Source organism: Anabrus simplex, chromosome 2 (genome assembly GCF_040414725.1).
Source record: "Anabrus simplex isolate iqAnaSimp1 chromosome 2, ASM4041472v1, whole genome shotgun sequence".
NCBI lineage: Eukaryota > Metazoa > Arthropoda > Insecta > Orthoptera > Tettigoniidae > Anabrus > Anabrus simplex.
In genome coordinates, this window is record NC_090266.1 from 930,038,631 (window position 1) to 930,444,508 (window position 405,878).

At 40.6% G+C, this 405,878-nt stretch overlaps 1 protein-coding gene across 1 annotated transcript; it reads right to left on the bottom strand.

Moving 5' to 3' along the window:
- Positions 1–9,526: 9,526 nt before the first annotated feature.
- On the bottom strand, positions 9,527–336,577 carry LOC136864560 (esterase E4). Its single transcript, XM_068226335.1, has 13 exons — positions 336,517–336,577; positions 137,098–137,194; positions 130,250–130,440; positions 97,138–97,298; positions 91,238–91,369; positions 80,436–80,595; positions 65,602–65,787; positions 55,908–56,101; positions 37,839–38,013; positions 26,562–26,737; positions 23,542–23,689; positions 23,325–23,457; positions 9,527–9,968 (listed from the first exon to the last, which is right to left on the bottom strand). The coding sequence occupies exons 1-13, from the start codon at positions 336,560–336,562 to the stop codon at positions 9,743–9,745; spliced, it is 2,025 nt and encodes a 674-aa protein (XP_068082436.1). The 5' UTR covers positions 336,563–336,577; the 3' UTR covers positions 9,527–9,742.
- Between the last annotated feature and the right edge of the window lie 69,301 nt (positions 336,578–405,878).

The following is a 405,878-nucleotide window of genomic DNA, read 5'->3' on the forward strand; positions in this document are numbered from 1 at the left end:
GATGCTTGGATTCCTCAGCAAGCGGTATCTGATAATACGCCTGATTCAAATCAAAAGTGGTAAAAATTTTGGCATTAGCAAACCAAGAGAAACAAGAGTGTAAGTCAGGAAGAGGAATGGATTGAAGCACAACTCTCTTATTCAACATTCTATAGTCAATTACAGGCTGAAAACCACCCTGTGGTTTAAGGACCAGAAATATGGGAGAAGAATACGCAGATTTAGAAGGACGTATTACACCATCAGCAAGCATTTAATCGATAATAGCCTGAAGGGCTTTCATCTTGGGAGGCGACAACCGATACTGAGGAGAACGAACAGGTAAATTATCAGTTACTTCAATTTTATATTCCAAAACATTGGTTACCCCTAACTTATCGGTAAACACATCAGGAAATTTATCACAAAGATTTCTAAGTTGGTTGGCTTGATCCCCAGGTAAATGACTAAAGTCGAACGCTTTGGGTTCACTCGTGTCCTCAGGGACAGCACTGACATGATAAGGAAGAATAGGAGAACGACTAAACAATTTAAAGATCCTAACAGAAAATTTAAACTGGAACTCGTACTGAAGATCCAAAATCATACCTGTTTTGACAATAAAATTAGCACCCAAAATGAAAGGACAAGATAAATCTTTCGCCACTAGCACGGGCATTTTCCACGTGAAATTACGGATTCTAATTTTGACATTCAGACTTCCAATCACATTCGATGAATTAGAGTTAGCCGTATGGCAGGTTAAAGACACAGGTTTTAAAGAAGGGAACTTACAAACAGATTTTACAGAGTTAAATCAATTTTTGCTCATCAAGGTGAGGCTACTTCCAGAATCAACTAAAGCACAAACAGGTTCATTGTTCACTTCTAGGCATATGTAAGGTAATTTACACGGAGGAATAGCAGAAATACCACAAGATTGTGGAAAATTGACACTAGGGTCAGACTGAGGCTTATAATTAACTACAGGATCGGGTAAGTCTGGGGAAGAATTGCAAGGTCACTGTCTAGAAAAATGCCTATTTGACCCACAGTATCTGCAAGAATTAGTGAAGGAAGAAACTCTACCCACATTAGGATTTGAATTGCCTAAGGGCTCAATCTTAGAACAATTCCTTTGAAAATTTTGAAGTTGACCACCCATGAGAGGTTTTGAATTGCCTAAGGCTCCAATCTTAGGACAATTCCACTGGAAATGATCAGAGGAGCCACAATTATAGCATGCACGCGAATTACGAGGCTTGGAAGAAGAAACGGCACTAGTGACCTGAGAAGACATGCTCATAGGAGGGGGAGCTAACGCAACGCGCAGCTGGTCGGCATACCTAATGCCTTCAGCAGAAACAGTGATAGCTTTCAACTGAGCGAACGTAGCAGATCATGGTGACAGAGCAAGATACGACCGATAATTTGGTGCAAGACCCTCAACAATGCTAGCAACCATTTGAGACTCAGAATAGTTGAGCATAAAAATCCTAGCATTGAACTTAGTGTCCTGAATGTATTCAGACAATGTTTCATTCAAATGCAGTACACGAAAATAATACTTCTGCACTAAAGAAGACAATGCATGGGAAGGAATAAAGAACTCAAGCACAAGCGCGTGAAATTGGTTAATTGTCCACTTTTCATAAATGGCTCTTATGACATGCTCAGAAAGAGCTCCAGATACATGTGGATATAAGACTTGGAAGAAATTGTCACTACTTAAAGCATATACTGTACATTGATCTTTAAATTCAACCAAGAAATGTAGAAATGTAACAATATCTTCAATTGAATTAGCGGTGAACTTAGATACGCCCTTAAATAGAGCAGTTAATGGATGAGGTAAATTAGCAAACATTTGAGAAACAGCAGGCGTAGTACGTACCTTAACAGGACTGGATTGATTAAGAGAAGGCATCACAGTTGTATAGAAATTTTGATTTGAACGCCCCTGGGAAAGGGTGGGTGTACTAAAAGTGAGGTTAGGACTGCAGCTAGATTGCATTGAAACCGGCACAGATATTCGCATCTGCGAAACATTTTCACACATTTGTGACACCACCGAAGCTTTTGCTACAGGTGACACTTGGACATGGGGATATCTTTGCACAATAGGAAGAGAAACAACTTGGATCGCAACCGAAGGTTGAGATAAATACACAGTAGAATTAACAGTTCCCATAGGAATGGTAGACATACCAACTTGTGTAAAAGAACCATCACTGGTATTGTAAATATAACAGGAGAAGATTGGAGGGGAACATTATCACAAGTTACCACGTTACTAAATTGTGAAGCAGTAGATACCGAGATAGTGTCACTGTTACAAGTTTCAGACGGAGCAGACACATCAAGTACAGAACTGGAGCTAGACGACGCATTGCCTTCTAGCAAGCCTACAATTTTATCGAAAATCCCGGAAAACTTTAATAATAACAGTTCTCATTCCTGTTGCTCGTTTATAGATAAATTAAGAGTTAACAGGTCACGAATCCTGTCCACGTAATGCTGCACTTGGGCTTTCACACATGTTAACTGAGCATTAGACTGTTTGGAGGAACAAAAGGACAAAATAATAGCTTCGAATTCGGTAAATTTTTCTTAAGGGTCAAAGATGCACACACTTCGTCTGTTGATAGGTTGGATATGGCTATTGTTACGTTCAGCGATTGCTTTCACAAGCTCGCGTCATCCCTAACCCTTCCAGTCGAATTCAATTTACGAATACGAAGTTCGTAAACTAATTCCTCTTTCCTCAAATGGAACGGGACAGGGACCACACGAGACATGTTAACAAGAAATTACGTTAGGAGATGATACCAGGTTATTTTTTAGGTTAGACAAGGGTTATTGCTTTCGCACCTCTTTCTTCTACAACCACGCTCTGCTACCAGATGTAACCCCCTCCTTTTACAGAAGAGAGCACATAATACAAGGTACATATAAAATACATAATGATTTAATAATCCAAAATAACAGACCTGAAAGAACAACGTCAGCCAATGATATACCAGTAAAACATTTAAAATTTTGACAACATACACATAGCTATGCAGGGTTATCAACATGACACCTAGAGAAAGAATATATGGGAAGCTGGCTGGGAAACCCTACAGAGGACGAGATCTGACGCGAAGTTGTAGGGAAAGAAACGTGAGAACATTACCCTTTAGTCTAATTTACTCAACACATTGAATTTTAACAAGGTATAAAACATCAATTAAAAGGATAACATCATCAATTAAGAAAAAGGTTAAATTGAACCACGAGATCCCTATCGATGGTTCTTCAGAAAAGTAAATATCTACACAATATTACAATTACCTGTAAATAGGTGAGCATATAACTTTGACAATGAAATTTACAAGGAAAATTTAACAGGGAATATGACATAATTACAACTCCACACAAATTAATTTACATTTTAAATTAACACTTGAGAAAAGAAAACATGCTTACCCCGGGATGGCTGGAGCTGCTGAGCGTAAGGTGCGTCCGATCGTTAAGACGTACAAAAACCAAAGACACTGAACAGAGCATTGCTCCTGCTAAGGAGCCAGAAGTTCGGAAATTGAGAAATACTCAACAGCCAATCAGGGAAGTCACCTATGATTCGACCCGAAGTTTCACCAATACAATTTATTGTTATTTTCGGCAATAGCATTACAGCACCATATATGGTAATGTGGGAAATATATTCTAGAAGTTTTGATTGTGAAACTCAGCGTTTTCGTGATCAAAGCCTCCACGTGGCAACTACAGGGTGATACAAAAATGGGTTACAACAAACATATTACTGGAATCTCCAATATCAATGTCTTCCAACACTCATAATGATTATTAAATATCAACAGTTCACAGTCTTTCCTGTAAGTCCTGAAAATTCTTTAAATCCACAAATTTCACAAAAATTAAAACGCATAGAAATTTACATGAATTTACAGCACCAAAAAAACAAAATGTTAGTTCCTTAGTTTCTTTCAACAACGGTTTCATGACAAGTCAAGAATTAAATGATTCCACCGAATCTATCAACTCACCACCAGCGACAAAATTAATTTCATATTTCTGTAAATTTGCATGTACGAGGTGGCTCACGAACGCCGTACTTTCTACTTATAAATGTCCCGCATGCAAAAATGATGTGTGGGATATCTACCAACTTATTTTCACAGGGGCACTACTGCCAGCGGACAGGTTACGACAGATTATGAAGAGATAAGAACCGCACTTCTGCTCACAGCATGTTATTCAGTGATGCAGGTCTAATGCACCCCTTGTATTAGTAAACATCTTTTTCCCCGCATAGTTCTAGGCTGGTGTATGGTACAGCCGCACTATATTTGCTGTCTGCATATCGGCAATGGCTAGTGTGTTCAGCAGTGACCAATGCACATACATTATGTTAATCTGGACAACCTGGTCAGAATGCAGGCGAAACTCCAAACAGACGTATGCCTTTCTACACACGTATTTCGTTGAACAGTATTAGTTTTTGTTTCATACAAGCAACTCCTTTTTTGAGTGGAATGTCTACTCGTATATAAATCAATAAGTTATTTAATTTCCTTTTCTGCATCTTTGGCGTGTTTACAAACAGTAGCAACGATTAGGGTGTGGGGCGAGGAGGGACAGTTGCCCCTCTCCCCACTTTGTGGAGTAAACATTACATTGTTATTCCACTTTAGCCACCTGGAACTAGGAATTAGTTTAAAAAAGCTATTTTTACAATCCTTGTTGTCTTATCTTCTAATTCTTTCCTTTAGTTTCTTTAATTGTTAACATAATTATTGGCGGAAATACGCAAACAAAATACCGTTCGTTGCGGCTAACCGATTTGTATAGTGCTACGACAAGTAGTTGAGACTTTGCATTGGCTGTGAGCAAGGGTAGTAGGGGTACATATTTTTTGGCCAAGGTCGTAGACGCTGAGTTATAATTCACCAGCTTGCCGCGTGCATTCGTCAGTCTGGCAGTCTCTTTAGTGTTCGTTAGTTTCTTAGTGTGTATTCAAATACTAAATTAATTTTAATTGCATAATCATGCCGTATTTCTATTTATTGTACCGGGCAAGCGGGCCGTGGGGTTAGGGGCACGCAGCTGTGAGCTTGCTCCCGGGAGATAGTGGTTTTGAATCCCACTATCGGCAGCCTTGAAGATGGTTTTCTGTGATTTCCCATTCTCTCACCAGGCACTGTACCTGAATTAAGACCAAGGCCGCTGCCTTTTCACGCATAGCCATTTCCTGTCCCATCGTCACCGTAAGTCCTATCTGTGTCTGTGCGACGTAAAGCCAATTGTAAAAAAATAGATTTAATTGTAATTGTAATTTCAACGTGAGGTAATACCAACTTTACTTTCACCGGACTAAATTCTTTCGTTTGTGTTGAGATATTTATTATGTAAATGTAATTAAGCTGCCCCGCAGTTTATTTGTAATAATAGTTTATTTGAGATTTTTATTCAATGCTGTATATTAAAATTTTCACCATGTCTCTTAAACATAGGAGGGGGAAGGAAGCAGCTGTTGCCTTAATTAAAGTACAGCCCCAGCATTTGCCTTGCATGAAAATGAGAAAAGAAAACCATCTTCAGGGATGCCAACAATGGGATTCGAAACCACTATCTCCCGGGTGCAGGCTCACAGCTGCGCGCCCCTAACCCCATGGCCAGCTTGCCCGGTACTGTTAAATAAAAGTACGGCATGATTATGCAATTAAAGTTCATTTAGTATTTGAATACACACGAAGAAACTAACGGACATTAAAGAGACTGCCAGACTGACGAATGCGCACGGGAAGAGGGTGAATTGTAACTCAGCGTCCACGACCTTGGCCAAAAAATATGTACCCCTACTACCCTTGCTCACAGCCAATGCAAAGTCTCAACTACTTGTCGTAGTGCTATACAAATCGGTTAGCCCCAACGAACGGCATTTTGTGCGTATTTCCGCCAATAATTATGTTAATAATTAAAGAAAGTAAAGGAAAGAATTAGAAGATAAGACAACAAGGATTGTACAAATAGCTTTTTTAAACTAATTCCTAGTTCCAGGTGGCTAAAGTGGAATAAAAATGTAATGTTTACTCCACAAAGTGGGGATAGGGGCAATTGTCCCTCCTCGCCTCACACCCTAATCGTTGCCACTGTTTGTAAACACGCCAGAGATGCAGAAAAGGAAATTTAATATCTTATTAGTTTTTATTCGACCGAGCTCGATAGCTGCAGTTGCTTAAGTGCAGCTGGTATCCAGTATTCGGGAGATAGTAGGTTCGAACACCACTTTCGGCAGCCCTGAACATGGTTTTCCGTGGTTTCCCATTTTCACACCAGGCAAATGCTGGGGCTGTACCTTAATTAAGGCCATGGCCGCTTCCCTCCCACTCCCAGCCCTTCCCTGTCCCATCGTTGCCATAAGACCTATCTGTGTTGGTGCGACGTAAAGCAACTAGCAAAAAAAAAATTATATTCGTGTAGACATTCCACTCAAAAAAAAGAGTTGCTTGTATGAAACAAAAACTAATACTGTTCGACGAAATACGTGTGTAGAAGGCATCCGTCTGTTTGGAGCTTCGGCTGCATTCCTACCAGGTTGTTCAGATTAAAATAATGTCTGTGTATTCCTCGCTGCTGAACACACTAGCCATTGCCGATATGCAGACAGCAAATATAGTGCGGCTGTACCATACACCAGCCTAGAACTATGCGGTGGAAAACGAGGTTTACTAATACAAGGGGTGCATTAGACCTGTAGTGCTGAATAACATGCTGCGAGCGAAAGTGTGGTTCTTATCTCTTCATAATCTGACATAACCTGTCCGCTGGCAGTAGTGGCCCTGTTAAAATAAGTTGGTAGACATCCCACACATCACTTTTGCATGCAGGACATTTATAAATAGAAATTACGGCATTCGTGAGCCACCTGGTATAAGAATTTTAGGATATCTTTTTTTAAAATTTTTGTCTTGTAAATGGCACATGATAAGTCATTTATGTTTCTTTTTTCACTGAATTCTACACACGAATATTAGCATTGCTCACATATTTTGATGCCTGGTAAATTTTTTTGAAATGTGATAAAGTGAATTCAAATTTCATTAAATTTACATTAAATCTCTAACATTGATATATATATATATATATATATATATATACACCGGGTGGTTCACCAGCCCCTTATTTTCTTGGAGGTAGTTTACCCAACTAATGTGTATATCATAGTCATCCGGAAAACATTAGTACCTGCTCCTTTATGGCATTAGTATTACTGTACTGTTTATATAATGCTCGCGAATTTGGTAGAAATCATGAGCGGCAGTGTTATTTCTATTTTTAAAACTATAATGAATGTGTAAAATGATCACAGCTGCGATTAACACTATCTTATTTTTGGACACTAAGTGTCTATACGGAAATGAAATGAAATGGCGTATGGCTTTTAGTGCCGGGAGTGTCCGAGGACAATTTCGGCTTGCCAGATGCAGGTCTTTTGATTTGACACCCGTAGGTGACCTGCACGTCATGATGAGGATGAAATTATGATGAAGACAACACATACACCCAGCCCCGGTGCGAGGGAAATTAACCAATTAAGGTTAAAATTCCCGACGCTGCTGGGAATCGAACCTGGGACCCCTGTGGCCAAAGGCCAGCACACTAACCATTTAGGAATGGAGCCGGACTGTCTATAAGGACTACAATGTGCTAGCCATGCGCCACGCCTAACGATAGCTAAGGTGGCCTAATCATGTGTAACTGCTATTGTATCAGCCAAGCTGTCTGGTAGTAGGTTCGGTTCACAGGCTGGTACACATTTTTTTTCAATTAACGCCGTTTACAGTGACCGTCCTTTCTTCATAAATTAGTAACAACTCAATGTACTTGTCATAGGAATACATCGTGAGGAAGTGAGTAAGTCCTGTGATGTGACCTCGTAGGTGTGTGCGTTGGACTCAGGAGGATGTGGATCCGAATCTCATGCTGGCCGTCTTGAAAATGGTTTTCCTCGGTTTCCCATTTTCACCACCAGACAAATGCCGGGACGGTACCTTAGTAAAAATCATGGCCGATATCCTTACCGGGTCGGTAGATGCTGAGTGGGTCTCGGCCCTTAAGTGGCCGCATCTGGTCTGTGCTCCAAGAGCTCTGCACTCTGACCGGTCAACCGAGCAGAGGAAGGGTGACCACGGCTCAACCGTGGCTGTACGCCTCTGCATTCGGGAGACGGGACAGGGCTGGACCTCATGGCTGGCCCCAACCGTTGGCTGTCATGAGAATGGTTTCCCGTGGTTTTCCATACTCCTGCGCTAAGGCGAATTCCGGAACAGTTCTTAGTATAGGCCACAGCCGTCAACCCCCTCACCTTCTCCGAACATCTTCACCGAACAAATCTCCTGGCCTGAGAGACGGCGTTACCGTCTAAGAGGCCCACCTCCCCCTTCAGGGGAGGAATGAAAACATTTTAGTAGTAGTAGTAGTAGTAGTGGTTGTTGTTGTTCCTTCCCGATCCTTCCCCCACCCATCCATAATGGAAAGATGCCAAATCAGAGTGCATCCCTTAAAACTAATAGTAAAAAAATTGATTATTATTGTATCCCTACTAAAATGGAGCACCTCTGTCATTTAAAAAAAATTGCCTTATGCTGGATTCGAACCAGTGCGCTGCCAATACTCACACACCTTCTGCTCCAGACCTTAACTGATTTGGCCACAAAGTCAACAGACAATGTACCTGCTACAGGTTTAGTACTTAAGTATGGCCGTTCCACCTCGAAAGTTAATATCCATGTGAAAGTCTTCAGTGATATTTTACAGTGTTCATTTAACTTCTTTACATTACAGAACATGTGGCATAACCTATTAATTTGATCGTATTACGGGTAGCTGTTTTATTTCAAGGTGCAATGTATGGAGAACTGTCCTGGCGCGGAATTGTGCATAGTAGTTCTTCCTTTGCTAGGTCCATGGATCAATTTACAATGATGACACACAGGTAGCGGAGAGCCTTATCGACCATAAGGAGAAATTTCAAATTATTTGATGTTCATAAAACTAAATTATTTGGGTTGCGTATCTCTAAACAAATAAGGGGCTGGTGAACCACCCGGTATATATATAAATCTAATTACATAAAATCTGTATGTGTTAGAGCAAAACATTTGGTGTTTTCAAAATCAGCCCATCGGTTTCCATATGAACCACCTATTTTCACCAAAACTGGGAAATCATTGCAGGTTAGTGTAATATATTTATAAAAATGATTATGGACTTACCTTGGTATAGATTTCTTGGCATAAAGCACAAGTTTCACAATTCATTTTCGTGTAATAAGCAAAGCATACCTTTACTGCCTCATCTAGGCAGCACCTTTACCTTCGTAACATTTTGCAAATTCATCTCTCATTTCCTACACAGTACAAGACTGAGTAGAAAAGCCTGCCAATTTCTTGAGGAAATTTGATGATGTATTAACACCAAACTTATACTTAAGCATTTTGTAGAGTTATTAGTAGTCTTTATTCATTTAACAAAACATGGATTTTGGTCAAGGATGTCTTTATTAAGCTTCTGCTTTATACAAAGTTTCAGGTGGACCTGTTCTGAAAATATGCACGTTTTTCATAGGAAATGAATACTTTCTCTATGAAGGTGCAATTGACAACACAGGATTTACATATTTCATTTCCATACTTTTAATTTAAATCAGTATTTCAATTTAAGAACCAATATTTTAAAAATGAAATCACACATGTTATCATTCAGCTTCAATAGTCATCTGGAATTCAGTCCATTCATCACATGATGATGAACCTCCATTATCTTCATTAGCTTCTGGGAGGGGAAATAGTTCATCCCACAAAGCCATGCGGTCATGAAATAAGTCCTTCTTCATTGTTAAGTCAGATCCTATATGCAGGTAGTTCAAACTATCCGTCTTCATGGGTTCCCAATGGATTTCTGTTGAGTTCACGGTTGGATTTCTGTGTTCATAGAAATTAAGAAAAAAGAAATTAAAAACCCAGTTATGACAGCCATCCAGACAAAATATACCTATATGGAAATTTACTGATTGTAAGGATTTCAAGAACATTAGGGAGAATATCTTGCCAAAGATTGACAGAAGTTACAGTGTACAAGCTAAAGTAGACTGAAATATGATTCAAAGGTTGAAATTATACCATTCCTTTCAAATAACAATATAATTAGTAATTCTTGTTGTACACAGCATAAGAAAGGAAATCATAAATTACAATTCCAGTACTGTAAATACAGACTCATTAACGTATTCACTCCTGACCATTTCCTGAGCATAATGTTTCCTGGTGTGGTATGCCCTCTGTGAAGATGCACAGAGTTAATTTAACACATATACCAGAAATGCCTTGTTTTTTTTTCTCCACACAACAGGCGGCAAGACAGTCCTAGATCTAAAGGTACTCTTCCACCCCGTCAACAACCACGTGTGGAACCACCATTTATTTTCTGTAGGCCCTCCCCACCCATTTACAACAGGCTTTAGGAGTACCTCTGGCTCAGAGACATTACCAACCTACGGCTGTGCAAGTATACTTGCACCTTGCAATACGTGCCCATGACCAGTAGGCAGTAATGGTCAGTTTTTGAATTTTACAAGCTTAACATAGAAATTGCAAAAATTTGTGTATATATCCCATTATGGCAAACCACATCACACAAAAGTGTTAAGGTATAAGAATTATTGGCAAACGTAAGACACTAAATGCATCATGAAATTTGAAGCTTGGGGTCAATGACCCAGATGTTAGGCCCATTTAAACAACAAGCATCATCATCAACTTTGAAGTTTTTCAAACACCTTAAGGCACTGGCAAAATGTTACCTGACTTAAGTCAGATACGGAAGTGAATATGTTAAATAAAAGTATCAAGTGATTGTACAAATACTAGTTCTGTTCAAAACTGGATAAAAGGTTCTGTTCAGTACTAACTTTTGTAGAAACATATGATACATTTATTTAAAATTCCTGTATATAGAAACTAGCAAACAATACATTACCTTTTAAATACAGAGCAGGTACAACAACAAAAATACATACATACAAACATACATACATAAGTACATAATTTCACTAATGGCTCACACACTGAAGTGAAGAACCGAATCAGGTATGAAATCATTCAAGATCAGATCAACACAGAACTGGACTCATTAACTCTTTGCAACATTACACTGGAAATGTATGATCATTGATCTAAAACAATGAACATGAAATATATTAAGACACAATGTCTTATTATTCCAGTAAAAGCATTTTCCAGCCTCTGTATAGTTTGAATCCTCAAGGAAACTGAAAGCTACAATATATAATTTTACCTGGAATAGATATAAACAAGGTTTTGCTTTTTGCAATTGAAAATTAGTTGAGGACTCAAAATCATGAGAAATAACTTCAATTTCTTGCACATACATACATATATACATACATACATACATACATACATACATACATACATACATACATGCATACCGAACCCGAATGGGTTGGATCACTGGCATAAAATATTATAAATTAGAGAAAATTACAGGAGAATGGAGTGAAATTACAGTAGAGACCGGATGTGTGTTGAAATTCTGCGTGCCTGAGCTTGAAGTTGGAGTACACGTGTCAAGGTCATTGGATGGCGCAATATAGAAGCTATGGAATCTTCCACTCATAAGGGGAAAGGAAGCGTGATCGAGTTACTTGGATTTAAGTTGGCAGCCCTTCTGTGCAACAAATCAGCGTACAGCATGTTCGAGGAGAGGGGAAAGGAAATATGGCCGCTAGTGTAAAAGCCCTCCAATAATGGATAAAATTTCGCCAAGGACAACGTAGAATTAATTTTAGGCTTTTAGTTAAACGAGAATTTAAGACGATATTCTCCTAATAAACCATTGCGACCAATAAGTGTAGTTATACCCAAGAGGATATTGCACCATTGATGAGGGGATTTCCCCGTGTGTCGGCGTGCCGGAAGAAAGCCACGTGCTGCTGTGGAGAAACACTCTGCTACGGGATTTGGTATTAGATAGAAGGATGGTGAATGGCGCTTGCCATTCATAGAAATCTTGAGCATTTCTCAGCCTGATAACTATAATAGCCTTAAAATATGACTGGATCCGACGCATTTTATTTTCACGTATATGATGGAAGTGAAAGGGGTAGAGAATTTGAAGGAGTAATACCAGAATATTAACTTTAACGAAGCAATAAGGACCGGAGTGATTTTGAGCATTGGGACACTTTGCCGTGTCGCGAGTCGTGGACCGTAGAATATTGCATAGACTGAGTGGTTTTCTTTCCTTTGTGATTGTATAAATAGTAGTGAAAAGTGTACTTATAAGTAACCCACGTATATTTTGTTTTGTGATTTTAGTGTGATAATAATTGTGAAGCAGTGTAAATACAAATGCCAGCAAGTATGAAGAATATGGATACCCAGGAAGGCATTAGTGCAAATGTTAAAGTCACCAGTATGATGCACTAAAACTCCACCATGGGGCCTACCTGAGATTCCAGATGTTGTGTAGCTGAACAGGACGCCACCGAAACTGATAAGTTCTACCTGATTCATTATATGTCACTTATGCACGTTCAACTGTTAACTTGTAAATAAATTTTCTTTTCCTTGCATGGAAGTTCAATTTTATATTTCTTTTTCCACTGTAGCAAAGGGTAGCTAGTTGTAGGGAATAATATTATATACCGATGCCTGGGGGAAAATAATTTTGTGTAGAATAAGACTCGTGTGTGAATATGATCTTCTCAAATACCATGATTATGTGCGTGGAAATACGATCTTCGATAGTACTAACATTTGTGTGTGGAAATACGATTTGCATAGTGCGTGATCTTCAGATGTGATATCCATGTGTGTGTAAATATTTAAGTAAGATAGACGGCATTCAGTATGGATTAATAATCCTAGGAATAGGGTAAATAGTTATGGCATGTGCATGATATTGTGTTAAGATCATCGAGAAAAATCATTGATGTTGTGAAGAGTCGAACCTGGGCCACCTGCGCACATTACAGTGAAATTTTATAGTCCGTTTTTATCAGTCAGTAACCTGTATATTTTGACCATTAGACGGAATGTACTGTCAGGAAGTAATAATCTGTTATATAAATTCAGGTGAGGTTTAGTAAGATAGTTTCGAAGTAAGGCCTTTAAGAGACACATACCAGTCGTGGGAAACGAACCGAGGATATTGTGAAGTGTAATATGAAATATATAGTGCCGCAAATCGATAAATGTTTCTTGAGATGATATGAAATCCAGGAGAAATGTATGAATTAGATATGTGATATGTAGAATGTGTAAGGTACATTGAAAGCGCTAAATGCTTCAGAATGATTGTTGTTTTTCGCCCCGGGAGGCCAAGTGACATGTAAGATAATTTAAAAGAGATATGGATTAAATTAGAACGGAGAGATTCATTTAGAGTCCACATAAATTTTGCCGTGTCAGTGGAATAAACAGATGTGATTTATGTTCGGAGATAACAGTATCGTTCGCCGACTGGATGTGTGTATTAGTGGAGTTCACTGCATTGGTTAAGGTCTTATAGAATGAAAGAATGAATGTCATTTATTATACAGTTCTACTTGAGAGACTTTTAGGAACACCGCATTGATATTTAAAATACTAATCACACTTTGTGACTGCCCACATTGTGTTGAAGGAAAGGATAGGTCACTGTAAAGTTGCGATGCTGAAGACTTGGAGTTCGATGCCCGGCCAGGTCAATGGATATGATGTTTCTGTCATGATGTGTTTGACTGTTGTTGTATGTTGTACATATGATGTGTAATTTATCATGAACTTGTCAATGCAAATTCTGGTTTTGCAGTGGCAAAATTCTGTTCGATTGTGTGAACTCATTTCACTTGTGGTTGACATTTTGCGACAATATTGGTTCCGCCCTATTGTCATAGAGTCAGTGTAGATTAAGATTGTGATTTTTTATTTAGTGTAGGTCCTTTGCTACAGAAGTTGACGCTTAACTTTGTATTATTTGAACAGCTGAGTGTAAGTACGTGAGATATTTTCTCTTTAATGATGAATCAGAATAGTAACTTAATTAAATCCGGGTCAGAGGTACTTGACGGTTCGGTCGCATTTTTCCCGTGTTGTATATAAATAGAGTAGGAAGTAAAGCAATGTAAGAATGAATTAATGAAATGTTGCGGACTTAATAATTAAATGAGGTAGCAAAATTAAATGATTGAATAATCTTTGATGGTTTCGGACTTAACGATTTAATGAGGTGATGGCCTCAAGCTTGATGATTACTAATGACTTAACGATTTTAACTTCATGTTTATAAAGTTCATGAATGATAGAATGAGTGCTGGGATTTTTAATTTACAAACAGCTTCATGATTACATGATGATAATATTGTAATAATTCTAAATAATCGTATAATTATAATATGAGTTTTCATAATTTAATAATTAAATGATTTTGGGAGTGTGAAAAGTGGATACTGATTTTGAACTCAGGAATGGATGAATGCATTGAGAATTTTTTTATTTCAAAAGGTCACTTTGACAAACAAGTGATGGTCAACTACCTTAATATTATTATTAATATTTTGAAATGTAGTGATTACCAAAAATGATGGAAACCAAATAGTGAATTTAAGTAAAGAGTTAGTGGACTAAAGCAATATTGGTAAATGATAAGGAGATGTAATATGAGCTAAATTCAGTAATGTGTTGGATGAATCTTAAATCAGCTGATAAGATTGATGGTTTTATGGTCATTGTTGACAAAGTGGAAATGTTGAGGTTGGTAATTGGGTTGATGAATTTTTCAATAGATGATGATTTATGCAGTGACCTAATGTAGATTAATTTGTAGAATTTGAACAAAAGAAATTCACATGAGTTGACGAAGGTACGACGTATCCATGTACAGTCCGAACATTGTTTTATTGATGTAGGGATGTTTACTTTGCCAGAGTTTATTATTTAATAAATTTATGTGTTACAAGTGAACCATGTAATGCGAGTGGAATGTATTATTTTTAAGACCTTGTTTGTAAAATATGATATGATGTTTTATTTTTATTGACCTAACCTGTACTGTATAATGTTGTAACATAGGCATTTGTATATAGTAGAATTCTGTCTATATTCTGTCTATAGTTCCTGGAAAGATCCAGAAAGTTACATAACTTTTGTACAGGGTGTGTTACTTTGTTGGTATGTGTTCTAGAAAGTGTGTTCTGTCTATTCTGGAAAAATACGACTTTCGCGATCATGCGTATTCTAGAATGTTAGTCAAGGTTCGCGATCGAAAGTAAGGTTGTGATTGGCGAGTCTAGGTGGCGATAGGGAACTCGTGCACGCTGATTGGCTGCCTCCAAGGTCGGAATTTCCTATATATAGTGAGCGAGGCAGTGTTCGAATTGATTCTGTATCCTGAAATCTGTCGGTCTTGGTCTATCTGTCTGCGAGCAGCCTATCTGGATGACGTCCCCCGGTTTCCGGGATGGCACTCTCCTCGGGTAAGCACTCTTGAATTCCGTTCCTGCTAAAATTTCCGTAATGTTCCGATTTGCTTTTCATACAGGAGTCTGCCCTAACCTCGCCTAGATTCACCAAATTAGTTACTTATGACGCCTTAGTTTTTCAGCTGGACTTACCTGTTCGTTTCCGAGGCATTCCCATTTCTTGTTTCACTAAAGTATGTAGAATGCAGTTTAACATTATTTCCCTTGGGGGTTGCCTCTGGTAGTTCTGTATCACTTTAGGTACGCTAAGTTTTGGATAACCTTTTTCACATCACTATATATTGCATTGTACAACTACATTGGTAACTAGATGTATAGTTGTTTGAAATTTGAATTTACACTGCTACGAAATAAGCTATGGATACCACTGAACTTATAGCTCGTAACTTAGAATGTATTTGTAAGATTATTTTGTAAATAATATTTTTCAAATCTAAGGATCACGGGGATTTATTTCGGAATCCGCTGTCTAAGCCATGTCCATGCCTCTGGTAGGTTCCCAGCCCTTCCATCTTCCCGTTTTGTCGTTCACTAGTTGGCCCTACTGATAGTTGCGTACTTGTTTTGTTGGAGATCCGCGTAATGCTAGCTACTGTTTTTCCGAGTGTGTAGTGTTTTCTTATATTGTATATTGTACTCTTACCTTCCCCTTTTAACTGTGTTTGAACCTTGTTTAGTGTTACCACTGTACTAGTGGTAGCATTATGTTCTCCTAACAGGTTCTCATTCAGATTTTTTTATTTTATCTTCTCTCTTATCCTTCCCGCTTAGTAATTTAAGGTAGTTTATAATATTCGAAGATGTCTCTGTGGGTAGTACCCAGTCAGCGACCCTGTGATAGTCTCATGCCGGTGCCACATTTCACACACACACATACATACGTCCTTTGTTATTTGTCTTGACCGAGCTCGATAGCTGCAATCGCTTAAGTGCGGCCAGTATCCAGTATTCAGGAGATAGTGGGTTCGAACCCCACTGTCGGCAGCCCTGAATATGGTTTTCCGTGGTTTGCCATTTTCATACCAGGCAAATGCCTGGGCTGTACCCTAAGTAAGGCCATGGCCGTTTCCTTCCCATTCCTAGGCCGTTTTTCTCCCATCATCGCCATAAGACCTATCTGTGTCGGTGCGACGTAAAACAACTTGCAAAATTTATTTGTCTTGCGTTTGGTCTGCAAGTTTGTAAGAATGAACAAGTTATCTTCATGGCCATGTGTTCGTAGTTTGCACTGCAGCCTTTTCTACACCAATACACTTAAACTCAAATAAAAAAATTAAAAACTCATCATCAGTGCCATAATTTTCCTCTACCTTATTTCTTACTCATCTCATGCTTCACAACTGTACCTACATTTCTCTCGGTATATTTTTATATGCTGCCTATGTCATATAATTTGTACAGTTTCACAAGATATATTTAGTCTCAATGGTGCCTATATCATCATATTGTGATTTTTGTCCTGCCATTGTTCAGTTTGAACGTTTTTGTCACCTTCATGTCTCTACCTTTCGTAAATTTACAGAACCCTTTTCAACTCAGCTTTCACTTGTATTCAAAAGAATTAGTCACACCTTCCTTCCATTTCCTCCATTATACAGAAATATTGCAGTAACACCTTGCTTCTGTACTTGAAACCATTTGCTGACATCATTTTTGCCTTTGAAGAGACAACCTTCTCCTCACATTCCTCCAATATTTGTTCAAATATTGAACTGTCTGATGGGAAGCCTTCTACAGTCCATCTATCATCATACTCAGGTCAGCAGCCAAACTGCTTGCATGATTTCCTCCTAACTAAATCTTACCCGGGAAATTTATACCTTTCATTAAATGATGAAATGAAATGAAAATCCACAGCCTGTTTCCAGTTATTCGATCGGGTCATGAATGGAACAAATGAAGCCCCCATCTAGAGATGAGGATAGGAATTGTGCTGGCTGCCGAAGACTGTCGCACTCATCTGGGGCAATGATTAATGAATGACAGATGAAATGAAATGATACTGGAGAGTGTTGGAGCCTCCGTGGTTCAGACGGCAACACGTCGGCCTCTCGCCGCTGGATACTGTGGTTCCAATCCCGGTCAATCCATGTGAGATTTGTGCTTTACAAAGGTGAAAAAATGAGTGTATCCTCCTAATTCACTCTCCATTCACATTTCATAGCATCTATTAGTCATTAATAAATCACTTTGGGAGTGGTGACCCCATCGTACTAATAGCCTATATCCACTTTATTCATTACATCCCTGACCCGGTCAATGACTGGAAAACAGGTTATAGGTTTTCATTCTTTATTGGACAGTGTTGCTGGAATGAAATATGACAGGGGAAAACCAGAGTACCCGGAGGAAAACCTGTCCCGCCTCCACTTTGTCCAGCACAAATCTCACATGGAGTGACCGGGATTTGAACCACAGAACCCAGCGGTGAGGGGCCGGCGCGCTGCCACCTGAGCCATGGAGGCTCCTTCATTAAAGGATCTGTGTGTAAAATAAACAGTAAGATTGATAGATGACAACTTTACCTCACTCTTGTTTTTAACTGGAATCAAGAACTATCATTCTATTGATCCTTAGTGCAACCTGGCACTCCACACATATGCTTTCCATTACATGCAGTTTCTTTCCATGACACAGTAGAAGTTCAACATAAGTAAGGTTTTGGGGGTGGGGGAAGGGGATGGTACATTTTATCCTCAGATTATTGCTTCAACATATCTGGTAGGCAGACATGGTCTCTTCTGTAAAAATTGGACAGCAGCAAGTTAGTAGGTCAAGTGAACTCATATGGTTTCTATTTTCAAGGCATCAGTAGATAAGAACCATGCTAAACATGTCTGAAAAGAACTAATTGTGCTTAAATGTAGCTGACAGCCCTGTTTTGAATATTCTCATCCCTTTACTAGTGATCGGATTGAAATAGGACTCAAGGACATCAAATCGGGGAATTATCCAGGATATAATGGATTCCATCCTGAACTCATCATACGCTTATGGCCCTGTAAGTTTGCTACTAAGATCCAGTATACTGGTAAGCTGCCTTGCTTAATTAAGTAAGCAAAAATTATTGCCATTGTGAAGCCTGGGAAATATATTGATAGACTAGAGAGCTACAGACCAATAGCTCTTCTGAGCATATGCTACAAAATAGTGGAACAACTCCTGTTGAACAGAATTTCTCCAAAACTACTTGAAGAGACTGCCACAGATCTAGTCGAGTTTAGGCGACAAGGACTGACCAGGTCCTGTAAGAGGCAGGGTGCCAGCATCCGCTTAAAACATATTGCATTCATTGATCTCAAGGCTGCTTATGATACTGTATAGAGAGAGGGTCTGATGTACAAACTACTCAGAGTGATTCCCGGCATGACTGTAGCCTACCTCATCAATAACATGTTGAGTAACAGAATGCTCAGGGTTGTCATTGGCAGAGCAATTACTAGGCAGCAGAAATTAAACAATGATCTACCATGAGACTCTGTGTCCGGCTCCATGGCTAAATTGTTAGCGTGCTGGCCTTCGGTCCAGGGCTTCCGGGTTCAATTCCCAGCCTGTGTGGGGATTTTAACCTTCATTGGTTAATTCCGATGGCTCGGGGGCTGGTGGTGTGTGCCATCTTTGTAATTAGAATTGATCCGCACTGATGCAAAGGTCGCATAAATGACATCAACTCAAAAGACCTGTACCAGGCCTCTCTGGAGGCCACACGCCATTATTTATTTAAAAGACTCCACTTCTGTTTAGCTTATACATAGCTGATGTGTCTGCAACACAGTCAGAAAATTTTGGTTACACTGATGACTGGGAAATGGCCACAAAGTGTGTTAGCTTTGTTACGAAACACTCGCAGGAGATCTAACTGTTCTTGGGAACTACGTTTGCAAATGGTGACTCCAACCCAGGCTGAATAAAACTGAAGTTTTCTCCTTCCATTTGAACAACCGAATGGCTGACATTGATCGCAGAGTGTTTGTTGACAGTACACTTCTGCAGTACAATAGACATCCCAAGTATTTGGGTGTCACCATGGATAGAATCCAGTCTGTCAAAGGCTGGTCATGTAACAACATCCTTCAGAAACTGTATGGAACAACAATGGTCTCAAATGCTATAACTCTTCACTGTTCAGCTGTGGGTCTTGTTCTTTCTGCAGCTCAGTACTAAACAACCTATGTGCGCAAAAGATCAATATCCAAATTTACAACACTTGCTGAATCATCTCTGGAACCATTAAGTCCACCCCAACTCGGTAGCTTTTTAAGTCATATTCCCCCATCACTAAAGAGTACCACCAGCTGCATCTAAATCAAGCCCTTCCTCTTCCTACTGATACACACCTGCTGCATGTTGCAACAGGCTACATTCAAGACCTGTCCTATTGCAGACAGCTGAGAACCTTGACCTAGGTGAAGAGTGGTCTGATGATTGGAAACTGTTTACTCCTCCAGAATTTTGTGACATGCCATCAATTACAACTATGATTCCTGGATTCGACGAACCCGTAGGATATGGCCAACACTAAATCAACCAACTCTGGAGTAGGTGCAGATTCATTGTTCAAGTGGAACAGGTGGAACTAGTTACCCCTGCCACAGTGCGATTGTCATGCCAATCAGTGGCATATACTGAGGGCTACCAAGTCTAACGGTGAAGCCCAAATCTCAATTGAGAATGATGGAAGTCTAAAGCACATTATAATGTAAGCATCTGACACATTGTTCCATGTACAAAACTTAAAAGCACCCCCTGTGGAGTGGGGGACACAGACAGAGAATACACCCATGGTATCCCCTGCCTGTTGTAAGAGGCGACTAAAAGGGGCGACCAAGGTTTGATTATATTAGAACCATGAAACTCCTTGTGATTAGTACCACCATGCGGGGAACACCATGGGTCGCTTTTCCTTGCGAGTAGTACCACTATGTTAGGAACCTAACAGGTTTGCGATTAGTAGCAAACTAGAGCATGACGGCTTTTACACTACCTGTGATTAGTAGCACTATATGAGCGACACAATGGGATGATGGAACCCACGGTTCTGGCTTGCCTATGATTAGTACTCACTATATGAGGACCACCATTGGATAGTACGAGTCCCTCTGGTTAGTACACTTAGGTGATGAACACCATAAGTTTGCGTTGCCTGCCAATGGCGCTGCAATGTGCAAACCTCAGTAGGTCTGTAATACATGTGCGAATATCATTACTTGTGAGTAGTACCATAATGTGTGGAATACCATGAGTCTACACTACTCTTGATTAGTACCACAACATGACAAATACCACGGTTCTACTTTTCTAGGGATAAGTACCATTATGAAGGGCCGATGACTTGGATTTTGGACTCCTTTTCACTACAAGCATTATCGATTCAGTATCATGCTATAGAAGCAGTCCCTTGGTCAGTAATACTGTTGTTTTACGCCAGCTTCTGTGTATGTGAGGCACCGTGGGTCGGTTCCACTGATCGTTTTAAATTCATATCCATCCATCCATTCATTCTTCGTCCTCAAGTTTTGAATTGTGGTCAGTGGAGGATTTTGAGTTTTTAATTTGTCATTTCATTTTGTCTCATTTCATACCATTAAGGGCCTCTTTATACAGCTAGCATCATCAGCATCAAAACTTAAAAGGAGTGAGAAAAAACGTCGCACATATTTCTGAGAGCTAAGCATCGGAGACTGATATCGCAGCCCAAACTCTTGTCCCTCTCCCCTCGACCCACTTCACGCGGCTTGCTGACACATGTCTGATAGATGCTGGGACCGGGGTGATAGCTGTGCTAGGCTTTGTTCCGCCAGATTGCCGCTGCTAACTGTCAACCATGCGTTAGTCATCGTATGTACTTCCTCACCTCCATATGTCTGGCATAATTATATAGGTAACAGAGTGCTGATATTTCACTCCCATTTACTTCTACATCCTTGTAGAAAGAAACTGCAGGGCTCCTGTTGTAGGAGTAATATAGTTTTCTTTTTATAGGTATATCTGCTAAAATGAAATGCATTCTTTCAGGTTTAGTGTTCTCTTTTCTTGGTTGGAATTGAATCCGTGATCATGGGTCGGATACCACCACTGATTTCTCGAGGAAGCTAATTAACCAGTTAACGATGGGTACAACCGCTGTAAAATTCAACATGTTTATTTAATATAATAATAATAATAATAATAATAATAATAATAATAATAATAATAATAATAATACTAATGGTGCATGGCATCTGTTTAGATCATTGCCATAAGACCTGTCTGTGTCGGCATGACGTAAAGCAAATAGCAAAAAAAAAAAAAGCTTCTGTTTAGGCTTAATATGAATGACGAAGACATCATAAACATCCAGTCCCCAAGCCAGGGGAATTAATAGTGTGACGGGGTTGGTTCTGAAAATTGAACTGGGGCCATCGGACCAAAGGCAAGCATTCTGTCCATTTAGCCACAAAACTGGACTTTAATTTGCTAAACCTTAGGCTTCCATCTCCACTGATCAGGTGTTGAGTATTGACAGTAGCAGTGGCCAGGGCAGTAACTCGTGAAGCTGCCTTCACAACACATCAGGCTTCTCCCTTGGCTATTGGCTGCAGCTCAAAATACTGAAGGCCTCACATTCACTAAACCAACTATCGAAAAGGGGTAACCTAAGTCTAGTGGTAGCCCACGTCTTGATCCCAGCATACACCACTGATGCCAATAGACAGATGGTGAAGCACATCACCCAGAATGTGCCTCGAGAGCCTACAGAGAAGACAAGACAGATTTTGTCATTCCAACTCCTGCATTATTGGACTATATATATGTCCAACTTAGACATTTATACAAAGTTCATATTTCTCGGTGTACTTTTTGAATATTAAGCAATGGTATGATGATAAATTGGGTGAAAAGTCAGATTGTGAATTTCACCGAGAGGAAAAGGCCTCTCATTTTTAATCACTGTAGTGGTGGTGTGAAGATTCCTTATAGATGTTAACTTAATATAAGGAAAGATCTTCAATGGGGTAATCACATAAATGGGATTGTAAATAAAGGGTACAAATCTCTTCATATGATTATGAGAGTATTTAGGAGTTGTAGTAAGGTTGTAAAGGAGAGGATATGTAAGTTTGTGGTAAAACCACAGTTAGAGTATGGTTGCAGTGTATGGGAACCTCACCAGGATTACTTGATTCATAAACTGGAAAAAATTCAAAGAAAAGCAGCTTGATTTGTTCTGGGTAATTTCTGACAAGAGAGTGGCATTACAAAAATGTTGCAAAGTTTGTGCTGGGAAGAGTTGGGAGAAAGGGAATGAGCTACTCGATTAAGCGGTATGTTTTCAGCTGTCAGTGGAGAGAGAGCATAAAATGTCATTTGTAGACGAATGAGTTTGAGTAGTGTTTTTAAAAATAGTAAATATCACAATATGAAAATAAAGTTGGAATTTAGGAGGACAAATTGGAGCAAATATTTGCTTATTGGAAAAGGAGTTAAGGATTGGGATAATTTACCTAGGGAGATGTTCAATAAATTTCCAGATTCTTTGAAATTATTCAAGAAAAGTCTAGGTAAACAGTTGAAAGGGAATCTGTCACTTGGGTGACTGCCCTAATTGCATTTAAAATGCCTGGCCTAGACAGTAATCAAACGTAGAGCCCTCTGAACTGAAGGCCACTGTGCTGACCATACAGCCTAGGAGCCAGTATTGCAGAGCATTGAAAATGAAAATGATATCTTTCATTATTACTATGTAGATATAACTTTTGCTGATACATAATTTTGAAGAATTGAATTAAAACATTTATATAGTATATTCTCTTACCCACTGATAACGAAGTCACTCCACATTCGTGTCATTCGACTGACAGTTTGAGCCTCGGGAAAACTGTCATTGAAGAATGGAAATAGAAGAGACATATAAAACAGATACATGGAGTCATCTTGATGCATCACACCTGCAAGCAAATGTTAACACCATTATTGATACAAAATATAATAACCCACAATATTTAGGTGAAATGAAAATAAAATTTACTTACCGTATGGGACCGTAGAGTTGGGCTTATACACAAAGCTATAACGGCCTTGATAGTCAAATTCATAAAACCAAACTGGCTTTGAAGATATGTTGGCTACGACCTTAGCTGCACGATCAACACCAAAGCAGATTATTGAATCAGAATACATCTGGAAAATATGCAGTAAATGAACAAATGTATATTATTAAGGGTAACCTAGTTATAGGTTTTGCATATTTATAGGAGAAAATGGTAGGTTTTAAATAGAAAAATGACATTTAAGAAAGCATCAGGTGCTTGTGAAAATGCAGAAATAAATTTTCCATTATAATTAATGGATTTGATAACACAACATTCCAATCCGACCAACCCCATAGTGCCAATAGTCCTGATGGACTTTGGTCTACCAAGCAAGTTCTATTCAGCTCAAAGGCCTGTAGAATCCAAGGTGACGTGTAGTCAGTGTGACAGATTCTTGGCTTTGTATGCTGGAGCTACTAGCTTACCATCAGATGGCTCTTCAGTTATTCTCACGTGGGCTGAGTGGACTCAAACCAGCCCTCAGATCAAGGTAAAAATGTCTGACGTGAGCAGGAATTTAACCAGGGCCTCAAGGTAGGAAGCAGGCTCACTACCCCTACATCACTGGTCCAGCATGTAACGTTCCAGCGAAATCTTTAGTATGAAGATGGGAAATAAAAGAATGCCAGCTCACCATGAGATCTTTCAACTTGTTACTTCAAAAATAGTTCTTCTGAGCTTAATAAGAAGTTCAGAACTCAGCATATCCCACAAAACACTAAGGTCATCATACCAGTGGAGCATCTCTCCAAGAATTTACTCTATGCTTCCACAACATTGCCATTGTATAAATGTGCATATTCCTACGCTTTGAGTGACCATATTATTCTACATAACATAATTATTAATTTGATAAGCTGGCTCATCATCGTACATAAAACAAGATCAATGAATGTTGTTTCATATTTCACTCTCTGAGATTCTTCCTTTGCCCCATGCTATTGTTTGTAATAATAATAATAATAATAATAATAATAATAATAATAATAATAATAATAATAATAATACCCACAGACTGTTTCCAGGCATTCAACTGGGTCAGGAATGGGATGAATGAAGTCCCATCTAGCGGCGAGGATAGAAATTGTGCCACCTGTCACACTTCTCTGGGACAATGATTCAATGATTAATGACTGACAGATGAAATGAAATGATATTGGAGAGTGTTGCTGGAGTGAAAGATGTCAGGGATGACCACAGTATGCAAAGAAAAACCTGTCCTGCCTCCACTTAGTGCAGCACAAATGTCACATAAAGTGACCGGGATTTGAACCACTGAACCCAGCAGTGAGAGGCCAGCGCACTGTTGCCTGAATCATAGAGGCTCTGTTTGAAATTATACATCACAAATACTGAGAAAGATTATGCTACAGTCAAAATCCAACGCACCTTCTTTGTAAACCACTTGGCTGAATAACCACATAAGTCACTGTTTATCAACTGACTTAACTAAAATTTGTTCATCTGAAGTAAGTAATGTACTTATATGTAGGGTGAATTCATATGTTTATTCATTTTATGGGAATGCATCTTATGGGATAAAGATGGCAACATTTCAAGGAAACTTACTTTATAGAATTTCATATGTTTGCTGTAAAAAAAAATAATAAAAAAGAGAAAAGCATCCTTATGAACCCCTCAGTGAGTGTTGATGTCCACCATCCTGATGAGGCTGGGGGATGCAGATGGGCTGAGCAGTGGCCAAGAAGAAGTGGAGCTGAGATTGATGAGGAGACAGTCCATCAGTGTGAAGATGAGTGAGTGCAAAAATGTAGAAATTGTTCTCATCCTCTTCTATTTTCATGTTTAGCCTTACCTTCTCATTCTGTTGTTCCTCCTTCTTATATTGACCTGTCATTGTGTTTATGCTAATTTGTATTCCTATCCATATTCCTATCTTTCTATATATGCATTATTCATTACTTGTTTGTTCCATAAAACTTAAACCCAAAGATCCATATTGAGTAAGAATGGTTATTTGCCTGAGTGTGGTTTCAGACCATAAAAAGGCTGTCAAGACCAGATTTGCAGTATGAATCAAGTAATATTTTCTTTTTCAGGTCTTTCCTGTATTAGTTTTGACAGATTGAAAAACCTCTCAGTTATAGATTAAGTCGAATATGAAAAGAGATAAAAAATAGGGGTACACCAGTTGCCTTGATAGAGAATACTGCAATGTATGCGAAACATTGGCAATGTGTATATACAGTACACAAAACAACAAACAGTTCAATCCAGAAAACGAACTAATTTGACAGACTGTGGAAACTTCACTACCTGCCACCTGATACAATAATGAAGTTTTTTTTGCTAGGGGCTTTACGTCGCACCGACACAGATAGGTCTTATGGCAACGATGGGATAGGAAAGGCCTAGGAGTTGGAAAGAAGCGGCCGTGGCCTTAATTAAGATACAGCCCCAGCATTTGCCTGGTGTGAAAATGGGAAACCACGGAAAACCATCTTCAGGGCTGCCGATAGTGGGATTCGAACCTACTATCTCCCGGATGCAAGCTCACAGCCGCGCGCCTCTACACGCACGGCCAACTCGCCCGGTAATAATGAAGTTTGATACAATGTATACAAAATAAACATTATTAAAATAGAAGCTACCGAGCTCGATAGCTGCAGTCACTTAAGTGCGGCCAGTATCCAGTATTCGGGAGATAGTGGGTTTGGACCCCACTGTTGGCAGCCCTGAAGATGGTTTTCCGTGGTTTTTCACACCAGCCAAATGCTGGGGCTGTACCTTAATTAAGGCCACGGCCGTTTCTTTCCCAGTCTTAGCCCTTTCCTGTCCCGTCATCGCCATAAGAACTATCTGTGTCGGTGCGACGTAAAGCCAATAGCAAAAAAAAAAAAAAAAAAAAAAGAAGCTTTTTTTTTTTTTTTCAAATTTAAAACAACTCTATGAATTAAACCTGATAATTTTATCAGTTCTAATAGAAGTATATTACTCACATTTCCTAAACCGTCCAAACTATTTGCTGAGAGAGGTTGATCCTGAAGGTAGAACTCACGCAGTGCCTCACTGATGTTGTCCGAATTTTTTTGATTTGGATACATGAAAGCCAAGGGTGCCACTTGATCAAAATTATCATCCATATCAGTGCGTAGAGTATCATTGTCCAGCACAGCTGTTAAAAGAAATACAATTTGTTAATACTCATCATATAGAATATAGCTCTCTTTCAGTGAATTACTATAATAATTACCAGTTACCAGTAACTATGTTATTAATAATAATAATAATAATAATAATAATAATAATAATAATAATAATAATAATAATAATAATAATAATAATAATAATAATAATAATAATAATGCTACCTGCTTTATGTTCCACTAACTACTTTTACGATTTTTGGAGACGCCAATGTGTCGGAATTTCATCCCGCAGGAGTTCTTTTACATGCTAGTAAATCTACTGACACAAGACTGACATATTTGAGCACCTTCAAATATCACCAGACTGAGCCAGGATCGAACCTGCCAAGTTGGGTTCAGAAGGCCAGCACCTCAACCGTCTGAGCCACTCAGCCCGGCAACTATGTTATTAAGCTCTAATTCTGACAGATCACTCCTTTGAGTTCTTCGACTGTTGGCTTACATGTAGGGTTATTAAAGCTGTCTTCTCTGATTTAATTTTTAATGCTTCCAGAACTGATGCTTTTTTCTAAGTGGTGCAAATCTCTCATCACCTGTGAGTAAATACTAGTTATCTTTAAATCTGACAGTCCAGCACACATAGAACTGAAATGTCCCATCATACCAATTTTTAAGTTCTCGTAATTGTATCTGTATATCACCGAAAACTCTGTAGAAAGAACTTTTAAAAGTTTATTCATTATCTACTGTATGTTCACTGAACTAGAAAGTGACCTTTATGCTTAGAATAAGATTTATTATTTCTGTTTCTTTACATAGAGTAGTTTCTGAAAAGATATTTTATTACAGGAGGTTGTTCAGTTTATATCTGACCGATTTTCAAGGGTACTCGCTTTTCGAGGTACCTCTTCACCACTCCGGTCATGTTCTATTGAGCCCCTAGCACAGTGGCCTATCACCTGGACATGAAGTTTCCATTGAAGCAAATTCTGGCAGACTACAGGCAAGGAAATTCTCTCTCATTCCTCCCTGCAAGCTTTTCATAGACCATCCAGGGATAAACGGCGATGTCGGAGACGTCTTTTCATCAGTACAAATGTGCAGAAATCTATTGGACTGGCATCAGTGTCTTCACAGGTATGTCTTGACATGGGATTACATGAATTCCTGATTCCCATTTCATTTCCTGATAAGAACGCAGAGATGTTCTAGCAGTAAGACTTGAAGCCTTGACCATATAGATCCGCACCTAGTTTCAGTCTGTTCCATACAATTGTGGGATGTCTATTCGACAGATATGTGTCATAATGGATTCCTGGAAGTATCTTGCAGTCACTTTCACATTTTTTTCAACCTTGCGTATCATCAACTTACCAATTTGAGTTGGTGTATTTTCTCGGCATGTCAATCAGTGGATCTCCAGAAGCACTAGGGTGACACTTTCTTTGGAACCCTCTCCCTGATGGTTTTCGTGGGCGAATATTTTTCCAAGGGCTCTTGTTGTGTGTAACAGGCCACAGTAACATTTGCAGTAGTCACCTCGAGTATTAACCCGTACTTCCAACACTGCTTCACTATGCATGTGTACAAGTAAGGAACATGGAAAAGGGCCGTGACATACCCATCCCAATAAGGGTTGATTTTTTACCCCATTTCATGCCATTCTCGAACAAAACTCTAAAAATGTAAAAAATACTAAACTGTTTAATTTTTGTCATTCTAACTTCCCACATCTACAAGTTCAGACACAACACTACTCAACCGAATGTCCTTCTGTTTATAAATTATTCTAATTCAGGAAGTAAGAGAAATTTCGCCATAATTTTGGTTTAGTGAATTAGTTTAATTGTTATAAAGCATTGATGAAAATTGTAATATTATCCATACAGGAGTTTGTGAGATATCGTCGTCATCGTCGGTGGGATACTCATATCAGAGTTTTCGTTTCTCGCCTGCAGTTCCGTAATCCTTAGTCCACACGATGAAGGTGGCACTGATGGCTTATCAGACCAATTCTTGCATAAAACATGAGGCCACACATGTTGCATCCTTTGGAAGGTGGGGAACATCGCAGTGTTTGATGTAGCTTCTTTCTCTGGTGAGTTTCCTCTTCCTGTTTTCAATGTTCCTGCTCAAACTGTGCAACTGAGATTGTAGCACGCCAGCGAGGGTGATCCAATGCGAGAACATGCCAAGTATTTGGGTTTATATGTACTCTTCTCTGGGTCAGCTTAAGTTGGTCTTCATATCGCTTCAGAGGAGCACCACGATTCCTCTTGCTTGTGCTGAGTTCACCATACAGGATTTGCCGAGGGAGTTTGCTGTCACTCATATGATGGATATGACCTGCCCATCTAAGCCGATGACCAATGATGGTGGCTTCAATACTGTTTAGCTTTGCTTTCTTGAGAACTGCTATGTTAGTTATATAGTCATCCCATTTGATGTTCATGATGGTTCTAAGTTTTGTTGATGAAAGTGTTCCAGTTTCTTGATGTCCCGGCAATATAGGGTTCAGGTTTTACACCCGTAGAGTAACGTAGAAATAACAACAGCTTGGTACACCATTATTTTCGTGCAGACACTTAGATCTTTGTTCTGGAATACACGATGTGAGAGACATCCAAAGGCCACATGGGCAGTCTGTATTCTGTTTTCCACGTCCTTCTCAGAGGTGCAGCGCATTGAGAGACTACTCCCAAGGTACGAGAAGTGCTGCACCCTTTCCAGAGCTGTGCTAGATATGGTGATATCAAAATCTGGGGGTTTGGTTCCAGGAGCAGACTGAGTAAGCACTTTGGTCTTCTGAATGTTGACAGGCCAAAATGTTCATAAGCTCTATTGAAACAGATGACAGATTGTTGAAGCTCTTCTGGTGTGTGGGCTGGAAAAGCATTGTCATCTGCATATTGCAATTCTGTGACCCGGTTGGAATAGGTTCTACTTTTGGAGCGAAGTCTGGCCTGGTTGTAAAGCCCCCCCGATCATACAAATATTTAATTTTCACACCTGTGTTTGCAGGCGTTGTCTCATAAAACATAGCTCCCAGGTACAGGGCAAAAAGTGTAGGTGCAAGTACACATCCCTGCTTGAGCCCGTTTGTGATTGGAAAGTCTTCTGAGATATCATTCTGATGCAGTACCTGACCCACCATACCATCATGGAGAGCTTGGATCAGACCAATAAAATACTTGGGGCATCCAAAGCACCTCAAAACCATCCACATAGCGTTTTGAGGAACCATATCAAGGGCCTTTTCAAGGTCATAGAACACTAAGATCAGAAGTGCAATTTGTTCGCTTCACTTCTCTTGGAGTTGTCTTGCGCAGAAGATCATGTGAATTGTACCACGAGAAGCACGAAACCCACACTGAGATTCAGGTAGTAACCTCTCAGAAACAACCTGAAGTCACTTCAGTAAGATTCTAGTAAATATTTTTCCAGCTATGGAGAGCAGGGATATACCATGGTAGTTTCCACAGATACTGCGATCACCTTTCATGAAGATTGTAACTATTCTGGAGTTTTTCATGGGAGCAGGAATATATTTGGTTTCCCAGATTAGAAGAATCAAATAGAAAAACCTGGTTTTTAGAGGTGAGCCTCCACTGTGAATGAGTTCAAGAGCAATGTTGTCTGATCCTGGAGCCTTCACTGTTTTTACTCTGCTGAAAGCTTTGATAAACTGTTGGAAGGTTGGAGGAGTGTCCATCCAGGGTTGGAGAGTATGTTGAGGAGCATTTTGAAGAAAATTTTCAGCAGCAGCAGAACTACAGGAGTGAGCTGAAGTGCTCTTTCCATTGTTTCAAGATGTCCTTTCTGTCTGTAAGAATGGTGGTCTTATCAATAGCTTTCAGAGTTCCTGATGATGAGCGGACAGGACCATACAACTCTTTCAGTACTGTGTAAAAGTTGCATAAGTCCCTGATATCTGAGAATTTCTGAAGTTCCTTGGCTTTTTGCTGCCACCATTTGTTTTTTATTTCCCTGATTTCAGACTGACACTTCTGTGTTAGTTCTTGAAAATGCATTTTTTTCTCACTGGAGGAAATCGATAGATAGGCATCCTATTTAGCCTTGATGAGGTTCAAGATTTCTTCATTGTTATTATCAACCAGTCTTGTCTCTTCCTTTCCTCATAGCCAATGACTTTTTGTGCAGATTCTGTAATGATATTTTGAAGTGTGGTCCATTCACATTCTACATCCTTTGTGTTGATTGGATTGTGAGTTAGTTGTTCTAGAACAGAGTTTTGGTATTCTGTGGCAACACTACCGTATCAAGTTGATTCCTTGTTGGATTCGTGAAGTGGGTTCATGGCTTTTTATGGATGGTAATCCTGAATCGACTAATAAGAAGTTTATGATCTGTCCAGCACTCATCAATATTCCGGGCTGTTTTTGTAATTATGACATCATTCTTGTTGCACTGTTGGGTGATGACATAATCTTATCATATGCCAATGTTTAGAGTGTGGGTGCATCCATGTGGTCTTGAAGCAATTTGGCAGTTGGAATTGGGTATTGGTGATAAAGAGCTCATGCTCAACACACAGGCTAAGTAGTAACAGACCATTAGCATTGCAGTTCCCAATTCCATGGTTCTTGGGATGGATGACATTTCCCCATAAGAGGTTGTTCCCCTCCCACTCTGGCGTTGAAATCTCCTAGTAATGCAAGCTTGTCTGTAGCAGGCACCTTGATGAGGACTGTGTTCAGTTGGTGGTAGAAACGGTTCTTAGCATCCTTAAGAGTGGATCCATATGAGGACATGAGAGTAATGAATCTGCCTCCTGCAAGAGGTATGTGGAGAGTCACGAGTCTTTCATTTACTGTGATGGGAGTGAGTCGATTATAATTTACCAATTTAGTCTTTACTGCAAAACCCACACCATGGATGTGATGTTCATTTTCCTCCTTTCCTTTCCAGAAGATGGTGTAGCCTGATGAAGCTTTGATGATTTCCTTCTCCCGTGAGTCTGGTTTCACTCAGGGTGATGACATCAATGTTGAGTCTCTTTAGCTCATGGCTGATGAGAGTTGTTCTTCTTTCTGGTCTGTAATCGTTGTCTAATAATGTTCTGACTTTCCATGCACCAATACCTAGTGATGAACGTAGATTTCTTTCTTTTATGATTTCGACCGCAAGTTGGGGTAACCCTCTGAGTGCCGTTTCCCAGACAGATTTTGAAAGTGACTACCGATGTTTAGCCCACATTTTCTAGGGCTTTCCCCATTCAGGGGTGCAGCGATGGTCCTAAATAGCCTGCCCAGTCACAGATGCAGGACCGGATCCCTGAGTAGTCACAGGGTCTCAGGAAGGCGACCATCACACATCTGCCACCAATGTGCAGGTTCAGACTAGAAGCTTCCAGTTTACCCAGACCTGCTTGTGTCATCCTTATCCCATTGCCGCTGGGCTTTTAGAGGAACAGCAGGAGAGAATGCCATAAGCATGAATTTGTTTAAGGTGGATCACAACTTGCTGGGTAGTACATTTGAGTTGCGCCTTCACAGCCAATCCATCTGGCATGACCTCTTCCACCTCCACTAAGAAATAAGGGGTTCCTTGTCCACCTGCTTGGTTGTAGGGTCAGAACACACTGGATTTCAGTGACATTTCCTCCACTGGGGACCATCACCCAATCTTAACAAGGCTCTTCCACCCAAGGCCATTGGCCTACCTTAGTGGGCCGAGTTGTAAGTATAGAGATGCAGGTATATAATGTATTGAAAATCTCAGATGGTAGAAACCATGCTGAAAGTATTTCATTAAGAATATTCACCACAATCAAACACTGAACTATAAAACAAATTTGGCACTTTAGGCAGTCATGCTTGTTATTGAAGGAACAAGGCATTATTTTACAAATCTGTGGAAACCATAGCCTTCTATGCCAATTAGTTTTGAAAATTCTGAAGTCTCAACAAAAGCCTTTGAAAACTGTATTTATATTTAACTATAAATTAGTACACATCAAGAACTTGTTTGTAGAATGAGTATCTTAAGAAATGATTTACTAATTTAATCATGAAATTCAAAATTATTTTGTAGGGAGAAAATCTAAAAATACTAAACTGTTTGATTTTTGTCCTTCTAAGTTCCCTTAAAACACTTTGCACTTTAGTAACATATCGCCTATTTTACAACACATAAGGATATTTACAGAATATATAAATAAACTTAATGAAACTCTGTATGATATTGGTAAATAAAATAAACACCAACACCATTATAATAAAATTTAGGATTAAATTCACAACACACATGAATACAGATGGATATGTGTTAAATAAATATTTAATTAATTATTAATCTGTTAATTAAACATGGTAGTTTAGATAGTGCCATGTAACTAGACATAAATCAAGGTAAGTTGGCATGATACAATAGAGTGTAAATATACACTCATTTGCAAACTGAACTGTGCAACATGAAGGAATCATAGAAGTACAACGAAAGTTGGCACACAGTATCGTCATAGGCTGACGTGTCCCATTTGTGTTTAAAGCTGTTTGTTTTATAGGTGCAAGACACTGAATAAGGCCTTTATAGCAGTGTGAGCCACAGAGCATGTTCAGTGAACATGCAGCATGCCTTGACAGCACACTCGACCAGTTAGATGAGTTTGAGTGAGGCTACATCGTCAGACCAAGAGTGGCAGGTTGGATATTTATGTGCATTGCTTGCCACTTGAAATATTTCGACTTCACTGTGCATCATTGGATGCAGCGGGAATGTGAGGGAACTCACACAAGCATCGAGAATATTTGGATCCACCCCGGCAGACCTCCGTCAGAGAGGATTGTTTCATCATACAATAGGCTGTTACCATTCCACAGGCATTGCTGTGCACCATCCAGAAACATGTCACAGTAGCTGTTGTGTGTCCACCAGTACATATCCAGGCAGCTAGGAGAACAGGATCTGTCATCATGGCATCCCTTTCAATGTCAACCTTTAGGACCTGAGCATCACTGAACATTTTTTAACTTCTGCAAGGAACGGGTAGCATGGCAGCTTGCAGATTGGTAATGAGCGGTTTTCAGCAACAAATCACGGTTCTGTTTGAATACAGATGACTGCTGAATTTGAATCTGGAAAATATCCTGGCTAGCACAGTGATCCACGCTTCATTGTAGTGCGGCACACTGCCCCAGTTATAGGTGTCATGGTGTGAGGTGCCATTTCCTATGATTCCTGCTCCATCCTGGTGGTGTTAAATGTAAGCCTGATGACATGGTGATACGTCCAGGGAATTCTGCGACTGTGTGTTCTTCCTTTCCTGGTGCTGCTCAACAGCCCTATTTTCCAGCAAGACAATACCTGGCCTCACACAACATGGATATCTCCGGCCTGCCTTTATGATGTCATATGCTTCCTTAGCTGACAAGGTCTCCAGATCTCTTGCCCATCAAGAATGCTTGGGGTGAGATTGTATGGCAACTTTGGCAGATTTGGAGGGTCACTTAGGCAGCTGTGGTAGAATCTTCCTCAGGAGAATATCAGACATCTGTATGCCTCAATGCTAACTGTATCACCACCTGTCTCTGTGCTATGGGTGGGCCAACACACTAATAAGTGCATCCTGCAACTATTGCTTACTCTGCAATAAATGCTTAGTATGGTACAATATTTAGATTTTTTTTTTTTTTGTTTTGATTATTTTCTTAATGTAGAGTGTTGTTATTCGTCGGGAACTAGCTGAAGTTTTGATTGCTTTGAAGTGATATCTGTGTTATCTAAAGAAAGTATTAAAACACTGATAGTGTTCAGACTGACTAAGATCTGGGTTAACATTGTCACTCCAGTGAAGTGAGAGTGAATGTGTGACCTTGGGGATGGGTCCTACGGTGACTGGTGTTCCCACTGTACGGGATACTTTCCGCTCTCCACTATCTTGCTCGCATTTGTTGTTGTTGTGATGACATGACAGGTTGACAGTTTTTCTTAATATGTAGTTCAGTCAATTATATTTGCACATATCCATGGCTTTGGACGCAACATTGGCAGAGTTAAATCCTTCCTGTCTTCATTTTCTTAAAAGTTACTACTTGATATGAGGATAAGAGCTTCATCCATGGTATACAGTTTCTCATACATTATGAAATATGGTACAACAAGGTGTTGAAACTACCTATAGAAGCTTTAATACTTTGGCAGTGAATAGCAGTTACACTGCAAATGATGAGCGCAAAGGTCACTCAAATCCTTACCTTCTGACTGATTGCTCCTGACATATGGTAACTCTACTAGCAGCTATAGATTTGCAAGACAAACGCTATAAACACATGAACAAAAGCTAGGAGTACTGTAAGTTTGACTTTTGTCCTTGTCTTTTGATGTTTTATATTCTTTTCATTGATTTTTTATGGTAGTGTTATACAAGATAAACATATTTAACTTGCAAAAAATTCCATATTCTTGACCAATGACTCATCAAGATAAAATAATTCTTTCACTCTCTCTTTTTTCTTTTTTTCTAGTGGTTTAACATCACACTAATATATCAAAGGTTTTTGGTGATACAAGGATGAGAAAGGGCTAGGATTGGGAAGGTAGTGTCTGTGGCTTTAATTAAGGTACATTCCTAGCATTTGACTTATGTGACAGTGAGAAACCACAGAAAAACAATTTGAACCCACTATCTCCTAAAAGCAAGCTCACAGCTGTGCAACCCAAACCATGCAGCCAGGTCACTTTGTGAAACAAATGCTTTAGTAGACATTTGTCTTCCCTGCAAACTTTTAATGTGGTTATCACAGAGGTGAATATCATGCATTAGTAATGATTATGACTTCCTTGATTGGGAGTAAGTGTTTGCAGTCTATAAGGCCATTTAGTTGCCCTTGTAACAAACAGTTCTACCATAATGAGGTCTTACATTGTCATTTACTAAAAGAAAATGGTCTTCACCATCAAGCTTGTAGGCTCTAACAATGGCATTTAGAACCTCTTGAAAGGATTGGAGGCCTGTCAGAGTGCTATGGATGAGAATGAGAGGAGTCTGCTGTCCAACCATTGTTCCAGCCCAGAACATGACACCTCATCCAACAAATTGATGGTCATCTTGAATTTGGCTGTATTGCTGGTTTTGTCTGGAAGCCCTCCATAGTCTTATATGTCTGGTGTCAGATCTCAGATCAATCCTGATCTCATCACTGAACATCATATTCCTCCATTTATGAATGGTCCATTATTGATGAGTGAGGTTTCAGTTCATATGATGAGCTCAGTAATCTTAGCAGAATGCGTGCTTTCGAGGTATAATTTCGAGGTATTGTTTCTGGTTTTGTATGGTAGTGGTGGGATACCACTACAAGGCTTACCATTCACATTGTCTGTCTGTAATTGTTCCATGGCATAGTCATACCACCTTTAGTGATATTTAGCAACTCGGCAATATCTTGTTCTGCATGGCCTGCCTAAAGTAAGCTACTGTCTGGATCCCATCCAGCTGTAGTATTCATCTATATGGCATGTCTGTGCATGACAGACTTATAATAAATGTTACATCTGTGTATTGACAAAAATTACCTGCATGACATGGCAAGGGAGTTCAGTTAAAGGAGTAAGATATGTACATGGAGCATGTCAGTCTTAAAACTTGTCTGCTGTGCAAGGTCCTGTGTTAATGAGAATAGAATGTCTTAGTAAATGGTGTATACTGTGGCTCAGAATTTTCTACATGGCTTTATATAAATATGTTATTAATGAGTATATTTCAAGGATATAAAGGTTTAACCTTCTATGTGCCAACGTCCTTCTGAAAGCCCGTTTGGTTTTCATCTGAAAAAATGCCAACGTCCTTTCAAAAGGACGTTCAGTATTTATTTTTTATTATTAAAAGTAACAGTCATTTCCTTTCAGAATTTCCCAATGTAGTTCAAGTTCATTGTTTTGGTATATCAGTCCAATCAGCAGGCATATTTATTGGCACGTTTTACTCCGCGCGGCAACAACACTAGCAGTCTCGCTGTGCACCTTGTCTGCTGTGCCTAGTTGCTCTCAATCCTATTCTTGTTCATTTATTGCTGTGAAAATTATTATATATTCATTGTGCTTGACAAAACATAAGTGTGTTTGAAAGGTCTTGGAAAATATACTTGTACTGATTTTTAAAATTATTATTATTATTATTATTATTATTATTATTATTATTATTATTATTATTATTATTATTATTATTATTATTATTATTATTATTATTATTATTATTATTATTATTTGTAGTATGTTATATAAGTATTCTGTAAAAGAAGTTCGTACCTATTTCATAAGGATTGACATACAGTGTAATTAGACTTATTTTTGGCTCATTTGGATATGTAAATTAATTATTTTTACTACAGATCTATTTTAAGTACAAAATGAATGCAATTTTCAATTAAGCTTCATAATACCTTGTACTATTCAATAAATATGTTCACAATGTATAAAAATTTTTGTTATACTGGTACCTAAATTTGATTGCTAAACTTTTGTTTTATTTTTAAATAATATTTTTGAATTTTCGCTGCCAAATGTTTACTAATGGTCATAAATGAACTGAGTAAGGCTTTATTCGTATAGTCAATCATATTAGTAAAAATAACAAAAATTTCAATTTTCTACCTACAATAATAGCTGAACTGTGAGTGATCAAACAAAAGCTTGCAAAGAAACGGAAACTGGCCTTGATGCTCAGCGGTAGAAAAACCATAATAGCACACAGTGCTCATAGGGTTAAGAAATGGCCATTTAGAAGCAGCATCAGTATGTACAATTTACTTCTGGTCACATTGTCTATCATTTAGCCCTGGTGGTGAAAAATATTTGAGTTGACTGTCTATTAGAAAATAAAGCCAAAATGAACTCAAAACATTCCCCCCCTCAGAGCATTCAGTAAATAGTAATAATAAACAGTAACTTAATCATATTTAAATGCCTAGGTAAGACAGTTGACAGGAATTAAATTTATTATATATGTAGAAGAAACAGATGAAGAGCAGCAAGTCACCTTGTAAACACATATGTATAAAGTATCTATATCTAGAATATCTATCCATGCATGGTTACACAGTGTGTAACTTAACAGAACTTAATTATTCCACAGTGAATATTCTAATATCAATTAAATATACATACTTGAAGCTTTCCATGAAAATTCATCTCTAGTGTGGCCAGTGATCCAAGGTACTTGGGTAAAATCTCCAGACAGATAAATATTTGCTACATTTTCTGTAAGAAAATGATCCATGCCATCACCAGTTTTCTTTTCAATTACAGGTAGGAATATCAGGATTGGATCAATACCCCAGTCCTGCACAAACACACATAATTGTTTTATTTGAAAGCAGTGACACATTGTTACAATACCATAATTAATTAATCATATTCTGATATGCACAGTAGTGATGAATTTGAAATGAGCTTCATCTGTGAGTCATTTAAGCACACAGAACTGTATGACCGAGCAAGTTGGCCGTGTGGTTAATGTCGCACAGCTGTGACCTTGCATTTGGGAGATAGTGAGCTTTGCCTTAATTAAGGCCATGGCCCCTTCCTTCCCACTTCTAGCCCTTTCTTATCCCATTGTCACCACAAGATCTATCTGTCTCCTTGCAACATAAAGAAAATTGTAAAAAGAAAAGAAAAAATATTTTAAAAATTTAGGAATTGAACTTTTTTTTTTTTTTGCAAGTTGCTTTACATTGCACCGACACACATAGGTCTTATGACAATGATGGGACAGGGAGGAGCTAGGAGTGGGAAGGAAGCGCCCGCGGCCTTAATTAATGTACAGCCCCAGCATTTGCCTGGTGTGAAAATGGGAAACCATGGAAAACCATCTTCAGGGCTGCCGACAGTGGGGTTTGAACCCACTATCTCCCGAATACTGAATACTGGCGGCACTTAAGCAACTGCAGCTGTCGAGCTTGGTGAATTGAACTTTTCTCTCCCTTGTTGTTATTTTAGTAAAGTTATGGTTGTGCCTCATTAAGTAACAGAATGTTCATAGTAACAGCAATATAAATACACATATTTCAAAATGAAATACATCACTAGGATATTTATTCCTGAAAACAGCTAAGTTGGAAAATACATGAGCCAGAAATAATATGACCTATGAACTACTTCATTCTGTATGGAAAATGAAGAATAAGATTTGCTGTATGTATACATGGCTGATTTACTAAGTGAAGTATTGTATTACTAATTATGATGCCTTAATTGCTCTGATTTTCCAAACTCATTGCATTTCTGCAATTGAAGTAATGTTTATGGTCTGTCTGTTAGGTCATCAGCCCAGAGGCTGGTTGGATCCTCAAATAGCACCACCAAAGGTTATGCGGTTATAAGGAAACCCCAAAAACCAATGGCAGCACCAAAATGAGGCGTACTAGGCAAGATGAGGAGTGAGGTAGTTTGCCATTGCTTTCCTCACTGGGTCAGAAAGTACTATTGCAGCACGACTGACCCTATGAGCAGCACCTTTCATAACACTCAGATGCACTAGTCATGCTCTGAATTTCATTACTCAGCACTACCCATACCCCAGCAACTTCCATATTGTCACAGCCATGGATGTTGACTGGGACTTCGGTGGAAGCTACACTTTACTCTGGCCTGTGCCAAGAGATGGATGCAAAAGTACTGTATCCATCAGGAAATGACAGCAGGCAGATGTTTATGGTAATGACAAATTTTAGTAGAATTTGTAGAATGGGAAAAAATATTCTTGCTAGTCGGTCGGTCGGTCGGTTGGTCGGTCAGTCATTCACCACTGATCTGTAATTATGGATGCTGCCCAGGTGGCAGATTCCCTACCTTTTGTTTACTTAGTCTTTTCTTAAATTATTTCAAGGAGGTTAGAAATTGGAAACATCCTCCTTGGTAAATTATTCCAATCCCTAATTCCTCTTCCTATAAATGAATATTTACCCCAATTTGTCCTCTTGATTCCAACTATTTATTCATATTTTGATCTTTCGTACTTTTAAAAACTCCATTTAAGTTTATTTGTCTACTAATGTCATTCCACTCCTTCTCTCCACTTTCAGCTTGGAATATACCACTTTTACGATTGACGAATTTCATTGTAATGTTCGGTATTGATGTAATTTGACTAAGAACTTTATGTTATTTAAAGTGTCCAACTAATCAATACACATCACTTCACAAGTGAAAATACACATAATTTTAATGTCTATATAGTACATGTTTCGTCTTACTGGAAGACTTTTTTAGCCTTACTAAAAATAATAACTTGAAAGTAAAATCACTCTTTGAGTACATTGAATACTACTGAATACATCAACTTATCTTCTGAGAAATTGTTAAAAATGCCTGTGTGACAGTTTGTTTTAGTTACATTCTACATAATTTCTTAATAATAATAATAATAATAATAATAATAATAATAATAATAATAATAATAATAATAATAATAATGTTATTTGCTTTACATCCCACTAACTACATTAATGGTTTTCAGAGATGCCAAAGTGCCCAAATTTAGTCCTACAGGAGTTCTTTTACATTCCAGCAAATCTACTGACATGAGGCGTACATATTTGAGCACCTTCGAATACCACCGGACTGAGCCAGGATCAAACCTGCCAAGTTCAAGTCAGAAAGCCAGCACGTGAGCTAGGCTAGAATATTTTAACGTGTACACTTAAAAGAACAACTAGAGTACAATCATTCTTTGTACAAATTTTGTTAAAAACAGTTAGCAACTGATTGATTTGAGTTTCAGTATACTGATTGTGTTTGTGTTTGTTGTTGTTGTTGTTGTTGTTGTTGTTGTTGTTGTTGTTGTTGTTGAGCTGTAGCTCAGGAGATGGAAGAGAAAAGGGACCTGGCTTACTGTTGGTTTTGTCAAATTGTCTGAGCGCTAGAAGCTTTCAAAAAGAAATCTGGTCAATAACAAGGTACAGTATTGCTGCTTGTATTGTCAAGAACAAGCTAATACTTAGCTCAGGAGGCAGTCAGCCAGAGGGAGGATCACAAATAGGACCTTGTTATTGACCAGGTGAATTCCCAGTGAATCATTGGACAGGAGGAAGGAATTCTTCAAAAATCTTCTCAACGTAAAATGAAATCTTCCTGGAGACATCATGAACAACTGAGCTTGTGGGGAAGAGGACAATGATATTGGTGAAATTGTGCTTGATGGAGTGGAAAGGATGGTAAACAAACTCCATTGTCATAAAGCAGCAGGAATAGATGAAATTAGACATGAAATGGTAAAATATAATGGGAAGGCAGGGATGAAATGGCTTGATAGAGTAAAAAGATTAGCATGGTGTTTTAGTAAGGTGCCTTCTGTTTGGACAAAATCAGTAATTGCATCTATCTTTAAGCAAGGGAACAGGAAGGGTTGCAATAACTATCAAGGTATCTCATTGATCAGTATACCAGGTAAAGTGTTCACTGGCATCGTGGAATGGAGGGTGTGATCTGTGGTTGAGAGTAAGTTGGATGAAAATCAGTGTGGTTTCCGACCACAGAGGGGCTGTCAGGATCAGATTTTCAGTATGTGCCACATGATTGAAAAATGCTATGAGAGGAATAGGCAGTTATATTTATGTTTTGTAGATCTAGAGAAAGCATATGACAAGAGTACCGAACGAAAGGATGTTCACCATGCTGGGGAACTATGGGATTAAGAGTAGATTATTAAAATCAATCAAAGGCATTTATGTTGACAATTGAGCTGCAGTGAGAATTGATGTTTGAATGAGTTCTTGGTTCAAGGTACTTACAGAGGTTAGCTAAGGCTGAAATCTTTCACCTTTGTTAGTTTACATGGATCATCTGCTGAAAGGTATACAGTGGCAGGGAGGGATTCAGTAAGGTGGAAATGTAGTAAGTAGTCTGGCCTACGCTGAGGACATGGTCTTAATGGTAGATTGTGCCAAAGGCCTGCAGTCTATCTTGGAACTTGAAAATAGGTGCAATGAGTATGGTATGAAAATTAGCCTTTTCAAGGCTAAATTGATGTCAGTAGGTAAGAAATCCAAGAGAATTGAATGCCAGATTGGGGATACAAAGCTGGAACAGGTAGATAATTTCATGTATTTAGGATGTGTGTTCTCCCAGGATGGTAGTATTGTAAATAAGATTGAGTCAAGGTGCAGTAGAGCTAATGCAGTTAGCTCGCAGTTGCGGTCAACAATATTCTGTACTTTCCTGTACGGAGTGAAATCTGAGTGGACTCAGGATATCATTTTCATAAGTTGGAAGTAACAGACATGAACGTAATGAGAATGATTGCTGATACAAGTAGGTGGGAGAAGTGGCAGGAGGGTGCTCGGAATGAGGTAATAAAGGCTAGGTTAGGAATGAACTTGATGGATGAAGCTGTACGTATAAACTGGGTTTGGTGGTGGAGTCATACGAGGCAAATGGCGGTGGATAGGTTACTCAGGAAAATAATGGACTCTTATGGAGCATAAGAAGAGTAGAGGGAGACCAAGACAATGATGGTTAGACTCAGTATCTAACAATTTAAAGATAAGAGGTATAGAACCAAACAAGGCCACAACTAGTTACAAATAGAGGATTGTGGCAGCATTTAGTACATTCACAGAGGCTTGCAGACTGAATGTTGAAAGGGATAACAGTCTATAATGAAGATGTATGTATGTATGTTCCGGTATGTGATTCCCGTGAGGTACTCACACCCTGTCAACACAGTAATCAAAACTGAGAGGAACTTTTCCTCTTGGTGACCCGTGCAACATAGCTTTTCACCCCGTTTTCCATCATATCATTGTCTGCTGTCCATCTCACAACATTGTCGAGGTCTTTTTGCAGTCACTTAAAGTCCTGTAAGTTATTTATTTCTCTTTACAGTTTATCATCATTTGCAAAAAAGCCTTGTCTGTGATTGCAGTTCTTTATTCATATCATTACGAAGCGAGTTGGACATGCGGTTAGGGGCACGCAGCTGTGATCTTGCATTTGGGTGATAATGGGTTTGTTTGAACCCCACTATCAGCAGCCCTGAAGATGGTGTTCTATGGTTTCCCATTTTCACACCAGGCAAATTCTGGGGCTAAACCTTAATTAAGGTCACAGCCACTTCCTTTCCACTCCTAGCCCTTTCCTATCCCATCGTCACTATAAGACCTATCTGTGTCAGTGCGTCGTAAAGTCAATTGGAAAAAATGGAGACTCATATCATTAATAAAAATGGTGGGCGTCCTCCAGGGAGTCCTGATAAAGGTCGTTCAAGTTGATGCCATATAGGTAACCTGCACATCTGTGAGGACGGGGCCCTACCTATGATTAAATCTAATGATGAAATGAAATGTCGTATGGCTTTTAATGCCGGGATATCCCAGGACGGGTTCGGCTTGCCAAAGTGCAGGTCTTTCTATTTGACACCCGTAGGCGACCTGCGTGTCGTGATGAGGATGAAATGATGATGAAGACAACACATACACCCAGCCCCCGTGCCGTAGGAGTTAACCAATTAAGGTTAAAATCCCCGACCCGGCCAGGAATCGAACCCGGGACTCTCTGAACCGAAGGCCAGTACGCTGACCGTTCAGCCAACGAGAAGATGGCACACATACCCAGCCACTGAGCATCGGAATTAACCGACCCAGCCTTCAACCGATCAAACTTGGGACCTCTTGGATCAAAGGCCAGCATGCTGACCATTTAATCATTGAGCCGGACACTCATATCATTTATATATGTATAAATGAAAATATAAAGTTCCTAAAATATTGCCTTGCAGAACCCCCCTCTTAATCATTACAGGATCAGATAATGCTTCCCCTACTCTTAATTCTCTGAGTTGTATTTTCTAGAAATTTAGTGACCCATTCAGTCACTCTGTCTAGTCCAGTAGCCCTCATTTTCTTCTATAGGTTCCCCATGATCTATCTTATAAAATACTTTGTATAGGTCAATAGTAATTCAGTCCACTTGACCTCCTGAATCTAAAACATTTGCTATATCTTGCCAGAATCCTACAAGTTGAGCCTCACTGGAATAACCTTTCTCAAACCCAGACTGCCTTCTATCAAACAAGTTAGTAATTTTTCCAACGGCCGAGCTTGATAGCTGCAGTCACTTAAGTGCGGCCAGTATCCAGTATGTCAAAAACATATCAGATGTAAGGCTTTTCAGGCGTTTTGCTCTATTAACCAGCGTTTTGTCTTAGGTCTGACACTAGACTGGGATGTGTCAGACCCTACCCACTGACGCTGGGGTGTATGCAGGTAAATTTATCAGAAGCCCTTGTAAGAGGCACAGTCTGATAACTGCATACGGGAGATAAATCTCCAGAATGGGATTATTGCCCGCCTAGCAATTCCGAATGGAGAATTTTCCATTCCAGTATGCAGTATTCGGGAGATAGTGGGTTCGAACCCCACTGTTGGCAGCCCTGAAGATCACTTCCTTCCCATTCCTAGCCCTTTCCTGTTCCATTGTCGCCATAAGACCTATCTGTGTTGATGCAACGTAAAGCCAATAGCAAAAAAAAAAATTAATAAAACTTTTAAAACGTGTCTAATATGATCAGTACCGGGCGAGTCGGCCGTGCGGTTAGGGGTGCGCGGCTGTGAGCTTGCATCCGGGAGATAGTGGGTTCGAACCCCACTGTCGGCAGCCCTGAAGATGATTTTCCATGGTTTCCCATTTTCACACCAGGCAAATGCTGGGGCTGTACCTTAATTAAGGCCATGGCCACTTCCTTCCAGCTCCTAGGCTTTTCCTATTCCATCTTTGCCATAAGACCAAACTGTGTCAGTGCGACGTAAAGCCACTAGCGGGAAAAAAAATCAGAAAGAATGCTTTCCCAGAGCTTACGTGCAACACAAACAAGCTCACTGGCCTGTAATTATTCGCTTTATTTTTCACCCATTCTTTTGTGCACTGGGGCTACTATAGCAACTCTCCATTCATTTAGTATGGTTCCTTCATGCAAACAGTAATCAAATAAGTATACTTCAGATATGGTAAAATATCTCATCCCTTTGCTTTTAGTAGAGGCTATCTTCAAGAATGTTATCAATTTGTGCTGCTTTACTAGCTTTCATCTTTTCTATTTCTTTTCTTTTTTTGGTAAATAAATGTACTCTCAATAAATATTGAATTTTCACGACCACATCGTAATCAAAATTGACTTTCAACCTATTAGGTCGTGTTATGAACATGTAGTACGTGTTGAAGAGATGTTAAGTACTGTACAGAACAAGAATGGCCAACTGGACACCAGTGGTATCCGAACCCACAACCTCCTGCTTTCGCGTTGGTTGCTCTACCAAATAAGCTATGGTGGTGGCCTAGATCATCTTTGTTCTGTTGGAAAGTATCTAAGTTACAAGTCTGCCACTACTGCCATCACACTGTAGAGTTCACCTTCTCCTTAAAATCTTTATTTCTGTGTTATAGTGGTTACCATTCCATATCACCTTTTCAAAACCTAGCAAGGAAATGTATGGTCTGAAATTCTGCTGAATGAATATTTTAAAAAATCTTGTTTAATTGTTAATTAGCCAGAGCCATTTTACAAATGTAACTGTTGTGATGACTCCCTTTATGGATGAGTGATAGAGTGTCAGCTTCCAGATTACAAGACTGCAGGTTGAAACCTATTAAGAGGCACTCGGATTTTTGAAGATCAGGAATAAAATCCATTCAGCTCAAATGTTGATGTGTAAAAGATCTTTAGTGACATATTCAGTGTTTACCCAGCAAAATTCATGAAAAATTTACCATTAGGTTATCCAGTAATGTTCTAGTTTCCTTGCCATGTGGTAGAGTGAAATGGAATGTTATATTCGACATGCATGCAGCCTAAATGGCATCAAATCACAATGTTTGCCCGTGGTAGCAGAGGCCTTATGATTCTTATTACTGTCCTGAGGTGAATGAGTTGAGAGCAGTACCAATCAGAATTTACTGTGACATTTTTGTGGAACATGTCAGTAAAGAGAATGAGTGCTTTTCTTTCTCTATTACATTTTCACTCCAGTAAAGTGAAAGTAGAAGTGTGGCCTTGAGGACGAGTGCCTAGGGTGGCTGGCCCTGCCTGCTGTATAGGATACTCTCTGCTCTCCACTTTCTCGCTCGCATTTGTTCATGTTGTTAAGCCACAACAGTTTGACATTTTTGTTTTAAATATACAGTACAATCAAATGTGTTTGCATATATTTTAGTAAGTTTCATTCATCCTCCTTTTAGATCAATGACTTTGGATGCAGCATTGGTAGAGTTAAATCTTTCCGTCTTCATCGTCTTCAAAATCACTACCTGATATAAAGATGATTATCTGCAGTATACAGTTTTTTGTGAATTATGAAATACGGTACTGTAATGCATTGAAGCTAACTATAGAATTGCTAATATATTGGCAGGGAACAGCAATTTTGCAGCAAATGATGAGTGCAATGGTCACTTGAACCCTTACCTTCTAACTGACATTTTGTGACTGCTAGTAACTGCAGACTCACAAGACAACTGTAACTTCTCCAGCATTCTTTCAAAGCAAAGCACAGAAAAACTGAACAACATACAAGTGCTACTGCAGTTTACTGGCCGTGTAGCATCACACTTGCACGATTGCAATAGCAGTCTACTGGCTACCCAACATGACTCTCTCCCTACTGCTACAGCAGTCCACTGGAGTGAAGAGGTTTTCATGCCTTCCATTATAATGGATTTTAAGTGATGTAGTTCTTTAATGTACTAGAAATCAGTAACACAGAGACGTTGCATTTAACAACCCTCAAATACCATCAACCCCAGTGAGAATCGAACCCACTCTCTTGGAAACAGAACAAAAGCCAGTCATTAAGAAACTAATTTTGTTTGAGATTTGAAGCATGTCAGTCCTGTATTCATGAGAGCCTCCGTGGCTCAGGCGGCAGCATGCCGGCCTCTCACCGCAGGAACCATGGTTCAAATCCCGGTCACTCCATGTGAGATTTGTGCTGGACAAGGCGGAGGCAGGACAGGTTTTTCTCCGGGTACTCCGATTTTCCCTGTCATCTTTCATTCCTGCAACACTCTCCACTATCATTTCATTTCATCCGTCAGTCATTAATCATTGCCTCAGAGGACCTCGGCAGCCGGCACAGTTCCTATACTCGCAGCAAGTTGGGGGCTTCATTCATCCCATCCCTGACCCGGTCATTGACTGGAAAACAGGTTGTAGGTTTTCATACATTCATTCAGTCCTGTATTCATGATATATTCTACACTATTTTTTAAAATGAAAATATTGGTTTTTGATTTTGTTTGTTTGTCAAATGTTTGAAAGAGTTCATCAAGAGTTCAGATAGATGGAACTGCAGACAGTTGACCACAATGATATGAAGACACAATATATGTGTGTTTTATTGTTCTGAGTGGTCTAATTGATCAGCAATGGGAAGGGCAACAGCTGGTTGGTGGAGTACTGTTTGACAGGGTAAACTAGGATGCAAATCTGTTGTACATAGAGATGAAGTAATGTAAATGGTGTTCTCCTTCTGACCCACAATCCAAATAGCAGTCATAAATGTGGAAATCACCTACCTCACCAATACAAAAATGATTTTGTGCAGACCGATCAGAGGGAAATATTATGCTTGTAGTGTTCCTTGATGTTCAATTGCTGGTATATTTTAAATTCATTCCTGAAGGTTGAATTGCTACTGAGGAGACTTTGACTTTCTTCATCTTTTGCCAGCTACTTCTAGGGTCGCTGGAGCCACCCAGGATCATTGTGGTTTTTGACTGGAAGTTCAAGGCTGCATGCCTTTTCTGGTGCCATGTGATTGTTAAGATGAGAATCTTAACCCAGAACTGACCAGGACTCGAACCTCAGCCTTCTGGGTGGGAAGCCAGCAGCTAAGCCACTGAGCCAGTCATCTGCCCCCACCCCACCCAGAATTGTTATTAAGGAATATGTTGGTATTCTTTCGTGACTTCATTATGCAGTACAACAAAAAATGTTTTTCTTGTGTCAAATACAGAACGCCCCAGCACACCAGTCACTCCATAACATACTTGTCCTTCCTCATCCTCCATATTCTCTGGCAGATTACTAGCTGTTTACAAAATCAAAATCTTGCTCAAGAGGTCGAAGTTTGGGTTGGGCAAAGAGGTGAAGATAAATGCAATATGCACTCTATGAGAAGTGACTGAAGATGGACTGAAGAACTGCTTCAAGAAGTGCTACAGACACTGGCAGAAGTATGTCACTGCTCAACAGGCTTGCTTTGAATGTGGTAATGTGTAGAATGTTCCATGTTCCATGTCCTCTGTAATAAAAGTTTTTACACATGTCCAGTTACTGTTTGATTTTACTGGTATGGTATCAAATATCATTAAACACCAGGTAGCAGATTCCCTATCAGTTGTTTATCCAGTCTTTTCTTAAATGACTTGACAGAAGTTTGAAATTCAAACGTCTCCCTTGGTCAATTTTTGCCATCCCTAGTTCTTCTCCCTGTAAACAAATACTTGCCCCAATTCATCCTCTTGAATTCCTGTTTTATCTTTGTATTATGATCTTTCCTAATGTTAAAAATCTAATTCAAGCTTATTCGTCTACTGATGCCATTTCATCCTATCTCTCAGCTGACTGCTTGGAACATACTACTCAGGGGCGGTTATTCAATGGAATGAAGGGAATGAGTCATTCCCTTAAAAAATATTACACAAAGAAAAAAATTAAGCATGTTATTGCAACCAGTATTTATTTTAAGTTTTGTGTCGTTTGGTATAATATATAATTAACTTTATTTTAACGTGACAGTGTGCATGGACAGTTGAGAGCTGCAAACATATGTCTGTTTCCATGAGCTCGCGTGATACTCACATCACGGCCGCTCGTCAGCAAGTGGCTTGCCAGACTCGACCTTGGCTTCACTCTGGTCCCTTCGTAATTATTCGTTTGGGTTCGGTAAGCTTCGTGGGGCGAGCCAAGGGAATGCATCTGACTACTCATTATGTTCGAGAACATTTGGATGTGATAATTGTGATAAAACTTGTGAGAAAAAGATTTAATTGTGCTTGTGTTTCCAACTGAAGTGAAATATCGTACTGTGAGTTGTACCATTTAATTTACTTTGTGTTATTTGTGAAAATTACACCAAATTTACGTGCGCACATGTAAATTAAAGGAACTACTGCGATTCTGCCGGCTTAGAAGGGAATGCATTGACTGTGTTCATTCCCCACTTTGAGTCTCTGAAGCATGGCAACTGTCGACGCGAGTGAAGAGAGCGGAGGGGGTTGTGGATGCGTATTAGAATCTCTCTTAATCCAGGGCATGAGTTCGAGGGCTTTTCAGGAGAAGAGTAATATAATTTCCAGTGGCAGGCCAATGCCTGATTTACCGGGTGTAAAAACTAAAACGAAACGTTGTGTTCGACACTTTAATACAGAGCAGTATGGAAAAATAGGCTGGTTATGTGGTTGTCAAAAAACATCAAAACTCTACTGTTGGCCTTGCGTTCTATTTTCAAATGAAAAGGGGGTGTGGAACAGTGTAGGCTTTGATGATATGAATAACTTGCTTAAAGCATCCCAGCGTCATCAGCAATCACAAACACATATCCGAGCTGAAATTCTGTTAACAACTTTCGGAACGACCAGAATAGATTTGCAACTCGATCAGCAGCGTAAACTGGAGACAATAAAACATAACGAGTTGGTAAAACAGAGTAGAAAGGTGATCCAACGACTGACTGACGTTGTAATGTATCTTGCAAGACAAGAACTTCCTTTCAGAGCGCATGCAGAAGATAAAAGTTCCTTAAATCGTGGAAATTATATAGAACTCATAATGCTGCTGAGCAAGTATGACGACACACTGGCAAATCATTTGCAGAAAGCAACGGTGTTCACAGGTCTTTCACATCAAATACAAAATGATTTAATTGACGGAGTAGTCAGTGTGTTATTGACCAAAATAAAGAAAGAAATATCACAGTCACCATTCGTGGCGATTATTATTGATGAAACTACTGATATTTCTGCCCATTCCCAACTTTCAACTGTTGTTAGGTTCACGTCTGCTGATGGAGAAGTACAGGAGCGATTTCTTGGATTTACCGATGTAAGCGCCGATAGCAGTGCTCCTGCTCTTGCAGATCACGTGTTCCACATAATGGACGAGTTCAACTGTGGTTCTAAACTAGTCGCTCAATGTTACGATGGAGCCGCAGTGATGTCAGGAGACCTCAGTGGTTTACAGAAAAGAGTGAAAAACAAATATCCCGACGCTATATTCATACATTGTTTTGCTCACAGACTGAACCTTGTCCTTACACAGACAACTTCTAATATAAAGGAATGTAAAATATTCTTCATGACTCTGAGTAGCTTGGCCTCTTTCTTTTCTAATTCGACGAAGAGAACTGCTGCATTAGATAAAGAAGTCAAGAGACGATTTCCTAAAGTGTGTCCAACACGATGGAATTACAACGGAAGACTTGTTGAAACAGTTCGTGAACAAAAAGAAGAATTAGTTCAGTTGTTCGAGAATATCCTTGATAATCCAGAGCAATGGGATAGTCAAACGTATCACGAAACTCGAGGTTTTAACAGCGTTCTCTCAGAATTCCAGTTCAATTTAATTTTATTAGTTTTCAGCGAGATATTTTGCTTAACCGATTCTCTCTTTGAAATTCTTCAAACGAAAGCACTGGATGTAAATTTCTGTATTGCCAAAGTAGGGGAAACAAAAAGTATCATTCAGGAAAAAAGAAATGAATTTGAAAGAGTATGGAACAAATGTCAAGAGAGCTGCGAGCTGCCAAAGAAGAGGCTACGTCAAAATGAAATCTGCGACATAAATTCACACTACCGTCGCATATATTGCGAGATATATGACAATATACATACCCAACTAGAAGTTCGATTCCAAGCACTCGAGAAATTAACATTTTTACAGTTTGTTGATCAAAGGAACACGAAGAAAAGTTTTCCTGAAGCAGCATTCTGTTCTTTGAAACAAAGTTACGGTCAGCATTTTGACTTCGCCCGTCTCAGAAGCGAGCTCAGCGTAGCTTATTCCTCCGATGAGTATCTTACAATGGGAGTTCTAAAACTTTTGTTTTATTTAAAAAGTAGTGGATTGTCATCTTCTGCCTTTTCTGAACTGTTTAAGTTATGTGCGTTGATTTCAACTATCCCAGTGTCCAGTGCTAGTGCCGAACGTTCATATTCGGCACTTCGGAGAATCCACACCTACTGCAGAAACACACAGGGACAACAGAGACTCTCGAACTTATCTCTACTGTCGATTGAGAAGACGTTACTAAAATTGAAGTCATCAAAGAATGAAGAAGAATTCTACAGCCTTGTCATAGAAGAATTCGTCAAGAAGGAGAGGTGGATTGAATTAGCATTCAAATAGCACAAGATAATGTGAGTTATTATATTTCTTTTATACATCTTCGTAGCTTATGATATGTGCTTCCCTTACTGTAAAAGTCACGCGCCGCCACTGATACTACTTACTTATTTATTATTATTATTTGCCTTACGATGCACCAACACAGATGGGACAGGAAGGCCTACGAGTGGGAAGGAAGTGGTGTGGCCTTAATTAAGGTACAGCCTGGTGTGAAAATGGGAAACCATGGAAAACCATCTTCAGGGCTGCCGACAGAGGGGTTCGAACCCACTATCTCGTAGATGCAAGCTCACAGCTGCACACCTCTAACCACATGGCCAACTCGCCTGGTATACTACTTACTCGAGCAGCTCATCTCCTTATTTCCAAGTCTTCTCATTCCAAAATTTGCAACATTTTCATAACATTATGCTTTTCTCAGAAATCACACAGGACAAATCATGCTGCTTTCCTTTTGATCTTCTCAATCTTCTCAACTCAAATAATCCTGGTGAGGGTCTCATACACTGTGACCATATTCTCATCGGCGTCCTATCAGTGACTTAAACACCCTCTCCTCTACAATCTTATTACAACCCCTAAATATGCCCATGACCATATGAAGGGATCTATAAGCTTTATTTACAGTCCCATTAATTTGATTACCCCAACAAATATCTTTCCTTATATTAATACCTAGGTGCATACATTGATCCCCATGAGATCCTTTCACTCCATCAATATAATAATTAAAATTCAGAGAACCTTTCCTCTTGGTGAAACTTACAACATAGTGGCTGATGACCTTATATGTTAGGCCCCTTTAAACAACAAGCAGCATCATCATCATCACGAAACTTACAACCTGACTTTTACCTCACCACCACCTTACCATTAGGGGCTGGCTGGTTGGCTGAGGCGGTAAAGGCATGCTCAGTTCGCCCAGAAGGACGTGGGTTCAAATCCCCATCAGGAAGTTGTAAAATTTGAGAAACAAGATTTCCACTTCTGGAGGTGCACATGGCCCTGAGGTTCACTCAGCCTACACCCAAATGTGTACCAGGTTAATTCCTGGTGGCAAAGGCAGCCGGGCGTAGAGCTAACCGCTTTACCCCATCAAGTGCCGATGTTACGGATGGTGGAAGCCTTTACTTTCCACCCCTCCAAGGGCCTTCATGGCCTGTACAGAGATGACTTTGCTTTGCTTTGCTTTGCTTTACCACCTTACCATTGTCGGTTGTCCATCTCACAACATTGTAGAGGTCTGTTTGCAGTTGCTCACAATCTTGTAACTTATTATTTATTACTCTATACAGAATAACATCATCTGCAGAAAGCCTTATCTTTGATTCCAGTTCTTTACTCATATCACGTATATATTTAAGATAACATGAAGGTTCAATAATGTTGACTTCCAGAACTCCCCTCTTAATCACTACAGTATCAGATAATGCTTTACCTACTCTTAATTGTCTGAGTTCTATTTTCTAGAAATTTAGTCAACCATTCAGTCACTCTATTGTTTATTCCAATAGCCCTCATTTCTGTCAGTGGTCCAACATGATCTACTCCTTCAAATGCCTTGAATAGATCAATAACAATGCAGGCCATCTGATCTCCACAGTCTAAAATATCTACTATATCTTGCTTGAAACCTACAAGTTGAGCCTCACTATAATAAACTTTCCTAAACCTGAACTGCCTTCCATAAAATCAGCTAGTAATTTTGCAAACATACCGGTATCTAATATGAAATGGGTCCAAACAAGGACTGATGCTGCCAGATGAAAGAGACAGAGCAAAACAAATAATTGTTGAATCCAAGAAGAAGTTATGGGAAGACTTTGTTTATAAACTTGAAAGGCTACGTCAAGCAGCATGGAAACCTTTGTGGACAGTAACAAAGAATCTTAGAAAGAGAGGGAAAAAGGAAATGAATAGTATTTTGGATAAATCAGGTGAACTCGTAGTAGATCACAGGGAATCACTGGACAGGTAGAAGGAATATTTTGAATGTCTTATCAATGTAAAAGGAAACTTTTCTCTTGACATCATGAACAACTGAGCTCATCTGGAGGATAACAGTGATGTTATTGTACCTGAGGAAGTGGAAAAGATGGTAAATAAACTCTATTGTCAAAAAGCAGCAGGAATAGATGGAATTAGACCTGAAATGGTGAAATATAATGGGAAGGCAGGGATGAAATAGCTTCCTAGAGTGATAAGAATAGGATGGAATGTTAGCAAGGAACCTTCTGATTGGACAAAAACAGTAATTGCACCTATCTATAAGCAAGGGAATAGGAAGGATTGTAATAACTATCGAGGTATTTCATCGATCGGTGTACCAGGCAAGGTGTTCACTCGTATTTTGGAAGAGAGGGTGCGATAAGTGGTTGAGAGTATGTTGAATGAAAACCATTGTGGTTTAAGACCACAGAGAGGCTGTCACGATCAGATTTTCAGTATGCTACAAGAGGAATAGATGGTTATGTTTCATAGATGATGTTCATAGTTTACATAGACCACCTGTTGAAAGCTATAAACTGGAAGGGAGGGATTGAGTTAGGTGGAAATATAGTAAGCATTTTGGCCTATGCTGACGACTTGGTCTTAACGGCAGACAGTGCTGAAAGCCTGTAACTAATATATTGGAACTTGTAAATAGATGCAATGAATATGATATGAAAATTAGCTTTTCCAAGATTAAAGTGATGTCAGTAAGGAAGAAACCTAAGGGAAATTAATATCAGGTTGGAATATAAAACTGGAACAGGTAGCCTAGATCATTTCAAATATTTAGGATGTGTATTCTCCCAGGATAGTAGTATAGTAAGTGAGATTGAATCAAGGCACAACAAAGTTAATGCAATGAGCTTGCAGGTGTGATCAACAGTATTCTGTCTGAAAGAAGTCAAGCTCCTGGATGAAACTGTCTTTACATTGGTCTGTTTTCAGACTAACGTTGCTTTATGGGAGTGAAAGTGGACTCAGGATATCTTATTCATAAGTTAGATGTAACAGACATAAAAGTAGCGAGAATGTTTTTATGTTTATATATTAAATAGATTTCACTTGTGTACTGATCGGGTGGACCAAAACCTAACATTGTTTCTTAGTACAAACAGGTGGAACAAAGGCCGGAAAGTACTCGGAATGAGGATATATAGGCTAAGAAATGAACTCGACTGATGAACGTGTGCGCATAAACCAGCTTTGGTGGTGAGGCCATGGGAGGCGAATAGAGGAAGGTAGGTTACCTAAGAGAATAATGGATTCGGTCATGGAGGTTAAAGGGAAGTAGAGGGAGACCAAGATGATGACAGTAGTTAGACTCATTTTCTAATGATTTAAAGATAAGATGTATGGAACTAAAGTGGCCACAGAGCTAGTTACAAATATAGTATTATGAAGATGTTTAGTAAATTCACAGAGGCTTGTAGACTGAATGCCAAAAGGCATAACAGTCTCTAATGAACATGTATGTATGTATGTATGTATGTATGTATGTATGTATGTATGTATGTATGTATGTATGTATGTATGTATGTACGTATGTATGTATGTATAATATTATTAGAAAGAATAGTTTCCCCGAGCTTGCATGCAATGCATGTCCAGCTGACTGGCCTATATTTATTGGCTTTACTTTTATCCCCCTTTCCTTTGTACACAGTGGCTACTATAGCAACTCTTCATTGATGTGGTATACCTCCTTCATGATAACGGTAATCATATATTTACTTCATATCCCAACCCATTCCCATTAGTATAGGCTATCGCCATAGACGTTATCAATTTCAGCTGATTTTCTAGTTTTCAAGTTTTATATCCTTTTGTAAATCTCTTTGTTATCAGAGGTAAATTTCAGTACTTCACTAGTATTAATCACTTCCTCTACCTGGACAGTAGTGGCGATTGGGGATTAAAAGTGGGGGGGCAAAAAATGTACAGATAACAAAAAGTATATGAGTTAGTGGGATATAGCGGTATGGGAGGGAAGAAGATGGCATGGTGTATGCATGTAAACTAAAAAAAAAACCTCCAAAGTGGGAATTATTTATGCCCTCTGAGCTAATTTTCACAGAGTAATTTACTAAGTTTTCACCAACTCAAGTGTGGCAATAATTTGAGATTCTGATTCAATAATAGACTATACAATAAAAATTTCACCAAAGGAACAATATATACATCTATTACAATTAAATAGAAGTACGGCGTGATTATGCAATTAAAATCATTTAGTATTTGACTAGGCCTATACACTAAGAAACTAATAGACAGTAAAGAGACTGCTAGACAGACGAATGTGCGCGGCAAGTCGGTGAATCATATGTCAGTGTCCATGATCTTGGCAAAAAATTATACCCCTGGTACCCTTTCTCACAGCATATGCAAAGTTCCCACTACTTGCTGTGGCGCTATGCAAATCAGTTAGCCGCAACGAGCGACATATTGTGCGTATTTCTGCTAATAATTAATGAAAATAAAGTAAAGAATTAGCTGATAAGAAAACAGGGCTTGTACAAAGTGCTTTTATAAAAAAATTTACTCCTATATTCCTAGTTTCAGACGGCTAAAATGGAATATTACCCTTATATTTAACTGTCTTTACATACTGATGACTAAATACTTCTCCCTTCTATGAATCCTTGCATATACACTCCCCTTGTTCATTAATGATCTCTGGAATGTCCTTCCTGCAACCTTCTTCTGCCTTGATGTACTTATACCTGCCCTTAAATTTTTCACTGAAACTCATATGTGTTTCTCTTAGCTAAGATTTTAATGCTTTTTTGCTGTTAAGAGTACTTTACATCCTTTCATTTACTAGAGAACTGAAGATAGTCACTACTCACAGTTAACTGGAAAATTGAACTGGAGATTTCTTGAGCTGGTTTCAACATCATGCAGTCTTTGATCTCTTGAGAAGTAGCATTTGGGCACCCAAGAACATTTGCTTGTCTCTGAGCCAGACCAAATATAGACCTTTCACTTATGTCATACTGTGCATTTATGGATGAGCTCATGGCAATTGCTTGATGAAACAGTCCTACAAGAATAAATTATTATACATTTAGTACTCATTCCGAATAAATCATAGGAAATGAGAATTAATGATGTATAAGTGTTTCTGTGGTCTCAATCAAACTAATGAAATAATGCACTCTTACTGACTATTGATTCACCGACCAGCATTACTAATAGAAGAATAAATTAGTCGCTTTTAAATATATTTTTATTCTGCTAATTTATCATTGGGAACTGGAGTATTAAGCCTTTTTGATTGATAATCCCAGAATTCATTGATTCAGGCAGGTGATCTGTTTCTTATTTTTGTCTGTTGGTGGGCTACTATGTACAGATGAACAATAAAAATTGTCACATCCATGGAGATGTGAAATGTAAGAAGGACTTTCTTTGTACATTGAGCTGGATGCATTTTGCAGTATGGCCCGTAGTTCTCAGTCATTGTGTCAGTCGCTCTGACTCTACCCTCTCCCTTCTCTCTCCTCTTCAAGACATGCACTTGCATACAACACTATGAAATTATAAGCATACAGCACATTACTACATAGTGCAGTGGGTCGGCTGTAGGCTACAAAATTTGTGCCTACCGTAACAGCTAAGGTTCGAATCCTGGCATGAATACATTTTTTGTTCCCGAATGAATACACAATAATGACATCAGCAACCAAGTTCTGCATAACTAACTTTGATGCTAAATGTCTCACTGGATTTTGACATGGCACGTGTATCAAGAGCAACACAACACAACAATTTTAGCATTGTGAGGTAGTGATTTGATGTGTTGTTTCATCTAGGGCTCCTCATAGATGAGTACAGTAGTGGTGGGTATCAGGGGACATTGGATGTCTACCAGGCACTGGTTTAAAGTGGGATTCTACTAAGAAAGAAGACAACAGATTAGTTGTAGCTTCACAGGAGAACCTGTTCTTAAACTCAGTGGGCCTCATGCGGGCAACCAATTTTCCTGGATGTTCCTACACAGTCTGTAAATAATTATGAGAAGCCGGACTCCATTGCAGAAAGCTGCTGCCAAAGAGTCTCATTCTGATGACTAGATGGTCGATCGGTGCACCTTTGGCAAGATGGAGTTAAATCATAATTGCCAATCATGTGTGCCAATTATTAGCTCTCTACCTCCAATATTCCGTGAAGTATTGCCTCGTCAAATGTTAACGGACTTTTGGGTTACCATGTAGTTTCCAATAGTGTTTTATCTATTGTTGGCAGAACCTACTTATCATGCGTTGGCCACACCAGCTCCATAATGAGTCACTCTCTTATTGTTTTGAAGTAAATTCTGGTATACAAACACTAACCGATGAACAAAGGTCACCTGTAGGTAAGAAGTGAAAGAGAACGTGTAAAAAAAAATAGTAAACATGAGTACTAGTAGTTGAAATTCACTGCCCTTTAAAGTGTGTCTACACCGCTCCTATACAGCAGTAGCTCAGTCACACAAACACAAACAGGCATGTGGTGGAGCGAGGTTGATCATAGCACTGGCAGGTCTTGTAATCATACCAGTTATATATATTTCCTTTATTTAAGATTAAATATGAAAATGAAAACCTACAACCTGTTTTCCGGTCATTGACCGGGTCAGGGATGTAATGAATGAAGCAGATATAGGCTATTAGTACGATGGGGTCGCCACTCCCAAAGTGATTTATTAATTTAATGACTGATAGATGCTATGAAATGAAAATGGAGAGTGTTGCTGGAATGAAATTGACAGGGAAAACTGGAGTACCCGGAGAAAAACCTGTCCCGCCTCCGCTTTGTCCAGCACAAATCTCACATGGAGTGACCGGGATTTGAACCACGGTATCCAGCGGTGAGAGGCCGACGCGCTGCCGTCTGAGCCACGGAGGCTCCCCTTAAGATTAAATAATTATGATTTATTATATCGGTTCTATTACCATTTTTTAGATAACAAACTGTTAATTGTAATATTACCAAGTTTAATGAAAATGTGTTTACAGTCTTATAAAGGAATAAAACTATTGTAGATTATATTATTCATTTTATAGCCTCATATTTAGGTAGTTTTATCCCAATGAAAAACAGAGTATCATGCACTACATGGAACATGCATTCAGCTCATTTTCTCTAAAGTACCGTATTGGGTATATAATTAACCTAAGATATATCATTAATTCTGTGTTTTGGTTAAAGTTTCCAGCTCATCAAATTGTTATAGCTTGATCATTTAGCTATCTTTACCTCATTCATTCATATATTTAGCTTCCACAGACTGCACAATTACATATTATGAAATATGCCAACAGTATAGGATATGGACCAATATTGACCATTATGGTAAAAAATATAGAGTATAGGAATTGTCAAATGATTTCTTATAATTAACAATAATCCATGCACAATTATGAACACTTTGTAAATAAACAAATATCTTGATATTAGAACAGCACATATTAATTAATAATAATATTCATTATTAATATTTACAAGAAACAAAATAAACATCTATGAGAATATAAGCAGTGAGACACCAATGCCCATTTTAAAGCTATTTGCAGGAGACAAAATATAAATCTATAAAGGAGGTATTAAACAATAAGTACATAACCAGTGAGACATCAATGCACATTAAAGTTATTTATAAGATACTAGCAAGATACCCGTGCTTCGCTACGGTATTATACTGAAATTTAGAATTGAATGCTTATTGTTTTATATATAATCCGCCGAAATTCGCGATCTGACTCGTTTTCTGAGAGAATCCGCCGAAATTCGTGATCTCACTCGTTTTCTAATAGATTATGGCAAGTTTCCTCCCATTTTTCAATCTTTCTTTCCAGCAATCGATTTCGTACTGCCCGTGCTAAGTCCAGGTATTCCACCCGGTCAGTTGGGTCCATAATCTTTGCCATCTTTTCCTATAAGCATTTTTAATATGGGTCAAATCCTTCAGGAGATCCGGCGTGGTGTCGTCTTGGGTGCCTTGGCGATACTGAACCCGCGGCCGGACTGCATTCTTAGTCATTACCCGTCCAGGAACCGTTTTCAGCGCGGTCTGCACATTTGACGACGGTCCAGAACATTATTATTATTATTATTATTATTATTATTATTATCATTATTATTATTATTATTATTATTATTATTATTATTATTATTATTATTATTATTATTATTATTATTATTATTATAGATGTTCTGGACCCCACAGCAAGACCGCTACTTGGCGGTAAATTACATCTGCTGCCATTGTCATTGTTGAAAATGTGACCAACATCATTGTCGCGCGTAGGCAAGTGTGCTGGATTTCTGGCCATACGAATGACATACTTCCGTGCATTATTGACCTTATTATGGGGGTGAAAAATTGGACGGCCAATCTCATTTCTATCGTTTATTTCAAATGTGTTTAAATTTTTATTTATATGCCAGGAGAATCTACTGTACCGGTAATCTAAGAACGTTCTCCGAAGGAAAAGATGGCTCTTGAAAACGAACCCAGGAAAGATTAAAAATGATCGGTTTATGATCAGAATAAGTACATCAAAAATGTACAGCCTGTTTCCAGTCATTCGACAGGGTCAGGAATGGAATGAATAAAGCCCCCATATAGCGGCGAAAATAGGAATTGTGCCGGCAGCCGAAACCTGTCGCACTCCTCTGGGGCAATGATTAATGGATGACAAATGAATTGAAATTATATTGGGCAGTGTTGTTGGAGTGAATGATGACAGGGAAAACCGGAGTATCCGGAGAAAAACCTGTCCCACCTTTGTTTTGTCCAGCACGAATGTCACATGGAGAGACAGGGATTTGAGCCACGGAACCCAGCTGTGAGAGGCCGGCGCGCTGCCACCTGAGCAACGGAGGCTCCTTATAAATACATTATGAACAGTAAAATCAATTTTCTCACCTCCTTTTACACCCCACCGCCGTTAAGTTTATTTAGCCAACCCCCCCCCCCCCCAAAAAAAACTAAAAGATAGCGTGTTTCTTTATGTTAAAAGAGATTCCAAACACTAATGTTCACGTCTATTACCTTCAGTTTTGAGATTAAAATAATTGACTTTTTTTTCACTTTCACACTACCCCCCCCCCCCCCCCCCGCTTAGTAAATTTCCGGCAAAAAGTACTTGTTTCTTTAATAGTAAAGGATCTTCTAAATACCAATTATCATGACTGTAACTCTGTAACTTCTTCAGTTTTTGATTTATGTGTCCTCATGAAAGGAATTCATCTCCTTTTCACTCCCGCCCCCAAGATAATTTGCCCCCCAAAACGCGCTTTTCTTTGTTTTCAAAGGAGATCCAAATACCAATTTTCACGACTGTAGGCCCTAACAACTTTAGTTTTTAATAGATATAAGTATTCTCATACAATTAAGTCACTTAATTTTTCAATTCTTTCACCTCCCCCCCCCCCTCATTGGATTTTCCGAGAATGCGTGTTTCTTTACTTTTAAAGCAGATTCCAAATATCAAATTTCACGCCTGTAACATCTTCATTTTTGAGATAACAGTAGCCTAATTCAAAGAATTCAACACCCTTTTCAGTCGCTTTACCCCCCCCCCTCCACCCAAGGGGTATTTCTGAAAACTAAAAATACACGTTCCTTTATTTTTAATAGAGATAAAAAATATCATTTTTCACTTCTGTAACATGTTCAGGTTTTTTTTTTTTTTAGATATACTGTATAAATTCTCATTTTAAAATTTCACCCCCTTTTTAGTTCCCCATAAGAGGAGTTTCCAGAAACAAATCACCTATGTTTCTTTACATTTACAGGAGATTCCAAATACCACTTTTTACGTCTGTATCATTCTATGTTTCTCAGATATTCTGTATATATAGTCTCTTAAAAAATTCACCCCAATATGTCACTCCTGTTTAACCGCCATTATTTGGAATTTCCAAAAAAATACGTGTCTCTTTATTTTCAAAGGAGATCCCATATACAAATTTTCAGTTCTGTAATATCTTCCGTTTCTGAGATATATGTATCCTCATTAAAGGCATTCAACCCATTATTCACCCTTATACACCCCTCCTACTCGGATTTACAGAAAACAAAAAATACGTGTTCTTTATTTTTAAAGGAGATTCTAAATATCAATTTTTACATGTGCAAACTTTGAAAGTTTTGAAATATAGATACTCTCATTTTAAAAATTCACCCCCCTTTTCCCCCTCCCATTAATTGGGTTTTCTAGAAACGAAAAAAAAAGTGTTTCTTTATTTTTAAAAGAGATCAAAACTGCCAATTTTCAGGTCTGTAATATCTACAGTTTCTGAGATAGAAGCACCGGTATCCTGATTAAAGGCATTCAACCACTTTTTCACCCTTTTGAACCGTCCTATTGGGATTTTCTGAAAACAAAAAATACGTGTTTCTTTATTTTTAATGATGATTCTAAATACCAATTTTTACATCTGTAAACTTTCAAACTTTTGAGATATAGATACACTCATTTGAAAAATTCACCCCCTTTTCACCTGCCAATTAATTTGATTTTCCAAAAACAAAAAATACATGTTTCATTATTTTTAAAGGAGATCCAAAACACCAATTTTCAGGTTTATAATATCTTCAGTTTCTGAGATATAAGTATCCTCATTAAATGCATTCAACCCCTTTTTCACCCCTTTCTACCCCACCTATTGGGATTTTCCGAAAACAAAAAAATACGTGTTTCTTTATTCTTAATGAAGATTCTAAATACCGATTTTTACATCTGTAAACTTTCAAAGTTTTGAGATATAGAAACACTCATTTTAAAAATTCACCCCCCTTCCCCCTCCCATTAATTGGATTTTCCAAAAAAAACGTGTTGCTTTATTTTTAAAAGAGATCAAAAGTACCAATTTTCAGGTCTGTAATATCTACAGTTTCTGAGATATAAGTACCGGTATCCTGATTAAAGGCATTCAACCCCTTTTTCACCCGTCGTATTGGGATTTTCTGAAAACCAAAAAATACGTGTTTCCTTATTTTCAAAGAAGACTCTAAATACCAATTTTTACATTTGTAAACTTTTAAAGTTTTGAGATATAGATACACTCATTTTAAAATTTAACCCCCCTTTTCACCCCCTAAGCAACGGAATATCCAAATATCGTCTCTTAGCGAGCACCTACAACTTAATATGAATGTACACTGACTGACAGTGACAATGCAACACCAAGGAGGAGTGGTTCGAAAGGGATGAAAGTTGGGGAAAAACAGAGACGACACGGATGAATAATTGATGTTTATTTCAAACCGATATGCAGGTTACACAATGCGCACAGCATCGACTCAGTAGGATGTAGGACCACCGCGAGCGGCGATGCATGCAGAAACACGTCGAGGTACAGAGTCAATAAGTGTGCGGATGGTGTCCTGAGGGATGGTTCTCCATTCTCTGTCAACCATTTGCCACAGTTGGTCGTCCGTACGAGGCTGAGGCAGAGTTTGCAAACGGCGTCCAATGAGATCCCACACGTGTTCGATTGGTGAGAGATCCGGAGAGTACGCTGGCCACGGAAGCATCTGTACACCTCGTAGAGCCTGTTGGGAGATGCGAGCAGTGTGTGGGCGGGCATTATCCTGCTGAAACAGAGCATTGGGCAGCCGCTGAAGGTACGGGAGTGCCACCGGCCGCAGCACATGCTGCACGTAGCGGTGGGCATTTAACGTGCCTTGAATACGCACTAGAGGTGACGTGAAATCATACGCAATAGCGCCCCAAACCATGATGCCGCGTTGTCTATCGGTAGGGCGCTCCACAGTTACTGCCGGATTTGACCTTTCTCCACGCCGACGCCACACTCGTCTGCGGTGACTATCACTGACAGAACAGAAGCGTGACTCATCGGAGAACACGACGTTCCGCCATTCCCTCATCCAAGTCGCTCTAGCCCGGCACCATGCCAGGCGTGCACGTCTATGCTGTGGAGTCAATGGTAGTCTTCTGAGCGGGCGCCGGGAGTGCAGGCCTCCTTCAACCAATCGACGGGAAATTGTTCTGGTCGATATTGGAACAGCCAGGGTGTCTTGCACATGCTGAAGAATGGCGGTTGACGTGGCGTGCGGGGCTGCCACCGCTTGGCGGCGGATGCGCCGATCCTCGCGTGCTGACGTCACTCGGGCTGCGCCTGGACCCCTCGCACGTGCCACATGTCCCTGCGCCAACCATCTTCGCCACAGGCGCTGCACCGTGGACACATCCCTATGGGTATCGGCTGCGATTTGACGAAGCGACCAACCTGCCCTTCTCAGCCCGATCACCATACCCCTCGTAAAGTCGTCTGTCTGCTGGAAATGCCTCCGTTGATGGCGGCCTGGCATTCTTAGCTATACACGTGTCCTGTGGCACACGACAACACGTTCTACAATGACTGTCGGCTGAGAAATCACGGTACGAAGTGGGCCATTCGCCAACGCCGTGTCCCATTTATCGTTCGCTACGTGCGCAGCACAGCGGCGCATTTCACATCATGAGCATACCTCAGTGACGTCAGTCTACCCTACAATTGGCATAAAGTTCTGACCACTCCTTCTTGGTGTTGCATTTGCTCTGTCAGTCAGTGTATCTCCAAAATTTCATTTCATTATGTCCAGTAGTTTTGGCTTGGCGATGATGAATCAGTCGGTCGGTCGGTCGGTCGGTCCGTCAAAGCTATTTTATATATATAGATTAAGGTTTACAATTTAATAATAGCATCTTTACCAGTACTTTTTCATGTATTCTTCAGTATCGTAAAGTGGGTTAACTTTGGCCATACAAGATAACTTCGACCACTGACGAATAGCAACACTTATTTTCTCCTGCCTCCTATACTGAAAAAGATGAACCACTTGCAACAACTAAAATGCACATACAATAGAATGCTCTATCAAAACTCGGTAGTCAAAAGAACATTGGCGGGCTCATTGTTGAGTTAATCAATTTTTTTTGTAGCCCTGACTATTGTCTTGTCTGGTAACAGCAGAAAACAAACTGTTCTCTAGCCCCAGAATTCGATTCTCCATTCCAGTGGTTTATGGGGTCAAAATGTAAGTACGTCTGGTAACTGATCAACACAAGTTGATACATTTTATTCAAATAGGTTTTTCAGGGAATAGTTTTTTGAAGAAAGTTGTCCCCTTCCGGGGTAACTTCGGCCATGCCAAGAACATACAGGAAAACACTACGCGGCCACGGGTATTGTAATAACAATTCTGTTTACATCAAGAACACTTTAGAAAAGAATAATAAAGGCACAATAACAATAAACGGGGAAGTTTATCCCAACAGGGAGAGGAAGGACGGTTCCCATTTTCAATGATAATTAGATGGATACCAGTTGACATGGACGATACACATTTAAGAACTTGATTGATGCCCATATATTTTCTAATTTAGAAGGCAGTGTACTATGAGGACAGTCTGTAAGATTGCTTCTTTTCCACCGTCTTTTTCTCTCCATCCAATTGGGCTTTATGATTTTTGTACCTTTTATTTATTATCTCTTGTACCATTACAAATATTTATGCAATGCAACGTGTAATTTGTAATATCATACAATGCTTGTATGCTCAGGCTAAATAAAATAGTTTCTTCTTTGCGGAAAATGTAAATTTGATGACTATACATCTGTTTCACCACAAATCATTTTAATTTTGTTTGTGAATGTTGATACTGATCATTCTGCAGGTTTTTAAAAAACATTCACGGTGGCCGAAGTAACAGTACATCGAAGAAAACTTTGTTTCTTGAGTTATTTTTATGGCGGCCGAAATTACCCCAAAACATGGGGTAACTCAAGCCACTCTTTCGATAATCATAATTCATTAATGAATAACAATCAGAATTATGTTCATATTTAAAAATGAAGAACAAACATGGCAGAATTAATATTAAATTTTTCAGAAAATTAGAGGGAATATTTCACATTTTAATTTTAAAAATATACGAGAAAGTGGTCAAAGTTACCCCGTTTTACAGTACCATAGGAACAGTTACTCAGCAGGGGATTTTTTTAGTGGTGTGGTGAATGAGCAGAAGGGATTAATATCCTTAACCTTATTTGGAAGGTTATTATACAATCTGATTCCAACCAAGTCTGCATGTCTCACTATTGTTTTACTCTTATCCTCGGTGAAGATATTATTTCTTGTTCGCATCTGGTAATTGTGGATTGTCACCATTCTTTCTGAAGCAATCAGTATTTTGTTTCTCGTTTATGATGTATGTGCTTCGTACAGGGAGTAACCTTAATCTCTTAAGTAATGGTCTGCAATGGTCTAACCTGTTATGCCTCAGCATAATTCTGATGGCTCATTTCTGTATTCAAAAGATAATGTCAAGATTTGATTTGTAGTAATCCCAGACACCAGTAGCATAAGGGATGACTGAATGAAAATATCCAAAATATGCTGTTGTAACATATTCTTCACTACAACCATTAGACAGAATCCCTAAGAACTCAGAGATTTCCCTAAAAAGTTGTGGCAGGTGTCCTTTCAGTTGCATTTGCATTTAATGTAAGGTTGTAATTTTTAGCAGAGAAATGACTTACCTCGAGACATAGGAGATGCCATGTGTAACCAAACACTTGCTGCACCTGCACTGTATCCTGCTAGAGTAACGCGGTCAGGATCACCTCCAAATTGTAATATGTTCTTCTGTACCCATTTCATTGCTGCTACTTGATCCTTCAATCCATTGTTACCAGGAATAACTCCATCACCAGTACTAAGGAATCCTACAGCCAAATAAAATGCCACATTACATACATACACATATGATTCGATTAAGAAAGTAAGGGTACCGGTACAATCTTTCAATTATATGAACATGTCCAATTTGATATTTCTTTTCTACCATTAATAAACTTCGTTTCTGTGATTGGTTTCATGAAAAATAAATTTCAATTATTATCTTTACGATTTTTATTTGATCTGAATATCAAGACAGAATTCTCATAATGCACTCTAAGGATAACACAGAGATTTCAAGAAAATACCGATAGTTGAGGAATTATTAAATCAGGAAGTCGCACATTGTGTATTGATTTTTTTTAAATGATGAAGAGTGAGATATCTAAAAGACCCGTTACTTTCATCTACTAGTTAGTATGGTCTTCAAGATACACACTATCTTATCTTTCACGCAATAATAATAATAATAATAATAATAATAATAATAATAATAATAATAATAATAATAATAATTTGATGGGCAGGTTCAATTAACATCCAACAGAGTAGTATACATTCAGATAAAAGCAATAACAACAGCAATTTTTTTAAAAAATAGAGAAGACTACTGTTCTACGGGCACATTTTTCATATGAATAATGTGTGGCTCATGAAGAAAATAAATTTTCTTAATCCGAAGGCATCCAAGTTATGATGGCTCCAAGAGTGTCAGAAAGATCTGCGAGAGATAGGCATTGCGGAGGAAAAGATCAATGACCGAAATAGTTTCAGGAGGATCATAAGAAGTTCAATCAATCAATCAATCAATCAATCAATCAATGATTTCCATTTAGGGCTGTTGCCCAGGTAGCAGATTCCCTATCACTTGCAATTATTTATGTAGCTTTTTCTTAAAATTTTCAAAGAACTTGGAAATTTATTGAACATTTCTCTTGATAAATTATTCCAGTCCCTTACTCCTCGTCCTCTAAATGAATATTTGCCCCAATTTGTCCACTTGAATTCCATCTTTATCTTCATATTATGATCGTTCCTATTTTAAAAAGCATCACTCAAGCTTATTTGTTTGCTAATGCCATTCCATGCCATCTCTCCACTGACAGCTCGAAACATACCACTTAGTCAGGCATCTTGTCTCCATACTCCCAAGTCTTCCTAGCCAGAAGTTTGCAACATTTTCGTAACACTACTCCTTTGTCGGAAATAACTCAGAACAAATCATGCTGCTTTCCTCTGTATCTTTTCTATTTCTTGTATTAAGAAGTCCTGGTGTGGGTCCCATACGCTGGAACAATACTCTAATTGGAGTCCTACCAGAGTCTTATATGCCCTCCCCTCTATATCCTTACTATGATCCCTATATACTTTCCTAACCATATGAAGAGATCTTTAACCTTTTTTAACAACCTCATTAATATGATTATCCCAATGGAGACCATTCCTTATATCAAGTGGGCAAAATAAAACTGGCCTGGAAAATATGTATAAGACTGATGCGGAATCGACCCTTGTTGAAGAACAGGAGAACTGTCCATTACAGAAAATGCTGTAAACCATGATTCTGATGCACCAATTGGTTGCTGTCAAATGCCTGCACATGCGCATCTCCCGCATGCTCTGTCCCAACTATGTCACTGTGTCATTATGTTTGAATGAGTGATAGGAGCAGACATTCATCATTTAGTAATTGGTCTTAAGACAATTTTTAACAACACGAACTGTTTTTAAAACTGTGTTTACATATGACAGATTGAGTCATCTTGACTTTTAACATTTTAAGGATATGTCATTGTTTTTTAGTGTTAAGAATATCATGTGTTCATCATCATAATATTTTAGGCTGAAGATGTCTCACAAGGAAGAAACGAAACATGTCCCTTTTTTAAAATAAAGTAAAAAAGGAATAACATTGTACTGTATTGTAAAGGTGGAGTCACTCAATCATTAAGACCTTCTATCTTGTTGAGGCTGACAATACAGATTAAATATGAAATTTATTTCGTGTGGTAGGAGCAGACATGTTTATTGACCAGTTGAATGCAACAAAAAGTGGTGCTAACTATAAACCAGCGCGTGTTCATTGTTGAGTGTTATGCGAAGCACGATTCGTGGAAAACCTGTGGAACTGTTTGTGCAAGAGTTTAAGACTGGAAGTGTTTTGGCAAAACCTTCAGCGAAGTCTGCAATGCAGAACTTAGTGGCAAAATGGAGTAAAACAGGCTCGGTAGTGAATAAAAACTGTAACTATCCAAAAGAAGTTTGAACATCAGAAAACATTGCTCGAGTGAAGGAAAGCCTGGAATGAAGTCTGACAAAATCTCAATGCTGTTTATATGTGCAAGTGGAAATGAGGAGATCGTCGTGTTGAAACATAATTAGAAAGGACCTGCATATGTATCCTTACAAATTCGCTGTTGTGCGTGCATTGAAGTGTCGAGTTGCTTGTTGAGTTCTGCCAGTGGTTTCTGAGTGAAGTAGAGTCAGGACTTTTGGATCCTCATTTTATCATTTCTTCAGATGAGGCCTGATTCAGCCTCGCAGGGTATGTGAACTCACAGAACACCTAGCATTATGCATTAGAAAAACCCCATCAGTACGTCGAAAAGCCATTGCATAATCTCAGGATTGGTGTGTGTGGTGCGCAATGTCTGGTGTCCACATCGTAACATGATTCTTTCATCAAACTCTAAATGCTAACCTGTACGTCCAGACACTGTTTAATCCATATGTGGATCAACACACAGAATATGAACAACTGTATGGATATTTTCAGCAAAACGGAGCAACAGCACACACCAGATTGACAACCTTCTCACGAGTGCATGAGGTGTTCAGTGAGAAGAGGACAATCAGCAGAGGCAGTGCAATCAAACAGCCACCTCGATCGCCTGATCTCTCTCCCTATGGGACAAATTGAAGGATCAGGTGTACTCCGATAATCCTCAAACACTGGAAAAGCTACAGCAGAACATTGAAAACGCTATTGCATCTATCTCTCAGGCAGAACTGCTGTGTGTGCCTCATAGTTGGATAAATTGAGCACAGTGTTGTATCAACACCAATGGCGGCCATTTCCAGCATCTTCTGCAATGTTCATTAACAAGGGTCAATCCTGTGTCAGTCCTATTGAAAATATTTTCTGGGCCAGTTTTATTTTACCCACCCTGTATTACCCTGTATCAATACCTAGGTACTTACAGTGTTCCCCATGAGGTACTACCACCCCATCAACACAGTAATTAAAACTGACAGGACTTTTCCTCTTGGTGAAACTTACAGTACAACCTGACTTTTCATCCTGTTTACCACAATAACATTGTCTGCTGTCCATCTCAGAATATTGTCTAGGTCCCCTGCATTCGCTCACAATCCTACTACTCATTTACTACTCTATATAGTATAACATCATCTGCAAAATGCTTTATCACCGATTCCATTTTTTTAATCATAACATTTATATATATTGCACCCGCTCACTTCCTGAGTCCCAGACTAGCATTAATCTCAGGGGTGATCAGTTCGAAAAAGATAACAAATACACTGACTGACAGTGACAATGCAACACCAACGAGGAGTGGTTCGAAAGGGTTGAAAGTTGGGGAAAAAACAGAGACGGCACGGATGAATAATTGATGTTTATTTCAAACCGATATGCAGGTTACACAATGCGCACGGCATCGACTCAGTAGGATGTAGGACCACCGCGAGCGGCGATGCACGCAGAAACACGTCGAGGTACAGAGTCAATAAGAGTGCGGATGGTGTCCTGAGGGATGGTTCTCCATTCTCTGTCAACCATTTGCCACAGTTGGTCGTCCGTACGAGGCTGGGGCAGAGTTTGCAAACGGCGTCCAATGAGATCCCACACGTGTTCGATTGGTGAGAGATCCGGAGAGTACGCTGGCCACGGAAGCATCTGTACACCTCGTAGAGCCTGTTGGGAGATGCGAGCAGTGTGTGGGCGGGCATTATCCTGCTGAAACAGAGCATTGGGCAGCCCCTGAAGGTACGGGAGTGCCACCGGCCGCAGCACATGCTGCACGTAGCGGTGGGCATTTAACGTGCCTTGAATACGCACTAGAGGTGACGTGGAATCATACGCAATAGCGCCCCAAACCATGATGCCGCGTTGTCTATCGGTAGGGCGCTCCACAGTTACTGCCGGATTTGACCTTTCTCCACGCCGATGCCACACTCGTCTGCGGTGACTATCACTGACAGAACAGAAGCGTGACTCATCGGAGAACACGATGTTCCGCCATTCCCTCATCCAAGTCGCTCTAGCCCGGCACCATGCCAGGCGTGCACGTCTATGCTGTGGAGTCAATGGTAGTCTTCTGAGCGGACGCCGGGAGTGCAGGCCTCCTTCAACCAATAGACGGGAAATTGTTCTGGTCGATATTGGAACAGCCAGGGTGTCTTGCACATGCTGAAGAATGGCGGTTGACGTGGCGTGCGGGGCTGCCACCGCTTGGCGGCGGATGCGCCGATCCTCGCGTGCTGACGTCACTCGGGCTGCGCCTGGACCCCTCGCACGTGCCACATGTCCCTGCGCCAACCATCTTCGCCACAGGCGCTGCACCGTGGACACATCCCTATGGGTATCGGCTGCGATTTGACGAAGCGACCAACCTGCCCTTCTCAGCCCGATCACCATACCCCTCGTAAAGTCGTCTGTCTGCTGGAAATGCCTCCGTTGATGGCGGCCTGGCATTCTTAGCTATACACGTGTCCTGTGGCACACGACAACACGTTCTACAATGACTGTCGGCTGAGAAATCACGGTACGAAGTGGGCCATTCGCCAACGCCGTGTCCCATTTATCGTTCACTACGTGCGCAGCACAGCGGCGCATTTCACATCATGAGCATACCTCAGTGACGTCAGTCTACCCTGCAATTGGCATAAAGTTCTGACCACTCCTTCTTGGTGTTGCATTTGCTCTGTCAGTCAGTGTAAATTTAATCAAGAAAATCTAATTATATATCGGCGCATCAAATGAACACAGGGATGAACGGGGCATGCAAATTAAGGTAACGGGGGACGGCTCATACATGGATACAAATTTTTGACTCCACAATAGGACTGGGAAGTGACAACTTAAATTCCATGGGCATACTGGACTAACTACAATAAAAAGATATGGAAACTGTTTCCTATTGAAATTGCAATGAGGAGCAATTTATTCACTTATTTTGCAAACTACACATGATGACAATTTTTACATTGGGACACTTCCATCCTGAAAAATAAATGACATACTACTTGGATTTACCTCACTACTCTGGTAGTGTAAAACATCTGGTGAATTCGCCCCAATTGGTTACTGGGGGTCGAATTCACATCCGTATGAGTGGACGTTTCATCGCTGAAGATCTTCTTTCGGAGACGAAGGCATGACAGTAACTTTTTACTGTCATCTCCACGTTCCGTTTGGACATGAGACACTTCCGGTATGTACATTCTGGTGAGCCGGACACCCACTGTGGAAATGTTATCATCTCGAAAAAACGGGAATTTAGTACGGACAAACTCTAGCCTATTATTTCTAGATTCACAAACATGCCAGGAGAGCTCATTAACTCAAAGCCTATCTCAATATTTACACTTGTCAATACGACAAGACGTACGGAAAGGTTCATTACTATGCTCTGACAATGAAGACATGTGCCGTCCGTGGGCTATCTTCGTATCTACCGCTAACAATCTCCACCGTGAAAACCCAACATCTGGTTCTGAGCAGTTCGACACATGACGACTGTCCCTATCATATCCTCCTATGATTATTAAATAATATCATTATCATTCTTTATCTGATCATTATCATATTCTTTGATTACCATCAATTAGTTTATTATTACCATTAATTTCAATTATAATCCTATATTTGATTATTATCAGTTGTCATCCGGGATGATTATATGCCAACCCTTGCCGACGTTTCAAACGAAGGGTCGTTCTTCCTCGTAATTTATCCGCACAATTGAATGATCAGTTTCCTAATAACATATTATTATTATTATTATTATTATTATTATTATTATTATTATTATTATTATTATTATTATTATTATTATTATTTTCGTAACAATGAATCATCGTCCAAAAAATATCTTAATTTTCTGTCATCATAATTATTATTCTCAAAATACTATTGCAAGTTCTTCATCTTCTGCTTCTTCAACTTTTCATTATTATTATTATTTCCATCATTGGAGATTATCATTATCGCATCACTTATTCATCATGGGATTAATATTTTACATTGATCTCACCATAATTATTCTCAAATTAATCCTTCCTATTATTATTCCTCTTCATATTATTATTATTATGGTAACTTAATTTCACGTGTTACACTACCGTTAGCGATATTTATGGTTAAATGCATAAGCTTTTACAATTTCGGTCTACTTTGGCACTAAGCAATTAATTTAAGACAAGATTCACCTGGATTATTATTATTATTATTATTATTATTATTATTATTATTATTATTATTATTATTATTATTATTAGGCTATTATTATTATTAAAAATGGAAAGATGATATTTTAATTTCCACTCTTTAGAATTTAGTCACATATGTTAAATCCCGTTATGAACCACCAAGATCTGCTTTATGTCGGTCGGGACAACACGGTATTCGGGACCTTACCTTCAGTTTCGTACTGCCGTTAATTTATATGGGGACAAACGTCCTCCCAAGATACATCTCACAACCTATGGCACATCGCGACTGGGCAAATACCTCCAATGCCGGCGATTGGTAAACTATTCCTTCCAATTTGAAGTCCATTTCCTTTTATTGGAACTCTTCAAACATTTAATTCGTAAATTAATCCTCGGTGCGTGGATTCTGCCACTCATAGCACCGGAATATGCATTTTATATCATCTTAGGCCTTGAGATTCATCTATTTCATCATTACAAACAGTACGGCTCAATTTTATTTCAAGCCGGATTTTCATCCCTCATGACTTCCAACTCTAAATATGGGCTCAAACCACTCTGGGATTTCCACATATCGTGACCATTCTAATTCATGTGCCTTTATCGCTTTTAAACAAATTTTAATGGTTAAGATAAAGTCCAAACGTGAAATCAACAATTTACGTAAAATCAAACTGACTACGCGAATCAAATTCTTTAACGCTACATGTCCTCTCCACATTGATTATTATTTGCACTAGCTAACTCACGAAGCACTGTCATTATTATTATTATTATTATTATACTTTAACTTGCAAACGCACAAAATATTATTATTATTATTATTATTATTATTATTATTAATTTACTTTCCTTTGCCAACTCACACTATTATTATTATTATACTTTAACTTGCAAACGCACAAAATATTATTATTATTATTATTATTATTATTATTATTATTATTATTATTATTATTATTATTAATTTACTTTCCTTTGCCAACTCACAAACATTATTATTATTTCTCACTCGCAAACACACCGAGCAGTATTATTATTATATAGAACTTACGAACGCCCAAAGCAGATAGAACATTATTATTTTTATGACCTTCCATACGCAACACAAATTTTTCATACTCTGGCACTTTCATAATCTGGCTGTCTGGTAGCAAATATTCCTAACTAAAATACAAATAATCACCGCAGTGATTGAAAATCAAACAAATGGGTTAGAACAAAAAGGAATTTAACACTTGAAATGAACTTAAATCAAAGTATTACAAACAGCATGCATTAATTGAAAGAAATATATCCCATATTTACATTGTATACAACAAACAAATACTCAAATTAATTAATCTAACCCATTATTATGTTAATATAAATTAGTTCGTCCGTCTAACAAAAAAATAAAATCATGGATTCGGAAGGCGGACCATGTTAAGTAACCATAATTAACCTACACTGGACCTCGTTTAGTCGCGATAACATCCCCAAATATTAAATTTGTGTACTCATTCCTATGTAGAATTCCATTGTCTCGTAGCGGGTGAGAAGCCTCCAGGCCCCATGGTAATTTACTCGTCCATCATATCGCACTTTATAAATTTAACACAATAAAACACTTCTGGGTGACTACCCATGATTAATACCTTACTTACAGAATTTACATTAATTTATACAAGAAGAAAAAAAACACTTATAGGTGCCTCTAGACCCATTACGTTTGCACAATTATTCTTCCTTGAGCCCGAATCACACGTCGTGACACATTACGATGAAGTGTCGTTTCATTTGAACCGGCGCGTATCGCGTTCTTCAATCCGCACTTCCTGAAGTATACGATGCTGTCTTGTGATTGCCTCGCTCCTACAGTTCCCTGCTACAATAATTGTTACACCGTCTATCATGAAATATTTATTTCAGGCTCTGAACACTGCCTTCAAAAAGTATTATCGGCGTTCCTGTCGATCCTTTAAATTCCAACACATGAAATGTTGAGAAATGTATTAATTTCACATACAGTGATATTGATAATTTACACTCGATATACTGAATAATTATCACTGTTCGTCTTCACCTTCATGACTACTAACGTACTTTCACTCTAACAGAATCTATAATGAGTTTTCTGGTACTGAGTTACAGAGTCACCGTGTCAGCGTATCAAATTATTTTAAACGACTGGTTGATGTGAAGCTCGACTGGTCACAACTGGTGACTGGTAACAACTGGGTGATGTGAGGTCCCACTGCTGGTTATTTATGGACGATATGGTTTCCCGCCGGGGTCATCTGCGGTCATCTCATGGGGAGGGGGGTTGGTTATCCTAAATCGGCATATGCAGGTGGATTTGGATCTCTTAATTTATCCCACTTAATAAACTGGCGATACACATTCATGTGTCGTATTCTGAACTCATATCGTTCGGTGATCTTGGAAATATCACTTAATTCCTGTCCTCCTACTTTTCGCGCGCTACGTCGGCGTCCCTGATGGCGCGCTCATCTTGACCAATGGCGAGATAGCGTGGGTCATTTTCAAGAATTCATTACTTTAATTTATTACAATTACAATTAATCACCATGGGAATGATATCACAAAAATCCCCTCTATTCAGTTATGTGGTTGGAATAATTTAATTATTGTTATCGGAGAAGCTAACTGGAGTCCACTCTGAGTTTCTCTTATGTTGGTTTATCTGCGAGCCTCTGATAAATTTTGCCATTGGTCAACACCGCATCGGTTAGTTTAAAATCTCTTCGTTGCAACTTAACAACACCAAATGCCTCCAGGCGTTGGAAAAACTGGTACGTCACATTCTCGGTATCGGTGATGCACCTGGCCTCGCACTTGTTCAGAAATACTCTTTCACTTCCTTGTAGTCATTACTTCTGTTGTTGTGAGCTCTAGATTTAATCCTCTTAGCTTCTGACCAAGAAACATTCTCCCCATAATGACAAGCTTAACTGTGGTGACGGATTGTCGCGATATGTCTGACTATGTTGAAATTCTTCCGTCCACACAAAACTGACACTGTACGTAATTTATCATTCCCATATATCTGTATTTATATTATAATCAAGAAATCATGATAACTAGGGCCTATCTCATCCGGGTACAATATATATATACTGGGTGGTTCACCAGTACCTTATTTTTTTGGAGACAGGCAACCCAAATAATGCTTATAACCTATAGATCCTTATGATTTAGTTTTAAGAACACCAAATAACTTGAAATTTTTTCCTTATGGTCAATAGGGATCTCCCCTACTTGTGTGTCATCACTGTAAATTGATCCATGGACCTAGTGAAGAAAAAACTACTATGCACAATTCCACGCCAAATACTAAGGACCATTCTGCAAAGATGTGATTTACTGAACCTTGAAATAACACAGGTACCCGTAATATGATGGATTTAATAGGTAATGCCACATACTCTGTAAATTAAGGAAGTTAAATCAACACTGTAAACCTTCATTGAAGACTTTGACACATATGTTAACTTTCAAGGTGTAACGGCCGTACTTAAGTACTAAACCCCTAGCAAGTATCGTATATGTTGGCTCCGTGGCTGAATTGGTTAAGCACTGGAGCAGATGATGTATGAGTATTGGCAGCGTAATGGTTCGAATCTGGCATTAGGCAAATTTTTTGAACGATGGCGATGCTCCGTTTTAACAGGGATACGATAATAATTTCCTTTTTTTTGCTATTGGTTTTTAGAAGTGCACTCTGATTTGGCATCTTTCCCCTAAGGATGGGTGGGGGAAGGTTTGGGAAGGAAATCGGCCATGGTCTTTTATTAAGGTACCGTTCCGGTATTCGCCTGGTGGTGAAAATGGGGAAATGAGGAAAACCGTTTTCAGAACGGCCAGCATGGGATTCGAATCAACAAGCTACCGAATCAAACGCACACAAATAATAATCCACACCTACCAGGTCACATCACAGCACTTATTCATTTCCTCATGATGTATTCCTATGAAGAGTATGTTGAATTGTTGCTAATTTAAGGAGAAAGTACAGTTGAATTAAAATGTATACCACGTGCTCCGTAATGATAAAAGGCTAAATAAACACTGTAAAATGGTCAACATTTCGAACACTTGTTACTCTGGATATGCAGGATACTATACTTCCTACCTACAGACCAACACATCGTAGTCCAACCTGGTTACGTAACATCGGATAAAAACGGTCCTTTTTAGTACCAAATATTACAGTCACTGTAAATGGTGTTAATCAACAGAAAAAGTGTACCAGCCTGTGATTCGAACCTACTACCACATAGCTTAGCTGATGCAACAGCAGTGACATGTGCTTGAGCCACCTTAGCTACCGCAAGCCTCGATGCTTTTCTAGCATGTTGTAATCCTTATAAACACTTCCTGTCCAAACATAAGATAGTGTTATTCACAGCTGTGATCGTTTTTCCACATTAATTATAGTTTAGATAATAGAAATAACACTGCCGTTAATGATTTCTATCATATTCACGAGCATTATATAAATGGTATGGTTGTACTAAGGCTATAAAGAAGCAGGTACTAATGTTTTTCGGATGACTATGATATACGCGTTAGTTGGGTTACCTACCTCGAAAAAATGAGGGGCTGGTGAAACACCTGGTATAAGAAAATATAAAAGTCTAATAATAATACCTTGATGAATTCCCCTCTTGATCATTAGAGGATCAGATAACAATTCACCTACTCTAATCCTCTGAATTCTGTTTTCTAGAAATTTAGTTGCCCTTTCAGCCACTCTTTTGTCTAGTCCAATAGCCCTCATTTTTGTCAGTAATCTCCATTGATCTCCCATATCAAAAGCCTTGGATAGGTCAATAGTCCATTCGACTTCCGGAATCCAAAATATCTGCTATATCTCACTAGAATCCTACAAGTTGAGCCTCACTAGAATAACATTTCCTAAACCCAAACTGCCTTCTAATCAAACCAGTTAGCTTTGTGATGGAGTAAGAATCCAGAAGACGGAGAGGGCTTTTACCAAAAGAGCGAAAGAAAGTGCTGACTGATATGGTCAAGAGATACTGGCAGGATGTCAAAGCCAGCAAACAAACAGGATTTAGTGCCAGGATGAAGTCCTACATTCCTAGGCACAGGAAGTGAGTGTCTAACCAATTGGACTACTTGGCTTGTCTAGTTCAGAATTTAAAACTGATACTCAACTATTTAAAGTATGGAACATCAGTTGGTTTCTGAACTTTGTTGAAATTATATCCACCTGTATAAAACTTTTAAAAACATATTTTGTTTCCTGAAGTTAGCTATTCCTCCTGTGCATGTTATTAGAATTACTGAAGGAATCAGATAAACAATCTTACCTCATTATAATTAACATTAAACTACCAATATTTTGTAGATTCTCAATCAAGTTGAATATATAACTTTATTTTCTTTTAAAATAATGGAAGGAAACAAGCAGTTGATAAATCAAGTCAAATATAGAAAGATAAGAATGTAATATTGACCCACTGGGTTTCTTGTCTCCTTTTGTGTTTGCCATGTGTCTCAAGTCTTTTACCATTTATGTTATTTAACCTTTTATCTCTTCCCTTTTCCTGTGCTTATCTGGCTTTCTTCTTATCCAACTCCAAGACAAAATCTGTTGAAGTGTGTTGAAAGAGTGTTGACACTTACCCTCCTGGTGAGGTTGGGAGGCAGAAATGAGCTCGTTGGGGCTGAGAAGAAATGGATGTATTTTTTGCTGTTTGTTTTATGTTGCACCGACACAGATGGGTCTTATGGCGACGAAGGGACAGGAAAGGCCTAGGAATGGGAAGGAAGTGGCCTTGGCCTTAATTAAGGTAGGTACAGCCCCAGCATTTGCCTGTTGTGAAAATGGGAAACCATGGAAAACCATATTCAGGGCTGCCGACAGTGGGGTTCGAACTATCTCCCGGATGCGAAATGGATGTATAGAACCTCATGCAGCTTTATGCTGTTGACAGTGGATTTGATATATTCTCATATCTACTTGTTCCATCTAGTGAATTTTTATTTGTTCCTGAAAAGGACTGGTTTTATCATATGTTACGTAGCCAGGTTGGACTATGAAATGATGGTCTGTAGTTAGGAAACAGGGTACTCTGCATATTCAGCACAGTAAGTGCTCAAAATGTTGACCACTTTGGTTTGTACAGATTTCAGCACAACATTATAAAGACATTCTTGCTCGTTGTAACATGTGAGGTGTAACAGCTTGGCATGCCTCAGAGATCAGTTGCTGAAGGTGACGAGGATTTTCAGGCTCTTGTGCATACACTACTTGCTTTAAGTGACCCCACAGAAAGAAATCAAGTGGCATAAGATAATGTGATCTGGAGGGCCAGGGAACTGGTTCTCTTCTTCCTATCGATTTATTAGGATATGGTTCACGAAGATGGTTCCAGATGATTATTAATTCGTGAGATGAGGGCCCTGTCTTTTTGAAACCACGTCAAGCAATGGCATGCTCTCCAGAAACTGTGGGAGTTCATTTGAAGATGTCCTATCAGATGACCTTCAAAGAAATATGGTCCAATTAGGTAGTCGCCAAAGGTCCCACACCAGACATTTACTCCCTGCTGCACTTGAAATGTGTGCTGTCTTACCCAATGGAGATTCTTCATCCTCCATTAGTGCATATTGTGCCGATTCACAATGCCAGTGTTGTGAAATTGTGACTCATCTGAAAACAGGAACTATTGACAAAAAGGCTGCATTATTGGTCGTACTGTGCAATGTCCATTGACAAAATGTAACTTGAGCATTGAAATCATGTCCATGGAGCTGCTGGTGTAACTTCACATGGTGCAGGTGAAATATATTGATATACAATCATCACATAACAGACGACTGGCTGATGTTGGTCTGTTATGCAAGTGTCCATGTACTAATATGAGGATTATTTCAGACAGCATCCAAAACAGACTCTTCACTTGGAACGGAAATTATAAGAGTATTTCTATCAGGTGGTACCCTTCCAAGTTTCCCAGTTAACTGCAGTCATCGTTCAAGGCTTCAGACTTATTGGTAATCTTCTGTCAGGTAATCGCTCTTGATACAGGCGTTGCAAATTGAATAGGTTCTGCCTTGTTTCTCCATAAATTAGCAACATTTCAATGTACTAATCTCTGGAATACATTGTGACTGAATGAATAAGAGCTGTGATATGGCCTGGTAGGTTTGATTGTACTTTGTGTCCCCATTACATTTGGGCATGATCTGTTGTTCAAAAAAGAAATGTATAAGACTGGATTTTAACCACTACATTACCAATACTCAGATACCACAGGCAACCAGCACATTACCGACTCAGCCACAAAGAGAACATACACGATATTTGCCAGAAGTCTAGTACTCAACTGCAGCCCTTCGACCTTGAAAGTTAACATCTGTGCTAAAGTTTTCAATCATGGTTTATGGCATTCATTTATCTTTCTACCATTGCAGATCACATGGCATAACCTATTAATTTGATCGTATTATGGGTACATATGTTATTTCAGGGAGCAATAAATCGCATGTTTGTACAATGGTCCATAGGATTGGGTGAGGAAATTGTGCATAATCATTTTTCCTTTGCTTCTTCCATGGCTCTTTACATTGCTGGCACACAGGTAGGATGCAGAGCAATATCGACCATGAGGCGAAATTCAATGTTGGTTGGATTTCATAAAACTGAACAATAATGGTTTGGCAGGCCACCCGGTATATTATTTACCAGCTGACCAAAATATTTATTGCTTGTGCACGCAGGGGGTCCAATTCAGCTGTGATGCTGGTCGAGACCATGACCAATGAGCCAGAAATCCCCAGCTTTGTGGGGACTATGAGTGCATTATCAGTCCAAGTTTGAACAGCTGCTGAAACTGCACTTGTACAGTAGTGTTTTAAGAAAGCTATGGCTATCTAAGTATCCTGTACCAAAATTAATTTTTATTTGCGATAGGTAGGTGTGTACAGAATTGGGTCATGCTGTCAGGGGAATATTTCACAAAATATACCCTGAAGATTGAGTTCCAAATCATACTCCTATACACAAATTAGTTAACAAATTTTGGTAAATTGGGAGTGTTAGAGATAAGAAGCTAGAATGAAGATGCATAGTGCTCACAAGAGAAGTTCTCAGCTTGTGCATGTGAAACTCATCTGTTCAACAGGTATTTTTATATCTATCAGAGACAAGTTTCAAATATCCAATTATAGATTGAATGAAGATTTATTAAACATTAAAAGAACTCACCAAGAGCACCAAGCCTATAGTTGAGGGTGACTAACACAATATCTTCATCCATCAAATACTGTGGTCCGTGCATGGAGCTGGTAGCAGTTCCTCCATACCACCCTCCAGCATGAATCCATATCATAACTGCCCTTCGTGGATTTTGGCGGAGAGTTGGTAGCTAAAGGGAAAATTTAGCTGTTTAAACATGCCTTTGTTTTAATTGCATAATATAATTCATCTCAGAACAAGCAAGATATTTACATTTCAGAAAGGCTTTGTTCCTAATCCATTACATGTTATTTTTGCACTAATCTCCAGAAAATAAAAACCTCCCATCTTGAGTAAATTGACAATGTCTTTTAATCATTGAATAGTACAGTGAACAAATGTACTATTAATTTGCAATTTTAAACCCCATTTATAAGAGGTTGAGACTTAACATTCCTACTGTAACTAAGACTGAAACCTATTAAATATCATTTTCCTATTCATTTACTAACTCTGATGAAAACATATTTAGTGGGCAATTTTGCAATTTCACCATCATTATAATGGTATGAAGTCATTCTCAGCTGTAGACTGTGCAGTGTCATGAATGATTTCTTCATTTAGTGACAACTGACAGTACCTTACCTTAGGGCCAAGATGGCATGCCCAAATATAATGATGGTGTAACATCCCTTCAACTATTATCAGTCTTAGGAGATCCCAGCAAGCTGTAATTCTGTCCTGAAAGATGGCTCTTTAATGTGTTAGTAAATCTCTCTGAATTTAAGCACTTTGACTTGCAAACATATATACCAGAATTTGACCACCCAGTCTGAAGCAAATGTACTGCACAACTTTGGCCCCTCAATGATATTTCTCACCCATTAAGGGTACCCTGTACCTCCTAGTATAGTATATGGGAGCAAAACATAACTTCAGTTGTTCCGTAGATTTGTAAGAAATTATCCTGATAGTTTTGTCAAGACTGGTGATGATACTAGATACTCTAAAAAGGGAGGATTAATGACCACGAAGTTGAATCCCTTAAAACTATAAGAATGATTAGATTCAGAAGAGTAAAAAATTAAAGAATTGTCTTATATACCTCTCCAAGATGATTTGTTCACTGACCATACATCACCTCGTAATCTGCAGGTCTTCAGCTGAGCAGCAGCTACTTGGTAGGCCAAGGCCTATCAGGGATGTAGTGCCGTGCTTTTTTCTCTTATATACCTGTGCCCCCCAGATGCCTCTAATTTAAATGAATAGTATATATTACTTTACTGCTGGCCATAATTATCTGAACACCGTGAGGTAGTTGTGATAATCATCCAATTTTCACAGAATGTGGTTCACTGTCAAACGTTAAAGATGAAATCAGAATGCAGAGTAAAAAGTAGACTTGTGTCCTTGTCCCGAAGTGGTGCTGCTCTTTTCAGGCACACCCCAATAGAGGTGAGCTGCATGTATCATTTTAGCCACATACCAGCCCTCTTCCATTCTTAAATCTCTGGCAGTACCGGGAATCAAACCCGGGCCTCCAAGGACATCAGCTAGTAGTGCTAACCGTTACGCTACAGAGGCGGACAGTAAGTGGAGTGTCCACACGTGACTTGTTCAACCTACTATACTTGTGTTGTTATCAAGTCAAATAGCGTTTCTATGGTCTCCTTAGATTTAACCATCCATGTATCATTTATTTGTATCCAGAAGATCATCAATATTAACTGTCAGAGTGTTGTAATGCAACTCTTCTTTGATCATGTTCCAGAAAATCTGGCAATCCAAAAGATCATGTCAGAACTGGAATATTGTTATCCCTTAAAAAGGCTTGTGTGGTTGCTGCTACTTGCATCCTGGTTTTGACTTGCTGAAGTATAAGTCTGAGAATGACTTACAAGAATGGTAAGAGAACTGATCTCACAGTGTCATTAATATGGGTACTTGAAATGATCATACAGTTATGCATTAAGAGTGATTTGCTGTCAAGCAATGATAGCCTCCCAATTCATAAAACCTAGTGATAATGCAGTATTAATTTTGAGAATACAGTCCTGATGATAAGGCTTATCTGCTGTCTTGTCATAACATTGTCAATGCACCCTTAATTCTCCTAAATAGATAGGTGATTCCGTGGAAAACACACCATTCTACCATTCCTCTTTACAGTCACACTGTTCATTGACCCATTGCATTTTGATAGCCTAGCGACTGTTTGACAGCATTAGAAATTTGGAGAGAGTGATAAGCACACAAGCCATCTTAGGTACATGGCAACAAATTGTTACAGAAAACATTGGATAACGTGTTAGTATTAATCAGTGCTGCTGCAATAATGCAGAAGATGTAGCAGAACAGTCACTATCATTCATAAAAGATGGCATTTCTCTCTAGCATTTAGCTGTGTCAGCCATCCAAAATGTTCGTTCTGTGCCATATATCTTTCTTTAAACAATTCTGTACATACTCACTGCAGAACAGAAATACTACACACTAATGACCAGGCAATTTCCTAGAATGATATATTAAACTCTCACATACCAAGCAAGTTGGCCGTGCGATTTAGGAGCGTGCAGCTGTGAGCTCGCATCCGGGAGATAGTGGGTTCGACCCCACTGTCGGCAGCCCTGAAAATGGTTTTCAGTGGTTTCCCATTTTCACACCAGGCAAATGCTCGGGCTGTACATTAATTAAGGCCACAGCCGCTTCCTTCCCATTCCTAGGCCTTTCCTGTCCCATCATCGCCATAAGACCTATCTGTGTCGGTGCGACGTAAAACAAATAGCAAAAAAAACCTCTCACATGGCAACAAAGTGACCCCCTTAAAACTCACTAACTTGACTGGATGCCTATTGTAAACACTGACATGTCATCCTTAAACTGCTCTAACAGATTGGTAATGAGCACTGATAATTTGACCCAAAACTGCAATATTTAAGCAATTATCACACTCTTTACATCATGTGATGTGTCCACTATAGTACGCGAACCTTTTCTTGAGCCCTGAACTCCATAGTACGTAATGGGAACTTAGGGCTCAAGAAAAAGTTCGCATACTATACATATGGATGAATGAAAACACTAGGCTTATCATATCGTTAATACAGCATAATAAACATGTCCTGTGGAATCCAGATGCTTTTCATAGTTCTTTCATGGTGATCAGATTGTTATAAACAATAATCTATAAAGTGAGGTAACAAATATTGTAAAGAACAAATATACTGCATCTGCCCCATACCTGTTCATGCAAGGTTTATATTTTTACTGTTTTTTCCCCAAATACTTAAGGGTGAAAGTCCATACTTGTGGTTCTGTATTATAGCCTAACCTTTCAATGACGTCGAGGTCGAGAGTGAAGGATTCATTGAAAGTTATAAAATAAACAGATTAAAGAGAACGGCACAGAAGTACGTGAATCGCCGAAATACGGCCAACTTATATGTTCCATCACGTATAAAAACCGATACAACTCGCATAGTTATGGGATCTTAGAGAATAAATTGGAAGAATCAAGCTCAGAACCCCGTGGTATACAAAAGATTGAGTTGAGAAATAAGCGGAGATCAGTAATGAAAACTATGTCAACAGCTGTGAAGAGAAAAAGTCATACATAACATTTAGTCCGGGATTCGTCATAGCGGAGGCCATGGAATGACTTAAAATCATGCACGGCTAACCATCAAGAAGGCGTGTGCGAAGTGACGTATCATATGTGTTGGAAGAGTAAATAAATGGTAGAATGTTTTCCTTTGCGAAGTTCTGCGAGTGAAGAGAGTGACTAGGGTCCTTTACACGTTCAGACTTGTCTGCACAGACCACGTTTGCAACGACCGTCTGCACATCTGGTCTGCACTGTCCACGCTGCGTTTACACGTTCCGACCATTTGTACAGCTTTCGCACAGTCCTGTATTTCTAATCGAGACGAGCGCAGGTAGTATTTCCTGACCATGGCCACATTAAGTCAATTAACTTACAAAGTGGTACTTCTAGTGTTGTTATTTCGGAAGTTAAAAAGAGGAAGAAATCACAACGTAGAAGGTGGACAAAAGACTGGCTTCTACAACACGTTTCGCTTTCGCACGTTGTTTTGAAGGAGTTAAAATTGGAAAAAGATGACTGGTTTAACTACTTGAGAATGGACGAAGAGAAATTCTTAGTGCTGTTGCAGTATGTCACACCGTATATAAGGAGAGAAGACAGTGTAATGAGAGAATCGATAAGCACTTTAGAAATACTTGTAGTAACATTGAGGTTTCTGGCAACGGGAAAAAGCTATGCGGAGCTTAAATTTTCTGCTATAGTGTCTCCTTCATCTTTAAGCCACATCATTCCGGAAACATGCCGTGCTATATATGAAGTTCTAAGAGAGGAATATTTAAAGGTGAGAATTCAAAGGCATTATTTTGCTTAGGTAAAATAGATTGCGTGTTCCTTCCTCAGCTGTTGGAGTTCCGTAGCTGTAAGTTGAGTGCATTCATTCATTCATTCATTCATTCATTCATTTATTCATCCATCAATAATAAGGGCTCTCTTTTCATCTGGTAGTTATCCGTGACAGGGAGAGAACAGTAGCGGTATTTATTGGGTCATGCAAATATGCATGAATACAATTCAATCGTGCAATCATTCATTCATTTATCTATTCATGCAGTCATTCACAATGTGTGTTGTAATTGTAGTATAACTGGATCAGGTACAGAATTGTGACATGAAGCACTAATTGAACTCACGAAGTATTAAGATAGGCCTACATATTGTCCTAGATCATATAACACTGTTAACATCTAGGACAACATGAATGAATGAATCGATTAATTAATTAAAATACAATTTCAAGATTGGGTGAAAATAGTAGGCTTAATTTTAATGTTTTATGTCGTGACGGATGGACAAGTTGTGATAAGGAAATGTTAGTTTAGAAACTAATACATCATATGCCGCGTTTTCTTCATTCCGGACACTGTATTCTTTGCTCTTGATCTTCCAAACACATGGCAATGATTTATAGAATTCTATGAATTCAATCATAAATGTACGGGTACAATTACGCGAACCTCGAGTAAACTCACTCATAGCTGTTCCTGTATTGAGAGCAAACACTACGCTACAGTACAACACTACATACACGCTCCCAGACGAAGGACTGTGCTATCTGTCTGCAGCGTTGTCTGCGTAAGCTTTACACGCTCAGACTTGTCTGCGCGTGGTCTGTGTTAATTCAAACTCCGCCAGACTTTGCACAGGCCGAACACAGACCGCAGTACAGACCAAAATTACAGTCGGTGATTCATTTACACGCAACGCTTGTCTGCACAAACACGGTCTGTACAGACAGATCTGTGTAAATGTCTGAGCGTGTAAAGGGCCCTTAATGTCAAAGTTCCTCAAATGTCAGAAACATGTGTAATGGAGATCATAAGATGGTAGTTCTATGAATCATAAAATGCGAACCGATTATTATTGTAAGATAATTAAAGTGGAATTTTGTTTTTTCGTGAACATTGTAAAAGGAAAAGCAGATAGAAGCCATAATAAATAAATAGTAGGTCGACATTGGAAATAGCTCTGGTGTATACTAAAAACTGAGGAGATCTATAGGATATTAAGAGAGCATATCGCTTAAATAAGATTAACAATTGAATATACGACACCGATATATTGCAGGGGAGTGTTAGTAAATGAAAGGGTGGATATAAAAATCGAATTAAACTCTGTCTAATAAATTTTGTACGAGTTTCTATTATGATCCAGAATACCAATAACATGGAGATGTGCGCTTAAAAGCTAACTGGATCCCTGATGGATCCGAGCTCTGCTGGAATAACCGGAATAACGTAAAACAGATGTCCAGAAAGCTGATAACCTGAAGGATGGGATGAACGTCTGTGTCTTCAACGATAACCTACCCCTACCCCTGCATTGTCTTTCCTTGTTCTATTTGTAGCAGCTTAATGTAGAGCTAGATTTTGTCATCACATTCAGGTGACTTTAAGAAACGACTTGAATAACCTAACGGGCCGGTTGTTATTTTGTGAAGTGTTGGTCTGGCCGTCTATGAGATAGGATTTTAGCTTACCGTCAGCGTTTGATAGGGTTAGGCGTTTATAATTCATTCGTTGCTCTTACGCTAGTGAACTAATTTTGGAAGTTAATCGCGAAAAGATAGTGTCGAGTGTCTACAGGTAAGTTCTCTGAATGCGTGTGTGTAATATTATTAATGTTGTGGTCCTCTTACATGACTTGTTCCGCAAAACGTTGGTGAAGTGTTTTTTCAGTAGGAATTGTGTGATATTCATATGCGTGGAATTAAGACTCTTCGATGCCTATGCTTGTTTATTCGAGTGTTAATGTTGATGTGGTGCGCATTTTTGATGAAGTGTGGCGAGCGTAGAGTCGTCAGATATTATGACTTGATGCGGTAGTGATAGTAGACGAGATTTATTGAATTGCGTGCTACAGTGGTACGTTTGATCTTTGAGATGGTCAATGAGTTAGGGTAATGTTGTTGAATGAAATGTTCGCTGCATATTTTGAGTATTGGACGGACAAGCGATGTATGTAATGAAGGTATTTCGGAGAATTTAGTGTGGAGCGCATAGGATTTGTCATGATATGTATTATGGTACAGCATTAAAATAAATGAATAGACGTGCGGATGAATGGATAGGATCTTCAGTAATTAATACACCCGAACAGTAGACAGATGTATTTTAGGATCAATGTCACCTGATATCGTGTGTTGCATTCGACATATTGCTTTATGTACGGTAGTTGTTTGAGCATTAGAATTATTTTTAGCAGACATGGAGAAGAAGCTGATGCATCGCAGATCTTCCAGCATTGTATTATTTGATCATGTCAGTAGTTAGCAGGTATTATTTTCCAGGTACGGCAGTAGCCTACTGAGAATCCAGACGAGAGTAACGACACCGTGATATTTATTTATGGAATTATTGATGTCTTGGTTGATTAATAGATATGATTCTGTGTCATATTAGAGAAATGACCGTTAAGGGAATTCAAATTGTTGTTCATTAGCTAGGTAGGTGTTTGAATGACGACATAGATAGAACAGGGAAAGCAAGCTATGGGTAAAAGTGATTTTTTAAGATGAATGAACAAACAAGCAGGAGAAGTGAAAGACTTCCGATTGATGGATTTTTCTTGTGTGATTCTTTTTTTTCTTCATAATGGAAGTATCTGAAAGACTGTTACGATTTATTTTAATGTTTGAATCTAATGTTAAATAATGCCTCAAGGATAGATTTTTAGAGCCAACAGAGTGTGATAGGACTTATATAGTGATAACTCTCCGTGATGTTGCTTATTCAGATTATTATTATTATTATTATTATTATTATTATTATTATTATTATTATTATTATTATATTTTCCCTAGGATTATTTCATTAAATTTTATATCCTTCCAAACTTTTATTGTGGTTGTCATTTCTTGAATGAGATATTTAAGAGCCTAGCTATAATTAGGTAGGATGTTGAATCATTAGGTTTTAATTATCATTTGATGAAATGTGACCGGTACTCGTCAAAGGGCCATGCCCTTGAATGGATTTTCACGCGAACCGCTGAATTCTAGCCGAGGCCGAACAGAAGAATATAATCATTTTTCCAAACCATACGTGTCCATGAATGGTCACAGTAGGCTATGTGTCTTCTTTTCAGATAGCAACAGATGTTTTATGAAACTTGCTTAGGATACAATTTCCAGATAGATTTCTCTTTCTTAGAAGAATCAGCATCGTAATTAAGGAACAAGACTATGAGCATTTGCTTGAATACTATACTTCAGATTATTTTTCTGCCAACAGAAATACATGATCTCTCTTACACAGAGCATATTCAAGAATACCATTTCTTGGAAATCATGTCAAGAAGATTTATCAGAAAAGGTACAGAAGTTTTGCAAGAAGCTTGATCCATGTTAACAAGGAAGTAAGAAAGTTCATCAATGATTTCTCAAAATTAAACACATTATGTTCCTACATAATGGCACACTTTGCAGTATCTGGATCATTTCCTGGTGTAAACAACAATCTATAAATTAACAGACACCTTATGTGAAAGTCTACTTCAAATGTCTCAACTTACAAATCACATAAAAAAAATTGTAGAATTCACCATCTCTAGAATGAAATGGTAATAGGATTAGCATGGAATATTAGTAAGGTGTCTTCTGATTGGATGAAAGCAGTAATTGTACCTATCTACACTGGTGTCCAAAAGTTAAGCATAATCACTAAACAAGGCCATACCGCCTGATAGGAATGTCAGACGGATTGCTGAACAAACGGAAACTGACTTGCACACCATATGTCACACAACTTGTCCTAAAAAACAGTGTCAGAAAGGTTCTGATAGCTAAGGTACACCTTTGACAACAACTAACAAAACTTGGCATTGTCTTCCACAACAAAATATGCTGTTAATAGGGTGTATGGTTACCCCTAATGGCCACACATGCTTCACAGTGACGAGGCATGCTCTCTATCAGATGGTCCAAGATCTCTTGTGGCAGTCAATTCCATTCCTCCGAAAGGGCAATGCGAAGGTCTTGGAGAGTCCTTGGTGGAGGCTGACGAGTTGCAATTCACCTCCCGAATGTCCGGCTCCATGGCTAAATGGTTAGCATGCTGGCCTTTGGTCAAAGGGGTCCCGGGTTTGATTGTCAGCAGGGTCAGGAATTTTAACCATCATTGGTTAATTTCGCTGGCACAGGGGCTGGGTGTATGTGTCGTCTTCATCATCATTTCATCCTCATCATGACACGCAGGTCACCTATGGGTGTCAAATCAAAAGACCTGCATTTGGTGAGCCAAACTTGTCCTCGGACACTCCCGGCACTAAAAGCCATACGCCATTTCATTTTCATTACCTCCCCAATGCATCCTAGGCATGTTCTGTAGGATTCAGATCCGCATACCTCGCTGGCCAGTCCATGCGATGAATGTCTTCCCCAGCCAGAAATTCATCCACCAGAGCACCGCGGTGCAGTCGGGCATTATTGTCCATTAAGAGGAAGTCTGGACCAACCACACCTCTGAAGAGTCGAACATGTGGTCTCAGTACCTCATCCATGTATCTCCGAGCATTAACAGTATTCCTCAGACCACCCATGAAGATGTGCAGGTCCGTACGGCCATTCAACATGATGCCGCTCCACACCATGACGCACCATCACCATACTGGTCTCGTTCCAATATGTTCCTGTGGTTGTATCGGCTATCCGATTCTCTCTGGATTAATATGCGATGGGAATCGTTCTGCAAACTGAAGCGGAATTCATCTGTGAAGAGCACATGCCTCCATCCATTCATGGTCCAGTTTCGATGTTGACGGCTCCACAGTAAACGGGCACGTCTCTGTGCTGGAGTGAGCAGGGTGCACACCACTGGATGTCAGGCAAATAGCCCTGCTGTTCTGAGCCTCTGGTACACAGTTTGCCAGGAAACGGCAACCCCTGAGACGGCTGCAAGCTTCGCCGACAATTGTCTTGCAGATACACTCCAATTTCGTTGGGCGGTTAAGGCCAGATATTGGTCCTTCTGTGGGGTGGTTACCCTTGGTCTACCTGGTACTGGCCTACAACTAACATCACCTGTGTCTCAAAATCATCTCCAAAACCTGGAAATGACACTTTGTGGCACATTCAAGGATACAGTGACTTCGGTCTGTGTCTGGCCTGTTTCCAGGTGGCCGAGTATTCTACCCTGCAAAATGGGGTCCAAATGGCCTCGTTGTGTCATTATGTTGTCACGTTCACCACGAGGCTACACTCCGCACACTCCGCACACTATAACAGGGCAGACACGACTGAGGGAATATGGGGCGCAGGCACTGGCTGTGTTTACCTTGCGGTTATGCCGCTAGTCAAAGCAGGGAACACTCCTTTCCTATACAGAGTGAACATGTAAGGTTGGTAGGTGCATATGTCGTGCGATTTGCGGTCTATTTCCCGTTGCCCTGCTTACTCGTAACTTATACTTAAGATTTGGACACTAGTGTATAAACAAGGGAAAATGATAGATTGAAACGACTATCAAGGTATTTCATTGATCAGTAAACCAGGCAAAGTGTTCACTGGCATTTTGGAAGAGAGATTGCGATCAGTGGTTGAGAGTAAGTTAGATAAAGCCATTGCGATATCAGATCACAGAGGGTCTGTCTGAAACAGATCTTCAGTATGCACCAGGTAACTGAAAAATACTACGAAAGTAATAGACAGTTACGTTTATGTTTCATAGATCTAGAGAAGGCGTATGACAGAGTACCAAAAGAAAAGATGTTACCTGTACTGAGGCATTATGGAATCAAGAGTAGATAATTAAAAGCAATTGAATGTATTTATGATGACAATTGGGCTACAGTGAGAATTGATGGTAGAATGAGTTCTTGGTTCAAGGTACCTTTGTTGTTCATAGTTTTCATGGATCATCTACTTGAAAGGTGAAAGTGACAAGCACAAGTAGAAGAAATGCTTGACGTACCTAAGTACCTCGTGGCAGCCTCACCACATCCTAAAAGTCATCACTTCCTGACATCCCCCTGTACTGCCTCTTATGATTAACAGTGGATACTGAGAGTATATTCTACAGGCTCCACCGACAAGTGGGTCACTAAAATTTAAAACTTACAGAAATAACTTCCAGTTTAAAACCATAGTAAAGCACAACTATCTTGCTAGTTAATTATAATCTTAAAAGGGAACACAAATCTCATAAATTGAGGTATACAAAGTAACACATTCTGGATAAAAACAGATCATTCCTTAAAGCATTTCATACTTGATAATATATATTTCTTCTCATACCTTTGTTGTGTAAACATTCAAGAATAAGCAGTCTTCATTTGTGGGTACAACATAATCTTCCTCTTGTGGACAGGCATATCGGTCATCAGTAGCATCATAAATATCATCCCAGGGATCTGCTTCTACTGGAGGCTAAAATAAATACAATACTCTTTAAATAAGTATTGTTAGTATAATAAACCATGCTGTGAGCAGATTTAAATCAATATAACTAATTAAATGCAAAATATATACAATATATAATAGCAAACAATAAAAGTACATTCAACACACACACACACACACACTTGTATGCCATGTATATATTATACGGTGTAGTATGTATCTTATTTCTGTACTGAGACAAGAATTTCTCAGCTAATGAAATGTGGAACAGATAGCAACAGTGTAATGAATGAATAACAACAAACCCTTCCTTTATCATTAAAAAAACATCACAAACTAGTTCTCCAAATTAATCGAACCTTGTATCAAAATCTCTGTGACTTTCAATGTGATCATGTCAAATTGCTTGGACTACAACCATGGCAAGCATGCTCTCAAAAAATGAGTGAATTGTCAAGTATCCTTCCACAATCTTTTGTTCTCTTTGTTGAATTGCCCATTGTCCATTTAACATTCAGTGGGATGGTGAATGGAGATAATCACATGCTCAAAGGATCTCAGTTAAACTAATATTAGAAGGGGCTTGGGCTTGTGTTTGAAATTGATTGCCTATCTTTCCAGGCAAGTGCATTAACTGACACAGAATCAATTTTCTGATGTTTAATAAAATTGTTCCTGAGGAGATCTTCATTCTTCATTTTTAAAGAAGTTCATAGATACTCTTCCCTTCACCCATTGAAAATTCACCAGTCGCCACTTCTACGCTATATGATGAAAATGAAAATCCACAGCCTGTTTCCAGTCATTTGCCCGGGTCAGGAATGGAATGAATGAAGCCCCCATCTGTGGCAAGGATAGGAATTGTGCCGGCTGCTGAAACCTGTCGCACTCCTCTGGGGCAATGATTAATGAATGACAGATGAAATGAAATGATATTGGAGAGTGTTGCTGGAATGAAATATGACAGGGAAAACCGGAGTACCCGGAGAAAAACCTGTCCCGCCTCCGTTTTGTCCAGCACAAATCTCACATGGACTGACCGGGATTTGAACCAAGGAACCCAGCGGTGAGAGGCCGGCGCGCTGCTGCCTGAGCCACAGAGGCTCACGCAATATGATAATAAGCTTAATTCAGATGTTTGTATTACTCAGCTATTGTGGTGTTGTATTATTTTATGCTACTGAGGAACAAACAAACTCCAGAAGGCAATGAACTCTTGCATCCGTTATATATTTTCAGTAATGTATACAAATTACGTCACACCCATCGTGAGACACTTGACTGGTTAAAGGTTAAGCAAATGAGATACTTACACACTGCTACACTTATTTTCAAACTTTTGAGTGAAGCAACACTGCAGTATCTTTTGTCAGATCTCAGCTATTTCTCCTCCGCTCATCAGCTTTACATTCATTTCAATTTCTAGTTCACTATACCTGTAAATCGTATATCATTGTACAATACCAATATAAATGGTCCGTTATTGGACATTATAAATTTTTCAGCTAACTCATTCCTGGCTGCCAGCGTCTCGCCCTCGTGTGCCAGGGTGGGCTCACAAGGGCGAGACGCTGGCAGCCAGGAATGAGTTAGCTGAAAAATTTATAATGTCCAATAACGGACCATTTATATTGGTATTATAAATTTACTCATTCAGGACAAGTATTTCAGATTCCCTATGGGAATCAACATCTATATCATATCATTGTACAATCATTCATTCCTTGCATCTGGTGCTAGGCTATGGAATTCTCTCCCATTGAGAGTTATGATGCTTGTTGTTTAAAGGGGCCTAACATCTAGGTCATTGGCCCCCCACTGAGAGTTAAGAAGTGCAAGATATTAGCTTTTTTTTAAAGATCTTGCCGGAATTTTCTCCTAAGTGCGTAGCCAGCTTGTGTGACCGTGAGGATGAATGACATAGTAGTTTAAGTGTTTCCATTAATTCATACTTGTATTGTGATGCACAAACAAGGAACACTCAACTTGTTCAATACTGGGATCTCGTTCAGGTTGCACAAGTAGCTGGCTGAGGTGGTATGCTTCTCAGAAATTGAGTTAGTTTTGGCCCAAAATTATATTTAGGGCCATTTTTGAGGGCTTAATTTTGGAGTGATCGGCTTTGTGCTCAGCGCATTGAGGTCTGGACACTGCCACTATGGCTGCAATGCTCAGCAAGTAGCAAGCCGCTGTCGAGTGGGCCTTCCTAGCAAGACTATAAACATTTAAAAGATGGTAACAATTTCACATGTACAAAGGGTAACAGTATACTGTATATTCTTGTATACCTAAAAGTGTAGTGAATAAAGGAATGAATATTAGGAAACATGAAAGTGTAACAAGAGTAAGACTTGTATTGCACATAGTGTGTTACTGTGCTTCATTTCCTTATACCTGCTAGTGGTATTTGTTACAGACATGAACATTATTAATACCATGATCAATGCATAACATTTTGCACTCATTTATTCCACCTATTCTTAGAAGTTGTCACAGAAATTAGTATTATTAAAAAAGTGGTCAATGCCCAACACTTTTTTACACTACTCACATTTTTCTAATGTTGCCTCTTGCACAGTGCATAGCCTGTACCAACATTGCTGAATTTAAAACAAAACTACAGGGTTTTAAACATTGATGCTTTTTCATTAAAATACTGGATTTGTACCAACTGTGCTTCTAAATGCATTTAACTCTGGGTAAAAAAGCTGGTGTGTGAATGATTGAATATGTAGAATGTTATTGTAGCGATTGATTTTTACATCAGTGAACTTTAACAAAATGATGTCATTAAACGTACAACTACTGTCTTTTCTTCTGTGTTTCTAGCTATCTGTGCAACCAAAATGAAATCACAGTTTCAAACAATCTGCGTGTTCCATGCAAGTCTCGTAGATCCTTAGTCTCCTACATAACTCTAGAACCAATGGTGCATGCTGTGTTAAAAGCTACTTGGTTTTCAAATTATTATTGTTAGTAAAATCATTATTTTCCAAATGTGCAGTAAAGGAAATCAAAGAAAATTTGGAAAGGAAATTACAATCCAAGGAGAAGAAATAATATAGTAACATACACACCTATATGCAGGGGATGGACTAGAACTGCTTGCAGACATGTGGCTCAGAATACAGTCAGACATTGTTCCGTTCTGTTCAAGGTAATTTAAAATGAGTAATGCATATCTGACCCCTCCAGCCTTATTCTATCAACCTACTACTACTACTACTATGAAACGTTTTCATTCCTCCCCTGAAGGGGGAGGTGGGCCTCTTAGACGGTTACGCCGTCTCTCAGGCCGGGAGATTTGTTACGGTGAAGGAGATGTGCGGAGAAGGTGAGGTGGTAGGTGGCCGTGGCCTATACTACGAACTGTCCCGGCATTCGCCTTAGTGCAGGAGAATGGAAAACCACGGAAAACCATTCTCAGGAGAGCCGACGGGCGAGGCCAGGTGAGAAATGCAGCACTGTGCCCCAGGCCTGTCTCCCGAATGCAGAGGCGTAGAGCCACGGTAGAGCCGTGACCACCTCTCCTCTGCTCAGTTGGCCAATTAGAGTTCAGAGCTTATGGGACAACATCCCACTCTGCATCTACCGACCTCTATCAACCAGTAACCAGATCTTAAAATTCAAATCAGAGTGTCGTACTTGTGGAAGTAGATGACATTACTTGTAAACAACATATTCCACCTGCAGTGTTGTCAACAAGAGAGAGGTTTGCATTCATTTATATTGAATTTTTCCTTTTACCATTCAAAATAGCCAATTACACACTACATATATATTATTTGGCTTCACTGCAACATTCAGAATTTTCTTTCACTGTTTCCTTCCTTCCTTCCTTCCTTCCTTCCTTCCTTCCTTCCTTCCTTCCTTCCTTCCTTCCTTCCTCATCACACTACAGTCTTGATGGGCCTTGGCCTATTAAGTGTTTACTGCTCAGCCCATGACCTACAGATCATGAGGTGATACATGGTTAGCACAACAAATACTCTTGACCATTATTCTTGGCTTCCTAGACTGGGAATATCAACCCACCATCACATACTTTAGTTCCTCAGTTGTTCTTATTTAGGCTGAGTATACTTCGAACCAGCCCTCATATCCAGGTAATAATCCCTGACCTGGTTGGGAACCGAATCTGGGCCTCTAGGTAAGAGACAGGCTTGTTTCCCCTAGACCTTGGGGCTGGCATTCAACATTTTACACACTAATGTATATTATTTAAGGTTACAGTTTCAAATGTAATAAAATCAGCAATAACCTGAAGATCAGGCTTTTGGTATTGTTGGTGATGGTGTTGGTTTAAGAAGCAAAACAACATACTGTTCCATAGGTTGAAACCAACAAGATTTCATAGAAACTACTTGAAAATTCATAGACTGCCATCACATGTTTGCTATAAGCATAATGAAAATGAAATGGCGTATGGCTTTTAGTGCCGGGATATCCCAGGACGGGTTCGGCTCGCCAGTTGCAGGTCTTTTGATTTGACACCCGTAGGCGACCTGCGTGTCGTGATGAGGATGAAATGATGATGAAGACAACACATACACCCAGCCCCCGTGCCAGGGAAATTAACCAATGATGGTTAAAATTCCCGACCCTGCCGGGAATCGAACCCGGGACGCCTGTGACCAAATGCCAGCACGCTAACCATTTAGCCATGGAGCCGATAAGCATAATATTCTCACAGGATCATGTTTTATGGAATGTTTTAACTTTGATTCCAATACAGTATATCATAGTCAATACATTCTTTCTAGGTTCTCATTTTACTGCCAGTATATGTAGCACCAGAGTGTGGATATAACCATGACTGATGTTTACATTTTAAAAACTAATTGATAATTGCAATATTGATAAAAATTGTTTACATCAGAACAGACTATTGTAGCTTGACTTATACAAGCTACTAGCCTAGCTTAGATCTAACAGTCACTTCCACTAAAGAAAAATCAGAGAAGCCATTGAAATTCAAAAAGACCCATACAATTTCAATAGAGATGAAGGATTATGGCTATCTAACATCTGGGAAACTAGCACTGAAAGACAAGGAGAATCCCGCACAACCCCAAAGGGCTATGCTTTCACTCCACAGTCTGACTGCCGAGTATAAATACTCCTGCCTTTCCCTCCACTGTCAGTCACACTTGACAAAGCCTATTGGCATGATGGCAAAACATTAGCTGCTCACCAATCCAGGATGTGGCACAACAGCCCAAAGTACCATGGACAATAGCAGAAGCAAACCTCGTTTGAATCTGATAAAAAGTGAAATTAAGATTATGTTGAATTATAGTGGGATTTTTCAGGTTTAAGAAAAATGTACCAGTAATTTTTTTAGCAGTGCAAAGAAAAGTTGTAATTATGACAGTTCTGCAGAATCCATAGATGTTAGCTGATGTATGTATGTATGCATGTATTTATTTATTTATTTATTTATTTATTTATTTATTTATTTATTTATTTATTTATTTATTTATTTTAATGTTAATTTTCTTCAACTTTTCAACACATAGTGAAGTAAATCTATTTGAATGATTTAAACATAGGTAGGTTTCTTTTTCAAGTCAGGCCACCTCTGAAGAAAAAGAATGGCAGTTTTGACATTCTGAAAATCTGCTAACTCTAGTTGTTAAACAAGTAGTGTTTAGTTGTAAGGTATTTGGAATGAGATTAATAACTTACTAAAGTAATGGTACATTAGAAGTAGATAACAGTATTGTGTAGATTGATGTATTTTCTTTCAAATGTTACATACTTTAGTTATATGTAAATAAATTTTTTTTTTTTACCTGGAACCGAAGGTTTCCCACCGGTGGTTTAGCATATCTTATTCCACGGAAGGCGTAAATAAGTTTTCCCAATCGTGATAGCATGTAGGAGCCCTGTATAGCTCCTTTTCCCGTCTGAATTACAGGGAGTTGCTCCAGGCGGTCACTGATTCCTGGATTAACTGCAAACACATAAGATATAATTATGTTTTACAAAAAATGTCTCTACACAAATTTATTGTACAATGTTGACTATGAAAAATGGCGTATGGCTTTTATTGCCGGGAGTGTCCGAGGACATGTTCGGCATGCCAGGTGCAGGTCTTTTGATTTGACTCCCGTAGGCGACCTGCGTATCATGATGAGGATGAAATTATGATGAAGACGACACATACACCCAGCCCCCGTGCCAGCGAAATTAACCAATCATGGTTAAAATTCCCGACCCTGCCAGGAATCGAACCCGGGACCCCTGTGACCAAAGACCAGCGCGCTAACCATTTAGCCATGGAGCCGGGCAATGCTGACTATAATATGCAGTAACAATAAAAATTAACACTGAATGATACCTAGTGAAATGGAAGCTGGATGGACGTATCAACGGATTGCTGCACATGATGGGCACAGTGTATCAGTGGTGTGTCGCTGCTTTCAGCAGTGCTCTGTGGAACATTCCCACACCCATAGACCAGGATCCGGACGTCCACATAGTACAGATGCACGTCAAGATCGACGCATTGTGCGAGCAGCGGTGGCCGAACGAAGATCATCCAGGAATGAAATCCAATCGCATGATGCACCTGCTGTGTCACCAAGGACCATTGGGAACTGTCTGCTTGAAGCAGGATTATGATCACGTGTGCCTCTCGCCAGGCTACCACTGACACAAAACTGCCAAACATGGCTAATCTGGTGTCGTGAAAGAGTCGACTGGAGAGGGAGGGGAATGGTGCTCTGTTGTCTTACAAAAATTCTTCACATGTTGAAATTTGTTTCTAAATAATATTTCTTGAGATTTGACATACGCTAGCTTCAGTGTACTGACTAAGGTAGAATTTGAACTTTGGCCTTGGAAATGGGAGAATGGGACCTTATCATCAACTGAAGAATACTGAAGCTTTAAATCTAATGAATTCTTTTTCAAAATACAAGGTCCTCAAAATTGGTGTACCTCCCTACAGCTGGTTCTCATCCGAGCCTAACTCTGACCTGCTTCTTGCCATGCTACTGTGCGTAACAAAGTGATGAACAGTTTTATAGAAAACCGTGTGTATTGCTTTTATTGTATTTTTAAACATTTCAGAAAGGACATGGGTTCATCCATTTTAAATTATTAGACTGTAATAATTAGGTATTTTAATTAGATACCAGACACTATGTCTGAAGAAGTCTTAAATTAGACGAAACATGTACCAAAGAATGTATAACATATTTTAACATTGAATGTTTTCTCACCTGTAAAGTGAAGTGTATTGATTGGGTGGACCATTAAACCTAATACTAGTTCTTAATTAAGCTGTATCAATATGCACCTATATAATGAAGTTTGTAAATTGCAACACACCGCTTAGTTGAGAAGCTCGTCTCCTTTCTCCCAAGTCTTCCCAGCCCAAAATTTGCAACATTTTTATAACGCTACTCTTTTGTCAGAAATCACCCAGAACAAATCGAACTGCTTTTCTTTGGATATTTTCCAGTTCTCGAATCAAGTAATCCTGGTGAGGGTCCCATACACTGGAACCATACTATAGTTGGGGTCTTACCAGATACTTATATGCCCTCTCCTTTACATCTTTACTACAACCCCTAAACACCCTCATAACCATGTGCAGAGATCTGTACCTTTTATTTATAATCCAATTTATGTGATTACCCCAATGAAGACCTTTCCTTATATTAACACCCAGGTACAATGATTCCCATAAGGAACTTTAACCCATCAACACAGTAATTAAATCTGAGGGGACTTTTCCTATTTGGGAGATCTGAATTTACCAGATGTCAATTGGGAAGGAAATGCAAACGACAGGAAGCATGACCAACATGTGGCAAATAAGTTCATATGGGAAAAACAGCTGATTCAGAATGTAATGGAACCAACTAGGGGGAAAAATATGCTGGATGTGGTGCTGGTAAAACCAGATGAGCTCTATAGAGAAACCAAAGTAATAGATGGTATTAGTGATCATGAAGCTGTTTTTGTTGTAGTTAAAAAAATGTGATAGAGAGGAAGGTCTTAAAAGTAGGATTATTAGACAGTACCATACGGCTGATAAAGAAGGCATGAGGTAGTTTCTAAAAAGTAACTCTGACCGGTGGATAACGGTAAATAAAAATGTAAACAGGCTCTGGGATATGTTTAAAGCAATTGTTGAGGTATGTGAAAAAAGGTTTGTACCTTTAAAGGTGGTAAGGAATGGTAAGGACCCACCTTATTATAATAGAGAAATAAAGAGATTAAGAAGGAGGTGCAGATTGGAAAGAAATAGAGTTAGAAATAACTGTGGAAGTAAGGAGAAATTGAAGGAACTTACTAGGAAATTGAATCTAGCAAAGAAGGCAAGCATAATTGGCAGTCATATAAATTTTAGTGAAAATTGGAAGGGTATGTATAGGCATTTTAAGGCAGAAACAGGTTCCAATAAGGACATTCCAGGAATAATTAATGAACAAGGAGAATGTGTATGTGAGGATCTTCAAAAGGCAGAAGTATTCAGTCAGCAGTATGTAAAGATTGTTGGTTACAAGGATAATGTCCAGATAGAGAAGGAGACTAATGCTAAAGAAGTACAGTGAAACCTTGGAATGCGAGTAACTTGGTCTATGAATGTTTTGCAAGAAGAACAAACATTTTAAATAAATTGTAACTTGATAAGCGAGTGAGGTTCCACAATACGAGTGTCACATGTGCCTAGGCTCTACCCTCTCCTGTGCCTTTGTTGAATGGATGAATGAGGTCTTTGGTCCTGTAGTGAAGAAATACTTCTCAGAAAATAATCTGCTGCTCAAAGTCTTGCTGGTTATGGACAGTGCTCCTGCTCATCCTCCAGGCCTTAAGGCCTTGAGGACGACTTACTGGAGGAATTCAAGTTCATTAAGGTTAAGTTTCTTCCTCCCAACACTACCCCACTACTCCAGCTTATGCATCAGTAAGTCATTTCGAACTTCAAGAAGCTATACACCGAAGCACTATTTCAGCGATGCTTCGAAGTGACCGAAGGAACAAACGTTACCCACCGAGAGTTTGCGAGAAATCATTTCCCCATCGTGATCTGCTGGAAGATCATCAATAAAGCCTGAGAACTCTCACTTCCGCTTGCGGAAAGCTGTGGCCTGACTGTGTTCTTGGACGTGACATTGAGGGGATTGTTGGTGAAAATGAGCCGCCAATTGTCATTAAAATTGTGTCCTTAGGGAAGACTATGGGGTTGGAAGTGAATGACGTGGACAATCGAGAGCTGGTGGAAGAATGTAGCCAGGAACTGTCCACCAACGACCTGATGGACTTGCATCACGAACAACAGGAGGAGGTTATGGAGGAGATCTCGCGCGGGGAAGAGGAGGAAAAGTCAGTGGAATCTCTCACTTCAATTGAGATTCGGGAAAAGTGCAAAATGTGGGAAACAGCGCAAAATTTTGAAGAAAAGCACTATCCGATTAAGGCTGTAGCAGTACGAGTGATAAATCAGTTTGATGAAAATGCAATGTCACATTTTTATGAAATCCTCAAAAAGAGGCAAAAGCAACAGTCATTGGACAGGTTCCTCGTTAAAGTTGCACAAAAAGGAAACAATTCCATTGAGCTAACAGATAGCAGTGATTCTGTTAGTGAAATTCGTGCTACACAGTAACTATTTTCATGTAATCTCTCGTCTCCCTCACACCAACAATGATTCTATTGTAAGGTAAAGTGCAGTTTAATTTGTTTTAAGTTATATTTTGTTTCAGAAATGGTATGCGAATAAATATTTATGTGTTGTGGACGAATCATCTGCATTTCAATTGCTTCTTATGGGAAAACTTGCTTTGATATATGAGCACTTTGGATTACAAGCATGTTGCCAGAACGAATTATGCTCGCAATCCAAGATTCCACTGTATTAAAATTTACATATGATAACAATGACATTTACAATAAGATACAAAAGTTGAAAACTAGATAAGCGGCTGGAATTGATAAGATTTCTGGGGATATACTAAAGACAATGGGTTGGGATATAGTACCATATCTGAAGTACTTATTTGATTATTGTTAAGGAGATATACCAAATGAATGTGGAGTTACTATAGTAGCCTCTGTGTATAAAGGAAAAGGTGAAAGACATAAAACTGAAAATTACAGGCCAGTAAGTTTGACATGCATTGCATGTAAGCTTTTGGAAGGCATTCTTTCTGATTATATTAGACATGTTTGTGAAAATAATAACTGGTTCGATAGAAGGCAGTTCGGTTTTGGGAAAGGTTATTCCACTGAAGCTCAACTTGTAGGATTCCAGCAAGATATAGCAGATATCTTGGATTCAGGAGGTCAAATGGACTGTATTGCGATTTACCTGTCTAAAGCATTTGATAGGGTGGACCATGGGAGACTACTGGCAAAAATGAGCGCAATTGGACTAGACAAAAGAGTGACTGAATGGGTGGTGATATTTCTAGAAAATATATCTTGGAGAATTAGAGTAGGCGAAGCTTTATTATTATTAAAAGAATTGGGCACAATGTGCATCAGTGTTTAGCATAAGTACACAATGATTTGTTTCTCTTTTTGCTTGCTGACCCTGTAATAGTTAAGAGGGAATTCCTCAAGACAGTATTATTGGACCTCTATATTTTCTTATATATAAATGATATGAGTAAACAAGTGGAATCAGAGGTAAGGTTTTCTGTGGATGATGTTATTCTGTATAGAGTAATAAATACGTTACAAGAGTGTGAGCAACTGCTATGTGACCACGATAATGTTGTGAGATGGACAGCAGACAATGGTATGTTGATGAACGGGGTTGAAAGTCAGGTTGCGAGTTTCACAAATAGGAAAAGTCCTCTCAGTTTTAATTACTGTGTTGATGGGGTGAAAGTTCCTTTTGGGGATCATTGTAAGTATCTAGGTGTTAATATAAGGAAAGATCTTCATTGGGGTAATCACATAAATGGGATTGTAAATAAGGGGTACAGATCTCTGCACATGATTATGAGGGTGTTTAGGGGTTATAAGTCTCTGGTGAGACCCCAACTAGAGTATGGTTCCAGTGTATGGGACTCTCACCAGGATTACCTGATTCAAGAACTGGAAAAAATCCACAGAAAAGCAGCTCGATTTGTTCTGTGTGATTTCCAACAAAAGAGTAGCGTTACAAAAATGTTGCAGAGTTTGGGTTGGGAAGAATTGGGAGAAAGAATATGAGCTGCTCAACTGAGTGGTGTGTTCCGAGCTGTCAGCGGAGAGATGGCGTGGAATGACATTAGTAGACGAATGAGTTTGAGTGGCATCTTTAAATTTAGGAATGATCACAATATGAAGATAAAGTTGGAATTCAAGAGGACAAATTGGGGCAAATATTCATTCATAGGAAGGGGAGTTGGGGATTGGAATAACTTACCAAGGGAGATGTTCAATTAATTTCCAATTTCTTTGAAATCATTTATGAAAAGGCTAGGAAAACAACAGATAGAGATTCTGCCACCTGGGCGACTGCCCTAAACGCAGGTCAATATTGATTGATTGATTGAACCTGACTTTTAACGCTGTTTATCGTCATACCATTGCCTACTGTCCATCTCACAACATTATCGAGGTCATTTTGCAGTTGCTCACAGTCTTGTAACTTATTTATTACTCTATATAGAATAACATCATCCACAAAAAGCCTTATCTCTGATTCCACTTCTTTACTCATATCATTTAAATATAGGAAAACTTAAAGGTCCAACAATACTGCCTTGGGGAATTCCCCTCATAAGTATTACAGGGTGAGATAAAGCTTCACCTACTCTAATTCTCTGAGATCTATTTTCTAGAAATATAGCCACCCATTCAGTCACTCTTTTGTCTAGTCCAGTTGCACTCATTTTTGCCTGTAGTCGCCCATGATCCATCCTATCAAATCCTTTAGACAGGTCCATCGCGATACAGTCCATTTGACCTCCTGAATCCAAGAGATCTGCTATATCTTGCTGGAATCTTACAAGTTGAGCTTCAGTGGAATAACCTTTCCTAAACCTGAACTGCCTTCTATCGAACCAGTTATTAATTTGCAAACATTTCTAATATAATCAGAAAGAATGCTTTCCCAAAGCTTAAATGCAATGCATGTCAAACTGACTGATCTGTAATTTTCAGCTTTATGTGTATCACCGTTTTCTTTATACACAGGGGCTACTATAGCAACTCTCCATTCATCTGGTATAGCTCCTTCATGCAAGCAATAATTAAATAAGTACTTCAGATATGGTACTATATCCTAGCCCATTATCTTTAGTATACCTCTCAAAATCTTATCAATTCCAGTCGCTTTTCTAGTTTTCAACTTTTGTATCTTATTGAAAATGTCATTGTTTTCATAGGTAAATTTCAATACTTCTTTAGAATTAGTCACCTTTAGTTTCAACTCTGAGAAGATATAGGCCTAATGGATGTGTAAAGGAATGAATTCATACAATACCGTATTTATAATATAGTTACATACCTACAATATGTGCAAAATTTCCTTTTTAGTAGAAGTCTCATTTACTAAAGGCAGATTTATAATCATGTCTATAATTTTATGGACACTGCTTGTCATCCTTGAATAAGATGTAGGCCTAATTGATCAGGCTAATCCGGATGCAGTAACAGTAACTGTGTGCTGAAAATCTTTGTATCACATTAGATTGTGCTACAGCCGGCAGTAGCATCTCTTGTCAATGCTAGAAATAGCCTTAGGCAGACTGACTCTTGTCTCACGAGACCAGCAAGTATGAAAATCATGGTGTCTTCTTAGGACTAGTAGTTTTTGTGACAAGTATAGATAACGCAGTACAGGAACACATGGAATTGAATCAAGTGTTTAAAGGGACCTCCAAAACTATACAAAATGAACTATTGCAGTGTATGTTAGAAGTCTTTTTAATTAACTTAACCATTGCGGTTTAATTTGTATTGATCAATATTGACTTCCCTCTATTTTACATGTAACAAGCTTTAAGAGCCTCATTTTTATAAAAACCTGTATTGACTATGAAATCAAGTAAGCGAATATTTAAGAATAACTTAAATATTTTATATAAGCGGTCTGCCTATTTAATACATACATAATTTATTAAATCTAGATTATTTTGAAATATAACAGTAATTTCACTGTTGAATATGTTAGTAGTCTGTCTGGCAGACGAAACAGCTGGTATCTCTCAGTAATCACAGTTGGTATTGGTCTTTCATTATGATAATAATGGCAAGCCATTGGAAAGATTTTGGAGAATTTTGAACTGGAAGGTCAAAGTGAAGATGCAATATGTGAATGCATCTTAAAGGAACTAAATCCTGTGTGTGTTTGTTTGAAGATAAACCTCACAAACTTATCACGCAGACTTTTGATGGATGTTCTGTGATGAGTGGTGCAACAGGGGAAGGAGGAATGGTGTGATGCAATTAAAGTTTCGGTATCCCTGTGCACACTCCATACATTGCTATGTTCATCAATTGAACTTAGTTATGGAAAGAACTGCTTCACAAAACAAATTCGTAAGGGTGTTTTCTTTGATTTATGGGCTTTCCCTGCATACTTTTCAAGGTCACCACAATGCCTGTCTGTATTGCAGTCGGTAATGGCTCATCAAATTCCGAGCTGTCCTACAACTCACTGGAACTTTAAATCTAGACAAATGAATGAAATATTTGAGAACAAGGAAAATTTGAAAGAATGTTTGCTAGAATTGGAGAAAATGCCAGATGAAAAATCTTGCCATGGGGCAATTGGTTTGAGGCATTATTTGAATAACAAAGAATTTATTTACTGGTTAACTTATTTTTAACAAAATAATGCCACATATCCTTTTATACAATCAATCGAGATCGATAGATGTTATAAAAGCAAAGAATGCAGTGTTTGATTTCATAAGTGTTGTGAGGCAGATCAGAGATAGGGAAGGAAAATGGAAGATGGGCAGATGGACACAATTGAAGTGTGTGACAGAATTACATGTGAGGATTACCATCACTTTAGTTCATTAAATCATCTTGATGTAGCAAATTTATTGAACTCTTATCAACTTCTGTGACTACTCTGAAAACTTTCCAGAAAGGGAACTTGAAGAAGCTGTTGAATATTATTCAGCTCTGGGTAAGAACAGGCGGAAGACAGAACTACACGTTTTGTATGAGAGGCAAGACTTCAGAAACACTGAAGGCTCTGTTCCATAGCGACGTTGGGCAGTCTTTTCCCCATAAGTCAACGTTGCGTGAAAATAGAAGGTCATTCCTATTTGATAACTTTAAAATGTATGTAATTTGCTATTGTAATTCTTTCTGATCGCCCATCAGAATGTGACATTTATTTAATTCTGTGCAGAGTCGAGGTACCTCTGCATTAAGTAATTAAATAAATTCAAAATATAATAGATAATTAATATATTACTTATTTTGGTCATAGGGTCAGCTGATGCATGCATTTCAGTGAACTTGGCAGACTGATATGTAATAGCAACTTCTGGCCCGGTGAGGAAAGCAACGGAAAACTACCTCACTCCTCATTTTCCTAGTATGCCTCTTCAGTGACACCTAGGCTATCTATGACAGCTGTTGGCAGAGCTGTGGAGGATAAAACCAGCCTTCGGGCTGAATACCCAACATACACATTTATTTAATATTGAATGTGCTAGATTTTAAAAGTATATTTTCAATATAATGTTAATTTAAACAGCAGAAACATTTTGAAGATTTCAAAAATATGACCAAAAATTTTTGAAGTCATATTTTATTACTTTCTTAGGTCATAAATGCTTACATATTTCTGATGTTTTTAGGTCACAAACATCCTTTGAAAGTCCCTGAGAGCCAAGAAAGCAAACAGCATATATTAAATGGCTCAATTCACTTTTTTTTTTTTCCAAATTGTTGAAGCTTTTTCAGACAGACAATGTGGCTGAATGAATTTCTGTGGTGCATATCTAATTTGTTCAGGTCATTGTATCCATGAGTGTTCCATACAGTCTTTTCTTTACCAAACTAAATATAGGGCTAGCCATACAGATTATTTATATATTGATCCACACATCCATAGAATAGAGTCATAAATGCAATCATTGAAACGGTGAATAACTGTTTTTGGTTTTGTTTGTAACAGAAAATTTGCTTTGAAGGACCACTTTCAACAATCCTTAATTTCTTGTGGAAAGATAGCAAAGAGAAGGAAATCTCTAGAATGGTTTCAATAGAACAGTTATATTCACTTTCTGTAATTCCTGTCATGCACTCCATTGTTGAACCATTACTCCTGGCAGTCACCCGCTCACCTGTACTGGGATGTGGAAAACCAACTTACATACCTGCATGCTGGTTTCATAAGGCATTGGAAGTCTAAACTGTATGAATATAACCGTTTTAAAACTCACTTCACTGATGTTTAATTTAACAATGTGCATGCAGTAAGAACTGCATAAATGTAAATCCCCTATAGAAGAGCTAATCAGGAATGACAAATGCAGCTTACTTTTTAAACTGATTTAAATACTGTCAGTAATTACTTGGCAGGTTCGATCCTGGCTCAGTCCGGTGGTATTTGAAGGTGCTCAAACACATCAGCCCCTTGTCAGTAGATTTACTAGCATGTAAAAGAATTCTCTCGGGACAAAATTCCGACACCTTGGTGTCTCCGATAACCATATAAGTAGTTACTGGGATGTAAAACCAGTTTCATAATTATTTTTCTTCCTTTCTTAATCTCTTTACCCTCCAGGGTTGGTTGTTCCCTCGGACTCAGCAATGGATCCTACTTCTACTGCCTCAAGGGCAGTGTCCTGGAGCATGAGACATTGGGTCGGGGATACAACTGGGGAGGATGACCAGTGCCTCGCCCAGGCGACCTCACCTGCGATGCTGAACAGGGGCTTTGGTGCGGGATGGGAGGATTGGAAGGGATAGACAAGGAAGAGGGAAGGAAGCGGCTGTGGCCTTAAGTTAAGTACCATCCTGACATTTGCCTGGAGGAGAAGTGGGAAACCATGGAAAACCACTTCCAGAATGGCTGAGGTGGGAATCGAACCCACCTCTACTCGGTTGACCTCCCGAAGCTGAGTGAACCCCGTTCCAGCCCTCGTACCACTTTTTAAATTTTGTGGCAGAGCCGGGAATCGAACCCGGGCCTCCAGGGGTGGCAGCTAATCACACTAACCACTACACCACAGGGGTGGACATAATTATTTTTACTATTATTATTAAAAACATTTTGAAGTACATCAAATTTGACACCTAGGACATAAAAGAATAATGTAAAATTGCAGCTGCATAGGTGAAATGTTTTGGAGGGATGAATAATTTCGTTTTTCTTAGCGAACCTCATTTCATGCCTTAGGGGTGGAATGTTTTAAAATATTTCCTATTTTACATTTAGGATTTAAAAATATATACCACCATTTGGAATTTCGTCTTCGTCTTAACCCCCATTTAACACCATTAGGGATTTCTTTTTCCAACTTGCTTTACGTTGCACCGTCGCCTTAATTAAGGTGCAGCCCCAGCATTTGCCTGGTGTGAAAATGGGAAATCACGGAACACCATCTTCAGGGCTGCCGACTGTGGGGTTTGAACCCACTATCTCCCGAATACTGGATACTGGCCGCACTTGAGTGACTGCAGCTATCGAACTCTGTAATAATACTTGTACCGGCATTAGCTTTACATCCCACTAACTACTTTTACGGTTTTCTGAGACGTTCATGTGCCGGAATTTAGTCCCATGGGAAGTTTTTGTTGTTGTTGTTGTTGTTGTTGTTGTTGTTGTTGTTGTTGTTAGTCGTTTAGTCGCTTTCGACTCTCCGTGACCCCATAGACCAAAGTGCGCCATTTCTTCCTGTCGTATACTATTTTCCGAAGTCTTTCTAAATTGAGAGCCGTGGCTTCCTTGATGTCATCAATCCACCTCATCCGTTGTCGCCCTCTTCTCCTGTTACCATCAGTCTTCCCCAGCATTAAGGTCTTTTCCAGTGAATCATGTTTTCTCATGACCGAAGTACTTTAGTTTTTGCCTGAGTATTTGACCTTCCAGTGAACAGTCTGGGTTGATTTCCTGTAATATGGACTTATTAGATCTCTTCGCAGTCCACGGAACTCTAAGGAATTTTCTCCAACACCATAGTTCAAATGCATCTATTCTTCGGCGCTCAGCCTTTCTTACTGTCCAGGTTTCGCTTCCGTACATTGCTACTGGGAAGACCATAGCCTTCACTATACGAATCTTCGTTCTTAAAGTTACGTCTCTACTCTTGAAAACGTTATCAAGGTTGGCCATTGCCTTCCTCCCAAGGAGCAAGCGTCTCTTAATTTCATGGCTGCAATCGCCATCAGCAGTTATTTTGGAGCCCAGGTAGATGAAACTAGGAACAACCTCCATTGTTTCACCATTTATATGCCAGGAGGTGATAGGTTTAGTTGCCATGATCTTTGTTTTCTTGACATTCAACCTTAGTCCAGCTTTTGCACTCTTTCACCTTCATTAGTAGATACTTAAGTTGTTCTTCACTTTCTGCCAACAGGGTGGTGTCATCAGCATATCTAAGGTTATTTATATGTATCCCACCAATTTTAGCTCCAGTTTCTGTTTCATCTAATTTGGCATTCCTCATCACATACTCTGCATATAAGTTGAATAAGTAAGGTGACAATATGCAGCCTTGACGTACACCTTTCTCAATCTTGACCCATTCAGTTGTTCCATATAGGGTTCTCACCGTAGCTTCCTGATCAGAGTAGAGATTTCTCATAAGGCAAATAAGATGATCTGGTACTCCCATAGTCTTGAGTACTTGCCACAATTTATTGTGGTCGACACAGTCAAAGGCTTGAGCATAGTCAATAAAGCATACGTATAGGTCTTTCTGGAATTCTCTTGCTTTCTCCATAATCCAGCGAATATTAGCAATTTGATCTCTGGTTCCTCTGCCTTTGCGGAAACCGGCTTGTTCTTCAGGTAGTTCTCGATCTACATACTGCCGAAGCCTATTTTGCAGGATCTTGAGCATAACCTTACTAGCATGCGATATAAGTGCGATTGTTCGGTAGTTTGAACATTCTTTAGCGCTGCCTTTTTTTGGAATTGGAATGAACACTGAGTTTTTCCAATCTTTTGGCCACTGCTGGGTTTTCCATATTTGCTGACATATTGAATGTAGCACTTTCACAGCATCCTCTCCTAGGATTTTGAACAGTTCTGCTGGGATTCCATCGTAACCATTTGCCTTATTGTTTGCAATACTTTCTAGGGCCCACTTGACCTCACTTTCTAAGATATCTGGTTCTGGCTCTGACAACAGAGTAACTTCATCATCAGGAGTATTCCAATCTTTCCTATACAAATTGCCTACATATTCCCTCCACCTTTCTTTAATCTCCTCTGCTTCAGTAAGATCTTTTCCATTTTTATCTTTTATCATTCCAATCTTAGCCTGGAATTTCCCTCTGATGTCTCCAGTTCTTATGTAAAGATCTCTTGTCTTACCCAGTCTGTTATTTTCCTCAACTTCCTTGCACTGTTCATTCAAAAAGGCATTCTTATCTCTTCTAGCTAGTTTCTGAAACTCTGCATTTAATTTAGACATTTTCGATCTTTCCCCTTTGATTTTTGCATTCCTTCTTTCTTCTGCTATTTGTAGTGCTTCACCCGATAACCATTTGGCCTTCTTCTTGTTCTTTTTCTTGGTAATATGCTTTTCCGTTGTCTCCTTAACAACACAACGTACTTCTGACCATAGCTCTTCTGGAACTCTATCTCTTAAATCTAATCCATTAAATCTGTTTCTAGCCTCTACTGTATATTCAAGAGGTATGCTATTTAGGTCATATCTGCTTGATGGTTTAGCTCTGTCAATCCTCTTTAATTTGAGCCGGAATTTGGAAATTAAGAGCTCGTGATCTGATCCACAATCAGCCCCAGGCCTTGTTTTGGATGACTGTACAGCACTCCTCCACCTTTGACTACGGAGTATGTAGTCGATCTGATTCCGACATTTACCATCTGGCGAGGTCCAGGTGTATAGGCGTCGTTTGGGCAATTGAAACAGTGTGTTGGTAATGACCAGTGAGTTGTCTTGACAGAATTCTAGGAGTCTCTGTCCAGCTTCATTTGTTGTGCCAAGGCCAAATTTTCCCGTTACTCCATCTACAGTTTGATTTCCTACTTTGGCATTCCAGTCGCCAATAATGAAGATGACATCCTTCTTTGGTGTTAACTGTAGCAATTCTCGTAAGTCTTCATAAAACTGGTCAATATCTTCCTCTTCAGCTTCAGTGGTTGGTGCGTAAATTTGTATGACTGTGATGTTGAAAGGTTGGCCTTGAAAACGTACAGACATCATTCTATCAGTTTTAAAATTGCACCCCATTATAGTGTTACGCACCCTGTTGCTAACTATGAGGGCAACTCCATTTTTCCTTTGGTTTTCATGTCCAGAATAGTATACCATGTACTCATGTACCATGTTTTTACGTGCCACTAAATCTACCGATCGAGGTGGACGTATTTGAGCACCATCAAATACCACCGGACTGAGCCAGGATCGAACCTGCCAAGTTAAGGTCAGAAAGCCAGCGCCTCAACCGTCTGAGCCACTCAGCCCGGCTATCTTTTTTCACACCAGGTAAATGCAGGAGCTGTACTTTAATTAAGAACACGGTCGCTTCCTTCCCGATTCCAGCCCTTTCCTATCCCATCGTCGCCAATTAGACCTACCTGTGTCGGTGCAACGTTAAAAATATCCTTCTGTTATTTAACACGTATACATTTGAAATAGCGTGCTCTTTTGTGGTATTATTTGATTTACTTTTGGGTGTGAAATTAAGGCATTACATCCATCATAAATGAAAATATACCTCGATGATCGCTCCTTGCTTACTCTTTGCAACAAAGAGTTTTGCATTAGCAACTCGCAGCGCTAGACTTCGCGGTAACTCAGGGAAGTCCGCTAGAGCGCTCTGAACCTCATAACTTGCACGTTGCACATTAAAATTTCAGTATCTTTATTTTTTATTAAAACGAAGAAATAAAAGCTCTAAAATAGTGAAACAGTGTCTTCAGCCTTGAATTTCGATTCCCTCTCATCAAAAGGTCGCAGAAAGCGCAATTGCGGTGGACTTCCAATTTCCAACTTAAAGGGCTTACTGTAGTCACAGGAAGATTTTATTGTGTCTGTGAAACGTATTTTATACATAGCATACACAAATTATCCTTGCAAATGTTTTTGACAGAACCATTCTTAAATTATTGCCTTGACATCTCAGTTTGAAGCCCATCTGTGGCACAAACAGCTATGAGTCGACCATTCACTGCTCCGTCCTAGCAAATACAGTAGAGACAATAATGCGACACTTACGGATTTAGCCTTGTTAAAATGGGAGACAATTCGACGGTGGCGCTCCTAGTAACTTGACCTGAAAAGTCGCGCTAAATTCAAATATCAATGAAAATGCATATACGAAAATGTGTAAATAAATTACGTCTAGAAAGAAAGTATTATTGAGACATTAACTTCGAAGTTGCTAAAGCAATTTTGGATAAATGAATGAAGAATTATTTAAAAGGTTATTATTTAAAGACTGAAATTAGACATAGAAACAAGATGTGAAATGAAGTGTGAAATGGCTTGATCTTTCATTTATGCATTACGTTTTTTGCTTTAGCATTCCTGCCTGAACTTTTACGGTTAGATTTGTCTTTTTTCTCATTTAAAAAACATTGTATCATCACATTAAGACACTTGTCAATAAAAATATCGGCACATTCCTCACACACATGATGCAATGAATTAATATTTAAAAACAGGACAATTTTCCTCTTAACATGAAGCCAACTAATAGAAAGAAAATCTATAAAATCCCGGATTTAATCCGAGAAGGGGGATAAAAGAAAGAAAAGTATGAAAATGTTGTCGATAGTGATGCTTTGAGAAATATTTACGTACAATTAGAGTTAAAATGTACGGTAACATACCCTTGGCTGTATCGTCGAGGATTTCTAAAATCGCTGGCCTGTTAATGATCTGAACAGATCTTATAATTCTTATATAAGCGTAACGTCCCTTCTTTCTTGTACACCTTATCCAAATCACTTCTGTGACATTTCAAAACCCACAGATCACACCTACAACACCACATCGGTATTGAAGGTTAACTGCTGCACTATACAATAAAATATGCGTATTATATTTTAAGCCAGTTAAAATATGGGTCGAGCAGGTCAGAAGATTATGAAGTACTATAAAAATCTCTTTGTCACTGGAAGAATATGTATGCAAACACAATATTATTTACATTTTCTTGTCACGAGAGAAGCGAAAGAAAGACCGCGCATTCTTCTCTACTTCATAGTTACTGCAGCCAAACGCAGCACATACCTTTCCCCTCATGTTGATAGGAGATATCAAGGAATGACACACGCTACTATTTAATTATGTCAACTCACTGAAAAAGCATAACTAACACCAAAAACTTCACACACAAATACACGTGCTCTTATGACAGAATAAGTAGTTCTCAGGTCTACCCACTAGAGAGAGCTCTAATAGCTGTCCCTCGATATCTCGCTGAGTGTCGCGTATTGTCTCTACTGTATTTTGTCTTAGGTTGAAATCTCGATGATTTGCAGAGGTGGATTTATAATACAGACCCACTAGGCATGAACCCAGGGGTGCGGCAGCATTGGTTGAGGTGGCAAATTTTGACTAATACTATTATATTCTTAATACCTACAATAATACTTTTTATATGCCTTTTGCCATTTATTCTTAGAATAACACTACCGGTACGCTTGTGTGGTCTTACTTATCAAACATAATAACCTAGGCGTACATTTAATGCAGTACCTGCATTTTCAACCCCCCTTCAAGTGTGTCAATTTTGTTTTGCTACTGGCTAATAGTATGTTAGCATCGTATTCCTTGTTAACCATAATCTCTAAAGCGGAGTGGCTTGTCTGACATTTACTAGCAGACAAACAATAAGAACTATGAAGTTTTGATCGACGAGTTTGCTACCGTCAAAGTAAGACGAAATCCTCTATGGTGAATCTATTTTCATCCTTAAAAGTTATCAGGTTCTGAATACTCTGGTTTTGTGTAGACGTACCGAATTCTGGAGCTATTTCAAGTATGCTTCTTGAATATTGCTCTCGTTCAGGAGGGGAATGCTATAATTGTGTCCAGGAGTAAAGGGAAGTTAAATCCGCCACTGGTGATTCCATAAAAGCCGTTCGGGACGAAGCGAAGTTGGTTTTTCTGTTTTCCAAGCTCTCCGGATTCTCTTATTAGTTCCATTCAAGTGACGTTATAAAATATAATTAATTCTCCATTGGCTTTCAGAGCCGTCACATAACAACACTCGGCGCTAGCTGAAGCTTCATTCTCCTGCTTGGTACTTGGCTGAAATCAGGTGAAGCATAAGATTTTATTTCATAGCTGAAAACAGTACCAGCTGTGCCACAGTGGTGGTGTTCAGAAGAACATGCTACAAGTAATTTACGTATCAAGACAGTATTAATTCGAATAGTTGACTCAGAACCGTCTTTGTTCGGTTCCTTGGCTGAATAGTCAGCGTAGCGGCCTTCTGCTCAGAGAGTCCCTGGTTCGAATCCTAGTTGGGCCGAGGTTTTAGCCGCATCTGTTGAATTCCGCTGGCTGTGTGACTGGTTGTTTGTGTTCATCTTAATACAACCCTCTTCTTATACACAGCACATCACACTACCAGCTACCATAGAAACAACGTAATACATAATACACCCCCCTACAGCGTACGGTTGTCGTCAGGAAGAGTATCCAGCCGTAAAACTGGGCCAAGTCCACATGCAGTGCTGATCCCAAATAACTGGGAAAATACCAGGAAGGAGAAGACTCTACGATATCGGCAAGATTTAAACGAGCTAATTAGCACAGAGGCTTGACGGAATATAGACCTAATCGTAATCTTTTCGTTCTCTTTTCTTCCACATATATGCTAATATTAATGGTCCCTAATGCGGACTTATTTTCTGAGTAGTATATGTAAGTAGGGCTACTATAGTTAAAAAGATGAGAGAATCCATCACACTCGCGAGTTCAGATTAGTTTTTCTCATGTTTGGCTGTATGTTCTAAAATACCTATGTGAAGCATATTCCTAGACTTACTCCAAGAAGTCCAATTATAAGTTTCACCATGAGCAGTTTAAGAGTTATTTAGTGAAGCTAGCATTCCTAGCAACTTGGTTGAAATCAAGGCCACGACTCATAAACTGTAAAAGTGCCTTTATCAAGGTAATAGAATTTGATGGGTCGATACAGAACATGATGCAGATGAGGTAATGTGAGTGGTGTCGCTGCCGAAAAATAATGTGGAGTGCCTTCGGAAGAACAAATCCAATTGACTATATAATAGACAAAGTGGATGCCTAGCCGAGGTGGTAGAGGCGTGCTCCGTTCACCTGGAAGACCGTGGATTCGATTCCCCCCAAGAAGTCAAAAAAACAAACCAAACCAAACCCCATGGCACTACAGCCCTTGAAGGGCCTTGGCCTACCAAGCGACCGCTGCTCAGCTGGAAGGCCTGCAGATTACGAGGTGTCGTGTGGTCAGCACGACGAAATCCTCTCGGCCGTTATTCTTGGCTTTTTAGACCGGGGCCGCTATCTCACCGTCAGATAGCTCCTCAATTTTAATCACGTAGGCTGAGTGGACCTCGAACTAGCCCTCAGATCCAGGTAAAAATCCCTGACCTGGCCGGGAATCGATCCCGGGCCCTCCGGGTAAGAGGCAGGCACGCTACCCCTACACCACGGGGCCGGCACCAAGAAGTCAAAACAATTAGAAACGAGATTTTCACTTATGAAGAGGCACATTGCCCTGAGATTCACTCAGCCTATAGCAAAAATGAGTACTAGGTTAATTCCTGGGGACAAAGGCGGTCAAGCATAGAGCTAACCAATCTATCTCACTTAGTGTCGAGGTTAGGGATTGTGGAAGCCTTTATCTTCCACTCCTTCAAGGGCCTCAGTGGCCTGTACAGAAATGACCTTGCTTTGCTATATAGTAGAGAGTAGAGTAGACATAAAGCTGAAAATTACAGGCCAGTCAGTTTGACATGCATTGCATGTAAGCTTTGGGAAAGCATTCTGGCTAATTATATTAGACACTAGCTGATGTACCCGTGCTTCGCTACGGGATTCTCAGAAAGACTGAATTTGTGGTTTTCCTAACTGAAATCAACATAGGTCATTACAAAAACGTAAGTATGAATGTAGCGATTAAAAGCAATGCTATCATATAAAATACTCGATCAATTGGAAAGTCGCACGTTTTATCACTTTTAACGAACAGTGCTGCGGTTAGATTGCCGTGCCAATCTAATAGTCCAAAGTTCCAGAGCTGGGATGACCAGGCCGCAGATTGCCATGAACACTCATCTGTCATTATTCCGCTAAATATGCACACTGTTCATTCCAATCAGTGCCTCAGAGTAGGGATTGAATAGCCCGAATGCTATGATGATCCAGTATGTTACGTACCAGTAGTATTAGAAAATGTTTAAACCAGGGGAATGGCATGCTAAAGAAGAAAGTTATCTAATTCCCCAGCTACTTCCCATCAATATTCAGGCAGGCTCTTACACTCTGTACGACTGGGCGAGTTGACCGTGTGGTTAGCGGTGCGCAGCTGTGAGCTTGCATCCGAGAGATAGTGGATTCGAACCCCATTGTCGGCAGCGCTGAAGATGGTATTCCGTGGTTTCCCACTTTCACACCAGTCAAATGCTGGGCCTGTACCTTAATTAAGACCTAAGGCACTTCTAGCCCTTTCCTATCCCATCGTCGCCATAAAACCTATCTATGTCCGTGCGACGTAAATCAAATAAAAAATTACTCTGTTCGCAGCAGTAATCCTATCTACCGGAGATGAGGGGCAACAGAAGACACAAAGCACATCACGACAAACAATGGTCAATGTAATGTTATTGTTGATCAATGTTATGAGCTTTCTATATTGTAGGCCTACACATTTAGTTTTCTTTCGACTCTGTGATTTGTAAAATATTTTATACCGTAAACTGTAGTTTCTTATTCTCCAACTTTACATACCGATTTTCATTAAATACTGTTTACCCATTTTCTCGTTACTCTGCGCTGATATGGACTTAGTAACAAAAATCCAAAATCATGAATATCTTTGTGATCATAGCCAGTACGGTAACAATGTATAAGACATGAATGATAGGAAATTTAATACTATATAACCTTAGTTATGTAGCATTCATCGGTTACACCTCTAATAAGAAATATTTGAGAAATACATTTTACGCCTTCCCCTAAACTACCATTTTACTCAGCGTGAATAAAATAACTTACAGCCTAGACTATAGCGACTTATTTCCTGACTTTGCATACCAATTTTCATCAATATAGGACTACTAATAACAACAATATTTGAGAATTAAATTTTAGGCCTTCCCCTAAACTACCATTTTTCTCAGCGTTAATACAATGATTGATAGCCTAGATTGTAGCAATTTATTCCCCAACTTCGCATACCCATTTTCTTTAAAATACGACCACTAATAACATAAATAGTTGAGAATTCAATTTTAGGCCTTCCCCTAAACTACCATTTCACTCAGCGTGAGTAAAATGATTTATAGCCTAGATTGTAGCGGCTCATCACCCGACTTCACATACCGATTTTCATTAGACCACTAATAACATAAATAGTTGAGAATTCAATTTTAGGCCTTCCCCTAAACTACCATTTCACTCAGCGTGAGTAAAATGATTTATAGCCTAGATTGTAGAGGCTCATCCCCCGACTGCACATACCGATTTTCATTAAATTCTCTTCAACCGTTTTCTCGTGATGCGTGTACATACAGACAGACAGACAGAAATTACGGAAAAGTAAAAAGTGCATTTTCTTGTTACTATGGACATGACCGATACAGAAATACCATTATTTTCAAATTCTGAGCAATGTACAGACAAAACTCTTATTTTATATATATAGATGTTTGCGAAATTAATAACTGGTTCGATAGAAGGCTGTTCGGGTTTAGAAAAGGTTATTCCACTGAAGCTCAACTTGTAGGATTCCAGTAAGATATAGCAGATATCCTGGATTCAGGAGGTCAAATGGACTGCATCGCGATTGACCAATCTAAGGCATTTGATAGGGTAGATCACGGGAGACTACTAGCAAGAATGGGTGCAATTGGACTAGACAAACGAGTGACCGAATGGCTGGCTACATTTGTAGAAAATGTATGGTTCCAGTGTATGGGATCTTCACCAGGATTACTTTATTCGAGAACTGGAAAAATCCAAAGAAACGCAGCTCGATTTGTTCTGGGTGGTTTCCGACAAAAGAGTAGCGTTACAAAATTGTTGTAAAGTTTGGGCTGGGAAGTCTTGGGAGAAAGGAGACGAGCTGCTTGAATAAGTGGTATGTTCCGAGCTGTCAGTGGAGAGATGGCGTGGAATGACATTAGTAGACGAATGTGTTTGAGTGGTGTCTTTAAAAGCAGGAAAGATCACAATATGAAGATAAGAAATTCAAGAGGACAAATTGGGGCAAATATTCGTTTATAGGAAGGGGAGTTAGGGATTGGGATAACTTACCAAGGGAGATGTTGAATAAATTTCCAATTTCTTTGAAACTTATCAGGTGATCTATACACGAAGAAAATTACGTCTAAGAGTACGGAAAACCTTGAACGAAAATGTTTACTAACTGAATATTACATGAGTATCACTTCCTTATGTAAGAGGCTGTCAGTATAGTCACCAAAGAGGGGCCGATGACCTTAGATATTAGGCCCCTTTAAACAACTAAGCATCATCATCAGTCACTAAAGAATGTAATGTTGGATTTATTCTTGTCACCAAGATAACATCGGTCCTAACTCTCAGTTCAGGCTTGGTCTACTGCTCAATTTATTGATGATGATGATGATGATGCTTGTTGTTTAAAGGGGCCTAACATCGAAGGTCATCGGCCCCGCTCAATTTATTACTCCTTTAGTATTATCGATAGGACACTCTCTTTATGTATCTGGCATTTGTATAACGTGGTGCTTCAATGTATGTTCTTCAACAGTGGTTACCCATCTTTTCACTCTGAATAGTTTACCACACCGAAGGAGATAGCTTTTGATTTAGATGGAATGAACTTTTTTAATCGCTGCAGTGACTCGTTCTTCAGTCGTTACTCATGGTACCTTGATCGTCCTGTGAACTACGATGATGTCTATTTTCTCCTATATATCATCTTCCTATTGGGTAGGTACATTTCGCACCACCCAAAGGCAAACCTTCCGCCATCTGGTGGACAATGCTTTACCATCAGCAGCTAATATTGCGCATGCGAACTCAACGTTGTGTGATGCTTTCAACAACATCACCAACATTGTGTTTTCCCGAGCTCAGAGTGGGGTGGATTCCTCGTTAAGCTTTGTATTCAGGCACAATAGTAGCTTAAAGAAAGATGAGTCGAGATCGTACGCAATGCGCCTTTTTGTTTAGTTGTACATTGCGGAAAGAACGTTGGCTTGTAAACCAAATTATCCCTACATTTACCAGACGACCCCATTTTCCGGGGACATTCCCCGAATTTCACCTTTGGTTCTCGGAGAAAACCTTGCTCTAGGACAAGATATGATAGCTTTGACGTGTGAAAACTGCATTCAGCGCCCCTAGCGGCAGGCGAGTGACAGTGTTAGATTGACGGCAGTCGACTACGGGCTGTGATAGTAATTAAAGTCCCACTTATCAGATTTTTGTTGAAGCGTCAGAATAACATGAAATTACCTCAGCATGGCTGGCCATATATGTACAATGTTTGGACGTTCAATAGAGTGAAAAATCAATCTAAATCTTATTTTCGTTTTCCAAGGGACATGAACGAATGTTTTCTTTATTCCTGACTGACTAACATTGGGCTGTATTTACTTATATTTTATGCACTTATTTGTTTCTTCTCCCGGCCACGTGGTTGATTCTGCCGGCCACGCGGTCTAGGGGTACCGTGCCTGCCCTTCAGACTGAGGCCCCGGGTTCGATTCCCGGTCAGGTCAGGATTTTTTTACCTGGACCCGAGAATCAGTTCGAGTACCACTCAGCCTACCTGATTACAGCTGAGGAGGTATTTGGCGGTGAGATGACGACCCCGGTCCAGAAAACCAAGAATAATGGCCGACAAGATTCGTTACACTGACCATACGTCACCTCGTAAACTGCAGGTCTTCGGGCTGAGCAGTGTTCGCTCGGTAGAGGCTCTTTTCAATGGCCGCGGCGCATACTGTGCGCACGACAGGAAAATAATGTCATTTACAGTAGTAGCTCTAACATTTCGTGTTCGTCACAGGCCAATGTACGAATATAATACGCCGACGCTGTGTTCAGTGCAATGTGAGGTCATTGAAGCCGCGCCATTTTGTATTTGTTACCTGTATTTCGCGAACGGGCAACACGTAGTTATAGATTTTGAAAGTATGCGAGTGTGCTTGAAAAATAAAAGAACGGACTGGTACCGTAAATTACACTGTTCAATATAGTCTTATATGAGTGCAATCTAGGGCTCCTACAACGCTGGGAGAATGTGATACCTAATTGATATGTCTTGAAACATTTTCGGGCGTTTATTACTGCGGGCAAGACAGTAAGTTATAATGCCTTGCGAATGCTGCAATGGCAGCGGAAACTTTGCACAATTCTAGCTAGTACACATCAACATAGCCGCATACAATTACCTAGAAAGTCTAAAGCATAATATCTAAGGGCTTTGATGCACTGGAGACACTGGCAAGTTTCAGTCAGTGGGAAACTCTAACCTGTTTTGAATTTCTTCTATAGTGCCTACTTGTTCATTATGGTTTTAGAAATTCGATATCTTTGTAGAAAACTTTCTTCCGACAACACTAAAAAGTCGTGTTTTTCTTAGTGGGCCTGTGGATCGTCCTTTGCCTTTTTCAGTTCTCGTCGTATCGATATGATAGCCTTCAGAGAATATATCACTGACCCAACTGTGCGGTTCGAACACCACAAAGGCCAACCAGAAGAGGTAAATGTAGAGAGAGAGAGATAAGAAATTTACGAACCCATAATCCCCAATTAAAAACCAAAATACCATCTTCAAGAGACTGAATTAATAGGACTAATGGTCGGAGCACGCAGCACCATATCTCAACATTTCGCCGACACATGGAAGAGTTTCCAGCTTACCATGGAGGACATTCACGAAATAGTTACGAAAGTTTTCCGAGGTTCCATTAGGCTCAGTGCATAATGACGTTACTGACAAAAGCTTTCGCAAGTACCGTACGTAATTTCTGTGTTTATTCCTTTGTAACATCTCCATCACATGTCATTCATGATAGCCTACCAATATAGGAGTTTTTATTTTTATAATACACCTGAAGCCTCTAGTCTATATATAGTCTTCATGCAACAGTAAAGCTTGACACAGACGCTTTCTAGATACTGACATTTTGAAATTTTAAGAGTTGTTACGATGTTTAACCAAATACGTCTATACTATACTTGGTCTAACACAATAAATAAATAAATAAATAAATAAATAAATAAATAAATAAATAAATAACTGTGTTTTAAGTGTCAGTGTTTGGAAGGTAGGTGAAACGTCTGTTGTTGAGCACGTGGGAACAGAAAAGAGAGTGCTTTGAGCCGTAAAAGTGGTACCTTAACAGTAAGTAGATAAATAAGTAAGTAACGAAGTAGAATTAATATTTTTAGTACCGGTATGTAAGTAGGATGTGCCGGGCCGAGTGGCCCGGACGGTTAAGGCGCTGGCTTTCTGAGCCCAAGTTGGCAGGTTCGATTCCCGTCCAGTGGTATTTGAAATGGTTAAATACGTCAGCCCCGTGTCAGTATATTTATCGGCACGTAAACGAACTCCTGCGTCTCCGAAAACCGTAAAAGTACTTAGTGGAACGTAAAATCAGTAACTTATATTAAGTAGAAAGTGTGTTTTCATCCTTTAAAATGCGTATGGAACAATGTAACAGAATGGCAAAATAACATACAGCACAATATAAGATTAGTTTTCCTGATGTTTATCTCGGTCCCCGGAAATCGTGAATAAAATATGATAATCTTACCCTACACTGATCAGTACCGTATTCAAACATACTCCGCGGCGTGAGAGTGAACGATGGGTAGATATGGAATCTAATTAATAAATTAATGATAACAGACATGTAAGAAGAAGTAAGAATGATGCCGAGTGAGAGTTAGTGTTTCAGTCGCAGAGAGTACTGGAAGTGAAGAGTTAAAGGCTAACTTAGAAATAAATTCCTTGGTTAAAACTATGTAAATAAGCTGCCTTGGGTGATGGAGCTATGTGATTCGAATGAATGAAGCGAGATTCATCCATACTGAGTATTTATTGCTTTCATGTTTTGAGTCCTGGAAGCAAGAGAGTGCACAGTGCCTGCTACGAATAGGTTATGGTTGAGGCGCTTAGGCCGCTCACAGGGACGTGCAAACTGAACTTTACAAGAACCGAGAGTGGGGCAGATGCCTTAGGACTTGAAAGAAGGTTTTTCCTCCAGTGAGTGCAAAAAACATTGGAAAGACACGCGTAACTTATGATAGTTCTAAACGCCTGTAATCGAACAACTTGTACTTGCCACTTTGGTAACTTCGTGGTTCATAGCCTTTGTACGCCTGGACGTAAAGGTACGTGTGTCCAAACGGAGAATTTACAACGGAGTCATTGGAATGACGAACTCTCATTTTGCAGCGAAGGTTGTAGTTTGAATCATCATCCTCTTTCACCCCCACACACGCTTCTCACCCTACCTCTCTCTCTCTCCGTATGATTTTTAGCACCGGATGTAAAATTCGTGAAAGCTGACTGTAGCACATGTTTCTGATGACATTATACAAAGATTCACATTGCTGTAGCTATTTGTTTTACGTCGCATCGATGCAGATGGTCTTATGGTGACGATGGGATAACACTGAAGGAAGCGACCGATGCTTTAAGGTACAGCCCCAGCATTTGCCTAGTGTGAAAATAAGAAACCACGGAAACCAGAGCTGCCAACAGTAGGGCCCGAACACACTTCTCCCGAATGCATACTGACAACTACGTGAGCCAAGCCTCATAGCCAGCCCGTCCGGTCACATTATTTCTACACAAGATGTGCCAACGTGACCCATTATTGAACGACTGTAGATTATATAATTGTAAATTAATTAATTGTATTACTTATTCAAAATACGATTGCACTTGTGCGATGAGGCACTAGTGTTTCCTTATTGCAGAGTGTAGACCAAAGGGGGACGAGCAGCGGGCTTGAGTACGGTAATCACATGAGTCTCGCGTTACCTGTAGGACAAGATTCATTTTAGAGAAGAATCTGTGAATGCTACAAATCCAGCTCCTTGGCTTAATGGTCAGCGTACTGGCCTTCGGTTCAGAGGGCCCTGGGTTTCGATTCCCGGCTGGGTCGGGGATTTTATCTGCGTCTTGTTAACTCTTCTGGCTCATGGACTGGGTGCTTGTGATCGTCTTTATGCACATTTTAATTTACATACAAAATATCACACTATAATCCTATGTCCAGCTCCATGGCTGAATGGTGAGCGACCTGACCTTTGACTAAGAGGGCTCCGTATTCGATACTCGTGCGGTGCGAAGATTTTAATTGCGTATGGTTAATTCCTCTAGCTTGCGGACTGGGTGTTAGTGCTCGTCTTAATACACTTCTCTTCATCTACAGGTTGGCGCACGAAACGACACACACCGGAAATTATTTATAGAATATTTAATATACTACATATTTCATTCAACGTGGTATCAAAATACTAAAATGTAGGCCTACATGGCTAGGCAGTGTGCAAGACGTGTTCAAAATGCCCATCTTCTTGGCGTAAAACCGCTTCGAGACAAACCTTCGTGTTTGTGACCACTCTACAACACAAACTCACTCAAGCCTCGGAAAACTGTCATAACGGCCACGTGCAATTAATTACAGGACATTTTTTTAATTTCTGGCGGTAGATTGTTTCCTTGAAATATCCACACAGGAAGAAATCATACGGATTAATACCGGTGTGGTGGTTACAATGAGCCGCACTGGAACGTCACACGGGGTTCAAAATGTTCATGCAGGAAGTCCAGAACAATATTTGCTGTATGCGGACGAGCTCCGTCTTGCATAAACCATTGTGTCTCTACTAGTAGTCAGGTTGGAGATTTTAACCTTAAATGGTTAATTCCCTTAGCTCGGAGATTGGGTGTTTGTGCTGTCCCCAACATCCCTGCAACTCACACATAACACTATCCTCTACCACAGTAACACACAGTTACCTAGACATGGCAGATGCCGCCCACCCTCATCGGAGGGTCTGCCTTACAAGGGCTGCACCCGGCTAGAAATAGCCACACAAAATTATTATTATTATTATTATTATTATTATTATTATTATTATTATTATTATTATTATTATTATTATTATTATTATTATTACCAAGGCCTCCGTGGCTCAAGCGGGAGCGCGCCGGCCTCTCACCGCTGGATACCGTGGTTCAAATCCCGGTCACTCCATGTGAGATTTTTGCTGGACAAAAAGCGGAGGCGGGACAGTTTTTCTCCGGGTACTCCGGTTTTCCCTGCCATCTTTCATTCCAGCAACACTCTCCACTATCATTTAATTTCATCTGTCAGTCATTCATCATTGCCCCAGAGGAGTGCAACAGGCCCCCGCAGCCGGCACAATTCCTACCCTCGCAATTCCTACCCATCCCTGACCCGGTCATTGACTGGAAAACAGGGTGTAGGTTTTCGTTATTATTACCGTGGAGGTAAACGTACGCCTCGTCAGTGAAACATCTTGTGCAGCACGGGATCACCTTCTGCATTAGTCCACACAGCAAATTGTACTTGCCGTTCCTCGTCATGCGCAATTAGTCTATAAGTTGTCATTTTTACGGGAAAAGTTCAGTGTCAGACTGCAGTATTCTCTAGGGAGTCTGACGAGAGATGACCAACTAAACACACGCAGTTCTGGTGGATTCAAAGGGGTTCCGAGCCCCACTCGCTCTCACAGCAGCACAATTCTTCGGTGAGCGGATGGGTTTGACACGGGGCTGTTTTATATCCATGACGCTGCCTTTGGTTTCAAATCGGCTGGCCAGTCTAAACACTATCTGCCGGTAGGCAGCCCACCGCGTCCAAAATGAACACGGAAACCTTGGTACGTATGCGCCACATGTGCTGTCATCTGTCAAATCATGCATGAACTAAGGTTACTCATCCAAAATGACATCGTTCTGAGCCCAGATGTGCATTTTCGGCACATAACATGTCTTGCGCCACCCTGTTTCATACAACATACCACATTACCATTTATCATAGCAACAGTCAATAATGATTACATCGCTCCACGTAGGATTGGCATCAGGAAGGGCATCAGGCCGTAAAACCAGGCTAAATTCACACTAAGTGCTGACCCCAGTAAATTGGACAAAATAGCCAGGAAGAAAATACCATACTACCAAACACGACAGAAGCGCACAATAGTGAATAGGTCTACATATCACCATACAGAGTTGGCGTCAGGAAGGGCATCCTGCCGTAAAACTAGGCATAATCCATATTAATGCCCATCTCGGATGACTTTTTTTTTTTTTGCTATTTGCTTTACTTCACACCGACACAGATAGGTCTTACGGCAACGATGCGACAGGAAAGGCCTAGGAGTGGGGAGGAAGCGGCCGTGGCCCTAATTAAGGTGCAGCCCCAGCATTTGCCTGGTGTGGAAATGGGAAACCACGGAAAACCATCTTCAGGGCTGTCGACAGTGGGGTTCGAACCCACTATCACCCGGATGCAAGCACACAGCTGCGTGACCCTAACCGCACGGCCTCGGATGATTTGGAAAATACCAGATAATAATAATAAGAATAAGAAAAAGAAGAAATTTGTGAGTGCTACACATGCAAAAAACAATAGGGCGAATTTAAAATGGAACGTGTGTCAATCATTCCGGAGCTCGCAACGTTAGAGCGAAGGAAACCATTGTATCACCAAGTTTGACCGATTGGCCAACTGAACGGTCATAGATTTAACGAGCTTCTGTTCCTGGTGACAGCCGGATGACACCACTGGACGTGAACAGGGAGAAATAAAGACACGTATTTTATGGCAGGTGGAAAGGGAGTTGAATTTTTTAACGAAAATACAAATAGGAAGTGGACTTAAAACAATACACCCCAAAAGGTGTGTTGACTGGGGGGTGAGGAATTATGACAAAAATATGCATTTACATGAAACCGTTTGAATTATGAAGTTAACATTTCAAATGATGTCCTAGGCGTTAAATAACAGAAGGTTTGAAACAAATTTAACCCCTCAGAGAGTTAAATAGGGGTTAAGATCCGAAACGATTTAATGTACGAAGACAATATTCCAAATAGCGGTATATATTTTAAATCATATGTGTGAAATAGGAAAAAATAATTTAACGTTTCATCCCTAAAGTGTTAAAGGAGGTTAGCTCCGTAAACGAAATTATTCATTCCTTCAAAACCGTTTGACGCACAAAGTTGTAATGTTACGAGAAGGGTATTCTTTTATGTTCTGGGTGTAAAATACCGTATACTTCAAAGTATTTCTCCCCTAAGGGGTTCAGAGCCGGCCCCGTGGTGTAGGGGTAGCGTGCCTGCCTCTTACCCGGAGGCCCAGGTTTCAATTTCCGGCCAGGTCAATGATTTTTACGTGGATCTGAGAGCTGGTTCGAGGTCGACTCAGCCTGCTTGATTAGAATTGAAGAGCTATCTGACGGTGAGATAGCGGCCGCGGTCTAGAAAGCCAAGAATAACGACCGAGAGGATTCGTTGTGCCGACCACACGACGACACCTCGTAATCTGCAGGCCTTCGGGCTGAGCGTCGGTCGCTTGGTGGGCTAAGGCCCTTTAGGGCTGTAGTACCATGGGGTTAGTTAATTGGTTCAGATGGTGTTTGACTCTCAAAATCACAATATTCATTCTTCCGAAGCCGTTTCAGGCACGAGCTTATTTTAATGAAGGGTGGTCCTCTATATCCTAGATGTTAATAAATATTTAAAAACATTCACCCCTTAAAAAGCATTCATTCCTCCATCACTATTGGACGTACAATCAAAATTTCACAGGTTGGTCGCTTTTACATCCTAGATGTTAAATAAGGCAGTGTTTAAAACATTCACATTCTTCTGTATGGGGTTCAAATGAGTGGTAGATCAGAAAATAAATAATCATTCCTCCGAAACTGTTTGACGTACGAACTGAGGGCGTATTTTACAGGCTCATCTGACAGTGGACTCTCCAAAATGTAAAGCTTTGAATAATAACTTTCGGTTTAAAGCCGTAGCGAAGAGCGGGTATCTTGCTAGTTTATCATAAGAATAATGTACAAGTACGTTTGTATCCATGGGCGCCCGCAAGGTGGAGCAAGGGGGGCGCCTGCACCCCCCCCCCTGGAATTCTAAAAAGGTTGATGTTCACTTGTTTAGTGTCATACCAGATTATTTCATAAACTGAACTTGCTGACAGTCATCTGGCATCTGTTATAACCGGAAATTTCTATAAACAATTTAATGTTTCTGACGTTATATTGGTTTTTATATTCAAGAAAATTGTTAATGTGTGCCCCCCCCCCCCCGGATGAGACCGTGTATTACTACAAAAATGTGTACTCTAAGTGGTCTCTTACTTCTCATAGCCTATAATAGAAGAAAGGACCTTGGTTCGATTTTGAATAAGCCAGTGAAACTCACTGCATCTAACATGATTCATGTTGTATTGTACTTACAGATGTTAGTGTTAACTAGCTCCTTGCATCTGCCCACTGGGTATACATAAGAGAAAAGACCCAATCTACATTCGTATAATGCCCAAAAAGAGCGAAATACACTGACTGACAGAGCAAATGCAACACCAAGAAGGAGTGGTCAGAACTTTATGCCAATTGCAGGGTAGACTGGCGTCACTGAGGTATGCTCATGATGTGAAATGCGCCGCTGTGCTGCGCACGTAGCGAACGATAAATGGGACACGGCGTTGGCGAATGGCCCACTTCGTACCGTGATTTCTCAGCCGACAGTCATTGTAGAACGTGTTGTCGTGTGCCACAGGACACGTGTATAGCTAAGAATGCCAGGCCGCCGTCAACGGAGGCATTTCCAACAGACAGACGACTTTACGAGGGGTATGGTGATCGGGCTGAGAAGGGCAGGTTGGTCGCTTCGTCAAATCGCAGCCGATACCCATAGGGATGTGTCCACGGTGCAGCGCCTGTGGCGAAGATGGTTGGCGCAGGGACATGTGGCACGTGCGAGGGGTCCAGGCGCAGCCCGAGTGACGTCAGCACGCGAGGATCGGCGCATCCGCCGCCAAGCGGTGGCAGCCCCGCACGCCACGTCAACCGCCATTCTTCAGCATGTGCAAGACACCCTGGCTGTTCCAATATCGACCAGACCAATTTCCCGTCGATTGGTTGAAGGAGGCCTGCACTCCCGGCGTCCGCTCAGAAGACTACCATTGACTCCACAGCATAGACGTGCACGCCTGGCATGGTGCCGGGCTAGAGCGACTTGGATGAGGGAATGGCGGAACGTCGTGTTCTCCGATGAGTCACGCTTCGGTTCTGTCAGTGATAGTCACCGCAGACGAGTGTGGCGTCGGCGTGGAGAAAGGTCAAATCCGGCAGTAACTGTGGAGCGCCCTACCGATAGACAACGCGGCATCATGGTTTGGGGCGCTATTGCGTATGATTCCACGTCACCTCTAGTGCGTATTCAAGGCACGTTAAATGCCCACCGCTACGTGCAGCATGTGCTGCGGCCGGTGGCACTCCCGTACCTTCAGGGGCTGCCCAATGCTCTGTTTCAGCAGGATAATGCCCGCCTACACACTGCTCGCATCTCCCAACAGGCTCTACGAGGTGTACAGATGCTTCCGTGGCCAGCGTACTCTCCGGATCTCTCACCAATCGAACACGTGTGGGATCTCATTGGACGCCGTTTGCAAACTCTGCCCCAGCCTCGTACGGACGACCAACTGTGGCAAATGGTTGACAGAGAATGGAGAACCATCCCTCAGGACACCATCCGCACTCTTATTGACTCTGTACCTCGACGTGTTTCTGCGTGCATCGCCGCTCGCGGTGGTCCTACATCCTACTGAGTCGATGCCGTGCGCATTGTGTAACCTGCATATCGGTTTGAAATAAACATCAATTATTCATCCGTGCCGACTCTGTTTTTTCCCCAACTTTCATCCCTTTCGAACCACTCCTCCTTGGTGTTGCATTGTCACTGTCAGTCAGTGTAGTACCGTACAGTTCTGAGCAGTACAGAATATTGTTATCTAGAAACACAAACACAATCATTGCAATATCACTGCAATGATGGCAAAGAGTAATGCATACCCTCATAGTCAAGGATATAATTTTGCTCCTGATGGCTTTTAGATACTTGATGGTAAATTTAAATGGCCTGAAGTTGACTTTCAGAATTTCTACCCATAAATAATTACAATAAAATATCACGGACTTTTGTCTCATTGGCCCGGACGTTCTTGTTACTCTACAAAACCACGGGTTATCCGTGAAATCCGTGATATATGCAAATCTAGAACTTTGCTATGGCAATAAGTAAAAAGTAAATTCATGTCCTCGTCTTGAGGTGGTGCAGCTCTTTTCATGCACACCCCAAATGGAGGTGAGCTGCATGTACCATTTCAACAACATACCAGCCCTCCTGCCATTCTTAAATATCTGGCAGTACCGGGAGTCGAACCCGGGTCCCCGAGAACGGCAGTGACAAAGGTTGTAGTGATACTAGTAACGTCATTCCTTACGCAACCAGTTCCTGTGATGAATGGTGTGAAGATATCTCTTATTAGAGTCTCTTCGTATATGCATTTCAGTGCGCTTGACCGGGTGAGTTGGCCGTGCCGTTAGGGTCGCGCAACTGTGAGCTTGCATCCGGGAGATAGTGGGTTCGAACCCCACTGTTGGCATCCCTGAAGAGAATTTTCCGTGGTTTCCCAATTTCACACCAGGCAAATGCTGGGGCTGTACCTTAATTAAGGCCATGGCCGCTTCCTTCCCAATCCTAGGCCTTTCCTACCCCATCGTCGCCATAAAACCTATCTGTGTTGGTGCGACGTAAAGCCAATTGTATAAAAAAAAAATCAATGCGTTTGGCAGAGTGATGGAGGCTCGGTGAGGAAAGCAAAGGAAAACTACCTCATTCCGCTAGTACACCTCTTCAGCGTTGCCTAGGACATCTATGATAACTGATGGTGGAGGTGCTGGGAATTTAAACAGCCTTTGCGCTGAGGACTCGACATGCTCACACAAATACACACATGAATGGGACAAAAAGAAATAATTTCCACGCACGCGGATCTGTGGGCAATTGCTAATTTCTAATACAAATAATCTTATTTCATTCTTAAGTCTCTTGTTAACCACTGAGAACATTGAGTCAATTTCATTCTCCCGCTCAAGGCTTTTCATGTCGTTCTTACAAATTAGTTGACACATTGACCAGAGGCCAGCTAACTCTAAAAGAACCTCAGTTTTTTCCAACGTCACCTTCCCACGTTTATGTGAGATCGGTGGAGCATCCAGGCTCTATGTAGGACTTGGCAGTTGGTTTGATAAGCGGTTACATACGGTGCCCTTATTGCCGAACGATTTGTTCCAAGTGGAAATCTCACTCGAAGTTGCCAGGTTTCGAACCCAGCACTCTCAAATAGGGATCTGATTTGTTAGACTACTGTACCAGCCCCTCCTCCCCACTCTAACAGAATATGAGTAACAGAATAAAATGTGCATAATGTGTTTGCAATGTACACAGAATGTATTTAACTGCAAATGCCTCAGTTTAATTTCGTATTTAATAATTTGAACATTACGGTACCTTTAGGAGAAGTGTCGTTGAGAGGAGTGTCGTATGCTCTTGGGCCCATGTATCTGGGATTACCCAGTAGGGCTGCCGCAGCGCCCAGAAGAGCCAGGAAGTAGACCACTATTCCAACCAGGATCTTCATACTGACAAGACGACAGCTGATCGCGTCCCTATTTATCTTGCCTTCGCTGTCGGTTGCATGTCTGCAGACACAAAGCACGTACTCTCAACAACTGCTCTACATGTGTTCTTTTGAAAGTGGCGGATATGATTAACAAGGTCAGGGAAGGAACAGAAGAGAATTTTTTCAGACGTTTCTTTCAGGGACTTCTCACCATACATGAAAAGTTCACTTAATTCATTATTTATATGTTTGCTAGTGTTTTAACGCGGGGAAGAGATGGAAGGGAGCGAGTTGTATAGGCGGCACATTTTATGAGACATGGAAGGAGTTCAAGAATAACAAAAGTCACCTTTAAAAAGAATACAGCAAAATAAAATAGTAACTTTTTACTGCAGTTAGGACGACACCTGACATTTATTTAATGTCGGTGATGTCAAAGAAAATTGTTCCAAAGCAATATCGGGTAAACATGGCCTAATTTTACTGTTATTCAGGTTCATGACTGAGAACATGTGTTCGCAAAGGTATGTAGAAACATATTAACTAATTTGCATATCAATGCGTAGATACACCGAAGTTCTTTTTGTTCCAAGTTCTTATAAAATGCAAAGAAAGAGGCCTGGAATATTGTAATATCTGTCTTTCAAAATTGTCATCTCTGAAATATGACTGGAGCCTGCTTAAAATTTGTAGAGAGGGGCGTCATAAAGATGTTAAATTCAGTCGACGTTTCTACACCATTGTGGAATTGTTTAAGGGCTTCACAGATACTATCAGTATTATAATCGGACAAATTACATGGTTTGGAAGATCGGAATTCCTCAAAATCTTTCTCTTGTAATTGTTTTTCGAACAGTGAAATTCCCATCTTACTGGCACGAACTCTGTCTAACATGGCACCAATCAACATATTTTTGCCTTGCAAAGAAAGATTTAAATCACTCAAATGGTTTTTAATATCGGCTGAAAGGATGAGGTGAGCAGCCACAGCCAGAAAGGGTAGTGACAGTCAGCCCTGGCAGTTGTAATTGCCTGAACTAGCCTCTACCCCAGTGGCTCTCAGGGTGCATGCGCCTGGTGCAGGCACTGTGCGCGGTGAAAAAGACGACTTCGCTTGGTTGACCAGAGTGCAGACCCCCACTCCTCGATTTGGAACAATAGCGCTGTCTCTGTCTTTCCCCACGCCTGTCTCGCTCACTCCCCCTGTCTCCCTCTTCCTCACTAGCTCCGTAGCGCTCCAAATCCGAGCTTATTCGATTAGCCCAGAGACGAAGCGTTGGTCCGAGCTGAGCCGAGCGGGACCGATGCACTGTGCACAGGAACTCTGCACCGCTGTTTGCACGCGTGAGATTTTGGGTGTTTGAGAGGCCCTGCCTACCCTGTCAGTATTTGTCCTTGCCTTGGCTAGCTGGTGAGGGAGGTGTTAGAGGAGAAATGCAGCTTCGGGGGTGTATAACTTATTACCAGCGCTAGGATTTTAATGACATTTCATCTTTTAACTGGTTCACAATAGTCATTGCTAACCTGTACGGACATCCTGGCCATAGTTCCCACATTGTAGAAATGCTAATATATTAGGTAAATTTTTGTCATTTTTGCCATTTTGTATTATTAGATCGTTTTCTAAAATTATGCGTCATTATTCGGTAATTTTTTGGAATTTATTAGATTATTTTGTACCTTTTGAGTTACTTTCTTACACTTTTGAGGATTTTGAAGTATTTGCGCGTGTGTTAATGGATATTATTATGAATACGAAGACTTGAGAATCTCCACAACTCTTTGCCAATCTGGGAACTAAATAAACTTTGTTCAACCCTTACTTCTTGGAAATGTCCACTTTCCAGGAGATTCACCTGCAGTTGTAACTAATCCGAGAAGGATGTTGAAAGCGAGGGTAGGAGAACAAATTACATTTGGCCAGGTAATGTCAGTCTGGTTGAGTGTCTCAGTGTAACCATACGTGTTGTGGAGTTAACTTTAGTTATCGATTCCGATTTTTGTTTGCAGTGTACATATTTAAAATGTCGAAATTAAAGCCAAGTAATGAAATGTCGTATGGTTTTTTTTTTTTTGCTAGTTGCTTTACGTCGCACCGACACAGATAGGTCTTATGGCGACGAAGGCGTATGGCTTTTAGTGCCAGGAGTGATCGAGGACATGTTCGGCTCGCCAGGTGCAGGTCTTATGATTTGACTCCTGTAAGCGACCTGCGCGCCGTGATGAGGATGACATGATAATGAAGACGACAAATACACCCAGCCCCGTGGCAGCGAAATTAACCAATTATGGTTAAAATTCCCGACCCTGTCGGGAATCGAACCCGGGACCCCTGTGACCAAAGGCCAGCACGCTAACCATTTAGCCATGGAGCCAGACAAAGCCAAGTAGGGCTGCTCATTTCAAATAATTTCGTAATTCGGGGAGGATATTTTTTTCTACTCATGAAGACATTATTTTCTGCAAAATTCATGAAGTGAAAGTGGTAGCGGATAGGAGAATTACCATTCAGGAACGTATTGGTCAAGCATATACGGTACGTGGAATCCAGAATAATAGTAGACGAGATGCCGATGACCTAGATGTTATACCCCTTTAAACAACAATCATCATCATCATCAATAGTAGAAGAAAACTTTCTCAACTGTTACTCACACAAGAAAACATCCAGTGACGTCACCCTCTCCGTGTTTTTCAGAGACTTGTGTGAAGCCTTGGTTTCTGCGAACATTCCCATCTGGAAAGTGAACAATATTAAATTCAGAGATTTCTTAGTAAAGTACACGGACCGTTAATTCCGGACCAGTCTACTTTGAGAAATAACTATGTATCCCACTGCCATGAGAGTACTATGAGCAAAATAAGAGGACAAGTCTGCGGGAAAAACAATCGTCTTTATCCGTAAAACCAGCGACGTTAAAGGCTGTTGCACTGCCAATGTTATCGTGGGCACGTTGGAAGTAGATAGACCTGGACAGATATTTTTGCTTACGACCGAGATTTTGCACTCTGAGAACCATTCAGCAATATGTTGCATCTTTGATAAATCGATGGCACTACTGTGGCCTGAGGGTGTAAGACATGCCGATGCCTAGCTCATGCATTACACAGAGTAGGCGAAGAAGTCAGATCAAATTTCCCTGAAGCTTGTGCTGAAAACCAAGAAGATATTTCTTAAGTCACCATCCCGCAGGGAACTTTTTAAATCCCAAGCACCCGACATTCCATTACCACCGCAGCCTTACATCACACGGTGGGGAACGTGGATATACGTCTGTGTTTTTTACTGTAACAACTTTCAGCCAGTGGAAAATGTAATAGATTCTCTCGAGGAGCAAGACGCCAAGGCCATTCGGATTACATCACACGGTGGGGAACGTGGATATACGTCTGTGTTTATTACTGTAACAACTTTCAGCCAGTGGAAAATGTAATAGATTCTCTCGAGGAGCAAGACGCCAAGGCCATTCGGATTGCCCGAGAATTGTTTTCAGATACGCAAATGGAGAGAAAACTAGCATACATCAAGGGGAATTTCGGTTCTTTGTCGTTAACTAATGCACGTCTTCAGAAAAGAGGCTTGGCTCTCGAAATACTGATCAATTTAGTCAGAGCAGCCACAGACCAATTACAATGAGTTTAGTGTCAAACCGAAACGTGTTCTTGACAAGAATTCGGGCTGTAATGTTTTGTGCTCCATCTTTCGGGTGTTCACGGGTGAAGATTTTAGCATCACTGGAACTGAAGGGGAACTTACATCCAGTCACTTAGTCACTTAGTACACATCAAGTACGCTCCCATCACATCTGTAGACGTTGAAAAGAACTTCTCAAAGTACCAGAAAGTGTTGGCCGACAACTGTCGTTCTTTTTCCTGGAAGAAACTGCGAATGGTCGCTGTCATCTACTGTAATGCGGAATGAGGTAAGACTGTATATCTTATTTTATGTGCACATTTTTCATGTATGCTATAATCCAATAACGAATTTGATTATCTAATGGCAAAATGTTCGTTTTTTTTTGTGTGTTGTTCTTCAGATCTTCCCGACTTAACGGACCACATAACAGGAAATAAAATCTTGAAAGAAAAACTGAATTTGCAGTATTAAACAATCGGCTGAAATGTTAACCAGTATTTATGTTCATCTTCATCAAACTAGATATCCATTAAACTTATGTTAGTAAAGAATGACGCACCCTGTTTGCACTTGTTTGTGTGTTATGTCAACAACATAAATATAGGCTATACCAATTCGATTAGTAAGTTGATTGTAATATTTTATTAAACATTTATGTCATTTTTTGAAGTTTCGGATCATTTTACTGAATTTTTGCCGTCATTTAATAGATCATTTTTAAACATTTTCAGGTCATCAAAATCCTGGCCCTGCCTATTACTCTTTTAGTGCCCCTCGAAGGACTTGAATTGTGTAAATTCAGCGAGCCAAACTTGATAACACATTTTACTTAGAGAGGTATTCATTAATACGTAGGTAAAGAGCTTCTCTTTCTCATAATTGTGTATGGAAATATACTAATCGTAGCCATCACATCAGCAACCGAAACATGAGTTATTCGATATGCATTACTTAACATTTAAAAGAAGACGAAGAGAAGAAGAAGAAGATGAACGCCTACTTGTTTGTGTTATTATGGATACGGACAATATTTATCCCCATTAATTTTAATCTGAACATACGATTCTTTGATGTCCACCTGAACAGGACATTGTGGGAGTTAATACTGTGCGGTCATAGATAAACACGATGAATGTGTCTTGTAACGAAATACAAAATAATACAGTCATATTAAAAAATTAAGCATAAACTGTGGTAAGTGCAATGCAGTGACAGACTACACGTTTCTGTCATGTTACGCAATATGTCTATACAAGTTATGCCGCCGTAGGCCTCTACATGGTGCAGTAAACTATTTCTTTTCCTTTGCTGGTGGTTTAAAGTCGCACTAATACTTCCGGTTTTCGGCGACGATGGCATAGGAAAGGAGGGAAGGAAGTAGCCATGGCTTTTACAGCCCTAGCATTTGTCAGGCGTGAAAATTGAAACACAGAAAACCATCTGCGGGGCTGCCGACGGTAGGGTTAGAACCCACCTTCTCCCGAATGCAACCTTACAGCTATACGATCCTTACCCCTGTGCCAACTCATTATCGTAAACAGAACAGAGATGGCCATTCCGCACATCTTCTTCATATTTTCATTCTAGGAGCAGTTTATGATCCTGACAGTGAAGCTAGGGCCTGTTTCTTCTTCTTCTTCTCCTCCTCCTTCTTCTTCTTCTTCTTCTACAGCTTTTTCCACACCATGGAGGGGCCGCGAGTGCGAACTGTGACGCATAAATATGTGGATTTGACCCTGTTTTACGGCCGGATGTGGAGGGATCTATTCACCACTGCGGAGGTTTTCCTTTTTGCTATTTATTTTACACAGACAGGGCTTATAGTGTTAAACGGGGTTATTTATTTGTCATAAGTCTGTACAGAGTTCTCCACATTCCACAGAAACTACGCATGAATTAGAGCCCTGCAAGAGAAGCAGACGTGTTTGCACGAGTAGGCCTACTGAATGCTAGTTGCGTAAGCAAAATGGGGATAGTCATACTGGTCGACGCTTGCCTAGCGTAGCTGATGCCTGTTCATATAGCCTATGGGATTAAAGAGAATGGGGGCGGCGGTAAATTGGCATTATTGTCTTCTGCTTTGGAAGTGCTCACAACAGGAGTGAAAGTAAATTCCACGGAATCCGTTGTAAATGACGTGCAGAGAATAGGAAGGGCCCAATGGAGATTAAGATGCAATTGGTATACGGGATCAAAGCCTATCAAATTCTCCGAAATGCCAAGAATTTAAAAGGGACGGAAGTCTGGATCCAGAGAGACCTGGGAGTTGAAGAAAGAAAGGAGATTACAATTAGATATCATCCGATGGAGCTGGAATTCTTTACCAAATTAACGGAGACCTCAGGGTAGATTGGTATCTCTGTATTACGAAGAGTTTTTTTGATTCTTGGTATGAGAGAACGGTACTCACATAACATGATTCATTCCAGCAAGTTCACTCACCGGTGCACACCGAGTCCGATAGTTGCGGCCGGCGTGGTTTTCTAAGTGGGATGGCATCGAAGTCTTCGCTTCGCTAACATAAACTCCCATTGGGATTGTGTGGGTCAGGATGAAGAGACGGGTGAGTCGCATTTAGCACGAGTTCCCTCACGAACTACTGACACTTAGGACGGGTGAAAAGTTCACATTGGATGGGGTATATTTTAAGCGAATGGTGTATTCAGTGCCATGTCGACTGTTGGACCTCCAGACTGGTCCCTGAAATCCAAAGTACCTTATACAAGTGAAGTGAAGATTGTAAGTACTAGAAATGTGTGCAGTCTCGACCATGATAACACAAGATTAAGTATCGGTAAAGCGAGGAAAGATTTACTGTATTCCTACGGCACATACTGAACACTAACACTGCTAACCATTGAATTAATTACATGATCCCCCTGTGTGTCGATATACTGAAATAGTGAAAGAGACCCTTCCCTTCGCACAACAATATACAATTTTACTACAACTTATTATTTATGGCATATATCTGAATTGTCAACATGGGAGCATGGATGCAAACAAGAATTTGCTTACATACTTTACATTAAAGCCAACGAGGGGTTAAACGGGGTTACTTAATAAAATTGGGTTCCTTTGACCTATAGTGCTACTTACGGAGAAGGAGATGATTCATTTTGAGATTCCATTTCATGAACACTGGAGTCAAGTGAAGCCGGGGATTCCATCGTAGAAAACTTCTGGTCAACAGCACCTGAAAAAAATGTGAATACACAGACTGAAACAGTCTTATTTGTACAGGTGGTTATTTTACACTTTATGCCATAATAACGCGTACTCATATATTATTTTTGGGCCTTTTTGTCCTGTTTTGATTGTACAGGTATTTAAGGAATAGAACAAAATAGGTAACAATGCCATTACACCTTTAATATATAAAACAATGCAGATAGAACCCCCCCCATGGCACTACAGCCCTTGAAGGGCCTTGGCCTACCAAGCGACCGCTGCTCAGCCCAAAGGCCTGGGGACCGCTATCTCTCCGTCAGATGGCTCCTCAGTTTTAATCACGTAGGCTGAGTGGACCTCGAACCAGCCCTCAGGTCCAGGTAAAAATCTCTGACCTGGCCGGGAATCGAACCCGGGGCCCCTGGGTAAGAGGCAAGCACGCTACCCCTACGCCACGGGGCCGGCCAAATAGAAACAGAACGTACAGTTCATATTACAACACTCGTATTTGCACACCAGTAATACAAACAACTAAACAAACATTTTCTGTGATACAAGAAGAACCTAATATTTAGTGGCATAAACTCTGGCCTTTATTACAGCTTTAAAACGTCTCGGCATAGAATTTACTAGCCTTTTACAGACAGTGGGGTCAATTTTTTCCCATTCCTCTGCCACAATTTCCTTTAATTGACCTTTAGATTGTACGCGCCTAGAACGAACCCGTTTTTTCAAGTGAACCCACAAATGTTCGCTGGGGTTCAGGTCTGGCGACTGGGCAGGTGTTTTGAGCTGCTTAGGAACACTCCATATGAGCCATTCTTTGCACACGCCAGCAGTATGTTTAGAATCATTGTCACCTGGTGAGTTGGCCGTGCGGTTAGGGGCGCGCAGCTGTGAACTTGCATCCGGGAGATAGTGGGTTCGAGCCCCACTGTCGGCAGCCCTGAAGATGGTTTTCCGTGGTTTCCCATTTTCACACCAGGCAAATGCTGGGGCTGTACCTTAATTAGGGCCACGGCCGCTTTCTTCCCACTCCTAGCACTTTTCTATCCCATCGTCGCCATAAGACCTATCTGTGTCGGTGCGACCTAAAAGAAATTGTAATAAATAAAGAAAGCAGAATCATTGTCTTGCTGGAATATGTACAAGGTTAGAAGCCCCATCTTTTGAGCGCTCTGTTTCACATTTTTCCGCAGTACTTCAAGATAGCCCCATCTGTCCATGATTCCATCGATAAAGTGGATGGTACCAACACTTTTATAGAGGACATACACCCCCACACTAGAATGGAATCGCTGTGACTTCATCGATGGAAAAAGGGCCAAGTCATCTGGGAAGGCTAAGCATGGAATTTCAAGCATGATTTTTTTGTGCCTCAATGTTTACTGGATTCCAGCTAATTTTCACTATCAGTTCTTTTCCCATTCCCTCATCACCTTATCTAGGACGAGGTTGAAGAGGAGGGGTGACAATCCATCTCCTTGCCGGACAACAGTTTTTATCAGGAATTTGTCTGAGATTTCTCCCATGAACTTCACTCTTGACTTCGTGTCAGTGAGGGCCTGTTTGGTCAAGTTTAGCGTTTTAGATTCTAATCCTTGCTCTTGCAGGATGCTAAACAGAGATTGACGATCAATTGAATCATAAGCCTTCTTGAAATGTACGAAGGTACAGATGATTGGGAGATTTCTGAGGGCCCTGAATTTTAGAGCGGTTTTGAGGTTGAAGATCTCTTCAGTGCACGATCTGTGAGGACGGAACCCAGCTTCATATTCACCACTCTTCTGCTCGAGTTGTTCTTGTACTCTTTTCAACAGGCATGCAGAGAAAATTTTGTAGCCGACTTCAAAGAGGGAGATTCCACTACAGTTGTTGACATCAGTTTTGTCTCCTTTTTTGTGAAGTGGGTGAATCAATGTCCATTTCCAGTCTACAGGGAGTTTTTCGCTTTTCCAGATTTTCTGTGTGATTTCTGCAAGTTCTTTGAGTGAATTTGGTCCAAGATTCGTAAGGAATTCTGCAACAATCCCGTCTCTTACTGATGTTCTGTTGTTTTTTGTCGTTTAATGTGGCTCTGAATTTCTTCCTGGTTCGTTGGAGGCGATTCTGGGTGAATGAAACTGGATGCTTCTTCAAGAAATCTTTCATGGGTTCGGGGCAGTTAAGAAGTTCTGAGAAGTACCCTGCAAATTCTCGGCAGTTTTCCTTATTAGTAAGCGCCAATTTTCCGTCTTGTTTCCTTAAACATAAGTTCTGTGGAATGTATCCTCGGATTTTTTCTGTGAACATTCTGTAGAAATACCTTGTGTTGTGGTTTCTAAAGTTTTCTTCAATTGAGTCCAATATTTCTTTCAGATGCTTTCTTTTTTCTTGCCGGATGATTCTGGATACTTGTTTTCTGCTCTCATAAAATTCTTGTTGAGTTTTCTCGGATTTTCTACTGTTTCTGAAATGCAGATTTTTTTAATACCTAGAGCTTGGTCGCATGTTGAGTTCCACCAGGGGTGTTTTGTATTCCTTTTTAAGGGTACCATTTTTCGTGCCTTCTGTATGATTTTGGTGTGGAATTCTTCCCATGTTATCGCTGGTTGATTTTCCCATGCTTCTTTTAGATCGGTAACAGGAATCCTTTTTATGCCAAATTTCTGTTGTTGGATTTTCTTGGGGTGGTATTCTCTTGGAGTAAATTTCACTTTGACTCTTGTCAGATAGTGATCAGAGTCGATGTTCGCTCCTCTTCTCATTTGTACGTCGTGTACCTCTTTCTGTAGCGTATATGAGATAACTACATGATCAATCTGATATTCGTCAATGGATTCAATGGGGGACCTCCAGGTTTTTTGTTTCTTGGGATGCTTCCTGAGGGATGTGGACATGATTTTAAGGTTGCACTGTTGACATAGTTCAATGAGTCTTGAACCGTTTTTGTTGGTAAAAATGTGCGCCGGGTAGAGCCCGACGGTTTTCCTATGTTCTTTTTCTCGGCCGATTTGTGCATGGAATTCGCCGAAGAGAATTATGATGTTATCCTTTGGAATTTCTGCCATTATCTTTTCAAGTTTGTTCCAAATTTGTCCACGTTTTGGGGGTTCTTCTTGTTGTCTATATTTGTAGGGGCGTGTGCATTAATATATATTTTTTATTGGCACACTGAATCCTCATGGTCATTAGGCGATTGTTGATGGAGTTAACTTCTTGGGTTGAGTTCAGTATACATTTTCCGACTAGTTGGCTGAATGGTCAGTGTACTGGCCTTCGGTTCAGAGGGTCCCGGGTTCGATTCCCGGCCGGGTCGGGGAATTTAACCTTCATTGGTTAATTCCAATGGCCCGGGGGCTGGGTGTTTGTGCTGTCCCCAGCATTCCTGCAACTCACACACCACACATAACACTATCCTCCACCACAATAACACGCAGTTACCTACACATGGCAGATGCCGCCCACCCTCATCGGAGGGTCTGCCTTACAAGGGCTGCACTCGGCTAGTAATAGCCACACGAAATTATATATAGGATACTTTTTCGTACTACGAAGCTCATACCAAATAAAAGGGTCCTATTTAGAATATTTTGGTCCGTTTTACTCTTGAATATACGATAATTTCCATAATCCAAGGTGTCATCATCAGTAAAGCGAGTTTCCTGCAGGGCAACGATAAGAATTTTTTGCCGATCAAGTTCTGTGACTAAATTTAGTAAAATTCCTGGTTGAATCAAAGTGTTGATATTGAATGTACCAATGTATGTGGGGGTTTTGTGGGACAGTTTACCAAAGAGCTCAGACTCTTTCCCATGTTTTCGTGGTCGTTCAGGCTCCCCGAATCCGAAAACCTGGTTGCCGCCTCAATGCGACGGGTGGATTGGGTACCACTTGGGGTAATGTTGTTACTACGCTCACGAATCATGTTTGGCTTGTAATAGGAGATCCAGCAGTGCTGGGTGCTTAGAACCAGGGATTGTTAGTTCCTGGAGCTTGGTATTGCCGCCGCACCCACAAGGTGTCAGGCGCGGACCAGGAAGGCGGTGGATACCACTCAGGCTTTTTATTACTATCCCAGAAAGCAACGATGCCTCTTCCCGCCGTACCGATGTTCTTCATCTCCGCCTTCACTCGTAACCCTGAGCTAAGATGATACATTCCGGGACTCATATAGGCTACATGCTACCTCATTATTATTATTAATATTATTATTTCGCTTAATTAATTGGAAACGTGTTACAAGTTGATAAGTTATCAAGACTGTGGGCCTATAGAATAGTAAAGAACAATACTGAATTATAAGATAAATGAACATGTTGCACTACCACCATTTATTTTATGGTTGGTTTGTGCTAATTATATCAGGTTAGTCAACCAATCGTTTGCCGGATTATATCAGAAGTTCCTGAAATTATTGCACCGCACATCAAACCGTACTATTTACACTTTATTGGGGAAGTAATTAGGCCTACTACAACGTAAGAGCTACGGATATATTTGTCAAATCAGTAAAAGCGTTGTAAGGCTAGATATTCTACATTTGGATGAATATTTGTATAGGTTCGAGTTCCTGGATAACTATAAACATATTACGAAGAAAATTAGACTCTGGCCATTTTCGTAGTTTGCATTGTCCACAACAAGTTTTTCCCACGTCATTCATATTCTGATGAGAAACTGCGTCGATCTGCTTGTTCTATATTATGTGCATGTACTTAGACACAAGTTCTTGGAGGTGCCATCTCAGCTCGCTGTTTTGTTATCCATTCTGATAACCAAATTCAATATAGACGATCCTTTAACCTCAAAAATGGCAACAAATGTCGCGCGATGGCTTTCGATAAACAGAACACAATAGATCATCCCACTATTCGGTAGCCAGAACAACACGATCCAAGAAGCATGGGCATAATATACAGCATTGCCACATCTCCAGTGAATACTTACTGTATCACTGAGTGTGCTCTTTAAGTGCTGCCTATGAAATGTAAACTCATATATGTGAATACTTACTGTAAGTGTTCCCTTATCTTAAGGGTTCCGCTTATGTATAAGTGCTGACTATGAATTCGGCCCCGGTGGTATTTTAAAAGTAGGAAGGATCACATTATGAAGATAAAGTTGGAATTCAAGAGGACAAATTTGGGCAAATATTCGTTTATAGGTAGGGGAGTTAGGATTTTGGAATAATTTACCAAGGGAGATGTTCAATAAATTTCCAAATTCTTTGCAATCATTTAAGAAAACGCTAGGAAAACAACAGATAGGAAACTTGGCATCTCGGTGGCTGCCCTAAATGCGGATCAGTGTTGATTGACTGATTGATTGATTGATTGATTGATTGATTGATTGATTGATTGATGACGGTATTTCTTAATTTACCGCAGATTTTTCACTTCATTTAAGTAAAAGCAATTAATATGTTCCATTTGTGACAAATTTTACAGTGACATTTCGTAGATAGGAATGCGCGATGTAACCCCTTTATCCTTACCTTTATATAAACTTCTGCAATTTTACTGCTCGGATCCAATCACACTGCACCTCTCCCAGCCGCCAATTCTTCCTTTGTGGGTAGCCTAATATCTGACGTCATTCCATTTCGGCCAACGGCTGCATGACAAAGTCATTTCCATTAGCCTATTCTCAACTGCCCTTGTTTCGGTGTCGTTCCCCTACCACAAATTCTCCTAATCTCGTTTACATTAAACACGCAAGTATTTTCCTCAATAAAAGTAACTTATCAGAAAAATAATGAAATGATCCAAGAAGTTAATATCGCAAAAGCTTAATTGAAAACCTTTTTTTACGATGCCTTAATAGATCTCTGGTGACACACTTGCTGTTTACTCGACAAATTGAATTAAAACTCAGCTATTGATGCCCAACGGAGATTCGATTTCTCTGGCACTTGGTAATGTAAAATGGAATATGGAATGGAATCACATCAAAATGGCTGCACAGGTAGCTGAGGTTTTATTATTATTATTATTATTATTATTATTATTATTATTATTATTATTATTATTATTATTATTATTATTATTATTATTAATATTATTATTATTATTATTATTATTATTATTTTTAATCCGTTTGCCGTCCAGGGTTGGTTCTTCCCTCGGACTCAGCGAGTGATCCCACCTCTACCACCTCAAGTGCACTCCTGGAGCGTGAGGCATTTGGTCGGGGATACAACTGGGGAGGAAGACCAGTACCTCGCCCAGGCGGCCTCACCTGCTATGCTGAACAGGTGCCTTATGGGGGATGTAAAGATTGGAAGGGATAGGCAAGAAAGAGGGAAGGAAGCGGCCGTGGCCTTAAGTTGACTCAGTTGACCTCCCGAGGCTGAGTGGACCCCGTTCCATTCCTCGTACCACATTTCAAATTTTCTGGCAGAGCCACAGATAATCACACTAAGCAGTATACCACAGAGGCGGAGATATTATTATTATTATTATTATTATTATTATTATTATTATTATTATTATTATTATTATTATTATTATTATTATTATTATTATTATTATTGTACCGGGCGGTACACCTCTACACCGTTTATTTAAAAGTTGCGCCAGTTGAAACTCCTCTTCTGGAGGAAGGTTGAACTTTATCTATTCTATTAATTCTCTACTTTCTCAGAAGATGTCACCACGTGGAAAATTTTGAGTTTTTGAACTGTGTCACTTTTGATGTGTTTTTGTTTCGCTTGAAGTAAGAAGTGTGAACTTTCTCTTCTAGAGGACACTACTGAAGAATTACAATAGTGCAACCTAGTGCGAAATCAAAGAACTATTTTGTTGGAGAAATTTTTATTTCAAGAGTTTGTTCTTTGTTAAATTTCTTTCTGTCATGGTTTAAGTTGGCTGTATACCCCTCTTTTTCCCCTTATTTTGGATCTAGCCAATCCCGAATTTCTTTAATTAATTTTCCACCAATAATGTGTTTCTTCTTCCTCTATGTAGGGGTTTCTTTTCCCTAGCCAATAAAAACTTTGAGGGAGGGTGTTTTTATTTCCCCTAACGCCTAGAATCTTCCGCGAGAGGATATAAACTGCTGATTTTGGGGTCTCCGGGCCACTTCTGTTCCATCTTTCAGTGTATTAAGTACATAGCAGGAGGCGGGAAGCGCCTCTTTCTTCCTCTGCCGTTCAACACCAGGTAATGGCCTATTAATAACTTCTTTTCTTGCTAGGTCGGCAGTTTAACACTCGCGGCGGGTTCGAAGCATTTCCATCATGTAACCTTTTCCTAAAATGTAATTACTCTTTTCATCTTTTTCTTGTAAAGCTACATATTGGGATAGAGAGTGCTAACCCTCTCGAGCTCCCACTCACATTTGTTTTGAGGTGAACTTATTTTCTCAAACTATTCTTCGTTTATGTAATGTAAAGTGTTCTTCTCTAAGTCACCTCTGTAGTATGGGATTAGCCCTTGCGTTAGCGGCCCAGAGCCAGATTAGGTTTTAAAAAAAAAACAAAGTGTATTAGGAGTGCAAGATCGCCTCCTCTCAAATTGTTATTTTAGAGGTCATGTAATCCACCTTCTTTTCATGTAATAGACCTCTGTAGGTTGGGTATTTTACCCTTGTGAATACGTCCTTAGAGGACAGCTTGAAGGTAGAGTTTGGTGTGGCCTTTGAGAGGCTTAAATTTTAAGAGCGGATCGCTCTTTTGGAAAATGGAGTGTCATATGCCTCGTGGAGGCTTTTCTGTGTAATTCGGAGCCAGGGGCTCCTAGGGATGAATGGGGTTTTCTGCCCCTCTGTTAAAACTTGTGTTTGTGGTAAAACTGAGCTGATCGCAGAAGTCAGGGCGTGAAGCCCAAAACCTGTAAATATTGTATCTCCCCTTGTTTTGCTACATTGTACCTGCCATGTCTGTTATTGCTTTGTTTTTGAAAAGAAAATATAACCTAGTTAAATTTTAAATTACTTTTACATTAACTTTGATTCCGTAGTTTGAAACCCATTCACGCCCGCACCTTCTTACGCCTCTACCTACCGCTAAAACACGGTAACAAGTGGTAGCAGAGCGTGGTTGAATGGGTCTCAATTTAGCCCCTTTTGACGGCTAAACATTGCTTTGATTCGAACTCTAACAATTGTCTCAGTTGCTGGAATTTTTGAGTTTTTCAAAATTGTTCTGTCATCATGCCCGGCCCTCGCGATGTTCTCCTCCTTAACTATTTGCGCAAAGAGGAGTTGATATACGAGTTAACTATCAGAAATGTTCAATCTGGAGGCACGGTTGCAATAGACACTAACAAGCTTAGAGAGTCCCTTGATTTGCCCATTTCCATCCCCAATTTGGGAGAGAAAGAAATTGACGACTCTCTTTCCACGATCGTCGAGAATATTACTGGGCTAGCTTCCGTAGTTAGTTTTTTTGATGAAAACGATCCATCTCCTAATCAAATTAAGCGTGTGCAAGGCAGGCTGTATCACTTTGCAAATAGAGTTAATGATCTGTTGTCTCTAAAGGTGAATGACGTTCAGAGGAAGGAAGCTAATACGCTCCTTGAAACTATTTCTGAATTGTCTAATAAGGTCACTCAATTGCTAACCGGCGAAGCTCCTCCCAAACCTGATCAACCCGCCACGGTGAATGTAGGTAACGAGGAAGAGCCTTCTCAGGGAGAAGTCAATAGGATAACCGTTGCTGCTCAAACTATCTCTGCCCCATCGAACAACGAATCTGAACGCCGTGCGTCATTAACATCCGCTCTGAATTAACTTCTTTGCCCTTGAAACCTTTAACGACTATGTCACCTGGGTTCAGCAGCTTGCCTCATCCATTGGCAATGTTGCTTAGAGGTATCTCTAAGTTTTCCGTCAACACCACCAGTGACGTAATTTCATTTTTAAGATTTCTAGTGGAATTTCAGGATCATGCCCTTGTGTTTTCTCTTTCCCCATGTCAAATTTTGCAAATTATCTATCCTTATGCTATTGGTGTTCTATCTGACAAAATAGTTAGAGCCATTGCCGAGCAATCTTCTATTGAGGATTTCCATGCCCATTTGCTAGCTAACTTCATCCCGGCTAGGGCCAGGTCCTCCCTTATTCAGAAGTACTATTACCGTGTACAGCGCTTGGATGAAAACTTGGCTGATTTCATTCAAGATATCAAATTCTACACTAGGGTGTTTGCTCTGCACTTTCCTGAAGATCAGATTGTGCAGGCTATTGTAGAAGGTATTTCGCCATCCTACAGGTCATATTTGTGTTTCGCGGCGTGTCCGCAAACCTTCTCTGAACTTGAAGCATTGGCCGTCTCAGCGGAAGGAGTTAGATACGCCGATTCTTTGCGTGTCGCGAAAGAACCCCCGCCTTCCTTTAGTAACACTCGGCCTCCACCTCGCCGACCAGTCAATCCCCGTAAATGTTATGCTTGCGGGTCGCCTGACCATCTGCGGAATAAGTGTCCTCTGATCAAGTCAAGTGGGACAAGGAATGGAGCAGGGTCATCACAAGGCTGTTTTAAGTGTGGGGCCTTCTCACATATCGCCAAGAATTGCCCAAACTCAAATAGCACCCCCTCCTGCTCAACTTCTGGTGCAAATTCCAGCTATGCCAATAATAAAAAGTGACTAGTGGCGTCGGCTGAGCCGACTAATCCATATTCCCGAGACTCAGCCCCTAGTAAACAGGTTGTAAATGCAGAGAATGACCAGCCTTCAAATTCATCTTTTGAATGCCCTAAAGAGTGTCTTAGGATTGCGGCGGATACCCCCGCACCTGTTCCTTTTCTTAAGATTGAGTTAAATAACGAGCCTATAACAGCTCTCTTAGATTCAGGCAGTGTTTGTTCCATTATTTCGGCTGATTGGTATTCTAAATTGAAATCTGTTTGTAAACTCCCTGACTATGACTCATCTCCTGTTAAATATGTTTCGGCTAATTCATCTCCATTAGAAATTCTAGGTTCCTTACATGTCAAAATTCGGGTTTTTAAATTTACATGGAAGATCAAATTGTTTGTGGCCAAGCGTTTGTCTTGCCCCATCATATTGGGAGCGGACTTCATTTCTCACACTGGTCTTGTGCTCGATCTCCGGTCTAGGTCGTGCACATTCAAATTTGCTTCTAGTTATAAAATCCCACTATTAAAGTGTAATTCTGTATCATGTTCATCTATTTCGCCTACCCAGGATGAGATGTTGTTAGACCTTAGACATCTACCTGAGGAGCAGGCTGATAGTATTCGGAAACTGTGTCAGTCGTTTCCCGAGGTGTTCTCTGATACTCTTGGTGTTACTGACCTTATTGAATACAAAATTGAGGTCACGGATTCAATTCCTGTCCGTTTTCCACCGTATAGGCTATCTCCACCTAAAATGAAGGCTCTGAAAGAAATTATCGATCAGATGTTGAAGGATGGTATTATTAGGCCCTCTAAGTCAGCGTATTCTTCGCCTATTTTTCTAGTCCCGAAACCCCAAGGAGGCTTCAGGCCTGTCATTGATTACAGGGCTCTCAATCGGAAGGTGGTGTTGCAATCTGTGCCCCTTCCCGACCTTCATTCTTGCTTTTCATGGTTTCGAAAGGCCAAGTTCTTCACTATCTTGGACTTGAATCAGGCCTATAATCAAATTCCCCTTGCCGAAGAGTCTAAACACCTTACAGCGTTTGCCACGGATTGGAATTTATACGAATACAACCGCGTGCCTTTCGGGCTCCCCACGGGGGCAGCTGTGCTCACTAGGCTACTAGATAGGGTCTTCTCCGACATCAAATTCGAGTACTTATATCACTACTTAGATGATGTCGTAGTATTTTCAGAGACTTTTGAAGAACACCTAGATCATCTGCGAGAAGTTCTTGATCGCCTTCGTAAGGCTGGGTTAACTGTTAAGTTGTCCAAGGTTGCCTTTGCTAAGCCCTCTATGTCATTCCTAGGGCATATTGTGTCACCCGATGGTGTAGCAGTCGATCATTCTAGAACACAGGCCATCCGTGATTTTAAACCTCCCAAGGACATTAAAGGTATCGCCAGGTTCATTGGCATGGTGAATTTCTTCAGGAAGTTCATTCCTAATTTTGCTAATAGAGCGGCGCCCTTAAACCTTCTTCGTAGGAAAGGCATCAAATTCGAGTGGGGACCTTCTCAACAAGCCGCTTTTGAAGATCTGAAATTAGCTCTCTGTAATGCCCCTGTACTTGCTATGCCTGATTTCTCGAAGAAATTCATCGTCCAAACCGACGCATCGTCGTCAGCAGTAGCCGCAGTTCTTCTTCAAGAGACTGAACTAGGGAGGAGACCCATCGCCTATGCGTCTAGGACATTGTCAGCTCAAGAAGCAAAGTACTCCATATATGAGCTTGAAGGTTTGGCAGTCTTATTCGCCTTAGAAAAGTTCCGTCTCTATCTGGAACACGTCAAATTCGATCTGGAGACAGATAATCAAGCCTTAAGCTGGGTCTTAGGTAGGCCGCGTCGTACAGGTCGTATAGCCCGTTGGGCCATCCGTATTTCTGCCTTCCAATTCGATGTACGGCATATCAGAGGTACTGAAAATGTTGTTGCCGATGGACTCAGCCGTATGTTTCATAACGACGTAGAGACCCACGAACCGGTCGACAGTTCATCACCTTCCGAGTCCATACTATCTGGTGTTAATGCCATCTTAACAGATGCTCCCATGCTTTTTAGGGATATTGAGAAATACCAACGTGAAGATCCGACGCTGGCTCCGATAATGGAAACCCTTTCTTCTGGGGAACATGCTGTCCCTTATGTTCTGAGGAATGGTGTTCTATGTTGCCCTTCGAGGCATGATAAGTTGATGAAAGTTGTTGTTCCAGCGGTTCTTGTACCTATGATCTTCAAATACTATCATGAGACCCCATTGGGGGGGCATCTTGGAATCTTTAAAACTCGTGAAAAGATTCGTGAAATGTTCATATGGAAAGGTATGGACGGTGAAATTCGAGAACTTGTAAAAGCTTGTAAATCTTGTTTGATCAGTAAACCCACCATGTCCACTAAAGTAGGCCTTTTGTCTTCTCATCAAGCGTCGCGCCCCATGGAACGCCTGTATATTGATTATGTGGGACCCTTCCCCCAGTCAAAGGGCAATGCCAACAAGTTCATCTTTGTGTGTGTAGATGGTTTTACAAGATTTTCCTGGTTATTTCCGACTAAGCTGGCTACCGCTCAGTCAACCATTACTTGCTTAAATTCTATTTTTGCTTCTTTTGGTCCGTGTCAATATATTGTATCTGATAATGCTAAGGCTTTTACATCTAATTTATTTCGTAAATTCTGTTTTGACTTGTCCATCTCTCATGTAACTACATCTGCTTATTATCCTCAACCATCTCTGGCTGAACGGGTTAACCGTACTCTCAGGTCCGCACTCATTGCCTATCATCATGAAGATCCTTCCAGGTGGGACACGTCCCTGCATTGGATAGCTTTTGCTTTGAATTCGGCGGTTCATGAATCTCACAAGTTTACTCCAGCTTCCTTGATGTTCAAGTTTGTTCCCAACTCGCCGCTCTCTAACCTCTGGTCTTTGAATGACATTCTACCCGAGACAATAGATCCGGATAACATTAAAGATCTTTGGAAGAAGGCTAAAGCCAATCTTAAAGTGTCTCATGAAAAGGTTAGGGAAAGGTATGATCGTGGACGGAGACCCACCCCTTTGAAGGTAGGCGACCAGGTTATGGTCAAAAATTTTGTTCCCGCGGGCAAGCTTGCCCCCAGATTTCATGGGCCTTGTATCATTCTCGATTTTCTTACGCCGGTTACCTTATTGCTAAGTAATCCAGCCACCGAGAGGATATTTAGAGTTCACCTGTCCCAGGTGAAACCGGTGTAATTTTGTGTTAACTTGCTTCATATTATTTTGAAAGGATATGAAGGTTATATTTTTTTTTTGAGTTTCACTTTTATGGCATTCTGCCCCTTGGCTAAAATTTTCTTTGGGAGTAAGGCGGGGCTGATTGCCCAAGAGTTATGAAGTAAGGGCACTGAGCCCGAACCCAGTAATCTTGTACCTACATTTTTGCTACTCTGTACCTGTTATGATTGTTATCTCTTGTTTTTGAAAAGAAAATATAACCTAGTTAAATTTTAAATTAATTTTACCTTGCACGTTAATTTCGTAGCTTGAAACCCATTCACACCCGCACCTTCTTTCACCTTTACCTACCACGGATATCTCCGTAACAATTATTATTATTATTATTATATCAGTCTAGCCCAGAAGGCTAATAACTATTCAGAGTAGCTGTACAGAATGGGTCACTACAATCGGGGATTGGAGCCTTGCCAGAGTAGAAAACTTCAAATACTTGTGGAACCTGGTTCACCTGCCGTATAACCTAAAAATGGAGATAACTAACATTTTATCATTGCATCTACAGTAAGACATATTATGGTCTCAAAGGAATCATGTGATTATGAGCACTGTCAACAAAAACTGAGTTTAAAGGATGTAACGGTATGTTAGTACCAGTGTTGATCTACTCAACAGAAGTAAAAAAGGAAAACTGCCGATCTTTGAGAGAAAAATCATGAGGGAGATCAATGGACCAGTGCAGGATGAAAATGTTTGGAGGGGTAGGAAGAACCAGAAGCTCCAGTCTAACGTGGTGTAAAAGGTGAAGACAACGAGGCTGAAATGTGCTGGACATGTTGTGCAGATGCCCGTAGTCACAATTCTCAACAATGTCGAACGAACCCGGTGGCTGGAGGATTTTAGTCCTTCGACCTACTGAGGCCTTGAGTGCTATTTTATTATATCTACATTTTCGAACGAGGACTGCAGTATTCCTGATCAGTGGATTTTTACTGTTACCAACTTCGTCATCAAATTTAATAGCTGTTCTACTTATCCTGCAATGAATACTGGTACCGTTCATGCAGGCCGTGGTTCCGTTCGCCGGTTCTGGACGCACTGTAACTTTAACAGGTGCGATTTAACTGCAGTACCCCAAATAGGGCTGGCATACTCAAGCATGGGTCTAGAAGTCGACTTTTACAGCAAGAGACGGATTTCTTTGGTGAGCACATTGACGGCTCTTATCATCGGCATTAATTTAAATAGGCGCATTTTTGTCTGCGCAGTCATACGATTAATATAATCACCAACGTGAGCCCTCTGTCTAGGCTCTAGGGTGACACCCAGATATTGTACATATAACTGTTAGGTTCTTCAGTCTGCCGAAGCTAATGTAGAATAAATAAATGTATAAACTAACTGAAAAAGAAAACATATGCTAACAGAATTATACCTTAAAAAAATGAACAACTTACTTAAAATAGAATGACATGTTTCGTTCTTGAAATAAGATAATCAGATTCTATCAAATCACATTCAGATATATTTAGAAATATATAAATATTTATGTTTAAATCCTTATAGGCTTGCAATTTGGAACTTATCGTAATGAAGTCCTCACTTCTGTCCTCTCTAGCACGTTTCCATTAGTAGACGAATCAGCCTGAATGGAATTTTTAAATGTGTTAATAATGGTATTGGTTTTACGTCCCACTAACTACTTTCACGGATTTTTGGGACGCCAAAGTGCCGGAATTTTGCCGCGGGTGTTGTTTAACGTGTCCGCAAATGTACGGAAACGAGGCTGGCATATTTCAGTACCTTCAAATACCACCGGACTGAGCCCGGATCGAATCAGCTAACTTGAGCTCAGAAGGCCAGCGTTCCACCGCCTGAGCTACCCAGCCCGGCTTTTTAAAAGTAGGAGAAATCGTAATATGGAGATATAGTTGAATTCAAGGGGGCACATTGGGGAAAATATTCGTTTATAAGTAGAGGATTTGGGGATTGAAATAATTTACCAAGAGAAATGTTCGATAAATTCCCAACTCCCTTGAAATCAATTTTAAAAATCTCTAGGTAAAGAAATGATAGGAAATCTGCCAGCTGGTTGACAGCGTTACATGCAGATCGGTGTTGATTGATGATTGATCATGATATATTTCAATAAATGTTGGTTAATGAGTGAATATATCCTAAATGTCCTTCGCTTTATTACGTTGTCGATAATATCTAACGGGAAGAATCGAGATACATACTAAAGCTCTGAAATGCATAATGCTATTTGCTTTACGTCGCACCGACACAGATATGTCTTATGGCAACGATGGGATAGGAAAGGCCTAGGAAGTGGAAGGAAGCGGCCGTGGCCTTCATTAAGGTAGAGCCCCGGCATTTGCCTGGTGTGAAAATGGGAAACCACGGAAAACAATCTTCAGGGCTGCCGACAGTGGGGCTGGAACCCACTATCTCCCGATTACTGTCCGCACTTAAGCGACTGCAAAATGCATAATGACAACCGCTATCACAGAAATAAAGTCCCTCTACACCTACTATCAGAGCCGTGTTAACGAATAGTGAAAGTCATTACCAGGGAGCGGATTTATATGTACTAATAATTATTGAAATATGTACATATATATTTAGTTATTTTTATTGAAATATGGAATTATATATGGACTTGAAATGACACATATAACATTAATTTCTATTTAATATCAAAGTTCGAAGAAGCTAAACAAAGTAGATCTACATGCAACATAATGTTGCATTTCTCATTTTAATATATTAGAAGAACACACAATCCTCTATACTCAATTACCAAAATGGATTACAAAATGTTCTTTTAAGTGCTGGAAAGTGAATCTTCTCCTATTATCTCTAAGGATAGATTTATATTGAGTGAAACTGCGTTCAACATTGGAAGAGGTAATGGGGGCATAATTCACTTTCACAATATCTGCTGGGGTTAAATCCAATGTTAATTTTACACTTAAATCTCCACACAGCATTGCAGAAACCTTTGTCATTTCTTCATATCCAGGGTTCTTTGAAAGTACAGTGGCCATCTTCATGTTTGCTACATCTGCAACTTTACCTGAACCACGATTTAGTTGTTCCACAGTTTTATTCACAATTTCACAACTTTCAGAAAGTGGGAGATGCGAGTTTTGGAGCCTTTTCAGTGTTTTTGTGATGCATGAAAAATGATGCTGAATGTAACATAAGTCATTTCTCACACTTGTATCGCAGACAACTGTTTTTGCGGCTTCAAGTGAGGCTGCATCTTCAGAGTCCATGGCATGCAGAACGTTCTTAATACAGTCTATATATTCAACCGCTTGCAACCACGTACCCCACCTAGTTAGAATCGGCTTAGGCGGCAATGGAATCTCTGGGTACATTTTTTTTCAAAAGATGAACTCTTCTGTGGGATTTGAGAAAAACATTTTTCACTGAGTAAATCAATAAATCTACTTTGGGGTAACTGCCTCTTATCACTTCTGCCACACGATGAAAGGCATGTGCTACACATGTTAAATGAGTCATCTTAGGATATACAACACATAATGCTTCTCCGGCTTTTATCATATAAGGTACGGCATCGCTAATAAAAAGTAACACTTTATTATACTTAACGCCCTGTGGCCAGGGGATACCCATAGCCTCATTGAACAGTTTTGCTACAGTTTTGTTATCGCACTTTTCTAGAACATCACAGTGTAAGAGAATCCGTTTACAATAATCTTCGCTTAACAAACCAATGATTACGTTGCCAATTAGCCTGCCTTCTTTGTCTGTTGTCTCATCAATGGAAACCCAAATTGGACCGTCTTTAATCTCTTGCCTTATCTTCCGAACAGTTTCATCGTATATGGCTGAACAGTACGTTTTTCTGAACGTTGACTCATCCGGGATGGATCTTTTAGTACATTTCTCGAGGAATTCCCTGAAGCACTGATTATTCAGTTTGAAGAGAGGTATGTCAACAGAGATGAGAGCACGGCAGAGATCGGTGTTGAACTCGGACGTTACACTGGAAGTTGCTGGTTGTGTCGGAAACAACTGTCTCTGCTTGGAATCTCGTTGTTTGTTAGCCTGGTGTTTACTGGTTGAAACGTTCTGTTGCGGAAGGAACCTTTGAGTAGATGTCACTGTACAATGACACAAATTACAAAATAATATCTTACTGTCAGTTGATAAACCATCTTCTTTAAATTCTGATACGTAACTTTTCAATTTTAAACTGGTTGACTGAGCTACTTTAGGCATATTGTAACAAAGTTAATGTCTTCTATGAATATCACTATACAACTGCACACACTTAACGTACAAGAACACTATGATCCGTCTCACTGCTAATTCAAACTGTGAATGACTGGTAGTGAACTAGATGGAGTTACGAAGCAATCAAAGGGAATGCCCGAATTACGAACTAATCCGGAAACCACTAGCACATCGTCGATGAATGAGATTTCCCTAGTTACAAAATTACGTCACAGACACAGTCGATGTTATGTAATGCAGCTTATCAGTGCTGTAAGTGTGATTCAGGTAGTCACGATACTGAGCGGCTGATCACCACCACTTCCGGGCTCAACTCCTCTCTTTCTTCGCACCGCTTATGAGCTTATTTTATCAGCCCAGACGAAGACAGGCGTGATAATGATCTGCACACCAGTTAAAATATTAATTTTTCGAATAAAGATTTTTATTTCTCCATTATTGAGAGGACTACTTTTTAGTCGAAATATGGACTATATTGATTTTAATGACGAAGAATATGGAACATATGTGCTAAACTCCAAAATATGGAAAAAATATGGAAAATGAATACTCCATTTTTCAACTCCACACGTCATGATTCGTAAAGATAATGCAAAATATAGTTAATTTTAGCTTCCTAAAGAGATATGTATTTACATATAAATCCGTTCCCTGGTCATTACCTTCCACTCTTCCCAGGAGCTTTATGGCCTGTAAGAAGATGGCTTTGTTTACCGAAGACAGATGGACATCCCAATAAGGTGATAAGGCTCCTTTCACACGATCCACTGCTTTCCACGCCTCTCCATCAGAAGTGTAGAAAAAGGCCGGTAGCATTCACACGATACACTTCATGTGGCGCAACCTCCCTCCACTCTCGTCAACAGCAGGCTGCTGTCAGCCGGCCTGAAGTGTCTTCCACTCTCGGCGACCGGAAGCTCACTAAATCAGATTAGCTCATTCAGACGGTCAACATTGTGTGCGCCACAAGTTCGAAGATTTCGTTTCAAAATGTCGGTTCCATTCATAGATGCTGAAAAGTTAAAAATAGAAATACAAAATCGTCCTTGTCTCTGGGATTAACGAATGACAGACTATTCAAATATAATTAAAGGCTTCAAATGTGGAATGAAGTTCCAATGAAGTGATTCCAAATTTTGCCGAACTGGACGACTCCAAAGGGAGAGAAGTTGATAACTACAGTAAAGGCTATATATATATAGGCTATACGTGATATATGTTAACTACTTATTCAATATTACAATAACATAGTTCATTGAAAAATAATTAATCAAGGTTTTTTAGCAGTCTTTATTCCAAAAGAATTGCTTTCAATTAAATTACATAATAACATTTTCTTATACGGACCGAGCACGTTAGCTGCAGTCGCTTAAGTGCGGCCATTATCCAGTATTCGGGAGATAGTGGGTTCGAACCCCACTGTCGGCAGCCCTGAAGATGGTTTTCCGTGATTTCCCATTTTCACACCGATCAAATGCTGGGGCTGTACCTTAATTAAGGCCACGACCGCTTCCTTCCCATTCCTAGCCCTTTCCTGTGCCATCGTCGCCATAAGACCTATCTGTGTCGGTGCGACGTACAGCAACTTGTAAGAGGAAACAATCTTATTCGTGAGAACTACCAGTGTTTTATTTACAGAAGTTAGGTGTAGGTAGTATGACCGTATCGGCCTTACACATAATACATTAAATTTTTTTATTATGGCGGCGGAAACTTTTGTCAAGCTCCCTTATCCACATTAGAGTAAAGTTGCATCAGGTTGCATCGGTTTGCACAACACCTCCGACTTAGTGGTGTAAACACGAGTCCGTCATAGCTGGAAAAATCCCCAGAAAGAGAATAATGACAAGGAAAGAAAATCTATAGTATAACTCCGCCCACTAAAAATGGCCGGAACACGGCAATGCCAACGTGCAAGCTTGATTTGTATGGTAAGATTTCGAGATAAGCATATTAAATAGTAAGGGAAAACTCGGCATGTCATAAGTTTTTATAATAGACCTCTGCCAAAATTCTAATTGTTTTTTAAAATGTCAACGTGTGAAAAATTACGCCACAACATGATTATATAAGCACCAGTAGCGTACCCACGCCAGATGACTACGCAGACTCCGGACGGGGGATCCCCGAAAAGGCATCATTTTGATAATAAATTTCAGATAAACCGCCGATCGATTTGTTTCCCGCACATAACAAAATTACTTAAAAGTCTGAGTCACATTTGAGCGCATTTCCGATGTCACACAACCCGTAGAACCACTGATATGCAAAATGTGGTGGGGACTGTTCGCCATCTATTGTTCGTGTAGGGATGAAATTATATACGGTCCCGCCATGTTGAGGAAGTTATTCACTTGACGCGAAAGATTGAAGGCAGACACACGGTCCACTGGTGTTCTGGCCTTACCTGTATTCGGGAGTATTAATATACATTTTGCCAATTTGCGGTGTGAAAAACTTTGTCCAAGTTATAGATGAAGTTAAAATACCGGTATTGAAAGTGTTTGAAAATTTTAACTAACGTGACCGCGAGAACTGTGTTACAGTTTCGAAAATTGTGTTTGTGAATGACGCAACTTAATTCAACGTCATTAGACTTGTTACAGTGAAGAAGAGGACCCTGGGATTATGAATGTGTTCAGCAGGACCAGAAGAGGATTCGAACCTGTGATCCACGTCAGCATATTGAGAAGTTAAACGACGCCAAGGGCCTTTTCGAGGTCCGAACCATGGATTTCTCGACATGACGATGAGTACATAAAAATCTAAATATTTTCTGAGTTAATGGCAGGGTTAATATCATATAATTATGTAGATCACATTTTAATACCCTCCAGTGCAACCTGCGACAATTCCGTCTGTTATGAGTGGCAACGGATCTGGTTACGAAAGCTTACGTGGCTTCCTCTATAACATTGTTCCGCAAACGCTGTGTCCTCCGTGTCCTTACAAGGTGAAAGATGTGCCGCATAATTTTACCTATTATTGTAAAAAAATTAACTGTCGAGTTTTTTAACTGTATCCCAGTTACAGTGTTTATTTGATTGTTTTAACTTCTTTCAGTAGCGGCGATTGGGGGGGGGGCAAGGGGGGCAATTTTCCCCCAATTTGTATAGAAAAAATTACATTTTTATTTAGTTTTAGCCGCCTGACACAAGGAATAATATTTAAAATGTACAAACCCTGTTTTCTTCTCAGCTAATGCTTTCCTTCAATTTCTTTAATTGAAATGAACACCTACAACCTGTTTTCCAGTCATTGACCGGGTCAGGGATGTGATGAATGAAACATATATAGGTTGTTATTACAATGGGGTCGCCACTCCCAAGGTGATTTATTAATGAGTGATAAATGCTATGAAATGATAACGGAGAGTGTTCCTGGAATGAAAGATGACAGGGAAAACCGGAGTACCCGGAGAAAAACCTGTCCTGCCTCCGCTTTGTCCAGTACAAATCTCACATGGAGTGACCGGGATTTGAACCACGGTATCCAGCGGTGAGAGGCCGACGCGCTGCCGTCCGAGCCACGGAGGCTTAGTCAAACACTAAATGACTTTTAAATTGTATAAACACGCCGTACTTCTATTTAATTATAATACTTCTTCTTCTTTATCTGTTTACCCTCCAGGGTCGGATTTTCCCTCGGACTCAGCGAGGGATCCCACCTCTACCGCCTCAAGGACAGTGTCCTGGAACTTCAGACTCTGGGTCGGGGGATACAACTGGGGAGGATGACCATCACCTCGCCCAGGCGGCCTCACCTGCTATGCTGAACAGGGGCCTTGCGGGGGATCGGAAGATTGGAAGGGGTAGAGGGAAGGAAGCGGCCGTGGCCTTAAGTTAGGTACCATCCCGGCATTTGCCTGGAGGAGAAGTGGGAATCCACGGAAAATCACTTCCAGCATGGTTGAGGAGGGAATTGATCGTCCCTCTACTCAGTTGACCTCCCCAGTCTCAGTGAACCCCGTTCCAGTCCTCGTACCATTTTTCAAATTTCGTGGCAGAGTCGGGAGTCGAATCTGGACCTCCGGGGGTGGCAGCTAATCACACTAACCACTACACCACAGAGGAGCACCCATATTAAATTAATAGCAGCCTAAGTGTATTTCGTCAATATCCTAACAATGTAATACGCCCCACAGATATATTTTAAATAAATTATTTATCATTCAAATCTGCTTCGTCCTTCTAGATTAATCTGTCGTCATATTCCATTAAGCTACAAATGTAAACATAGCATATAGTCCTTTACAAGATAATTATCTGTTATGTGCACAATGTCGTTGGTATGTATCGATTCGTATAGGACTACCTTGTCCAAGACTTGAAACTTTTAAACCTCTGCCATGGAACAGCTCCATCTCCGAGGAAATATTGTGCAAGACATTCTCTTTTACGGGATGACTGTCTGGAAAAATATTAGACTATTGCTTCCTGAGGACAGTGCTGCATCAGCCATTCCATCTGAATGTTGATTTCTCCAGTAACAAAGAGTAAATTAATGGGTTTCAGCATTCCCTATATCTATTAATGAGGGCTGCATATATTTCGAATATGTTTTCCTCAGCCAATTATGAACTGCACATGCTGCTTTCGCTACTCTATCAGCTATTTCTGGTCGAACTGCTACAGGTCTTTCAAATATACTTAATTTGTTCACCAAAATCCCAAATGTATTTTCAACTACACGACTTGTTCTTGATAGCCTATAGTTGAAATTTTTCTTTGTATCTCATGGTTCCATTAGAAAGGGAGTAAGTGCAAACGCGTCGTCTTCAAACCAACACAGCATCTTCGGGAAGATTCAGGCACCTGGACTCCATGGCATTTTTAATTCTACTATTGAAAAAAAAAAATGCCACCATCAGATGTTGTCGCAGCGTTTCCAATATCGATACACGTTAAACAATGGAATGACTTTTAGTGCCGGGAGTGTACGACGACAAGTTCGGCTCGCCAGGTGCAGGTCTTTTGATGTGACTCTCGTAGGCGACCTGCGCGTCGAGAGGAGGATCAAATGATGATGAAGATAACACATACACCCAGCCCCTGTGCCAGCGAAATTAACCAATGATGGTTAAAATTCCCGACCCTGCCGGGAATCGAACCCGGGACTCCTGTGACCAAAGGCCAGCACGCTGACCATTTAGCCATGGAGTCGGTCAACGTAAAACAATAATTGCTGCCTACAACTGCAAAGAGAACAATACCAAATGTACCTTTATAGTTATAGAGACCCGTCACAGTCTTAGGTGGACACTTTAAAACAACATTTTTTTCCGTCTATTGCTCCAGAACATGGTGAATTTAATCTATTTTCAAAGTTACGGATAATTTGGTTCCATTCCTCTTCACTTTATGGTACCTAAGAAACTTAATATCAGCCATTTGTTTAGTTTATTAGACATTTATTTCAATAATAATAATAATAATAATAATAATAATAATAATAATAATGTTGGCTTTACGGCCCACTAACTACTTTCTCGGTTTTTGGAGACGCCGAGGTGCCGAAATTTAATCCCGCAGGAGTTGTTTTACGTGCCAGTAAATCTACCGATTTGAGGCTGACGTTTATGAGCACCTTCAAATACCACCGGACTGAGCCAGGATCGAACCTGCCAAGTTGGGGTCAGAAGGCTAACGCCTCAACCGTCTGAGCCACTCAGCCCGGCACACTTAGTTCAGAAATGCTAGCTGCAGGCCTAATTTTATAATTTCATTTTTTTAAGAACTCGTGGATGTTTCTCAAAACGTCACAGATAATGGTTTTAATTAAGATAACATGGCAGAGAAGGCTTCATGTTCACGCAAACACATAATAAATCCTGACGACTCGGGCAACGGGGAAAGGAAGCAAGATGGACATTTGAAGCCCCTTCAAGATGCAGTGCAAGCACTGAAGGATTTATCAGCTACGACAAAGGAGGAAGATGAAATAGATGCTTTATCAAAGAATATCAGTGCTCAAATGAGGAAACGTCTTGAAGAGCTCGTAATAGGACTCATGAGCGACATTCAGGCACTGGTTGCTGCAAGAAGGCAGAACATTTGGCTGAGCTGAAAAGATAGTCCTCTGTATTATTAAATAATGCTCAGCAAAACCGTTAAGTTTATAGGCCTATTGTGACTATTCCTCCAGAATTGCCAGCAGATTCTATTTTATTGTATTATGAAAATTAGTAGCTTGTCACGAAGTAATTACATAGGCTAACACAAAATAAAGCATTTTCGGTATTCTTCTTCTTCTTATTATTGTTATTTTTATTATGAATTTACTTACCTCAATATATTCCTCTAATGCTGCATACTGTAGATGGCATCACAAACCTCTGGAACAACATTTGAAATTGTGCTTTCCAGCACACGGTACAAGAACTGTAGAAACAAGTATGAATCACCACTTGCGAGATATCCGAGAGTAATATGCAATTTCAGCTCTGGTGATAATGCCTCTCACGTTACAGTATCTTGTTTCTTTATTGCACTTGTAACTTTTCCAAGTAAAAAAATTGAATTGTTCCGGAGACACTCGTAAATGATTGTGGCAGTGTCTGGGGTCTCTCCTACAGTGAAGTTGCAGAACATCCTAAATGTAATCTTCTCTGTATCCAAGACCTAGTCCAGATTCGCTTTTTCCCTCTTCTCTCATATTTTAAAGTCAGCAGTAACGTCTTCGCGACTACTCTAGCTGCTGCAATAACTTGAGCATCCATTTAAACAAAATATAATCGAAACCTGTTATAACGACTCCGATGGGATCGTCAATTAACGCTCGTTATAGGCGATAGTCGCACAAACCGGGATTTCTTTTTGTTTGTTTTGTTGCAAAAAATCTGTAAATTTTAGGCTGCACACTTACACGGTTAATTAACAGAAAACAGTTAAAACTTCAAAAAACACAAGTGAAATAAATACAGTATTTGTGGAGTGGTATTGAGAAGAGTTCGTGTGCTAATCTTTACACAGTATGTACAGCAATAATATGCCAGAAAATTATACAATAATAAATGGGTAAAGATGTTGCAATAATGTAGCCTAAGTTGATCAGTAATGTCGCACATGATCTTGGCTAATAAATGAGATGTTCCCTCTGTCCGTCCAAATCGTAGAAATCGTAGAGTGTGATACACCCAATCCATTGTCGATCCTGACGTTTTTCTCCCACTTTCTAATTGGCATATTATGTGTGATTTTTCTTCATTATTAAACACTTTCCCTTTGTTTTGCGACATCTTCACAGCGATGCTTGCCTTGATTATTTAACAGACAGACTGATTTGAAATCTACACTCTACTGAAAATAAGAGTTTGAAAACAGCTTTACATTGTTGTCAGCAATTTCCAAATACGTAACAAACAAAAATCAACACTGGACGTTATAGCCAATACATTTCGCGGAAAATGTGAAAAAATGATATTTTTTATTCGATATGTCGTAATAAGTGATGTTGTACTGAGCGATTTCTTAAATACATTGTTTATGTAGGATTTAGACGGGACCGTTAGATTTCGCCGTTATATCAAATACGCCGTTAAAAGCGATCACGCAATAAACGGCGTGACGTGCCGGGTCACCTTAATTTTAATATAAATAAATATTCGCTCATTTCCCTCTCCATAAACAATATCTCTTGGGTGCCAACCTTCAAATTTTTGGCTTGAATACAATAGATGATAATTAATAGTAATAAATTGTGAGACTCTAAATACTTCCAGAGGTGACAGAACACTAACCATAAGTACACACTTACTAGGAAACTAAGGACCATTGATAAGAATTTATGAACGTACCAATTCTAGTGCTATTAAAACAATGTGCGTGTTCTGACAGTTCGCAGCACGTGGCGCCGAACAAAGCTGTGGGAGCGCTGTGTTGCCACATGATCCGGCAGGAGTTACTACATCACAGTTAACATCTCTCGTTCTGCGCTAGGCTCTGCGGAAAATAATATCCATTAACGGCGATCATGAAAGCGTTAGAAAAACATTAAATACCGTTGCTATTATTCCAAGGTGGCTCAGCAGTAATTTTATCAGCTCAAATATCGTAAGACAAACTCCTCATTCCCCTTCCTCATAGGCTTTGATCAGTCTGTCTCCGGAATATTGATTTTAATTTTAGGTAGATTTTAGTATCAGAATAGCATTTTGACAGGTCCGCTCAACATTCTGGGTTCAGATTTCCTTTTATTTCTTTTCTGTTTCTTTCCCTATTCTAATTACTGTAGATTGAGAAATTTTAAAGCTGCTGCTGTTCTTTCTACAACTTTGTTAACTTCTATCAGTGGGCCTCCATTTTCCCTTTCAGCCTCAAAATATTCCCGTAAGGCACATACCATATCGCGAGCTTGACCACGAGTAGCGAAGCCATGCCTCCCCATTACCCTTGCCTTTTTTCTAGGTGAATAAACTCTAGGTCGCCCTCGTTGTCGTTTTGCGGCGCTCTGAACGGTTTGCAACATTTTGAGTTCTGTACATGAGATGGTGTTAAAATGACACTATACTACACAATACTATTTACACTACACTAGGATTCCAGCCTCGATAACGATACACTTATTAACACGAACACAAAAGCACTATAATATTTAGCTGATTTCTAAAACACAATATAGCCTACAGATAATGATATCACTCAAAGTAGACATTGTTATATGGTCCAGTCACATGTGCTAAGGTATACTATATTGGCAACGTGGAACTCGGACCGACTGCCTCTAGAAGTTGTCTTACAGCGGGGGTAGGAAAAGGGAGAGTGCATGTCGAGCTGGGATTGGCTGAAACGGGAGGCGTGTGCTGGTTGTCATAGTAACTGCCACCTCCTACTACCAAGCTGAGAACTGTCAGAACACGCACATTGTTTTAATAGCACTATAAAGCAACGATTAGGATGATGAACGTGACGGCGTATTTACGAAAACTGAACTTACGGATACAAAATAAAAATTGAATGTAATAAAATTTAATAAAATGAACTGTTACACGGAGACTTGCAGTAATTGATGCCATTAGCTCACAATTTGCATATTATCGTATCTAGGCACATTCGATGTAGGTGCTGTTGTTCCCTAGTCGTCTCGTGCTGCCGCTGTCATCTCTAGTAGTAAGTACCAGTCCTATTTCCGATTCATGCATTGCCCACTAATTGGACAACGACTTTCCTAACCTTAACTCTTCTTATAACACTCGTCATATAATGTGGTATTGAGCCTGAATTTCAATATCAAAACCACCTAGGGTTGCGTTCATGGAGCGACTACACTGATATGCTTCCTTATTACAGAAATGTAGCGTAACTACAGATATAACAAAAATATCTCCTGTTCTAGACAAGTCAAAACCGGTCTCTCGCTAACTTTATCTCTCGTCATTGAGATAGCTAGTTCCCAATGACAGTAACTTTGAGATGTGAAGTGAACTTGTAAACTAAACGGAGAACCTCCTCTCCTTATCTGCCCTGTCTTCTCTCCTATAATAAGAACGACGAGAAAGACCTTCTTCCTCTATCATCATGACCGTCAGACGCTAAGACGTTCAGTATTTGAGACGCTAAGACCATCAGACGCGAAGACCTTCAGACGCTAATGCCCTCAGACGCTAAGATGTTAAGACCTTCTCGAGCTCTTGTCGTTGAAGTATATAGACTCTCAAATCTCCCTCCATCTCCCATATCACATGGTCCAGTCAGATGTGATGTTCTATTCCTTCTTCTTTTCATCGCAGTATATCTATAATCGTGTTTCGTAACGTTCATTCACATATGTTGAAAGTTCGCGGCCTTCGTAAGCGTCAGGTGACCAGTGGGAGTTGACAATTTCCAACTGCCTCGCTCGAAATCGGTGGGGCAAGGTAAATCTGTAATCTCGATGACGTCCTTTTCGTGGTAAAGGGCTAAAATTAGCATGGCGTGCCCGGTCGACTGACGTCGGGCTACTGGAAAATTACTGCAAGCTATTAATAGGGGTGATGTTGTAATACCTTACTCAAGACCTAACTCGTTCAGATTTCGTTATTGCCGTGATACAAAGAAATTAGATTATAATGTGAAATAGATGCCTAAAACTCTCTATATATACGCATAATAATTTAGAATGACCTACCATAAATTAAATATATACATCTTTCCAATTAATTACTCAGTTTGATAATTCTATGTACATGCTGTGATTTTCAAAACATCACAACGCTTTCGTCTGTAGTACTACAGAAAACTACGATAGTTTTAATGAAATTACTGTGTACACTAGTGTCTCCATGTAAACAACTTCCTATGCAACTACTTTCATGTAATATGTTTCATGAAATTTGCTGCGAACCTAGTGTGTCCATGTAAACTTGCCTTTAATTACAAACAACTAAGGGGTGCATGGTTGCCAGTTCAGCAACATAGCCGTTAAACCACGGAGGCAGTCAAATAAAACGTATAAAACAGTTATCTTACAATAACGAATAATCCCTTTCTTCATACAACCTGGCAATATACACTGACTGACAGAGCAAATGCAACACCAAGAAGGAGTGGTCAGAACTTTATGCCAATTGTAGGGTAGACTGACGTCACTGAGGTATGCTCATGATGTGAAATGCGCCGCTGTGCTGCGCACGTAGCGAACGATAAATGGGACACGGCGTTGGCGAATGGCCCACTTCGTACCGTGATTTCTCAGCCGACAGTCATTGTAGGACGTGTTGTCGTGTGCCACAGGACACGTGTATAGCTAAGAATGCCAGGCCGCCGTCAACGGAGGCATTTCCAGCAGACAGACGACTTTACGAGGGGTATGGTGATCGGGCTGAGAAGGGCAGGTTGGTCGCTTCGTCAAATCGCAGCCGATACCCATAGGGATGTGTCCACGGTGCAGCGCCTGTGGCGAAGATGGTTGGCGCAGGGACATGTAGCACGTGCGAGGGGTCCAGGCGCAGCCCGAGTGACGTCAGCACGCGAGGATCGGCGCATCCGCCGCCAAGCGGTGGCAGCCCCGCACGCCACGTCAACCGCCATTCTTCAGCATGTGCAAGACACCCTGGCTGTTCCAATATCGACCAGAACAATTTCCCGTCGATTGGTTGAAGGAGGCCTGCACTCCCGGCGTCCGCTCAGAAGACTACCATTGACTCCACAGCATAGACGTGCACGCCTGGCATGGTGCCGGGCTAGAGCGACTTGGATGAGGGAATGGCGGAACGTCGTGTTCTCCGATGAGTCACGCTTCTGTTCTGTCAGTGATAGTCACCGCAGACGAGTGTGGCGTCGGCGTGGAGAAAGGTCAAATCCGGCAGTAACTGTGGAGCGCCCTACCGCTAGACAACGCGGCATCATGGTTTGGGGCGCTATTGCGTATGATTCCACGTCACCTCTAGTGCGTATTCAAGGCACGTTAAATGCCCACTGCTACGTGCAGCATGTGCTGCGGCCAGTGGCACTCCCGTACCTTCAGGGGCTGCCCAATGTTCAGTTTCAGCAGGATAATGCCCGCCCACACACTGCTCGCATCTCCCAACAGGCTCTACGAGGTGTACAGATGCTTCCGTGGCCAGCGTACTCTCCGGATCTCTCACCAATCGAACACGTGTGGGATCTCATTGGACGCCGTTTGCAAACTCTGCCCCAGCCTCGTACGGACGACCAACTGTGGCAAATGGTTGACAGAGAATGGAGAACCATCCCTCAGGACACCATCCGCACTCTTATTGACTCTGTACCTCGACGTGTTTCTGCGTGCATCGCCGCTCGCGGTGGTCCTACATCCTACTGAGTCGATGCCGTGCGCATTGTGTAACCTGCATATCGGTTTGAAATAAACATCAATTATTCGTCCGTGCCGTCTCTGTTTTTTCCCCAACTTTCATCCCTTTCGAACCACTCCTTCTTGGTGTTGCATTTGCTCTGTCAGTCAGTGTATTACATTACTTCTACCTGCTGTAATTAAATTTAAATTACGTTATTCATAGGTTTCACATTTTGTTCGAGGGGGCTCAAATGTTTATTTTGGCAGGCGGGCCCATTCACATCCGTTACGCCCCTGGCTACAGGAGAGGTTCGCTACAACACGAGTATCGGAGTATCAATATCGGAGAAGGAAAAGGCAATGTTCAAAGGTTTGACGTACATGTTCCAAGCTTCGTAGACCACAGGTAGGGTAAAGTGTGCCCTATTGGAACGATATCATCATGCGATGGCAGCTAGGTACGTAGCTGTGCGAACTTCCCTTCTTCGAGGCAAGTCGTAATACAATACAAGACAGTACAAAGCGTATTCTCTGCCTCGTTATGTTATGTATTCCAGCGAAGAGATGTGGATACGTTAGTCATGTAAGGAAAACTAGACAGAATGCATACCAGACACGCCTGTATCATGAACGCTATCCAGATAGACGACAACCGACAGGCATGACATTTCGGAGTGCTGAAAGATGTCTGCGAGCTACTGAGTCCCTGGGAATGACACGGCCTTTTCGAGATCATCCCGTGAAGTCTGCTCACAACGGAGAGGTTTTGTTGGACGCTGTCCGGCATAACCCTCACACTAGTGCACGGACCATTCCACAGGAGACGAACATCAGCTGGGCGTCTGCTATGCGGATATTGCATACCCAGCGGTTTCACCCGTACCATCTGCACTTACACCAGGAGCTCCATGGTCATGATTTTGAAGCACGGGGAGCGTTCTGTAAATGGACCCTACAGCATGCGGACAGTGGCCCTGCCTATTTTAGCTACCATCTTATTTACGCACGAAGCGCGATTCCACAACAGTGGGACCGTTAATCGACATCATATGTATTACTGGAGTGCGGATAATCCCTATTAAGTACGACAAGCTGCTTTTCAGTTACAGTGGGGTGGCATCGTGCGTGGTTACCTGACTTGTCCCCGTTTCTTTGAGGGATCTCTGACGGGAGAACGCTATCTGCGGTTTCTCCAAGATGACCTACTACCGTTCTTGGAACATGTGCCACTCCTTGACCGCTGCAGAATGTAGTTTGAACATCACGGAGCTCCACCGCACAAGGCCGTGGTTGTCCGGAACCATCTCCATGTGACGTATCCTGATAAATGGATAAGAGGGGAGGACCTATCCCCTGGCCCGTAAGATCGCCAGATCTTACGCCCCTGGATTTTTTCAGTGGGACCATCTAAAACAACTGGTGTATGCACAAGAGCCAAGCAGTCATGGTCACCTTAGACAGCTCATCATCGAGGCATGCCGATCCGTTGTGCCGGAGATGTTGTAACGTGCCAGACGGTCTTTACAACATCGCACGCAGGTCTTTATCGACCACAGAGGTTGTTAGTTCGACCAGGTGCTGCGTTGAAATACGTAGGTAACTGAAATCCTGTCACATGTTTCCTAACCTCTTCCAACCCAGCTCCATACCATATGCCACCATACCAGTGGCCCTTTTCAGGGCCAGATGGACAAATCAGTCTGTGGAAACTTATTAAGTATGCAACCTTGCCATATCCCAGTCAATTGAAAACAAACCAACATGCGTGAGATTCGAATCTTCCGAGCACAGCGCCTCTGTCAAGTGAGATATTGCGAGGCTTGACATGCAGCGTGCAGATTCTAGCCTATATAATACCTGTTCCTGTTGTAAGATACATATTCTTCGTATCTGCGCTTGTTTTACGGGTTAATTCAGGGAACTCACAATTAAACCTTTCCCGCCCGCATTTTCACTCCGCTTATCCCCAGGTTTCAACCTATTATTTAGCAAAAACTGAAACAGACCGTATTGTTTCAGAAAAAGTTAAATACAGTAAAAACTATTGGTCACAATGAATTCAAATTTTCAATAACATTAGAAAATATACCATCACATCCATTTCTCTGTTTATTGAGTCATAATATGTCCCCCCCCCACTCCTCGCGATACTCGACACAGAGACAGTCTGCATTTGTCACATTCCCATGTTGTCTGAATCCCTCAAAACCAATAATCACGTGATTTTGGAAGTGGAATGATGCCCATGTATATAAGATTTTATTTCATCTTGGCAAGGGTCTTCCTATTCTGTTTTTATCTTACCGGAATGCGACTGTTTGAAGTCTGCATTGTTATATGCGCAATAGGCTATGTCACTGAATAGTTTTTCTCCTCCTAACATACGTAAAAACAATCTCTTTCCTCTAATACTCTTTCCGAATTGTGCGCAGGTTCAACATCATCCATTTAATCATTCGGAGCAACGAAACGTAATATTTGTGTTACCTGAATTGCCGTGGCATCGCCATCAGGTCCGATTTATCGATATTAGTTTTCATTCATATCACTCTTATCACTAAAATTATCTTCGTTGATACATTATTCACTCATTAAAAATTCACCTGCTCCCCTACTCAAGGATTCTGTGTCACTTTTTTCGCCCATATTCAGCTCAGTTTCAATATACGCGATATTCAATCCCGCCATGTTTACGGACGAAACAGCTGACCCACGCTCGCGGAAGTTCAAGACCGTTGCCTAGGCAACGTTAAGACAGATTATCTCTCTTCCTTTATTCCCTAAGACTTGTAGATTGCACTGCGTGTTCATAAATGCCTTATAAACACTTTACTGATGAGAAAAATAAAAAACTATCGCACAGATCGCAGACGAATGCAGATAATGCAGCCGGGCGCTTTCGGGCGCTAAGGACCGGAAGGCTAAATGAACAGTCGGGCGCTTTCGGGCGCTAAGGGCCGGAAAGGGTTAATTAATAGTGGTGCACACGATATCTGCTGGTTTTTAGCCCTTAAACACACATCTCGTTATATCACCACGATTTAGGGAGAAGGACCGATGTATTTCAGAACTGTGGTAAACGCGGTGGGATACATAAAACTAAATCGCAAGAGGCTGGCGAACCACATGGTATTTGCAGATGATGAATCTTTCCGATATTTTCGTACACTTGAATGAGCTGAACAGAAAGACGTAACGACGAAACGAAATATTCAGACTAATACGACGAGATTCAAGGATTTGTAAATGAGATGAATTCGTGGACCCAGAGAACTGAAAATAGATCGTTTGAAATGTTCCCGACTGACGGTAATAAAGTTGCGATGGATTTTATAAAGAAGCAGGAATATTGCTGGAACCGTAGACAATACCAGTTTCATTTCTACATCGATGGATGCGAGTCTCTATCTCCTTGAAGTTTTAATTTCAGTCAGCGTCGAGAAGCCAAGTTTACACAAATTTGTAGTTGAAAATGACAATAACTGTTAGAGATAATTGGGCATTCACTACTTAATTTCAAAGACACTTCGAGAAGTTTTAATTTCAATATCAAACTGGTATAAACTCCGTGAGCTTGCCTTCTGGAGATAGTGGGTTCTAACTCCACTGTCGGCAGCCCTGAAGATGGTTTTCCGTGGTTTCCCATTTCCACACAAGGCAAATGCTGGGGCTGTTCCTTAATTAAGGCCACGGTGGCTTCCTTCCCACTCCTAGGCCATTCCTGTCCCATCGTCGCTATAAGACCTATCCGTGTCGGGGGACGCAAAGCAAATTGTTCTTGTCGCTGAAAATCTTCCACATATCTATACCAGGTGGTTCTTGAACGCCGTACTTTCTACTTACAAAAGTCCCGCATGCACAAATAAGGAATGGAATATCTACCAACTGATTTTCACAGGCGCACTATTGCCAGCGGTTAGGTTACGTCAGAATATGAAGAGATAAGGACCAGCCTGTCGCTCGCAGCATGTTACTCAGCGTTACAGGTCTAATGCACCCCTTCCAATAGTAAACATCGTTTTCCACCGCATATTTCTAGACTGGTGTATGGTACAGCCGCACTATATTTGCTGTCAGCATAGCGGCAATGGATAGTGTGTTCAGCAGCGACAAATACACAGACATTAATTTAATCTGTACAACCTGGTTGGAATGCAGCCGAAGCTCCAAACAGACGAAGGCCAATGCCTTCTACACACGCATTTCACCGAACAGTATTAGTTTTTGTTTCATACAAGCAACTCTATTATCGAGTGGAATGTCTACACGTTTATAAATTAATAAGTTATTAAATTTCCTTTTCTGCATCTTTGGCGTGTTTACAAACAGTAGCGGTGATTAGGGGGTGGGACGACGAGGGACAGTGGCACCCTCCCCCCCCACTTCTTGGAGTAAACATTACATTTTTTCCACTTCAGCCAGCTGGAACTAGGAATTATTAAAAAAAAGGCTATTTGTACAAGCCTTGTTGTCTTATCTGCTAATTCTTTCCTTTATATTTTAATTATTAACATAATTATTGGCGGAAATACGCACAAAATGCCGTTCGTCGCGGCTAAACGATTTGTATAGCGCTACGGCAGGTAGTGGAGACTTTGAATGTGCTGTGAGGAAGGGTAGTAGGGGTACATATTTTTTTGACAAGGTCGTGGACACTGAGTTATAATTCACGCGCTTGCCGCGCGCATCCATTAGTCTGGCACTCTCTTTTTGTGCCAATTAATTTCTTAGTGTGTATTCAAATACTAAATGATTTTTAATTGCATAACCATGCCGTACTTCTATTTAATTGTACCGGGTGAGCTGGCCGTGTGGTTAGAGGCGCGCAAATGTGAGCTTGCACCCGGGAGATAGTGATTTCGAATCTCACTGTTGGCTGCCCTGAAGATGGATTTCCGTGGTCTCCCATTTTCACACCAGGCAAGTGCTGGGGCTGTACCTTAATTAAGGCCACGGCCTCTTCCTTTGCACGCATAGCCCTTTCCTGTTTCATCGTTGCCGTAGGTCCTATCTGTGTCGCTGCGGCGTAAAGTCAATTGTAAAAAAAAAATGTAATTTCAACGGGAGATAATACCAACTTTACTTTCACCGGACTAAATTCTTTCGTTTGTGTTATGTTATTTATTATGTAAATATAATTAACCTGCCCCGTGGTTTATTTGTAATACTTTTTTGAGATTGTGATTAAATGCTTTATACTAAAATTTTCACCAGGTCTCACAAACAAACCATGGGGCAGGTTAAATAGATTTACTTAATAAATAACATAACACAAAACAAGTAATTAAGCCCAGTGAAAGGAACGTTGGTATTATCTCCCGTTGAAATTACAATTACAATTGAATTTATTTCACAATTGGCTTTACGTCCGCCTCTGTGGTGTAGTGGTTAGTGTGAATAGCTGCCAACACCGGAGGCCCGGGTTCGATTCCCGGCTCTGCCACGATGTTTCGTAAAGTGCCACGAGGGCTGGAACGGGGTCTACTCGGCCTCGGGAGGTCGACTGTGTAGAGGTGGGTTCGACTGCCACCTCAGCCCTCCTCGAAGTGGTTTTCCCTGGTTTCCCACTTCTCCTCCAGGCAAACGCCGGGATGATCCCTAACTTAAGGCCACGGTCGCTTCCTTCCCTCTTAGTTGTCTAACCCTTCCAAACTTCCCATCCCCCTACCAAGGCTCCTGTTCAGCATAGCAGGTGATGCCGTCTGGACGAGGTACTGGTCATCCTCCCCAGTTTTACACCGACCCAATGTCTCACCCTCCAGGACACTGACCTTGTGGCAGTAGAGGTGGGATCCCTCGCTGAGTCCGGGGAAAAATCAACCCTGGAGGGTAAGCAGATTAAGGAGAAGAAGAAGAATTGGCGTTACGTCGTACCGACACAGAAAAGACTTATGGCGACGATGAGACAGGAAAGGGCTACGCGTGAAAAGGAAGAGGCCTTGGCCTTAATTAAGGTACAGCCCTAGCACTTGCCTGGTATGAAAATGGGAAACCACGGAAAACCATCTTCAGGCCTGCCAACAGTAGGATTCGAAACCACTATCTCCCGCGTGCAAGCTCACAGCTGCGCACCCCTAACCCCACGGCCTGCTCGCCCGGTGCAATTAAATATAAGTACAGCATGATTATGCAATTAAAATCATTTAGTATTTGAATACACACTAAACGAGACTGCCAGACTGATGGATGCGCGCGGCAAGCGAGTGAATTATAACTCAGTGTCCACGACCTTGTCAAAAAAATATATACCCCTATTACCCTTCCTCACAGCACATGTAAAGTCTCCGCTACTTGCGCAGCACTATACAAATCCCTTAGCCGCGATGAATGGTATTTTGTGCGTATTTCCACCAATAATTATGTTAATAATTAAAATATAAAGGAAAGAATTAGCAGATAAGACAACAAGGCTTGCACAAATAGCTTTATTTTTAAATAATTCCTAGTTCCAGCTGGCCAAAGTGGAAAAAATGTAATGTTTACTCCAAAAGTTGGGAGAGGGTGCCACTGTTCCTCCTCGTCCCACCCCCTAATCACCACTACTGTTTGTAAACACGCCAAAGATGCAGAAAAGGAAATTTAATAACTTATTAATTTATACACGTGTAGAAATTCCACTCGATAACAGAGTTGCTTGTATGATACAAAAACTAATGCTGTTTGGTGAAATGCGTGTGTAGGGGCATTGGCCTACGTCTGTTTGGAGCTTCGGCTGCGTTCCGACCAGGTTGTACAGATTAAATTAATGTCTGTATATTTGTCGCTGCTGAACACACTATCCATTGCCGCTATGCTGACAGCAAATATAGTGCGGCTGTACTATACATCAGCCTAGAAATATGCGGTGGAAAACGAAGTTTGCTATTGGAAGGGGTGCATTAGACCTGTAACGCTGAGTAACATGCTGCGAGCGACTGGCTGGTCCTTATCTCTTCATATTCTGACGTAACCTACCCGCTAGGCAGTAGTGCGCCTGTGAAAATCAGTTGGCAGACATCCCATTCTTCTTTTGTGCATGCGGGACATTTGTAAGTAGAAAGTACGGCGTTCTTGAGCCACCTCGTATATATTGAAGAAAGCGTTCAAGATTTCGACTGGATTTATGACCCATTCACAGCGGATTCAAAACCTTCTCCGATAAATAAAAACTACAAGAAAACCTTACAGAGTTTATACGAGGTTGATATTGAAATTAAAACTTCTCGAAGTATCTTTGAAGTTGAGTAGTGAATGCCCAGTTATCTCTAAGAGTTATTGTTATTTTCAACAACACATGTGTGTAACCTTGGCTTCTCGACGTTGACTGAAATTAAAACTTCAAGGAGGTAGAGACTCGCATCCATCGATGTAGAAATGAAACTGGTATTGTCTACGTTTCCACCCCGAAGCAATCGCATGAGTGCAGCTAAGCAGGCCGATGTATCATATTCATGGTTTGAGTACAGTCATCCACAGTAGGCCTACTTCCAAAGTAACTGAAAGGGGTATTTTGATTTATTTTTTGCGGTGATTTTAACCATAATTTTGTGATAAATGTACAAATCGATTTATAATAATAATAATAATAATAATAATAATAATAATAATAATAATCATAATAATAATAATAATGGACCATGATGTTGGTTACTGTAGTCACGTCCTAGTTTGAACCATGGGCAACGGCTGAGGGGCCTAGTAAGTGATCCTGAGAGTCGGGATACCAGTTGCTATGGAATAGGAGTGGGCATCTCGGACATATTCTGAGTCATGGCCTTCCTTGTGCTCAGGCGGCTAGGACTATACAATCCACCCGTGATTCCTAACCCTTTAGAGGAGAGATCCTCACTTGGACTATGTGTAAGTAGGGTAGCATCCTGCACCATGAATTTTCAGAGCTCAGAACATTTTAAGCAAGCCTCGGGCCTATGGGAGTAACGGAGTCCCTTTCTCATGTGACAGGCGAGGGAATCCTTGGAAACAACTTGGCGAACGAAATGGAATTCGATGCGGAACTATCAATATTAATGGGGCTTATGGAAGGAAGAAGTAGAACTTGCTGAGTCAGCAAAGAGGATGAATCTGGATGTACTAGGTGTAAGTGATATTCGGGTAAGGGGAGATAACGAGGAAGAGATAGGAGATTATAAAGTGTACTTTGGGCCGATGACCTAGATGTTAGGCCCCTTTAAACAGCAAGCAAGCAGCAAAGTGTACTTGACGGGTGTTAAAAAGGGAAGGGCAGAGATTGGTTTAGGGCTTTTCATCAGGAATACTATTGCACACAACATAGTTTGTTAGGCACTTAAATGAGCGAATGAAGTGGGTAGATTTGGTGGTTGGAGGAATTAGAACGACAATTGTCTCAGTGTATTCACCATGTGAGGGTGCAAATGAGGATGAAGTTGACAAGTTTTATGAAGCATTGGGTGACATCTTGTCAGGGTCAACAGCAAGGATAGGATAGTGCTAATGGACGATTTCAATGCGAGAGTTGGGAATAGAACTGAAGGATACGAAAGGGTGATTGGTAAATGTAGGGATGATATGGAAGCTATGTAACAATTTGATGAATACTAATAAATAAAATCATGAATAATATGTAAATAAAAATATGTAAATAAATGACATTACTTAAAAACTTCATAAAATACTTGAAATAAATTAATCAAAATAGTTAATCGAAATCTCCGTAGTATGGGCGCCAGAGTTCACCAGAATAGATCCCTCGAATTTAAATAGAACATGATAAACTTATATATCCCAGGGCGTGTACATAATGCTGCGTACTGGTGCATCTGCTTCAGGCCTTACCTAACCTTCCGAAAACGGCTAAATAGGTAGGAACTGCACCTAGGTTCATCAATAACTCCACTGATTCTAAAATATCTAACTATATTCTTAATAAAATCCGTGCATGAGCACCTCATCAACACACCAAAATACACTTATAATACACAAACAAAAGATTGCTGGAAGACTCTCTATTTACAACAACAACAATGAAAACAGTGGGAAATCGAAAGCGAGAACTAAGCCACAATTTGTAGTTAGTTTGTTGAACAATGTACATATATGTATATAAGAACCCTTCACTGTCTCTATATCAATACGATTTGCCAATTCTCATAATCGACATTTATAACATCACACATATACTGTACCCCGTAATACTGTGTTCACAGACTTTAACACTTGTTGGAAAGATATATACATTTGAGCAACACACGCTTGTCGATCCTGAACATAAATTATGGAAAGTCTGAGATAGCTTTCACCAACATATACTGCCACAAGTGCTACAGTATTTAATTTGTCGATCAGTCACTTTCCACGAACATAACAAGACTACGTTCCACGAACGTTTGAAGTCCAGTCAAGTATATTGCAGCAGTCTCACTCCTGTACCGTGTTTCAGCACGACTTCATTCCCGTACAGTGTGTCAGTTGTGGTTCTAGTAGTACCCTTCCGCTGTGATGTTGAAGTATATAAAGACTTCGGCATTCCCCTTCCTCTCACATGATACGTCTGGATTGGTCCTTGCCAGCCAATCATGATAGATCCTCTTGTCAAGACCATGCCCTGAACTACTTCTTGGTCCCAAGACATAAACAAACTCTCTGGTGTTTTACATGAGTCATAGAACTTTCCTAGTACAACAACAAACTCAACTCATCAGACTGGGATGCCTGCATGAGTCATCCAAATTACCAGAGTCCAATATAGCAATGTTTTCCCACTCGTGCAAAACAAATTACTCATACTACAAATATGGATACCTTCCAGCTTACAAAGATTAATGACAAAATATACAAATGAAATACTGATAATAATAATAATAATAATAATAATAATAAATATAATAATAAATCGAATACTGACAATAACATCTCTCACGTCCACATATAGTGCGAGGGTGTGATATATGTACTATTACAGCTAATGGGAATGGTAAGCGTTTGCTGGACGTCTGTGCTAGTATGGGTTTAGCAGTTATGAATACATTTTTCAAGCATAAGGCTATTGATGCTTGTTGTTTTAAGGGGCCTAACATCGAAGGTCATCGGCCCCATAAGGCTATTCACCGCTACACATGGGAGGCTAGAGGTACCAGATCCTTAATAGACTATATCTTAACCGACTTCGAATTCAGGAAGTCTGTTAGGAATGTACGTTTTTTTCGGGGATTTCTCGATGATACAGACCACTATCTGATCTGTATTGAACTAAGTATCTCTAGGCCTAGGATAGAGAAAGTGAAATCTGTCTGCAAACGAATAAGGGTAGAAAATCTCCAGGACGAGGAAATTAGACAGAAGTACATGGATATGATTAGTGTGAAGTTTCGAACAGTGGACAGTAAGCAGGTTCAGGATATAGAAAGAGAATGGGTGATACGCAGGGAAGCTGTAGTATAAACAGCGAGGGAAATAAAATGAAAGGGAGTATGGCTTTCAATGCCGGGAGTGTCCGAGGACGAGTTCGGCTCGCCGGATGCAGGTCTTTTGATTTGACTCCCGTCGGCGACCTGCGCGTCGTGATGAGGATAAAATGATGATGAAGACGGCACACAAACCCAGCCCCCGTGATAGCGAAATTAACCAATTAAGGTCAAAATTCCCGACCCTGTCGGGAATCGAACCCGGGACTCCTGTGACCAAAGGCCAGCACGCTAACCATTTAGCCATGGAACCGGAAAACAGCAAGGGAGTGCCTAGGAGCGACGGTGTGTAAGGATGGAAAAACGCGTTCATCTTGGTGGAATGATGAAGTGAGAGCAGCTTGTAAACGTAAAAAGAAGGCTTATCAGAAATGGCTCCAAACAAGGGCGGATGCAGAAATGGGAATCGTACGTAGATGAAAGAAACAGAACGTAACTAGTTATTGAATCGAAAAAAAAGTCGTGGAAAGATTTAGGTAATAACCCGGAAAGGCTAGGTCAAGCAGCACGGAAGCCTTTCTGGACAGTAATAAAGAATCTTAGGAAGGGAAGGAAAAAAGATATGAACAGTGTTTTCGGTATTTCAGGTGAACTAATAAAAATAGATGCCGGGGAATCACTGGACAGGTGGAGGAAATATTTTGAAAATCTTCTCAATGCAAAAGGAAATCTTCCTGGTGGTCTCGCGGACAATCAAGCTCATGGGGAGGAAGAAAATGATGTTGGTGAAATTACGCTTGAGGAAGTGGAAAGGATTGTAATCAAACTCCACCGTCATAAAGCAGCAGGAATAGATGAAATTTGACCTGAAATGGTGAAGTATAGTGGAAAGGCAGGGATGAAATGGCTTCACAGAGTAGTAAGATCAGCATGGAGGGTTGGTAAGGTAGCTTCAGATTGGACAAAAGCTGTAATTTTACCTATCTATTAAGCAAGGGAACAGGAAGGATTGCAACAACTGTCGAGGTATCTTATTGATTAGTATTCCAGGCAAAGTATTCACTGGCGTCTTGGAAGGTAGGGTGCGATCAGTAGTTGAGGGGAAGTTGGATGAAATCCAGTGTGGTTTCAGACCACGGAGGGGCTGTCAGGATCAGATTTTCAGTATGCGCCAGGTAATTGGAAAATGTTACGAGAGGAATAGACAGTTGTGTTTATGTTTCGTAGATCTAGAGAAAGCATATGGCAGGGTACCGCGGGAAATGATGTTCGCCATACCGGGGGACTATGTAATTAAGGGTAGATTATTAAAATCATGCATAGGCATTTATGTTGACAATTGGGCTGCGGTGAGAATTGATGGTAGAACTTGGTTCAGGGTACTTACAGGGGTTAGACAAGGCTGTAATCTTTCAACTTTGCTGTTCATAGTTTACATGGATCATCTGCTGAAAGGTATAAAATGGCAGGGAGGGATTAAGTTAGGTGGAAATGTAGTAAGCAGCTTGGCCTATGCTGATGACTTGGTCTTAATGGAAGATTGTGCTTGAAAATAGGTGCAATGAGTTTGGTATGAAAATTAGCCGCTCGAAGACTAATTCGATGTCAGTAGGTAAGAAATTCAACTTAATTGAATGTCATATTGGTGATAGAAAGCTGGAACAGGTAGATAATTGTAAGTATTTTGGTTGTGTGTTCTCCAAAGATGGTAATATAATAAATGAGATTGAATCAAGGTGTAGTAAAGCTAATGCAGTGAGCTTGCACTTGCAATCAACAGTGTAAGCTACCTTTACATCGGTCTGTTTACAGGCCAACTTTGCTTTACGGGAGCGAAAACTGGGTAAACTCAGGATATCATATTCATAAGTTAGAAATAACAGACTTGAAAGTAACGAAAATAATTGCTGGTACACACAGGTGGGAACAACGACAGGAGGGTACTCGGACGAGGAGATAAAGGCTAAGTTACCGGGCGAGTTGGCCGTGCGGTTAGGGGCGCGCAGCTGTGAGCTCGCATCCAGGAAATAGTGGGTTCGAACCCCACTGTCGGCGGCCCTGGAAATGGTTTTCCGTGGTTTCACATTTTCACACTAGGCAAATGCTGGGGCTGTACCTTAATTAAGGCCACGGCCGCTTCCTTCCCATTCCTAGGTCTCTCCTGTCCCATCGTCGCCATAAGAACTATCTGTGTCGGTGCGACGTAAAGCAAAATAGCAACAAAAAAGGCTAAGTTAGGAATGAACTCGATGTATGGAACTGTACGCATAAACCGGCTTCGGTGGAGGGGTCATGTGAGACGAATGGAGGAGGATAGGTTACCTAGAAGAATAAAGGACTCTGTTTTGGAGGGTAAGAGGAGTAGAGCGAGACCAAGACAACGATGGTTAGACTCAGTTTCAAACGATTTCAAGATAAAAGGTATAGAAGTAAGTGAGGCCACAGCACTAGATGCAAATAGAGGATTTGGCGACGTTTAGTAAATTCACAGAGCCTTGCAGACTGAACGCTGAAATGCATAACGGTCTATAATGATAATGAATGTATAATAATAATAATAATAATAATAATAATAATAATAATAATAATATTTTGCGAGGGATTGTGGAAAGTCTTACACGAGCCGCTCGTGAAGGGTCCGCACTCCACGAGTGTGTGGGATTCTTACCCATTAAAAACCACACACCCATTTTCCCACGATGTATGTTTCCACTCCGGAACCGCTCTCGCATTACTTCAGGGTAGTATCGTGCTTGTAGTCATTCAGACTTCTTCTTCTTTCATTCATCTTTCACTGATGATCAAAAGCATCCAGATCCCTCTTCTTCTGGCGCAGGATACTTTCCACATATTCTGTCACCCTATCCCAATATTCCTGATTTCTCAGCATCACAAGCACAATATTATCTGGCGTCAATACTTGGGGTTCGGCTTCCACAATACTTATTTCTGTCAAACAGTAATCACATACGAAGAAAGTATATAGGACGTCATCTATATCACGACAGTAAATGCATTTTGGGCTGTTGGCTATGTTCAATTAGTGCAAAAATGTACGCAAGTATCCGTGCCCTGTTAGAAGCTGAATAATAATAATAATAATAATAATAATAATAATAATAATAATAATAATAATAATAATAATAATAATAATAATAATAATAATAATAACAACAATAATACCGGGCGAGTTGGCCGTTCGGTAAGGAGTGCACAGCTGCAACCTTGCATCATCCGGGAGATAATAGGTTAGTACCCACTCTGGGAAGCCCTGAAGATGGTTTTCCGTGGTTTTCCATTTTCACACCAGGCAAATGCTGGGGCTGTACCTTAATTAAGGTCGCCGCCGCTTCCTTCCACTCCTAGACCTTACCTATCCTGTCGTCGCCATAAGACCTATCTGGGTCGGTGCGACGTGAATCCACTGTAAATAATAATAATAATAATAATAATAATAATAATAATAATAATAATAATAATAATAATGTGCACCTCTGTGGTGTATTGGTTAGTGTGATTAGCTGTCACTCCCGGAGGCCCGGGTTCAATTCCTGGCTCTGCCATGAAATTTGAAGTGGTATGAGGGCTGGAACGGGGTCCAATCAGCCTCGGGAAGTCAACTGAGTAGAGGAGGGTTCGATTCCCACCTCAGCCATCCTTGAGGTCATTTTCCGTGGTTTCCCACTTCTCCTCCAGGCAAATGCCGGGATGGTACCAAACTGAAGACCACGGCCGCTTCCTTACCTCTTCCTTGTCTATCCCTTTCAATCTTCCCATCCCCCCAAAAGGCCACTGTTCAGCATAGCAGGTGAGGCCGCTTGGGTGAAGTACTGGTCTACCTCCCCAGTTGTATCCCCGCCCCAAAGTCTCACACTCTGGGACACTGCCCTTGAGGCGGTAGAGGTGGGATCCCTCACTGAGTCCGAGGGAAAACCAACCCTGGAGGGTAAACGGATTAAGAAAGAAAGAAAGAAAGAAAGAAAGAAAGAAAGAAAATAATAATAATAATAATAATAATAATAATAATAATAATAATAATAATAATAATAATAATAATAATAGGTTGATTATATTATAGAAAAAACTGAGTTGTCTACGCAGTTTTTGACGCGTAGCTGTATGCTTTCATTTGGGAGATGGTAGGTTTGAATCTCACCATTGGCAGCCCTGAAGATGATTATCTCTGGCTTCCCATTTTCACACGATGAAAATGCTGGGGCTGTACCTTAATTAACGCCACAGCCGCCACCTTCTCAATCATAGCACTTGCCCATTCTTTTCGCCGAATATTCCAGCTAGTTGGCCGTGCGGGTAGCGTCGCGCAGCTGTGAGCTTGCATTCTGGAGTTAGTGGGTTCGAACCCCACTGTCGACAGCCGTGAAGTGGTTTTCCGTGGCTTCCCATTTTCACACCAGGCAAATGCTGGGGCTGTACCTTAATTAAGGCCACGGTCGCTTCCTTCCCACTCCTAGGCCTTTCCTATCCCATCGTCGCCATAAGACCTATCTGTGTCGGGGGACGAAGAGCAAATTGTTCTTGTTAGTCCGCCTACTAGCAAAAAAAAAAAAATTATATTTATACTAACGGTGACATTATTTGTTAGTAGGTACAATTTAAGGAGTCTGGACCAGTGAGGACTTTGGACCAGAGAGGAGACTGGACCAGCCGCAGCCTCTGCTCATGCGCGGGGCGCGCTTCCCTCCCTAACGGCGCCTCTTACTTGCCAAGGCGCGTGTGGAATGTACTCTCTTGTACGGGGGGGGGGGCTCTTGCCGTCAAGGCTACACACAAGTGTGGAATGTCCTCCTTGCGGTAGCTTTCTACTGCTAAGCCTAGGTGGGTGTGATAGCTAACAACACTTGTTATGGTGCGTGATTGAGTTTCTTTTACTGAAGAGTATTGTAAGAGCAAAAACAAGTTAACTATTAACCTTACTCTTCTAGTAGCTAGATTTAAAAAAAACTCTACTGAGTGTAATTAACTGCTTAGTTTAATTGCAAATTTATTTTATCTTGATTAGCTCTTAAATTATTTATGTTGGTGACAGGAAGGACATTCAGACAAAAAAATATTATGATAGATAATGACATTGTCTACTAAATTTTTTTGGGGGGAGGCCTCTGACATGCTAGGCTACTTACTCAGAGGTCGTTATGTAAGAGGTAAATATTTCTTGAAAGCTGTGTGCAATGTGCTGTGAGTAGATTTACTGGAGTGCCTCTTACTGCTCAAGGAGGCTTGCTACTACGCAGTTTGTGGTCTTTATTTAGGAGGCAATTAATTTCTTGAAGGTTACGGTTGTAGCCAGGTACAGTGACTATGCAGCAACTGGATTTGCTTTACAAGGTTACTTGCTGGCAAAAAGCGAACAGGATGTTAGTTTAAGAATCCGCCTCTCCTCCTCCCCTCCTGTGAGTGAAGGTCAACACCAAGGAGTGGTTCAGTGTGCAAGATTTGCTTTGTTGTCTATTGAAGGTTATCTCTAACAGGATGTTCATGTTCTGTTGTAATTTTGAGTGAAGGTAAACTACTAACCACTCTAGCCTACTGGTGAGGAGTGCTTTGTTTAATAAAATAAAAATCATATTTTTTATTTTTTGCTGAACTACTTACCTTTTAATTATTTTCGTTCTTGATTAGCTTTTAATGATGGTGACAGGAAGCACATCCAGCAGTAAATCTTGATGTTATATAAACACATTTTTTACAAAATGTGTACTAACCTTACATCAATAAATGACATCTATGAAATATCACTGTACTAGTTAAAAACAAATAAAAAACTCAGATAAAGTCTGAAATCAGAGGTTGATTAAGAAATTCCGTCGTTACGAACGCGATAGTATGAATTTTTACATACGGAATAAAACAAAAACAGCTCGCCATTTTTGTTTGTTGGATACGTCGCCAACTGTTTGTACTCTTCGAGGTTAAACAGCCCGTACATGAGAGTGTCATGTCTGTGATTTCTTATTATCTTTGTCCAAGATGGCTAACACAAAAATGCATTACGATCTCTGAACTAATAAATTAGTTAGGCGCACACAAGATGTGCTATCTTATAAAAAATTATATGGAATATATATGTTTAGCACGGAAGAAGAAATAATAAAATCGTTTAATGATTCAGTTAGGCTACATGAATTGACCGCGAGTTAAATGACGTAGAAAAAAAAGACAGCAAAGAACTTCCGTGAACAAAGACATCAAACACGACAGTGTTTTAACAAAACAAAAGAACGTGCTGCTACGTAGCCGAAATATTGGTTGAAAAACTGTAAAGCATGGTTTCTTTTAAAATAACATATTACGAATTATTTCTTAATCAACCTCTGAATTGAGACAGTGTGTGAGTGAGAGCTATAATTTGTCACACCTACACAGGTTGGTGATTTGATGATAGAGAAAAATAAAATCTGGTAAAGGATTCAAGGTTATAGCATTTGGTTGGTGTAAAAACAAAAAAATATGTGTATGCATATATATAGGTTAGGATGAATTATTCAAGCAACTCGAATAATAAGTGGAACATCACACTGTTTTATTTACCTGTTAGTTCAAAATACATGATTAAATTCTTTCTTGCATCCCTCACAGTCCTTAATCATTGGATTAGGGCTGTCAAAATCATCAACTTCATCTTGTCCTCTGTAGCAATAATGCTTGACACATCGCCTGCACACCGCGATTTCCATTTTCGATCTTGTGTAGAAGGGAAGTTTCTCCCATGCTTCATCTAAATCTTTAGCAGCATATGTTGAGAGAAACCCAGATGGTAAATAGTGAATTAGATGTTGTGGCATTCGAAGTAAACTACCATGTGTATAGTATGATGTAATAGCCTCACTTACTATTGAGAAATATATTGTACGTAAAGGATCAGGTTTAATATTTGGTGTACAAAGTTCACATTTACACTGGATATTACGGTTTCTCTTCTCACCAAACTCATTCTTTACTTGTTGCTCCATGATTGATGACACACAGACACTGTTGCCAACAAGGACAATACCTTGGTATTTATTCACACACTTTTTTAAATAGTGTGCTACAGTTAACATTACGTCACACTGACATGGCGTATAGTCCAGTTAGCTTTAAGGTATACTTCCCTTAGCAGTTGCCTAGTGTGAAAATAGCGAACTAGAGAGAATTATTTTATGATTGCCAACGAGGAGGATCGAACTTGCACTCTTCTAGATGTGAGCGAATTCACTTGTTTTATATACAAAATTTAATGCTAGGTGTAAGATAATCTCACATTATATTACCAGACGCGACTTTATTGTGTGTAAAATTATTATTTTGTAGACATATGTTTGAAGCAGAACGTTGCTTTGTAGTGTACATCTATCACGGATGTGTCCTGCAAGCAGCTTTCGCGGTCGTTAGCGGTCATGGTCGATCTTCGACCGCAGTTTCATCTCCTCAGGCTACGAAAAAGAAAGTGTAAACTAAAGTGCGCACGCCACGCAGCAGATGTGGAACCCAAGCTGGTTTTTTGAAACTAGATTTTTTCCAAATTACATGTTGGCATTAGAACTGGTATATATAGTGCGAATCGCTTGCTGTAAGTACGTTACAGTTTCAGACACCTTTTGAAATGCCATCTGTACAATAAACTCTCTACGAAAAACTTCTAGCGCTGTGGGAAGTAGTTAGATTGCAAGAAATGTGTGAAATAAACAATATATTGGAAGTAGAGGGCGCATTTGAAAGAGCGATTGTTAATAGAATGCGACAATTGACTAACGAAGAGTTTCGGCTCTTCGTTAGGGTGCATACTCGTATTCTTTTACGACGCGAAAGTCCGAACTTTCATCTATTGTTCATTCACAAATTCAGCTTTTTTTTCCTGCAACGCTATGATAGCTGAGCTAAGAGAGTTAATGGACGATCACGGAAGTGACGATGATATTTTTGGTGAGTTTTAATTTTTTTTAATTTCAAGACATCGTCTATTGTAGGATTGCGAAAGATTTTAATTTTACGTTAACTTTTTCTTTCCATATAGTAGAAGTATAAGAAGTGAGAGAGCCTGGAGGAGGAGGAGGAGGAGGAGGAGGAGGAGGAGAATTTAATTTATTTGAACCGTTATAGGTGAGTGCAAAAATACTTTTTTATTTATCTTGCTTTCTTTTCTGCTCTTAGGTAGACAATCTAATTAAAGAGATTTTTTTACGTCGCACTAACACAGATACGTAAAGGAGTAGGAAAAAAGAAGGGTGTTTAATTTTTCTATTAAATAATTATAAGAGGTTATCTTTAGTTAAATTTTGTTTAATATAATTTATTAAGATACATGTTACACAAATGTTTCGAATTAATTATGCAGAGTTGAGGTGAAAATATCTTCTTGCTTGAGGTAATGTCCAACGTTGCCATCAACAAAACAAACAGCACAGTTTCTTGAGCAAAGGAAGTCTGCAACAATAGAGAGAGGACACTATAAGATGGTAAATCTATCAGACATTAGAGTAAAAAATTAAAAATATATTATACTAGCGTACTTACTATTGATTTTTTTAGAATACATATTCCTTCGCAATCCATGAATTATGCGTGGCGTCGAATCCTAGCCACGATACGAAAACCTTGTCGTTCTTTTTTCTTAAAATTTTATCAATGAGGTGTATTTTAGGATGTTTTGTCTTCTGCAGTTCTTGTTCATAGAACGCTCCATATATTGGTTTATTTTGATAGTCGTGAAGCAAGTAAGTTCTCGGTGATGTTTCTTTTACTTTTCTTACAGTAAATAATTCATTACTCCAATTAGGAGTATAGCCCTTTGTAAAATATCGCTTAATTTTACTTATTCATACTGTGTCACCTACTTTAAATTTTGGCGGATACGTAGACTTATTTTTCTTTATTTCCCGTAATTTGTACACAGTAGCAAGTTGTTGTAGATTATTTGTGACGTCTATAGGTTTCATACCAATCGTACGATGTTTTCGATTATTATATTCATCTAATAGTTTTGGTAGCATGCGAAGCCAGTGGTATGATCCACACGCCGAGAATTTCCTCCACATCCACTGCTTCAGTGTTCGATTGAAGCGTTCAACTACGCTTGCCTTCAAGCTGCTCCCTGTCGAATAGTGTTTAATTTTTCTTATTGTAATCCACTGTTGAAAAATCTTATTATAAATTTCTTTTCCCCTGTCAGTTTGCAGATGTTTTGGATAGCGTTTACATTTTGAATAGATGCGTTCCATATTCTCCACTACTTCGTTTCCTGTTTTTGTTTTAAGTGGAACTGCCCACGCATACTTTGAATAAACATCAATAACAGTTAACATGTATTTATATCCACTATTAACTTTCGAAAACAGAGACATATCAACAAGATCCGCTTGATGTAAATCATCTCTTACGAGGCTAATAACGCTCCGTCTTTCAAAATTCTTTCGCACTGGAGCGTGGAGTTCTTTCGCTATTTCTTCTCTGATTTTGTTCATAAAGTATAGGTAAAAGAATTCGTTCTGTGTCGTCTATTCGTTTCTTGAATCGCAGTCGATCTATAGCCAGTTGTTGCCAGTTGCTTCTTCTGTCTTCACATCCAATTTCATAGATTACTGAAATATCCTTTGAGAATCTAACCGCTTTAAATATATTTGCGAACGGAAGTTCGTCCCACCGCGCAGTGTTCATTTATTCGATGTACCTCGACTTTCGAAGTTCTTCTTCGATTGACAAGATTTCGTTTTCGTGTGACGAATGACCAGCACTTCTAGATGCTATTAACTTTTTCAGTCTCTCCACTAGATTGTTTGGATCATTCCAATGAACTAATTCGATCTTCTTTCTTTGTTCATTTTTCCCACTTAGCTACTTTTGATCCTCTTCCTGTACGTTTGTATTTGTGTACACTTACAAATTTTGGTGTGATCCTTCCTTTTTTCACTTTTGCATCTTCTACTAATGGCTTGATAATTTTTTGAAAGTTGAGCGATTTTGTGCCTCTCATTGGCTTGCCTGCGTCATACTGTTTCCTGTGCACGTTAGTGTAATTTAATATATGACTGTAAGCTGACTGATCCTTATCATCATACAACTGTGCGTCCGGATCTTTCTGAAATATTAATTCAAGGAGACCTTCAGTTAAAGGATAGTTAAAATTGTCAATTATAAGATTGTTATCGCGAAACAGTACTTTTTACTCCCTAAATAGTGTTCTCCATGAACTACTCGAACCCCGAATATCCTATCAACTTTGTGTCTCAATTGTGGGTTAAGATAATTTTGCAGGAGAGTTGTAACCTTTCTGTCCAGAGCTTCTTCTTCTTCTTCTTCTTCTTCTTCTTCTTCTTCTCATTCTTCTTCTTCATCTTCATCACTTATATAACTATTTAATTTTCGATTTTCCTTTGCATTTAATCCATTCGAGTTAACTGTTAGCTGCTGTAGTTTATTTAATGGTGCAGTTATTGGTTTAAATGTTTCTTCTAACTTTAGTTGGTTTAAAGCCATATCTGCTTTAAGAGAGTTATATATTTTTTTTACATCTTTTCTTAATTTTGCTAGTTTATCCTTTACACTACTTTTTTTCCACTATGTGCGCCTGCATTTTTAAAAATGAAGTGTAACGTCTATTGTTTTACTCATATATAGTATATTCAAAGAGTATATGGAGCGGAAGATCGTTAGTATTCCATTGTTCTGGATTTTTTAGGCGGAATTGAATTTCATCACCTTCCTTTACAGCAATTGGTGTACCTACTTCTAATTCGATTGGATTGTTCACGTGATTAATCATCGCATATACCAGAGAACCACGTGAAACTGTTAACGGTGTAAGTGTACCCGTGTAGGGAAGCTTATACATAAGTCGACAGTTTTGTAGCATATATATTGGTGACTGATTTGACGGTAGACTGGTAATTTGAAAAAGAGCTTTTCTTGGTTTATTGTGCAGTTCCTTTTTCATCACTTCAAACTCTTATTTTGTAGTAGCAAATGTTTCTAAATACTGTTTGTTAACAACATCTTGCTCGTGGATAGGTGAATCAACATTTGTAATTCGTTTGTTCTTCATATTTAATTCTCCGTTAGATTCTACTGGTAGATAATTTTTCTGAAGTTTAGATATGACAAGTTTTAACTCGTCAACTTCTCTCTGCGCAGCTGCATACTGTTCTACAAAGATTTTATTTGCAACATCTTTCTCATTTAACGGATTATATACGTTAGTAATTCGCTTATTTTCCATACTCAACGTACCACCCACATCAACGTTTAGTTTCTGTTGATTGCTTACTTCATTCTTCAGTTTTTCGAGTTCTTCACGCGCTTATGAATGTTTTTCTAGGTATGCTTTATTAATCGCGTCCGTCGAATGAATAGGTTTGCCGATGTTTGTTACTCGTTTATTTTGCATATCTATCGATCCATCGTCATTCAGTTGTAGTAGTCTACCTTTTGTATGCTTTTCTAAAAATAAAAGCGAAATTGCATCTTGTTCCTCTTCAGGATCTGCCACACCCGATATTCTCTTGTTGTTCATGTTGAGGTTATTGTCAGTTACAGGAAGGTGATCACCCACAATATCACGTGAAAGAGAATCAACATATTCTATGCGTGCAGAAACGTCGTTAACTCGTTTCTCTAAATTTCTCTGCACATGGTTAGTGTGCGTACGCATTGTGTTAAGCGAAACTGCTTCGTTTCCATTCATCGCTGGAGCTATTCCTTTCAGCCTTTTGTTCTTAAAATCAACTGCATCCTCTTCTAGTTCACATATGTCATGTATTTCATTTTTAAGATCTAAAATGTCACGTTGTATTTCTTCTTTATTAATACTGTCCTTATCGGTTTTTAACACATAATTTTTATTACAAGCATCCTCCATGTTTATAGGATTGCCAACGTTCTTTAAACGTTTACCATGAATACTTAAGTTTCCGTCAGATGTTGATGTTACGTAATTTGTATTAACCATCATTTTTTCATCTACATATGATTTTGTAGCAATATCATGTCGTGATGATGGTCGCGTTACATACACGTTACTGGTTCTGTTGTTTGATGCCATCGTGATGTTCTTTCTCTACTCAACAATTCGAAAATGAGTTCGTTAATGTATACACTGTCGTATTTATATCACATAAAATATATGGAATCCATTTCGATATCGACCTTTGCTTATTTCGGTATCCTTATCGATAACGAGAAAGCTGAATTTCGACTGCGACCAACAACGATAACATAAATCAGTGAACTGGTTGTAACTCATATCGGTGTTCACGGGATCGTCGTAGACATGACGAAGATTTCTTGCATCTTGTTTAAACAGAATAATGAAATTAGCGTTGTCTCTAATAAGTTGTTTGGGAATGCAGGAATAGGTCTGACATAAGTAAAAAAACATCCACGATTTGGTGTCGACCTCTACTAAAGTAGTCTTTCATGTGCTGCTGTTTGTCGCTTGCTACATCGTCAAAAATAAAAACGGAATTTCTTCGAGCTTTTTCTGGCGGCATTACTTGCTCACGATCAGAGTAAAACTCACATTTTATTTCTTTAATGAATTTTAAAAGCTTCTCTAGCTCAATATATTTCGACTGCGACAATGATTTTGAGTAAACATACACATTCTCAAATCGTAACCCGTTCGGTTGCAATAACAAATTAATCATTACATTAGTCTTCCCTGCATTCGATGGACCGCATATGATACCGCGTATTGTGTCCGGTAACAGTTTACTATGTTTATTTTTCTTTCTTACTGAACGATTTGTGTCGTTCAGATTTGCAACAGGTACAGATAACGATTGTTTTATTGTCTTTAGCATCACTTTCTTTTGATGATAATAATTTTCAACGAATGAGTGCACAAGAGCAACACGTACAGTGGATTTCTTTTTCTCAAAGTTATTGTTGATTATTAAATAAACATGAACATTTTTTACCTTCTGTTTTACTTATCTAGTTCCAAAATGGTTCGTGCATCACACTACACGTAGTATTAAGAAGTGCTGTAAGAGCTGTCCTGTTATAGTGATCTAATAATATGTTGCCAACTTCAGAACCCCTCATATACCGACAAGAAGGTGACCATTTTCTGTGTTCTGTTAACGGATCATCATCTTTCTCCTACGAAAATAATTCGATTCCACAAAAAATACATTTAACTGCGTCTAGGTATCCCGTGTAGTAAAATCCAGCTTTAGCTAAACTTACGGGGTCTGTCCACGGTACACGCCATCTAGCGAAAGTCCTTAACCGATCTACCTCAGATTTTAAATTTAACGGACGAGGAATGTACGCCATGTCGTTGTAAAATGAGGAGAGCAGAAAAATATCTCTTATTTATATAAATATCTTCCTACCTTCAAAAAAGATTAAAAATAAACTTACATACATTTTAGTACTCAACAGTTGCACATCGTGTAAAAATGTACATCGTATATAATAACACACTTGCTAGCAGGAGCTCTTATTTGAGTATGCTGCTTCGAAGACGCAACGTTGTAGCAGCTCCATATAAACGAGTAGGGAAAGGAGGAATAATAGGCAAAGTTCTTAATAAAGCTATAGAAGTAGTATAATTGGATGGTTCTGCGGCCACCTCCACCTCAGGCTCCCAGTGGCCACCTCCACCTCCACCTCAGCCAGAGGCCTCCCAGATGCCACCTCCACCTCCACCTCAGCCAGAGGCCTCCCAGATGCCTCCTCCACCTCCCGCGGGAAATTTGAATTTGTAAACAAAGCCACGTGCTTTTTGACAGCTGTCATCGACAACAACGCATCGCTAACCTCAGTACTGCCATCTTGACGGGCCTAAACCTCAGTAGTGCCAACTTAACCTAACTAGCTCGAGATAAACAAAGCCACGTGTTTTTTGACAGCCACGTGCTTTTAGACAGATTTGTAAACAAAGCCACGTGCTTTTTGACAGCTGTATCGACAACAACGCATCGCAAACCTCAGTACTGCCATCTTGACGGGCCTAAACCTCAGTAGTGCCAACTTAACCTAACTAGCATGAGGTAAACAAAGCCACGTGTTTTTTGACAGCCACGTGCTTTTTGACAGATTTGTAAACAAAGCCACGTGCTTTTTGACAGACAACAACGCATCGCTAACCTCAGTACTGCCATCTTGACGGACCTAAACCTTAGTGGTACCAACTTAACCTCACTAGCGCGAGGTAAACAAAGCCACGTGCTTTTTGACAGCCACGTGCTTTTTTGACAGCTGTCATCCGCCATCTTTAAACCACAAAGCACTGTGCTGCCCTCTATATCGCAGTAGCTGCAAAATTCGTCACCTGTCATCGGCAGTGCTACCATCTTGACGGGTCTAAACCTTAGTGCTACCAACTTAAGCTCACTAGCGCGAGATAAACAAAGCCACGTGTTTTTTGACAGCTGTCATCCGCCATCTTTAATCCAGAGAGCACAGTGCTGCCCTCTTTAGCTACTTACCTTTGAAATGTGGTGGCGGATAATTTGAAAAATGCTTTTTTGACAGCAGCCATCTTTGTGCACCGTGCTGCCCTCTTTAGCTAGATACCTGTGGTGGCAGGCAATTCCACGTGACAGCAGCCATCTTTAATCAAGAGAGCGCCGTGCTGCCCTCTATGTGGTGGCGGCAAATTGAAAAATTCCACGTGCTCTTGTTTGGAAACAAACTCATGTGCTTTTTTTGACAGCTGTCATCTGCCATCTTTAATCAACAGAGCACAGTGCTGCACTCTTTAGCTAGATACCTTTGAAATGTGGTGGCGGCAATTTGAAAAATTCTATGTGCTCTTGTTGGGAAACAAAGCCACGTGCTTTTTTGACAGCTGTCATCGGCCATCTTTAATCAATAGAGCACCGTGCTGCCCTCATGCGGGGCAATTTCGTCAGCTGTCATCCGCCATCTTTAATCCAGAGAGAACAGTGCTGCACTCTATGTGGTGGCGGCAAATTCCACGTGCTTTACAAACCCATGTGCTTTTCTGACAGCTGTCATCCGCCATCTTTAATCCAGAGAGAACAGTGCTGCACTCTATGTGGTGGCGGCAAATTCTACGTGCTTTACAAACCTATGCGCTTTTCTGTCATCCACCATCTTTAATCCAGAGAGAACAGTGCTGCACTCTATGCGGTGGTAGCAAATTCTACGTGCTCTTGTTTGGAACCAAATTCTACGCGCTCTTCAGCTGTCATCCGCCATCTTTAATCAAGAGAGCACCGTGCTGCCCTCTTTGTGGTGGCGGATAATTTGAAAAAATTCAGCAGCCATCTTTAATCCAGAGAGAACAGTGCTGCCCTCTTTAGCTACTTACCTTTGAGGCGGTTAATTTGAAAAATTCTTTTCGACAAGCAGCCATCTTTAATCTAGAGAGAACAGTGCTGCCCTCTTTAGCTACTTACCTTTGAGGCGGTTAATTTGAAAAATTCTATTTAACAAGCTGCCATTTTTAATGAAAAGAGCATCGTGGTGCTATCTTGCGAGTAATATTTTACGTCACAGCTGTCATCCACCATCTTGCATTGCTAACCTTAGTGCTGCCCTCTTTAGCTACTTACCTTTGACGAGCTGTCACCTGCCATCTTGCATCGCAAACCTCAGTGCTGCACTCTATGTGGTGGCGGATAATTTGAAAAAATCTTTTTGACAAGCAGCCATCTTTAATCAACAGAGCACCGTGCTGCCATCTTTAGCTACCGCCATCTTACATCGCTTACCTCGCTGCTGCACTCTATGTGATGGCGGTTAATTCGAACAAGTTTAATCACGCATCGGGCAAGCTAGAGTAAGCACGTGCTGTTGTGATGACGTCATTGTGCATGTTTAAACCCGTTCGTTGACTAAAAGGTTTAGTCTTCGAGAAACAGTGATAGAGTGTAGAGTGCAAACATGACGAAAACATTAATAGTTGATGTGCAAGGCTTTAAAGTAAATGGAAACAAATTTGTGTTTAAAGAGGTGGCTGTGTTAGATTGCAGTGTGTTGTGGGCTCCAAAACTTGTTAGTTTAGTATTTAGTCCACCGTTCCCTTACTGTTTGCAAACAGATGAAGATAAAAAGCAGACTCAGTGGATTGAAAACAATTTAGGTTTGAAGTGGGAAGAAAAAGGAATACCTTATCGTTTTCTACCTTTAATGATGAATGCACATTTGTCAAGAGCAGATCTTGTTCTTTTAAAGGGTTGTGAAAAGAAAGAATGGTTGCGTGATTTTCTACCATCATCGTGTGAAGTTATCGACATGCATGAATTGGGGTGCCCATCATTTAAAACTCTTCCGAAAGAGCATAGCAGAGAAACAAGTAAACAGTCTTTACAACATGTAGGTATGCTCTTTGATTGGTTGTGTCGCAGTGCATGCCGGGAAGTGAACAACATATGTAAAGTGCAGTGTCAAAATAACCTTAGTGTAAAAGAAACATTTGTAGAGTAAAGACATCATGTCATTTCTAACAGATACTAAGTGTAACGCAGTTGAAAAGGCGATCGTAAAGTTTTATGCATGCAAAAAGAAACTAAACACTTTTACTGAAGAAGAGTTAAATGCATTACCAAAGGCATTTTTGGTTAATGTAGCTGCGAATGCTGTAAAGAAGATTTGGGAAAAGTTGCCTCGTGAGTGGACTCAAGATCCTGTTTTGTCAGAGCTTCAAACGTGTAGTTTACATCATGAACACGTGAGTTTAGCTAGAAGACCTTCTGTGAGACAGTGCCGTACATGTCAACTAATTAAACTGTATCACGGACCTAAAACTAACGAGTTGTCTTCGCTTATAAACACTTATCATGGCTGTGGAGAGAGTAAACAAGGAAAAGGTGAAGAAACGTGCTGGGAGAAAGATGAGGAAGCATGTTGGGCGTGGACTCATCAATAGAGTGATTGATCTTCTTTTCTTCGTGCTTCATCTCCCCTGCAGCCCTAGAATACATTCGCCTGATACGTAGTTACATGCTGCCTGCATAGAGTGTAGCTGTTAAAATCTGCTTCGTAAAGTTATGCTGTGTGTGTATGTGTTATTACCTAGTGCTTTAGCTGCTCAGAAGAATATAGCAGCACTTGTCGTTGTTGGTGCAATAAAACGAAAACTGAGTGTCAAAGACCGTAACATAAACAAAGGATAAAAATGTATGTATATAGTCTAAAATAAATATGAATTGTCAAAACGTATTACAGGTGTTGTTTAATCCTACAGCATGTCCTAGTGACTTAGAAGAAAGGAAACGTAGAGGATTAAAAGAAAACACACACATAAGATTTAAAGTACATCCTCTTTATTAATCCATGAATTAAAGCTGTTATTAAAACCAAGCCATTTAACATACAGTTTATTACCACGACGTCGAATAACACGTTCAACTAAATAGTGATCAGGATATTTTGTTTTCTGCAGTTCTTCGATGTAGAATCCTCCTTCAATAGGCTGTCCTCTGAGATCGCGGAGTAAATACGTAACTGGATTAGTAAGCTTAACACTTCTGATTTGAAAAATTTCAGTGCTCCAGTTAGGTGTGTATCCTTTCGCAAAGATAGACTTGTGTTTGCTGATGCGAACGAAATCACCTTCTTTAAAGCGATGGCGACGTGGATCAGCTGTTTTGATTACAAGATGAATAGCATCTAGACGAGGTGTATTCTTTGTAACAAGACGTGGCTTTGTTCCGATAGTGCGATGAGGTGTATCGTTGTAGGTAGATAAAAGTCTAGGTAGCAGATCAATCCAACGATATGAACCTTGCGCTGTAAATTCTCGCCACATCATTGTTTTGAGTGTACGATTAAAGCGTTCTACAACACTCGCCTTGAGATTGCTGAACGTAGAGTAGTGTTGAATGCCAAGTAACTTGAGGTAAGAAGAAAAATCCTTGTTGTAAAACTCTTTACCTTGATCAGTTTGAAGAAGCCTTGGGCAGCGTTTCGATTCTTCAACAATATGTTTAAATGCTTTTTTAACTTGAGCTGCTGTTTTAGAACGCACGGGTTGTGCAAAAGCAAACTTTGAGTACACATCGATAACAGTAAGTAGATACTTATAGCCCTTATTACTAGAAGCATATGGAATCATTCCTACTAAGTCTGCTTGCCAGAGATCATCTTTTCCTCGTGTAATAACGCGTCTGCGACAGTAGGTGCGACGTGCTGGTTTATGTAACTCATGCGCGATGTTTACCTTTACAGGTGAGATCTTCTCTTGACGAGCCATTACAAAATAATACCGGCATAACGTAGTTCTCTTTCTATTTCTAGAATTTCTGATCCGTGACCAGTGTGACCAGCCTCTTGCGATGCCCTTAAAAGTTGTAATCGTTCAACGAGTAAGTTTGGGTCATTCCAGTATCTTACATCGACATACGGCAACAAAGGCTTGTAGATAACGTCTAGACTACGTGCAGTCGGAAACAGCTTAGAAATAAACTCACGATACTTGTAACTCTTATTCGCATTTACAGCTTCTGTTCTCTTGTAATTACGTCATGTTGCATCAGTAGCAAAAAGTATTGCTTTATACTTTTTAAGATCATCTTGTAAAATTATATCCTTGTCAGGTATTCGTGAGAAAAGAAGTTCTAAGAGTCCTTTCGTAGGTTTATAGGTAACACCTTTTACAATGAGTTTGTTGCTATTAATCTTAACATTTGAATTTCCTATCCGGAAACAGTCATCTTCGTAGCGAATACCATAGGTAGTGTCAGTTTGTCCTGTAAAAAGTTTTTCTATATAAGGTGCAAAGAGAGATCCGTAGGTATCTTGAATAAAAGTTCTAAACTGATTGCGATACTCTGGTGTAATCATAACCTCAGACAAAGATGGTAGATTTTGCGTCGATGTAGTAGGTGTTTCTGCAATAACATCTGTAGTTAAAAACTCAACACGCTTAGATGGTGATGCATCATTAAGTTCTTCTTCTTCTTCTTCCTTATCTTCCTCTTCTTGATCTACATCCTGCTTCTTCTCTTCCGTATCTTCTTCATGCTTTTCTTCTTCATGCTTCTCTTTATGATATGATGTTTGCATAGAAGCAAAACTTGAAGTAGACTGCGGTAATGAAGTAGAATTAAAAATTTCTTTGAGTGGTGTACTTAGTTGTGTTTTTAAAAATAAATCCTTGTCTGCTTGAATACGTTTAAGCTCTTTAAATTTCCGTCGAATATTGTTTCGAGCTTGGATGATATGTTTTGTGATCTCCTTGCTAGATGTTAACATGATGGTGGTTTTTAATCAAGTAGTTACTGTAATTCTGTGTTAATGCATATAAAATGATCGAAACCCATGCGATATCGTCCATGCTGTACATCACTTTCTTTATCAATAACTAAAAAGCTGTAACGGTGTAATGACCAACATTTAGCACACATACGTTTAAAGTCATCGAATGTCATATCAGTGTTAACATGATCGTTATACACATGTCGCATGTTGCGCTCATCTTGCCGAAAAAGCACAATAACATTTGCGTTGTCGCGTATCAACTGCTTGGGCACACGAGAATAGGTTTGGCACAAATAGATGCAATCAACATATTTATGTCGACCCATACTAAAGAATGCACGAATAACGTTTTGCTGTTCTGTTGCGACATCATCAAAGATCATTAGAGAATTAGGAAGCACATCGTCTGGTGATGGTACTTGCTCATGTGAATTAAATTTAAAATATCTTATTCCATCTTTAACTAGATCGTGCATTACAGTTTGTAGAATAGTATATAGCGGCTGATAGAGTGACTTTGCGAAAACGTAAATATTCTCGAAGCGTACACCATTTACAGAAGTAATAAGTGTGAGTAAAAGATTTGTTTTACCGCATCCCGACGGACCTGATATAATACATCGAACAGTAAAAGGAAACAACGTTCCATGACGTTTTCTTGTAGTTGTACTAGAACTAGGTAAGAGATGTGGTACAATGTCGGTAACAGGTAGCGTGTCTTGCTGCTTTATAATCTTCATGATAACTGAATCATAAAGTACGTAATAGTAATATATATATTAAACGAAACAAGAGGCAACGGTTAGTTTATGATTTGCTATTGACTAGTAACGTCGTGTCCAGCATGGTGAAACAACGATATCCAAACGACATGAAGAAGAAGAAGAAAGTAAAAACTGTTGGATGGAAAGATGTTGTAAAGGCTGCGCAAAAAGCTATTCGAGGGGAATACAATCCTCGTGTAGCTATTACTAAGGCGTTACGCGCAGCAAGAGCGAGAATTTCTCCAAAGTGCAGAGCAATATTTAGTAAACGTGCGCGAATTATTCCTGTACCAAAACGAGGAGGATTTCTTCCTGCGCTGTTTGCTGGCTTAGCAGCTTTAGGGTCATTGCTAGGTGGTGCTAGTGCTGTAGCGAGAACTGTCAAAGCTGTAGAAGAAGCGAAACAACAGTTGAAAGAGAGTGAACGTCATAACAAGACGATGGAGGCAATTGCGTTACGAGGCAAAGGTGTGAACATGAAGCTAGCGCCATACAAGAAAGGGCTTGGTATCTACATTTCTCCAAAAAACGTCTACTGAATGCACTGCCATATCGAGCTCTAACGCATGATGAAGTTTTTACGTTTGCTAAACAACTAGGAATTCATTATTTTCGAGGAGTGTATATGCGCGATCAACTACCAGCACGTCCACGTGAACGTGAAAGTGCCGTAATTAACTTAGACGACAGTCGTGGACCTGGAACTCATTACGTTGCTTATGTAAAACGTAAATCTAAAGTATGGTATTTTGATAGCTATGGAGATTTACCTCCTCCTTTTGAGCTCATACGTTATTTCGGAAGCAGTGCAGACATTGTTTACAATAAAAGCCGTGTGCAAAACTTTAATACACGCATGTGCGGACGATTATGTCTTATGTTCTTATATCAAACCCAGACAGTAGAGAAAGTGTATTAGTGTCTACGTGATGACGAACAGTGAAAGAACGTTTGCTGTACGTGGAGAAGGACCTGAAACAACCATCTATTTTAATCCGCCAATCGAACTTGGTTATCAGCCGCATAGTCTTGGACTAGTATCGTTTGAAAGCTACAATAAAATCTATAATGTGCGTGATGGTTTAAACAAGTTCTATTACGATGAGTATGTGCTAACACTACCCTCAGGTAGTTATACAGTAGATGATATTCACGACTATATTGAAAGTACGTTAATTGATCAGTTTGGGGAAGATAGTTTTAGTAATCATAATTACAAGTTCTCAATCACTATAAGCAACATTACGCATAAATGTGTTATTGAATCATCATTTAAGATTGACTTCAAATCACAACCTGATTCGATTGGACCACTGCTTGGATTTTCATCGAGGGAGCTCCTACCGAACGTACGTTACGAGTCTGATCAACCTATAAAACTCTTCGATGATTATAATGTGAACATTACTTGTAATATTATTACAGACTTGAATAGTAATCTACAACCTTCGCACGTCCTGCACGACTTTATTGTTACAGAGGAACGTGGATATACTATTTGTGAGAAACCAGCAGTAGTTCTTTATCATCCTGTGTCTGTAAAACACATTAGCAACATTACTCTTAGACTTGTAAATAAACATAATCAGCTTATTCATTTAGATCAGCACGCGTACGTAGCTTACAAACTACATCTTAAACCAGTATGAAAACCATCTATAAAACACGGTGTACATTCCGAAGACATACTACATGTGTGCAGAGACTCATCGAGTTAACAGATACCCATAAGCAGATACTCCAAGATTTAGGATATACACTACTACAACAGAATGGAAGAAATGCTAGACATTACGAATACAGCAGAAAGTCGTGAAGGTGTAGTACGAAGTGAGCTTCATTCCTATCAACCTTTTACGTTTGGATTAAATAACAATGATGAAATTCATTTTATTATTAATCAACAAGATGTTTACACCTTACCGCACGAAAGCTACCTCTATATTGAAGGACGATTAGAAAAGTCTGATGGAAGTGGACCAAGCACTTCACAACTAAACAACCATGCTCTAGCTTTTCTCTTTTCTGAAGCGCGATATGAAGTAAATAATGTTGAAATAGATCGAACGAAGAATGTTGGTATTACAAGCGCAATGAAACTCTACCCTTCTTTCTGTGATGAAGAAAGTAATCTTTTGCGGATGGCTGGATGGTGTCCAAAATCTACTAACAACTGGATGATTAATGAGGATGGAACTTTTACGGGTATGTTATCACTGAAACATATTTTTGGATTCGCAGAAGACTTTACACGTATTATAATCAACGTAAAACAAGAGCTTATTCTAATCCGTGATCGAAGTGATTACAATTCTCTTAAAGCAGTAGAAACACCTGTAGAATCGAAAATAACACTGCATCGTATACTGTGGCGGATCCCACATGTAACCTTATCTGATCGTGAAAAACTTCGATTGCTCAAGATTGTAGAAAATGATACACCATTACCTATACGTTTTAGAAGTTGGGAGCTGCATGAATATCCTGTGTTACCACCTACAAACAAGCATAGCTGGGCTGTTAAAACATCACGTTTTACTGAGAAGCCCTTGTACATTATTTTTGGATTTCAAACTAATCGTAAATTCAATCACGAAAAAGATAGCTCACTGTTTGATCACTGCAAATTAAGACACGTTAGACTATATCTCAATGGAATTACGTATCCCTACGAAAACATCGACATTAACTTTGAGAAAAATAAGTTTGGGATCCTCTATGACATGTTTTGTAAATTTCAATCATCGTATTATCAGAAAGAAGATCGTCCGCTATTTACACCTCAAGAATTTAAAAATAAAGCACCGATTGTAGTTATAGACTGCTCTTATCATGAAGAATCTATAAAAGAATCTCCAGTTGATATTCGTTTAGAATTTGAAACATCTGAAAACATTCCTGCTAACACAGCAGCCTATTGTCTTATTATTCATATGAGTGATGTTACTTACCATCCGCTAACGAATATTGTTACGAGACTATAAATAAGAATAGATCTTTATCATTTTCATTAGTGTGTGCTTCGACATCGTACGCTATGGAACAAAACTGTAAATGTGCATCTTATTTATGTTTCACGAGTGAGTGAGGCTATTAAGATGTTCTATAAACGTAGATCGTCGATGCCGAAACATCTTATTCAATACTTACCACCAGGATTTTTATATACGTACGCTGCCTCTTACGTACATAATTTTTGGGACATCCTTCCTCTACACAGTAAGATGTCAATCGAAGTAGCTTTATGCAGAACTTGTGAACGACATTAAAAGCATCGAGGAGAAAATGGTGATGATGATTGGGATGGACCAAATCCGAGGATTGAACACTGTACACAGTGTATGAATGAACTTTCTCTAGTACTTCATGATGATGATGATGATTCCGAAAAGGAATAACAGCAAGGTAAGAAGTACATGATCTTCTCTGTAAAGCATAACATACTTAGTATAATATATTTCTAAATGCTTTGTTTAATTTGAATGTTGCAGGAGGCATTTCAGAAGCATACGTTGTTAAGAAGCACACCAACCTTGTCAGCAGCAAAAAAACGAACACTGTTGTAGTACATTTGTAAATAAATATTTGATCGCATTCAAAAATGTTGTACTTATTGCACTGCTTTACTCCGACTTACTCTTAAGAAAAACGATCAGGTCTAAACATGCACAATGACGTCATCACAACAGCACGTGCTTACTCTAGCTTTCCCCGATGCATGTTTAAACTTGTTCGAATTTACCGCTACCACATCCCTTTACATCGACTTACTCTTAAGAAAACGGACAAGTTTAAACATGCACAATGACGTCATCACAACAGCACGTGCTTACTCTAGCTTGCCCGATGCGTGATTAAACTTGTTCGAATTAACCGCCATCACATAGAGTGCAGCAGCGAGGTAAGCGATGTAAGATGGCGGTAGCTAAAGATGGCAGCACGGTGCTCTGTTGATTAAAGATGGCTGCTTGTCAAAAAGATTTTTTCAAATTATCCGCCACCACATAGAGTGCAGCACTGAGGTTTGCGATGCAAGATGGCAGGTGACAGCTCGTCAAAGGTAAGTAGCTAAAGAGGGCAGCACTAAGGTTAGCAATGCAAGATGGTGGATGACAGCTGTGACGTAAAATATTACTCGCAAGATAGCACCACGATGCTCTTTTCATTAAAAATGGCAGCTTGTTAAATAGAATTTTTCAAATTAACCGCCTCAAAGGTAAGTAGCTAAAGAGGGCAGCACTGTTCTCTCTAGATTAAAGATGGCTGCTTGTCGAAAAGAATTTTTCAAATTAACCGCCTCAAAGGTAAGTAGCTAAAGAGGGCAGCACTGTTCTCTCTGGATTAAAGATGGCTGCTGAATTTTTTCAAATTATCCTCCACCACAAAGAGGGCAGCACGGTGCTCTCTTGATTAAAGATGGCGGATGACAGCTGAAGAGCGCGTAGAATTTGGTTCCAAACAAGAGCACGTAGAATTTGCTACCACCGCATAGAGTGCAGCACTGTTCTCTCTGGATTAAAGATGGTGGATGACGGAAAAGCGCATAGGTTTGTAAAGCACGTAGAATTTGCCGCCACCACATAGAGTGCAGCACTGTTCTCTCTGGATTAAAGATGGCGGATGACAGCTGTCAGAAAAGCACATGGGTTTGTAAAGCACGTGGAATTTGCCGCCACCACATAGAGTGCAGCACTGTTCTCTCTGGATTAAAGATGGCGGATGACAGCTGACGAAATTGCCCCGCATGAGGGCAGCACGGTGCTCTATTGATTAAAGATGGCCGATGACAGCTGTCAAAAAAGCACGTGGCTTTGTTTCCCAACAAGAGCACATAGAATTTTTCAAATTGCCGCCACCACATTTCAAAGGTATCTAGCTAAAGAGTGCAGCACTGTGCTCTGTTGATTAAAGATGGCAGATGACAGCTGTCAAAAAAAGCACATGAGTTTGTTTCCAAACAAGAGCACGTGGAATTTTTCAATTTGCCGCCACCACATAGAGGGCAGCACGGCGCTCTCTTGATTAAAGATGGCTGCTGTCACGTGGAATTGCCTGCCACCACAGGTATCTAGCTAAAGAGGGCAGCACGGTGCACAAAGATGGCTGCTGTCAAAAAAGCATTTTTCAAATTATCCGCCACCACATTTCAAAGGTAAGTAGCTAAAGAGGGCAGCACTGTGCTCTATAGATTAAAGATGGCGGATGACAGCTATCAAAAAAGCACGTGGCTGTCAAAAAGCACGTGGCTTTGTTTATCTCGAGCTAGTGAGGTTAAGTTGGTAGCACTAAGGTTTAGGCCCGTCAAGATGGCAGCACTGCCGATGACAGGTGATGAAAGAGGGCAGCACAGTGCTCAAAGATGGCGGATGACAGCTGTCAAAAAAGCACGTGGCTGTCAAAAAGCACGTGGCTTTGTTTATCTCGCGCTAGTTAGGTTAAGTTGGTACTACTGAGGTTTAGGCCCGTCAAGATGGCAGTACTGGGGTTAGCGATGCGTTGTTGTCTGTCAAAAAGCACGTGGCTTTGTTTACAAATCTGTCAAAAAGCACGTGGCTGTCAAAAAACACGTGGCTTTGTTTACCTCATGCTAGTTAGGTTAAGTTGGCACTACGGAGGTTTAGGCCCGTCAAGATGGCAGTACTGAGGTTTGCGATGCGTTGTTGTCGATGACAGCTGTCAAAAAGCACGTGGCTTTGTTTACAAATCTGTCTAAAAGCACGTGGCTGTCAAAAAACACGTGGCTTTGTTTATCTCGAGCTAGTTAGGTTAAGTTGGCACTACTGAGGTTTAGGCCCGTCAAGATGGCAGTACTGAGGTTAGCGATGCGTTGTTGTCGATGACAGCTGTCAAAAAGCACGTGGCTTTGTTTACAAATTCAAATTTCCCGCGGGAGGTGGAGGAGGCATCTGGGAGGCCTCTGGCTGAGGTGGAGGTGGAGGTGGCATCTGGGAGGCCTCTGGCTGAGGTGGAGGTGGAGGTGGCCACTGGGAGCCTGAGGTGGAGGTGGCCGCAGAACCATCCAATTATACTACTTATAGATAATTTACCAGTAGAATTGCACATAGCAGGTTATGAATTTTGTGCACCTGGGACAAAGTTAGAAAAACGACTTAAGCGTGGTGATCAAGGAATAAATCTATTAGATAAGGCATGTAAAGAACACGATATCGCTTATGCTACATACAAAGACCAGAACAGAAGGAAAGAAGCAGATGAAATCTTAGCCTCTAAGGCTTGGTCTCGTGTAAACTCTCAGGACGCATCTTTAGGAGAAAGAGCAGCTGCACTAGCAGTTACGGGTATTATGAAAGCGAAATCTAAAGTAGGTGGGGGTAGACGAAGAAGAAAATCAAATCAACGAAGAGAACGTGTAAAACCAAAAAAAGACAGCATGCTGTAAAAAAAGAAAGGTGGTTTTCTTCCACTCCTTCCGATATTTGCAGCCTTGTCGGGCTTGGGCGGTCTAGCAAGTGGAGCTGCGGGCATAGCATCGGCAGTAAACAAGGCGAAAGCCGCACAGGAAGAATTAAAAGAAGTGAAACGCCACAATCGAATGCTAGAAGTGATGCGTGGGAAAGGGCTTTCTACTCGAAACAAAGGAAAGGGCATTTACTTAAATCCTCCAGCATACAAAAGATAATGGAAGGCCTGCCGAATAGAGCATTATCTAACATAGATCTATATCGTTACGCATTTCGTTTAAAAATTTCCTACTTCAGAGGTGTGTTTATGCGAGATACGTTACCGAAAATTTCTCGTAAAAATGAGAGTTGTATTTTGAATTTAGATCCGATAAGTAAATCTGGTTCGCACTGGGTTGCGTTCAGTAAACGAGGTGCGTATGTGTACTACTTCGATAGTTTTGGTAATTTACGTCCCCCTAAAGAGGTATTAGAATATTTAAAAAACTGTTACATTCGGTATAATTTTCATTCTTATCAAACTTTTAATTCATCAATTTGTGGTAATCTGTGTTTACTATTTTTATACTGTATAAATACAGCACGACCTTAGTATTTGTGTTCAGTGTGCACGATGCCATATGAAAGACGGATTACACTCGAGGGTAGAGGCTCGAAGATTGATGTAGTATTAGAAACCCCGATTTATTTGAATAGAGCTTCCTTCTATGAAATAGGACTTGCCGCACTATTTACATCTAATAGTATTCGAAATGTCACTAGTAAAAATAATAAGTTTGCTATATATTTGAATGGTAAAAAAGTTATTTTGAGTGTGGCAGAAGGTATTTATGAATTCGACGATCTCGTGGCAAAAATAGAAAGTTCGCTAACTATTAAAAATGTAAAACTATTTCTGCGGGAGTACACTCTAAAACTTAGTTTTTTTAATCTCGACTATTAACAACAAACCTACTATGCATTCTCCGTTTGACATTGATTTCAATGTATCGAACAGTGTTGGTAGTAGCTTAGGTTATCTGTTAAATGTATATGAGAAATATGCTAACCATGAATCGCAGCTGAATGAAATAGGTAACGTGAGCGTTAATAGCACAAATAACCAGATTGGTATTAAAATGAAGGGAAACAAAACAACTGTACTCACATTACCGGAAGGTAGTTACACTTTTTCGGAAATAGGAGCTCTAGTTCAAGAAGCAATAATTAACAACTTTCCTATTCTCGAAGAGGAGAATGACCCTCTAGATGGAGATAGTAAACTTATTACTATTACTTATGAAAAACTTATCTTCGCTGTAAAATGTCTTCAAACCTAGACGTAGACTTTGATGTTTCGATTCAATTGCTGATTTTTTAGGATTTTCACGACAAAAATATGAAGCTAATAAATTACATATTTCAGGGGAGATTATTAAAATTAATAACGTGAACTCGATTCGCGTATGTTGTAATCTCGTGTTAGGTTCCGGTTTCTACCTCAACGGTAAACAAACACATTCGTTATACAATTTTAAACAGCTTGTTCCAGCAGGCTATCCTATCGTAGTTCAACCGTCAACGATAAGCTTCTTACCGGTAAACACTAGTGTTATTCAACATATATCAGTCGTACTCGAAGATCAGTTCGAAAACCCAATGGACTTACAAAATGAGGATGTAACAGTAGAGTTAATTATTCGTCCAGTAAAAATACAGTAATCATATAAAACATAAAGCGTACTCTTATGTACTATCATTCGAGTAAGGAACAGTTGAACAACAACATCATGGTGGTAATTTACAACAACCAGTCAAAAAACCGAGGATTAAAGGAGGAAGCAGCCAGAGTAGTAAAACATAGAGTAAAGCTAAAAAAACAATCTCATCGTGTACGCGACAAGAACAAATTAACCGCAAAAAATAAAGACATTTTACAGTCGCTAGGCTACCGACTACTATAAGTTCTATTTCTCCTACGGAAACTACTTTACTCTCTTTTCGTGTGTAATCAAGGTAACATTACTCTCTTTTCGTGTGTAATCACTTTACAATGCTACCGACTGCCACAGGATAAAGCATATAATATCTATTTCTCTACTAAAAACTACTTTAGTTTCTTTTTGTGTACAATCACGGTAACATCAAGGAGAAATATGTTCAACGTAACGGACAAAGTTATATTTGACAACAGAGTTGCCAGGCGGGAAGTAAGGAGCTATCATCCATATGCGGGCACGAAATATGAAAACAACGATGAAATTCGAGTTCCTGTACACAACCAAGAACATATCTTTTTACCCTCTGAAGCTGATGTTCACGTCGAAGGTGAAATAGTTAGATCAACCGCAGATAATACACCTTCAGCAACAGCCGCTCCCGATCAAAACTTTGCAGCAAATCTCTTCGATGTAATTCGTGTTGAATTGAATGGGAAAGAGATTGAAAGAACTCGGCGTGTAGGTACGACTAGTGCTATGAAAACTTTCGCCCCTTATTCTAAAAATGAAATGCTAGCGCTGCAAAATGCCGGTTATTTTCCATCAATTTCTACACCACCAAACGAAGCTAATATTTCCCACGCAACTACAAAGCTGTTCCATGCAATTATCCCACTGCGTCTTCTTTGCTGTTTATTTGAAGACTACAGGAAACCATTCATAAACTGTAAACTTGAATTTATCTTTATTCGTTCTAGAGATGACAAATGTGCACTGTTTTCAGCCAACGCGGAAGATACAGCTAAGGTCAGAGTACGAAAAATGTATATAAAGCTACCAACTCTAATACTGTCCGACGAGGAAGAAGTTAAACGCATAAAGTTAATCCAAAAAAATCCTTCTATTCCTGTAGCATTTCGATCGTGGAGTTATCACGAGTTACCTACTATTCCAAATTCAACGAAAATTAATTGGACTGTTATGACTACGTCACAAATAGAAAAACCGAGAGTTTTTATGCTTGCTTTCCAAACCGATCGTAAGAAAATTAATGCTTCTTCTTCTCTGTTCGATCACTGTAATATTCGATCCGTTGGCGTATTCTTAAATTCAAACTTTTATCCCTATGAAAAGGCTGTAGCTAATTTTAACAATGGTGACTGCAGTGAATTGTATGATATGTTCGTCAAGTTTCGTGATGCGTACTATCAGCTTGATAATAATCGTTCCGAACCGAATATATCACGAAGTGAATTTCAATCGCATTGTCCTATTGTTGTTATTAATTGCATGGAACAGGTAGAATCGATAAAATCTTCCTCCGTTGATGTTCGCGTTGAAATTGAAACAAACGAACCTATTCTAGCCAACACTACTCTGCATTGCATTATTATTCATGACCGCATAATAAATTATAAACCACTAACGAATGAAGTATTTTTCTTCCAATAATCTTGCGCGAGGTTTTTTTTCTAATAGTGTATATATATAAACGAGAGAGTGAGGATTTTCTGCTTCAGTTCTTCGATATCAAGCACACCATGAGTGCAAAACCCAGAGGAGTGATAGTTGACATTCAGAGGTTACCTACTGGAGGTTACGAGATAGCCTGTTGTAATATAGATTCGTCTACAAATGTGTTATCTACTGCTCTGTTAGGTATGAGTGTACCTAATTTAGATTTCACGCTTACGTCGTTTTTCAATCTTCTCAGTGAACAACAATACCAATATCTGGTTGTGTGCAACTGTGTTAATGAGTTACGTCTATTAGCACTGCGAGAGTAACCTCGTACATGCATAATTGACTTGAACACTACAGAAGGTGTACGGGATTTAAGAACAATGCGAAACGAGTGTTTCCCCGTTGACTGTCCGCGTCATTTACCACACGTTGCAAGACATTCAGGCAGCTGTGCTATGTTCAACGTTCACGCAGTTCATAGTTGGTTAAAATCGTCAGATGGTGTGATGAGAATAGTGTGTTCAGTGATAAACAAATTTAAGAAAGAAGGTGTGAGCAGATTCAATCAATTTGAGTGGGCTTTCTTCCCTGAAAACATATTATCTATTTACGAACAACATCAGTTCAGTGCGCTCTGGCAGTATCTACCAGATCATCTGAAGGCGAACTTACACCATGCTTGTCAGGATTCAGGAGCTAACAACAACGACAACGTTCGAGCTTGATATCAATACTAATTCAACAATTATTAAGGTAAAGGGAAAAATATAGATATAATACTATCCTTTTTTCTTGCTTGCTTTTTCGGTTTTATTCTGCTAGCAACTATTTGTTTTTCCTCTGCAGGTCTCTCCTCATGGTGCGCACAACAACAACAACGTCCGAGCTTGATATTAGTTACTATTTCAACAATTATTAAGGTAAAGAAAATAAATATTAGTTTCCTTTTTTTTGCGTTTTCTGTTTTACTCTGCTATCAACTAATTTTTTCTTTCCTTTTTTCCCCTGCAGGTCTCTTCTCGCAGTGGCAGTCGAAGATTCAGTCTCTGCAGATCTCTCCTCGTGGTGGCAGTCAAAAATTCAATCAAAATTTTATATTTAAAAAATCAATAAATTTGATTGTAAAAAGAAATATGTTCTCTTTTTTTCATTCTCCTACTCCTACTTTAGTTAGAGTACAAGGAATAAAAGGAGAGGCAGCGCAGGATAGTTGAAAGAAAAAAACTTTTTAACAACTTTTTGATCATCTAGTTTGGAATTTATTTTTTCGAAAAAGAAAAAAGATTAAATAAAAGTTTACAATGCACTTTAATATATAGAAAGTTAACTTACAGTATAATAGTATACAGTGCACTAAATACACTACAATACATTGAATAAAAAGAAACGCCAAGTGAAATTCTATAAAGACTACATTTTTTGTTAAACAAAAGTTTCTAAAAAAAAAATTAGTATACAGTACACTTTAAAAGAGAAAGTAGTGCAATACATTGAATAAAAGAAACAGCGAGTGAAATGTTTATCTAGTTTGAAATTCTATAAGATTACATTTTTTTCTTAATTACAAAAGTTTCTAAAATAAAATTATTAAAGTAAACACTCTCCTCCTATCTATAGAGTAAATTACATTATTTTTACATTCGAAGGGTAAAACTGATGAGAAAGTGGAGGAGGTGCTTACAAAAAAGGAAACCTACTATGCAAGATAGCTATACATTGGTTATACTTCTTTTCTCTGCAAGACTGTAATGTCCAAATGGTAATGTATTAATTTTGTTATCTGTGATGTATCTTTTGTCATCATTTGCTGAGAGTGCTAGTTTGTATTGACAAACCGTGAACACAGAATGAGAAGTAGAAGTAATGCACACTTGTAGTTTAGTCACTCGCTCACCTTCATACAGACAACGTCTATACTGATCAATTGTAAGGTGATCAACAACAGTTTTTTGACACCCTTAGCTTTACATGTAGCTTTCTCTTTTGTACACAACTTAATAGCATACATCTTTGGTCGCAAACCTACAAATTCTTCAGCAATACTTCCACCGTTTTCATCCTTCATTAAACCTATTTCACCTGAATTTTTCTTTCAATTTGGAAAGGATTATTTTCATCATAATTTCCTGTGTCAAACAAAACTGAATTTTCCTTCATAAACTCGTAAATGTCAAATGAAAAATTGTATATCAAACTGTCGGTGTCAGTGTATAGTAGTTGTGAGTTTGAATCTGTGTTTCTTAAAATAACGTTGTAGTGAAAATCGTTCATTTTCATTTTTGACAAATCTAAAATCGTAGCACCGAGGTAAACCGGTTGATTGTGAAGAATTTGAAGTTTCTTCATTTCGATAATCATACACTGATCGTCTACTATAATACGACGTTTGAAGTTTGCTCTTGAGATCAACGTACGTGCACCAGAACGACCCTCCCACTGTGTGACCCATCTGACGTCGCGCAGCTTCGTTACGTTCATTAATGAACGACCAAAAATTGCGTTATTCATTAATTTATAGAAACTTTTCTCGAACTCAGTTTTTGCTAACTTTCGTTTCTCTGTGTTCAAATCAATGTAGCATATTAACCATGCGCTCTGATTAAACTGAATCGCTCTGTAAATGCGAGCTACTTTCATACCTAATTCTACACACTGTTTCAATAGCCTATAATGAAGAACATACCGTTCCTTGTTGTAAAGAGTGGTCATTAGTTTCATAGATTTTTCAGGACACAATGGATAATCGGCATGTTTGTCATGAAGTTCTGAGCGGTAGATTAAATCAGCTTCTACCATAAACCCAACATCTGCTTCATCTCCTACATTCATAATGTCTAAATTCTCGACGTTCTCTAGCCATTGAAAGCCGCCCGTTGGAAGAAACTGTTGCATAGCGAATCCATACAAATTGTTCACGTCAAAGTACTTTATGTATGTTTCCGGTTTGGACTCATCGTATGTTAACATGTACTTGTTATTTGCTACTGCATGCCGCGTAACGCATTGCACATTACCACCGCGTATGGAGCGTTCGAAAAACTGCAGCATGTCGATATCTTGAAGTAATTCTAGCTGGACAGCCGTTATTTTTTTCATAGCACTCCATGCCATAGACGGTACCGTGTAGAAATGAGCGGCATCAATACCATATGTCTCTTTTCCACTTAATCTAAAGTTTTCAAATAAATCAGCCAAGAGTAAAGTATCGATTTTAAAGTAAAGATTAGAATATTCACCCAACGATTTACAGTTAAACTTATTCCAAACAAGGTGAGCAAACGCGTAGTTTTCTTCCGAAACAGTTTCACCCTTTAAAGAGCTAAAGAATGAACTTCTTGGCGGTAAACTAGTGTCGTCTAACACTTCCATACTAGTGATATATTGGTATGGAAATATCCCTTTCCGAGAAGCGAGTTTAAACTGTAAATCATCGGTGAAATACCGTCTCGTTACAAGCTTTAACTCGTCACTAAGTAATAGTGACATTTTGTCCAGCGAAAAAGGAATAAAGTTGTAAGTGTCTATAAATCTTAGTTCAACACATTGTCTTTGGTTATAACGTATGAAGTTTGAAAATCCTTTGTATCGCTCCATGTTCACTGGTAATAGTTTAATGTTCGCTCTGAGAATTGTCACATCATCCCCTCCCTTCCTATGCAGTTCTTTAATTATAAAATGACCATCATAGGCTGTTAAATTATGGAATGCTACCGGCAAGATAGAAATTTTACGATACTGTAAGTTACACGATTGATGTGCTGACCCCCTGTAGACACCCGTTAAATGACAATGATCGCGAACTTCAATTTCATTATCTGCGATATCCTTCTCACATATGTGACATAATGTAGACGAGAGAAATTTATTTTCTTGCTCAACAGTCAATGGTAACATCGGTTTCGTTTCAAAATAATAGGGCGCAAGCGTGTCCACTAAGTTATACATCTCGTCTACGAACCATTTAACACAATCACTACCTCGATAGAGTTTGAAAGAGCACAAATCTGTGTCAAAACTACAGTGTAAATAATATGCTACGCTGTATGGCACATGTTCGTGTATTGGAGTTGAATGCGACGTGTTATCATTTGGAAAACAAGTAGACACAGGTTTCAGTATGCATTCTGTGTCAGCATACACAATAAAAGGCACTGCCTCTTTAACCTTATACTCTGAAAAGTACACTAGCCGTTCCCTATCTGAAGGCATTATACTTTTGCCCACCGGAAATTGTATACAGTCATTACTGTGCAAAGCTAATTTTTCCTCATTGCGGAAGTAAGACAAACACCGTCTGCAAATATATATTCTACTGCGGTTCTTCGTAAGAGATGAGCGCACAAGACGTGGAAGATTCTTAATCAAACAAAAGTGATACTTCTCACTGTCGACAATCTGAAGCATTAGAAGATCAGCTTTCTTTTCGCACGTTTTATGTGAAATGTACAAAGGTACAAGAATAAACTTTTTTGTCTTCTTTCTGTCCTATGCACACCCAGTTGTTCTCGTCATACTGCGCTCCGAATACATTCACGGAGATTTCGTTTTGTTCTTCAAATTTTCTCATGTATCTCATTTCCATCAGGATTTGTATGTCTTTTAAATTTAAAATTTCATTATAATGTGGATAAGAAGAAATGCGATCTACATGATGATTAGCTGGAACTAAGCCAGCAACTACACTCCACGCAAAGCAAGCATCTCGGTGTTCTGCAGATTAATAACTGCTTTCTTGTTTCTAATTGCTGTAGGCAACGTTAAACTAGTTGGCGACTTGCCGACGTGAAAACCTACATTTTTATTAATGTTTATCCTCAATTCGCGAGTTCGTAGCAGAGACCAACCCGAATCACGAGCCTCGAACTCTGATATTTTTTTCAGAATCGGTTTAGTTACATGCTCGTTTTACCATTCACTTAAATTGGTACCTTCGGTAATTTCAGCATTCCTTGAATGAAAATATTTGTTATCGATTTCATCGTGAAGAACATGTTGTGTGCAGAGAACGGTATTTACTTTTAATGCTTGTGTGTTAAGTGCTTTCTTCACATACTTATTAAACCACACGTAAGATTTATCTAGGAACTCTTCTGGAAGTAAGAAATCATTGTTAACATTTTCCACCGCTAGTGTGTACACTCTGCGCCGAAAAGCTTCCTCGATTTTTTTACACTGAAAAGCAGACAAATCTTCTATCTGAAAAGTTAGCGCATTAACAGTGCGAGCGTGAAAATAAATTTCTAACATCCGATTACGCATTTCCTCTAGCTCGTTAAAATTTTCAATCAGCTCGAACTGAGCTTATTCTCGCTCCTCGCTAGGTTCGAACCTATATGAAATTAATATTGATCCATTTACCTCTCTCATAAACTCCCGAATGCGTTCAAACGCTCTATCAAAATGAGCTTGCATTCTTCCCGCATCTTCATCTGTCTGTAAATTAATGTCTAATTTTCTACGTTTGCTCGAAGGAAACTCCATGACTAAATAAAAAAAATACGTTTTGGCGCTAATTTTTCTGCGATCTCAAGACAAGTCCAGCAGTTGCTGTAGCAACGACTTATCAAGAATGTACAATCCGTCATTACACAGTATAACCATCGAGCTAGGTCACTCCCTGCTACATCGAGTGAACAGTGAACAGCTTCGCTTGGAAACTCGTCCTGAAGCTTCCCTAACAATGTATTCCGGTAATAGGAAATTTTATTCGATTCTTGTGAAGAAAAGGAAAATTCATTTTTATAAATTTCTTCGAATGTATTATACCCAAGAAATAGTAAAAAATGTTCATTACTTGAAAATTCACTCAAAAGAAATCGCACTACAGCAGCTGTCACTTCCTGCTGGCTTTCGTAAGCTTTACTCAGGTTCGTCACATATACTGTATAATTAAAAAGGGGACCCCCTTTGTTCCATAGTTCAATACAATTAGCACTCACTTGTTGTTGTTGTTGGGCGCTCAGTTGTCCTGCTTCATCTTCAACAGGCTGCGAAGTAGCGACCACATCCTCCTCTCGATGTACTTGCAGACGACGACTCTGTATGCTTGGATATGCTTGATGTTCAGTTCCTGGTTTAATCTCAGCTTTCTTCCACTTCATCATATTACCACCACGAACCTGGAAAGAAGCACCACATACTATTTTCAATTAACGAACAATTATACAAAATACGGTGAAAAAATTACATATATATGAACAAAAAATACTATCTGCATACTTACTTAGTAAAAATAATTGTTGTAACTGTTGACATTTTACTGTAGGAAGCACACTTGATGGTACCCCCTCTCCATGCCTTTGTACATCATTTTCAAGTTGTTTTTTAATGAATTTATTTCTTCTATTTCTTCTGCTGTAAGTTTTGAGATTTGCGCCGGCAGGAAAACACTCATAGTCTCCTCATCTTCCCCTTCTATATCAACGATTATTTTCCTCCCAAATCGTGTTTCTACCGCTCTCAGCGCTTTAACCTTAAATGGATGGTTAATTTGCAACTCGCTTAGTTTTTTTATTATGTAATTGTGGTGCCTTTGCAATTTTGTTTAATTTCATTAGCATATCCATTATGTTGAAGCTGCTATATCTTTTTAAAATTAACAAACTAAATAAACTTACACTTACTGAAGAGGAAAGAAAAGTAGTAGTAGTAGTAGAGAACTCTTCCAACTAGATGAGTTTTCATGTTGCGCTCTGCTCCTTAAATACTCCCTGCCACCACCTTCACTCCTCACCAGTGGGGCTGGACTTGTCACTGGTTCACCTTCACTCGAAATTACAACCTACAATAGACATCCTGTTCGTAACAGAGATAACCTTCAACAAGTTAGAAAGCGGATCTTGCCTAGTAACAGCTGCACTGTACCACTCCTTAGTGTTTTCCCCTCACCCACAGTGAAGGAGGAGGGAGGGTTCATTTTTACATAAACGAACATCCTGTTCAGCTTTCACCAGCAAGTGACCTATTAAAGCAAATCCAGTTGCCACATAGTTACTGTACCTTGCCCGCAAGAGTAACCTTTCAAGAAATTAATTTCCTCTTACATAAAGACCTCTAAGTGTGTTGTTCTCATTCCACATGTGGTTGACCCCCTTAGCCAGTGAAAGCTACTCCAGCAAGTAACCTTTTAAAGCAAATTCAGTCACAGCACCTTGTCCACACCTTTCAAGAAATAATTACCTCTTGACCTTCGAGTATGTGTAGTTAACATTCCACACGCGCCTTCGCAAGTGAGAGGCTCCTGCAGGGGAGGGAAGCGCGCCCCGCGCATGAGCAGAGGCTGCGGCTGGTCCAGACTCCTTAAATTGTACCTACTTCTGTTTTTGAGGGGATTAACATTTTAATGTGCCGTGTTAAGTCTTGGATAATTTACTGTGTGCCGCGAGTGGAAATTGTTCGCAAAACACTGTTCTTACAGCCTAGACCACAGCTCACGTGTGTCGTCTCATACCAGTCCCAGTGCTTTACTGACGGATCGAAAAATAAGATGAATTTGACAACTATAGTTCTTAAATATAAAGAGCTAGATGGTCCTCGGATTGCATGTATCAATTAAAGAAGACAATACAATTCTGAGCCTCCGTGGCTCAGGCGGTTGCGCGCCGGCCTTTCACCGCTGGGTTCCGTGGTTCAAATCCCGGTCACTCCATGTGAGACTTGTGCTGGACAAAGCGGAGGCGGGACAGGTTTTTCTCCGGGTACTCCGGATTTCTCTGTCATATTTCATTCCAGCAACACTCTCCAATATCATTTCATTTGTCAGTCATTAATCCTTGCCCCAGAGGAGTGCGATAGTTTTCGGCAGCCGGCACAATTCCTATCCTCGCCACTAGATGGAGGCTTGATTCATTCCATTCCTGACCCGGTCGAATGACTGGAAACAGGCTGTGGATTTTCATTTCAATACAATTCTGAGGTATTCGGGTGTAGGCACTGTGTATACCCAGTGTATACCTAGCACATGTTCTCTCCTTACACCGGGTTATCTTCGTATATCCACGCCTTGTTTTCCTCCACAAAATTGATTGGTTTTCCCAAACAATAAAGAAGGAACTTTGTAGGAAATATTTGGCAAAATCATCAACCTTGCATAACTAGAGATACACCGCTAGAGTATCTTTTGGAGGACACCTGATTTCATGCAATACATTTCCTCTACAAAATACACTCGTTGAGCATTTTACAGATACATACGAAGTTGGAAGGCTGGTGAAAACCAGTCGTGTGTAGTAAAAAGAACAAATGCACCAAACAGATAGCTATGGGAACCGTTGATTGAGAATGATAGCCTTAGAACCTTGCAAAACGATCTTGGCGGCATCTGTTGTTAGGTAGGCCTGTAACTGATACACATCCGTTAGTTTTTTAATCAGTCCCCGATTGGAACTATAAGATTTTAAAAACCCTGTAAGGGTAAAGTTCTGAAAAACGATCGTCTGTTTGTTTTTGGTGTTGATTTGATAAATGCCACATCTCCAACTTTAGCGATCCCTGAGACATCGGTAGTCCTAAAAAACGACCCCTTTTAACGCCTTCATGCTCCATATTTCAAAGTCTTCCTTATCCCTTGCCTACCTTATAGAACAAGTGCATACGCAAAATGTGTGTTTGTTTATTTGCTAGTTAGTAGATTTTTTTTTACAATTTCCTTTACGGCGCACCGACGCAGATAGGTCTTATGGTGACGATGGGGTAGGAAGGGGCTAGTAGTGGGATGGAAGCGGCCGTGGCCTGATTTCAGGTACAGCCCCAACATTTGCCTGGTGTGAAAATAGGAAACCACGGAAATTCATCTTCAAGGCTGTGTGGCCCCGCGGTGTAAGGGGCAACACGTCCGCCTGTCACCCGGTGGCCCCGAGTTCGATTCCAGGCCGGGTCAGGGTTTTTAAAATGTACATGATTGATATTCCTGGCCTGAGGACTGGGTGTTTGTGTCGTCCTTAACGTTACTTTCCTCACATTCAAAACTTTACACTTCCGTAATTACAATTACACGTAGGTTCATATCATATGGTGCAAGTAATGGCAAAAGATCTACAGAGGTCAACGCCACGAACCAATATAAAAAAATAAGGCTGTTGACAGTGGGGTTCGAACCCACTATCTCCTAGTTGAATCTTCATACCTAAGGATATTTCTTTCACCAACAGTCAGCTGCCAAAGAAAATCTGGGCGTCACTTAAAAGCCGTACTAGGGAAATGAGGTGTGAAGTATTTTTCGGTTAGTTAACTACATGTTTAACGTCGCACTCAAACATCTAAGGTTTTCGACGACGGAGGGATGGGAAAGAGCTAGGATTAGGGACATAGTTGCCATGGCCTTAATTAAGGTACAGTCACAACATTAGCCTGGTGTGAAAATGGGAAACCACGGAGAACCATTTTCAGGGCTGCCGACGGTGCGGTTCGAATACACTATTTCTGAAATACAAGCTCACAGCTGCGCGACCCTAACCACACGGCCACCTCGCTTGGTGGATATTCAGTCAGTTAGTTAATTAGTTTCTGTATTGAATTTCTTCAGGATATTTATGACCGATGACTTCGATGTGAACCCTGTAAAACAACAATCAGAAACATCATATTAGGATAAAGGATACAAGAGACTGAAATGCTGGTGTGTATAGGGCAACGCATTGAAAGCGCACCAGTTTTACCAAGGTCCATATTTCTGAAGTTATGAAAACCCACATAAACCTACCAATGAGAAGCGCACAACACTTAAGATAATCGATCTTTGAGACACCTGCAACGCATTCATTTCAGATCTTTCTACACGATGTTGATAATTGGTCAGAGGCAGCAGCCCTTATCAAAGTGTTAGCACACTAGTTTTTAAAAACACGGGTAGAAACTATTTATGGGTATTAAAGCTTAAACAGAAGCCACTTATAAACTTACACAAATCAATCCCCTCCGTACATATGCATATATTACTTCATGTAACACAGTTCCATCCCGCGATTTTTGGCAGCAAAAATGTCTCTAACAGAATCACGGAACACCGGATTCTTCCTGCAGCTTTTCAGGAGGTTCTTCGCAATCGAAATTAATGACAATTTTGATAATCTTTCTTGTATTTGCGTACTTAAATAGTTTTATATGTCTCATTGCTGAGAACGATCGTTCTACAGAGGTGCTAGTAGAAGAAATAGTCAAAAGTAAAGAAAGGAGTTTGGTTACATCAGGTATTACCACATTTAATCCTGAACATGATAAATATCTATAAAGTTCTAATATACAGGACTTGTTCAATTTTGTTGATGCGTAGATGGCTGACAACTCGGTTTTGAGTACCAGGATGTTATAGTAGCTACCATATGATTTAACCATGGTCTCGGATGGTCTGGAAGGAAAAGAGTCCATGTGTTTTAAACAAGTCAAAATCCAAGTTGTTGTTTGAGTCATCAGTCCAGAGACTGGTTTGATGCAACTCTCCATGCCATCTCATCCTGTGCTAACCTCTTCATTTCTACGTAACTGCTACTTCATATATCTGCTCCAATCTGCTTGTCCTATTCATACTTTGGTCTACCCCTACCGTTCTTTCCGCCCACACTTCCCTCAAAAACCAAGTGCACAAGTGCTGGGTTTCTTAAGATGTGTCCTATCATTTTATATCTTCTTCTCGTCCAATTCAGACAAATCGATCTCCTCTCACCAATTCGATTCAGTATCTCTTCATTCGTGTTTCTATCTATCCACCTCACCTTCAGCATTCTTCTGTAACACCACATTTCAAATGCTTCTATTCTCTTTCTTTCTGAGCTAGTTATTGTCCATGTTTAACTTCCATTCAAAGCCACTCTCCAGACGAAGTCTTCAAAAACATCTAATTCCTATATCAATGTTCGAGGTGAGCAAATTTCTTTTCTTCAGAAAGGCCTTCTTTGCTTGTGATAGTCTGCACTTTATGTCCTCCTTACTTCTGTCATCGTTAGTTATTTTAATACCCAAGTAACAATATTCGTCTACTTCCTTTAAGACCTCATTTCCTAATCTGATATTTCCTGCATCATCTGACTTCGTTCGACTGCACTCCATTACTTTTGTTTTGGACTTATTTATTTTCAAGACTCTGTCCATACCATACAGCAATTTTTCCAGATCTTCTGCGGTCTCATATAAAATAACAATATCATCAGCAAATTTCAGGTTTTTGATTTTCTCTCCTTGGATTGTGATTCCTTTCCCAAATTCCCCTTTGATTTCCTTTACTGCCTCTTCTATATAAACATTCAAACGTGGGGGGGGGGGGGGGGAGGCTGCAACCTTGCCTCATTTCTTTATGGATTGCTGCCTCCTTTCCAAAGCCCTCGAAACTTATCACTGCAGACTTATTTTTATATAGATTGTAGATCATTCTTCGTTCTCGGTACCTGATCCCGATCACCTTTAGAATCTCAAATCAACATTATCAAATGCCTTTTCAAAATCTACGAACGCCATGTATGTGGGCTTACACTTCTTAATTCGATCCCCTAAGATCTTTTTTTTTTTTTTTTTGCTAGTTGCTTTACGTCGCACCGACACAGATAGGTCTTATGGCGACGATGGGATATGAAATGCCCAGGAGTTGGAAGGAAGCGGCCGTGGCCTTACTTAAGGTACAGCCCTAGCATTTGCCTGGTGTGAAAATGGGAGACCATGGAAAACCATCTTCGGGGCTGCTGACAGTGGAATTCGAATCCACTACCTCCCGGTTGCAACCTCACAGGCGCGCCCGTTATCACACAGCCAACCCGCCCGCTCCTCTAAGATCATACGTAAAGTTAGGATTGCTTCACGTGTTCCAACATTTCTTCTGAAACCAAATTGATCTTCTCCAAACTCAGCTTCAATTTGTCTTTCCATTCTTCTGTAAATAATAGGCCTACGCGTTAAAAATTTTGCAGGCGTGAGATGCTAAGCTAATGGTAAGGTAGTTTTCACACTTGTCGGCAACGGTCTTCTTGGGAATAGGCAGTAGCGTAGCCAGGATTTCAGTTTGGGTGGGGGGGGCATTCATCCAGAATTTTATTTTGATAGGTGTCCAAACTTCCATAGTTTAGGTGGTGTAGAATACCGAAAAGGGAAATGAGTGTCCTTGGATCCAAGTAAGAGTGGTGGATTCGTGCGGATTCCGGAAGGTAATAGTAATTTCCTTCTTCTTCTTCCCCACTTTTCCCACATATGTGGGGTCGCGGGTGCGAAATGTGTCGCACATGTGTATTTGGCCCTGTTTTACGGCCGGATGTCCTTCCCGACGCCAACCCTATATAGAGGGATGTGATCAGTGTTGTGTGTTTATTTGGTGGTTGGTAATGTAGTATGTTGTCTGAATATGAATATGTTGGGACAAACACCCAGTCCCAAGCCAGAAGAATTATTCAGACGCGATTAAAATCCACGACCCAGCCGGGAATCGAACCCGGAACCGTCTGAACCGAAGGCCTCAACACTGATCATTCAGCCAATGAGTCGGACTCCGGAAGCTAATATTAATGCACATTATATATAAAATGCTCAATAAAGGAACTTTCGTTAAAACTCCTGGGGTGTCTGGACTCCTTGGACGTCAACCCCCGGTCCCTCGGCTACCTCTGTTACTCCCATCCCAACATAACTGCAGCATTTCATATATATCGCGTAGAAGTGAAATGAATGCAAGAATAAACACTTTGAGTAAGGATGCAATATTCTGGTTTAGAACAAATACGGTAATATTATAATAACAATGGTCATGTGATAAGCAATAAAGAAGTGACATTTTATACAAATAATGCGGCAGATACACACACAAACACACACGCGCGCGCTTGCGCGCGCGTCGAATACAGGTTTCTCGTCCTTCTTGTCCATGGCTAGATGATGAAGGCAAGAGAATGATGGCCCACCATGACTCGTTATTTCGACATTATAAACAAACCCTAGATGACACAGACTTCAAATCTAACCGCATCTTAAGAAATCGCACAAAGCAGTTAATCAGAAATTTAAAAAATGCATATATTTTCGGATTTCAGCTAACAACATAAATTCTAATCGCGCATGGGACCAACTTAGAGCTCTGGGAATAGGAAAACATCAACAGAGACAGACAACTCCCGACATTCCACTTGACGAACTGAACGATTACTTTAGTAGAATAAATATTCAACCTACCCAAATTAACTGCACCGACTCACCGCCCTCCCCTCCAGCCAATCTGCCATTCACATTTCACAGTGTCACAGAAAATCAGGTTAAAAGGCTTTGTACTAGATAAAATCAAAGACTACAGGTGTATATGTTATTCCTATTACTTTTATACATAACATTATGAGTAACCGTCAACAGCGTGTAACAGTAAACGACAAGGCCTCTAAATGGAAAATGAAACTTAGTGTTGCCCCACAGGGCAGTATTCTACGGCCCCTAAGTTTCTGTATTTATATCAATGACATACCATCTGTGACAGGAAATAACACACATGACCTCTGTGCTGACGATCTTTAAATAGGCTATATCGACACTGCAAGACAAGATATTAACAGGGACCTCCGACGACTCAGTGTACATGCACAACTAAGCTCTCTTATACTGAACTGCAAAAAAACCCTCAGACAATTATAATTGGATCACGAAAATTACTGAGCTTCTCAAACAATGTCGCAATCCCGCCTATCCTACTGAATGGTAACATTATTCCCTACAGTAAAACGGTTAAAAATCCCGGCGTAATGATGAATGTAACAGTTGATTGGTCTGATCAAACGAAAGAAATACGTAAAAAGATTTTTGGAGTACTTCACTCTCTTAAACGACAGAGGAATGTATTTCCATTTGAGCTACAGGCCAAACTAATACAGACACTCATTCTCCCTATTCTTGATTATTGTGACGTTGTTTTAGTTGACATGACGAGAGAAGAAACACTTAAACTTCAACGAGCACTGAATTCCTGCCTGCGATTTATTTACAATATCGAGTACCGTACAATTTTCATATCACCCCATACTATCAGGCTGTCTCATGGCTGATGTCTGATAAACGTCGCCAGCTGCACACTTTAACGATGGTGATCAGAGTGGTAGCTGAAAGTCAGCCAATGTATATTTCTTCTAATTTCGTCTTTTTATCATCATTTCACAACTTAAATACACGTTCTAGATCCATTCTTTCTATTTCACTGCACCGCACAAATAAAATTATTAGATCATTTGTGGTGACTGTCGCCAGATTATGGAATTCCCTGCCAGTTCAGGTCAGAGAAACTAACTTTTTTAAATCACGATTTAAGGTCACCTGCCGAGACTACCTGCTGAGGACAGCTGACTGAATGGTTGAAGTATGAATGTGTGCGTTCCTGAGGAATAGCCATGTTTAAGAGTTTTTAATATTAATTAGTTCTAATATTAATTTACATACATACATACATACATTATCATTATAGACTGTTATGCCTTTCAGCGTTCAGTCTGCAAGCCTCTGTGAATTTACTAAACGTCGCCACAATCCTCGATTTTCAACTAGTGTTGTGGCCTCATTTTGTTCTATACCTCTTATCTTTAAATCGTTAGAAACCGAGTCTAACCATCGTCGTCTTGGTCTACCTCTACTTCTTTTACCCTCCATAGCAGAGTCCATTATTCTCCTAGGTAACCTATCCTCCTCCATTCGGCTCACATGACCCCACCACCGAATATTTAGTAAGTAATTTATTTAAATTTATTTTAAATTCTATTAATTTATGTAGTTTTAACTATTTTAAGAATTTCAGTAGTTTATTTAAGATTTTGATTAGCATGTGGTTAAGTGTACAAGAGGGCCTGGAGCCCTAACTTCGCCACTGTACTGAAGGCACTAATAAATAAATAAATAAATAAATAAATAAATAAATAAATAAATAAATAAATAAATAAATAAATAAATAAATAAATAAATAAATAAATAATGCAAAGCGTATGGGTATAGATATTTTGTTAGTTGGTAAAGAAAAATACACGTTACAACAAATGCTATGTAGGGTTTACCTTGTCCTGTTAGTTCCCAACGCGGTTAGGGCCACGCAGCTGTGAGTTTGCATCCGGGAGATAGTGGATTCGAACCCCACTGTCGGCAGCCCTGAAAATGTTTTCCCGTGGTTTCCCCATTTTCACACCAAGCAAATGCTGGGGCCGTACCTTAATTAAGGCCACGGCCGCTTCCTTCCCACTCCTAGGCATTTCCTATCCCGACGTCGCCATAAGACCTATCTGTGTCGGTGTGACGTAAAGTAAATTGTTAATTACTTTTCCACGCAAGTCTGGGATACAGAATATAGTACCTAGTATAAAGTTAGAGTTTCGTGACGCTAATATTCGTATCTACAATTTTTATTAACGTGCCAGAAATCAATGACACTGAGCTGTTGCCATTTGAACACCGTTTTAAGGGTTACCGATCCAATACGGGATTTGAACCTGCGAACTCAGACTCAGAAGAACAGCGACTCAACCAACTGAGCCACATGAAAGGGAGGCGTTTGTGATTATTGTTATAAATAGATGCAGCTAGTATTTTTACAAAGGTTTTATGAGGAGCATTTATAAAGGCGTACGTTTTCTTACTGTCCTAAACGCACGAGGCCGGACAGAAGAACTAGCTGGAAGCTAAGGAACCTTGCAGGGGTGTCGCTTCCTTCTCTATTCACTTTTCCAAATTAAACTCCAAGACGTAACAGCCCCGAAGCGCCATCGCCTACCAAGCGACGGCTGTTCAGCCCGGAGGCTTGCAGATTACGAAGTGTTGTGTGCTCAGCACGACGAATCCTCTCCGCTGTTATTCCTGGCTTTCTAGACCGGGGCCGCCATCTCACCGTTAGATAGCTCCTCAATTATAAACACGTGGGCTGAGTGTACCTCGAACCAGCCCTCAGATCCAGGTAAAAGTCCCTGACCTGGCTGGGAATAGAACCCGGGGCCTCCGGTAAGAGGCAGGCACGCTACCCGTACACTGTGGGACCGGCTGGTACTTTTAGGTCTCCTTATTTTCGAATTTGACTTAAGACATCCTGCATTCGATTCCCGGCACTGACAGAGTTAAGAAAGGCATGGGATGGGGAGGATACAGCCTTGTTTTTGGGTGCAGTAGAGTTTTCCTTGAGTCTCTCGTAATCGAAATATATACGGCCTGGAAGGTAGTCACCTTCACGGGGTGTAGTACCAAAGTGGTTCCTTTTTTTTAAGAAGACAAATTAAATGAAGATTCTACTTCCTCACAAACGAAGAACGATATTTTCAATTTTACGAACAGTTTCAATAATGCAGCCGGTTTATGTTAAAAGTACAAAAGCTATGATTGTACATGGTAACAATCAAAACCAACAATATCTACTGAAGATCCGTCACCGCACTCGGTAGGACCGGCTTTCTTTTCATATTCACCGGGCGAGTTGGCCGTGCAGTTAGGGGCGCACAGCTGTGTGCTTGCATCCGGGAGATAGTGGGTTCAAACACCTCTGTCGGCAGCCCTAAATATGGTTTTCTGTGGTTTCCAATTTTCACACCATGCAAATGCTGGGGCTGTGCCTTAATTAAGGCCACGGCCGCTTCTTCCCACTCTCAGCCCTTTCCTTTCCCATCGTCACCATTGAAGACCTACGGTGTGACGTAAAGCAAATTCTAAATAAAAAATCTTTTCACAACCCCTTTCAAGGGAAAGTTGTATCCACACTACTGGCCTGGACTGAAATTATTTTGTGGGTACGCCACTGCATCCACTCACCATTTAAGGTACAAGGTAAGTCCGAAGAATGGTTGGATACTCAAAATACACCACCATTAATGATGCGGTTCTGACTCAAAAGTATAAAGAAAGGTAAGGGACGGGATCTAGTGTTTTAAGTAGAATCCGTATCAGTAGAACGTGACTACCCATTAAAATTTTTTTTCATGTATCGACTGCGATTCAAGCCTGGGTCGTCCTGATGAGAAGATGGAAGCATTGGAACGGAGTTATCATGCCCGCCAATTATAAAGTATTTACCCGCACTTTTGATGGTGCCATTTGAGGTTCCAATCAGTCCCCGGGCATTTGACAAAATATATAGGCCTACCTATCGAACTTAGGCACGCATCCGCGATTGTCTTGGCACTGTAAGAATTTAAAAAAAAAACTTTTTCATAACTTACCGAGGATGCACATAGTGTTGGCTTTTCAGTGACAAAACGGTCCCTCTTCAAAAAATGTTACTTATATGGCACAAAATGAGGAACTAACGTGCAGATCACAATCCTGTCACAGTCTTCCCAACGCTGCAACTCAAACACAGCACATCTCTCAACCACGGTGCAACCCGAGGATCCCTAGGACATTGTTGTTTCCTGGAACCGATCTGCAAAAGCTGACACGATGTTGTAAGCTTGCAGCTGTTTCTGGACGTGGCCCCCGAATCTCGGTGGTCACGTTCCGGCCCCCTACTGAGTAATCCCTTGCTAATTGGCCCTTTCTTCATGTCTTGACATTTGTCAATACACGGTTTCATTCCCAATACTGAAGCCTCTACAGGAAAATATCCTCGCGCATCACAATCCTAAGTGTCTTCCTTTCATTCAAGCAGTACAAATATGGAGAATTATGTATGTCCCTATTGAGCCCTACTAATAGATTCTTGTCACTACGTTAATTTAACATTTCGGCGTACGTTTTTAAGTTGTTCGTACCGAACGTAAAACAACGGCTGATCCTCGCTCTAGTTTCAGGAAATATTTTTTTGGGGGGGGGGGGGCGGCCCCCCTGCCCCCCCCCCTGGCTACGCCAGTGGGAATAGGTATTACAACATTCTGCCTAAAATCTGATGGGCCGAGCTCGATAGCTGCAGTCGCTTAAGAGCGGCCAGTATCCAGTATTCGGGAGATAGTGGGTTCGAACGCCACTGTCTGCAGCCCTGAAGATGGTTTTCCGTGGTTTCCCATTCTCACACCAGGCAAATGCTGGGGCTGTACATTAATAAAGGCCACGGCCGCTTCCTTCCCATTCCTAGCCCGTTCCTGCCGCATCGTCGCCATCGTCGCCATAAGACCTATCTGTGTCGGTGCGACGTAAAGCAACTTGTAAAAAAAATCTGATGGCACTTCTCCTGTCTCATACGTCTTACACGCTAAATGGAATAACCTCGTCATGCTGGTTTCTCCTAAGGCATTCAGTAATTCAGAGGGAATGTCATCAATTCCAGGTGCCTTGTTCCTATTTAAGCCTCTGAAAGCTCTGTCAAATTCTGACCTTAAAACTGGGTCTCGCTTTTCATCAGCATCAACAGCTTCTACTTGTTCCAGAACCACATCATCTACGCCTTTATCTTGATACAACTGTTGGATATCTTCCTGCCATCTTTCTGCCTTGTCTTCTTTCCCTAGAAGTGGTTTTCCATCTCAGCATTTAAAATCCATGCACCTAGTTTTCCTTTCTCCAAAGGTTTCCTTGATCTTCCTGTATGCAGCATCTACCTTTCCTAAGACCATAGAACCTTCAACATCCTTGCACTTTTCCTTCAGCCATTCTTCCTTAGCTGTCCTGCACTTTCTATCCACTTCATTCTTCAATCGCCTGCATTCTTTTCTACCTCTTCATTTTTTGCATTCGTGTACTTTCGTAGTTAATCAATCAGGTCTAGTATCTCCTGAGTTATCCGTTGATTCTTAGTTGATCTTTCCTTTCTTCCTAACATTTCATCAGCGGCCCTAGAGACCTCATTCTTCACTACTGTCCATTCTTCTTATACTGTGTTTCCTTCAGCCTTTTCATTTAGTCCTTGTGCAACATTTTCCATGAAACAGTTCCTCACACCTTTTTTTTTTTCAACTTGTCTAGATCCCATCTCCTCGCATTCATTCCTTTCTTCAATTTCTTCAACGTAAGGCAGCATTTCATAACCAACAAGTTGTGGTCAGAGTCCACGTCTGCTCCTGGGGAAGTTTTGCAATCCAACACCTGGTTTCTGAATATTTGTCAAATAATAATGAAGTCTATTTGATACCCCCCAGTGTCTGCAGGTCTCGTCCACGTATACCGCCGTCATTTGTGGCGTTTGAACCAAGTATTAGCAAGGAATAAATTATGATCGGTGGGGAATTCAACCAGCCGACTTTCTCTTTTATTCCTTTGTCCCAATCCGAGTTCTCCTACTGTATTACCTTCTCTTCCTTGACCTACCACTGCATTCCAGTCTCCTATCACAATCGGATTCTCGTCACCTTTTACATACTCTGTATTAAATCTTATATATCTTCATATATTCTTTCGATTTCTTCATCATCTGCTGAACTAGTAGGCATATAGGCCTGCAGTATTGTGGTGGGCATTGATTTGGTGTCTATCTTGACAAAAATAATCCTTTCACTATGCTGGTTGTAGTAGATTAGCCGCTGCCCTATTTTCTTTTTCATTATTAATCCAACTCCTAAATTTCCCCTGTTTGATTTTGTGTTGATAATTCTGTAGTCGCCTGACTAAAAATCCTGCTCTTCCTGCTAACGTACTTCGCTTATACCTACTGGATGTAACTTTAGTCTATCCTTCCCACTTTTCAGATTCTCTAACCTACCACAACGATTCAAACTTTTAATATTCCACGCTCCGACTCGCAGAATGCCAGTATCCATCTTCCTGATGATTGCCCCTCTCGTGTAGTCCCCACCCGGAGATCCGAATGGGGGACTATTTTACCTGTGGATTATTTTACCTGGGAGGGAACCATCTTTCAGTACATCATTCATACATAGAGAACTGCATGTCCTAGGGAGTTTGTTACGGCTGTTGTTTCCCGTTGCTTTCAGCCGTGTAGCAGTATCACCACAGCTAAGCCATGTTGAGTATTATTACAAGGCCGTATTAGTCAATCATCCAGACTGCCGCCCTTGCAACTTCCGAAAGGCTGCAACCCCCCTTTTCGATGAACCATTCGTTAATCTGGTCTCGCGACAGGTACCCATCCGATATGGTTGCACCTGCGGCTCGGCTATCTGCTTCATTGGGACACGCTAGCCTCCCCACCACGGCAAGGTCACATGGTGCGCAGGGGAGGACAAAATCCGAAAGAAAAAGAAATTCCAGCTTATTCAGTTCGGAAAAAACGATAGGTTGTATGTCGAACGATTGTATCAAGTATTTCACAATACAGTCTGCAGTATGATTTATGTTTGCTAGTTTCTACATCACCAATTCGCCGCCTTTTAACTCTAACTTCATTTTCGTATGACGAAACTGATGAATGTTCGTTTGTGCACAGCTTCCAAAACAAATCAAGTTGATCACGTTCGTCATTCAGAAATCTCTTGAATTCATCGACCTTGACAGTACATTATCTTATGTCATTAATTTTGGTTTTTTAAATGTTGAACAAGATTTTCGCTTGGCCCCTAAAAGGCAGCTCTTTTTCCGCCAGGAAACAAACCACATCTATTTGATAACTAACTACACTATATACCGGCTTGCTTTAATTTTTTTCTGTATGATTGCCCGATTAAATTTGAAAGTAAGGCTTGGGGATTCCTCTATTATTGTGTTACCAAACTTCAGTAAAGCTATGGGAAGCACCAAGAAAATCAGCAGAGGTTTTCAAGTGGTTCCGTAATGTTTCATTATATGTGGCTCTCTATTGGAGCAATTAAACAAAACTTCCTCTGTTATTTGAGGCGTGGTTTTCAGTATGGCCCCTTAAGGGCTGCTCGTTTTCCGCCAGAAAACTATTTTTTTACAACTTGCTTCACGTCGCACCGACACAGATAGGTCTTATGGCAACGATGGGATAGGAAAGGCCTAGGAGTGGGAAGGAAGCGGCCATGGCCTTAATTAAGGTACATCCCCAGCATTTTCCTTATGCGAAAATGGGAAACCACGGAAAACCCATCTTCAGGGCTGCCGACAGTGGGGTTCGAACTCACTATCTCCCGGATGCAAGCTCACAGCTGCGCGACCCTAACCGCACGGCCAACTCGCCCGGTCCGCCATGAAATAAACAGCATCTATTTGACGACTAACTATATATCCGTTCGCTCTAATTTTTTAAATATGTTTGTCTCGATTAATTTTGAAGCAATGATTCCTCTATTTTAGTGCTACCGAACTTCAGTAAAGCTATTTTGGAATTAACATGCTCTATGGACTGTTCATGTCGTCTCTTTAGTACATAATAACTGTTAACTTCACCAACTCCCTTTGTTGTCCAAACATTCGTGTCTGCTGAAAATAAAGGGCAAGGTCAGCAATACAAGGAACACGACTTCTTACAGCCACACAGCCTTGTATCATTTGTGTACCAGGAATCATTAAAATGGCGCACATTGCCTCTTCTTTATGTTACCGTAGCTGATATACAAGGAGTGGGCTCACATTGTCTATGATTTGTATCTTAGCAGCAAGAGTTCGACTAGAGAATGAATGTGTTAATAAGTCCTCAATAACACAGCTGCATTCGTCGTCCATCATAACTTAATCTCCATTTAACAACAATCAAGTCACAGCAAGCATAAGACACGCTCCTAACAATCACCACTGAATACTGCAAATGATTACCGGTACTGTTAAGTGAGCCTCTCAATTGCCGCACACTCGCGAGCCTAGTAGACATGAGGCAAAAAAAGACAGACCTGCTACTTTGAAGCAGCTTGAAGCTGCTTCAGACAAAAGCAGCTTCATAAAATATTTTGTTTAACTGCTTCAGACGTAGCAGTTTCGTTCTATGGAGCACAGGTAAGCTTATGAAGCTTGGAACAAACTAGAGAATAAAGCAGCTTCTGCGAGTCTGCTCCGACTGCTACTGCTAATCCCGTTTGCCGTTGCGAAACTTCTCACCGCAATGCACGCCCGCAAGTTGGTAGCCTTGGTATGGTCGTGATCTATGCGGCATCTATACAAATGTTGAAAACTCAATTTAGAAGGTGCGAAATTTGATTGTACGAATGGGGTAATTTCTTTGATTTTGAGAAAGTAATTGACTGGCAATTGGAACATACCTGTACGTCAATAGTTTCCAGATTATACACGTTTTAATAACGCAGATGGTTCATGCATGGATATTTTCTCCCTTTCTCGTTAGGAATTATGTATATACCCAATCTCAATTTTTATTGACAACACCTTTCTTAATAATTATAAATGCATTCAGCAGGTAGCCTATATCAAGATCGACTCCAATATATAATCAGTACTATCGATTGACAAGAGTAAAATGAAATGGCGTATGGCTTTTAGTGCCGGGAGTGTCCGAGGACATGTTCGGCTCGCCAGTAGCAGGTCTTTTGATTTGACGACCGTAGGCGACCTGCGCGTCGTGATGAGGATGAAATAATGATGACAACACGAACACCCAGCCCCCATGACAACAAAATTAACCAATGATGGTTAAAATTCCCGATCCTGTCGGGAATCGAACCCGGGACCCCTGTGACCAATGGTCAGCACGCTAACCATTTAGCCATGGAACCGGACTGATTGTACGAGCTGGATAAAATGTATGGCAATAATAGGCGGAGGAGAAAATAACTGATTTGAAAAGCTTAATCTATCTGCAATGTCACCGTTACTTATAACAGGGGGTTATTATATTGATCGTATTCTCAAAGTTGGACTGGATAATATAAAACACATAAGATACTTTTTGTATAATCTGCCTGAGGATAAGTTTATATCAATGGGGGGCTGACCGCACGGTGCTCCTACGATTCTATAGGGCACATATTTTATCTCGACTAGCATATGGCTCAGCAAGACCAAGCGTTCTTGCGAAGCTAAACAGCATCGACCACAGCGGGTTAGGTTGGCGACGGGAGCTTTTCGTACAAGCCCCGTAGCTAGCCTGCTCGCTGAGTCTGGTGTGCCGCCTTTACACCTGAGGCGCCAGCAAATGCTTCTTTCGTATGCTGCAAATTTGCGACAGATGCCACTTCATCCCAGCTATCCTTGCGTATTCAACAACAGCCACCGTTTTCTGTACGGTGCTTGTCCTCGAGCAACGCAGCCGGTTGGAATACGCTTGGAGAGCAGTTACAGGTTGTTTAACGTACCTTCGGTTCCTCGCCTTGCCAGACAACCAAGCGGGGTACCTCCGTGGGTAGTACGGCGATCTGAAATAATCCTGGACCTACACACTGGCCCGAAGGAAAACACGGACCCTTCGATTTATCGGAGGCTCTTCCTGTCCGTTGTTGGCCGCTATCCAGGTTCAGTCGTCGTCTACACGGATGGTTCAAGGACAGATACGAAGGTGGGCTGTGCGTTCGTTGTCGACAATGAGAGGTTTCTTTTTGCTCTCTCGGAAACTTGTAGTGTGTACACAGCAGAGCTCTGTGCTATCTGTAGAGCTCTGCGGTACGCACTGTACAATGAGCGCCGACACTTTCTTGTGTGTACTGACTCCTTGAGTTCGCTTCAGTCTGTTGATACCTGTTTACCTCGGCACCCTCTGGTGCAGCGGATCGAGGACCTGCTGGCCGGGTGTTCGGATGCCGGCACCAGAATCACGTTTCTGTGGCTCCCAAGCCACATGGGCATAGAGGGAAACGAGTTAGCAGATCAGGCTGCCAAGGAGGCAGTTACACTGCCCCCGTTGCCTTTCAAGGTTCCAGCAAGTGATATTCGCTCTCAGCTGCGACATCTGGTTATGTCGCATTGAGAGATGGAGTGGCAGGCCATTCCACTTCCCAATAAGCTGAGAGCAATAAGAGGAACAACGAAGGTATGGAAGACTTCCCTTCGGGCTTCGCGGAGGGAAGCCGTGGTATTATGTCGCCTTCGGATCAGCCTTGGTATCGTGACTCACTCGCATCTCTTGAAAGGAGAACCTCTTCCGGTGTGTACCTGCGGTGACCATCTTACCGTGGTACACATCCTTACGGAGTGTACGGACCCGGTCGATCTTCGCCGTAGTCTTAACCTCTCGAGTACCATCTCCCTTATCCTGCGTGATGACGAGCAGTCAGCAGACCTCGTCGTCCGCTTTATGAGGGATAGTGGTCTGTTTTATCGTGTGCAGTGTTGTGTTTTGTGCTAGTGTATTTGTGTCAATTGCACTTTTATCCTATTGACTTGATTTTAGTTTGTGTTGCGCATTTTAATGTGTTATTTTAACGTCTAACGTAAATTATGTATATACATTTGTACTACCAGGCAATGCCTTATTCCTTTGTCTCCTATATTTTCTCTTATTTTATTCCAAAATAAGGCATTGCGAATTAGATCCACTGATTGTTTTAATCTCATACTCATTTTTCATCACCATTTTTTTAACTCTAGTCAGTGGATAATTTTATAATTTTAACTGTCACATATCATGTCGTCCATCTCGTTTCATTAGGGGTCGATGACCTTCGATGTTAGGCCCCTTTAAACAACAAGCATCATCATTATCATCATCAGTTTATATCAAGAGCTTTTTTCTTTGTATGGACTGATATTACCAAATGCACTATAGACAATACTGGTCACTTCCGTATTCTCCCGTACTAAACTGAGAGACATGTTGACAGTGGCGCACCTAGCGGCCCGACCTTAAATATCAGGCGGCAAGATTGAAACTAAAAATGTAGCATGTCAGAACTGATAGAAATCATGAAACTAAATAATTATTTTGCTTTGTTCTACTACGAAAGTTGAATGTTTATACTGATGGAAACAGTGATACTCAATAATAATAATTTCGTTTTGTCTGAATCCTTGGTTGAATGGGCAGCGCTGAGGCTTTCTGTTCAGAAGGTAACTGATTCGATTCCCGGCGGGATCGGGGATTTTAATTGCGTCTAATTAATTCTTCAGGCTCGGGGAATGGGTGTTTGTGTTTGTTCCAACAATTTTCTCGTCATATTCAGGCAATACACTACATTTCAAACCACCAAAGAAACATGCAATAGTGATTACTAGACCTCGGAGATTTCGGTGCTAAAATGTTATTTAGTTGCCCAAAATATACTCTCAAATAGGTTCTAAAATATTTTTATTCAGCTTCAGTTTTACGTATTTTAATATACATAAATTAAAATGCCTTGTTTATTTTGCGTAATTGATAATAACTCGTTAGGGGGAAATATTAAACAAGTTTTACTCACTTCTTTGCTGAAAAAGTCACAGAATATAATTTTACCATCAGATGAGAAATGGAGAAGCTCATGTAATCACTTTTTAATTAAAGACGACATGGAACTTTCGGTATAAATGACACACTGAACACACGGGAATACCGAAATGTTCTCACAGAACGAAATGGAGTTTTCTTTTGCCATGACAATGGGTACTGTCTCCTGCCTGGTTACAGGCTGCGGGAGGTTCTTAAGGTTTTCCGGGATTTTAAGATTTTGTTTAAGATACTGAAAACGAGTCAACAAATAGTTTATTTTCTCGGAATATATTAAAAGCATTTTATCCGACTAAGGGATAAAAATAAGAATTATAGGTACATAGGAAAATATAGGTTCTGACGTCAATTCAGGCATTTTTAGGCACTACATGATCACTGCTTCTAACTTTATGAATACAGCTTCATTGTAAGTTCTCTCTTCAAGAACAAAAAAGGCCTATCTCTAAAATCCGAGGTCTAGCGATTACATCCCTCCATATAGTGTTGGCTTCAGGAAGGGCATCCGGCCGTAAAATAGGACTAAATCAACATGTGCGATACAGCTCGCACTCGCGAATCCACAGATCTGGGAAAAGTGGTAGAAGAAGAAGAAGGAGAAGAAGAATTTTAAAATATATTTTCTTTAATTTTTCTCCGTGTAATTAACCTGAACCCATGACCTTTTGTTCAAAGCTAAGATAGGAATACTTGTTGACAACTTAAAAACCTAATGTGACTTTTACATCAATATTTTACATTACTGGAATTTACTTACAATGTTTTGCCTCGAGGAAAGCGGATGAAAGATTTCAATACCTGAACAAGTTCAAAGTTATTGCAGCCAAAAACAGCACAAACCTTACGGAAGATGGTTCTAGGCTTGTATGATTGTAATTCCAAAAAACTTTTGTCTCCGGATAAATTAAATTTTTACGAAAATATTCTTCTTAACGCAAATCCAAGACCAGAATTTCACACTATATCAGCTGATCGGTGTTACTACACTCAGTTTCAAGGCCAACCCGCTAGGTGCGCTGACAATCAATATCTTCCGATATCTCGCAAAGTGCCACGTATTCTTTATAGTGTATTTGATAATACTAGCCCACTTTTATATTGCTCACACTACTATTGATGCATCTCGTCGTCGTGTTTTATAGAATGGTCGTGGGGGTGGGGATATGGGAGCTAGTGGGGAGCATAGCTCATGAGCATGCGCGAGGGAGATTGCAGAGCACTCTTACGGTGACTTCGTGAGTTACTGTAAACAAAATACTACCGTATCACATCACGCTAGAGACATAACAGAGCGCTCCCACGAGGCTAAGAAGGAAAGCAGGGTTGCACTGCATAGCAGCTACTTCCTAGGGTGGCTAACAGATCACGCACTAGCAGTTCGCTGCTTTTCCGCTAGGTAGCGCATGCGGGCAAGATGGCTGACACGCGCCTATTCAACCGCCAATATTAAACCTATGTATGTGTTTAGAACACACGCGGTCTGTTGTTGTCTTACCTCATCCATAAATTTAAAATCTAGACGTATTTTATAATGAACAGGAAAGTTTAGAACAGTCCTCATACAATTTGTTGTGTTCTGAACTCAAAAGAACATTATGCTTGTTAAGGGAGTGGTGCGTGATATGAGGAGGGGGAATGTGGAGCGCACTTCTTACAAATACAGTGCAATCTGATGGGCGCGTGTGAGAACAGACTTTACTGCATACTCTTAGTGGCTAAGTGTAAAATACGGCTAGTGTGCATGCGTAGAGATAGCATAATGCGCAAAAAGACATAGTGCACACTAACAGTCAAGGAAGAAAGTTTATACCAAAAAATGAATAGTTCTGCATCTGCTATAGGATGCGTATGTGTGTAAGATGGTAGGCTCACCTGCCAATATACAACTGTTTTGTGTGTTTAAACACACACACATTCCCTGATGTTATGTTACCCTGTTCATAGGATAAGAGAGGCGTGCGAGGTAGGTGGAATGCATTGTGCGTGGAGGGGAACGGACAGCATGCATCCTCTACCAGGTAGCAGATGTGAGCAAAATGGCGGCACACTTGGCAATTTTGAATGCATACAACCGATATTTTGTGCTTAGAACACGCATTGTCGGTTGTTATCTTATCTTCTTCTAAAATTTCAAATCTACATGTATTTTGTAATGAACAGAATGAATTTGAACTGTCAGCATACGATCTCTTGTGTTCTGAACAGATAAGAACATCCACGTGTTTATTTTTGGTGAATGAACCTCACCAGTTTGGCACTTCTAAGAGGAGTCGGTATTTGGGACACTTTGAACAGGGGGAGTGTGTGGTTAGGTTAGCGATTTAAGGCAAGGTTAGGTTAACACAAATGTTAGCCTCATCTACAAGTTACCTTAGATGTTCAACTCCTTCAAGGGGAGTCAATAAACATCGCGTGGGAGGTCAGATTAACGTTTCTAGTAACATAGCTAGGTTATAATATAATAATAACATTCTGATCTCAACTACATATCATCAAACTGATTACGCTTTTCTAAGTGCAGACGATAACGAGCCTGTGTGAGGTTAGATTAGGTAAACACACGTGTTAACCTTACTTGCAGGTCACCTATCCAATTCGGCTGCTGCAATGGGGGGCACCTCATATTCCACTCTTCTAAATGGTCTTGTGACGTGAACGGTTTGAATCTCTTCTAGCAGCAGAATTAGCTGAAGCGTACAAGAATTAAATCTTTAAACTCATGCACAAAAAGCACATACCATTTTGGTTAATTTTTCTTTTAACATTGACAAGTCTCTTATACTTACGTCATTGATTAGTCTTGTAACTGGAACACTGGAACATAATCTTCAAACGCACGTATGGAATAATACTTTCCATACTAATTACGGTAAAACACACAGTATGAGATAAATGATTGAAAATTGTATTTTCAGTGGAGTCGAAGTTTTGTCCCGCAATAGTTCTTTTTATGTGCTGCGTGGATGCATTGATATGCAGGCTAGCTAGATGACACCTTTTCAGAAACTCTGCAACTCTAGCACTAAGACTACACACACGTGCGTTGAAGAATGTCAGACTCAGCTAGATTCGGCTATACTGTAAAATGTTGTTCTTAGTTAATTCTCTTCACCGCCTCTCACCTATCACCTGTAGTTACCTGACGGTATGAGTCGCGTATCTGAAGTTAACCGAGCTGGGTATTAAAGATAAGCTTAATATTTAAATTGACACGCACGCTGTATAAGTGACTCAACAACTCTACACAACAACCCCATGCATTGCAGTAAGCAAGACTCAGCTCTCAACTCAGCATATAACACGCATATACAAAAATCCGTGGTTCTAGAAGACATTATATATTAAACAACACATTTACGGATGCATACCACTTAACAAATCTTAAATACGCTACGAGCAGAAATGCGTTTAATGATCTACGGACTTCAGTCACATTATAGTATTTAAGCACATTATACTTAGCATATGTTTACTCCCATAATAATAATAATAATAATAATAATAATAATAATAATAATAATAATAATAATAATAATAATAATAATATATTATATAATAATATACACTGACTGACAGTGACAATGCAACACCAAGGAGGAGTGGTTCGAAAGGGATGAAAGTTGGGGAAAAACAGAGAGGGCACGGATGAATAATTGATGTTTATTTCAAACCGATATGCAGGTTACACAATGCGCACGGCATCGACTCAGTAGGATGTAGGTCCACCGCGAGCGGCGATGCACGCAGAAACACGTCGAGGTACAGAGTCAATAAGAGTGCGGATGGTGTCCTGAGGGATGGTTCTCCATTCTCTGTCAACCATTTGCCACAGTTGGCCGTCCGTACGAGGCTGAGGCAGAGTTTGCAAACGGCGTCCAATGAGATCCCACACGTGTTCGATTGGTGAGAGATCCGGAGAGTACGCTGGCCACGGAAGCATCTGTACACCTCGTAGAGCCTGTTGGTAGATGCGAGCAGTGTGTGGGCGGGCATTATCCTGCTGAAACAGAGCATTGGGCAGCCCCTGAAGGTACGGGAGTGCCACCGGCCGCAGCACATGCTGCACGTAGCGGTGGGCATTTAACGTGCCTTGAATACGCACTAGAGGTGACGTGAAATCATACGCAATAGCGCCCCAAACCATGATGCCGCGTTGTCTAGCAGTAGGGCGCTCCACAGTTACTGCCGGATTTGACCTTTCTCCACGCCGACGCCACACTCGTCTGCGGTGACTATCACTGACAGAACAGAAGCGTGATCATCGGAGAACACGACGTTCCGCCATTCCCTCATCCAAGTCGCTCTAGCCCGGCACCATGCCAGGCGTGCACGTCTATGCTGTGGAGTCAATGGTAGTCTTCTGAGCGGACGCCGGGAGTGCAGGCCTCCTTCAACCAATCGACGGGAAATTGTTCTGGTCGATATTGGAACAGCCAGGGTGTCTTGCACATGCTGAAGAATGGCGGTTGACGTGGCGTGCGGGGCTGCCACCGCTTGGCGGCGGATGCGCCGATCCTCGCGTGCTGACGTCACTCGGGCTGCGCCTGGACCCCTCGCACGTGCCACATGTCCCTGCGCCAACCATCTTCGCCACAGGCGCTGCACCGTGGACACATCCCTATGGGTATCGGCTGCGATTTGACGAAGCGACCAACCTGCCCTTCTCAGCCCGATCACCATACCCCTCGTAAAGTCGTCTGTCTGCTGGAAATGCCTCCGTTGACGGCGGCCTGGCATTCTTAGCTATACACGTGTCCTGTGGCACACGACAACACGTTCTACAATGACTGTCGGCTGAGAAATCACGGTACGAAGTGGGCCATTCGCCAACGCCGTGTCCCATTTATCGTTCGCTACGTGCGCAGCACAGCGGCGCATTTCGCATCATGAGCATACTTCAGTGACGTCAGTCTACCCTGCAATTGGCATAAAGTTCTGACCACTCCTTCTTGGTGTTGCATTTGCTCTGTCAGTCAGTGTATTATTGTTTAATATATAATATAATATATATATATATATACTAATATATTATTATTATTATTATTATTATTATTATTATTATTATTATTATTATTATTATTATTATTATTATTGTACCGGGTGGTACACCTTTACGCCGCACGTTTAAATCTTGGACCAATTAGGACTCCTCTACTGGAGAAACACTGAACTTGGAACTAGACCAACTTAAACCTTTCCTCTGAAGATGCCACTGTGTGAATTTCGACATGTTTTTGTTTACTATTTATGAAGAAGTTTGGACATTCTCTCATAGATGTCACTGCCTAAAAACTGTGATCATGCACCCTGGTGCATAGTGGAGGAACTTTCTTGAAGAAATTTTGTACTCGTATGTTTTTGTCCTTACTAAATTTTGTTCTTCCATTTGTGGGTTGGCAATATTAATCTTTTCTTTCCGCCACTTTTGCAGTTAGCCAATCAATAATTTCTGAAATTAATTTTCAGCCAATCCCGTATTTCTTATTCGATGTTGTGTGTAATTGTGTAATTTAGCCAATAAAACTCCGTGGGTGTGTCTTGATCATTCATGAAAGGTCTTGAACCTTCCCCGAGGGTATAAAACCTGCTGATTTTCTTGTCTCTCTGCCACTTGTTTAACATCTAACCCTGTGTATGGGCGTGTAGCAGGAGCCGGGAGGTACCTCTTTCTTCAGGCAGCAGTTCTTCAGTAAGGTAATGGCCGCTTAACATCTTTATTTCTTGCTAGCTCACCATTTTAACCCGCGGGAAAGGTCCGAAACCTTTACCATGTAACCCATCTTTACAAATATGTAAATTTCTACCGGTATATGTAAAAACGTCCGCCTCTGTGGTGTAGTGGTTAGCGTGATTAGCTGCCACCCCCAGAGGTAGGGGTTCGATTCCCGGCTCTGCCACGAAAATTTGAAAAGTGGTACGAGGGCTGGAACGGGGTCCACTCAGCCTCGGGAGGTCAACTGAGTAGAGGTGGGTTCGATTCCCACCTCAGCCATCCTCGAAGTGGTTTTCCGTGGTTTCCAACTTCTCCTCCAGGCGAATGCCGGGATGGTACCTAACTTAAGGCCATGGCCGCTTCCTTCCCTCTTCCTTGTCTATCCCTTCCAATCTTCCCATCCCTCCACAAGGCCCCTGTTCAGCATAGCAGGTGAGGCCGCCTGGGCGAGGTACTGGTCATTCTCCCCAGTTTCATCCCCCGACCAAGAGCCTGAAGCTCCAGGACACTGCCCTTGAGGCGGTAGAGGTGGGATCCCTCGCTGAGTCCGAGGGAAAAGCCGAACCTGGAGGGTAAACAGATGATGATGATGATGATGATATGTAAAAACTTAAGTAAATTGGTAACTGTAATTCGGGGATAGAGAGTGATTCACCCTCTCGAGCTCCCCTTCATATTGGTTTGAGGTGACTACGTTTTGGTAACTGATTTTCTTCTTTTCCTCAATGTTTTAAATTTCTTCCTTATACGAGTCACCTCCATAGTTTGGGAATAGCTCGTGTTTCATCGGCCTAGTGCCTTTTAGGTTTTAAAATGTGTATTTAGGAGTGCAAGTATACGCATCCATTCTTTTTGGTATTCCGGGCCATTTACTTAACCTGTTCTTTTCCTGCTAAGGCCCATTAGATTGGGTACAAGATACCCCCGTGTCATTGTTGTAAGTCGTGCCTTGATGGCAATCAATGGTAAAGTCTTATATTGCCTTGAATAGGCGTGAAAAACTGAGAGCGTGTTACCTCTTTACCAGTGTGTAATAGTGCCTCTGGGAGGCTTGAGGTTCAAAGTTGGGAGCAAGTGCTCCAGGTATTAGGGGTTTTCTGCCCTTTGGTAAATATGTGTTTGTGAGCTGAGGGCTCAGAAAATGGAAAGGGAGGGCTTGAAGCCCAAGTTCTGTTTATACCACCAATCTTATCTTTCCTAGAGTTAGTTTTTGCTACTTGAACCTATTGCATTGTTTCTTGTTGTTTAGAAAGAAAAAAAAGAGAAAAATATAACTTTGTTACAGTTTTAAATTAACTTTGATTTTGGTAGTTAGACCCATTCACCCCGGCACCTTCTTTCACCTCTGCTGATCCACTAAACCACGGTAATAATAATTATATTATACCAGGTGGCTCACGGACGCCGTACTTTCTACTTATAAATGTCCCGCATGCATAAGTGATGTGTGGTGTGTCTACCAACTGATTTTAACAGGGGAACTACTGCCAGCGGGCAGGTTACGTCAGAATATGAAGAGATAAGAAACAGAATCACACTCGCAGCATGTTACTCAGCGCGGCCGGTCGAATGCATCCGTTGCATTCGTAAACATCGTTTTCAACCGTAAAGTTCTAGGCTGGTGTATGGTACAGCCGCACTATGTTTGATGTCTGCATATCCGCAATGGCAAGTGTGTTCAGCAGCGGTGAATACATAGACATTATTTTAATCTGGACAACCTGGTCGGATTGCAACAGAAGCTCCAAACAGACGTACGACTTCTACATACATATTTCGCCGAACAGTATTCGTTTTTGTTCCATGCAATCATCTCTTTTATCGAGTTGAATGTCTACACGTGTATAAATTAATAAGTGATTAAATTTCCTTTTCTGCATCTTTGGCGTGTTAACAAACAGTAGCGGCGACTTGGGGGTGGGGCATGAAGGGAAAGTCGCCCCCGCCCCTCGCCACTTTGTGGAGTGAACATTACATATTCACTTTCGCCACCTGGAACTAGCCCTTCCCTGTCTCATCGTAACCATAACTCCTGTATGTGTCGGTGCGACGTAAAACCAATTGTAAAAAAATGTTCTACTATTTTGCTTTACGTCGCACCGACACAGATAGGCTTTATGGCGACGGTGGGACGGGAAAGGCCTAGGAATGAGATGGAAGCGGCCGTGGCCTTAATTAAGGTACAGCCCCAGCATTTGCCTGGTGTGAAAATGGGGAACTACGGAAAACCGTCTTCTGGGCTGCCGACAGTGGGATTCGAAACCACTATCTCCCGGGTGCGAGCTCGCAGCTGCGCGCACCTAACTCCACGGCTAGCTCAGCCGGTACAATTAAATAGAAGTACGGCATGATCATGCAATTAAAAGTTATTTAGTATTTTAATACACACTAAGGAACTAACAGACACTGAAGAGGCTGCCAGACTGCGAATGCGTGCGGCATACCGGTGAATTATAACTCAGTGTCCACGACTTTGGCAAAAACATTATACCCCTACTACCCTTCCCCACAGCACATGCAAAGTCTCCACTACTTGCCGTAGCGCTATCCAAATCGGTTAGCCGCAACGAACGGCATTTGGTGCTTATTTCCGCCAAAAGTTATGTTAATAATTAAACGGCATTTGGTGCTTATTTCCGCCAAAAGTTATGTTAATAATTATGTTAATAATTAAGGAAAATAAAGGAAAGAATTAGCAGATAAGACACAAAGGCTTGTACGGATAACGTTTCTTTTACAAATAAATCGCTGTGATCTTGCATCCGGGAGATCGTGGGTTCGAATCCCACTGTGGGCAGCCCTGAAGATGGTTTTCCGTGGTTTCCCATTTTCACACCATGCAAATGCTGTTGCTGTACCTTAATTACGGCCACGGCCGCTTCCTTCCAACTCCTAGGCCTTTCCTATCCCATCGTCGCCATAAGACCTATCTGTGTCGGTGCGACGTAAAGCAATTAGCAAAACAAATAATAATAATTCCTAGTTTCAGGTGGCTAAAGTGAATATGTAATGTTTACTACACAAAGTGGCGAGAGGCGGGGGCGACTTTCCCTTCACGCCCCACCCCCTAATCGCCGCTACTGTTTGCTAAAACGCCAAAGATGCAGAAAAGGAAATTTAATCACTTGTTAATTTATACATGTGTAGACATTCCACTCGATAAAAGAGTTGCTTGTATGAAACAAAAACGATACTGTTCGGTGAAATACTTGTGTAGAAGGCATACGTCTGTTTCGAGCTTCGGTTGCATTCCGACCGGGTTGTCCAGATTAAAATAATGTCTATGTGTTCGTCGCTGCTGAACACACTAGCCATTGGCGATAAGCAGACAGTATATATTGTGCGGCTGTATCATACACCAGCCTAGAACTATGCGGTCGAAAACGATGTTTACTAATGCAAGGGGTGCATTCGACCGCCAGCGCTGAGTAACATGCTGCGGGTGTGACTCTGTTTCTTATCTCTTCATATTCTGACGTAACCTGCCCGCTGGCAGTAGTTCCCCTGTTAAAATCAGTTGGTAGACACCCCACACATCACTTATGCATGCGGGCCATTTATAAGTAGAAAGTACGGCGTCCGTGAGCCACCTGGTATATATTATATATATATAATATATATAATATTATACTATAATAGAATATAATAATATATATAATAATATTATATATTATTATTATTATTATTATTATTATTATTATTATTATTATTATTATTATTATTATTATTATTATTATTATTATTATTATTATTATTGTACTGGAGGTACACCCGCTCCGTGCATTTAAATTAAGCGCCTTTTAGAAGGCCGTCTGTTCCATGAACAATGAAAGTCATTTCGGACGAAGTTTGAACATTCATCGACAGATGTCTCTACTATCAACTTAGTTGCTCCCTCTGATGAGAGGATGGACAATTAAATTTCAAGAGAAATTTTAAAACAATGGTTTTCTAAACTGTATTTTTGTAGATTGTTTTTATGTTCTAAGGTTATCAGCACTTCTATCTTTTCCCGCGGGCTTAAAATTGTAGCCAATAGGAAATTTTCTACATTTATTTAAGTAACCAATGAGGGTTTTTGCTATTTATTTGATTGCCCAAAGGAAATTTTGGGTGTGTCAGGGCTTCGACCCAGAGAAATCTGGAACTTTCCTCTCGGCTATAAAATCTGTAACCGTTTGGTCCATGTTGTCTTTGGATCGTTCCAGTCCAGCAGTAGTGTGTGTTAGTAGAGGAGGCAGGGGAGGGCTTGCCTCGTCAATCTACGGAAGGTCCACCAGCTCAAGGTAATGGCAGTCATATTTTGATCATGTAATAGTCTTAGTAAGTTAACTCGAGGGGAAGGTTTCAAAATTCTTTCTTAATGTAATCCGGCCATGTACATTCTTCATATGGTTTAAGTAATTCAACTTAGTCTTGGGATGGCTATGATTTCGTAAACGTTAAATTTATCTTTTCCTTGTAATTTAAACTTTCTCTCCATCTAGTCACCTCCGTAGTATAGGCTATCCTCTGTAACTTAGGGCCATCAGCCCAAATAGGCTTTTAGGTATTTGTCAAATGTACTTCAGAGGAGTGCAGGTGTTCGCCTCCTAACATTTTGATTTTCGACCAGTAACTTTAACCTTTTCCATTATAACTAAGGCCATGCAGAATAGGTACTTGTTACCCCTGTTAATGTTAACTTCCATTATTCATTTCCTTTTAAATGTAACTGTTGAGCAGATGAGACGGTGAATACTGTTTGGTTTTGGTAGAAAGTAGAATGTGCCTTTAAGAGGATTGAACTTGTAAAATTTGGAGAATAGTCTCCTAGAGAGTAACTGTGTGGAGCAAAGATGCTCTTCCTACTGTAGTAAAATTTGGAGCTGTCTCCTTGAGGAGTTATTGAAGGGAGCTGTAGTGCTCTTGCTGGAGTTGTAACGGGGGAGCTTCAAGCTCATGTTGTTATCCTGTCTGTTCCAGACTTTTCTCAAGCTCATGAGTTAAACTCTTGTACCTGACTATTTGTTATTACTTAGCAAAGTGTAAAAACTAATAAAAAACCGATGAAAGAAATCTATTCAGAATTTGAAAGTTTTAAATTACTATTTAATCTTTTCTATGTCCATCCATTCATGCCCGCACATTTTTGCACCTCTGCGTTCAACAGAACCCCCGGAATAATAATAATAATAATAATAATAATAATAATAATTCTACTGATCTTCCACACTTGTAGGGTTGCAGGTGCGAACTGTTATATACACTGACTGACAGAGCAAATGCAACACCAAGAAGGAGTGGTTCGAATGGGATGAAAGTTGGGGAAAAAACAGAGACGGCACGGACGAATAATTGATGTTTATTTCAAACCGATATGCAGGTTACACAATGCGCACGGCATCGACTCAGTAGGATGTAGGACCACCGCGAGCGGCGATGCACGCAGAAACACGTCGAGGTACAGAGTCAATAAGAGTGCGGATGGTGTCCTGAGGGATGGTTCTCCATTCTCTGTCAACCATTTGCCACAGTTGGTCGTCCGTACGAGGCTGGGGCAGAGTTTGCAAACGGCGTCCAATGAGATACCACACGTGTTCGATTGGTGAGAGATCCGGAGAGTACGCTGGCCACGGAAGCATCTGTACACCTCGTAGAGCCTGTTGGGAGATGCGAGGAGTGTGTGGGCGGGCATTATCCTGCTGAAACAGAGCATTGGGCAGCCCCTAAAGGTACGGGAGTGCCACCGGCCGCAGCACATGCTGCACGTAGCGGTGGGCATTTAACGTGCCTTGAATACGCACTAGAGGTGACGTGGAATCATACGCAATAGCGCCCCAAACCATGATGCCGCGTTGTCTAGTGGTAGGGCGCTCCACAGTTACTGCCGGATTTGACCTTTCTCCACGCCGACGCCACACTCGTCTGCGGTGACTATCACTGACAGAACAGAAGCGTGACTCATCGGAGAACACGACGTTCCGCCATTCCCTCATCCAAGTCGCTCTAGCCCGGCACCATGCCAGGCGTGCACGTCTATGCTGTGGAGTCAATGGTAGTCTTCTGAGCGGGCGCCGGGAGTGCAGGCCTCCTTCAACCAATCGACGGGAAATTGTTCTGGTCGATATTGGAACAGCCAGGGTGTCTTGCACATGCTGAAGAATGGCGGTTGACGTGGCGTGCGGGGCTGCCACCGCTTGGCGGCGGATGCGCCGATCCTCGCGTGCTGACGTCACTCGGGCTGCGCCTTGACCCCTCGCACGTGCCACATGTCCCTGCGCTAACCATCTTCGCCACAGGCGCTGCACCGTGGACACATCCCTATGGGTATCGGCTGCGATTTGACGAAGCGACCAACCTGCTCTTCTCAGCCCGATCACCATACCCCTCGTAAAGTCGTCTGTCTGCTGGAAATGCCTCCGTTGACGGCGGCCTGGCATTCTTAGCTATACACGTGTCCTGTGGCACACGACAACACGTTCTACAATGACTGTCGGCTGAGAAATCACGGTACGAAGTGGGCCATTCGCCAACGCCGTGTCCCATTTATCGTTCGCTACGTGCGCAGCACAGCGGCGCATTTCACATCATGAGCATACCTCAGTGACGTCAGTCTACCCTGCAATTGGCATAAAGTTCTGACCACTCCTTCTTGGTGTTGCATTTGCTCTGTCAGTCAGTGTACATGTGGATTTCGCCCTGTTTTTACAATCGGATGAACTTCCTGACGCTAACTCCATATGGAACGGTGTAAGCACTATTGCATGTTTCTGTAGTAGTTGGTAGAACAGCGTGTTATCTGAATATGAAAAGGAAAGTGTTGGGATAAACGTGCAGTCTCCGAGCAGAATCGAACCCGGCACCCTCTGAATTGAAAGCTTCAACACTTACTATTGAGTTAAGGAGCTGGACAATAATAATAATAATAATAATAATAATAATAATAATAATAATAATAATAATAATAATAATAATAATAATAATAATAATAATAATAATAATAATAATAATAATAATAATAGTACCGGTTGGTACACCTATACGCTGCACATTTGAATTTTCCGCATTAAAGTTCTCCTCTACAGCTGAAACTCTGAACTTTAAAACTGAATTAACTCAACCGTTTATCAGAAGATGTCACTGGGTTAATTTCGAATTGTGTTTGTTTACTAATTATCAAGAAGTGTGGACATTCTCTCACAGATGTCTCTACCAAAAACTATGATCATGCACCCTGGTGCGAAGTGATGGAACTTTTCTTGAAGATATTTCATACTCATAAGTTTTCCTATAACTAAATTTCGTTCTTTCATTTGTAGGTTGGCAATATTAATCTTTCTTTCCGCCAGTTTTGAACTTAGCCAATCCCGAATTTCTTTAATTAATTTTGGACCAATCGTGTCCTTCTTCTTCACGTTTGATGTGTAAACTTTAGCCGACCAATAAACGCATGTGGGTGTGTCTTAATTATTCATGAAAGGTCTCGAATCTTCACCGAGAGTATAAAAACTGCTGATTTTCCGGGCTCTCCGCCATTCGTACATCATCTAGCTTAGTGTATAGCAGGAGGCGGGAAGCGCCTCTTTCATCCGCCAGCAGCTCTTCAACAAGGTAATGGCCGTTTAACATCGTTCTTTTTACCTTGCTAGCTCAGCAGTTTAACCCGCGGGGCAGGTCCGAAACCTTTAATATGTAACCTATAACTTAAAACATGTATATTTTTCATCTTTGTAAGACTTCATATATATTTAAATGTAAATCGGGGATAGAGAGTGCTTTACCCTCTCGAGTTCCCCTTCATTTCTGACTTGAGTTGACTATGTTTTCGTAACTTATTTTCTACTCATCCCTAATGTGTTAAATTTTTCTAATACGAGTCACCTCTATAGTATGGGAATAGCCCCTGTGTATCGGCTTAGCTCCACTTAGGTGTTAACAAGCTATCATGTAGGAGTGCAAGTACACGCCTCCATTCATCTTGATATTTTTTGGGCCATTTAATTAATCTGTTCCTTTTCCACGAAGGCCCAGTAGATTGGGTACTAGATACCCCTGTTTCTTTGTAGGTGTGCTTTGAGGGCAGTTGATAGTAATGTTGGTTGTTGCCTTTGATAGGCTCGGAAAATTTAGAGCGGGTTAGCTCTTTCACTTGTGGTAAATGTGCCTCAGAGAGGCTTGAGATTTAAAGGTGGGAGCAAACGCTCCATTGTATTGGGGGAATTTCTGCCCTTTGGTAATATGTTGGTTGTGAGCTGAGAGCTCAGGAATAGTAAAAATTAGGGCTTGTGGCCGAGATTGTTAAAGTTTATCTAAGTCTCGGCTTTCTTGGTCTTGTACCTGATTTGACTTGTTGTTATTTGTTAAAAATCCGAAATTTTTTATGTGAAAATTGTTAAGATTTGAAAATATAACCTTTATTGAAATTTTAATTCATCTTTCGGCCTTGTAGTTAGACCCATTCCAGCCCGCACCTTCTTTCACCTCTGCTGATCCACCAAAACACGGTAATAATAATAATAATAATAATTGTTACGGAGTTATCCGTGGTAGTTAGAGTTGAAAGAAGGTGCGGGCGGGAATAGGTCTCAACTTACGAAATTAAAGTTAATTTAAAACTTTAACAAAGGTTATATTTTCTTTTCAAAATCAACAAAGGACAACAAATAACAAAGATGTAACAGGTACCAAGTAGCAGGTTAACAATTTAAGAATTTACAGAGCCCCAAGATTAATTTCTGAGCTCTCAGCTCACCACCACAATAGTTACAGGGCAGAAAGCCCCTAAGTACAAGGAGCACTTGCTCCTAATTACAATGTTAAGATGAAAAGAGCAGACCCGCTCTCAATTTTACCAGCCTATCAAAGGCTACAACAACCTTCATTTCTAACTGCCCTTAAGGCACACATACAGTGAAACGGGGGTATCTTGTACCCAACCTACAGGGCCTTCACATGAAGAAAGCAAACACTGGGTTAATTAAATGGCCCAACAAACCAACTTGACTGGAGGCGTAGCTTGCACTCCTACATGAAACTTCTTAAAACCTAGGTGGCACTCGGCCAGTTATACAGGAGCTAATCCCATACTATGGAGGTGACACGATAAGAAAACTTTATTACATTACGAAGAGAAGAGAAACTTTTATGAAAACGTAGTCACCTCTAAACAATATGAGTGGGAGCTCGAGAGGGTTAGGCACTCTCTATCCCAATTTGTAGTCAAAGAGACGAAATTTTACCAAATGTCTATTACATTTTAAAGATAGGTTACATGAGAAAAGTTTCGAACCTGCCCCGAGGGTTAAACTGCTGAGCTAGCAAGAAATAAAGTTATTAAACGGCCATTATCTTGTGGATGAACTGCTGCTTGGAGAAAGAGGCGCTTCCCGCCCCCTGCTATATATGTTCACACACTGCGAAAGATGTTACTGAAGTGGCCCCGAGACCAAAAAATCAGCAGTTTTTATACCCTCGTGGAAAATTCGAGACCTTTCAAGAATGAAAAAGACACACCCCTTCAACTTTATTGGTAGACAAGGAATTACACATGGAAACCTGAGGAAGAAAGCAATGATTGGAGGAAAATTAATTACAGAAATTACCCATTGGTCAAATTCAAAACTGGCGGAAAGAGAAGGGTTATACTGCCAACCCAAAAAATGACTGAAAGAAATTTAACAAAGAACAAACTTATAATACCAAATTTCTTCAAGAAAAAAAAACCATTTCCTTCACTTCGCACTAGGGTGCACAATTATCGTTCTTAAGCAGTGCCATCTAGAAGAGAATGTCCACACTTCTTGCTACAGAGCAAACAGATACAAATCGAAATAGGCTTAGTTCAAAATCTTCAATATTTACAGTAGAGACATCTTCCGTGAAACCTTTGATTTAATACAGATTGTTAAAGTTCAGGCTTCCTCCTGTAGAGGGATTTCAACTGGCGCAATATTTGAATTCGCGGCGTGGAGGTGTACCGCCCAGTACAGACCTCCCCCCCCCCCAAAAAAAAGTCCTTCCAAGGGGGTGACACAGGAGAAAACAAAAATTTGTTAAAAAAGGTCCAAGTTTTTGTTGAGGAGTTGAAGAATTTGGAAGAGAAAATCAGAAGTTAGTTTGAGATGACTGGGATTAAATAAAATCCAGATTTTAAACTTTTGTAGTAGATTTGATGAAAAGGTCTCTATGGTTGTAGTAGTTGAATTCCAAAGCAAAACTTTAATTCTTGGAAGAAGAGACTTTTTTTTCTAAGTCCTCCAGATGTTGATGTTTTGATCCACAAACGTAGTAATTGTTGATATGAAATGTCCATGTAGCTGAATAAGTACATTAGTTGCCGATTACTTTGACGGCCAGACCAGCCGCCGCTGCTTGTGTCCAGAGGAGGCCGCTCGGGCCCCTCCAGTACCCTGAGATACACCTCTCCCGCTACTATGAGAGGGGTAGTGGTGGTGAAGCACGCCGCACGCGCGACGATAGTTTACAGTCCGCGGGCAGTTTGCAGGTGGTGCGCCGCACATCAGCCTTGGCCGGAAGGAGGGCTCCGACTCGCCGTACACTGGTTGACCTCACTGGAGTAGAGCGGGCCCGTACTCCACCACAGTGGCGGTACGGCGCCGCACGGCTGCAGGGGCACCGAAACATTAAGATCTCGGCGGCAGAATTTTTGTTGGACAGAAATGTTTTTAGGGTACAGTCTTTGTGGTTAGGCTGAGGGGCCAGCGGCGTGGAGGTTTTTATTTCATTTTAAGTAGCCACTGGTGTGTTTGAGCAGGAGACGGGAGCTTGGTAATGGCCTAGGTGGACAGGACAGCAGTTCAACTGACGGGGGAGGTTGTACAATGGGTACTTAAATACAAAGAACATGATTCAAAGGGCAGAAGGCATCAACAAGAAACCCAAAATATAACCTTCAGATTTCTTTCAAAAGGTAAAAAAAATAAAAAGCAGCTAAGTTAGCGCGGAAATTACACAGGTTTCACCTGCGACAGGTGAACCCTAAAGATCCTCTCGGTGGCTGGATTGCTTAATAATAAAGTATCGGGTGTGAGGAAATCGAGAATAATACACGGCCCCTGAAATCTGGGGGCAAGTTTGCCCGCGGGAACAAAATTCTTGACCATTACTTGGTCGCCTACCTTCAAATTGGTGGGTCTCCGTCCACGATCATATCTTTCCCTAAACTTTTCATGAGACACTTTAAGATTGGCCTTAGCTTTCTTCCAAAAATTTTTAATGTTCTCCGGATCTATTGTCTCAGGTAGAATATCACTAAGAGACCGAAGGTTAGAGAGCGGCGTGTTGGGAACAAACTTGAACATCAAGGAAGCTGGAGTAAACTTATGAGATTCATGAACCGCCGAATTCATAGCAAAAGCTAACCAATGCAGGGACGTGTCCCACCTAAATGATCTTCATGATGATATGCAATCAGCGCCGACCTCAGATTACGATTGACCCGTTCAGCAAGAGAAGGTTGAGGATAGTAAGCAGAAGTAGTTACATGAGAGATGGACAGATCAAAACAGACTTTACGAAATAGATTAGATGTGAAAGCCTTAGCATTATCAGACACTATACCGGGTGGTACAGCTGCCCCTATTTTTTCCCGAATATATGCAACCAGCTAGGACGTAAATGCCTCTTAGTCCCATCTTGCGCAACACCTTACAGCAATGTTATGTGCAGTTAACCCGATGTAGACTTCTCCGCACAATGGAAAAATGGTACAAGAGGCAGTAAGTGAGGTCCATCTCAAAAACACTGTACCATTTTATGTAGAGCGGTGTCCAATACTCTACTAACTTTTACGAAATGTTACTATACTGTACAAACCATAAACACGCCTATAGCTGTCGGTAGAGAATTGCGCACCTGATTGGTCCAAGAGGCCATTTTCTTTTGATAGAAAGGGCGGTCGTGGTATCATAGAAAACGTGGTAGGGTAAGACCAATTACAGACATGTCAATGCACCACCATTTTGTACAGTCTCATCACATCGAAATTGATAGAAACGTGTTTCGCACTGTAGTTTATAATCTGTGGCACGCAAATGCTGTACAGCAGATGTGATAGCTTACGCCAGGTAATTACTACCGTTAGAGCGATCAAAAAAGGTATAAAACGGGACCATAAGGCTGTAACGCATCAGTAACTTGTCGAAGCGGGAACTTCCGGTCTCCTCGTGAATACAGAGTTACAAGGACGGCGCTTGTACGTTGCAAATAGCTGCGCGGAATAACGTATGGAAGGCGTACCTCGATAGGTTACTTGAAGCAGGAAGGGTTCCAACCATTCTTGAGTCATGCATTTTTTATGTCATTTCGTATTCGCCTAGGCATCGTTTACGAAGACCTTTCTGAAGTCTCCGATATTCTTCTACGGAAGTTATAATAAACAGGTATCATAAATATCGCCACATACGCACCGATTGTGAATACCACCTGAAACGTAACACTGGACTCATTCAACCAAGTAACGCGTAGAAAATGGTTGCAACTATCTGGGCGTAAGAGAGACGCGATTATTTAGTTCACTGTGGTGTTTGCACATTCGAGTTCAGAACTTTTAACATCAACGATCAGTATCGAAGCGATAGCCTATGTAATTCCATTAGTACAGAGCTACGAGACCAATTCTTTGTCGCCTGCAGTGGCTACATGGCACCAATCGCAGCGAGCATACGATATGTTAGCAGGCATTTAGAGTTCGAATCTAGTTACGAGCTTTCCAAGTTTATTTTTATATTATACTTGTAAGGCCATTCGTAATAAATATTTAACGTTCTTAAGTCTCAAAAGTAATTTGCCACCTTTACAAAGAAAGCATACATACGAAAGGAATAATAACATGCGACTTCCATATGGCAAACGACTACAGGGAATGAAGCGCAGTGCACGTGTTGTCAACATTCTGACCCACCCATTCAACCAAGCAACTGCGCACGTTCGACTCGAAGACCAACTAACAGCGGTCTACACTTCATACGTAGGGCACATGAAACAGCATATCGTAATCCTAGCAGCAACGTGTGAGCACGTACTGTACGGTTAGCACGAAAGCAAACATTATGTATTCACGGGATGATTATGTGAATATGGTACTACTTTATGGAGAAGCAAGGCAAAATGCACGGGAAGCCAGACGCTTGTATCAAGAACGATTTCCTGGACGAAGGCTGCTAACTGCAGATACATTTCGACGTGTTGAAAGACGGTTGCGTGCAACGGGGTAATTTCATACATTACTCCTCGTTCGGGATGCTCCAGTGAAGTCTGGAAATAACGACGAAGCTGTTCTAAATGCAATTGCATACAACCCGCACACAAGCTCACGGGCCATAGGAAATGAACTGAACATCAGTCATGTATCTGTACTGCGAATATTGCACCGCCATAAATTCCACCTTTTCCATCAACAGCTACACCAGGAACTTCACGGAGATGACTTTCCAAAACGGATAGAATTTTCGCAATGGATATTACAAAGAGTTGAAGCTGATGCGAATTTCTTAATGGACATTCTCTTTAGTGATGAATCCAGATTTCACAACAACGGAACTGTTAATCGGCACAACTTCCATTACTGGAGCGTTGAAAATCCTCACTGGATCAGGGAAGCTCGATTTCAGGTACAATGGGGCATCAACTGTGTGGTGCGGGATACTAGGTGACAAGATAATTGGACCCTATTTCTTCGAAGGAAACCTCACGGGACGACGCTATTTAGAGTTTCTTCGTGAGTGCCTCCCATTCTTATTGGAGGATGTGCTCCTTATGACACGGTTACGGATGTGGTTCCAGCAGGATGGAGCTCCCCCACACTGGTCGTTGGCAGTACGGAACCACTTGCATAGGACATATCCTGGTTGATGCATTGGACGAGGGGGTCCGGTCACATGGCCGGCTAGAACACCTGACCTTACTCCACTCGACTTTTTCCTCCGGGGTTATTTAAAGGAAAGAGTCTATGAGCAGGAGCCTGAGAGCCCGAATCATTTACGGCGGCTCATCACGGAAGCCTGCAGGCAGATTCCACCACATATGTTGCAGCAAGCAAGAATATCTCTCCTCCACCATGCTCAGATGTGCATTAACGAAGCAGGTGGTCATTTTGAACATTTGCTTCATTAATCGAATGGCCATGCATCAGCCCATCGCACCGCTGTCGGTACAATCTCACTTTATTGCAAATAGCTCTTTTAAGAGCTCCTTAAAAAATAAACATAGCTGAGTACCTGCAATATGAGAACTGATCATGATTTAGTTTTGTCGTCAACAACACGACTCTCACGAACATCAACAACGCAATTAAAATATTCGCCGTACACAGGACTCGAACCGCCTACTAACGAACACCGGTACTCTCCTCTACCTTCTAGCAAGCTCGGCTATCACGGGTTGCTGTTTAGCGCTGTTGTGTTGCTGCTACTTCTAGTCATTCACCATAATATTCTCTGTACAGGACGTTTCTGCGACACATAATTTTCACGATTCTTTACCATCAATCGGTATTTTATCATTAATGCTGATTTGCTTGACACGAATAAACGAATTATGGAAAGCGTTGTAAGAGCAGACATTGTAGTGAGTAGTCAAGGTCAATATTTTTAGGTTCGACTATAATCTGCGGGTTGCATAAAACTGCGTGAATAGGGGCAGCTGTACCACCCGGTATATTGGCAAGGACCAAAAGAAGCAAAAATGGAATTATACAGGAAATGGTGGACTGAGCGGTAGCCAGCTTAGTCGGAAATAACCATGAAAATCTAGTGAAGCCATCTACACACACAAGGATGAATTTATTGGCATTCCTCTTTGACTGGGGGAAGGGTCCAACGTAGTCAATATACAGGCGTTCCATTGGGCGCGACGCTTGATAAGAAGACAAAAGCCCTTGCTTAGTGGACATGGTGGGTTTACTAAGCCAACAAGATTTACAAGCTTTAACTAGTTCACGAATCTCACCGTCCATACCCTTCCAGATGAACATTTCACGGATCTTTTCACGGGTTCTGAAGATGCCTAAATGCCCCCCCCACTGGGGTCTCATGGTAGTATTTGAAGATCATAGGTACAAGAACAGCTGGAACTACAACTTTCATCTTTTGATCATGCCTCGACGGGCAACATAAAACACCATTCCTCAATACATAAGGGACAACATGTTCCCCAGAAGAAAGGGTTTCCAAGATAGGGGCCAGCGTCGGATCTTCACGTTGATATTTCTCAAGATCCCTAAACAACATGGGAGCATCAGTCAGAATGGCATTAACCTCGGGTCGTATGGACTCGGGAGGTGAAGAACTATCGACCAGTTCATGGGTCTCTACATCATTGGAAAACATACGGCTTAGTCCGTCAGCAACCACGTTTTCAGTACCACGAATATGCCTCACGTCAAACTGGAAGGCAGAAATTCTAATGGCCCAGCGGGCTATACGACCCGTACGACGCGGCCTAGCTAAGACCCAGCTTAAGGCTTGGTTATCTCTCTCCAAGTCGAATTTGACATTTTCCAGATAGAGACGGAACTTTTCTAAAGCAAATAAGACTGCCAAACCTTCGAGCTCATAGATGGAATACTTGGCTTCTTGAGCCGATAGAGTCCTAGAGGCATAGGCGATCGGACGCCTCCCTAGTTCAGTCTCTTGAAGAAGGACTGCCGCTACTGCGGACGACGACGCGTCGGTTTGGACGATGAATTTCTTCGAGAAATCAGGCATAGCAAGAACAGGGGCATTACAGAGAGTTAATTTAAGATCTTCAAAAGCGGCTTGTTGAGAAGGTGCCCACTCAAATTTGACGCCTTTCCTACGAAGAAGGTTCAAGTGCGCCGCTCTGTTAGCGAAGTTAGGAATAAATTTCCTGAAGAAATTCACCATGCCAATGAACCTAGCAATACCTTTGATGTCCTTAGGAGGCTTGAAGTCACGGATGGCCTGTGTTCTAGAGTGATCGACTGCAACACCATCGGGCGACACAATATGCCCTTGGAATGACATGGAAGGCTTAGCGAAGGCGACCTTGGACAACTTCACAGTTAACCCAGCCTTACGAAGGCGATTGAGAAATTCTCTCAGATGATCTAGGTGTTCTTCGAAGGTCTCCGAAAATACGACGACATCATCAAGATAGTGGTACAAGTACTCAAACTTGATGTCGAAGAAGACCCTATCTAGCAGTCTCGTAAGCACAGCTGCTCCCGTGGGGAGCCCGATAGGCACGCGGTTGTATTCATACAAATTCCAATCAGTGGCGAAAGCCGTCAGGTGTTTAGATTCCTCTGCTAACGGTATCTGATTATAAGCCTGGTTAAGATCTAAGATGGTAAAGAACTTAGCCTTACGAAACCATGAAAAACAAGAGTGAAGGTCTGGAAGGGGCACAGATTGTAATACCACCTTCCGATTGAGAGCCCTATAATCAATCACAGGCCTGAAGCCACCTTGCGGTTTCGGAACAAGGAAAATAGGCGATGAATACGCCGACTTAGAGGGCCGAATAATGTCATCCTTCAACATCTGATCAATAATCCCCTTCAAAGCCTTCATTTTAGGTGGAGATAGCCTATACGGTGGAAATCGGATGGGGATGGAATCCGTAACCTCAATCTTGTATTCAATAAGGTCAGTAAAACCAAGAGTATCCGAGAAAACCTCTGGAAACGACTGACACAGCTTACGAATACTCTCTGGCTGCTCCTCAGGTAGATGTCTAAGGTCTAACAACATCTCATCCTGGGTAGGCGAAATAGATGAACATGACACAGAACTACATTTCAACAAGGGGATTTTACAATTAGCAGCAAATTTGAATGTGCACGACTTACTCTGAAGGTCGAGCACTAGACCAGAGTGAGACATGAAGTCTGCTCCCAATATAATGGGGCAAGACAAGTGCTTTGCCACAAACAGTTTAACCTTCCAAGTAAATTTAGAAATACGAATTTTGGCATTTAAAGAACCTAAAATTTCTAAATGAGAAGAATTAGCCGAAACATATTGAACCAAAGTCGAACAAAAATCAGGAAGTTTGCAAACAGTTTTCAATTTAGAGTATCATTCAGCCGAAATAATAGAACAAACACTGCCTGAATCTAATAAAGCAGTTACAGGCTCATTATTCAATTCAGTCTTAAGAAATGGAACAGGTGCGGGGGTATCCGCCGCAATCCTAAGACATTCTTTAGGGCCTTCAAAATATGAATGCGAAGACTGAGTTTTCGCAGAAATTTCGACATGTTTACTTGGGGCTAAGCCTCGGGAAGGTGGGTTCGCCGACTCAGCCGAAGCCACTAGTCACTTATTATTATTGGCCTTGGTGGAAGTTGCACCAGAAGTTGAGCAGGAGGGAGTGCTGCTAGCATTAGGGCAGTTCTTGGCAATATGCAAAAACGCGCCGCATTTAAAGCAGCCTTGGGATGAACCTGCTCCATTATTTGTCCTACTAGATTTGATCAATTGACATTTATTGCGAAGATGGTCAGGCGACCCGCAAGCGTAACATTTACGGGGTGTGATGGGTCGGCGAGGATGAGGCCGAAAACTACTGGAGGATGGAGGGGGTTCTTTCGCGACACGCAATGTATCAGCATATCTAACCCCTTCGGCTGATACGGCCAATGCTTCAAGCTCAGAAAAGGTTTGCGGGCATGCCGCAAAACACAAATATGACCTATAGGATGGTGAAATACCTTCCACAATAGCATGAACAATTTGATCTTCGGGAAAATGAAGAGCAAACCCCCTGGTATAAAATTTGATGTCCTGGATGAAGTCGGCAAGACTTTCGTCCAGACGCTGTACCCGATAGTAGTGCTTTTGAATAAGCGATGACCTAGCTCGAGCCGGAATGAAGTTTGCGAGAAGGTGTGCGTGAAAGTCTTCAATAGATGACTGTTCAGCAATTGCCCTGACTATTTTGTCTGAGAGGACACCTATGGCATACGGATAAATAATTTGAAGAATTTGGGAAGCAGAGAGGGAAAATACTAGGGCATGATCTTGGAACTCGACCAAAAATCTCAAAAATGAAATTACCACACTGATGGAGTTAACCGAAAACTTGGAAATACCCCTAAGTAACATTGCTAAAGGATGGGGCAAACTGCTGAAACCCGGGGACGTAGTAGGAAGGGGCCTATGTGGCGGAGAAGCAGAATCAGAAGGAGCATTATTTAACACGAAGGGTGGAATGGACGTGCGACGATCGGACACCGTTTCTAATGGGGCAGATGTTCGTTGGGTAGCCTCCGCAGTACTACCTCCTTCCTCTTTAGAGGGATCCTCCCCACTACCATAGGCTGGTCGGTTTTTGGAATAGCAGATCCAGATAACAAATGGCTAACTTTACTAGACATTTTAGACAGGTTTTCAGCAACAGCACTAGCTTCCTTACCCTGAAGGTCATTTAACTTCAAGGAAAATAGATCACATACCCTATTATAAAAGTGGTACAATCTGGCCTGTACTCTTTTGAGTTGATTAGGAGATGGATCACTTACTTCAAAAAACTAACTGTACCAGGTGGTACACCTCCACAATGCAAATTCTAATATTGCGCCAGTTTAAACTCCTCTACGGGAGAACGCCTGAACTTTAACAAACTATATTAATTCAAAGGTTTCTCGAAAGATGTCACCACAGTAAACTTGGTAATTTTTCAGTCTCTGAACGGTGTCTATTTCGACTTGTGTTCGTTTCCTCTGGATCAAGAAGTTTGGACGTTCCCTAACAGATGTCTCTAAAAAACTATAATAACGCACTCTGGTGTAAAGGAATGAACTGTCCTGAAGAAATTTAACATTCATAAGTTTTGTTTTTGCTAAATTTTGTTCTGTGGTTTGAGAGTTGGCAATGTTAATCCTTTCTTTCCGCCAGTTTTGAAATTAGCCAATCCCGAATTTCTTAAATTAATTTTCGGCCAATCGGGGCTTTCTTCCCCAACCTGCTCTGTAACTGTGTTCTGTGACCAATAAACTGCTGTGGGTGTGTCTTATCATTCATGAAAGGTCTTGAATGTTCCACGAGGGTATATAAACTGCTGATTTTCTTGTCTCGGTGCCACTTCAGTAACATCTCTCCTTGTGTGATTATGTAGCAGGGGGCGGGAAGCGCCTCTTTCTTCGGGCAGCAGTTCATCCATAAGGTAATGGCCATTTAATAACTTCATTTCTCGCTAGCTCAGCAGTTTAACCCTCGGGGCAGGTTCGAAAACTTTTCTCATGTAACCTATCTTTAAAATGTAATAGACACTTGGTAAAACTTCGTCTCTTTAACTATAAATTGGGATAGAGAGTGCTAAACCCTCTCGAGCTCCCACTCCTATTGTTGTGAGGTGACTTTGTTTTCACAACCGTTTCTTCCTCGCTTAATGTAATAAAGTCTTCTTATACAAGTCACCTCTTTAGTATGGGATTAGCCCTTGTGTATGCGGCCCAGTGCCAAGTAGGTTTTAAAAATGTATTAGGAGTGCAAGTTACGCCTCCAGTCAAGTTGGTATTTTGGGCCATGTAATTAACCTGTTTCTTTACTGAATAGGCCCAGTTGGTTGGGTATTTATTACCCCTGTTCTTGGTATGCCTTGAGGGCAGTTTGAAGTATAGTTTGTTGTGGCCTTTGATGGGCTTGAACCTTGAGAGCGGGTTTGCTCTTTCTTAAAATTGGTTTCTGTGTGCCTCGAGGAGGCTTAATATGGTAATCAGGAGCCAGTGCTCCTTGGCATGATTGGGGTTTTCTGCCCCTTTGTTTGAACTTGGTATATAGGTAAAGTTGGGCTTATAGCTCAAGGTTCGTGAGTGTCGGGCTCGAAGCCCAAATTTTGTAATGAACTATAATTGTACTTTCTTAATTTGTTGATATGCTACTGGGTGCCTGTTGTGCTTGTTATTTCTTGATCTTGAAAAGAAAATATAACCTTTGTTAAAGTTTTAAATTAACTTTAATTTCATAATTGAGACCTATTCCACCCAGCACCTTCTTTCACCTCTGCTGGTCCACCCAAAACTCCGGAACACTAACTACAGATGCTAGCTCAGTAGCATTGTCAGTGATCGTGGAGAGAGCGTCACCTATCTCTTTTTCTCCCAAAGTCGGGATGGTAATAGGCAAATCAAGGGAGTCGTTTAACTTATTGGTGTCTATCGCAACCGTGCCTCCAGGTTGAACATTTCTAATGGTTAATTCGTAAATTAACTCCTCCTTGCGCAAATAGCCGGGATGGAGGACATCGCGAGAGCCGGACATGATGACAGAAAAATTTTAGAGAAATAAAAAAATTCTAGCAACTGAGACAATTGTTAGAGTTCAAATCAAAGCTATCTTTAGCCGTCAAAAGGGGCTAAATTGAGACCCATTCAACCACGCTCTGCTACCACATGTTACGGAGTTATCCCTGGTAGTTAGAGTTGAAAGAAGGTGCGGGCGGGAATAGGTCTCAACTTACGAAATTAAAGTTAATTTAAAACTTTAACAAAGGTTATATTTTCTTTTCAAAATCAACAAAGGACAACAAATAACAAAGATATAACAGGTACCAAGTAGCAGGTTAACAATTTAAGAATTTACAGAGCCCCAAGATTAATTTCTGAGCTCTCAGCTCACCACCACAATAGTTACAGGGCAGAAAACCCCCAAGTACAAGGAGCACTTGCTCCTAATTACAATGTTAAGATGAAAAGAGCAGACCCGCTCTCAATTTTACCAGCCTATCAAAGGCTACAACAACCTTCATTTCTAACTGCCCTTAAGGCACACATACAGTGAAACGGGGGTATCTTGTACCCAACCTACAGGGCCTTCACATGAAGAAAACAAACACTGGGTTAATTAAATGGTCCAACAAACCAACTTGACTGGAGGCGTAGCTTGCACTCCTACATGAAACTTCTTAAAACCTAGGTGGCACTCGGCCAGTTATACAGGGGCTAATCCCATACTATGGAGGTGACACGATAAGAAAACTTTATTACATTACGAAGAGAAGAAAAACGGTTATGAAAACGTAGTCACCTCTAAACAATATGAGTGGGAGCTCGAGAGGGTTAGGCACTCTCTATCACAATTTGTAGTCAAAGAGACGAAATTTTACCAAATGTCTATTACATTTTAAAGATAGGTTACATGAGAAAAGTTTCGAACCTGCCCCGAGGGTTAAACTGCTGAGCTAGCAAGAAATAAAGTTATTAAACGGCCATTATCTTGTGGATGAACTGCTGCTTGGAGAAAGAGGCGCTTCTCGCCCCCTGCTATATATGTTCACACACTGCGAAAGATGTTACTGAAGTGGCCCCGAGACCAAAAAATCAGCAGTTTTTATACCCTCGTGGAAAATTCGAGACCTTTCAAGAATGAAAAAGACACACCCCTTCAACTTTATTGGTAGACAAGGAATTACACATGGAAACCTGAGGAAGAAAGCAATGATTGGAGGAAAATTAATTACAGAAATTACCCATTGGTCAAATTCAAAACTGGCGGAAAGAGAAGGGTTATACTGCCAACCCAAAAAATGACTGAAAGAAATTTAACAAAGAACAAACTTATGAATACCAAATTTCTTCAAAAAAACCCCAGTTCCTTCACTTCGCACTAGGGTGCACAATTATCGTTCTTAAGTAGTGCCATCTAGAAGAGAATGTCCACACCTCTTGCTACAGAGCAAACAAATACAAATCGAAATAGACATAGTTCAAAACACTTCAAAATTTACCGTAGAGCCATCTTCCGTGAAACCTTTGATTTAATACAGATTGTTAAAGTTCAGGCTTCCTCCTGTAGAGGGATTTCAACTGGCGCAATATTTGAATTCGCGGCGTGTAGGTGTACCGCCCGGTACAATAATAATAATAATAATAATAATAATAATAATAATAATAATAATAATAATAATACCCGTGTGGGGATTTACCGGTTACCTGTTACCTCCATCGGGCGCATCCCATTGGAATTGGGGAAGCTCGCTGGCTCTGCCGCCAGCAGAGTCAGAGGGTAGTAGGGAAATAAAATACCACCGTGAAAAAAAACTGGTCCCTTGCCAGGGTTACGGCGAAGACTGGTAAATGACCAGAAGCCAGAAAACATCTTGAGGCAACCTCTAGGGCTAACAACCCTAGTTGTAAAAGGATGGGTACCCGTCCAAAGCAAAGTCAAGTCAAAAAGCATGATGGCACAACATTTCAAGAAACATACCCCAGGGGGTAAATCTTCGGATAAATCCCTCGTCGTGAACGCCACGGCGCACGAGTCTCGTTCGGATTCTGGGGGAGACTCGACATCATGCAAGAGACGAGTCGATGCGTCTCGGTGTACCCCAAAGAGTCAAAAACTCAGGCCAAAATCTAAAACCTTTCTAGCAACTTTCAACATAAATTCACTTACACAAACTGGCAAGCTGAAAACCCTCACCAAAGCTCTTCACGAAAATCAGATATCCATAATGGCCCTACAGGAAACAAGGTACCCAGATGAAGAGATTTTTGAATCCGAAGGCTACCGATTTTTCAAGAGCAAAGCGCAAAGAAGAATCCTCAATGGAGCTGTGATGCTTGGAACCGCGTTTGCTGTTAGAACCAAGATCCTTAAATCGGTTGCAAATTTCGAACCTGTGAATGACAGATTGTCTATACTCACAATTAAATGCGCGAACAAAACCTACGCTCTAGTTAACGCACATGCTCCTACAAACGATAAGAACAAATCTGATCCAGACGAAGTTGATAATTTCTGGGACCTACTGGATGAAAAATTAAACAAAATCCCCAAACACCATGTCAAGCTTCTTTTGGGTGACTTCAATGCCCAACTAGGTCGTGAACAGAAGTACAAGAAAGTTATAGGAAATTACCCTGTTCACAAAAGAACCAATCCCAACGGCAAAACTGGTGTCCATTTGCGAAAATCACAACCTGCAGGTCATGTCGACCCACTTTCGCCATCTACCCAGAAAGCAAATGACTTGGCGTTCTCCCGTCCAAGCTCTCGGAGAGTTCCAAATTGATCATGTTGCAATCTCCAGGAGAAACAGCCCTGAGATTATGAATGTCAAGGTAAAGAAAGGCATCAATGTGGCCTCAGATCATTATAAGTCTCTTATCAAATTCAAACCAATTCCCGGAAACACAAGGAAGACAACCAAACAGATCACACCCTTCGACAATGATAAACTTCGGCAAAGGGTCAAGGAGTTCCAGGAGAAGGCTAGACCAAATGACTGTGACTTAAACAACGCTAAAAGTCTCCTTGTTGAGGCCGCCAAAGACGTTGCAGAAATCAAGAGAAGCAAAAAACATGCCTGGTGGAATAGTACCTGCGAATCAGTCCTCCAAGAAAGACTCAATGCGTGGAAACAGTACTACTCTACGAAATCAGAAAATGATTGGGAAACCTACAAACCCAACGTGCCCAAGCAGCTAGGGTGTTCAGAACTGAGAAACGTAAATACGAAAAATCTCTCATTGAAATGATAGAACAAAACTTTAGGAAGAATGAAAGCAGAGAGTACTACAGAGCCTTCAAACGCAAACTCACTGGCTATAAACCACCATCTCTATGCTTTGAGCGAAAGGACGGCACACTGGCGACGTCAAATGAAGAAAATTGCAGCATTCTGGCAGATTACTTCAAGAATTTACTTAATTGCTCTAAACCGCAAAGCGCCATTGAGACCAAGAAACCCTTACTCAGGTACCCAGTTTCCAGACCACCCGACAGAGATGAAATCAAGCGCCACATTGCCCGTCTCAAAAATAACAAAGCGCCGGGGGAAGACTCAGTAGTAGCAGAACTATGGAAATATGCCCCAGAGGAATCACTTGATATCTTGCAAAAGCAAATAGAAGAAATTTGGAACAAGGAGACCCTACCCGAAGATTGGAAAATAGCTTTGATCCATCCATTACACAAAAAAGGCAGCATGAAGAACATCAACAAATACAGAGGAATATCTTTGCTACCCGTGACTTACAAAATTCTATCACTTGCCATCCTGGAGCGTTTGGAAGCACAAGTCGAACATCAAATAGGTGAATACCAAGGAGGGTTCAGAAAAGGTCGCTCAACAGCTGAACAGATCCAAAATCTCAAAACGATCATCAGATATTGTGCACTAAGGTCCAAGCAGTATGTGTCTGTCTTTGTGGACTTTAAGAAAGCGTACGACTCCATTGACCGGGAAGTCCTGCTAAACATCTTAAATGAATTTGGATATGATTTGAAACTGCTGGCATCAATTAGAGCCACCCTGACCGATACAAAATCCAAGGTGAAGTTCCACGGAAGTCTCTCGCATTCATTTGACATCAAAAAAGGAGTCCGACAAGGTGATGGGCTATCCCTGATACTCTTCAACTGTGTTCTTGACAAGATCATCAGAACCTGGCGGGTGAGATTACAGGAAACCAACTACAGTCCATTGAGAATAGGAACCAAATCCAAGGGGATCGCAACAGACTGCTTAGCATTTGCCGATGATATTGCTGTTCTCTCAAACGACATAGAAACCGCTAGAGCTCAAGTTGAAATTTTAAAAGAAATTGCCGAACAAACTGGTTTGCATATATCGTTTGAGAAAACAGAAGTAATGACGAACATCAAAGAGGCTCCACCAAAACTCCATACAAAATACGGGGACATCGCCCGAGTAGACAAATTCAAATACCTGGGTGAGAGCATCATGAAAAATGGACTGGACAAAGAAGCACTTCAGGAGCGAGTACGCAAACTGGAAATAGCCTACCAAACATCCCGCACAATCTACAACAAAAAATGCCTTTCCCAAAACACCAAGATACGTCACTATGAAACAGTTCTGAAGCCAGTAGTTCTATATGCAGCTGAAACCCTGCCTCTAAATGCCAACAAAGGACTCCTTGAAGAACTGGAGAAAAGAGAACGCAAAATTGTGAGAGGAATCTTGCGATCAAAGTACAGAAATGGAATCCATCAAAAGAGATCCAACAAGGAAGTCTACAGCAAAATAGAGAAAATTACGAACACAATCAGAAAAAGACGGGCACGATTTTACGGTCATCTGAAAAGAATGGACGAAAGAAAGTTAACTAAGGAAATATTTCACTTTTTTGATTCAAACCCCAAAACCACAATTCCCTGGTTTAGAAATACCAAAGAAGACCTGCAAATGCTACATATCTCAGCTGAGGACGCCCTTAACAGAGATATCTTCCGCAAGAAAATATTGACGAACGGGCTAAACCGAGACGAGCAACCGAAGAGAAGACACGGTGCCCCTTGGACAGAGGAGCGTAAGCAGGCCCACTCACAAAAAAGAGGGAAATTTGGGCTCTAAAGAAGGCCAAGTTCAGTGTCAAATGCAACAAGACTTAACGTGGTCCTTGATGGCGCCAGCGAATTATATAATAATAATAATAATAATAATAATAATAATAATAATAATAATAATAATAATAATAATAATAATAATAATAATAATAATAATAATAATAATAATAATAATAATATTAATAATAATAATAATAATAATAATAATAATAATAATAATAATAATAATAATAATAATAATAATAATAATAGCCGGGCTGAGTGGCTTAGATGGTTGAGGCGCTAGCCTTCTAACCCTAAATTTCCGTAGTTGTAGTGGTCGTGTTAGTAAGTTGGTGGTTGTGATGATTATGATGATTGTTGTTTAAAGGGGCCTAACATCCAAGGTCATCGGCTCCTAATTGGTGGTGGTGATTATTGTTTTAAGAGGAAGTACAGCTAGGCAAGCATTCACTATACAGGGTGTCCCCAAAAAACATCGACACGGCTTAGTATGTTGTGTGGGATGGTGTTTTGATCGGTTTTCAGGAAGGAGCCCCTGTGCGAAAATGCACCGTTTGGGCGCTGGAGAACGTCGAAGTCTGAGGATGGTTGTGACAATTTGTTCAGATTTGATGTCTTAATACGAAAAGGTATGCAACCCTTCAGCCATCTGCTTATTGCGGATGGACGACTTCAGCCTAATAATATTCCTGAGCATGCGCTACATTCTTCCACACAGTCGTTGATATGTATCCTACTGTGTTATTTGAGTACTGTAGTCTGCCAGTGCAGAAGCGTTGTTAACGGCAGTGCGACATGTACCAGTACATAGCTGCGGAAATGCCCGACTTGGTGGTTGCATACGGTAAAGCGGATTGCAATGGTAGAGCTGCTGCAAGATTATATGTGGAATATTTTCCAAATTGACATAACCCACATTATTTCACGTTCGTGGCCATCGAGGGACGACTAACAGAAGCCGGACAGTTCCACGAAGGTACTGTAGTATGAAGAGTATGGTGTATGACACTCCTGAAACGCCAGCGGAGGGCCTAATTGCTCGAGTCCACAGAGCGATTGAAATTCTTCAAAGACACCCGCACGTATTGGGTCATGTGCGTGAGGCTCAGCACCGCAGATGTAGGCTCTGCAATGACGTAGGAGGTACGCAGTTCGAACGCCGTTTGTAAAGAGCCCGATGTGCTACTCATGTTGGGCTTATTGACGGCATGTAGAACGCACACCCATCTCACACTTCGAAGCGCTACAGCGTCCAAGCCGTGCGTTTCCGTATATGGTTTCCTTCTTGAAAACGGATCAATTTGCCTTCCCGCTCAACATACTAAGCGTTGTCGGTGTTTTCTGGGACAACCTGTATAACACTAATCAGAGGGAATAATTGAAGGTATCCTACAAATCGAAAAATGAAGGCTTCGGCCAAAGGAAGACAAGGGCCCTCGGAGGGCGTGAACTTGGGTGAGTGGGTTGGCGGCCTCAGGGCCCATAGCTCAGTTTTGGCAATGTTTCTGGTTACTTGTGCCAGGCTCCTCGTTTTAATCTATCCTATCCGACATCCCTAGGTCAACTCTTGTCCTTTTGCGACCACGACGGTATTAGGTTTCCGAGGCCTCGGGAGTATTTTATTTTCACGCCCTCCTTTCACGTCTTCCTTTGGCTGATACCTTCATTTTTTGATGTGACGGATACCTTCGATTATTCCCTCTGATTAGTGTTATATAGAGAATAGTTGCCTAGTTGTCCTTCCTCTTAAAAAAATAATCACCACAACCACCACCAATTAGGGGCCGATGACCTTAGATATTAGGCCCCATTAAACAACAAGCGTCATAATAATCACCACCACCACCAACTTTCTAACGCGACCACTACAAATACGGAAATTTAGGGTTAGAAGGCTAGCACCTCAACCATCTAAGCCACTCTGCCCGGCTATTATTATTATTATTATTATTATTATTATTATTATTATTATTATTAATGTCCTTAACTCAATAGTAAGCGTTGAAGCCTTCGCTTCAGTGGGTGCCGGCTTCGATTCTTACCTGCTTGGAGACTGCGCGTTTATCCCAACCCATTCCTTTTCATATTCAGACAATACGCTGTTCTCCCAACTACTACAGAAATACGCAATAGTGCTTACACCTCTCCATATGCAGTTAGCGTCAGGAAGATCATTCGGTTGTAAAAACAGGGGGAAATCCACATGTATATAACAGTTCGCACCTGCGACCCTACAAGTGTGGAAGATCAGTAGAATTATTATTATTATTATTATTATTATTATTATTATTATTATTATTATTATTATTATTATTATTATTCTTTCTTCTTTCTTCGTTTCGGCCTGCTGTGGACCACGTTATTTCAACCGTTTGCATCCTTGAGCTTTAATTCTTCCCCAGTACTCACGCATTCTCGTTCTGTGAGCCTCCTTCCTTTCACCAGTCCACTTCTTGCCTGTTTTCAACTTTGGCCTTTCTTGGAACCTCTTGTATACCTGGAGCTTTTTCTGGAGAGGAGCACGTTTCTGGATGTCTTCGAGTGTGATTCCTATTTCTTGAAGGTCTTTTTCAACTTCGATAAACCAGGGTCCCTTGGTTTTCTTGTTAAGAAAGTAGGAAAAGATCCTATTGGTTTGTCTCTGTGTGCTCATGCGTGCTATATGGCCATAAAAATTAACCTCCTTTTCCGAATCGTGTCCGTTATCCTCTCCATATGCTGGTACAGATCGCTGTTGTGTCGTCTCCTGTACTCACCATTTTCTTTGATTGGTCCAAGAATCTTTCTCAGGATTTTTCTTTCTTTAGCTTCTAGCTTCTCCATCAGACCTTTTCTGTTCATTGCAAGGCATTCTGCTGCGTACAGTGCTTCCGGGCGTACAACCGAACAATAATGCCTAAGCTTGGCGTTGATCTTTTGTTGTAGACATTCCTAGACAGCTGATATGCCACCTCCATCTTGTTGATTCTGCACATGATTGCTTCTTTCTCAGAGTTGTTAGGTACTATCCACTCGCCTAAGTACTTAAACTTTTCCACCTGCTTGATTTTTCCCTGTTCCACAATGAGCTCTCTGGGGGCTGGCTTGATGTTGGTTATAAACTCTGTTTTTTGGAAAGAGATTTGGAGGCCAGCTTTTGCTGCTTGGATTCTCAGTTGGTTAATTTGTTTTTCAGCAGTATCCAGGGAATCAGAAAAGATCGCTAGGTCATCTGCAAAAGCTAGGCAGTCTATGATAAGATCATCTTTCTTATATCCTATTCTAAGGCCATTCTCAACCTCTTCCTTGCACATCTCCTTGCGCCATTCCCGAATGATTTTCTCCAGAGCGCAGTTGAAGAGAAGCGGTGATAGTCCATCCCCTTGCCTAACACCAGTCTTGATTTCAAAGACGTTCGAAATTTCTCCCCTGGATTTCACCCTGGACGTAGTGCTGGTTAAGGTCTGTTGAATGATAGCTCTCGTTTTGTTGTCTAAGCCCATTTCCTTCAGAATGCGGAGGAGTGTGTGTCGGTCTATGGAGTCGTAGGCTTTTTGGAAGTCAACAAAAGTAACTACAAAATTCTTATTCCTGGATTTTAGGTACGACAGGACAGACTTAAGGTTCATGATCTGCTCTGCACAAGATCGTCCTTTTCTAAAGCCTCCTTGGTATTCACCCAACTGTGAATCAAGTTGCTCTTCTGCCCGAGTTTGAAGGGCTTTGGAGAGAATTTTGTATGTTACTGCGAGAAGGGAGATGCCGCGATAGTTGTTTACATCTGTTTTGTCACCTTTCTTATGTAGGGGATGAATCAGGGCTGCTGTCCAATCATTTGGGATCTTCTCTGTTTCCCAGATCTCGCGAATGATCTCAGTTAGTTTATCGATCGCCTTTTCACCTGCAGCCTTCCAGAGTTCAGCAATTATCGCATCTTCTCCAGGTGCTTTGTTGTTCTTTAATGATGTAATTATCTGTTTGATTTCCTCTTTTGTGGGGGGAGAAGAGTCTGGGTTGGGATGTCTGGATTCTTCAAAGGTGAATTCTGATTCTGGTTCTTCGCAGTTAAGAAGAGATTCAAAATATTTAGCCAAGATTTGGCAGTTATCCTTGTCGTTGTAGGCAACTTCTCCATTTTGATCTCGGAAGTGTAGACTTGGTGGGGTGTACTTGGTGAGGTTGTGTTTGAAGGTTCTATAGAAATCCCTAGTATTATTCTTATTGAAGTCCTGCTCGATCTGTGTCAGTTGGTTTTTGTCAAATGCGCGCTTTACTTGGCGGATCATTTTCGCTGCATGTTTCCTAGCCTCCAGAAAGTCTTCATATCTTTCTGGATTCTTCAGGGAATTCCATCTTTGCCAAGCGATTTGTCTTTGTGTTATGGCTTCATCACATTCTTGAGTCCACCACGGATGCTTCTTTGGTTTCTTTAGCAATACTGTCTCCTCAGCCGTTTCAACAATGGCATTTTTCAGTTGTTCCCAATTTTCTGTGTCCAAAGACTGAAGTTTCTGAGCGAATATTTCGCTGGTTTTCAGCTTTTCTGTATCAAATTTGCTAGTTTTCTTTATCTTAACTCTTTTGGTGTTTCTTGGATGAAGCTTAATTTTGATCTTGGATAGATAGTGGTCTGAGTCAAGGTTAGCACTTCTCAGGACTTTAACATTTTGGATCTCTTGTGTTGCTTTTCGTGCAATGGCAACATGATCTATTTGAAATTCTCCCAAGTGAGGATTTGGTGATATCCATGTATTTTGTTTTCTTGGTAGATGTTTGAAGGCTGTTGACTTAAGAACAAGATTGAATGCCTTACAAAGATCTATAAGCCTTTCCCTATTTCGGTTGGTTCGTCTGTGGGCTGGATAGTTTCCAACGATATTTTGGAATTTCCTTTCTTTGCCAATCTGGGCATTGAAGTCTCCAAGCAAAATGATTGTGTGTTTGTCAGGAATTTTTGATATAACATCTTCCAGGTCCTCCCAGAATTTGTCTGTTCCTTCTGGGTCTTTCTTGTTTGCCTGGTTAATTGGTGCATGTACGTTCACAAGCGTGTGTACGTTGTTCATACTCCGAAAGCTAAGCATCGAGACCCTGCTGTTAGGAGAGCTGAAATCGGTGACTGAATCAATAATTTTCCTGCTGACAATAAATCCTGTGCCGAGGTGTGGAACAGTTTTCATCACACGTTTGCCAGTTTTCCCTTTGAAGATTCTATAACCTTGTGATTCAAACGCATGTTCATCAGTAAACCTTGACTCTTGAATTGCTGTAATTAGGATTTCATGATGGGAGAGGACATCCGTAAGATGTTTGAGTTTACCAACTTTCAAGAGGGAGTTGGCATTGAAGGTAGCAAAAAAATTTCGTTGTTTGTGGCTGATTTTGTTCCTAGGAGTCTCCGATACCTCCTTGCATGTAGGTGCAGGCTCCCCAGAATCCGAAGGCCTGCTTGCGTCCCTCAAGGCGACGGTGGATTGGTTACCACCTGGGGTAGAATTTCCTGTTGAATTTTCCTCCATGCTTTGCAGTTGAAAACTTGTAGTTTGGGGTCGGTGTAGTTTTACATCGACCAAGTTACTTCCAAGGTTGTAAGCCTTGGAGAGAGCCTGATGTTCGACTCGGGATGGCATTTCCTCCATACCCCATGCTTCGGTTCTCCCGCCGGTACTCGGGTGGCTGATTGCAGTGGTTTCCCACTGGGCGATGGGGACGCCACGTCCCTACGCCATTATTATTATTATTATTATTATTATTATTATTATTATTATTATTATTAATGCCACCCCCGGCTGTCTGGGTTAGATTATCAGCTCTCCCACGAAATTTTAAAGTGGTACGAGGGCTGGAACGGGGTCCACTCAGCCTCGGGCGGTCAACTGAATAGAGATGGGTTCGATTCCCACCTTAGCCATCCTCGAAGGAGATTTCTGTGGTTTTCCACTTCTCCTCCAGGCAGCCACGGCCGCTCCTTTCCCTCTTTCCTTGACCGTCCCTTCTAATCTTCCCATCCACATACAAGACCCCAGTTCAGCTAAGCAGGTGAGGCCGCCTGGGTGAGGTACTGATCCTCCTCCCCATTTGTATCCCTGACTCAAAGTCTCACGCTCCAGGCCACTGCCCTTGAGGCGGTAGAGGTGCGATCCCACGCCTAGTCGCAGGGGAGAAAAACCAAACCTGGAGGGTAAACAGGTTAAGAAGGGCAGAAGGAAAGAAAGAATATTATTATTATTATTATTATTATTATTATTATTATTATTATTATTATTATTGTTGTTGTTGTTGTTGTTGTTGTTACGGGGATACCCGTGGAGCAGAAGGAGGTTAAAGAAGGTGCCGGGGCGAATGGGTCTATCTACAATATCAAAATTAATTTAAAACTTGAACTAAAGGTTATATTTCTTTAAAAAAACTGAAGAATTTTTTTTTGCTAGGTGCTTTACGTCGCACCGACACAGATAGGTCTTATGGCGACGATAGGGTAGGAAAGGCCTAGGAGTTGGAAGGAAGCGGCCGTGGCCTTAATTAAGGTACAGCCCCAGCATTTGCCTGGTGTGAAAATGGGAAACCACGGAAAACCATTTTCAGGGCTGCCGATAGTGGGATACGAACCTAAAACTGAACAAATAACAACATGTCAGGTACAAAAGCAATCTTGAAACAAGACTAAGAAAGTCCAAGATTAGTGATTTTTACAGGTTCAGGGCCTCAAGCCCCTAGTTTTACAATTTTACAAATGGAAGAGGTAATATTTAGTTAAGGGCAGAAATCCCCTAGTTCAAGAGCACTTGCTCCCAAAATACAATATCTAGCCTTTCAGAGGCACTCGTTACTATTACAAGACTTGAAAAAGAGCTAACAGGCTCTCAGTTTCTTACAGCCCGCTCAAGGCAACGTTACACACAACTCTCACACTCTCTGGCCCCTCTAGGCACAATTTACAATTGACATTACTTTTACAGGGGTATTCATAACCCAACCTACTGGGCCTTCATGGAAAAGAACAGGTTAGATAACTGGCCCAAACACAAAATGAATGGAGGCGTACACTTGCACTCCTAGATAATAAATAATAAAATCCTAACGGGGCTCTTGGCCCAATGATACAGGGACTAATCCCAAGCTACTGAGGTGATACGAATAAAATTGAATAAATGCTTTACGGAAAGGGAGAAAACAGTTACAAAACGTAGTCACCTCAAACCAAGATGAAGGGGAGCTCGAGAGGGTGGCTCACTCTCTATCCCCGATTTACAGTTAAAGCTTTATGAAGTTTTATATTAGCCAAAAGAAAATTTACCTTTTAGAAAAGTAGGTTACATAGTTAAAGATTCGGACCTTTCCCCTCGGATTAAGCTGCGGAGGTAGCTACAACAAGAAAGATGTAATTTATGTGGCCATTACCTTACAGATGTTCTGCTGCCGACGAAAGAGGCCGCCCGCCTCCTGCTTAAACACACACACTCAGAAAGACGATGATCGATTGGCCAGGAAACGTGAAAAGCCGCAGTTAATAAACCCTCAGAGAAGGTTCTAGAGCATTCAAGGTTAATCAGGACAAACCCTCTTAAATTTTATTGGTTAACACAAAGTGAACAAGAAATGTGGGATTGGTTGAAAATTAATTACAAAAATTAGTGATTGGCTAGATCCAAAACTGGCGGAAAGAAAATGAAGTATTGCCAACCGAAAAATAAATGAACATTGATCAGTTATGGACAACCTAGACATACAAAACTTCCTTAAATTATAAGTTCTTTCACCTTGCACCATGGTGCATGATCATAGCGTTTAGTAGTGTCATCTGTACAAAAATGTCCAAACTTCTTGATGAAGGGCAAACAAAAAAGGGAGAAATTCAGTCAGGTTAGGAAACTTCCCAACAAAACAATTACTTAGTATTTCAGTGGTGACATCTTCTGATTAAAGTTCCAACTTGTTGTGTTATCAGTTTCACTGTTTGGCCAATAGAGGAGTTCATTTAGGCGCTAATCTTGAATGCGTGGCGTTGAGGTGTACCTCCCGGTACAATTATTATTATTATTATTATTATTATTATTATTATTATTATTATTATTATTATTATTATTATTATTATTATTATTATTATGGGAGTAAACATATTCTAAGTACAATGTGCTTAAATACTATAATGTGACTGAAGTCCGTATATCATTAAATGCATTTCTGTTCGTAGCGAATGTAAGATTTGTTAAGTGTTACGCATCCGTAAATGCGTTGTTTAATATATAATGTCTTCTAGAACCACGGATTTTTGTATATGCGTGTTATATGCTGGGTCGTGAGCTGATCCTTGCTTACTGCAATGCATGTGTAGAGTTAGTGAGTCACTTATGCAGCGTGCGTGTCAATTAAAAAAATTAAGCTTATGTTTGACACCCAACTCGGTTAACTTTATAGATACAACTCATACCGTTAGGTAACTACATGTGATAGGTGAGAGGAGGTGAAGGGAATTAACTAAGTACAACATTTTACAGTATAGCCGAGTCTAGCTGAGTCTAGCATTCTTCAACACACTTGTGTGTAGTCTTAGTGCTAGAGTTGCAGAGTCTCTGAAAAGGTGTCATCTAGCTAGCCTGCATAGCAATGCATCCACGCAGCACATAAAAAGAGCTATTGCGGGACAAAACTTCGACTCCACTGAAAATACAATTTTCAATCATTTATCTCATACTGTGTGTTTTACCGTAATTAGTATGGAAAGTATTATTTCACACGTACATTTGAAGATTATGTTCCAATTCCGAAGACTTATCAGTGACGTAAGTATAAGAGACTTGTCAATGTTAAAAGAAAAAGTAACCAAAATGGTATGTGCTTTTTGTGCATGAGTTTAAAGATTTAATTCTTGTAGGCTTCAGCTAATTCTGCTGCTAGAAGGGATTCAAACCGTTCACGTCACAAGACCATTTAGAAGAGTGGAATATGAGGTGCCCCCCCATTGCAGCAGCCGAATTGGATAGGTGACCTGCAAGTAAGGTTAACACGTGTGTTTACCTAATCTAACCTCACACAGGCTCTTTATCGTCTGCACTTAGAAAAGCGTAATCAGTTTGATGATATGTAGTTGAGGTCAGAATGTTTTTATTGTATTATAACCTAACTTTGTTAATATAAACGCTAACCTAACCTCCCACGGGATGTTTATTGACTCCCCTTGTAAGGGTTGAACATCTAAGGTAACTTGTAGATGAGGTTAACACTTGTGTTAACTTAACCTTGCCTATAAACGCTAACCTAACCACACACTCTTCCCTTCAGGGTGTCCCAATTACCGGCTCCTCTTAGAAGTGCCAAGGTGGCGTGGATCATTCACCAAAAATAAACACGTGGATGTTCTTTTCTGTTCAGAACACAAAGAGATTGTATGTTGATTGTTCAAATATTTTCTGTTTATTACACAATACATGTAGATTTGAAATTTTAGAACAAGGTAAGGTAGCAACCGACAATGCGTGTTCTAAGCACAAAATATCGGTTGTATGCATTCAAAATTGCAAAGTGTGCTACCATCTTGCTCACTTTCGGTACTTGGTAGAGGATGAATGTTGCCCGTTCCCCTCCACGCACAATGCATTCCCCCTACCTCGCACACCTCTCTTTCCCTATGAACAGGGTAACATAACATCAGGGAATGTGTGTGTTTAAACACACACAGTAGTTGTATATTGGCAGGTGCACCTACCATCTTGCTAAAATAGCTATTTGATCTTGCTCACATACGCCGTTAGTCCTTAAAGAGTAAAGCCTCATTCACAATGCAAACGTAACCGTAAACTTAACGACGTAACGTAACCGTAAAATTTACGTAAAATTGGTGGTATTCACAATGGAACATTTCTCTTATACGATCTTTGACAATGGAGGAACGTAACATTAACGTAAAGAGTACACAGCAGCCAATCAAAACACTGCCATGTTATTTAGCACGGAAGTCGGGTTTTGGGCTATCTTGCAGTTTTATATTTCAATACCTCGATGGAATCAAACAACGTGGTAGCTTAATTCATATTACTTCAAACATCTACTGCTTTGCTCCTGGGAGCTGTGTAGGCCTACGGTACCTGAAAAGGCGATCTAAACAACGGTGCAGAAAATGGGTTCATCCCTTGAATCAAAGAAGGTTATCTCAGGGCGATTTCGGTAATCTACTGTAAAAAATGACGCTCATCAGCTCGTTTTAGACATTTTGCCTTTCTTACGATTCACTTCCCCTTTTCTAATAAAACATCTATGACCCTATCTATCACACCCCGATGAGATGTTTGGATCTATTTGTTTGGATGAGATCGTTTTCGTAAACTAGTAGTCCGTCTTAATGTTAAGAAATATACAGGGATGCTGTTTTATTTATGACAGGGATTGTCTCGTCCGTTCGCCAGCGCTGCGAGCTTGTCTCCCCCATTTACCATCGGATTTCATTGCTACAAGATATTTATTTCCACCTATTACTTTTCGGTACAGCGTATTTGTAATTCTTTTTCCTTTAAGCCCCATTCACAATGCAAACGTAACGTAACGTAAACTTAAAATTAACGTTAACTTAGAAGTTCATTCATTCCATCCCTGACCCGGTCAATGACTGGAAAAAAGGTTGTAGGTTTTCAGTAAGATGTTTATCTGAATTCATGGTTAATATAAATATAATTTGGTGCCTGAATACCATCTAGGGGCCCCAACGACTCTGGGATTATCTCATGATTATCACCGAATCATATTTATGAATAGCAGAGCTAATTTGGTGGTCTAATATTCATTGTAACTTGATTTGAGGTTAGTCGAATGTCACACGATAGATAAGAACGATCCCCTGAACCTAGGCATCTTACTACAGAGATATTCTTAAACGGGTACAATATATATCTGAAGTCACTGACGTTAAGGGTGCAGAAAAAAAGTTATTTCCTGGTGGGGGAAATATGAACATAGCCAAGCAAAGTCACCTCCGTACAGGCCATGAAGGCCCTTGAAGGAGTGGAAGGTAAAGGCTTCCACCATTGTTAACCTCGGCACGTGATGGGGTAGAGTGGTTAGCTCTACGCCCGGCCGCCTTTGCCCCCAGGAATTAACCTGGTACTCATTTTTGGTGTAGGCTGAGTGAACCTCAGGCCCATATGCACCTCCGGAAGTGGAAATCTCGTTTCTTAAATTTTACGACTTCCTGACGGGGATTCGAAGCCACGTCCTTCCGGGCGAACCGAGCACGCCTTTACCGCCTCGGCCAGGCAGCCCCTGAAATATGAACATAGATACCCAAAATTAGCGATGCTGGCCAAAGGAGTTCTAAATATCCCAAGCACTAGCACTTCCAGCGAAGGAAACTTGTAGTCGGACATTGTACAAGAGGGAAGAACTCCATTAACTCCGGAAGCAAGGGTGCCATTCTCGTAGTGAACAATAAAACAAATGTCTGAGTCTGCAATCCGTGTGTTTCTGTACCATTTCTCCTTGTGGTTTGGAAGCTATGAGCGCCATATTATTGCTTACGATAGTTGCAACATGTTAAAATAGAAACAGATTGTAGGTTTCTTAGGACATATAATTCCATTTCGTATATTTGTCAACGATGTACAGTACTAATATTGTTTTTATGTTTCTTTTCTCACATTTATATAGACTTCTATTCGTTTTATACAGTTATAAGCGAAGCTAATATAAATACTCATTTTTTGGTTATAATGTCAATTTTAATTTGTTTTCAAGAGAGGCAAGTATTGCTTCCTTTGTTATTTCATTTTGTATTCTTGTAGCTTCATGAAACGTCCGACTCACTGGCTGAATGGTCAGCGTTGAGGCCATCGGTTCAGAGGGCCCGGGTTCGATTCCCGGCCGGATCGGGGATTTTAGCCTTAAGTGGTTAATCCCAATGGCACGGGGGCTGGGTGTATGTGTTGTTTTCATCATCATTTCATCCTCATCACGACGCGCAGGTTTCCTAAGGGAGTCAAATAGAAAGACCTGCTCCTGGCGAGCCGAACCCGTCCTGCGATATCCGGGCGCTAAAAGCCATATGACATTTCATTTCTTTGGGCACAACGACGCGCATTTGTCGCCAGTCACCAGGGATGGACACTGGAACAATGGCGTAACGTGATATGGTCGGAGGAATCACGATTTCAACTGCATCATGCCGATGGGAGGCACCGTGTATGGCGCAGACTACATGAAGCGATGGATCCCGCCTGCCTCGAAGGTGTGGTCCAGGGCGCTGGTGTCTCTGTTATGGTGTGGGTTGCATTTTCCTGGTATGGAATGGGCCCCCTAGTTGTTCCGGAAGAGACTTTGAATGTTACGCGGTATGTTGAGCTGCTCGGAGACCATCTCCACCCATTTTTGGCCTTCCAGCGCCCAGACGGTCCTGCGGTGTTTCAAGATGATAACGCGCCGCCACATCGCTCCCACGTCGCCCGGGAATGGTTCCAGGTACAGCAGCGGAGGTCCAACGACTGCCATGGCCACACAGGAGCCCCGATATGAACCCTATCGAGCATACCTGGGATGTCCTGGCACGCAGGCTCCGTGCCATCGATACTGCACCCACGAACAGACCAGATTTGGCGGTCGCTCTGCAAACGATTTGGTGTTACTTGCGTCCAGAGGACTACCAGGGACTTGTCGACTCACTTCCACTGCGTCTCAATGCAGTTCGCAGGGCCAGAGGAGGCCCCACACGCTATTAGGTGACTATCCCGTGACATTTGCTAAGTCAGTGTACAATGCCTGTATAACACAGGAAGGACGACACTTCCAGCATATTTTATAAGGCAGGATTTCATATAAGAAGAGCAAGATACCCGTGCTTTTCTACGGTATTATACTGACATTTTTAATTGAATGATTGTTTTATACATAATCCGCCAAAATTCGTGATCTGACTCGTTTTCTGCGAGAATCCGCCAAATTCGCGATCTGACTGGTTTTCTATTAGATTACGGCAAGTTTCCTCCCATTTTTCAATCTTTCTTTCCAGCAATCGATTTCGTACTTCCCGGGTTAGGTCCAGGTATTCCACCCCGTCAGTTGGGTCCCTAAATCTCTGCCATCTTTTGCTATAAGCATTTTTAACATGGATCAAATCCTTCAGGAAATCGGGCATGGTGTTGTCTTGGGTGCCTTGGCGGTACTAAACCCGCGGCCGGACTGCATTCTCAGCCTTTACCCATCCAGGACCCGTTTTCAGCGCGGTCCGCACATTTGACGACGGTCCAGAACATTATTATTATTATTATTATTATTATTATTATTATTATTATTATTATTATTATTATTATTATTATTATTATTATTAGATGTTCTGGACCCCACAGCAACAGCAAGATGCAAGACTGTTACTTGACGGGAAATTACATCTGCTGCCATTGTCATAGTTGACAATGTGACCAGCACCATTGACGCGCGTAGGCAAGTGTGCGGGATTTCTCCCGATACGAATGACATACTTCCGTGCATTATTTACCTTATTATAGAGGTGAACAATTTGACGGTCAATCCCATTCCTATCGTTTATTTCAAATCTGTTTAATTTTTTATTTACATACCAGGAGAATCTACTGTAATCTATGAACGTTCTCCGAAGGACAAGATGGCTGTTGAAAACGAACCCAGGAAAGATTAAAAATGACCGATTTATGATCAGAATATGAACATCGGAAATCTACAGCCGGTTTCCAGTCATTCGACAGGGTCAGGAATAGAATGAATAAGGCCCCATCTAGCGGCGACAATAGGAATTGTGCCGGCTGCCGAAGCACTCCTCTGGGGCAATGATCGATGAATGACAAATGAAATGAAATATTGGACAGTGTTGCTGGAATGAATGATGACAGGGAAAACCGTAGTATCCGGAGAAAATCCTGTCCCGCCTCCGTTTTGTCCAGCACGAATGTCACATGGAGTGACCGGGATTTGAACCACGGAACCCAGCTGTGAGAGGCCGGCGCGTTGCCGCCTGATCAACGGAGGCTCCTTATAAGTACATTATGAACAGTAAAATCAATTGGTCTCACCTCCTTTTGCACCTCACCACCGTTAAGTTTATTTAACACCCCCCCAAAAAAATAAAAGAAGGCGTGTTTCTTTATGTTTAAAGGAGATTCCAAACACCAATGTTGAAGTCTATTGCCTTCAGTTTTGGGATAAAAATATCCCCATAAAAAATTCACTATTTTCACTTCCTTTCACACTCCCCCACCCCCAAGTGAATTTTCCGGCAAAAAATTACTTGTTTCTTCAATAGTAAAGGACCTTCTAAACACCAATTATCACGACTGTAACTTCTTCAGTTTTTTATTTATGTGTCCTCATGAAAGGAATTCAACTCCTTTTCTCTCCCGCCCCCCAAAAACGCGTTTTTCTTTGTTTTTAATGGAAATCCAAATACAAATTTTCATGTCTGTAACATAATAATAATAATAATAATAATAATAATAATAATAATAATAATTTCGTGTGGCTATTTCTAGCCGAGTGCAGCCCTTGTAAGGCAGACTCTCCGATGAGGGTGGGCGGCATCTGCCATGTGTAGGAAACTGCGTGTTATTGTGGTGGAGGATAGTGTTGTGTGTGGTGTGTGAGTTGCAGGGATGTTGGGGACAGCACAAACACCCAGCCCCCGGGCCATTGGAATTAACCAATGAATGTTAAAATCCGCGACCCGGCCGGGAATCGAACCCGGGACCCTCTGAACCGAAGGCCAGTACGCTGACCATTCAGCCAACGAGTCGGACATGTCTGTAACAACTTTAGTTTTTATTAGATGTATGTATTCTCAAACAATTAGGTCAATTAATTTTTCAATTCTTTCACCACCCCCACCCCGCCACCTTATTGGATTTTCCGAAAATACATGTTTCTTTACTTTTAAAGCCTAATTAATAGAAATCAACACCATTTTCAGTCACTTTTACCCCCCCTCTACCCAAGTGGAATTTCAGAAAACTAAAAATACACGTTTCTTTATTTTTAATAGAGATAATGAATACCATTTTTCACTTCTGTAACATGTTAAGTTTTTTGATATATACTACAGAAATTCCCATTTTAAAATTTCACCCCTTTTTATTTCCCCATAAGGGGAGTTTCCAAAAAATCACCTGTGTTTCTTTACATTTACAGGAAATTCCAAATACCCACTTTTTACGTCTGTAACATTTTATATTTCTCAGATATTCTGTAGATATAGTCTTTCGAAAAATTCACTCCAATTTGTCACTCCTGTTTAACCGCCATGAATTGGATTTTCCAAAAACAAAAAATACGTGTTCCTTTATTTTTAAAGGAGATCCCATATACAAATTTTCAATTCTGTAATATCTTCAGTTTCTGAGATATATGTATCCTCATTAAAGGCATTCAACTCTTTTACACCCCTCCTATTGGGATTTACAGAAAACAAAAAATACGTGTTCCTTTATTTTTAAAGGAGATTCTAAATATCAATTTTTACATCTGTAAACTTTTAAAGTTTTAAGAAAGTTTTAAGATGTAGACACACTCATTTTAAAATTTCACGTCCCTTTTCACCCCCCATTATTTGGATTTTCCAAAAAGGAAGAAATACATGTTACTTTATTTTTAAAGGAGATCCCAAACACCAATTTTCAGGTCTGTAATATCTTCAGGTTCTGAAATATAAGTAGTATCGTTAAAGGCCTTCAATCCATTTTTCACCCTTTTCCACCCCTCCTATGGGAATTTTCCGTAAACAAAAAACAGCGTTTTTTACTTTTAAAGGAGATTCTAAATACCAATTTTTACATCTATAAACTTTACAAGTTTTTAGATATAGATACACTCATTTTAAAAATTCACTTCCTTTTCACCCCCCCCCCCATTAATTGGATTTTCCAAAAACAAAAATGTAAGTGTTTATTTATTTTTAAAGGAGATCCCAAACACCAATTTTCAGGTCTGTAATATCTTCAGTTTCTGAGATATAAGTATCCTCATTAAAGGCATTCAACCCATTTTTCACCCCTTTTAACCCCTCGTATTGGGATTTTCCGAAAACAAAAAAATTACGCGTTCCTTTATTTTTAATGAAGATTTTAAATACCAATTTTTACATCTGTAAACTATAAAAGTTTTGAGATATAGATACACTCATTTTAAAAATTCACCCCCCTTTCCACCCTCCCATTAATTGGATTTTCCAAAAATAAAAGATACGTGTTTCTTTATTTTTAAAAGAGATCAAAAGTACCAATTTTCAGGCCTGTAATATCTTCAGTTTCTGAGATATAAGTATCGTCATTAAAGGCATTCAACCCACTTTTCACCCCCTTTCAGCCCTCCTATTGGGATTTTCCAAAAACAAAATAATACGTGTTTCTTTATTTTTAAAAGAGATCAAATGTACCAATTTTCAGGTCTGTAATATCTTTAGTTTCTGAGATATAAGTGCCGGTTTCCTGATTAAAGGCATTCAACCAATTTTTCACCGTTTTTCACCCCTCCTATTGGGATTTTCTGAAAACCAAAAAATACGTGTTTGCTTATTTTTAAAGAAGATTCTAAATACCAATTTTTACATCTGTAAACTTCTAAAGTTTTGAGATATAGATACACTCATTTTAAAATTTCAACCCCCTTTTCACCCCCTTAGCGAAGGAATATCCAAAAATCCTCTCTTAGCGAGCACCTACATCTTAATATGAATCTATGCCCAAAATTTCGTTTCTTTATGTCCAGTAGTTTTGGCTCGGCGATGATGAATCAGTCAGTCAGTCAGTCAGTCAGTCAGTCAGTCAGCCAGTCAGTCAAGTCAGGGCAAGTTATTTTATATATATTGTGACATTTTGGTCTACTGGGATCGGCCGTGAATTTTATAAGACCGGACTGTACCCCAGGTGTCTCGCGTGGTGTACCGACAGGGAAATGCAAAGAGTTGATTTTTTTTGTTTATCTTTGGTGTAACCTGCTGAGGAGTGAAAGACCATGTTATTACCACAAGAGAAGACGAGAAAATTTTTGAATATAGCTGAACCTTTCACCCACGACGTGTATTACATTAAAAATCTTTCGTCATATTACCACGTCAGATCCGACATCCTAATAGTCACTCTCCAACAAGTATGCATAAAAACCGTGATACCATACTTCAGGAAGGCACGAATAGTAATAATTGAAAATTAAGTTAATTATGGAATTAATTATATACTTATTTAACAAGAAATTAACGAACATCTCAATTACAACGCCGAGGAATTCAGGACGTCAATTGAACCACGAGGTGTGACGTCAGAGCTCGGAACATAGGTGGCGAGCTGGTACTGGAATATTCTCAGTCGTCCTCTCACGTTTGTTTTCGCTTCGTTCTCTGCTGGCTGCGTGATTGCTCGAGAAGCTACTACACAAGAAGGTCTCCTACCAGCCTGGACACAGCTGTTATTCGCTCTACGAGGGGAGCAGTGTTATTTCAGTGCGGCTTTCACAGATCATTTCAACATCTTAACAGACGTCAGTAGTGTTAGGAAATAAGGCATGTATCATCATTTGCTAATTGTGAAACCACGAGTTCGATGCATTAGTGTTAATATTTTTGTGAAAGTTTCAGCTTACTGCAAGTAATACGAGTTCGATACCGGCCAAGGAAATGGAAGCCTGCAGTGTGAAGTTCGTGTGCCTTGGAGACATCGCTTGGATCACGATGCAGCACTAAAACCCCAGAACCGACGCCAATGGCGTCCTAATGCCTTGAATCCTGCCTAGAAGAACACCATGGTCATCACGACATCCAAGTTAAGTCGACATTTCATTTATACTGGGTATTATCTGTTCTATATAGCTGTAGTATGTAGTTAACTTTCTTCTTGAAGGGATTATTAATTATACAGTAGTTTTAGTAGCTTTTTAGTGTCTTTACCATGTTATTTTCTCGCATTATTCGACGTTGGATTTGCAGTGTCACTTACTACGTGATTTTAAGGTGCATGATGACAGGGTGTCAACATCATCAGCCATGTGGGTTTCAAATAGTTATGTCATCGGACATGTATCTGATTTAAATATCAGCCATCTACTAACCTTTAAGGAATTTTACATTTCTATTCGATTACTATGATTTTGAGGATTGTGTAAGCATGATATTTTCATTCTTCGAAATGTAGTTCTCTTATATTTTGCCCAAAAGTGTTTGCTATATTTTACACGAGGCAACAGGCTCATCTGACATATTAACGCTGTGCTAACGATACGGATAGCTTTCTTTGAATCCAACTTCATACTTTTTAAGGAAGGATAGTGTCTTATTATTATATTTATATGTGGTTCAAGTCATTTATATGAATTTTCCCGTAATATTTGAACGGATGTTGCGAGTTATTTTCGCTATTTTTACCTCTCACATTGTGCCATGTGGTGAATTATGGCATGGATTATGCTGATTTTATGTGCTGTTCGAAGGCGAATCTTCACGTCTCTATGGATAGAGGCACATTTAATATATTTTTGCGATGTTGCGTGCATTGATGAACGGAGATTTTGGAATAATTTATCGTCATTTGACGTATGTGCGAGTTGTTGTTTGTGAGAATTATAGGCGATAGCGTCTTCATTCAATAATGAACCACGAAGTAAACCACATGTCTTCCTTCAAAATAAAAATTGAGTGTATGAGATAGTTACTTGTCATACTGGATGAGCGTCATCACCAATAATATTAAATCGAACTTTTATGATGTTATTCACTTCCTCAATATTTGCTAAATGTTGGTAACGTCCTGAGTTCGATACAGGTATTGGCGATATTTTTCAGTCATCATTGCCTAGATTGTTTGTACCAGGTGGATTAGTTACTGGTGCGGATTTTATTTACAGGAGTCTCCCATTCCCAGGAGTTGAATGGACAACGTGTGGACAGATGTATATTTGTAAATAATACTCTTAGTTGTAGTTGGTTGCAATTGTTTTTCCTTGGTGGATGATGGTAATGGGAGATCATTTCGTGCATTTTTATGTTGTTATTCCACAGGTTGTGTGATTTCATTTTATTGTGCAATATCGATTTATGTGTGTAACCATCGTTTTTTCGACTTTCGACGTTGTGTCAGGATTATGACACATGGTTAAGGATTTAATTTAATTTTTTTCTTTCTCTCATTTTCTTGCCTACTTTGCCACGTAATGTCACGTGTATTATGTTACGCTAAGCAGATAATCATTGAAAAGTCGATTTAAATTGGAAAAGTAATTAAATCAAAAGTGAAATTAAGCGACAAAAATAATTTGTTGAAATTTTTTGTGTTTTCATTTTTTTTTCTTTTCTTCGCTCAGTCATATAACTTCAATATTTAAAATCTTGTTCCAGATTTTGCGGCATGAATTGACATGCGTGCGAGCATCATTTTCTAGCAAAATCAGATAAATTTCAAAGTAATATTTAAAAAAATGTGACATGGACGAAACAATTTTGTCAGAATTAATAAGAATTCATTAACTTGTACCATCTCATTTGTTTTCATTTTTGGATGTACAGCAAGGGTTGATATAAAATTAACATTTTAGCGATCATTTCACATAATCATCATTCTGATGGAAGGAATTATTATTTTTGGAATAAATCATCCACCATTTATTTGGATGTCGATGGTTCATTATTTACCAATATCTGCCCATCTCCATGATCCACACCATTTTTTTACGGAACTTGTCAATCCCTTACTGAGGACCCCTGAGATTGTCGCGTGCCTCCAAATGTTAGTCGTGGCTTAAACGGGCAGATATTAATTGGCTTCTTTCACCGTGGGGCTTGATGGATTGACATGGTGGATCATAATCGTAATATTCGATACTTTATAAAATTTGCATTCTTTGAACCATCTTGTTCAGTTCTATTTGAATTCTGACAAATTACGCGAATTAATTATAATTTATTTTATAGTAGTAGGATCATGCGTTTTGAAAGAATGATGCTCGCAGTAAACACTTAATTTCACTTATGCTTGATGACCATACTCTTTGGGGGATTCTTGGCATTATTGACGTCTGTTGGCTAGGTTCGCATTGTATAACTGATCCTTATTCATAATGGACGAGGTAAGGGCGTTGTTGGCTGCGCTGAATCAGCGTATGAACGATAGTCAAGAAGAAAATAGGGTAGCTCGTGAGGAAACCACGAACACTTTAAGTAAAGTGATAGAAGAAAATAGGGTAGCTCGTGAGGAAACCACGAACACTTTAAGTAAAGCGATAGAAGGAAATAGGGTAGCTCGTGAGGAGAATAGAAAAGCTCGTGAGGAAAATAGGAAAGCTATAGAACAGGTGGAACAACGGATGAACCTTATGGGGGCGGTAATCCAAGAAGAGTCACGGAAAGGTCGGGACGAACTTCTTGCGAAGCTGGACGAGACACATTGTCGCATTGATAACATCGCGCTAGAGTGTCGAGAGAATCGGAATAAAACGCTAGAAAAGGTTACCCAGTTAACTCAACAATTACAAGAGGATAATAAAGTTCTCACTGGCAAAGTCACTTCACTTCAGAGTGATATAGCCCTTGTTAAAGCCAGTATGGACAATATTAGGAACGCAGTCGAGTCCATAAAAAAGGATGTATCGGATGCGAAGGGAAAACAGGCAAAGGAGATAGGCGACGTCAGGAAAGATCTTAAAAATATCAGTGAAAATCTCACTGAGGTCAAAAGTAATTGCCAGGTGAATCGGATTGAGATCGAAGAATTAAATCTCCAATTCGATGACATAAAGAAAATCATGGATGAGGATAAAATTAACATCACGCATAATGTCAGTACTCTATCAGAGTATGTTCGAGGGAACAGTCTCAGAGTTGGGGAAATGGCCGACGTCGTGAAAAACCTGGAAAAAGACCTAAGCTTTCTCAAACTCCAAGATAGAAGTACGAGGGTCTTAATCAATTCCGTCCTTTATCGCCAGAGCCAGATCGAAGAAACGGTCAACGAACAGGCAAATGTAAACGTCCGGACAGAGCGGGATAACGAAGAGGGTCAACAAAACCCTGTTAACTTAAATCTTTTCAATCCGGAAATAGCTAGTTCATCAATTGGGAATGCTCCGCAAATTATAAATATGATACGGACGGGAGAAGATAAACCTAGGAAATTTAGCGGCACTCAGGAACAGTCTCCCAAAGGCTTCATTCGTGAGCTGGAGGAGTACATGAAAGAAAACAAAATTCCACCTGATCGACAACTTAGAACTGCGGAGAAATTCTTAGACGGAGGAGCTGTAAACTGGTACCATGCGTTCCGCTATACTTTTGAAAATTTTGAAGGCTTCAAAAGGGCATTTCTGCAGAAGTATTGGAGTTCGGACCATCAACAAAATCTTAGATTAGAATTATACTCCAGGAAATACAATGTTAATGGACCTACACGCTATGCAGACCACTTCGCCTTACAGCTTAGGCGGATGAAAGAGTTGGACGCTCCATTATCAGAAACGGATTTAATTAGAGCCTTAGAGAAACAATTTCCACTAGAAGTCCAACGCATTTTGATAGCTGCCAATGTTCAAAATGCAGTTCAAGCTGATGCAATTCTGCGACAGCTGGATAATACTAACGCTCAGCTGGCGCAAAGATCTCCGAAACCACACCATCCACAAGTTAATGTCGTAGAAATCTCTGGATCAGAAGAGAAGGGAAATGTAACAGGGAGAAGAGGAGCAAATCGACAATACACTTACCCTAATCCACAACGCAGATCGGGCTTGAATAAGGAAGAAGGGTGCAGAAGATTACCTCCGCATTATAGGAGAGAGGATAGGAGACAGGAAGACTATCGATACAACCGATACCGAGATGGATCTAGAAGGGATAGAAGAAATCGACCCTACGACCACTCACGACAAAATACTAGTCAAAATCAGCGGAACTTCCGAGATACCATGGAAGAACGACATAGAGAAAGTATGAGATACATCGATGAGCTACGGAGAAGAAATCATGAAGAGGACAAGTGGAAAAAGGCAATGCAAAATATGGCTGTAAATCCGGATTGTGTGAATGCGGAAAGTATAGCATTCCAGGAATATAGAAAACAATCTGGATCGAATAGCTTAAGTCCATCTGCACCTCCATACGAGCCAGATGAAGGCTCCGAAAAAAAAAAACGTCCCCATCGAACTAAACCTCCAGCGCGCCGAAAACAGTAATCTCCACCTGGAGGAATGGACAATTGCCCAAGTAGACGCATGGTTTATTAAATCCGAGGATTTAATCGAAGACGCCCATCAATTTCATGCAAAACGATCCCAGGGGTTGCCTATTATAATAGCCAGAGCTGGTGGACTTAGAATCGATTGCCTTGTTGACACGGGAGCAACCATTAGTGTAATTTCAAAATCACTGTTTGAAGAATTGAAAAGAAGGGAGACACTTCCTATTATTCCCGTATCCAACGTGAAAATTAAAGGGATAATTAATGATCGATCAGATACATGTAAAGAACAGACCTTCCTTGACTTAATGATTGGCAACACTATATTCTCTCATCCATTTGTGGTCATGCCTAGAATTAATTTCAATGTTATCTTAGGATTCGATCTTGTAAAGGAGCACAATGCTATTATTGACGTTCCCAATAATGAAATCAAGTTCCGTGGATCAGGCAGTACTGAAAGGATGTCCTTTACTATAGATAATCCTCTTGTACTGGAGACCTTTGAAACGGAACGCAAGGATTCGGAAGACGTTGATACCCAGGCCTTAACGAAATACTTCTCTGGGACAGTGAGAACGCCGATCAAGACCCGGAAGAAATCTTCGCTGCAATAGAGAAAGTAATGGAAGAAAGGGGAGAAGAAGATTTCGACGACCAATTAAGAAAGAAGGTTCAAGAGACTGACTGTTCCAACGAAGAAAGACGGAAATTATCCCATCTTCTAAAACGGTATGAGGAGGTTTTTGACAATAAACCAGGAAAAATCCCAAACTATCCGTACGCTTTACGAGTAAATAGTTGGGCGCCTTACAAACGGAGACCGTACCCTATTCCAGAGAAACACCACGCCGAGGTCAGGAAAATAATTAATGAAATGGAGGCCAATGGTATTGTTTCGAAGGCAGTAACGTCTTTCGTTAACCCACTGACGGTGGTGCAAAAACCTAATGGATCGTTAAGGGTGTGTTTGGACGCCAGGCAGCTCAATGAGAGCCTTATTCCGGAGTTCGATCAAGTACCGTCTGTTAAAGATGTGATTAGACGATTCCGAGGCATGTCCTTATTCACTGGGGTAGATTTCACATCTTCATATCACCACATTGTATTAGAGGAAAAATCCCGTTTGCTAACCGGTTTCTTATTCGACCAGCAGACCTATGTTTTTGACCGTTTGCCCTTTGGCATTAAGACGTCTGGATCAGCTCTCATCCGGGCACTAGATAAGAATTTGACTGATGAAGTTAAGGAGGTTACAATTCGCTATGTAGACGATGTGTTGCTGGCCTCGAAAGATATGGATGAACATTTAAATAATCTGGAAAAACTGCTGGAACACGTACGAGTCACCGGATTTAAAATCAATCTCCAAAAATCTAATTTCTGCAAGGAGAAGATATTGTTCTTGTGACACATCATTGATGGCACAGGCATAAGACCTAATCCTGTGAAAATTCAGGCGATTCAAAACTTCCCACAACCATCCAAAATTAAACATGTCCGACAATTTTTAGGAATGTGTCAGTTCTTTTCTGACCATTGCCCGAACTACACTACTACCGTCGCTCCTCTGCAGGATTTGTTAAAGAAAAACAATCGCTGGTGTTGGAATGACACGTGCAGTCAAGCTTTTATGAAAACCAAACAGATGCTGACAGACAACATTAAATTAGGATATCCGGACTTCAATTCTATATTTATTATCCAGACAGACGCTTCCACCGTAGGGATTGGAGCAGTTTTGTATCAAGAGGATCCGGTTAACCCAGAACATAAAGTTTATCTTGCCTCCTACAGCCGTAAATTGAGGAGTCACGAGGTTTCTTACAATACCACCGAACTTGAAATGTTGTCAGTTGTTTGTGCCTTGCAACACTGGAAAAAAATAATATTCGTTTTCCCAGTCATTTTACGAACCGGTCATAAAGCACTCATTTTCATGCTTAAAACCACAATGTCAAGCGAACGCGTGTCGCGTTGGGCACTTTTTGTCCAACAGTTTCAAATTGAGCTAGAACATTGCCATGGCAGAGATAATGTCATTGCCGACGTCCTAAGCAGGAACCCTGACGTCAACACTTTTAGGGTAAACTATTTGGCATTGAATGACGAAGATCAAGAAGTACTCCGTAACTTGAGGTATTTACGGCAATCGCAACGTAGAGATGAGTTCACTACGAAGATCATTGACTACTTTGAACAACGATTGGTACCTGGGGACGCAAATTACGAACAAGTACATCGTATGGCTTCTCAATACTCTTTAAGGAATGAAATACTTTACAAGTTTGTGGATCAAGACCGCACGAAACTGAGAATTGTGGTACCGAATAAACTGCAAAAGGGAATTATCTGGCTTACTCACAGAACGATTGGACACGGAGGAGTAGATAGAAGAGTCGCGACCATCCAGGAGGCATTCCAATGGGCAAAGTTACGCGAAAGTGTAAGAATGACAATTAGGACATGTGATAGGTGTCAGCGAGTCAAGCACAGCTCTCATCTACAGAAACAGTACCCCATCCCGATACTGCCAACCAAACCCAAAGAACAGTTCAATTTAGACCCCCGTGGTGTCAAAGGCAACCGTCATGTGGTAGTTACAGTGGATGTTTACTCAAAATTTGTGTCCCTGTTTCCCATTCAAAAGGGTAAACCAAGGCCGTTCTGAGACGAATCACCCAGAATATTATTCCACTAATGGGTAAACCAGAGTTTCTACTGACAGACCACGGTTCCCAATTTACGTCGCTTGAGTTCCAGGAGGCTATGAGAAGACTGGACATTAAGCACACTTTAAATTACGTGCGATACCCATCTGGAAATCCGGCTGAACATATAATGTTGGAAATCGCCAAGTTTTGTCGCATCTGTTGCAAGGACGCACATTGGAAATGGGTCAGTGTCTTACCCATCATCATGGAATGTGTAAACAACACGGTGCACGAATCCACGAGACAAATTCCAAGAGTCATTCATCTCAATCAGTATCCGGCGAGACCGTGGGAAAATGTAGTACCATGTTTACCAGACCCAAGACCAACTCTCGAAAGGTGTATTATTCAGACCGCCGAGCACCTACATAAACAAGCACAACGGCGACTGAAGAGGGTAGCGAATAAGAAGTTCCGCCAACCACTACATGAACAAGATTATGTGTTGATCCGTAAACCCATACTATCTGAGCCTACTGAACGCAAATATGGGAAATTTGCAGATTTATACGTCGGTCCTTACAAGATCATTAAAGCCTATAACAACAATGCCTATAAAGTGCAAAGTTTGGACGGCAGACATGAATTCATGTTCAAGTCGGCTCACTTAAAACGGTATTATCCATCCGAAGGCGAAAGTCCAGCACGTGTCCACGTTACGGAGGAAGCCATGGGAGAATAGAAGAAAGAAGAGACGCACAAACCACGTACGCTTGGCAGCTACAGTCATCGTGTAAACCAAACACCTCCAACTTCCACAGTCATTGAAAGGACTCACTCAACAACTTCACCTATGAATTACCTGATGGATCTGAAACCAAAATGCCACATGATCAGACACTTGGAATCATTAAGTAAAATTTTATTGGGAATAAAATTTTAAACTAGCCAAGAGGTGGATGTGACATTTTGGTCTACTGGGATCGGCCGTGAATTTTATAAGACCGGACTGTACCCCAGGTGTCTCGCGTGGTGTACCGACAGGGAAATGCAAAGGGATGATTTTTTGTTTATCTTTGGTGTAACCTGCTGAGGAGTGAAAGACCATGTTATTACCAAAAGAGAAGACGAGAAATTTTTTTAATACAGCTGAACCTTTCACCCACGACATGTATTACATTTAAAATCTTTCGTCATATTACCACGTCAGATCCGACATCCTAATAGTCACTCTCCAACAAGTATGCATAAAAACCGTGATACCATACTTCAGGAAGGCACGAATAGTAATAATTGAAAATTAAGTTAATTATGGAATTAATTATATACTTATTTAACAAGAAATTAACGAACATCTCAATTACAACGCCGAGGAATTCAGGACGTCAATTGAACCACGAGGTGTGACGTCAGAGCTCGGAACATAGGTGGCGAGCTGGTACTGGAATATTCTCAGTCGTCCTCTCACGTTTGTTTTCGCTTCGTTCTCTGCTGGCTGCGTGATTGCTCGAGAAGCTACTACACAAGAAGGTCTCCTACCAGCCTGGACACAGCTGTTATTCGCTCTACGAGGGGAGCAGTGTTATTTCAGTGCGGCTTTCACAGATCATTTCAACATCTTAACAGACGTCAATAGTGTTAGGAAATAAGGCACGTATCATCATTTGCTAATTGTGAAACCACGAGTTCGAAGCATTAGTGTTAATATTTTTGTGAAAGTTTCAGCTTACTGCAAGTAATACGAGTTCGATACCGGCCAAGGAAATGGAAGCCTGCAGTGTGAAGTTCGTGTGCCTTGGAGACATCGCTTGGATCACGATGCAGCACTAAAACCCCAGAACCGACGCCAATGGCGTCCTAATGCCTTGAATCCTGCCTAGAAGAACACCATGGTCATCAAGACATCCAAGTTAAGTCGACATTTCATTTATACTGGGTATTATCTGTTCTATATAGCTGTAGTATGTAGTTAACTTTCTTCTTGAAGGGATTATTAATTATACAGTAGTTTTAGTAGCTTTTTAGTGTCTTTACCATGTTATTTTCTCGCATTATTCGACGTTGGATTTGCAGTGTCACTTACTACGTGATTTTAAGGTGCATGATGACAGGGTGTCAACATCATCAGCCATGTGGGTTTCAAATAGTTATGTCATCGGACATGTATCTGATTTAAATATCAGCCATCTACTAACCTTTAAGGAATTTTACATTTCTATTCGATTACTATGATATTGAGTATTGTGTAAGCGTGATATTTTCATTCTTCGAAATGTAGTTCTCTTATATTTTGCCCAAAAGTGTTTGCTATATTTTACACGAGGCAACTGGCTCATCTGACATATTAACGCTGTGCTAACGATACGGATAGCTTTCTTTGAATCCAACTTCATACTTTTTAAGGAAGGATAGTGTCTTATTATTATATTTATATGTGGTTCAAGTCATTTATATGAATTTTCTCGTAATATTTGAACGGATGTTGCGAGTTATTTTCGCTATTTTTACCTCTCACATTGTGCCATGTGGTGAATTATGGCATGGATTATGCTGATTTTATGTGCTGTTCGAAGGCGAATCTTCACGTCTCTATGGATAGAGGCACATTTAATATACTTTTGCGATGTTGCGTGCATTGATGAACGGAGATTTTGGAATAATTTATCGTCATTTGACGTATGTGCGAGTTGTTGTTTGTGAGAATTATAGGCGATAGCGTCTTCATTCAATAATGAACCACGAAGTAAACCACATGTCTTCCTTCAAAATAAAAATTGAGTGTATGAGATAGTTACTTGTCATACTGGATGAGCGTCATCACCAATAATATTAAATCGAACTTTTATGATGTTATTCACTTCCTCAATATTTGCTAAATGTTGGTAACGTCCTGAGTTCGATACAGGTATTGGCGATATTTTTCAGTCATCATTGCCTAGATTGTTTGTACCAGGTGGATTAGTTACTGGTGCGGATTTTATTTACAGGAGTCTGCCATTCCCAGGAGTTGAATGGACGACGTGTGGACAGATGTATATTTGTAAATAATACTCTTAGTTGTAGTTGGTTGCAATTGTTTTTCCTTGGTGGATGATGGTAATGGGAGATCATTTCGTGCATTTTTATGTTGTTATTCCACAGGTTGTGTGATTTCATTTTATTGTGCAATATCGATTTATGTGTGTAACCATCGTTTTTTCGACTTTCGACGTTGTGTCAGGATTATGACACATGGTTAAGGATTTAATTTAATTTTTTTCTTTCTCTCATTTTCTTGCCTACTTTGCCACGTAATGTCACGTGTATTATGTTACGCTGAGCAGATAATCATTGAAAAGTCGATTTAAATTGGAAAAGTAATTAAATCAAAAGTGAAATTAAGCGACAAAAATAATTTGTTGAAATTTTTTGTGTTTTCATTTTTTTTCTTTTCTTCGCTCAGTCATATAACTTCAATATTTAAAATCTTGTTCCAGTATTTCCGGCATGAATTGACATGCGTGCGAGCATCATTTTCTAGCAAAATCAGATAAATTTCAAAGTAATATTCAAAAAAATGTGACATGGACGAAACAATTTTGTCAGAATTAATAAGAATTCATTAACTTGTACCATCTCATTTGTTTTCATTTTTGGATGTACAGCAAGAGTTGATATAAAATTAAAATTTTAGCGATCATTTCACATAATCATCATTCTGATGGAAGGAATTATTATTTTTGGAATAAATCATCCACCATTTATTTGGATGTCGATGGTTCATTATTTACGAATATCTGCCCATCTCCTTGATCCACACCATTTTTTTATGGAACTGGTCAATCCCTTACTGAGCACTCCTGAGAGGGTTGCGTGCCTAAAAATGCTAGTCGTGGCTTAAACGGGCAGAATATATAGATTTTATACACGCTTAAAACAGGGCAGCCGCGCGCGACGTAATTTTGGCTGAGGCAGCTGTCGTAGATCAGAGTACAATCACCGGGAGTAGTATAATACAGGGATTCGGCGGCCGCCTCTGCCTCCGGCTCTCGGGAGAGGCCTCCGCCTCCCGCGGGAAATTTGAATTTTGGCGCGAGATTTGAATTTGTAAACGAAGCCACGTGCTTTTTGACAGCTGGCATCGACAACAACGCATCGCTAACCTCACTGCTGCCATCTTGACGGGCCTAAATCTCAGTGGTACCAACTTAACCTATCTAGCGCGAGATTTGAATAGGTAAACAAAGTCACGTGCTTTTTGAGAGCCACGTGCTTTTTGACAGACAACAACACATCGCTAACCTCAGTACTGCCATCTTGACGGGCCTAAACCTCAGTAGTACCAACTTAACCTTACTAGCGCGAGATTTGTATTTGTAAACAAAGCCACGTGCTTTTTGACAGCTGTCATCGACAACAACACATCGCTAACCTCACTGCTGTCATCTTAACGGGCCTAAACCTCAGTGCTACCAACTTAACCTCACTAGTGCGAGATTTGAATCGGTAAACAAAGCCACGTGAATTTTTTGATAGCTGTCATCCGCCATTTTTAATCAAGAGAGCGCCGTGCTGCACTGTATGTGGTGGCGGCAAATTCCACATGCTTTACAAAGCCACGTGCTTTTTTTGACAGCTGTTATCCGCCATCTTTAATCAAGAGAGCGCCGTGCGGCACTCTATGTGGTGGCGGCAAATTCGAAGTGCTTTACAAACTCACGTGCTTTTATCATCCGCCATCTTTAATCTAGAGAGGACCGTGCTGCCCTCTTTGTTTCGGTGGCAAATTCTACGTGCCCTTGTTTGAAAACAAAGCCACATGCTTTTTTGACGGCTGTCATCCGCCATCCTTAATCTAGAGAGCGCCGTGCTGCTATCATGCGGGCAATTTCGTCAGCTGTCATCCGCCATCTTTAATGAACAAAGCACCGTGCTGCCCTCATGCGGGCAATTTCGTTAGCTGTCATCTGCCATCTTTAATGAACAGAGCACCGCGCTGCCCTCATGCGGGCAATTTCGTTAGCTGTCATCCGCCATCTTTAATGAACAGAGCACCGTGCTGCCCTCATGCGGGCAATTTTGTTAGCTGTCATCCGCCATCTTCAATGAACAGAGCACCGTGCTGCTCTCATGCGGGCTATTTCGTTAGCTGTCATCCGTCATCTTTAATGAAGAGAGCACCGTGCTGCCATCTTTGTGGTGGTGATAAATTCCACGTGCTTTACAAACTCACGTGCAGCTGTCATCCGCCATCTTTAATCAAGAGAGCGCCGCGCTGCACTCTGTGGTGGCGGACAATTTGAAAAGCTGCCAAGAGAGCATCGTGTTGGCATCTTTATTCTTTGACATGTGGTGGCGGCAAATTCCACATCCGCCATCTGAGAGCACCGTGCTGCGCTCTTGATCGTAGTAGCAAAGAAGCGATTAAGAATATATATAATCGAACACTGTACTCCATACAACGTATGATCAGGACATCGATTTTTTCTAAGAGAAAACAAGAGTACAGTTTTGAACGGCTTGCGTATGATAGCGATTGTTTGCTTAGCATAACTTGCACCTAACATGCTTGTTGTTACATCAGGAATGTTAACTTGCTAAATCCTGGTCTTTCAGCGTTAGGAAGGGCATCTAGCTGTAAAACAGATTCTTGCGTCAGGAAGTGCATCCGGCCGTAAAATAGTTTCTTACAATTAAAAATCTCATGTTAGGAAGGGGCGACCGGTTGTAAAAACAGGAGGAGAGCAGCAGCTAGCTGCTTCCTAGTGCATTTCGGGTGTTATATCTTGGCAGTAGGTATGTACTAGCACCGGGTTTCGAATAAGCAGACTTTAGAACAAGAAAAGTATCTGGGATGTGTGTTTTTAGATGGAGTTTGAAGCATGACTACACACACACACACACACACACAAACAAGCTACATCCGGCTAGCCAGCTCCTACCTGGAATGTGTTTGCCGCAGCGGAGTACGAAGTCCACTGCACGCGTACAGTTCGCATTAAAATTATTAGCAGCTTGCCGAGCTGGGCTCAAACCTTCCTGTTTAATCGTAGTACAAATACGTCTGCTTGTAGAACTTGTATATTTCGGTACCTCAGCATTTCATGTTGTTGTTAACAGGTAGGGGGTTCTGTGGATGTAGGCTTAGCTTAGTAAAACTCACGACAATGTCGGACCTCTGTAGGTTGAAACTTGGTTTCTTCCGAACATTGCAACTTTAGTCTATTGATAAATAGTTGTTCTCTTCAATCCTCATGCTATAGGAAAGGTTAATCTTATAATTTCAAACTTACAACCGAAACCGTAGGAGCTGGCAATTCTCTTTCTATATAATAACTTCGTGTGGCTATTTCTAGCCAAGTGCAGTCTAAAAATAAATCCTAGTCTTGTTGCATCAGGAAGGGTAACTGGCTAAATCCTGGTCTTTCAGCGTCAGGAAGGGCAATCGGCTGTAAAACAGATTCTTGCGATTTAAACTCTGGCGTCAGGAGGGGGCACTCGGCTGTAAATCATATTTTTAATCCCAAGAGAATCGAAACCGAGACTGCCGGGTGAGAGGCAGGCACACTAAACCAAACCGTAGGAGCCGGCAATTCTCTTTCTATATAATAATTTCGTGTAGCTATTTCTAGCCAAGTGCAGTCTAAAAATAAATCCTAGTCTTGTTACATCAGGAAGGGTAACTGGCTAAATCCTGGCCTTTCAGCGTCAGGAGGGGCAACCGGCCGCAAAACAGATTCTTGCGATTTAAAATCTCATGTTAGGAAGGGGCACTCGGCTATAAAACATATTTTTAATCCCAGTCCTGTTAAGTTAGGAACCACATCTAGCTGTAAAAAAGGAGCTCCAAACATTTACAGTGTTAAGCTTTAGTAGCAGGCTATGTGCTCACACCAGGTTACATTTTTTGTTCCACCGCATAGAACACTGTCTTTGAAGTTGTATCGGCGCAGTCAGTCAGAGCGATGTTCGGAATGCATGCGTTGACTGAAATTGTACACTCGTCTTCCGGCTGTACTAACCTTCAGCGAGGACACTGCGTGCTGATAAGCTACTTGTAACTCACGGAACATTTTCTTAATCGTGTAGGTGATTCCTTCAAGTGTAAGTTCCTAACATAAAATATTATGATTGTACGGAGAGGTTAAAACACAGTGCCAGCACATAGCCCACTCCTATCGAAAGAGCCTGCACGGCGCCCTCACATAGGCTACTCCTGTTGAAGGAGCCTGTACAAGGTTTAACACCCCCATCAACAGACCTTACTTAATGCTGGCTTTTTGCACACCCTCTGGTTATTCGAAACTGCCTAATAATGTAATATACTACAGTAGGGAGAGGGTAAAACCCGGTGCCGGCACATAGCCTACTCCTACCGATGAAGCCTGCACAAGGCTTAACGCCTCCATCCGACAGATGAATCACCATCAACATCTTGTACCCGCAATCAGTTTCGGACTAGCCTGCACAAGGTTTAACGTCCCCATCAACAGCCCTTACTTAATGCGGACTTTTTTGCACACCCTCTGGTTATTCGAAACTGCCTAAGAATGTAATATACAATAGTAGGGAGAGGGTAAAACCCAGTGCCGGCACATAGCCTACTCCTACCGATAAAGCCTGCACAAGGCTTATCGCCTCCATCCGACAGATGAATCACCATCAACATCTTGTACTCACAATCATTTTCGAAGGAGTCTGCACAAGGTTTAACGTCCCCATCAACAGCCCTTACTTAATGCTGGCTTTTTGCACACCCTCTGGTTATTCGAAACTGCCTACGAATGTAATATACTACAGTAGGGAGAGGGTAAAACCCGGTGCCGGCACATAGCCTACTCCTGCCGAAAGAGCCTGCATAAGGCTTATCGCCTCCATCCGACAGATGAATCACCATCACATCTTGTACCCGCAATCAGTTTCGGACTAGCCTGCACAAGGTTTAACGTCCCCATCAACAGCCCTTACTTAATGCTGGCTTTTTGCACACCCTCTGGTTATTCGAAACTGCCTAAGAATGTAATATACAATAGTAGGGAGAGGGTAAAACCCAGTGCCGGCACATAGCCTACTCCTGCCGAAAGAGCCTGCATAAGGCTTATCGCCTCCATCCGACAGATGAATCACCATCAACATCTTGTACCCGCAATCAGTTTCGAAGGAGTCTGCACAAGGTTTAACGTCCCCATCAACAGCCCTTACTTAATGCTGGCTTTTTGCACGCCCTCGAAACTACCTGAGAATGTAATATGCAACAGTAGGATCGCTTCCATCCGACAAATGAATCACCCTCAACACTCTTGTACCCGCAATCAGTCTCGCTACTTCGGGAGATAGCGGGTTCGAACTCCTACTGTCGGAAGCCGTAAAAATAGCAAATGCTAGGCGAGGGACCTGCGCGATCGTCATAACGTGTAATTACATGATCTAGCCGGATGTGGTCTTAGCTCAATACCTTTAAGTTCCTACAGGTAAGGAATACCGCGGATATCGGCTTCTTGCTTAGCTTAGTACCCTCCCGTTTAAGTCCAGAGGTCGAGGATCGCGCGCTAACTTTCTAAGGCTCGATCCACTGCAGAACTCTTAAATTCTGACACCTCGGCATCAACAGCAGGTTCGATCCCGGCTTAAATACGTCAGCCTGCAGAACTCAGCGTAAGGCACTCAGGAGAGCTCTTGTTGGATAAACATTTCGTTCTAACTGTACTGCAAACGTCTGCAATTCTTGATATCTGCTTGGTAACAAGGAGCATATTTACTCGCTGCAGTCTGCGTGAAGCGCTCACAGTTCTTTGTGTGTGTTTATTACGTGCACATCCCCCGTCTAAGTACTGTCTGCTGTGAATATTATTCTTCAGCCTTCAACTTAAGGTAAGCCTGAACTGTTAGTTACTGTTTGCAAAGCAACTTCTACGCTAGGTAGTAAACATCTGCATTCATATATTTTCTTTTCTTTTTTAGGTACAACTAGAATATTATCATTCGAGTTACAGGCTTGAAAGTACGCATTTTATTCATCCGAGTAACAGTCTGCAGCGCGAACATTTTTAAGGTATATTTCGAACTTTGAGTTGTAAAGATAGCTAGGATAGCTGATGTACCCTACACTACATTCATATGTTTGTTCTTTTTAGGTACGACCAGAATATTATCATTCGAGTTTCAGGCTTGAACGCACGTATTTTATTCATCCGAGTAACAGTTTGCAGCGCGAAGATTTTAAGGTATGTCTGACCTCTATAGGTTGAAACTTGGTTTCTTCCGAACATTGTAACTTTAAGCTAATCTCTATTGATAAATAGTTGTTTTCTTCAATCTACATGCTGTAGAAGAGGTTAATCTTATAATTTCCAACTTACAGCCATGTCTGACCTCTATAGGTTGAAAGTTGGTTTCTTCCGAACATCGTAACTTTAGTCTATTGATAAATAGTTGTTCTCTTCAATCCTCATGCTATAGAAGAGGTTAATCTTATAATTTCAAACTCACAGCCATGTCCGACCTCTATAGGTTGAAACTTGGTTTCTTCTGAACATCGTAACTTTAGTCTAATGATAAATAGTTGTTTGCTTTAATCCACATGCTATAGAGGATGTTAATCTTATAATTTCAAACTCACAGCAATGTCTGACCTCTATAGGTTGAAACTTGGTTTCTCCTGAACATCGTAACTTTAGTCTATTGATAAATAGTTGTTCTCTTCAATCCTCATGCTATAGAAGAGGTTAATCTTATAATTTCAAACTCACAGCCATGTCTGACCTCTATAGGTTGAAACTTGGTTTCTTCCGAACATCGTACCTTTAGTCTATTGATAAATAGTTATTTTCTTTAATCCGCATGCTGTAGAAGAGGTTAATCGTATAATTTCAAACTCACAGTCATGTCCGACCTGTATAGGTTGAACATCGCTACTTTAGGCTAATCTCTATTGGTTGTTCTCTTTTCAGATGTTCCCCTGCTCGCAGTGTAACGAATCGTTCCGAAGACGTGACATCCTCACACGTCATGTAAAATCGAAACATCGTGAGGCGTCTGATACGTTTTCCTGCGGGCAGTGCAACGTTACGTTCGCAAGGCGAGATACCTTTTTGCGCCATATAAAATCAAAACACCCTAGCATAACATCTGCTTTATGTGAAATTTGTGGTGTGTATTTCGCTAACGTAGAGCGATACGAGGCTCACTTAGTAGAAGCACATCAGGTATCTACTTGCAACTATAACCCTCAGGTAATAGGAGAAAAGCGTAAAAAAACTGATGTAGCTGTAGAAAGTACTAGTGGTAAAAAACCGAGAAAAAATCATGAACTTCAAAGTATTCACTGCAAGCACTGTAACACTGATGTACCATCTTCGCAATTTCAGGGGCACTTACGCAGTAATGAGCATAAAAATAATGCTAGTAGAAGTGGCTGTAATGCAAACATCGAGGAAATTAATACTGCATTTAAAAGCAGGATTTTTAGTTGTAGAATTCGTGCCAGTCAAAAGTTTCAGAGCACTTCAAACTTTTAAAACTGTGTTCAACCGGATGTACAACAGCTTCTCGCTAAAACTTTGTCCAATCAAAATTTATTTAAAGTTAATTTTGAACTTATCGCCTTGTACATTAAAAGCACGGATGAATCCGAAATAACGGACATTAAATCATTTAATACGAAGAATTTTGTCATAAGTCAGTCAACTAATTTTGGTGATGTACTTAGGGATGTCTCTAACATTATTTCAACTAAGAGCGAGGAATTTCAGGAAAAGGAATCAGGGTGGGCTTCAGTTGAAATAATGTATCTAGAAGTTAACACCAATAAGTACAATCCCATGCGAGGTTCATCGTACATCGAGCTGACGACATGGATTCAGCGAAAAGAAGCTGTTGTAAACATCCAAAACAATGACGAGGCATGTTTTGCATGGGCGGTGATGTCGGCTTTAAATCCTGCGAAATCAGACGTAGCTAAGAGAATATCACCATATCCACACTATTCAACGCAGCTAAATTTCGATAGTATAGAATTGCCTCTGCAGTTAAAAGATATTAAGCGCTTTGAAGAACTAAATAACATTAGCATTAATGTGTATGGCGTAGAAAAAAGTCTGTAGTAGGTCCTCTGTATTATACATGTCATAGGAAGAGTACTCATGTTAACTTACTCTATATCGAAAACAGTGAGAATAGCCACTTTTGCTGGATTAAAAATCTGAGTAGAATTGTTGGTAGTCAGTTGTCCAAAGAAAGGTGTAAAAAGTGGCTATGTGATGGATGTTTGCAGTATTTTAGAACTGAAGATCAGTTAACGATGCATTCCAAGAACGACTGCAATCATGTGCGTACAGAGATACCTACTACGGGCAATAATGTTTTAAAATTTACAAATTTTCAAAAGCAGATGTGGGTACCTTTCGTGATTTATGCAGACTTTGAAGCCATCCTCAAGCCATGCAGCTCATGCTCACCTAATCCTGACAACTCTTTCACTAATACTACGCACATGCATGTCCCGTATAGCTTCGCGTATTACATCAAGTGTAGTTATGATAGTACGCTTAACAAGTTAGAGCTGTATCGAGGACCTGATGCTGCTAAAGTATTTTTAGAAAGACTTGAAAGTGATGCAGTTCGTCTTGGTCGTATTCTAAATAGTAATATTCCTATGAAGCCACTCACCGAAATTCAGTTAAATGATCATGAACGTGCTACAAAGTGTAGCATTTGTGATGGAGAATTTTCCGAAAATAACCCTAAAGATTTTGATCATGATCATTTAACTGGTTTCTACAGATGTGCCGCTCATTATAGCTGTAATATTAAGTACAGAGTTCCTAAATTTATCCCTGTAATTTTTCATAACTTATCTGGTTACGACTCACATTTCATCATTTCACAATTTGGAGTTTTAGATGAAAAAGTAGATATAATCCCTCAGAATAAAGAGCGGTACATTGCATTTGCAAAGTCTGTAAAAGTAGATGAGGAGCATTCTATAAAACTGAGATTCCTTGACTCGTTTCGCTTTATGGCGAGTAGCCTCGATAAACTTTCTAGTCATTTACAGCCAGAACAATTTACGGAAATTCGACGCGTTTTTCCTGAAGAAGCACAGTTTAATTTACTTCGGCGTAAGGGTGTTTTTGTTATGAATATCTTGACTGCTTAGAACGCCTCGAAGAACGTGGTTTACCATCGAAGCAATCCTTTTACAGCACGCTGAATTCAGCGGATATTAGCGATGATGACTATTTACACGCACAACATATCTGGGAGCAGTTCCACATTCAAACGCCAGGTGAATACTCCGACTTATATTTAAAGACGGATGTACTTTTGTTAGCTGATGTTTTTGAAAATTTTCGCTGTGTTTGCAAGAAAACCTACAGCCTTGACCCATGTCAGTATTTTACATCGCCTGGGTTAAGTTGGGATGCGATGTTAAAATACACGCAGGTGAATTTGGAACTGCTAACTGATATTGATATGGTGCACTTTATAAAATCGTCTATTCGAGGCGGTCTAAGTCAGTGCAGCAGGCGGTATTCTAAGGCAAATAATAAGTACATGCCGAGTTTCGATTCTAGTCAGGAATCTCAGTGTATTGTTTATCTCGATGCTAATAATCAGTATGGGTGGGCGATGAGTCAGCATCTACCGGTGAGTGGTTTACGCTGGCTAACGCAGTGCGAAATTGATGCTTTACAGCTGCACGCCCTAGGCGATGAAGCTGATAAAGGCTATTTCCTCGAAGTTGACTTACAGTATCCTAAAGAGTTACACACTTCTCATAATGACTTACCGTTCTGCCCTGAAAATATGAAGTCCCCGTACATCGCATCAACGAGGAAAATGCTAATTGCTAATGTGTGTGATAAATCTAAGTATATCATTCATTACTGAAATTTAAAACAGTGTTTGCAGCATGGTTTGAAGTTATCCAACATTCATCGCGTACTAGAATTTAATCAGTCACCGTGGCTAAAGCCATATATCGATCTGAACAATAATTTAAGAACGAATGCGGTTAACGAGTTTGAAAAAGATTTCTACAAGCTCATGAATAACAGTGTGTTTGGTAAGACTGTGGAAAATGTTGACAAACGCGTTGATGTAAAATTGATTACAAACTGGGAAAATATTAAGAAAAGATATGGTGCTAACTATTTAATAAGTAAACCAAATTTCCACGGCTGTACCATCATACATGAGAATTTAGTTATTATACAGATGAATCGTGTTAGGGTTAAGTACGACAAACCTACCTACGTCGGCTTTGCAATACTTGAATTGGCTAAAACACTCATGTATGAATTCCATTACGATTATATGATGAAGTACGCGCATAATGCGCAATTGCTCTACACAGATACCGATTCGTTTATTTATCAAATCAAAACTGATCACTATTACAATGATATAAAGCCAGACTTGGGTAGGTTTGATACTAGTAACTATCCTGCAAATAATCAATATCATCTACCGCTAGTGACCAAAAAGGTTCTAGGTAAAATGAAAGATGAATGTGCTGGAAATATTATCGATTCATTTGTAGGTACTAAATCCAAGTCATATTGCATAAAACTCTTAAATGAACTACAAATAAAGAGATTGAAGGGGGTTAAAAAGAATGTCGTTCAGAATCAGCTAAGTTTTGAAAACTATAACAATTGCATTAAAAGTAATCCACCTATTTTGCATAAGCAAATGTCTGTCATTAGAAGCAAGAAGCACCAGTTGTACACTCATTTAATTAGTAAGGTAGCCCTTAATAAAGATGATTGCAAACGGTTTGTCATCCCAAATTCTACCAACACTCTAGCCTGGGGGCATAGTAGTATTGATGGGTACTACTTTACATAAAGCGGATGTGTGTAAACATTATGCTAGAGGTGTGTACTTTGTAATATATACGTTAAGCTGTCTTACATCACAATTCACTGTACATATTGTATAAAGATAGGGAGAGGTACGCTGAGAGCGTAGTACGGAAAGATTAAACTTGTACATACAAGAATTGTGTCGAGAATGGGAGAAGTACGCAAACATCACTAGGGTAAAATGATTCGAGATAAAACTTGTACATACAAGATGAAAATAAATAATGTAGAATTGGCATATTCTTTTATTTTAGGTTAGGTATTACCTTCTTCCCGCTCCTTATTTGCAAGATAGAGTTTCGTTTATTACTCAAAGAAGAAAAGCAAGAAAAAGGTGTTGAGCAGATTCGTAAGTATGTTATTGTCTAGATCATGTTGAGAAGATAATTTTTTCTAGTCTTGCAATACAGTGTTCAACAACATCGAACTATAAACGGTAGTATGTGTTCAAGTCCAAACTTGCAATACTCTTGCTTTTGCGATGCACGTTCGGTAGAGATGTACCTTGATAGAGGAGGAAGAGCAGCTTAGTAAGTATGTTGAGAAGATATTTTTTCTTTCTAAACAGTGTTTGATTTTAGTCATACAATGCAGTGTTCAACAACATCGAACTCTAGTATGCGGTTCAAGTTGTAATAAGTTTTGAACAGTAGTATGTGTGTTCAAGTCTAAACATGCATCACTGCGGGTATGCGATATGTGTGTTGTCTTATGCATAAGATCGCGTTGTATGCTCGATAAAGCTATGGTTTGACAGAGCAGGGAAAAAGGAGGTTATAACAATCGCTATCTTACGCAAGCTGTTCAGAACTGTAGTCTTATTATTTTTTCTTTCAGAACAAAGGTATTCCTTGACATGTTCTTTTAAATTGTCCGCCACAACAAATAGTGCGTCACGGTGCTCTGTAGATTAAAGATGGCAGATGTGGAATTTGCTACCACCACAAAGAGTGCGCACGTGGAATTCACCACCACCACAAAGATGGCAGCACGGTGCTCTGTTCATTAAAGATGGCGGATGACAGCTGACGAAATTGCCCGCATGATAGCAGCACGGCGCTCTCTAGATTAAAGATGGCGGATGACAGCTGTCAAAAAAATCATGTGGCTTTGTTTTCAAACAAGAGCACGTAGAATTTGCCACCGCCACAAAGAGGGCAGCACGGTCCTCTCTCGATTAATGATGGCGGATTATAAAAGCACGTGAGTTTGTAAAGCACTTCGAATTTGCCGCCACCACATAGAGTCCAGCACGGCGCTCTCTTGATTAAAGATGGCGGATGACAGCTTTCAAAAAAATCACGTGGCTTTGTTTACCGATTCAAATCTCGCACTAGTGAGGTTAAGTTGGTAGAACTAAGGTTTAGGCCCGTTAAGATGACAGCAGTGAGGTTAGCGATGTGTTGTTGTCGATGACAGCTGTCAAAAAGCACGTGGCTTTGTTTAGAAATTCAAATCTCGCGCTAGTAAGGTTAAGTTGGTACCACTGAGGTTTAGGCTCGTCAAGATGGCAGCAGTGAGGTTAGCGATGCGTTGTTGTCGATGACAGCTGTCAAAAAGCACGTGGCTTTGTTTACAAATTCAAATCTCGCGCCAAAATTCAAATTTCCCGCCGAAATTCAAATTTCCCGCGGGAGGCGGAGGCCTCTCCCGAGAGCCGGTGGCGGAGGCCTCTCCCGAGAGCCGGTGGCGGAGGCGGCCGCCGAATCCCTGTATTATACTACTACCGGGCGTTCGGTCTGAGTTTATATGAAAGACCCTGTATAGCACAGCTTCATGCTCAGTTCAACACTAGCCCTCTTCCATGTTTGCGCCGTGATTATCACCTTTCTCAAATATTGTTTGAGTTTTACGTGACTGTAAATATCGTGACCATAGCTATGAGACCTCCAATTTTACGTGGAATACGAATCGCAATGACATGAATTTTCATTTCAAAAATCCCACATACATTGGCCGGGATTGAAACAGTGCAGCGGCCATCTGCATGAGAAGCCATTTACAGTGCCACTCGTCTATCTCACTACTTCTCCCCTTTTTCCCTAGTTCGATATCACTTGGTCAACAGACTAGACGCTCGGGAGCTTGTGTGTTCAGAAACTGAGGAGCTGTGTAGCGTAGCTGATGAAGCACTCCTCTCCTACGCTGAACGTTGCAGCAATTCAAGACTTCAAAACTGCGAGATGTACTTGCTAGTCGAAACTCTTTTCCAGAAAAATGTTGGTACTCCGACGTTTATGGCATTTTATGTAATGTTTAATAAATCAGCAATCTGTGATTGCATGGAACGACGTACCATTAATTTATATTTATTTTAATAATTCTCTATCACCCGCGGCCTAGGGGTAGCGTGCCTGTCTTTCACACAGAGACACCGGGTTCGATTCCTGGAAAGGTCAGGGATTTTTACCTGTCCTGAAGGTTTGTTTGACCTCCACTCAGCTTAAGTGATTACAATTGAGGAGCTATCTGACGGTGACATGGCGACACCGGTCTAGAAAACCAAGAATGACGGCTGAGAGATTTCGTCACACTGACCATGTGTCACCTCATGATATCAGGCCTTCGGGCTGAGCAGCGGTTGCTTGGTAGGCCAAGGCCCATTGGGGCTGTAATGCCACGAGGCTTGTTTGTTTCGTTATTCACATGCTACGAAGTTCCAAAGCCGCCGTTCTTCGAGGAACTTTATGCTTTCTTTCGTGTTAATCTACTCCAGCATAGAGTATTCCAAGCCAGTAGGAGGTTGTAAAAGATTGTGGTCCAAAGAGTGAAAGATACAGGACACAATAATTACAGAATGTAACAGCAAGAGAAAACAAGTAGAATTCTGTAAAGTAAGTACAAATATGATAATTAAGAACGAAAAGTTAACTAAAAGGAAAATGAGACGGACAATTTGGTGATTTATGGGAGTGTCCAAGAATTAAGCCTTAAGTCAAGAAAATAAGGAAAATCAATGCACTTCATGCAATAAAGATATGGAAGTGGCACATCTACCAAAAGACTGCAAAGATACAAGAAAAACCAGAGAAGAATACATGGGAAAGAGATACACAAAACTGAGAATGGGCTGAATGGCTCAGATGGTAGGATGCTGGATTTCTGAGCCCAAATTGGAGCCGTATTCGTATTAGTATCACCGATACGTTCTCTATGACTTTCAGGTCCGGTGACTTCGGAGGTCAATCAAAAAATGTGATCTTAGGCTTCTTCCGAAAACCACGCATGAACGACTTCGACTTGGTGCACCAGATTGTTATCCTCCCGGGAAACGAATCCTTGGGGATAACGCTCTGGGGTGACAGAAATCAAGACGTTGTTCAAAATATCAATATATTTATGAGCAGCTAACCAGTCGCGGATGCACTCCAACACGCCAGCGCCATCGCGAAGGACCCAACCTGAGCATGACACCCTAAAGCGTCCCGACCTTTGCCGCCAATTAACAGAGCATGGGTCATTGCTGTTACCAGACTCACGATACATTCTGACAGATTGCTATGCTGCTGGAAAACGAATCCTCGGGAATAACGTTCTTGGGCGAAAGGAATCAACACGTTCTTGAAAATATATATTATAAATACTAGCAAGATACCCGTGCTTCGCTACGATATTATACTGAAATTTATAATTGAATGCTTATTGTTTTATATATAATCCGCCGAAATTCGTGATCTGACTCGTTTTCTGCGAGAATCCGCCAAAATTCGCGATCTGACTGGTTTTCTATTAGATTACGGCAAGTTTCCTCCCATTTTTCAATCTTTCTTTCCAGCAATCGATTTCGTACTTCCCGGGCTAGGTCCAGGTATTCCACCCGGTCAGTTGGATCCCTAAATCTCTGCCATCTTTTGCTATAAGCATTTTTAATATGGATCAAATCCTTCAGGAGATCGGGCGTGTTGTTGTCTTGGGTGCCTTGGCGGTACTGAACCCGCGGCCGGACTGCATTCTTAGCCTCTACCCATCCAGGACCCGTTTTCAGCGCGGTCCGCACATTTGACGACGGTCCAGAACATTCCTCTGGGGCAATGATCGATGAATGACAAATGAAATGAAATATTGGACAGTGTTGCTGGAATGAATTATGACAGGGAAAACCGTAGTATCCGGAGAAAATCCTGTCCCGCCACCGTTTTGTCCAGCACGAATGTCACGTGGAGTGACCGGGATTTGAACCACGGAACCCAGCTGTGAGAGGCCGGCGCGTTGCCGCCTGATCAACGGAGGCTCCTTATAAGTACATTATGAACAGTAAAATCAATTGGTCTCACCTCCTTTTGCACTCCACCACCGTTAAGTTTATTTAACACCCCCCCCCAAAAAAATAAATAAAAGAAGGCGTGTTTCTTTATGTTTAAAGGAGATTCCAAACACCAATGTTGACGTCTATTACCTTCAGTTTTGGGATAAAAATATCCCCATAAAAATTCACTTTTTTCACTTCCTTTCACACTCCCCCCCCCCCCAAAGTGAATTTTCCGGCAAAAAATTACTTGTTTCTTCAATAGTAAAGGACCTTCTAAACACCAATTATCACGACTCTAACTTCTTCAGTTTTTTTATTTATGTGTCCTCATGAAAGGAATTCAACTCCTTTTCTCTCCCGCCCCGCAAGATGCCTCCCCCCCCAAAATACGCGTTTTTCTTTGTTTTTAATGGAAATCCAAATACAAATTTTCATGTCTGTAACAACTTTAGTTTTTATTAGATGTATGTATTCTCAAACAATTAGGTCAATTAAATTTTCAATTCTTTCACCACCCCCACCCCGCCACCTCATTGGATTTTCCGAAAATACATGTTTCTTTACTTTTAAAGCCCAATTAATAGAAATCAACACCATTTTCAGTCACTTTTACCCCCCCCCCTGTAGCCAAGTGGAATTTCAGAAAACTAAAAGTACACGTTTCTTTATTTTTAATAGAGATAATGAATACCATTTTTCACTTCTGTAACATGTTAATTCTCATTTTAAAATTTCACCCCTTTTTATTTCCCCTTAAGGGGAGTTTCCAAAAAAAATCACCTATGTTTCTTTACATTTACAGGAAATTCCAAATACCCACTTTTTACGTCTGTAACATTTTATACACTGACTGACAGAGCAAATGCAACACCAAGAAGGAGTGGTTCGAAAGGGATGAAAGTTGGGGAAAAAACAGAGACGGCACGGACGAATAATTGATGTTTATTTCAAACCGATATGCAGGTTACACAATGCGCACGGCATCGACTCAGTAGGATGTAGGACCACCGCGAGCGGCGATGCACGCAGAAACACGTCGAGGTACAGAGTCAATAAGAGTGCGGATGGTGTCCTGAGGGATGGTTCTCCATTCTCTGTCAACCATTTGCCACAGTTGGTCGTCCGTACGAGGCTGGGGCAGAGTTTGCAAACGGCGTCCAATGAGATCCCACACGTGTTCGATTGGTGAGAGATCCGGAGAGTACGCTGGCCACGGAAGCATCTGTACACCTCGTAGAGCCTGTTGGTAGATGCGAGCAGTGTGTGGGCGGGCATTATCCTGCTGAAACAGAGCATTGGGCAGCCTCTGAAGGTACGGGAGTGCCACCGGCCGCAGCGCATGCTGCACGTAGCGGTGGGCATTTAACGTGCCTTGAATACGCACTAGAGGTGACGTGGAATCATACGCAATAACGCCCCAAACCATGATGCTGCGTTGTCTAGCGGTAGGGCGCTCCACAGTTACTGCCGGATTTGACCTTTCTCCACGCCGACGCCACACTCGTCTGCGGTGACTATCACTGACAGACAGAAGAGTGACTCATCGGAGAACACGACGTTCCGCCATTCCCTCATCCAAGTCGCTCTAGCCCGGCACCATGCCAGGCGTGCACGTCTATGCTGTGGAGTCAATGGTAGTCTTCTGAGCGGACGCCGGGAGTGCAGGCCTCCTTCAACCAATAGACGGGAAATTGTTCTGGTCGATATTGGAACAGCCAGGGTGTCTTGCACATGCTGAAGAATGGCGGTTGACGTGGCGTGCGGGGCTGCCACCGCTTGGCGGCGGATGCGCCGATCCTCGCGTGCTGACGTCACTCGGGCTGCGCCTTGACCCCTCGCACGTGCCACATGTCCCTGCGCCAACCATCTTCGCCACAGGCGCTGCACCGTGGACACATCCCTATGGGTATCGGCTGCGATTTGACGAAGCGACCAACCTGCCCTTCTCAGCCCGATCACCATACCCCTCGTAAAGTCGTCTGTCTGCTGGAAATGCCTCCGTTGACGGCGGCCTGGCATTCTTAGCTATACACGTGTCCTGTGGCACACGACAACACGTTCTACAATGACTGTCGGCTGAGACATCACGGTATGAAGTGGGCCATTCGCCAACGCCGTGTCCCATTTATCGTTCGCTACGTGCGCAGCACAGCGGCGCATTTCACATCATGAGCATACCTCAGTGACGTCAGTCTACCCTGCAAATGGCATAAAGTTCTGACCACTCCTTCTTGGTGTTGCATTTGCTCTGTCAGTCAGTGTATTTCTCAGATATTCTGTAGATATAGTCTTTCGAAAAATTCACCCCAATTTGTCACTCCTGTTTAACCGCCATTAATTGGTTTTTCCAAAAACAAAAAATACGTCTTCCTTTATTTTTAAAGGAGATCCCATATACAAATTTTCAGTTCTGTAATATCTTCAGTTTCTGAGATATATGTATCCTCATTAAAGGCATTCAACTCTTTTACACCCCTCCTATTGGGATTTACAGAAAACAAAAAATACGTGTTCCTTTATTTTTAAAGGAGATTCTAAATATCAATTTTTACATCTGTAAACTTTTAAAGTTTTAAGATGTAGACACACTCATTTTAAAATTTCACGTCCCTTTTCACCCCCCATTATTTGGATTTTCCAAAAAGGAAGAAATACATGTTACTTTATTTTTAAAGGAGATCACAAACACCAATTTTCAGGTCTGTAATATCTTCAGGTTCTGAAATATAAGTAGCATCGTTAAAGGCCTTCAATCCATTTTTCACCCTTTTCCAACCCTCCTATGGGAATTTTCCGTAAACAAAAAACAGCGTTTCTTTACTTTTAAAGGAGATTCTAAATACCAATTTTTACATCTATAAACTTTACAAGTTTTTAGATATAGATACACTCATTTTAAAAATTCACTTCCTTTTCACCCCCCCATTAATTGGATTTTCCAAAAAACAAAAATGTAAGTGTTTATTTATTTTTAAAGGAGATCCCAAACACCAATTTTCAGGTCTGTAATATCTTCAGTTTCTGAGATATAAGTATCCTCATTAAAGGCATTCAACCCATTTTTCACCCCTTTTCACCCCTGGTATTGGGATTTTCCGAAAACAAAAAAAAATACGTGTTCCTTTATTTTTAATGAAGATTTTAAATACCAATTTTTACATCTGTAAACTATAAAAGTTTTGAGATATAGATACACTCATTTTAAAAATTCACCCCCCCCCCCTTTCCACCCTCCCATTAACTGGAATTTCCAAAAACAAAAGATACGTGTTTCTTTATTTTTAAAAGAGATCAAAAGTACCAATTTTCAGGTCTGTGATATCTTCAGTTTCTGAGATATAAGTATCGTCATTAAAGGCATTCAACCCATTTTTCACCCCTTTTCACCCCTTTTCACCCCTCCTATTGGGATTTTCCAAAAACAAAAAATACGTATTTCTTTATTTTTAAAAGAGATCAAATGTACCAATTTTCAGGTCTGTAATATATTTAGTTTCTGAGATATAAGTACCGGTTTCCTGATTAAAGGCATTCAACCACTTTTTCACCGATTTTCACCCTTCCTATTGGGATTTTCTGAAAACCAAAAAATACGTGTTTCCTTATTTTTAAAGAAGATTCTAAATACCAATTTTTACATCTGTAAACTTCTAAAGTTTTGAGATATAGATACACTCATTTTAAAATTTCAACCCCCTTTTCACCCCCTTAGCGAAGGAATATCCAAAAATCCTCTCTTAGCGAGCACCTGCATCTTAATATGAATCTATGCCCAAAATTTCATTTCTTTATGTCCAGTAGTTTTGGCTCGGCGATGATGAATCAGTCAGTCAGTCAGTCAGTCAGTCAGTCAGTCAGTCAGGACAAGTTATTTTATATATATAGATAAATTCATATAAATAAATATATATTATAACATCATTATTATGAGCAGGTAACCGGTCATGGATGTGCTCCAAGTTACCAGCGCCATCAAAAGGGACCCAGCCATAGCCCCAGCCCCAGCCACAGCCCCAGCCCCAGCCCCAGCCCGACACGTTAAAGCATCCTGACTCGGGATGTTCTTTGGCCTGTATATACAGTTCGCGAAGTAGTTCTCGAGAGACGAGTAAACACTTCACAGTTCGTGGAAGTGAAGTAGTTCCCGAGAACTAGCTCGTTCGCGAACTACCCATCACTATGACCTTCGACGCCATTTCACCAGGCACACGATACACTGTAATAGGAACCTGCCAGTAAGTTGAGATGCATGTCTCGTCGGATAAGATGACGCTTCCACAGTCTACATTCCTCAACTGACGACAAAGGCTTCACGTTCATGGCCTCCTCCCCAACGGCCCTCCGACTACGAAGATTGCGACTCCTTAAATGGCTGATCTCTCTGTGAATCAGTCGAAGAGTGTCAGATTCCGCATCAAAAGATCGTGGGTTCAAACCTCACCGAAGTACTGTAATTGGATTTATGAAGGGTGGAAAATATCCATTCGATGCTCCATGTCCTATGATGTTGACATTTGAAAGATCTCTAGTGATATATTCGATGTTTACCCAACAACATTAAAATATTTAAAAACCTCAGCCATAGATCATCTATAGCGTAAAATGGAACGTCAACAGTGTCGTGCAGCCATTCTAAATAGCGTTAATTCACAATGCCTGCAGACGGGTGGCTGAAGCCATACGATAATAATAATGAATACGAATATCCACAGCCTGTTTCCAGTCATTCGACCGGATCAGGAATGGAATGAATGAAGCCCCCATCTAGAGGCGAGGATAGGAATTGTGCCGGCTGCCGAAGCCTGTAGCATTCCTCTGGGGCAATGATTAATGAGTGACAGATGAAATGAAATGATATTGTAGAATGTTGCGGGAATAAAATATGACAGGGAAAACCGGAGTACCCGGACAAAAACCTGTCCCGCCTCCGCTTTGTCCAGCACAAATCTCACGGAGTGACCAGGATGTGAACCACGGAACCCAGCGGTGAGAGGCCGGCGCGCTGCCGCCTGAGCCACGGAGTCTCACGATGATGATGATAATAATAATAATAATAATAATAATAATAATAATAATAATAATAAAATAATAATAATAATAATAATAATAATAATAATAATAATAATAATAATAATAATAATAATAATAATAATAATAATAATAATAATAATAATAATAATTGTACCGGGCGGTACACCTCCACGCCGATAATTCAAACATTGCGCCAGTTGGAACTCCTCTACTGGAGGAAGCCTGAACTTTAACAACCATGTTAACTCTAAAGTTTCTCAGAAGATGTCGCTATTGTAAATTTTGAAGAGTTCTGAACTGTGTCTTTTTCGATTTATATTTGTTTTCTCTGTAGTGGGAAGTGTGAACATTCTCTTCTAGATGGCACTACTGAAGAATTACACTTGGGCACCCTGGTGCGAAGTGAAGGAACTGTTTTTTGTGAAATTTTGTGTTCATAAGTTTGTTCTTTGTTAAATTTATTTCAGTCGTTTTTTGGGTTGGCAGTATAACCCTTCTCTTTCCGCTTGTTTTGAGTTTAGCCAATCCCGAATTTCTTTAATTAATTTTTAACCAATAATGTGTGTCTTCTCCGATATGGATATGTTGCTTGACCCTAGCCAATAAAGTTGATGGGGGTGTGAGTTCTCATTCATGAAACGTCTCGAATTTTCCGCGAGGATATATAAACTGCTGATTTTCTTGTCTCCTGGCCACTTCAGTAACGTCTTTCATTGTGTAATTATGTAGCAGGGGGCGGGAAGCGCCTCTTTCTTTGGGCAGCAGTTCAACCATCAGGTAATGGCCGTTTTATAACTTATTTTCTTGCTAGCTCAGCAGTTTAACCCTCGGGGCAGGTTCGAAACTTTTATCATGTAACCTTCCTTTAAAATGTAATAGACACTTGGTATAAATTCCGTCTCTTTAACTACAATCGGGATAGAGAGTGCCTAACCCTCTCGAGCTCCCTCTCATATTGTTTTTGAGGTGACTGCGTTTTCTCAACCGTTTTTCTTCGTTTCATAATGTAATAAAGTTTTCCTATCGTGTCACCTCCGTAGTATGGGATTAGCCCTTGCATAAGCGGCCTAGAGCCAAATAGGTTTTTAAAATGGTGTATTAGGAGTGCAAGTTACGCCTCCACTCAAGTTGGTATTTTGGGGGTCATGTAATTGTCCTGTTTCTTTATGGAATAGGCCTCAGTAGGTTGGGTATTTTTACCCCTGTTATTGTGTGCCTGGAGGGCAGCTTGAAAGTGGAGTTTGGAGTGGCCTTTGAATTCGCTTGAACTTTGAGAGCGGGTCGCTCTTTCTTAAATTTGGTTTCTGTGTGCCTCGAGCAGGCTTGACTGGGTAATTGGGAGCTAGAGCCCCTTGGTATGATTGGGGTTTTCTGCCCCTTTGTTGATCCTTGTGTATAAGTAAAGTTGGGCTCCTTGCTCAGGGATTGTGATTCTGGGGCTCGAAGCCCAAAAGCCATTAATAAACTGTAATTGTACATTCTTGATTTGTTGCTAGGCTACTGCGTACCTGTTATATTTGTTATTTCTTGATCTTGAAAAGAAAATATAACCTTGTTAAATTTTAAATTAACTTTAATCTCGTATATTGAGACCTATTCATCCCAGCACCTTCTTTCACCTCTGCTGATCCACCAAACCACGGTAACAATAATAATAAAAATAATAATAATACCGAGCTCGATAGCTGCAGTCGCTTAAGTGCGGCCAGTATCCAGTAATCGAGAGATAGTGGGTTCGATCCCCATTGTCGCCAGCCCTGAAGATGGTTTTCCGTGGTTTCCCATTTTCACACCAGGCAAATGCCGGGGCTGTACCTTAATTAAGGCCACGGTCGCTTCCTTCCACCTCCTAGGCCTTTCCTATCCCATCGTCGCCATAAGACATATCTGTGTCGGTGCGACGTTAAGCAAAATAGTAATAATAATAATAATAATAATAATAATAATAATAATAATCTAGATTAGGATCACTATTTATCCAAAATCAAAATTAAATTGATTTCGAGAAACACCAGAAATATACACTTGGAGAAGATCAATCGATTTGATACTGAAAAACTACGCTCATGTCCTGAATTTTCGAAGAAATTAGAATCCCTGAATCCCCAGAACTGGGAAGAGCTACAGCAGACCTTGGTTACAACAGGAAAGAAAACAGTCCCACTGATGAAGTCAAAGAAACATGTCTGGTGGAATGATGAATGTGATTCAGTGGTAAAACAAAGGCAACTCGCCTGGCAAAAATGGAATTCGGTAAAGAACCAAGATAACTGGGAAAACTTCGTGAACGAGAGACAATGTGCGGCAAAAACTATTCGCAATGTGAAACGTACCTACAACAAGAATCAACTAACACAGATTGAACAAGATTTCCAGAGGAACTTCTACAGAATCTTCAAGTGCAATCTAAAGAAGTATAATCCAACAAGCTTACAGTTGAAAAACTCGGATGGGAAACTAGCTTACAACGACAAAGGTAATTGCCAGATTCTAGCAAAGTACTTTGAATCTCTTCTCAATTGCGAAATTCCAGTATCCACTTTCTCATTTAAAGATAACATACACGTCCACCCAGATTCATCCCCTCCAACGAAAGAAGGAATCAAACAAATTATCCAGTCCCTTAAGAATAACAAGGACTCGATAACTGCTAAATTATGGAAGTATGCTGGTAATAAAGTGACCGATAAATTGACTGACATCATCAAAAAGATTTGGGAAACTGAGAAACTTCCACGTGACTGGACTTCTGCCTTGATTCACCCACTGCATAAGAAAGGGGACAAAACGGATGTTAACAATTACCGTGGAATTTCCCTCCTATTGGTATCTTTCAAAATTCTTTCAAAAGCTCTGGCAGATTAGGGCAGAATAATAACTTGATACACAAGTGGGGGAGTACCAAGCAGGGTTCAGAAAAGAACGCTCATGTGCCGAGCAAATAATGAATCTGAAATCTATCCTCTCATATCTGAAATTAAGGAACAAGAAATTTGTTGTGACCTTTGTCGACTTCAAGAAGGCCTATGACTCTATTGACAGAATCCCTTTTACACAGTCCTACAGGAACTTGGCTTGGATAAAAAAACCAGGGCAATCATCGAACAGACCCTAACACAACCTCCAGAGTTAAGTTCAGAGGAGAAATTTCAGACTCATTCAAGATAAAGATAGGAGTTAGGCAGGGAGATGGGTTCACGCCTCTGCTCTTCAATTGCGTCTTGAAAAAGTCATCCGTGAGTGGCGCAAAGAATTTAACAACAATGGGCTCCAAAATGGTGTGAGATTGGGTTACAAGAACATGAACCTTTCAATTGATTGCTTAGCTTTTGCAGATGATCTAGCAATTTTCTCTGATTCTTTAGACATGGCTACAAAGCAAATTAATCACCTCAAGACACAGGCGGATAAAGCAGGCCTTCGGATATCTTTGGAGGAAACACAATTCATAACTAACATCAAGCCAGCACCAAGAGAGCTAAAAATAAACCAGGGGGCAATCAAACGGATAGATACGTTTAAATAGCGAGTGGATAGAACCAAACATCTCCGAAAAAGAAGCTTTCGCGTCACTCATGAATAACATGGAAATGGCTTATCACCTGACCAAAGACGTTTACAACGAAAAGTCGATATCCTTGAACGCAAAACTGAGACATTACTGCACTGTCATAAGTCCAGAGGCTTTGTATGCAGTGGAATGCCTTGCTATGAACAAGAAACGCCTGATAGAAAAATTAGAAATTAAAGAGAGGAAGATCTTAAGGAAAATTCTTGGTCCACTTAGAGACAAAGATGAATATAGACGTCGCCATAACTATGAGCTGTATACTCATGTCCAGAAGATCTCTGATGTCATGCGGAGAAGGAGAATTGCATTTTATGTCCACTTGCTAAGAATGAAACCCGCACGATCATCGAACCAGATCTTTACCTATTTTAAAGATAAGAATACCCAGCCAACTTAGTTCAAGGAGGCGAAAAGGGACCTACAGGAGATGGGGATCACTTATGAAGATATACAAGAACGCAACCCTCTCAGGAGGAAACTAAAAGACCACCACGGTTTTCAAGAAAGGCCAAAGTTGAAGAACCTGGCGAGTTGGCCATGCAGTTAGGAGCGCGCAGCTGTGAGCTCGCATCCGGGAGATAATGGGTTCGAATCCCACTGTCAGCAGCCCTGAAGATGATTTTCCGTGGTTTCCCATTTTCACACCAGGCAAATGCTGGGGCAGTACCTTAATTAAGGCCACGACCGCTTCCTTCCCATTCCTAGGCCTTTCCCGTCCCATCGTCGCCATAAGACCTATCTGTGTCGGTGCAACGTAAAGCAAAATGGCAAAAAAAATTATGTTGAAGACGGGAAAGACGTGGACGGAGGAAGGAAAAGAGCAACACCGGCAACGAATGAAGGAACACTGGGCAACGATCAAAGCCCAGAGAAGGCAGCTGAAATAACGTGGTCCTTAGTAGGCCGATACGGACAAAGAATAATAATATGAAGAAGAATTCCGCCTCTGTGGTGTAGTGGTTAGTGTGATTAGCTGCCACCCTCGGAGGCCCGGGTTCGATTCCCGGGTCTGCCATGAAATTTGAAAAGTGGTACGAGGGCTGGAACGTGGTTCACTCAGCCTCAGGAGGTTAACTGAGTATAGGGGGTTCGATTCCCACCTCAACCATCCTGTAAGTGGTTTTCCATGGATTCCCGCTTCTTCTTGAGGCAAATGCAGAGATGGTACCTAACTTAAGGCCAAGGCCGCTTCCTTCGCTCTTCCTTGTCTATCCCTCCCGATCTTCCCGTCCCGCCACAAAGCCCCTGTTCAGCATAGCAGGTGAGGCCGCCTGGGCGAGGTACTGGTCCTCCTCCCCAGCTGTATGCCCCGACCCCAAGTCTCATGTTCCAGGACACTGCCCTTGAAGTGGCATAGGTGGGATCCCTGGCTGAGTCCGATGGATAAATCAACCCTGGACGGAGAATGGATTAATAAATTAATTAAATAAATAAATAAATAAATAAATAAATAAATAAATAAATAAATAAATAAATAAATAAATAAATAAAAGTGATAATAATAATGTTATTGTCTTTACGTCCCACTAACTACATTGTACGGTTTTCGGAGACGCCGAGGTGCCGGAATTTCGTCCCGCAGGAGTTCATTTACGTGGCTGAAAATCTACCGACATGAGGCTGATGTATTTGAACACCTTAAACACCACCGGACTGAGCCAGGATCGAACCTGCCATGTTGGGGTCAGAAGGCCAGCGCGTCACCCGTCTGAGCCACTCAGCCCGGCGATTACTATAAATGGCATTATTTTTGTAACTCGTATCCAAATGTACATTAAAAGAGAAACGAAAAGGTAATTTCATGTCAGTAGGCTAATAGTAAAATCGAAATGTTACGCGAAAAAATAATACACCACATATACCGGCTCGCTGGCCCCTTATTATTTAGTTTTTTGAAACCCCAGTAATATTACATTTCTCCTTACGGTCGATATTGCTCTGCATCCTGCCTGTGTATCAGCAATGTCAATGCGCCATGGAACTAGCAGAGGAAAAACGACTATGTACAATTTCCCCGCCCAATCCTGGAGAGCATTGTGCAAACAAATGATATATTGCTCCCTGAAATAACACATATTTCCATTATACGATCGAATTAATGGGTTTTACCACGTGATCTGTAATGGTATAAAGTTAAATGGATGCCTTAAACAGTGACTGAAAACTATGGCCCATTTTAACGGGGACAATATGATTACACACACCTACCGGTCACATCACAGCACGTATTCATGTACTCACGATGCATTCCATACACGGGTACGTTGATATGTTGCTAATTTATGGAGAAACAAGGCGGAACGCCTGTATCTCAAGCAGTTTCCTGACAGAAGAAAAATATCAGCCATAGATCGCCTAAGACAAATCCGGTTTACCTGGCACCCGGTTACTGGAGAACGTGCCACTGTTCAGCCGATTACGAATGTGGTTTCAGCAGAACTGGGCCCTGCCTCACGGATCAGTAGTCGTCCGGAATCATTTTCATGCTTCATTCTGTATTCTAATAAATGGATAGGAAGAGGCAGGACCCGTTCCCTGGCCCGCCAGATCACCCGACCTTACGCCACTTGACTTCTTCCTGTAGGGTCACTTAAAGCAGGCAATGCATGCACAGGAACTTGAAAATCTTGGTCAACTTCGGCATCTGATCACCCAGGCATGCCACGCTGTTACACCTCACATGTTACAACGAGCAGGAATGCCTTTTACCCCGTCGTGCTAAAATCTGTATAAACCAAGGTGGTCAGCATTTCAAGCACTTGCTACGCTGAGTATGCAACGTTCTCCGCCTCCTACCTAGAGACCATCATGTCGTAGTCCAACCTGGCTACGTCACATCCGATTAAAAGTGTCCTTTTCGGGACCAAATAAAAATGTTCTCGTTGAAGCAAGTAGGTATGTGGCCACATCGCATCCACTGTAAACAGCATAAAGCGAAAAGTAAAGTGTATCAGCCTGGAAAGTGAATCTGTTTCATGATAGCCTTGCTCCGCAACCGTGATTTACCCACCTTAGGAACGGAAAGCCGTGACGTATCACTGGCACATATGGAATCTGTTCGTAGTCCTAATAGACACTTCATGTCCAAACGTAAGGTAGTGTTATTCGCAGCTTTCATTGTTTTAAACATTAATTATAGTTTCGTCACTGAAATAACTTTGGGCCGGGCTGAGTGGCTCAGACGGTTGAGGCGCTGGCCTTCTGACCCCAACTTGGCAGGTTCGATCCTGGCTCATTCCGGTGGTATTTGAAGGTGCTCAAATACGTCAGCCTCGTGTCGGTAGATTTAGTGGCACGTAAAAGAATTCCGGCACCTCGGCGTCTCCGAAAACCGTAAAAGAGTAGTTAGGGGGACCTAAAGCCAATATCATTATTTAAATAACTTTGGTGCTAATGATTTCATCTTTTTCCTCGAGCATACAGTCAAGGGTATGGTTGTACTAAGACAATACATGATCAGGTACCAGTGTTTTTAGGTTGGCTATGATATACAAGTTCGTTGGGCTGCGTATCTCCAGAGATTCAGGAGCGAGCACGCTACCACTGGGGCAACTGAATGCTGAAGCCATACGTTTCTTACTTTATCATTGTCACCGTCCTAAACTAGACGTTACATTGGCTACCTTCGAAGAGATTTATTTAGCATTCGTTGCGTCGATAGACTTTTGTATATTACGCGGACGTTTATGGATGCAATGAAAATGAAATGGCGTATGGCTTTTAGTGCCGTGAGTGTTCGAGGACAAGTTCGGCTTGCCAGGTGCAGGTCTTTTGAATTGACGCCGTAGGCGACCTGCGCGTGGTAATTAGGATGAAATGATGATGAAGACGACACGTACACGACACGTACATCCAGCCCCCGCGCCGGCGGAATTAACCAATTAAGGTTAAAATTCCCGACCCTGCCGGGAATCGAACCCGGAACCCCTGTGACCCAAGGCTAGCACGCTAACCATTTAGCCATGGAACCGGACATGGGTGCAATAACAAGGTACAATAACGATCGACTTGCGGCGAACAGCAGTCCCTCGTCCAGCGCCAACGTGTAAACAGTGCTTTGTGTCGTTGCTCATGCGCAGTTTTCACGAAGTGGGATTCCCACAATTCATGTGCGCCATTTCTTATTTCTAATACTATACAATCAGCCCTGTCCAACGCGGCGCCCGCGGGTGCCATGGCGCCTGAGGTGCCCTTTCATGGCGCTCTTCGCATATAATTTCCAAATTAAATTTTACTTAATATTTGAAACCAATGCTTTTGCATTTCAATAAATAATCGTACTTTTCTCTTAAAAATACCGTCCTCAAAGTCAGGAAATTTGTTATATCCGTACCTCCAAATACACAAAAAGCTTTGAGTAAGCCATAAATGTGATCTAGGCCTAACTAACTCGTGTCCGCAATTAGTGAAGAGATTTGAAAGGTTCAGAAAGAGAGCTATTCGACATGTAAGTAGTTGCTACAAAGGGAAATCCTCCGCAAACCTCTCACTGTGGGGGGGCTAGCGCCAGGTATAAGGCCCTCTCTACCGTGACCATCGGTGTTCACGTCTCTACTCACGGAGCCAAATATAGCCGCATATTTATTCTGCCAAACAGAACGGCTTCCTTATGATTCACTTGATTGCAATGCCATAAACTACCTACCATGACAGAGTTTCACCAGGACGACAATGGGACACCCAATTTGCCCACAAAGTAACTTTAATCCCAACAAAGCTGTGCCGTAAACTATGAACAAACGATTTATGAAAGTCTTGCAATTGGAATGTTCCCAATTCCTAGCTTTCAGACGAACATTCAGTATTACTTGTGAGCTTATGCAGGGCTTATGGAATACGTTTTGAGTGCCTTGTGTAGTGATAAGTTGTACATTCAACATGTTTCGTGTGCTTTTTTTCATTACTACGTAAACTTTAAATTATTCAGTTTATAATCAGTTATATTTCATTAAACATAACTCTTAACATGGCTAAAAGGCAGAGAATGGGAGGACCAGTATTGCTTTATTGAAAACAAAGGAAAGTCTGTGTGTTGATTGTGTAATGCTAGCGTGTCTGTTCCTAAAAGAAGTAATGTACAGCGACATTTTTTGACTAATCACAAAAAATTTGACAGTGAATTTCCTGTTAATTCTGAACTAAGAAAACACAAAGTGAAAGACCTAAAATCTAAATTAGCATTGCAACAATGTGCGTTTAAGAAGCCAGTTCAGCAAACGCGTAACGTGACAATAGCTTCTTACAAAGTTTGTTACGTCCTAGCTAAAAGGAAAAAAGCTTTCAGTGATGGGGAAGTAGTGAAAGAAGCTATGCTAAATGCCGCTGAAACTCTGTTCGAATCTCACAAAGATAAATCTGAGTTGATATCTTCAATCAAAGGACTTCAGTTGTCTCACCAAACTGTTGCTAGGCGGGTTGAACAGATTTCTAATAATATGGAATCTCAATTACATCAGGATTTGAAATCGTGTGAACATTTTTCACTCCAGTTTGATGCAAGTGCTGATATTGCTGACACTGCTGAGTTGTGTGTATTTGCTAGAATGGTTTTTAATTATTTTACAGTAAAGGAAGAATTTGTCAAGCTATTGCCAGTTCATGGACTTCCTAGGGGAGAAGACATATTTAATGCTTTCATTAAATTCACCAAAGAGGGTAACTTACCACTGTCAAAGCTTGTCGCTATAACACCAGATGGGGCACCGTCTATGACTGGTAAAAATAATGGATTTCTTTCTCTTTGCGCTAAGGATGAATCATTTCCAAAATTTCTTTCTTATCATTGTATTTTTCAACAAGAAGCTTTATGCGCAAAGGTTTTAAAGTTCGATCATGTCATGAAAATTGTAACTCATGTCGTGAATTATATAAGATCGTCATCTACTCGTCATCGATTGTTCAGAAATATTTTAAGTATGTCAGATTCGGAGTATGGTGACGTCATCCTTCATGCAGACGTAAGGTGGTTTAGTAGGGGGAAAACACTCGAACGGTTTTGCTGCCTGTTGGATGAGATACGAGACTTTATGGGAAATATTATCACGAAATTGATGATATATCTTGGCTAATCGAATTAGCATTCTTGGCAGACATCACCTCAAAATTAAATGAGTTAAATCTCGAATTGCAAGGAAAAGATCATAATATTTCAGGTATGATAAGTATTGTCAATGCATTTGAAAAGAAACTTAAGGTATGGATTGTCCATTTAAATAAAAATTCCCTTTGACATTTTCCAAATTTGAAATCTATGGCAGATACAGTAAATGGTGGCAAGCGTGATTTTTCATCTCTTGGGTCCGAATTTGGTAGCAGATTTAGCCAGTTTTCAATGCTTGAACCAGTGATCATGTTTGTCAATATGGGACGTTGACGTTGACGTTTGTGAGCTTGGAGGGAGGGTGTGTGAAATATTCGAAAATTATAATCCTGAGGAATTAGAAATGGAAATTTTAAGCCTTCAGTCAGACCTTTCTTTGAAATCCTCCTACGCAACATGTGGCAATTTCTGGACTCTGGTGGACGGTAAAAAATATCCCATTACCCGCAGTGTTGCTCTGAAGATGCAGTGTTGTTTTGGTTCAGCCTATCTTTGTGAAGTCGCGTTTTCGACTATGAACATAATAAAAAACAAATACCCATCCTGCCTGACAGCCTCACACCTGGATGACGCGTTAAGAGCAGCCTGTTCCACTTACACATCGGACTTTCCTCAACTTGCAGCGAGCATGCAGTGCCAGATTTCACATTAATTATGTGAGTAAATATATTTTCATATAATTTTTAATTCTAGATTTATTATTATTATTATATACCGGGTGGTACAGCTGCCCCTATTTTTCCCGAATATATGCAACAAGCTAGGACGTAAATGCCTCTTAGTCCCATCTTGCGCAACACCTTACAGCAATATTATGTGCAGTTAACCCGATGTAGACTTCTCCGCACAATGGAAAAATGGTACAAGAGGCAGTGAGTGAGGTCCTTCTCAAAAACACTGTACCATTTTATGTAGAGCGGTGTCCAATACTCTACTAATTTTTACGAAATGTTACTATACTGTACAAACCATAAACACGCCTATAGCTGTCGGTAGAGAATTGCGCACCTGATTGGTCCAAGAGGCCATTTTCTTTTGATAGAAAGGGCGGTCGTGGTATCAAAGAAAACGTGATAGGGTAAGACCAATTACAGACGTGTCAATGCACCACCATTTTGTACAGTCTCATCACATCGAAATTGATAGAAACGTGTTTTGCACTGTAGTTTATAATCTGTGGCACGCAAATGCTGTACAGCAGATGTGATAGCTTACGCCATGTAATTACTACCGTTAGAGCGATCAAAAAAGGCATAAAACGGGACCATAAGGCTGTAACTCATCAGTAACTTGTCGAAGCGGGAACTTCCGGTCTCCTCGTGAATACAGAGTTACAAGGATGGCGCTTGTACGTTGCAAATAGCTGCGCGGAATTACGTATGGAAGACGTACCTCGATAGGTTACTTGAAGCAGGAAGGGTTCCAACCATTCTTGAGTCTTGCATTTTTTAAAGGTCATTTCGTATTCGCCTAGGCATCGTTTACGAAGACCTTTCTGAAGTCTCCGATATTCTTCTACGGAAGTTATAATAAACAGGTATCATAAATATCGCCACATACGCACCGATTGTGAATACCACCTGAAACATAACGCTGGACTCATTCAACCAAGTAACGCGTAGAAAATGGTTGCAACTATCTGGGCGTAAGAGAGACGCGATTCTTTAGTTCACTGTGGTGTTTGCACATTCGAGTTCAGAACTTTTAACATCAACGATCAGTATCGAAGCGATAGCATAGGTAATTCCATTAGTACAGAGCTACGAGACCATTTCTTTGTCGCCTGCAGTGGCTACATGGCACCGATCGCAGCGCGCATACGATATGTTAGCAGGCATTTAGGGTTCGAATCTAGTTACGAGCTTTTCAATTTTATTTCTATATTATACTTGTAAGGCCATTCGTAATAAATATTTAACGTTCTTAAGTCTCAAAAGTAATTTGCCACCTTTACAAAGAAAGCATACATCATCATCATCATCATCTGTTTACCCTCCAGGTTCGGTTTTTCCCTCGGACTTAGCGAGGGATCCCACCTCTACCGCCTCAAGGGCAGTGTCCTGGAGCTTCAGACTCTTGGTCGGGGGATACAACTGGGGAGTATGACCAGTACCTCGCCCAGGCTGCCTCACCTGCTATGCTGAACAGGGGCCTTGTGGAGGGATGGGAAGATTGGAAGGGATAGGCAAGGAAGAGGGAAGGAAGCGGCCGTGGCCTTAAGTTAGGTACCATCCCGGCATTCGCCTGGAGGAGAAGTGGGAAACCACGGAAAACCACTTCCAGGATGGCTGAGGTGGGAATCGAACCCACCTCTACTCAGTTGACCTCCCGAGGCTGAGTGGACCCCGTTCCAGCCCTCGTACCACTTTTCAAATTTCGTGGCAGAGCCGGGAATCGAACCCGGACCTCCGGGGGTGGCAGCTAATCACGCTAACCACTACACCACAGAAGCGGACAGCATACATACGAAAGGAATAATAACATGCGACTTCCATATGGCAAACGTCTACAGGGAATGAAGCGCAGTGCACGTGTTGTCAACATTCTGACCCACCCATTCAACCAAGCAACTGCGCACGTTCGACTCGAAGACCAACTAACAGCGGTCTACACTTCATACGTGTTTTTTTTTTTTTTTTTTTTTTTTTGCTAGGGGCTTTACGTCGCACCGACACAGATAGGTCTTATGGCGACGATGGGATAGGAAAGGCCTAGGAGTTGGAAGGAAGTGGCCGTGGCCTTAATTAAGGTACAGCCCCAGCATTTGCCTGGTGTGAAAATGGGAAACCACGGAAAACCATTTTCAGGGCTGCCGATAGTGGGATTCGAACCTACTATCTCCCGGATGCAAGCTCACAGCCGCGCGCCTCTACGCGCACGGCCAACTCGCCCGGTACACTTCATACGTAGGGCACATGAAACAGCATATCGTAATCCTAGCAGCAACGTGTGAGCACGTACTGTACGGTTAGCACGAAAGCAAACATTATGTATTCACGGGATGATTATGTGAATATGGTACTACTTTATGGAGAAGCAAGGCAAAATGCACGGGAAGCCAGACGCTTGTATCAATAACGATTTCCTGGACGAAGGCTGCCAACTGCAGATACACTTCGACGTGTTGAAAGACGGTTGCGCGCAACGGGGTCATTTCATACATTACCCCCCGTTCGGGATGCTCCTGTGACGTCTGGAAATAACGACGAAGCTGTTCAAAATGCAATTGCATACAACCCGCACACAAGCTCACGGGCCATAGGAAATTAACTGAACATCAGTCATGTATCTGTACTGCGAATATTGCACCGCCATAAATTCCACCCTTTCCATCAACAGCTGCACCAGGAACTTCACGGAGATGACTTTCCAAAACGGATAGAATTTTCGCAATGGATATTACAAAGAGTTGAAGCTGATGCGAATTTCTTAATGGACATTCTCTTTAGTGATGAATCCAGATTTCACAACAACGGAACTGTAATCGTCACAACTTCCATTACTGGAGCGTTGAAAATCCTCACTGGATCAGGGGAGCTCGATTTCAGGTACAATGGGGCGTCAACGTGTGGTGCGGGATACTAGGTGACAAGATAATTGGACCATATTTCTTCGAAGGAAACCTCACGGGACGACGCTATCTACAGTTTCTTCGTGAGTACCTCCCACTCTTATTGGAGGATGTGCCCCTTATGACACGGTTACGGATGTGGTTCCAGGAGTATGGAGCTCCCCCACACTGGTCGTTGGCAGTACTGAACCACTTGCACAGGACATATCCTGGACGATGGATTGGACGAGGGGGTCCGGTCACATGGCCGGCTAGATCATCTGACCTTACTCCACTCGACTTTTTCCTCTGGGGTTATTTAAAGGAAAGAGTCTATGAGCAGGAGCCTGAGAGCCCGAATCATTTACGGCGGCTCATCACGGAAGCCTGCAGGCAGATTCCACCACATATGTTGCAGCAAGCAAGAATGTCTCTCCTCCACCGTGCTCAGATGTGCATTAACGAAGCAGGTGGTCATTTTGAACATTTGCTTCATTAATCGAATGGCCATGCATAAGCCCATCGCACCGCGGTCGGTACAATCTCACTTTATTGCAAATAGCTCTTTTAAGAGCTCCTTAAAAAACAAACATAGCTGAGTACCTGCAATATAAGAACTGATCATGATTTAGATTTGTCGTCAACAACACGACTCTCACGAACATCAACAACGCAATAAAAATATTCGTCGTACACAGGACTCGAACCGCCTACTAACGAACACCGGTACTCTCCTCTTACTTTTAGCAAGCTCGGCTGTTAGCGCTGTTGTGTTGCTGCTACTTCTAGTCATTCACCAATAATATTCTTTGTACAGGACGTTTCTGCGATACATAATTTGCACGATTCTTTACCATCAATCGGTATTTTATCATTAATGCTGATTTGCTTGACACGAATAAACGAATTATGGAAAGCGTTGTAAGAGCAGACATTGTAGTGAGTAGTCAAGGTCAATATTTTTAGGTTCGACTATAATCTGCGGGTTGCATAAAACTGCGTGAATAGGGGCAGCTGTACCACCCGGTATAATTCGCTGGGGCCATCAAGGACCACGTTAAGTCTTGTTGCATTTGACACTGAACTTGGCCTTCTTTAGAGCCCAAATTTCCCTCATTCTTTGTGAGTGGGCCTGCTTACGCTCCTCTGTCCAAGGGGCACCGTGTCTTCTCTTCGGTTGCTCGTCTCGGTTTAGCCCGTTCGTCAATATTTTCTTGCGGAAGAGATCTCTGTTAAGGGCGTCCTCAGCTGAGATATGTAGCATTTGCAGGTCTTCTTTGGTATTTCTAAACCAGGGAATTGTGGTTTTGGGGTTTGAATCAAAAAAGTGAAATATTTCTTTAGTTAACTTTCTTTCGTCCATTCTTTTCAGATGACCGTAAAATCGTGCCCGTCTTTTTCTGATTGTGTCGGTAATTTTCTCTATTTTGCTGTAGGCTTCCTTGTTGGATCTCTTTTGATGGATTCCATTTCTGTACTTTGATCCCAAGATTCCTCTCACAATTTTGCGTTCTCTTTTCTCCAGTTCTTCAAGGAGTCCTTTGTTGGCATTTAGAGACAGGGTTTCGGCTGCATATAGAACTACTGGCTTCAGAACTGTTTCATAGTGACGTATCTTGGTGTTTTGCGAAAGGCATTTTTTGTTGTAGATTGTGCGGGATGTTTGGTAGGCTATTTCCAGTTTGCGTACTCGCTCCTGAAGTGCTTCTTTGTCCAGTCCATTTTTCATGATGATTTCACCCAGGTATTTGAATTTGTCTACTCGGGTGATGTCCCCGTATTTTGTATGGAGTTTTGGTGGAGCCTCTTTGATGTTAGTCATTACTTCTGTTTTCTCAAACGATATCTGCAAACCAGTTTGTTCGGCAATTTCCTTTAAAATTTAAACTTGAGCTCTAGCGGTTTCTATGTCGTTTGAGAGAACAGCAATATCATCGGCAAATGCTAAGCAGTCTGTTGCGATTCCCTTGGATTTCGTTCCTATTCTCAATGGACTGTAGTTGGTTTCCTGTAATCTCACCCGCCAGGTTCTGATGATCTTTTCAAGAACACAGTTGAATAGCATCAGGGATAGCCCATCACCTTGTCGGACTCCTGTTTTGATGTCAAAGGAATGCGAGAGACATCCGTGGAACTTCATCTTGGATTTTGTATCGGTCAGGGTGGCTCTAATTAATGCCAGCAGTTTCAAATCAACTCCAAATTCATTTAAGATGTTTAGCAGGACTTCCCGGTCAATGGAGTCGTACGCTTTCTTAAAATCCACAAAGACAGACACATACTGCTTGGACCTTAGTGCACAATATCTGATGATCGTTTTGAGATTTTGGATCTGTTCAGCTGTTGAGCGACCTTTTCTGAACCCTCCTTGGTATTCACCTATTTGATGTTCGACTTGTGCTTCCAAACGCTCCAGGATGGCAAGTGATAGAATTTTGTAAGTCACGGGTAGCAAAGATATTCCTCTGTAGTTGTTGATGTTCTTCATGCTGCCTTTTTTGTGTAATGGATGGATCAAAGCTATTTTCCAATCTTCGGGTAGGGTCTCCTTGTTCCAAATTTCTTCTATTTGCTTTTGCAAGATATCAAGTGATTCCTCTGGGGCATATTTCCATAGTTCTGCTACTACTGAGTCTTCCCCCGGCGCTTTGTTATTTTTGAGACGGGCAATGTGGCGCTTGATTTCACCTCTGTCGGGTGGTCTGGAATCTGGGTACCTGAGTAAGGGTTCCTTGGTCTCAATGGCGCTTTGCGGGTTTGAGCAATTAAGTAAATTCTTGAAGTAATCTGCCAGAATGCTGCAATTTTCTTCATTTGACGTTGCCAGTGTGCCGTCCTTTCGCTCAAAACATAGAGATGGTGGTTTATAGCCAGAGAGTTTGCGTTTGAAGGCTCTGTAGTACTCTCTGCTTTCATTCTTCCTAAAGTTTTGTTCTATCTTTTCAATGAGAGATTTTTCGTATTTACGTTTCTCAGTTCTGAACACCCTAGCTGCTTGGGCACGTTGGGTTTTGTAGGTTTCCCAATCATTTTCTGATTTCGTAGAGTAGTACTGTTTCCACGCATTGAGTCTTTCTTGGAGGACTGATTCGCAGGTACTATTCCACCAGGCATGCTTTTTGCTTCTCTTGATTCCTGCAACGTCTTTGGTGGCCTCAACAAGGAGACGTTTGGCGTTGTTAAAGTCACAGTCATTTGGTCTAGCCTTCTCCTGGAACTCCTCGACCCTTTGCCGAAGTTTATCATTGTCGAAGGGTGTGATCTGTTTGGTTGTCTTCCTTGTGTTTGCGGAAATTGGTTTGAATTTGATAAGAGACATATAATGATCTGAGGCCACATTGATGCCTTTCTTTACCTTGACATTCATAATCTCAGGGCTGTTTCTCCTGGAGATTGCAACATGATCAATTTGGAACTCTCCGAGAGCTTGGACGGGAGAACGCCAAGTCATTTGCTTTCTGGGTAGATGGCGAAAGTGGGTCGACATGACCTGCAGGTTGTGATTTTCGCAAATGGACACCAGTCTTTTGCCGTTGGGATTGGTTCTTTTGTGAGCAGGGTAATTTCCTATAACTTTCTTGTACTTCTGTTAACGACCTAGTTGGGCGTTGAAGTCGCCCAAAAGAAGCTTGACATCGTGTTTGGGGATTTTGTTTAATTTTTCATCCAGTAGGTCCCAGAAATTATCAACTTCGTCTGGATCAGACTTGTTCTTATCGTTTGTAGGAGCATGTGCGTTAACTAGAGCGTAGGTTTTGTTCGCGCATTTAATTGTAAGTATAGACAATCTGTCATTCACAGGTTCGAAATTTGCAACCGATTTAAGGATCTTGATTCTAACAGCAAACGCGGTTCCAAGCATCACAGCTCCATTGAGGATTCCTCTTTGCGCTTTGCTCTTGAAAATTCGGTAGTCTTCGGATTCAAAAATCTCTTCATCTGGGTACCTTGTTTCCTGTAGGGCCATTATGGATATCTGATTTTCGTGAAGAGCTTTGGTGAGGGTTTTCAGCTTGCCAGTTTGTGTAAGTGAATTTATGTCGAAAGTTGCTAGAAAGGTTTTAGATTTTTGCCTGAGTTTTTGACTCTTCGGGGTACACCGAGACGCTCCGACTCGTCTCTTGCATAATGTCGAGTCTCCCCCAGAATCCGAACGAGACTCGTGCGCCGTGGAGTTCACGACGAGGGATTTATCAGAAGATTTACCCCCTGGGGTATGTTTCTTAAAATGTTGTGCCATCATGCTTTTTGATTTGACTTTGCTTTGGACGGGTACCCATCCTTTTACAACTAGGGTTGTTAGCCCTAGAGGTTGCCTCAAGATGTTTTCTGGCTTCTGGTCATTTACCAGTCTTCGCCGTAACCCTGGCAAGGGACCAGTTTTTTTTCACGGTGGTATTTTATTTCCCTACTACCCTCTGACTCTGCTGGCGGCAGAGCCAGCGAGCTTCCCCAATTCCAATGGGACGCGCCCGATGGAGGTAACCGGTAAATCCCCACACGGGATGATGATGATGATGATGATTATTATTATTATTATTATTACTATTATTATTATTATTATTATTATTATTATTATTATTATTATTATATAGTCGTTGTAGTACCGATAACAGTAGTCGAATTAGTGGAATCGTACCTGGCGCCCGCATACCCTAAGTTAACATGTGAATGTGCTCGCGTAGAAACGAACGTTGGACAGCCCTGCTATACATCATATAAATTGCCTGTTTGTAAAAAATGTGCACATTTTACAATTCAGTCAGTGCGAATGTAGCCATAACACATTCAGAACAGATTTAAATAACTATGTTTGAACATTGTAAGAAAAGATTATCTCTTGCTGGATACTGGACAGTTATTTCTTTTTTTTTTAATATTTGTTTCAGCTAACTTAATTTGCTAATAATAACACTGATATACTCCTTTAAATAAAACTAAGTGATCTTTTTATAGTTAGATGCGCTGATAACGAATATTGCATCCGTTTTCCTGCATCACCTAAATTGTTTGCAGAACATCCACATTTATAGTTTTATGGTTTCAGGTCCCCGCATCCGGCTCCGCATCTGGTGTAGCGGTTGGTTCCATGGACAAGAACGTTTTAGCGACCTTGTATGTCTATGACAGGTACTTAATATTTCGTGGAGGAAACGTCTGCCAGTAGAGTAATTTCCTGTTTCTCTGTTAAAATTTGTTCTTTTGTGGGTTAGGCAAGTCTTAACTTCCTTTCCGATCACTTCGTGAGTAGCGAGTAGCCGTATTTTATGTCTGTCTATGTTTGTGAAATTGTGAATGTAATATTGTGTATAGTGGAGGGAAGTTTAAGTTGTATTTTAACAAAACGATAGCAGCATTCATCATTATTGTTTTTTATAAAGAAATATATTATGAGTCACTGAGTTCGCCATGACATGTAAATGTGTGAATGGCCCGAACTTGTTTAGTTATGTTTGCGAAGAATTTACTCCATAGTCACAGAAAAATACTATCACTTCTATAGTGAAAAATAACCACATGAGTTGTACTTTGGAAGTAAAGTAGACAAGGGAGAAAGCTGGGCACCAGGTAAAATTTGTTGTAATTGTTCGCGAACTTTACGTAGTTGGTTTAACGGGACTCGTAAATCAATGCCCTACGGAAACTCTGTAATATGGACCGAACAGAAAGACCATACTGCGGATTGTTACTTCTGTTTAACAAACTCAGTGGGATATAGTTCTATATCTAAACATTATTTTATCCTGATGTTCCCTCAGCCAAGAAACCTATGAGTCATGATTTTATACCAATTCCTAGCCTCCTAAAGAATGGACAGTGGATGAAACAGAACCAAGCATTGGTTCTCCAGATGACGAACCTGGACCCTCATATTCAAAAAACACCGATCCAAATATTTCTCATCCAAATATACCTCACTTTATTTCCCAACCCAAACTAAATGATCTGAGATCTCAACCTTTCTAAAGTTCAAGCGGAATCATTAGGTCCTCGTCTCCAAGGATGGAATTTATTACATGATGGCGTGAAGGTGTCATATCGGAACCGCCAACAATCATTGACACATTCTTTTCTGTTAGCAATGAGTTAACTTACTGCAAAGATGTAGAAGGCCTTCTGAAAGAACTTGGAAGGAGTCGCAACCCAAACGAGTGGAGACTATTTTTAGATTCATCTAAGATCAGTTTAAAAGTAGTATTGTTGCATAACGGGATCCATCACTACCCCTTGCCTATTATTTCACCATGATGGAAACATGAAAATATGGATACTATATTAAAAGTGATAAAATATGAAAAATATCATTGGCAGATATGCGGAGACCTCAAAATGATTGGTATACTGTTAGGCATGCAGTCTAGGTTTACCAAATGGTGTTGCTTTCTTTGCGAATGGGACAGCCGGGCATAAGATAAACACTACAACATTGTGGATTTGTCCATACGAAAAATTTAATTTCTGGAGAGAAGACTGTTGAGAATCACCCTCTACTTGAGAAAGACAAGATTTTGTTATCACCGATGCATATAAAGTTAGGGCTGATGAAACATTTTGTCAAGGCTTTGGATAAACACGGTGGAGGTTTCGGGTAATTGAAAAAAAAAATTCCTAAACTCAGTGATAGTAAGTTAAGAAGGCATATATATTGGGCCGCAAATCCGCGAGATCATTCATGATGACAACTTTGTGGAATTACTGACAGAAAAAGAGAACTGCGTATGATTAGCTTTCAGGCAAATATATTGTAATTTTCTTGGAAATGTGAAAGCTGACAACTACAAGGAACTTAGTAAGAGCTTTGATTGGATGCAATATGTCTCTGAAAATTCACCTTTTACGCGTTTAGTGACGAGAGATTTCACCAAGATATTTCTGTCATGGAGAAACGATATGTAGGAAAATTGGTACAGAACATGTTAGCACCTCAAGGAAGAGGTTTCTGGTAGCAGGTACAAACGGAAGAGTTCAAGAAAGAAATGTAAAAAAGGTGAGAAAAGTGTGCTTTTTTTCCTTTTTTGCATGGAATTTCTTCACTGAACAGTCAAACAGCATTATTACAAAGAGAATTACATTTTTATTTAAAAAATTAAAATACAGGGAAAACGATAGGTGATACCGCATTTGTAATTTCAGATTTGTATTCAACGCGATCGAATTATAAATAATCACATATTTTTGTTCAAAGGAGCACAGAAAGTTTAAATTTGTTTATCAGTGTAATGGGCTGGTGCAGATCTTTCGAGTTGACGCGTTATAGGCGATCTCCATGTCCCGGAGCCATCGGAATCAACCGATGAAAGTAAAAATTTCTGACCCGGTTGGGAATCGAACCCGGAAACCCTTGGACCACATAGCAATTGAGCCATACAGCTGATTTACATAAGTTAATAGAGTTAACTATACAAAATATTATTTATTTATTTATTTATTTATTTATTTATTTATTTATTTATTTATTTATTTATTTATTTATTTATTTATTTATTTATTTATTTATTTATTTATTTAATCCGTTTACTCTTCAGGGCGTGGACATAACTGAGTAGAAGGACCAGTATCTCACCCGGGCGGCCTCACCTGCTATGCTAAACAGGGCCTTGTTGGAGTTGGGAAAATTGGAAGGGAACATAAGATACCATCTCGGCATTCGCCCGGAGAAGGAGTGGGAAACCACGGAAAACCACTTCGAGGATGTCTGAGGAGGGACAAAATACCCTCACCCACCCCCTAATATACTCAATTGGTATCCCGAGGCTGAGTGCACCCTATCCCAGTCCTCGAACAACTTTTCAAATTACCGAGCTCGATAGCTGCAGTCCCTAAAGTGCGGCCAGTATCCAGTAATCGGGAGATAGTGGGTTCGAGTCCCACTGCCGACAGCCTGAATATGGTTTTCCGTGGTTTCCCATTTTCACACCAGGCAAATGCCGGGGCTGTACCATAATTAAGGCCACGGCCGCTTCCTTCCAACTCCTAGGCCTCTCCTATCCCATCGTCGCCATAAGACCTATCTGTGTCAGTGCGACGTAAAGCAAATAGCAAAAAAAAAAAAAAAAAAAACTTTTCAAATTTCGTGGCAGAGCCGGGAATCGAACCCGAGCCTCCGGGGGTGGCACCTAACTACATTAAGCACTACACCACAGAGGCAGACTTGTGCAAATAGTACTCTATACAATTTTGTCATGTTTATATTTTCTGTTTTTTCATTTCCTTCTTCTATATTCTGCCATTTATTTTGTATCGAGTTATTGCAATGGGCATTTATGCTTGTATACTTTCATGTCAATAAATAAATAAATAAATAAATAAATAAATAAATAAATAAATAAATAAATAAATAAATAAATGTGAGACACAATTCCGGCACCTCGGCATTTCCGAGAACCGTAAAAGTAGTAAGTAGTTCATAAAACCGGTCGTACTGTTATTACTATTAGTATTAACAACCCTGAAGGAAGAATCCTCGTAATCATGTTCATTATCAGCAACCTACGGGTCATGCTAGACCACATAGATGATGAGTAGGGGCGGATGTTGTTGACCTAAAAGATCACTGATAATGATCCATAAAATGCCATTAAATTTATGGACAAATTCTATAAAATAAGTGAAAAATGGCTTTGAAGTATTTGATCATACTGAAGTATTGCGACTGTGTAACAAAGATTTTACAATTAATATATCCCTATTGTATTCAGTGCTCAGCTCTTGTTTTTAAAGAAATAACTATCTCCTAATTTACCTGGAAGTGTATATAAATATGGACATAATGATTTGCTGGAAGTAGTACTTTGTCCCCCAAAAACTTGGAAACACTTGTTCTTCGCACTCGTTACAGCTTTCAGAGATTTTTTTTTCTTTTTTCGTCTAATGTGATGATGTACAAGGAACTTCTTTCCTCACTCACTTTAACCCTGCACAATTTACAAAATAAAACACGCCCATCTGTTGTAAACGTATTTTCCGAATTCATTCACTAGCTAAATTTAAAATATACTGCGCGGTATGCGTCGCGTAGCTATCAACCTGCATTCGGAGAGAAAGGGTTCCAACCCCACTGTTGGCAGCCCTGAAGATAGTTTTCCGTGGTTTCCCATTTTTACACCAGTGAACTAGTGGGGCTGTATCTTCATTAAAGCCTCGATCGCTGCCTTCCTACTCCTAGTCCCTTCCTATCCCATCACTGCCATATGACCTTTATGTGTCGGTACAACGTAAAGAAAATAAAACTTGATGGTTTCAGTTTTGGCATTTTTTTTTCATAGAACTACTTGGGAGCATAATTCTGTACTGAAGCGGAAAGTTATATAATTGTTGTTTCCAATCCCTTCTCGTTTTCATTTGCTCTTGGCTTTGAGGTACGCGGGGGGTGAAGGCTAGTGCACGTTAGGAAATACTTTCTCCTAAAGATCAGAGTTCTGTATTGTTATTCCTGCACATATCTTAGAATCACAAAACTCGCAGCTATAAATTCTTCCCTTACCCTTTCTTAGTTGGTCAGTTTGCGTGGTCTTAAAGATATTTAGCAAATTTAACCCTACGTAAGAAAAATGTATAATGTTTGGTGTTGTCACGTGTGGACTTTTACAGTACACGCATAAATTTATTAAAAAACATGTAAAATGATCTAAAGAATCTTAAATATGCTATATATTGACCCAAAACCGTCTAGAAAATTGAAATAATGACTGGTCATCACAAACCGGGAAAAATGCAAAATAATATATATATATATAATAATATTATAATATTATATATTATATTATATATAATATTATTATATAATATTATTATAATATTATAATAATATATATATATTATATATAAACGTGTTATAATAGTTTGTTATATCGCAGAATGAATTTCTATACTACTGAGCAACATCATCATGCAAACGGGAAAAAGATGGAATTTCAACCACATCCGCCCCCTAATGATGAGCATAAAGGGCATAAATGAAATGGTGTACGACTTTTACTGCCGGGAGTGTCCGAGCACATGTTCGGCTCGCCTGATGCAGGTCTTTTGATTTCACTCCCATAGGCGACCTGCGCGTCGTGATGAGGATGAAATGATGATGAAGACGAGACATACACCCAGCCCACGTGCCAGCGAAATTAACCAATGGCGGTTAAAATGTTCGACCCTGGCGGGAATTGAACCAGGGACCCATGTGACCAAAGGCCAGCACGCTAAACATTTAGTCATGGAACCGGACATCAAAGAGCGTAAGACTGAATGGGAACAATTGATTTCCCAAGTTTCTGGTATCATGCAAGTGGCTTTAATGGCTAGTCGCACCGACACAGATAGGTTTTATGGTGACGATGGGATAGGAAAGGCCTAGGAGTTGGAAGGAACCGACCGTGACCTTAATTAAGGTATAGCCCCCGCATTTTCCTGGTGTGAAAATGGGAAAGCACGGAAAACCATCATCAGGGTTGCCGATAGTGGGATTCGAACCCACTATCTCTCGGATGCAAGTTCACAGCTGCGGGCTCCTAACCGCACGGCCAACTCGCCCGGTCTGATATCATGCACCCGTAAGTTTGTAACCTTGACTACATCGAGAAAGACCCTGTGATAATGTCAAACTGTCACAACTGGGCGATAGGTGTGAGGTCACTCGTAAGGATTATCACGCGTTCTGTTAACGATTACTGAGCTAAGAAAAGGTGAACTTAACGTTGATAGTTGGTCGTAATCGGTATAGTATTTGGATTTCAGTGTTCTTTTTCTTTACATAGGTAATGAGCGTAGCGCGAAATACTTTACAAGATCATGCCATTATAAGAATTACTGTTGACGTTTCTAATTCTCTAACTGCACACTATCAAAATGAACTTGTAATTCTTAAAAGTAAAGTATTCTTTCTTTCTTTCTTTCTTTCTTTCTTTCTTTCTTTCTTTCTTTCTTTCTTTCTTTCTTTCTTAGTCTGTTTCCCCTGCAGAGTTGGTTTTCCATGGGACTCAGTGAGGGATCCCACCTCTACCGCCTCAAGGGCAGTGTCCTGGAGCTTGAAACTTTGGGTCGGGGGATACAGCTGGGGAGGAGCACCAATTCCTCTCCCAGGAGGCCTCACCTGCCATGCTGAACAGAGACCTTGTAGGGGGATGGGAAGAGTGAAAGGGACAGACAAGGAAGAGGGAAGGAAGTGGCCTTGGCCTTAAGTTAGGTACCATCCCGGCATTTGCCTGGAAAAGTAGTGGGAAATCACGGAAAACCACATCCTGGATGGCTGAGGTGGGAATCGAACCCTCCTTTACTCAGTTGACCTCCCGAGACTGAGTGAACCCCCTTCCAGCCCCCGTACCACTTTTCAAATTTCGTGGCAGAGCCGGGAATCAAACCCAGGCCACGGGGGATGGCAGCTAATCACACTAACCACTACACCACAAAGGCGGACAAAGGTAAAGTATTACAGTGCTTATTGTTGGCATGTTGACATTCCAAACTGTCAATCTTAATGAACTAACACTAGTGCTAATTCCGTGATGGTGGAGCGAAGTGGCTGCACGATTTCGGTCGCATTTACAGTGAGCTTGCATAAGGGTGATGATGGGTCCGAAACCACCACCGGAAGCCTTTAAGATAATTTTTCGTGGCTTCCCATTTGTACCAGGCAAATGCTACGGATTTACCTTACATAGGGCCACTGCCTCTACCTTCCCATCCGTGCTTCGCCGAAAACGTTCGGTGCGTTAGTGCGACGTTAATCCACTAACAAAAATTAAATAAAAAGTAAACTTCGATGACTCATATCTGTGCACGGAAAAAATCTCCGATTTCAGAATAATTTACTTTCAACTGTTTCCCTGGTAGACTATAAAAAAGCAACATACGTGAATATTTATAGTAAACAAGAGTTAACAGTCAGGCTCCTTGGTAGAAGGGTCAGTATACTTGCCTTTGGTTCAGAGGGTTCCATGTTCGATTACTGGTCGGGTATTTTAACTTCTTTTTTCTTTCTTTCATAATCCGTTTAGCCTCCAGGTTTGGTTTTTCCCCCGGACTCAGCGAGGCATCCCACCTCTACCACCTCAAGGGCGGTGTCCTGGATCGTGAGACTTTAGATGGGGGATACAACTGGGAAGGAGCAGTACCTCGCTCAGCCGGCCTCACCTGCTATGCTGAACAGACGTCTTGTGGGGGGATGGGAACATTGGAAGGTATAGACAAGGAAGAGGGAAGGAAGCGGCCGTGGCTTTAAATCAGGTACCATTCCGGCATCAGCCTGGTGGAGAAGTGGGAAACCACGGAAAAAACCACATCGGGGATGGCTGAGGAGGGCATCGACCCCCCCCCCTCTACTCAGTTGACCTCTCGAGGCAAAGTGGACTCCATTCCAGCCCTCGTATCACTTTTCAAATTTCGTGGCAGAGCCGCGAATCGAACCCAGGCCTCCGGTGGTGACAACTAATCACACTAACCACTACACCACAGAGGCGGACATTTTAACTGCGTACGGGTAACTTTCCTAGTCCGTAGGGCTGGGTGTTTGTGGTCGTCTTAAGACACACCTTCATATGCACCGTGCGGTTAGGGGAGCGCAGCTGTTAGCTTGCGCTCGGGAGATTGTGGGTTCGAACCGCACTGTCGGCAGCCCTAAAATGGTTTTCCGTGGTTTTCCATTTTCCTAACATTTTATGGATACTCGCGCCAACAGAGATTAAGATTAATAAGAATAGTCCAACCTGAGCCACCCCTCTCCACTATATACTAAATAACATAAAATGAAATAAACAATACCGTCCCGGTTTTATACCAGAACCAACTCCATCTACATCAATTCACAACAGCCTGGTCAATGTTTACATTCTACTGCTGGTGTTACAACTCCATGCTTGTTATCACTCTCACGTACGCAACCTTCTTACTTCAGCATTTTCATCACCTCTATTGTTCCCTGACCTACTCCAGCATAAGCTGCAACAGCAGCATTACTAGGTTGCATTCCAAACCAGCCATTACATGATTGCATACCAAACCGGCCATCTTATTCCGTCATTACGTTCCAATCAACCATACCGCAACTTTTACCAATCTGCGTTAACATTGCTTCATTTCATTTCATTCCGTCATAACACTCCATAATAAAATTACCTCTCATCTCCAGAAATTTCGGCAATGAATAACAAATACCAATCACGCCTCCAAAAATTTTGGCCAGCAATACTCCAACACCACATTTCAGCAATACCACACCAACCCTACCTCATATACCACCTCTACTTCTTCTACAAATACACTCACCTTCTGCCATCCACCATCTTATACCACCACTTCTCCAACACCACATTTCAACCCTATAACATATCATAATTTAATACTTCCAACACCACACTTCAGCATACCAGCTCTACTCCTTCCACAAATACACTCACCTTCTGCCATCCACCATCTTATACCACCACTTCTCCCACACCACATTTCCACCCTATAACATATCATAACTTGCATTTACCATACACTCATACTCATCCTACCCGTCATAATTACCTACTGAAGACTCCATTTTCTACCAAACCAAAATTTACAAATAGCCGAGTTACATTACTACATCTCCATACCTTTCCAACACCACATTTCAACATATACCACTTCTACTTCCAACACCACATTTCAGCCCTAACACGCACTCGTCTGCCATCACTCAGCATTTATACCAGTCACCAATACAATACAAAATGATAATAAACTCACCTGTTTCCAGCTCCAAAAATTAAATAGCCATCAACACCACATTTCAACCCTATAACATATCATAACTTGAATACTAAGCCTTCAATACTTCCAACACCACACTTCAGCATACCAGCTCTACTCCTTCCACAAATACACTTACCTTCTGCCATCCACCATCTTATACCACCACTTCTCCAACACCACATTTCAACCCTATAACATATCATAACTACATCTCCATACCTTTCCAACACCACATTTCAACATATACCACCTCTACTTCCAACACCACAATTCAGCCCTAACACACACTCATCTGCCATCACTCAGCATTTATACCAGACACCAATACAATCTCAGTACCACCACCTCTACTTCTTCTACAAATACACTCACCTTCTGCCATCCACCATCTTATACCACCACTTCTCCACCACCACATTTCAACCCTATAACATATCATAATTTGCTCAATTTGCCATACACTCATACTCATCCTAATACCCATCATAATTACCTACCGAAAACTCCAACTTCCCCCAAACCAAAATTTACAAATAGCCAAATTACAACACTTATCCAACACCACTTTTACCATCACTCCTCCAACTCCAAAAATCAACAAACTGCCATCCACCATCTTATACCACCACTTCTCCAACACCACATTTCAACCCTATAACATATCATAACTTATATACCACTTCTCCTTCACAACATTTCAGCCTCCACGCCCTTAATTACTTACTTACTCGCTATATTATTGTTTTTTACTTCTTGTAACAAAACCCTCACTACTTTTCATTGCTCTCATCATGTCCGTATATCTTCTATCTCTCCCTGCGCTCAAACTCATATTCTGTGCGAGGTACTCACAGGTTAACACTGGCCTTACTTTTATACCCTGATCTTGTCTAACTACACCACTACACTCAGCTCTCTCAGCTTCTTGTTGCTCACTCTCCTTTCCCCCATCACCCCTTTGATCTTCAGCCTCTCTCCTGCATTGCCCGTCCACTGCTCTTTCCTTACCGTTGTTCATACTTCCACTTAGCACCTCGCTCTGTCTCTCTTGACACTTTTCAGTACTACTTCCTATAATTACACTTCCACCCTCGTTATCTTTCACTTGCCTATTATCTTCCACTCGTTTGTCATCCCCGTTATTCAGTACACTTCTCTTAGCCTCCTCATCTTGTTTCATCCTCCGTTCTAGGTCCATCAGTCTATTCACCGACCATACTCTCCTCCATCTGTTGCCTGTCACCACTAATTCCTGTCCTCTGATGACTGCATTCAACCCTTGCTGCCTAGCTCGTATCATGTGTTTTTTAAGAGTTTTTTCATTCCTCCACTCTTCAGCTCCTATGTCCCTCCTTATCCATATTTTTTCTCCTTGCACGTTACCTGCATTACGCACCACTGTATCAGCCATCAGTGTAGAAAATAATTGCACTTTGATAGGCCTATTACCTCTAAATCTTCCCACTCTTGTCACATCATCAATGTCCACTTCACTGAAATTTATTTTCATTTTACCCTGAATTATGTCCACTACTTTATAAACTATACTCGTCTTATCTTCCTTCTTACCCTCTTGCACTCCATATATAAATAAGCATTTATTTCTGCGACTTCGGGTGTTAACAACTACGTCGGCTTTCAGTTTCGATATCTCCTCTTCCAATCTCCCTATCTCCTCTCTTAATGCTGAAACTTCTTCACCATTTCTTCTCACCTGTGAAGCTGTGTCTTCTATCTTTTCCTGAAACCACCCCTTCATTTTTTCAAACTCCCTCGTTTGTTCCTTGATCATGTTCTTGATTTGTTCGAAGGGACATGTCTCTGCTACCACCTCTTTTACGATTTTTCTGATTGTTTCCATGTCCTCCCAGCTCATATTTCCTCTGGAAGTCGGACCTGGGTTCAGTTCTACTCCCCCAATCCAAAGCAATATCAAAATCACCGCTGCAGAAAGTATAAAGTATCCTATTTTATCCAGTTCTATTCTGCATCTTCTTGTCTTCACTTCTTCTTTCTTCTTCCTTCCCTCCCAACCACCTATGCTCGCCCTGTACTGCTCTGTACCAATCATTGCCTGTAAGCACCTCGCTGACTTCCAACACTCCGCACTTACACTACCTTCTCCCACTCCAGGGACCCTCCACTCCGTACGTCTGCACTCGCCGGTGGCTCTAGGTGAACTGGTGACTCGCGCCAACAGAGAATGTTCATGGACTATTAAAATGAAGTAGCCTATCTTACCTGAAACCAGTTGCGGCTGGTTGTATCTGAAACTGGGTGTTGCACCAAAATTTTGTGTCACATTTTTATAGCTTACAGGAATAACAAGAGACTATTATCGTTAATTAATGAACAACATTCCTACTAAAACTGAAATACATGTGGCAATTTCAACCGAGGAAATAAGAGGCCAATTATACACTATAACTACAGTTACTCTGAATAATAATGTTTTAGGCTTTACGTCCCACTAACTACATTTTTACGGTTTTTGGAGGCGCCGAGGTGCCGGAATTTAGTCCCGCAGGAGTTCTTTTACATGCCAGTAAATCTACTGACACTAGGCTGACGTATCACCTTCAAATACCACCCGATTGAGCCAGGATCGAACCTGCCACGTTGGGGTCAGAAGGCCAGTGCCTCAACCGTCTGAGCCAATTAGCCTGGCACAGTTACTTTTGCCTAACATGAATTGAAAATTTGCCCTCCTGTTTTTCATTGAAGCAAGATGTTGGTAATATTGTGGGTGGTCTGGTATGGCGCGAAAAAGAAATTGCCCAGCAAGTTGGCCGCGCGGTTAGCGTCGCGTAGTTTTGAGCTTGCATTCGGGGGATAGTGGGTCCGAACACCACTGTCGGAAGCCCTGAAAATGGTTTTCCGCGTTTTCCCATTTTCACACCAGGCAAATGCTGTGCCTTAATTAAAGCCACGGTCGCTTCCTTCCAACTCCTAGCCCTTTTCTATCCCATCGTCGCTGTAAGACCTATCTGCGTCGGTGCAACCTAAAGCAAAAAATGTAAATTTAAAAAATGGAAATGAAATTACCTTTGCGAGAGGAGAGAAGTAGGAATGAAGTTTTCTCCGCAGAGTGGCACTATCTAACGGGGACATTTGGAACTGTTTCTCGATAGGGGACTTGCTAGTCTCGTGCAGCTCCCTGAGACCGATACCAGGGAGCTGATACCTGATGCTATACTGGCTTAGGCTCGTCGCTGCTGAGGTACCTTGCGCCGCGCTGTCTGCTAGGGAGTTGCCGGAGGAAAGTAAACACCCCTGAGTTTGATTCAAAGCCAGCAGCGTTTATTAGTCCGTTACGAAGTATTAGTACAGCGAACAACCACAGAAGGTTGTTTTTAACATGTTTTCGAATATAAGGTTTATTAAACTAAAAAAAATAGAAGAAAAGAAGATGAATGAAGTGTACAATTGTTGGAAGTTGTGCAACACTGCAACAATACCACGCACTGCGCCTGCTTGAAACGTGAATGAGACTAATTTTCAGTTTTAGTCTATTGTTGTGGTATCTGTTATCAGTAGCGGCGACAAAGGGGGCGAGGGGGGCAGTTGCCCCCCACTTTGTGGAGAAAAAATTATTCCATTTTAGCCGTCTGAATCTAGAAATATAGGAGTATTCTTTTTTTATAAAAGCACTTTGTACAAGCCCTGTTTTCTTATCAGCTAATTCTTTACTTTATTTTCGTTAATTATTAGCGGAAATACGCACAAAATTGCGCTCGTCGCGGCTAACTGACTGCATAGCGCCACAGCAAGTAGTGGGGACTTTGCATATGCTGTGAGAAAGGGTACCAGGGGTATAATTTTTTGCCAAGATCATGGACACTGAGGTATGATTCACCGACTTGCCGCGCACATTCGTCCGTCTAGCAGTCTCTTTACTGTCTATTAGTTTCTTAATGTATAGGCCTAGTCAAATACTAAATGATTTTAATTGCATAATCACGCCGTACTTCTGTTTAATTGTAATAGATGTATATATTGTTCCTTTGGTGAAATTTTTATTGTATAGTCTATTATTGAATCAGAATCTCAAATTATTGCCACACTTAAGTTGGTAAAACATTTACCTCTCTGTGGAAATTAGCTCAGAGAGCATACATAATTCCCGCCTTGGAGGTTTTTTTTCAGTTTACATGCATACACCACGTCGTCTTCCTCCTCCCCCCCACCGCCGCCCGCTATATCCCACTAACCCATGTACTTTTTGTTGTCTATATATTTTTGCCCCCACTTTTAATTCCCAATCGCCGCTACTGTCCGTTATATTTCTCCACACATACTCAGATTGTAATAATTCTGTAATATATTAAACGTATGGCCTCATTTGGTATTGAACGACTTCGTCCGAATCTGCTAACGTGAGTTAGGGGTTGAAAGTGCCGGACTGCTATGGTGTCCTCATGTTTACGCTTCAAAATAGGATAAACAATCATTTCCGACGAGACACTCGAGATGGTTCCCAAATCTGTTAGCTGCTTCCCTGTCGTTTTCGAAGTGACACTCGAGTTGGGTCCCAAATCTGTTAGCTGCTTCCCTGTCATTTTCGAAGTGACACACGAGTTGGTTCCTAACCATTTTCGAGGAGACGCTCGAGTTGGTTCCCAAATCTGTTAGTTTTGCTTGTTTTAAGGGGCCTAACATCGAAGGTCATCGGCCCACTGTTAGTTTTAGTATTTAGTATTTATTAATGAACATAACAGGCTTTCAACCCAAATACATGTTCACAATGCAATAATCCTATTAATAATAATAATAATAATAATAATAATAATAATAATAATAATAAACAAGAATCTATATAAAAAAGACTAATCTAGCCCTACACTGATCTTGGATTCACTAGATGACCACCGAGCTCGATAGCTGCAGTCGCTTAAGTGCGCTCAGTATCCAGTATTCGGGAGATAGTGGGTTCGAACCCCACTGTCGGCAGCCCTGAAGATGATTTTCCGTGGTTTCCCATTTTCACACCAGGCAAATGCTGGGGCTGTACCTTAATTAAGGCCACGGCCGCTTCCTTCCCACTCCTAGCCCCTCCCTGTCCCATCGTCGCCATAAGACCTATCTGTGTCGGTGCGACGTAAAGCAACTAGCAAAAAAAAAAGAAAAAAGACTACATGACCGTCACAACAGATAACCAAACCAAACCAAAACCCCACGGCACTACAGCCCTTGAAGGGCCTTGGCCTACCAAGCGACCGCTGCTCAGCCCGGAGGCCTGCAGATTACGAGGTGTCGTGTGGTCAGCACGACGAATCCTCTCGGCCGTTATGCTTGGCTTTCTAGACCGGGGCCGCTACCTCACCGTCAGATAGCTCCTCAATTCTAATCACGTAGGCTGAGTGTACCTCGAACCAGCCCTCAGGTCCAGGTAAAAATCCCTGACCTGGCCGGGAATCGAACCCGGGGCCTCCGGGTAAGGGGCAGGCACGCTACCCCTACACCACGGGGCCGGCCTGTCACAACAGATAGTTCTACAAAATCCGCTGCATTACGTTACAACAGATTCAGCTCAAATCCTTGTATACACAGTTGCTTACTTCGCATTCCTTGTTCCTTGACCCACTTAGTCTGGATTTAAAGTACACCAAATGACAACAACTGCATACTATCTTGCGATCTCGCAATCGGTAAGGCCTCTACATTTCGCACATACCATATCATTGTAACTGTTCAACCCCTCATCAAAACACTTGTGGAGATGAAAGTTATTATCTTGGGACACATGAATATCAAATAAACTATTTGTGGCTTGACCGCAAATTGCCACGCAAATAGAAACAATTAACATTCCACGGTTTCATATTTCTCTATGTGATGTTTGGGCGCCAGGGTTACAGTTTTAAACAAAACTGTAAACCAAAATTTATATTTACTAGCATAGAGACTTATACTTGAATCACAGGGGTAGGATTTTAAATAATTAACCATTAAGTATCGCTTAAGAAAGAAAATTAACGCAATATAAAATACAAATGAATTTATTATACAAAAAATGAGATGAATCGGAAAAGTTTCCTTAAAGCGTGGAGGAATTTAGAATTTACTTTACTGAATTTACTAATTGCTTGCTTTATCTAATTGAAGCTCACCAATTGCAGCTTCCGTTGAAATCATCTGGTTTCCGTGGTTACTCGTTCTCTTCTTCTCGATGTAGAATTTGCTCCATGGACATCCTTCCTTCCTTCTCTGATATGGTACGGGCTATCTGGACTAACACTCCCTAATTGCCTAGTCTTTAAATTAGACATTGGCCCTATACTTGTAAAAACTGATCAGCGTTGATCGTATGAGGAGAAAATTCAGAGATATGAATTTTTCCATATTAGTAGAAATCTCAATCCAACTGAGCTATACAATTTATACGGTACAGACTTATACCAAATTCCATGGACTTGAACTAAACATAGTTCTTCGTCCAGAATATTTACTGAAAATAACACAAGCCGTAAGCTTGTTTCGTCTCACGTAGATCCGATAACATAACCGCACCTAAGTACTGTATCGAAGCAACAACACATTGTACAAAAATAACTATGTCGCGGAGCGACCACACACTGTTTCAAAAATCAAATAACGTCGTACAAAGTAGATGTTCACAGTAGAAGTAGTAGTGATGGAGTATCTGTAAGTATCTCGCTCCGCACTTGATAATATCACCGGGCTCCCCCACTCCAGGTAACAGCTTCTTCTCAGATCTCATATATAACGAAACATCTGATTTGTAGATCGCATTATCATCTCCCCTTCTCTTCTTTCTTGTAGAGTCTAGAAGGCGTGGCGATGATGTACTCTGCTGGTATGCAAGCCTCGCGCGCGGGTCGCTGTTTACTGCCTTCGCCAAACCCATGAGTCACGCAAAATCCCCAGCTTCAAGAATAACCCTCCGTATACACAAATATGAGATGAAATGAAAACAACTATGTCTCAACATATTGACCGTATTTACAACATAATGAATTCCTATCCTACATAATATAATAATATAAATAATAAACGATGTTATCATATATACAATATGATTCCAAAAAGCCTTGATTACAAATGATTGACGTTGAATAAATATGTTATTACGAATAATTGCCGATGGCGGATAAACTTGATATAAAATGATATCGCGTAAAATGATATTATATTAAATGAGTAGGGCTGGAGAAGCCTGAACGGTTACATACGCCCTCCTGTTATTTACAGATATAACATATATGAAAATAACACACTACACCAAAACGGCTGATATATACATCATTACATCTTACAAACACTTAATAAAAACATACATAATCAAATCTTGTATCTCACTGTTGAGTGTCTGTTTCAACGATACCAGATAACATTAGTAATAATTCCTGCCGATTTTCTTGCGAAAGTTTGTCAGCAACACTCATAATATTTACAACATAACAACAGGTAAATAACTCTATCTTTGCACTTCACCATCAAAGTGTTCGGCAGTTCCAGGTTATCATAATATATACACCACACACACACACGTAATCACACGTGGCTTACCTCCCTTAGATGGCCGCAAGCAATTTCTTGTTTTCATTGCAAAAAATATTACTACTTAGAAAATTATTGCATTGATTTCCTTCTGCAGTTTCAAAAAAATCCCAAGTTACTCATGGCTTCTACAATAGTGTCAGGTCTAGGTTCACAACCTATACATGAATTCACATTTTCTAACTCAAGTACATTTAATGTTGTCAAAACAACATCGGGGAGACATTACACTTAATTCCCAGAAATATATCGTCTCAGAGAGCGAATATTATAAGTGCCCCACATGACACGATTACCATCTTTCAATCTGTATGCACAAGGACCAACCCGACAATAAATCTGGAATGGACCCTGATACAACAAAAAAAATTCTTCGTCACTTTCTCTTCACTGGACGAGAGCATGGGAACACGTAAGAGAACAGAATCTCCTACCTGAAATTCGTCTAACACCTGACGTTTCTGCTGTCTGCTACGCTTCTCAGCCGCTTTAATCAAATTCTCTCTCGCTAATCTGACATACATCTGAGAGTCCCGCTGAGGTGCCTGTGTAATACCTAGTACTTTTGTCAGCTCATTCCTTGGATTGCTGCCAAAATGAACCTCTAATCGGGTGAATTTCGGACTATCATGCTGAACCATGTTAATCCATTTCTCAATCAACGCTAAAGAACCAACCCATGCAGTGTGCTTGTCATGAACTAAAGATCGAAATATCCTACCTAATTCCTTCATCGTGCGTTCACACATATTCCCTTGCGGATTCCTAATTGAGGAAAAAACATGTGTGATACCTAACTATGTCATCACAGCCTTCCACTTCTTCGAGGTAAATTGAGATCCGCTATCAGATAATAACCTACTAGGCGTACCTAATTCCTGAACATACTTGTCACTAATAATCTTACTGCAACTAAGACCTATCGCTTCTCTCAATAAAAGATTGACACACTCACTACTCGAAACTTCAATAATACCATCCTCTAACATGACTTCAATTTGACTGTCTACTGCTTTAGCATACTTATGTGGTATCGGATATCTCGGTCCAGCGAATGTACTTTTATCCAGCACTGAAAATGAGTGTTCACACACATGTGTTTTGCCAGGTTTCGATGAAAATACTTCCTTGTGTTCTCTCAACACATACAACAATCGGTCCCTCTGACCTTCTTCCAAATTGCTACTATCTACCGCTTCTCTCAAAGCATCATCGTGGTTCTCCTCTAACCACACTTCACATAACTTAAAATCCTCTCTCTCTTCTTCATCTTTTGGAACCTCATTAACACACCACATGTTACAAACCTCCACCTTCGTCTGAACTTCGGCATCCAACGTGACTTTAACATCCTCATTATCCCACCTTAAATATACTATCGCCTCATTGTAATTTAACCGACCTGAGTATAAACTTAGCCAGTCAGATCCCAAGATAACATCAAATATAAGATTCGGAATAACAAGACAGATCTGAATTTTGGACTTCCCGTTAATACAAATATTTGCTTGGATCTTTTACCTACAGCAGTGACGATATATGTGGATTTCACAGGCATTTCTTCAATCTCAATATTCTCCTTTTTTCTGTCCTCATACAACTTCGAACTTACACATGATCTTTGACTGCCTGAATCCAATAAAGCCTGATACTGCGCCCTCCATATAACGATCGTAACAACGGGATTCTCACTTTTACTATCAACTTCGACTTGATTCACTTCAACCTCCCGTAATAACTCATCTCTAACATCGAGATCATAATCCATGTTCGTCATTACACAATTTCTCGCAACATGTACTCAAGACTGATAATCTGATCTCTCATTATCGTCTACTATCAGTTTAAATTACTTTGTCTCCTTGTATCCTGATTTCGGCTTGTACATTCCTCTACATTGCGTTCCCTCTGAACATTCCTATTTTGCTGGTATAACCGATTACCTAGATTTTGTTGTCTCAGTTGAAACTGACCACGGTGATTGTGTCCTTGTCTTCTGGGTGGTGGTTGATAGTTTGTGTGCTCTCGAGTACTACTATTATTTAAACCATCCATCTTAGCATTAACTTCTCTGCTAATTTCGGTTTTCGTCTGTTCTATTTCTCTGCTAATTTCGGTTTTCGTTCTCTCTACTTCCTTCCTAATTTCATTTATCCCTTTCGTTTCCTTCCTAATCTCATCTATCACTTTCCTAATTTCATTCGTGTCTTTCCTAATTTCATCTATCCCTTTCGTTTGCTCTAATATCGCTTGCATCATCACAAACAGTTGTTGAATATTCTCATCACTGTTCGTATTACTTTCTTTCTCGCCCTCCATCCTAGCTACATCAGATTCTGTGCTATTTTCCATGCTCCCACCACTCTCTACCAATTTATCTACTTCAATGCTTTCATCAACAACATTCCTAGAATTCAGTGTCTCGCCTCCCTTTACTAAGTTTCCGCTACGTAATTTCATGTCCTTTTCACCTTGTGCAGCCATGATTCCCCCAAAATCACACATACAAATTATATGGACACTCACTTAACCCCCATAAACACAGATTCTACTTTACTGCCTTCTTTCCACGAATACTTAAACGTTGGTGCGACAAATGTAACTGTTCAACCCCTCATCAAAACACTTGTGGAGATGAAAGTTATTATCTTGGGACACATGAATATCAAATAAACTATTTGTGGCTTGCCCGCAAATTGCCACGCAAATAGAAACAATTAACATTCCATGGTTTCCCATTTCTCTGTGTGATGTTTGGGTGCCAGGGTTACAGTTTTAAACAAAACTGTAAACCAAAATTTATATTTACTAGCATAGAGACTTATACTTAAATCACAGGGGTAGGATTTTAAATAATTAACCATTAAGTAACGCTTAAGAAAGAAAATTAACGCAATATAAAATACAAATGAATTTATTATACAAAAAATGAGATGAATCGGAAAAGGTTCCTTAAAGCGTGGAGGAATTTAGAATTTACTTTACTGAATTTACTAATTGCTTGCTTTATCTAATTGAAGCTCACTAATTGCAGCTTCCGTTGAAATCATCTGGTTTCCATGGTTACACGTTCTCTTCTTCTCGATGTAGAATTTGCTCCATGGACATCCTTCCTTCCTTCTCTGATATGGTACGGGCTATCTGGACTAACACTCCCTAATTGCCTAGTCTTTAAATTAGACATTGGCCCTATACTTGTAAAAACTGATCAGCGTTGATCGTATGAGGAGAAAATTCAGAGATATGAATTTTTCCATATTAGTAGAAATCTCAATCCAACTGAGCTATACAATTTATACGGTACAGACTTATACCAAATTCCATGGACTTGAACTAAACATAGTTCTTCGTCCAGAATATTTACTGAAAATAACACAAGCCGTAAGCTTGTTTCGTCTCACGTAGATCCGATAACATAACCGCACCTAAGTACTGTATCGAAGCGACAACACATTGTACAAAAATAACTATGTCGCGGAGCGACCACACACTGTTTCAAAAATCAAATAACGTCGTACAAAGTAGATGTTCACAGTGGAAGTAGTAGTGATGGAGTATCTGTAAGTATCTCGCTCCGCACTTGATAATATCACCGGGCTCCCCCACTCTAGGTAACAGCTTCTTCTCAGATCTCATATATAACGAAACATCTGATTCGTAGATCGCATTATCATCTCCCCTTCTCTTCTTTCTTGTCGAGTCTAGAAGGCGTGGCGATGATGTACTCTGCTGGTATGGAAGCCTCGCCCGCGGGTCGCTGTTTACTGCCTTCGCCAAACCCATGAGTCACGCAAAATCCCCAGCTTCAAGAATAACCCTCCGTATACACAAATATGAGATGAAATGAAAACAACTATGTCTCAACATATTGACCGTATTTACAACATAATGAATTCCTATCCTACATAATATAATAATTTAAATACACTGACTGACAGAGCAAATGCAACACCAAGAAGGAGTGGTCAGAACTTTATGCCAATTGCAGGGTAGACTGACGTCACTGAGGTATGCTCATGATGTGAAATGCGCCGCTCTGCTGCGCACGTAGCGAACGATAAATGGGACACGGCGTTGGCGAATGGCCCACTTCGTACCGTGATTTCTCAGCCGACAGTCATTGTAGGACGTGTTGTCGTGTGCCACAGGACACGTGTATAGCTAAGAATGCCAGGCCGCCGTCAACGGAGGCATTTCCAGCAGACAGACGACTTTACGAGGGGTATGGTGATCGGGCTGAGAAGGGCAGGTTGGTCGCTTCGTCAAATCGCAGCCGATACCCATAGGGATGTGTCCACGGCGCAGCGCCTGTGGCGAAGATGGTTGGCGCAGGGACATGTGGCACGTGCGAGGGGTCCAGGCGCAGCCCGAGTGACGTCAGCACGCGAGGATCGGCGCATCCGCCGCCAAGCGGTGGCAGCCCCGCACGCCACGTCAACCGCCATTCTTCAGCATGTGGAAGACACCCTGGCTGTTCCAATATCGACCAGAACAATTTCCCGTCGATTGGTTGAAGGAGGCCTGCACTCCCGGCGTCAGCTCAGAAGACTACCATTGACTCCACAGCATAGACGTGCACGCCTGGCATGGTGCCGGGCTAGAGCGACTTGGATGAGGGAATGGCGGAACGTCGTGTTCTCCGATGAGTCACGCTTCTGTTCTGTCAGTGATAGTCACCGCAGACGAGTGTGGCGTCGGCGTGGAGAAAGGTCAAATCCGGCAGTAACTGTGGAGCGCCCTACCGCTAGACAACGCGGCATCATGGTTTGGGGCGCTATTGCGTATGATTCCACGTCACCTCTAGTGCGTATTCAAGGCACGTTAAATGCCCACCGCTACGTGCAGCATGTGCTGCGGCCGGTGGCACTCCCGTACCTTCAGGGGCTGCCCAATGCTCTGTTTCAGCAGGATAATGCCCGCCCACACACTGCTCGCATCTCCCAACAGGCTCTACGAGGTGTACAGATGCTTCCGTGGCCAGCGTACTCTCCGGATCTCTCACCAATCGAACACGTGTGGGATCTCATTGGACGCCGTTTGCAAACTCTGCCCCAGCCTCGTACGGACGACTAACTGTGGCAAATGGTTGACAGAGAATGGAGAACCATCCCTCAGGACACCATCCGCACTCTTATTGACTCTGTACCTCGACGTGTTTCTGCGTGCATCGCCGCTCGCTGTGGTCACACATCCTACTGAGTCGATGCCGTGCGCATTGTGTAACCTGCATATCGGTTTGAAATAAACATCAATTATTCATCCGTGTCGTCTCTGTTTTTCCCCAACTTTCATCCCTTTCGAACCACTCCTCCTTGGTGTTGCATTGTCACTGTCAGTCAGTGTAATAAACGATGTTATCATATATACAATATGATTCCAAAAAGCCTTGATTACAAATGATTGACGTTGAATAAATATGTTATTACGAATAATTGCCGATGGCGGATAAACTTGATATCAAATGATATCGCGTAAAATGATATTATATTAAATTAGTAGGGCTGGAGAAGCCTGGACGGTTACATCATTTACTTACTCAGCTACTTCGCAAACTGAATGCCCTTTGTTGTCACTTGGTCTTACCCAACCTCCAGGCTCGAATTCTACCTGCTTCACTATGTACACATCACCAGCACTTCACTTACTGTTGAAATTACCAAACAAACTCAATCCACTGGATACTGATGAACAAGACCCCCATAAACAATATAAACACACGTCCTCATTCCAAACACTACCCCCTTATTCCCTCCAAGCTGTACTCACCACCATCGCCCTATGACTCTCCTTCTTCCATTTTTTTCACACAGGCATTTTAACCGCACATAAATACCTGTTCAATTCTCCTCCGTATTCCCATTCCTCAATAATCCACCTTATAATACTACGCTCCTCCCCTATTCGTAATATTTTCCGATGTTTGGTACTCGATAGACTATTTCTAATTTTACTTGTTTCTTCACAATTACCTAATAAGTGAAAATCGTCGTTCTCTGCCCCACAAAGTATACATACTGAATTATCTCTACCTTTTAACCATCCCTTATTTTTATGAAGCCCCATTAGCCACCATACCAACCCTCTCCTGTTTAACCTCTCAACGTATCTAATATTTATCCCCATTACTTCTTCTACTTTATTAAAAACACTAAGAGAATTTCTTAATCTACTTTCGGCCAATAATTTCTGCCTATACATATCTTTAATCCTCCTTGACCACACCTTCATCCCTCTAGCTTCTGTCTTCGGCCACTCCTCTTCCCACACATACCCCAAGCCTATCATCTCCAAGTATCCCTTAATTTTTTCCAGTCAGCATCCCTTATACATGCTCTCCCGTTGATGTTCGTACGCGGCCTGTAATACCCTCCCCCTTTCCTGTCTTTTTTAATTCATCCAGTATCTAACTATTCTTTTCACACACTCAGGTTCCAAATCCTCCCCACGCATTAATTCCGCCCCTGCATTAGCTGTGCACAGCGGGAGCCCCATCACCATTTTACCGAAATTACTAATAATTCGACTTAATTCAACTCTTTTCTCATCCATCCCCCATACATTCGCGCCATACAATATCCTACCGAAAATCACCGATCTTAAAACTAACCTCAAGGTTTTATAACTGATACCCGGATATTTAGCTAGCAAGTTTTTGACTGAGGCTACGGCGGCCAAACCTCTGCTTCTCGCACTACTAACCTGATCGTTCCAAGTTCCTTTACTGTTAATAATGACTCCTAAATATTCCAACTTCCTTACTTGTTCCAACCTTTCTCCCTGCAGGACCCTTTTTCCGTCCTCCCCTCGTCCTTTGTTTACCTGGGCTACTAGCATTTTAGATTTATCCCCATTAATTCTCAAGGCCCATTTCTTCGCGAAAACCGACACTGCATTTAAAGCCTTCTGCATCCCACCTGAAGTTAGAGTCATCAATATCACATCATCATCAAAAATCAATCCCGGTACCTCCAACACATTAATTACCAGCACGGCCCAGTTGCTAGCCCCATGCCCATCCAAGATATCGTTAATAAATAAAATAAACGATATTGGCGATAATTTGCACCCTTGATTTAGACTCTAAGGTTCTGCTCAATCTATCGTCTCCCAAGTTTACACAAAACCTGACCACCCTATATATTCCCTCAACTGCCCTCATTATCTTCTCCGAAACCCCTAACCTACCCAATTTCTCCAATAGAGCCCCTCTATTCACCTTATCAAACGCTTTTTCAAAATCGATTGCTGCCACATACAACTTACTTCTAGACAGGCTCCTATACTTCTCCAAGACTGTCTTCACTATCATTATATTATCCACTGTTCTTTTCTTTTTTCTAAATCCCCCTTGGTAATCTGTCAGTACTTCATTTCGTTCGGCCCATTCACTAAATCTGTTCGCCAACACCCCCGTGCAAATTTTACTTAAGGAGTCTAACAGAGATATTCCTTTATAATCGTTCAAATTGTTCTTACTACTACACTTTCCCTTATATATTGGACATACAATTCCTATTTGCCATTCCTTCGGATACGTCCCCTCATCAAAGATCTTATTGAATAGTTTAACTATGCCCTTTTTCATTGTTACATTTTTGTTAATTTCTCTCCAAAACTTATTATTGATCCCATTACATCCCCCCGCCGACCTGCCCCTAATTCTTCTTATCACTCTCAAGGTTTCTTCCCTTGTAATTTCCTTGTCCAGTTCATAATTTGCCACTCTTCTATTCCTCCAAAATACTTCTTCCCCCGTCTTTCTCAACCATTCTTCCCCCTTTCCCCCCGAGTAATTCGCCAAAGTAAGTCACCCACTGAACATCCTCAATGCTCGTTCATTCTATACTCCTTCCACCCTTAATTATTCTATTCATCCTTTCCCAAACATTTTCAATGCTGTTAGTCTTACAATCTTTATTTATGGCTTCAGTTTGCTCCTATAACCACGCCTTTTTTACCTCACAAATTTTCTTTTTATACTCCTTTCTCAACTTACAAAAAATCTCTCTTTCTGCACTCCCACCTTTCTTTATATACTCTCCTAACGCACCCAGCATCCTCTTCCGCATTCCTTCACACACTCTATTAAACAATTCTTCACCCTCGTTCGTTTTCCTACTTCTACATGCTACCTTCTCTGCTATCATCTTTATTGGATGTAGCAGCAATTCCAAGGCTTTATCAATATTATTCTCCTCTAACGCACTTTCCCAGCCTTATTTCAGAAATTGTAATTCCTCTTTTACTACCCTATCTCCGTCCCGTTCGACTTTCTCTGACCATTTGTACTTATTATATCCACTCCCTAGTTTATCCTTCGTCTTAACTTGCTTCCTTATGTGCTTCTCTTCCCTCCTTTTTAACATAACCCACACTGGGAAATGGTGTGATTCAATCCAGTCTCCTACTTCCATCCTTACAATATCCTCCAACACTCCTTCCGAGCTTAAAACCATATCTATCACACTACCTCCCTTCTCAGTAACATAGGTCCATTTTCCCGTACTGTCACCCTCCATCCATCCATTCAAATTATACAAATTTCCCGCAATGCACATCTCTAGGAGCTTCTCCCCATAATTGTTTATAATTGTATCCTCACTACTTATACTTTTCAACGTACACCTTCCATCTTCCCTACTCTATACTGGACTCTGTTCCCCTATTCTCGCGTTCCAGTTTCCGAATAACAACATATCCTCTTCTCCTGCAAACTTCTCTCTTATCATACTAATACCCACCAATAGCTCTTCAACAAGATGCTTAATAGCATATGCTGAACTACTAGGATGGCAATATACGAATGCTAGATTTATTTTCTTCATCCTTCCCTCTACCCATCCCATATTAAATCTCAACCATATGGTTTCTTTCATATCTGTCCCTATATCCTCCACCAGTTCACTAATTTCTTCCCTAATTAATACTATCATCCCTCCTGGGGCGCGTCCCTTAGTCCTCTCCTTTCTTCTATATTTATATTTAATCATAAACCCTTTCCATGAGATCTCTTTCCCAGTTTCCAGCCACGTCTCCAAGAGTGGCACAACATCGAAACTTTCTACTACTTCCCGAACCTTCTTATTTCCTAATTTGCTTATTAGTCCCTCAATATTCACACATCCTATTTTCCAATATAGTTATAACTTTCCCTCCCTCCTAAATTTCCTCCCATAATCTTACTCCTTGTAGTTCTCACCCCCTCAACCCCTATCTCCATTCCTCCTGTTTTGCCATCCTTTACCGTTCCATGCCCTCCGTATCCTCCAACCCTTTACATACCTTACTCCACAGGTCTTTTAAACTCCTACTTCCTCCTCTGCTCATAACAGCTTTACCCTCACTGACCCCTTTACTGTTCTGATCTTCTGTACCCACACTGCACTGTCCATTCTCACCTGAGTTGATCTCCTCACCTTCCTCGCCTCCACCCCTCGTTGTTACTTCTTCCTTCCTTCCATCTTGCCCTGCCATCTCTCCTCCCTCGGAACTAACGCGTTCGTCCATCTCTTTCAGCTTCGCCACTGAGTGCTCCCTAACCCATCTTCCATTCGTCACCACTAGCCTCTGACCTCTTATTCGGGCTTTTAGGCCCTGTTGTCCCGCTCTCCACAGGTGTCTGTTCAGAAACTTCATAATTTCGCTTCCTTCTTTTCCCATGTCTTTTTTTCACCCCTACTTTCTACTCCTGTAAATTGTTACCATTTCTTATCACAATTTCTGCCATTAGGGTAGAGAATTTTTTTTACCCTAATTGGCCTCCGTCCTTTAGTTTTTCCCACTATCTCCACATCGTCTATGTCCGCTTCACTGAAGTTTATCTTCATCCTATCCCGTATGACCTCTACCACCTTGGAGATTAGATCAATCTTGCCTTCCCTCTCACCTTGTTCCACACCATATATAAATATGGCTTTCTTCATTCTCTCCTGCCTGTACCCCTCTACTTCTCTCTTCATCATCACCTCCTCTTCTAGATGTTTCACTTTCCCTGTTAATAACTCTATTTCCTTCTCATTGTTGCCCGCTCTCCTGTTCGATTCCTCAGTCTTCGTTTCTAGCCATTTCTTCATGTTCCCTATCTCTTTTCTCTGCTCTTCCATCACGTCCTTTATTTCCTGTACCTTATCCCATTGACAATTTTCTTGCATTACTTCGCTCACTACCACCTTAAGTGCTGCCAAGTCCTCCATGCTGAATTTTCCGCTGGTATTTGGGCCTGGTTTAATTCCACACCCCCGCCCCCCCAAAAAAAAAACTAGCAGCACAGCTATCATTGTCGCTACCAGCACCGCTTCACCCATTTTTACTTCTTCTTTTCTTATCACTAGTCCATTCTTGGCCTCCTTCCTCTGCTTCGCCTGCCATTTCCCAATGGCGGCCCGGTACTGCTCAATACCGACCATGTTCACGGCACGCACTGCGCCATGCGACTTCACTACTCAGTTGCTCAAGCTACACTGAAAATCTGTTAGTTGGTTCCCAAATCTGTTAGCTTGTTGCCAATCATTTTCGAGGAGACGCTCAAGTTGGTTCCCAAATCTGTTAGCTGGTTGCCAATCATTTTCGAGGAGACGCTCGAGTTGGTTCCCAAATCTGTTAGCTGGTTGCCGATCATTTTCGAGGAGACGCTCGAGTTGGTTCCCAAATCTGTTAGCTGTTTCCCAATCATTTTCGAGGAGACGCTCGAGTTGGTTCCCAAATCTGTTAGCTGTTTCCCAATCATTTTCGAGGAGACGCTCGAGTTGGTTCCCAAATCTGTTAGTTGGTTCCTAACCATTTTTGAGGAGACACTCGAGTTGGTTCCCTTAGCTGGTTCCCAATCATTTTCGAGGAGACACTCGAGTTGGTTCCCTTAGCTGGTTCCCAATCATTTTCGAGGAGACACTCGAGTTGGTTCCCAAACTCTTCAAGGGTCAGTGCAGTAGTTGGTTCCGCAGTAAACAAATTTTTTCTTCCCATTTCTAATAGACTGAAGTCTACCCACTGCTACTGCAGTGGGTATGGTTAAACATTTTGTTATACGGTATAAAAATTAATTCGCCAGTTTCGAGCTAAATAAATATATAATACATTAAAATAAAATCATGTTTTCGGTGATACAGATTTAAAACAGACATATTGAAAGAATGAATATCTAATAAAAGTGCCTTATTTTAACCTCTCAATCCAATTTTGCACATGTTCATCTTTTCCGATTTTCATTAGGCCTGGTTTTATCTTTGCTAATTTGACAAAAGCGTCGCACTGAATTTCTGATTTTCCTAGAGATCATCTCCCTATGTAACTGTAAATTAAGGCCAAAATTTACTGGAACCAAGTCGAGTAATGTTAAATTAAATTAACGGAAACCAACTTGAACTTGAACTTCAGAAGTTCTGCTTCGAAACCAAAAAATATCAGGTAACCAAAAGATTACTCTAACAATAACAGCATGCATATTATCTCCATAATGACACAAAATGAACAAACAACCCTATGGTTCACATAGCTTTTAAAATCCTGGACCGGCTATGACGACTTCTGCCCATCCACACGACTTGCAGATATTAGGCTGTCATATAAACAATGTGCCTGGCTGAGTGACACAGCTGGTACAGCGCTGGTCTTCTGAGCCCAAGTTGGCGGGTTCGATCTCTGTTCAGTCCTGTGGTATTTGAAGGTGCTCAATATTATTATTTCAAAAATGAACTTCCCACAAGGAAACCAGAATTAAATTGCTTCGATTGTGAATATTATAATGCTCAAGCCGTTATGTTTGTTTTAAATCCTGAAATTACCAGCGTTTCACCCCATTGTGGCAGTGGTATCGTCGGTTGGATCCCACACATTTCCAGGACGCTGGCGACCAGGGTTGAAATCCCCCGATGAACAGAGACTTGAACTCGGGGCCTCCGAGTAACATAAGGAGATGTTACTCCCACACCATGTAGCTGGCTTTATTGTATAATAACAATAATATTTCTTTCTTAATCTGTTTACCCTCCAGGGTTGGTTTCTCCCTCGGACTCAGTGAGGGATCCCACCTCTACCGCCTCAAGAGCAGTGTCCTGGAGCGTGAGACTTTGGGTCGGGGATACAACTGGGAAGGAGGGCCAGTACCTCGCCCAGCCGGCCTCTCCTCCTACGCTGAACAGAGGCCTTGTGAGGGGATGGGAAGATTGGAAGGGATAGACAAGGAAGAGGGAAGGAAGCGGCCTTGGCCTTAAGTTAGGTACCATCCCGGCATTTGTTTGGAGGAGAAGTGGGAAACCACGGAAATCCACTTCGAGGATGGCTGAGGTGGGAATCAAACCCGTCTCTACTCAGTTGTCCTCCCAAGGCTGAATGGACCCCGTTCCAGCCTTTGTACCACTTTTCAAATTTCGTGGCAGAGCCGGGAATCGAAGCCGGACCTCCGGGTATGGCAGCTAAACACACTAACACTACACCACAGAGGCGGACGTATAATAGTAATAATAATAATAATAATAATAATAATAATAATAATAATAATAATAATAATAATAATAATAATAATAATAATAATAATAATAATAATAATAATAATAATAATAATAATTGGAAGGGATAGACAAGGAAGAGGGAAGGAAGCGGCCTTGGCCTTAAGTTAGGTACCATCCCGGCATTTGTTTGGAGGAGAAGTGGGAAACCACGGAAATCCACAATCCATAATAATAATAATAATAATAATAATAATAATAATAATAATAATAATAATAATAATAATAATAATAATAATAATAATAATAACAATCAAGAAAACTGCACCGAACTTGCAAGGTATTTTGAAGAACTACTTAACTGTCCAGAGCCAACACAAAGATTTCCACCGCAGGAACCTGACTTCACAAACCCAAATTCAGTACCACCGGATGAAGAAGAAATTACCAGACAGATAAAACGACTTAAAATGAATAAAGCTGCAGGTGAGGATGGGATCATAGCAGAAATTCTCAAATCAGCAGGCCCAAATACTATAAAAGAATTCACCGGTATCATCCAAGAGATTTGGGAAACAGAACAAATTCCAGAAGATTGGAAAAGTGCACTAATTCATCCTTTACATAAGAAAGGAGACAGAACAGACGTAATTAACTACAGAGGAATCTCATTGGTATCTGTTGCCTACAAAATTTTATCTCAGTGCCTTCTCGATAGAGCCCAGCAGCAACTAGAACCAAAAATTGGAGAATATCAAGCAGGTTTCAGACCAGGCCGTTCATGTCCAGAGCAAATTTTGAACCTAAAGTTAATCCTAAGGCATCAGAGAATTTGTAGCAAAAATGTAGTTTGTACTTTTGTTGATTTCAAAAAGGCCTATGATTCAGTTGATCGTCAATCACTGTTTCAGATATTAAAAGAACAGGGTCTAGACCGGAAAACACTCGCAATTGTAAAAGAGACATTGACAGACACAAAATCTAAGGTTAAATTCATGGGGGAAATCTCAGACCCTTTTCCGATCAAAACAGGAGTAAGACAGGGAGATGGGCTCTCTCCACTACTCTTCAACTGCGTCCTTGAAAAGGTAATACAGGAATGGCGCAAACAGAAGTCTGTCCTCAAGATTGACCAACCAATCACTCTTGGTAGGGGAAAATTAGCAGTAGATTGCCTGGCATTTGCGGACGATCTGGCAATCTTAACTCGTGACGTTTCAACAGCCATAAACCAGATCGAACTCCTGAAAGAAACAGCGGAAAAAGTCGGCCTCCAAATATCGTTTGAAAAAACTGAATACATGACCTGCAGCAAAGAAGCCCCTAAATTCATGGAGACAAAATATGGCAAAATAAAACGGGTCCAGCAATTCAAATATCTCGGTGAAATAATTCAGGAGAATGGAATGGAAACAAAAGCCAATGAAGTTAGATGCCAAAAAATGGAAACTGCGTATAGACTCACCCAAAATATCTATAACAAAAAGTGTCTCTCCAAGCATGCAAAACTAAGACACTATAAAACAGTTATAAAACCAGAATGCCTCTATGGATCAGAGACACTAATTTTGAACAGGAAAACTGATCTAGAAAATATTCAGAAAAAGGAACGCAAGATCATTAGAAAAATTTTAGGCCCAAAACTCGTAGATGAACAGTACCGCCTTAGAGGGAAACAGGAAATCAAACAATTTTCTAACATTCACAGCGACATCAGAAAACGCAGATTAAGATTCTTTGGACATATAAAAAGGATGAACCCAGATAGACTTACTAAGCAAATAGTTGAAATTTATGAAAACCGAAGTAAAGCCAAAACGGACACAATAAAATGGATTGGCGAAATTAAAACAGATCTCAAACTGGCAGGAATTACACCTGAAGACATCCAAAGCCGGGTTATCTTCAGAACCAAAGTTCATAAGTGGCAAGTTGACCAAGAGGAAAAACCAAAGAAGAAGACCGGAACAACATGGTCTCAAGAGAGAAAAGAAGCACACAGCAAAAGAATGAAGGAAGTGTGGGCACAAAGAAGGGCAAATGCCTGTCTCTAAGTACTTTGCGTAGTCCTAATGGGCTCATTCGCAAAATATATAATAATAATAATAATAATAATAATAATAATAATAATAATAATAATGTCCGACTCGTTGGCTGAATGGTCAGCGTCCTGGCCTTCGGTTCAGAGGGTCCCGGGTTCGATTCCCGGCCGGGTCGGGGATTTTAACCATAATTGGTTAATTCCAATGGCCCGGGGGCTGGGTGTTTGTGCTGTCCCCAACATCCCTGCAACTCACACACCACACATAACACTATCCTCCACCACAATAACACGCAGTTACCTACAAATGGCAGATGCCGCCCACCCTCATCGGAGGGTCTGCCTTACAAGGGCTGCACTCGGCTAGAAATAGCCACACGAAATAATAATAATAATAATAATAATAATAATAATAATAATAATAATAATAATAATAATAATATAACGAGCTATGTGACTACGTAGTACAGGTCGCGTACAGTTTGCTTTTGGGAGGTGATGAGATCGAACCTTACTGCCAGTAGCCTTGAAGATGTTTATCCCCGTGGTCCTGTCACCGAAAATATTATGTGCGTTAGCACGACGTTAAACCACTGGCAAAAGCACATTTTATAATAATAATAATAATAATAATAATAATAATAATAATAATAATAATAATAATAATAATGTCCGATTTTTACCCTCAATAGACACAAGTCAATGATATAGATTGCACTTACCCGTGTGTATGCTTATGCTGTCCGTTTGTTTAAGGAAGAAGTGTCTGGTACCTACTAAAAGTAGTGGGCAACGTCACCTTGTCTTAGCGTGCTGCGCTTTATCTCCCATTTGGAGAGGCCTTGATTTGACCACGTGAGTCAAAACATTCAGTCTTCGCGCTCTAGTTCACCAGGATACTGACGTCTTCAAAAATTAAAGATTACGTCATGAATCATTTGTATCTTCGTTAATTGAGATGTACCACAGAGTAATATTGACTTAGTGCCACAAAATTCAGTCTTTCTATACATACAAAAAATGCCATTATTATCCGTTCTGTAAATAACGGAATTCTCAACCCGTTTTTTTTACAAGCTGCCTTACGTCGCACCGACACAGATGTCTTATGTCGATGATGGGATACGAAAGGGCTAGGAGTGGGAAGAAAGCGGCCGTGGCCTTAACTAAGGTACAGCCCCCAGCATTTGCCTGATGAGAAAATGTGAAACCACCGAAAACCATTTTCAGGACCCTCCGACAGTGGGGTTCGAACCCACTATCTTCCGAATACTGGACACTGCCCACACTTTAAGCCACTGCAGCTATCGAGCTCGTTTTAACCCACATGCAATGTACTAACTCCACCTTACCATTATGTGAGAATTATACTACAAACCGGTAAGAAGTACGAAATAGTTCTAGAGGTGTTAGATGAGACAGCGTTCGTATTGGTGTATGCTTCATTTTAAAGACCTGGGTAGGATGATCGATTAAGTCATCATAAAATTAATGCCAATATTCATTCTACCGTAAAAATAATATCTACGTATTTAAACACATAGTAATTTGTTGCTGCAGTTTTCGAATGTAGTGCATCGAAGGGGTAAGGTGGGCCATCATGACGCTTTCTCTCTCTGTCCAGGAGATGTGTCGATGATTGGAAGTGCGGTGAAGGGTGACAAGGGAATAACAGGAACTGTCCCGGCATTTGCCTGAAATGAGAATGGGAAACCAGAGAAAATCATTCTGGGAAAAGGAGACGGTGTGGCCTGCCCACTCGCCTCCGGAATTTAACTGCTCGGTGAATGAAACTTTATCATCATCATCTTTGTCCGGTTCCATGGCTAAATGGTTAGCGTGCTGGCCTTTGGTCACAGGGGTCCCGGTTTCGATTCTCGGCAGGGTTGGGGATTTTAACCATAATTGGTTAAATACCCTGGCACGGGGATTGGGTGTATGTGTCGTCTTCATCATCATTTCATCTTCACCACGACGCGCAGGTAGCCTACGAGGGTCAAATCAAAAGACCTGCACCTGGCGAGCCGAAGTCCTCGGACACATCCCGGCACTAAAAGCCATACGCCATTTCATCATCATCATCATCATCATCATCATCATCATCTTCTTCTTCTTCTACTTCTTCTTCTTGCGTTCCGGCCTTCTAAGGACCACGTTACAATTTCAATTCTCCCTCCTTAGTGTTTTTTCCTTTTCTTCCAGTATTCTTTCATTGTTTCACTGTGCTTCTTTTTCCTGTCTTCAGTCCACTTTGTGCCTGTTCTCTTTTCCTTCCTCCCTAGAATCCTTACATTTGTAAGACTTTCTTCCTAGATATCTTTCTTTCCAATAATCCTTCTTCTCGTATGTTGTTCCTTTCCAGGTCTTGCTTGACTTCTTGAATCCAGGCGGTGGTTGATTTCTTTTCCCAAAGGTACTTGAAGATTCGTTTAGTTAGTTATTGTCATCCATTCTATAAATGTGTCCAGGAAATAGCAATCTCCTTTTTCTTATTGTTTCTGAAATGTTTTCTATGTTCTTGTAAATTTCATTGTTACTTCTTCATTTCCAAAACTCTGCAATTCATAGAGAACCTAATATTGTCCTTATAATTCTTCTTTCTAATATTTCTAATTTATCAAGCTTGTAGTTCAGTGCTAGACCTTCGCTGGCATACAGGCATTCTGGTTTCATTACTGTGTTGTAGTGCTTTATTTTAAGTTTTGTTGATAAGCACTTTTTGTTGTAAGTATTCTTAGTTATACCGTAAGCTCTTTCCATCTTTTGTATCCTCTCCTTTATAGCAGATTTTACTAAACCATTTTCTTGAATTGTCTCACCCAAAAATTTGAATTTCTTTACCTTTCTATTTGACTAATATCCGTTACTAAAAACTTCGGGGCACTTTTTATATTCGTCAAAAATTTTACTTTCTCGGCAGAGATTCTAATAATAATAATGTTATTTGTTTTACGTCCCACTAACTACTCTTTTACGGTTTTCGGAGACGCCAGGCAGAGATTCTCAAGCCTGTCATGTTGGCTGTCTTTTCAAGGGGATTGACTTGCCTTGCTGCATCTGTAAGGCTTTCTGAAAGTATGGCAAAGTCATCTGCAAATGCTAGGCAATTTATTGCAACACCTTTGTTCTTTTCCCCAGCACGAGTGGCAATATTTTAGATTCTTTCAGATTTTCATTCCAAATCCTTTCAATATTTTCCATGACACAATTGAAAAGGAGTGGAGATAAACCATCGCCCTGCCTGACACCTGTATTTATTTTGAAAGGTCGAGATAATTCACCCATAAATTTTATTTTCGAGATAGTGTCTGTAAGGGCTTCACGAATTAGGTTTGCCAATTTAGTATTAACTCCAAATTCACGGATTACTTTATCTAGGGTTTCCCTATTAACAGAGTCAAAAGCTTTTTTAAAGTCAATAAATGTTACAACTATGTCTTTGGAGTTTATTAATCTGTGTCGAATTATAGATTTCAGGTTGAAAATCTCACCTGTACCGACTCATGACCAGTATTCAGGAGCGTGAGACTTTGTATCGGGGGGGGGGGGATACAACCGGAAAGGGGGATCAGTACCTCGCCCAGGCGGCCTCACCTGCTATGCTGACCTTGTAGCGGGATGGGAAGATCGGAAAGGATAGGCAAGGAAGAGTAAAGGAAGCGGCTGTGGCCTTGAGTTAGGTACTATCTCGGCACTTGCCTGGAGGAGAAATGGGAAACCACGGAAAAACAACTTCGAGCATGGCTGAGGTGGGAATCAAATCCCCCCTCTACTGAGTTGACCTCCCAAGGCTTCGTTCCAGCCCTCGTAACACTTTTCACATTTCGTGGCGGAGTCGGGAATCGAACACGGACCTCCGGGGGGTGGCAGGTAATCACACTAACCACCACACCACAGAGGCGGAAATAATAATAACAATTAAAATAATAATAATAATAATAATAATAATAATAATAATAATAATAATAATGATAATAATAATCACTTACTCAGTCGGTCTTCTTCTACCTTGCAGTGTCGAGGTTTTCCAGAGGGTCCTCCAACGCGTTCTGTCTCGGTCTAGCTCCTTCACTCTCCTCCACTCTCCACCCCTGCCTTCGACAGCTGCCTTCACATCTTCTTCCTATGTTCTTCTGGGTTTCCCGCCCGGTCTTGCTCCTTGCATAATGATATCCAAAGCTTGTTTAGCCATCCTGGTGTCATCCATTAATAATAATAATAATAATAATAATAATAATAATCATAATAATAATAATAATAATAATAAACCGTGGTTTGGTGGATCAGCAGAGGTGAAAGAAGATGCCGGGGTGAATGGGTCTAACTACCAAATCAATGTTAATTTAAAACTTTAACAAAGGTTATATTTTCTGAGTTTTAACAATTAATAACAACAAAAATCTAACAACTTTTGACTAGGTGAAGAAACACGACTAGGAAGGATTCAAGATTTCAGAATTATAACACTTTTGGGCTACAAGCCCCTAGTTTTACAAGTTTGAGCTCCTAGCTCAGCATTACCAAACAATGATTTGTTCAAAAGGGGAAAAAAACCTAGAACATGGAGCACCAGCTCCGTAATTTACCATGTCAAGCCTCCTAGGGGCACTTTTACAATACTAGAAAAGAGCTGACACGCTCTCAGTTTTTCATGCCTATTCAAGGCAATATCAGACCTTACAATAACGTGCCATCAAGGCACAATTTACAAAAATGAAACAGGGGTATCTCGTACCCAACCTACAGGGCCTTAGCAGAAAAAGAACAGGTTAAGTAAATGGCCCGAAATACCAAAAGGAATGGAGGCGGTGTATTTGTGCTCCTACACATGCATTCTTAAAACCTAAAAAGGCACTAGGCCGATGACACAGGGGCTATTCCCAAACTATGGAGGTGACCCGTATAAGAAAGAGATTTAAAACATTAAGGAAGAGAATCAGTTACCAAAACGTAGTCACCTCAAACCAAAATGAAGGGGAGCTCGAGAGGGTAAATCACTCTCTATCCCCGAATTACACTTACAGATTTTATGAAGTTTTTACATAAAACGGCAGAAATTTACATGTTGGAAAGATAGGTTACATTGTAAAGGTTTCGGACCTTTCCCGCGGGTTAAACTGCTGAGCTAGCAAGAAATAAAGATGTTAAACGGCCATTACCTTACTGAAGACCTGCTGCCTGATGAAAGAGGCACCTCCCGCCTCCTGCTACACGTCCACACACTAGGTTAGATGTTGATCAAGTGGCCAGGAGACGTGAAAATCAGCAGTTTATATACTCTCGGGGAATGTTCGAGACCTTTCATGAATAAAACAGCCACATCCACTTAATTTTATTGGGTCGCTTAAAGTTACACATCAAATCGAAGAAGAAACCTGTGATTGGTAGAAAATTAATTACAGAAATTCTTGATTGGTTAAAATCAAAACAGGCGGAAAGACAGGATAAATATTGCCAACCCAAAAATGAATGAACGGAATTTAGTAAAGGAAAAACTTATGAAAACAAAATTTCTTCTGAAAGGTTCTTTCACTTCGCACCAGGGTGCATGATCATAGTTTTTGTAGTGACCTCTATGAGAGAATGTCCAAACTTCTTGCTGAATGGAAAACAAAACAAGTAGAATTTCACACAGTTCAGGAAACTTCACCAAAAAGAAATTACGGTAGTGACACCTTCTGAGAAAATTTATAAGTTGGTCCAGTTTTAAGTTCCGAGTTTCTCCTATAGAGGAGGTTTTATTGGCGCAAGATTTAAAAGTGCGGCATAGAGGTGTACCTCCCTTTACAATTATTATTATTATTATTGGGGTCGGCACTTTAAGGATATATAGCTTAGTTTTACGGCTGGATGCCCGTCGCCAGAAAATGAAACTTGGTGGTATGATCAATTAAGACACCAGAACCTCGCTGTACGCCTGCCTTTGTTACACAGGTTGTCTGCAGCATTACATCAGTCATTCTGAAGAGGAATCCGAAAGTTCCTCGTTTGTGCTAATAAATGTTTATATTAATATCATGGACGTTTATGTATAAATTACCAAGATTTCATACTACATTATTTTAGGTTGCGTTATAAAAGATCCAGAAGTATTAAAACCCTAATATTTTGATAAATTCATACACTGCATGTGTTAGTCTCCGGTTCCTTGGCTGAATGATCAGCGTAAGTGGTCTTAAGTTCTGAGGGCCCCGGGTTCAATTTTAGCCACACTTGGTTCATTCTTCTAGCTCGGGGGCTGGATCATTTTGATCGTCCTAAAACACATATTTGTTTGTTGCTTGTTGTTTTAAGGGGCCTAACATCGAAGGTCATCGGCCCATATTTGTTTACATACAAAATATCACACTACAACCACCACAGAAATACGCAATAGTGAATACATTCCTTAGCATAGAGTTGGCGTCAGGATGGGCATCTGCCGTAAAACTGGGTTTAATCAACATTAGCGCCGACACCGGATAACTGATAAAAAGACCAGGAGAGAAGAACAATATACTGTATGTGTCAGTAAAATAGGTTTTTAGAACGAGAAATTCTGTTTGTGGTCTCAAAGCCGCATCTTCGATTTTATGAACCTTTAAAATAGAACAGCGGCATATTCCTACAGTGCCCACGCAAGGCCATTCCGCGTCATCAGCTAACTGCTCCGACCCGCCCAGCTATGTTTCAGCAGATCTCACTGATTTGACGACAAAATGGTTATTACCATTACCATAGCGTATTGAAAGAGGAAGTGAGTGCTCTCTCTTAGTTAATAGGCGGTGGCGGCAGACTGCGCTAGTGTAGCTATGGGTGAACAGCGCTGTTCGCGTTAATACAATAAGCGGGCGCGGCACTATACAAAACGTACACGAAATAAATTCTCTAAGACTTCCAGTTGCCAGAATGACCTTTGAATTATTCCTTTCCATGTGCCATGCGTGTACAGTCCAGCAATATTTGAATAGAGGAAGGTGGTAAACAAACTAATTTAATGTCTGAAAAAACTTGAACATCAGTAATTCTGAAATGACTTACAAAGTTTTGAGATATAATTGAAACTATCATGCATTTCACATTATCTAAGACATATACAAAAAGTTTTAACTCACCCTCTAAAGCGTTAGTTTTCCGAAACCTTGGAGAACTTCCGGGACGATTTCGCTTATTTGGACGACAGCAGCTCTTTCCTTATTTCCTTCGTACGGAAGAAGAATCGGCACTTAATGTAATGAAACACTAATTTTTCCACAAGGTGATATCTGTGATCACTGCTGCATCCAAAGTCTTTGTGTCTGACAACTATAGAGTCTATACTGTCCAAACATGCAAGAAATATATCATCCCATAAACTTTGTTTTGATCGCAATTTTTCTGAGACGATCTTTTCTACTTGCAATAGCAACCTAAACACACACAGTGAAGGATATGTCAAGTATCGCAAGCCTTTCTTCGTGCCATAATCTTTAATGAGGGTAAATGTTGCCAGTGGAAGCTCAGGTGGCTGTTCACTACGAAGAGCGCGAGCACGATCTAAGCAGTCAACATATTTGTCACTTTTTCTTACTTGCCAAGTGAAACACTAAATTCTGTTTTGTGAGGTTTCCCTCGTAAGGAAGAGTTATTTCATTTTCCCAGACCGTGAGTACTATTTTTTTCTTTAATTTTGGCCTCTGCTGAATCTTTAATTTCCTTATTCTTGCCTTCACTTTCTTTAGCCATTGCACGGATATGACTAACAAATGAAGTGAGGGGGGAGTCTATCACTGACTCGCAACTTGCGGTCGAATTTAAGGGGAATTTGGTAGGTATATACACAGACTGCAGCATGTGTAAATGTAAAAAGTCCACAGTGGAAGGGTGATCGTCACAACTAAGGGAACGCAAAATACCGAAATGGCGCTCCATAGGATCTTGATTAAATTTTGCCGTCAGGACATACCGAGGTCCTTTGCTCCACAAGTAGTCCGCCATTTCCAGAGTACTTTTCAAGGTTACTCTTAATGATTCCAAAGTTCTTGAATATGCGAATGTGTTCTTCTGAGATTTGATGTTTTCTAAAATTTCAAGCAATATTTTGTGTAACGGAGAACCTTTATAAAGCCCTTTTACGGCAATGTGGAGTTTAAGAGCATCTTCAAGATTATTGACGTGTCGTGTGAAAATTTCTGTATGCTCGCTATCAGTGTATTCATTAGACTTGATTTCTCTAAACAGCTTAATTGCGTTCATCCTCTGAAATGAGGTTGGGTCTATGTGAGAGGATGTTATCTTAGGACAACTTCGAAGACCAGCGAACTCAGGAGAAGTCTCAATTTTATATAACTGTCTATAACAGTTGTAATTCACCTCTTTGCCTTTATACAGCAAAAGAACTTCATCGTGGAAATAATTACGTATGCACTTCAAAATATGCACGGAATAAGAAAATGCCCACTCTCGCCTTTGATGATCTGCCGTGTTTTCAATGGAGCGTTTTATTTTATCATTCTTCCCTGAAATTCCCAAATTTATCCACGCCCTTTTGTTACATTGACTTCCATCACACGTAAAACCAATTACTTTCACCCCAGCTTGTTCCACTTGAATCATGACCTGAATTATTATTTTTCACAATAGTTCTCCAGAAGTTGCATTCTTGCTAGCCATACACTGCTACAGGCTGGATCTAGCTGTGCCACAAAGGGACAAACATAAATACAAGCGCGTGATTGGCAAGGACTCTTTTTTTGTCGTAGGGAGTTTACTCTGCTAAATCAACAAATCCGTCAACTGGCAGTGTAGTTGTATTAAATCTAATGTCTTCTCTTAATTTCACTTCATCAAAAATCACTATACCTAGTCGCTTGATTTCGCCTTGATAGTTTAAATAAAAATCTTTAATTGCATTCACGTCATTTTCATTAATACCATAATTACATTTGAACCCTTTGCATAGTCGCCTCAAATGAGCTTTGGTAAGGAGAGGAAGTAACTCATGCTTCAAACAATGTCTGTAACACTTAGGGGATTTGATTTTCAAATTCATTAGAATAGCGCACACCTTTCGGTCTGGTGTTACATTTTTACATTTTTTGAGCATTGTGTCCACAATTATTTTTTGTTTCTTGCTAAGGAAGTTAAGACTGTCTTCAGCTTCACTTCACACATTGAGCTTATTTGAAATCTGCTTTAATTTGGCTCTGCATGCAACTAATTTATTTTTGGTTTTAATTAAATTCCTACCAAGGTTTTTATCTTGTCTCCTCAAATTTAGAATAGTTCTAGAAGCATCAACGTCTTACTATCAGCTATTTTACAGGGCAAACTGTGACCAGGTTCTTTTATTTTTACATTATCGTCACTATTAAGTATTTTAGATGTCGAGGGAAAATTTAGTTCATTACATTCTAAGCTACTACTGTTAATATTGTCATTGCCAACATCTTCTTTGAGTAACTCTCATTTTAATGGGGCTTTTCGAATTTTCAGGTACTTGCTTACAGTAAATAGGACGGTAAGTTAGGAAAAATGTGAGGGACAGCTCCTGGCTTTAAGTTCCACCTTATTCTCGGAATTTCAATTTTTTCCCCAATAATAATAAACGAGTCTACTTTTATAATACGGTCTTCCGAAAAATGACACAAATCCTAGACTTACACGTAAGCTGAATGTCTTTTCTTGGGATCGTTCTAGCCCACTGAGAGAAATGCTCCTCATTTTCAGGTGCAGAGAAGAAATGTTCACCTTCACCTGACCTGTAAGCAGATCGACACCCCGGCACAAAGCACGACGGCATTTTCACACTCACTATATTCCAAAATATAGTTATTACACTCAAAAAACCACTCCCGCTACAAGTAAAAACGCGCGCACCCAATATAAACAATGCCATCTGTTCACCCAAAGCGATCGTTGCGCTGCAGTGGCAAATCTCCGCACTGTAGCCACTAGTTTCTCCATTGCTGTAATGGGAAGCGAGTCGAAGTGCTCTCACGTCCTCTTTCTATTCGCTATGCCATTACCATTAATTGACCGTTCACACAAGTTTCATTGAAATCTGTCTGGTCCAACATAAACAGTTACCTTATTACTACTGTACGTTTGAAGCCTGTGTTGCTATGGTGTCTGTACTTACGGTTGTATTTGTAATAATATGACGCCAGAATCGAGAAGGAAGCAGCTATAGCCTTTGCGATACTATCCCAGCAGTCTTCTGGAGTTCAAGCTGGAAAATGACGAAAAATCAATTCCGTGAGGGTTGTTCACCCTCACTACAGGATTCATATCCTTCACGACAGAACAAAGAATTGACCCTGTGTCAACAGCATAAGAAGTTTATATGTTGTCCCTCTAGAACCCGGTGGGAGCTTAGAGGAAAATCTATTGTTGATAAACATGAGTTAGGTACCAGAACTGGTAAAGAAAGACACCAATACATATTAGTCCGGCTCCATGGCTGAGTGGGCAGCAGTAACTTGTGGCAAAATTTGACTCAGGTACAAGCGGCTACACAGTTTTTAATTAGTGTTTATTTCAATGTTGCAAACATTTCTTAGAAAAGAAAGGTTCCCCGCACTACGAAAAACATAAAATTAAGCATTCTTCTCAATTGTGCCCAAAGTTAAAGGGCTAAAGGTCCAGGAATGGTTTCAAATTGTGAGTCTTGAATAGCTCTATCAAAAAAAAAAAATTGGAAAATCACTTCCGGCCTAAATGCTATTCCGGAAAAACAGCCTAAAATCGCTCCTTTTTTTTACTCGTTTTATTTTTGATTCAAAATCCTAGCCAAATTAACTTATATTCATAATTCTTTCTGTAATGTGTTCCTTGATTCAATACTTTCAGGTGTTTTTTATTTTTTGAAAAATGTCTACACCGAATGTAGTTATAAGGGCTTAAGTGAAACTTCTGCGTTGGCTCACATTAGCGCTCGTAGTGGTGCTTAAGTGAAACAATACATTGACTCACATTAGCGCTCGTAGTGGTGCTTAAGTGAAACAATACATTGACTCACATTAGCGCTCGTAGTGGTGCTTAAGTGAAACAACACATTGACTCACATTGGCGCTCGTAGTGGTGCTTAAGTGAAACAATACATTGACTCACATTAGCGCTCGTAGTGGTGCTTAAGAGAAACAATACATTGACTCACATTAGCGCTGATGAAAAAAGGGAAACTGCCAATCTAATCGACCGGATAATGATGATTAAGAAAAGGATTGCAAATTTTAGGAATAAATAAAAGTATATTCTCATACTTTATGATATTTTATTTACCTAAAATTCGTAGCTCATATCCCTAGGATGTTTTCAACATTGAGTTTCGTGCCTGAAGGGCAAGAACTGCGAATTCTTTCCAGATATTTTGCTATACGATTGTACACCAAATTATGAGGCACCAGGCTAATGTTTCCATATTTGAAAATGGATGCAAGTTTCGTCAGACCGATCGGACGATCTTTTCGGCTAAGTATGTGTGATAAGTAGAGACGAGAATTATAGGCACTCAAAACAGTTAAAATAGGCAGGCATATAGGCTCTTAAATTAGCCAAAATAGGCATTTAAATAGGCACTAACGTGTAAAATAGGCAACAAAATAGTCATGAAAAAATTACTTATAGTTTAATAACACACTCAATTACTATAAAAGGAATTTACAAGCAACGTTTCAATGTTTTCCGGTAACAAACATGTTCTCCTCTCATCCATAATATTTTTATACTGAGAGAAAGATCTCTCAGTATCACAAGAAGTGATTGGACAAACCTTCAGTGAAGTCAATCTGGTTTTATTTCGCTGACAGCGGCTGCCTTCCCAGAGGTTCGGACAAAACTTCCCCTGACTTCTTCCACAATCCTAAATGACTACCAGGGACATGCCACTCTTCTCCAACTTGGTGATTGCTCCCGGCAGCTTGTTGAAATTTGAAGATGCTCCGGTTTATGCAGGGGCATATTAGTTCCCAACATTGCAGTGCATAGGTCTGAAGAAAATGGTTGTTGGTCGCTGCCCAAAGTGGACTGGAAGAAAGGCTGCGTTGATATAGATTTCTGTACTCGTATCAGACACATCGCAGTATTTATAAGTTGATCTATGTGGTATTTTTCTAACATTTGATCTGAAAAATAATAAAATTGAGATCAATTACATTGCCCCTATATCTTAAATTTCTACAGTTGGGGTAATTGGCAATAATGCTTAGTATATATCATGCAATTGTTTCATAAAAAAAGACTCTTAGAGGTGATGTTTCTAGAAGTACAAAACTTTAAAGTAGGAACAACGGAATTAGTAATTTACATGGAAATATGTCCTTAAGGATTTTCGGTTATAATTTGTCAGTATCGTGTCGAGTTCACCGAGTGAAAAGTATAATAAAAGAGACGTGAAACGATACCGGAGTAGCGTAGACGAGAGATCCGTCATTTATGCTTGCCAAGGACCCACCAAGCTGGCCCTAGCAGTATTTTTACCTATATGGAAGAATGAATGCGAAACATAGACACTACAGCACAGTGGTAAAGCCAGAGGGTCTCTACACTTCAGAGAGCCTGACAATGAATATAAAAGTTGAGCTTCAAGATCTCGGAAAAAGGAGAGGAGAATCTAAGGAAAATTTTAGGACCACAGAAAAATGCTGATGGGGGGTGGAGGAATAGAAAAATGATGATCTCTACAAATACACCGAAAAAATCACTGTCACTATGCGAAAGCGAAGGGTAAAATTCTATGGGCATCTAGGAAGAATGGATGAGGAACGGCTAACTAAGAAAATATTCAAGCACATCACTGGACTAAAAGCTTCAATGAAGTGAGTAGAAGAGGTAAAAAAGATGCAATAGAAAGTGGACTTACAATGGAAATGATTCACAACAGAAAAGAATTTAGAAGCCGAATGTACAGCATCAAATCATTCCAGGAGAAACCACCAAAATGTAGACCCAAATTGCTCATAAAGAAAGGAAAGTTAGAAGTTAAAGGATGAAGAGGTTCTGGAAGAATAAGAATAAGAATAAGAAGACGCCTTAGGTTCAACGCGGTTCGTAGACGGCCAAATTCGGAAACAAGAAGAAGATGAATGAAAACGGAGGCACTATAAATCTCAGATTTGTGAACATTTTACTTGTTTCTATTTGCCAGCTTTGGTCATCCAGGTCAGCTTTCATGAAGACTATTTTCTGTCGCCTGCAATAGATCCTGCATCATGTGTGCCCACAAGGCCGCCACCCTCGATGAAAATTAAACACCGTGTAATTTGAAACTGTCGTGACATGCGCCCATAACCTTATTTTTGTCACAATTTAGTAAGACTCTACAGGGAATGCTAGAGGCCTGTTAACCTGGGAGCTTGCGCCCCTCAGACTCTCCTTGCTCCCCCCTCCCTCGCCACCAAGCACAACGGTTACTAACCGGACCTCACCAATCCATACCAACGGTCTTTTCGCTGGCCTGGTCTTGTAAAGATAGCATTGGCAACCTTGTAAAACACGCTGTAGCATCGTCCTAGCCGGGCTACATTGTATCTGCAATCTGCGTTTTGCGAGGGCTTAGCAGAAGTGTACGTAATAGAATTCACGATTTTTTTTTTTTTTTTTGGAAGTTGCTTTACGTCGCACCGACACAAATAGGTCTTATGGCGACAATGGGACAGGAAAGGGTTGGGAGTGGTTGGTAAGCGGCCATGGCCTTAATTAAGGTACAGCCCCAGCATTTCCCTGGTGTGAAAATGGGAAACCACGGAAAACCATCTTCAGGGCTGCCGACAGTGGGGGTCGAACCCACTATCTCGCGAATACTGGATACTGGCCGCACTTAAGTGACTGCAGCTATCGAGCTCGGTTCATAGTTTTTTAAAGGGAGTTTTAAAAATTGCATTTCAGTTGCAAATCTCTATTTTCACAGGAAATGAATCACAGTTCAAGTACCGAATTAATTTTCATCCATTCTGTGACAAAAGACCACCGGCATTCTAACTCCTTGTTCAGTAATTTAATGATTATTTGTATTTTAGCAATATAAAAGAATAATTGAAAGTTCACGACTAATACAGCATTGCAACAAAACAACTTGCCACAACACATAAATTAATAGGCCTATATATGCTACAATGAAGTGCGATTATAGTTCTCAATCACAAAAAAAGATAAAAGGAACAAACGAACTTACCTCCTTACTGCAGGCTTGATAGACTACCCTTCCATCCGTAGTGAAATTGGGATCCCCTGCAATCCACTGCTTCAGCCAGTAGGATTTCGACGATTTTTCTTTGGACATTGCCGCAAACACATTTCTTTTTTCTTCTTCCACTTCACAATAAATCATAACACGTTCTGAACAAAAAGCGTACGCGTACAACAGTTCGCATCGAAAGGGAGGTACAGGGCATATGGGTTGTGCAACATAGTTCGACGTTGACTGGTTCTCGCATATGTCTTAGGAGGTTGGAGGGGTTGAAGGCTTCGAGGTCAAATTGTTCCTTGTTTCTCCTGATGGAAATTTCCCTAGAACTATTTCTGATGACTTCTGAGAATTCTCATTTTTGTTCGTGGGGTAAACAGATATTGGAAAAAGAGAAGATAATTCTGTCGAGCACACTAGCTACTGGAAGAAAATAGTTTTTTTAATACAGTCAAAAGGCATCAAATAGGCATCAAATAGGCATTTATACTCCAAATAGGCACAAACCCCTGAATTAGGCATTTATAGACACAATAAAACCAACGAAATATAGCTAAAAAGACCCTAAAACGGATTTATATCTCAAAAGCCTACGTTTCTGAACACAGGAATAAAATAGGCAAATAGGCAAATTCCCGTCTCTAGTGATAAGAACACGACATCGGAGGTGGTGGTGGCATTGATCGTTATTTTAAGATGAAGTACAACTTGGCAGCCATCCTAACAGTCACTAGAGAGATACGCTGTAGGTTACCAAGCATGTATTTGCTGCAAAATAACTCTGGAATTCTACTATGAAGAGCAACACAATAGATTTTTGACTTTCGTTGATGTACTACTGTAGGTGCTATGAAGGTGTCACGGAGTGCTGCTGAAGAGGTCCGGTTTATGGACGGGCAGGTGCCTCGAATTATGACTTTCTGTTTGTGTCTTGTAGCATTCGAGTTTTCGGAAGCGATCTGTGAGTAATCAACTTGACTCCAGACGTGTTCGGTCGGATTATCGATACAAAAATATGGCGTATATCTTGTAGTTCCGGGAGTGTCCGAGCACATGTTCGGCTCACCAGCTTCAGGTCTTTTGATTTGACGCCCGTAGACGACCCACGCGTCGTGATGAGGGTGAAATGATGATGAAGACGACACATACACCCAGACCCTGTGCCAACGAAATTAACCAATTATGGTTAGAATTCCCGACCCTGCCGGCAATCGAACCCGAGACCCCTGTGATCAAAGGCCAGCACGCTAACGATTTAGCCATGGAGCAGTACGTAATAGGACTATCGCTGATGACAGTGACGACAATTCGTTATAACACGTGCCCTACAACACATCAGCCTGTGTTGACGATGTTCAATGACTAGACGTAGCCAGTAGAATGGTCCTAGTGGATAAAGTCCTCGCTTCTGCGCTCATCCGGGAGTGGTGAGAGTGGTCATTTCAGAGATGATCAATTGTGACAATTACAGCAGCATTCACACCGCTCTTCCAATGGATCATTGTTCCCTTTCTGTCGTCTTCTAGAGGGGCAAGTGGTTCAGTCACTGGCTTCATCTGGTCAGAATCCCTGCCAATACACATCCGATCTTTGAAATGATGCTTGATGATGCTTGTTGTTTAAAGGGGTCTAACATCGAAGGTCATCGGCCCTCTTTGAAATGAAAAGTCACGTCCTATTGGTTGGGATTTCATATAAAAACTGGAGGTCCCGTGGCTGTAATGACTCCCTACGTCGTACTGTGGCTGGATCGAACTAATTTGGCGGCCAATCCACCCTTCTGTAATTTCACCGTAACAGTTCAAAACTGGCGGGATAGTGTGTAGGTCATCATATATTTCAAGAATCGAACGCATCCAGTTTAGGTTGTGGATGATATGATGTCTTTAGTGTTTCCTTGACCTGCTATTAAACACCGATAGTGGCCGCTTCTTTACTACTAATAAATTAATCAATTTTTTGGCTTATTACACTGTAATAAATTTCATCTTCGGTTCCGTATAGAGTTAATATACATACAAATCTAAATAAGAATTTACGTATATATTGTCCACTTGTTCAATACAATAAAATGTTACCACATAAATTTATTTGCATGTCTATACATTATATCTAGGGATATGTTTCGACCTGTGTTGAGGTCATTTTCAGCTTGATGTACAAGAAGTAAGACAAAACAGTACTACATGAGAATAAAGCTAAGAGGAGAGAAGAAATACATCATTACACAATACAAACTTAATTTTCTTTAAAATATTAATTATTCTTCAGTCTTGCTGTGATCAGCACTAAGTGGTAACAATTTATTGTATTGAACAGGTGCACAATATGTACTGTATGTAAATTCGTGTTAAGATTTTTTAATATATGTACTACACAGTCCAATGAACCAATACGACGCGTTGACTATTAGTTGTTGATTGTGCTTTACGATACACGGATGTATTTTTTACAAATTTCGTTTTGATACATCAATCTGCATTCTGCTTTAAACCGGAGCGTAATGAATTTATGAAACTGTGTATTTATTTCAAAAACTTTCACTGCAGCTTAATGCAACTGACCACGTGAGTGAGTAAAAACCCGCCAAATGTACCCACTCAATCTGCCACAAGTCTTACCTCCTATGTGCGACAAGGACTAGGGGGAAATTTCCGATCTTAACCACAACATTTTTTGTGTCAGAAAATACTGACATGCACAGTGTGTGTTATACGAAAAACTGGCTCTTATTCATGTCTCTTTCAGTATAATATATTTATTAAGAAGATTTGATAACAACATTTGTACATATGACTGATCTGTAGACCTAAATGAGATATTTATCGCCGAGGGTTCTTTTTGCGTGTGCTGTGAAATGAACAAAATGAGTTGTATTTCCTTTGTATTGAGATATTTCATCTGTTGAATATATTTTAGATATAGCCTAGTGTTGTCGTATATGTGAAATGCCCTTTATGTATTTATATATGATGTTTTGCTGGCTGCATGGCTACTTGCCGAATGCCAAGTAAAGTTTTTAAAATAGTCCTCCCTCCCTTCAATGTCTTATAAAATGTACTTTCATGGTAACCCCATCCCTCAAACTCCAGTTTTAAAATAAACCTAGAAATTACTTAGCGCCCTCAGAAACTGAAGGAACTAGGGATTCCATCAACGCTTTCAGTGGCGAAGCGTTCTAGTATCCACTGCTACCACTGGCAACAGTTTGAAATTATAAAACCTGGGCGAGTTAGCCGTGCGGTTAGGGGCGCGCAGCTGTGAGCTTGCATCCGGCATATAGTGGGTTCGAATCCCACTGTCGGCAGCCCTGAAGATGGTTTTCCGTGATTACCCATTTTCACACCAGGTAAATGCTGGGGCTGTACCTTAATTAAGGCCACGGCCGCTTCCTTCAAACTCCTAGCCCTTTCCTATCCAAACGTCGCCATAAGACCTATCTGTGTCGGTGCGAAGTAAAGCCAATAGCAATATATATATATATATATATCGAATATTCTTTAATATTAATATTTAATATTTTTGTTTCTTCACCTGGGCGTGTCGCGAGAACTCTATTGCAGCAGTTTGCCACCGTCAAAGCTGAGCAGGAGGCTGTTACCACTCCATGCGGTGATTACGCCTTGAATCACTTCTAACAGCTAGGCGAGTATTACTTCGCCTGCGCCAAGCAAGCCCCCTTTCCCCTCGACACTGAGATGTATCCTACTACGTTCTCCGGTCGTGTTACCACAGTGGAAAGTGGAAACAAAAGCTTATAACGTCAGTGCTGAGCTGTTCCGCCCGTTCGTTCCGCGGCGCTCAAGAGTGCATTGTTATATTATTGTGCTATTGCTTTCTATTATAATATGATGTGACTTCTCTTGTTAAAGTGTGAATTTAGAATTAATTTATGTTAGGTAAGGATAACCTATAGGACTGCACAACGTATTAAACATTAAAATTAGTGCTGTCGCTTCCACCCCAAAAATAAGCGAGTTGGCGGGCCCATTCATTCACAGAAAGTGCTTCCAAGCAGCGACTTAGACTGGGAGGACTGCAAGTCGGGCTAACGAAGAATAGTATGGGAGATAAACACATCGGCTAAGGTATCGTAATAGCATATATTGATGAGAGAAATCCAGTATATTTTTTCAGAATATCTGCGTTCAGCCCTTTCAATCTCAGTTGGACTGGCTACCGCTGCTTCCTAGTCATAAAATTTCTGAATATTATATGAGAAAATATGGAAAATAAAGATGAATGTTGCTGTACAGTTTCATTGTACCCACACGAGCAAGATGGGTTTTGTATTAAGACTCCTATTCTGAATGTCCCGGTTCGATTTCCGGCACTCGCAGATATTTAAAATCTTGTGTGAGGGCTGGAATAGGATTCAGTTAGTCTCTTGAAGACAACTCAATCGAGGTGGATTGAAATATCAATCCTTGCCATTTTCGAATTGGATTACCGTAGATTATCCCTTCGACACATGGCAGCGGAGAAAGAAACAACCGTTACGTCCCTAAAAAGAAAGTCCTCAAATACTGCATATTGACTATGGTGGTTTTTATTTGAGCAAAAACTGCAACCAAAGAGACGCTTCTTAAGGACTTTACGGGCAGTCGTCTTATTAAATTCTTAATTTCGAGCATAGGCACGCGCCGACTTCTTTGGGTTTCGTAATTAGCTCGTTCGTATCGTTTCAACTGTCTCGTCACTAACTTACGACTACGGTAATCTTTTTCCAAATCCTAGCCTGTCTCCTGATCCCCATCCCTGAAAGAACCCCATGGACCAAAAACGGTTGTGGCCGTCTGGGTGAAGGAAGTAGTCATATTAAGATTATCTATACCTTATGGTATTGAGGTGAGATTCCCCCCTGAGTGAGAGGAAAAACAAAGAATAAATGACGACAAACAAATGAACCTTTTTGTGTTATTTTGTTGAAATTTCTAACGTGTGTTTCATTTTTAAGGGCTATAATTTGTATATTACTTTTTTTGCTAGTTGTTTTACGTCGCAACGACATAGATAGGTCTTATGGCGACGATGCGACAGGAACGGGCTTGGAGTGGAAAGGAAGCGGCCGTGGCCTTAATTAAAGTACAGCCCCAGCATTGCCTAGTGTGAAAATGGGTAACCACGGAAAACCATCTTCAGAGCTGCCGACAGTGGGATTCGAACCCACTATTTCCCGGATGCAAGCTCAGAGCCACGCACCCTAACCGCACGGCCAACTCGCCCGGTATATAAGGCCCATTCAAAACGAAACGAGGCTATAAAATGAAAACCTGTTCTGTTATTTCAAAAGTATTGCCCAGCACTGTTGAGGCACTTATCCCACTGCGATGCAAGGCGTTAATGGCCGTCTCGTAAAATTTCTGCGGCTGCGTTGTGAATCAGATCCGAATGTACTGCTTGACGTCGTCGTCCGAGGTAAATCGTTTGCCTCTCAGCGCCTACTTTAGCTCGCCTTGGATTTTTTTATTTTATATTTTTCTTGGTCGCGGTCGTCCTGCATGCTTCCGCTGAAGACCTTGTCGTTTTGCTTTTAAGCACTGACACGCAGCTCTACTCTGCCTAAAGAAAGAACAATACCTTCGTTAACCGCAGTTGTAGGAAAGGGCATTTAACAAGAACAGTCATGTAACATCTAATTATTCACTTTAAAAATGTGACAGTATTTGAACACAGGTCCAAGATATCACGAAAGCCTTCAGTTCCTTTCAGCGCATCATTTATTACTAAATTTATGGTATGGGCTACACATGGGACATGCCGAATGTTCAGCTTCCTAGCAGCCGCTACCAAATTTGCTGCATTATCGGTAGTGATCGCCGAAACTTTACCAGTTAATCTCCGTTCACCTTTGACACCCATGAGACGCTCTGCGATGTTGAAACTGGTATGGCTATCAGGCGATACGGCTGTTTCGAGACATGCTGACATTAAAAAATGTGTTGTGGCTGAAATGAAATGAGCCATCACTGTCTCGTACGGATCCTGTCTGTTAGCAGTCTGTTGTTAGGGTTGGCTTTTCCCTCGGACTCAGCGAGGGATCCCACTTCTACCGCCTCAAGGGCAGTGTCCTGGAGCTTGAGACTTTGGGTCGAGGGATACAACTGGGGAGGAGGACCAGTGCCTCGCCCAGGCGCGCTTCACCTGCTATGCTGAACAGGGGCCTTGTGAAGCGATGGGAAGACTGGAAGGTATAGACAAGGAAGAGGGAAGGAAGCGGCCGTGGCCTTAAGTTAGGTACCATTCCGGCATTTGCCTGGAGGAGAAGTGGGAAACCACGGAAAACCACTTCGAGGATAGCTGAGGAGGGAATCGAACCCCTCTCTACTCAGTTGACCTCCCGAGGCTGAGTGAACCCTGTTCCAGCCCTCGTACCACTTTTCAAATTCCGTGGCAGAGCCGGGAATCGAACCCGGGCCTCCGGGGGTGCCAGCTAATCACACTAACCACTACACCACAGAGGCGGACAATTTGCCTTTTACTTTCCGAAATATTTCTTCTGAAATTCCCAGCAAATACAATGGTAACGCTGTCATATGGCCGATTAACAGACGTATGCTAATTGTACGAACAGTCAAGTATCCTGGACATGCAATATATGATACTTAGATATTTAGGTAAGAAAAACTTGCGCCTAAATAAATAAATAAATAAATAAATAAATAAATAAATAAATAAATAAATGTCTCAACGACATTACAAAGACCTTATCCCTGATAAACTGCGTCGCCAGGGAAGCTGATAGCTTGAATTTAGAGCTTTTACAAAACTGCGGAAACCTTCATCATTTACGATATTAAGTGGCTGCATACCCCAAGATACGGTATAATAGCATTTGTTCATCACTTCCGATGGGCTAAATGGGCACATCTTCTGTCTTGTCCAAATTGAGCTGGTTGGGGTGAACACGTTTCAAGTGATCCAACAAATTAGATGTTCCTTCTCCTATTGCAAATGAACGCTCACACACTTTGCATTCGGCCCACTTCTTGCCTTTGTCTCGTTCGAGGAACGACCAAACTACTCATCGACGTGTCCGACTCGTTGGCTGATTGGTTAGCTTACTGGCCTTCGGTTCAGAGGGTCCCGGGTTCGATTCCCGGCCGAGTCGGGGATTTTAACCTTCATTGGTTAATTCCAGTGGCTCGGGGGATGGGTGTTTGTGCTGTCCCCAACATCCCTGCAACTCACACACCACACATAACACTATCCTACACCACAATAACACGCAGTTACCTACACATGGCAGATGCCGCCCACCCTCATCGGAGGGTCTGCCTTACAAGGGCTGCACCCGGCTAGAAATAGCCACACGAAATAATAATAATAATTATTATTATTATTATTACTGATCGACGTCGCGGCATTTGGTCGAAATATGCGGACACCGGACAGGCCTCACTTATGTACTAACCGCTCCTCCCCTTCTAACGTACTCCAGCCTCCGGGTACTTCGGTGTCAGTCGCTAATCCGACGACTTCGCTGCCACTCGGATATCTCCGGTTATCACCGGAGGGGTGCTGTAATCGCTACCACCGATTCAATTACTCGGCGCAGGCGCTTCGCTACCAGCACTCTACTTAAGATGTGGCTATGCAAAGAAAGGCTCCTCCGTAGGGATTGGTCGTCAGTTCATTTGTTTGAACTAGTTCATTCGATACCGTTTATCGTCTTAAGTCGTTCTAATAAACTAGTTCAAATGCACGAGGTAGTTCATGAACTGATACCATCGCGGCACATCGTTCAAAATGAACGAGGTAGTTCATTTGTGCTGTTTTCATGGAAACAATTCTCGTGGCACTACATTCAACTGAACGAAGTAGTTTATGATGAGCTATCTTGGCAACAGAACTAGCGGCGCGAGCTAATACATAAATTTTACAATTGATGGTGGGTGGTTGCTATAACCTATATAGTTGGTCTTGGACAAACCATATATAGACCTCGACCGCACCTCACCTCTTACCATGTTTAAAGCTCGGTGGTTCGAGTGGCGTATGAGTCAGCTGTTTGAGAAGGAAGAGGCTATTTACCGGCTTTATCCACGGGAAAACATTTTTCTAAGATGATAATTGTCCTTTATAGCTCTAAAAGAGCTGGGAAAGACGAACCCTGTGGAAACGTCCTATTAATAAGGAGTGTTCCTGAATAGCTACCTAATATTACAATGTTAGTTGTTATTCTTTTCAGGTGTTTGCTGTACGAAACTAGCGTTTCTCCTTAGGCCTGACACTAGACTCATCAGAGTGGGATGTGTCAGGCCCTACCCACTGACGGTAATATATATGCAGGTGAATTTATCAGAAGCCCATTAGCTTTTGATATGCTCTATTGGTGTGAAAAACCTAATTCCCTTTTTATTTTCATTAATATTACAGTGTATTAAGGGAAGTCATGACTGAAATTATGAACTTCTATAGTTTTCTGTCCATCACCGCCTAATTTTAACCACTACTATATATACTACATCTCATTAGACACCATTACACTTGAGGCAGGACAGACAGTGACCGAGAATAGGAATCGTCTCACAGGAAAAAGGGCTGAGCAACTATTATTTCTGAACAGTATTATATGAACTGTGTAGCGCCCCCTCCCCCATTTACTGTTACGGTTTCCTGGGACGTCGAGGTGCCGGAATTCTGTCCCGCAGGATTTCTTTTACGTACCAGTAAATCTCCCCAAGTTGAGAGGCTGTCATACTTGGGCATCTTGAAATTTATGAGCGTTTTCTATGTGGTGTGAACAGTTTAATATCTTTTGTTATTTTATTTGTTTATTATCCTACGCCGATACACTCATCTTAAGATAACCTATGTGTACTGAATAATACTGTAGTCTCGTGTCTGTTACCATCTGATAGCATGGTTTTGCTACTCCGCTCTAATGGGGCCGATGACCTAGATGTTAGGCCCCTTTAAACAACAAGCATCAATCAACTCCGCTCCAAGTGCGTGTGATTTCGTTGTGCCTCATGTTGATATTATTATTTTGTGTGTAGACATGAGTATTTATTTACCAGTGTCCGTGTATTATTCCCACAAATGTCGTGTATGATAGAACGCTTACAGTGCGTAATTGCCAGACTGCGAACACTTTTCTTTTTCGTAATGGAATTCCGATTGACGCCATAGTTACTTACCTTCAATACGGTATTGTTCGTTAATATTATGTGAGATATTGTTTAAAGAGGTAATCCAGCGACATTATCACCCCATCGTGTGAATCGTCGACCGTACCTTACATAGGACCGGTCTCGAACCAACATTCACTCAGTTACGTAGCTAGAAGGCAAGTACGACATTATGTGAACTTGGAATTTGATCGTCGTCATTCGGAACGCCTAGCGCGAGCAGAAGACAGCTACCAAATGCCCAGTGCCGCCGCAGCCTGCTTAAGTGGAGAAATGGTATCTACGAGAGACGGAGAGACAGGTAAGCTTTCAACTTCTTTATAACTCCTCCACCCCCACTTGAGAAGTGTGAGAGGCAACGACCTAGAACAGGGCTTCTCGGGGTGCATGCGCCCGTGCACTGCACGGCGCAAGGTGCAGGAGACGACTTCGCTAGATTGAAATGCAAACCCCCCCTCTACTTCCCCTACACCTGCCTCACCCGTTCGGCCTGTCTTCGCCTTCTCCACCTTCCACGCTGATTCCCCCTCACTGCGAAATGTTTATGTGCGGTGAGCGGTGACACTGTTGTATGGAACAATGTTACCGGTGTTCAAACACTCTTCTTTTAATTTGGTTTGAGCAGACCATTTATCTTCTCTAGCTCTTCTTTTCCTTTATCTTTGCAATGATATCAGTTATGCCTGGAACAAGGGACCGGCTGACAGCAATTCTGAGAGCCTTCTTTAAATTACAATCAGAAATAGGCCTACTCACACGCAATCTAGTTTTCGTACAAGTCAAAACAGGACAATATACCTTTCACATATGCATGTGGAACCAAACATAGAAATAATCTTAGCTGATCCTCGATGCTGCTTAGGAAAATCGTCCTTCGACAAATTCTCGTAGAATTTGAGCAAAGCCTTTGTATTTGAAAATAGATCTTTTTATTAACTTATCACATAATTATTGTCCCACGGATTAAGCATTTGGCTTTATCGTCACGACTGACAAAAAATACGAAAGTTCCCAGTTCGATTGAAATGGACTTTCGGAAGTCTTTGCTTTCTTCGAAACAGGTTGATCGATTATTATGTTGTTGTCTTGCACTTATCTATTTCACTGATAAACAAGCCGTCTATCACCGAACGCTTCGTCGCTCTCAGCACACTACACCATCCGAGTCAAACCGAGTTGAGCCGAGTCGGACCGATGCACAGTGCACTGAGTCTCTGCGCCTCGATCTGCACGCATGAGATTTTGGGCGTTTGAAAGGCCCTGACCTAGAATAACACAGAGAGGCGGAAGCCCTGCCTGGCTGAAGCTAACTGAACGAACGTCCGCCATGTTTTCGGTGGTCACATGAGCAAGGGGGCGTGGCTGTCGAATAACGAAAAATTTTGTAAATACGCATTATAGAATCACTGGTGCAAAATTAAAGACAGTAAGCCGAAAGCTTCGAGCATTAATTATCGTAGAGTGCAAAAAGTGCCACTTCATCCACGTTGCGGCGCGAGGCCAACACCACGACCAGCTGATTGTAGGTTAGTTCGAAAAGGATATAAGAACAATCGTCATACAGTGACATACGAATAGGCACACGAGCGTTGATCTGCTTGGCTGTTGTGGTTAAGCGTAAATTACAAAGAAACCGTGGATATAAATGAGAACTCATGAAGGAAGTCCTTAAAACCAAAGAGACCTACGGTACGTTACAACCTCACTATGAACATATTTTTAAACGTATTGCATTCCCATGAGTACCACTGTAATTTATTTATTTATTTATTTATTTATTTATTTATTTATTTATTTATTTATTTATTTATTTATTTATTTATTTATTTATTTATTTATTTATTTATTTATTTAACGTCGCACGAACACATCGATGATTCTCGGCGACGGAAGGATGGGAAACGGCTAGGATTGGGAAGACAGCAGCCGTAGCCTTAATTAAGGTACAGCCCCAGCATTTGCCTGGTGTGAAAATAGGAAACCACGCAAAACCATCTTCAGGACTGCCAACAGTAGGGTTCGAATCCACTATCTCCAGAATGCAAGTTCACAGCTGTGCAACCAAAACAGCACGGCCAACTCGCTCGGTAAAAAATAATATATTTACATATTGCGCCCTGGTGGGGGTGTGATAAGAGTCATGCAATTATAATTAGTTATGGAGGAATATATATTTCATTTTTAGAAGCAAGAAGATAGTACTGTACATACAGTAAGAACAGGCCAGGCCGGGATGGTATGGTGAAACATGCACAGAATATTGTCTCCATTGAGATTAACAAAAACAATGAACAGCAGAATTAGAATTCTCAGAAATCGTGACGAGGGGGAAAGAGAAAGGCACGAGTTGTTGACTAGTTGCGGAAGGTTTTCATAGCCCCGGGCAGTCTAGGTAGTGGAAAGAGCGCAGAGAGCCGGGTGCAAATTTCTGAGAAATGATGGCGGGGTATCTCCATGTAACTAGCGGGAGTTGAACGCGGGGTTGGCACTGGAAAAAAGAATATGAGCCTTCCCGGTCACGTGGTTTAGGTGGACCAATGGAAAAATTCACTTGACCAAAGCAAGGCGACAACTTCGTATTGTAAGAAGCACTAGCGAGGCTAGCTCCGTGGATTAAACTGATAGAAGGAAGTGAATTATCAATTCAGAATAAAGTGGAATTTAGGAGCCTTACTATATCATAAAACTTATAAAAAGTTAATAATTGCGGGAGATTGCATGGTGTAATTCTGAGAATTCGTGGACGCTATTCGTTGATTGGCTGAAGGCAAAGGAAGCCACAAAAGAGCGCGAAATCCCGAGCCGGGATACGGCAGCTAAATTCGCGAATATATCCATTACCAGCGAACGATAATAGTTGAGAATTGGTATAGAGCCTTTGAGAACATAATTACATCATTGGATCATATATTTAAGCCACGGGCCAAACCGCAAAGTGTCGTATGAAGATATCGGGACTGCGCGTCCCAAGATGAACTCCGGTGAACTCGGAAGAGAGGGGATACAAGTATAAATATGAGGTCGTGGACGAGGACTGACAACTACTTCTGACAAAGTGTTCGGGCGGACACCACGCCAGTGGTGCGTAACTACTTCTGACAAAGTGTTCGGGCGGACACCACGCCAGTGGTGCATAACTACTTCTGACAAAGTGTTCGGGCGGTCACCACGCCAGTGGTGCGTAACTACTTCTGGCAAAGTGTTCGGGCGGTCACCACGCCAGTGGTGAGTAACTACTTTTGACAAAGCGTTCGAGCGGTCACCACGCCAGGGGTGCGTGACAACTTCTGATATTTTGTTCGAGCCGTGATTACGCCAGAGGTGCGAGTGTGTACTCACTCGTGGAGTAGAGTTCGAAGTATTATATTGTTACATAGTGCAGTGATTCATGACGTGATGTAGCTCATATTACAGTCTTGAGCAGTATACTAGTATGAAGTGTTTCAAATAGACAGGACTCAATAAAGCATAACTTACGGAGTGTGAGATTCTACCAACAGATTAGGAAGTGCGTTACATGAGAACGGTCACGAGTGTTTATGTCACCTAGTAAACAGTCGATTCTAAACTGATACCTGGTCAGCTACACGAACGTGAGACGGGAAATTCAAGTGCGCGCACGGGCCGTTGTAAAGGGAATCCCGAGGTATTCCATGTTCCTAGTGTCCGGGAAAGGAATGAAGAATGTATATCTACATTACGTGGGCTGGAACAAGGCCGAGAGTGTAAAATTTGTGAGTAGAATTTAGGGTGGAAATTATTCCAAAGTGCAACAGTTAATTTATTTGTTCTTATTCAAAATGTGTAAAGTTGAAAAGGGTCAAGGATTAATTCTTCAAGCTGGCATGAATACCAGTGGAATGCAGGGCTAAAGACTGGACGGGGCCTGTGCTTCTCGTCCGGTTTTAGCAGACTACAATGGCAGAGATGAGTGACCTTTTAAAATATTAGTAGATTGCTATCGTTAGGGGGAGGAAATCATATTATTTTATCATGGTAACTTGATTGTGAAACGAGCCGTTTCCGGCTCGTATAAATTCAAAGATAGATAGACAAAGGGACAAATTAATATGTACATGATTAGATCGAGCACTCATCATAATTTTGATTGTTAAATAGAGTATAATAGGGTTGAGTTGTTCATTCAAGTGCTTGAGTTGTTTGATATGATATGGAGCACGTTTCACGTAAAGATAATGTTAATATTCATTTAGAAGTGCTTCCAAAGTGTTTTTCCGTTATAGGAACTTTTATAGATATTAAGGCATGTTGTTAAGATAATCCAGAGGTAGGATTGCCAAGTGATTTAAATTGTTGTGGGACGGGATGAAGTCCATTGATTTGTTTGTAAATATCGCGAAGTTCGCCAGTGGACAAAATAATAATAATAATCTGTACAAGTGTCGAAGTAGTACATTAAAATTTGGTAATGCGTAAAGGCGTGTTTATTAATAATCTTTGAGAATAAAGGCACGGGCCTAGTTGGATAGAATGATTGCAAATTAAAGTAATTTAAATGTGGAGATATTATGTGGCATGAATAATTAATTTGTGCAGTGAATCCGGTTTTAACACTAATTTTTGATTTAGCGTTTTTGGACTCCATAATAATCGTAAATAAATTTGGTAGAAACGAGATAGGCACTTTTATAATATGGTCACGCTATGTTTGAGATCCAGAGGGATTTGAGCCACAGGTTGAGATTTGGAGTTTTATGGGACAGAAATCCGGCCCGAAATGAAAGTGAATTGTACTGATGTTGATGAAGAAATAGATGGATCTTAAGGCCCACATAGTGTATTTATATACCGGTGTATTGAGTGGCAGAATAGAGTCCACACACCGAGGGTTAATTAGTGAAAATGTTTTGAAGAGTTCCAATGGACAAATGGACTTCAAAGGAATAATTTAATACTTGCACAGATTGGAGGTATTTGCCCAACTGCGAGGTGTTATGGGATTTGAGAATTGTCTTAGGAGCATATGGTCTCCATGAATTAACGACAGTACGAAAATAAGGTTGCGGGTTCGAACACTATTATGTCCCGACCAATGTGAATTCGGATCTTGGTGATTTATGTTTGGGAGAGAACGTATGTGACTAAATTATAAAGATGGGGAATAAAATAAAGATTCTCGAAAGAATAATAATACTATTAATAATAATAATATTCCAAGTAAATCATATCTGGATTGATTAGTGCCAAAATAAATCGAAATTGTAAAAGGGGTTATGCGTTAAACATATTAAGAGTGGACTACCGTGTAACAGGCGAAATTAATTTTTTTAAATTAATAATAATAATAAATATATATAAAAAACTACTTTTTTGAAGAAGAATTTACTTTTTTTATATTTTGGACATAATAATGATGTTGGGAGTTGAAATGGAAAATTTGATATTTTTAACTAATAATAATAATAATAATAATAATAATAATAATAATAATGAGAATATTTGAAGAAGGAGAAGAAGAATAATCAAAGAAGCTACTTTTATTTATTTCAGATGAAAATAAAAATCGCGAAAAGTTGAAATATTATTCTGAGGATGATTACGGGTTACGATAATCATGATCTCCACAAATAATAATAATAATAATAATAATAATAATAATAATAATAATAATAATAATAATAATAATAATAATAATAATAATAATAATATTTAATAAAATATTTTTTTATTTTATTTATTTTTCTTATTATTTCGGATGCTGATGATGGATGATACTAGGGAAGTCAGCTGGCGAATTAACGTAATAATGTTAATTGGTTGTAAATAATAAGTTAAGTTAATATGTGTAAAATGAAGGCAAATCCCTACATCTGGACCATTAGGTTAGAGTCCCTTTGTCGTATTCCTTCAACTAACGATTAGCATATCTTGGTTAGGAACCCGGGGAGAGTTTGTAGTTTCCCGGGTTGGTCTCATCTAAATCAAAGTGGAGGCGATAACATGGTCCATGTGATCGCGCCTACTTAGCCAACAGGTAATTGGTCCATGATCAAATATGGTCATGGTGTTAACGAAGGTAAATCTGATACCTTCAGATATCAACGGTTCTGCCACCCAAATGGAAGGGTGGTCAAAAGTGACAAGTATTATGTAATCATTTTTCAGGAATAATTTGCCAAATTACCGGCAAATCAAGGGTCAACAGATTTTGATTGTGTGTAAAATTTAATTTGTTTACTTAAATAAAATGCTCCTTTAGCATTTGCAAGGAAACAGTTCCAGGTTCTTGTTCTTGTAGAATAGTAAACCCTTGGTGACCGTTTAAATATCCGTCCCCATCCCTAGGATGGAGCCTTCATAATTTCCCTTTGATCTGAAAATATATATGTATAATTTGTGTGTTTTATGATGAGCCTTAAAGATAAAGATTAGAGTGTCCCGTTCAACCCTGTAGTACTGATTGGATTGCGCCCTTACATTTAGTTTGAGATCTTATATCTCAAAATATTTTTTTATTGAGTATTAGTTGCGATGGATTCGGACCGCAACACTCCCTGAGATAAATGCTGGTTGGGACTCAGGCTTTGAGCAGGTACAATATATCTGGTTGCCTATGAGTGAGATCACAATCATAATTAAAATAGTAAAAGTAAACTCGTGTCCTCATCCCGAGGTGGTGCAGCTCTTTTCAGGCACACCCTCATTGGAGGTGAGCTGCGTGTACCATTTGAACCACATACCAGCCCTCCTGCCATTCTTAAATTTCTGGCAGTACCGGGAATCGAACCCGGGCCTTCGAGGACGGCAGCTAATAACAGTAACCGTTACGCTACGGAGGCGGACATAATTAAAATAATACGTTAAGACTCAGTGGAGCAGCTATTTTGACATGTTGCATTCAGTTCAATCTTAGTCTCTCAGAGAACGAGGGACCCCTCCGATAAAACTAGTCTATAATCAGGGCACTTCTAGGTTTATAGCGTTTCTTAAAATGTTTAAAGATGCCTCTATGTATTGTTTTGGAGCATAGTAGGAAGAAGAAGAAAAGCTAGTTGCCTGTAGCCTGCCTGCTGGGTGTGTGACTTAAGTAAGGCCACGGTAGCTTCCTTCCTTCCCACTCCTAGCCTTTTTCTATTCAATCCTCTCTATAAGACCTATCTGTGTCGGTGCGAATTAAAGCAAATTTTAAAGGAAAGCTAGGTTAGGAATAAACTCGATGGATGAAGTTGTAGGTATGGACCTATTTTAGAGATGGGGTCTTGTGAGGAGACTGGAGAAGGATAGGTTACTTAGGATAATAATAATAATAATAATAATAATAATAATAATAATAATAATAATAATAATAATAATAATAATGGTTTTACGGCCCGCTAACTACTATTAATAGTTATCGGAGACGCCGATTTGCCGGAATTTTGTCCCGCGGGAGTTCTTTTACATGCCAATACATAAATCTACCGACACAGGGCTGATGTATTTAAGCACCTTCAAATACCACCGAACTGAGCCAGGATCAAATCTGCCCAGGTGGGTCAGAATTCCAGCGCCTCAGTCGTCTGAGCTATTCAGCCCGGCCTGATCGAGATCTCTTTCTGTTATTAAATCAACAAGAATAATAGTCTTTTTCTGAATTTCGTTGAGATAGTGAATGGAATTCGATTTTTGGGTCAAGATTTATGTGCCGAGCGAGTTGGCCGTGTGGCTACGGTCGCGCAACTGTGAGCTTGCATTCGGAAGATAGTAGGTTCGAACCCCACCGTCGGCAGGCCTGAAGATGGTTTTCGTGTTTTCCCATTTTCACACCAGGAAAATGCTGGGGCTGTACCTTAATTAAGGCCAAGGGGGCTTCCTTCCCACTCCTAACACTTCCTTATCCCATCGTCACCATCGTGGATACCACTGGAACATGATTTCATTTCAAATATCCAGCTTGCATTCACTGGGAATTGAATCACGGCCACCGTAGTGAAAAGCCAATGTAAATGCCTCTCGGCTATCACACCTCCAGTCTGTGTTACTCTTCCCTGAGGTGGACAGTAGCCTCCTGCCAACACTATTACGTTCGTTCTTCAGAAACTGCAATGTTTTGAGGATCGAAGCTGGATCCACGGGATTGACAGTAGAGCGGTCGGTGTCAGGATTTTCCATACCTCCTCTCGAATGATGATATTCTGCATAGAGTAATAAATAAGTTACAAGATTGTGAGGAACTGCAAAATGACCTCGATAATGTTGTGAGATGGACAGTATGCAATGGTATAATGATAAACTGGGTTAAAAGACAGGTTGTGGGCTTCACAAATAGGAAAAATACTCTCAGTTTTAATTACTGCCTTGATGGGGCGAAAGTCCCTTTTGGGTATCACTGTAAGTTCGTAGGTGTTAATATAAGAAAAGACCTTCATTGGGGTAATCACGTGAATAGGATTGTACATTGTTATGAGGGTATTTAGGGGTTGTAGTGAGGATGTAAAGGAGATGGCATATTAGTCTCTGGAAGATCCCAACTAGAGTATGGTTCCAGTGTATGGGACCCTCAGCAGGATTACTTGATTCAAGAGCTGGAAAAGAAACCAAAGAAAAGCAGCTCGATTAGTTCTGGGTGGTTTTCGAAATAAGAGTAGTGTTACAAAAATGTTGCTGAGTTTGGGCTGGGAAGACTTGGGAGAAAGGAGACGAGCTGCTCGACTAAATGGTACCGTATGTTAGGAGCTGTCGGTGGAGAGATGGCGTGGATTGTCATCAGTAGACGAATAATTTTGAGTGGTGTCTTTACAAGTAGGAAGGATCACAATATGAAGATAAAGTTGGAATTCAAGAATACAAATTTGGGCAAATATTCATTTATAGGAATGGGAGTTAGAGATTGGAACAACTTACCGAAGGAGATGTTCAATCAATTTCAAATTCCTTTGCAGTCATTTAAGAAAAGGCTAGGAAAACAAGAGATGGGGAATCTGCCACCTGGGCGACTACTCTAAATTCAGATCAGTAGTGATTGATTGATTGATTGATTGATTGATTGATTGATTGATTGATTGATTGATTGATTGATTGATTGATTGATTGATTGATTGATTGATTGATTGATTGATTGTACGGTACCGAATTTTTTAGCCATCTACCTCACTCTCGGACACAGATAAAAAGCCACTCCACGTTAAGCAGGTATCAATGGCTACATACATATAATAAGCAACAATAGGGTAGTAACGAACGCAGGAAAAATGTTGTTACTCATACATTAATTCTGCATTTCGTACACTAATCAGACATAGGCCTACAATATGTGCAGACGATTTAGTGATAGAATGAATAATACAGACGTACGTCAGCTGGTTTTCGACAAAGACTTGTTCTTCTTAACATTATGGCTCAGAAAGGTAGTAAGAAGGAAAGAAACAATGAAGAAAGTCATCCGTGACAAATGTGGAAGGTAAGGTGCTTGGCTAGTGTTAATAACGTTGGAGAGATGGCGCAGTCGCAGCATTTTGAATAACTAGATATTGAAAACGTGTCTCTTCATGAAATAATCTTGTTATCATTATCAATAATGGTTGATAAGCAAGTAGCAATAATTATTATTAGCTCAAGGGGGCGTTGTCCCCAGCTAGGGGCAATGCTGTTTGGATAAATATTGCTGTTGAAGACAACTCACTTGAAAGAGAACTAAAAAATTATATATCAAAGCTGCAGCTCTACTATTACGGATATATTGAAATATGCTATTCAAGAACTCTGTGTCAGAATTTAATTCCCTAAGACTTCGGGCTAGTGTTTGATATTTGATATTACCATACAGCTAGACAGAATTAGAGACATTCAGTCCCCATTCGATACATGTAACCACGGCTGTGCTGATTCACATTAGCACTCGTAGTGGTGCTCAAGTGAAACAATGCACAGATTCACATTAGCGCCCGTAGTGGTGCTTCAGTGAAACAATGCACTGACTCCACGGCCGACTTGATGCGTCGCTCTAGCTAGCTTCTTACCGGCCTTGACAATCGGGTCCACGTACTGTAATCGGAGTAGTTACACAGCTCGACACGTCGCGCTGGCGGCTTTACGATTTGCAGTAGATATGCATACTTCTTTATGGAAAAGATATCGACTTTGATTGCCGATTTATCGTAATTTAGAGTTATGGAGAATGTTACTTAGGTTAATACTGTTAAAAAGATTAATCCTAAAGGTTACTTTCATTGATATGTGGCAAATAACGTAGTGAAATGAAACTGCGGAGAGATGGAGTAGTCCAACTGACGTTCCTTAACTGTGAGAAATAATAGTAATCGCTTTTTATCATGGCATTTAGATACATAGCAGAACTTACCACAACACTTTTGTCTTCTGGTGTTAATCTTGAGATTAAGGGTCATTGTTCAATTGGAGTTTCAAAATTTTTCAAGTGTTCTCAGAAAGGGGGCTGGACAAATCATAAAAGTATTACTTTTTTCTAGATTCGTTGTATGGATAACATAAATATTTTGACTTAAACATGTTTAAATTTTAATTTCAATATTGTGCCCTTTTCAAGGCCTCCGGTGCGGTAGTCTTCTTTCTCGATTGATGCGCCGGCTGCTCCTGTAAACAAATGACATTTACATAATACCTACCGCTCATGTAGACTCTTATCTTCTCGGGGATGGTTACGCCCTTCAGCTATCCTCGGGGTTGACAGGCCACACACAATCGGGGGCGAGGAAGTGAAAGACGAGAGGTCACTAAACTACTAAAATGATGGTACCCAGAGACTGAATTAAATTTGAGTAATAAAATAGTTTAGTTAACAAAGTCGGCAAAAATGTGTAGAATAAAATGAAGTTAAATCAAATTAAAATCAATAATGTTACTTGAAAATGTTACAATACAAAATCTCCTCAACGAAATATTAAAACATCTGCCTAAATGAATTTGACTGAAGGTCAATAAATTTTAATAATACTCATCACCATCGAACTGGTGCCTCATATGTACGAGACACAACCACCACAGACTACAGGTCCATTAATATCCAGCATTTATATAAGGCACATGAAATGCATTTAAATCATATCTCAAATACTTGGACTTGCCTGACATAAAAATAATTAATTTATTAAATGATTTCATAATGTGGATGTCCTAGACTTGTTGACACAAATTTCAATTTTAAGTTGATAACTGCCCAAATGTAAAATATAATTGTGTACCATCCCCATGGTTAATAAAGGAAAAACCATGAACACAGTGTCTTACCACCATTCTAAATCAAATCAAATCAAAATCTCTTTATTTGCAAATGAGGCGTCTACCTCGGTGGCAAATGGTACACTAAAATACATTATTGCTAAGAACTAAATTTTAAATTAACAAGAGACGAAGAAAATTTTCCTAGAATACAATATTATACAATTTACGCTAATAATTTGTTCTATTAAACACACACATCATCCTTAATAAATTTATATTGTTTACAAAATACTACTTATATCTTACAAACATAGTCAACTCATATACAGTATGTGAAATTACTTCTAATAATAATATACAACTGGTATAAGATTAAAATTAACATTGAATTTATTTACATATTTATATTTTACCCATTTTGGAACCTAAGTAGCATAACGACCTGCTGCGTCTTAACCAGAGCCCCTTTTGCCACCACTTTTCAGAGTTCCTGAAGGGCCTTCACAGCTACCGTAGCGGTCCCAGGGCCCTCGAAGTCCCCACTGTACTTCACCCCTACAGGCAGTCCCCTACTTGGGCTGTCCAAACTCCATAGACCAGGGGATGGAATTAATTTAATCACACACATTTTTTATTTACAATATCCTGCACTGGTCGAATGCCCTCTAACATTTCATTGATTTTCTCTGTTGTTTATTCTCTTCTTGAATATCTGTACAGATTTTGGAAAAGGATCAAACACTACCCCTGGTAAACTGATCCACTCCTTCACGCCCTTCCCAATGAATGAAAATTTACCCCAATCGCTTCTGCTAAAATTCCTTCTAATTTTGTACTTGTGGTCAGTTCTACCAATATAATTATTTTCCAACTGAAGCCTCTCACGGATATCTCTCCATGCTTCTTCTCCTGTATAGGCTCTATATAATCCTATAAGCCTAGTTTTCTCCCTTCTCTTACTTAAAGTTTCCCAACCAAGTTCCTTTAACATTTCTGATACACTACTCTTTCTCCTGAAATCCCCTGTTACAAACCTTGCTGCTTTCCTCTGCACACCATCTAGTTCTTTTATTAGGTATTCTTGGTGAGGATCCCAAACACTGTTTGCATATTCCAATAATGGACGAACCATACTTAAGTAACTTTTTTCTTTTAATTCTTTGTTTCATCCTTTAAGTAGCCTCATTATGACATGTAACGATCTGTATGCTTTCCCAACAATGTCATCAACATGACCCTTCCAGTGCAAATTACTTTCAAATCTCACACCTAAGTATTTGCACTTGCCATCTTTAGGGATAACTACCTCATCCAAAGTATATTCAAATTCAGTTTTAAAGCTCCTGTTTGTAAATGTTGTAACAGTTGATTTGCATCCATTAATCTTCATATTATTTTCCTCAACCCATTCTTGGATACTCTCAAGGTCCCTTTGTAATTCTGAGCAATCCTCAATGTTATTTATTTCCCTATAAACAATTATGTCATCTGCATACAATCTTATTTTCGATGTTATATTGTTCCCTAAATCATTTGCGTATATTAAGAAAAGTAACGGACCGATTATACTACCCTGTGCAATTCCCTTCCAAACTTTCTCTTCCTGTGATATATTATTTCCTACTTTGACTTTCTGAACCCTTGAATTTAGAAATGTTCTTATCCAACGTCCAATCCTATTCCCTCCAATTTCTTTAATAATATTCCATGTTCCACTCTATCAAAGGCTTTGGAAAGATCTATGGCTATGCAATCTAACTGGCCTCCTGAATCCAACTGATCTGATATGTCCTGCTGAAATCCCACCAGTTGTGCCTCGCAAGAAAATTTCTTTCTAAATCCATACTGGCTCCTCATGAACCAATTTTTATCATCACATATCCCTCTGATGTACTTTGCTATTAAACTCTCCAGTATTTTACAAACTATACCTATCAGGCTGATTGGTCTGTAGTTCTGTGGTTTCCTTTTATCACCCTTTCCTTTATAAATTAGTATTATTATAGATTCCTTCCATTCCTTTGGTATTACACTATTGTTTATGACATAGTCAAAAATAAATTTTAAATAAGGCACTATGTACCACCCCATTGTCTTTAATACCTCCCCAGTAATTTGATCACTTCCTGCTGCTTTTCCTTGCTGAAGCAGTTGGATTTCTTTGAAAATATCTTCATTTGTGAATGAGAAGCTTCTTGTTTCCCTATGTGTCTCTCCATCTTCTGTTATGGTTTCCAAGTCCTGACAATCTTCTACTGAATCTCTGAATTCCCTACTAAAGAGGTTTGCTTTCTCAGTATCTGTTAAATAGTGTTCACCCCCTTCTCCCACCCTTGTAGGAATTTGGATTCATTTTCCTTTTTGATTCCTAATATATGAATACAGCTTTTTTCCATTTCCCTTTGTGGTCATTACCCTCTTGAAGAATGCCATTCATATAATTCTCTTTTGCTTCCTTTTTCACCCTATTCAGTTCCCTCATTAGCTGTTTTCTAGTTTCTCTATTCTCCCTACCCTCTTTGATTTTCCTGTTTACTATTATACATTTTCTTTTTAATTTTCTTATTTCCCTTGTATAATAAACAGGGTCTGAGGTCATTTTACCCTTCTTAACAGGTACAAATCTCTTCTCTCCTTCCCAAATGATTCCTTTAAATTTAGCTCAAAGTGTACCACATTACTCCCTTCACTTATCCAACAACTGAATTGTGATTTAAGGTAAGTCCCAAATTCATCAACTTTAGTTTTTCTGTACAATTTCTTGTCTTGTGTGACCGTCTTATTAAGCCTTTTTGGTACCAGTCCTACATCCATTATTACAGCCTTATGGTCACCTATTCCTTCAATTACCTCAGTTTTATCAACAATTTCCCATGGTTTAACCAAGAATACATCTAGTAAGTTATTGAGACGAGTCGGTTCTTGTACTACTTGTGTAAATCCTCCCTCCCAAATTAACTTATTTGCCAGTTTCTGTTCATGGGCTTCACTTGCAGCTCCATTCCATTCAACTTCAGGCAAGTTTAGATCTCCCCCAATTATTACCGTATCATTATTGTTTTTATGAGTATAATCTATTATTTTCTCAAATATTTCCATGTCTCTTTCCTCTCTTCTAGGCCTGTATGTTCCTATAATTCCCACCTCCTTCATATTATGACAAACTAATTTTATCCCTAATATTTCATCCCTTTCATCGGTAAACCATTCATGTGAACAATAAGTTTCCTTCACCAGAATAAACACCCCCCTCCCTTTTTATCTCCTCGGTCTCTACGATAGACTGTATACCCTTCTGGAAATTCTTCTCTATTACCCACCCCTTCTCTCAACCACGATTCCACTCCTATCACCACATCAGTCTCATAAGATTCCATCAATGTACCGAATTTTAATTGTTTATTTACTACACTCTGACAGTTTACCAAGAGCAATCTCAGACCTCCTTCCTCCCTAAAACTTGACTGTTGCAATTGGGTAACGTTTGACTCATGAGTTGAGAACGTCCCTGGAACCCAGATCCTTGTACATAGATCTTGATTTAAGGGTCTGGGTTTTCTGGCAAGTTTCCCTGTATGTGCCAGTTTAGTGGTATGGGTTTTCTTAAATACAGATTAGTTTGCAAATCTCTGTTGATAATTGTAGCAATTTGTCTACAGAGATTTGCTTTTCCATTACCATTCAGATGTAACCCATGCCTAGTGAACATTTGCCTGCCAAGACCTAAAGTATCTACTACATAGACATTTCTAAAACTCTTACATAATCTCTTGATTTTTATATTTACATCATGTACAGCTTTGTTCACACACGAGTCCTCTAAAAGGTCATACCTAGGTGGCACATTAACTACAATTACTTTTGAGTCAGGTAGTTTGGAAATCTTACCTCTGAGAGTCGTAATTAGTTCCTCACCTTCATTTGCAGCAATGTCATTTGTACCACTCACAATCACCACATAATTGTCCTTCTCTAACACAGGATCACAACTTGAAAGGACGTCTTCAGTTTTGGCACCTGGTTTTATTAGTCCTAAAACCTCAGTTTCTGGATTCTGCACCTCATCCTTGATGCCTTCTGCCATACCCCGCCCTTGACTCTCTGCGTAGAGATGAATCTTTGGCGATCTTGAATTTCGGTTGGTTTTCTTCTTCTTTAGGTTACCTCCACTGGATTTAAAATTATTTGGAAAACTTGGTGTGTCTTCTTCTGGAACTTGCTGCAGTATCTGAAATCTATTTTGGCACTGCAAAGAGTTTTTTCCCGGTTTTAAGTTGTACGTAGTTTCTCCCATATGTTTAACATTAGGCCTAAAATGGCTACGCGTCACTTCCGTCCACGGCGATCTTTCTTCTCCAATGTCTTCTTTATCTTCCAGTTTCTTTATTCTGTCCTTTAAGCTTTCATTTTCATGTTTCAGAGTGCATGAGTCTCCTTGTAGCACTCCTGAAATCTTAATTATAATTTCGTCTCTTTCTTGTTGTTCTGCCTCACTATCAGTTTGTTTACACTCGGGACACAGCCACTCACTTTCTTCAATATCAGTCCTATTTACAATATTTGCACAACGAAAATGGTACCATTCATCACACTTACGACACAGAATCCCATTTTTAACTACTTTTCTGCATTTGCCACATTTTTCACTGCATCTTACACCATTATCTACTACGGATATCACAGACTCACACACAGTAGTCGCCATCTTATTCAGGAACTCTTCTTAACCACAAACTTAACAAACATTGGCTGAACCAGGAAAAGTTATCAAATCAAACGTTGATGACGAATAGTTACTCATTTAAATAATTTGCGCACTACCAGCTGTGATAGCCTGGACACTTTATAAATGAAATGGAACCAGTTAGGCCAAGTGCCTCAGTTTTACCTTATTAAATGAATTCGACCCTTTTACAAATTAATTTACTTTACCTTGCCGCTGCCTGTATTTGCACAGAAAATTATTAAAATTATATGGCATCACCATCGATGGAGGCAGATTCCATCTTGTCTGCGTATTTTACGGGACTCATGACACAACTTTTTATCAAAGGTCGAACCATTTACCTAATTTAACTTTTGTAGTGGGGTTCAAAGTTTTGTGATTTACGATGTCCTAGAGCATAAATGTTTACTTTGATATTGGCTATGAACGATCTGTGGTCTTGCTAACTAACACCATTGAAATTATATTTACAAAATGTACATGACAATGGAGTAATCACAGTGCTCCAAAAGAAAACAAATAAATTCAAAAATAACCTAACTACTCCTATCTTATTTACATCAATTAAATCATGAACAATCTTTCACGTACCTTCTGGCACTACAAAAAAAATTAAAACACGGTGACCAAAAATAAAATATCCGCGCAAAAGCAAAAGGAAACCGTTAAAAGAAAATCACAATAAAATGGACGTGATCACGGCCTATCAAAATTTAAATAAAAATACGCACAGATCCAGATGCAGAAAATTGTAATCGAACAGATTTAAAGTAACAATAGGGTGAATTTGATGGCAATCTCATGATATCAGACGTAAATATCTGGGCATGACCTCTCACAACTTTCAAGAATTCTGACTAGGAATATTACATGTCAATTATGATTGACTTTCAAAATTTCACACATTGCTTGGTCAGTCCGTTACATGTTTCATCTCGGTCTTTGATTTGCATATATCCGAGTGTTCCATTCATCCCTGGAAAAATTATAAATATGTAAGCCTTCTACCTACGAATGTCACATATATCGTCGAAGATTTAACTATCCTAGTTAAATTGTTTACCTCTCAATTCACATTCATCTCATCATTCTTAAAGTGGCACTTATTTGCCAATATAGCCTCGCTCATTTGAATACGGGCGAATCATTAATAATACATTGTGTCGTACGCATTCATTTGTTACGACACCATAATACAACATGGTCCTCAAGCTTCATGTTCTCCATTTTTCAATTGTTATCATCAGGGGTATTACCATCTCTTTGTTCATTTATTTCATCTTATTCCACATTCACAAGCCATGGATTATCAGATTTGACCTGCAATGATTTCCCTATCTTTATTTATTGGCGGTAACAACAAGATTTGCCTGTCAAATACCCAGTTATCGAAAATGTGAATCCACGTACACACCAAAAAAATGTATTTATTTAAGAAATAAACACAATACCGCAAATAACAGGTAAGATGTCCAACGAAAAACGATCATCTAAAAATGTGATAGTGCAAAATGAATAATAAAATTGGATGCGCTATAATTACAGTTAGTTAAAAATCCAAAACAACTCGGCAGCGTCCACAAAATCAAAATATCACCAAAACACCATATTATTATTATGTTAAATCTGAACTTGTACTGGACATAAAATGTCTACAGAAATATTTAGATTCACGACTGTAAAATGGTAACTCATATCAAAAATTTATCCAAAAATACGTGAGAGAAGCTCACTAAGAAAATACGATTATTAGATTATTTTATTTATTATTTTCATCATGACTGCATGGCATTCACATCCCGAGTCGTCAGATATGATTGTCCTGGTGTCACATCCAACTCTAAATGCAAATAACATCGAAGAATATAATTACACCATCCGGTACGTAAAATTTATAATTATTAAGCCTACATAAATTGCTACCCTAAATTTGACCACTGATTGTTCATAGCCCTCAAGTAAATTGTTACATGATTATAATATGCTCACTTTACCTTTGTGCTGGAAGGCGGGTTGGATCCTCACAGTCCCCGCTACATGATTTTATTCCATCTTCATCTTGCGGAGGCTAATCAACACTGTATACACACGAATTGGATCCATTCTCATGCTTGCGTTGCACACGTAAGATTATTTCACACGCCTTTTAACAATCATATAAAGAAAAACATAAATTACACTGCAATAGCTCTCGATGAGTTGACGTGCACTGGAAGAAAAGATCTACCTGGCGATTCTCCTGCTGGTCGTCTCTGTTCAGCACCCTCCTTCTACCGCTTGTTTACACAAGGGATTTAGCAGCCATCGACCTCTCTCTGACAAACGAAAGTGGATACCAGTCCTTGTACCGTTAAGCTCCGCTAGCAAACAAAGTCTCACCCTGCAATTAGCTCACCTAATGTTTGCTCCCAAATGTCTCAGATGAAATAACCATTTTATAGACTGCTCACGTTTAATTGTAATGTTCCCATGTAAGATATGGAGAAATGTTTATGAAAATACCGTCCTCCAAAACAATACTTCTCCACTAGAATCGTAACGTGCAAGCTAATTGTGAGCTAAGAAAAGTTGTATAATTACAGATTAGGCAACTCCTATTGTCCGTCTCTGTTGACCGCCAACCTCACTACATTAAATGTTCATTTATGAAAGTTTGTAAAACAACTATCACTGTTATTTTGCTAGGATAATTGTCTGACTGATTCCTAAGTCTGATATTATTGTAGAGTTCTCCCTAAGTGTTCTTTGCTTGCCTAAGTCTTTACTCACACAAATGTTGAGTCGTCTCTTGGTGCTGCACTCACTGTAGAATCACCTGTCTGCACTGAAATTTCAAGTAGGACTGAGATATCACCACACTGCGGCTACTGCTTTTGTAAATTCTCACACCCCCACTTCAAGATAGTCCGATTGGAGGGGATGCGGCGTAGTAATACGGTACCTTGGATCGATTTTCCACTTGTCCGTAGGTTCAAATGTTCGGAAAGGCACTCTAAATACTCCAAAATTTGGTTTGCTTTGAGTGTTGCATTGCGTTATCAGAAATGATCGCAGCTTAATTTTTAAATTGAAAAGGGTCATAGGGCCTATTTACACTGGGAACATGGCGCCTTGCCGTCATGACACTCCGCTCTCTGGGCGCAACCACTCTTCCAAACAACGTTGAAGACTTATATTTTGAGAAATATTTAACCACGTATTTGCGTGAAATATTCGTTAAATATTATTTGCAAGTCAGGACACTGTATTCCACTATTACTTTCGACACCAAATCACGGAAAACTGGATGCAGATTCCCGCTAGGACATGACACTTAAATTTCGTAAATTGTGATTGGTTGAAATTTGCCGCTCCTCGTGGCGTGGGTTGAACCACCTTCTGCCGAGGGGTAACAGGTATTTTCTTTTTCTCTGTCGCACACTAGGGATGGGCACATTCCATATTGCCGATTTCCCGTGAGAAACCAGATACAAGGTCTGCATACTTCGGCGCAATAAAACTTTATTAGCGGGAGGCTTTAAGTTAGCTATTTCCTGTTCGTGACTTAAAGCATATTTGACGTATGTACTTCCAGCCAACACGGCTCCTGCTAGCTTTTCCCTGCCTGTGCAGTGTTCACATATGCGAATTTCAATAATTTAACTATCATTTCCATTAGGCTCATTCGATTATGGGTGCAATATATATAGTTTCAGATTACATTTCATACATGCCTTGCAATAGACTATAAATACCGGGCGAGTTGCCCGTGCGGTTAGGGGCGCGCAGCTGTGAGCTTGCATACGGGAGATAGTGGGTTCGAACCCCACTGTTGGCAGGCCTGAAGATGGTTTTCCGTGGTTTCCATTTTAACATCAGGCTGTACCTCAATTAAGGCCACTGCCGCTTCCTTCCCTCTCCTAGCCCTTTCCTATCCCACCATCGCCATAAGACAGTAGCGTAGCCAGGATTTCAGTTTGGGGGGGCCCATTCATCCAGAATTTTATTTTGATAGGTGTCGAAACTTCCATAATTTAGGTGGTGTAGAATACCGAAAAAGGAAATGAGTGTCCTTGGATCCAAGTAAGAGTGGTGGATTCGTGCGGATTCCGGAAGCTAATAGTAATTTCCTTCTTCTTCCCCACTTATCCACATCTGTGGGCTCGCGGGTGCGAAATGTGTCGCACATGTGGATTTGGCCCTGTTTTTCCGGATGTCCTTCCCGACGCCAACCCTATATAGAGGGATGTAATCAGTGTTGTGTGTTTATTTGGTGGTTGGTAATGTAGTATGTTGTCTGAATATGTTGGGACAAACACCCAGTCCCTAGCCAGAAGAATTATTCAGACGCGATTAAAATCCCCGACCCAGCCGGGAATCGAACCCGGAACAGTCTGAACCGAAGGCCTCAACACTGATCATTCAGCCAATGAGTCGGACTCCGGAAGCGAATATTAATTCACATTATATATAAAATGCTCAATAAAAGAACTTTCGTTAAAACTCCTGGGGTGTCTGGACTCCTTGGACGACAACCCCCCGGTCCCCCGGCTACCTCTGTTACTCCCATCCCAACATAACTGCAGCATTTCATATATTCCGCGTAGAAGTGAAATGAATGCAAGAATAAACACTTTGAGTAAGGATGCAATATTCTGGTTTAGAACAAATACGGTAATGTAATAATAATAATGGTCATGTGAGAAGCAATAAAGAAGTGACATTTTATACAAATAATGCGGCAAAGATACACACAAACACACACGCGCGCGCTTGCGAATACAGGTTTCTCGTCCTTCTTGTCCATGGCTAGATGAAGGCAAGAGAATGATGGCCCACCGTGACTCGTTATTTCGACATTATAAACAGACCCTAGATGACACAGACTTCGAATCTAACCGCATCTTAAGAAATCGCACAAAGCAGTTAATCAGAAATTTAAAAAATGCATATATTTTCGGATTTTAGCTAACAACTTAAATTCTAATCGCGCATGGGACCAACTTAGAGCTCTGGGAATAGGAAAACCAACAGAGACAGAAAACTCCTGATATTCCACTTGACGAACTGAACGATTACTTTAGTAGAATAAATATTCAACCTACCCAAATTAACTGCACCGACTCACCGCCCTCCCCTCCAGCCAATCCGCCAATCACATTTCACAGTGTCACAGAAAATCAGGTTAAAAGGCTTTGTACTCTATTAAATCAAAGACTACAGGTGTATATGATATTCCTATTACTTTTATACATAACATTATGGGTGCTATCTCGCCTATACTGACGCACATACTGAACTACTGTTTACTAAGCGGAACTTTCCCTACTGTATGGAAAACAGTCAATATTATATCGGTACCTAAGAGTTTAGACCCACAATCACCCTCTGACTATCGTCCTATGTCCGTACTCCCTGCGCTTTCTAAAGACTTGGAACGTTTAGTATACGAGGAAGTTCTGGAATACCTAAATAAAAGTGCTCTTATGGACCCTTTGCAATCTGGATTTGAGAAGGGTCACAGTACCGCGACAGCACTTTTGAAGGTTACCGAAGACATTAGAAACGCTATGGACAAACGACTGCTCACTATACGTATCCTTCTTGACTTCAGTAGCGCCTTTGACACTGTACTAATTCCGACTATGATACAGAAAATGGAACTGCTAAATTTCGACCTGGCTGCGCTTACGGTTTTTAGTTATTTGAGTAACCGTCAACAGCGTGTAACAGTAAACGACAAGGCCTCTAAATGTTAAATGAAACTTAGTGTTGCCCCACAGGGCAGTATTCTACGGCCCCTAAGTTTCTGTATTTATATCAATGACATACCATCTGTGACAGGAAATAACACACATGACCTCTGTGCTGACGATCTTTAAATAGGCTATATCGACACTGCAAGACAAGATATTAACAGGGACCTCCGACGACTCAGTGTACATGCACAACGAAGCTCTCTTATACTAAACTGCAAAAAAACTCAGACAATTATAATTGGATCACGAAAATTACTGAGCTTCTCAAACAATGTCGCAATCCCGCCTATCCTACTGAATGGTAACATTATTCCCTACAGTAAAACGGTTAAAAATCCCGGCGTAATGATGAATGTAACAGTTGATTGGTCTGATCAAACGAAAGAAATACGTAAAAAGATTTTTGGAATACTTCACCCTCTTAAACGACAGAGGAATGTATTTCCATTTGAGCTACAGGCCAAACGAATACAGACACTCATTCTCCCTATTCTTGATTATTGTGACGTTGTTTTAGTTGACATGACGAGAGAAGAAACACTTAAACTTCAACGAGCACTGAATTCCTGCCTGCGATTTATTTACAATATCGGGTACGATGTCCATATCACCCCATACTATCAGGCTGTCTCATGGCTGATGTCTGATAAACGTCGGCAGCTACACACTTTAACGATGGTGATCAGAGTGGTAGCTGAATGTCAGCCAATGTATATTTTTTCTAAATTCATCTTTTTATCATCATTTCACAACATTAATACACGTTCTAGATCCATTCTTTCTATTCCACTGCACCGCACAAATAAAATTATTAGATCATTTGTGGTGACTGTCACCAGATTATGGAATTCCCTGCCAGTTCAGATCAGAGAAACTAGCTTTTTAAAATCACGATTTAAAGTCACCTGCCGCGACTACCTGCTGAGGACAGCTGACTGAATGGTGGAAGTATGAATGTGTGCGTTCCTGAGGATTAGCCATGTTTAAGAGTTTTTAATATTAATTAGTTCTAATATTAATTTAGTAAGTAATTTATTTAAATTTATTTTAAATTCTATTAATTTAAGTAGTTTTAACTATTTTAAGAATCTCAGTATTTTATTTAAGATTTTGATTAGCATGTGGTTAAGTGTACAAGAGGGCCTGGAGCCCTAACTTCGCCACTGTACTGAAGGCACTAATAAACAGACAAATAAATTAAATAAATAAATAAATAAATAAATAAATAAATAAATAAATAAATAAATAAATAAATAAATAATGTAAAGCGTATGGGTATAGATATTTTGTTAGTTGGTAAAGAAAAATACACGTTACAACAAATGCTATGTAGGGTTTACCTTGTCCTGTTAGTTCCCAACGCGGTTAGGGCCACGCAGCTGTGAGTTTGCATCCGGGAGATAGTGGATTCGAACCCCACTGTCGGCAGCCCTGAAAATGTTTTCCCGTGGTTTCCCATTTTCACACCAAGCAAATGCTGGGGCCGTACCTTAATTAAGGCCACGGCCGCTTCCTTCCCACTCCTAGGCATTTCCTATCCCGACGTCGCCATAAGACCTATCTGTGTCGGTGTGACGTAAAGTAAATTGTTAATTACTTTTCCACGCAAGTCTGGGATACAGAATATAGTAGGGTCTAGTATAAAGTTAGAGTTTCGTGACGCTAATATTGGTACCTATAATTTTTATTAACGTGACAGAAATCAACGACACTGAGCTGTTGCCATTTCAACACCGTTTTAAGGGTTCGATCCAATCCGGGATTTGAACCTGCGAACTCAGACTCAGGACAGCGACTCAACCAACTGAGCCACATGAAAAGGAGGCGTTTGTGATTATTGTTATAAATAGATGCAGCTAGTATTTTTACAAAGGTTTAATGAGGAGCATTTATTAAGGCGTACGTTTTCTTACTGTCCAAAACGTACGAGGCCGGACAGAAGAACTAGCTGGAAGCTAAGGAGCCTTGCAGGGGTGTCGCTTCCTTCTCTGTTCACTTTTCCAAATTAAACTCCATGACGT

What these genes read in the sequence shown, in the direction of transcription:
- LOC136864560 (XM_068226335.1), bottom strand. Translation starts at nt 336,562, where the DNA reads ATGTGGTGTTGGAGAAGTGGTGGTATAAGATGGTGGATGGCAGAAG. An exon ending in AATGAATCATCTCCTTCTCC is followed by an intron (nt 130,441 to 137,097) that starts GTAAGTAGCACT and finishes TTGTGTCTGCAG; the next exon opens with ACATGCAACCGACAGCGAAG. An exon ending in TGAATGTTTACACAACAAAG is followed by an intron (nt 80,596 to 91,237) that starts GTATGAGAAGAA and finishes TTTTCCCTTTAG; the next exon opens with CTACCAACTCTCCGCCAAAA.